The 576,716-nt window shown below is 37.5% G+C and overlaps 4 protein-coding genes and 1 pseudogene across 6 annotated transcripts; 3 read left to right on the top strand and 2 right to left on the bottom strand.

Annotated features, from left to right (window-relative positions):
* Positions 1-212,074: 212,074 nt before the first annotated feature.
* On the bottom strand, positions 212,075-214,018 carry LOC123835584 (small ribosomal subunit protein uS3-like; annotated as a pseudogene).
* Positions 214,019-236,263: 22,245 nt separating this feature from the next.
* On the top strand, positions 236,264-411,374 carry ITGA1 (integrin subunit alpha 1). The gene is made up of 30 exons (XM_064596706.1): positions 236,264-236,398; positions 293,674-293,794; positions 306,374-306,486; positions 309,116-309,204; positions 309,311-309,422; positions 310,042-310,169; positions 324,370-324,518; positions 328,100-328,250; positions 340,821-340,986; positions 346,514-346,587; positions 347,263-347,407; positions 352,550-352,692; positions 356,123-356,266; positions 357,661-357,918; positions 360,131-360,261; positions 363,843-364,009; positions 365,623-365,759; positions 367,788-367,898; positions 369,707-369,916; positions 371,889-371,969; positions 384,602-384,678; positions 386,267-386,356; positions 387,712-387,814; positions 393,386-393,499; positions 395,743-395,847; positions 396,005-396,109; positions 397,643-397,735; positions 399,832-399,948; positions 405,141-405,240; positions 411,175-411,374. The coding sequence occupies exons 1-29, from the start codon at positions 236,338-236,340 to the stop codon at positions 405,183-405,185; spliced, it is 3,540 nt and encodes a 1,179-aa protein (XP_064452776.1). The 5' UTR covers positions 236,264-236,337; the 3' UTR covers positions 405,186-405,240; positions 411,175-411,374.
* Positions 247,620-261,298, top strand: PELO (pelota mRNA surveillance and ribosome rescue factor). The gene is made up of 2 exons (XM_045903558.3): positions 247,620-248,645; positions 248,938-261,298. The coding sequence occupies exons 1-2, from the start codon at positions 247,920-247,922 to the stop codon at positions 249,367-249,369; spliced, it is 1,158 nt and encodes a 385-aa protein (XP_045759514.1). The 5' UTR covers positions 247,620-247,919; the 3' UTR covers positions 249,370-261,298.
* Positions 411,375-432,778: 21,404 nt separating the features above from the next.
* On the top strand, positions 432,779-535,447 carry ITGA2 (integrin subunit alpha 2). The gene is made up of 30 exons (XM_045903519.3): positions 432,779-432,973; positions 459,805-459,925; positions 475,093-475,202; positions 476,160-476,251; positions 479,280-479,394; positions 479,567-479,694; positions 482,528-482,676; positions 487,565-487,715; positions 487,998-488,163; positions 490,362-490,438; positions 492,391-492,529; positions 493,948-494,093; positions 496,025-496,168; positions 506,189-506,392; positions 507,305-507,441; positions 509,946-510,085; positions 513,096-513,247; positions 515,990-516,100; positions 516,675-516,757; positions 517,188-517,329; positions 518,484-518,576; positions 519,175-519,251; positions 519,339-519,422; positions 522,836-522,938; positions 524,652-524,762; positions 525,705-525,809; positions 527,863-527,976; positions 530,970-531,059; positions 533,501-533,617; positions 534,155-535,447. The coding sequence occupies exons 1-30, from the start codon at positions 432,916-432,918 to the stop codon at positions 534,233-534,235; spliced, it is 3,540 nt and encodes a 1,179-aa protein (XP_045759475.1). The 5' UTR covers positions 432,779-432,915; the 3' UTR covers positions 534,236-535,447.
* A 700-nt stretch (positions 535,448-536,147) lies between these two features.
* On the bottom strand, positions 536,148-551,400 carry MOCS2 (molybdenum cofactor synthesis 2). Of its 3 annotated transcripts, XM_064596705.1 has the most exons (8): positions 551,320-551,400; positions 550,208-550,329; positions 548,489-548,633; positions 545,541-545,668; positions 544,586-544,736; positions 543,573-543,696; positions 540,294-540,399; positions 536,148-538,627 (listed from the first exon to the last, which is right to left on the bottom strand). In XM_064596705.1, exons 3-7 carry the CDS (start codon positions 548,584-548,586, stop codon positions 540,331-540,333), a joined length of 570 nt encoding a protein of 189 aa, XP_064452775.1. In that variant the 5' UTR covers positions 548,587-548,633; positions 550,208-550,329; positions 551,320-551,400; the 3' UTR covers positions 536,148-538,627; positions 540,294-540,330. The 3 variants fall into 3 exon arrangements, with proteins under 3 accessions (XP_064452775.1, XP_064452774.1, XP_045759491.1); XM_064596704.1 differs by lacking the exon at positions 536,148-538,627 and having other exon boundaries at positions 540,276-540,399; XM_045903535.3 differs by lacking the exons at positions 536,148-538,627; positions 551,320-551,400 and adding an exon at positions 550,912-551,253 and having other exon boundaries at positions 540,276-540,399.
* Between the last annotated feature and the right edge of the window lie 25,316 nt (positions 551,401-576,716).

Below are 576,716 nucleotides of genomic sequence, written 5' to 3'. Positions count from 1 at the left end.
TTCAGGCTTCATTGAATATATTCTCATGGCCAGTTATATGCACAGGCAGATATGTAGAGGAAGTTTCAAGTCTCTTCAAAGAAAGGAAGTGCAACTGTTATAAAACATGACTGTGATTTTGTTGACCCTTCTCTCATAGAGAAGTGGGGTCTTTATCTCCTCTCCATGAATCTGAGTGAGCTAATGACCAACCACATCATCCAGGAGAATGTGGAGAAGTAATGCTATGTGACTTCTGCTGCAGTCATAAAATTGCATTCATCTTCAGTGATGTTGCTGGCACACTCACTCTTGCAGTCCTGAGACAACTTATAAGAAGCCTGACTATGTTAAAGTGTCCATGCTGTGAGGAAGCCCAAGCCATATGGAGAGGCCACATTGTAGGTATTCAGTCCCAGGTATGGCCAACTTGAATCATACAAATACATATGCCAGACAAGGCAGTTAAGAAATCTCCAGGTTATTCTAGGTTCCAGTCATTTGAATCTTTCTAGTTGAGGCCCCAGAAATTGTGGAAATGAGACAAGCCATCCTTATTATGCCTTTCTTCAATTCCTGACCTACACAATAGTGAGCATAAAAAAAAAAAAAAAAAGGTTGCTGTTTTATACCACTAAGTCTGAGGAAGTTAGCTATGCAGAAAAAACAAAAACAAAAACAAAACAACAAAAAACTGACTGGAAGAGAGATTAGAGTCAGAAAGGAAGAGAGAATGCCAGCAAGAGGAAAGGAGAAAAGAAAGAAGCAAAAAAACAAAAAACAAACAAAAAAGAAGATGAAAGAAAGAAGGGAGTGAAGAGAGGAGGGAGGAATGGAGGGAGAGAAAGGGAAGGAGGGAGGGGTGGAGGAACTGAAGGAGTAACCAGTCTTGAAGTATTGTTAAGCCAGGCCTTCTCCATATTTAGCACAGATGGTAGTCATGGAGAATTTCTATTATATGATTTAGTCTTGCCTGCCCCAGAGAGACTGTTCAACTTAAATGCAGATTAGCTGATTAATCAAATAGGGATTCTAAAAAAGTGGGGGGGAAAGGAGGAGAAAGAATTCCCTTTATTGGGGAGAGATCTTTAGATTGAATAATATGTATTAACTATAGAGTGATTAAAAGAAAGTAGCAAAATTAAAGGTAAGAGAGAAGACAAGTGAAAATGCAGGCATAAATTATTTCTTCTACAAAAGCAGAGTCATGATTAGAACTTAAACTTTTAAGTAGGTTCATACCACCAGAGCCAATGAAACTCCAAGCAGGACATATTTCGGCAGCACTCCAACTGATCTTAAGGGTTAACGTTCCTCAAGCTTATGCACTCCTTGCTTGCTAATGTAAGTCCTTTGGTTTATAGCAGAACTAACTTACTTTCCTTGAGATTTGGAGACCACTGGCCTTGAGGATGAAGGACCAAGCTTTCCCAGAAGATAAGGCTTCATTACATTCAAAAACAGCTGCCATGGATGCCAGCAAGTCTGTTCAGGGTCTTGTTGACACAGGACCAACTGCCTGGGCACCTGTTTCTCATGCATGGAGCACCCCCTCCCTTTTCCTGTGCCTTTACCATTAAAACCCTCTGGCTTCTGGCTTCTCTGGGACAGGGAAGATGGTCCACCATCTTCCCAGGTTGCCACCTTCCTAAATAAAGCAACATTTCCTTTCCCACATCACTTGTCTCTCAAGAATTGATTTTCAGCAGAGAGCAGCTGAACATGAGTTTGGAACTGGTTCTCTGTCTGATAATAATATGATAGAGGATGTTTCTTGTTGACCAGAACCCCATCAAGGTAACATGATAATCACTGTAGTAGATTATCATCTACTGTGTAACTCATTACTTTAGAGATTAATTGGGTGTAATTATTCACAAACTACACTGTTTTAATTATTTCAAGAAATCTACAATAGATTTTTTATTTTAAAAAGATTCCTTGAAAACTGTGACAAAATAAGAAATATGTTTAGTCTTCTTCCCTGTTTCTAGCTAAGAGCTCTTAAAACTCTTGGATTTCCTGAGTAATAGCAGTGTCTTTTGTTTTTCATAAGGAACCCCTTTTGAATATCCCTGAGTTCATGCTAATGAGTTTACTTGGGCTGACTTAGAGGGATCCTAGATAGCCTCAGGAGAGAGCTGGTCCTAGAAAGATGAAGTGATTAGAGCATTGGAACTTTTTGGCCCCACTTCTGGGAAGCCAGAGGTGGGACTGGAAAATGTGCTCTATAAAAATTCTTGAATAGGGGCGCCTGGGTGGCTCAGTTGGTTAAGCGACTGCCTTTGGCTCAGGTCATGATCCTGGAGTCCCTGGATCGAGTCCCTCATCGGGCTCCCTGCTTGGCAGGGAGTCTGCTTCTCCCTCTGACCCTCCCCCCTCTCATGTGCTCTCTCTCTCTCTCTCATTCTCTCTCTCTCAAATAAATAAATAAAATCTTTAAGAAATAATAAAATAAAAAATAAAAAATAAATTCTTGAATAATGAGATTAGCTGAGCTTTGGGGTTAGTGAACACATTAAAGTGCTTAGAGGCTGGGGTGCCCAAAGAGGGCTTGGAAGCTTTGTACCTCTCTCATCCCCCATACCCTGTCCTATGTATCTTTTTTTATCCAGCTGTTCCTGAGTTATATCCTTCATAATAAATCACTAACTGTAAATAAAGTGTTTCTCTGAGTTCTGTGAGCCATTCCAGCAAAATTTGGAACCTGAGGAGGGGCTCTTGGGAACCCCCAGTTTATAGCTGATTGGCTAGAAGTATCAGTGACAACCTGGGACTTACGACTGGCATCTGAAGTAAAGGCAGTCTTGTGGGACTATGCCCTTAATCTGTGAGGTCTGCACTAACTCTACTAAGGACTTAATGTCAGAATTGAATTGACTTGTAGGACACTAAATTGGTATCAGAAGAGAATTTGTTGTTGGTGTCAGAGAACATGCCAGAAAAAAAAAAAAAAAAAAAAAAAACAAGAACAAATTACTGGCCAGCCTTTTGGTTCTATGAGTCTATTTTTCATCTCATCATTTATGAAGACCCAAATTCCTCCAGGGACCTACCAAAAACTTACCCAAAGCACAAGGTTCTATGCTTAATTTCAACCTGAAGAAAAATTTCCCAAATGTTTAAGTTTCTATACCTTGCCCACCCCCATTAAGGTTTTCCCATCTCTTCCACAAAAATAAACAAATGCATTTGTAACCAGTAATTTATTCAGCTTTAGCTCTCTCATAGTCTAGAAAATTACCAGATTTCTCAAGAGAACTCTATTGGAGCTGAAAAGAAGAAAGACGTTAAAGAGAGAGAGATTAGGGGCACCTGGGTGGCTCAGTAGGTTAAGCATCTGCCTTTGGCTCTGGCCATGATCCCAGAGTCCTGGGATCAAGCCTCTGAGTCGAGCTCCCTGCTCAGTGGTGAGTCTACTTCTCCCTCTCCCTCTCCCTCTGCTCCTCCCACTGCTTGGGCTCTCTCTCTCTCTGAAATAAATAAAGCTTTTAAAAAAAAGAGAGAGAGAGTTTACCAGTGAACTGAGACACAGATGTAGCAAGAGGCAATTTTGACCACATGGAGGATAAGTGGTTCCAGGTCTTAAAACAGTTGATTCTCTTTGTATATTAGGTAGTTTGGGGTAGTTAAAGTCTATTAACCTCTTTTGAGGACCTCTTCCTCTCTATGAGATTAACTCTCATTCTTCCTTTTCTGTCTGTTCTAGTCTGTGCTTATGTGCTTCCTTTTCTGCTTATTTCTCTGTCTCCTAATCCAGCTTCTTCTGTTTCAGGCCTAATCTGCACTCCCACTCTTTCCTATATCTCTATGTCCCTCCATTAAGTTTTCCCCATTCTGTTGTAGGGATTGATAGTATATATCTCTCATCCTTAATCACAAAATCGGTGACGGGAATTTTTACTATTACTTTTAAATAATGTTTAAAAAGAAGCATATATGTGAATTTTCACTCCTCCTGCCAAAATATTTTCATACCTCTGACATACCTTTTTCATCATCAAGCTATTCAGCTCTTTTAGGCCATAATCGTGTATCTTTTCTTATGGAAAATTCCAAACATTTCAAAGAAAGGAGAATTGAATGAACTCCCTTATGTCCATCACCCAGCTCTAGTGATTAACATTTAGCTAGACATCTTAGAATTTTTGAGCTTAAGAGAACCTTAATTTTAGTAAGTCGCTATTACAGAGACTTTTGATGACCCATCATTTAAAACCCAAAAAATATAATTCTCTAAATTGAGGGTTTTCAACCATGTTTAACCCATGTTCTCTTTGGAAAATCAAACAAACACATAAACAACTTATATCTTCCTTAATACCCAACTGGAATGGTATTTAATGTTTTAAAATAAATTCAATTTCAATTATAATAAAATTATTATACCAAATGTGCTATTCCAAACTATATATAACTCCCCTTCCCAAATGTCCCTCACTTTATTCTTTATTCTTCCCTGACAGGTACTCACCTTCAATCTTACTTGAAGTTCAAAATTACTATTCTAAACATTTATTTCAAATAGCTTTTAAAAAATAATATTTTAACAAAATAGTAAAACTACTTAAATTCTGACTTTCTAAGAACTCCCAAAACCTTATTTAAGAGGGATAAAAGCAGGCACTTTGTAGCTATTTGTAGCTAACTCAAATAGACAAGTATGTTAATGCTACCATTGTCCAGTGTCCATTGAGGGTGATCTGAATATGTTCCAAAGAGTGTAGAGATCATATGACAAACCAACACTGATATTTCTAGGTTTTTTAACTGTGGATCTACATTTTAAAATTAAGTGCATATTACAGACATAAGTCATTATTCTTTCCTCAGTAGATCATTTTTCTGCCCTGACTTTATTTTAGCATGAAATAAAAGATGAACTTGTAGTAGCAGCCATAGATAAAAATAAAATCCTGTAAGATATTTCTTGACCAAAATAAATAGGGGTCAAGGGCAATTTATTCTGTAAGACTCTTCTATAATTATTGGCAGCTTAATTACTTCTTGGTTCTCTTCAAAATTGCTGGTGTTAGAATGACCTTTCTAGGGCAAGTGAAAGGAGCTGTGACCTTCCTTTCGATTAAACGTGCCTTCTCATTGGAGACTTACCATTAAAAGAGAGTTTGCAAAGTTGGGGCTTACCACATTCCAACAAATATGCCACTCAAAGGATTTGTTGAAAGTCCCTAAACTTTTAAATATGAATAGTGACATACAAGCAAAGAACCTTTTGCTTCAGGTTTCTTCCTATCAAATAACATCTACTTTAGAAGTTGCCTACTATAGAGAACAAAACATTTGACAAATGTCTAGGATAGAAAGTGGTGCCTTCCTGTGGAGGATGACTTGGGGGTCGGGATCACAACAATTAACTTTAAATTTTCCCATAATGGTTTTTAATGGTATCTTGAGATTCAGTATAATATCAAGGGTTTTACAAAGTAGCCCTTTATAAAATGTTATTTGGGTAATGTAAAATAATTTGTTCATTGTTTAAGCCTTAAATTTTTGTCTTTATTCAGTAAAGTGTCTACTGCCCTGTAGTTTTCAATTATCCTAATACCCGACAATCTCCTAGGTATGATTTAGAATGAAGGTCAAATTCTGGCTACTATTAGGATCTAGTACTTGGCTACCTTTAGCACAGGAGCAATAGAAAATACAAATGGGAAATCCCTGCTAGGAATGGTAGTGCATGCTTGTCTTAGCCTTACTATTCCAGCACCCAAACTCTCTTTTTAATTGTGGAGAATGTTATCCCCCTGGTTATGGGGAAAAAAGGGGGGGTGGGAAACAAGAAACTATCTTCCCTCACTCATAGAAAGCCAGGGCACCATAAGTGACTTAATTTTGCTAACTGAATGGTCATTTTCAGAATTCTGAAAATAAAGGGAGGTGAAGAAATTGTTAGAATTATTCATAACACTGATCCTGAGAAGCAGTTTTCCAGCAATGTCAATTATTTCTATCCAATTCTTTCTAATCCATATGAAAACAGCTCAAGTTCATCTCATTTAGAAAGAATCAGTGCATTCCAGTGGGCTAGATTTCATGAATTCTCCATCTAGATTATATAACTTAATCATATACATCCAGTCTATTCCTTTCCTTCAACATAGTTATACGTGTTACTAAATGGTTATTCTAAGCCAGCAGTCTCAAAGTGTGGTCTTGTGACCCCTTGAGGATACTTGAGACCTATTCATGAGGTCTGTGGTATCAAAATTATTTTCATAATAATACTAAAATATTTTTCCTTTTTTTGCTCTAATTCTCTCACAAATGTACAATCTATTTTTCCAGTAAACTGAAGAATGTATAACTCTCCAGTAGTCTTCTAAGACAGACATTAAAAAGATTTGCAGATAACTTTAAAAAAAATCAACTTCCCTCTCTTTTTTGAAAATATATTTTCTATGAAAAGTCGGTTATGTTACAATGTAATGAGTTTATATTGTCACTTAATAATCAATAAAAAATAATTCATTAGAGTTTTAATTTCTGATCAGAATAACCAAAGAATCAAAAGCTCCTTGAAACCACAGTATTTGCAAACCATAATTCTAATCAGCTTGAAATATGAAGAATAATTGATTATTATACAGATAAATTCATCACAGTTAAATTAAAACAAACAAAGCAATAGTAACTAAATAATCTTGGTCTCCTCAGTAAGCAAATGTGGACAGATAAATATATGGCTTCTAAGGTCCTTTTCTTTCTAATTTATTACTGAGAGAATAACATAATTGGCTTAAAAGATATATTTTTCTAAGCAGCAATCTATATCTACTATTTGGAAAGGTGCCTATTTTATTCACATTTAATTTCAGATACCATTCTATCTACCTATTTGAAATATTACTTGATCTTTCCAGCAAGTCATTTAACAGAAATAGGCAAATATATAAAAACACACAGAGAAAATCATACTTACTTAAAATCTCTTTTACCAAACATTTCTATTAATTTGTTTAATTGGCTGTTACTATAGAAAGAGGAAAAAAAGGACACCTGTAAACATATTAGAGGAATCAGAGATAAAAGTAATTCTAGTAAAAAATGTGAATACCAATGTATTCTCAGTCTGAAGTACATTGTAAAATTCCTTCATGACATACACTAAATAAGCAACAATAACCATATAATAAGACTTTGTATTGAAACAATTATTGAATAAGTCTAAAGTTATAGTAACTAAAATTTGGCATTTTTAAAATTGGGGGGTTTTTAAAGATTTTATTTATTCATTTATTTTTGATTTTTTAATTTTTTTATTATGTTCAGTTAGCCAACATATAGTACATCATTAGCTTTTGATGTAGTGTTCAATGATTCATTAGTTGTGTATAACACCCAGTGCTCATCACAACACGTGCTTTTATTTGACAGAGAGAGAGAAAGCACAAGCAGGCCAAGTGACAAGCAGAGGGAGAGGGAGAAGCAGACTCCTCTCTGAGCAGGGAGCCAGACGCGGAGCTCGATCCCAGGGCCCTGGGATGATGACCTAAACAGAAGGCAGCGGCTTAACAACTGAGGCACCCAGGTGCCCCTAAAATTTGTTACGTAGAAGAATCATTTTGCCAAATATATATGTGCTAAGTAGTTGTAATTTAAAACATAAATTATTGCAAGTTGATTTGTTCTCTTTTTTAATTATAGTAACTTACATTCTGAACACTATATTTAAAATAAAATTAACTAGTATAAAATCATGGTAATTTGTAAAAGTCCTTGAAGATGAAAAAATAAAATAATCTCTCACCCTAGTCCTAGCCATGTCCAATTCCCTGAGAAATAGCTGGGTGTACATACCTTAAAAACTTTATCTGGATTTATACCATAATCAAATGCACACATTAGAACAGCAGGGGTCAAGAAGTGAGTTTTTTGTTTGTTTGCTTTACAAAAAAGTTGATCACACTTGATAAATTACAGTTCATCTCTTTTTTTTATAATTTTTTTATTGTTAGTCACCATACATTACATCATTAGTTTTTGATGTAGTGTTCCATGATTCACTGTTTGCATATAACACCCAGTGCTCCATGCAATACGTGCCCTCCTTAATGCCCATCACCAGGCTAACCCATCCCCCCACCCCATCCCCAAAACCCTCAGTTTGATTCCTCTTTCTTTAAAGGACATCACGAACATCCTTTCAGGTTAACAGGTAAAGCTTTCATTCTTTGTTTTAACAGCACTGAATTTCTGTGCTGCACCATGATACAATCTTTTATCTCCCTATGAATGGCTGATTAGATTGTTACAGTATTTTTATCACTACAGACAAAGCCGCAATAAATTCTATTGCTACATTTTATCAGTTGTTTTTATTTCCTTACAATAAATTCTCAAAACTGAGTTCGAGTCTTAGAAGATTTTTGTATTTAATATTTTTTATTATGTTAATCACCATACATTACATCATTAGTTTTTGATGTAGTATTCCATGATTCATTGTTTGCGTATAACACCCAGTGCTCCATTCAGTACGTGCCCTCTTTAATACCCATCACCAGGCTAACCCATCCCCCCACTCCCCTCTCCTCTAGAACCTCCAGTTTGTTTCTCAGAGTATTTAATATTTTAAATATTGATAGCTATTGGTAGTTCCATTTCCACTGAGATCACAGTCATTTATATTGCCACCAATGTACAAGACCACGAGTTTACTTGTATTCTTGCCTGCAGATGGTGTTATCACTATTTTACATTTTTGCCCATCTTTTGGATAAATGCCATTTTCTTATTGATTTAATTTGCATTAGCAGTGAGTTTGGGCATCTTTTCTTGTTTATTGTTCATTCAAAATTTTTGTGTGTGTGAATTATCTTTTCCTTTGGATTATCTATTACTTTTCTTATCAAACTATAGGAATGAATTTAAATGATAATTATTAACCTTTATCTGCCATTTACTGGAGATATCTTTTATATTCTACTATTTTATGTTTATGATTCTCTTTCAATCTAACTCATTTACAATTCTTAGGTTACAATTATATCTGTGTTTTTGTTTTTCCCTTTGTTCTTTATGTGTTTCCTGTCCTGCTTAAGAATATCTTTTTGCGGGCGCCTGGGTGGCTCAGTTGGTTAAGCGACTGCCTTCGGCTCAGGTCATGATCCTGGAGTCCCGGGATCGAGTCCCGCATCGGGCTCCCTGCTCGGCAGGGAGTCTGCTTCTCCCTCTGACCCTCCCCCTCTCATGCTCTCTCTCTCTTTCATTCTCTCTCTCAAATAAATAAATAAAATCTTTAAAAAAAAAAAAAGAATATCTTTTTGCATTAACTAATTTTTTCTAATGTCTTTTTTACTTTATTTCAGTAAATATTTTAACTTTATTTTACATTTATGGAAATACATTTAAGGATGTAGAAAAGGTACATAGATAAATAAAATAACAAAATAATATTAAGACTTAATACTCCATATGAAGAGATGTAGAGAAATGCTCTGGTCCTGCACATGAGATGATATTACATAAATATTAATTCTTCTGAAGTTAATAATAAACATAATTCAACTGTAGTCAGAATCCCAGAAGAGTTTGTATTTTTATATTGGGGAGGGGGTTGTTTTGGAAACTGGTTAGAGTGATTTAAAAATTCATACCAAATTTAAATATCTCAAAGAACCACACAATTTTCATAAAAGTGAAAAAGTAAATTGCCATCATATGATTCTGTAAGGATTGTCTTCTGAGCTATGCAGCAGGGAGTTTTGTTTACTTTTTTTTCACAATGATATATCACCAATGATTAGACCTTTGGTAAGCACTAAAAAGTGTTCATGTTTGGAATAAGAATGAATGAATGAATGAAGCAGCAGAGATGAGTCATCAAAAATCTTTTCCCTCTCCTCTTCCCACCATGTGGTTCCTCTCCTTCCTTTTCTCTATCACTTGTTCTTTTCTCTTTTCTCAGAATAAGGACTCTATTTTGCAGAAATTGGAGAATGTTATACTTATATTACAGGGTAGAAAAAGCATTTCAAATGGGGGCTTATATATTAAATTTGTTTCTAACTTTTCTCTAAATAAGATGTAATTGATAATCAATTCACAAATTTTGTTCCTATGTTTGACTATTTCTTTGAGATAAGTTCCTAGAATGAGGAATGAGAATGAATGAGTCAACAATGAAACTACTAAAGCTTGGATAGCCAATGTTTTCCAGAATGGCTATTATCAATTTACATTGTCATCTGCAGTTTTTCCTCAAAAATTTTTCACTGAAGCCTCACCAATATTAAGATTAAAAGTTAATTTTAAAAAACTTTCCAGGGGTGCATGGGTGGCTCAGTCAGTTAAGCATCTGCCTTCAGCTCAGGTTATGATCCCAGGGTCCTAGGATCAAGCCCCGAGTTGGGCTCCTTGCTCAGCAGGGAGCCTGTTTGTCCCTCTCCGTCTGCACCTCCTGCTCATGCTCTCTCTCACTCTCTCTCTCTCAAATAAATAAATAAAATCTTAAAAAAAAAAAAAACTTTCCGTAAGAAATTGCAAACGTTCGCTATCTCCTGGGATAGAATTAATGGGCTGAGAATAGGTGAGAGGGGCACATTTTTTTTTTTTAGAGAAAGAGAGAGCACATGAGATGGGGGAGGGAGAGCCAGAGGGAGAGGGAGAGAATCTTAAGCAGGCTCCATGCCCAGCCCTCACAACCCTGAGATCATGACCGGAGCAGAAATCAAGAGTCATAAGCTTAACTGACTAAGCCACCCAGGCACCCAGGGACAGGCACATTCTTACCTTTGAATTTTAAATGATATGAATGTATTAACTTTGAAATATTAAATTTAAATTAAATTTTAAATGATATGGTAAATTAGGAAGAGGAATATGTTATCTGATGGCTCTTTTAAATGTATATTTTAATTATTATGTGGATTTTTAACTTGTGTGTATCTCATCTTCCTGGATTGTTTTTCTCCTAGGCTAGTTTGGAATACTATTGTTTTATTACTGAGTTCTTCATTAACTAAAGCTATTCAGTCTTATCTTATTGTTAATATTTGCCATTTAGCCTCTGGATTTAGTTTAAATTTTTATCATAAAATTTTTTTTATATGGTTAAATCGGTTTTTCCTTTATTTGTATTAATTTTATGTTTAGAACATAGTTTTCTTTACCAACATTAGGTAATAACCTCTATTTTCTTCCCATTTTGTTTCTGGCCACTCTGCATGTACTTGTATAATCCACTTAGAATTCACTTGCTATGACATGGGAATCTGCAAGCCTATTGTTGTGATTTTTTATTCAGTCAGTTATTTCAGCATCACTTATTAAATAACTAATTATTTCCACTCTGATTAACTACATACTACATGGTCACATATACTAGTTCAAGGTTGTTCTGTTCTTCTGATTTATCTGTTAATTCAAATACAAGTTATAAACTATTTTAAATATATTAGGTTTCATGGTTTATTCTTTATTATGATAAAAATCCCCTTGTTTGTCAGATATACCTGCCACAGTTTTATTAATTTAGCCATTCACATAAATTTACAATTATGTCATTAATCATCACCCCAGCCTTCTCCCAGACGATTCTCCCTTCTCCCAAACTGGCTTTTTGATCAAAACCTCTAAATCTGAAGCCATCCAAAGTTAAAACATTTACTTCCATTTCCTTGATAAATTACTTTAGAAGTAACTGACATTGTAAATATAGTCAACTTCCAAATACACACCTAGTATATATTTCTGGTGTATATTGTTGAAGTTCAAGATTTAGTGTGTTTTAAAAAACTAAATATTTAAAACAGTTAAACTGCAATACAAATAATAGTAAGGATAATAATTTATTGCCTAAATCACCATAGTTTACTATATTTTGAATATGTTATTTTAATCAATCTTTATAAAATCCTCAGGAGTTTTTGCCCTATTTTACATGAAGAAATGAGCTCTAAGAAGTTAAGTGATTTCTGGGTAGAACTAATAATTTATAAATTGCAAAACCCAGTAATTCAGACTTCAAACTTTATTTTCCTAGAATATAGTGGGCTAAAGAGATATACAATTATTAAGTCTGTCTTCTTACTTCAAACAAGACTCTTCAATAAACATTAACTTTCTGTTTTATCCATAGAGTTTTCATTTAATAGGACAGGAAGGAAGTATATACATGAGATCTGGGTGGAACTACATTCAAGTTTAATGGAAGTAAACATAAAAACTTGAAAACCACATTAGCTTTCGCAGAAATGTTTGGCTTGACGGGTTAGGAATCATAGAAACAACCTTTTTTATTACAAGCTGCTATTAAATTTAACATATTGATTTCAGCTGTTCCCAAACAAATAATTTGATAAAATACTCACTTAATTGCTCTTATTATTAATTTACTTTTAAAGTCCTTCTGACATGTGGCATCGAAAAGCACAACAGATCTCTCCAATTATAAAAAAAAGTTCATTGGTGCATAGCAAGTGTAAACCACTAGGGTCCCTGGCAACAGTAAAATGGCAAATTAAACCAAAACCACATGCAAGTCAAAGTGAATCACTGGTCAATGAGCATTTAGGAAGGGATGCCAAGCAAATAAACAGCCAGTCCATTAGTTAGTTATTGCCAGCACTAAATGAATAAAACTCTTGAGAAAAAATCATGGCAAGGTGGTGACAATCTGTGTTAGGTTTGTTGAGTCCTGTGGAAATGGCTGAAATGTTCACACGGCTGCTGTGAAACAGAGGAATGTAGGTACAGTGGCCAGGCTTAAAGATGCCTCTTATTTGAGACCCGCTGATGAGCTCCAGTCACTTAACGGCATCCTGAAAAACAGCTGGTACCTAACCTTCAAATATTGATTTAGTGTTTACAAATCTGGTTCAGTTTCTAGGCAAACAGCTTATATAAACATAGGGTGCCATCTGGTTTTATAGCTCAAGTGTTTCAACTACACTTTTCCCCATGTGTGGGGATTATGATTAATTTGAGCAATTTATACTACCCCTTCACTTCTTGTAAGATAGTTTAGGATTGGCTTATATTAGATACAAATTTTGGGTTCTGGGAACATGGGATTTTTCAGTTAATGGTTATTGTCAAGAAATCACTGCCACTTATTTATGTGGCTCTACTATGAAGGTGATGAGTCTAAACCCTCTTGAGCATAAACTTGCAGGGCAAGAAGGAAGTGGATTTTACAGGCAGTGTGTACTTTTGTTATGCCACATTTACCACACATTATCAAAGTCAAACATGGGGAAAGGAGAGGTTTTGAGGAGACAAACAAGTTTTGGACCTTCTGCAAACAGCCATAGTGGCTCTAAGGATGGTAGCCAAGCAGAGTCTAAAAGTAGATTTTAGGTGGACCTCAAAGTGTGTGGAATTCAGGCAGTAAAAAACACTGTCATTAAACCTTGCATTCCTTCCTCACTAATCTGACTTGCCCACAACACTGTCCTCCCAAGGGGGCTTGGTAACCAAAATTCAACTAGCTGTGCTTTTGCTCAGTTGAGTCACGCTAACTCCTCTATTGTTAAAATGCTGAGAGATATAATGACTAAGTAAGATGAAGCAGGTTTATTCTTTTTTTCTCAGATGACCATCTACTCAAAAATACATTCATACTTGGTATAAGTACAAGAGTACAACTTACTTGTGCTATTGAACTTTAGGTGAACTTCTTACATAATCATCATGATTTTCATTTTTCTCTTTATTTTTCCTACTTTAATTTTTTGTACTCTATTGATAATCCACTAAAAATGCTTTTTTGGAACAGTGTAAATTTTAAATAAATAATAAATGTATGAATAACATTCCAATGCTTCTCAAAATCACCTTACTTTTCCTCCTGGTGATGCTGTATATAACTGTACTCTTGATATTTGATGGTATGTATCTACCAGTTTGTAGAAACAGTAAGTAAGTGGAAGGGAAATTCTTCTAAATCAAGTTAATTTGTTTACTGTATCTTTGACTTTATTTATAATGTGAGACCAATTGGCCAACTGGATCAGAAAAAAATATTTTAAGAAAAATCACAGTTCTCTTTGAAGAGAGTAAATATGAATATTTTATTAGATAGTCATATATCATTAGAATTATCAAATAAGCAGTAAGGTGTTCATCATTTCTATGATAAATTTTAATTCCATTACTGTTAATATTTCTTTTTTTTAAGTTTTTACTTAAATTCCCATTAGTTAACATACAGTGCAATATTAGTTTCAGGTGTACAATAAGTGATTCAACACTTCCATAAGTCACCCAGTGCTCATCACAAGTGCACTCCTTCATCCCCATCACCTATTTAACACTTCCCCCCATCCACCTCCCACTGGTAACCATCAGTTTGTTCTCTATAGTTAAGAGTCCATTTCTTGGTTTGCCTCTTTCTCTTTCTTTTTTCCCTTTGTTCGTTTGTTTAGTTTCTTAAATTCCACACATGAGTGAAATGACTGAATTATTTCGCTTAGCATAATACACTCTAGCTCCATCCATGTCATTGCAAATGGAAACAAAAACAAAAATAAATTATTGGGACTTCATCAAAATAAAAAGCTTCTGCACAACAAAGGAAACAATCAACAAAACTAAAATGCAACCTACAGAATGGGAGAAGATATTTGCAAATAACATATCTGGTAAAGGGTTAGTATCCCAAGTATATAAAGAACTTATAAAAACTCAACAACCTTATTTCACTCAGCATAATAAGTCAATCAGAGAAAGACATGTATCATATGACCTCACTGATATGAGGAATTCTTAATCTCAGGAAACAAACTGAGGGTTGCTGGAGTGGGGTGGGAGGGATGGGGTGACTGGGTGATAGACATTGGGGAGGGTATGTGCTATGGTGAGCGCTGTGAATTGTGCAAGACTGTTGAATCACAGACCTGTACCTCTGAAACAAATAATACATTATATGTTAAAAAAAAAAAAAAAAGAAGAAGATAGCAGGAAGGGAAAAATGAAGGGGGGGAAATCGGAGGGGGAGATGAACCATAAGAGACTATGGACTCTGAGAAACAAACTGAGGGTTCCAGAGGGGAGGGGGGTGGAGAGATGGGTTAGCCTGGTGATGGGTATTAAAGAGGGCACGTTCTGCATGGAGCACTGGGTGTTATGCACAATGAATCGTGGGTCACTACATCAAAAACTAAGGATGTGATGTATGGTGATTAACATAACATAATTAAAAAAAAGGAAAGAAAAAAGAAAAAGAAAAAAAAATAAAATCTTTAAAAAAACCTCAACAACCAAAAAAGGAATAACCCAATTTAAAAATGGGCAGAAGACATGAATCAACATTTTTCCAAAGAAGATACACAGATGGCCAACAGACACATGAAAAGATGCTCAACAGCACTCATCCTCAGAGAAATGCAAATTGAAACTATCACCTCACACTGTTTTCCAGAGTGGCTACACCAGTATGCATTCCCACCAATAGTGCAAGAGGGTTCCCCTTTCTCCACATCCTTGCCAACACCTGTTGTTTCTTGTGTTGTTGACTTTAGCCAATCTGACAGGTGTGAGGTGATAGTTTCAATTTGCATTTCTCTGAGGATGCCATTCCAGTCTTATTCTCAATATGGAATTATCTCTATAGACAACTTCTGCTCCAGAGCGTTTATCAAAAATCCATATAGACATTAGTAAAAGAGAAACAGTAAGTGTCTCATGAAAGTCCAAAATTTCCAAGGCTTCTCTTTTAAACCACCTGCCCCACTTGACTTCAGAGCTGACTCGCCTCTACTGCAATGCTTCGCAGGCGTGGCTGGTTGCCTTACTCTCTAGGTAGGGGAGCATTAAGCTCCCGGGCAAGTAATGCAGCAGTAATCTCTATTTACTCTTTGATTTCTCAAGCCCTCTCTTCTCAGTCTAAGCTTTTTGGCTTAGCAAACCAAAAGTAATTTTTCAGGCCTGGCCAAATCTTCTTTCTTTGTGTCTATGCTGTGAAAAGTAAACATCTTTAATTTACGGCCAAAGAAATAAGAGTCACTATATTTTTTTCACCTTGGGATCTGTTGTTTGATGAGGTCTGCTTATGGAGAAGAAATATAAATTTACCTGGAGAGTTCTTAAGGGAAATTCAGGCACAGTGCAGACTTAATTTTTCTTTTTGTCATGAATGTTCAACAGTTATTTGTTTCCATCTTGCAATTCCAGGAAAATACCGTGCAAAAAGCAAAAATGGAGTGCTTATGTATTTTTTACTTCAGGCTTCGTATCTAAACTATACCTAAGGAAATCGCTCTTTTGGCTTTCCATGTTAGATAATTCTCTGATTCTTTTCATATGGTAAAAGACAGTGGAGTAAAGGGAATCAGAACAAGTTCAGCATTTGTGCTTTGGAATTCCCCAAGAAATGTGTGTTTGGAATTCCCTGTTGGGAACCTTAGGATACTCCCACGTAGGAGTGTTCTCGAGTTGGACAACACAAGATTGTTTTCTTCTCTCCGGTGACATTTTAAAATCTCCTTCAAGAGTTTAAGTTTACATTTTATTGTCATCTGCCTGGCAGCAGGCGGTGCAGGTGGCAAATGGTGTCAAAGGGAAAATTTGACATCTGAGTTAATTAGTAGATGGCAGTTTGGAGTGTTGTCAAGCTGCCAGTGGGATGGTAGGTGCTTGGGTAAAGTACGCAAAGACGTTCTCTGAGGATCAAAATATTTGTATTTCTCACATTACTTTGATTTTCTTTGTAAGAGCATCTATACCTTAGGGAAGTGTATTAAAATTAATCAGTAAATGTTATTTCTAATCATAGATAACTGGCATTTTCAAAACATCCACACAATTTTTCACTGTCTCATCAACTTTTTCATGTATGAGCACTTGTTAGAATAGAATTTACATACTGCTTCAAAGATTTTCATATAATCCAATAGGTCTTTTAAGATAGAAAAGGCCCTTCTTTTCCTGCTGATTTGCATTGGGTTATAATTTTGGACCTGGAAATACAATTTTCTATTGTGTCTAGATTTTTTTTTCTCTCTTTGATGTCTCCTCCCCCCACCCCAGACTTTTCAATACAATTTTCCCATTAGGTACTATTGCTAAAAGAAAAAAAAATAGTTCTTATGTATCTTCCTTTAAATTTTCTCAGCTGGTTATAGATGGATGGGTAGATAGACAGACACATAGATAAGAGGTAGATAGAATATAGATCGATATACTTTATAAATAGAATAAAGTTTCCCAATGTTTCTTGCTCTTTGTGAATAAATGAAAACAGTATGAAAGAAATTGACCATTTTGACAATTTAAAAAGTGATTTCATACTATAATTGATTTTTATATATATCTACTCTATCAATAAAGAGGTTATTCAGAATAAACTGAAAGACAGAGCATGCTCTTCATTACTCCTATCAGAAATATAAAACCTGCATTAGAACGGCCACAGATCCTCAAACTATTTAAATAGTCTCTATACTCTTTCAGTAATATTTTCTGTGTAGACCATGGGTTTAAATTCTTCAAGCTACTAATTTGGCAACATTATAAGACAAATCCATCCTATACTCATTCATTTCAGATATTTCACACAATAGCATATAACACATAATTAACTTTGGCCAGCTATTACATATTTAGTAGGCCAAATATTTTTAATGTCAATTTGTTCAAGATAGAGATAATTAAAATTAAATAATATTAGTACTTGTTATATTTTTTATTCCATATACCAAGGTAGTAGCTAACATTATAAAATTTAAATAAAACACATTCAGGGAAAAAAGTTTTTGTATCCTAAAATTAAATTATGTATTTATGTTTTAGAATTCAGTCAGCTCCCTACTAAATAATTTTATAACACATGTTTGAGGCTTTTAGTTATATTGAGACTGAGATACACAGCTTGCACACATAAATGGCAATATAAAATAACCAATATTTATTGAGTTTCTATTCTAGGGTGGTACCATACTGAACCTTGGCCCTGAGAAATGAAAGTCACAGTCATCTCAAGTAGTATTTATTTAAGGGGAATCAGAAAAGAAAACAGACTACTAAAATACACTGCAATAAATATTATGATAAAGATGTGCTCCAGAAGCTATGGTAACTCTAATTTAGATTGAGAGGAAAGTAAACTTCCCAAAAGATGTGATACCAGAACTGAATTTTAGACAGTAATAATAACAATGCTACCAAAATATATTAAATGCTTATTAAACAAAGCAATTTATATGCATTTTCTCTTGCTATCTTCTCAAGCTATCATCATGTAAAGAAAAATGTAATGAGATACATGTACTATTCTCATTTCATAAACAAAATGTAATAAACGGGTCTGAGCCATACAACTAGTCAGCTGCAGTGCTGGGACAGGATCTCAGGTCTGGCTGATTGTCCTTTCAGATGCCTCTCTGATAGTAACTCTACAAAGGAATCAGTATGACTAAAGCACAGAGTGGAAAAGCAGGGAGTATTTGGGGAACTTCAAGTCATTTAGAATAAGTGGACTCTTGGATATATGAGGGAATAGGGCAGGGAAATGAGGATAGAGGGCGAGAACAGCTTAAAGAGAGTCCTACCAGCCATGGTCAGGAAACTGAATTTTATCCCACAAACTATAAAGAACTAGGGAAGATATTAATCCATGGAGTATTAAGATCACAGGTGTTCTTTTGACCCATAAATTTGTCAACAAGAAATAGGGAATCAGGGAATAGAGAGTTCAGAATCTAAGTTGATCTTCAGATGTTTGGATTGGGAGGGCGCTGGAAGTGGTGGTGTCATTCAGAGAAAGGAAGTACAACAGAGGAGAAATTTGGAGGGGAAGTGAAGAGTCTGATTTGGAAAGAGGGAGTTTATTACTTATTTAAGTAGAAATGGATGTGGAGCACATTGGCTTATGTTGATATAATGTGAAGTGCTGAAAGTGTATTAAGAATAAGTGTTTTAGGTGAAATAGGTGAAGGAGATTAAGAGTACACTTATGATGAGCAGAGTGATGTACAGAATTGTTGAGTATGTATTAATTATACTGGAATTAAAGTAAAAAAATTAAATAACACCAGATAAAACCTGAAAAAAGAATAAATGTGAGTTTTGGGGTTTTTTTTATATATTTTTAAAGAATTTATTTATTTATTTGTCAGAGAGAGAGAGAGCACAAGTAGGGGAGTGGCAGGCAGAGGGAGAAGCAGGCTCCCTGCTGAGCAAGGAGCTCCACGTGGGACTCAATCCCAGGACTCTGGGATCATGACCTGAGCTGAAGGCAGATGCTTAACTGACTGAGCCACCCAGGTGTCCCAAAAGAATAAATGTTTTTAAAAAGGAAATATTGGAACTATTTCAATACAAAAATGGCAAATTTTGGAAAATAAATCTTCTCAAATTGAGCAGAAAACATATTGGAGGTTTAAGATTACCTCTGTTTGGGAGACAATCCTTATAGAAGAATCAAGGGGGTAGCTTGACAAGTAAACCCTCTACTTGGAATTCCTTTATCAACCTAAAAATTTTGTCACATCGATTACTGTCTTTCTATGCTATTCAAATGTATACACTCAGGGTATATTCTATAGATTTACAGAAATAAGTAAAGCAAGAAATCGGTTGATATAAAGTTTTCTTTAGTACATTTTATTTACTTTATTTTTTGTACTTTATATACATAGTGTTGACATTATATTGGGCATTTTGCTAAATTACTGCCTATGAATTATATTTCCATTTATATTTAAATGCTTTATTGTCTTTAAATCCAGAAATTGGAACTGGCTTATAGACCTTAAGCTATGTGGCTTGTGTATTAAGATCCAACTCAATAGATGTTTAATGAGTGTATACAGTGGGCTGTCTTTAAGGAGCTGACAGTATTTTAGAACCCTTTTTGTTAAACTTCAGTGTGCATATAATTTGCTTGGAGAGCTTGTTAAAACATAGTTTCCCTACTCAGTAGGTCTGAGGTGGGACATGAGATTTCATTTCACTATCATAAGCCTAGGTGTTGTCAGAGCTGTGGCTCTGTTGTTCTGTGAACAGCAAAGTTTTAGAGAAAATCAACATGTCTCTAATTGAACACACTAACATTTGAAGTATGTATTAGCAGAATGAACAAAACACTATGAAAGCCCCGAATTACAGATTATATTTCTTAGGTCTAGACTCATGCTTTGAAATGGGAGATTGCACTTATGCTGAAACCAGCAAATGGCTGTTGACAGACGGCTCAGTTATCTTCAGAACGTGTTTCAGATCTTTAGCAAGAGAAACACCCTGGTCTCTTTAAACATCAGAATTTGAAAAAGTCTGAAAAGTAGCAGTTTCATAATTTGTGTCAAGAGGAACTAACAATTATAAAATGTAAACTCAAATAAGTAAATTATTTTGGTGCTGAATCTCTAAAATCAATGGAGCTAAATTTAGGAATAAAAGACAGCACAAGAAAGGATGATAGAGAGTCCTAGAAATTTATTTATTAAATGTACCTTATTTCCAAATTGAAAATAAAAGGATTTTCGGATAAATCTAAGAATTGCCATGTGGCAAAGGTTTCCTTTTTTTTTTTTTTTTTTTTTTTTTTTCCAGTAACGAACATGGGAAGAAGCAAAAAGAGAGGGATACGCTGTGTTTTAAAGGCCAGGCTGCAGTGCAGAAAGAGTGTAGAGACGTGGCAAGGGAGCCTCTGGGGTCTCCGGCCTGTTAGTTAGCTGGGGTGGGTTGCAAGAAAACGAATTAAAGGTAATTAACCCAGCAGTAGCTTTCACGTAAAGGATAATTCAAGCAAATTGGAAATAGCTGGAAGTGGAGCCAGCTTTGATAAACTATGTGTAGGCCTCTAGCGCCCCAGTGGAAAGTAGGCATGGGGTGAACTGAAGCCGTGGCTGGCACGGGGCATGGCGGTGAAGCAGAAGCTATTCGATCACACTCCAAAATACTATCTTTGCAAACAGGCTTCTACTCTAATTCTCCATTTTTGTTCATTTAAAAATATGTAGTAATCATTTTCTAATCAGTCTTAGCAAAATCATACATATATGGTATATACACACATGTATACACAACACACAAACACATGCACACACAGGGTTTATTCTATTTTTGTTTCTTCTAAATCACTTTTTTTTTTTTAACTGTAACATGGAGGGTCAGAAGCACAGATGCTGAGTCTGTTTAAAATGGCCTAGAAAGCAAAGCACATGCTTTAATCTGATGTCTAGGATGCATTTTAAAAAATTGGATTGAAAAGGATTAGATTAGATTAGACCTCCTGGATTTAAAAATGTTAAAGCTCCATTTATGCTTTAACATAATCTCTTTCTACTCTCTGGAGCCATCAAACAGAACGCTGTCTTGGGTAGCTTTTTTATTATTATTAAATTTTAGACCATTTTTTTTTTAACATCCCACTCTCGTATTTGTAATAAAAAGAAATCCTCAGAGACTAAGCTAAAAGTTCTTTTGACCTGCTGCTAAAGGGAAGGCTGGGTATGTACATCTTCTGATTTTAACAATGACTTTTATGTATCTGTGCAACACACAGACATACAGACACACATACGAATAACTAGTTTTTAAATCCAAATAACTGTGAATGCTTTTAAGTACTATGCATTTTTATGAAGTTATAGTTGCTAGTACAAAAATTCATCATATAGCTTAAACAAAAAACCTTTATAAGATTTTGTATACTGTATCCCTATTCGACATAGTCATTAATTCCAATCTCTGTAAATAAAAAAAAGACAACCCTACACCATTTTCAAAACTACAAATAGACTTGTTTTAGTTTTGATGTTCACAAATAATAAAACAGAAAATGTAATTATATCTGAAATTATATAAAATCTTCTGAGGTAGAAAGTGGGAAAATCTTTGTATGAGCAATATATAACTCCATTAGCAGGATTTTTTTATTTCTTAATATTTAATTAGTGTTTCTCATTCACAAAAGAGCTGAGATTGACTTGTAAAAACTTTAAGTTTTGTTGCCACTGCACTTGGATCACATATCTCAAAATTACTGTGGATACAAATTACCAATTATATTCATGTAGCATCAAAGATGTAAGATTTATAGCTTATCCCAGGTAAAAGGTTTTCATTTATCTCAGACATAAACAACACTACTATCTAACCAAAAAGCCCTGAGGATATAACAAATTTTTTAAACTAATTATTTAAGCAAATTATTTTTAATGAAATTTTTAAAGCTGGAATATGAGCAATCTTAGCAAAAGAAATATTAGTTTCCTTATTGTCCTCCATGGGAAGTTTGATAACTATTTGGCGTAAGGTACCACAGCACTGCCTTATCCAGACAGAAAGCAGTCACCCTCATATAGCAGAATCATCAACTAAGGATGAAAATGAGATATCACAGGAGATTCTAAAATCCATGAGGTTTCACCTCATGAGGTCTGCTTTTGGGATTTTGATAAAAACGTTAATTATTATTTGAAGGAAAAGAGGAATCAGATTCAGTATTTCCTTCTCAACTTAAAAAGAATCCAGTGGTGTTTTAATCAGTTAAACTTTAATTTTTAGTAAATATGAAACAAAATCTAGCATTTATCCTTCCTTTTCCATAACATTCATGCCCATGGGTAATGAAATAGTTAATGAGAAAAATTTTCTTTTTACAGAAATATTCCAGCTAATAATGAAGAAGGAATTACAGAATTAGAATATCTTCATTTTGCAGCTGCTAATGAAAAAAAGAGAGATGATGCATTTAATGATTCCCAATGGCTGCTAGCATCCCAAAATGAGAACTTCCAAAAATTGTGGTCCTTCTGATAAAATCCACAACACCACGAATGAAGTTCTTTTGCCTTTTTAAAAACTCCAGTCTGAATCTGATCAAGCAAATATCTACCAATTTACAGGAAAGATAGGGGGCAATAGCGCATATCAAACAATGTAACTGGATGGGGTCAGCACAGTTCTGGCTCTAGGAAACTTGATGACAAACAATCCAGTCTCTTCAACAAATAAACTGCAAGGAAGAGACAAAAAGAAAGAGAGAGAGAGAATGAGAAAGGATGAGGAAAGGAGGATGAGGATGGGACAAAAGGAGAGAGAGAGAGAGCGCGCAAGAAAGGGAACACCTACAGAAGACACTTAAGAGTTGCATCAACCACTTAGAACATATGGACCTTACCTTCAACAAATACACTAAAAAAAGCTAGGTATTACGTTCTCAGCGAGATGTGACAATTGTCGAAGAAAGTTGAAAAAAATATTTTGAGAACAATTTCACAAAGCTACAAGCTATTTTTCAGTCCTTATGACTCTAGGAAAACAAAAATGGTAATGTGTCTAGTGAGGACTTTAATTCAGTTAAGTTAAACAGTCTTTCCCAAGCTTTAAAAGAAAAACACAAAGCTCTTAGCAATTAGTATGTGAAAATCACTTTCAGAACCAAACTAACAATTCAGTAAACTTGGGCCAACAAAAAACATTATGCTAGGTATCAGTAATGTTTCATCTAGCAGTTAAGCATGGCCATAAGTAGGTTCTTTTCTGAGAAAACAGGTTAGCTTTCCATATAAGAAACTTCATTATTTTACATTTATATGATGAAGATCTAGTATTAAAAAGTATAACCAGGTTCTAACTCTTGAAAAGAAAAAAAAAAAGAAATTAGAAAGAAAATGAAAACACTAAAAATAAATCTAAATTGAGAAAATATGAAAGCTTTAATAGAGAAATATATTGTAAAAGGAAAACAAAATATTAATAAGATACAATTTGAACAAGATGAAAAAAAATTTCAACAAAAATAAGGGAGAGAAATCCCAGAGCAGTGGGAAATAAAATACTCCCACAATACATTATGCTAAAAGGTACTTACTTCATTTGCAACTTATATTTATATTTTTTAAGGTGGAAAAAGACCAGCAAGCAACACATTATGTTAAAAGGTACTTATTTCTTTATTTCTATTTAAAGAGGTAATAGTCTTATTTCAATTACATATAGATTGAGTGTGAATCTATACTATTAAATTGTACATTTTTTTTTTTAGCTCAGCGATATACACTTACAAAAAACAACTAAGGTAAAAGGAACTGTAATTATTTTGTGTATTTTGGGTTTTTTTTTAAATGTTGAGTTCTAAGGCATTATTTAATATCAAATTCTTAAAACCTGTGCTTCCATCAGTTCAAGAAGGTCTTTGAATATCTAATTAGATCTCTATCATAGAGACTTAGTGCTTTCTCCATTTGACCACAGTGAAATAAACTAATATTCTAAGCTCTTAAACATCCTAGGGATAGTACATATTGTTATATAACTGATTTATGTAAGGCTAAAATTTCCTCTTCATCAGTATTAGAATGGCTGGGTAGTTGTTAGCAAGAGATTATACGTACCTATCAGCAAGTTAGAATGGAATTTGCCAATAGCAGAGTCACTCTAAAGAGTGTCCTAATTGAAAGATCATAGCAACAATGTGTTCTTAGGTACCCCAAACTTCTTAAAAAATCATTTTCACACTGTAAACATCACTATTTATTGATATATATTCCACCTAATATTGTGGGCTCGAAATACTAACAATATTTTCTTGACTTGAACTCTTTATTTCTAGAAACTAAACTAAACCAATACAATTGAATACTTCTTTCAGTATGTTTTAAGAGATAACTATTTCTTTGCAAAATTTCTAGTTTTCTCTTTGTTCATACATTAGCACAATTTTAACTCTGTTCTTTCTGCTTCATTTCTTTTAAATACTAGATGTAGGTATTTTACAAAAGGACATCCCACAACTACCACTTCATCTCTTAATTTTCTTCTTTTCCACATTAAGGAAACTTTCATGTATTTGTTCAAATTTTTTATTTTCTATCAATAAACATCAGTATTTTAACATGTTTATATTTATTATCCTTCCTTTATGCAGATTACTTAATTATATTTTATAATGGGCAAACTTTTACTATATTTCTCAAACTTTTCTTTTTTTTAATTTTATTTTATTATGTTATGTTAATCACCATACATCACATCATTAGTTTTTGATGTAGTGTTCCATGATTCATTGTTTGCGTATAACACCCAGTGCTCCATTCAGTACGTGCCCTCTTTAATACCCATCACCAGGCTAACCCATCCCCTCACCCCCTCCCCTCTAGAACCCTCAGTTTGTTTCTCAGAGTCCATAGTCTCTCATGGTTCATCTCCCCCTCTGAATGTCCCCCCCGCCGCTTCATTTTTCCCTTCCTACTATCTTTTTTTTTTTTTTTAACATATAATGTATTGTTTCAGAGGTACAGGTCTGTGATTCAACAGTCTTACACAATTCACAGCACTCACTATAGCACATACCCTCCCCAATGTCTATTACCCAGCCACCCCATCCCTCCCACCTCCACCACTCCAGCTTTATTTCTTTTCTTGCTAAAAGATTATAAAGCAGTTACAAGTATTTCTAGACAGAGGAGTCCACAGGGATTTTCAACTTGTATTTGAAGTTTCTTGTAGACAGCATATAGATGGGTCATATTTTGTTTTGTTTTGTTTTTAATTCACTCTGCCAATTTCTGACATTTAATTGGTATATTTAGAACATTTACAATTAATGTAATTATTGATTTGTTAAGGCTTAAGTCTGCCATTTTATTTTTTGTTTTCTGTTTTTTCCTCTGTTTTTTTTTTTTTATTCCTCTGTTTTGTTTTTACTGCCGTTCTGTGGGCTATTTGAACATTCTTTAATATTTCATTTTGATTTAACTATAGTGTCTTTGAGTGTATTCCTTCATACACTTTTGTAGTGGTTGTTCTGGGTATTATATTATATATACATAACTTAACACAGTCTACTGTTATCAACATTTAATGGTTTCAAATGAATTAACTCCCTTTGATTTCACTTGTCCTTTCTTATTTATAATGTAATTGTCTTAAATAGTTCCTCCTCATTAAGAACCGTATCAGACAATGTTATAATTTTTGCTTCAACCATCAAACATAATCTAGAAAACTCAAGAGAAGAAGGAAAGTCTATTGTATTTACTCTTTTTGTTCTTTCCATTGTTCATTCTTCCTTCCTTATTTTTCAAGATTCCTTCTTTAGCCATTGTTTTTGGGGAGGTCTCCTGGCAACAAATTTTGTTAGTTCTCCTTCATCTAAGAATGTATAGATTTCCCTTTCATTTGAAGGATACTTTCACTAGATACAGATTTCTGGTTTGACAGTTCTTTTATTTCAGTACTTAAAAATGTTGTGCCACTTCCTTCCTAATTTTCTGGTTTCTGATAAATCCATTACCATTCGAACTACTTCTCCTCTATTTATAAAGCGTAATTTCTCTCTTGCTATTTTTAACTTTTTCTTTGTATTTAGTTTTCAGAAGTTTGACAATGATGTGTCTTGAAATGGGTTTATTTGGTTTGAGGTTCAACAAGCTTCTTAAATCTGTAGGTTTATGTTATTTGCACTTTGGGGAAGTTTTCAGCCATTATTATTTTTTTTATTTAGTACTTCCCACTTCTTTGGGCACTTTTTTGAGTACTTTTTAGGACTCCAATGACATGAATGTTAGATCTTTGCTTAGATCCCCACAGGTCTTTGAGACTCTGCTCAATTTTTTTTTTCTATCTCTTTTCTCTCTGTTATTCATAATAAGTTCTGCTGTTCTGTTTTCAAGTTCATTGATTCTTTTTCTGCCTCCTTCAGAGCTGCTGTGCCCATCCATAATTTTTTTTTTTTGGTTATTGCATTTTTTTCAGTTCTAAAATTCTCATCTGTTTCTTCTTTATATCTTCTATTCCTTGGCTGAGACTTTTAAATTTTCATTTCTTTCAAACATTTCTGTAACTGCTCACTGAAGCATTCTTAGAATTGCTGCTTTAAAATCCTTGTCAGATAACTGTAATATCTGCATCATTTCAATTTTGGCATCTGTTGTCTTTTTTCATTCAAATTGAAATTTTCCTGGTTGTTGCTACAAGTAATTTTCTGTTGAGATCTGGACATCTTGCTATATGAAATTCTGGATCTCATTTGAATCTTACCTATTATCAGGACTTCTCTGACAATGTTCCTGTCAAAGAAGTTGTATTCCACCTTATTAATACCTAATGAGATGAAAGTCTAGATTTCTTACTAGTCTTCCATTAATACTACCCTGTCTGGGAGGGGCAGGAGTATCTCATTACTATTCTCTGAATGGCCTCTACAGTTACCAAAATGGCTGGTCTCTTTACTCCTGGATTGTAATGAAAGACCTCAGACACCACCCCAGCAGAAAGTGTGAGTGATGGCTCATTACCACTGGTTGAGGGAGAAGTTCAAGTTACTCACCTGGACTTCACCGACACCATGGGGTTTAAGGCCTCATTATCACCTGGCTAAGAGGGTGAAAGTCTAGCTCTCCATTTGGACTTCTCTGACAATACCTCATGGAAGGTTTGAGCTAAGGTGGGAGTCTAGGTTCCCCACGAGGCCTTTGCTGGTGGAGGTGGGAGTGAAACTGCAATGTTTTCTACGATGCGTAGCTAAAGTAGAGCAGTTACTATCTAAAAGTTTTCTGTCTTGCTATGCTGTCCTTTTCGTGGCTCTTTTGCTAGGAGAGTAGGCTTTCCTTAATTTTTTTTTTTTCCTCACTCTTGTTAGCATTTCTGGATTGCCGACTTTTATGGCACCCAATCTGAAACCTGAACATTTGGGGAAGTAAGGGAAAAAGAAATCCACATAACTCACTGCTGTGTCATTGCTCAGGTTTCAAAATCCTTAGCCAGTCTACATACTTCTTTCCACCTCTCAGAATCTTCTTATTTCTGTTTTATGTAATGTCCAGGGTTTTAGCTGTTCTTTGTAGGAGGATTAGGTAAAAGAACATTTACTCCATCTTCCTGGAAACAGAAGTGCCTGTTAATATTTGTATAGACAGTACTTTAATACCATATCAAGGTGATGACCAAAAAAGCAACTTCCTAGAACAGTAAGTTTGTTTTGATCATTTTTTATACCATTGATAAGTAACCAGATGTTATGAAAGACAGCAGTACAGAATAATAAAATGCAAAGTTTTGAGATAGGTATCTGTGTGTTTGAATCCTTGATCTGCATTTTAAAAGTTGTATGGCATGCCTAAAATTATTTAACACTTTTAGAACTAATTTTCCACACCTACAAAATAGAAATAATAATAGCTGCCTAATATGGTGGTTGTAAAATTCATAAATGAGATTCTATTCTCATTCATAAATGAGAGCTATTATAATCTTAGCATATGTGTTTCTCTTTTAAGGCATCCTTATATAAAATGATAAACCACTCCTTCCCAAAATGCTAACTGGTACTTTGCTGCCTTGGTATAATGAAGAGGAATGAAGTTTCTTTAAAAAGTATTTCTTTTCCCTGGGTGCATCATAGGATCAGGTTATAAAAGGCATCTGAATTGTTTAACAAGCAGGGGTTGCAACAGATGAGCATACTGTAAGCTCTGAAAACACATTTGAAAGTATCTTATATTTTGGCCCATGACTCACTCCTTGACATTAATTCCTCTCTATAAGGGATTAATGTACTCAAGAATCAATATGCTTTCAGACAGATCCTACATCAGTGAGTTTCTTTGCTGGTCAGTATTTTCATTATTAACAACTTATGTCAGCAATATTCCCTATTCGTCTAGCAGTATTTGAATTTATTCTCTCATTTTAGTCCTGATTGTTGAACATGACTCTAAAGGTCTTTTATAACTTGATTTACCAAGAAAGCAGATTAGAAATCTATATGAAGACTCAGAGCCTAAAAAGAGGAGCAATTAGAAAGAGTATACTGTTCAGTTCTACTTTCCAAATATAGGAGGTATTTCTGTATTTTTTAAGGTTTACATTTAAAAATACTATATCCCCAAATACCCCAAGTTATTCTACCCACATTTTTTTGGTATTTTTTCATCATGATGGACTTCTGTTATTATTTTCCCATTTGGATCTCATGTTTCAATAAGTTTGGCCTTATTATAATTATAATCAATATTTAACTATTTTTGCACTAATCCTATTTTGTACTTTGTGACATTGTTTCCATATAATGCTTAAGAATGGTTCTAGCCTGGATCTGGGCTTCTAAATGCTGTTACCCACTTGGTTCTAGCCTGCATCTGGGCTTCTAAATGCTGTTACTAAAAGGAATCAGGATTTCTTGAAGAAGTGGCTGACTCTAGGGCTAGGGTAAGGGAAGTATGAGATGAGTGTCAAATATATATTTGTTCCAGACAGTAAAGTAGGGCTGAACAAATTAGGGTGTCAGATAAAAATGACACTGGAGTCAGCTTGAAAGTTTTCCCACAGGTCAAATCTGGAACAGTTATAGCCTGAAAATGAATAGTGATAATAATGGATTATAATCCATTAAATGGAAAAAGAATCCATAAGTCTCTACTGAGAGCATATACATATGTATACATACATAATACACATGCATAAACATAAATGGGGAAAATGAGGAAGCTCTTTCTTACAGTAGCCTGCTACCTCATACATATAGAATAAATGATAGGTATTATGGGCTGACTTGTATCCTTCCAAAATTCATATGTTAAATCCATAAACCCAAGTACCCCAGAGTGTGACTGTTCTTTGAGATAGGACCTTTAAATAAAATAAGATAAATGAGATAATTAAAATAGTGTTGTTAGGGTGAGCCCTAATCCAACATGACTGGTGTCCTTATAGAAAGAGATTAGGACACAGATAACACAAACAGACGATCACGTGAGGACATGGCAAGAAGGTGCCATCTGCAAGCCAAGGAGAGAGATCTCAGAAAAAAACCAAACCTGCCTCAGAATTGTGAAAAAATAAATTTATTGTTTAAGCCACCAAATCTGAGGAATTTTGTTATGGCAGCCCTAGGAAACAAAAACAATTGATTTTTTATTATTATTATGTTATGTTACTCACCATATATTACATCATTAGTTTTTGATGTAGTGTTCCATGATTCATTGTTTGTGTATAAACACCCAGTGCTCCATTCAATACAAGCCCTCCTTAATACCCATCACCAGGCTAACCCATCCCCCCACCCCTCTCCCCTCTAAAACCCTCAGTTTGTTTCTCAGAGTCCATAGTCTCTCATGGTTCACCTCCTCCTCCGATTTCCCCCGCTTCATTTTTCCCTTCCTACTATCCTCTTTTTTTTTTTAATCCTACAGTCATCATAGTAATAATCTGAGCAAAAATTATCAATGGATACATTGGATTAAAGTTTGATGCTGGATAATATTTACATGGTATTATTTTATGTCCTGCATATTACTTATTAGTTCTAAAGGGAAAAAAAGAGTAACTTTACAGTGAAGAAACCTGGCAGACACCTCAAGCAAATGCTCAATGTTGGTATCAGTAATAATGAGACAAACTGACTTCAGGTACCTCCTGATGTGATTCACTGAGAAAGATACAGTTATTAGGTATTCAGTGCTCTTAACAAAAGCATATAACTTGAATTAAATCATGAGGAAACAATCAGATAAACCCAAATTAAGGAATATTATGAAAGCAACTAGCCTATATTCTCGAAAATGACAACGTCATAGAAGAAACACAAAGTCTGAAATATTTTTGCAGATTAAAGGATTAGTCTAGAGACTATAAATATTTTTTTATGGACAATAGGCACAACTGGAATTTGAACTATACATTAGATGACAGTATTATGTCAGTGCTAAAGTTCCTGAACTGATAATTTTTTTAAAGATTTATTTATTTATTTGAGAGAGAACTAGAGAAAGAGGTAGGGAGGGGCAAAGGGAGAGGAGAGAGAGAATCTCAAGCAGACTCCCCACTGAGTACGGAGCCCCACACAGGCTTGATCTCATGACTCTGAGATCATGACCTGAGCTGAAATCAAGAGTCAGATGCTTAACCAACTGAGCCACCCAGGTATCCTAAGATTTTATTTTTAAGTAATTTCTATACCCAACATAGGGCTCAAACTCATGACCCCAAGATCAGGAACGACATGCTCTACCAACTGAGACAGCCAGGTGCCCCCTAAACTGATAATTATATAGTGATCATATGAAAATGTCCTGCCTAGGAGATACCTGTTGAAATATTTAGGGGTAAAGGAGTATAATGTCTATAAATTGCATTCAATTGGTTAAACAATAAATATTTTGTATATATTATAATTTTATATATATTTATTATATATCACACACATACATATGTATGTATATATATGTATGCATACATATACATATAACATATATATAATAAATACTACTGATATATATGTGTGTGTATGTGCATCTATTTAAATATGACAAAATTTTAATAACTGGAGAATCTAGGTGAAAGATATTTGTAAATTTCTTGCATTATGGTTACAACTTTTCTGTGCATTTTATTTTTCCAAATTATAAAGTTAAAATTCACGTTCCAGAGAAAGACATCTTGAGTCTAAGTGTTGGTTTTGTCACTTGTTGTATAATATTGGGCAATTTATTTAAATTATTTAAACCTCAGGTTTCTAATCTATAAAATAAAATGAGACAGTACTATTCCTACAGTATTGTAAGGATTAAAGGAGACATTACCAATAAAACTCTCATCACCTGGAATTGAATAACCTCTCAAAAAGATTAGTTGTTATTAATGTCATCTTGGTGTTAATCCATGATAAAACAGTAATCCATCAACATCAATCATATAAAATATAAATTGAAGTTTCTTAAATTTTTATAGTAATTATTATATATACATGCATCAAAGTGCTGTTTGCTGTTACCAGTTGATCAGCTTGAGCTATTACTGAGGACAGGCAGATAGTATACTTAGGCATACCAAGTCAAGCTCTGTAACTCCTTAACATGATAATCCAGTCAATATCTGGGGTTCCCCAATCAACAACTAGAGTTTTCTATTATCCACAAATAACTGTACATATTCAGCATTTCAAAGTATTTCTTCAAGTAGTTGACATAATATCAAACTAGAGAAAGAAGAAAAGAAAGTTGGTGTTCGGATGTTAGCTTATCACAGATTATTCTGTGATTTGCCATGCATTTTCTTAAAACCTTAATTATAACCCTCAGAGACTGCAGAACTAGTGTTCTGCAAACAAGCATGATACTATGGACTGTATTAATGAAACCAGAATAGTAATTCACCAAATGATACAAATAGGAAGAATCCTTGAACTTTATATTAGTAAAGAAACTGAATGTATTTACTTTTTCCTTTGATGATGAAGAAAATATTTCAGCAGGAAGCAATATGCACATTTGTATGCTGAGGTATATAAAAGGTTCATTCTTAGAGAATGGGACTCTCAGTAGAACGGTCTTGGGTGGGGATGCACAGACTGGCATCTCTGGTTTAGTTTCTTAACTGGAAAAATGTATAATTTACATGGAAAGATAGATCATATTAATAACCACAAACAATAGCAGCATTTTGAGCTATTTTAAGGAAAGCAACTATGAAATTAACCTATACTAATATATAAATGACTGTTTCTAAATCATCTCTAAGAATAACATGTACGTTTCTCTCACTGGAAGTTAAATTTCTGGCATCAGAGACACATGTCATAGCCATATTATTATCCTTTGCAGCACTTAGTAGGATGCCTTCCTCATACCAGGAACTTAATACAGTTTGGATGAGCAAAAAACACAATTGGTATTTTGGAATATATAAAGAAGTGAGGTGAGAAGTTTACAAAAATAAAATTTGTTTAGTGACAGAGGTTGACTGGGAAGACAAGTTCTGCCTAGGAGACTAACCAAGTTCAGCTCCTATAATTTTAACTTAATTTCATCATTTCATTCTTTTCTCCATTCATGAATGTTAACTTATATAATCTCAACAAAAAGTACTTTTACTTTGTCCATGTACTTCTGACTTAGGAAGGGCTCTTTTCACTCTCCAGTGATATTCCAAGTGTAGTTCACAAGAGAAGCCCTACACTACAAATCCAAATGGGAAAATTTGGGGGTTTTTTTGTTTTTTTTTTTTAAAGATTTTATTTATTTATTTGACAGAGAGAGACACAGTGAGAGAGGGAACACAAGCAGGGGGAGTAGAAGAGGGAGAAGCAGGTTTCCTGCAGAGCAGGGAGCCTGATGCGGGGCTCGATCCCAGGACCCTGGGATCATGACCTGAGCCGAAGGCAGACGCTTAACGACTGAGCCACCCAGGTGCCCCCAAATGGGAAAATTGTACTGATATAGTATTGAACATGTCATTAGTAACAGAAATATATTCCTGCTACTATCGCTGGCAATATGTGAATAATGTATTTATAAATGTAGCTTTAACATACTAAAATGAGTATTCTCTCTATATATAAAAAATATGTCATACTCATTCCAAGAATGTTCTCAAATTTAATGGTGTTTGAAACACATATATTTTAGGTGTTAGAATCCTTTTTCCAGTTTAGACAAGTCACTTTGTATTTTTAAAATTTCCTTAAGTATCTTGATAAGAACCATACTAATTTATGACTCTCATTTCTGCATTTGAAGTCTACTTCATTATTTTATACATAGTAACTTTCAAATAAATGTAGATTATCTTATTTTTTGTGTGCAATTGATCTAGTTGTAATGGTTTTTAGTTTTCCATTTACACAATGTTTTAAAAGCTAAGCAGCTATTCTGTATTAATTCACATTTTCTTTGCATATATACATGCAAATGAGGAAATGATGTATGTGTGTACATGTATATATATATGAAATGACAGATCAATTAATATTTATGAACATATTTGTAATGATTCAACACAACAGTCAATCCCAGAAAAAAATGATGCTATTTTTACTCACCATAAAAGGGACTTTTTTTTGCTCTCATATTAGAAACTGCATCACTAATTCCCATGGACGTTGTTTTATTAATTGTCTTGAAATATGTTAGTTTCAAATATCTGGCCATAAGCTTAAGTTTCTGCTATTGAGCGGCATACAACACAGTTAGAGTCATAAAATAAGAAGGCCTGATTTTTCACTGGGTTGATCAAAGTAGAAGAAAGCTTTGAATCACTGAAGTTCTATTTTTTGGGTTGCCAGAGTATCTTCCTTAGGAACCTTTGACAAAATGTTTGCAGGGTTCTTTACTTATATTTCACATTTTCATTCCCCTGACAATGATGTCTCAAAATGTGGTGAAGTATTATTTTCATTTTTATCCTCTGTTTAGATGCATTCTCCTATGGCAACTGGTGATTACCATTCAGGAAGTATTTCTATGCCACACAGTAAATCATGAACTACTAACCTGTTTTCTGTCTCATTTGTCTTCTTCCAACATCCATTATTATTCCATTTATTATAGTTGAAAATCAACATACCTAATTGTTTCTCCTCTTGCCTCTGGCATTTAATAAGCAATAGTGACACAGAGTGTTGCATTTGTAAAATGCAGCTTACTGCATCACAAACATGTCAAAAATAATATGTTCTTGAATTGATGGTGTGCCAGATATATGCCAAGCCTCTCCTGAATTCCCTTGGCCTTGAGAAGCCCTGGTCTTGGTCTATATTGTTTCATGTCCTCCTAATACTATCAGCTGTTACAGGTTCCCTGTGGGCAAGGGGCACACTTTGTCAAAGTCTCCATCTCAGCCAACATTGTGGGAGCTGCAGCAATTCTAGTGCTCGGCAAATTCCGCCTTAGCTGACTTCCACTGAAGCTGTAGGATAGCGGGTTGGGTTGGGCTGGGTTGGTGCAGGTGGAATGAGGGAGGGAAGGTAATATAACTCCTATATGCAGGAGAGTTAATTTTGACCAATGAGAATCAAGATACAGGGAGAAGGACTGTTCAAAGTTTCAGGTATCCCATAAGAACTTTCTAAAAACATATGTGTGATCCAGCAACAGGTCTTTCTACTGTAGTCCCCCCTTATCCACAGTTTGGCTTTCTTGGGGTTTCATTTATCTGGAGTCAACCATGGTCAGGATCAGAACCATCCTTTTGACAAGTCATCTGAAGGTCAATAGCAGCCTAAGGTATGTCAAAATACCTGTGTCATTCCCCTCACTTCACCTCACCGTGAAGGCATTTTATCATCTCACATCATCACAAGAACGGTGATGACAGGGGTGCCTGGGTGGCTCAGTTGGTTAAGCGACTGCCTTCGGCTCAGGTCATGATCCTGGAGTCCGGGGATTGAGTCCCGCATTGGGCTCCCTGCTCAGCAGGGAGTCTGCTTCTCCCTCTGACCCTCTCCCCTCTCATGTGCTCTCTCTCTCTCTCTCTCTCTCAGTCTCACTCTCTCAAATAAATAAATAAAATCTTTAAAAAAAAAAGAATGGTGATGACAGTACAATAAGATATTCTGAGAGAGACCACATTCACATAACTTTTATTACAGTATACTCTTCTATTTCATTATTAATTATTGTTGCTAATCTCTTACTGTGCCTAATTAATAAATTAAACTTTATCACAGGTATGTATGTGTAAGAAAAAATATAGCATATATACATGGTTTGGGTCTATCCAGTTTCAGGCACCCACTGGGAGTCTTGGAACATATCCCCCATAGAATTGGAGTACAATACAAGTACTAGACTTGTACAGTCCTGGCCAGCTCAGTAAGTAGTATCTTGTATTTGTTTTCTCTTCTTTCTTGCCTCACTTCCATTCATTTTCCACAAAGCATTGGCACATTAGCCTTCTCTCCCACTTTTATAGAAAATTCAAGCTAGTATGTATGTGGAATGTTTTAAAACAAGGAGCCCAAGTATATAAAGTAAGATTTCTAAAATCTCTGTATGTTTGTAAGATTATTGAGCACTCATACCACTTTCTGAAGATAATTTCCACTATCACACTTTATTAGGTATATGACCCGAGGGAGTGATTTTTATCTTTCATACAACTAATAAATGATAGTACAGGGATTTAAAGTAGCAGGACTTGACACTCAATTAGATAGAGATGTAGGGTCCAGAGGAGTAAAAAGTTAAAGATAGCACTAAAATTTTTAGTTGAAGAGACAACAAATTACAGTTATACCAAAATCTTTGGTCAAAAAACGATTTCTAGAACTGGGATAAAGATAATAACTTAGGAGACTCTTTATAACCTGAAAGCCCCATTAATCTTCATCATATTTTATAATTTTTCCTGTTCTTGGGCAATTAAAAAGATAAAAATATTGAGTTATGATTGTAAACTCCTCTCAATTAACCCAAATCTCTGTGTCCCTTTCTTGAAATTCAATGCTACCAATGGAAATCTTTGCTATCAATGGACATTATCTGTAATTTACTTATAAATCACACCATAAGAATTAAAAAAAAAACTACCAACTTGTTTATTAATATAACCAGAAGAACAGAGAAAGACTAGCATCACCATGGAAGTGACCAATTGGCACCATGTCCTCTGCAGGCTCTTCAAAGTGAACACCTGGTGTGAGCAAAACTCTTTGATCAATATCTATCCTCAAAAGTGAGGAATCCAGTCTGCTCAGACTTCTAAAAAAATTAGTATCTGTAAGAATGCATGATAAGAAAGATAAATGTGCCTCAAAGTTGGACAACATTGTTTTGAGTAGTAATTAAGAGAAAGTAAAATAAATCTTTCTGACTGGTCTCCAGATCTCTTAGTGTCCTAAAATTGCTGCCTTACTGTTTAGAGATTCATCTGCAATTTTGTCAAGTACCCATCACAGATGATCAGTTTTATTTTGGACACAGCGAATTTGAGTTACCTATTATAATCTTTTTGTAAGCTAACATTTTTAACATACCACATAGATACTATTACCACCGGGAGACCAATGCTTACTGAGAATAATTGGCTCCAAATTATATAGACAGTAGTGTTGATATAAGAATTTAAACTAAATTTAAACTCTCTCTCCTCTATACCACATTGAATCCTTACTTTTTTGTAAAGCATCTAAACACATTAGCTGTTTAAATAATGAGTATAAGGGTCATCTAATTATGATGTGCAAGCCACTGAGTGTACTCTTTTAGTAATCTACAAAAATGGAATTATAACATAAGCAATCTTTCTAATTGCAGACTTGATATGAATGCATTGCTTAGTTATTGTTCAAATGCACAGTCCATGTGGCTTTATCCTGTATTTGTAAAAAAAATACTATGCATTTATTCTAATGCTACTATATAGCTGTGAAAACTACCTTGATTCAAATTCAGCCACCATTAAAAATGTTTGGTATGGAACTGTTTCCCTAGCAACAGTTACCCTGTACATAGACAGTTCCTACCCATTCATTCAGCTCTTTTCCAATCTGACAATTGGCATAGATGTTCATGTATGCCAGTAAGGTTGAAAATTCAAATTCAACACAGAATGACAAGTTTGAAGTGAAAATATAATCAGAATTAAATCAGGTGTTTATACCAACACACTGACTAGGGCAACTGAATAGACTGTAAGACAAAGTTGGAAAAGCATACAAATATCACTTTAGGAAGTTGAAAATGACAAGCAAGATTTATAAATGCTAGCCTCCAGATCACTGTGGGTCCACCATTGTAGAAAATAGAGAATACCAGCTAAATTAGGGGGACTTTCAAACTTTTCTGATTTTTCTGATGACAAACTAATTCTAAAGAAAATGCAAATAAGAGCAGGTCAAGAGATAGAGGGATTTGGTTCATATACACTTTAAAAATAGAAAACATCCTCTTTAATTTTCCTTTTTAGCATATTTCTTAAACACAACTAAAATGAAAATTTGACTCCAAATCACTTTGACATTCACAATTTATCAATCCTCCTAAGGCATTAGGTTCCTAAAATGAAGCACAAAACATCTCCAAAAAAAGTAAAATAATAGTCATCAACAACTGAATTCTTGTAAAATCATAGAATAAAAGAGGCAAAGTCAGGCTATAAGTAATTGTAAACAATCATAATTGAGATAACTTACTACCTTCAGACCAGCCTAAAAGGTATCATGCTAAGTGAAATAAGTCAAACAGAGAAAGACAAATACCACATGATTTCACTTATATGTGGAATCTAACAAACAAACAAAAACCAGAAACAGATTCATAAATACATGGAACAAACTAGTGGTTGCCAGATGGGAGAGGGGGGCAGTGAGCAAAATAGGTAAAGGGAGTTAAGAGGTAAAAAATTCCAGTTATAAAATAAAGAAGTCATGAGGATAAAAACTGCAGCATGACAAATATAGTTAATAATATTGTAATAATATTGTAATAATTGTAATAATATTAATAATATTGTAACAATAATATTGTAGTGTCAGGTGGTAACTATACTAATCATGGTGAGCATTTCATAATGTATATAATTGTTGAATCACTATGTTGTACACCTGAAACTAATACAATGCTGTATTTAAATTATACTTTAATTTAAAAAATAAACAAGTAAGTAAAAGAGGCAAAATCAGGTCTAGTTTACCATCTTCAGGAGGTAAACTTAGTGTGTCAATTATGTTAGTGCAATTCAAAAGGGTACTAATGTGACCACCACCTCAGACCCATATATCTTCATCTGTTATTTATTCACCCATTCATTTATTCATTCAACATGTATTTATTGAGCTCCTTCTATGTGCCACTCTGTACTAGATACTGGATCAAATGTGGTAAATAGATCTGGGAAGAGAGACGGCTTGGTGAAAGTAAAGACGGGTAGTCAGATGAGGCAGCTCACTGAAGCAGAGAAAAACTGCACAGGAGTCAGACATCTGAGCTTCTCTTCCCATTATCATTGAAAGCCTATGGGGCATCGGACAAACACTAAATCTTTGTAGGACTCTCCTATTTACTTAGAAGTGATGATTAAGAGGTGCAAAAGGATATAAATTTTACATTATCATGCAAAGTTGTGTGCACTGTAAAATAGTCCATACATGTTAAGTGTAACCATTCCACTGCAAAACAACACTCCCTGGGATACAGCCTCAACCAACCTAATCTTTTTCTTCCATTGCATGTTCCAACCTGTTCTTTCCAGCTAGTTCTTCTCTGCCTCTTGTTTGAAATCTAGAATTGGTCCCAATCTTTGCAGTACTCTCTCAGATAATAAATTTTTTAATAACATTTATTCAAAAATCTTCTCATTTCATTAATTTAAAAATGTCTAGTTTTCTATACAGGAAATTATTAGCATGTCATTCAAATTCTGTCATGGAAAGAGTGCATGATTAGATTCTTGTCTATTCCATACTGTCTTGTGTCTGTTCTCTTCTTTTTTTTTTTTTTTTTTTTTACCTCCACCAGACCACTATGTTGTGCCTACTGAGTTGTAATTGAGGAAGAGGGAGAGACAAGAACAAGAAAGGTCTTAATTAAGACAGCGCTGTTGGGTTCTGGCACTGGTGCTCCAAGATCATTCACTACTGGATCTTCCAGGTAATAGGGTCTTCAGGAACCTACTGATGTATGCAGATTTCTTCTCTAGCAGGCAACTTAGATTCTCTTCTCTGCCTCTGGTTTTCAAGGTCTAGCCCACAAAGAAGCTCCCTGTTTGAGTACTGTAACCCCTCTAGTGTTCTCTTGTTTCGCAGGACCCAATACTGGTCCACAGAAAATCTCAGGCTTCCTGAGATTCCTATGTGCTACAACAAACTCTAGAAATGTGAGGCATTCCTAACATAGCTTTCTCTCATCAACCCACAGTTAGGCTAGCCTGCATCACTTCTGGCTAGGTAGGATATTTACATTCATTGTGTCTGTCTTTTAGACTGTGTCAAATTTTACTAAAAATAATGGTAAGTAATGACCTGGACCACAAGCTGACTAAAGTCACAGTTACTGTAACAGGTCAAGAATAATGATTTCAGTTGGCCACTTATGTCAAGGACCACAGATAGATGTGAAAATATTTTTCCTAAAATACAATCTGTCATTTTCAAAGTAGATGAGTGCCAGGTGTAATATTTTTAAATAAAGTACTACACTTTTACATTTTTAAGACAGCATTGTATAAGAAATACAATGACCTCTCATTGCTTGCCTGACTCCCTGTTGCAGCAAGAATCGAAAGAGATGGGCTTTTTTTCAAACTAGTGCATGCTCACTGTCAGAAAGAAAGAAAGAAAGAAAGAAAGAAAGAAAGAAAGAAAGAAAGAAAAATAAAAAGCCTTATTTCCACTAGCAATTTTGCTTGGCTTAACTAGTACATAAAAGCTGGAACAATAATGACATTGAGATACAGTATTATACCACTAAAACTAAAGACAGCCTTTTCTAATTGTAGGATAGATTCTATGTTGTCAACTCTTGTTTAATAAGATGAAGGCATCAAGGCAGATTTTTCCTTTATCTCAAATGTTAATCTTAGTTCAGCTAAACCAGAAAAACTAAAATGGATTTGATTCATGTAATAAAATCCACTGCCTTTATAGAACTTTCACAAGGTTTTTTAATATTAGTTTTTTTCAAAAATAAAAGTAGTTTGCTCTGTCTGGTACATACACCATAAACATAGTGCCATTTCTGACAAGAAAACCAGAATTTGGAAATTCATCATTGTATTTCAGGGTGCCATTTACAGAACAAAAGTAAGTATGTGAATAAAGCAAAAAGTTCTAAATCCTCTATACAAACCAAAGTAGATATATGGAATCTCATTACACAAATACCACCCTAGAAAATGACAGTGTTTCATGCTATCTCAAATTATCATAAGATGTTCTCAAAAATTATGTTGTCTTCTTCATAAAAGAAAGGTATTTCATTTAACAAAAAGATGACAGTGAATGTATCCTAGATGCATTTCTTTTAAAGTTAACCTTTTACATAAGCCTATGTGTATTAGTCTTACCATATGAGATATTAATTAGCAGAAACTAGCCATGAAAACCATAGTTGTCTTCTTTTTCCCCATTAGCATTTACACTTCACACTGAAATATTATTTGTTATATGAGACTTGATCAAGTGTAGTCCAATCCCATGTTAAGTGACTAAACATAGAAGATCTTCCAAATTTCCCTTGAAAGAGTACATTCTAACTGAACAATCTGCTTGTCAATAATAACTTGCATCCCAAATTACTCTGGAGTTGAATTATAGCTTAAACTGTATCTTACGAAGAAGGCATTATTCTTAAACAAATGTTTATTGATCTGATTGTGTACTCTTAAAATTAATATAAATCTGGAGATCACTTTACCTCCAAAATCTGGCTGAAGTAGGAACATGCTTTTCACTTTTTTCCTCCAATCTTTATAAAATCATAATCATAAGACTTCTTATTGTAACAAGAAATTATAAAAACAAGAACCCTGATAGGTAATAAATGTTCCAATTCTGTCTGTGCAATTAATGAAATCGACATGACAAGGAGTGTGACCTCCTGTGTGATAATCAACTTCCCAGAAGATCAGGACCTAGGCAAGCTCAGTCAGGTTCATAATATCTCATCAGTTTATTTACTTGTGTTCACATCCATTATAACTGGAGAAAGGAGGAAGAAAAAGTCACAAACACATGCAGTAAAAGATTATCCAAATAATTTTAAGTAAGTTATCCAAACAATCTTAGTATAGTGGTTTCAATAAGAAAAACTCAATTTTTTTTTTCCAAATGAATGTTATTCTTTTGTGATTCCTTAGAATCCTTGCTGGTCCTAGATCACAATTGTAATTTATATAGGGTTCTGAGGAATCACAAAAGGAATAACTGCCCTCAAGATGCTCACAGTCTTAATGGAAGATACAGATGCATAAGAAAGCAACTCCCAACTCCACTGGAAAGTGATGAATTCTATCAGAGTAACAGAATGTGCTGTGACGCATATGGAGAAGCTAGCCTTTCAAAGGCAACTGTTTTGCTATCAAGATGAAATTATACAACTGATTTTATAAAAATTACAGGTTATGTAATAAGAAGGTAACTTATAAAATATTTATTCTGAGCAAGTATCAAATTAACTAAACAACCTGGAACTCAAATAAAGCTTTTCATTATGAAAACAACCATTATTGGAAGGCTGTTTTCAAATGTTCGTTTTGTGGCTTTTTTTAAGGTTTTTATTTTAATTCCAGTTACTTAATCATTTTGTGAATTTTTAATGTAAATTCAAAACCAGAACGGAAAGTTCATACTAGAAAATCAACAGTTTGAATTTGCATTAACTCACAAATAAATCAAAAAAGAAAAAAAGGTGCTCGCTTTGGCAGCACATATACTAAAAAAAGAAAAAGGAAAATGTAAGACAGAATCAATATCATTTTGCCTGGCTCAAGCTCCAGAGAACGACTTGGAGGAATCCAAGAATCCCATAGTCCTCTCACAGCTGCTGCTCAAAGAGAAAGCACAAAACAGTATGCATAAAATACTCAGGAATAGAAATATAATGTGGTAACACTGGGCTGTGACCCCCTTCTAGGGGATTTAAAACCAAAGACATATCTGCTGGCATGAATTAAATAGAAGAAGGAATAAAAACATTTAACCTAACAAAATCATGACTAAGTATCACCATAAGATAGAAAAAAACACTTAAATCTCTATTCATGATAAAAATGAGTCAGCCTAATGATCTGGAGGGAAGAATAGATATATTCTATATATTTGACACTATATATATATATATATATATATATATATATATATACTTAACTCTAACACAAACTAGTATATGTTAAAACCTCTTACAAACTATAAGGTACGCAACACTAAGTTTATGATCATCAACTTTAGGCAAAATGATTTTGCTGGAGTGACTTAATCTTCTTAAATAATTGTCTTCTTTATTCAAGAACCAAGAAAGATGCAGAATAGTAGGCTTGAGTCTTATGGAAAAGAGAAAAAAAAGAGGATTTTGAGCAATGGACAAGCATCAGTTTGGTGAACCTTCCTCATGGATGGAAACAACTAACTTAATCTAGTAACATAACTTAAATCAAGAGACCACTGGTCCTATGAGAAAGTCTTCTTACTGTGGCCAATGACTGACTTGTTCAATCTGAGTCAGTGAGGCAGAGCTGAAGGGCACTGATCCTACCTACTGGGATAGGATGCCTCCTCTTCAATCACAATACAAAAATTTGACTGAAAGCCAATGAAGCCTTTGCCATATCTGTATCCCTATTATCCACAATAATAACCCAGAATTAAGAAGGGAGTGCATGCATTATATTTTCTGTGCCACTAGAATTTCCACATGAGATGATTTCCCTTAGCAAACGATTCCCATCTGTCACCAGTTTCATATAGAGCTCCCCTTTATGCTTATTAGACTTTTCTTTATTAAAAAAATTTAAACATATTACTCCCTGATAAATAATTCCTCCCTAAATTTGCATATGTTAGTGCAAATTTAGCAAGCATATCACTCACACTGTCATACTGAATTTAAACTGCCACTTTGTAAAAGAAGGAATGAAATTACACCTAAGTAAATTCATCTGTAGCTATCCCCAAAGTGAGAAGACCCCCTGGAAAAAAATAGTTTCATTCCGAAAAACCACATAATTCCAAGCATATCAGAGAAGACTGATTTTGTACTTAAAACTAAGAGGAAAAAAAAAAACTTGGTAGCATAAAACTCATTACCTTGATGGGATATAGCTTTTGTTCAAAGAAAAGGATTCACATAATTTTCCTGTTTGAAACTCTTACCAATACATATGTTGTGGAAATATAAACACTGACTTGCAAACAAGCTTTTAAGAGACTGAGTTGATGTTGAGTGGTAGTTTTCTATATCTCTTTTAGTCTTTCCAAATAATATGGTGGTTTTTTTTTCCTAGCCCCCCTCCACCCTTATTTCTGATTTGCTCTTAGATACTGAAAAAATTACTGTTTATAGATGCTTCATGGAGCCTTGAAGGAGAATTTAATACAATTGTTTTCATCCACCATGAAACTCAGGATCCAGAAACCTAAGAATAGTGTTACCTATATATATTCATATTACACAGACACTCAGCACACCGCAGCATCATACTGCATTTGGGTGTAAGGGAAAAAATGTAACCAAATGCTAAATTAAGATTTTTTTTTTTACCTAGATAGGTCAGGATGACAGCCTTTCAATGTGTCCTCCTAAAAGATGGGGAGAGGATACAGGCATTTGGTTCTGTTGAAGCAACGCAGTAACAAATCAGTCAAATTGAGAATAAAATTATATAAAAAGTCATGATTTAAGGGACTTAAAAAAAAAAAAAAAAACAAACATAGGCGCCTGGGTGGCTCGGTTAAGCGACTGCCTTTGGCTCAGGTCATGATCCTGGAGTCCCTGGATCGAGTCCTGCATCGGGCTTCCTGCTGGGCAGGGAGCCTGCTTCTCCCTCTGACCCTCCCCTCTCTCCTGTGCTCTCTCTCATTCTCTCTCTCAAATAAATAAATAAAATCTTTAAAAAAACAAACAAACAAACAAACATAAATCACACAGCTTTGTAAACACCTAACAGGACACACTGAATTAGAAAATTCTTTATTGCTGAATGATTGTAATTATTCAGCCTGTTTACTATCCACGAGTGAAACTGACCCTGGAGACAATCAGAACACTTTAAAAGAGTTTCAGTTCCTATGATGGAGCACTTATCAGTATTAGTTCATAAAAGTAAAAGGAATTGTCTCTATTCTGAGATAATCCACCTGCTTCTTTTTGCTTTATTTGAGGCTGCAAATATTCATTTAATAATAGAAACTGGTATGCAGTCTCGAGTTTTAGTAAGCTAAGGATTTTCCAAAACTCCAATTTTGTTCAGATCTCAGTAGGTAAAATTCTGATCAAGATATATTGTAAAGAGCAAAACAAACACACTTCCATTCCTTAAAAACAAAGAAAAAAATCCAAAAAACAAAACAAAACAAAACTATATGCTTGGGAGTTTTAAATAGCACAATGAAATTATTCTTCATCCTTTCTAACCCCTATGTTCGTTTAAATCCAATTATCCATCCACTTCATTTTAGATGGAGAAACTGGGCATTTAGGAGAAACACTTGTTTTAAGACAAGCTATTTTTTTTTCTGTGTCAAAAACAGACTGAAACCTTTTCATGCTTGATGAACATTCTGGGCTCCTGGAAGAAAAGAAGTGGCTGTGTAGAACATGGGGCTGAAGTATGCTTCTCTCACATACACCTGTTCCAGTTTTCGATGCACTGGCCCACAAATCACCTCTTCATCTTTGTCAACCCCAAAGCCTCCATTCTTCTCCAGTGACCTGAGGTTGATGCAACAAAAGGAGGCAATTTCACAGCAATGTCAGAGGCCCTTTGCTACCGAAAATAACACCCTGCTAAAATTTGATAGCTAGAAAATGAAAAGGTAATGTTTGTATTGGTTTTTATGTAGGACATCTTAAAAATAAGACAACTGAAGCATTGTTAATTCAAATTCCGATCTGCTAATCCAAGGAATGGGGCTATAAGTAGCAAGTGCCATGGATAAGGCAGAAGAGAAATATAATTATGGAGCTTAAGGCTCCAGCAAGCTGCAGCAGAATCTCAACTCAGAACACTAGCACTGCCTCACTAGCTGCCATTAATCCCTTCAGTACTCCTGCTTTCTGCTTCCTGGACAGGAGCCAATTCACATCTCTTCTCAGTGACTTAAGCCTTTCCTTTGCTAAGGCATACATATCTCTTACTGTCTTTACAAAAGATACCAAGTTGCCTTCTATTGCATTTACACACACGCCACTGCTGCCAAATGGTATTTAAAAATAAAATTTAAGTTCCAAGTATGGAAACATGTATATGAAAAAAGGAGCTTGGAAAAAAACATTTTGATAATTACTTTGTTGATACAATTTGAAAAAGTATGGGAAGGGTTTCCTGATTAGAAATAGCTAAATACTACCCATGGCCTCATAGTTTTCCAGATTTAAATGTTTTCTGATTTGTACAGTGCCCTCAATGTCTTTTCCACATAGTTCTATTTTATGCTATTGTATTAATATGGCTTTTTGCCTCCCATTTTTATAGATACTGTGGGTATATAGAAAATTCCAGATAATATCTAATTATGTTATATCTATTAAGCACACAAAAGATTTGGTAATCTTTAGGAAGGTACAGAGGAATTACAACTATAACACAAATACACAATCTTTTTTTTTCTTTTTAAGATTTTATTTATTTGACAGAGACACAGCGAAAGAGGGAACATAAGCAGGGGGAGCGGGAGAGGGAGAAGCAGGCCTCCCGCGGAGCAGGGAGCCCAACGCGGGGCTCGATCCCAGGCCCCTGGGATCATGACCCGAGCTGAAGGCAGACGCCCAACGACTGAGCCACCCAGGCACCCCCAAATACACAATCTTAACTATGTGCCAGGAATTGTGCTAAATCCTTTCCATGCATCATTGCATTTAATCTACCCAAAGACCCCATGAAAGAGCTAGAATGACCATTGCAATTTTATAAGTGAAAAACAGGTTTAGGGAGGTTCAATAATATAACAAATATCTCATACCTGTAAGGAGAGAGTCGTATTTGAAACTCCTCTTGTCTAGGAACTTTGAACAGTTTACAATCCAAAACACGAAACTCTGTACCTCTTTTCCATTTCCTCCCTCCCTATTTTGCCAAAATATGTCTCCAAAAAAATTTTTTTTTGCACCAGCTTCTGTCAAACATTGGAAAAGATCACATAACACAGTAACAAATATCAAAGGATAATGACGGGTCACCTGGCAATGTTTCCTTGTTATGGGAACAGCAAAGTCCATGTCAGCTGGTTGCCAAAGCAGCCTGTCTAGACACTTTAAAAATCAACTACAAAATCAGATAAAAATTTGTATTTGTTTGGGAGTAGGAGGGTAGGGTTCATAAAGAGCAACCTAAGAGTACAGCCCATAGATCCCTCCAATTCCCTCACTAATGTGGATGGTCTCTATCAACCAGAATGTGAACTGCTTGAAGGCAAGGAGTTCTTTGTATATGGATGGGCTCTGTAGCCCCACTGGTGCCCAGTATTTATTGAATTGAATTAAGTTAATTAATTTAATTTATCAGGGCAGATAGGGTTAGATTATTTTTAAATTCTAAATAATGTTGTCAGGTTTCAGGCATGCATAAGATAGCATTTCCCCCTTTTTACTTAATAAGATATTTCACCTGGGAAAAAGTTCAGTCATCATCCAGCTCAACTTATGTTACTTTTCCTAAATGTTAAATCTCAAAATGCTCTTTTTTCAGCTAGATGACTACTTTCTTTTGTCACTTTTTAGGACATCTGAAACTTACATGGATTGGAAGCCCATCAGTTAGGTATTCCTTTACAAAAGGCAGTGGAATCAGTAAATTTAAATTAAGGAAATGGAAGTAGAGTGACCACCTGGCATAGTCTGTTCAGGACTTCCCTGGTTTTAGAACTGAAAGCCCACGTCCTAAGAAACTTCTCAAGTCCTGAGCAACCTAGGCTGGTTGGCCACCCTAAAAAGTCAAGAACAATTTCTATAAAATAAAATTTCAATTGGAGGAACCAATCAGATAGTATAAATTTTATGAGCCCTCGGTTATTACTTAAGTTTTTATCTTTGTGTTTCTTTGTATGAGAACTGGATAAATTTCATAATCTTAAGGCCTCTACAGTCTGTAGACAAAATAAATTCATGCCAAAATCAAATATGTATATGCTCAGTTGAAGAGGACTTGGTGAGTTCAGGTTTAAAAGTAAGCTGGCTTCATGCACCAGTGTATTCTGGGCCACAGAAGAAACATATCTGATTAAATAAGAAAACATAATTGAATCTAAGCATAGGAAAACTCAAGAGTGCCTAATGCAGTGGTTTTCAGACTGGGGATCTGTGAAAAACTAATCATGTGAACTCATGGACCCCATCCCCTGGGATTCTGATTCCATTGTTCTGGGATACAGTCCAGGAATGGATATTTTTGCACAGTTATCCAGATAAATTTAATGTCTACTGCGTTATCATCTCTTGAATTATTGTATTCTTGTGGAAATAAATTTAACAAAGGAGAGCAAAACCAGAGTTGAAATAGACCTTTGGATTAATAATTTATCATTTTGTGTTACTATAAAAAATGGAGAACTGCCTGTGTATACTTAGGTCTTCTTTCTGTCTGGTTAGGAGTTGAGAATTTTTAACTCTCTGTTGATAGAAAATTTACATGTTAGCATATTACTCAGATGGCAAACCAACTACTGGAGACAATGCTTCCGTTCCATGTGTTTTGCAAAGCATATACTATAACTTATCTATGTATATGCATACATGTGCAGGAAACCGTGCATTACAATTGATTTTTTAATCAGATAAAGAAAGGAAACAAATTATCATCAGTAAAAGTCTTTCTCTATAATGAAACCCAAGGACATTTATAAAGAGAAATGGTCATCTGGAATCAGTAATAGGATATAAAGACAATGACCTCTTAAATGCTATTTTAAAATTTCTTCAGGTCAATAATAGCTAAATGTTCTAATATACTGATTTCTCAGTGACCCATGTCAGTTGACTAGATAATGTGCGTCTTATACTAGTGGAAAAAAAAATCAATATTTTAGAGACCAAATTGCATGAATAGGTACTTCTGATGAAGAATTTTAAAAATCAGATTGAGAAATAACTTCTTTACATTCTGAAAGATTTCTACTCTAAAACACATCAGATCCAGAAACCCTAGTATGAGAATATACATTGTTAATAAAATATTGCTTGAATTGATTTGTCCAATTCATACAATAGTTCAGTGTAAATGGTGAAAGGAAAATGAAAATTCAAGCTAATTTTGAAACAAGAAATTGAAAGCAAATTGGGATTCTACAATAATGAATAGATCAGGGATAGGAATTTTAAGTCTTATTCCATGTTCTTTTAGACAATTCACTTTGCTGCCTGTGACCTAGTTTTACATCTGAAATGCTGACTTAAAAAAAAAAAAAAAAAAACCACAAAACTTGCTATTAGTATTATCTACAATGGTTTAGGTCAATCAGCTAATAAAAACCAGGTCACTCATTTGATTATCATATTGACCAACCAACTTAAAATCAAAGTCAGAAGTCACAGGCTAAAGTTATACTTTGAGGAGACATTTCTCAAATTTGTACTATTTATCATAATGACGACAGCTCACAAAACATACATTTTTCTATGGCCCATCCACAGCAATATCTTCATACGATAATTATATAATAATATGGGGTCTAAAATGACAAGTACTTTTCAAATACAATATATTTTCAGAAAGAAGACCCAATACTTGTGTTCTTATAATTTAAAAAAAGAATATTTCAATAGAAGATATTCCAAAATGATAACCATTTGTTTCCATCTTTGCAGCTGAAATAAATATTTGGTTTAATGTTATTAAAATGCCCAAGTGCCTTGCAAATATTTCTGAGAGTTTCCTTTCATCAGATAGAAATTGTCCAGCTGTTTCAGCAGAGGTTTTGTGCTGCAAACATGACTGTTTTAACCCTGATTGGAAGTAGGAAAAGTATTTTTTTCTCAGATATTAATATATCATGCTGTTTCTCAACCAACTTAAAGTCTGCAGAGAATATTATTCCTTTTTCTACCCAGGTTCTAATGATGTGATCAAATGTTGCAGGAAAACACAAAACTCCATGTCCCCAGTCTTGACAGGCACATGCCTCTTATTTAGCTGCATTTTTTTCTCTAGAAATAACCTCTTTCAGTTGTCACATGAAAACCGTAGACAAACTAAGTAGCAAGAGCATCCAGCTTCACTTGGTAAGAACTTTAGAAAACCATGGAACTCATACTCGAAAAAGTTTGTCAGGGGAAGAAAAGGAAATGGTTGTCACCTTTACTATATTTAGGTATTACATGTATATGATATAAAGTAATAATTTATGTTGCTCTTAGCAGAAATGGGAAAGCTCAGGTGGGCCTGCTAGGTCTTGGGTAAAATGAAAATGAATTCTGCTCATGAAAAAATGTACTGGATGCAAAAAACAAACACACAGCAGTCATATATATTGTTTTGCCTATTATATTATAATTAGGCAACCATCTCTTTAAGTTTTTATTAAAATACCTGGAGGGAAATATATATGGGAAAGAATAGCAAGAGCTCAACTTTTCTAAGAGATCCATTATGTCTAATAAAATGTTCCTCATGACTATTAGTAGTAAAGTAAAATGAAAAGATAATTATTGTTCCACTGTTTAATCATAATCCACAAGATAACACTTGTTATCTTAGGGTACCTAGAAATTCCTAAATACTGCCAAGGGGCTAGCCAACTATACCACACTGGAAACACTTGTTTTGTATGCTAAAAAGAAAAGAGAAAGGTAGCATTTACTGCAGTTAGTCCACAGTGCAGCTCAACCAGAAAACTTCACAGAGTGTTAGAAAAGAAGGTTTCTGTCTTTTTTGCAGCAGTTAATTCTACTTCACCCATGTTCAAACTGCAGATTCTTTCGTGAATGGCTTTTAGCTTACAATTTCTTAGGGTAGGCAGCAAGATCCTTAATTTTTTCAGAATTTTAACTGTACCAAGTTAACCTAACAGCCAGAAGTTCTTCTTGCATTTTTATGGAAATGAAACATTGGGACAAAAAAGATTAATTCTGTTCTCATCAACAGCATTAGTAAAAAGGCACAGAGGCACAAAGCTCTTCTAGCCTTCTGAAACTCAACCTCTTCAATGTATTTCAATCATAATTCTTTTTTTTTAATTTTTAAATTTTATTTATTCATTCATTTATTTATTGAGAGAGAGAGGAGTGGCAGAGGGAGAGGGAGAGAGAGAATCCCAAACAGGTTCCAAGTCCAACACAGAGACCAACATGGAGCCTGATCTCAGCCCCATTCAATTATAATTCTTTTATTCTTTCCTAAACTTTAACCCAAATGAAAAGGGAGGTTGTTAATCACTATCTCATCATTTATATAAGTAAAAAATAACTCGTATGTGGTCCTACTCACTGTTACCTGAGAAAATACATATATATACATACACATTATATACAAGATACTTCATGTATGATACATTTTAAAAAATAAATGCAATTTATTTTTTAAGATAATTGTTTAGAGCTTTTATCTTTGAAAGTACACACTTATTGCCATCTCTTTTAATCTACTGTATAATCTTGAATAACTAAGATAGGTATTTATAAGATTAAAGAAATAAACAAAAAACAGAGGCATAGGGAGATTATAATTTGCCAAATGTCTCAAAATCAGTTAGTGACAAAGGCAAGTGATCTAGAATCCAGGTGTTCTGGCCCATGGTTCTTTCCATTAAGCAAGAGATTAACAAGGTTCAGAGAAAATCGCATTTTTCAGCACTTATTCCAAAATATCAAAGATGCTGACCTAGTAAAAATTTTAAAATATAATGTTGTTTACTAAAAATAATGTTTAAAACCATTTTGAAGAGAAAATTCAGACTCCAGATAAATCCAAGTGTTAAAATTTTATTTAAACTGAACTTTTTATACATAATAATGCTTTTTAAATTTTTAAAATCAAATACTGTATCTCCTTCACCAGATTATAAATTCATGGTCATGAAGAATCATTTTATTTAGGATCCCCTCCCCCCAACAAATACACAAACTGACAAGCATGCTTCCTTGCACATAGTAGCAAACTCAATAAACATCTGTTGAATGACTGCATGCATTTCTCAAATAAATGACCAAATAATTCCAATAAACATCTGGAATAACAGTTGCTAATTATATACTATTTCTGGGCTTATTCAGAATTTGTTTCACTTTCATCATTATTTTATTTACAAGCTCAGATTGCTGGGTAAACTCCTTATCTCACAGCTAAAACGTGTAACCTATATACTCATATGAGCTCTGATTACAAGCATCATCTACTAAACCAACCAAGATGTGTCAGGGACCATACTGGGTAATGGCTTCTCTCTATGGGAATATCCCATGTTTCCTCCTTCCTTTCCCTCTTACTCTCCTCAGAAAAGTCAGATTCGGACTGTGATACAATGGACTCTATATTGGTTCAAATTTTGTTAGAGGATATGAGAATCTCCTCTGATTCACCCAACCTCTCCACCAACAGTCAACATCAACCTAATCTCAGATAAACAACAGGGCAACTCAGACCAAACTAAAGAGTACACAATGATTAAAATAGCAACAAGGTATCATTGCATTATCAACATTACCAAAAAGTTGCATTGTCACTAAATCCCTTCAGGATCACCACTGATATATCTGCTAAATCCATATACTTTGTTCTACCCATCTCCACTATCTGCACTCACTTACATAATCTCTCACCTAGATGACTCAAATAGTCTCATAACTGACCTCCATAGATCACCATGATGTTTCCAATACATTCATCACAGTACAGTCACAACAGCCTTTTGAAAATGCAAATCAGATCTTCTGACATTGTTAAGGCTTCCCTTTACAGTTTAGATCAAAACAAAAGTTCCTAACATGGCTTTAAAAGGCTTGCCTTACCTGACCTCCCTCTATAGTGTCATCTCCCACGGTTTCAATTATCTAATGTTGTATAACAAGGCACCCAAAACCTTAGTGGTTGAAACAACATGATCATTTATTTGTTCATAATTTTGCAATATGATCAGAGCTTGAAAAGGACAGCTCATCTCTGCTGCATGAGCCATCAGCTGAGGCCATTCAACTGGGGCTGGAGGATGTACTACCAAGATGGCTCACTCCCATGTCTGGAAAGCTGATTTTGTCTGTATGCTGGGAGCTCAGCTAGGACTTATCCTCCATATAGCACCCCCTCCTTGTTGCTCATTGGGTTTCCTCACAGCATGGCAGCTAGGCTTCATGAGGCAGAAAATCAAAGCTGTTTGTCTTTCTAAATTCTACTATCAGAACTGGTAGAGTATCATTCCTGCCATACTTTATTCACCAAAATTGTTATGGGCAGAGCTCAGATTCAAGAGAGGCAATATTTAGGACTCATCTATTAGTGGCTATAGTGAGAAAGAATGTGCAACAATATTTAATCCCTCAAGCCCATTCTGTTCCTTCTTTCTTTCTTTGTTCTTTTAGCACCTATCAGCATCATGATAGAATATTATATGTATAAACAATATAAGACAAATAGATCTAAATTCATATGTGTTCTCCATAAAAGTTATTCAGTTTTATATTGATACTGTGGCCATATCCTTGATGACAGGGTTTGTAAGATGTTGTTAGGTTAAATTATCAATCTTAACATCACTAATGAAGATTGATCTAAAAATATAGGCCTGAGGCATAACTTAGGTTTGCTCCTCCTGTTCTTTTTCTAACCTTCTCACACCCCTGACCTCACTTGTTCATCAGCCAAAAAATGTGGAAAGATGATAGACAAATAGAGAGAGAGTGGGAGAGAGAAAAAGACACAGAGAGATAGAGACAGAAAGAGGATATGGAGTCCTCAATTAAATGTTACTAATTCTGCAAAATCTCTTTAGCTCTACAACAACTTTAACTCAAATATATTAAATCAAATGTATTCATTTTGTAAAAATTTCTTCTTCAGAGAAAACCACTATATTTATAGGCATAATAAAATCATAATAAATAATTTCAAAAAATAGAGCCAACAAAAATGACCAGTGAAAATTGTGAATATTTAGAAATTAATTGATAATACTTTGATTAAGAAATAATTAAGAAATAACCAACTACTTGCTTTGAAAGTAGACATTAATCAGATAAATTAGGTAGAGATTAATTAAATACAACACTATGTATATTAAAAAGAGATTCAATTTGTCTTCTTTTTACTTAAGAAGGATCCATTTCAATGGGTGCCTGGTGGCTCAGTTGGTTAAGCATCTGACTCTTGGTTTTGGCTCAGGGAATGATCTCACGGGTTGTGGGACTGAATCCTGAATCTGGCTCCCCACTCAGTGGGGAGTCTGCTTGAAAGATTCTCTCCCTCTGCCCCTTCTGTCACTTCCATGGTCTCTCTAATAAATAAATAAGTCTTAAAAAAAAAAAGAAGAAGGATCCATTTCAAGAAACAATATGTATGAAAATGTATCACGCATCATCATTGGGGTTAGTGAAAATGTACATGGACTGGTCAAGCCTATATATATTCCTGCAGCAAATTTTGTACATTGTAAGTTGGTTCTCAATAAAATGGTACCATTTATGAGTGCCCAGTAAAGAATAAAAAGTAAATGCAACATCAAACTTTATTTATTATACATAGTTTTCTTATCCTAGAAAGATAACCTTCCACATCATATTTCATGTGCATAACTTACGTGTTACATAAAGGTGAACTAGAATCTAGTTGTGATATGTAAAAAACATGCAATAGGGATTTGGAAAACTTACAATAAGAGTCAAACAATCACTAATTGGTTTCAGTTCATTTTTAAAGTCAAGTTTTATGTATCCTATAAAAACACTGACAAGGCTCAAAGAAAGAAAAGTGAAGTTGCCTGTATAGGAATGTTTTTCTGGGCACTGGAAAGTTATCTGATCTTAAATAATTTGGTCAACACAATAGTTACAATATGATCTCACTGGTATGAGGAATTCTTAACCTCAGGAAACAAACTGAGGGTTGCTGGAGTGGTGGGGGGTGGGAGGGATGGGGTGGCTGGGCGATGGACATTGGGGAGGGTATGTGCTATGAATTGTGTAAGACTGATGAATCACAGACCTGTACCTCTGAAACAAATAATATATTATATGCTTAAAAAAAAAAAAAGAAGATAGTAGGAAGGAAAAAATAAAGGGGGGGATATTGGAGGGGGAGACGAACCATGAGAGACTATGGACTCCGAGAAACAAACTGAGGGTTCTAGAGGGGAGGGGGGTGGGGGGATGGGTTAGCCCGGTGATGGGTATTAAGGAGGGCATGTATTGAATGGGGCACTGGGTGTTATACGAAAACAGTGAATCGCGGATCACTATATCAAAAACTAATGATGTATTGTATGGTGACTAACATAACATAGTAAAATTAAATTAAATTTAAAAAAAAACTAATGATGTAATGTATGGTGACTAATATAACATAATAAAATAAAATTAAAAAAAAAGAAATGCTCATAAAGCATTTGAGAACTGCTATCTGCCATAAAAAAATAATAGTACAATATCCAAATTTCATTAGAAAACCATTACTTACACTTTTCTATAAAGTTTATACTTCATATTAATCTACTTAATATGGTCAGGGAGACTGAAGAGCTTGAGATTAATAATCCTACAGGTGATGATGAGAAAGAGAGCTTAAGGGATATGAAAATGTTTCACAAAGATGTGGAAGACTTACAAGGAAATCTTTGTCTTTGTCACCATATTTCTAAAACAAATCTACAAGATAAAACCAATGAAAAATAATTTTTTTAGATGCTTTGATTAAATAACAAGAAGTATCAGGAAAGAAGAAAACCAAATATTTGGTAATAAAGTAATGATGAAATTATTAAGATAGAATTTACTAGATTTACTAAATGGAATATTTTGGACTTCATTAAAATTAAGATATGAAAAAATAAGCTTGAAATAAAGTTCCGTGAAAAATATACTGATAAATTCATTCTGACTACAACTATTATACAAATGTATATATGTTACACATATTTACACAGACATATACACAAAAATTTGATTATATATATGATGACACTATGATAAGTAAGCTTTTTTCCTCCCATATTTTAAATTGTTTCAAAGCCAAATTATATTTTTATTGAAAAGAAGAAATTGTGAATATCCAAATGACCATTTTTTAGAGAAAAAATAAACACTAAGAAGGAACAACTTGGAGCAAAACAGAGCATGAAACTGTAAAGATAGTCAGCACTTATTCTTGTTCCATTTGAAGAAAAAGTAAGCATGCCTTAAAAGGAAAATGAAGCAAGGGGCTATGCAAATTATTTGTCAAAGAATTGGCCCAGGATACAGACTTAAAAACTAAAAACTGATTTTAGCCATGATTGTCTGCATCAGTTGGTTTTCTTCAATATTTCCAAATCCACTATTGTTCAAAATATCACATGACATTTTCCATTCAACTAGCATGAAACCCTGTCATATTTCTTCTTCTATCATCCCCTCCCCATCCCTGCCTGGATCTGAGTCTCAATTTCATGCCAAGGTGCTGACTTAGCAGAAATGCCAAGCATAGTGGCATGGTGACTTCTACCCCTAACCACGAGACACTTTTCATTTATATTCATCAAGGAAGTATTCCAGAGGCATCAAACCACGTACCCAGATTTCAGTTTGTTATTTGATTATCCCACTTAATCCTATTAGATACTGATCTTTTAAATAGCACAAAAACTGCTGACAAAACGCCTTTGCAAACATCAAAAACCCCCTATATGAGAAGTATTCGATTTCACAATAACTGACCTCTTTTCTTCCCCATTTAGAAACCTGGGGATTCTCTAGGAGCACTTTCTCCATATATGACTAAATGGTTTAGTTTCTTCAGAGACCTGGATTTAAAGTCTATTCCCACCTTATGGAGACTCTCTCATTTCTGTTTCTCATGAAACCTGCATTTTAGAGGGGATGCATACTGTATATGGTGGTATACACTATATAAATAAGATACATAGAAAATGAAATATCTATTAATGTCTAAGAATTTAAAATATTTTGAGAAAAAAGGGACTCCAACACACATACGGAAAGGCAATATAAACAAAAACAGACGAAAGCCAATAGGTTTAAAAAAAAATCATGTAATTATATATAGGGAAAATAATAGAGTGATTATGAGATAACTGGTAAAATGTTCATCTTAGGTGACTGATATTAATAGAGTACCAGACCAAAGTCCAAAAAGCCACATCATGAACAAATCATATTATTTACTCATGCCTCTTTCCTCATCAGCTACATGGATCTAATGAGAGATCTCATTAGATCTTTCAACTCACAGGGAATTTACAGAAATTATTATATTAATATTACAATGTAAGTGCACTTGTGGAAAGCACAGCTCTATAAATGCTGAGAATTTTCTTTTTTTAACCTTCATTATATTCTTTACCAAAATGATCAGGAAACAGAATAAAACAATAATTTAAAAAGTATACTTCTATATAAAAGGTTTCCATAAACTTAAAAGGTTCTTTTTGTTTTTGAAAGACAAATAATACAAAGATGAAAAGTTCCTAGAATCAAAATAGTGTATCAATTGGTATAAAATATTCAAAATATTGAGGAATTTTTCCATGTAAATTAGTAAATATTAAAAAGCAACTTCCTGGGCACCTGGGTGGCTCAGTAGGTTAAGTCTCTGCCTTCTGCTCAGGTCATGGTCCCAGGGTACTGGGATCAAGCCCCATGTCAGGCTCCCTGATCAGTGGGGAATCTGCTTCTCCCTCTCCCTGCTTGTGTTCCCTCTCTCTCTCCCTCTCAGTCTCTCTAATAAATAAATAAAATCTTTTAAAAAAAGAGAAAAAAAAGCAGCCCTCCTAAAAAGACAAATACAATTTTTAGTTCTGGCCAGTGGTTTTGGCACTATTTCATGGGGGAAGAAAAGAAAGGACAGCTGGGGCTAAATTGAAGTCATTCTGTAAGTTGAATAACAATTTCCTCAGTTGCCTTTACTATCCATCTCTATGTTCTTGATGTTTGTCTTAATTGGTACTTAAACTATTGCATATTTAATCACCTACTATATACTAAGCTTTGAGCTGGGTATTTGATAATGGGGAGAGTGAAATATAGTCCCTGACGTTGAGGGTTCACTGTTCACTGGAAAATGCTAGCATGTAAATTCTATAGAATAAAGAGGCAATGTCCACTGTTGATGGAAGTGCAAACTGACGCATACATTTGGGAACAACTTGTTTTTTTCTTCTAAAGTGAACAGGCACCTATTCTATCACCCAATAATTCCAACCCTAAGTATATGCCCAAAAGTAATTCTTGCACATGTTCACTCATGCAATGCTCAAGAATGCTCACAGCAACATAATATTTAAAAATTGAGAACCCAAGCATTAATCTTTAAGAAAATAAAGAAATTAAAAATAAATAAATGTAAAATTGTCTCACAATGGAATGCAATTGTGAAAATAAATTACCTTCAGCCCATGGGCAATACCATGGAAGAATATTAGGAATACTGCGTTGAGTGAGCAAAACAAACTGCATACAGCATGATACCATTTTAATAAAGTTCAAAAACAAGATATGTATGCATTACATTTTTAAAAATACATACATATCAGGTTACATTACTGTAAAACACAAAAGAAATATAAACCCTAAATTCAGCATAGTGGTTTTATTTAATAGGAGGCAAGAAGGAGCACTGGGGAAGTGCATCCAGGTAACTTCAATGGAACTGTCATAATCTAGTTCATAAGTTGTTTGGTAGTCTCACAGTTCAATTTATTATTATGCTTCTTATTTTCTTATATGTTAAGAATATTTTTGTTTGCATCAAATCTCTTAAAATAAAAATTAAATAATTTAAAAAAAACTTTTTATATCATGAAATTGCACTAATTCTGTCTGAAGAAGTTCAGGAAGGAAGCCATGACATTTCAACAGAGCTAGAAAGCTTAATCATTTTCCAAGAGGAAAAGGGCATGAGCAAGGGCCCAGGGATGTGAAAGAGCAATGGGATAAGTGAGAAAAATGTATTGAAGCTGGAGCATAGGACACATGGGAGAAGATGCAGATTATGCTGACAAAGGAACTCATCACTTCTGTGGAAAGCCATATGTTCCAGAAAAGGAAGAAGTTTATCATGTAAGCAATGGAATGATCCTGATGTCTTACTTTAAAGCAGGTAAGTTACAAGATCATTTTTTTTCAGAAGGATAACCATCGTGGCAGAATTGTGGAAAACAATCAGTAGAGGAAAGACAAGTGATAGCCTTTCAAGGGGTGATGCAGTAGTCCAGGTGGCACAAGATGAAGATTTCAACAAAGCTTTCAGTAGAGAAGAAAAGAGATGGGCATAAGGTATTTAAGGGTCAATTATAGCTCAATAAATCTGGAATTTTAAGAAAAGACATTTACAGGGTAGATTTGGCATTTAAACAGATGTAGGGGGTTAGGAATAATTAAAAGCCACAGACACCGTAAATTTTGATATTCCCTCATAAGTTCATGGATGATGAGGCTTTTAAGCAGCTAACATGATGGAAGAAATGGTTTGGCAGGGGAGATTATTTAAGTTTGGGACTTGCTGGGGTTGAAAATGTTTGGGAAATCCACTTGCATATGTTGGTAGGCACTTGAAAATACTGTAGGAAGTTAGTATAGAAATTCAAATTTATGTACCCTAACTAGTAGCTGTGACCAACAATTAAAATAACGTCCTTTATAGAAAGAGCAGCAAGAAAAACTTGAAGAGTACCAAGGATGGATGAAACTTGGGAAACAAGAAATAGAAAGAGAGATTTAAAGGAATAGAAGTAGTAGTAGTAGTAGGCCTCCTCTCTCTAGAGCTGTTCACCTTGCCTAGTTCACTCACTCCATTTCAGGTGCCTTCTACTTTTCTTCTTACTGCTTTCAACTATGTTCTTAGGAAAGGATCACCCTTAGGAAAGGATAGTCCTTTATTTTCCTACTATAAATTTGTTGCATAGATTTAAGCTACTATGTTAATTTTCCCATACTCTGCATTTTAAAACTCACTAAGTATTGTGGATTTGAATGCCTCATCATCAGTAAAGAAGGTTTCTTTTTTTTTAAGATTTCATTTACTAACATAACATAAGAAAATAAAATTTTAAAAAAGATTTCATTTATTTGAGAGGGGGAGATTGAAAGAGAGAGAATAAAGGCTGGAGTGAACATTCAACTCTCTTATTTTGCACTGAACTAATTCCTCCTGACTTAAAAGTCTTGGAGATCAATGCTTTTCTGTCATAACAAGAAGTAGCTCTACTATTGAACCTCAGTTTTCTTCTGTGTGGATTAAGTGGTAAAATTTACATAACATACTTAGCATAGTGCCTGTCATAAAATACATGTTCAATAAATGTTGTCTCTAGCGATCTATGCTTCAGGCTGCAAAAACTTCTGCTAATTCACAGTAACCCGATCCCCCATTCTCTCCCAGTGATGTGACACAAGATTGTCAAGAAATGCTCTGCAGGATGACTTATGAAAGTAGATTTCTGTGCTGGAGAAAGAGATGATAGTTATAAAGGAATAATAATAAGAACAAGACAAGAACAAAACCAACAATAATCAGAGTATTAATAAAGAGTGTTTACGTGTGCCAGATACTTTGCCATCACATTCCACACAATACTTAGTGCATAAGGTATTTAGTTTGTACATTGCCTTTTTCACTTCCAAATATTAGTTTTGGCTGAAGACATAGTTATTAATGAAAGTTGGTTCTAAAAATTTGTGAAAGTACCAAATAAAAAATCAAATCAACAATAGGAGGAATTAATATGTGAGAAATGTGTCACTTCATTAACATTACCATGGAAAACTGCACAGATTATAATCGTTAGGAAGAGAGTAAACTTCAGCACAGTACTCTCCCTTTTACGTCTTCATTTCCTTCTGTTCCTCCTGAAAGTGGTAGTCATTGACTCTAAAATTCATGTTGCTTCTCAGAAAGTCAAGAATAATTGACATTTTCAGATATTTTGCTGCTCTCCTCCTGTTTCTCATTAGTTGCAATCCCAAGATTTTTAAACTATCTAAATGCATGCTTGATATTTTTAAGATTAACCATTCTATAGTAAAATGAAAGGACCATTTTTTCAAATGGCTAAAGAATAGAAATTTGAGTCTAAGAAACTGTGTATAAAGAAGGAATAAGAAGGGAAAAAAACAGCAGTCAGCTGCTTCCTCATTTGGTGTCAGTTCAAGACTGAATTTTTTTTTAAGGAGAAATGAAGATGAATAGGCAGAAGCATACTTCAAATGATAATTATTAGACCAATTATTGAACACACCTAAACAAAGTTTGCCTAAAATCATATCTAATTTCTCAGTCAAAAGGTTTTCATTTTTTAGTCCCAAAATTTTGTTAAAAATTATATTCATATATTCATTCACTTTTTAAAAAAATCCATATTTTATGGGGTGCCTAAGTGGCTCAGTCAGTTAAGCACCCAGCTCTTGGTTTTAGCTCAGGTCATGACCTCAGTGTCCTGAGATGGGCCTGCATCAGCTACACGCTGGGCGTGGATCCTGCTTAAGATTCTCTCTCTCTCCCTCTACCCTTCCCCCTGCAAATCCATATTTTATAATAGAATGTTGATGCTTTATGTACAACTGATGAATTTTTTCATCAATTATGTATTATAAGGATGGGAACATAGAATAAATGAGGGAGAAAACAATTTTATTCTGTTTTTAATTTAATTTGACAAGAGGGAGACAAAGAAAGCCATGGCATTAAAGAGATCTCTTTTTGACATCTTAAATTTCCTGCTTTAGGTAAGGTCATGTTTTTTATTTTCTTCTAAATATTTTTCACAATAAATTTGCTTTTATTTGTTGAGTATTTATTTTCATTTCATATTTTGCATAGAAGGAATCAATATCTGATTTTAAAATAAGAATGGGTTACTCAGAAATAACCACTGAGCAGAAGATATCAGCACACAGCAGAGAACTGACATAAAATAGACTTCTGCTGCCCTCTTTTGGAATAAGTAAGTGAACAAAACCACTTCTGAGTCTATGTATTTTACTATTGTCTGTGTCCTACCACAGCCACATTGCTTAGGAAACAAAGGGCTAGGACTCAGTTATCAAATACCCTGTTATTTAAAAATTGGAGATTTCATTTTATGGATACAAAAAATGTTACTTAGCAAAGGATTATTTAATAGCATACTGTATAAAAGTATAACTGCTTTAAATACATTAAATCCAATTCAATGATAACCCCACAACCTAAAATAGTAATCTTATAATCAATATTTTGGATTTCAAGTAGGCTTATAGTTACAATTTTCAGTATAAAATTTAAAAAGTAATGGATTTAATTATGCAAAACATTAGGAAAGCCTTTATTTAGTCTACCATAATTAAGAAAAACCTCTGGGTATATTTTAGTTTTTAATATATTTATACCCATTTTGGCAATAATATTGAAACTTCACAGTGATATTACTATCATTCAAAGGTAGTTCTCAAATGTTTGGTAAGCCTGTAGAGATTTTCAGAATTAGATAAATTCAGACAAAGCTCAGATCTGATCCTACAATTCATCACCCTTCCCTTCTTCCACCAGAAAAACTACCACAGAAATGTATGAGCCCTGATATTAAATCTGATACCAAGCAGAAAAAAACAAAATCAACAAAATATGCATATGCTTTTGCTGAGATGGACCAAAACAAACAAACAAACAAACAAAACAACAAACCACCCATCAAGTACAGTGTGTATTAAAGTCACAAGAATGTTGAAATCTGATAACGTTCCTCAGCAGTATGAGCTCCTTTGGAAAGATGCATCTTGAAAATATGACAAAATAAATGACTGCATATAATAATTCTAGGCAGGAACAACCTAATATTTCAGGATACTAGAATACACCATCAACAAACAGAACTTAAAACAACAGCAAACAAAACAAATAAGTGGACTTGGGACAAGATAAATAGGTGGCCAAAATCCTCATGATAAACGACCATTTTTTTCCTTGAGAAAAATTTGTTTTTGAACATATCAAAATGAAGTTTTAGAGGATTTATTCATAAAATTAAATTCTTCCACTATGGCATACAAATACCTGACAGCAGCTTCATGTGTGGACAAAAGCCTTGCTCTCATCATTCCATGCAATGAGAAAATTTAAAACTCTTGGCTACAATATAACACATCAAGAGCTAAGATCAAGAGTTGCAGACATGAGTATAATTTAGTATATAGTTTGATGTAAATAAATGATAATCTATAAAATATCTATGTAATATATGGAATCTTATAATCAGTAGTCTTCTTTCCTTTTTAGATACTTTTGTTATCCTACTATTATTCTATGATATTTAGATGCCTAAATCAAAACACTTATTAACTGAATTAATACTAATAATTATAAATATGGGTCACCAAACTTCCATCTTATTTTAAAACTACATAAATTTGAATTCTGTTATCATTCAAAAGTGACAAGATATTTTAACACAGATGGCAAATAAAAATTATCAACTGATTAACAAAGATTATATTATTAGAAGTAAAATCTCTGGATAAATTTTGGACTAGAAGATGATCATGGCAATGAGGTATAAAGAAGCTAAATTATGTTGTCTTGTTGCAGGAGTCCAAACACCCAGGTGCAACTAGCCATATTGGATATTGTAGAGTAAGCCTAGATCTATAGATAAGTAATTTGTTTGATTTGGGGTAAGAAAATTAAATAGACTTTGTCTAGACGGAATGACCTCACTGCATACATTTGTTCCCACAGAAGCCAGAATCTAATGAAAATTCTAAATTACTTTATTAAATAAATGTCTTTAGCTATGCATATATGTTGCTTTCTATTGAGGTCCTAGCAATTCTACTGTGGCAGTAGTAAATTTCATACTGCATTAAAACTGTAGAAAATTCCTGTGACATGAACATAACAAATTATACAGAATTCACTACACTCTTATTTATTACATTTTTGTAGTGTGGGTTTCTATTTAAATTTACTACTATCAAAAAAAACTACTACTATCAGCGAATAACCATGCAGTCTTAATAGGATCCTACAGACTAAATTTGGTGATTTTAGGATATAGTATATAATTATTAAACAAATAAGAACTGGCAGAAATGAGAACATAAAGAAAATCCCAATTTGCTTGCATTGTCTATTTCTAATATGGGTGTGTCTGTGTAAGTGTGTGCATGCATGTTGCTTTGTTTTAAATTTAATTTAGGTTTTTATTATTGTTCTTTTGATTGTGGTTTACTAGATTGGGGAAATTAAATATTTAATTGAAGGAAGATATAGGGAAAGGTATGGATGGAACTTTAGAATTAGGGGTGAAAATGCTCTGATTGGCTGAAGGTGTCAATAACATAACTTTCAAGAGAAGTTAGCTATTCCAGAGGAGGTAGGCTGGCAGCAAAACTAAACTTTTTATTTGAACCACTCATACTATCTTTTTATATAACTAATATTTACTGATTCATATCACTATGAAAGGATCACATCCTTTAAAATCAATTTCAAGTGCTGACAATTATTTGGGCTACTTTAAAATACAAATACAGTAATGAACAAATGGCCATGGTGAATAACTTAAAGGAGATACAATAATTAGTATGGCTATTGGAGTTCTGAAAAAGATACATGGTGAAGTAAATGTCTTGCAATTTTACAAGTTATATGGATTAGGTATGTTTATGAAGTGGTTGCAGGTTCTTAGAGCAATAGTAAAGCAGTTTCCCCTGTTCCATAGTTTGTAAAATAAGAACAAAACCTGAAAAATAGCTGGCAAGATATAAGTATGCAGGTCCCTTTATTTTAAAACAAAAAATTCTGCTGATTTTGCCACTTCCAGCAGAGCTGAAAAGTCTGTGAGTGATCAGCATTTCAGTATTCCTCAATACTACAACTACTTAGTCATTGTGGGTTTTTTTCCTCAGTTATTGCCCGCTGGCTACAATCAATTTCGATTGCCACTGGCAAGTCAAACTTACAATGCATCCATCTTTCAAAGCTTGGCATAAAAACCCAATTCTAACTTGGTACAGAGTGACTCAATCAGTTCCAATTCTTTGTCTGCTACTTGTGTTGAGAAGTGCAGAGACAAGCACAGGGGACCAGAAGCCAGGCTGGTGATGATGTGGGAAAAGATTGTCTCTTTAGTGCCAGAGGAAATAGATTCTCACCCAAAGGGAAATAATGCAAACGGCTGAAATGGGATAAGTATTATATACCATGATTTCCACACCAATACTTAACATGAGGCTGCCAAAATTTAGCTCCTTTCTTTTGAGAACTTGGGTTCCCCATCTTGGGGCATCAGATGGATTACAGGACTTCACAATTAAAAGGTAGGGTTTTGGGGGCGCCTGGGTGGCTCAGTCGTTGGGCGTCTGCCTTTGGCTCAGGTCGTGATCTCGGGGTCCTGGGATCGAAACCCCGCGTCGGGCTCCCTGCTCGACATGTCTAAAAGAGAGGTTATAATGCACGAAGGGCAGCAGCTATAGAAAAAAAGGGACTAAAGGCAAAAAGGAGCTCATGGAGCTTCACAATGTGAAGAAGTTACAACAACAGTCCTCCAGTCCTAGCATGGGCTAGTGGAGTTTTTGGGTCAGGAAAAGGGCAAAAAACACCAGCCCTATTTAGGTCACTCTTTATGCTGTGTGATGCCCAGAAGGGTGTACTGGCAGCCTTATTACACCAAACACATTTTGCCCAGGCAATGACTAACCACCAGCATCTGGCAAGCACTCAATCACTACGCAAAAAGCATTATCCCTTTCTTCCTTGCTAAGAAAAATCCAGTTCAGATTGTGTGATGATGTAATCAGCCCCATGGATAAATCATGTTTAGTAATTCTATTCTCTTTTCCCTGAAGATTTGTGCAGGGTTATATGTAAAACCAAAGTATAATCAGTTAAACTAAATAGAAAGTTGGCTGGATATACAGGATAATAGATGTAATTAAGAATATGTTCTTTTTTCCATTTTTACCTTCACTCTTTTGTTTTCTACCTAGGATGCTGCTATAGGAAATTATGATGCTTAGAGCTCTGGCTACCACTGTGACCAAGAGTGGACCACTGTGATGCTGATCCACTCAGTCGGAAAGAGTAGAAAGACAGAAATAACCTGGATCATTGTAATATCACTGAGCTGTTGTGACCATCTTGTACGCCAGACCTCTAGTTACTTACAATAATCAAATGTCATTATTGTCTAGCTATTATTGTTAGAGCATTCCATTACCTAAAACAAAATTTAATCCTTACAGTTACATAACAGTGGTGCTGGAAGCTCAGGTAAGGTAGCATAAGTAATTGTTTTGAATGGGAATATTCTGGTTTGGGCAAACAACAAGGTTGTTGCAAGCCAAGTCCTCAGCAAAAAATTGGCAGAACTGGGTGCATTATTCTTAATGAGTCTAGAACACTGCCTTCTAACACCAGAATGCAAGTTCAAGTCTGTAAAAGGAAACTAAGTGTTAGGGCAACCCGTGGACATGGACTCTGTCATAAGCAAAGGAGTAGCGATGGGACATAAGGAGGCCCAGGTATAAGATGAAATCTGCCACTCTAATAAGGAATCCACCATTATCTACTGACAGATTCATATGGAGAAAAAGTCAGCAAGTAATTGCCCAGACCAAGTTTTAGTGAACTAAATTTTCTCAGGTCAAAGGGTTTACCAAGATGAAGAAGCCTCCATGGACTTCTCATGTTTCAGCCTTGGAAATAATAATAGGAATAAAAAGAAAAACAACAATAGTCACTGCTATTTGTTGAATAACTAGTATTTGCCAAACATTAGATTAATTATTATCTTAATTAACCCTAATAACAGCCACTACCCAGGAAAACACTAGGCATATAATAGGTCTTCAATATCCTTATGTTCATTGTAAAAATGAACATATGAACAAATGATATAACTCTTATTAATTCCATTTAACAGATGTGAAATTAAGACTCAGAAAAGATAAGCAAATAATGCAAGACTATATTTCCATATATCCACTTACTATCCAGTAAGTGGAAAGACTAAAATTTAAGATCACGTCTTCCTAATCCCCAAACCCATGCCCTTAAGAATCTGGTCCATAGCATTGCTTCCAAGGTGTTCAGTGGATGACCAATTTTTTATATTTAAATGTAGTCAGTGCACTTATCTTGTTGTGGGGTTTCCTGGGTTTGTATTAGATGTCTAATCTCTGAGGTTCTGAGCACTCATTTATCTGGATTATGGATGACTGAATATTGGACATTATTTTCTTGATATATTCTTCTTTCTTCCACTTAGATGGAGCAGGGTTCTTAAATGGCATGATCTCCAAGAGAGGTATTAAGTGGGAAGTGCCCTCTGCCATAATGATGGACATTGGTTACATGGATATTGTAGTCAACTGATCATGGATTTGTCCATTAAAGTCTAGAAATTAGAGCCTCAAATTGGAAGCAAGAGTCCACCAGCCCCAATTCCTTAGAAATAGAAAATATCTCCCTGTTCCATACCTCTAATTATGGCCATTAGGAGTAAGATTATAGAGTTCTGTGGGCCCTGATTTGTCCCCTAATATCTTGCTAGCTTGGTTGAGTTCCTACAACCAGAGTTAACATCAGCTCTGGCCTGAAAGCCAGTTTCAGAGGGGTCAATACTATTATGTGCAAGTCACCTGGGCTTCTATCTGCTCTAAGATACTTATTGGGAGTATCTATTTATGATTAGCTCTTTTATAACCAACTGGGTGACACCTCTCACTGGGAAACAATTGACATGTGAAACACACAAATAATTAATACTACCCTAGTTCTTTAATATGAAATGCATTTAATGTAGTTGTTGATAATTTTGTACTGGAAAATCATATAATCTTTGATATGTGCAATACATAAATTTTCTTCCCTATGGAATATCTTTGGAAAAATTTTATTGTTGTCTGAGAAAAAATCATATTCATCATAAAAATAATAATCTTTATTGGTTATTAATGGTTAATTATCAGTAATTAATTTTAATTAAAAACAAAATACTATTAATGGTGACCAATAACCCACTATTAGCTACTGGTATGAAAAATTCCAATAACTAATAATTCTTACCTACTTAATATGAAATACATTTAACATAACTGCTGATAAATGTTTCCTGGAACAATCATGTGGTCTTTAATTTCTTTATGGCATAAATTGTTTCCTTATCACACAGTATGTCTTCATAAAATTATTATTTTATTCTGAGGGAAAATTCTGCTAATCATCAAATAGTAACCAGTGAGTCACTTTTCATTGAGTGTAAGGTGTGTGTCTCTTGAGCTTACTTATTAGATTAGTGCTAGATTTTGGTCTATTTATCTACCTAACGACTGAATGAAGACTCCTTTGATTCAGAATTGCTGAGAATGCAGAATTTGAAACAATTTCCAACTTTGTAAAGTTATGCAGTGGCTTGACCCATTTATTCATCACAGGTGGAAGAATTACTCTCTTTCAACTGACCTGAATTTATGTAATGATACTGATTGAGCAATCAGCAATGCTTTTATTTTAAACAAATATTTATTGAAAACCTTCTATGTACCAGACACTGTACCAGATCCTAGACTTGTAAGGACAAATCATGGACCCTGGTATGGAGACAAGATGTGATGTTTAGTAGCAGACATTTTTTAAAGTATTTTTTTTAAACTAAGTACAAAGTTCATATAGAAAAATGCAAAACTTATATAGATTGATGAATTTTTACAAAATGAACAAACTAATATCAACAGCACCTGGAACACAAAATGGATCATTATCAAGACATGTTTCTTTTCACTCATTGTACCTTCAAGGGTAAACACTATTCTGACTTTTCATACCTTAGATTGGTTTTACCTCACTTTAAACTTTATAAAAGTGAAATCATATAGTATATGTGTTTGATTTTTTTTAACATTTTGCTTTTAAGACTCATCACATCCTTGCATGTAGTTGTAATTCAGTTCTTCTTACTGCTGTATGGTATTTCATTAAACGAATACACCACAGTTGATTTATATATTTTACTGTAGACAGAAATTTGGGTTGTTTCAAGTTTAGGGTCATTATGAATTGTAAGGCTATGAAAATTCTTGTTTGTGTCTTTTGATGAACATCTTACATATTTTGAGGGAATATATATACCTAAAATTAGATTTACTAGATCATAAATTCCACACAGGCTTAGTTTTAGTAAATATTACCAAACATTTCTCGAATGTGATTGTATCAATTTACAATCCTACCAATAATTTATAAGATTTCAACTAACTTCAGATCCTCAACAATATTATCATTGTTCATTTCCATTTTAGGCTTTCTGGTACATAACAGCATCTTAATCAAGTTTTAGTTTGCATTTTCTGGTGATTAATGATGTCGAGCACTTTTTTTTTTAAAGATTTTTTTTTTATTTATTTGAGAGAGAGAGAATGAAAGACAGAGAGCATGAGAGGGAAGAGGATCAGAGGGAGAAGCAGACCCCCCTGCTGAGCAGGGAGCCCGATGTGGGACTCAATCCCGGGACTCCAGGATCATGACCTGAGCTGAAGGCAGTCGCTTAACCAACTGAGCCACCCAGGTGCCCCTGTCGAGCACTTTTTAACATGTTCATGGATCATTTTCTTTCATAAGTACCTGTTCAAGCTCTTTGCCTATGTATCCCTCCTCCCTGACCTTATTTCTATTGACTTTTAGGAGTTCTTTATATTTTGTTGATATGACACTTGCATCAAATATATTCTTCACACATATCATACCCTCAATTTGGTAGCTTGCTTTTTCACTCTCTTAATTGTGTCTTGTGACAATAAATTACTAAGAACTTCTTAATTTTATAAATATTCCAATTTTTCAAAACTTCCCTTATAGTTAGCACTCTTAAGTCTTATTGAATACATTTTTATCTATTCCCAAGGTCAGGAAGGTATTTTATTTTTCTTCTAAAAGTTTTATCTTTAAAAAATTTTATATTTAGATCTGGAGTGGATTTTGAATACAGTTTAAGGTCAAGATTTATTTATTTAGTATTGTATTCAGTGGCCAAACACCGCTTCTTGAAAATACCATTTTTTCCCCTCTGGTCACAGAGTCACCTTTGGCATAAACTAGGTGCCTAATTTGTGGGTATGTTTCTACACTCCTTATTTGTTCCATTTGTCTATTCATCTAACCTTACATCAATACCTCACAGTCTTAATTACTATAACCTTACAATAGTTTTCTTTATTGAATTATAATTGACATACAATATTATACTAGTTTCAGGTATACAACATAGTGATTTGATATTTTATACATTATAAAATGATCAACATGATCAGCTAGTTACCATCTGTCACCATAACATTTATTACAATATTACTGACTATATTCCCTATGCTGAACATTACATCCCCATGACTTACTTATTTTGTAACTGGAAGTCTGTACCTCCTAATCTCCTTTACCTATTTCACCTGTCCCCAAACCTCCCTTCTCTCTGGAAACTACCAGTTTCTTCTCTGTAACTATGAATCTGTATCTATTTTGTTTTGTTTGTTCATTTTTTTTTTTTAGATTCCACATAAGTGAAATCTTCTTTTTTTAAAGATTTTATTTATTTATTTGACACACAGAGAGAGAGATAGTGAGAGCAGGAACACAAGCAGGGGGAGTGGGAGAGGGAGAAGCAGGCTTCCCGCTGAGCAGGGAGCCTGATGTGGGACTCGATGCTAGGACCCTGGGATCATGACCTGAGCCGAAGGCAGACGCTTAAGGACTGAGCCACCCAGGAGCCCCACATATGTGAAACCTTATGGTAGTTGTCCTTCTCTGACTTATTTCACTTAGCATAATACCCTCTAGGTCCATCCATGTTGTCACAAATAGCAAGATTTGATTCTTTTTTATGGCTGAGTAATATTCCATTGTGTATGTAAACTACATCTTCTTTATCCATTCCTCTATCAATGCATACTTAAGTTGCCTCATAACTTGGCTATTGTAAATGATGCTGCAGTGAACACAGGGGTGCATATATCTTTCCAAATTAGTGTTTTCCTTTTCTTCAGATAAATACCCAGAAGTAGAAATGCTGGATCATATAGTAGTTCTATTTACAATAGTTCTTGGTCTGGTGGTGTAAGGTATAGAATTCAAACTCTGTTATTCTTCTTCAAGGTTTCCACAGTTCTTCTTGGCATATTATATAGCAGAGATTTTCTTTCAATACTTTGACAGCGGGGCAGAGGGATTAATTAACTGCCTTATGTTACAGGAAGGTGACACAAAGGTGAGATCTGAGATGGGACTTGAAGGTTGAGTAGCAGTTTGGTAGATGGTGGATTTTTTTTAAAGTATAAATGCATGATTGTAAATTTAAAGAAAGTCACATTGCAGAGAGAAATTTCGTTCATTTTCAAATAATGCTCCCTAACAGAGTTTGCCCTGTGGACTTCCTCTAATATTAACCAAACTGAAAACCAGAATCCAAATGATCATTGAAAATATGCCAAATGATATATCCTGCAATATGAGAAGGAAATTTCCTCTGACTTCGCCATTCTTTCTTAGAATGTCATTAGACACTTATGGCTACTAATTTCCTAAAATAGACATAGTCTAGAAAAATGTGGGTGAAGTAGCAGTTACTTAGTGAGTAGGAGAACGTATTTTATTCAGTCCTGCACTCTCTTTGGTTTGCTTAGAAATGGAGGAGGTGATCACTGAGTGTGAAAGATGAAGAACCTACATAGTTACACGTTGTTCCTACTTACACACAAAAAAGTTTAGCAAATGCAGGTGAGATTACAAAGACATCAAATCTGAGATTTCAGATTATTTGTAGATGGGATGACAAATCAGGAGAGGCAAGATAAAGCCAAAAACAAAAAAAATAACAAAAACAAAACCTATATAGAAAAACTCATTAGATTCTGATTTGGGCTCTGATTTGGGCTTCTTCAGATCATTTGTCCAAGCCCTGATTTACATCAAAGCCCTTATCCAAGACGGTCTCTAGGAGTTGGAGGGAAGGTGATCAGTATATCATCTACCATTCAATAGACATTTCAATTATCTACAGTTCAGGGATTGGAGGACCACTCAAATGCACACCAAGTCCTGCACAATTTAAAAAGCATGAGAAGGTCTATTAAGAGCTTTAGAGAGGAAAGTTCAGACGTATCTATAAATTTGAAAGCTGAAGTGTTTTGTAATACCTACAATACTCAGAATGTATTCAACTTTTGTAAATAAAAGTTTTAAAACTCTCACTAACCTGATTATAAATTATATGATTTATTTAAAGCCATTCCACTTTAAATATACTATAAAATAAGGAATTGAAGAAAGTGATTTAATATACTATATAGTTAAAAACCGGAGCAAGGTTGTTATAAACTTTTTATGAACAGTAAGAAAATGAAAACTTTTCCATGTTATTTATTTAGAAAAAGTCTCTTTCACTGGATAAATCACAGTTTAGATAACAGGTGTGTTCATGTACAAAAATAACATTTAGAGTTGACATTAACATTTTTGAGCATAGGACTAGAACTGTACTTAATTATGGCAAATTTAATTATCTTTAGAATTTGAATTCCATTTTTATGATAAAAATATTAATTAAAAAGCATAAAATAGATTCTAAGCCTAGAAAAGATGCACATAAACAAGAAAAAGATTCTCAGAGTAAATTCCCACATCATGAAAATTCTGTATTTTAATGTTCTGATATAACTTTGCTGAAATGTTCTTTAAAAAGCTGAGTAGTTGGTGTGAGGCAGTAACGATATCACATCTGTCCAATTAGAAATTTAACTTTCCACATTGTAGATATATTTTAGAGGTAAAAGCATGTACATACACACACACACACACACACACACACTCCACTTTGCTAGAATTATTAAAAAGCTTTCTAAACATTCATATGCTGAATAAGCTTTCAAAAGCTATACAGAATTTCTAAAGATCAAAGAAATTATATGGGTCTTCTGTCTTTAAGGCAAAAGTTTAAGGACTAGGATTCTGGATACTTCTTTGTCATGGATTAATTTTATAAATAATACACTAGCATGATATTAGGCGTTGAGTATTTAGAAATGAATACAGCACAGTTTCTACCTTCAAAAACTCTCAAGTGAGTAAGATAAGTAGAGATAAATTACTAGGCCAAATGGCAAGTGCTTTAACAGAACATAAACCAACCAAATTGTGCTTCAACAGACACAGAACCACTAATTCAGCTTGGAGGGAACACTTCACAGAGGAAATGTCATTTAAGCTGTAATCTCAAGGGTAAATACCATTTGCAAAATAAAGAAAAGAGGTGATAATTTCTGGTTCATGATGGAGGCTGATGGTATGAGTTTGCTCCACTTCCCTCCCAGTATCTTATCAAATGGCAGTAAAATGATTTTTAAAAATCAGCAGGCCAGAAATTTTTACATATTTCTGAATGGTGGAGAGTTATTCCTCTTATACTTAAAAGTAACATAGAATAAAGGAAACAGTGTTAGGGGCCATTCTTGGCAGAAGACTTCTTCATAAGTAAGTTCTACCCTGGACTGATCTACAAAATATCCACACCTTAAATTGGCAAGTATGGTACAAAAAATTCATTGTTGGGCATCAATGATGGTAGTTAATTAGAAAAGTGTTTAGACAAGGGCTAGGTTAGTTACCCATTCTCTTCTGCTAACAGAGAAATTGACTGCAGTATTTATTCCTATTGGGAAATTGGGAGCAGTGATCTCATGGTTGGTACCTGGCTGATGAGAGAGACAGAGTGGAGCCTAAAATAACTTGAGACTTCTGCAATGGACCCGGAGAAATAAAAGGAAAGATATACCCAATTAGGAGTGGAAATCCGTAAGGTACTTTAACCCCAGAGACAAGGTGTCCTTACCGTGAACTAGCCTGCCTCTGCTTTATTATCAACAGTAACCATGCACTTCATAGATTCTACCACCTCTTTGGGAGAATGGTATTTTAGGTAAACAGATCTCTCAATTAATACTTTGCTAATTAATGAACACTTCCTACATTATTTTCTTTTAAATTGGAAATAAGAAAGAAAAAATGAATGGAAAGAATATTTTAAAAAAAAGGACAATAAATTTACAAATCACATCTGAGGAAAAGTCAGTAAATGAAAGAAATGAAAAACAAAATCACTCACTCCAGAGGAAATAGATTTAATGCAAGAAGGAGATAATAACTTAAAAAATATTTTTAACTGATATCCTCAAAGAGATGTGAAAGGATAATGTATACAAAAAGAATAATAGGCTGGAAAGGAAGCCACTAGAAAAAAGAAAGACTTCCTAAACATTAAAAAAAAAAAAAAAATGGTATTTTTTAAAGGGGCATTGTAGCTTGGGCACATTGGAAAATACTTCAGAAAGTAAATCCAATTCATGTTTAAATGACACTAAAAAGATAGTGATGGGCTTTTTTTAGACATAAACTCTCAAGAGATAATAAAAGAAGACAATTTTAGAAGTTGGAAAAGTCTATAAATGAGTTGTGACAGATTTAAAAGATCTGATACCTAAGCAAGAAATATGCAGAACCCAAAGGCAACCCTTTTGTCCTGCAGAGGCCCCAGAAACTCAAGAATTGGCAGCAAAGTCGGGTTGAAGGTGAGGCTAAAAAATGGGCATTAGTTGTAAATCTAAAGAGCAGGAACTAATGATGTACTTTATGTTGGCTAAGTTGAATTTAAATAATAAAAAAAAGAGCAGGTAAAATCTCAAACTTTCAACCCTATGCAGCTGTGCGATCTTCCCTGCCTCTCTCTTTAAAACCCGAAGTTTTAAAGTTTATCTCCTAGGGTGGAAAAAGCAGAGGAATGCTTACTGAATGAATTCTTAGTTCACTCAAATAAGACAGTTCCAGGAAATGAGGCATTCCAGGTTGCTACCAGACAGGTCAAATAGTGACAGTTGTCTCGGTATGTAGTTTTGATGGGCTTCCCAAATCCATTCTGTCCTTTCCAGTGGCTGTTAGGCTAAAAGGAAGGGTTCCCAATCAAACAAACAGAATGGAATACCTATTTTAATTGGAATGCAGAAGGCTCCAAAAGGCTTCAAGATTCCAAACTAGCTGCATTGAAAGATTCAGTGTAAAAGGCTAATGCAAAATTAAAGACACAAGAACTACCTACAACAAAAGACTTTAAGGATGACATGACTCTTACTAGTCCCCTCTATGCTCCTTGAGTACTCACAGTCTACTACTCCTCTATCTGAATTGCCTTTCCACTCTGAAGAGGCCACAAGACTATAAACAAAAGTCCACCAAGTTAGTGGCCTTAAACAGCAATGTCTCAAGGCCAGAAGCCTAAAACAACACCTACCCCACCACCCCCACCTCACCCGTTGCATCCTCCTAGGGGTCCATTATCAGAACACTGGCCCAGAAATTGAGGCCTCCTTTGCAATCAACAAGCACACTGGAAAAAAATGACTGTCCTTCAAGGTTTTGTACAAAATCCTCTGCACCAACTGCAACGGCCCCATATACCCTCAAAGGAGGGCCCCTCCCAGGTTGAGGAGACTCCTGGGAATTCTCTGGTTAACTGCTCGGAGGTATTCCCTTCACCAGCCTAGGGAAAACTAAAATTAAAATTAATTAAAAACGTTGCCAGGGGCGCCTGGGTGGCTCAGTCGTTAAGCGTCTGCCTTCGGCTCAGGTCATGACCCAGGGTCCTGGGATCGAGCCCTGCATCGGGCTCCCTGCTTGGCGGGAAGCCTGCTTCTCCCTCTCCCTCTCCCCCTGCTTGTGTCCCCTCTCTCGCTGTGTCTCTCTCTGTCAAATAAATAAATAAATAAATCTTAAAAAAAAAAAAAAAAAACGTTGCCAAATGCTGGTAGATACCAGGACTACACTCTCTACTTCAAACACCGCTCACTGAGGAGCTTTCAAACGGGTTTCCGGGAAAAGTGGCAGAAGCCAGCGAAGGCTGAGAATTCTTACCTAAGTCAGCTCTCTCGGATTTCTGTAGTGCCTGGTTGAGAAAGGAAGGTCAAGTGTCACGTTGTTCCTTTTTGGTTATCTATCCTTTTCTCTCTCTCAGACATACATTGCCTTCTTGTTTGTCTCAATTTGTTTCCAAGAACTTGGCTCGGCTTTCTGTCGGCCTCGGGCACTCAGGTTGTCGTTCTTGCTAACGCAGGCACCAACCGTCTGCTGGGGCACAAAAATGTGGCCGGACAGAAATGTGGGTTGCACCCCATTTGCAGCTAGATGTGGCCGGACAGAAATGTGGGTTGCACTTCATTTGCCGATGAGTCTGTTAAAGTAACTTTCTCAGCCCAACGTGGAGCCGCTCCTAGCCGGTAGGTCACCGCAGCAAACCGAAAGTTAGATAACTTCGTGTCCCTATAAATGCCCCCCTTGACCAGAACTGCTGTGTATTTAGTCAGCCAATCCCCAAAAGCCAAGCCGACGCTGGGCCTTCTCACCCCAAAAAGGTCACGAGGTCGTTCTGAGAGTTCCAGCCAATCAGATATTTTCCATTTTTCTCGTCATCGTGGGTTTTTTGTTGGTTTGTTTGTCTTGACCCTATGAAAGCTGTCTGCCTTCTGCCCCATTTTGCGGTTCTCCACAGGAGACTGTCCACTTCATGAAGTGTCAAACGAAGTCTGTTTGTACCACCTAAATTGTGTTTTTAAAATCATTTGTTGGGCGCCTGGGTGGCTCAGTTGGTTACGGGGCTGCCTTTGGCTCAGGTCATGATCCCAGCGTCCTGGCATCGAGTCCCATTTGGGCTCCTTGCTGAGCGGGGAGCCTTGCTCCTCCCTCTGCTTGCCACTGTCCCTGCTTGTGCTCTCTCTCACTCTCTCTCGCAAATAAAAAATAAAAAAATAAAAAAAAACTTAAAAAAAATAAATAAAATCATTTGTTAACAGTTTTTGGTGACTAATGGATTCTAAAGCTGACTGCTCGGCCTGCGAGGCACCTGCTGAACCCTTTGTGTTCAGGCTCCTCTCGTCCTTACCCCGGGCTGTGGGTAAGTCATTGTCGGATTTGGGCTTCACTCTTGCGTGCAGCTCTCCGATTCAAGCAAACTTTTATATTAATGTTATATTATATTATATTATATTATATTATATTATATTATATTATATTATATTAATGTTATATTAATGTTATATTATAATTATATATACGCCTATACATAGTTCCCAGGAAGGTTCTGGGGTTTCAGAAAGGTTCCAGAGTTCATTAAAATTCCCAAAAATCTTCTGCATCCCAGAAAGATTCTGGGATTTATTAAAATTCCCAGAAAGGTTCTGGGGTCCTGGAAATGTACTAGTGTGGTCATATGGGAAGTCAACAATGGGTGGCAGCCAGTAGGAGACTCACAAGGTATAAATTTCTTGTTGTCCCTTCCTTTCCAAAGCTAGACTCTTGTGAATTTGGCTTTGGGATGCCCATTGGTTATCAATAATTTCTCTGTCAGAGATAGCTGTTGCCTTCTTGTTTTGTGTCTGAGACTTTGGTTTTCTGCCTGCCTGGGGCATGCAGTTTGTCAGTTCTTGCCTGTACAGGCAGCTTAACCATGAGGTTGGCGATACAAAATTATTGCCAGACAGAAATGCGGGTTGCTCCCCATTTGTGACTAGGGTCCTATGCACTGTTGCCAGCTCTCTGGGAAATTGTCTGTCTGCCTTTCTTTTGACTGTCTTTGAGAGTGGCTCTGGATCTTGGGAGGATAGTATCTTTTGCACCTCTTCTTTAATCTGTGGTGTCATTCAGTACTATCCAGTTCTCCTCCCTTTACAGAAAGTTAAACAAGGTCACAAGACTAGGTCTGGGCAATAGGCTGTGGGTGGAAGTGACATGAATTCCAAGGTAAAACATAGAAAAGCAAGGCAAGACCACCCTGACTCTTCTGATGCATCAACTAAGAAGGCCACAGATTCAGGGTGGTCCACTACACTTGTATGTATAGGGAGAGGTGGGTGGGGGGAGACGGAGAAAGGAAAGAGCCCACCTCATGAGTAACTAGTTGCTTTGGACAGTTACCTGGTTTGATAGCAGACTTTGCATGAATAAGAACTCACTGGCCATGTTAAGCAACTTATATTTGGAGGCTTGTCTAAGACAGCAACAGGATCTAGCCTCTTCTGATATAATAACTAATTGTGCAACATGATCTGCATGACTAATTTTTAAATAAATAAATTTCCCTCAGTACTGGGTGCAGGCCAACAAGGCCATTTCCAGTTATGTGAAGTTTATTTGGCCAAGCTACACCAATGTTAAAATACTAGTGAATTGAATCTACACAAATTCTAAAACATAACAATTCAAAAATAGGATTTTAGAATGTCTCATATATACATTATAAATCTCTACAGTGTGTCAATCAGAACATTTAATGCTATTTTTTTGCCAACATTTAACAAAGGAGAAAATGATCAGGATTTTTAATTTTCTGCAACATTTCTTATAAAGGATGAAATATTTCCTTCATAAGGAAGAGAATGCGGAATAAGGGTGACATTTGTCATATTGAATAGCATTACAAGTTTTTTTATCTGGGCAAATTCCAAGTTTGGACTAGGAGCCTGTCTATTTGGTGCCAATGGCAGAGTGAAAGCTTAACAGAAACCTGTAACTTAACAGAAACCTGTAAGGTTTCTAAATGCCTACCACTTCATCACACTGTGTAGTATATGCTCAGTTTCTGTTCAGTAATGCTCAAGGGGTTAGCATAATAGGAAGGTGAGAGTCAAAGCCTGGGGTGGGGTGGGGGGTGATCCCTGGGCATCAGCTATTTTACTATCAATTCTAGTTTCCTTAAGGGGTTTAAAACTGACACTCTGTTCAAAGATTTAAGCATTTATGACAACCTTGGGCAGGAGAAAGTCGATTTTCTGCTATAATATTAAAATAGCACTGGTGTTGTAGTGAGCTGTGCTCACATGAATTTCTGGGCCTAGTGGGGCATCATTCCCAGTGTGGCAACTTTACAGTGACTGTTTCTAGCCTTACCAGACTTATGGTATATGGTTTTCAATATTTAGAAATAGTCTTTTCCCCACCCCTTACAGTGATGGCTTTTTTTGTTTGTTTATTTCTTTTTGTTTTAAATGAAAGCAAATAGAACAGTTGCTTTTCTGAAATGTCTTAACACTGCTTAAGGAATTGGTGAATGATGAAGGCCTGAATATGAAGCTAATAAACATGTCCTAAGATACTTTGAAAGTTTATATATTCTAAAATGTTATTTTTTATTCTAAAAGAGTTAATTCTGATTTTTCATTTAAATATAAGAATGTCTTTATAAATAGATTGAATAAAATATACCTACCTAATTATTTGCATTTGCTTTCATGGAGTTTTATTATTTCAGATACAAATTATTATATACTTAGAGCTAAGATTCTGCTTTGAGTTAATAATTATAAGCAATAGGCATTAATGAAGTCATATTTTCTGATTAAATCTATACTTCCCTGGTAAGTGTCAAAGCTAAAAAGGAAGACAGATATTTATAGAATTAATTGTAGCTCATATTAAAACAAAGGTGAAATATAATGCCAATTGGAAAAAATTTAACTTTGTCCAATAATTGGTGTAACCTGCAATGATAAAGCATTGTGAAATTATAAACCCTTGTCTGATAGTCTGTTAAACCTATATGGTTTATAGTTACAGAAATGTTTACAAAACAAAACAAATAAACAAAAGACATATAAGAAATAATGTCTTATAGAAAGCTATATCTTTAAGTTATAAGATGAACTAGGTGTGGGAATCTAATATACAGCATGGTGATTATAGTTAATAATACTATATTACTGTATAATATACTTAAAATTTGATGTACTCTCTAAGAAAGTAGATCTTAAGTATTCTCAACAACAGAAAGAAAGAGAGAGAGAAAATCTATGAGGTAATAGAAGTGTGGTTAACTTGATTGTAGTAATCATTTCACAATGTATACATATATTAAATCTTCAGATTGTACACCTATAAATAATCATGTTGTATAACCTAAATATACATGCTTTTTACTTGTCAATCATACCTCAATAAAGCTGGAAAAACTAAACTGAAATAAAAGAATATATATATATACATATATATATCATGAACATTTATGAAGTTTATCTGTTTTGAAAAGTAAGTTCTTACTGATATAAAAAAATAAGTCATGTTATTTGTGCTGCTTTTTTTGCTACTAAAATGAAAAAAAAATTAAAACATACCAGCCCTTCTTTTAACTTTAGCCAACATTGCCTTCGCTCTAATATACTTTTCCAAGACCATATTTTAAAAAATAATTATACTGAATATTAGCATTTCCTAGGTAACATTGGCAATTTTATGGAATAGGGTGATGGTTTTGTGTGTAAAAGTTTTTATTTCATAAACGTAACTAAAATGCTCATCTATTTAAATCAGGCTATTTGACAGGACAGTCTGTAAAAGCTTTGTAAGGGTGGTTACTAGAAGTAAATATATTTATAATGCATACAATGACTATATTAAATCAGGAAAGTTGAAAGCAAGACAGAAAGGAAGCAAGATGTGGCTTACAAAGAGTGCAAAAATTATTATAGCTACTTTTTCAAGCATTTAACTAGTTCCCAGACACTAGGCAAAACCCTTTATGAAAATCATCTCATTTAATCCTTATCCTGTAAATAAGGTATTAGTAATCATTTTATAGCTGATATTTATAAAGCATGATGCATTTTTTAAATAACATCTGTTACTTATTTCTCATAATCATACTATAAAACAGGTGCAATCACTTCATGAGGAATCTGAGAGCCATTTAGCCAGTTCATTTACCCACAATTGCTACTCTCCAAACAGAGGACTTTGCACCAACATTTCACATTGTTATTTCCATCAAATGAAAAATAATTTGAGAGCTGAAATCCTGGTGACCAAATAGGTCCCTGTGATTATTCATCATATTGAATTTAGTGGTAATTCAGCTTCTGGTTCACAAGACTTAAATGGTATTTTTTTCTTGAGTCTAATGACTATGTGATAATATAAAAAAAAAATCATTTGTCAATAGGTGGGAAAGTACATATTTGCATCTAATAATCTCTAGGGATATACACTAATTCAGGGAAAAGCAGGTGGGGATCGAGGGCCTGAGCTCCAGGGTCAGAATCCCAGGCCTGACACTTCCTTCATGTGACCTTAGGAGTAACTTACTTGGCTGAACCTCAGTTTTTTTTTAAAAAAAAAGATTTTATTTATTTATTTGAGAGAGAGAATGAGAGAGAGAGAGCACATGAGAGGGGGGAGGGTCACAGGGAGAAGCAGACTCCCCGCTGAGCAGGGAGCCCGATGCGGGACTCAATCCCGGAACTCCGGGATCATGACCTGAGCCGAAGGCAGTCGCTCAACCAACTGAGCTACCCAGGCGCCCGAACCTCGGTTTTAATAGTACCTATTGCATAGGGTTCCTACAAGGATTAAAAATATTAATCCATTCAGAGAATTTAGAACAGTGCACTTCCAAGCAGTTTCTCAATAATTCTTAAGGAGCACTGTGCAAGTAGGTGGATATATCAATACATGTCAATCCATGTGCTCAGCTTCTGCTCTCAAGGACGTTAGTAGGAAAGATTGACTTATAAAACAATTTCTTAAGACAGTGTGGTTAAAATTTTTAGTGCTTCAAAGACACCATGAAGAAAATGAAAAGATAATCCGCAGATTGGAAGAAAATATTTCAAATAATATATCTGATGAACAGTTTGTATTTAGAATATGTAAAGGACTCTTGCAACTCTATAATAAGATGACAAACAACTCAAAAAATGAGCAAAGGTATATAAATAGATACTTTACCAAAGAATGCCTAATAAGAACATGAAAATAATGTTCAACAACATTATCCATTAAGGAAACGCATATTTAAACCACAGTGACATACCACTTCACTCCTAATAGAAGGGTTATAATTAAAAGACAGACTAACAACTATTGTCAAAGATGCAAAAACTGAAATTGTCACACATTGCTTGTGGAAATGTAAAATCATGCAGGCATTTTGCTAAACAACTTGACAGTTTCTTACAAAGTTAAACATAAACTTACCATACAACCCAACAATTCAACTCCTAGATATCCACCCAAGAGAAATGAAAACTCGTATCAACCCAAAGATTGTATGTAAATGTTCATAGCAGTATTATGCACAATAGCCTCGAAGTGGAAATAAATGTCCATCTTCTGGTGATTTGATTAAAAAAATGTGGTATAATTATGTAATGGGATACTATACAGCAATAAAAAAAGAATGGACTACTTATAAACACTACAACATGGGTGAACACCAAAAAATGTTAAGTGAAATAAGAGAAATGCAAAAAGCTTTATTTTGTATATGAAATGCAAGGGGGGGTGTCAAATCTATAGAGACAGAAAGAGATCAATCTAGACCTGAAGGTGTGTCCAGAAATTGACAGAAAATGAGACAAAGGAATTTGGGGAGGGGGGTAAAAACGTTCTAAACTGGATTGCAGTGATAGGTGCACAGCTCTATAATCTATTAAAAATCATTGAATTGTACACTTTAAATGGGTGAATTTTATAGAAGGTAAAGTATACCACACACACACACAAAGCTGAAGAAATGTGGTAAGTGAAAAGTTATATGCAGGATATTACGAGTAGGATATTAGAAAAGTGTTGAGGCATATCATCTCACCCTATCAAGGCTTTTTGCACAAGATGGTACCAGCACTGATCGTACAAGTGACCAAGAATCAGCAGCTGGATTAGAAGAAGGAAATCTAGGCAAGTAGGCAGCCTGAGAAAAGGCATGAGTGTTAGAAATGGATGTGCTAAGATACATGGAGATTGAGGCCCGAGATCAGAGACCAGAAGGATCGCCAAAACATGGTGTGCAATGCTCCCTGTTAGGAGTTTGCACCTTGGGTTGTTAGGTGAACTGAGGGATAATGAAGTTATTTTTCTTTTCTTTGTATTCAGTTTTGAAAGTGGATATATTAATAATGAGACCAAAGAAACTCAACTCTGCCTTCAAATGACCTCATGTTGGAAAGTTTAGTGCTCTACTAAGGATTCAAACACATGCTGTTTGCAGCCAAGATACTTGTGATATCCTAATCACAAATTAGTGAAGAGCTAAGGCTTTATTCTTAGCTTTTATGACTTTATTTTTTGTATTGCAAGAACTGCCAAATCAAAACGGCCTTACTAGAAAGTGAGAAATGATTACCAACATGTTGACATTATAGGAATTTTTTATAGGTATTTGGAAACTCTTGGTGAATACACTAATGGTTTTTCAAATAACACTTTCTTGCTGCATTTATTACCTGGGTAATAATTCAAAATTATTTAGAGATATGCCAAAAATAACTACCTAAGTAGAGAGAGGCCTTGAGCACATTTTCCCTGGCCCTACCATATCTCGGTCACTATTATTTCACCAAAGACCTCATGAGAACTGGCAGACCACCAAGAATCTTGAAGAATATTTGTTTTTACCATTGTTGCTGTGTGTCTAGTTCCCCAAAATATATCTGTCAAATAAATATGGTTCACTGAGTGCAGTGGATTTTTGCTAGAAACATATTTAAATTAAAATGTACAGGAAATTTTCTGCCTTCTTTTTAATAAGATGTAAGTGCTTTTGAAAGGCATAAGACAAGTGAAACATTTACTTCAGTAATTCAATAAACAAATCTTGAGCATCTTCAGTGTGTCACCTCTCAAGGCTCCCATTAGGTCCTAGTATGATAAATAAAAAAGATTCGTAAGACTTGGCCCATCAGTCTATTTCCCTACTGGAGTTTAGATGCAGTGAAGGGGGTCAGGAAATGGAAGGACTGACACTAAATTATGACAAAATGTGGTAAGACACCCGGTCCTATAGACCTGAATTTTAGAAGTGTGTCATGGAGTGTCAAATGCGGGAAAGACTAATTTTACTTAGAGTAGGTCCAAGAAGGCATTAAGGGATAGATGCTATTTGAGTTAGGCCTTAAGTAATTAAGTCCCTGGGAATAGGGAATAAAGGCAGAACACATGTGTCTGCAGTCACTTGTATGTTTGGCAGAAAAATCATTCTCAAGAAGCAACAGTAGTATATTTTCCCTAAAATTGCTTTCAAAGACCCTACATGTTGTACCAAATTCTGTCACTCCCATCCTTCCCCTTGATACTCACTTTTATGTGCATACCCTCAGCTTCTTAACTGTATATACTGGACTCTGTCTGAAGACTTTCTCTGAGCTCAGGAACACATTAGGCCTAAAGCAGAATGAACAGGAATGCCAACTCAGCCCCGCCAAGAGCCCTCAACCCTGAGCTGAATTCTACTTGGGGAATTGAAGCTCAGTTATCCACAGAACCTATTCATTAATGGATTCTATATATTGACCTTCCTTCCTTTTCCTGTCCCACTTCCCTATCCCCCTACCAGTACTTCCTTTGATCATCACCTGTTTGAGTTACCAATCATCGTGTAACAAATTACCTCAAAACATTGTGACTTTAAAATAACAGCCACTTTGTTTTGCCAGGTCAAAAATTCAAGCAGGACCCAATTGGGTGATCCTTCTGTTTTGACTCTGCTCAGCTGGTGGATTGGCTGGTCTGTGGTATCTGAGATCATTCCACTTGCATGCTTGATGAATTGGCAGGGATGACTGAAAGGCTGGACTTAGCTGGGACTGTCAACCAAAATGCCAACTTCTGATCTCTCCAACATGATGGTCTCAGGGTATTCAGGCTTCTTACCTAACATTGTAGGACTCCCAGAGGGAGTGCTCTGAGATTCAGCTATTGGAAGCTGTGGATCTCTTACTTAATATCTGGGTTACACAGATACATCTGCAATATTGAGTTGACAAAGAAAACAACCTGATTCAAGGGGGCAGGGGTAACAAAAATTTAAGACCAACTTCTAGGGCAACACAGCATAAAACATGGGTGTTTGAATTATGCACTGTAGAAGTACCACATCTTAGTGTTCACAATTCACATAATAGTCATATACTATCCTATTTGAAAGCACATGGACAAGCAAGCATGGAGATGGAAATTACACACTTCTCAGAGGAGTCCTGCTCAGGTGGGGAGATTCCACGCCTTTATAATCCCACACCAACCCTCTTGAGAAGAGAATGCACACCTGTTTCCTAGTGTACCCATTAGCATGCCAGCACCTTGCCCCAACCATGGGCCAGGAATGTCCTAAGGTCATTTCTCTCACTAGCCAACGAGTGGCTTTGAGAAACTCAATTCTCATTTCTACCTCAACTATGCAGCTGACCTTCTCATCTCATTTTGGGGGAGCCATTTGTCTCTGCTTGTGATTACTATGATGTGAGTGATCTGGGGTGTGGGGAAGTGGATGAAAGTACAGGCAGATGTGTTCAAAACTTGTCTAGGCAGGGCTCATGATTCAGTTTCTTCTAATATATTTCTCCTAATCCATCTACTACCTATCTCAGTGGAGTGTGAAAAGATTAAATGGAGTAAGACAAATAGAAGTGATGTGAAAACTAGAATGCACCTTAAATGTCTAAATTCCTTGAGAGCAAATATCAGTACTATGCCTGGATCATAATAAATATGCAATAACTATTTGTTGAAATGAATAAATGCATTGTCGTTAGTTCTGCAAAAAAAAATAATAGTAGCTTGTAAAATTATACAGAAAAGATGCTTTGATCTCATAGAATAAAAACCAGCAAGTAATTAGAACTAGCAAGTAATTAACTTCAGCAGGGAGTATTATCAATTGTCCCAAACTCACAAGTTAGAAGAAATTACAACTATACAACTCTGAAAAATACAAAGAATCCTTGCATAGTGCATTTCTAAAAAGGGAAATTTTGGTTGCATTGGAAATAGGAAATAGTGAAGAGAGAAAATTTTTCTGTGAACCAGATGGATTATTTTTTAGCTCTTAGGAAATACTGTAGCCAGCCACCATAAAAGCCTCCGGCTGAGATGTTTAAAGGTGAGCAGTTCCAGCCTTCAACCAAGGAGTCTGGGGGAGGGGTGAGTCACTGTGCAAAAAGAACAGGGAGTCATGTGGTCCAACTGTAAAATAGAAAAATTGCATGTAATTATTTTACAAGCAGAGTGCGATGATGTGAAAGGAAGAACTAATGATGATGCACTCAGCTTGTTAGAGGCTTTTCCTTCTGGGGAGCTCAAGGTTACAAGAAGTGCTGCTCACTGGAATTTTTTTTCCTCCCTTCCCCTGGATACATAATGTTACAATAAACCCTGCACACAGGGGGTTAATGCTGCAAGGATGTTTTTAAATAATTTCTGTGACCAAAGCCAGAGATACAAGCCTAGCAATAATTCTCCCTGACTTCAAGCATCCTGTATTGATTGATTAATTATTCCACCAATGAACTAACAGGTATTGACCTTATCTGGTTGAGTAGCATTTAGCCAAAAGTCAGTAATCTACATCGATCACTTAATGGAACATCAAAGCTCAGCATTCTGACAGGTTTGTGTCATTCAGCAAAAATCTGTCTATGTTTTGCTGATACCTTGACCTTTTGTATCAGTCTTTACAGAAAACAAAAAGCAATGACAAAATTAAATCTTGGAAATAATGTTTTATTATGTAAAAGGAATTTCTTCTTGGACTATTGCAAATAGCTTCTGCTAAGATCTCATTGAGGGGTTTCTTTGCAAATTGAAAAGCTGTTTTCTGCATGCTTGCAATGCGTGGTATTCTGCTGAAGCGTGAAATTATCAAAACAATGAACTCTGAGATAATTAACACCATAGCAGAGCTTCACAGAGGTAACACTGAACAAATTAGATTCTCTAGGGAAAGGTCCATGTGAAGAAAACTTGGGCCAGTGAATCAGAATGGGCAGGATGGGGTGCTGCTACCCTTGCCCATTCTGAGTATCAGAATCCTGATTCAAATACTCAGACAAATGCACTGACCCAATCAAATACCTCTATATCTACCTCAAAGATGAGAAGTTTGTTATTAAAAAAAAAAAAAAGAAGGATCAGTTGATATATCTAAACCCACTTTCACAATGAGAATTATATACTTTGATATATCTATGTACGGTGAATATGACAAAGCACGGTAGATTCTTATTACAGTTCCATTTCTTCCTCTCTAAGGAATTGGTGATGAAATCCTTAACAAGCATGGCTCAGGCAGTGGTCTCCAGAATAGCCCCTCTTGAATCTTCTTCTGAGATTCCAATACTAATGTCCCACCAGGCCTGGCTATGTAAGGATGCCTGCTTTTCGCTTCAGAACTCTTATTTTTAATTATTGCTCACTCACTTGACTCAAGTATAGTTAACTGAATACTAAGGCTGGCCTTCTAGGAAGATTCTGCTACCCTCTAATAGGTTAAGATGGTAGTTCTTCCCATGCAGTGCTGTATCACAGTGCAATGTACTCTCTCTGCATCTCTGCTCCTAAAGGCTGCCTTGGGTCTGGAGCATTCAGCTTCTAATACCTGCTATGATCCTTGCTAAGTTGTGGGCCTATTGGGTTTAAAGCTCTTTTAGTGTGAAGCACTATTCCTGCTTGGAGTCTCAGTTAAAATGCTTCTCACAATTGCCAAGCACCATTTTAATTCATCATCAGTGCCCAATATGCCTTATCTGTCTGCATTTGAAGACAAGTCATGCACAGTGGCTCCCCTACAGTTTGATAAGCTTGGTTTGTGTCCTTGACTTGTTAATTAATTAAAACTAAAATTTACCTGGGACACCTGGGTGGCTCAGTCATTAAGCGTCTGCCTTTGGCTCAGGTCATGATCTCAGGGTCCTGGGATCGAGCCCCGCATCAGGCTTCCTGCTCCGCGGGAAGCCTGCTTCTCCCTCTCCCACTCCCCCTGCTTGTGTTCCCTCTCTTGCTGTGTCTCTCTCTGTCAAATAAATAAATAAAATCTTTTTTAAAAAAACTAAAATTTCCCTTTACTCATAATGTTTTTCAATGAATGTTGACTATTTTCCACAACTAAGCTAATAATAAGTATCTATAATAAAATGGTAAACGGATTTCAGCCTGGGTTCTTATCTTTCTATTCTATTTATTATTTCCGTGGCACACGGTAAGTCATGTGCCATCAGTTTCATTATCAACAAAATACGGGTGTTAGAACAAATTTAAGGTCCATTCTATCACAGACTATTATGCTTTTTTGAATATTAATCAAAAACTTATTTCCAAATATGTTGATAGGAAAGTTCACCAAAAAAGAAATATAATATACTACGAGTAGCTTTTCCTCTAAGCTAAAATGAGATTAGAAAAGCCATGAATAGGAAAGACACCGCACTGACCTTAAATGACCACATGGAGAGATTTGATTGATTACTAGATAAAGTTCAATGCCTTTTGAACTGAAAGTTAGTTTCATTAAGAATATGACCTAATAGGCACACCTCATGTGGTGTCACAATCATAAAGAAAAGAAAAAAAGGCCTAAGACATCTAGGTTCTCTGAGGAAGGAAAAAGAACTCAGACTTTCACCGGGGCCTCATGTGCTTTTGTGGTTCATTAACAATGACAACGTTCAGAGAATTATTGAAAATCTTAAATGGATAGTTTTAACATTATACTTATGTTCCCTTTAAATATGAAATGATTAAATCAAGGTGGCTAGAAAAAACGTACATCTTTTGTTATGATTTTGTAGAGTGTATGATGTATTTTGTCTAAAAATTGTTCTTACTTTTGGCCAAGGTACATATTAATACTGACTGTTGACTGACATTTTAGTCACTTGTTTGGATTTCATGTTTGATTTTGTATAAACTGGAGAATTTTGTCTCCTTATATATTTTGCTCCACAATATAAACCAGTCAATTGAATTTACATTAATGCTTATTTATCTTCATAATATGCATAGAGTCCCTATATGCTAAGTGGAAGATACATTATCCTCCCAGAGAAATAAAGATACAATTTATTTTTTCAAAAGCACTAACCCTTGAATTTCATATTTTGAAAAAACATGTATCTTCTTAACAAAACAAATTAGCAGAATAAACAGCCATACAATTGGGCAGGTCTTGTTTCAGGCAGCTTGGGAAACAGGTATATAAAACATTAGTCAGGGCGCCTGGGTGGCTCAGTTGGTTAAGCAACTGCCTTCAGCTCAGGTCATGATCCTGGAGTCCCGGGATCGAGTCCCGCATCGGGCTCCCTGCTCAGCAGGGAGTCTGCTTCTCCCTCTGACCCTCCCCCCTCTCATGCTCTCTCTCTCTCATTCTCTCTCTCAAATAAATAAATAAAATCTTTAAAAAAAATAAAAAATAAAAAAATAAAACATTAGCATAACTAAATTAGGTAAACTCATACTAATTGTTAAATTTTTAGAAGTTCAGCCATTGAAGAGAATGAGGAACAAGGAATCTAAATATATGAAGTTCAGTGAATAATATACACATTTTTGACTAACACGAGAGACATTACTGCAGTTCAGGGTTTCCCAAATATTTTGGTCTCAGGACACTTTTATACTCTTTAATAATTATTGATTACTCCAAAGAGCTTTGGTTTATGTGGGTTCTAATCAATTGATATTTACCACATTAAAAATTAAAACAGACATTTTAAAATTTTATGCATTAATTTAATTTTAAATGATGATAAACATTTTACATGTAAAGCAAGTAATAGTTCTAAGAAAAATAACTACACTTTTCAAAAAAGTAATGAAAAAAATGACATTGTTTTACTTTTTTTCAAATTTAACATGTGTCTTAACTGAAGGTAGCTGGAGTCTCACATCTGCATTTACATTTAATCTGTTGAGTATGTCATTTTAGTTGAAATAAATGAAGAAAATCAGACATCACAATGATATGTAGTTGGAAAATGGAAAAGTATTTTAATAGATTTTTCACATAATTGTGGATGTTTTTCCTTAGTGCTACAGCAAAACTCAGTAAGTGGTAGTTTCCTAAAGATTCTTTGTTATGTGAACTCTGTAACCATATCAGTGAACTTTTTTGTTTCCTGTTCCATTAAAATTCTTTATTATCTGTATGGAATTTTTTATTATGTATGGCATTTTGTATGGAATTTTTACCCATAAGTGATTTTTAATAGACTTTATCTTTTAGAGCAGTTTTAGGTTCACAGCAGAATTAAGCAGAAAGTACTGAGTTCCCATTTAAGTTGACCTTTGAACAACATGGGTTTGAGCTGCCTGGGTCCACTTATATGTGGGTTTTTTCAATAAATATAGTACAGTACTATAAATGTATTTTCTCTTCCTTATGATTTTCTTGATGACATTATCTTTTCTCTAGCTTACTTTGTTATAAGAATACACTATATAATGCATATAATATACAAAATATGTCAGTTGAGTGTTTATGTTATCAGTAAGGCATTCAGTTAATAGTAGGAGTAGTTATGTTTTGTAGGAGTCAAAAGTTATACACAGATTTTCAAGTGCTCAGGGCTTCAGCACCTCTCATCCATACATTGTTCAAATCAGCTGTACCTCCCACCCTAAACAAGCATAGTGTCTCCAACTATCAACATCCTGCATCAAAGTGGTATGTGTTACAATCCATGTACCCACATTGTCACATCGTTATCACGCAAAGTCCATCATTTACATTAAGGTTTATTCTTGGTGTTGTACATTCTACGTTTTGACAAATGTACAGTGACATGTACCGTTATAGTATCATGCAAAGTAGTTTTATTGTCTTAAAAATCCCCTGTGCTATGCTTATTCATCCCTCCCTCCCTCCCCCATAACCTCTGACAACCACTGATCTTTTTACTGTCCTCATAGTGTTGCCTTTTCCAGAATGCTATAAACTTGAAATCATATGGTTTGTAGCCTTTTCAGATTGATTTCTTTCACTTAGTAATACGCATTTAAGTTCCTTCATGTCTTTACATGTCCTGATAGCTCATTCCTTTTTAGCACTAGATAGTATTCCATTGCTTAAGATGGACCACAGTTAGGCGCCTGGGTGGCTCAGTTGGTTAAGTGACTGCCTTCGGCTCAGGTCATGATCCTGGAGTCCCCGGATCGAGTCCCGCATCGGGCTTCCGGCTCGGCAGGGAGTCTGCTTCTCCCTCTGACCCTCCTCTCTCTCATGCTCTCTGTCTCTCATTCTCTCTGTCTCAAATAAATAAATAAAATCTTTAAAAAAAAAAAAAGATGGACCACAGTTTATTTATCCATTCACCTACTGAAGGACATCTTAGTTGCCTCCAAGTTTTGGCAGTTAGGAATAAAGGTGCTGTAATCATCCAAATGCAGCCTTTTGTGTGAACATAAATTTTCAACTTTTTTGGGTAAATACCAAGAAGAGCAATTGCTAGTTCAAAGGGTAACTAAACAGGGGTACCTCTGTGGCAGGGCCCATTAAGTGACCTATTCTTGGTTTCGGCTCAGGTGGGGATCTCAGGGTCCTGAGATCAAGCCCTGCATGGGGCTCCACACTCAGCATGGTGTCTGTTTAAGACTCTCTCTCTCCTTCTGCCCCTCCCCTGTGCACGCTCTCTCTCTAAAATAAATAAATAAGTCCTTTAAAAAGAAAAAGAAAAACCACAAAAAAGAAAGCATAACTAAACATTGTTCAGTTTTGTAAGGAACTGCCAAACTGTCTTCCAAAGCTGCACCATTTTACATCCCCACAGTTATGAATGAGGGTTCCTGTTGCTCCCCATCCTTGCGAGCATTTGGTGGTATCAGTGCTTTGGATTTTCATCAACACAATACGTGTGTGGAAGTATCTCATTATTTTGTGATTCTCTAATGACATATGATACAAGCAGCTTCTCATATACTTACTTACCATCTTTATATCTTTTTGATGAGGTGCATACATGATTTTTTACATCATGAATTAGTCATTTAGAAGCTATTGGTTCCCTGAGTCATACAGATCTTCCAAATGTTGACACATTTCATAATACTGTATCAAAAATTTATATTCATTAATATCACTACTAATCTCATCAGAGGAATTTTCACATATTGTCAAGTTCATTGTGGCAAATACAAGGCCCTCAAAATTCTAGTTTCCTTTTGAATGCTCATATTTTGTCATTGGTAACATACACCGTCAGTTGTTTTCCTGTAACAGAATCATTTAATTCACTTACCGGAAATTGTGTGTCGGATACCTAAATCCAAATAACCATAGTCTTTTATTCATTCTTTAGAATAAAAATGGTGCTTTGGGGAGGGAGAAAAGCATGTAGTTAAAGCATCTTCGCCAATAACTGTGCAAGTGCTTTTCCTTGAGACAACCACCGTATTTCTACATGCAGCACAACTGTTTTACACATGCTTCCCACTTTGGCATGTGGAATATTAAAAGACACATAGCCAATGGTCAAATTTCAATAAAATTAATTTTTATGCTTCATTATTTACAAGTTGAAGCTTTTTTTCTTTAACTGTGAATGTATGGCAGTGAAAACTATACTGACAATAATAGAGTTTTATGTAAATGCTTTGATTTTGTACTAAAGGGCCATTTTACCCACTGTCAATTTTGTGTCATGCCGTAGTGGAAGGCAAATAATGTCTTGGTATTATTATATAGATAGTTTTGAACTTTGGACCGTCCCCCACCCCAAGAATCTTAAGGACCCCCAGGGTTTCATGAACAAGCCTTTAAAAACTGCTGCTGTGTGTGGGTTTTCTAATTTGAACTTGCGGCTACAGGAGTCTTGAGGAATTACTGAAACTTGTTCATCCTCATTCTAGACATATGTACATATACAAAGACTTTGCATATGGTTTTAGGGGTTCATGGACAAGCAAGAAGCCACCCACGGACAACTAGATATAATTAATGAAACCTACTTACTAGCTATGAGTTTTATCAGTTGCCCATGTAGAATTTTCTATCACAAAACTCTGAGAACCTTTAAAATATAAGTGCCTGCCTGGGGCGCCTGGGTGGCTCAGTCACTAAGCGTCTGCCTTCGGCTCCGGTCATGATCCCAGGGTCCTGGGATCGAGCCCCCACATCGGGCTCCCTGCTCTGCGGGAAGCCTGCTTCTCCCTCTCCCACTTCCCCTGCTTGTGTTCCCTCTCTCGCTGTGTCTCTCTCTGTCAAATAAATAAATAAAATCTTTAAAAAAAATAAAAATAAAATGTAAGTGCCTGTTTTCAAACGTAAGTTTCTAGTGTTCAGAAATCATGTGTGCTACAATGTCATAAATAATTAAAAGGAAAATCATTTAAATGATAATAATGACGTTTCTACAACCAAATTTACAAGTGCAATTTAGAAAAATCCCTAGTTCTGTCCCTTTAATGTCTTCACTATTAGGAAAACTAAAATAAATTATTTATAAAGATTGTTTAAATTTTGATGTGCACAACCTTAAATGAACTGACTGGATGCTTATTTTCTGATAATTTCCGGTTTTTTTGTTTTCTGTTTTTTGTTTTTTCCCACCATACTCACAGATAAGAAGATTAAATAAAGGTTTTCTAATTTGAACTTGTTGCTTCCAATGAACCCAGAAGAGTATCCCAGTTTATTATACCCAACCCCAAGTCAGTTTCAAAGGTATCACAGAAGAATAGCCACATTGATGCTGTACCCCTGGACCCAGTGATGTAGTAGACCATTATTGGTATCTGCAATTTTTAAAAACTGTCAGTTTGGCACTATTTTTCTCATACAAATAGACAAACACACATATTCACACCTTAATAGATGCATTTTCTGGGGAAAGGGAAGGTAGCCTTTTAGTACCTCATTGCACATAAACTGGGCTTTATGTACAGAAAGTTACTTTACATGGATAATAAACCTCATGTAAAACAGTTATTTCTGGCAGCTAATTTACCTTTTAGTTTATAGAGGTGCCTTCTTCATAATGGTACCTTCTGATTCTACTTTCCCTGAGTTCAGCAATCAGTGTCAATTACTGCTGGTTTCCATAGAAACGAGACAACTAGCGGTTTTAAAATCTTCATTCATGGACTAGTTTTACAAATAATGTAGAGTTTGGAATGACTGCTTACTAAAGACATATTGCTTGAGACAGATACCAATAAATTTAACCCTTCAAATGATGTTCAAAGTTTTTTGTGTAGTTTTCAGTAATAGTAGATCCACATATTTAAATATAGTGATCTATAGATCAAACACTAAGAAGAGATTAAGTGAACCTCCCCTGAAGGGATGTTGAATGAATTGCATAATATAGAGGCAGCTGTTGAGCAGTCATGAAAACTGACTTGTTAGTGCACATTGACTCCAGTTTGTCAGGAGTTTATTTTTATCAATGTTAAAGAAAATCCAGATTTTCCTTTAAAAAATTGGTATTTAGAAAGACTTTCTATACGCCTTCAAAAATTAGAGAAAGCAATGCAATAATGTTAAATTAATATTATTAATTACATAGCTTTAAAACGCATTCTTGTTATTAAGTAGTGATACCAATTGTTGATCTTTGACAAGTAATTGCTTAGTATGCTGTCTTAGAACTTTATGTATTTGTGATATAAATTGAATGTGTGGAACTTTTTTAGTAGTTATTTTTTATGCATGTTATGGTTGTACATGGATAATGCATTCACAATCTATTTATAGTACTTATTAATTAATTTAGTAATTAAAATATAATCACTAAGAGCAATATAAATCAGAGATCCATCAATTAGTGTGTATCATTAAAGCTAGGATCATTTTTCATCTCTATAATTTCCTTCAAACTATTTGCCAGTTTCTAATTTTGTTTTGTTGCATTTCTTCACATTGTTGAGATTACAGCAAAATGTGAGGTTTTCATATCATCTTTTCCATTAATGTGATATAGCAGTAGAGCACTAATTCATCTCAAACTGTTCAAGGAACTATCTGGTCTTAAGGTACATTATCTTAATGTATCTTATTTGGTACATTATCTGGTCTTAAGGTACACTACGAAAACAACGAATCATGGATCACTACATCAAAAACTAATGATGTATGGTGACTAACAGAACATAATAAAATTAAATTAAATTTTAAAAAAAAGGTACACTAGTAAGGAGAAAGAATACCTGTTTCCTGATTCTTTGAACTCCATATACATCTTGACTTAACAGTGAAGTTTCATATTCCTCCTCTTAAGCACATGTTACCTCTCTCCTTTCAGAACCGAATGTCCTGGGGGTCCACCTCACACTTTGTTGCAGGATATAGTTTACAGTCAAAAAGGGTGCTTTCTCTGTGACACTAAAGTTAATCCAAATCTCATTTACCCTTAGAGCAGATTATACCTCTATTTGTAGGTTTGGTCTTGAGTGTTTGCGTGGCCGTTATATGCCTTGGTGGGGTTACTTGTCCCACATTTGTTAATGTCAGGAGTTTGCCATAGCTGGAGCTCACTTATCTAGCATTTCAAAGGCAAGTTAAAAAAAAACCCAGCAGGGCCCAGCTGAAATATTTTCTTTCAAAACAGCCAAGCTGCAGGCATAAAACACAATAGTAAAATATACAATAGAACCAAGTAAAAGGCCTTGATAACAGATGTTTGTCATAACATCAGCTACTGTTTTTCTCAATTGACATCATATAGATCTCAGTTAATGAAAAGAGACATGGAGCATATTGCATCAAATAGATGCTGGACAGGAAACAGAAAATGGATCATGAATCTGGGCCCCCTAGCTAAAGCAGTCAAACCTCTGAATAGCAAAAGGACTAATGTGTTTTAGCTGTCCTCCCTTCCAGCCATAAACCCAAGAGCAACATTGAAAGCGCTTTCTTTTCTAGGCTGCTCACCAACCCCCTACCCACCTCACCTCACCATGAAAGCCAGTCAGCAAGGATCAAAAACATTTCCTTTTAGATGAATCATGGCAATCCAATAAAGATGCAACACGCAGATTATGCTCACATCAATGATGGAACCATAGCCAGGATCAGCAGGCCTCAAGGAACAAAAATTGCTCACAGTCAGGGGGTGTCTGTCCAATAATGAGCTGTGAAACTAAACACAGAGCACATGCTATGCTCTAGGCAAAATCCTTCAAGCTGCTACTGTTCTGGCTTCTTTCAGCAACTTTGGTGTGTTGTAGCATTGTCCTCTTTCTTACCCTTCCCAGATGGGCCATGACGGCTTGGCTTGGCTTAGTTTAGCCTTCTGAAGGGAGGCTTCAATGACACAGTTATATCTGAGAAGCACAAGCAGACAACTGTAATGTTACTATCTAGAAATAAATGTTCACATAAATAGGGAAGAGGACTGACTTAAGAGTGAATTACTATGCATGGTTATTTAGAATCCTGAAAAATGAATACAAAAAAGATACTTAAATGTTCAGTTATTGATATTGCCAATAATTACCTGTCAGTTATTTTTTAATTGCTGCTCATTGCAAATATTTGAGGGGAAAGGAGACATTTTTCTAATTGAAAGGGACAAACTTATTTTTTTTTTGCTAGATATCTATCACACTCTTTCATTCTTTTAAAATAGTTTAATAACATCAACCAATCTGCAGAGCTAATTTCCTTATACATCTCTTCCCTGACACTTGCTATTGTTCTTTCCATGTAACACTGAAAGCTTGTTTTAATATTGGCATGGCAAGGAGACAATGATGACACTAGTTCAGTATGCTAAGGTAAGAACAAAAGGAGAAAAAGATGATCAAGGATCAATCCACAAAATCACAAATCATGTTTCAGAAGACCCAAGTTTTCATTCCAGAGTTACACCAATTAAACTTCAGACAAGCCATTTATCCTTCCAGAGCTTTAGTTTCTTCATCAGCCACATCTTTTCAGCTTTATTTTTTTTTTTTATTTTTAGATCTAAAAGTGTGCTTTCAATGAAGAGAATAGCAATCCTGAATCTTTCACATTTAATCAAAAGAAAGTTTATGGTCTTCAGACCCTTTTAAGAGCATTTCATGTGTAATACAAAGATTTGACAAAAGTTGGTCTAGGGACTATTTTTATTCTTTCATATTAAAGAAATTTTTACAAATATGAGCTACCTTATTTAATCCATTACCTGCTAATAGCTTCCTTTATGATTAGCTCAAAGGTCTAAAATAATAATGAGTGATCAGCTGCTTGTGAGGAAACTATCTGCTTCTGAGGACACTTATACTTTTTCTAAATTCAACAGCCCATTGTATTTCATGTTCATATTCCCAGGGTTTACTGGTTTCTGTGAACAGTAAGGGCATATGGCCCAGTTATCCTCTCCGAGAGGATAGAACCAGTTTATTCTAAATAGGAAGAACTTATCAGATCTAGACAGATCTCTAAAACACCTGTAAGATAATTTGGATTCACAGCAGTGATAAAATAGCAAACAAATTTCCCTCTCCTAAAAATGATAAATTATTGTATTTCATTGAGCAGACCTTTCCTTATCTGATTTGTTTTAAAAATGATAAATATGTCTCCATAAATCTGAAGGCAACCCAGGAGTCACCATCTACCTAATTGAATCAGAGCTTATAGGATTCAAAGAGATAAGAACACATTAAACAAATGAGGGTATTTTGCATTGCAAAAGTGGATATAAATTCACTTTTGAAGAATACAAGGTGAAACAAATACTCAAAACAGATGAAGTATCAAAATTGAAGTGTAATTAGTTGAAACTGTCTCCATTTATGAATAAAACCCTGCTCAAAATCTCAGTTTTACTTTTGAAAATATTCTGACCAGTTTTATTATGATTTCCTTGTACATTTACCTATTGATCACTCAGTTCCTTGAAGTTTATAATGAAATCTTTTGTCAGTAAACTTTCCTTTTTGTTCAAGACCTCAGTGTTTCCATTTCCAACTATTAAATGTTACATGGCTTTGATTTTCATCTTTTCAGGAAAAGAAAATCCTCTTTGAGCTACACATTTATTTTTCAATACTTGCTGTCAGCATTTAGCCTGCTTCCTGTCTCATTTTGCTCTCTTCTTGGGCTCTGCCCACTTCCCCCTTCTGGCTGCCCTCTAACTGACACCTGCTTCATTTCCTCTGAACTCTTTGTCATTATTTTTTACTTTCTACTTTCTCTTCAGTTCTTCTCAAAGTAAGACTCTAGCTCCTGTGACCACTTCTGGACAAATGTCTGGCTTTGGAATTCTGCTTCTGGCTCACTGGTCCTGCCACATGGCTGGAGGAAATCTGAAAACTCATGGTGACTTAGAAGAGCTCAGTCTCTCTAGGTAAGCAAAGAATGAGTTTCCAATTGATTTTTATGAACGATGACACTAATACCATTTGGAATCAGGGATCTTTGACACAGTCTCTTAAGATAGAAAACAAAATGTATCTTTGGCATCAGAGTGGCAGGTAATTGTTTCATTTCATATCTGAAGACTTTTCAAACAAAATGAAAACTTTTCTTCTGAGATAGCTTAACTGAATACCACATGAAATCAGTGAATCCTTTTCAGTTTAAAAATATGTTCATATATCTCTTTAACATAAATAAGGGAAAGAAAAGAAAAAAAATAATGAGGTGAAGGAACGAAGTCTGAACAACCTAAGACATATGTGATATATTGGAAAGGGGAGTTATCTCAGGATAGCGAGAAAAAACTTTTGAAAATATAGATGAGATCATAATACTCCCCAGATCAAAGTTCTCTAAGGGCTTCCTATCATATTTAGAATAAAATCCAAACTTCTTGTTATCATCTAATCAGTCCTACATTATCTGGTCCTTGCTAGTATCTTCAACCTTCTACTTCTCCACTCTCTCCACCCCATAATCCAAAACCTTGCTCCCCAGTGATTCCACATGAGATTCACATGTGTCTTTCAGTTTCTTAAGCAAGCTTATTCCCACCTCAGTATGGTAGCACTTCTTGTTCCTTCTCTGGAATGCTCTACCTCTAAATCTACTCAAGACATTCTTGCTTCTACTAGTATATAACCTCTTCAGAGACACCCTCCCCAGCTCTTCTATTTAAAAAAAAAAAAAAATGACCACTTTTCCTTACTATTATCCCCTTTTATGCTTCATTTTCTCCTATAACACTATAGAAAATAGTGCCCAGCACAAAATGTATTATCAAAATTATTTGTTAAATAAATGGATAGGACTAATATGTTTGTTTTAAGAGTAAAATGAAATAATGTACACAGAATACTTAGTACAGTGCCTGGAACAAAATAAATGCTCAAAAATTATCTTCCCCTACGATTATAACTTATATCTATCTTTTCCCACTAGATTACTAAGTTTCTCACAGCAATGACATGCCCTTTTTTTTTTTTTTTTTTTTTTGCTTACCACTCTATTATTAGAATCTAGGACAGTTCCCAGCTCATAAGAAATACCCACTAAATCTTTTTTGGTTGAATGGATGGAAAAAAGAATATATATGCTTAACATAATTACTAATAAAACCAACAATGAAGATATATCTGAATAATACTCCCAGCTCAAAAACCTAATGTATGAATTTAAACAAGCATTTAAATTCCTCTCATTCCGTTACATTTATTGAGAACCTACTATACACAAAACTTGATGCTAAATGCAGTAGAAAAAGCAAAGATAAACAGCAATAGATGCAGCCTCCACAAAGCTTGGGATAAGGCTACGAACGCCTTACCTAGTGTGGAAATGAGGAAATGCAGTTAGACAAAAATATCACAATTTTACACTTGGAAACCTTGGAGAATTGCAGTATATTAATAATTAAATGAAGAAACAAAAATGAAACAAGTAGATATTGAGCTATAATGTCAATGAGAGAAATGATTTAAAGTCCATAGATCATATTTAATTTTATGGGTTAATTAGGACACATCTACGTTTTAACAATTTTTGGATGCAGTTACTATCACATAGCAAGAAAAGTAGCCATGCCATTTTCACTAAACCATTGTCTCCAAGGGTGTATGTAATACCTTCACTAAAATCTTCTAAATAATCAAGTTTAATAACAAATTTCCAGATCATAAAAAATACAAAGATAAAGTATTTTCACTAAAAATTCTAAAGATAGAATCTACAATGTAAAAGACAAAAATATATGAAAAATAATGATTTTAAGGTACCAAGAATAAAATCTTCATGCAGAAATCATAACCTACTTAAAGCCAGAGAGAGGAATTTTAAAGCATTTTTTGTATGTTTTATTTTTAAAAGCTTGCTACATCAGTTTATAGCACAATAATGAATCCTAGTTTTCAAAATGTATGTGCTGAATTCATGATTTCGAAGCAAGCTACATCTGCAAAATTATTCCAGAAGCATGCACCAAATTTTCCCTTCAACTACAATAAAAACAAATAATTTTGTCTTATCAATCTTTTCTAAATGTGCAAAAGCTTGAGGAAGCCTTTTTACATTAATTATCTACTCTTAAAAACAGGAATTACCTTCTCATGAAATCAGGATAAATTAACTTTTTTATTATTATTATGTTATGTTAATCACCATACATTACATCATTAGTTTTTGATGTAGTGTTCCATGACTCATTATTTGCGTATAACACCCAGTGCTATATGCAGAACGTGCCCTCTTTAATACCCATCACCAGGCTAATCCATTCCTCAACCCCCTCTCCTCTAGAACCCTCAGTTTGTTTCTCAGAGTCCATCGTCTCTCATGGTTCGTCTCCCCCTCCGATTTCCCCCCCTTCATTCTTTAACTTTTTAAACAACTTTTATTAAAATGAGCTTCCCAGTTAATTACTACAATAGTTTCTTTTCAACTAGTTCTCTTTGAATTATCATACTAAATTATGTTCATTCAACAAATATGACAATTTATAAATGTATTCACAGGACCTAAATTGGAAACTTCTGTAATCAGGTTGGAATTGATATTTTTCTGTAGATAAGGAACTAACTTGCAGCATCACACTCTCTACAGTTCAAGTTTAGTGGTGATTTAAAGACATTAATAAAAAGTAGCGCTTTTATTTTGAAAAAACAGAATTGCATATTTCTACATAGTTTATTTACCTTATAGATATCTCTTACATCTGATATTAAACTTCTATAATCAGTTCTGCCAAAAAAATGCACTAGAAAAACTAAAAAGAGGGAAAAAATTGTTGTAGGTAGTATGATCAGTCCTAGCTTTTATACTAACTTTGAAGTACAGAAGTCTGATTCCTTTATCATGTTGATCACAAGGTAGTGAAAGAAGAAGAGTGCAGGTCATCAGTGCTGTTCGGATGGGCAAGGGATGTCATGCACTGCTAGTTTCATACTCATGGGGTAGACCACTAGTTAAAAATACTTGAATTCGAATAAACTATTTCTCTTTTCATGATCTGAACTTTGCCAAGAATTCACCGTACTAAAACAAAGAGGAAAATACTTTGATGGGAATAACTCATTTTTTAAAAGAAGAAATGACAACTCCTGCAGACTCAGGAACTAATGCATTAATAAAAATTAAAGATTTATAAATACACCAGCAAATGAAAATAATTGGGATGTCCTAAACGAGAGAGTGACCTCCTTCCTAAACAGGTATGGCTGATATTTGCAAAAGCAGGATAGTGCCTCAGTAGACAAAAGAACATGGTGGATTTCCTCATTAATCTGTAATTCCTCATTGACAGTGGTTCTTCTGGCCTCATAAATAACATAGAACAGAAAGAACTTGAGTTCTTTACATTTTAGCATATATTTTATGCTCATTTGGAAATATATATTGTCAGAATACTAAAATGCTTCATGTCAAGTTATATTTTTAATGGAATTACTGCATTTTTAGTTATGATCTGATTATCTCTCACAGAACTTTAATTGAATGTTGCAAGAAAAATTAAAGAAAATGAACTGACAAAGTTATAATTCAAATCCCAGAATTCTATCTGTAGAAAGTATTTCAATAATGAGTGTAACTAGTATGTTAAATAAATATGCTGTGGAACTGCCATCAAAATGCCTCTAATTTTTTCTCTAATCATTTCTTTAAACTTTCCTCTGTCCCTGTAAGAAAACTTGTCAAGATCTGTAAATTTTCTATTCACTCTTAGGTAATAGACAATCCTATAATTGATTTAGGTTGCAAATAAAGTCAGAAATTAGATTTTTCCTCTCTCTGCAAAAATAAAAAAATCTAACCTCAACTTGAACCTTCTCTTCTCCTGAAGGTTGAAACTTGAAGTGTGAAGGGGATTCCTGGTTGCCTTCTTCTCTCATCTCCCTGCTTGCTATCTTACCCTTGCTTCCCACTACTTCTGTACTCCTTCGAGGATGAAAAGTGGAAAATTTTGGAGAGATAAGTATAGCACAGGTCACACTGGGCTTAATAAATTCTTTCTTTCCAGTTTGGAAGATATTTAGAGTTGAGCAAATGTAATGGCGAGCTTTCAAGTCTTCTTGGAGGTTCCCTGTTAAAACTCTCTTCCATTCCCTTTGACTAAGATCCTTAATCCTGGGCATCCAGGAAATCCAGCCTCCTTATGCTGAGACTTCCATGCCTCTTGCAGACTTTATGGAAGAGAGTCCAAGTTGATTTCTTTCTGGTTGTCTATATAGTATGGCCCATATCTGCGTGGGGAACATCCATGCATTCTTTTATCCAACAAACTCTTAGACTTAATTCTCAATACTACACCAAGTGACTGTCCTGGTTCTTTCCAACAAAGCAGCTAAGTCAACCCTTCCCTTGCTTTTGAATTTCCCCAGGAAGACATCATCCTCTGTGTTTCCCAGTTTTCAGGGGGCCCCTCAAAGCCCTTCTCTCTAAGGTCAGAGTTAGTATAACTACACCCTACCCACTTCCAAAGATGGGTCAGGAGTCTCACAATACCAGAACTGCTCTCACTATATATATATATATATATATATATATATATATATATACACATATATACATATACATATATACTTACTAGTATCCCTTTTCACAAAATCCTCTGTCTGGCCTCCCTTTGAAAAACTTTTGATCTTGCTAAGAGTCTAAGAGTTATGGAACAGAATCTCTCTTCATTCCCTTTGTAAACTCTGCATATGTGGGTGGTGGGTAGAAGGGGTTCTTGTCTCACAACACTTTGGTATCTTGATGTCTGTTACATAGTAACCTAAAATGAAACTGAAGTTACTCCATATTGTGAGTTATGGTAGTAGCTTAGTTACGCCATACATGGGTAAATGGAAGAAAATAAACACGAAAATAATAAACTCTTATATGTTTGTTAAACAACTGGAGCTGAATGCAGTTGCCCAGTTTAGACAGGGCATGGATTTTTAGTTTGCCACAGTCGCCACCACTCCCTCTTCTCTCCCGGAGGCTGTGGCTGAAAATCATTTCTATACTTGTGCTATTTTTCCCACACTAAACCTGTTTCAGGCTCTTAAGCACAAACCTGTCCTCTAAAAATTTGAAATTTGCAACCTGTGGTATAAAATATCCCCAGATGAAGATACATCTGTATCTGTTGTCAGGCATTTTTCTGTGGAAGGATTGTTTAGAACCTAGACTTCTAGTGTGAGCAGGGACTTTGGTTATGAGCCTCTGCTCACTGCTTTAGCTACTAGATTGTGCAATTTCAGTCAGCAAATACCAGGCCCATGTATGAATTACTTCCTATGTGCCAGGAATTATGTGACTCTAGAATATCTGTGTCAACAAAATTCTATCCATGAAGACTTTGATAGTGCTCTAGAAATGACAATTTGGGGCTGGGTAACAATAAGAATTTAGCCTTTCCTTCCTCATACAGTTTGCTTATCAACCTGAGCCTCTTCCATCTTTTGTTGAAGATTGCCACAAGAGTAGAAAGGTCTCTAAAATGCTTCAGAAAATACACCTTGCAGTATATACTTACCTTTATCTTAATTTGAGATTGGATCACTTATATATTGTAAAAGACAAAATCCATGTCCTTTGGGCAGACACTATACAAAAGCCCTTTTAAGCCTTTGCAGACTTTGAAAGATCAGGCTGGACTGATCGGTTTGCAATGCAAAACCTCAAGCTTACCAGGGATAAAATTTCATAGATGAAAACCAAATCAAATCAATTTTTACCTGTTCCTTGCTAATCTTGCTAATAGCAAGTTTTTCAAACTCTTTCAACTCCCTCAGTTACTTTTGAGATTTTGCATACCAAAGCAGAAGAAAAGTAAAAACAATTCCATAATCAATAATAATCAAATAATTCAAAATGAAGGCCATTTCCTCCCCAACATGAGAAAAGAGGTTGGGGGAGATGGAAGGAGAGCAGTGAAAATGCAACGTGTTGGGATAACTGGATGCAATATAATTAGTTTTTCAAGAACTTACCAAGTTATCATCAAAGGAACAATGTTTCCCCTCCTTTTGTGTGAACATTGGATAATACTTAAAATGGTGTACACATTATATAAGTTACAAAGTTTTCCAGATGGTAGCAATAGTTAGAACCAAAAGACTTAGCACAAAGTTTATGATGAAGTAAGACAGTTGTCTAAATGTACTATTTTAATGATTTGTATAGCTTGTTCTTCAACTGGTGAAGAAAATATTAGTCTCATAACTTGATAGCATAGGTCAAAAAACTGAGAGTTTTAAAACCACTGAAAGGGTTTCTGACTTCACCAATATTTCTTTAAACTTTGCTGGGAAAGCTACCTGATTCATCACAATCTAGAGAGTTTCCATTACAATCAGCCTTTATCTTGAGACTTCAGACTCCTGGAATGTACCAGACTTTCTCTCCTATTAATTTGAAATAAACTTTGCTGATAAGAAAGATAATAAAGAAAATCTGTATTTGCTGTTGTAATCAAAAATTCATCTTGGCCTATAAATTCCTTACTCAAATATCAACTGTTCACAGTATCCTTCCACTGGTCAAGCTATCACTGTGTTAATTTTAATTACTCTGTGTGTCTACAAATACAAAATATATGTTCAGCCCCCATCTTAAAAAAAAAAAAAAACAGTAAATAAATATTAATCTCTAGTTAATGGTGTATGTGCAGAAGTACTTAAGGGTGAAGTCTGAAACTTACTTTTAAGAACATCAAAAAATAAGGTGAATTGTTGGATGGCTGGAGGGATAATGGATATATGTGTGATAAAGCAAATACAGCAGTAACTGCAGAATCTAGTTAGTGGGTGTATAGATGTACAATGTATTATTCTTTAAACATTCTGTATATTTAAAATTATCATAATAAAAAAGATTATATTGACATGATATTAAAATACTTAACAACTGGAGCAGTATGGGGATTGACCAATCTGAACAAATGCTGGCATTTTAAACTGGCAGGGACAGGCCAGTTATCTGCATCAAATCATTATTTGCTCTGAAAAACAAGAACAGTGAAGGATACAATGGATAGAAGATGCTGGGCCCTGACCTCTGAGAGCTAGCATTTTTATGGAATCTGAAGGCTTATACAGTAGCATGGTCAAAAATAAAATTAGCACAACATGAATATATTAGTCAGGGTTCTCCAGAGAGACAGAACCAATAGGATTTATATATAGATATATTTATATGAAGAGATTTATTATAGAAATTAGCTCATGAGATAATGGAGCCCAAGAAGTCCCATAATCTGTCGTCTGCAAGCTAAAGAACTAGGAAAGCCAGCGGTGTAATTCAGTCCAACTCCAAAGGCCTAAGAATCAAGGGGCTAATGGTGTTAAGTCTGACTTGAATCCAAAGGTGAGAACCAGGGGCACTGATGTCCAAAAACAGGAAGGGTTGGATGCCCCACCTCAGAGAGTAAATTCTCCCTTCCTCCGCCTTTTTTTTTTTTTTAAAGATTTTATTTAATCACTTGACAGAGAGAGAGAGACGTGAGAGAGGGAACACAAACAGGGGGAGTGGGAGAGGGAGAAGCAGGCTTCCCCCTGAGCAGGGAGCCCAACATTGGGCTCGATCCCAGGACTCTGGGATCATGACCTGAGCCGAAGGCAGATGCTTAACGACTGAGCCACCCAGGTACCCCTCCACCTTTTTGTTCTACTCAGGTTCTCAACAATTGGATAATGCCCACCTGCATTGTTGAAGGTGATCTTCTTTCCTCAGTCTATTGATTCAAATGCTAATCTCTTCCAGAGACATCTTCATGGACATACCCAGAAACAATATTTTACCAGATATTGGGCATCCTTTAAATCAATCAAGTTAACACATAAAATTAACCCATCATAATGAGAAAATAAAATTATTTTGTTTTTAATTAATTTGTCTTTCCTCCTGAGCCCTGAGTTATTGGTAGCAGAATAGAAACAACTTCTGTCAGGTTTTTAACGTTATTGTGATCTGATTATTTAAATGGTTCCTTTAGAATGGTAAAGACTTTTCTTCAAAAAAACAATGTTTTGTCTCAGATTTCTCAGTCTTCTCTCCATCTCTCTGGCTCCTCTACAAAATTACATCTGAATGTATATGCCAAAGAGAAGGAAGTGTGTGTTTCCTACCACCTCACAGCAGAGAGAATAAGGAAGGTAGTCTGCTCTGAGCACTGCCCTCTGGCGCTCTGTCCCTCTAGCCTCCAAAGCAATGCTGCCTGCTTTATTTGCATTTACATCTGAATTCCACAACTATGACAGCTCATAATCTCTGCCTTGTTTGTTTAGGGCTCCAAAAAGTTTCCTGTGACAATGAGCCAATGTTGGCTTTCAGCTGCCCCTCAAACCCTGCAGTAGAGCTTGAAATCCTTGGTTTCACCTATGCACATAGGAACCAACCACTGCCCAGCAAAATTCAACTTCAGGGCCTCCTCTTTCCTAAGCAAATGACACTGCTAAGTTGCCTTTACCAAGAGATAATGCACTGCCAACCCAGTTGGTAGAATACCCTGTGCAGAGGCCTCCTTCCAGGGGTCCTCCCTTTTCCAGCACATGTCCCCTTCTAAAGTCTTCAGCCTCTGAGGACTTGGGAGGGTGAGGAAGATGGGTATAGGAGCTGTATGCTTTATTACTTCCTTCAATTTTGTTTTCTTCCAGCAATCGAATTACACAAATTTCCTATCACTACTGTAACAGATTATCCCAAACCTAGTGGCTTAAACCAATACCCATTAATTATTTCACAGTTACATAGATCAAAAGTCTGGGCACAGTGTGGCTCAGTGGGGGGTTCTGCTTAGAGTCTTACAAGTGCTAGATCAAGGTTTCTTTCTGGAGACTCTAGAGAAAAATTTACTTCTAAGCTCTTTCAGGTCATTGAACAAATTCAGCTCCTTGTCGTTGTTAAGACTGAGGTCCTCATTTCCTTGCTGGCTGTCAGCAGGGACAGGTCTTTGCTTCTACAGGCTGCCTATGTTCCTACTCATGTGTTCCATGTGACCTCCCTTCAGCAACAACAGTGTGAGTTTCTCTCTTGCTTCACATCTCTTCCCCTTCTGCTGCATTTTTCCACCTTCCTCTTTTTCTAGTCAGGGACAGTTCTCTGCCTTTAAAGGTTCATGTGATGAAATTGAACCCACTTGGATAATCCAGGATAATCTCCTTATTTTCAGGTCTGCACATATTCACTTTTCCAAAGATTAGTGTTTGTATGTCTTTGTCAGGGGAGAGTATTCCGCCTACTACAGAGGGTTATTAGTGAGTCTCCTCTTCCTGTATGAACCTATCCTAGGTAAAACACTTTGATCTAATTAAATAAGCCTACAATTGATATATTACATGAAAGCCAAACAAATTGGTATAACAGGTTTGACCTATTGTACAGAGAAGAAAGTTGAGGCTCACAGAATTTGATTGCCCTGCTTTCACACTCTGAATATTTACAGTGTACAGTCCGTGATGAGTCACATAAACAATATACAGGGTTCCCCCGCACCGACATTCTCCCTCCTTCAACAGGTGGAGTCTTTTTTTTTTTTTTTAGTTCTGATGACATTCCAGAGAAAGTCCCTAGGAACCAGTGATATCTATTTTTAACACCAAGATCAATTTAATTAAACAACATGGGTTTATGGCAGGCACTGACTTTTCAGGCTCCCCCTTCACCTGTGGCCTTAAGATATTTAGGGACCCAGAAGATTTCTGTCTATGATAGGCATAAAGATCAAAAAGTAAAGAGAAGTAAAAAGAGTCTTTATAATGAAGGCAGGAACGTTTGTCACAAATCCAACTAACTGCTTCCTGAGTTTCCTCTTTCTTTTAGAGAGAGGTGTACTATCAAGCAAGAGGCTGAATTCTGGAGCATTCATCTCCTAACCTATTTTACAATATTAGAGGAGTCAGGCAATATGTAGAAAAATGTGACCAATTTAGACAGTATAGCAAAACATGCCATTTAGTCTCATTTATCATAATAGGGATTTAAAAGATACTCATGAGCCACTTAGAACCTGTGAGTTAGTTGAGCAGAAAAAGTGGTTTTGCATAAAATCTACTCTTAAATCATTTAGTGCCTTGAGGCATCATTAAAAGCATTTTTTAACTGCAAGAGTCATAATAATTAACTTCTCAGAAAAACAATTTCACCACTTCTTAAACAGCTTGCAAGGGTCAAGAGGACCACCTTTATTCTAAGTCCCAATCCCTTTGAAACACCTCAGTGCAATTTTCTCCTGTCTATGTGACAGGAAAATGGAATCTGCTTGGCCACCTCCCACTTCCTTTGTAACAGTCTCCAGCTATAGTGTATTAACAGACTCTAGTACTCTGTCCAGCAGAAGAGAAGACCCTGCAACCAATTCTGAGAAAAGAACACTGAAGACAGAGCAAGAACAGAAGACAGAGCAAGAACAAAAGACAGAGCAGTGGGCTGGTCCACACACTTGGACATACTAGAACCAGATCTGGCCTCCAGATCACAAGCACTGTGCCCTTTCTTGGAAGTATACAATGGAAAGGGATTCACATCTCCCACATACTGCCCAGTTGACATCAGACTGAGATCTCTTAGTGGGTCATGAAACAGTGTTCTGTGAGCATAGGAGACTGACACCCAGAGTGAACAGACTATTCTGAACACCAAGCACAGTCTGCCAGACCGCTCCTAAAAGGCAGAGACCAGAGACCCTACTAATGGAACTTCTCAAACCAATAAAGACAGTGCCAACATCCTACTTCAGGATCCATGTGCTCATACTATGAACCAGGGGTACAGAAGATACTGATGGTACTTGAGAATTTTCACTGGAGTACATCATCACAGCTACCAAAACATCATTTTTGCTGACTGCTATTGCTTGTCACAATATATTAAAGGGGTGCCTGGGTGGCTCAGTTGGTTAAGTGACTGCGTTCAGCTCAGGTCATGATCCTGGAGTCCTGGGATCGAGTCCCGCATCAGGCTCCCTGCTCAGAAGGGAGTCTGCTTCTCCCTCTGACCCTCCCCCCTTCATGCTCTCTCTCTCTCATTCTCTCTCTCTCTCAAATAAATAAATAAAATCTTAAAAAAAAAAAAACAATATATTGGGCGCCTGGGTGGCTCAGTTGGTTAAGCGACTGCCTTCAGTTCAGGTCATGATCCCGGAGTCCTGGGATCAAGTCCCACATCGGGCTCCCGGCTCAGTGGGGAGCCTGCTTCTCTCTCTGACCCTATCCCCTCTCATGCTGTTTCTCTCTCTCTGTAAAATAAATAAATAAATAAAATCTTTTTAAAAAAAATTTTTTTTAAATAAAAAAAAAACCAATATATTAAAATTATCTACTTTGGGGTGGCTGGGTGGCTCAGTTGTTAAGCATCTGCCTTCGGCTCAGGTCATGATCCTGGGGTTCTGGGATCGAGCCCTGCATCCAGCTCCCTGCTCCACAGGAAGCCTACTTCTCCCTCTCCCACTCCCCCTGCTTGTGTTCTCTCTCTCACTGTCTCTCTCTCTGTCAAATAAATAAAATCTTTTAAAAAAAATAAAATTATCTACTTCAATATAACTGTAATAAGTTAACCTTTATATGTGTTATCTCAGTTGGTCCATATAGTAGCCTGAAGAAGGAGACGCCATGATTGTCCTATGTTATAGATGAAGAAACTGAGCGGAGGTGAGATTAGGTCATTCCCCCTAGATCACAAAGCAGCTGCTAACCCAGTCTGACTCCAGAGCCCCGCCCTTGAATCCTATGCCAATACTCCATGCAATGGCCTGCCTTACCTGCTCAACAACAAGCTCCCTGAGGGCATAGGCTGCTTATTATGCATCCCTGTATTTCCTGATGACTAAAATACATCAGCTGCTTAGAAAATGATAAATAAATGCCACATTTAGTCCACATCTTGTCCAATACACTCTACTGATACTTCTGGCTAAAACATACTTTATTTAGGGTCATGGACAAAGACTCATTCACAGGAAAACAGATTAAGGATAGGTAGGTGGAATCTGTTCAAGTGGCGTGTAACACTCCTTGAATTGGCTATAGTACTGGTTACTTGTCCTTATTAAGTTATTGGAGACCATACTGACAAACTCATTTGTCAAGTTTCTTTGACTCAATATTATTCTATTATATATATCATAAAAGTTATTAAACTATAATTTATTCACTTTTATACTAAAACAGATAAGACCTACATAATCATGGTCTAACAAGTATTACTGTTTTCTTTATTACCCAACCAGGAGATGAATTTTGAAAAAAAAAAATCAAATTTAGAAGTATATACAGGAAATGATCAGATCCCCCATACAGTCTCTCAACTGGGTTTTCCTCCCAGAGGTAATTACTGTAAACAATTGAATATGTATCTTACTTTGCATTTGTATACAACTTTTCTCCCAAATTAATGATACTGGGTAAACTGTTCTTGATCTGGTACACTAAAACTAGATTAAGCCCTGTAACAAAATAAGAAAAATGACAGAGGCCAGCAAAAGATGCCAGTAGAGTAAGTGGGTGGGTCTTTGGGTCTTATGCTCCCACCTACCATCTTCATCATTTATTTCCTATCCTCTGAGATTCCCCATTTCCCATAAATTTTGGGGATCTCCAGGGTTTGTGTAAGCTTCTATTAGGAAATTAAGAGCAGATTCACAGATATGCTCAATCTCTGGTGCATCCTCCATAGTGCTCAGTTGTTGCTTGGGTAGTAAAAGTGAGAATAATTTTAAGTGAGTAAATCCACAAATTCAGAATTCAGACCAATCCTTATGGACTGCCTTACCTCGGGAATCACATGATACTTGTTTTTTAAACCAAGTAAATCTTGGACATCTTTTTCTACTTTTTTTTAAGTTTTTAATTTTAATTCCAGTTAGTTAACATACAGTGTTACATTAGTTTTGGGTGTACAATATAGTGATTCAACACTTCCATACATGGTCTTGGACACCTTTCCATTCTTCTTAACAATAGACTAGTATTTTCTGATAAGACTGTTCCATACTACAGTTAGCTATCTCCCTTTTGATGAAGGAGATTTAGACTCATCCTGTTCTTTTTTTTTTTTTAATTTTATTATGTTATGTTAGTCACCATACAATACATTATTAGTTTTTGATGTGGTGATCCATGATCCATTGTTTTCGTATAACACCCAGTGCTCCATGCAGTACATGCCCTCCTTAATACCCATCACCGGACTAACCCATCCCCCCAATTCCTTCCCCTCTAAAACCCTGTTTTTTTATCAGAGTCCATAGTCTCTCATGGTTCATCTCTCCCTCCGATTTCCCCCCCCTTCATTTTTCCCTTCCTTCTCCTAATGTCCTCCAAGCTATTCCTTATGTTCCACAAGTAAGTAAAACCATAGGATAATTGACTTTCTCTGCTTGACTTATTTCACTTAGCATAATCTCCTCCAGTCCCATCCATGTTGATGTAGAAGTTAGGCATTCATCCTTTCTGATGGCTTAGTAATATTCCATTGTATATATGGACCGCATCTTCTTTATCCATTCATCTGTTCTTTTGCTATTAGAAACACTACTGCAATACATTTTCTATACAGGTAGCTGGACTTAATACAGAAAAAAGGTGTAAAGTGTGTATAAAAATATCCCCAAAATGTAACTGTGATGGATTGCACAGTTGCCTTCCCCCAAAAAATCATATGTTGAAACCAGATGAGATGGTGTTAGGAGATGAGGCCTTTGGGAGCTAAATAAGTTAAAATGAGGTCATGAAGGTAGAGCCCCCCATGATGGTATTGGTGTCCTTATAAGAAAGAAATAAACTAGAGCTCTCTCTCTCCCCAATATATGAGGATACAAGAAAGCATTCTTCTGCAAACCAGGAAAAGAGCTTTTGCCAGGAACCAAATGGACGGGCACCTTGATCTTGGCCTTTCCAGAACTGTGAGGAAAAATTTCTGTTGTTTAAGTCACTCAGTGTATGGTATTTTAGTTTTAGCAGTCTGAACTAAGAAATGAATCCCTCCTTAAAAAGATAATCTCTGATACTATTTTGAAATATTTACTTATTTTGAATAATTTTCCCAAGTGTATAAAATATTATATATGTTTGGCTAATGCCATATATTTCATTATGTTTCCTGCTTTGTATTACACTTAATCTTATATCATAATATTATCTCAATCCATTATTTTTTAAAAAATGATTTTAAAGGTTGTCTACTGCATCACATGTATATACCAAAATTTGTTTACATATTCCTCTATTTTGGCCATTTACATGGTTTCAAATTTTCAGTTATAAATGATCAAATGAATATTATAGAAAATACATTAATGAAGTAGGTAATGTTATAATGAAGATTTTACAGTTAGAGACCTTGAGCCACAGGAAGGCTAAGAAGCTTGCTAAACAGAAGTTTACAGAATAAAGAAAAAAAGGAAAGAACAGTAATTGTTGTTTCACACATTATTTACCCTCTCTGCTTCAATTATCTTACTACCTTACCTTAACACCTTAACACTATAAGTTATTAGGATCAAATAAAAAAAATGTTGAAATTACTTTGAAAAAATATTATCATGCAAATAAAAGGGGTACTTATAATATCCAGATATTAAGTCCAAAATGCAGTGAAACTCTACTCTGGGAAAAGAGTCAATTATAATGTAACTGCTACTTAACCAATTTCTATTTTGTGGGAGTTTGCCACACAAAAACTTGTATTGGATAGTCAGAAAATTGTTCTTACTCTAATTTTATACTCCTTGGTAATTCTTTTTTTTTTTTGCATTTGAGTTGATGGAAAAATTGTGTTCTACAGCTCTTATTGTTTACTTTTAAAAGTAAAATTCATGTTTATATCAGTGTCAATGAGCTCTATAATTTTTAAATCTATTTGAATCATTTATGAAAGATAAGTCTAAGGCTGTGTTCATATTGAACTTAGATATGAGAACACGAACCACCAAAAACATGTTTCTTGTAAATAAAAAAGAAATTAATATACAGTGAAATTTCTTGCCCCATACTAATAGTAATACTAGGTAATACCTGTGGCTGCCATCCATGGACACTATTGTTTGGTAAATTAAACAGAATAAAAAGAAAAAGGAAGGAGAAAAACATAGGTATAAGAAAATGAACACTCAGTGAGGAGGATTAAGGAGGTAAATACATGAAAAATATTGAAAAAAAAAATTGCCACAAGTAACATTTAATGTAACAAGGATTATATGTTACCTATGTTTTTCAGTAAAGATTTTAAGAAATACGTCATTTTGGGTTCAAAATTATAAAGCGTCATAATAAACTATCATATCTCTATAAGAAGTAAGCCATGATCCATAGTAGATCTTACAGACATTTTATAATCAATATCTCAACCCCACCTACCATAGCCATGATAGATCTTTCCTCGATTCTAAGGGTCTTTAGTAGGAAAAGGAGTCAGCTTAAAAGTGGTTAACTCCTACCCATTCCCCAAAATGGTGGTGTAGTCAGTTCTCCCTCTGAGACCAAACATTCTAACTCCCTATTCCAATTTCCACCCCATCTCAACCATCATTTTCCAAATCAGAAAATGATAAGAAATCAAAGCATTTCTGATGCCTTCAGAAATCTTTACCTATAAGATTTTTTTTTTTTAGTTCCAAGGTATAGAAATTCCCAAACTAGCTTAGAACTGTAATAGGTAATAATTGGCTCATGTAACTGAAAATCCAAAGGTAGTTCTCAATCCACAAGAGGCTTGATCCAGCAGTTACAAGAAGATCATGAAAACTCAGTTCTTCTCTTTTTCTTTGCTCTGCTCTCCATGGTATTCACTTCATCCTCAGACTCTCCAAAGAGTCGTTGCAGTAGTTTGGGGCTCTGCTCTGGTGATAACAGGTGACATACCAATTCCAAACCATGCATCCTCGCACCATATCAACCGTGGGAAGAGGGAAAACATCTGTGTTCCAGAACATCAGTAAATATTTCCTTTTATCTCATGGACTCTGATTGGGTTGTGGCCAGCCTTTGAACTGGCCAGAAGAATGGGATTTGTCGACTGAGTTCCGTCACTTAGACCCAAATCTGTAACTTGGAGCAGAGTGGGCACTACTCTGGAAGTGGCTGTTCCTAGGAGACATTCAGTATCCCAAGCCAAAATTGGGCTATTATTACATAAGAGGGGGGTTGGAAACCAGGCAATAATAGTAGCAACGATACCACGAATGCCTGTTATATCTATTGTGCATGATGTTTTAGAAGAGGGAAGATGGGCAGGAGATGAAAGGTAATAGCAGGATGGCACATAAGATCCAGAAATTGTAAGGTCTGTAAAACAGAACAGGATCCAGAAAGAGTTCATTCATACTACCTCAAACATCAACAAATATAACCTCAGGAGAAGTATCTTAACTTTTATTTTCTGGGTTGCATATACCTATGAGAAATGTGTAATGCCATTTTCCTCATCATTACTGAAGTTAATTGTGGAAGAACACTTATTAAAAGTTACAAAAATTGGAAGAAAGATACTATCTTCAGAAAACATTTCAAACATTAATATAGCAACAAATCTCGTAAAAAGCAGATAGTAATACATAATGTAGACATTCTTAGTCTTTGAAGCATGAAGGGAAAAAACATTCAGACCCACTCTAAATGGAATATGAATTTATTGTAGGAGGCAGGCTTAACACTACTTTGAGTGAGCTGTTAGAGTCTATTATGTCAGCTCTCACACCCCCCATAGCGCAGCTTTGTCACTGCACAGCCATTCAAAATATGAAAAATAACAGACCTCAGAATGTTTAGAGATCTATGGTTTGTTGGCAGTGCGTTAGAAGAAAACATATTTAATAAGATCAGAAAATCCAACAAAAGTCAGTAATTCTCTGAATCAGGAAACTGCAGTGCTTTCCCTGCAGGTAGTGAGAGAGAGGTTGGCATCTCACCAATCAACCCTTAGGCTTAGGTGGCCTCAGGAATTGACTTACAACAGTTTCTATCTATTACACTGCTCAGCTTTTTTCCTATCTTACAAACTGGCAATCTAACCCAAGGGCCTAAACCGTTCATGATACAAGTGTATAGGACTCAGCCCGCTGCCTCAGGGCATGTTGACACAAGAGATTATGGGCTAAAAAATATGTGACATTGACTGAAAAAGATATTTCAACTTATTCAATTATCTAATAGACAATTACTAAATATATTTTTGTGCCACAAATTGTGATACGAATGTAAGCCATAGGTAATAAAGTTTAGTGAAGGAGGTGACAAACCCACTCTACAATGCAGTTAAGGTTTGCAATTGAGAATTGAGATGTGGGCTCAGTCTACTGGATCACAGAAAAAGAAGCCAGTTGAGAATGGCCAGGTCTAGGATCAAAGAGAGAAAGGGGTGCAAAGAATGAGGGAGACTGGAAAATACATCATGATGAGCACGAACTCAAGTTGAATACTTAAAGCATGTGTATTCAAGACTCTTTGTAACTAGTTAATGTAAATAGGTATTTCCTAAAAGTGCATTTTCAAATCTTTATTCAAATAATCAAAAACTGTGAGGGATCTTATCTGGGGCAATCATTTGTCCTAGTTGGCCTGAAACAGTACTGATATACACCTGCTATTATATAGCATATTATTAATGGCACCCCTTTCCATCCTCAAAATGGTAACTTGTATAGTAACTTATTCTGACAAAATATCAGTGGGATCTTTTGTTACTCAATGATTTCAGTTAATTTGACTAGAAGTCTCTCCCTTCCCTCACAGTCCTGGACTTTGGAAGTCCAAATTGCTCCCTGAGATTTTGACAAATTCCAGGGTCTTACATTAACCCAAATTTCTGGGCTCCCATCATCCGGCATTCTCTCTCTGGGCTATCCTCATGGCCCTGGGCAAAAAGCTCATCCCTTCAAATTCCAGAAGAAATATACTTCCACAATTAACATTGATATTCTTTCTTAGGCACTACAAGTGGACAACAGAGTAGAGATGTGCAACACTCATTGCCCAGAAAACTAATTTGATCTGTGAAGTGTTTCCCTGTCTTCTAATGGAAATGTTTCAGGAGTTTCCTTCTTACCTCTTCCCCCAGGTAATGTCCAATCTCACATTTTTTCCAAATCATCTCCTTCCCATTTCCCCCTTCCCTGTTTTTTACCTTTTCCCTTCTTCCAAAGAGTCAATTTAACCATTTTTCCCTTTATCTTATATACCTTCAACATGATGTCTTGAAATCTGCTAATACCTATTCTTCCCTACCACAAGAGGACAAAGGCATTTCTCTCTAATTATAGTTCTAGTGCTGGTGGAAATAGAGGCAGAAGAATGGGGGAAATGAAAAGAAAATTAGAGATAATATGTCTTGGCAATGACTGGGACAAGAGATAGCACAGAGACCCAGAGAAACATGCAGGTCCTATTCTTTTAGGTTCTTTTAAAAATAAATATCATAAATATCCACCTAAAATTCTTCTGCTCTTGATTTTTCTTTCCAAATATGTTTCCCTATTGGAAAATTTTCTATTTTCTTCCCATTGCTAATTATTAAATTGTTTTTTTTTACATAAAATATCATTGTATAAGCTTGAGTAGCAGGATACAGTCTTTCTTAAGATCTGATTATTTTATGTGTATTTACTTACATGAATCTATTATTTTGAAAAAAAAAAATCCATGACAACTTCTCAAAAAACAAACAAGATAAAATATGCAGAAGGGAACTACAGAGGAAGGAAAAAGGTTTGATTAGTATGTTTTTTTAAAAAAAAATGCATTTAATGAACACATCTATATGTACTAGTTGGGCTGCAAATTTGATTCAGTGCTTCCTAGAAATAAAAACAAAGCAAAAAATGAAATAAAACAGTGAAAAAATTTCATGATATCCATAGGAATTAAGACAACAACACAACAACAAACCATCAGAAACAGATGACTTTCTTGTCACTAAGTCATAAAAAGAACTCTCATGAATTTTCATTAGAAGGATACTCTAAGATGTAATGAACCACTTCCTCTGCAATGTCCCTTTGAGAACTTTATGTAAGTTTCCTTTATTCCCTGCAAGTTAATGGCATATGCCCAATGTCATTGATTGAAAACATTTTTAGAAGAGGCTAACACTGCATGGTAAAAATATGTAACATTCTGATGGCTTGATACAAATTTTTTTAAACCATCTACAGCATTTGATGGTTTGCATAGCTTTCAGTCAATTCTCCTTGATTATAATTTCTCAAAACCAAGATTTTGATACGGATTGAACAGCAAAGAGTTCGAAATTATATTCCTTAGATAGAACTTAGAGTGTAGATATTGTGTCCTGCTGATTAAAGGCAAATCTATGTTCTTTGACACTCTGCTGAGCAGGTTCCTATGGCAATTAAATAGCCTAATCAAGACTTGTTACTGAATAGATGGCTTCCCTATCTACAAATACAGGTGGGTCAAGAAAGCCCTATTGACAGAGCAAAGAATTCCTCAAAACACAGTTCTGGGTCTGCTCCAGCAATCTGAAAATATACAATCAAGACCCAAGAATTCCGTGCCATAGAGCATGGAATAATATAGCACCAATAGAAGTCTTTTTTAATCTTTTTAAAATTAATTTATTTTTTTATTATGTTATGTTATGATAGTTATATCATTTGTTTTTGATGTAATGTTCCATGATTCATTGTTTGCATATAACACCCAGTGGCTCCATGCAGTACGTGCCCTCCTTAATGCCCATCACCAGGCTAACCCATCTCCCCACCCCCCTCCCACTAAAACCCTCAGTTTGTTTTTCGGAGTCCATAGTCTCTCATGGTTTGTCTCCCCTTCCGATTGCAGTCTTACTTGAGCAATGTATCTCCCCACTATATTCTAGTTCTAGTTTGCAAAGTGTTCTGTATGGTATTTGATCTGCTGAATAGAATTTGGTGGTCGCAAGCTATTAAATATTAGGTGACATTTGCTGAAAACAGTAATTTGGGTTTTGAAACAGATTATCTTGAACCATTCTCTCTAACAATGTAACAACAACTAGTTAACAGAACCTTCTTGAAGCTATGCATTACTCAGTACAGAAGATTTAGTTTCTATTTTCTCATAATGCCACGAGAGAAAAAAAGATATTTTTTGATAGGCTGAACAATACCTTAAAGAAGTGGGAGATCCATTCTTGAAATGCAGGGAGGTATCAGTTCTATTCCACTGGAGTCATGCACAGTAGGAGAGGAACAGAGCCACAACCTAGAGGCAAGGATCTGGGTTTTAGTTGGAGTTCTGGTTGCCGTTCTATTGTTTACATGGTGTGACTTCAGTCCATCTCTTAACCTCTTTGAATCTTTGTTCTTCTTCTATAAAATGAAGAGGAGAGAAGACCCAGATAAGTGGTTCTCAAGTATTTTAAGGTATAGAATTTCTTCAAATAAAAACTTATCAATCCATTATGAAATATAGGTGTTTGCATCAGTATACCTATATCAGAATTTTGTAGCAGTTTTTCTTCTCCAAAATTAATCTGTCTTCACCAATTTAGAATAATTAATATGCATAGTATACCTTCATCAAAAGAGAGCAGTGAGGAACTGTAGAGAAAATGTACAATATTCTCACTCATATGCACAATACACCAACAAAATATATTTTTTTCATTCATTAGTTGTATATACAGTCTGTGGAATTTTATGGATACAAGGAAAGCTACCAAAATGGAGTTTCTAGGTTCTCAATAGGGCAAAATGTCAATCCAGAGTTCCTTCATTTATATATCTTTATTTTAATGAGAATCATTTTCTTCAGTGTTGTCTATGAATGGAACACTACATCAAAAACTAATGATGTAATGTATGGTGATTAACATAACATAATAAAAGAAAAGAAAAAACTTAATTGTAAAACACCTGCATTATTTTAGTGCCACACAGATCAATTTGTACATAAAACCTTTCACAGGAAACAAAAGTTGAGCTTACTTTTCATTAACATTGATATATGCTAGCCAGTAATGCTATGTATTCACGTGACTCCCACATATTTCGTTGGCAAATGTTTCCCTCTGAACCAAAGTGGATCCTTCAAATGCAATGGAATCTGCCATAGGCAAAGAGTCTATTTAAATAATTCAGCAATTCTAATTCTTTTTAGTAATAGCTGACATTCCCATGTTAATCCTATTTGAATCAAGTATTTCTGTTATGCACAGCAATAAGAAAGCACACTTTCCCCATTCAATGCACATTTATAGATTTCAAAAGGCTTTGAAGTAGATTTCCCCTTTCACAACTCTTTAAGATTATATTTTCTAGCTAGTTAGCCTTCATTTCATAAAAAATAAAATTCTTATTTAAAAAATGAACCCAAGTTTTAGACTGCAATATTCTATTCAATTTATGCCCAGTATTTCACTATCCGAAGTGCAAATTTTAAATTTTTATTTCTCACTTTTATTCTCATAAATATGAAGCCGGAAGGCAAATCTATTACCTAGAGAAGCGTCTTGTCCACATAGAAAAGAATCAAAACAGATTCAGAAATTTTCAGAAAAAAAAAAAAAAAACATACTGTTAGGTGATAAATTTACCAAGATATGTGACCTTTACCAGCATTAAAATTGGTTTATGTTAAACAGATATGTGGCAAAACTGCTCATTTTAGGTGAAAAAAAATCATTTATTCTGCAAGGAAGTAGCAAAAGCAAAACAATTCCTTCGGCAGGAATTAAGAAAGGAAAAAGAAAAAAACTTAACTATTAAGGTAAATACTCCCATCTTGTGGCTGCTGTTGAAATAACATGTTTTAAATGAGCATTGGTTACTGTAGGGCATTTCATTTAAGAAATCAAAATCATCACTGCTATTTATTGATCCTTCCTAAGTACCAGGCACGTATTAGGTCTCTATGTAAACTATTTTATTTTATTTTATTTTTAATTTTATTATGTTATGTTAGTCACCATACATCATTAGTTTTTGATGTGGTGATCCACGATCCATTGTTTTCGTATAACACCCAGTGCTCCATGCAGTACATGCCCTCCTTAATACCCATCACCAGGCTAACCAATCCCCCCTCCCCTCTCCCCTCTAAAGCCCTGTTTGTTTCTCAGAGTCCATAGTCTCTCATGGTTCATCCCTCCTTCCAATATCCGCCCCCCTTCATTTTTCCCTTCCTTCTCCTAATGTCCTCCATGCTATTTCTTATGTTCCACAAATAAGTGAAACCATATGATAATTGACTTTCTCTGCTTGACTTATTTCACTTAGCATAATCTCCTCCAGTCCCATCCATGTTGATGTAAAAGTTGGGTATTCATCCTTTCTGATGGCTGAGTAATATTCCATTGTATATATAGACCCCATCTTCTTTATCCATTCATCTGTTGAAGGGCATCTTGGCTCTTTCCACAGTTTGGCTATTGGCGGACATTGCTGCTATGAACATTGGGGTGCATATGGCTCTTCTTTTCACTACATCTGTGTCTTTGGGCGTAAATACCCAGGAGTGCAATTGCTGGGTCATAGGGTAGCTCTATTTTTAAATTTTTGAGGAACCTCCACACTGTTTTCCAAAGTGGCTGTACCAACTTGCATTCCCACCAACAGTGTAAGAGGGTTCCTCTTTCTCCACAACCTCTCCAACATTTGTTGTTTCTTTCCCTGTCCATTTTTGCCATTCTAACTGGTGTAAGGTGGTATCTCAATGTGGTTTTGATTTGAATTTCCCTGATGGCTAATGATGATGAACATTTTTTCATGTGTCTGTTAGCCATTTGTATGTCTTCTTCAGAGAAGTGTCTGTTCATGTCTTCTGCCCATTTTTTGACTTGATTATTTGTTTTTTGGGTGTTGAGTTTGAGAAGTTCTTTATAGATCTTGGATACCAGCCCTTTATCTGTAGTGTCATTTGCAAATATCTTCTCCCATTCTGTGGATTGCCTCTTTGTTTTGTTGACTGTTTCCTTTGTTGTGCAGAAGCTTCCTCTTTGACATTGGCCACAGCAACTTCTTTCAGATACATCTCCAAAAGATAGTGAAACAAAAACAAAAATGAACTTTTGGGACTCTATGTAAACTATCTTAATTAATATTCACAACAACATAAAATTGAATGTTCCGTTTACATTTTGCAATAAATCATGTAACTTTGTAATATGAAAGTTATTTAGTGCTCCTACAATTCTACTTTTTTATTTCACTGATAAGAACAATTCATAGCCATTGATTAGTCATTTATCCTAACAGAGCTTAGACCTCTGGGTTCGAAGTGATGTACGAAAATACCCCATTCCCTCTTGCATTATGTTATTCTCAGTCAAATGTGAATGGAAAACACAGACAGACCTCAAACTTAAAACCATAGTCATCATAATCTTCAAGTTCTTTTTTTATCAAAATAAAGAATATGAATCTCTTTTTTTCTCATAGTTAGATATAGAGTTAAAATTGATCTCTTATGGGGGAAAAGGATGTTACTTTTAATGACCTAATCCTGGATCAGGTCAAAATACTTCTTGTGATTGGTCAAAGGCCACTGAAGAACTTCCAGAAGAAAGAACAAGTACAGTTGGTCAGTCTTCAGACAAATGCCAGAAGTGAGAACATTATGTGAAATTCTATGACTAAAAATGTAGCTTATTAACAAACTAATTTTATAAATGGGATTATCAAACCTCCATGACATGGAGCCCACTTTACTGTATCATCTAATTCTAGCAAAACCAATGAGAGACAGGGAGAGACAGAGACAGAGAGAGACAGAGAGACAAAGAAAAATGGAGAGAGACAGAGATACTCATTATGTCCACGTCTTTGAAAAAGAAAGTAACATTTTCTTGAACTGTTCCTTAGTGAATATTTGTTAGATTTAATCTACAGGCTATCCATTTTGGAGAACCTACTTTTTGGTTGGTTACTGGTTTGGAGACCTCTGCCTTAGACAGTGGCAGTGAGCAAGCTTAAATAAGGATTTTCATTTTTAAGAGCTTTCTTAAGCTTGGAAAAGATAAGATTGGTCAGATAAAGCCATGTATTACAATCACTATTGTTTGGTTATTTTCAGCCTGTTAACAATGTGCAGATTTTATTTTGTGTAAGCAGTGGGGAACAGTTGCTCTCCCCCACCTTGTGCCCCATCCCCACAGTCTTCTGATACAAATTTTCAGATCTATGGAAACGGAAGAGAACTTTATTCTGTAAGCTGACACAGGCAGGAAGGATGGAGCTCTCTGATCTATTTTTATATTAGTGGAAATACATATCTTTTCTTATTTTAACTAATTTGAATAAGGTAAAATAAACATTTAAGTTGATTAGGAAACTGATAGGACCTCATGTTCTTACTAAAAAAAAGAGCAAGAATTACATTAATGTCACATACTAAGTCTTATGTGGTAAGATTTGGTTTTTAAGTTAATTTAGTGTTAAAAATTATACTTTAAATGTTTTTAATTATAAAAAAATTTATCTAAATACAGCTTAATCTTTTTATATTAAAAACACTTTCAGAGTGGTGGGGTGGGAATAAAAAACACTTTAAACATCAGGGCAGAGTTTCTCAGCAAAATATGGTCTTGTTCTTTAAATGTAATACAATATTATATCCCATACCAAAATAAATAATCCATCTTCATATTTTTAAAATAAGTCTAATGTTTAAAGTGATCTTTTATTCTTCCATATTTTAAATGTGTAACAAAATCAATAACTATTCAGACTGTATACACTATATACATGTTACATATATAGACTATAATATAGTCTTCTGTGTTACAGCCCCCCAAAATTACCATTTATGACTTCTGAAACAAGTTATATCTAGAGACTAGCATTGCAAGTTGAAAGCTTGCCTTAGGAATTGTGTGTATTCTGCCACTCTTAGCCAATAAGCAGAAGATCATGTGTTCTGTATAAATTAGCTGCTCACTGGAGGGAGGAGCGTCTCAGTAACAAAGTACACTAGGTATAATAGCCTTCACAGCCTGAAGGAGCCCCTGAGGTCATATCTTCAACATCTGTATGCATGATTTAGCACTTGAGCTACTGTTAAAATTGAGATACAAGCTGGGATATGTACAATGACCAAATTAGCGCACCACTGCTTCTTGCTACTATCAAATTCCACAAGGCTTTCTTTCTCCTGAATTATGTCATTAACTCCTTCCACCTAAGAATAGCAATCGAATAAAATGGAAACATAAGCAGATGGTATCAAATCAGCAAGTACCGTCTAAATAAAGTTCTCTAAAATAATAGGATACTTATAGAATAGTTTGAAATAGTATGTGGAGAGTGGTCAAGATTAGCTTTATAGAGGATGTATCCATTAGTAAAACCTGTGGATTCTTGCTCACCCTCAGAAGAGAAAGAGAATGCCCCTTAATTCCCAATTTTTCCTACACTTTGGAAGAAGAATGAGAGGAAGAAAAGATGTAATAACTCTCTTAAGGCATCCCTCAGGGACCTTCCTCTAAAGAAGAACACTACTCTTTCCAGTTTAATATAAACTCTACACACCCAGCCCCTATAATCCTGACAGTGCTTGGTGCAGGCTGCAAGCAAAGGAGGAGAGATATCACAGCACATATAGGACAAGAATAGCCACGATGGAATATGCGGCTGCACATACAGTCTGATTTGCAGAACACCAAAGTGTCCTCAGAAGTATGATGCTTTCTCTTTGAAGGCACTGAATTGTCAGCATTCTAGATTCATTCCTTTAATTGAAAAGCCAGTACTTCTTGACTTCCAGGAGTCCTTATTAAAAAGCAGATATCCTCGTGCAGGGTAAAACCCCTCCACAGTTAACACTTAAGTAAGAATTAGTTGACCCTTTGCTGAAAAAAAGTTGAAGGAGAAGATAAATAGTTGATGGTTACTTAGCAGGAAAGAGATAGCAAGTGAGAAAGCTTGAGTTTCATAAAAACACAATTGGTCTAGAATTTAATTTTTCCTAGGGTTGATAGACACCCTGCTCTAACCCAAAATATCTGCTTTTGATGGCTTATTCGGGAGTAAATAGCTAGGATTTGTCCCTCTCAAAATAAACACGAAAGCTGGGAAATATCTCACATCCTTCCTAATTCACAGGCACAGGATCTGTTTTGCATTTGGAAAAACCTATATTCTGATCTCTATCACTGAGATTTCTACTAACCTGGTTCTCAGGAATAGCACGTAACACAGATGTTTTATTACAAAAGGGAAGTACATCAAAAAACAAGGGAGAAGTTACTGACAGATATGGACCTCTTGATTCCTACTATACAACTCTTTGCCTCCATTTTATTAAGAAATATTTCTTAAATATTTATATTTTCATTCATTGGTAAACCTTTGTTCTCTACGATTAATATGTCACAAGACGTAGTCTAGTTGTCTGCATTCTGGTCAACTTATCTGTCTTCTATAAATGTGGGAAGAGATCATTTGAAGTAATAGAAAAATACCAATCTGGTAAAGTTGCACTTGAAAGAAGCTAAGACATCACTATAGATTCTCTGTCTCCAAGGCTCAGCTTCTAGGTTTGCCTTAGCTCCCAGTGACAACATAGCTTCACTGTCCTTAAAGTTGTACCCTCTAGGAAAAACCTGACATTCAGCCAATTTCAAGGAGATAATCTACCAGTCCTAATCAGGGCCCATAATCCTCTCTTTGAGCCTCAAAGTGAGAACAACCATTGGTGAAGTCAATACTTTTAATATGAGGAAGAAAAGTGCTTTCGTTGATTGGAGTATAAACTTCTTTAGCTATTAGCACCTTTGCTATCTTACTGTTGGAAGTCACGTTTCTCTCTTCTCATAAAACTACAAAATTGATTTTAACATATCAACTTCCTTCATCTGATGCAAGTAAGAAATATATATATATTTATATATATACACTCATATATATATATACACACTCGTAAAGTCTTTCTTTTCCACTTCAGATTAAAATAGTTCTACTCTGTTTTCAACAGACTGAACCAGTTTTTTACTGTCCCTTTTGGTTGCAATAAATCCTGGACTATATTCTTTAAGTTAAGAATGAAGGCCATAGATATACATAGTGCACAATAAGGCCATAGATGTACATTGTATACAGTGTGTTAAATTTCTGAAACATTTTTAATAAGAGGCTGTTCAGATTACAGAAAAAATGCTATACACTTCAAAGTCCAGTGTTTTGTAGATTCTTTCTGAAAGATAAACCAGAAAATAAGAAACAGATATTGAACATTAGAGTGAATTGATAAATATTTCTTCAATTAGTATAAAAAGTATTTATCAAATTCTTTTCACCCTAGCTGTGTGATGCTAAACTTGCTACATTTGAAGTTGTGGGTTCCTCCTTACAAAAGCAACCCTCCAGGCTTTGGTGCTCATTTTTATTTACATTTGGCAAATGGTGTCTTCCTGCTTTTAGGAAAAGAAGGCTTAAGGAGGCTTATGACCACCTACATCAAATAGTTGCTACAGACATCTTCCTTCTTAAATACAAGTTAGATATGTATGTAATAATTAGAAAGTTGAACTAAAATGGTCAGAACAAAATACAGGAGACCAGTCCAATCGACTTACCTATTTGAAAGCTCTCTTGAAGTGTTCATGAAATCAAAACTATGGCTGAATTACCACTTCCTTCCCATTAAAAGCCATGTTGGCTATAAAAACTTGGCTTATCTCCAAAAGAGGTTGTTTAGTGGACCAGTCCCAGAAAAACATAGTGAGCAAGCACTGAACTTCATTCTCAAAGATTCCTGAAAGCCAGAGAGCAATCAAATGAGACTTCTTAAAGCTTAAAATGATTTTAATGGTTAAAAATGTATATAGATTCATAATAAACATTTAAATTACAATTATATATACATATAAGCATTATATGGAAGTAATTCCTTATAAAGTTTGGTAACAACACTATGCTTAAAATATGTTAAAACATTTAATCCTTTGATCTTCTGCTCTTTAGTTCAATTCACTCTTTAAATATCTCATAGCTAATAGGTGGTTTCTAAGAGAAAATCCAAGACCTAACACTTATCTACCTAGGTCTATTGGGTCTCCATGGATAAGTGTTCTATAAAAAGGAAAACAAATGAAATAAGACACTGTTATGGACCAATAAGCCATCTAGGTCTAAGGAAGAAGGCTGCCACCAGACTTTTACCTTTCTTTTAAATGATAAGATTGCAATCATTCAAATCCTGCACCAAGATCCTTTTTAAAACTAAACCAGAAAATTATGCCTGTGGGAATTTCAGACATTTCCATCAATCCTGACAGAAAAAACAGGTCTAAGAAAATCTGAATAAATGAAAAAAAACTCAATCAAGCATGAGTCTAAGAAGCTCTGCACATAGTGGCAGAATTCCAGAAAGGTCAGTACCAACATCTAAAATCTCTATTCTCAATCAAAGAATTCATCCTATACCAATTTAATGAATTCCAAAACCTACAGTTATTTGGACTCAGCCTTAAGATGAAAAACTATCATGCAAAAAAAAGGTGTTTTTTTCATTAATCTCACAGCAGAACATCAAACACAGCAATCTAAAATGGACTAATTCCAATCCATCTGGAGTGATCAGACCATGGGAAGGGTTTCAATAATACAGTGAAGACCAGAAATGAAAGCTGTATCAAAAAATGTAGTCATATCGTAAGAGGAAGGAAGCCTCCTTCCTCCATACCCCTCCCTTCCACCCACTATCTTACCCCATGACCTCAAATAATCCCCAAATCTGGGAAACATTAGTAGAGCTTCTCCAGCTGACCCCCCAACCCCCACTGTCTCCAGTAAGTAAAGATAGTGTCTGAGGTAGCAAATGTCAAGGTTTAGTGAGAAGAGTAATATTCATTTTTAATCACAGAGATATTCCATACGAAATAAAGAGACCATTGATGGAGTCCTGTATAAATGTCTTAAAAGCATAGAACAATATCCTGGGTGAGGAAGTGATAAATAATAAGGCATTCTGACCACACCTGCTACTCGTTAAGAGACAGAAGCCTCTTGGACACCATTAATACTTTCAGCATCTGCCAGAGGAAATAGAGGGCTTTGTAAAGGACAAGATGTTTTTTAAAGGTGGCAGTAGGACCGAGCGGATGTGTATCTAGTCACTGATTATACTACAGTGAAATTTAGTGAATAAAGGTTTAATAATTAAAACGCAGGCATAAACAACATACATCAATCACAATTTATCTAAGAAACTGAAGAGATTGAATTCAACACAGAGAGACTTTGTTCCAGTACCTACTCTTCAATTAACACTGTAATTAAAAGTTATTTCTTAACCATTGGGACAGCCTTCAGAGTTTCTATAAAATGAGACTTCTTATAGTTTTCAGAATTTTGGATTAAGGGGAAAAATGAACACTATAAACAGTCATTCCTTCCTTCACAAGATGGGAAGTAAGCTTCCTGAAGGATTTATAGTAGTGACATAGAATGGCCTTTGGCACTTTTGCAAGGCTCCGTGTCTCAGGGGACAAGAGCAGCAGCATGGGGACAAGTCCCTGAACTTCCTCAGACCAGTAAGTTGCCCCAGGAATGGTCTCACAGTGCTTATAAATGGGGGGTAAGGGAATCAGCAAAACTGTGAACCTCTGGAAACGCTAAAAATTGTATTTTTTCTATTCTTACCTCTCTCCTCCTATCAGAAATGACTGCTAGACCCAAAATAAAGCATTGCACTGGAAAACATGCACAAAACTGGGGTTCTTCCATCATCGTAAGCCAGCACCTACAGAGTCCAACTCTAACCCTGATTTGAGTATGAAAAGGAAAAGAAAATCTAGTATACCTGCAGTGAATTAATTTCTTCATTAGAAAATCATTTGGTTTGAGTCTTCAGAGTCCAAGTTTCTGGGAGAAAATTAGTAGGAGCTTTAATTCTTTAGGACTACTAAGGGATAATTTAAACCATTACTGCTCAGATGCTGTCTTGCTCTGGATCCATCCCTAGTGACTTTGTAGTATGACGGACTTCTTTCCAGAATCTGGCTGGACACTGAGGGAAGGTGACTTGATAACTACTGAAATTTTTTGATTAAGATCAAGTGTTCTTTCAGGGTACTTAGCCCTCTCTCAGTGATCTAATTTTTGTTTTTCCTATCTCAAAAGCTAAGCTTGAAGTATAACTCCGAATATAGCTTTGCTATTTCAATTAGCAACCACAAGATAGCAGAATAACTTAATTTGAGCTCCATCTGGTTAGGTAATAGATTCCTAACTGATTAAAGCAAATCAGGAAACATGTGAGGAAAATGATTATGATGTGGTACAGGACAATATAAAATTAAAATAAACTTAACTGTGTTTAAAATAATTTTAAGAATTGAATGCATAAATATATTATTTCTAATAGTCAATCAAAAAGGAATATTATATAGAACTATATAAATTGCACGAAGTGAATACTTATTAATATAATGGTCATTAATATTAGACCCCACTTTCAAGTCACTAGAGATGAAAATGATACATGTATATATGTAAATCTGTGTGTTTCTAAATGATTCCCAGCCCTTATTATTTTGAATGTGTCTCTAAAATTTATAGTTTAATTATAGAATGAACAACAACAAAAAAAAAAAGAAAGGAAGAGAATATTGTGTTAGGGTTTTTTTATTAACTACTTCAGCAATAAAATATTTTCTGAGAATATTTAAATAGAATAAAATGTCTCATCTTAGTAGTCATGGATGATTCTTCACAGAGCTGCACTATAAACATGTCTCAAGAATCCTAGCCAGTCCCTGGAGATGCACAGAGCTTCCTTCACATCTCTCCAAGAGCAGAGCCTGAGAAAACAGATGGGTCTATCTCTATGGCCCTGAGGCCAGCAGTCCCAGCCTCTGGGAATAGTCAGGGGAAGAGTTTCAGGACCAAGGGCCCTTCTCAAAAATCTCAAAAAATCTCCTGCTGCTTCCTTTTACCCAGAATTCGAAGTGAGGCTATAATTCATGCATCATTGGATATGTTACCTCTCAATAAATTACAAATTAAATTTAAAAGTAGTTCAGAACTGAGTTAAATTATATAAATTTTTGATTTTTAAGTCATTGTTCTAGATATTGGGGGTTACAAATACAAATAAACAATGTTCTACACTTAGGATCTAATGGAAATCTCAAGATATATATGTAAATAAAAATATAGCAAGATAGGAAGCAATATTGCTGTGAGAAATCAAGGAAAGACAATATATATTTTTTTTTCTAAAAACAGGATAGAAAGATTTTGTGGGGAAGAGAAAATGGATGTGGGGAATTAAGAGAGTCATGAGGCCAAAATCCAGACTAAAGTTCACCAGTTTTCATTAGAATGAATCAGGTTCCTCAAAGTTTTGTAAGCATGAAAATGAATGTTCAGAGCAAGGCTTCAAAATGATTAATTTGATAGCAATAAGTAGGAGAAATTGAATCAATGAAAGTTGGATACAGAGAGGCCATTTAGAGAATAACAGTAATATTCCAGACAAACTGTTCTGAGGGACTTGATATTTGAATCCCAGAAATGGAGTTGCAGTGGAAAAACAAAGAAGTGGGAATAAACTTGGGATGTTTGCAAGACAGGATCAATGAAACTTAGAAAATTATTTCATTCAGGGCCAAATAAAAGAGATACTCACCCAGGAACAATTAGAAGTTTTAAATCTGAAAAAAATTGAAAGCACAGTGGTACCATTAATAGAAACAGGGAATACATGAAGAAGAACTTTGAAAAGGAGAATTACTTCTGTTTCTGTCACATACTTGGAGACAGTGGTACACCAAGAAAGGATGTTCGGTAGGCAACTGGAAAGCTGTCTAAAAAGTCAGAGAAAGATTGTGACTGAAAGTACAATTTGTTCTTTCACCTAAGGAAGATATTTAAAGACACAAGAATGGGGGCGCCTGGGTGGCTCAGTCGTTAAGCGTCTGCCTTTGGCTCAGGTCATGATCCCGGGGTCCTGGGATCGAGCCCCCACATCGGGCTCCCTGCTCCGCGGGAAGCCTGCTTCTCCTTTTCCCACTCCCCCTGCTTGTGTTCCCTCTCTCACTGTCTCTCTCTCTGTCAAATAAATAAATAAATAAATCTTTATAAAGACACAAGAATGAGTACTAATGTGAAGGGATAAAATGTAGGGAAAAAAGAGGTTGAGAAAGAAAGTTGGGGACAACTTACATATAGGAAACTGGAGGAAGAAAAGAACCCAGAAGATGAGAAAACAAAACAATCATGGCATCATGATCATTGAAATGGAGGAAAAGCAAGGTATAAATAAAAGAAGCTATTGACAAGCTCTAATGATATTGTGTTATTGAAGTTGTGCTATCCAATAAGATAGCCATTAGCTACTTATGCCTATTTACATTTAAATTAAATTAAATTTAAAATGTAGTTTCTCGGTTGCATTGGTCACATTTCAAGTGTTTAACACCCTACGTGGCAAGGGGCTTCCATTAAAAAAAAAATAATGCAAATATAGAACAAACCCATCATGGCAGAAAGTTCTTTTAGACAATGTTGGTTGAAGAATATGAAGACTGAAAGAGGGGTGCCTGGACGGCTCAGTCGGTTAAGCATCTGCCTTCAGCTCAGGTCATGATCCCAGGGTCCCGGGATAGAGTCCCATATTGGGTTCCCTGCTCAGAGAGCCTGCTTCTCCCTCTGCCTGCTGCTCCCCCTGCTTGTGCTGCTCTCTCTCTCTCTCACTCTCACTCTTGCTCTATCTCAAATAAATAAATAAAATCTTAAAAAAGAAAAAAAGACTGAAAGAAAAGTCTACATGAAAGTGGTCTTTGAAGGCATTTAAGGGCATTGGCTTTATAGTTAGATCAGGGTTAATTGCACCCTATTCCATTTACTATCTGTGTGGCCTTACATAAATCACTTAATCTCTTTATACCCAGTTCCCAGCACTTACCCCGAGAGTTATTTTCTAAGGGACTACATGGTACTATACATGTATTTTACCACAATTCCTGGACCACAGTTAGTCCTCAGTAAAGTAGAAATAGCAACAGCAACAATAGAGATCAGAAGGGACAGAAGAAGCCAGACTGCTGAGGATTATAAAAAATATAGGTGGTCTCATATATGGCTGCAGCAGGCCTAGACCAGACCTTAATAAGACAGAAAGGTAGGAAGGCAGATTATGCAAGTAACAGTTTGGGAGGCATTATTTAAAAATAAGTGCCCTAGAGGATGCATGAGCATAAGGGATGACATAGAGAATACATGAAGAGGGAACAGATAGGCAGAAAGCTGGAAGGTTGTGTAAGCACTGAATTATATTTTCTAATTGTTGAAGGAGTTGTTGTATTGTCTATCAGAGATAATCTCACAAGGTAGTGTGGAGATTGACTAAAGGAACTTTTATTGGGGAAAGGCAAGAAGAAATCAAAATAGAAGCTGAAGGTGTGTCCCATTGTCCCTGTTTTGGGAGCAAGGGTTGGTTTTATTTCTAAACTCTGAGTTCATTGATAGTTGCTGCCTGAGGTCCTATTTTGAAAAGATTCTGAAGCTGTATCTGAACTCAGTGCATGAATAAAGAGCACTTCTGCATGGACACAGAAATGTCACCTGAAAGTCAACTCTACATGTGAACCTGGTACAGTTGGTTTCAGGGAACTAAATGGTCACAGCCAAGAAAAAACTGCCCTTGGCTTTTCTACCCCTGAAGGTCTCCTGCTTCTGGAACACATGGACTAGAAGGACTTAGATTCTACCCCTGGAGAACTGTGCTCTAGTGTTCCTCATCCATGTAACTGACAGGCCATGCCCTATTCCTTCCTTCACTAAATACAGGGTAAGTTCCCCAAGTGCTCACTCCCCACACTTTCAGATGAGACCTTCCTGATGATCTCAATGCAAAATTAATCCCCATTTGTTCTCTAAGTCCCCCGAGGCACCTCTGGCCCCACCCTGGTGAATGTTGACATTCTTTCCACATACCATTCACAGCCACTTGAACTTTGAAAGGCAGAGAGCAGGAACAGGCCCCATACACTATGCATTTCTGTATGAACTTTGAGTATCTACCAATCATCGGCCAATGCATTTGACATTGGTGATAAAATGATGAACAAAATGTCATTCCTAACTTTAAGGCAGTTAAGGTCTTGCACATAGTAGGCACACAATGATTTCTTTAGTTTCTAAGTGAATTGAGAAAAATAATGAGGGTTTTGACTATATAAAAGGGATGTTAATTTCATTGTCGTTATGCACTCTATTACATATATTATACCTAAAAACTTCCTAGAACAACAGTGATTACGCTCATTATTAAATATGTCCAAATATCTTAGTTGTGAGATGTATTTTGATTAGATAAAATGTATGAATTTTGCAGATTCCCTTAATACTTTTTTAATCATAGTCCAGTAGCCTCCATACCTGGAAAAAAAAAAAAAGGAGAATTTTGCTCAAGCCCTACTTCTCAATTAAAATTCCGGTATAGTTGTTCATGTTCTATACCCTTCTTTCCCTCCCCAACAAAAATATTCAATTTTGGAAGAGAAGCAAATTCCTGGATTAGGTCAAGTTTTGCCAAAAATATAGTGGCCAGACGTTACCACATGTTTAGCTGTTCAGCTTTAATATTTTTCTTCCTTAAATTGAATCATTTATGACAGGTTTATGGAGAACTCAGAGAAAAATGGGAAAATCTGTTTGAATGATCCTGTTCAGTAGAAAAAAGAACTGGAATGAGACCTTTTCACCTTTTACCTGAAGTATGACTAATCCTTAAGGTTTTATTCTCCATGATCAAATGACTGAAAAATTAAAGAGTTTGGGAAGTGAAACAAGGAGTGTTTAAGCTAAAACAGAGACCTCTCAGAAGTTCATTGAGCCAGTCCAAAAAAATAGGGCAATGTGAAGTTGAAAGAAGCCTTGCTCTTTAAATCTCAGTGTGTACAGGAGCTGGGAGGCTATTGGAGTCCAATAGAGCCTTTCATTTCTTGCTGAAGCAAAATGTTTCTATGTAGATACAAGAGCTCTATAAATCAACCAAGCCTTCCAAATCAGTGCCTCAACCCTCTCTGTTTATATACACTAAGCATATGCTTCCTGTGACCACTTCAAAAGAAATATAACTTTCTTAAATATTATTTAACTGCAGTTGCATGGCTGTGAAAGAGAGAAAGTATAACTAACTTTGAATCTTTTACTACATGGGTGGAGAAAGAAGGAAGGAGTGATTGAAATGTTACTCTGACCAGTCTAGGAAATGGGTAATAACTTGTGATTAAATGCAGATGTTAACCTGAAAAATTCAGTCAATCACAGATATTAAACATGCCTGGAAGCTATAAAAAAAGCCGAGAGTAAGCCAATGAATAACCTTTCATTGAAGTACTGTAGTGACACATAATTCACACTGAAAAAAATGGTCTAAATTTAGATTACTTCAACTTTTCCATCTTGTATAAATGTTTATGTAGAAATGAACAGACCATTACATGCACTAGTAACCAGGGAACACTGGCAAATTGAATAAATCAAAATCAGAATAGAAAGAGCCATGAATGACAGGTGTATAAGTAGCACTTGGAAAGGAACAAGCTGAAAAATATTCCATTTGACTAAGCATAAACCACACTAGAAACATTATAGATAGGTTTTAAAATCCAGAATGCCTGTTATATCTAAAGGCAATACAATAGTATAGAAAGCAGATTATAATTTGCCGTAAGTGGCATTTCATAGCTAATGAACTAGGCATTTCATAGCTAATACTCCTCAGCCTAGCCCTGGACTTGGCACATAACTGACACTCAATAAATGTTAGTTATGATTTATTGTTAGTAGTATTCCTCAAAATAAAAAATCTACATGTTATAATAATAAGAGAACTTCAAATAGAATTCAAATAAGTAAGCATAATTGTAACTATTATATATATATACACATATATATGTATATACATTTTACCAGCAGTCACAACTTTATGCCATGTCCAGTAGCAATCTAACATTGTTGAAAAGCACCTATATTTCAGTTGGAGCTCCAGTGAGTCTCTCATTCGTCATTTTCAACTGCTGATTTATCACTTTTAGCAGCTGGTTCTTCAAAGCCCAGTTGTAAATGCAGTCAGGAGTTAGGTGATAGGATAGAATAACCACAGGTTACAAAGTGGCTTTTTTGAAAACACATCTAAACTATTTCCTACCATATTTGCTTTCTTTCCAAAGCAGCTTACAAGATGCACTCTAGCAAAATGTGGGAATGTCCCATATCCATATGACAACACCAAAAAAATGTGTCCTGAGAGTCACAATGATGATCAAATCCCATTAGGAAGATTGGGAGAGAATTGCATAGTTTTAAATAGTAAACAAGCAAAATGAAAGATTTTGGTGTTAAACCACTGAGACTGAAAACTGAATTCCTGGTGCCACTGATCCAATTGTTTATATGTTTTTCTCCACCAGATTAAAGGATTGACACAGTGTTGTTGGTCTATAGGAAGAGTCTTGTTGAAAGACACAGTAGAGTGTTAGGGTTAAGGTCAGGGTTAGGATGGAATTGGTGAAAAAACAAACAAGCAAACAACTGACTGACCATGTAATCCAATATAGAAAACAAAGAAAGTAGGCCTATGGGAGGTTTGCAAATGGAATAAAATGGAGTGAAAGGGGTAAGAGTCTTGAGGTCCAAGAGCAGTGGTTGTGCAAGGTAGAGCTTGTCAGCTCAGATTTTTTTACCATGCGCCATGTTAAGTATGAACCACTAGTCTACAGAGTCTTTCTGTGGTAGAAAGAGAGAGAGAATATGGAAGTTGAGAAGTCACATCAAGTCTCATACTTACAATCCTTAATAGTAATCAAAGAGGAAAATTCCAATGAATGAAGCACATAAAGAGTCCATCAAATGCCATTTCTTGACCATATTAGTTTCCATAAAATCCCAAATTTTGATGGGCCAACGTTTGCAGGGATAGTAATGTTATCACTGTTTTTACAGATCAGTTTTCCTTATCACAGGGAAAATGCTCTACAAAACAGAGGCTGAAAAACACCTAGAAAACAAATCCCACAGGAAATGCCCTGTGTTGAACTGGGAAAATAAGAATACCAAAGAGCAGAGAGAGCCACATCACAACTGGAGCCATACTACAAATTTTGAAGTTTTAGTTTCTCACTCAGTGATATATATCCATAAACACGGAAATATAAGTAAATGTGTTCAATTAGAGAGAGACTGTTTTCATAGTTGTCTTCCTTTTTATTTCCCCTGGAAACTTCAAAATAAAAATAAAATTAAACCTATCTCCTGTAATCCAATTTAAGTTCAAAATATGGTTGGATATATCCAGGGATGAAATAATGAGCCTATTTGAGGCTAAAAACAGTCTGTAATCTCTTAAGAATTTAGTGAAATTCCATCTCTTGTCAATTGTGGTTTACCCAAGCATCTTTGCCTGAAGATCTCTATTTGATGAGGTGAGTCATTTTGTTTATCACAAATAGGCCTTTTCAAATGAAACACTTTTCTTGGTTGGTTAATATTCTGTCTCCATCACAAGATAGATATCCATGTTCCTTCAATTTCTGAAACTTTGTGGGTTTTGATACTTATTTTTAATCTTGAGAGTTCTTTACCTGAAAAAAAAATGATTCTGTTTGAAGGAATGCGCTTGGAAGCATCATAGCATAAATTAAGACAATACCAATGAAGCAGCCTGTGAATATATACAAACTAGACTACAAATTCAACAGATCTTTTTACACCACAAATGCTTTTCATTCAGGAAAATAAACATAACTAAAGCCAGGAAAAAAATCATTGCTTATAATTCTAGGGTGCCTGGTTCATAAAGGTGGTCAGTAAAGATTTATTGACCAACAGAGTGAATAGGTGAATGACTGAAAAATAACTTAGGATTTATAAGTGGATTCAGCTGAAGGATCAAAATGCATATAACATTTAATTTGCTGTACTCAAAAACAGGAGGTGGGTGCAGTGAAGGTACTAGATGATGATTTGTAGTCTTTTCCAAGATTACTAACTCAGTAGAAGATACAAAGTAAAACTCAAAACACTCAATTATCTTTATACTTTTATGTCTTTTTAAAAACTTTTCATTTTGAAATAATTTTAGACTCACAAGCAGTTGTAAGATAATACACAGAGATTCTGTGGACCCTTTACATAGTGTCCTCCAGTGCTTACATCTTGCATAACTATAGTACAAAATTACAACCAAGAAAGTTACACTAATACAACCCATCAGCCTTAAAAATATATGCACCAACAAAACTATGCACTGATTTGTATGTGTATTTAGTTCTATGCAGTTTTATTGCATATGTAGATTTATGTGATCTGTTTAGATGTCTTTTATTATTTTTAATTCAGTTTTAATTTATTTCAAGGAAATTTCTGTCAGAGAATAGATGAAGTGGGCCTTAAGTGGAAGGGAAATGACTGAAATCAGGGAATCTACTGCAGGATCTAGATATATGAGTAAACATAAAAGAAAAAACTAGGCTAGACTGTCTACAACAGTATAAGTTGAGGAAAATGCAAACAGGAGGAAATTTCTGTGCCTGGAATTACATACATAAATAAGAAGCTAGTAAGGGTCACATGAAGGAATCAAATAAATGGCCGAATACAAAAGAGAACACAAAAATTTAATATGAAAAAGGTGAGAGAGATAGGAATACATCCAGATGTTAATCAAAATGGGAAGATATACAGGGAAAGATTTTAGGACAATAGAAGAAACATACTTATTTCTATTTTCCAAGGTTATCATCTTCCTTACCCTAATAGTCCCTGCTAATTTCACACCACATTCATTATTAAAGACCTGCTCAGCAAAACCAGTGAGCATATTAAAATAACTCAGCATAGCATTTCATAACTATGCAAGGTATGAGTTCTTTTTTGAAGTTATTCTTTGTGTGCACTGGTGCACACACACACACACACAAATTTGGAATTGACATCTATTCTTACAGGTAGAAAAATAAATAGATCATGCTAATGTCCTAAAATTATTGATGTCTTTTTTTAGGTTTTTATTTTAATTCCAGTTAGTTAACATGTTAACCAGTGTTATTAGTTTCAGGTGTCCAATACAGTAATTCAACACTCCCATAGATCATTCTGTGCTCATCATGGCAAGTGCACTCCTCAATCCCCATCACCTGTTTAACCCAACAACCCACCCCCTCCCCTCTGGTAACCGTCAGTTTGTTTTCTATAATTAATTAATAATTAATTAAGAATCTATTCCTCTCTCTCTCTCTATTTTCCCTTTGTTTTGTTTCTTTAACTCCACATATGAGTGAAATCATATAGTATTTGTCTTTGACTTACTTCACTTAGTATTATAATCTCTAGCTCCATTCCACATCATTGCAAATGGCAAGATTTCATTCTTTTTTTGACTGAATAATATTCCAGTGTGTGTGTGTGTGTGTGTATGTGTGTGTGTGTATCACATCTTCTTTATCCATTCATTAATTGGTGGGCATTTGCTGCTTGGCTATTGTAAATAATGCTGCTATAAACATAGGGTTGCATGTATCCCTTTGAATTAGTGTTTTTGTAGTTTTTGAGTAAATAACCTATAGTGCAATTGCTGGATCATAAGGTAGTTCTATTTTTAACTTTTTGAGGAGCCCTCATACTGTTTTCCACAGTGGCTGCACCAGTTTGCATTCCCAACAGTGCATGAATTTTCCTTTTTTCCACATCCTCACCAACGCTTGTTGTTTCTTGTGTTGTTGATTTTAGCCATTCTGACAGATATCTTATTGTAGTTTTGATTTACTTTTTCTTGCTGATAAGTGATGATGAGCACCTTTTCATGTGTCTGTTGGCCTCCTATAGGTCTTCTTTGGAGAAATGTTTGTTCATGTCTTCTACCCATTTTTAATTAGATTATTTGGTTTTTGGATGTTGAGTTTTATAAATTCTTTATGTATTTTGGATACTAACCCTTTATCAGATATGTTATTTGCAAATATCTTCTCCCATTCCTTAGTTTGCCTTTTATTTTTGTTGGCTGTTTCCTTTGCTCTGAAGAAGCTTTTTATTTTGAGGTAGTCCCAAAAGTTTATTTTTGCTTTTGTTTCCCTGGCCTCAGGAGACATATCTAGAAAGATGTTACTATGGCCAACATCAAGAAGTTACAGTCTGTGTTCTCTTCTAGGATTTTTGTGGTTTCAGGTCTCACATTTAGGCCTTTAATCCATTTTGAATTTGTTTTTGTCTATGGTGTAATAAAGTGGTCCAGTTTCATTCTTCTGCATGTTGCTGTCTAGTTTTCCCAACACCATTTGCTGAAGTGACTATCTTTTTCCCATTGGATATTCTTTCCTGCTTTGTCAAAGATTAATTGACCATGTAATTGTGGCTTTATTTCTAGATTTTTCTATTCTGTCCCATAGATCTATGCATCCATTTTTGTGCCAGTACCGTACTGTTTTGATTACTAAGTCTTATTAATGTCTCTTTAGTTTCACATGCTCAGTAACCCATAAAAAGGCTACAAGAATAGGAAAAGGGGCATGTTCACAGAAAAACTCTCCAAAATATACCTGTTCCCATACTTATACTGAATGTAAATAGTAGTGATACCTTCTAAATCTTAGCAAAAGTAAACATTTGCTCATTTGTTCTATATTTTTTAAACTCCACGTATGAGTCCACATTTAAAAATATCAGTGAGTGAATTGAACACAAGAAGAGACACAAAGAAAATATAAATGAATACATTGAAAAACTAATTTGAGGAAATCACCAGGAATTTAGTACAAAGTGACAAAGATAAATGTAAGTACACGAAAGATAGAATGGGAAGGTCCAGTGGCCCACTAGGAAGAGTTACAGAAGGAAGAAATAGAATTAAAGACTTTCATTCAAAAATTGTGTTATCTCAGGATTCCTGGTTGGTTCAGTCAGTAAGCGACTGCCTTTGGCTCAGGTCATGATCCCAAGGCCCTGGGATCAAGCCCCATGTCAGGCTCTCTGCTCTGCAGGTATTCTGTTTCTCCCTCTCCTTCTTGCCCCTCTGGCCACTTCTGCTTTCTCTCTCTCTGTCTCAAATAAATAAGTATAAAAATCTTCAAAACAATGTAGAATCTCAAAGTAGCCCCTCAAGTCACCAGCTGGATAAGAAAATAAAATCTATACCCAGACCCATCTAAATGCACTTGCAGACTATCAAATAAAAATCTTTAAACTTAACCAAAAAGAGAGAGATTCATTATCCAAGAGAGCAAAATAATTAGACAACATATTTTTCATCAGTGGATGTCAGCTAAGGACATCCTTTTTAGAGAAGCAGTTATTTTACCTTCAAATTGTATTTTCCATTGCCTCTGGCATTCACTATTGGTAGCTTTTAAGAATTTCCCAGTCTAAGAAATTTATTTATCCAATCAGTGACTCAGATTACTCATTTACAAAATGAAAGTAAAAAACAATAACACTTACTTTATAAAATAAAATCCAGATACTTTCAAACATACATAGATAAAGAGCTTATGTTTGGTAGGCCTTTGTTAAAAGAAATACTAAAACAGGTGATTTAACAAGAAAGAAATTGAAACCAGAAGGAAAGAATGCAGGGAATTAAAACTATTTTTGTTTGTTGGTAAATATGCAAGTATTGGCTATATAATATGTTAATAATGAAATGTGAGGCAATGTTAAAACATGTTGGAATTAAAATACCAGATAAGAATAATATGCGATAATTCAGAGTAAATAGTTTTGAGATCCTTGTATTTTATAGAAATTATATCAAAGTGGGAAGGGGTAAGGATTCAGTTAAATATACAAGGTAAAATTTAAGATAAGCCATTATTTTAAAAGTTAAATGAAATTGATAGCCTATAAGCCAGTAGACAACAGGAAAAGAGAGAAATTCTGTCAATCAAAAAGAAAACAAAAAAAAGGAGTAAACTAAGGGGGAAAAAAAAGAGGGGAAGAGGGGGCGCCTGGGTGGCTCAGTTGGTTAAGCGACTGCCTTCAGCTCAGGTCATGATCCCAGGGTCCTGGGATCGAGTCCCGCATCGGGCTCCCTGCTCTGCGGGGAGCCTGCTTCTCCCTTTCCCACTCCCCCTGCTTGTGTTTCTTCTCTCGCTGTGTCTCTCTCTGTCAAATAAATAAATAAAATCTTTAAAAAAAAAAAAGAGGGGAAGAAGTGTTAAAGAATTATACAATTCAATAAATTATATTGAAAATATCCAAATATAAAAAAAGTGTGGTACATATATCAATGTACGATTACTCAGCCATCAGAAAGAATGAATACCACAATTTGCGTCAACATGGATGAAACTGGAGGGGATTATGCTAAGTGAAATAAGTCAAGCAGAGAAAGACAATTATCATATGGTTTCACACATATGTGGAACATAAGGAATAGTGTGGAGGACCACAGGGGAAGGGAGGAAAAACTGAATGGGAAGAAATCAGAGAGGAAGACAAACCATGAGAGACTCTGGACTCCAGGAAGTAAACAGAGGGTTACAGAAGGGAGGAGGGTGGGGGATGGGGTAAACCGGTGATGGGTATTAAGGAGGGCACGTGCTATGATGAGCACTGGGTGTTATACGCAACTAATGAATCATTGAACACTACATCAAAAACTAAAGATGTACTATATGCTGGTTAACTGAACAAAATTTTAAAAATTAAAAAAAAAAAAACCTTCCAGATGGATTGGAAGTGGAATGTGAGAAAAAGAAAAAAAAAAGAAAAAGAAAAAAGAAAATATCCAAATAAAGAAATATCCAAATAAATATCCAAAAAGGCAATAATTACAGACTATGAATTAATTACATCTACTCTAAAAATAGAATATCAAATTTGATTACAAATAAAATCCAGTTATATGCTGCTAATGAGTGAGTTTACATGACCCAGTTTGCTTAGAAAAGACTAATAAACCACAAAAACATGTGAAAGACTAATCCAGAAATGGGACACACACACGTATACACACACACACACATTCTTATGTGTGTTTGTATGGATTAAGTTTCTTTATCCTTTAAAAGGAGAAGGTTCAGGGGTACCTGGGTGGCTCAGTCGTTAAGCATGTGCCTTCGGCTCAGGTCATGATCCCAGGGTCCTGGGATTGAGCTCCGCATCAGGCTCCCTGCTAGCCGGGAAGCCTGCTTCTCCCTCTCCCACTCCCCCTGCTTGTGTTCCTGCTCTCTCTGTCTCTCTCTGTGTCAAATAAATAAAATCTTTAAAAAAATAAAATAAAATAAAAGGAGAAGATTCAATAAATTGTGGTATATTAATAGGATGGAATAATACACAGAAAACTGAGTAAATGGTTTAGATCTGTAAATATCATGAGTAGATCTTCATAACATAATGAAAAGAACAAATTGCACAATGTTATCTATGACATGGTATTAAGTAAATATAAAAAACATAAAACCATTGTTTATCAATCCATATATATGCAATAAAAATATAACCGCATATATTGACTACACACCTAATTCATAATACTTTCCCTGGAGAAAGAAGGAGAGAGAGAGAAGAAAAGAGATTTCAGAGTAGGAAAAAGAGAGCTTCCACTTATCTGTAGTGTTCTGTTTCTTTTGTTTTAAAAAATCTGGGACAAATAGGACAATCCTCTTTTTTTGTTGTTGTTTTCTTTTACATTATGGGTGGTAGCTCAGTTTGTAAGGTATTAAGTTTCCTGTCTAGAATTCAAATACTTCTTCATCAGCTCTTCTGGTAAGGAAATATTATCAGAAATCTGGGAACCAGATATATTCTGAGATAATATGTTGATATTGGGTATCTCCAATATTCCCTAAACTAACTTTGCAGGTTCTCATCAATCTCCTACAACAGTGGTTCTCATTTCTATTAGACCCAACATTTCACCATCTTTTAAAAAAATAATTGAGTAATAAGCTATCCTAAAATAAAATTGGTAAAAAACATAGCCAGTTTTTTTTAAATCAATGTAAAGCCCAAACTATAAACTGAAGAATAAATAAAAATAATTTAAAATAAAACAATATGTATTTAAATATGTAAATGCTCAGGCACTATTATATGTGAAGAGGTAAGGAAGTATTCAGTTAAGTAAACCAATTAAGCTATAAAATAGATAGACATATATGCACACCAATATAACTATAGATGTTATATAATACCATCTAATAACATACCTAGTGTGATTTTTTAAAATGATTAACATATCTTGGTAAAGGCCTGAACAAGGTATTAGACAATCTTCTCTCAATGTATACAGCATTGACATTCTTTGGAAATTGGGTGTATACCATAAACTTTGAGTTCTGAACTTCCAGCAACTCTCAAATGTTAATATGCAATAGAAGTCTTGATAACACACAGATTTCTTTTTCCCACCCCTGAAAGTTTTATCAGTAGTCTAGAGTGGGGCCCAAAAATATGCATTTAAAACAAGTTATCAGATGATACTGGTGCTGTTGGTCTGGAGGCCAAATTTCAAGAACCATGATTTAGAAAATTTTAAATGTGCTTTTTCACATACATGGATGCCTTATAGGACATTTGAAAGACATGTGTAGCCATTTTCTGTTTGGCATAACCACGCCATTACTGCAGGAGGTCTAGCATCCCTGGCACCCATTCACTAAATGCCAGGGTAGTTAGCTTTCTCACATGAGAGCTCAGGGTTCCAAGCACAAGTGTTTAAAGAGAGAGCACATGGAAGCTATCGTTCTCTTTTTGAGACTCAGTAATTCCACATCAGTGCCCTAATCAGTATATTTCAAACCTATCTCAAACCAATGTAGCCTCTCTGTGATTCTGATTTAGGGAATTGAGACACAGGGCAATAACCTAAAGTATGAATATTCTGTGTCCTTTTGTGGCAAAGCTTCTTTTTTTTTTTTTTTTTTACATCTAGAAGAATTCAGCTGAATCACACTTGTGGTCCACAAAAACAAACATAGGAAAAAACAATTGGTGATTTTAAAACAGATGTGTAGAGAACTGTCTGTCTGTTCTTTGAACAAAGAAAAACCTTTGGTTTTCTGCTGTATACCTTTAATCATGTTCTAAGCAATCCCAAGTATGAGTTTGTCACTCATGAACACAAAACTATGATGGCAGATCTTAGATTTTGGGGGGTCTTGTGAACTAACCAATAGATTAATAACTGCTTGAAAAATGGAATGTTAAAACATCTCTACTTTTTTTGGTAAAACAGCAGATTAATTTTTAAGCCAAACCCAAATGAGGCATTTTCCAGAATGTCACAAACTGTAATTATAATTTTATAATGGAATTTTATCTGTGCCAATTGGAGCTTGGAAGGAAATGGTGTAGAGTTACTTGTCTCTTTGTGCAGATCATGTTACAATGCTTCTCAAAGACTAATCCAATATTCAGTATGTGTTGTACAGTAACATCTATAGTGAGAAAGGGGGAAGAAAAGCTGAGCTGGTCAAATGTAATGTCCTCTTTCATGAGGTCAGCCAATAGGAATTATAACAGTTAATATACTAGACAGTGGGAATGCAGTAAAGGGTTTTTTCTCTTCTTTCCCAGGAGAAAAAATAAATATAAAGGCAGTCGTTTTGAAATCTAGAAATGTCACAGCTGGAAACCCAAAATAAACCATCCTTAGTCCTCAGATTCTGTCAGTTGATCCATGATCTCCTTGAGACTACAGCTAAAGTAGGACATTAACTTCACAGGGGGTGGCATTCTGATTTGCACCAGGGAATCCCAATTAGAGGTAACTTGCTGTTTGGATTAAGATTATTGTACACCTTTAAAGTTTAGTATCACTTCGAACTATTTAATATAAATGATTCCTATCCATATACATCCTCTTTCAACAACCTGAGTTTTATCATCTTCTTTATCTTATCAAATAAATCTTTGTGAAGTATAACCTGGGTGCTTTCCTGAATTATAGATTTCACTCCTTTACACACCCAGCATGTATGTGTCAGTTCACTTTTTTTCCCCTACTTAAGAAGGTTCCACTCCAACTCTCATCCTCTTGCCTGATGAAGTGGGAATGAGATGTATGTAGGCTTCTTCAAAATCATTGCACAATCAACCAACTTGATTGATTACTCTTCTTCACAAGCTGTGTCAACTGCCTTTGTTGCCTTATTCCTATTTGGAAGCAAAAGGACAACAAAGAAAACGAGGGACCAAAAGATGCATATGTCCAGGCTTTCATATTACTACCAGCCTCATAATAACTGATTATGCATTTTATTCATACAAATGTTGGCCATATATTGTGTCCAGTGATCTTCTACTCTACTGTAATTATCTTGCTAATTAGAATAAATTCTGACCCTTGTTGAGGCCTTCTTGGCTAGGTTCTTCTTCCAACTGCCATGCTGTGTGATGAAGCCCAGGGGCCATTCTCCCTCCCCCATTCAGACAAAAATCTTTGAAGCTCTCTCTCCATTTCCTTTAGCAGCAGTTTCCCACACTGGCCCGCTGAAGTCACATCTTGGCTCCATACTAACAGTTTTCAATTCTTCAGATTCTTTTGTCTTTTTTTTTTTTTTTTTCCTCATATCCTCAGACTTCCACTTTAAAAGTGACCTTTGCTCTCAGGATCTTTCCATATACTTCCTTCCTGTTAGTTTTCTCTTCCCTGTGCTGAATCTCACTTTATCCTCTCACCATGCTTTCAAATACATAAAATGGACACTAAAACTCTCTTTATTCCAGCTTTTTACTTCAGCTTTTACTTTTAAGATTAAGGCTATAAACCCAATGAATATTTCATGTAGAGCACTTCTCATCCTTTATTTGCTGAGGTAGATGTAATAACCAGCAAAAAAGCTGTAATAAAATAAACTCAATAAAGATAACTAGACAGAACATATTAAGAGATCCAAATTTATGACTGCTTGGTGAGTCAGAATGTTCTAGAAGATTTGCAAGTTCCCTTTTTATCTCACTTTCCTTAATCTCTTTTCTCAGTGCTGGTTAGTATCAGTCTTTGCAACCAACCTATGCTGGCTTCCTTTTATAAAATAAATGAGCATTTCTTTTTTTTTTTTAGGCATTTTATTTTTATTTATTTTTTTTAATGTTTTATTTATTTATTCATGAAAGTCAGAGAGAGAGAGAGAGGCAGAGGCAGAGGGAGAAGCAGGCTCCCTGTCTAGCAGGGAGCCCGATGTGGGACTCGATCCCAGGACCCTGGGATCATGACCTGAGCTGAAGGCAGACGCTTAACCATCTGAGCCACCCAGGCGCCCAAATGAGCATTTCTTATTCTCTATTCTAAAGACTTTCCTTTCACTTTTATTGATTGTAGAATAGACTGAAAGTGGTGATTCACTGTGTCTCTTTTAGAGGTTTCTAAATATCACAACCTTGGCCCCATTTTATGCACCAGATCTGCTTCTTTTCATTTCTTATTTTGCCTACCATTCTAGCCTAAGAATAGCTGGAAAATCCCTATAACACATGGCCTCCTTTCAATGCATAGACCAGAGTTCTGTTTGGCAAGTTTGACTTAATCCTGTTGCCTTCTTCTTTTCATCAACCCAACTATTCACTAAGGAGATGCCAAATGTGGATTTGTGAGGTGTCATGGGTGACAGATAGCAATGAGCTCGTATTCACTCTTTTGAAAAAAGCCACATCAGCCTACCTAATGCTATCTGGCTCATCCGTCTTCTCATTTCTAATTTAACCATCTTTTTCTATTTTCTCAATGTTTTAATGTAGTTTCCAACCTTTCTCTGTTTGTATCTGTGCCTCTTATCTATTGATGTTTCTGCTAAATTAGCTTTTCATCATAGGCTGTGAGTTAGCATCTTGTAGATGATTATTTTTAAGGAATTTTTCCATGCTATGACTTAAAAATTCAAAATCTTCTGAATTTCACTCCATGCTTTTTGTTCTTTTTCTCTTTCATTGGAGGACTGAAACATGTACATCTTTATCTAGCTATCTGCCTATCTCCCTATAATACACAGACACAAATATATATGAGGGGGCAGGGACTGAGGGAACCTAAAAGCAGACTATCTTCAAGATAATGCCTGTTGTCATTGGTAGCTGTGAGCCTTTCCAATAGGTAGTAGTTCTGTCAATGTTCTTTAAACTCTTAAATGTATTTCTTCACTAGTAGGCGATTTTAATTACTTAGAAAAGTCTGGATAATATTGGTAAAGTAAATTTCTAAGATCCAGAGATTAGGGGTGCCTAGGTAGCTCAGTCATTAAGCATCTGCCTTCAGCTCAGGTCATGATCCCAGGGTCCTGGGATCGAGCCCCACATCGGGCTCTCTGTGCTCAGCGGGAAGCCTGCTTCTACCTTTCCCATTCCCCCTGCTCATGTTCCCTCTCTTGCTGTGTTTCTCTCTGTCAAATAAATAAATAAAATCTTTAAAAAAAAAAAAGATCCAGAGATTAATTTCCCAAGTTTACCAGCCTTCCTCAGAGGTTTTATAAAAGGCACTACTCCTAAGACACAGCTATCGTTAAATATATTCCTTCTATCTATGTGGCACCGAAATTGTGGGCAATAGAGAAGAACAATAAAACAGGGTATCCCAAGGTGTTCCAGGAAAAAAATCCAGGTAGGAAATCATAGCATTTACATAGCTGAATGTAGGAAAAATGCCATTTTTTTATTTCCCAAATACTATGTTATCTAGCACAGAGCTGGATACACAAGAGAATATGCAAAAATAAGCAATAACTTGTTAAATGTCAACAATGATATTTCAAGCAAAATGGGTATTTATGACAAGGTCAGTGTCTAATCAGTTAAGTTGTGATCTTAATATAGAATCATAGAATTACTTACAAGTTAAAAAGAAGTACATTTGAGGTCATTACTCAGTCACTGAAAACTTTAATCAACAAAACAGGAGACCCCTTGCTTTTAAAGAAATCTTAGAAGATAAAAACAAAGTTTCCAGGCTGAAGAATGGGTGAGAGGGTGAGAGACTCACTCTCTAAGTCACCCCATCCTACCCATCCCTGTGGAGACTTGTTTGAAAATTTCTGATCTAGTTCAATATGTTTATTTTTAAGCGAGGACACTAAGCCTAAACAGGACACTAAGCCTAAACAGGCTAAATATCTTACCCAAGGATGCAGAACTCACTAGTAATACAGCATATATAAGAACTATAGTCTCCCAACTTCTGACCTAAAGGGCTCTACAGCATGTCATGATGTCTCCTCCTTAAAAGAGGTCCATTTTAAAAGTCATACTTTGACTACAAAAGTGGTAGTAGTGGAATATCTTGAGATGATGCTCAAAATTGTGAAGTGTACATTCCAAGAAAAGTAGACAGGGCTCATCATTGTATCTGCATGTGTCCTGTGAGTTCTGTACTCTTGCACTTACATCTTTGTATCATTAACAAATAGGCTGTACAGCAGCTTTTAGCTGAGAACTTTGTGGTTTCATATATATGGAAACCTACGACTATAGGTATGATGGCAAGGATAGGATTATATAAACACTTGTTATGGAACCATTCAGCTGTATTAAAATTTAGGCAAGCTTCAATAAGTTTGAGTGATATTTTCAGATATATTCTATAATGACTGCTACCATATAGCTATAAGTCAGACAGTGATGGGAATCAGCAACAAATAAACAAATTTCTATGAACTGGATCTTTCTTGGGAGTGAAATATCACAAAGCTTCAGGAATACATCAGTGAGACAAAATACATTTTAAAAGGCTATGAAAACTCGTGTATCATTCATAATGATTAAAAGAGTAATCTAATTAATCTGAACCCCATTGAATTCGGAACTCATGATACTTCTAATCAATATACATTTTCTTAGCTCAGGCTGCTAAGAAATCAATACCATTGACTGGGTGGTTTAAACAACAAAAATGTATTTTCTCACAGTTCTGGAGGCTGGAAGTCAAAGATCAGTATGCCAGCATGATAAGGCTTATTTAGGTGAAATCTCTCTTCTTGGCTTTGCAGACACTGCCTCTTGTTGTATCCTCACATGGCAGAGAGAAAGAGAGAGAGAGCAAGAGGGAGCACTCTTAGAAACAACTAAGTGTTTCTTCTTATAGGGATAGTAATCCTATTGGATAAGGGCCCCATCTTTATAAAAGCCCTATAACAAAATATGGTCACATTGGACATTAGGACTTCAACATAACAACTTGGGAGAAACACAATTCAGACCATAGTATGCATGATTCTCATTTAATATAAAACTTAGAATGAATGCCATAACATGGGCCTTTGATATTTATAGCATATATTATAAAATATTTTATTTATAACATAATTATACTGACATCCATATTACATCTATATTTAAAATTGTGCAATACAGGAGGAAAGTCATTTTTCAAACATCATGTGGGAATAAATTTTTAATACATATGAATTTTCCAGATCTTCCAGAGTATGTTCACAAATCTCCCTCTTATAAACAGCATATTTTTAAAATAATTCAAAAATATTTTCTTTCCAATGCAAGGACATCATTTGGAAGATCAAGTTTTATACTCTATTAGTGAAGAATATAAAGTGTGCAAAACTGTTTGCTGTGCTATTAAGGGACCCCAGATTTAACAGCTTCATACTAAAAGGAAAACAAACCCAGAAAAACACAATTCCAGATATTCCAGATAACAGATCTTCTATTGTACTGCTCTACTCTGTTCTTTATTGGATAATCTAGTATATCAGATTGCAAAGTTTCTTCTTAACATTCAATTCTGAACCAGTCGAATGTGGCCTAAGCACTTGAAGTTTCATCCCTGGGAAGAGTGTGAACTTTGTAACTTTTAAGTTTGTCCCTACATGTCCCTTAATAATTTATGTGTGTTTGTGTGGGCGTGTGCATGTGTGTTTATCTCAAGGATCAAAGTTACTAAAAGTCCAGTGATGTGTAGATTCACTATTTTAAAGTAATAAAGCTGCATTTAGTTTAAATATTCTACAATTCAGGCTTTTCACCAAATGTACTGTATTTATAAGTATACATTTGGATTAACTTAGCATTAAAGAAGTGAATAGGAAACATTATATGACTGTGATGATTACTACTGGAATATAATCATGTAAATATTCCTCCATTCCATTGGGATTAGCCTAAGTACTATTTTTAATGTATGTACTTCTTTTTCTCATAGACTCTACATATTTAAATAATTTAAACTAAATAAAAACAAATGTTTTTTGTACAGTCACAAAAATTTGACTAAGCTTTCTCATTACAACAATGCCATTTTATACATTTTCAATCTTTATTCCATTTCTACTAAGCTGACTCATGATTTTACTAACAATTTTTAAAGTTATTTTGATAGATTTTTATTACTATTGGTGAAACTAAGCCCTAAATTGTATTTTGCATATACAATATTTATTTCTTAAGTAACATTCAAGTATATATTAAAATATATTATGCCTATGCACCTTGGGAGTTGGAGACCATTTGTTCTTTTTCAAAATTCAATATGTACAATTTCAAGAGGACGCAAATTAAAATAAAAACTATTGGTCATTAATATTAATGAAAAGATAAGTTCTAGATAAGTAAGGATTTTTTTTTAAAGAGATTTGGCTAATAGTCTATATTGAGATTTGACTACAACTTCAGATTTCTATTAAGAATTATACTAGTGCTTCACTAAAATGTTACTCTTCTTGAACAGACTTTAGCCTTATTTTTCACTCTGCAAACCCAAACCTGGTAGGTAAGGTACCTACATTCCAGGAAGATGACAAAGTACACTGTTACATAATTTTCATGGACCGTGATTTAATAATAAAATAGTTCTTTTAGATTCTTTCATCATCACAATCATTGGCAGAAGCAATGTGGTATAGGAATTTCTAAACTTAGAGTCAGATGTTTTATTTCAAAGAAACTTGGGAGTAAATAGTCACAATCATTGGCAGAAGCAATGTGGAATAGAAAGTTTTAAACTTAGAGTCAGATGTTTTATTTCAAAGAAATTTGGGAGTATCAAGTAACTAAACTATTCATATCCTTTGACTTTGTATTTTTCTCTTAGGACCCTATTTTTAAATATTAAAATACTAAGTAATATTAAAACTAAACTCTTTGCACAAAGATAGCCATTGGCATATTATTTACATTATAAGCATCTGCAAAAATTGAAGTGATATGGCAAAATATTATGTTGTCCTAAAATGTGATGTAAGGCCTAAAATTAAGGTCCAGTATTATGTACTCTCTTGACATTTGGTGAAACCAGGAGGATCTCAGATGGCCTAACAACAAGTTCCCCTTCCCACTCTGCTCCCACCGATAAGGTGTCAGAGCCAAACAACCCTCTTCATCAAGGGAACAAGGCCAGTGCCTGCTTAGCCCCAAGTAGTGGGTTTCAGTTCCCTGCCCTCCCAAAGAATTATTCAAACAAGCCAGCCACATCCTTCCTTCTGCAAAAATAAGAAGGCACCTGCCCTCTATTTAATACTACAAAGCCTGGGGCGCCTGGGTGGCTCGGTTGTTAAGCATCTGCCTTCGGCTCAGGTCATGATCCCAGGGTCCTGGGATTGAGCCCCGTGCTGGGCTCCCTGCTCCGCGGGAAGCCTGCTTCTCCCTCTCCCACTCCCCCTGCTTGGGTTCCCTCTCTCACTGTGTCTCTCTCTGTCAAATAAATAAATAAAATCTTAAAAAAAAAATACTACAAAGCCTGTCTCTCATAGCTCCTGGTTGTTCATTCCTGTTCTTGATTGAAACCCTCAGATGGCCTTGTGTGATGCAGTATCCCCTTCCATCAGGCTGTGAGTCTAAGTGACTAAGAAACCTCATCAATCTCATCTCTCCAGTGTTGAGGACCATGTGTTCAACCATCCCTATAACCCTAGGGTGGGACTCTCTCCTTTACCAGGGATGAATAAGAAGGGATCAAAACAAAAAAATTACATACACAAAGAATTTGTAGTTACATGGGGAAAAGAACATGTAATAATAATACATGGGAATGCAACACCAAAAATGTATACAAAATATAAACCTAACTTCATTATAAAAAAAAATTTTTAAAGGACCAGAAGGAAACAACTAACATATTAATAGTAGTTTCCTTTCCATAGTGAAATTCTGTATTTTTTTCTTCTTTTCTACTAGTTTTATTTATCATTATCTAGCATTTAATATATAAAACATTTTAAATTAAGAAGTCCTATTTTTCCTTAGCTATAAAAACTTGAACAAATGGTTAAACTTTCTTTATTCCCCATTTTGTTCCACAATGAGGAGTATAATAGCACCTTCTAGAGTCATTGCTAGACTCAACTCAGAATATTTTGAGACTACCTTATAAATTCTAATTTATAATAAATATAGGGGCTCAGTCGGTTGAGTGACTGCCTGCAGCTCGGGTCGTGATCCCCGAGTCCTGGGATTAAGTCCCAAGTCGGGCTCCCTGCCAAGCAGGGAGCCTGCTTCTCCCTCTCCTTCTGCCTCTGCCACTCTGCCTGCTTGTGCTCTCTGGCGCTCTCTCTCTGTCTAATTAATTAATTAATTAATTAATTAATTAAATATCTTTAAAAATACGATCTCACTGATATGAGGAATTCTTAATCTTAGGAAACAAACTGAGGGTTGCTGGAGTGGTGGGGGGTGAGAGGGATGGGGTGACTGGGTGATAGATATTGGGGAGGGTATGTGCTATGGTGAGCACTGTGAATTGTGTAAGACTGATGAATCACAGACCTGTACCTCTGAAACAAATAATACTTTATATGTTAAAAAAAAAAAAAAAAGATCGTAGGAAGGGAAAAAATAAAGGGAGGGAAATTGGAGGGGGAGACGAACCATGAGAGACTATGGACTCTGAGAAACAAACTGAGGGTTCTAGAGGGGAGGGGGGTGGGGGAATGGGTTAGCCTGGTGATGGGTATTAAAGAGGGCACGTATTGAATGGAGCACTGGGTGTTATACGCAAACAATGAATCATGGAACATTACATCAAAAACTAATGATGTGATGTATGGTGATTAACGTAACATAATAAAATTTTTTTAAAAAGTATGATCCAAAAATAAATAAATAAATAAATAAAATTCAATGGTCATATTATTAAGTACAAAAAATAGTAGATATAGATTTCTATCTAGATTATGTTAGATAACAGAAGGCATTTTTGTTGATAATTATCATAGTAATAAACTAAGTTCTTTCCTTTAACACAGCTAGAGTTGCTAACTACACAGAGACAATTTCCTGTCTTTAGGCTCTGATAGCTCTACAAAAAATCCCATAGTTAGGTAAGCTGAATTCAGCATTCCTCTCTCTCCCAACTCTTCAGTTTTATGAGGTCCTCCAGATCTCTCTCAGACAAACCACAAAGAGCCTCTCTCAATGATGTGGTTATTTTTTTCTCCCTTCCTTTTCCTATCCCTTGACAAAATGTGAATTTTTTTCAAGTCTCAGTACATACTCCTTTCTGTTTTTCAGGATAACAATTGGAAAACTGTCTAAACCATCTTCATAGTGGGTTAAAATCTGTCAGTGGTTTGTCTATCTCTAGCAAGATATGTGTATTTCAACAACACCTTCTTATAACTTTAACCCAAAGAAGAGGGTCAAATGGGAGTAATTTATTTTACTCATTTATTTGTCATTCTATATGTTCCTGATTACCTAATGTGAGGGATATATGGCGCCAAAGTGATCAATACGGCAAATAATTAAAGGTAGCAGGAAACTCCTATCTTGTTCCTGGCCAATGTATTAACAAAGCTTCTCAAGGAGAAAATCCGGATGAAAGTCTGAAAGAGTGTGTCCAGGGCTGGCCCACAACAGGCCTGGCTGTGAAGTAAGGAGCTAAAGTGGTCAGACTTTTGCGCAAACAATGAATCATGGAACACAACATCAAAAACTAATGATGTAATGTATGGTGATTAACATAACATAATAAAATAAAATTTTAAAAAATAAAAATTTAAAAATAAATAAATAAAGTGGTCAGACTTTTAAAGTTAATAGGTTATGTTTGCCAAGTAAATTTAGGAAAACATACTAGGGACGAGAGTTAAAAACAAAAACAAAAACATTCTATGTGAATTTAGTCATATACAAAAATGTACCCTTATAAATAAATGTAATTTATATTCTCATTTTCATTCTTGTTATGCCTTCATCTTGATGGCTGTTTGAAAGCCACATTTTTCAGGGAAGTTGCAATTGCTTCAGAACCCAAGCATACGCTGTGATTACACACTACAAGGTCGACAGCTGAAGCACTGAAAGCCCTTTCGAATGTTATCAGCAATACTATTTCTCCCTTTTGTGACCAGAATTCTGGTGCTTGTATTCTGCCATAATTATTACTTGACATTTGGAACGGGCTGGGGTTTATTTTTTTTAACTACTGATCATCAAAAGACTGCATCAATGATAATTTTGAACATCTTAGGAGGCCTGTTTCCATCTAAACTGTTTGATCTTATGTAATTATAGGTTAATACTCTATTTCGAAAGGCCTTGGCAACTATCATTCAAGGCATTCACAGATGTACGTGATGCATCATACAGGATAGCTTAGTTCTGGAAAAGCAAAGTTAATGATAAATAGTAGACCAGAATATAGTTTGAGCAATAAGGTACAGAGTGAAATTAAGTGAGTCAGGTGAAACAAACAAACAAACAAACAACTTCTGGAAACTATTCTGAAGTAAGCTACCACTAAACTGTTTTCTTCACTTAAAAAAAACTTAAAAAATAAAAAGACATCTCAGAACTGAGGGCCATACTTGCTATCCGATATAAATTCTTTTCTGATTTGCTCTCTTGAGTGGGTGTTTGCTTTCATCCAGAGCTTAGAAATTAGCTCCTTTCTGTCATTATAGCTGTGGGCTGGGAACAGAGTCTCTCTTTGCCACATGAACACCACCTACTATCCCATACATAGGCAAAGAATCCAGTGATATTTTTAAGAATATCTTGGCTGATTTTCTTTTGTAAAATATTAGGGGGAAATATCAAAATCCACAGAAGCAATTTTGGAAGGCATGCAAATATTTAACTCTGACGTAAAAACAGCTCCCAGGAATAAGGCCAATCTCAAGAGGACCTATGTAATCTGATTAATAGGGTACCAGGCAGTTCTCCTGCCTCTTCATTTTCTGGTTCAAAACACCAAACTCACCACTTTGCTCTCCACGAAAAGGCTTTCTACAGTTGTGTCCCAAATATTAGTGACATAAAGTTTTATCAACAGATGCTTTGGGCAGAATTATAAGAGGTAATGAGTTGAGTGGGACTTTCAACTTAAAAGAGAAGTTTAGGAGGAAGGAGAGAGGCCGGATAAGGAAAAGGATTGGGGTCCTATGGGTAAAAGAAATTTACTTTATCATTTACTTTGCAAAAATATCGATGTCTTTTGTACAAGTTCAGAAATACACATTAAACCACACACACACAAACACACACAAACACAGGCAAACATTTTTGACATTAATTAAAGAGATACTTCTCCACTAAGATCATCTCTATTGAATCACATCAGCCTCTAATTATGGACTCATATTAGAATCCAGCTCTAGGCACAACACTTACTAAGGCACAAACACCTGTTACTCTTTCTGAGTCTCAGAAACTGGGACTATTGTTAAAATTTTATCAGAGCCAGAAATCAGTCAACTTAGATTCATGCATTAAACAAACCAACCAATAAAATTGAACATTTTTTCCTTTTTTTCCCCTTCATTTTCTTAGACCTGCAATAGCATTGGGATTTGTTTTTGCTTCATTAGGTGTATAAGGTGCATCTAGCTGAGTATTTCTTGAGGAAACTATGATAACATCCTTTTGCTACAACATCACTTCTTAACTATTCTTATAAAAATTATCAGTAGTGCCATATATTTTTGAGGTGGACAAACCCTAGAGAAACCTTAAATCTCTGCACACATGAACTTATTAGTTTCTATTAAATTATTTAAATTCCCATTTATTCAGATGACAGGGCAACTAACTAAATCTAGAGGAGAAGCCGTCAATGGAACCACATGTAAAATTTGAGTATTAATGGCAAAGTCCAAACTTTACACAAATCTCAAATAATAACTCTAGCTCATGCTCATTATGGAAATTCTACATTTTTCTCACACCTCTACTTTGAGTTATCTTTAAGACTGAACATAGAAGTACTCAAATACCAAAGGCATGACGCTTTCATGTTATTTATGACCTGACCAGGGCAGGAAGTATCAGAAACCTCATGAGGATTCCCTCTCTGGTGTTATTTTCAGCATCATGTTTCATGTTTTTAGAGGTCAACATAGTTTGGAGGTCTTTCTCAAAAGCAAATGAACCTGAATCTTTTTCAAAAGCAAGTCCTAACGGTCTCCATAGTTGTATTCTCTAAATTTTGTAGGAGCTAGAAGGAATGTATCCCAGAAAGCTATTCCCTGACCTGTAAACTAAAGTCAATAAAAAGCAAGAGGTTCCCATATATTTGAAAGGTTTAATCTAAATCTTACTCAAAATAATCACACAATTATCTTATCTGTGAATAAGCCCAAGGATCCAAGTCGGATACAGAGCATACAATTCAGTATCCTAATCCCTATTTCTATCCGGCTAATTGCAGGTTTCTTTGATTTCATTAAAAATAGCAAATCATAAACTTTCTAGTAAACGGAGTCTATGGAAGAGTAGTACCAAGTTTTACCATCCAAAATCATAAAGGAACAACAGTAACTTAGCAAAAGGATAATAAAATACAGTAATTCTAACCAAGACCACCTCTAGCATATGTCTCCCCCTCTGGAGGGATGTAATGGAAAAGGCATCTCTACCAGGAAAGACACACTGGGGAAAGGATGCCCTGCCTATAGGAAAAGGTATTTACATCTAGGGCACATGATATGGTGGATGTAATACAGGCTGCAGAATTCCACCCCCACCTCCCTCTCTGACACTGCCTTCATACCCAACTGTATAACCATAAAGCATAAACCAAAAGTCCCTGTGACTTTTATTGTTACAAGGCATCCTGAACAACAGAGTACCAAGAGAGTTCCCCAAATCACCCATTTAAGAATGTTTGTGAAGCTTTACTGGTACAGATCATGTGTTCATTACTGATGCCACTATTAAGTAGGAGACAGTGGACAAATACTAGAAAGACACAGTTGTTTTATGATGGAAAGGATATATATAGATTTTTTTTTTATCTTAAAAAAAAACCTACCACCCTAAACCAAAAACCACCTTTTGATACAGATAGGAATTGCTCAACAAACCCTCCTACACAAACAAATATCTCTCTGTGGTTCTCAGATAGATTTTTCCCCACCCCTACCCCAGCCACCAGGGGACATTTGGCAAAGTCTGGAGAAAATTTTGGTTGTCACAACTGGGTGGGTGGGAGATGTTCCTGGTGTCTAGTTGGTAGAAGCTAGGGATGCTGCTAAACATCCTACAATACCCCCCACCCCTCCCCATACACACACACACATACACAACAAAGAATTATCCAGTCACAAATGTCATTAGTGCCAAGGTTGAGAAAAACTACTCTAACTAAAGTCGTATAAAAAATCAGAAACAGAAGCAGAAAGCTCATAGCAAAATAACCAGTCTGTAACACCTGGGCAATCCTCTTAGAACGGACTCAAGGTGGCTTGATTAAATTTAAAATAACTATTTTTACTCCTGATCTTAAAGCACTGATATAAGTATGGTCAATTCACTCATTAAATCTCTCTTTAATGACTGGTTTCTATGTATTAGGCAATGTGATAAATACCAAGGATAAAATAGACATGGTTCCTGCACTCATAGAGCCTATACTATATAGCAGGGGACATTATTTATAAACTCAGTGACTAGAGTTATAGTTACACTTTAGTTTTCATTCTTTACTGTGTGTCTTTGTTTCGGACTCACCATATCCTAGATAGTGGACTGAATGCTGCTAAGGAAAATGTAGAAGGTACATTCTCTATGGAGCTTATTAATAACTTATATGACATGATAAGTGTTACAACATGCTTTAGTGACACAAGAAATTAATCTTAGTCTCGGAGAATTGAGGGAGGTTTCCCAGAAGATGTGATATCTAACTAAGAACTGAAGAATGCATACAAATTGGACAGGCAAGAAAAGTGGAGAATCAGGCAAGGTGGGAGTGTCTTGGGTAACACAGTGTGCTTGAAGCACTAAGAGGTGAGCCTGGCAGGTAAGGAGGGTCATGTCATAACAAAATTTATATCACATGTTTATATTTGAACTTTATTCCAAGGACATTTAGAGCTATTGACAGGTGTTGAAGAAAGAGAGATGATTTGGTGTGCACTCTGGCAAAGTCACTCTGAAAAAGAATAAAAGGGAAAAAAAAAAGAAACAATGGACACTGTAGATAAAGATAAAGTGTGTAATCCTAAATACAAGCAGTTGCATTAAATCAGTTGAACAAAGATTGTGACCTAGAGTAAAGTGATGAGAGAGGAGGGTGGAGATCACTAGATTTGGGGGGTGTTTATGTAGTAAAATGGATAAGAATTGATGATTGCCTTAGATATAGTGAGTGAGGGCAGAATTCAAGGATAATGTCTTTTGTGTGTGTGTGTGTGTGTGTGTGTGTAAGGAAGCGAGTAAATGGTTGCACAAGATCATGAGTATAATGGTGGGCATATTTTGAAGTCACTGTAAGACAGCTGTTTGACAGGAGGTTGATTGAATATATGTGTCCTGTCCCCGTGCTCTTCTCTCCCATCAGTTCAAGTCCAAATCTATCCCTCTCCATTAGTATTTAACTATTTGGCATAGATGAGAAGTGGAAAAAGAGAGCGAGCTAATTTACACAACTACAAATGCATTCTATTCAATCTTTGCCTCATGCCTAGCCCAGAAGTAGGATCAAGCTACATAGAACCAGGAGAAATGAGAAGGAGCTATGAAACTGGCTCAAGAAAAACATCTGTTGTAACAGGAGCTCTTTTATTATTCAGGGAGAAAAAATTATGCAAATAGGTGTTTATTGTTTACATTTATATATGATATTTAATTATACATAGCACGCCATATGGCATTCCAGTGGCTGGTTGCAGAATACCATTTCAGCTCATATAATTTAGAAAGTTCCCAGGATTATGTTCCAGGACATTTTGCCCAAGGTAGAGGTAAATTCTGAGACTTATAGTTCACTACTTCAGAACTTCCTCTAGACAGATTAATATTGATCCACTAATGCCTTTTTTAAAGAAAAGTGAATGGGGTGCCTGGGTGGCTCAGTCAGTTAAACGTCGGACTCTTGATTTCGACTCAGGTTGTGATCTCAGGGGTCGTGAGATGGAGCCCTGTGGGCTCTGCGCTTAGCATGAAGTCTGCTTAAGATTCTCTCTCCCTCTCCCTCCTCAACCCCCCCCCCACACACACACACACGCATCTGCTGTTTCTCTGGAAGGAAGGAAGGAAGGAAGGAAGGAAGGAAGGAAGGAAGGAAGGAAAGAAAAGGAAAGAAAAAAAGGTGACTAACCAATTACAAATGCCCTAAAAATAACAACAGCTCATAGTTAGGCACAAGGATAGCATGACACATTTTTAATATCCTTCCTCCAAAACAAGAGGTACAATGGCATGCCATCCTCTTAATATCCAGTAATAGTGCTCTATCAAATAAAGGAAGTGAGATTTATTTAGCATGATTTAGTTTCTGCTGAAACTATGGGCTTTATGATAATTAACGTTTTGCTTTTGGAGTGTGTCCAAAGCCTTAGTTTATCGGTCTGTCTAGGATTTTGTCTTGGACTGTCTTGTTATTTTCTCACATCTAGCAAAGTGTTTTTTTCCCAGTGGCAGATTATCTGCTAGTAACTCAGCATCATTTTCTCCCTTGTATATTTTCAACTCTTTTTTTTTTGAAGTTTAAATTCAATTAATTAACATACTGTGTATTATTAGTTTCAGAGGTAGTGTTTAGTGATTCATCAGTTGCATATAATACCCAGTGCTCATTACATCAAGTGCTCTCCTTAATGTCCATCACCCAATTAACCCATCCCCTCACCCCCTTCTCTCCAGCAACCCTCAGTTTGTTTCCTATTGTAAGAGTCTCTTTTGGTTGGTCTCCCTCTCTGATTTTGTCTTATTTTATTTTTTCCCTCCCTTCCCCTATAAGCCTTTGTTTTGTTTCTTAAATTCCACATATGAGTGAAATCATATGAGAATTGTCTTTCTCTAGTTGACTTATTTTGCTTAGCATAATACCTTAATCAGAAGACCCAGAAACCTAGGAACTATATTTCCCACAATCCCTGCCAAGAGTTTCCACCTTAGACAAGAGGCACTCATGTGGAATTTAGGAGGGAAAAAAAAGGAAGCAGAAGCCATATTTTTGGTCCTCAGGAGGCTGGCGTATAAAACCCAGGGACTTCAACAGACATGAGATTATAGCAGTCTCTACTTATTTCCCTAAAAACCACCCTTTTTGGTGATAGAGACAGCTGTGATCATTGTCAGCAAGTGCCTGCAATTTCTTCAATTTCCTGACATCCTAAAAGCATCAAACCTGAAGTAACCTCTCCTGCCCTTATAAGCACTTGATTTCTATTTTGAATTCTTTAATGCTTGAAGTTCGCAGAGTGATTTCTGTGTTCCTAATAAATTGCCTATTTAAAACAATGGGAGAGACAGTATGGCATGGTGATTAACAGCCTGGGCTGGCTTGCTTGCTTTGCTTGCTTTCTCTCTCTCTCTCTCTCTCTTTCTTTCAGAGTTCTTCCATCAGAAACTTTGTTTTGTAGTGAGTCAAAAGACATTTAGGACTGGTCAAGAGTAGGTGAGAGTGGCTATTTATATAAGGAGGAAATGTCACAAACTAATTTTATTAGCAGTCATGGTGAAGATATTCAGTCTTTCACAGGCAAACAGAAACATGACATTTAAGAAAAGTCACTTTTTCTTACAACATGGACATTTTTGACGCAGATATAGGTGAATTACTGCCAGATTCTACTTAAAATGCCAAGAACACCCAGAGAATTGTTAGCTGGGTATTTCAGTGTCACTCCTATGCAAGTAACATTCTTCTCTGGAGTGTTAGACTTAAGTCTTCATTCAGTGCTTGGAAAAACAAAAATTACAGGAAGTTTCAGAGGAATCGGGACAGACAACATGATGATTCACTGTCATTTAATTTTACTTTCCATTCTCAAATTCCCATTCTAAAAAGCAAAACATAAGTGAGACTTTGTGTCCCCCCCGCAACATTTATCATCTTTGCACATTAAGAAAAGAAAAACTGCAAAATGTGAAGGCAAATGGCTTACAAAGAGAACTGAACAAAATAACTTTTTTTAATGTTTTTTATTGTTATGTTAATCCCCATACATTACATCATTAGTTTTAGATGTAGTGTTCCATGATTCATTGTTTGTGCATAACACCCAGTGCTCCATGCAGAACGTGCCCTCCTCAATACCCATCACCAGGCTAACCCATCCTCCCACCCCCCTCCCCTCTAGAACCCTCAGTTTGTTTTTCAGAGTCCATCATCTCTCATGGTTCGTCTACCCCTCCAATTTCTCCCCCTTCATTCTTCCCCTCCTGCTACCTTCTTCTTTTTTTTTTTCTTAACATATATTGCATTATTTGTTTCAGAGGTACAGATCTGAGATTCAACAGTCTTGCACAATTCACAGCACTTACCAGAGCACATACCCTCCCCAATGTCTATCACCCAGTCACCCCATCCCTCCCACCCCACCCCCCACTCCAGCAACCCTCAGTTTGTTTCCTGAGATTAAGAATTCCTCATATCAGTGAGGTCATATGATACATGTCTTTCTCTGTTTGACTTATTTCGCTCAGCATAATACCCTCCAGTTCCATCCACGTCATTGCAAATGACAAGATCTCATTCCTTTTGATGGCTGCATAATATTCCATTGTGTGTGTATACCACCTCTTGTTTATCCATTCATCTGTTGATGGACATCTTGGCTCTTTCCATAGTTTGGCGATTGTGGACATTGCTGCTATAAACATCGGGGTGCACGTACCCTTTCGGATCCCTACTTTTGTATCTTTCGGGTAAATACCCAGTAGTGCAATTGCTGGATCATACAGTAGCTCTATTTTCAACTTTTTGAGGAACCTCCATACTGTTTTGCAGAGTGGCTGCACCAGCTTGCATTCCCACCAACAGTGTAGGAGGGTTCCCCTTTCTCCGCATCCCCGCCAACATCTGTCATTTCCTGACTTGTTAATTTTAGCCATTCTGACTGATGTGAGGTGGTATCTCATTGAGGTTTTGATTTGGATTTCCCTGATGCCGAGCGATATTGAATACTTTTTCATGTGTCTGTTGGCCATTTGGATGTCTTCTTTGGAAAAATGTGTTCATGTCTTCTGCCCATTTCTTGATTGGATTCTTTGTTCTTTGGGTGTTGAGTTTGATGAGTTCTTTATAGATTTTGGATACTAGCCCCTTATCTGGTATGTCATTTGCAAATATCTTCTCCCATTCTGTCGGTTGTCTTTTGGTTTTGTTGACTGTTTCCTTTGCTTTGCAAAAGCTTTTTATCTTGATGAAGTCCCAATAGTTCCTTTTTGCCCTTGCTTCCCTTGCCTTTGGCGATGTTTCTAGGAAGAAGTTGCTGTGGCTGAGGTCGAAGAGGTTGCTGCCTGTGTTCTCCTTTAGGATTTTGGATGGACTCCTGTCTCACATTTAGGTCTTTCACCCATCTTGAGTCTATTTTTGTGTGTGGTGTAAGGAAATGGTCCAGTTTCATTCTTCTGCATGTGGATGTCCAATTTTCCCAACACCATTTGTTGAAGAGACTGTCTTTTTTCCATTGGACATTCTTTCCTGCTTTGTCAAAGATGAGTTGACCATAGAGTTGAGGGTCCATTTCTGGGCTCTCTATTCTGTTCCATTGATCTATGTGTCTGTTTTTGTGCCAGTACCATACTGTCGTGATGATGACAGCTTTGTAATAGAGCTTGAAGTCCAGAATTGTGATGCCACTGGCTTTGCTTTTCTTTTTCAATATTCCTCTGGTTATTTGGGGTCTTTTCTGGTTCCATACAAATTTTAGGATTATTTGTTCCATTTCTTTGAAAAAAGTGGATGGTATTTTGATGGGGATTGCACTGAATGTGTAGCTTGCTCTAGGTAGCCTAGACATCTTCCCAATATTTGTTCTTCCAATCCATGAGCATGGAACGTTTTTCCATTTCTTTGTGTCTTCCTCAATTTCTTTCATGAGTATTTTATAGTTTTCTGAGTACAGATCCTTGGCCTCTTTGGTTAGATTTATTCCTAGGTATCTTATGGTTTTGGGTGCAATTGTAAATGGGATTGACTCCTTAATTTCTCTTTCTTCTGTCTTGTTGTTGGTGTATAGGAATGCCACTGATTTCTGTGCATTGATTTTATATCCTGCCACTTTACTGAATTCCTTTATGAGTTCTAGCAGTTTTGGGGTGGAGTCTTTGGGGGTTTCCACATAAAGTATCATATCATCTGCAAAGAGTGAGAGTTTGACTTCTTCTTTGCCGATTTGGATGCCTTTTATTTCGTTTTGTTGTCTAATTGCTGTGGCTAGGACTTCCAATACTATGTTGAATAGCAGTAGTGATAGTGGACATCCCTGCCGCATTCCTGACCTTAGGGGGAAAGCTCTCAGTTTTTCCCCATTGAGAATGATATTCGCTGTAGGTGTTTCATAGATGGCTTTTATGATATTGAGGTATGTACCCTCTATGCCTATACTCTGAAGAGTTTTGATCAAGAAAGGATGCTGTGCTTTGTCAAATGCTTTTTCTGCATCTATTGAGAGGATCATATGATTCTTGTTCTTTCTTTTGTTAATGTATTGTATCATGTTGATTGATTTGCAGATGTTGAACCAACCTTGCAGCCCAGAGATAAATCCCACTTGGTCGTGGTGAATAATCCTTTTAATGTACTGTTGGATCCTATTGGCTAGTATTGTGGTGAGAATTTTTGCATCCATGTTCATCAGGGATATTGGTCTGTAATACTCCTTTTTGATGGGGTCTTTGTCTGGTTTGGGGATCAAGGTAATGCTGGCCTCATAAAATGAGTTTGGAAGTTTTCCGTCCATTTCTATTTTTTGGAACAGTTTCAGAAGAATAGGTATTAATTCTTCTCTAAATGTTTGGTAGAATTCCCCTGGGAAGCCATCTGGCCTTGGGCTTTTGTTTTTTGGGAGATTTTTGATGACTGCTTCAATTTCCTTAGTGGTTATAGGTCTGTTCAGGTTTTCTATTTCTTCCTGGTTCAGTTTTGGTAGTTGATACATCTCTAGGAATGCATCCATTTCTTCCAGATTATCTAATTTGCTGGCATAGAGTTGCTCATAATATGTTCTTAAAATTGTTTGATTTCTTTAGTGTTGGTTGTGATCTCTCCTCTTTCATTCATGACTTTGTTGATTTGGGGCATTTCTCTTTTCTTTTTGATAAGTCTGGCCAGGGGTTTATCAATCTTGTTAATTCTGTCAAAGAACCAGCTCCTAGTTTCATTGATCTGTTCTACTGTTCTTTTGGTTTCTATTTCATTGATTTCTGCTCTGATCTTTATTATTTTCTTCTCCTGCTGGGTTTAGGCTTTAGTTGCTGTTCTTTCTCCAGCTCCCCTAGGTGTAGGGTTAGGTTGTGTACTTGAGACCTTTCTTGTTTCTTGAGAAAGGATTGTATTGCTATATACTTTCCTCTTAGGACTGCCTTTGCTGCATCCCAAAGATTTTGAATAGTTGTGTTTTCATTTTCATTGGTTTCCATGAATTTTTTTAATTCTTCTTTAATTTCCTGGTTGACCCATTCATTCTTCAGTAGGATGCTCTTTAGCCTCCATGTATTTGAGTTCTTTCTGACTTTCCTCTTGTGATTGAGTTCTAGTTTCAAAGCATTGTGGTCTGAAAATAGGCAGGGAATGATCCCAATCTTTTGGTACCGGTTGAGACCTGATTTATGACCTAGGATGTGATCTATTCTGGAGAATGTTCCATGGGCACTAGAGAAGAATGTGTATTCTGTTGCTTTGTTATGGAATGTTCTGAATATGTCTGTGAAGTCCATTTGGTCCAGTGTGTCATTTAAAGTCTTTATTTCCTTTGTGATCTTTTGCTTAGACGATCTGTCCATTTCAGTGAGGGGGGTGTTAAAGTCCCCCACTATTATTGTATTATTGTCAATGTGTTTCTTTGATTTTGTTATTAATTGGCTTATATAATTGGCTGCGCCCATGTTAGGGGCATAGATATTTACAATTGTTAGATCTTCTTGTTGGATAGATCCTTTAAGTATGATATAGTGTCCTTCCTCATCTCTTATTACAGTCTTTGGTTTAAAATCTAATTTGTCTGATATAAGGATTGCCACCCCAGCTTTCTTTTGGTGTCCATTAGCATGGTAAATGGTTTTCCACCCCCTCACTTTAAATCTGGCAGTGTCTTTGGGTCTAAAATGAGTCTCTTGCAGACAGCATATCGATGGGTCTTGTTTTTTAATCCAATCTGATAGCCTCTGTCTTTTGATTGGGGCATTTAGTCCATTTACATTCAGGGTAACTATTGAAAGATAGGAATTTAGTACCATTGTATTGCCTGTAAGGTGACTGTTACTGTATATTGTCTGTGTTCCTTTCTGGTCTATGTTGCTTTTAGGCTCTCTCTTTGCTTAGAGGACCCCTTTCAAGATTTCTTGTAGGGCTGGTTTCGTGTTTGCAAATTCCTTTAGTTTTTGTTTGTCCTGGAAGCTTTTTATCTCTCCTTCAATTTTCAGTGACAGCCGAGCTGGATATAGTATTCTTGGCTGCATATTTTTCTCATTTAGTGCTCGGAATATATCCTGCCAGTCCTTTCTGGCCTGCCAGGTCTCTGGGGATAGGTCTGTTGCCAGTCTAATGTTTCTACCCTTGTAGGTTACATATCTCTCCTCCCGAGCTGCTTTCAGGATTTTCTCTTTGTCTCTGAGACTCGTAAGTTTTACTATTAGATGTCGGGGTGTTGACCTATTTTTATTGATTTTGAGAGGGGTTCTCTGTGCTTCCTGGATTTTGATGCCTGTTTCTTTGCTATAATTTGCTCCAGTATACCTTCTGCCCCTCTCTCTCTTTCTTCTTCTTCTGGCATCCCAATTATTCTAATGTTGTTTCATCTTATGGTGTTGCTTATCTCTCGAATTCTGCCCTCGTGATCCAGTAGTTGTTTATCTCTCTTTTTCTCAGCTTCTTTATTTTCCATCATTTGGTCTTCTATATCACTGATTCTCTCTTCTGCCTCATTTATTCTAGCAGTTAGTGCCCCCATATTTGATTGCACCTCATTACTAGCCTTTTTGATTTTGACTTGGTTAGATTTTAGTCTTTTACTTCTCCAGAAAGGGTTTCTCTAATAACTTCCATGCTTTTTTCAAGCCCAGCTAGTATCTTTAAAGTGATGATTCTGAACTCTAGGTCTGACATCGTACTAATGTCCGTATTGAGTAGGTCCCTGGCAGTCGGTACTACCTCTTGTTCTTTTTGTTGAGGTGATTTTTTCCATCTTGTCATTTTGTGCAGAGGAGAATAGATTAATGAGAGAACAAAATGCTAGCAGGGTAACAACATCCCCAGAAAATATACTCTAAACAAATCAGAAAAGACCTGAAGCAGTGGGAAAAGAAAGGGAAAGAGAGAAAAAAGAAAAAGAAAAAGAGAAAGATAAAAACAAACAAAAACAGAACAAAACAAAACAAAACAAAAACAGAATGTGATCAAATATGATCAGGCTGGTATATGGATCAGTGCCACACACTAGATTTTGGGTGTACTTTGGTCTGTTAGAAGAAAGTGCCTCCCAAAATTTTAAAGAAAGAAAAACTTATATATGTACAAAAATAAGTGTTGATATGATGAAGGGATGGAATATGACTGTAAAGATGGAAATTATAAACAATTTTATAAAAGGAATTGATAAGAAGTTGTTTGAAAAAAGAAAGAAGAGGATTTTTAAAAAAAAAAAAGAAAAAAAAGGGAGAGAATGTGATCAGGCAGGGGAGTAGAAAAAAACCATACAGTAGAGATTTAGGGTATATTTTGATCTGTTAGAAGAAACTATCTCAAAATTTTGAAGAGAGAACAACTTATATATATATGCCAAAAATATGGGTAACTACTATGAAGGGATAGAATATGACTCTAAAAATGAAAAATAAAAATGTTTTTTAAAAAAGGGATTGATAAAATGTTGGTTGAAAAAGGGAAAAAGAGAAATTTAAAAAAAAAAAGAAAAAAGACAGTTAAAAAAAAATTAACTTTGAAAGACAAAAGAATCATGGTAAAAAAGCCATGAATTCTATGTGCAGTATTCCCCTAGCGCTGGAGTTCTGCCATTCTCATTGATTGGTAAACTTGGTCTTGGCCGGCTGTTCTCGCTGATCTTCTGGGGGAGGGGCCTGTTGCCGTGGTTCCCAAATGTCTTTGCCAGAGGTGGAATTGCCCCACCCTTGCCCGGTCCGGGCTAAGTAATCTGCTTGGGTTTGCTCTCCAGAGCTTTTGTTTCCTACAAGCTTTCCATACAGCTTTGGAGGATGAGAGTGAAAGGGCAGCCTCCCAATCTCCACCCCAGAGGAGCTGAGAACTCAGGCCCCACTCCTCAGTGAGCCCCCAGAGAAAAGCAGTCAATCATTCCCATCTCCCCGGTCTCCGGCCACACTCTGTGCTCACCCGGCCTGTGACCGCGCGTTTCTATCTCTGGCACCCGACCCCGTGTGGAGTCTCCAAACCCAGCAGATCCCTGCGGTGCGCTCCTGCACCTCTCCTCCCGGGGGAGGAAGGGGAGTCTCCCCGGATCTGCCGCTCGTTGGATCCCTGCTGGAGGAGCAGTGGCCCGACTGTGCTGCGGATCACGGTTTATGACAACCCCGAGCTGAGAGCCCACGCCTCGGCTCCCGTCTCTGCAGCCGGCTTCCCCCATCCAATACCTGGGAGCTCTGCCACACTCAGGCACCCCCCGGTCTTTCTGTGACCCTGAGGGTCCTGAGACCACACTGTCCCACGAGGGTTCCACCCCCCACTTAGCCACCAGAGCGACGTCCCTCAGCGGAGCCAACTTCTACAAGTTCTGATTTTGTGCTCCGCAGCTCTATCACTTGCCAGAAGAGGCCTACGGAGGCCTCTCCCCCGCCATCTAGCCTCCCGAATATCCCCTCGGATTCACTTCTCCGCACGTCCTACCTTCCAGAAAGTGGTTGCTTTTCTGTTCAGAGAGTTGTTGCTATTCTTTTCTTCGATCTCCTGTTGAGTTTGTAGGTGTTCAGAATGGTTTGATCCCTATCCAACTGAATTCCTGAGAGGAGACGAAATCCAAGTCTCCTACTCCTCCGCCATCTTGCTCCACCCCCCAAAATAACTTATTTAAAAAGACCATGGTACATTTGGTGGTTTGGGTTCGCTAGTGTTCATTTCCTCCCTAAACATCATTTTCTGCTAATCTTCTTGCATATTCTATAAAGGAATTTTCTTTTCAAAAAAGAAAACGAGTATTAAGAATCAAAACACCAAGAAGTAAACTTTTTTTAATTGAAGTATAATTGACATACAATATCCTGTTAGTTTCAGGTGTATATCATAATGATTTGATATTTTTACACATTATAAAATAATCCCCACAATAAGTCTAGTTACCATCTCTCACCATACAAAGTTATTACAATATTATTGCCTATATTTCCTGTGCTATACAGTATATCACCATGACTTAGTCTTCTTATAACTGGAAGTTTGTGCCTCTTAATCCCCTTTACCTCTTTCACTCACCCACCCCACACACCCCTCTCCACTCTGGTAACAGTTTACTTCCTGTATCTATGAGCTTTTTGCTGAAGCAGCAAACTGTATTTCTTCCTATTTGGTTATTTATTTTTATTCTTCTCTCAAATTAAATGAAAGCTAACATAGCATATTAGATTTGCCTGCCTTTTTTTCCTTTTCCTTTTTCTTTTTTTTTTTTTTTTTAAGTAGGCTCCATGCCCAGTGTGGGGCTTGAACTCACAACCCTGAGATCAAGAGTCACACGCTCTACTGGCTGAGCCAGCCAGGCTCCCCTGCCTGATTATTTTTAAATAAAAATTGTAGTTGTTGAATTTTATACTTCTTTGGACTAAGGCGTGATATATGTTTTGTGTCCATTGTTCCTAAAATAGCCACGTAGAAGAATCACACTTACTTAACTTGTAACAGATATTTATTACCTACCTACAAGATTCAAGAAATGGTTATGGTTACAGCTTCTGGGTTGGATACAAATAAGAATAAGCCATAATTCTAGAGCTCCAGAAGCTCAGAATTTGTCAATCTAGGCATGTCCCATGTTTCCTGTGACTTTCCTTCAGCAGTCTGGAGCAAAAGATTATACCTAAGGATGAGAAATAAATCTTTGGCCTAAAGTTGCATATATGTAAAGAAAGAGAACAAAAAAGCATTGGACCCTTCAAAACATTAGAAGTTTCCCACAAAATTTGTTCTGTTTGATGCAGCAGCAAGAATGACTTAATAGATGTAGTTAGCAAAACACTGGACATCCCGTCAGATCTTTCTTATTGGCGGAGTTCACTACAAACCTCACAAGAATGCATACTATTTATTCAAGAGATGTCTGGTATTTTCCTGGGAGTCACTGACTGGTCTGAAATGTTCATTTCCTCCTGCTACATGAGCCAGAAGCAGATGCCCTATTCTTCCCATATAGTTCACCTGGGAGGATGCAGCAGCCAAGGACTTTGGCCTTCAAGACTGATGAACAATTCCAGGACTGAACACTGCCCTTCTCGTTTTTATTTTCACATTTTACTTAATCCATTACCTTCAGACCCATTAAAGTACATACTATGGGTTAAAATAGCAACTTGTACTGCTCTCAGGGGTTTCTCTAAGGTTTCTCAAGCATTTCCATGCAAAGCATGGAAAGCAAAAAATTCTAATTTACCTGGATCAAAGGAAGGCCTGCCACCTTTCAAATATTGCCTTTCAATGGGACTTTTCCTGCATCCCAACTTAAAGCTGCTCCCCCAGCATCTTCCAACTCCCTTTTTGCTCTAGTTTATTTTCCTTTATAATATTTATTGCTTTCTAACAGGTTATATGTCCTTTTTGTTATTGACTGTTTCTCTCCACTAGAATGTAAGTGGAACATGGATGTCTGTGCCTGTTTTATTTCTTTCTGTATCCTCAGCACCTAGACCAGTGCCTGCCTGTAAGAGTGCTCAATGAATATTTGTTCAAGGACTCTTATAAATAATCTTATACTGAAAACCACTGTGGATGTATAACGTATGGTTCATAAACCTGAAAAAGAGTAAATAACACTGTGGACCTCTTTCAAGAACACATTTGTTGGAGGCAGTGGTATGGTATAATTGTTAACCACATGGCCTATGAACTCAGACTGTTGAGTTCAAGTTCTAGTTGTGTGACTACTTGCTATGTTACCTTATCTAAACTTCTGTTTTCATTCTGTGAAATGTTGATGAGGATGGTATGAGAGCTTCCCCTGTCGGGTTGTTGTAAAGATTAAATGAAATACAGTTGACTCCTGAACAACATGGGTGTTTAGGGTGCAAACCCCCATGCAGTCAAAAATCCACATAGAATTTTGACTCCCCCGAAATTTAATTACTAATAGCCTACTATTGACTAGAAGCCTTATGGATAACATACTCAGTCAATTAACACCTATTTTGTTTGATATATGTATTATATACTGTATTCTTACAGTAAAGGAAGTTAGAGAAAAGATCACGTTATTAAGAAAATCATAAGAAAAAGAAAATACATTTACTGTACCATACTGTACTTACTGAAAAAAATCCGCTTATAGGCAGGCCAGGCCTGGCCCCAGGATGGTGATGTTCTGTAGCCAGTTGGCCTTGGCTTCCCAGACGCAGCCGCTGGACAGGCCCACAGGTGGGAACAATGGATTGGAGGCACAATGCAGCTGGAGGTGTACCACCAAACAATGGTGATTGGCAGCTGCAGCTCCACATGAGTGCAGCCTAGGGGCCAGGGCATGGTCACAGGGAGGGGTCTGACCCAGTGCAGCCCCAAGGCCCACAGATGCCTGAGGCTGGGGCATGCTGTCGGCGTGCAGGGGGCCACAGAGCCCCTTGCACAGCACCATCCTTGCCCTTGCCACTTCAGCCCAGTCTCCTGCACACCAGTCCTGGGTACTGGACCCAAGGGCACAAGCCTAACCTGCAGCTCTGACCTATTCCAGGGCCCCCAGGTGAACCACCCCAAGTACTCAGATGGCAGCAGCATGACCTCTGTGCCAATCACCTTCAGTTAAGTCCAGTGGAGACTGGGGTGAGCAGTTGTAAATGAATGCTTTGTGGCTTTTGCTGTCAACTCTTAAAACATACAAAAAATTGTGTATAATTGGACCCACACAGTTCAAACAGATGTTGTTCAAGGGTTAACTGTACACATTGCGTGTATGACGGCGTATTGCTACCATTTCTACTTATTTCTACTTAATGCAGTCTCAGTATGTGGCCAGGATGTATTTACAATAGCTTCTTTCATTCTGTAGGCAAGTATTTTACTAGGTAATCTGCGAATAGTCACAGTGAGTGACAGCCTCCTATTCCTCACGTTTACCTCAACTGCCATACTAACCTGTACATTCTGGGATCAATGATCAAACAGGAGGCCTCTTTCATGGTGTCCTTTATAGATTCAGAAAAGACTATACTTTCTTTCTAGTAATGGCCTATCCCAAACCACCCCATCCCCCAAAGAAAAACAAAACAAAATCTAGAGTTATAGAATTTCACAGACAAAAGAAATTCCTTTTAGGAATGAAACCTTTTAGGTTTCATTGAGAGCTTCTCTCTCATCAACTACTGCTCTTCCCACTCCCACCCCCAAACTGGATCCCTTCCAAAATCTCTCTGGAAAGATGGTCATGCAACTTCTGTTTCATCTCTTGCAGCTGCCCTCCAGCTCTTTACAAAAGAGTGCATCTTATATATGCCCAGATTGTGTTGTTAGAAGGCTCTTGCTCACACTGAATTAAATCTAGCCACTGTCTTAGTTCTGACCTCCAGAATTACCCAGAGTAAGATAGCTCCACTTAACATTCATGCTCATATTTGAGGACAACCTAGATTTCTCTTCCCTGATGAAACATCCCTGGTCTTTGTGGCCATTCCTCTTATGGCCAAGTTTCCAGGTCCCTCTTCCTCTTGTCCACTTCCTTTAATTTTTTTCATTCCAATTATGATCCCCATGACATCCCCCCCAAACTGTAAATATGGCATGACCTGTACTGTGCCCTGGAATTCTACCATCCAGGATATGAAAAATCAACATCTCTAAGGGGTATATGGGCTTATACAGACAGTTTTAGAAACTACATCACACTCTTGTCTCAGAGCAAGGTTGTCGTCAAGTAAAATCCACAAGTCTGTTTTGTGTGAGCTGCTATTAAGTCAGGTTTCTGGCTTCTTCATAAACAGGTCAGTACTCTGTTTCCTTCTGGTGGTCCAGAGATGTGCTGGACTCACATTTGATTTTCTTCTGACAAACTGCGTGCTAAGCTCCAACCGCAAGATTGTTTATTAGAAGCCCAAGCCATAGGTTTGGTGTCAGGAAGAGACAAACCTGAGATAAATCTGAAGGAACTAAAAGGAAAGGTCTAAGTTAGCACAAAGAACTTATTAAGAATTGTTCATGATCCTACAGTAATTTTACAAATTCTTTCATTTAGAAATATAAAGTTCAAAACCTGTTATGTCTGGTCGTTCTTACCCTCAAGCGCGTGAATGTACTTCAGGAAGCCAATGACCTTTTTCAAAGGCATACAAAATTTAGTGCAAATATGTGTTATTGATGTTTTCTGGGGAGAGTATCCATAGATTTCATCACACTCATAAAAAGGGGCCCAAAACCAAAAAGAGATTAAGAACCACTATCAACCCCCTTTATTTTAGAAAGGGCATATTTGAGCCTGGAGGTGTTAAGAAAATTGTCCAAGGTCACATAACTAACAGGTAGTAGAGTCTGAACTACAGTCAAGGTCCTTCGAATCCCTTCTCAAGCTCCTTTCATTGTCACATGCAATTGCAGGAAAGCATTACTAAATAGAAGAAAAAAATATGTATGTGTATTTGTATATATATGTATGTATGTATGTAAATGAATATGTGTATTTAATACATAGTGTTTTACATGTCTTAAAACATACTGCTCTATTATATTACTTTATATTTATATTCAAATATCATTGAAAAGATCTTAAGCATTGCTAATTGACCACAGACACAGCTAAAAACATGGCAACTGACACAGGGTAGGAAATAATGTCTTCTCATAGATGTCATGTAATAGCCTTCTTTGTGCTTTGCAACTGATGGCTTGGACATTGCAAACTTCAAAGTAAAATCTGTACTTCAGAAGATCAAAGGAATTCATACCAAAAGAGTATAAAAATAATCAGCTCTGTTTCACTTATATATATGGCAGACAGGGCTGGGAACTATGAAAATAGATGTCACATTGTTCTAAGTCAAGGGCGGGTGCCTTTTCTACTGGGGAGGAATGAATAACAATCTGCTTGTATTTGCAATTTGCTAATTTAACAAGTGCTATTCAACAAGAGGGTAAATTTTATATTTTTTAGTTTTATTTTCATGCTGATTTCAGTTTTTAAATAATGTATCAAGTTCCATTGTAAACCTCATGTTTCTGTTACCCATTTTGAAAAGCGTAAGCACCAGTAATAGTCTCTCATGGTAACTTAAGACATGTTGGACTTCAAAATACTAAGTTATAATATCACCCAATTTACAAAGGTTTCAATGAAAATTAATATCAACAAAAATATGGAAAACCTGATTGAAGCCCAGAAATATAATAATTCTAACAATGGTAGCCTTTGTCTTTCAGGGTATACCTGAAACAATGTATAGATAGAAATAATAATATCGTTGGCATTTATCTTATCTTAGTCTATTATTATTTCAGTGAGGTCAGAATTATCCAAGTCCTCAAAATGGGTTTCATTTTCAAAGGGATATTTACCACAAATAGTTATTTTTTTAGTCCTTTTGATGCTGACTTGCACATATGTTCTAAGTTTCAGAAATATGAATGATCTTAGATCATATGGAGAATCACAGATTATCAGCAATGGAAAGAATGTTAGAGATTGATCATCCAAACCAAGGGCTTCCATTTTTACAGATGTGGCAGTTGAAATGCCAAGCAATTGCAGTTACAGTAGAAGTGACTTAAAGTCACAATAGGAGTGCCTCTCTCACTTAACTATCACTTCCAGTAATTTGTTTGGAGAATTTGTGCTTCTTGTCCCTTTAACCTAGTCTCTATAGAAAAAGCTTCATCAGAATTTAAACTACAGCTGCCCCTGGTCACTCGTACTCCAGGTTTCAGGACACAGCAGGCAAGGAAGTAAGTCATCATCCTGCAGGGGTATTTTATCCTAATCAGCAAGAGCTGCTGTTACACAATGAGGGCAGGAAAGAATGTGTTTGTCACCCAGCCATCCTGGTCATCTCTTAATATTCTTTAGTGCAATTGTGATGATAAATGGACAAGTGTATCAGCAATAGCCTGCAAAAAGCATGGTGACCTGGGGTTCAGAGCTTTCAGGGAGGAGAGTCTGGGTCACCCTACCAGTTAATCCACCGAGACCAGCAGAGAGGCAAGCCAAGGATAAGAGGAATCTAGAATGAATAGTAGAAAGGGAAGAGATAGCAGTTGGATCCACTGCAATGGCAGAGACATCAATCAGAATCTCAAAGGAGGTATTCTCAAAATTCGTATGAACCAGGTGTATCTGAATAGTTCAAGGGATGGACTATGATGAAATACCTAGATCATTCTTCAGGACTGAAGCACCTGTTTCTCCAATTTCTGCCACTACGAGCCAGGTCTTCTCCAGAGATTGCCCTTAAGGGAGGACACCCAACTTGCTCAATGTAAGCCCTCCTTCTCAAAAGCAGCACACATTCAACAAGTGGTTTGCAGAGCAGTATAAAGACCCGGTCGCCCCTTCTCAAGTCAGAACTGCTCTGCAGAATCATCCCAGGTTGCTTACCCCAGTGGACTGGCTGCGGCCTTTGTTGAAACTTCACTGCAGTCCAGTTTCTTCCTCTTCCCTGCACTACGTCATTTATTTCTGCTGATTCTGACTCTACTCCTCACTAAATCTCCTTTCTGAGGAAACCAACTTTCAAAAGTCACCAACCTGGTTAGTACTAGAAAAGCACTAAATACAGGTTTTCTGATTCCCAGGCAAGTCAATATAAAGTCCCTTTCCCTTTATAATGTCTCCAAATTGAATTTGAAATCTGGAGTTTTGTGCTCATGCATACAAAATTATACATTGTATAATTTTATCGGAAGTCTAAGCAACCTGAATATCTCAGACATATGTATGCTTAATACACAGTTGACCACTCCTAATGGAAAAAAAAAAGAGTGCAGTAGAGGATCCTATGCACTGAAGATGAGATGCTATTGGGAGAGAAGCAAGAAGTTAAGGAATCTGCATGGAGCCAAATGACCATAACTAGATTTAAATAATCTCCACTTGAATGATGGAAATTTGATTGAAGTTGACAAAGTCAAAGGATCTAGTTTTGAGTAAATTTATCTGAAAACTTTCAGGTAGAGTGCTTAATTTCCTAATGAATGTGTTTATGCCTATGTTCAGTTAAAATACATATATGCATGCACACACAAGCACACACTACACAGCTAAATGTCTCAAGTATTTGTTTCATTTATTCTAAACAACAAAAATGTGTCTTAATCTAACACAGGAATCAAGGTATCTGGGATGTTAGAGGTTCATCTTTTTTAAGCATTTCCTGTCATAAATTTCCTCTACCTAGTATTTTAAAGCATTTATTTTCTCTACTTAGTCAAGCAGGGTTCTTCAAGAGTTTTAATAGTATGGTGACCGCTTCCAATAAATGATTGATCTTGTCTTATTTCTTTTAATGATATATAAGAAAAAAGTGGGATTTTTTTAATAAACAATAATAATTTCAACCCCTCTGGTTAAAAACGTTCCACTTCTTCATCCTATATTTTTTACACTTAATGGTAAGACCCTGGTCACACTGGACAATTAATAAGTGAGAACTTATTTAGAAATGATTGATGTTTCCTTTTTTCCCACATTTTCTCTTGCAAATAGATCCATCAAGTTTAGGCAGATGAACTGGATGAAATTTAGAGATGAATGTAAAGAAAAATTAAGCTATTAGTTCTTTTTAAGATGGGAAATTAAAACAGAATTTAAATATTTTCTCCTTCATTCACAGAACAAGTCAGGATTATGAGGGTCCCAAACACAGTAGCACACAGATGGAGACAAGATACAGAAGACTGAAAAAGCCAAACATTTTAATCCTGTACATCAGTCCATACAGACACATGCTGCTTCTCCTGCATGGGTAAGTCTCTTGCCCCTGACCAAAATCACTATAAATTGAGGAGTTAAACTAGGAGAGAGGCTGGTAACATGCAGGAGTGAGAGGAAAAGGGATAGAATGAAGTCTATGTTACAATATAAATATGCAGCCTGAAATACTTTTAAGTTTTAATGTAAGTCAATGGAGCTCATCATCAACTGCATAATATGAATACCTGAATAAGAATATTACAGAAAGATAAATAGAACTTTTCAACTTAGTGCTTCTTCAGGATAGAAATGTGAGCAAAATATCTGTCTTATATGCATGTATGTTTGGGACAGAGGGGTAGTTTATCAGCAGGAAATGGAATGGGAAGGCTGAAGAAAAGAGTACAAGTATAAACAACAAAGCCACTTAAAGAATTGACTGAGTGCAATGGTTAATTTTATTTGTCAATTTGGTCCACACTGTACCAGATATTTGGTTAAACATTATTCTAGGTGTGTCTGTGAGGGTATTTACAGATGAGATTAACACTTGAATTGGTGGACTGAGTAGAGCAAATTTCCCTTACCAAAGTGGGTGGGCATCATGCAATCTGTTGGGAGACCTGAATAGAGCAAAAGGAGTAAGGGAGCATTTACTCTCTGTCTCACTGTTTTTGAGCTGAGAATTTGGCCTTCTGCCCTTGGACTCAGACTCAGACCAGAAATTACGCCATTGGCTTTTTTGCTTCTCAGGGCTTTGAACTGAGACTGGAACTATACCATTAGCTCTCCTGTGTCTCATCTGGACTTTTCAGCCTCCATAATTACATGAACCACAAATTCCTTACAATAAATCTATGTATCTCTCTATATATCCATATACACATACATAAATATGTAGAGATAGAACTGCTCATGAATGTATATATACATATCTAATTGTTATATATGTGTATGTAAATTATACAGATAATTTACATATATATAAAATGTATTAAATGTCTAATTATATTTACCCTATTGGCTCTGTCTCTATGGAGAAACTGACTAATACACTGAAGGAACAGGAAGGAGAAAAGAGGTGATCCAGGATAGAGGGTCTGAAATACAAGAGGTAGGGAACCTGTTAGAATAAAGGCCAAGTACCCAAGAGTCAGATCACAGGCACTTCAGCAAACTGGTGAGCAGGTGCAGCTGAGCTTATAAGAACATAACCCTACCAAAACCCAAATCCATGTGGTCCAGGCCAAGAGAGGTGTTGTCTTCAAATAAGTATGAGTGAAATGGGAGTTCCATTTACTTACATCTTGCATCTCTCAAAAGCACTTAAAGAATTCTAGAGCATTGTATACTCACAGCTATTTCTATTAAAGTCTGGTCCTCAAATTTGTTTAGTCCTCAGAAACTCTCAGCTACTTTACATTCTTCCTTCCCAGGCAAATTCTTACTACCCAATTACCAATCACTTCTGACCAGAATCTTCCTCCATAAAATATTCATCCACACCAGGAGTTATTTTTCTTGAGAGAAGCTACTGACTTTTTATGTGTGTGTCCTTTCTCTCCTCAAATCTATTTATGTAAGGGGGATAGAGAGTGTTGTTAATCTTCTAATCATTAGTAATGTGATCTACTACTAGTTTTGACCAAGTTGTAGTAGGGACTCAGAAGATAAGACCTTATTCCTTTTGAGAAATCCTCATTAACCAAGGTCAGTTAAGCTCTAATGGCCTAAGGCATCCATTGTATATGATGTATTAAGTTATCTCCTATGCATCAGGAATGGTACCAACAACTTCCATCCTTGGAAGAATTACAAAAATCATCACTCAAATCATTGTCTGTACAGCTTAATTCTCTTATTCAACTGGTTGAGAAAGACTACTTTATAGAGCAGATTAAGGTTAAAAGCAATAACTTCTCTATAAGATCCATATCATCAGGAGTTATGACTATCAAGTTCTCCCAATCCTGAGTACCGGACACAGTGCACAGCATTCTGTAAAAACTTGTTGCACAGATGAATGAATGATTCAGAAATGGTGGTCCTATCCAGATAAACCTAAGCCCTAAGAGTCAGGGTCTTAAAGTAAATGAACAGCAGAGAGCACCTGACAAAAATTCATTTGTACTTTAACCTCTGCCTAGCAATTTATTAGTGACACCTTGCTTGTATTAAACCATGACTACATTGTACTCCATTATTCCCTCTCAGAGAGGTTTAGTTGTGTACCTGAATAGTATGAGCTGAAAGAGGTTTGCTTTCGATACATATATGTCCTATTTTTATCCTGGAACCTATAACACTGTGGTGGAAACAAGGTCAATGCTTAGCATTGTAACATTTCTAGACCACTCACTGCTTGCTGTTTAACCCCAGCTATCAACAGCTTCCAGCAAAACTTCCTGTTTTTTAATTTGTCAGATGCAGTCTGATAAGAGCAAGGTGAGAAAGCAGGGTGGGCCATGCTCTGCCTCTCACTTCTCATAAATAGTGATCCATCTGCATACAGCATGCAGTGGTATATAAAACAAACCACAGTGAAACTGTCAAGGAGTTGTGGCAATCTTTTAACCTGTATTTTGCACAGTTCTCTCAGCATATTTTGGAGTCAAGACAATATTCTTTCCTTCTTTCTCTACTCCTGTGTTCCAACTAGCCTGTAGATCTTGGACCTTTAAGATAACATGGGCCTGCAAAGGTAGCACACCTGGGTTCTTGATTAGATTCAACAACATCTGTAATTGTAGAAATAGAACATTAAATAAAAGGAAGGTCATAAACAATGGGATCCTGGAAGGCAGCCAGGCCCTCGGTCTTGAAAAAAGTACTTACCACAGCATAATGCTGGACATAGGTGGAGGACAAAAGGCCCAAGTTACCCAGCCATCCTGAAAGTTCAAGTAGGGGGATGTATTCAGACTTTCCGGAAAGTTCTGCATCTGTGTGGAAAAAAACCACTTATTCTTTTCAAAAAGCGCAATAGACTACAGCTTAACAAATGAGTTCCAGCTGTTTAAAATTAGACTACTAAAATAATTCCAGGGGCGCCTGGGTGGCTCAGATGGTTAAGCATCTGCCTTTGGCTCAGATCATGGTCCCAGGACCCTGGGATCAAGCCCAATGTGGCTCCCTGACGGGGAGCCTGTTTCTCCCTCTCCCTCTACTGCTCCCCCTGCTTGTGCTCTCTTGCTCTCTCTGTCAAATAAATAAATAAAATATTTTTAAAAAATAAAAATAAATAAAAAATAAAATAATTCCACATAAAATATTCCCTAGGAATATATCATTTTCACTAAGTTGGGACCTGAATGATTCATTCATTTAAGGTACCAGTCTCCAAATTGAAGCCTAAGATAATTAATAAGTGTTAATAAGTATACTGTTTGTAACAATCCTATCTCCATTACTTAAATTGCCCCTAACACTTAAAGTTGTATATTTTTTAAAAAACAAAATGCTTGAACCACTACCCAGAAGACACTAATCACACTAAAACTATTTAACTTATGGGAAAGCAACAGAGTATAAACTGGAAGAATTCTGCACAAGGATGCAGGAAACCTGTGTGATGATCTCTGTTTTACCAGTTGTCAGTCACATGAACTTGGGCAACTCTTTACCTCAGTTGTCCAACTATGATATGGAGATGATGTATAGATGATAAAACATCATGGTTGCTAAAAGACAAGCAAACAAAAATATCATGTTGCTTGAAGTCCATTCTAGCTAAGTAATTCCATGACTTTTCTGCTATATATTGTATTTTTAATATATGTCTAAAAATTTTATTTTTAATATATTCCTAAAAATCAAACATAGGCACATGTAACTTGGTCCCTTAAATTGGTGGGGGTTTTCTCCATCATGTGCCTTATACTTCTTCCTAGGCCTTCTTAATCCTGCTTAATGTGATAAAGTAACAAGGTCTTTCCTGGTTTTTCTTTTCCTGGTCTTAGGGTCTGTTCTTATGGAGATATTGGTCCCTTTTAATTACTAAACCCACCACTCTTGTTTCTTTCTTTCATGTATCAGTTCATATTATGATAATTCATGTGAATTTAGAGGAGTATTCAAACAAAGGAATATTTTGTAAGTTCTAATTATTTGTCAGATAGTTTACAAAATGATGCACATATATGTTAAATACTAGTAGTTAGACATTCATTACATAAAAACACCATAAAATATGTACAATGCACATAGCCCCTCCTGAGCAGTGACTAAAAGCAATTTCTTCTTTAAAAAAAAAATGTCATTGTCAAATAACTTAGGACCCTACAACCTAGAGACCCTAAACTCTAGAACAACTCCATACATAGGTCCTCTGTGGTTCTTTTTTGTTTTGTTTTGGTTTGGTTTGGTTTGGGTTTTTTTGTCCCTGTTTATCCTAGAAAGCAAACAAACAAATTAAAAAAAACCATCCACCATGTAAGACCATGCTTCTTAAATAGTAATAAACAGAAATGCACCATAGGTACATGTTAAGAAATAAAGGGTGATCCAAGCCAAATAATAAGCCTGATGCATTTTCCTGGAACATCTGTTTGAAGATTGAAATAAAAGTTTGTATGATTTTCTAAAATAACAGAACACAGAATCATTCTCAAATTTCCTATATGCTGCTTGAGAATATACTCCCAAAGCCAGCTCCCCTACAGACTGAAGATATTCATTCTTACTCCTCTCCCATTTAGGAACACTTCAGTGGAAACATTTGAGGTGAATAGACCTAAGGAAATCTAAAAGTATCTCTTCTTTGAAAACAAAATGACCAATGTAGTAGAAAATACACATACCATTTTCTTCAACAATATAGATAACTTGCATTCTAAGTTGGTGTCTAAGTATATATTCTGAAATCCTTGGAGGTCTTTTCACCATCAAGCATGTCACTTCCTGCAGGTTGAGATAGTTTCCAGAGGGAAGAGAATAAGAAAAATATCACAAGGAATTTGGCCCTCTTCCTCACTATCTGTCTTCTCATACAAGGACTAGCTTTCTCTAAAAAATATTTTGTTCACAAATGGCATAGAAGGTCTGGTTTCCCTTTCACTTTTCTCTTCCATATCAATAAAGCTTAGGTCACAGACTTTACATGTCCTGTTCTTTGTTTGGAAAACAATTCTGGAACACTAGGTGTAGAAAGCAAAGAGGATTCCAGAGACCAGAGCCAGCTTCACTTTGGGTCAGAGACTGAGGAAAAGACTGGGAAAAAGAGCTGGCCTCCAGGGCCTTCCTGATCTGACTGCTCTTCCAAGCCACTCCTTTATCCCTGTAGGAAGGAGCAGGCTTAGCCCTGTTGCCACCAGAAAAGATCAACCACAAGCCCTTTGGGCCAGGACAGCCACATACCCTACCTTGCCAAGACAAAGGATGGATTTCAAAGGGACAGATACGGCAAGTCACCAACAAATGAATCTACATGTTGTTTTTTACAGGGAAAATAGCTTAATTTTTTTTAATTAAAAAACTAACACATGCTTATTATACAAAATTCAGACATCTAAAAGCAAAAAGAAGAAAGGATAAGAAAATCATGTGAAATAAGTATATAATTTTTTGAGAATCTGTGTGCCTAGCATTGTATAATATACCGTTAGTACTAACAAAGACACATAGGTTGCTCTCAGGGAATTTATAACCTTGTAGAAACATGGCATTTGAGGCAGTCTCAAATAGGATGGCAAAAGAGATCACTGGATTTAAGTATTTTAGCACCCAGGGTGTTTGTTGGGTCCATAGAGGGTTGGCTGAATGCCAGTGAAGAGGGGACACTCCAGGCAGTTTCTCTTATTTGTCTCCAGGAGGCCAAAGATTTGTAGAAGACCATGCTGAGAAGAGAGGGCACACTAGGCCCTCCCAATCTACCTTTTTTTTTTTTTTTTTTTAAATGACAATGAGGAAGCACTGACTCTGAATTCAAATAATAGCTCTGCCACACATAGCAATGCAACTCTAGTCAACCCTCTTAAAATGTTTTAGCTGATTATTTAAAACAAGCATAATAATCTCCACCTCAACATTGTGACAACACGTTAAGCCATTTAATCCTCATAACAGTTCTATGAAGTAGCTACTTGATTGACACCATTCTGTGTAGGAGGAAACTGAGGACACAGAAAATCTGTGTAACTGGCCCAAGATCACATACACAGTAAGTGGTAGAGCCAGGATTTGAACTCAGGCAGCCAAGCTCCAGAGTACATGCTCTAGACTCTGTAGTAGTTAGTCACTTCTGCATTTTTCATCTCCCCTGAGTTAAGTGAAAGCCCAATAGTTGCCATTTAAATAATAGTCTGGTGAAGAGAGAGGGAATGATTTTTTAGAGCCTGGGGAACTGACACCAAAGCCCACACTTTGTAAAATCTTAAACAGAATAATAATAATAGCTGATGGGTTTATCAGCTGAAAAGCATTATAGCAAGTAATGAGAGACAGAGAGGGTATGTGGGTGTATAAATGATCTCATTTAATCCTCACCAATAACCTGTCAGTTATGACTTGTTCTCATCATTCTACAGAAGTGGCAGCTGGGGCTCTGAGGGTTTAAGCAACTTTTGAAATCACAAAGCTAGTATATTGTAATGCTGAAATTAGGATTGAGATCTGTCTGACCAGACACTCAACTCTTGAAATGAATTTGTCGAGTCAAAATGGTATGTAGGTACTATGAAAAAGAGAATGAATACAGAAAATAAATGAAAAATCATAGATCTTCTCCCCTACAGTGTGAGTAGTGTGACTGAGTGACACCACCATGCCTGGGTGCTGATCCTAAGTCAGCCACTAATGCATGAACTTCATAGCATATCACTCAGTGCCTGCGCCTGGCTTCTCCCATCAATCAAATGAGCAGGGTGTTCTTAATCTCTTAATATGATCATAAACCGCTTTCATGCATTCAGTGAGCTCTCCCTCCAGAAAAAAAAATGTATGTATGAACGTAAGGCAGAAAGCTCTGCATTCAGTTCAGTAGTGACATCATATTATGTTTAAGTATCAGACTTTCCCACTGAAATGTAATATCCATGAGGGCAAGGGACTAGTCTTTTTCATGTCTATATCCCCAGTTACTATAACAGTACTTGGCACATCATAGGCTCTCCCAAACTATCAACTGAATATATAAATAGATGAGGGTTCCTGGTCTCCTTGAAGTCAACCCATATTAACCACAGACTAAGAACCTTGGATTGAATTATTTACCACACGATGAAACCCAGGCAAGTAGATAAATGTGTAGTATTTCCTGCTTCTTGTAAACTGACTGTGAATGCAAACAGAGCCCATATCTGTTTTAGGTACAATAATTTTATTCCTTAATTTTTAGTTTCTCCTTAAATTACATTATTTGACATTTATCAGCACTGATACAGTTCCAAATGCTTCCTTAATGAGGTAGCAACTAAACAGGTTAAGACTGGACTTATTATAAATAAGTCAGACTTCTCAAATAATTGTTAAAACAAGAAAACAGTGTGTTCAACCAGAAACAAAGCTTTTAAAAATGTTTGCCAAGTGAGCGAAATAAGTCAATCAGAGAAAGTCATGTATCATATGATCTCACTGATATGAGGAATTCTTAATCTCAGGAAACAAACTGAGGGTTGCTGGAGTGGTGGGGGGTGGGAGGGATGGGGTGGCTGAGTGATAGACACTGGGGAGGGTATGTGCTATGGTGAGCGCTGTGAATTGTGTAAGACTGATGAATCACAGACCTGTACCTCTGAAACAAATAATACATTATATGTTAAAAAAAAAAAAAAGAAGAAGAAGATAGTAGAAATGGAAAAATGAAGGGGGGAGATCGGAGGAGGAGATGAACCATGAGAGAGACTATGGACTCTGAGAAACAAACTGAGGGTTCTAGAGGGGAGGGGCATGGGGGGATGGGTTAGCCTGGTGATGGGTATTAAAGAGGGCATGTACTGCATGGAGCATTGGGTGTTATACGCAGACAATGAATCATGGAACACTACATCAAAAACTAATGATGTAATAATGTATGGTGACTAACATAACATAATAAAATAAAAAATGCTTGCCAAGTATAATCTTTGGGTTGGTTAAAGTGGAAAATAGCTATTTCATTGTGCGACTTCTGTATTTGATCATAAAACATCCCGGCTAGCATTTATTCAGCATTAACAGGTATCCTTTAACATCTAGTGTCCACTATTCAAGCATTGTGCTTATGAATTTTTAAAAGCCTCTAGAAATACCTTACTGTTGAAGACTCTTAGTATTAAAATTTTTTTTAAAAATCACTGAAACAAATAGAATACACTTTTGTGAGTTAACTTGATGCAGCTTAACTACTGTGGCAATATTTCTGAAATATGCTATGCATATGTTGCTTAATTCAGTCTTAACTATTACATACAATGGCAATGGTAATTTATTTAGATTTGTGAGGAAAATGAAATGACCGTATATGGAGGTTCTGTTGTGTGCTAAGACCACTCCTGCCTCTTCTTAACCATAAAGATTTAATGAGTGATATTTCAATGAGACTTCTACCCGTCTTCAGCTAAGCTGCCTCTTTTTCTTCTCTAAAAGAATGTTTCCATTAAGATGGGTTGGGGCACCTGAGTGGCTCAATTAGTTAAGCATCTGCCTTGGGCTCAGGTAATGATCCCAGAGGATCAAGCCCTGCATTGGGCTCTCCGCTCAGCAGGGAGGCTGCTTCTCCCTCTACCCCTCAGCCCACTCATGCTCTCTCTCTTTCTCTCTCTCTTTAAAAAAAAAAAAAATGATGGGTTGAGGTCAGGTCAGGTAGAATTAAGATTAAAAAAAATGAACCAGAAAAACTTCCTGTGGAAAGGGTGAAAACTCAGAGAAGTCCAGTACATGGCAATGTGTGTCAAATACAAAGGGAACAGAAATATTGTGATATAATTATTATGACGTTCAGTATGTATTTCCCTAAACCATTCCTGCTGTCAGCTGTACTTGTCAGGAAGTCCAAAGTGGGGGAAAAAAAATAAGTAAAAGGTTTTTTTGTCTTACTTTACTAGTTGCATTTTTTAAATATTTGGCTTGCTCGTTGTTAGTTGGAGGTGTCAAAAAAATGATAGAACTGGATGAAAGAAATGAATATCTGAATCCTAAAGCAACTCAAATTCCTGAATGGGGTGTGTGTGTGTGTGGTGTGTGTGTGTGTGTGTGTGTGTGTGTGGAAGAGAGGAGATATAAAGCAAAAGCAAAAAAGTAGGCAAAAAATTAAAACTAAATACATTGATTCCTCAATTGAACTAGTAATAATGAAATTAACACTTTAGAAAAGGTGTTTAATAAAAAGGAAAAGAAAACCAAAGAGATTGACTCATTTAAACAAGAATTACCAAACTTTGCAGTCCTTTAATTCTCTAGAGATGCTCGCCTTTCATTCAGTCATGGGGAAGCAAACCTGAATCTATTTTCTAGAAAATGGATTTTGTCAACAGTCCACATAACTCTTCAAGGTAGCTCTTATTGAAAATAATATTATCACCATATAGACTCAAGCATCCATACTCAGGGAACTTTTAGAGAGAATAAGATGATCAGGGGGGAAGAAAAGATGAAAATCAAATCTACTTGTGAACTATACTCGTAGGAAAAACAGTAAGGAGAAACTTGAAACTATTGACTATGATAAAAATTTGAGAATTCTTTGTTAATTTTAATTATTCTATGTTTACTCCCTTTTTTCATTGATGAAATAGTTGTCTATAGTAAAGGTAAATCCATGTTCAGAATTTATTGCTGTATTTCCCCAAGGAAATGTCTTTCGTAGTAAAAAGTAGAGTTCAGATTATCAAATTATTTACTTCTTCTATGGGGTTTGTGTTACTCGGTGTTTAGAAAAGAAGTGGTGCAGGATTCCTTTCTAACTTCTACTGCGTCTCTCTGATCTCCTTTGAAAATTCTGGAGAAACATAACAAAATTAATTATTTTCTTTTTGAGCATAGCAACTTTGAAAAAATAAAAAAGAGAAGAAGGAAGAGAAGAGCAGGAGATAGATTTCTTTTCTCCTCTTGGATAAAACCACAAAAACCATGGAGTTCTGCTTTTCTGAGGGTTTGTGTGAGAAGGGAAAGAATGTGCAAAAATCCAACAATTGCAGAATCAAAAGCCAGAGCCAGAACCCATCTGAGTGATGTCCCTCCTCATTATCTTATCTCCAGTGTGAAAGGAAGCAGAAATGAAGGCCAGAGTCCTTTCCTAATCAGTAGCCAGAAAACCAGATATAAAGGAAAAAAGACACAATTACCCTGAAGGAAGATTTTTTAAAAGATACTACATTGAGAGAAAGGTTACTGATCAGTACTCTTACTTACAGTTTACATTAAAAAAGAAAAGTAGTAAAAGTAGCAAAGAAAGCAAGAAGGAAGAGAAAGGGGTACTAAAACATAAGCAGCAACCACATGGGCAAAATATATTCATTCAGTTGAACTAATAAAATGTGAAATTACAAAAAGGTACTAAATAAAAGGGAAAAGAAAAGACAGAAATAAAAAAATAAAAACAGAAAGAACCATTAAGTCTTTGCTTCAGAGCCAGATGGGGAAAAAACTATAAAAAGGAAAACTGTAAAGTCTCAAAACAATGAAACAGCAACATAATCTTCAACTTGAAACTGCAAAACTCCATCAAAGAGAGCATCTCAGATCATACTAGAATGACATCTTCATTGGTTGGCTGCAGTTGTTCCAGGCTCAGCTTTCCTTAAGGACTTAGAGGAAAATTTTGCTTCTTTCCCCCCAGATCCATGATAATCAAGGAAAGCAAAGTATTTGTCAAGAGTGAGCAAAAGAGCCACTAACAGAAGCTTTCCAATTTAGAGTGCATTAGAGTCACCTGGGGAGCTGGTTGGGAATTTTGATTCCCATGATCCTCCACTAGGGACACTATTTCATTATCTGAGAATGAGGCCCAGGGATCCACATTTTTAATTAGCATGTAGGGTGACTCCAAAACACGTGGCCCTAAATCTCACCTTGAGAAGCACTGCATTAAAAATTGCTATAGAAATTCCTCTGTTCATATGCCGTCTGTGTAGTTTGTCATGGTGAATGTGAAACATCTTGGTTGCCTCTCCCCACGAAAAAAGGGACAAGCACAAGTCTTGTTGCTTGTGCTTAGAAAAAGGAGAAAATTCGAGGTGTTTCCAGCAACTGGTGCAACTACCAGCAAGCCTTCTCCTTGTTAAAGCCAGAAATTTTGCTAAATTCATCAGACTATTGCCTTCAAAGATCCAAAGAAATGCTGTACTTTGAAAACCATTTTCAGATTATTTCTTAAGATTCTAGAAAAAAAAAAAATCTATGTAAGAATACATTTTTAGTAAGTACATGTTTTAGAGAGGAAATATATGCTACTTGTTCAAATTACCAAATTGGATTTTAAATACATTTATTGACTTAATTTGAATGGAAATTTTTAGAAATAGGATTTTTAAAGTTATCTTCAAATAATTAAGATCACACACACACACAAAAATTGAAAATCCTATATCTCATTTCTGATAGCTCTCATCTTTCTAAATTTTCTTACTGCTCTACAACCTCAGAGTTGGCTAGTAAAACTCCCCTGAAATACAATGGGCTGCTTACATGCAGTTATATTTGTGAGAATCTAAGTACATTATTGACTATAAATCAATGCCCCCCCCCGCCCCGCAGAAAACCATCTTGCTTTACTGCTTAGAATAGATTGTCCCTTTCAAAATGGGCCTCATGATTTACTTTGTTCCTCCAGCAGAGTTACAATGTATTAATTTGCCTCAAGCAAATCTACATTTTTAGGGATCGGAAGTGATCCCTAAACTCTTCCATATATGTTTAATTGTGAATCTTACTTTTTTTTTTTTTTTATTTTACTGTCGAGTACTCAGAGATAGATATTCTCTATAAAATAAAATATAAAGTATTACTAGACTGGGGCACCTGGGTGGCTCAGTTGGTTAAGAGTCTGCCTTCAGCTCAGGTCATGGTCCCAGGGTCCTGGTATCCAGTCCCACATTGGGCTCCCTGCTCAGTAGAGAGTCTGCTTCTCCCCCTCCCTCTGGCCCTCCTCCCTACTTGTGTTCTCTCTCTCTCTCAAATAAAAAAAAATTAAAAAAAACTTTTATAAAAAAAAGTATTACTAGGCTAATAAAGTCTATTTTTTTATGTCCACAATGGCCTACCCAAGATTTCAGTCTTGGTATAATATAAGATTTGTAACTTTTTTTTTTTTGTATTTTTTTAATTATTATGTTATGTTAATCACCATACATTACATCATTAGTTTTTGATGTAGTGTTCCATGATTCATTGTTTGCGTATAACACCCAGTGCTCCATGCAGAACGTGCCCTCCTTAATACCCATCACCAGGCTAACCCATCCCCCCACCCCGCTCCCCTCTAGAACCCTCAGTTTGTTTTTCAGAGTCCATAGTGTCTCATGGTTCGTCTCCCCCTCCGATTTCCCCCCCTTCATCCTTGCCCTCCTGCTATCTTCTTCTTCTTTTTTTTTTTTAACGTATAATGTATTATCTGTTTCAGAGGTACAGGTCTGTGATTCAACAGTCTTTTTTTTTTTTTTTATTCTTATGTTAATCCCCATACATTACATCATTAGTTTTAGATGAAGCGTTCCATGATTCATTGTTTGTGCATAACACCCAGTGCTCCATGCAGAATGTGCCCTCCTCAATACCCACCACCAGGCTAACCCATCCTCCCACCCCCCTCCCCTCTAGAACCCTCAGTTTGTTTTTCAGAATCTATCGTCTCTCATGGTTCATCTACGCCTCCGATTTCCCCCCGCTTCATTCTTCCCCTCCCGCTACCTTCTTCTTCTTTTTTTTTCTTAACATGTATTGCATTATTTGTTTCAGAGGTACAGATCTGAGATTCAACAGTCTTGCACAATTCACAGTGCTTACCAGAGCACACACCCTCCCCAGTGTCCATCACCCAGTTACCCCATCCCTCCCACCCCACCCCCCACTTCAACAACACTGTTTGTTTCCTGCGATTAAGAATTCCTCATATCAGGGGCGCCTGGGTGGCTCAGTTGGTTAAGCGACTGCCTTCGGCTCAGGTCATGATCCTGGAGTCCCAGGATCGAGTCCTGCATCGGGCTCCCTGCTCAGCGGGGAGTCTGCTTCTCCCTCTGACCCTCCTCCCTCTCATGCTCTCTGTCTCTCATTCTCTCTGTCTCAAATAAATAAATAAATAAATAAATAAATCTTTAAAAAAAAAAAAAAGAATTCCTCATATCAGTGAGATCATATGATACATGTCTTTCTCTGTTTGACTTATTTCACTCAACATGATACCCTCCAGTTCCATCCACGTCATTGTAACTTTTTTTTATGTTGTTGTTGGAGCCTAAATCACATTAATCACTTTTGTGGGAAACTGAAGCTTATATTTATAATTCTTTATGCTATGTAAAATCACTCTTCTCTCTCTCTCTCTCTTTTTCCAATTCAGAGTAACTATAGCAACCGTTTGGCCTGGATATTCTGAGATAGTCCTAATATTAAATATTTCTGTTGTCAGAATCTATATCATAATGCCAACCCACCAAAGACCAATTTTTCTTTGGAAAATATAATTACAAAGTCAAAATGTGCTTTAAAAATGACTGATTTAATTTGAGCATCTCAAAGGGACCTTCTGCCCCACCTACCCCCTCTCCTACTCTTGGGATCTATTAGGATGGTGACCTGTTGAGGATGGCATTGGTGTTAGCCCTAAAGGCCTTGGGATGTTCTTACTCTGTAAATTATACCATCTGTTTCCTGCTTCAGCAAGAAAAGAGATTTCCTGCTGAATAAACTATCCCTTTGTTTCAAAGCTTTCTTATCTCTTGGGTATGTGTCTGCTGTTGTTCTCCCGGTAATTTTTCTAACTGTGACCTAATGTTGACCTCTGGTTTTCACCTATTCTCTTGTTCCTCTTCTCAGCTACAATCTCCTGGTTTTGATCATCAGTTGTGTCTAACCTCATTATTCTGTCTCTGCTAATCCAAGCTTTCAGTCTTAAATACCTATAGCATCCTTACCTATAACACAGCCCCACCACCTGCTTTCAAATTCTCCTCTACCCTGACCCCCATCTAGACTTTTTCATGCCTCTCTTTTCAGCTTACAATATCCATTCCTCTCCTTACAGGTCCAACTCTAAACTTGGGTTTTTTTCTCCCCTGTCACATTCCCAATATTCCCCTGATAAATTGACGCCCTGACCATTGAAACTACTAGTAACAGAAGCAGAGATCCACTAAGATATGAGTCTTTTAAGAGAAATATATGTAAATCTGGCAGGAATGTTGACTGTGAACTTTGAGAAAAATTAGAGTTTAGCTTCAAAAACGGGGCTACACACATGAATAAATTGAGGGTTTTTTTCTTTACATAAACCAGTTTAACTGTTTGATTTATTCTTTAGGAAAAAGAAATATCAAGTTAGTAAAAAGACAGTAAAGTTAATTATTTAATTGACTTGTGGGGGTTTTTTTTTAATCAATTTCTTGCAGGAATTTGATTAAAATAGTCATAAACATGGGTGGAGTTAGGAGTAAGCATTTATTAACATCCCTGTGGTGATCGGATATTTTGAAATTTTTGGACAACATAAAGAACTAAAAATAAATATTCTTTTTTTTTTTTTTAAAGATTTTATTTATTTATTTGAGAGAGAGAATGAGAGAGAGAGAGCACAAGAGGGAGGAGCGGGAGAGGGAGAATCAGACTCCCTGCAGAGCAGGGAGCCCGATGCGGGACTCAATCCCGGGACTCCAGGATCATGACCTGAGCTGAAGGCAGTCGCTTAACCAACTGAGCCACCCAGGCGCCCCTAAAAATAAATATTCTTGAATTTTATGGATCTTTTTATATGCTCTGCGGATACCACCTCCCACACACACAACACTGTACAACTGTGTTCTTAGCTGTGCGTAGATGTTTAATGGTCTTAGCCCTTAGTAAAATTATAATATGGTTAAAACATATCCCTGGCACTTTAGAAATATGGAATTGAAACTACTTGGAAGCCATTTCATCTAAAATATTAATTTTATAGATGAGGAAACTAAGTATCGACAATATGAAACAATATCTCAAATCTCACACTGACCATTCCTTCCTCAATCCCTGTGACATTTTCTTGTTGATGACAAGAAGCAGCTGTCTTTGGGATTTTCCCCAAGGTAAAGGCTACATCTGCATGTGATTTGTATATGTTCCTCTAAGCTGACATGCTGGCCTATTTTAAAGTACAGATTTGGTTTTCATAATGGCAAATGCCAAAGGTTTACATTTTCCTCCTGAATGTAGCAGCATTTGCCATTTATTGGCATTAAATGTACGAGGCATTGTGCTAGGTACTTGATGCATATCATCTCATTTCATCCTTACAACAATCTTGTATATTGGGTATTGTTTTATAAGAAAATGAAGCTGAGAATGCCCCTGATAATACACTGAGTAGATAATAAAATCAAGATTTAAACCCAGGTCCATCTGATTACCAAGCTTTTTCTGTGCTTCTTCCATCACTGGATTCTATTACCAGGGTACAGGAATGATAGAGAGGAAGCAGAAAGCCAAAGAAAGTCAGAGTCATTACACAGAGTGCTCAAGGAGGAAACACCGTAGGAGCCAACCTGGCACTGCTGCATGGTGGGTTTTCACTGTTAGGAGATTGATAGGTAATGCTATACCAGCCCTAGTAAACAAGTCCTTGATGGGAAAGAATGGAAAGACACTACAGTAATCTCTCATGATATAATCACCAGATTCAATTTTACCAGAGAAGAGTTCAGTGGCCTACTTACTTCATCAGTGTGATGGGTTGGACAGAATATCCTGCCACAAAATTCCTCTGGTGATCCTGAAAAAGAATAAATATCAATTTGGGATATTGCCTTATTGAAATTATATATCCTAATTTAGGTATTAAGTCCAGCATGGATTTTTGTAACAAATTTCAAACCCCACAAGATTAGGAAATGCTATCCATAAGTTGTTGGGGACAGCTAGAAATAAATGACCTTTTGGACTTGAGCAACTTCTTTGATATGACCTGACTGCCAGGAGTCTTGAGAAATGGATTCTACCTTAATAAATACCAGTTGTCAATTTTACACGGAATCTGGAAAGTAATTAAAAATAGCCAGGATCAGATCCAAGGAGTTATTTTAGTTTTGGTAGGAGTTATGAATTTCAGTTTGCCAATATTCAAAAATATACCTTAGAATATGACCAAGTGAAAGGAATAATATATGCCCCTCTGCCTTAACACTGAATTCAAGAATCCAAATCTCTGTGAGAACATCATGCCAACTGACATGCTAAGTTCTGTCACTCTCTCACTTAGAACCCTTCAATAGTTGCCCATGGCATTTAGAATAAAACTCAAACCCTTAAATGCAAATTTTATGCCTCTTTCTTATTGCCTCCTCTTCTTTATTTTTAGTCACTCCACTCATTCTACTGTCTAGTCATTGTCAATTTCTTTCCAAATTCTGGCTCTTCTCCAAGCCTTGGCTCATGCTATTCCCTCTTGCTGGAACAGTCCCTGCTTCAATGTTCCCCTTCCCCCATATTCTCTCTATTACCCACACAGCCACCACTGGCTGGCTACATCCCACTTCTCAGTTCTCACTCTGACATCACTTTCTTTAGAGCTCCTCACTGACTCCCCAAATCTGGTTTAAGTGCTGCCCATAAAGCCCCCATTTTCCTCTGTACTTAAAATATTTGATTATAATTTCTTGTTATATGCTTTATTTTCCCAACTGGACTGTAAATTCTATGATGGCAAAGACACATTGCCAATTATCAGATACTTGTTGAGTGTCCATTCTATGTTAGACATTTGGGATACTGTGGCAAACTATATGTGTAAGTTTGTATGTCTGCCTTGCCCAACATTGCATGCCAGTGTAAGAACATGCTTTTTCTCTCAGAAAAGATGTATTTACAACAGAAATTGCTTGTGGAAATGTCATGGGTCTTTTCATTCCCTGCATATATATGAGGCAGGGCAACTTCTAAATGATGAAATCTTGCTCTTTTAGAAGGTAGAATCAGAGTGGTCCAGAAAGCAACTATTAGAGACTGCCTCCTGCCTGGGCTACATCAGCCAATAGTGGAATACTTTGGGGAATCTTTGGAATACTCTCAAACCCTGTGTTAAAAATAAGAAAGATATTGTCCTTGGCCTCCTAAAGCCAACATGTATCAAAATACTCAGAGCATGAATTCTAGTGGTCTTGATGGCATTTCTTTTTCCATGAATAATGAAATTATTAACCAACACTATTTTATCACTAGATTATTTTCCTGTATGTTAGCTAATATACTTAACAGAACACTGGTATGGGATATACATGCCAAGCAATCAATTACATTACAAATGAAGCAGTCTAGGAATATCAAGTACAGAAGTCTGCCATTTCTACCAATAAGCTTAAATTTTGCTGAAGATTCCTAATTTAGGCTCCATCTAGTCTTATAGCACCTGGACTAAAATAGGCATCTCATTTAATTATTCAAATTATTGATATGTAATTCAGGCCATTAGTGAGAATGAAGTGAGATAATAAATTAATTCCTCAACATTCTGAACTTTGAAAAGCCCTTTCTCTCCCTGATATAATTTCTGCTGCTTTATCAATTCAGAAAATATTTCATTTGTCATAGATGTATTGAGGTGAAGAAAGTTATTACCACATAGATAATTGACTCTCTAATTTTTCATTGAAGTAAGTGCAATTCATATATGTAAGAATATTTACCCATTGAACATATTATACCATTTGACATTTTCCCCTTAATAAAAAGGCCACTGGTAAAATGGAAGAGATTAGGAGAGAAGGAGAGTTACAGAGAAGGTGAAGAAAGAAAATAGTGCACTATTATATCAGATGCTTGAGATGAGAATGAATGAGCCTACCTTGGGGGTAACTTGGGGAAAGATGCCTGTTAGTCTTGAGTCCACAAGAGAGAAATATGTAATTTATTAAGAGAGGAATTTTGGACTTCTAAATATGGATTGTTAAGTTTCTGTTCTTTCCCAAGTCTTTTAAAAATTATAATGTAGAAGTATTGATGCTGTCAGGTAGATAGGTATAATCCTGGTTACTGACTGAATAGAGCAGAGGACATGACAAACTAAGTATCTGCAAGACGGTAGGCTCAAAGTGAGTCAGGTCACTCTTCAGAACCCTTGAGGGTTCAGGGGTAGGGCCAGTGGGCATCAGGGAATGCAAGGCCCTTGGAAAGACACCAGGCTGAAAACAAGGGGATTATTCAAAGTTTACACACTAAACAGAGGGATCTTTCAAATAAGCAATTATTAATTATAGGAAAAGCCAAAAGTTGTCTGAGAAAGGAGCTTAGAATAGCAATGGTTATTATTTACATAATCACAGCAATGTTAACATGCCTGTTTACTAAAGTGTGTGGTAAAACTATATTAGGAGGCCGAACAGTAGGTCAATAAACCATACATAAAACTGATACGTCAGTTAGATATAGAAGAAATAGTGGGAGGGCACCTGGGTGGCTCAGTTGGTTAAGCGACTGCCTTCGGCTCAGGTCATGATCCTGGAGTCCCGGGACCAAGTCCCGCATCAGGCTCCCTGCTTGGCGGGGAGTCTGCTTCTCTCTCTGACCCTCCCCCCTCTCATGCGCGCTCTCTCTATCTCATTCTCTCTCTCAAATAAATAAATAAAATCTTAAAAAAAAGAAGAAGAAATAGTGGGAGAATAAAGTATTCCAGAAGTAAATCTTATTCTATGAAGTACTCAGGTATCCCAGAAATGTCTCAGCACTTGATTTTCTTTAAATTTAATTAATTTGAACTTGGAATACTTACTTGTATGGGCTGATGTGAAAGTTAATATTAGTTTTTATTGGAGGTTTCTTCTCATACCATTCCCTACTGCCTATCACAATCAAATGTGAACTTAGAAATCCTATATGCAATCCTATTTGTAGTTGAAAGTTGTTGCTTCTGGAGCATGGGGTAGAGTGAGTAGGGTAAGAGAAAGGATTACAGTTTTTCAACAAGAAACTTTTAACTTTATATGATTTCTTAAACTATGTGCACTTATTACTTGGGTTGCCAGGATATTAGAGATATTCACCTGGAGGAAACCTTAATTCCACATTTTTGTATACCCGGGATGCCAGGATCCCCTTGGTATGCATATAGGAGGTATGTAATTATGTAATCATGTCTGGGTCAGGGCATCATTAAAGTAGCCATGGTAACTTTACAGCAAAAGAAGATAGTACAAAAATTCAGGACACAAAGTATTATACTTTAATTCTTGCCAACCTCCACACAATGCCAAAGGGTTCTTTACAAGTACTGTTCCTATCTTGTTGGCTGTTCTATATCCAGTGCCTAGCGTGGTGCCTGGTTAACATGGGTTCCTTATGAGTAGTTGAAAATATACAGGAAAATGTACAGAGACTGCAGAAATGGTAGTTAATAAGCTATAGCTGAATTAATTGGAGGGAATGGGGAGGAGAAAGGAAGGAAGTTATAAGAAAGACTCAGCTTGCAAAAGGCAAAATATAACTTGCATCCATGCCAAATTTTCTCCCTTTTAAGGAATCCAAACCAGGGTAAAGTCAAGGTCAAACCACTAATAAAGGGAAATGAAAATAAAGTTAGTTCAAGGTGATATTTCCGTGAATTTAATTTGTTTGGCAAATACTTTGTGTATGGCGGGGGTGGAGCTTATGAACTGTGAGGGCAATTCCATGTTCCATATATGTCATTCTCGTTGCTCTTTTAAAAGACGGAAAAGTAGTAAAGTTTTCATCATCCAAATTGGATATTTGAAAAAATGTATAAAAATCTCTGTCACATAAGACACAGCCAATCAAGTTCAAAATATAATTCTGAAAAAGAGCAGTGGTCTTTTAAGTAAGAATACAGATTTCACATTTAAGAACATATATTAGTTTGCTGGGGCTGCCATCACAAACCTCCACAAAATGGGGGGTTTAAACAACAGAAATTTATTGCTCCACACCCCAGAAGATGGTGTGGGGCCTTAGGTACCAAAACTAGTAGAGCAAGTATCTTTTATCTTGAAAGCATTAAAACCTAGGAAAAATGTGAAATTTTGAATCAAGTGAATTGAGAAAAGAAAAGAGTCCAATAGCGGAGGATTCAGCTCACACAGTCAAATATCACAAAAATCAAAGAGGAGGGCCAAAAACTGATACATGGGACAAAATTAAAAAGCTATAGCACTGAAGATCCGGTGAGAAGAGAACAGAACACGATAGGATGAGCAAGCAAGTCAGAGATGCTAGGAAGAAATACCTTAGTGTTAGGCCATTACCTGCTGTTGTCCTTTATGTGCTGTGGCGTGAGGTATGGACAGATAACATTGATTTACAAGGCTAAGGCTAAGGGGCATAACAATAATAATTTTTCTATTCAACTATGAGATTTATTCATATCAGTGTAATATTTGAAGAGTTTACTATAAAACTGTATCTGAAGTTAACTTATGCCTTGAGTGATAAAAAGAAGGAAGAAAGAATCACAATTTATATGTTCTGGGTCCCAGAAAAACTTTGTATGGTTCCAGGTAGGAGGAAAGCCAGACCTAAAGGCATCATGACCCTTATTCATCAGCATCTCTCAAATTGCACCACACACTAAAGTACATGTAATCCTGTCCCCACATGAACACAGATTTATGATGCACTGATGAAAAGTTATATCCAAATGAAGGTTGCACTTCAAAGCCATCCTCTGAAGGAGCTGTTTTATTTCACAGTAGTTCAGTATAGTTGAGAAGATCCTACTTTGTTACTTATATCAAAAGTAGTATTCTAGGGGTAAATCTTATTCTATGAAGTACTCAGGTATCCCAGAAATGTCTCGGCACTTGATTTTCTATAAATTTAATTAATTTGAACTTGGAATACCTACTTGTATGGGCTGATGTGAAAATTAATATTAGTTTTTATTGAGGGTTTACTCTCATACCATTCCTACTGCCTTCCACAATCATATGTGAACTTAGAAATCCTACATGCAATCCTATTTGTAGGCTTTCTCAGTTCTTTGGTACACACTGATAACCATAATACTATCTTTGTTGAAACACTCAAGGTCTCTTAATACTCAAGTCAACTCATTGAATGGGAGAAAATAATTGTAAATCATATATATGATATGGGACTAGTATCCAAATATATAAAGAACCTTACAACTCAACGGCAAAAAGATAACTCAATTTTAAAATGGGCCAAAGGCTTAAGTAGACATTTCTCCAAAAAAGATATACAAAGGACCAATAAGCACATGATAATGTGTTCACCATTATTAGTCATTAAGAAATCATAAATCAAAACCATAATGAGGGGCACCTGAGTGGCTCAGTCATTAAGCGTCTGCCTTTGGCTCAGGTCATGGTCCCAGGGTCCTGGGATCGAGCCCCACATAGGGCTCCCTGCTCAGCGGGAAGCCTGCTTCTCCCTCTCCACTCCCCCTGCTTGTGTTCCCTCTCTCGCAGTGTCTCTCTCTGTCAAATAAATAAAATCTTTTAAAAAAAAAAAACATAATGAGATACTACTTTATGCCCAGTAGGATGGCTATAATCAAAACAGATAGGGGCACCTGGGTGGCTCAGTCATTAAGCGCCTGCCTTCGGCTCAGGTCATGATCCCAGGGTCCTGGGATCGAGCCCCAAATCAGGCTCTCTGCTCCGCGGGAAGCCTGCTTCTCCCTCTCCCACTCCCCCTGCTTGTGTTCCCTCTCTCGCTGTCTCTCTCTCTCTCTCTCTGTCAAATAAATAAATAAAATCTTAAAAAAAAAAACAGGTAATAGTAAAAATCAATCTTTTGGGGAGTTTATCAAGACTTTTAGGTGTCCAGATAAAAACAGATTCAGAAGATAATAAATAAAGAAACAAAGGATCTCTGGATCATCATTAGTCTTACAAAGAACCCTTAGAACATTCCAAGACCAGGACTTTGTAACTAGACATAAAAGTGTGAACCATGCATTCTGTTAGCCTGTTTGTGGCTGCTATAGTTCCCAGCTTTGGGTTGTGCAGCCAGTGAAGCAGCTGCCTAGAGAAGCACTTGACAGATGATCACTAGGAAAGGATCATGAGGCAAAATCCAAAGTACAACTTCTATCTTTAACCTCATTTTAGAAAAGGAAAAGGGTGAAGTTGGAATATATGGAAATAATCTTGCCTCTGTATGGATTGCACTCAATGTACTTAATTTCAATGTAAAGAAACAAACTATTATCTATGTAGAGTCCATTCTCTGATCATTTTTATGTTATAATATTTTAAAATGTACAAGATCAGGAAATTATAGAAGACATTTAACATTGCCTTATCATTCTCTTATTTATTCCAAAATGTTTGCTATAGTTGTTTGGCTATTTTTGCTCTCCTCATTACAATATTTATTTCATCAAATACATGTTCATCACTTTCCATTCTCTGAAAGGCACTAGTGTAGTTTGTGCTCTTATGCTCTGACCTTTGAAATAATTCATAATTGAACTAGTGAATGCTGTTCCCTCATTTTCCAACCTCAAAGCTAGCAAGTAAGCGCTAGAATAGTCCATGACCTATAAGAAAGAATGCTAAAAAGCTTATAATTATTAGAGAATGGTACTGTTTTCTGCAAAGCAGCTAGACACTGAGCATCTTGTTTTAGAGAAAATAAAAAATGATCCTTTATAAACTTTCCTATAATCCATGACTAAAGTTACACTTTAACTCAATCAGAAAATAGTTCATCATTTTTCATATTTAATACATTCCTACTATTTGCTAAATAATCTGTACAATACAGAAATTCAGAAATTAGTAAGCACCTCACAGCTTAGTGGTGAAAAGAGATATATAAACAAATACATTTGAATTCATTTTAATCACTGTAACAATGAAACCACGCACACAATATGGGGAAGGGAGTGTTTAATTCTGTAGAGAAGTCAAGGAAATCTCTACAAAGTCAAATTTCTTAATGACAAGCTCATATGGTATCACAAGTCTACCTTTCATAGCAAGTATAGCACAGATGCAAATTTCCATTTATTCAGTGATCATTTGATTAATGCCTATCTCGTCCATTAATATGTAAGTTCTGTTTGGGCACAGAGCATATTCGTTCTTACCCACTATTAAATTCTCAACATCCAGGTGACTATGTACAAAAGGCTATCAATTAGTATCTCTTAAATGTTGAGTATACACAGAAAAAGTATTCCTAAAGGAATACATTAGGATACCTGACTTGGCCATCAGAAGCAGATTAGGAGTTTTACAGGAGAACTAGGCAGAAAGAAGACATTGGAGGCAAAGGTACAGCAGTATGTGCAAAGAGATGAAAGCATGCGTGCTTGGTGCTGAGGTGTAAAATATGAGATGGGGTTTGGAAGAACATGTCAGAGAGGGTAAAAGAAGAAAGAGTGTACATAACATGACAAATATCATGCTAAGCAATTGCAGCTTTTATCTCAGAGATAAGAGATAGGGAGTCTCTAAAGCATTTTAGGTAAATAAGAAACACGACTGGACTATCCTTCAAATGTTAGAAAGACCAGTTTTGTACAGTTTCATGTTCATTAGGATTTTTAGGATGCAAAGAACAAAAGTTTAGTAGGATTACATAGGAGAGTGTATTACAAGAATAAGCATGAAAGTAAAAGAACTTTCTGTCACCAATTAAACATAATATAGAGAAATGCTGGATGTCTCCCATGACTTTGGTAAGAGCAATTCCACTGATGTTGTGGAAACAGACACCTGATTATGAGTAGAGGACTTAAGTGGTGAGGAAGAAGTGGAGAAACTGAAAATGGACTACTTTTCTAAGTAGCTCGAAAAAAGAAGGAGGCTTCCAAGCCAACATGATCCTGAGAATTTATGCTTCAAAAAACACCTTCTTCCTAACATGTAGCAAAGAGGGGTAAAATATTACACACACACACACAGAGACACATATACTTACACATACATATATACACATACCACAACTGTACTCAAATTTGAGATAGACATTTATGTGGGTGAAAAACAGAACAGAAACAAGAAATGGTGAATGGAGGCCGAGCTCACAGTTTTCTGGGTTTTATAATTGTGGCAAATAATTCAGCACTGCTGGACCAAAGGTCGTTAAAAATAGTCCTCTGCGGGGCGCCTGGGTGGCTCAGTTGGTTAAGCGACTGCCTTCAGCTCAGGTCATGATCCTGGAGTCCCGGGATCGAGTTCTGCATCGGGCTCCCTGCTCGGCAGGGAGTCTGCTTCTCCCTCTGACCCTCCCCCCTCTCATGCTCTCTCTCTCTCTCTCTCTCTCTCTCATTCTCTCTCTCAAATAAATAAATAAAATCTTTAAAAAAAAAAATAGTCCTCTGATTGTAAGGGAGGACTTAAGTTTTACTTACTGCTTAGAGGCATGGATTTGGTGAACCGCCCCAAGTGCAAAAAGAAATAGGGGGAATGTAAGATCTAGTTACTTGCTGAATAGAGCTAAAGGTATATAGAAATTGTGCGTTTCAGGGGGCATGGAGAGGAACAGTTTCATTCTCTAAAACTGAGTCAAGCTGCCTTCAGTCTAGATTCCTCCTACCCCTAACCAGCCCATAGAGGCATTAACTTTAAACTGTGATTGTAAAATCTAGCCCTAAAATGGAGATTCAAAGTGTGCAGAGGCAACTGCAAAGCTCATAGACCAAGAGAGATGAGCAATGTGTGTGTGCAGGTGGGAGGTGGGTGTGTAGGTATGTGAATGAGGTGTGTGTGTATATGTGTGTGTGTGTGTGTGTGTAAGCCAGACAGAGAGACGGAGACAGGGAGAGGGAGAAATAAACCAGCATACAAAAATTCCAAAAGATATGAAAAAAATCTAATGCCAACATGATCAACAAAATCAATAATCAGCTTAGTGGAACTTTTCTAAATAATATTTATTTTGTAAAAAGTCTGACAAAAACTATTAAAAATGGTGAGATCTGAGATAACTAAAATAATTTTCATTTAAATAACATAGAAAAAATTGTATTGTACAGCCCACTGTGGAAAACAGATGGAGGTTCCTCAAAAAATTAAAAATAGAATTATCATATGATCCAATAATTCCACTACTAGGTATTTACCTAAATAAAATGAAAACACTAATTTGAAAAGATAAGTATACCCTTATGTTTATTGCAGCAGTATTTACAATAGCCAAGATATGGAAGCAACCCAAGTGTCCATTAATAGGTAAATGGATAAAGAAGTGGTATATATACACAATGGAATATTACTCAACCATAAAAAGAATGAAATCTTGCTATTTGTTCTTCTTTTTTTTTAAAGATTTTATTTATTTGACAGAGAGAGACATAGTAAGAGAGGGAACACAAGCAGGGGGAGTGGGAGAGGGAGAAGCAGGCCTCCCGCGGAGCAGGGAGCCCGATGCAGGGCTCGATCCCAGGACCCGGGGATCATGACCTGAGCCGAAGGCAGACACTTAACGACTGAGCCACCCAGGTGCCCCGAAATCTTGCTATTTGTAACAAATGGATGGACCTAGATGTTATAATGCTAAGTGAAATGAGTCAGTCAGAGAAAGATAAATACCATATGACTTAACTCATATGTGGAATTTAAGAAACAAAGCAAAGAAAAAAAAAAGAGAGAAATAAACAAAAAACAGACTCTTAAATATAAAGAACAAACAGTTGCCAGAGGGGAGGTTATGGAGAGATGGGTGAGATAAAGGGGATTAAGAGTACACTTATTGTGGGATGCCTGGTTGGCTCAGTTGGTTAAGCATCTGACTCTTGATTTCAACTCAGGTCATGATCTCAGGGTTGTGAGATCAAGCCCTGCATTGGGCTCTGTGCTAAGCATGGAGTCTTCTTAAGATTCTCTCCCTCCCTCTTCCTCTGCCCCCCCCACCTCTCTTTGTCTCTCTCTCTCTTTCTCTCTCTCTCTCTTCCCTCCCTCCCTCTCTAAAAAAAACCCAAAAACCAAAAAAACATTAACACAACAAAATCAGAGATGATAGATAGATAGACAGACAGACATGCCAATTATAAATCTTGGAAATAAAAAATATAGTAATGAATTTTAAAATGCAATTATGGGATAATTTCTAGACAAAACAACCTAATAAATGAAATAAGACATAGATCTGAAGAATTCTAGCATGAAGAGACAAAGATAAATAGGAAAACAGTTAAGAAGCTAGACTGAGAGGCATTTACAAAATAAGAATTCTTGAAGAAAGAAGAGAATAGTGGAGATGCAATATTTAAAGAAATAATTATTGAGAAGTTCCAGAACTGCAGAAGGACTAGGTTCTCAGGTTTAAGAGATTCTAAGAAGCAAGGGGACTAAATAAAAATAAATCTATACTTGAACACATTGAAATAAGCCAGCAAGAGTTTATCTTAATAGCTAGTAGAGTAAAAAGAGTAATTACTTACGGGTAAGGAAAGTAAATCTAGCAGTATTTATCAACATAAAAAAGACCAGAAGAAATTAGGTAACATTTTCAAGTAGGCAAGGGAAAATAAATGCTAATCCATAATTTTAAACCCAGCCTAAAAGTCATGCAAGACTGAGAGCAAAATACAGATATTTTCACATACTCTACCCACATACACACACATACCCACTAAACTTACATAACCCAGTCACACATAGTCACACTCATATATACCCTCACATGCACTTATAAACATACTTACATAACACAGTTTTTATTCAAGATGTGTTTTAGCTAACAATGAGTGAATCTAGAAGGCAAAAAATAGGAAAAACTGATCATATATGTAAGTCAAATTAGTTAGCTATTGACCATCAAAACAATTTAAAAACTTTTTTTAAAAGCACAAAATTAAAATTCCAAATAACAATAATGAGGTGATAGAGGTGGAGGGATATTTAATGAATAATTAAGGACCCCTTATGATAGAGAGGATAGAAATACTGCAAAGTAACAAACTTTTTTAGATTGTTTTATAATTAAATATGCATAAATATCCTCAAATTATAAGTGTAAAGTAATTTGATATAAATTCAGTCATGAACCAAGAAGAGATTTGGCTGAGATGGACCATTATCACTGATCAAGTTTTTTCTAGGTGGTTATGAGCTTTCTCAAGGACAAAGTAGTGGTTGGAGCATCGTTAATGAAATACTGGACTACCGCTAGAGTGACAATTGTTTTTATCAGAAGATAACAAGCTTCAGGGGAGTGAATTTCTGTCTTCACCAGTGAATATATCCTTGGAAGTTGGCCCTTGAGTGCTGTAATTGACACTGGATTCTTTGCAAGAGCTGTCACTGTAGATGCTAGTGTGGAATCTTTTATACAGGTTTCTTCAGGAAATTGGAATTCTCCTCTAGGCCCAAAGTTCACAGCTCTTGAGTCCTCTTTCAAAGCCATCTATCAGGGCACAGGTCAGCCCTTAGAATCCTAGGTCAGGACTGGACCATCTGCCACTGCACTAAGGTTCCCTCCCATTATCCTGAAATTTCTTCAGTGAAGTCAGACCAAAATGGGTCTATCTACAGCTCTCTCACCCCCGGACTCTCATATCAACTGACCTAATATTTCTCTTATTGAAACCTATCTTCAGTGATGCCAGGGTGACATTCTATCCCTGCCTATGCTGTGCTGCAGAGGGAAGAAAAGCACAAGCTAATCTTTATCCAGACTCAGGGAGACCCTCCCTGATGGCACTGCTGGCTTCATCTCATCCCAGACAATGGAGGGAAACTTTGAGCATTTTGAAGGAAGCATTCTAAAGCATGGGTTCTCTGAGGCCCAGGGCTCCCTCTTTCCCAAGTCTAAAGGCAGTACTCTGCAATGGAGACAGTGCTACAAGAATAATATTTAGGAATGAATTCAATCCAAGTTCCCAATTCTGGTTGGGCTGAATGCCCCCAAGGCTCAGATTTCAGGTTGGCAGGGACTGTGGTCAATATGTTCCTCCTTGACTCCCAGTGATATGAAATGGCATACAAGGCTGAGGGTTGGTTATAAAAAGAAAAAGAAGAAACTTCTCCATCAAATTCATTGTTCCTATTTTGCATTATCACAGGATGTTGATTATTTCAGTATTCATGTCCAAGACTCAACTGAGTATAAAATAATTATTACCACATTAATAGCTACTTTTTACTTTGCCATCAAAAAATTTACAGGAAGATTTAATTAAGTAAGAAGACTTGACAAGGCAATATATTTCTAAGAAGCTGTAGCATGCCACAAATGGCAACAGGAGGTCAAATGTCAATGATTTTATCCTCAAATGAACTATAATAACTTCCCTAAAGTGCATTCCTTGGAATTTGCAATTGTTATGAAATGGAATTTATCATTAGGGAAAGAAACTAGCACTGTGTGTTGGACTAGGATAAAAATCAAAAAACTCCAACTTATTTTTAAGTGCAAATAAATAAATACAAAGAAGGTAATAGAAGAGAGCTAACATCCTAAACTCTGTTTAGACCTTACTACAGATCAGACAGTGTTTTATACAATTTTACTTTGAGCATTTAAGTTAGCACTCACAATGGTACAATGAAGGATGATCATTAAACAGGTAGGAGATTTCAGTTTTAAAGGCCCAGCAGCAATATTCCCCAGGGAATGGATTTATCAAAAGGGGATGCAGAGATAAACAACAACAAATACTTTCAACGGTGCTATGGCCAGACATACTGGAGGACATATCCAAGATACTGCTATGTATCTACAACCAGGCCTTACGATGACTAAAACTCTTCCAGCTACCCTATTAGCTTTTCCACCCCCACGTGATGACTCATATACCTCGTCTCTCTCTCCTTTGCTATTATCCAAATAACACTTTCTATAGGTTTTAAATTCAAACTCAAAGAAAAAGGAGAGAACAATATAATCTATTAAAAAGAGATCTGGCATTGGAGTCAGAAAATTCTGTGATCCTGCTTCTAAGCATTATTTCCAGTAAACTGAGGTTCAGTTTACTCAACTAAAAATGGGTATATTAATCTTTATCATGAAGAGTTGTTATACACATTAGGTATAACCTTGTTAAACTTTTGCCATAGTACTGGGTGTGAGTCAAGATCACAATGTAGAGTACCACTTATTTTACTGTTTTTTGGATCTGGTATTCTTGGCCCAATATCATCTAGTACAAGGGGTGAGTGCTATATGCCTGGATATCTCACAGATTATTAGCCAACTTTTGGCCTGATGTTGGCCTATCAACTGTGGCCAGAGTATTAGGGTAATGAGGTGCACTGTGCTAGCCATGACTATCTAACTGGGCTACTTAACAAAGTTCTGGAAGGTTTCAGATGTTATCCTAAAGTGGGTTGGCACTGGCTTGCAGTTTCATCAGTTCAGTACAGCATCTCCAAAAACACAACTGGCAGCAGGTTTGCCCAGTTCCACTTACTCCTTTGTAAAGGGTCTCAACAGTGTGTATGGTTTTCAGTTTGCATTATAATTCACAATTAAATGTTTTTAATGTAAATCATCCAAACCTGCCCTTTATCTTTTGAAAATAATTCATTAATAGACTAAGTCCCATGAATGAAAGAACATCTCTTGCCAAGTTTGACACCCACTCTGAATCAATAAATCTGAGCTTTGAAGGCAAACTAAAACATTTGAGATTTTGTGATCATTTATCCATGACCAAATCTAACTTCCTATTTTGGAGGGAAAAATTAATACTAATCCTCATTTGAAAATCCCCAAAGATTTTTCAGACACAAGTCCTCTCCAAACCAGAAGCTGGAAAAACAAACATAAACAAACGAAAACATGTGGGATTCCATTTCCTTTAAAATGTACATTAACTTTTTAAGTTCAAGCAAAGGTCATTTGAAAAATTCTAAGAATTGCCCAGGCCAAAAACTTGTACTTCATGTACAGATACCTCAAAGGTTTGTGGTAAGAGGTTCTTGATTTCCAGGGTAAACATATGCATACAATATTGTAACTGTACTCATTGCCTCTAAAAGATGTATCAAGGAACAAAAGTAATCTGAAAACCCTTAGAGTCCTAGGGTATAGTCATTAGTATAAACAATCCCCAAATATTTCCAAGTAGGTTAGCAAGGACAATTCACCTATGGTGTAACTCATCTGGACAGTATGGTGACGTCCTACCCATTTCCTCTCCTCTGTAATCAGTAGTAAGATAAGAAGCATTCTCTAAAACTGTACTCACCAATAGAACTGTCTACAATAATGTAAATATCCCCATTCTGCAGTGTCCAATACAATAGTAACTAGCCACACAAAGAGTAATTTAAATATGGCTGGGACTGAGGAACTGGATTTTTAATTTTATTTAATTTTAATTAACTTTAATTTAAATTTACAGAGCTACATGTAGATGAACAGTGGCTACCACAGTGAACAGTGCAGGCATACAGAACAGGAATATACTACTCCTTGAATAAATATCTATAATAATAATAGCAATTAGTAACAATAATAATAAATACCTAACATTGTTAAGCACTTAGCACCTGTTCATTTCTCACAGAGCCAATTCCCACCATCACCCATGCCCTGGGTGTTGGTAGACTTGCTCTTGATAAGATGCTGTCCTAATAACTAAAAGCAATGACTCAGTGACAAATAGAATGACAAGCATTGGACCCAGGAGCATAAAGCATACCAGTTGGTAGAAGTACTGATGGATGAGCTCAGTGGACCATATGGAAAATCCTATGCAAGGACAGTACAAAGCAGAGAGAATATTATGGACCAAATGAGGGTAGTGGGCTTATAAGATACAGTAGCCCCCTTGCAAGACAACAGGTTATAGATGATCTTGATGTGGGTCCCAGTCCTGGCTTTAATGATCTTGTCATCCTCTGAAAGGAGGGAAGAAAATTAACAGTTGACAAACTTTAAGGAATGTACTGTATTTTAATCACAAGCTGTTGGGTTTTAGATAGGAATATTTGCAAGTAAGGAAGAACTTATCTTTGATGACTTTGGAGTCATACTAGACTCCTCTCTTTGTCTCACAGTATACATCTGATGCTATTGGCCCTATCTTTAAAACATACCCAGAATCTCACCATCTCTCATCACCTCCGTATTGGTCAGAGCCACCATTCTCTCAGCCAGATTATTGCAGTTGCCTGGTTACCACTCATTTCCCTTTCACTCTTGCCCTGTTTTACTCTTATCTCAGAAAAGCATATATTTAAAAAATAAGTCAGATGATGCCACTGTACTCAAAATCCTCTACTGGCTTTCCATCTCTGAATAAAAGCCAAATTTTCTAAATGGCCTGTAAGTCCTTACATTACTTGATCTCATCTTTTACTGCTCTGTCTCGGTCAGTCCACTCCAAACAGACTGGATTTCTGAACATGACAGGGATGCTCCTTGCTCAGGGCCCTGTACACTAACTTTCTTACCATGGATTCCCGCACATACCTTCTTCCCATCTTTGCTCAAAAGTCATCTGCACAGTGAAGCCTTTTCTGATTACCTTAACTTAAATTTGCTCCGCCCACTACAGCTCCTACTATGCACTTTTTTCTCTATTTATGCTTTCTTTTTCTCCATAAAACTTATCACTAATATACTATTTTTAGCATTTATTTATTTCATATTTCTTTCCACTAATGTAGCTTCCTTAAGACAGGAATTTTCTTCAGTTTTGTTCATTGCTATATCCCCAGCATGTAGAAAATGTCCTAGTAGGTAGTAGCCACTGAAATAAATTAATAAAATGAATTAATGGAGCTTTCTGGATGGAGATTTGATTAAAGACAAATTTGACAAACCCCTAAAAGTTTATTGTTGGAACACAGTTTGCATGCATTTAAACTATTTCACTTGTCCTCAAATGTCTGTTTTCTCAGTTTCAATTAGCAGAAAGTAGCCCACAGCTATATTTCATTTTAAAAAAAATTTCTCTCCAACTAAGATCTTACTTGGGCACATTTGAAAAATGTAAATGCATGGAATGTTACAGCTGGAAGGGGCCTTAGGGAACCTACTCTAGTGTCCTAAAGTATGTTCCCACAATGGCTAGAACAAGATTTCCCACCATAAAATTGAATAATGCAGTATTTTTTCCCAATTTGCAGAAACAGAAAGTTGATAAGAGATAATATTCTCAATTAATTTTTTTCTTATGATTTCTCTTAAGATATTGGCACCACAGTCACTTATCAACTAACAAGTACCAGCAGATGTCAAAAGTCAATAAGCAAGAAGCAAATAGATAAAAATATAAAAACCCAGAAATCGTCATTGCAACAGCTTGATTTATCATGCCACATGCAAATGGTTGTGATTATATTTTGCTTCTATCTAATGATATTTTCCGCTAGTACAATCTCTCCTAGTTTGATAAATTAAAAATCAACCAGAATTTTAATTGCAAATTCTCTAATGTCAAGCAAGTTTGAGAACTTGTGATCCAGTCTAGCACTTTAATTCCACAGATTCAATAATTCACGCACAAGAGAAATGACTTGCCCAAAGGCACATAGTTAGTGACAAAAATAGATATTGGATAAATCTTTTCTGCTTATCTCTTTCTTCTTTATTCCGACTCTCAAGGATTCAAACCACTTTTTTTTTAAAGTTCTCAAAATTTACTTTATTATGGGGGGAATATCTACCCAAAAATCTGTTTGTTGAGTAAGGCGGAGGTCCCCTGGCACCCAGCTCCCTTTCTATCTCCAAACAAGCCCATTTTTCTAATCACTATCTTTTTAAAAAAGAGAGAAAGTTACTAAACTACTTGAAAATAAAAAGAAAAGGAAATTTTTACCTCGTCTTCTTCCAGACATGGTAATAAGCTGGAGACTGTGGATGTTTTCCAGCTCCCAAATAGGTGTTCCTTGAAAAATTCCACTGAAGAATTGGAAAGGGGAGAGGGGGAAGCCAACATATAAAAATTAAATGATTTCTGATCTTTAAATATTCTGAATTTCTGACTTCTTTTAAAACACTGGAAGGTATTGCTACACTAAGCCCATATTCTTGAATAACAATAATGAAATCTACATAGCATGAATCCCTTTATACAAACTAGTTTCCTGTTCACCCCAAATCTCTCCACCCTTTCACCAACACATGTCAGCTTTCATTTATCATCTAATTCGATCTGCATTTTTTTTAAAGATTTTATTTATTTATTTGACAGAGAGAGACACAGCGAGAGAGGGAACACAAGCAGGGGAAGTGGGAGAGGGAGAAGCAGGCTCCCCACAGGAGCAGGGAGCCCGATGCGGGACTCGATCCCAGGACCCTGGGATCATGACCTGAGCCGAAGGCAGTCGCCCAACCAACTGAGCCACCCAGGCGCCCTCGATCTGCATTTTTATTTTATCATAGCTAAATATTTCTGTCCCCATGCCACCATCAAAAATGAGAACAATAATGAGATGTAATGAATTCAAGGAAAAAAATTAGAAGAATCACATTTATTTTGAGGAAATGAAGAATATTCCTATATGTTTTAAAATGCACACGATGTGTATCTGTGGGAAAACAACTTAAGATGGATTTCTTTCATACTCCAGTCCATGGCCTTCTTTGAGTTTGTGATTTCTGTTTTATAGTCATGACTACTAACTCACTTCATAGATAGTAACTGAAACCCACTAGCTTCCTGTTTGTTTTTTCTTCTGAAGAATATTTATTACTAAGACTGCTAACCCATAGTAGACATATGTGTCATGCCTAATGTCTCAGAAATTTCCTTGGTCACCACTAGCCCACCTCATAAACACACACAAACATCCATAAACTGCATGTTCAATAAAATACCTCTAAGCTGTCCTTTGCAGAGAAGTAGTCATTCTTGCGGACATTCCTGGGTACTTAGCCCAAGAGCACTGCAATGTGGATTAGCTTCTGAGCCATGAAGTAGTCTGGCTTTTCACTAAAACAACCAGACGTGCTCTCTTTCAGATGTTTGGTTTTTAAAAGATTTTTAATTTTATATTTGTAAAATTCAATTTCTAAATTTTTTTGTTTGGCCAGATAATAATGAGAATAGAAGAGACAGCCAGAGAGAAACGGAGAGGTAAGATGAGACCATGTGGGCCCTTAAGAAAAGGTATTAGTATTCCCTAAATCTGCCTCTCTGGTTAGGTGATTGTTTTCTTTCTGAATATAAGTATTAGCCCAAATTAGATTATGTTGTTATAATCAAAAGAGCCTCATTTACTTTTTTTACATCTTAGGGAACTGTCTTATGCCAAGCAACTCCTCCTACTCAGTGGCCCCTTGTTCCAGTTTTCTGTAGCAGGTCCTATGACCAGAAATCCACAGGAGTGGGCTTCATGAGTCCTTTAATGATAGCAGTGTTAAAATATAACCCAATAAATGAGCAAAACAAGCCAAAGTAACCCAGAAATGATTTAATAAATTTCTTAAATACAAAAGGTTTTTTCTTAATTGACCCAGTGCTACTGGTCAATTTTAACCAAGTAGTGAGAACACAGTGTTGGCATTTAAAGAATGGTTAAAGAACTTTTTGGGGGGACTCATCCCAATTCTAAATCTAGGTTAATATCATCCATGGTGATTTTCAGATGTATTTTGATAGTTTATGCTGTGTTTGCCCAGTTTGGTCACGAGCTAAATATTTTACTAGTTTTATTTTATTTTTTTAATTTTACTAGTTTTATGTACACATCTCCAGAATTCTAGGATTTGTGTGTCAACTTGTTGAGAGAAAATCACTTACAGTTTCATCAGTTACTTTGGATATTGAGGCATGTAAGTACACCAGATTTGTGATTATCTAGAAAGACCTTGAGGTTTATCTTCCAAGGATTTCTGCCAAAACTTAAAGTGTGTTTCATATTATTGTAAATACTTAAGAACTTTCTCTGGAATTGGACCTTCATTTACACCAACATATCTGTAACTCTGGGCAATCTATGACTCTAGGAAACTTAGGGCAGGTTAAAAAAAAAAGAAATTAATCTCCATTTACTCAACTCACAAGTCTGATTTGAGTTTGAGTATTTTACTTCCTTAAAGAAAGATTTGTCTTTATCTTGTTTGGTGTTTCCTTATGATTAAGTTCAATTTATGTTGTTATCTTCTAATATCAGTTAAGAAACTACTGGTAATACCATGATCCCTGAAGGGTCTGACAAGTTGTTTCTTACAAATCTCCTTAACTCCAAAAATTCCATGATATCAATATAGTTTAAATTCTCTTCAACACATTTTCACCTCCTGTCCAGCTGACTGCACAAAAAATAAGCAAATTGCCTATATTTTGCTTGTAATTCCTGCATACACTCTAAAGGTATGGTCAAGAGTATAAAAACTATAACATTGGTTATTTCCTTTGTCATGTTATGACATGAACCCGACTTGGAAAACTCACAGCAATACTTGCCTGATGAATGTGGACACTAGGCATACTAATGTGCTTTTGAAACATGAATAAACCTATGAAAGCTTCTTTGGTCTCTTTCATCACATCTTTTCATCATCTCTTTTCATCCCCATCATCTCTTTGATCAAGCCTGTCAGCTTTTTACTAGCAAATATTTATTTCATTATCCTCTTCTTAAAATATTGCTAAAATTTTCATTCTGCACAGGGAGTCAGTTGATCTGCCTTAGAATATTTCTTTGCAGCATCTAGCTCCTCTTACTTCCCACAAGCTTTTGTGGACCAGTTTCTTGCATCCTGAAATTCTTATTTGCCACAGTATAATGTCACTACCTAACCTCACCCAAAATAGAAGCAACAGACAAAAGTGATACCTCATATGCTGGCAATTTCCTATAACCTATACAAAGCCAGATGATAAAATCCTAAGCAACCTAAAATAAACAAATAATTAATACAATTTTGCCCACAAACCCAACTTGATTCATGACTAAAGTGACAGCAGAAACACTATTTTAAAACTAGCTCAACTGGTATGTTGCTATGTGTGATCTAGGAATTCTGATTTCTCTGTATTTTCTCTGGCTCATGACATGGCTCTCTCCACAACTGTGTAATAATGTAGAAATTTATCTTCTATGTTGGATCCTTACTTAATCTTTACTATTTTTCCTGTCTCTAGCTTAAATCATAATGTTTAGTTTTCATTTTGTGAGTTTCTTTACTATTTTATCTTTTGGTCTTTACTATTCCTTGGGTTCTCCTAACCACTGGGCCCAGCTCAAGGGGCATAGTTTATAATTCCTATAATCCACAGGCATTTCTTGAGGCTCTGTGGAGAAGACTTGGGAATGGACTTTAAGATTCTAAAGAGCAAAGATGAGGTAAATGTCAATTGACTTTTCTGTTTTTAAGGTACCCCAAATCTGCAGGGTTCCTGGGCTGATAAAAAGTGATCTGATTTATCACCTCTAAGGCTAATTTTGTCAGCCATGGAACAGATATCTGACCAGTTTCCTGGTAGGGCTTTATAGGCATTGATCCACAAATGAAGTATAATCCTTGTTCATTAATGATGAACTTGCTATGCCTTAGTAAATGAGACTATTCTCATATATGGGACTCCAGAAAATGCAAGAAATTTGGTTGTATAATCAGTTTGTTCAGTTATACCCTAAGAAAAGGAAGACCATTTTTATTGTACCTATACAAATAACTACATTGTTATTAATATGGCTGAGAGAGAGAGAGAAAAAAAAAAGAGAAAAGAGTAAAATAACTTATTGCTGAATTCTGAAGGACAGGGAGAACAAGAAAGCATTTAAAGAATGTTCTACTAATTTAATGATTAAAGAATATTAAGAATAAAGCGAAAGCATGTTCAACCTAGGTTGTATCTTTCTTCATCACTTACAGATGATTTTCTCAGGTTTCAGTGTTTATATGTCACCTTAGAGGTTTAAGCTTCTGAGAAGTTTTCACCTTCTAGACTGGGTTGAGCCTCCATCATGTGTACTTTTATTGCACTGCTTACCCCTGATTAGGTCCATTAGAACATTATTTTTAATAACAAAAATTGAAAATAACTTAAGTGACTAATGGAAGAGGATGTGTATTTCATTTCAGGCAATAAAATGTAGTAATTTTTAAAGATTTTATTTATTTATTTTAGAGAGCAAGAGAGAGCAGGGGGAGGAGCAGAGGGAGAGGGAGAGAATCAAGCAGACTCTGCGCTGAGCGAGGAACCTGACACTGGACTCGATCTCACGACCCTGAGATCATGACCTGAGCCAAAATCAAAAGTTGGACACTTATCCCACTGAACCACCCAGGCGCCCCTAAAATATAGTAATTAAAAATGATGATTTCAGTATATTCAATGGTGTGAAAATATGTTCATAAAAAATAGATTACATAGAGAAATTACATAAGGAAAAATAGATTATAAGAATATGGTATGCATAGCATGGTCACAGTTTTATAAATATCCATGTGTATACATAGGCATCAAAATCTGTTTTAAAGGCTCTAAACATTACTAACAGGTTATCACTTAATGACAAGACTATTGTTTTTATTTTTATTTACTGTCTAATTTGTATAATTGTCTAATTTTTATGAGATTTATTTATTGTCTAATTTGCACAGATTTATTTTTTCAAAAAGGGGCACAATAAAGGTTATTAAAGTAAATATTTCCTGAAAACAGATTGGTAATTTCAACAACAAAACATGATGACATTCAATAAAAACACACCAAGATGCTCTGCTACCTATCACTCTCTCAGTGTAGCACAGTCTTAAAATCTTTTTTTCTGTTCAAGATAATGCAGTATCTTTTGCTTCCCCCTTTCTTCTAGGAAAGGCTAGATTAAAGGTAATCCTCATAAACAGACATTTTAAATTGAACCCACACATTCTCAAAATATTAATGAATTCCACACTCCCATTTCTAAAGACCAGACATATTTTTTGTGTGAACACTTCACATTAGTGTTTTGAATTCTCTCTGGTGGGATGCTGAACTCCGAGCACAACCCAACTTTACCTGGTTAATTTTTCTGCAACTTCAGTTTATGTACCACAAACAAGAAATTGGAAACAAGTTGGTTCATAGATTTTCTTAATTGAGTCTTAGGCATTCCATGTAATAATCAGATTTGTTCACACAATTTTATCTTGTCCAATTATAAAGAGCCATTTAGATACAAATCTGAGATAAAAAAAATGCATCCTTACAAGGCTTGGGACTCCACATTTAGACTAATACAAAAGATAGAGAAGCCACAGTTTGAAAAAGAAACTGGTATTTTCATATAAGTACTAATACTTCCCCCCCCCAAAAAAATAATCTATTTTGAAGGGAGTCAGGATATATATAACTAGATTGTTACTATTCTTGTGGTTTAAAGATTGTTTAACTCTTAGGTACACATAATTAATTTGATCTTTTAAAGTTACATGTTTTTCCTTTCTTTCTCAAAGATTTTATTAAAGGTCTTTACAGATTAAAATCCAGTCTCCGGATCCAGCTGCCAAAGAGACCCTGTTACGCAGGCGGCTCTGGCTTCCCACCTTTCTGTTCGAGATGGGGGTGGTGGGCAGTATCTCATCTTCGGGTTCCACAATGCTCCCATGATCCGGCAGGGGGCCTCTTAGGGCCAGTCTTACCACTTGGGTCCCAGGGAAGCATGACCTTCACTTTGATGCCCAGCACACCCTGTCTGAGCAGAACATGGCGCACAGCAGTGTCCGCGTGGTAGTTAACAGGGTCCCCACTGTGAATCATCAGGCCCTCCACAGACTTCACGGATTTAGCCCCCTGTCCCCGGAGTTTCCCAGATACCACGCCCTGGCAGCCTTCCGCCCCACTCTCCGTGATGACCCGCAGCCCGCCGGAGCGGGCCCTCCGCACAGCAAGGCCTGCTAGGAGTTTGTAACGCAGAGATTCTGCCCGGGCAATAGCACACACACCTCTTGTGGCCGCCTTTTCGGCACGGAGCTACACTGCCCTCGGGGAAACCAAACCTCTTCTGAACCACAGCAGTCAATTCTCGGACCCGCCGGCCCTTCTCGCCAAGAACATTCTGCGTCTGGTGGCCAAGATGATGATCTCTGTCCCGGTTGGTGTAACTCCGACCTCAGCCCCGGAGTAGCCATCTTCAGCCAGCTCCCGAGTGAAGAACTCATTCAGTTCAGCTCTGAAGACGCCATCAGCAACAAACTTCCTCTTCTTGGAAATTTGCACCGCCATTCTGCCGCCACGCGCCCCGGAAAGAAAAAACAGGCTAAAGTTACTTTTTTATAATGTAAAATGTAGTCTTAGATTCTAAGTGATGCTACTAATCATGGATGCAAATGACTTGAATCTCTAAGCAGTCCCCTCTTCTCCCTACACAGATAGCCCATGGTACTCAGGGCATCCTTTTGCTGATCCTTTATATCTCTAGGCCCAATAGGTAGAGAGATGGAAAATAAAAGGAAATTGCTGTTTAATTTTCTTGTTGTTCCCATGTTCTCCTTCTTTCTACAACCTCCATGTTTTCATGCCGTGGCTCATTCTTTATATCCACCTCTGCAAATAACTCACCTTTAATGCAACTTACTTCTGGGTGTATTTTTTCCAATATCATTTTTGTTCCTTATCTGCACACATTCACCAGAGGTGTGTATATTGACCAAAGGTGTGTATATTCATGCAGGAATGGAAAAGGAAAAATGTGTGGCTCAAAAAGATTTTATTTGATTTAAGTTTACTTTTTGACTTTGCTTTTCATATAAAGTTAGATGATACCTATGTGAACTTCGCAAGGCTGCCTTCATTCAAAAAACACATTAAATGCATTTTCTCAGACAGGTCTTTTCTGACTATCCAAATGAAAAGTAGTCACTCTATTATAATTATCTGTGTAATATTTATTACTATATGACATGTTTTCTTATTTATCCATTTATTGTTTCTTGTTTATCTCCTTCCAACAAATGATAAGCTTCATGGTGGCAGAGACTGTATTTATCTTATTTACTACCTAAAAATGAGTTGGGATATAGTAGGTGCTCAATAAATTCTGAAGGTTAAATGAATGAATGAATGGATGGATATGTGTACAAACCTTCCTACCTGAGAATAGCAGTCACTTAGCTAATAGAATAGTGTTCAATGAATATAGCACATAAAGTTAAATAATCCTAAATCTGTACCCAAACCTGCCCTACAAATGCGGACTCAGTCAAAACAGGAGAAAAGATATGATTAAATATTTTTGATAACTTATGGTCCAAAAAACAAAAGTTCATCATAACACATAATACAGTAGATATATTCACCAACAGCATGTAAAATCTTGGTTCCAAATACAAAATTCTATAAAATAACAACCAAATGTGACTTGAGTAAGCTATTAGGTTAAAATGCATTGTTGCACTCCCGCTAAGTCATCAACAAACCTGAAGAAGGTCCACAGCTCATAGCAGAACTTATGTTAAGAGGCAATGATTAAATAAAACAGAATCATGGGTCTTAATTCTGATTCATAGAAAGTGATTAACTATGCACCTAGACTATGAATACAGAATTTTTTAAAAATAAAGCCATCCTTGACATGCATGAAATATTAGTCTCCATGCCTAAATAGTTTAATAACAAAAACTTGATTGTATTTATTATTTGATAGCAATACAGCATATCTATTAAAAGCTATTGGATTTCCTATAAATGTAGCTCTGCAGAGTGATCCAAGTAATAAGCAACACAGTCAGTAACTGCCAGTTATTTAGTGTCACACTGCATTTCAACAAAAGCCATTATATCCTGTGTGACAGGAAAATGGGTGGAGGACCTTATAAATCAAACTTCCAGAAATCCTTGTTTACAAAGCTGACTTTTTGTATTACTGTGTGGCTGTCCAAAAGTTTTCCAGCAAGTCATGGCTTTTTTCTAGAAAATTTATCTTTATAAAACACATTGATAAGTCTTTCCATTTTTATAAACAAAACATCTAAAACATACACACACACACACACACACAGCATGAGAGACTCTTATCCAATTAAATGTTCTGGAATACAGAAAAAAATATATTAAGTGACAAATATTTTATAGTGGTTTATAATGCCTTGCATGTAGTAGGTGCTTTGTAAGTATTTGTTAAACCACTGAATCAAGAAATTAAAGCAAATCTTCTCATATACTCTCTGCTAATTTCTGAAGACTTCTTGTAAGTTTCTGAATAATAAATATCTTTTTTTAACAGATGTGACAGGTCCTACTGATAAACAGATTATTGAGATGTATAATCAGGTTAAATTGTAGTTGCAAACTAAATTTAAATAAAGAAAGCCTCTCTCTGTCACCAGATTTCTGCCCCGACCCTCTGACCTGCTATGTTCTTCTATTGGTAATTTAGCTTTTTATCAGCATCCTCAAAATAAAACAAAAGCACATATTTTTATTCTCTTTGTCCACCCCCAGATTTTTCACAATTGAAACAGTAGCCCCAGATTCCTATTCCTGCATGTGAATATTTCATGACCGCGCGTGTTCAGCTGCTTAGAAAACGTACTCATTTTTTTCTCCAGTATTTTGTGCTATGAGAGAGCAGGTTGTGGGGCCGTTAGGTAGCACCGATCGCTCTCACTTCCCTTGATTTGTCTGCTAACCAACCAGATTTCCCCCTAACATGTCCCCTCCCTTACTCTCTATGTCCCCAACCCTTTCCCTACTCCAGCACTTAAAAGAAGGCCTCTCAGTTTGTGTTGAGAAATGAGCCGAAAATAAAAATCTGAATTTAAAAACAAGAGGGATTCAGCTGAGATTCTGTGATCCTTCCCTATGTGAATCTTGATAGACCAGATCACTTTTGAGCAGCAGAATCTCAAGGGTGGCTTATTCAATAGCAGAACAATCTAATATCCTTATTCCCTTTATTTGTAAGTTTCAAATTTTCTTTTAAAGCATTCTCCTCTTGTATTTTCCTCTTCAACTTTATCACTGTATTTTTGACATAAGGGAAAGACTACAGAAGGACATTTTTGCAGTAATAGCAATCATAGTATTGGTCATAATTGTTTTCATATTTTGAAACTATTTAATTCTTCTAGAGTCTCTTTGGATTAATGGTGTCATTCAGTGGAATGTATCAGTTAATTCCATATGTTGGCCACAATTTTCTCCCTGACTTCCTAGAGAAGTGACTTTAAACAACCTTTAAAACATGGGGAAATAAGATTCATTAATAATTTTTAATTATCTTCATATTAATTCATGCTTACGTGATATCAAACAGATGCATTTTTAAGGGTGATTCCAGTGCCTTTTTGCAAGAAGTTTTCTTTCCTAAAATTAGAACCAGAGCTGCACACAAACGTAACACAGGAAAGTTTATTTCAAATATATTATTTTCACAAGATTGAGGAGTGTATATGGTCTGAACCTCCAGTGTTAAACAAGACTGAATATTGAGTTTGGTTTCAAAACATTTTTATTTTATAGAAACAATATTTCAGAGTTTTGGACAAGGGTCCTTCTAGTCTCTATATTTTTATCTAACTGGAATATGCCTTCTGGTGCTTTGAGCACAACCAAAGTCCCTGGGAACTTCTGAGGAAATGCTATCAGTCTCGAGGTACGGGCCAATATGATAATCAAAGTCCTAATCTACTTGAAATTACCTGAGAGGGCTATAGCTCATCAGCGAAAATCAAACTCTGTATAAGAGCCCCCTGCTTCAAGGTTATGGCCCTGACTTTGATTCATCCGCATAAATTAACTCTGAGGCATGGAAAGCCTAAAATTAGAGGGACCTATTAGAAAATTCATTACCCCAAAGCACCACCACCAATAATTGGGAGCCTAGGGCTTGAGAGCAGGCGTAAAGGGAGGCCTTGCCTCCTATAGTCAGGTGGCCCCACAGATAATTCATTGCACCAGCCTTTGTGGAAGAAATGCTTACTTAAGTAAGAGCACAAAGTTGTGAGAGGTCAGTTCACCTAGCAAGTTAGGCAGCCAGACTAATAAAATGAAACACTGGAGATGGTGGTTGGTTATTCTCCATTTGCTACCCATCCCCAGATCCATTCTTTGCCCTTTTCCACTTTTCTGTGTGTCCCAGGGGAGACTGACCCCTATGGATGGCACTACCTATGTCCCCTTGCCCTCCAGAGGATTAGGCCAATAGGAGCCTCAGGCAGGATGTTGGAGAAAGCACAAGAAAGGAGAAGGTAGATGTCTCCTGCTGCCCTTCCTGGCTATCTCTCATCCTAGGCTCTCTCCTCACCCCCACTCCACACTACTGGCCGCCTCCTACAAAGACAGCTTCTATTGGACACCCACTCCCTTCCAAGACTCTTGAAAATGTCATCTCCTGGTAATGCCATCTCCTTCCTTTGTACCTGGAGGCCTAAGAGTGGGAATAGTCCATGGTTCCACATTCCTTGCTGGTTCCCCCAGCCATAACTGCATCTCTGTAAACAGCCCCTCTAATGAATTGTATTTGAACTCCAGCTGGCTCTAACTTCTATTATCTGCTGACAGAGTGGGAGATAAATACATGCATACATATACATACATACATACATATATTTATATATGTGACCAGAGAGGCCTCATTCCTAGTGAGAGACCCTTGATTTCTACAGAAAATAACCAGCCTACAGAAACTTCCCTTGAAGGAAGTAAGAAATCGAAGTAAGGGAGAGGAAAGGAGAAAGAGGCAATTTCTTCTTTGCCTTAGTACAATTTTTTTTTTTTTAGTTCTTGATGTCTGATATATGTTTAAATAATAGATTCTACTTCAAATAAGGTAAAGTTAGATACTTTTTCTCATCAAAGAAATTCTAATTCTCAAATCACTTATATTTTTAAGGTCTAAACTAAGATTCATTAATATAGCAAATTAAGAACCAAGGCAAACTATAATAAATTCTTTTCCAAATCAAAAGTTAGTAACCTGCCCAAAATATGACTATTTAAAAGCTTTCTAACTATTTAGGTAAAAATATGTTCTGATGCTTCAACCATCTGTGTTACCTAAAAGAATAATATGTCTTATACACAGGTATCAACTTGTGACAACATCATAGAATTAACAAAAGCATTTAAGAAATGTTAGCATGTTTAAAAATCACTGAGTTCTTTCTTGAAACTCTTCTTTATCGCTCTTGGTTTCAAGATTTATCATTTCAAGGCTTATTTTCTAACTGAATATGTTCCAAAGTTTGCTTTATTTTATAAAAAGATTTTGAGATAATCAGTTCCCACATTATCATTAAGAGCCGAAAAACATCATCATTGCTGCTGTTGTCATTTCTTGAGGTTTTTAAATGCCACTTTTCATTCCAAAAGCTTATAACATGATGTGCACAATGAACAGGAAACAGATGTGTCCCAGAGATTTATTTGAATATTTTGTGTGTATTTACTACAAACAGACAAGAATTAAAATACCAGCTTAACATAAATTCTCTAAAAATTCTTTTAAAAGTGTTCCCAGATTGGGGATACACAGAATTAAAAAAAAAACAAAAAAACCCTCCAGGGTTAGATATCACTTTTGGCAATTCCATTCATTGTATGGCTCTGAATTTCTGAAAAATAAAGTAAAATAGAGATACCTACCCAGCCTTCCTAATGGGGAAATTATGAAAATCAAATATAATAAACAAATGGAACAATTCTCAACAATTATAAAATGTCATATAAATGACACTTGAGATCTTTTTTGTGAATGTTTATGACAGGTCATAACTCCTTAAATTTATTTATTTATTTATTTATTTATTGAGATTTATTTATTTGAGAGACACCTGAGTGGCTCAGTTGGTTAAGCGTCTGCCTTCAGCTCAGGTCATGATCCCAGAGTCCTGGGATCGAGTTCCACGTCGGGCTCCCTGCTCAGCGGAGAACCTGCTTCTCCCTCTGCCGGCCGCTCTCCCTGCTTGGGCTCTCTCTCTCTTCCTCTCTCCCTGACAAGTAAATAAAAATCTTCAAAAAAATATTTATTTATTTGAGAGAGAGAGAGACAGTGTGGGGGAGAGGGGCAGAGGGAGAGAGAGAGAGAGAGTGAGAGAGAATCTCAGGCAGACTCCCTGTTGAACATGGAGCCTGTGATCATGACCCTGTGATCATGACCTGAGACTAAAACTTTGCAAACAATGGCGAAAGATGATATTTCTTAGATGCCTATGAATCTATAATGTAAAGTCAATAAAAGAAGCAAAAAGATAAAATAATGCAAAGAATCACATATAATGAAGTAGGTGAACATTCTTAACCTTAGTTTGTGTTTCTGCATAGACCAGTGTCATATTGTGAATGATTTGCTAGAATGTGTGTGTGTTTACATGTGTGTGCTTACATGTACATTCATAATTATACATGTGTTTTAAACATTAGGATACAACTAGACTTGCTTCATTTACTGAATTGATTAGTTTTTGAATGAAGAACAGTCAAGACTTCCTTTTTTTTTTTAACCATTATAAGAAAATCCCTTAAAACTCTTATAGAATACAGAGTCAGTTCAAGTCTATTTCATTTTGTCAACTTTGAATTCCATCTAATGTTTTATAAATAAGAGTTGGAATAAATCTTAAAATAAGCAACAGGAGTTAATTAGAGATCACTAGAAGTTGCTTACTTGTTGGGATTTTATTGCTAGTATTTCTTCCTGTTTTCAATTTTAGAACATCTAACTTTATTAAGATAGTTAACGAGTACAGATTCCATGACAGGGCTGAGAGCAAATGGAGAGAGCATTTCTCTGTAATGCTCAACTTGCCCATGGTCTTGTGTTCATATCTAGAGATCTTTCTCACTGAATATACTCTGTACTGTTTGTTTTCTTGTCTACTTCATACAAGTGCCTTAAAATTTTGTGATCAACAGATAATCTGGGTCAATTTTATATTGCTTAATACATTGTTCTAATTAGTAGATATTATTGAATCAGCACCTCAACCAAATAAAGCAACTACTAACATTTAAACAAACAGTATTTATTTTGAAGAAGACTGGTAGTTTGTTTTTTCTGTTTGTAATCGTTGTCAACATAGTAATTCATGTAGCTCTCTAGAACTTTTATATGCAACAAGTTGAGAATTAAGAAAGAACATATTATTTTTCATGTCTTGCATCTACATGCATTGCAGCCAAATTGCTGCAGAATATTTTAGACTACAGTTTACAATCAAGATATTCTGCTCTAAAATCTCTACACATTACTGGAAAGCATAACAAGCAGTGATTGTGAATCACTGATTATTCTTCATACTCCAATATAGATACATAGCCTAATTGGTTTTACCAAAAGTTGAAGAAAAAACTACTCTTCATTAATTCTACTACTGTGCATGTAGACTAGGCTTCTTGATCTCAACCCATCTGTTGTTTATTCGCACAGTATTATTTTTTTAATAATACCTTTATTATGAAAACATACAATTCACCCTTTTAAAGTATACAATTCATGTGGTTTCTAATATATTCACAGAGTTGTGCACCCATCACCACTATCTGATTTTAGAACATTTTCATCATCCTAAAAAAGAAAAAAAATCCCCTTACATATTCGCAGTCATTTTTGATTCTTCTATCCCTCCAGGCCCTGGCAACTACTAATCTACTTTTCCTTTTTTATATATTTGCCTATTTTAGACATCTCAATATAAATGGAATCACAAAATATGTGGCCTTTTGTGTCTAAATTCTTTCAGTTAGAATGTTCTCAAGATTTACTCATGTTGAATCATGCGTTAGTAGTTTATTCCTTTTTATGGCTAATTAATATCCCCATATATGGATATAGCACATTTTATTTATCCATTTATCAATTGGTGGACATTTGAGTTGTTTGTATTGTTTGATTATAATGAATAGTGCTACTATGAACATTTGTGTACAAGTTTTTGTGTGGTTATATGTTTTCAGTTCTCTTGAGTACACCACATACACACACATACACACACACATACACACACACACACACACCCCCAAGAAGTGGGCATTGCTGAGTCACATGGTAACTCTATGTTTAACTTTTTTGAAGAAATACCTATTTTCTAAACTGGCTTCACCATTTTACAATCTATGAGAGTATTAATTTTTCCATATCCTTGCTAAAACTTGTGACTGTCGTAATCATCCTAATGTGAAGTAATCTTTTTTTCAATTATGTAACATGTCACTTTATTGACATTGATTAATTCCAACAGATTTTATTTTATTTAAATTCAATTAGCCAAGGTATAGTATATCATTAGTTTTTGATATAATGTTCAGTGACTCATCAGTTCAGTATAACACCAAGCGCTCATCACATCACGTGCCTTCCTTAATGCCCATCACCCAGTTATCCCATCCCCTCACCCACCTCCCTTTCCACAACCCTCAGTTTGTTTCCTGGAGTCAAGAGTCTCATATGGTTTGTCTCCCCCTCTGATTTCTTCCCATTCAGTTTCCCTCCCACCCCTATTGTCCTCTGCACTATTCCTTATGTTCCACATATGAGTGAAACCATATGATAATTGTGTTTCTCTGGTTGACTTATTTCACTTAGCATAATACCCTCCAGTTCCATCCATGTTGGTGTAAATGGTAGATATTCACCCTTTCTGATGGCTGAGTAATATTCCATTGTATATATGAACCACATCTTTCTCCATTCATCCGTTGAAGGACATCTCAGCTCCTTCCACAGTTTGACTATCGTGGACGTTGCTGCTATGAACATTGGGGTGCATGTGCTCCTTTTTTTCACTACATCTGTATCTTCGGGGTAAATACCCAGTAGCGCAATTGCTGAGTCATAGGGTAGTTCTATTTTAATGTCCTGAGGAACCTCCATACAGTTTTCCAGAGTGGATACACCAGCTTTCATTCCCACCCACAATGTAAGAGGGTTCTCCTTTCTCCACATCCTTAAAATGTCCAACATTGGCAGTATATCTTTAATGTTTACATATCTACTCTATGGTGTCCAGCTGGAGTATCTGAAAGTTCTTTGGGCATCATGATAGTGGTTTCATTTTCATCTTCTTCAAATTTCAAAAGAATCACCAAAGATTATTCTTCTAGATTATTTGTACTCTTTGGTCAGAAATAAATGTCCAATCTTCCACCTTTATTTTGCTAGTACATATAATTATATTTATTGATAATAAATAATAATAGATTTCCTTAAAGTAAGCATTGCATAAAAATTCAGGGAATAGAAGGTTCACACTATGCCTCATGGCTTTAATATATTTCATTTCCTCTACTACAAAAATTAGAGTAAATCACACCACTTCAGGAAACATATGAGAGGAAAAAACTAATACAGAGTAAAAAACATGTTTGCATATGTAACTCAGAACTATGAAAATATTCTATTCCTTTTTTAATTTAATTTTATTGTGTTATGTTAATCACCCTACATTACATGATTAGTTTCTGATGTAGTGTTCCATGATTCATTGTTTGCATATAACACCCAGTGCTCCATTCAATATGTGCCCTCTTTAATACCCATCACCAGGCTAACCCATCCCCCCACCGCCCTCCCCTCTAGAACCCTCAGTTTGTTTCTCAGAGTCCATAGTCTCTCATGGTTCGTCTCCCCCTCCAAATGCCCCCCCGCCCGGCTTCATTTTTCCCTTCCTACTATCTTCTTTTTATTTTTTTAAACATATAATGTATTATTTGTTTCAGAGGTGCAGGTCTGTGATTCAACAGTCTTACACAATTCACAGCACTCACCATAGCACATACCCTCCCCAAAGTCTATCACCCAGCCACCCCAACCCCCCACCCCCCACCACTCCAGCAACCCTCAGTTTGTTTCCTAATATTAATTCCTCATATCAGTGAGATCATATGATACTTGTCTTTCTCTCATTGACTTAGTTCGCTTAGCATAATAACCTCTAGTTCCAACCACATCATTACAAATGGCAAGATCTGGGGGGTTTTTTTGATGGCTGCATAATATTCCATTGTATATATATATACCAAATCTTCTTTATCCATTCATCTGTTGATGGACATCTTGGCTCTTTCCATAGTTTGGCTATTGTGGACATTGCTGCTATAAACATTGGGGCGCACGTGCCCCTTTGGATCACTACATTTGTATCTTTGGAGTAAATACCCAGTAGTGCAATTGCTGGGTCATACCGTAGCTCTATTTTCAACTTTTTGAGGAACCTCCATACTGTTTTCCAGAGTGGCTGCACCAGCTTGCATTCCCACCAACAGTGTAGGAGGGTTGCCTTTTTCCTCATCCTCACCAACATCTGTCATTTCCTGACTTGTTAATTTTAGCCGTTCTGACTGGTGTGAGGTGGTATCTCATTGAGGTTTTGATTTGGATTTCCCTGATGCCGAGCAATGTTGAGCACTTTTTCATGTGTCTGTTGGCCATTTGGATGTCTTCTTTGCAGAAATGTCTGTTCATGTCTTCTGCCCATTTCTTAATTGGATTATTTGTTCCTTGGGTGTTGAGTTTGATAAGTTCTTTATAGATTTTGGATACTAGCCCTTTATCTGATATGTCATTTGCAAATACCTTCTCCCATTCTGTCAGTTGTCTTTGGTTTTGTTGACTGTTTCCTTTGCTGTGCAAAAGCTTTTTATCTTGATGAAGTCCCAATAGTTCATTTTTGCCCTTGCTTCCCTTGCCTTTGGCAATGTTTCTAGGAAGAAGCTGCAGCTGAAGTTGAAGAGGTTGCTGCCTGTGTTCTCCTCTAGATTTTGATGGACTCCTGTCTCACATTTAGGTCTTTCACCCATCTTGAGTCTATTTTTGTGTGTGGTGTAAGGAAATGGTCCAGTTTCATTCTTCTGCATGTGGCTATCCAATTTTCCCAACATCATTTGTTGAAGAGGACTGTCCTTTTTCCATTGGACATTCTTTCCTGCTTTGTCAAAGATTAGTTGACCATAGAGTTGAGGGTCCATTTCTGGGGTCTCTATTCCATTCCATTGATCTATGTGTCTGTTTTTGTGCCAGTACCATACTGTCTTGATGATACGGCTTTGAAATTAGAGCTTGAAGTCCGGAATTGTGATGCCACCAGCTTTGCTTTTCTTTTTCAACATTCCTCTGGCTATTTGGGGTCTTTTCTGATTCCATGCAAATTTTAGGATTATTTGTTCCATTCCTTTGAAAAAAGTTGATGGTATTTTGATAGGGATTGCATTAAATGTGTAGATTGTTCTAGGTAGCATTGACATCTTCCCAATATTTGTTCTTCCAATCCATGAGCCTGGAACGTTTTTCCATTTCTTTGTGTCTTCCTCAATTTCTTTCATGAGTATTTTATAGTTTTCTGAGTACAGATTCTTTGCCTCTTTGGTTAGATTTATTCCTAGATATCTTATGGTTTGGGGTACAATTGTAAATGGGATCAACTCCTTAATTTCTCTTTCTTCTGTCTTGTTGTTGGTGTATAGAAATGCCACTAATTTCTGTGCATTGATATTATATCCTGCCACTTTACTGAATTCCTGTATGAGTTCTAGCAGTTTTGGGGTAGAGTCTTTTGGGTTTTCCACATAAAGTATCATATCATCTGCAAAGAGTGAGAGTTTGACTTGTCTTTGCAGATTTGGATGCCTTTTATTTCTTTTTGCTGTCTGACTGCTGTGGCTAGGACTTCTAGTACTATGTTGAATAGCAGTGGTGATAGTGGACATCCTTGCCTTGTTCCTGACCTTAGGGGGACAGCTGTCTGTTTTTTCCCATTGAGAATGATGTTCACTGTGGGTTTTTCATAGATGGCTTTTAAGGTATTGAGGTACGTACCCTCTATGCCTATACTCTGAAGAGTTTTGATCAAGAAAGGATGCTATACTTTGTCAAATGCTTTTTCTGCATCTATTGAGAGGATCATATGATTCTTGTTCTTCCTTTTATTAATGTATTGTATCACACTGATTGATTTGCAGGTGTTGAACCAACCTTGCAGCCCAGGGATAAATCCCACTTGGTCGTGGTGAATAATCCTTTTAATGTACTGTTGGATCCTATTGGCTAGTATTTTGGTGAGAATTTTTGCATCCATATTCATCAGGGATATTGGTCTGTAATTCTCCTTTTGGATGGGGTCTTTGTCTGGTTTTGGGATCAAGGTAATGCTGGCCTCATAAAATGAGTTTGGAAGTTTTCCTTCAATTTCTTTTTTTTGGAACAATTTTAGAAGAATAGGTATTAATTCTTCTTTAAATGTTTGGTACAATTCCCCTGGGAAGCCATCTGGCCCTGGGCTCTTGTTTTTTAGGAAACTTTTGATGACTGCTTCAATTTCCTTAGTGGTTATAGGTCTGTTCAGATTTTCTATTTCTTCCTGGTTCAGTTTTGGTAGTTGATACATCTCTAGGAATGCATCCATTTCTTCCAGATTATCTAATTTGCTGGCATATAGTTGCTCGTAATATGTTCTTATAATTGTATTTCTCTGGTGTTGGTTGTGATCTCTCCTCTTTCATTCATGATTTTATTTATTTGGGTCCTTTCTCTTTTCTTTTTGAGAAGTCTGGCCAAGGGTTCATTAATAATCTTATTATTAATGAATTAATAATCCTTTCAGAGAACCAGCTCCTAGTTTCATTGATCTGTTCTACTGTTCTTTTGGTTTCTATTTCATTGATTTCTGCTCTGACCTTTATTATTTCTCTTCTCCTGCTGGGTTTAGGCTTTAGTTGCTGTTCTTTCTCCAGCTCCCCTAGGTGTAGGGTTAGGTTGTGTATTTGAGACCTTTCTTGTTTCTTGAGAAAGGCTTGTATTGCTATGTGCTTTCCTCTTAGGATGGCCTTTGCTGCATCCCAAAGGTTTTGAACAGTTGTGTTTTCATTTTCATTTGTTTCCATGAACTTTTTTTTAATTCTTCTTTAATTTCCTGGTTGACCCATTCATTCTTCAGTAGGATGCTCTTTAGCCTCCATGTATTTGAGTTCTTTCCGACTTTCCTCTTGTGATTGAGTTCTAGTTTCAAAGCATTGTGGTCAGAAAATATGCAGGGAATGATCTCAATCTTTTGGTACCAGCTGAGACCTGATTTATGACCTAGGATGTGATCTATTCTGGAGAATGTTCCATGAGCACTAAAGAAGAATGTGTATTCTGTTGCTTTGGGATAGAATGTTCTGAATATATCTGTGAAGTCCATTTGGTCCAGTGTGTCATTTAAAGTCTTTATTTCTTTGCTGATCTTTTGCTTAGATGATCTGTCCATTTCCGTGAGGGGGGTGTTAAAGTCCCCTACTATTATTGTATTGTTGTCCATGTGTTTCTTTGATTTTGTTATTAATTGGCTTCTATAATTGGCTGTTCCCATGCTAGGGGCATAGATATTTCAAATGTTAGATCTTCTTGTTAGATCCTTTAAGTATGATACAGTGTCCTTCCTCATCTCTTATTATAGTCTTTGGTTTAAAATCTAATTTGGCTGATATAGGATTGCCACCCCAGCTTTCTTTTGGTGTCCATTAGCATGGTAAATGGTTTTCCACCCCCTCACTTTCAATCTGGAGGTGTCTTTGGGTCTAAAATGAGTCTCTTGCAAGCAGCATATCAATGGGTCTTGTTTTTTTATCCAATCTGATACCCTGTGTCTTTTGATTGGGGCATTTAGCCCATTTACATTCAGGGTAACTATTGAAAGATATGAATTTAGTGCCATTGTTTTGCCTGTAAGGTGACTGCTACTGTATATTGTCTCTGTTCCTTTCTGGTCTATGTTACTTTTAGGCTCTCTCTTTGCTTCGAGGACCCCTTTCAATATTTCTTGTAGGGCTGGTTTTGTGTTTGTAAATTCCTTTAGTTTTGTTTGTCCTGGAAGCATTTTATCTCTCCTTCTATTTTCAATGACAGCCTAGCTGGATAGAGTATTCTTGGCTGCATATTTTTCTCATTTAGTGCTCTGAATATATCATGCCAGTCCTTTCTGGCCTGCCAGGTCTCTGGGGATAGGTCTGTTGCCCATCTAATGTTTCTACTATTGTAGGTTACAGACCTCTTGTCCCCAGATGCTTTCAGGATTTTCTCTTTGTCTCTGAGACGCGTAAGTTTTACTATTAGATGCCAGGGTGTTGACCTATTTTTATTGATTTTGAGGGGGGTTCTCTCTGCCTCTTGGATTTTGATGCCTGTTTCCTTCCCCAAATTAGGTTAGTTCTCTGCTATAATTTGCTCCAGTATACCTTCTGCCCCTCTCTCTCTCTTTCTTCTTCTTCTGGGATCCCAATTATTCTAATATTGTTTCATCTTATGGTATCATTTATCTCTCAAATTCTGCCCTCGTGTTCCAGTAGTTGTTTCTCTCTCTTTTTCTCAGCTTCTTTATTTTCCATCATTTGGTCTTCTATATCACTAACTCTCTCTTCTGCCTCATTTATCCTAGCAGTTAGAGCCTCCATTTTTGATTGCACCTCATTAATAGCCTTTTTGATTTTGACTTGGTTAGATTTTAGTTCTCTTATTTCTCCAGAAAGGGTTTCTCTTGTCATTTTGTCCAGAGGAGAATAGATGAATGAGAGAACAAAATGCTAACAAGGTAACAATGACCCCAGAAAAATATACACTAAACAAATCAGAAAAGACCTGAAACCAGGGGAAAAGAAAGGGAAAGAAAGAAAAAAGAAAAACAAAGAAAAGATAAAAAAAAAAGAATATGATCAAATATGATCAGGCTGGTGAATTGATCAGTGCCACACACTAAATTTGGGGCATATTTTGGTCTGTTAGAAGAAACTGCCTCCTAAAATTTTAAAGAAAGAAAAACTTATATATGTACAAAAATAAGGGTAAATACGATGAAGGGATGAAATATGACTGTAAGGATGAAAATTATAAAAGATTTTATAAAAGGAATTGATAAGATAAGAAGTTGGTTGAAAAAAGAAAGAAGAGAAATTAAAAAAAAAAGGGGAGAGAATGTGATTAGGCAGGAGACTAGAACAAAGCCATACACTAGAGGTTTAGGGTATATTTTTGTCTGTTAGAAGCAACTGTATCCAAAATTTTAAAGAGAGAACAACTTATATATATACCAAAAATAAGGTTAACTACTATGAAGGCATAGAATATGACTCTAAAAATGAAAAATAAAAAAGATTTTTTAAAAAGGGATTGATAAGATGCTGGTTGAAAAAGGGAAAAAGAAAAATTCAAAAAAAATAGAAAAAGAAAAAAAGAAAATTACTAAAGAATCATGGGGAAAAAGCCATGAATTCAATATGCAGTATTCCCCTAGTGCTGGAGTTCTGCCGTTCTCATTGATCAGTAAACTTGGTCTTGGCTGGCTGTTCTTGCTGATCTTCTGGGGGAGGGGCCTGTTGCTGTGGTTCCCAAATGTCTTTGCCAGAGGCGGAATTGCCCCGCCCTTGCCTGGTCCGGGCTAAGTAACCTGCTCGGGTTTGCTCTCGGGAGCTTTTGTTCCCTGCAAGCTTTCCGTACAGATTTGGAGGACAAGAGTGAAAATGGCAGCTTCCCAATCTCCGCCCCAGAGGAGCTGAGAACTCGGGGCCCTGCTCCTCAGTGAGCCCCCAGAGAAAAGCAGTCAATCACTCCTGTGTCCCAGGTCTCGGGCCACACTCCGTGCTCACCCGGCCTGTGATCGAGCATTTCTATCTCTGGCACCTGGCCCCATGTGGAGTCTCCAAACCCAGCAGATTCCTGCAGTGAGCTCCTGTGCCACTCCTCCCTGGGGAGGAAGGGGAGTCTCCCCAGATCTGCCACTTGTTGGGTCCCTGCTGGAGGAAGAGTGGCCCAACTGTGCCACGGATCACAGTTTTTGGCAACCCCAAGCTGAGAGCCCACTCCTTGGCTCTGTCTCTTCAGCCGGCTTCCCTGCTCTGATACCTGGGAGCTCTGCCGCACTCAGGCACCCCCGGTCTTTCTGTGACCCCGAGGGTCCTGAGACCACACTGTCCCAGCGAGGGTTCCACCCCCCACTTAACCAGTGGAGCGACATCCCTTAGTGGAGCAGACTTCTAAAAGTTCTGATTTTGTGCTCTACGGCTCTATCACTTGCCAGAAGTGGCCAAGGGAGGCCCCCTCCCCCGCCGTCTATCCACCCAAATATCGCCCCGGATTCACTTCTCTGCACATCCTACCTTCCAGAAAGTGGTCGTTTTCTGTTCAGAGAGTTGCTGCTATTCTTTTCTTTGATCTCCTGTCGAGTTCATAGGTGTTCAGAATGGTTTGATCTGATCCCTATCCAGCTGAACTCCTGGGACCAGAAGAAATTTAGGTCTCCTACTCCTCTGCCATCTTGCTCCTCCTCTGAAAATATTCTATTCTTATAAGAAGTCCAAATTCCTTGGCATCCTTTTAAGATCCTTTCAAATCTGGTCAGAAGTTCACTTGCCTTTCCTAACTTTTATTCCATTGTATTCATCCATTTCATGCTGTCTTTTCCTAGAATGCCCATTGTCCTTTTCCTCCACCCATGAAACCCTCTCCCCATTTACTGCAAGACCACATTTCACTGCCATCATCTCTATGAAACCCTGTCTTTTTCTTCCTGTTGACTTTATGCTCTGTTCTAGGGCTCATCAGACACAATTAGGAAGGCCATTCTGTGCATATCTCTAGGTATCTTGTGAATGTTCTTGAGAATAGTGCCAAGCATTTCAACATCTCTGAATCCTGGGGGCCAGAAGACTTCCTCCTGCACAGAGGTAACACCATAAATGTTTGAATGTTTGAGTGAATGAATTACATAGGGGCAGATGCTGCAGGCAATAAAAATGAATAATTGACTGTCTTGGTATAGATTATGGTCTAGTAGAGCAGATGAAAAATAGCCACATAATTTGTAAAACAAGCAATTTAAGTATTATTATTTCAGAGCCAAATCCCTTTCTCTTGATGTATTTATTTTTTATTAACTACAAGAGTATTTCCCCCACATATATAGTGACCCACTCCTATTACAAGAAATATCAGTCTTCTTGGTTTAATACTAACAATTTATTTGTTTCAGTCCTGAAATTTTAGAGCCCACCTACCTGCTTTAACTCTTTATAAACTGGTGAAAGGAAAATAAATTAATTAAATCAACCTGCTCAAATAGTCCCAGAATTACCTAATAGCTTAAAAAATAATTAACTCACATTGCAAATTAAGGAATCCAGCATTGCAGCAAAAATGTTACTGCTCATCAGTGATGGTTATTGTGATTCAAGTGTGCCATGACTTAAATATTCTTGCCAGGGCACCACCCTGGTACTCCCTCCCCCAGTACAGCCCTAGTGTGTCACTCAGGTTGAAGTCTGCTAATAAGTTTTAGGAGTTTTTTACAGTGTTTAGAACTGTCCTTCACCAGGATTCTAAATTCAAATTTTTTTCCTAAGTACCAGTTGCCCAAATTTCTTTGGACCAAGTTTCTGGCATGGACTTGTTCAGGAAATAGGGTGGGAGGAACACCTATTTTATATTTTAAGTGAAACAACATTCACACAAGAACATTATGCAATAACAAAAAAAAAAAAGTTTAGTTGGTGGTGAAGTTTAAGCTCTACATCATTGTGACTTTGTTTTGATCATAGAAGAAGCAATCATGGGTTCTCAAGTTGAAGTAACAACACTAATATGGTAATTCCAGTAGACTGCTTAATTTAACAGGCTTAAAATGAAACATGTCAATGTTATAATTGAGAACAAAACTGCTTGTTTTTTTGTCCCTAGTTCCAAGTGAAAAAAATTAATGGACAGCAGATTTTCAGTAGAAAAACAAGTGTTCTACCCATTTTTGCCTCTGCAGAACATGGCCCTGGAGTCCAGTACACAGCAGGAACTTAAAAATTATTCAACTCTGGGGCGCCTGGGTGGCTCAGTCGTTAAGCGTCTGCCTTTGGCTCAGGTCATGATCCCAGGGTCATGGGATCGAGCCCCGCATCGGGCTCCCTGCTCAGCGGGAAGCCTGCTTCTCCCTCTCCCACTCCTCCTGCTTGTGTTTCCCCTCTCGCTGCCTCTCTATCTGTCAGATAAATAAATAAAATCTTTAAAAAAAAAAATTATTCAACTCTGGCGTTTGGGTGGCTCAGTTGGTTAAGCCTCCGACTCTTGATTTTGGCTCAGGTCATGATCTCAGGGTCATGAGGTGGAGGCCCATGTTGGGCTCCATGCTCAGCAGGGAGTCTGCTTGAGGTTCTCCCTCTTCCTCTGCCCCTCCCCCCACCCACACTCTCTCACTCTCTCTCAAATGAATAAAATCTTTAAAATAAATAAATAAATAAATAAATAAATAAATAAATAAATAAAAATCATTCAACTAAACTAAGTTGGCCATATGAGTTAGCTCTGTGACTTAGCATCACTGTCTTGGAGAGCAACTCGCTGAATATATACATAGTAAAATTTAAAAATCTGAATCTTTATGAAATCTTAATAGAAGCAGCTCTAGACAATACTACCTACCCTTAACACCTCAGAGTTGAGGAGGGGGGAAGAAAGCACAATTTGATGCTATACTAAAATGTATTCTAAACCTCATATTTAACTTTTTTTAAACGTCATTTTACATTTTTCTTATAAAAATCTGTTACTTTAACATAAAAAAAATTAAAAAGTATTTATTTACTATTGAATAAAACTGATACCACCCTTCTACCCAGGTTGGAGTGCCTCATTTATCCTGTGGCTTTGAGAACCCATGATTTAACTACCAAAGAACCCTGGCCTTCACCAGCAGCAGAACTTTAGGCCCTCTCCTATTCCCAACCCCTTAGTGAAATGTTCTTTTCTTGTTAAAAAAAAAAAAAATCCCCTTGACATCTAGCTAATTTGAAAAGTAAGTCCTTGTTAATGTCATAATGGGTTCTGATGTCTTAATGTATACCCATTTTATTGGGATATTTTCAAGATAATTCCCTAATACAAAGTAAGGATTCCAGGTGAGGATTCCAGAAATAATAACAAGAGTTGATAGAGATGATTTTGGCCAAACACTAACATTCTCTTTTGATGCCCATCAAATGGCATCACTTCCTATGGCCTACCACACACAGACCCTGCCCTATATTCCCACTGTCTAATTCTAATTCTGCTAAAACTGGGAAGAAGAATAATTCACTTCTATTTACTTTAATCCAGGCATTTTGCTAAATGCTTCATTGGTTTGTCTCATTTAATCCTCACAATAATCTTCAGAGAGAGGCAGTATTTTTATCCCCATTTTATGTTTGAGAAAACTGAGACTCACAGAAGCTATATAACTTTTCCTAGATCACACAGCTACCACATGGTGGTTCCTGGGCATGAATCCAAGAAATTTAACTCAAGAACCTACTTACTCCAGTAATTATACTCACAATATATTAGATTACCTCTATGGAGAATACTTGAGTATGAAATGTATGTTTTTATTTTTGAGATATTAACCAGTAATCCCAAATACTTTTGCCTCATTTTATAGACTCCATATTCTAAATTCTTAATCAGTTCAGTCTCTAACCTCTCAAGGTACTTCTGATTTTCACCCATATTTCCAAACTGTCAGAGAAGTCTAATCAGATTAGATCTCATTTAAAATAGAAGAGTACATCATACAAAGTCTAGAGCTTAACATTTGCTGTCAAGTGACCCCATGTAATTAATGACTAGTTTGTGACCCTAGTTTTTACCTTCCTAAGCCTCAGTTTACTCAATAACATGTCTTCCTGTCAGAATAAAATTGGTTAAGAGAATATCTTGGCTGACATTGGTTTATGTTTAGATTTACTGAAGTTCAGAAAATGAGCACTGATTCTAAATTTAATTCTGCAGCAATAGCTATTTTCTTAGTCTCTATATTTGCATTGAAGTAAAATGAGGAAGATTGCCATAAGATTCATAACACATATAGAAGTTAACTTTAACTACTACTGCTAGTGCTGGTTATCACCATTAGTGTGCAAGTCCTAGAGAAGATTTTCAAAAATTTAAATTCAAAGTATTTATTAACCCCCCAAAAGAAAGCTAAAGTTCCCAATAATTATAACCTTGGTCATATAATAAGTATGTTTTAACCATACTTTATTTCAATAAGATATAATTTTATAATTTCTCTCTTCATTTCTTTCTAATTCAGTAATACTGTAATTTTCTAGAACCCCCTATATGCATATGTACATATATATATACATATGTATATGTATTGAATTGAATAGATTTGATTTCCTCCACCACCTGTAAACACAAATCCACTCATCCACTCCTCTTTCTTTGAAGTTCTCTCAAAACTGCTTTAAACAAAAGCTGCTTTAAACAAAAAACAGCAAGTGAAGCTAACATGTGAATGTGGCTCTTGACTCAGGGAGGTTGTACAACTCATTCAACAAGGGAAGCACTGCAACTTCTTAAGCGCCTCTTCTGGCCTGTACATATACATATATGTGTACACATATCTATACACATGTTTACATTTATACACACACTATTATATGTTTATGAAAACACTGAAGAGATATTTTGAAGAAAGTATTTATCATGATTTTTAAATGTCTAAGCATTAATCAATTTATCAGTATTTGATTATTGTTCAAAGCCCCATGGGCCGTACTGAGAGACGTAAGACATAACTGAGACTATAGACAGGGAGATGAAATGTACAGATTACTTATCAAGGCTTTCCCAGGAAAGGAACAGCAGGAGGCAGGGTGATAATACAGGTTAATTAAGATGGGTTGGAAAGCGAAACTGGGATATGAGACCACTGAATGCAGGCATAGGAGCATAGGTAATGTCTGATGGGTTTGAACTGTGATCCAACATGAGATTTTTCTAGAAATTTATTTGTGCAATTTTGAAAATAGGACTAAGAAATGAAAATATGAAAGCTGGAAACAGGGGAAAAAGTGTTTTAAATATATTTATTAGGTAGTTAATCATTTCACACATAAATTAGAAGAGGAATTCCTTAGCTCTGATGGGTCATGTTACTGAGATTTGATGGCCTTGAAACTCTCAGGGCTGCCCACCCTATTTTTGATCTTCATTACATTTCTTTACCTTTTATCTTTTCCAAACTTTGGCTCCTGCAATCTTCTATTTGGTGGCAATCTATTCAGTCATCCCTGTGGGCTTCTCCCTTCCCTTCTCTTGGGTTATCTATACTATGTCACCTGTATTGTGTTCTAGGCAGAGTCCTCCTTTGGGTGGCAGTCTTGTCCTGCCTAGCCCTAGTCCTGCTAGATAGAGATAATTAGTTGTTACTTTTGAATTGAACTGAATTGAATAGATTTGATTTCCTCCACCACCTGTAAACACAAATCCACTCATCCACTCCTCTTTCTTTGAAGTTCTCTCAAAACCATTAAGACACAGCTGCTTTAAACAAAAAACAGCAAGTGAAGCTAACATGTGAATGTGGTTCTTGACTCAGGGAGGTTGTACAACTCATTCAACAAGGAAGGGAAGCACTGCAAATTCTTAAGCGCCTTTTCTGGCCTGGGTCTCCCCGGGTGGGGTAACAATCTCCAACATTTTGACCTATCAACTTAACTTCCCAATCTTCAGTTCCCTAGAGAGTGGGAGTGGGAGAGGAAGGAGTAACATGAACATGATTTAATGCACTCTTACTTATAAAAGTCTATAACAAGAAGAAATAAAACAGTAGCCTGAGTTCTTTATTAGATTCAATTCCCAGTGTACAAACATCTTAATTCAACTCAAACAAAATAGTCCACACACATAACCATTTCTAAGGAGACTGTTTTCCTCCCTTCATTAACCTCCCTCTTCCCTCTTGCATTTATCATTCTTCCTTTCTTTATTTTCTTTTCTCCCCCTCTTGTTTTTCTTCTTTTCTCCCACTTACAGTCTCCCCCCAAAAAAGTTTAAGGGCAACCACTGTTCAACCACAAATCACCATAAATGAAGCAAACTCTCCATAAGCGAAAGCAAAACCCTCTGTGGGGGCGTGTCTGAGTGGACGCCCCCTCTTCTCTCTCTCTCTCTCTCTCTCAATGCCAGACAACAGCACAGCGAAGTTCAAGTGTCCTCAGGAGAGGGAGGTGGTGCTCACTTTCAGGGACAGTCTAATTCCTTCTGCGCAATTTGACCCCAGGAAAGCAGCCTCCCCTTAAGGGCCAAGGAGCCAGGGCATTTTGAAAATGCCCTCCCTGCCCCAACCCAGGGAGAGGTAAGGGGTGTGAAGGCGGGGCCACTGGGCTGGCGACACTCTCCCGAAGGTCCAGCCCTCGCCCGCCTTCCTACCACCTTAGGGAGCTGGCACAGAGAGCGGGATCACCCTCTCAATGAAAGGCAGATGTCCCTTTAAGGTTTGCTTTGCAGCCCGTGGACTTTAGCCTAAACACGAACCCGCGAAGCTGGCTTTATTTGTCCATGTCTCGGACAGAGCCTGGGAGGCTGCCAGTGGGATTTCAGAGACCGAGCGCGCGAAGGGGCGGGCGAGGGGGCAGTAAGTCTGGGATATGAAAAGCGTGGAGAGGACCTAGAGGCATTCGTCGAAAACACAGGAAATTCACTCTTCGGCTTCTCGGCGCCGCGACTGACCGGGGCCGGAGACTGAGACCTGCGTCGTCAGAGTGGCCCAGAGCGCGCGGCTCCCGTGCCCAGTCCTGCCGCGTCTTTCCCTCCCGCCCAGCGCGTCCCCCGGGCTCTGCGGGCTCCCCGGCCATGGCCCCCCGACGCCAGGCCAGCCCAGGGGTCGCTGTCGCCTGCTGCTGGCTCCTCACCGGTGAGCGACCTTGTTTTTTCTGAGCATCTGCGTGCGGGGCTCCGGGCTACGTGTGGGTAGGGAGGTACAGAGAGCTCTGGCCCAGAGAGGTGGAGGGAGCGCTGGTTCACTTTGGGACGCTCTCCAGGTAGTCTAGGCAGGTCCGAGTACAGAAAGGAGTGTCTGCGTTTTGTTTTTGATACTAGTTTTGATGTGTTTCAAAACCTTCCCCCGCAATGCTAGGAGGGAGACAGTGCTGAAAACTTTACAAGGTAGAAATGACTTTACAATTAAAGCTGTTTTGACAGTTTACATTGTATTTTAGGACTTTGCGGAATGTCGTTCCCCCGCCTTTATTTATTTATTTGCTTTTTTTTTTTTTTTTTGGAGGAAGGAAACTAGAGGGCACCGGATATATATGCAAAGTTCCTACCTTCAGGTTACTCAAGAGTGAGCATTATTGCATTTTCTTGCTGTCAAGTATTCAAGATCCTTTCTACTACAGAAGGAGGAAAGAAAGAAAAGCAAGGCAAAATTGTTTCTTGTCCTGAAATGATGTTTCTATATAAGGAGGAGGAACACTTTGAAATTGAGAAAGGGATAGTCTCAGAGCAGACTATTTTTTTAAATGCAAAATATAGTATTGTTACTTCTGTATAAAAGGTATTTTTAAGGAAGGACTTTAAAAAAACACTGGAAATGCAAAGTTATATCCAGTTTAGAAAAAGGTTGAATCATAGCATTTTCTAAGATTTTCCAAATGACTAACCCATGGTCAGATTTTACCATATACTGAGGGAGGATAGTTGCAATGGTGAAAGAAAAAGGCAGATTGGTGAAGCTTTGTGTGAAAGAAAGTGACCTGATTAATGATTAGGTTAATGGCTGGGTTTAGCCTATCATCAGTATTCAATGTTCAGTGTCTTTACTGCTGGCATGCTTATTGGTATTAGTTAATTTAACATTTTTCCATTAAAAACAGGGGTGATCAGGCCCATTACTCTGATTTAGATGCCCAAGCATTATTAAGTCTTATGAAAATCACTGAGAAATGGATTATTCGCAAGCAAAACATGTTTTCATGGTGAGGTGGTATTAAGAGAGTTAATTATGAGCTATTGACTTTTCATCCAAATATTTTCCACTACTCAGGATGTGTCCAGTAATCCAAACAGTAGTAACTTCTGAACAGCTTTACAGCCAGTGAATGGTTTAACTTACTAGCTACTGTCACTGCCCTTTGCACTTATTTGACCTATGATGCCTCTTCAGCTCAAACTTTTTGGAGGTTGTTTGCATTTTGTTGTCGTCGTACAAAATCTGAAGTTTTCTAACTACTCAAGTTGTACCTTTTTCATTTTACCAAATAAGCAGTCACTAGTGCAGAAACGATCAAATGCAGTTTGCACATCTCCTCTAAAAAGACAAGAATGAAACTTAAAAAAAATAGAGGTTAATAAGTTACAATTTCACATATGTATATAGGAAATATATGTATATATATACAATTTTATATATTATATAATTGAAGATTTTTTAGGTTTAACTATTTACTCATGCCTAAAACAGTCACAGTTGCATACTATGGGTTTTCTGCAATTGTTGGGATAATATGCCTTGCTAAATGCAGAAAAGGACTTAAAGAATAATGCATAGATATTTCTAAATTATAATATTTAATTTCCTTTTGTGTGTATGTGTATTACTCAATCATACTAAAATTTAAAATTTATTGCATCAGAATCAATATGTTCCTCATATATGCTATATTTATAACCATTTCACAACACAAGGATCTGAAATTTGACTTCTTCCTCTCCTTTGCTGGTTTTCCAGTCATCATATTGTCAGCTTTCCTGGAAACTTCTCAACTCATAGAATTCACAACCAACCTGTGGTCTCATCACCATACTTGCCCATGCACACTACTGTAGAGAGCTCTTTTTGTTGCAAATCTGTACCCAACCTCTAATCTATCTTCTTAATAAGTAATTTTCATTATATCTTAGTCTTTTTAGTAAAACAAACAAACAAAAACACTTTCGTGGTTCTTTATTGTCTTCAGATGAAATCCAGAATTCTCTACTGACCACTCGGGGTTTGCCCTAATCTAGCACCTCTCTCTCTTACTATACCTGTATCGGTTTCCTATTTCTGTTGTATCAAACTACTATAGATTTATTGGCTTAAAAGAAAACAAATATGTTACAGTTCTGTAAGTTAGAAGTATCACTGGGCTAAAATCAAGGTGTGGGCAGAGCTGTGTGTCTTCCGAAGGCTGTATCAGGGAGAATCCAGATTGTTCCTTGCCTTTTCCAGCTTCTAGAGGCCACCTGCATTCCTTAGCTTGTGGCTCCACCCTCCATCTTCAAAGCCAGCAGAATAGCATTTTCACATCTTTCCTCTGAATCTGCTTCATCGTCCATTTCCTTCTCTGACTCTGACCCTATTGCCTCTTTCTAATAAGGATCCTTCTAATTACAGTGGACCCACTTGGATAATCCAGGATAATCTCCTCATCTTGAGATCCTTAATTTAATCACATGTGCTGAGTCCCTTTTGCCATATAAGGTAACATATTCACAGGTTCTAGGGATTAGGACATGAACATCTTTGGGACACCATTATCCTGCCTACCAAAACCCTGAAATGTAAACTTCCCATGAAAGCCAGTCACATTTCCTTACTTTCTACACAATCCTCATACTCATTTTGCTACTGTGGCTATGATGTTGTTGTTTTATATATCTAGAAAAGAACTCCACCCTTCTTCCCACCACCCCCTGCCATCTAAACAAACTCTCTCCAGCCTTCAAAGCTGCCATCTAAAGGAACCCTCTCTAGCCTTCAAAGCTGGGTTTATATCACGACAACAAACCACCATCCCAATAAACTTCCCATTGGATTAAGAATTGTCTTGTATTAGCTTTTAACAGTATTTTAAAATGATTTGTCAACAAAGATTATTATTTTATGTAAGTCAAAGTCCCAGCAAAAAACTAGTGACACTAACTATATTTAGTTAAATATATTTAGTTAATTAACTAAAGAAAGTTTAATAAAGAACTGTTTACAGAGGCATTTAAAGAACTGACAAAAGATGGCGGAGCACCTTAGGACAAACAATAGTGAGAAGAAAGCCTCTGAAACAACAGTGGGAAGAGAAGCCATTACCACTCTTAGGCCTGAGGAGGTAGCACTGTCAGGTTGACTGTGAACTCTAGCTATGAGAGAAGGGCTGTTGAACAGAAGCTGGGGCATAGGAAGAGGAGTGCAGCTAGAGCCAGAGCTGAAGCCCAGCCAGGAGGGAGCAGGAGAAATAAATACCCCCTTCTTTTCCTCCCACCCTCTAATGTCTTGCCCAACCCTCTCATTGGCCAAGTCCAAATGACAGAATTAAACCTCCTGGGGAATAGGGTCAGGACATACAATAACAGAGAACAACTAACACAATGCTGAAAGGCACATATTTATTGGGAACATATTATGTGTGAGGCCTTGTGCCAAAAACTTTACATGTATTATTTCACTTTAATCTCAAAAAAAGGAAAATTTTAGAATATTATTCATATATTAGAGATGAAGAAACCAAAATGCTAAGAGATTAATTTGTCCAAAGTCCCATGACTAGTAAATGGCAAAGCCTGTGCTCAGCTTACTCTCTGATCTCAAATCTCATGCTGTGAAATAATATGCCATATAGACTACCAAATTCAAGTCCATTTCCTTCTTGCTCAACCCTCTGAAAGTTAAAGCCCAGCATAACTGTCTAAAAGACTTTGAAAAGGACCTAATTAATGATGTGTATCTGATATTTTCTTGACTTTTAGGTATATCATGAAATTAGATGATGTCCCACCCTATATTAATTATAACTCAAATAAGACTATCCCTGGATATTCAGAATATAGAGAATGACCCCTATTTGAGTTATATGTCTCTCCTCACTAGAAACATTTTAGTTAGCCTAAGAGCAAGGAGTCTGCCTTTGTGACTTTTTTCAGTTAAGATTTTCTATTCAAAATGAAGTCCAGTGAGGTGATGGCTGAATATGGAAATCAAATACTTACCCATAACAAAGAAATGACCTCCAGTGGCACACAATGGACTGTCAGGAATTACTGAAGATGGTGAAACTCTTTAGTCATTATGATGTCTGTAAAGGTAGCAGTAAATTCATAGGATGTTTGTTTAATAAATAGGCATTGAGAGTAGCAATGAAATATATATGTTTAACTAGTTTGCCTATTTTTCGTCCCTGCTGTTGTGATGCTGTTTTGATGCATAAACTCTTGGGCCACAGCTTATAACTGTTGATTTTACTTCCTTAGATGGATGCTCTTCTGCCTATGTTTTTTCACCTCCAACCCAAGAAACTTCCCATTAGGTTTAGAACTTGCTGGATTTTCATATGCCCCTTAAAATATTTTGTAGAGTAGCTAGCTCGTGTTTAAAACATATTCAGAAAATTAGGGATCAAAATGCTATTCTTTACCTACACAATCCTCCTGTTGTATGAAACACAAAATAGTGTATTTGAATTCATGTTAAAAATTGAGATGAAAGATATTTGGAATTGTTGCCACAATGCTAAAATCAAAATACATTGCCTATCTGGAGTGGTCTGTGACTGGAGAATTGTATTCACTCTCAAAGCAAGTACAGAAGAGTATCAAGAGATGTAAATGAGCTGAATATATTCCTGTCAAGATTACTTAGTTACTTTTAGCTCTTCTGTTGTGCCAGCTCCTCTGAGGTCTCCAGGCCTTTGCATAAGCAGTTGCTCACACTGCTTGCTTACCCTCAAGTCCCCACATGAATGTCATTTCCAAGAAACCCACTGGGGTAAATTGGTCCTCCTTCCCCAGAAACATGTAAGCCTCTAGCGTCTTTGCTTCTATACTATACCACATGATATGGTTAATTAAATATCTGTCTGTCTTCCCAGCTTGCTATATGCTCTGTGAGGGTAGAGTTTATTATCCTTAGCATCTAAGAATAATAGGCACTTGAAAAGTTGTTATTGAATGAATCTCAAAAGATAGACAAAAGACAAACTCATAAATACTTAAGAGATCAGATTGTCTCTTCTAACTGTATCCTCACCTGGAATATATATATATATGTGTGTGTATATACACATATATATACACACACCCCCATATTTATATCTGATTGAATGAAAGACACCATCAATTGAATAATGCATCATTATTTTATTCACTACGAAGAAAAAAAGTGCTGCCAATCCAATTATAATTATTAGACTGTTAGAGATGTTGAAAGATGGGAAAATGTGCATCTGAAAATTACAAACATAACATACAGTAAATCTACATAGTAATTTTCTATCACATTTCTTTGTATTTTTAAAAACTGCATCATAAAATTTCAAACATACTCCTGGATATAAATGACATTCTTTCTGGATACAATGATATGAACCTTGTCCCTCTTCTTAGTTTTTTTCTATATGATACAGGGGATAATTGTTCCTCTGTCATCGGCAGCCTCACCAAATCCCAAGAATGAGCTTCATCTGAATATTCTGCTTCAGGAGAAATGTGACAATAAAGTAATCAAAAATGTTCCACTTGCACAGGATCAATGACTAGTTTTGGCAAACCCTAAATTTCTGTCATAAATGGACTAGTCCTAGGGCTATATGCATATGAAGGGACCTAATTTTTATCTAAAGTCTTCTATAATTTAAAAGGAAGATTAAAAAGTCAACTAAGTCTTAAAAGGAGGTTAGAATATATGCACTGGTTGGTATTAAGAATTCACTTTATGTGCAAAAACATTAATATTGTTTTATCCAAACAGTAGATCTCTGTAAAAAAACAAAAACTTTCCCTTTTCCCCTTTTGCCTGAATTAGCTGAATACTTCTCCCAGCTGTCCACTTAGCTTTGCTTGTGGAGGGCACACGGGCATCTTTGAACAACCTGAGGTTAGCACATTCTCTTTACATAACTGATTGCATTTATTATTAGATATTCATAATCAGAGCTCTGGCTTATTCTGCAAAGACCATTTTCTAAACAGGCATAATGAAATTGTCATTATACATTATTTGCAACATTTTAAGATCCTTTCCTCAGTAAGATGTGTTTAAGATAATCATTTTCTTATCTCAGCACGGGTATCTCAAAAATTGAAATAGGTTTTTAGAAACTTACCTTAAGAGTAATCTTCTCTTTAAAATTTTAGTAACATTATAAAACAGAATGTTTTCCTAATTTTAAGATGCCAGTGGTAGACAAGTTAAAAATTCTGCATTAAAGGAGAACTAACAATTATGCATCCTTTCATATAATGACTACGTTCATATGACAATTGCTGTGCTGGGTTTCAGGAACACAAACAAATAAAAGGTAGGCTCACAGTCTGAAAAAGGCAATAGACAAGCAAAGAAGCAATGATGGGAGGAGCCTCTAAGGTACTCTAAGCAAAGGAAGGAAAAGATAAGTATGTGTTGCAGAAAAGTTAAGTCTTGCAAAAAATATACTAGAAACAGGAGCATTTATACAGCCTTACCGTGCTAAGCCCAGGGTATTCAAACAAGATTTCCATTCTTCAGGAGCTCAGAATCCCTGATGCTGTCATACAAACCATTTCTAACATACCATTATAATAGGAAGGAGAATTGTAATCCAATTCACCAATGAGGTACATGAACTCATGCACTAGGGCTGACCTAAGGTTTCCCTGGAGAAGAGATACTAGTATAAATTAATAGTACCCAACAGATTATCCAGCAGTCAACTTTACTGAACCAGTTATTTTTCTAAGGCTGAATAATTATGATCATGTTTAAGTGAGCCCTTGCCCCTTGCTTTGTCTGATCCAGATTTCTAGCTTCAGGTCACTCATTCTTAGAGATATACTACAGTATCTCACGTGTTTGTAGAACTCTACAAAGTATCATAATCTCAATAGAACCTTATAAGGGTTATCAAATGAGAGAGGCAGGACAAATAATCTGATTTACAATTTAGAATGAAAAGTTCAGGTTTGTAGATGTTAGGGGACTTAATCTAAAGTTGCTATAATCTAGCTAGAAAGATCATGACTCATGGCTGCTGACTCTTGCTGTGCAAGTATTAAACTTGGTATTGATCTTTTTCTACTGCAATGGACCTTAGGAAGAATAAAATTCAAAAGGTACTATGCAAAATTGAAAATAAATATGATAGGGTGAGATTATGAGTAGTGTTTTTCTTTTTTTAAAGATTTTTGCAGCATAATCTTTATAATTAAGACAATTTTAATTATTGAATTCAATGCCCTCAATTCTTAAGTATAGAAATGGAGTTTCTAAGAGACTAAGGTCTGCCAACAGAGTAAAAACAATTGACAGGGTAAAAATTACAATCCATAATGCAATATATGTTAAGAAAAAAAAAAAGAAGAAGAAGAAGAAGGTAGCGGGAGGGGAAGAATGAAGCGGGGGAAATCGGAGGAGTAGACGAACCATGAGAGACGATGGACTCTGAAAAACAAACCGAGGGTTCTAGAGGGGAGGGGGGTGGGAGGATGGGTTAGCCTGGTGGTGGGTATTGAGGAGGGCACATTCTGCATGGAGCACTGGGTGTTGTGCACAAACAATGAATCATGGAACACTTCATCTAAAACTAATGATGTAATGTATGGGGATTAACATAAGAATAAAAAAAAAATTACAATCCAGGACATTTGACTTCTAGCCCAGTTCTCTTTTTGAGACTGGAATTATATCAAGAACAACAAATTGAAAACTTTTAATTCTAGAGAGATTAATATAAATAAAATAGAAAAAATAGATATAAAGTTACTGATATAAAGGTTTCTACTTTCAAAAAGCCAGTAAGTAAATATAAAATTATAATTTAAAGTAACAAAGCTAAATCATGTTTTTTTCTCATGATTTTGTGTATTTTGGTAAAGAATGAAAATGTCATATACTGCTATCTATTACATAACTGCTATAACTACAGCAGTTTTACAGTAAGAGGAATTACTTTTTACATAGCATTATTAAGTGAACTATAGCTGGTAACAATATCATGCCTTAAGAACTGTCTGTGATAATACTCATATAGCTGCCACACTTTACATCTGATCTACTCAGCTTATCGTCAATATATAAATGCAAGGGACTTTTCAAGGGTCAGTGGGGGAATAAAAGGATGAATCCACTCAGAGTTCGATAAGAAAGAAAAGTATTCCAATTAATATAATGAATGGTTTCAAATGTGAGATAACATTTAAGCAGGTGCTTAAAAAGAAGTGGGATTTATGGAGACAGGAGTGAGAGGCAGCGATATTTTAAAGAAAGAGAACGGCATGAGTTAAGGGCAGCAAGTAGACAGTTCCCAGGATGTATGGGGAACAAAGATTATTCCTGTAGAATATAAGGTGCTGGAGGGCGGCAAGTAGAAAATAAAGCTGTAAGGCCAAATCATGAAGGCCTTGAATGCTAGGGAATTGGATTTTAATTAGTAGGGAATGAGAACTCTAAATAACTCAAAATAGAAATGCAATTAGTCTGGAAATACTAAGTTACCACACAAAATCTGGGAGAAACATCAGATCACTCAACAGTAAGCTCCAGTTTCTAAAAAATAGTTCCATTTCAGATCAAATAGTAATTCTATGAAAAATTTTGTGGTATGTTCAATCACCAAAGCACATCTATGTTTAAAAAGACAGCCAATGGGGGACCTGGGTGGCTCAGTTGGTTAAGCATCTGCCTTCAGCTCAGGTCATGATCCCAGCCCACATGGGGCTCTCTGCTCAGCAGAGAGTTTGCTTCTCCCTCGCTCTCTGCCGCCCTCTGCCTCCCACTGCCTGCCACTCTGCCTGCTTGTGCTCTCTCTCTGTCAAATAAATAACATCTTAAACAATAAAATAAAATAAAATAAAATAAAATAAAATAAAATAAAATAAAATAAAAAATAAAAAGACAGCCCAAAGTAGTTAGGCCCATAATTTAAATAAACTTTTTAAAAGAACCACAGAATTAACAGTCAGTGTGGATTTCCCACAGGTTTTAAGTGTAGAAATATATGCATATTTTTCTAAAGTATAATATTAGATTTTTCTCAAGGATTATAATGGTGTGACCTAGGCCGGGCAGAAGGAAAACTATGTTGAATGGATGAATATAAAGATTTTTAAAAGTAATAAAAGCAAGGAAGGGACTGGTGCCTTTCAGATGCTCTCAGTTAGTTCCTAAGCTGTGGGTCTTGAATTCGTAAAGGTGACAATAAAGGGGAAGTGGCAGTGGATGACAGCACATAATTTGTGGTTGTAGAGATGATTTCGAGCATCTATAATATAGCCTGCACCACTGAACAGAGGAGAGGGTGTCAAGTTAAGCAGGTCTGAATTTAAAAGCTGGTTTTGTGATCTTGAATACATTTATTTTTCTGTAATTCATTTTTTTAATCTACAAAATGAGGATAACAAATATTTACAGAAGAGGATTAGAAGAGTATAGGAAAGTACCTGATGAATATTCAATAAATGATAGCTCTTAAAGAAAAATTTAACACTTACTAAGATCCTACTGTATGCCTGCCACTGTGATTCTGTGGTTTTTAATCTTTGTCAGACTTTGGAGAGAAGTAAATTCTACTTAGAAAGGTGATCAAGGAGCAACTCAAAGTATTTCTCTCTCCCAGTTAGGAAATGTCCTTTGGAGAGGCAAGCCATCTTCACACTTTAGTGCAATCAGTTCCTTACTCAAAGTTGCTGGGTTTTCTTGGAAGTGGAAGAAGGCAGTCTGAGTTAGAAACTTTATGAGGGCACTCAGTATGACAGGAAGGTGTGGAAGAAGAGGAAAAGGAGGGAGAGAAACCACAAAACAAACAATGCCTCTAATTTGAACTAGAGCTTTAGAAGGGATTTTTGTGTCCCCTGAGAATCTCTGAGGAAGATAATTGAGGCATCAGTATCAAGACTTGTGCCAAAATCAGATTCCTCCCTTTCATCCTGGTCTCACCAGTTCCCGGTGGTAATATTCCCTTTCAGTGCCATATACAAGATAAGAAAGAGAATGAGAAGATATGTAGGTAGGACTACTCTGTTCACCTCCTCTATTCTCTTTTTTCTTTCTTTTTTTTTTTTAAGATTTTATTTATTTGAAAGAGAGCAAGAGATCGAGCTCATGAGTATGAGCGGAGGGGGAGGGGAAAAGGGAGAGGCAGACGCACGCAGAGCGTGGAGCTTGTGGGGGCTCAATCCCCGGACGCTAGAGATTATTATTTGAGCTGAAGTCAAATGCTTAACCCCCGAGCCACCCAGGCACCCCTCTCCATCTCATCTTAACTCTCAGGGAAACTCTGGTGAGCTTTTTATATTCACTGATCTTGTTAAGAGGCAATCCTCACTTCTCAACCCACCACAACCATAAAAATGCTAAGTGACTTAAGGATTTTTTTTTAAATCAATTTTGTAGCCATTCAGTCGGGTTGGTCCTAGTAAATCAGATTTTCTCTACTTCCAATATCCTCAGCTTAATTTAGGCAGTGAAGATCCGGCCCTAAATTTTGGCGACCCAACCCCCCAACCTTAACATTTCACAGGCTGCAGAGCGGCATAAAGCGGAGACTGCCAATTTCGGATTCTGGGATTTCCAGGACATCAGGGAAAACAACTGAGAGGTCCACCCAGGGGTGAATTCCACAGATAGTTTCTTCTCTCTGGGGTCAGTGCTTTAACATCTGGGTAGTCAGATCGTGCAGACACGGTAACTAAGCGCAGAAAACAGCTGGGCACGTTGCTCTGAGCCCAGACCGACCGTGACCAGTAGTTCTTTGAAACCGTTTCTGGAAATACCAACTCCAACAGGCGCGCAGCGTTTGAGTGCTGATAAGGCAAGCTGAATTTAGAATTTTGGGGCCAAGTCTCACTTTTGCGAATTCCTTTTACTTTTGGTTAAGTTTTTTAACATTGGATTTACCCCGGGTAGAGAAGGTATACGGTGGCAACGTCACGCAGCTGGAAAAATAACTGCACTCACATACTCCCCAGATTCTGCACAAACAGGTTTGGAAGAGAAAACTTAGGAAGTCCAAGTTCAGCATTAAAATAAATGACTCGCCACCAAAGATTAACGAGCACTTCCCTCTCGGTTTACCCTTCGGACGCACCTCGCGCTTAGCGCGCCTGCGCCCGCCAAACTACAACCCCGCCTCCTCTTTGGGGACGTAAAACGTGAGCCGAGAGGCGGGACGCGGGCTGAGCATGCGCCCTCATTGCATCAGCCGCTGGGTCTGTGCTGGCGGCTGGTACGTCGGAGAAGATTGTGTTTGCTGCAGGGCACCTCGCGGGGTCTGGCGCGGTGTGCCGGGAGACTAAGAAAAGAAGGGCTAGAGTAAGTGTTCCCCTGGGCCGCTTGAGTCGGAGCTAGAGTATTTCCTTCCTGCCAGGCAAGTGCCCGTAGGAACCGGACCCCGCCCCCTTCCCGGCCTAGACTCTCTTTCCCCTCCCTGTCCCTTTCCCACTGGGGATCTTTTCGTTTCCTCTTGTTCTGCCTGCGAACCCCCGCCGAGGTCATGAAGCTCGTGAGAAAGGACATTGAGAAAGACAATGCGGGCCAGGTGACTCTAGTCCCCGAAGAACCTGAGGATATGTGGCACACCTACAATCTAGTGCAGGTGGGCGACAGCTTGCGTGCCTCCACCATCCGCAAGGTACAGACCGAGTCCTCCACGGGCAGCGTAGGAAGCAACCGGGTCCGCACTACTCTCACTCTCTGCGTGGAGGCCATTGATTTTGACTCTCAAGCCTGCCAGCTGCGGGTTAAGGGGACCAACATCCAAGAGAATGAGTATGTCAAGATGGGGGCTTACCACACCATTGAGCTGGAGCCCAACCGCCAGTTCACTTTGGCCAAGAAACAGTGGGACAGTGTGGTCCTGGAGCGCATCGAGCAGGCCTGTGACCCAGCCTGGAGTGCAGATGTGGCGGCTGTGGTGATGCAGGAAGGCCTCGCCCATATCTGCTTAGTCACTCCCAGCATGACCCTCACTCGGGCCAAGGTGGAGGTGAACATCCCTAGAAAACGGAAAGGCAACTGTTCCCAACATGATCGGGCTTTGGAGCGGTTCTATGAACAGGTGGTCCAGGCTATCCAGCGCCACATAAACTTTGATGTTGTGAAGTGCGTCCTGGTGGCCAGCCCAGGATTTGTGAGGGAGCAGTTCTGCGACTACATGTTTCAACAAGCAGTGAAGACCGACAACAAAGTGCTCCTGGAAAACCGGTCCAAGTTCCTTCAGGTAAAATCTTCTCCAAGGATAATTAAGATTGGGCAGAGGGATTTGTATAAACTACTCTTAAATTTTGGAACCGGGAAAAGTACGAGGGGAGAAAGTGTTCACTGGACTGTGATTGTAAGTGAGATAATGAAATGAAAAGAGAGTTGTTAAATAGACTGTTTACATAGTAAACTTCGCTTAAGTCCTCAAACATATAAAGCCATATTTGTGCTTTTGGCTTTAGGTCACTGCAGGCTGATTAATGGGTACTCTAAGAGATTCTTTTGTCTAACTTTCATAATTATGATTCTAGGTACATGCCTCCTCTGGACACAAGTACTCCCTGAAAGAGGCCCTTTGTGACCCTTCTGTAGCTAGCCGCCTTTCAGACACTAAAGCTGCGGGGGAAGTAAAAGCCTTGGATGACTTCTATAAAATGTTACAACATGAACCTGACCGAGCGTTCTATGGACTCAAGCAGGTGGAGAAGGCCAATGAGGCTATGGCAATTGACACACTGCTTATCAGCGATGAGCTTTTCAGGCACCAGGATGTCGCTACACGAAGCCGGTATGTGAAGCTGGTGGACAGTGTGAAAGAGAATGCTGGCACGGTTAGGATATTCTCTAGTCTTCATGTATCAGGGGAACAGCTCAGTCAGTTGACTGGAGTAGCTGCCATTCTCCGCTTCCCCGTCCCTGAACTCTCTGACCAAGAGGATGATTCCAGTTCTGAAGAAGATTAATGATTGGACCTTATAACTGATAAAAGCTGTGTCTCCATTGTTACATTTTCTTAGCATCCTGACAGAAAGCTGCAAGGCACCTTGTGATTCTTACAGGGATTTCTCATGTATTTGGCCACACTAGGTATTTTGTGATTGGCAGGACATGTGTTCAAACTAAGCAATAAATTAAAAGGAAATAATCGCCATGTACTACCATTTTTATTAATTAGAATAATTTATGTAGAAATTATGAGTTATTTGCAATACTTAAAAATACTTTGTATATATAAGAATGCCTATATATTCTTTGGGATAGATCATAAAATCCCAGTGTCATACTTTGAAATAAGTTTTCCTTAGGAAAAGCTATTTAATATTTCATTATCCTCAGTTTACATTGTTTATTTTAATTATGCATAGTGTTCTTATACGGGATTTAATGATCCCTTTCCTCCATTTCCTCTACACTTTTTTTTTTTAATTTGCTATTTTAAGTGATGGCCAAATAATTTGTAGACTTTTCTAGAAGACAAATTTAAAATGTTATTTTTCTTAAGAGACTTGTTAAATCAGTCATGTTACAAGTAAACTCGTGGTGGGTTTTTGTTTCGCCTTGTTTTACAGTTAATCATACTTGCTTTGGAGGAACACTTCATCAGTTATTTTTAGATCATAGAGTTTTGATCTGCTAGGGATTCTCAAGATAAGTTATTTGAGGTATCTTTATTTTTTTTAAATGCAATTAAGGTGTGTGATTTGCTGTTACGTGGCTAATTAGTGCTAAAGCTGAAAAGTAGTCCCTGCTCTGGGCTCCATTTCTTTGCACTGCCACACTAATTATGTATTTATTTGGCTTATCCTAGATATATGTAGTGCTATCTTATATTTCTATGTGGCATTAGTCTGTGCTTGCACATTCTTAACCAACTGAGCCACCCAGGCGCCCTGTGCTTGCACATTCTTATTGGACTCTCTCTCTACATCCTATTTTAGGGGGTGAAAGGCCTGTTCAGAAAGTTTGATTAAGTCACATCATTAGTAGTATGTGGTAGTTGACTTGTACTCCAGTACTCTACTGTAATGAGGGAGTTTCTGCTCTGCTAATACCTGAGATTTTAAAATATTTTCATTAAGTATTTTGGATGTGCATTTTAAGAGTTCGGGAGGGATCCTTGGAATGGACTTGCATCCTGACCTTTTACAAACCTCAATTTAGCAAAATAATTAGGAAAGGCATTATGAAGAAAGAGTGGTAATTAAGTTTGTAACACATTGGTACCTACTTCAAATACAGATACTAAGAAAACTTTTGCTGTCCTTTCTGTGTCTAGGCTTTTCTCCTGGGACAAGTGCCAGGTCTGGGGATTATTTTTTTTATAAACTTCTAACTAAGCTGAGTTTATTTTAATCTATAATTAGGAATAGACACTTCCTGGGCGCCTGGGTGGCTCAGTTGTTAAGCATCTGCCTTCGGCTCGAGTCATGGTCCCAGGGTCCTGGGATCGAGCCCTGCATCGGGCTCCCTGCTCGGCGGGAAGCCTGCTTCTCCCTCTCCCACTACCCAGCTTGTGTTCCTTCCCTCTCTTGCTGTGTCTCTTTCTGTCAAATAAATAAATAAAATCTTAAAAAAAAAAAAAAGGCATAGACACTTGCATATACTTTAAAATCACATTTCTACATATCTACCTCCTAAAAATAATTTAGATTGTCATTTTATTGTAAGTCCATAGATATTTAAAATACTATGAAAAGCATGTTATTAAATCATTTGGTAGGTGGATAGAAATGAAACTGCTAAGATTCTTAACGTTAGAACCTGATTGATAATGACTCATATTATCAGTAAGAATTTGGAGACTTGGGGCATATAGTACTCTCATAATCTATGCAGTACTGGTTAATCCTAGCTCTGTTACCTACTGTATTAGAAACAAGGAGAAATGAAACCTACCCATAAATCTGACCAATACATTTTAGGTCAAAGGTTCTCAAATTTAGCTGCTTATTAGCCTGAACTTGGGAGCTTTTAAACTCGTTACCATGACTGGATCCCAGACTCAATAACCTTTCACCCCTAGAAATGGTTTTTTTTAGCTCTCCAGGTGATTCCATTAGGTATCAAGACTTAGAACCAATGATTCAGGCCTTGCTGTTCAGAAGTGTGGTCCATGGATAACCAGCAGACTATGGACCAAGACCCTGAGAGCTTGTTAGAAACCAGAATCCTGGACCTTCTGAGTTTCAGTCTGTATTTTAACAACATCTCCAGTTGATTACTATGCATAATAAAAACTGATAAACATAGGCAATAGTTTATTCTCCCTGTACCAGTAAAAATCTCTGGCTGGGGTTGCCAGCCATAGAGAAGAACATTTGAGTCTCAAGGTTGATTTCAAGAGCGTTAATTGGCCAGTATTCAGCTTAACTATCTATAAAACTTCTCGAAATAAAAGCGTATTTTTTTTTTTTGTCTATAAAGTACTTAAAATATCTTCAAGAATTCCTATTTTTAAAAAGTTACATTTTGGGGTGCCTGGGTGGCTCAGCTCAGGTTTTGAGATGGAGCCCTGCACTGGGCATGGAGCCTGCTTAAGATTTTAAAGTTTAAAGTTTAAAAGTTTTAAAAGATTTAAAGTTACATTCTGTACCATTGTCAAGAGTATTAATCTTCATATATGTATAGGGTGAAATACCAAAATAGTGATAGCATATAAAATTTAAAAATTAAATTTTTTTACTATTCTCTAAAAATCAAAATGAACCATAAGTCTTTGGAAATCGTATTCAGTAGTCTAATTCATTACTATGAATGTCTAATTTAACTTCTATTCATTAATAAGGAACAGTTTGGTTACAAATGGAAACACCTCTCAAGGCAATGTTGTACTGTAAATGTCCATTTACCATGAGGTACTTGTAAACAAAGATTTGCTACCCTCCCCCGCCCCTGCAGTATAATAAATGAGAAGCTGACAGATTGTTTCATTTTACTCTAGGTATGAAATATATCAAGTTTATTTTGCTAATAGGTCCCCCATTTATATGTTAAGTATTTTGCTAGCTTTATGTCTGGATTGTTGATTCTGGATTTCATTTCATTTCACTCTTCTATACAAGGTGGATCTTTTTCCACCCAGATGCCACTATAGTAGCTTTGTAAAACTAATTTTCCTTTATCTCTACCTATTTTCTGTCATTAACTTTATTTTCCTTTTTTAATCCCTGTGACCAGTTCTCTTAACCTCAAAATATCTTTAACAGAAGTGATTCATATTTTTTGCAATTCATGTATTGTGGAACTGAAATTTCCTTCATTGCTAAAAATAAAAGTACACAGATGAATGGTGTATATGTGAGTTCCCCAAAGTAAAAGCTGTTACTGGGGAAAGGAGTATTGTGCTTTTAAATCAGATAGTTTTCCAAGCAAATAAGATTGGATATTTGTGTTCAGTATCAGAATATGTTGAATTGCATGTTGAATAGGTGTTTCTAAGGTGATTCTGAGTGTTTGAGGAGAAAGAAACCCTTTGCCTGTGTCCAGATCCTAGAAATGGGGCATCTGTATTTATATTATACCCATTATTAAAGGTGGTACATTTAGTTTTATCCATTTGGTTTTTAGTGCCTACTTTGATCCAAGCACTGAGCTGGGTTTAGGAAAGACAAACATGTAAACAAATCACTGTTAAAAAAGCAACTTGTAGAAAGTGTAAGAGAGCACAGTGTTGGAAGGGGTCACTTTTAGGAGGAACTTGATAGAGCTGGAGCCAGTAAATTTACCTAAAATGGTGAGAAGAACCCCAGAGAGGTTATTGGGAAAAGGAGAGGGGCAGGGTAAGTATGCTAATCACATTAGACCCTCCATGCCACAATAAAGAGTGGTTTGACAGTAATGAGAAACTACTGAAAAGTTTAAGCAGGAGAATGGCATGTTTGCATTTCACAAATATAACTGTTCAGCAGTATCAAGGATGAATTGGAGGAGGCAAGAAGACTGGTTAAGAGAATGCATATTAGAAAAACCCTGGGGAAAAGCAATGTTGGCTTGAACAAGGGTAATAACAATAATCCTTGCAACAAGAATAAAAAGAAGTCAATAGGCAATATGAAGAGATAGGATCAAAAGGACATAGGCTGCAGATTGTTGTTCAGTTAAAGAGTAGACCATAGGGGTAAGTCTCAGATTTTTTTTTTTAATGTGGGAGAGATGATGGCACAATTCAAAAAGCAAAACAAAATAAATCCAGGAAATATAGGAAGAGAAGCTGGCTTGCAAGGAAAAACAGTAAGTTCAGTTTTGAATCTTTAAGGGCATCTGGGTGGCTCAGTCAGTTAAGCATCCGACTCTTGATTTTGGCTCAGTCATGATCTCAGGTTGTGAGATTGAACTCCAAGTCCAGCTCCATACTAGGCATGGAGCCTGCTTAAGATTCTTTCTCCCCCCTCTGCTCTTCCCTGCCCCCCTCCCAACACTCTCTCTCAAAAAAACTGAGGATGCCTGTAGGACATCTGAAATGCTCTTCCACCAGATTTCTATATGCTCACTTACACTCTTAAGGTTTTTGCTAAAAGTTCACCTCAGTAAGTTCTAAGCCAGTAAGATAACTTCTCCAAGATTTCTTTCCAAGCCCTTCTTTGTCTTAGTTTTCTCTATAATGCTTATTTCATTTAGTTGTTTTGCTTATCATCTGTCTAGAATGTAAACTCCATGAGGGCAGACTATTGTATGTTAGGTTCATTGCTATATCCTTAATGCTAAGAACACTGGCACACAGTAGATGCTCAAAATATTGGGGGGTGGGGGGGGTAATGAATGAATGAGTGAATTCATTCAGTCCCTTAGTTAAGAAGGTCCCTTAGTTAATTGAGCACACAGGCCTGAAGTTCAAGAAAAAGCAGTTGGCTGAGGTTAATGATAAAAGAATTGTCAGCATATAAGTAAACCTGAAATCAGAGAGAGAAAGAAAGGAAAAAAAAAAAAAAATGGCCTAGCAAGAATTAGTAAAGCTAGGGAAAAAGGCCAGGCACAGAAGCATAGGGAAATAGATAATCTCTTTAAATGTTCCTTGACTCCATTACCAAAGTCCTTTAAAGTAGAGATATTTCTATGTTTCAATAATTAATATGGTCAGATAATTATTTTTTCCCCTACAGAGCTCTTTAATGTTCTAGAGATATACAAGTAGAAGAGCCAAAGTGCCAAAGTGTTGATTACATAAAAGTTGAGTTTTAAAAGTTCCTAAGATAAAAAATTTCTAAATTTGAGGGCAAAAGCCAAATTACTTTTGTATATGGGTTTTAAGTGAGTCTTAATATGCATATATATTTGCAAATTTAGTATATGAAAGTTCCAATTAAAAAAAGGATATAGTAGGGGTGATAATTGAACTTATTAAGAGACTTTTTCAGGATTTCCATAACACAGGAATTATTAGCAAGTTCTGTCTCATTCAGGCCAGGTTTATAGCAGTATTACTGCAATTGGACCCTTAACCCTTGGGCTCCCTGTCCGTGGCATCTTTGATTTCCCTCAGCACACTTCTACTCCCTGCAGAACCACAAGTGTCACAACTGTGGCATGGATTTTGCAATGTTTTATTTATATTTATTTTAAAAATTGATTTTGGTCAGCCCATAATTTTGTTTATACACATTTTTCGGTAAATGAGTTTCCAAGTAGCAATTTTAGTGAGGACTTAAAAAGAAGCACAACTTCAGATAAAGTTTTCAAAACCTCTAAATAGTTGTCTTCATACTGATGTGTCAGCATCTTTAAGGTTTATGCAGAGGTTCAGTTTATGTATTCTAGGAGATGTAGTATTTTAGACAAGCGCTAGTCAAGATTTTCTTAATGCATTATGTGCACTGCTGATCAACTGGCAGTTTAGTAGAAGTTTAGCGCAGAAATGTTACTGAAAAGTCCTAATGATTTCTAAGGGAGTTTGAGATGGGAATATAATACTTGTGTGTATTAATGATGCCTTATTTAGAAAAGATTCAAAAGTCAACAATGCAGTTGGTTAAGATATTGGGCAGTAAGGTCCATAATAATGGTCTTGGAGTTTAGCAAGAACAATCGGAGTAGTTACTTAATGTAGTCATCAAGTAACAGGTAAATTTCACTAAAAATGAAAAATAAATTGGCCAAATTCAATAAGGAGCTAGTTAGATTAGGAAAACTATAAAAAGCATTGACAAAAGATACTTGTTAAGCTGAAGTAGAGATGATAAAATCTCATTTGTCCTTTTTCTTTATATAGCAAGAATTCTTCCTTTCTAGGGAGTGTTTGATTTAGTATCACCATCTGTATTCTCATCCCTATTTTAGAGTGTTCTTTATAGATTTCTGAGTGTAGTAATTTGTAAGATAACCCATTTACATTGCAGTATTTAATTTCTATATTTTAAGAAACATGTCAGTATATTCTATTGTGATAACTCTGGGAAAGAAACTGGGATATTGTGAATTTGTTCATTTAAATTGAGGTGAAACTAATGCATTTACTCAAGGAAAATCCACTCTTGTGTGTAATACTTTAGCTGCAAACAAAATTGAGGCTATCATTTTTGCTCTTGACAGTGAATATTTTAATTCTGTAATAGCAGCATCAATATGGGAAAGGTCTTACTTCCAGGTGCCAGTCACTAAAGTTTGTGACATTTATGATAAATTGTGGGGACTTGGAGTACTGCCTTCTTTTAAGTTCCTTTCTCAGCCCTTAACATTCCCCACCTTAAAATCCCATTATTTAGAATACTAGTATAATGGAAATGTGCCTGTTTTCCATATTGAAAGAGAGTTAAAGGACTTAGAGCTTATTTCAGTGTAGGGTGCCACATTTGGTTCAGAACTATCTGGCAAGCTGTAAGCACAAGAGAAAAATGTCTTTACAGACAGCAGTGCCTCGCCATTCACAGGGTTGGCTCCACTGTCCCAAATCCGGGAATGGACAACATATCACAGTATAGGTAACTACATACTTATTGAGGGCCAGGTCTGTGGTAAAGTACTTTAGACTGAATTTTTTAATTCTTTGAAGAGTCCTGCGAGGAAGATTTTGTCATTACTATCTTCAGATAAGAAAACAAATTAGAAGAGGTTAAATCATTTGCCCCAAATCACATAGCTAGTGGGTGTGAGGATGTGCCTACTCAAGCTATAATCTAAAAAATGTAGGAATGCCAGTTCATTCCTTAGTTTTCTGTTTGGAGTAGATCACATGTGCCTAGAAATAGAAGAATTATTCAATAACACTAAATTTTATATAATCAGCCAAAGTTTAAGCAATCATTTTATAAGTTTTTTATTTACCTACCACTATTATTTTTCATCTCTCTTTGAGTCTCAGGAGCTCAAACCTATGGCATTCTATCTAGCATATGAGAATTAGAAAGTGTATGGAAACTGTTGCAAGACTATGTATTAGACCAATCCCCTCAAGCCTTTAGTTAGCCTCTATTATTATTTCACACCCAGTTTTAGCAAGCTTGTTTTAAAAAAAAAAAATTTAAACCTACTATGTTAATTCATGCATTATTTCACCAAACACATATTTACTAAAGTGTCTGAAGTAGCAGGAACTATGCTGCCCTTGGGTATGCAAAAATGAATTAAGAGTTTTTTCCCTACCTTTCATCAGCAAATTAAATATTGGGAGAGATGATCACAAGTGGCCAAGCTGACAGAGGTTCAAAAGAAGAAAGTCTAGGGCTGAGACTATTTCACTGGGGTCTGAGGACATTACTGTATTATAGTAACTGATGTTCATATTGAGGAAAAGATTGAATTACATTCAGTGTATTCTGTTAAAAAATCAAGGAAATATAATGTCTTTCAAAAGTATTTTCTTCCAAAATTATTAAAAGTTAGTGGTACTTAAAGAAATCTTTAGCTATCTGTCATACCTAGAATGACAGTTCCAGATAGCCAGAGTTTTACTAAACCATAAGATCTCAATAATAAAACAGAAATAATTGTTGAAAGATAAATTCTCATTAAGGAAAAAACTCCAATAGATTTTAGTTGTAAATTTATCAGACAGAGATGGGAGGTCCTGTGAGTTCAAGTCTATGTTCCAGAAGTTTTATGTCTGGAATTTTTCATCAAGTCCTAGTGTAAACATTGACAAGAACTTTTTGTTTGACACTGTTATGAAAAATTGCTCTGTGAATATAAAGCATATTTTAATCTTTTATTTCACCTCATTGATCCTGGAACCATAATTTGTAGTTTTTTCTTCCTCTGCAAGTGTACTGTTGACAATGATAGGAGTCACTTTTTTCTAGGGGGAGGGGTTTGAGGTGGAGGAGAGGGAGATTGAAAATACATTGCCGTGCATGCCTGTGAATCGTTTAGAATCATGAAAGGTTCATGCTGTAAGGAACCGTATATGTCATCTGGCCTGCTCACTTCATGATATAGATGTAAACTTGAGGCCCAGAGAGAGTTGGTAACTTGTTCAAAGTCACATGAATAGCAGTTTTTCATAGGGTTCACATTCCTGTTTGATCCATCCTGTTCGAATTTCTTACCCGTTTTCTTGTCACCAATGCATATTGGGAGATGGTTAGGTTTGAGAAACAAGGAAATTAGGATCTTAGAATGCTTTAAACCCTCATTTACCAAATAATTTATCTTGTGGCAAAGCAGTTTCTCTTTCGGCAGCATCACTGAGACCCAAACTTAGCTTTGAATTTCAGTTGTTCATTCCTTGGAGGAGTATTTATCTTCTGCTAGAGAAAGATCCTGCCTCCTACCTTTCTTTTTCTGAGAAGCATTTCATTCTTCTGACAACCATTTACTAAGTGCCTACTATGTGCCAGGCACTTTGCCAGCCCCCAGCAATATAAGGTGAGTAGAAAAGATTGCAGTCCCTTCCTTACAGGGAAAGCCAGTCTAGGATGGGAAACAGACAGTAAACAAGCTATCATGGCACTGCAATTGGTACAGGAATAAGAAATGTTGTAGAAGACACATCACCAAAGGCAAGGGAAGCAAGGGCAAAAATGAACTATTGGGACTTCATCAAGATAAAAAGTTTTTGCACAGCAAAGGAAACAGTCAACAAAACCAAAAGACAACTGACAGAATCAGAGAAGATTTTTGCAAATGACATATCAGATAAAGGGCTAGTATCCAAAATCTACAAAGAACTTATCAAATTCAACACCCAAGGAACAAATAATCCAATTAAGAAATGGGCAGAAGACATGAACAGACATTGCTGCAAAGAAGACGTCCAAATGGCCAACAGACACATGAAAAAGTGCTCAACATCACTTGGCATCAGGGAAATAACAAATCAAAACCACAATGAGGTACCACCTCACACTAGTCAGAATGGCTAAAATTAACAAGTCAGGAAATGACAGATGTTGGCGAGGATGTGGAGAAAGGGGAACCCTCCTACACTGTTGGTGGGAGTGCAAGCTGGTGCGGCCACTCTGGAAAACAGTATGGAGGTTCCTCAAAAAGTTGAAAATAGAGCTACCCTATGACCCAGCAGTTGCACTACTGGGTATTTACCCCAAAAATATAAATGTAGTAATCTGAAGGGACACCAGCAAACCAGTGTTTATAGCAGCAATGTCCACAATAGCCAAACTATAGAAAGAGACCAGATGTCCATCAACGGACAAATGGATAAAGAAGATGTGGTGTATATATATATATATATATATATATATATATATATGTACACACACACACACACACACACACACACTGGAATATTATGCAGCCATCAAAAATTAAATCTTACCATTTGCAATGACATGGATAGAACTAGAAGGTGTTATGCTCAGCAAAATAAGTCATTCAGAGAAAGGCAATTATCATATGATCTCACTGATATGTGGAATTTGAGAAACAAGGCAGAGGATTATAGGGGAAGAGAGGAAAAAATGAAACAAGAAGAAACCAGGGAGGGAGACAAACCATAAGAGACTCTTAATCTCAGGAAACAAACTGAGGATTGCTGGAGTGGAGCGGGGTGGGAGAGATGGGGTAACTGGGTGATGGACACTGGGGAGGGTATGTGTTTTGGTGAGCACTGTATATTCGGTAAGACTGATGAATCACAGACCTGTACCCATGAAACAAATAATACATTCTATGTTAATAAAATAATAATTAAAAAAAAGAAATGTAGTAGAATGTAGGAGCTCAGATGGTGCTCTTAATTCAGACTGGCTTCACTGAAGAGGTGCTATCAGAGCTAAACTGATCAATTCCAGAAGCCCACATTGATCTTCCATTGTTTTCCAGAGAGATAAGGCAAAGAGAACTGAGGACATTTACCTTTTAAAGCCCCTCAAGTTTATTTGGTACCTTTTTCTTCTATGTAGGGTCACTGTAATCCCTAAGCTCTCTAGATGTTAAATATTTACAGTAAAGAGTCAACAAACCTAAGAAGAAGAAACATCATGGAGAAAGGAGATTACATCACCTCCTACCCTCAAAACTGAGTGGAAAAGTACAAGTGGAATGAGAAGTACGGATCAGGGACCATGACTGAAATGACCGGAGATTCTGGAACCTTTATATTTTCCACGTTTTTGTTTTCTCCTGTTCCTCTGTCATGACTAACAGCAAAACAGTTAATCCAGAAAGGACAGCAAAGAAGGAGATGGTGAGAGGGAGAGCATGGGACATTATGTCCTACTCCATAGCCATTCTTGGAAGAGAGGAAGTCCAAAAGAGAGGGGCTGATGGCAGCTACCTCAGGGCAAGGAAAGCAGACCGCTGGCCAGCTGTCAAGAAAGAAGTGACAGGGTACTTGCTTAGGTCTGGGGAGGGGGCCACGGGGGGAAGGCCCAGAGGCTGGACAGTAGAAGGACCTGCTAGAGTCTTTCCTCTTTCTTTATTCAGCATTTTATCCTCAGTGTAAAATTTAGGGAAACACCCTTAATAAAAAGGAATGACTTCTCTCTTAAGTAGTATGTTTCACTAACTGGCCAACATGGATGGGGTATGGTGGAAGGAAAGGAAATTTTCTGCAGAAGAGAGAAAAGAACAATATAAAAGGAGGAATGACTCTGGGAACAGCTCTCTGACCCTTTGTGTCTCTTGGTGTTCTTAACTGAGTGAAAAGACATGGAATACATGTGGAATGGTGGGGAAGTAGGAAGAGCTGAAGTAAAATTATCTGCCTCATTAAATGTAGTCATATATTTTTTTAAAAAATTAATCTGTTATCACTAAAACTCAGATACTAAATTTCTCACTCTGGGCCTAACTCCTTGCCTAGAACTTAAGAGAGCTTAATAAGTGTTAGAATTTTTCTTATCTTTCTGGAAATCATCTTCACCTTATCTGACTCCTCTACTTGCCCTAAGTCACAGTAAAATATAGTGGGAAATGGGGTGAATAGACAGGAAATACAGAGAAAGACAAGACCTTTTGATAATGGTTTGTTATGGATTTACTCTTAGATTTGCGTTTGATGCATGTGTTCACATATATTCTTCTGGATGAATTAGAAACTAATTGTCAGAATCAAGAGTATAGTACTTGAGACTGTGGAAAGGATGTTACATACCAAAAATTACAATGTAATTTGAATGCTATTTGCCACAGTTACCAAAGATCATATATAAGCATTTGCAAAAACATTGCATTTGTGAACAACCAAAATGAATCACAGCAGAAGAAATCATTTGGCCATTTTCAGAGGACTCTGTGGCTGTGGCAGGGCAAACATGAAAACTGGCCTGTGAGTCAGGAGATCAGGATGTACCCAGGCCCTACCATTAGGTTGTGTGACTTGAGGAAATCACTTCATTCTTTTGAGCCTCTGTTTTTTCATCAATAGAATGAGGAAAAGACGGGTGGCCCTTGATTTCATAGTTGCTCTTGCAGATCTCTGATTCTACTGGGTACAGTAGCAATAACTGCTTGTTATTTTTAAAATTTGTATCTTTCCAGCAAAATAAATCTTCAGTGATTCTCAGGTTTAAAAAGAATCTATTTTTCACCATATTCCAAAAGCTGCCAAATTTTGGGTTTGGCTGACTGCTAAAGAGAGCAGCCTCCTAGGAGCAAATTCCAGAGCTGAGGGTCATTTATTTGGAATGCTTTGCCAAATACTCCCATATTTTCAAAGTTGTTGGGGCCTTTAAACTTGAACATTCGGGGAGAAACAGTTGTTTAAGACACTTTTTCAATAGGTGCACAAAAATTTTGAAGTTTACAGATATTTTTTAATCATTTGCGACATCCCAATGGCATGCCAAGTTGCATAGTCCTGCCACCTTCCTCCTTGTTATTTTCCTTCCCTATCAACTGATTGCTGTCCCAAAGAACTGGACATGAGAAAAACACAGGTCTTTATTTATTCTGGAATGTTCTTTCAGTTTGACCAGTGGTTCTCAAACCAGGCTGCACATTAAAATCAACGAGGGAGTTTTAATATCACACTGCTGACTGGGTTCCACCCCAAGACAATTAAGTCAGAATACTTGGAAGAAGAGCCCAGGCATGTGTACATTTAAAAAAGTTCCCCAGGTGTTTCTTATCTGCAGCCCCGTTAAACCATGGCAGGTCATCACTAAGTAAGCTGGTTGGCTTTAATATGTTCTGCGGCCACAATGCCAGTCAGCTGCCTAGCTAAGAAAAAGAGATGGAGCATAGAAAAAAAATGTGGAATTGTAGATTAATTATCTCCACTAGTGAAAAGACAACTTCAAAAATTGATGAGGGGAATTTATTTCTTTAGCTTTAGTGCCTAAGTATGGGATTTGTCTGTATCTTTGTGTATTGACTTGCTATAATAAATTCACAATTTGGACTAATGTTGACCAATTTGTGAATATTTATTGATGCCTTTTACATGTGCATATGTTACTAGGTACAGTGGGGAAGGATACAAAAAAGTAGAGAAACTCATTCCCACTTCTTGAAGGATGGAGCATATAAATCTTGGGCTGCAAGAATTATGTAAGACAGAACCAAGACAGCACAATCATATATTGTACAGAGAGTAAAAGCTAAAATTGTTGATAAGAAGATAATATCAAATTGGCTAGACTCTCTTGGGTAGATGGTATTTAAGTATGAGCTGCCTTTTTTTTTTTTAATTTTAAGATTTATTTATTTATCTGAGAGAGAGAGAGAGAGTGAGCAGTGGAAGGGGTAGAGGGAGGGGGAGACAAGCAGAGTCCCTGCTGAGTGGGGAGCCCAACACAGGTCTCGATCCTAGGACCCTGAGATCATGACCTGAGATGAAATCGAATCAGTTGTTTAACTGAGCCAGAGTATAGGCCACCTTCTAAATGTCTTCTTTCACTCAGATGGCAGGAAGCAGTGATAAAAACATTGACCCTGAACTAGAAAATCTTAACTCTACCACAGATGAGCTCCATGACCTTGGGCAAGTCATGTTATCTTTATGATCCTCAAATTTAGATTTATGAGCTTCAACCTGCAAAATGGGAAAAATGATTAAACTTGCCCTATAGAGTTGCAAGGCATAAATGATATGATTTAAACAAAATACCTGAAAATTATTAAGAGATGTATTTAACTTAGTTTAATTCCTCCTTCCTTTTGTATCTTTTTTTACCCTATGTACCACCTAGGCACCAGATCAACTGTGGAGGTATGATGCAAAAGAAATACTTCATGTCCTTTCCTATCATAAATTTCTACCATCTGCCAAAGAGATGTTAAAAACAGAAAAAGTGGACCCACTCCCTCCAGAGTTACCTTCAGTGAGAGATGGGTTAGCCAGACCATGCTTGGCATTTATAACATTTTCATTTCTTCATATTCAGATACATATTCATGTCCTACCTCATTGCATAAATAATGGAGGTGAAAAACTCACTCTTGTAACTGTTATAAGCCAATAAAGAAAAGGAACACAGAAGAGCACATTACACTTTTGAAGTTCATGCCAGGAATAGTAACTTCTCAAGGTGACCACTGTGCACACAGAGAGAACACTAACCACCCAACTAAGTAGTCCTGGCTCAATCTGCAGGAACCATAGAAACTCACACAGACCCATGATGCTGAGGCTGGTTCTATATCAGGCATGACCCATCATTAAACTCCCAATCAAGTTAAATTTATGTTAATTCTTAGGTTAAACAATGTGTTATCTTTTCCTCCTTAATTTTCACCTTAATTCCTATGGTATCTATTAATTATTTGAATATCATTCCTCAGCTGCTCAGCTTTCTTTATCCGGGGATTCCAGCCATGCAGAAGTTATAAACAAATCACAGTTCTCTTACTATTTCTAAGTCAGTTGCAAACAACAGAAAGTAGCTTTGATAATGTAAGTAATAATGGAATATTTTGGATGATGAGGAGGTTCAGGGAGAAAGGAAACCACTGTCAAACCTGTGCTACAGAAATTATCTGTGTATGACAATGCAGCTGATAAAATTGCCACCCCAGACAGTTACTGGACTTAAAACTCAACCAGAGCTTCTGAGAACAATCTCTAGTGGACAGGAATAACAGATGGGTTGTCCAGAGGTCCCATGTCCACAATCTGTGGACCAGAAGGCAGGATAAAGGGCTATTGTTTATTTCCATCCCCATCTCCTATGTACTCTGGAATTCTACCCCATTCCCCAACTAGGAAGACTGTGTGGAGAGCCAAAACAACAACAAAATAGCCACTAACCATTGCAGAACAGTGGAAATAAGAGAACAAACATTTACTAAATCCTTTACCAAGGCAGCCACTATACTGGTGGTAGGGATCCAGGCCCTGCAGCCAGACTGGCATTGTTCAAATCCTAGCTCAACCACTTGCTGGTGCTGAGCCCATGCTGGAACCCATGTCAGTCTGACTTCAGGGCCTGAGGCCCCATCACTATGTCACTCAGTTTAGTCAGACAGTTTTTAACTCTTAAGTTCCTCATCAGAGCAAAGATGCCAATTTTTTTGAAAATCTTAGCATCCTTTTCAGGCTTCATATCTGCTTGGAAAAAAATCACCTAATCATATAAATTAGTTGTATAATTGACACATTTTCTTTCCCTTTACCTATCTTTTTTTCTTAAAAAAAAAAAATTACCTTAAATCTGGACTCAGTTTTCTCCTGAGCTCCTGAATGGATATCTGATTCACCAACGAACACTTAAAAACCAGCCTTATTGATAGATTTAAAATGGTGAATCATTTAAATACTCAAAATCAATGTCTCTACATTTTCAGCCTGGGAAATTCTCAACAAGAGATTCAGTATTAATCCTGAGGCATGATAGAAGTGCCAGAGATTCAGAGGATGCTTGGCTTCTATATTCTCAGGTCTTCTTGAGGTTGCCTCAGGCCACTTACACCTCTTTGTTTTTCCCTGGCTAATATCAGTTCTGGAAGGAAATGAAAGTCAGGAAAGAGAAAGGTGATGTTTTACCTCCCCGCTCCCTACACACACCTGTCCTTAGCCTAAACATTATTTTTCAACTCAGCTATCAAAATTCAAGCATGGAAGAAGAGGAGTTATCAAATACATCCAGATTTCATGTTGGGTACCAAATGCTAAGGAGATTAGGCCACAAAAATTTAAAAGAACATGGTCCATCAGGTTTTTTACTCACCTACAGTTAAATCTAAATTTGGAGGTGAGCCAAAATTAAAAATATAAAACATGCAGCAAGTGCTTATCTTCCACTTTCTAAGGTTTCCAGATTTCAGGGATAGGCAGAACAGTGAATGGTACATACTTAACCTAAAAAGTTATTCATTCTTTGTCCGAAATTCAAACTTATCTGGGTGTCCAACTCTATACTCTCTTTAGCACTGCTGACCATGATTGGCTTGGGTAGGAGAGTTCTTTGTTTGGGTGGGTGTTGGGAGAAGCACTGGTGAGTGTATTCCTATCCAGGACTGGTTTTGGCTCTAATTTTAGAGCCTTTGTTGGAAGAATGGAGAAGGACTGATCTCTTCTGTGTTTGGAAAACACTGATCGAAGGCTTTCAACAATAGCTTTGAATGTAAATAAATGTCTACTTAGCAGTCATCTTTTCCAGATGATTCTTATATTCTAAAATAACAAGATCATCACTTTTCTCAATTCAGTCACCTGAGACCGTTACTCCAAGGAGATACCTCAATGCAAGGCATCTTTACAGTAGTAATGTTAATGATGCAATCTGATAATGTGCGGTTCTCCTACAAAATAAAACTACTAATTACAAATAGGCTTATACTCTTGACAAATTAAGGAGGATTAACTTAAAATTTATCACTAAACAGATACTAACTCACAAAAACTTTGTAAAAGCAGGAACAACATATAATAGGGAGACAGTATTAGGCAGTGGTTAAGGATAAAAGCTCCAAAGTTTAATATCTCTAATACTGACTACTTCAGTGACTGACTTCAGTTTCCACACCTGCAAACTAAGTGCCAACCTAATAGGGTTTTTTGGAAATTAAGTGAGATTATTGACACTTTTTATAATGCTTGGTCCAGAGCAAATGTTTAAGATATTTTACCTGTTTTATATGGTATATCTAAAATTTATCTCCTTGGGATTCAATAAATATCCATGAACACTGAGCACAATTTCAGTTCCAAAAAGAAATCAATCTGCCAGAGAAACAAGAATAGATATGCTTGTTTTCAAGCAGAGACAATTTCTTTATAGGAAAAATGAAAATTAGTGACGTCTTACAGACAGTTAAACATATCAGCCACTCTTAGGTGGGAGCTTAAACCATGAAGTTAGTGTTTGTTTCTATTAATCTAAAAGAATTTTTCTTGAACCATGGCATAAAGTTTTCATGTTGCCTCCCACCCCACATAAACAGATTAGAAACTGTCATTTAGGGGCAGCTGGGTGGCTCAGTCGTTAAGTGTCTGCCTTTGGCTCAGGTCATGATCCTAGGGTCCTGGGATGGAGCCCCGAGTTGGGCTCCCTGCCCAGCGGGAAGCGTGCTTCTCCCTCTACTGGTCCCTCTGCTTGTGTTCCCCCTCTTGCTATGTCTCTCTCTGTCAAATAAATAAATAAAATCTTAAAAAAAAAAAAAAAAAACTGTCGTTCATAGGGAGAGATAGAGAATGGGGGCAGGAGAGGGGGAGCTATTGAATGAACTGTTCCATGAATTAGGTAAGCAATTAAGAGCTGAAGAGAGTTCATCATCATCAGCCACCCTGCCATTCTTCTCTTAGGGACCAGGGTCCTGGTTATGGAGCAAGAAAGGACCATGTGGCCATGCTCAGAGTGGAGGAGCAGGTCTCAGAACCTATTGCCTTGTGTATATATCACCAACTAGTCTTAAAGGTGTAACACTCCTGGAGAGATAGCAAAGCTCTTTTCTAATACTCCATATTTCTGAAAAATGTTTACTTGCTCACAGGTCTTCTCACATTTATTCTGAATCACAGGAAAAAATAATAGTAGTAAATATCTGTATTATCACTGGCTACAGCAGATGGGGGTTTTCTTCAAAGTAATGTTTTCTTTTTTTTTATTTTATTTTATTCTATTATGTTATGTTAATCACCATACATTACATCATTAGTTTTTGATGTAGTGTTCCATGATTTCATGCTTTTGCACAGCAAAGTAATGTTTTCAAGTAATGTCACCTAACAGCTAGATTCCTTTCTCTAGACGGAATTGGCACCCTAAAAGCAAAAAGAAATTAGAAGTACTTGAGGTGAGGGGCGCCTGGGTGGCTCAGTGGGTTAAATGTCCAACTCTTGATTTTGGCTCAGGTCGTGATCTCAGGGTCATGCCCCTGCGTGGGGCTCCGTGCTCAATGCAGTCTGCTTGAGTTTCTCTTCCTCCCTCTCCCTCTGCCCCTACACCCAGCTCACGAGCTCTTTCTCTCTCTAAATAAATAAAATCTTTAAAAAAAAATAAGTGCTTGGGTGATAAACTTGTGTCGGTTTGGAATCAGTTTAGAACAGTTTATAATCTCTCTCAAAGCTAACACATTCTAAAGCTTTAAATACTACCCACTAACAAATCATGTCTGTGGAATTTTTTCCATTAAACATTTCGTCTGATTCAAACCTAATAAGATACTAATCTTTGCAAAACTTGTTTTCCCTTATTTGGCTTTCTTACTTTTTGTAAAAGTCAATCAGAGTTTAATACACCAGAATTGCTGAATGGGGGTGGGGAGGTTAAAATTGCTGTGGGCTTGGTTTCAGGAGAACTAGGTCCAAACCTGGATTCCGCAACTAAGTGATTTTGTGCTCTTGGGCATCACTAAGCTATTGTGAGCCTCACCTATAAAGTGAGGATAATACCACCTGGAAATGTGGGGACAATTAAATTATGGAAACTTTATGTGAGCACTCAGCTCACATAGAAGAACACATATAGTGTTCGATAAATGTTAAATCTGTGGCCTATTATAAAGGGATTGAGTCACAAGCTTTGTTAGAGCTTCTTCTTTAATTAAATACAAAATGAGTGTTAAAGTTTTTATGTCCTGACCAAATAGAGGTTATCTTCCTCTCAAAGAAACTAAACTTTTCTTAAGTTTCTGGTTTGAGAAAGCAGATATCATTCTAGGTTAATAATAGAAATCTGCAGAAATATGCAATTGTGCTTTAATGCACCAAAGATTAATAGTAATGCAAAGACAGAAAAACATTTATTTCATCTGCCAGAATTTTATCCTGTTTCTTGCCTTTGATTTGTATAACTATAGGAGATTAAATTGTACAAACATGAATATCTAAAATATTTGTAAATATGTATTTTTGCATATGCAAATTATAATATATGTATTATAAAATGTTTCAGCTTTATTTGTAGCAGAGGTCAGCGGCCTTTTTTCTGTAAGGGATCAAGATAGTAAATTTTTTCAGCTTTGCAGGAAACACGGTCTCTTTAGTGATTACTTAACTCTGCCATTGTAGTACAAAAGCAGCCGTAAATAATAGTAAACTAAAGGGCATGACTGTATTCCAATAAAACTTTATTTACAAATATGACATGTGGCATTTGGCTCATAGGACAGTTTGCTGACCCCTAGCCTGGAGCATGATATAGAGTATATTTTCTAATTAGGCATAATTAAGATAACTTGATGGGAAAAATTTATGAATATATATCCATAAGTTATTAATCAGCAATTGTATAAAAATAACCTTAGTATATGCACTTATTCCTTTAGCATCATAACTTGCTAAGTTTAAAAAAAATAGTGTGGTTTTCCAAGTATATTCAATTGAGATGCTAGTAGGTAAATCACATTGTAATCATCGTGCATTTCACTAGTACTTTTTGAAGTTCTAACCTGGAGCCATGTGTATATGCATAATAGGCTTTATTGTTTTTCTATGTTAGGCAAGTTTCAATATTGGACTCAAATCCATTATTACGTGAATGTCTAGGACAGGATTTCCTTCTGCTGCACAAGAATATTTTGTGAATTTCCTGGGAAGTGTATTCAAGGGTGGCTTACCTGACTGCATCTGAGCCATTGTGTTCTAAGGAATTTCCTGCAGGGATTAAACCTGTTTGGTTTAGACCTTGGTGTTTTATAACTGTTTCCCACAATCACCTTAAACAATGTCTTTTAAGAATGTTTTTGTGTGATTCCTTCCTCCAGGAAGAAATTGAAAGTAATGAAATGCCTAGAGCATTAGGGAATTTTGAGAATTAGAGAAGGCCACTGCATCTCTTTTTGCCATAATAATATAAGAACCCAACTCAATCCTCAGTGCCTTAACAAAGCATCCAGCATTTACATGTACATTAGAAGGGCATCTAATCTCTCACCATTTAGAGATTCTAATTTTATAAATTCTAATTCTATTGTATTTTGAGAATATCTGGAAATCAGAAGCTTCATGCAAGAGTAATAACAGGGTAAACACAATTAATCGTCAAAAGACCCCAAATATCATTGGCTTACCACTGACTTTATTTCTTCCATATATCTCAGTCCAGTGTGGTTTGGATGGTCCTACTCCATCTTGTACTCTGCCATCAGGAACACATACCTCTAAGATCACAGCAGAAGGGAAGAGAGAGGTGTAGGTAGGAAACAGCACTGCCTTGGCTGGAGGGGACACATTATCACTTCTGCTCAGCATTCGTTGACCAGAAATGGCCCACATGGCTCCCACTTAAGTGCAAGGAAGGCTGGCAAATATGGAGGAGCACATGGATGTCTGGTGATAATTGGTGAGCCCTGCCAGAGAAAAACATTCAAAGCATTGGGTTTTAAGCTGAGTCCAAAAATCAATCAGATAAGAACTAATAAGAAACCTATAGTATCGGGCGCCTGGGTGGCTCAGTTGGTTAAGCGACTGCCTTCTGCCTTCGGCTCAGGTCATGATCCTGGAGTCCCGGGATCGAGTCCCGCGTCGGGCTCCCTGCTCGGCAGGGAGTCTGCTTCTCCCTCTGACCCTCTCCCCTCATGTGCTTGCTCTCTCTCATTCTCTCTCTCTCTCAAATAAATAAATAAAATCTAAAAAAAAAAAAAGAAACCTATAGTATTATCTCAGTTTTCATTCGCTTGGTTGTGACAAGAACATATGTTGATAGAATACTCGCTGCATTCTTCTTGTTTCCCTTGTTTAAGGTGGCTGTGTTTAAAATTGTCTGCCCTTTAACTTAATGGACAGATGAAACTCTTATCTAACTATATAATCCTTAATATCTATATCATGAAATACACCCTTTGTATTGATAGCCTACTTACTAAGTGTGTGTGTGTCTTGTTTCTCCAATTACAGTCACGACAGGAAAATAATTATATCTCAATGTGTACTGAATAAGTGTTGGATGATAAACTCTATATACACTGGTATACACTGGTGAATTTGAAGACTCGTGTTCAGTAAACTTCGGTAGCATTCAGTAGCATGAAGACTACAAGTGACTGCCTTTACTTTGCATTTCTAGACTGCTTAGGGATTTTAGTTTGGATCAGTGTTCTTCAAAGTACGTCCAATGGACTAAACTGGAAAGTCTGTTGTGGGGTCCAGGAGCCTATATTCAAAAACCTCTGTGTTTAGGTTGCTCTTCCCCTACTCCCATTCTGAGTGAAAATGGCCTTATTGAAACTCTTAAAAGAAGAATAAAGTTATTCTGTTCAGGTATGTACGTGTTGCTATAATCAAATTAGCTCATACGTAGTTGGCAAATAGGGCAATGGTGTCACTATAACACATGTCACTATAATGCAGTTTCCCCACCAAGTACCAGCACCTGAATGTTTTTTTTTTTTATTATTATGTTATGTTAGTCACCATACATTACATCATTAGTTTTTGATGCAGTGTTCCATGATTCATTGTTTGCGTATAACACCCAGTGCTCCATTCAATACGTGTCCTCCTTAATACCCATCACTGGGCTAACCCATCCCCCTACCCCCCTCCCCTCTAGAACCCTCAGTTTGTTTTTCAGAGTCCATCGTCTCTCATGGTTCGTCTCCCCCTCCGATTTCCCCCCTTCATTTTTCCCTTCCTACTATCTTCTTCTTTTTTTTTTTTTAACATATAATGTATTATTTGTTTCAGAGGTACAGGTCTGTGATTCATCAGTCTTACACAATTCACAGCGCTCACCGTAGCACATACCCTTCCCAATGTCCATCACCCAGTCACCCCATCCCTCCCACCCCTCACCACTCCAGCAACCCTCAGCTTGTTTCCTGAGATTAAGAATCCCTCGTATCAGTGAGATCATATGATAATTGTCTTTCTCTAATTGACTTATTTCACTTAGCGTAATACCCTCTAGTTCCATCCACGTCATTGCAAATGGCAAGATTTCAGGTTTTTTGATGGCTGCATAATATTCCATTGTATGTATAAACCACATCTTCTTTATCCATTCATCTGTTGATGGACATCTTGGCTCTTTCCATAGTTTGGCTATTGTGAAAATGCATTGCACCAGCACCTGAATGTTAATGCCACCAAGTACCAGCACCTGAAGGCCAAGTACACTAAGAGTTGGACACAGCAAGTATGGACTAATACAGTCTGTGTACAATGTCCATTCTCCTCCATTCTTTTTCTTGGCTTACTTTTGCCATATGTGTGATTTCTTGGAAGGGCTTATTAATGGTCGGCCCCACACTCAGTTCATTTTCCCCTTGTCCCCATAACTCTGCAACCTCAACATTTTCTTACTCCCCTCCACTGAAGCCCTTGTATTTAGCATAGCATTTATTTGTGAGGAATTTAACATGCCTTTAAAATCATGCTAGTATTTTTATTTGGGTTGTTAGTGGTTTTGTTTGTATTTTGGCTAAAAAGTTGTGTAGGTTTTCAGTAGGCTGCTCCAACTCTATTTTTACCACAATTTGTATTATTTTGACATGAGACTGTAGAAAACATGAGGTTGCTTTTAGGAATGGTTATATCACATCGTAATAGACGTGCCTGTATTCTTACAACTTCGACTGCATACATTTTGTGGAATAGAAAAATGTCAATAACAAAATTTGCTCTGGATCTATTTGAGAAGTTTCCATATGGAGGCAGTTTTCCAGTTTTTTATCCTTTATATTTCAAAGTGCTTTAGAGTTCCCAAATGGTGTTCACATACAGAATCTTATTTCAATCCCAGAACAATACCACAAGGATCATTATTGGCATTTCTACTTGACAAACTTGGAAATTGAGGCTCAGAGAAAGAGAAATGTTTTGCCTAAGGTAGACTGGCCACAAAATTCTGGCTCTAATTAGTTATTCTATTCAAATAAACATATTTTGAGCACCTATTTTATGCAAGGCACTGGAGATACAGAGATAAATAAGATGAAATCTAACCCTCCTCCAACGGCTTTCTCCCTTCTTCCTCCCATTGATGTAGGGACTCTTTTCAGCTTGGGCTGGGTGGGGCCAGGTAATTTACTCCATCCCAGAAAGGCAACAGCCTTGCTAGTTTCCTAGAATAGCTGGCACTCAGGACCCTGGCTGCTCTAGACAGGCTGAGGGATACTCAAGACAGGCTCCTGACCAATAGGCCTCAGCCTGTTGCCAACTGGAAGTCTGTCGCTTGATTGTGCTCCCTCTCCAGACCCTCCCCTATTCTAGCCTCTAACCATGACATTGTTTTACCCAGTGGAAACACAGCTGCAGACTGAAGAAGGCCTGCTTCCTCTAATCTTTCTGCCTTGTGTGAGCTGTAATTATATCCCAGGGTTGCATAGTGAAGATGGCTTATCATTGCTTCATGTGCTCCATATTGTGGGATATAGAGCTGTGAACTCAATGAAGAGCAAGAAATTGTCATCTCTGGGTTCCCTCAGTAAACTAGCCATGGTGTCTTATGCAAGATATTTCAACTGCTTGGGCCTCAGTGTTCCCTCATCATTTAAGGACACTGGCTGATTAGGTGATCTAAATAAGGCTTTTTTCCAGCTCTGGCCTTCTGAGATTCCTCAAGGGCATACTTGGGTTTATTGAATGCGTACTCAAAGGAGAGCTCCAAGGATCCAGGTCCAAAGAGCTTTATTACGGTAAGGGAGGTCTCTCAGTGGTGCTTTCCTGAGATCCTTCTGAACCTTAGATACACCTTAGAGCTAAATACAGACCAAATGATCAAAATGAAAGCACCTGATTTGGATGGAGTGTTTAAGCATTTTATTTTATTATTTTTTATTAAGGTATAATTGGCATACAACGTTATATTAGTTTCAGATGTACAACATAATATTTTGATATTTTTAAGCATTTTAAATAATCACAAATTTTAAAAAACATTAAAAAAACCTATTATAGAAAGTACAGAGTTATTTAAAATACACAGACATTGGGCCCCTCTGAGTCTCAGTAAGTTAAACATCTGCTTTAAGCTCATATCATGATTCCAGCGTCCTGGGATCAACACAGGTCAGGCTCCCTGCTCAGCAGGAAGTCTGCTTCTTCCTCTCCGTCTGCCTCTCCCCCCAGCTTCTGCTCTCTCCCTCACTCTCTCTCTCAAATAAATAAATAAAATCTTTAAAAAAAGAAGGCAGTACCTTTAAAAAAATAGAAAAATAAAATACAGAGATATTAATAAAGAAGATACATATTTTTGAGACCAGTTCAAATTATTTTTGATCAATAAAATATTAGAGAAGATAATCATTTTCAAAATTAATGAAAGGCCTATATGTAATATTCAAAATACTATCAATTTCATTACTGGATTAAAAATATCTAATCACAAACTTTTAAATATATGCCTTAATAGTGAGTGACACTGAAAGCTATTTTATTCTCTCTGACACCCCAGTCTTTTCCTGCTGTAGGAAAACAGAGCTCACGTATCTCTAGAGATCTCTTCTACTTGTAGTTTTGATCCCATGATCCTGCTTAGGCAGAACCCACAACCGGTTAAATGTTTATTTATTTGGTCAATGTTTAGCCTGTGGTTGGGCATTTATATCCCAATGGGGACTGAGAAAGCAATACAGAGTTGTGAAATAAGGCAAAGGAAGAAAAATAATTGGAAACCAGGAGAAAACATGAGAAAAGGAAGGGGAAATTGACGAATAGTGCTTTTACCATTTCTTTTTCATGTCTCTTGAATGCTTAGAAAATAGAATACATTATCATCTGCCTGTAGTGGCTTTACAAAAAAATTAAACATATCAGCACTTACCGATTTATTTCACAAGTATACAAAATATCATTAACATGTTCTATACTTCCCAGATAGGTGGTATGTCAGATGTTTGCAGAGTTATAGCTTGAAGAAAATGGACCCAACCTTAAGTGCTGTATTTGTTTTATATTTTCATACTCAATGGTCTGTGACCTAATTTCTTTCAGCCCTGACCATGCCTTGTTCTATGGGTTAAAAAAATACATGCACACACAACTATAAATCACATATCAAAATACATTTGAATATGTACCTGAAGCATCAAAATTTTAATATCTATCCTAATTTGTGTTTCCTTTTGTCTGCCATTAAAGATAAAATAGCTGGGAAGGTTGTTCTCTCTTAATGGGCTGATTAGTAACCAAGTAAAACCAAGTAAAAATGTACTTTTACCTAATGAAATGGCAGGAAGCCCAATTTGCAGAATGTCCAATTATATAATCCTGTATTAGCCACCAAAGAAAGGTATTTATATCTTATTGTTTTAAATAGGAAAAATAAGGATGGACGATTCTTTAAAAAGCAAACTGAGTAAAAGGTACGCAGGAACTCTACGTATTGTTACAATGGCATGTGAATCTACAAGTACTTCAAAATACAAAGTTTAATTTAAAAAGCATATTGTTTCATTCTTCTGTATATAGCTGTCCAATTTTCCCAGCACCATTTATTGAAGAGACTGTCTTTTTTCCATTGCATATTTTTTCCTGCTTTGTGGAAGATTATTTGACCATAGAGTTAAGGGTCCATATCTGGGTTCTCTATTCTGTTCCATTGGTCTGTATGTCTGTTTTTGTGCCAGTACCATTCTGTCTTGGTAATCACTCCTTTGTAATATAGCTTGAAATCGGGCAACGTGATGCCCCCAGCTTTGTTTTTCTTTTTCAACATTTCCTTGGTGATTCGGGGTCTTTTCTGATTTCATACAAATTTTAGGATTGTTTGTTCCAGCGCTTTGAAAAATGTCATTGGAATTTTGATCGGGATGGCATTGAAGGTATAGATTGCTCTGGAGAGCATAGACATTTAAACAATGTTTTTTCTTCCAATCCATGTGCATGGAATATTTTTCCATCTTTTTGTGTCTTCTTCAATTTCCTTCATGAGTGTTCTGTAGTTCCTAGAGTATAGATCCTTTACCTCTGGTTAGGTTTATTCCAAGGTATCTTACGGTTTTTGGTGCTATTCTAAATGGAATCATTTCTCTAATTTCTCTTTCTACAGTTGCATTGTTAGTGTATAAGAAAGCAACTGATTTCTGTGCATTGATTTTGTATCCTGCCACATTACTGAATTGCTGTATGAGTTCTAGTAATTTGGGGATGGAGTCTTTTGGATTTTCCACTTAAAGTATCATGTCATCTGCGAAGAGAGAGAGTTTGACTTCTTCTTTGCCAATTTGAATACTTTTATTTCTTTTTGTTGTCTGTTTGCTGTTGCTAGGACTTCTAGTACTATGTTGAATAATAATGGTGAGAGTGGGTATCTTTGATGTGTTCCTGATCTTAAGGGAAAGGCTCTCAGCTTTTCCTCATTGAGGATGATATTCACTGTGGGTTTTTCATAGATGGATTTTATGAACTTGAGGAATGTTCCCTCTATCCCCATACTCTGAAGAGTTTTAATCAGGAAAGGATGTTGTATTTTGTCAAATGCTTTTTCTGCATCAATTGAGACGACCATATGATTCTTCTCTCTCCTCTTATTAATGTGTTCTATCACATTGTTGATTTGTGAATGTTGAACCACCCTTGCATCCCAGGGATAAATCCCACTTAGTCGTGGTGGATGATCCTTTTAATGTATTGTTGGATCCTATTAGCTAGGATTTTGTTGAGGATTTTGGAATCCATATTCATCAGGCATATCAGTCTGAAATTCTCCTTTTTGATGGGGTCTTTGCCATTCCCTAACACCATACACAAAGATAAATTCAAAATGGATGAAAGACCTCAATGTGAGACAGGAATCCATCAAAATCCTAGAGGAGAACATAGGCAGTAACCTCTTTGACATTGGCCACAGCAACCTCTTTCAAGATTCATCTCCAAAGGCTAGTGAAACAAGAGCAAAAATGAACTTTTGGGACTTCATCAAGATAAAAAACTTCTGCACGGCAAAGGAAACAATCAACAAAACAAAGAGGCAACCCACAGAATGGGAGAAGATATTTGCAAATGACACTACAGACAAAGTGCTGATTTCTAAGATCTATAAAGAACTTCTCAAACTCAACACCCAAAAAACAAATAATCAAGTCAAAAAATGGGCAGAAGACATAAACAGACACTTCTCCAAAGACGACATACAAATGGCTAACAGACACATGAAAAATGTTCATCATCATTAGCCATCAGGGAAATTCAAATCAAAACCACATTGAGATACCACCTTACACCAGTTAGAATGGCAAAAATTGACAAGGCAAGAAACAACAAATGTTGGAGAGGTTGTGGAGAAAGGGGAACCCTCTTACACTGTTGGTGGGAATGCAAGTTGGTACAGCCACTTTGGAAAACAGTGTGGAGGTTCCTCAGAAAATTAAAAATAGAGCTACCCTATGACCCAGCAATTGCACTACTGGGTATTTACCCCAAAGACACAGATGTAGTGAAAAGAAGAGCCATATGCACCCCAATGTTCATAGCAGCAATGTCCGCCAATAGCCAAACTGTGGAAAGAGCCAAGATGCCCTTTAACAGATGAATGGATAAAGAAGATGTGGTCCATAAAGACAATAGAATATTACTCAGCCATCAGAAAGGATGAATACCCACCTTTTACATCAACATGGATGGGACTGGAGGAGATTATGCTAAGTGAAATAAGTCAAGCAGAGAAAGTCAATTATCATATGGTTTCACTTATTTGTGGAACATAAGGAATAGCATGGAGGACATTAGGAGAAGGAAGGGAAAAATGAAGTGGGGGAAATCGGAAGGAGAGATGAACCCTGAGAGACTATGGACTCTAAGAAACAAATTGAGGGTTTTAGAGGGGAGGGGGGGGGGATTGGTTAGCCTGGTGATGGGTATTAAGGAGGGCATGTACTGCATGGAGCACTGGGTATTATACGAAAACAATGAATCGTGGAACACTGCATCAAAAACTAATGTTGTAATGTAAGGGGATTAACATAAGAATAAAAAAAAAAAAAAAAAAAAAAACGATACGTTCACACTAGTACATAAGTTAGCTATTTATTAAACTGACATGGTCAACAATTCTCAAAAAAAAAAAAAAAAACTAATGATGTAATGTATGGTGACTAACCTAACATAATAAAATTAAATTAAATTAAAAAATAAAAACCATATTGTTGTATGTTTAGGGTGAGTAATTGAGATGCTTTGTATTTTGTTTCTTGTGGTAAAGTATATATAAAATAAAATTTACCACTTAACCATTTTATTTTTTTTAAGAATTTATTTGAGAGACAACACGAGTGGGCATAGAGGGGCAGAGGGAGAGGGAGAGCAAACTCCCCCTTGAGTGCAGAACCTGATCCAGGCTCCATCCCAGGACCCTGAGATAATGACCTGAGCCAAAGTTAGACGCTTAACTGACTGAGCCACCAAGGTGCCCCTGCTATTTAAGCATTTTAAAGTTATAATTCAGTGGCACTAAGTGCATTTGCAATGTTGTGCAACTGTTACCACTATCTATCCAGTTCCAGAGCTTTCTCACCACTCCAAATAGAAATCCCAAATCCATGAAGCAATCACTCCCATTTCTCCTTCCTCTGAGGCCCTGAAAACCACAAATCTGGTTGATTCATGTTGTAGTGTGTATCAGTACTTCATTCCTTTTTATAGCTGAATAATATTCTATTAGATGGATATATCACATTTTGCTTATCCATTCATCAGTTGATAGACATTTGGGTTGTTTCCACTTTTTGGCTATATGAATAATACTGCTATGAACAATCGTGTACAAGTTTTTATGTGAACCTATCTTTGGTGTATTAAACTTGGAGGTGGAATTGTTGGGTCACATGGTAACTTAATGTTTAATTTTTCAAGGAATCACCAAACTATCTTCCACAGGAGCTACATGATGTTATATTTCCATCAGCAATATATGAGGGTTCTAATTACTACAAATAATTACTACTAATTACTTTTGCCCATTTTTTTAATTGGGTTGTTTGCCTCTTTGTTGTTGAGTTGCTTCGTAGTTTTAAAGGAAATGGACCCCAAAGGGCTTCAGTTGTGCCGAAAATGTTCCTTTTCCAGATTTGGGTGGCAGTTACATGAGTGTGTTACTTTGTGCCCTTATGTACATTTGTAAAAAATGAGGATATGTGCCCTTTTCTGAAGGTATTTGTTTCCTAGGGCTGCTGTAACAAATTACCACAAGCACAGTGGCTTAAAGAAACAGAAATTTGGGCTAGTATCAAAAGGACAAGAGATAATAAATGCTGGTGAGAGATGGAGAAAAGGGAACCCTTGTGCACTATTGGTGGGAATGTAAATTGGTATAGTCAGTATGGAAAACAGTATGGAGGTTCCTTAAGAAATTAAAAACAGAACTACCATATGATCCAGTAATTCTACATCTGGGACTATAGCCTGAGAAAATGAAAACACTATGTCAGAGATATCTGCGCCTCCATGCTCATAGCAGCATTATCTATAATAGCCAAGACATGGAAACAAATTAAGTGTCCGTTGACAGAAGAATGGATAAAGATGTGATACACACACACACACACACACACACAGGAGTATTATTTAGCTATAAAAAAAGAAGAAAATTCTGCCATTTTTGACAACATGTATGAACCCTGAAGGCATTCGGATATAAGTGAAATAAGTCAGACTGAGGAAGACAAATGTTGTAGGCTCTCACTTACATATGGAGTATTAAAAAACAAAACTAAACAAAACCTAACTCATAGAAAAAGAGATCAGATTTGTGGTTACTAGAGGTAGGGAGTAGGGAGAGAGAGGATTGGATGAATATGGTCAAAAAGTACAAACTTCCACTTTTAAGATGAATAGTACAGGGGATGTAATGTACAACATGATGTCTACAGCTAACACTTCTGTATGGTATATATGAAAGTTGTTAAGAGAGTAAATCAAAAACTAATGATGTATTTTATGGTGACTAACATAACATAATAAAATAAAATTTAAAAAAAAGAGAGAGTAAATCAAATCCTATGAGTTCTCATCACAACAAAAACATTTTTGTCTCTTTCTGCGTGTGTGTGTGTATATATACATATATATATATAATGAATGTTAACTAAACTTGTACTTATTTCATGACATATATAAGTCAAATCATTATGCTATGCAGCTTAAACTTATATAGTGCTGTATGTCAGTCATATGTCAATAAAACTGGAAAGGAAAAAAAGTAAAAACAAAAACCCAGAAATTTATTCTCTCACAGGTCTGGAGGCTGGCAGTCCAAAATCAAGCTATGTTCCCTCTGAAGGATTTAGGGAAGAATCTTTCCTTGCCTTCTCTAGTTTCTGGTAGTTCCTAGAATTTCTTGGCATTTCATGGCTTGCAAACACATTTCTTTAGTCTCTACCTGTCTTCACATGTCTTCTCCTCTGTGTTTTTAGTTCTAGGTATCCCAAATCTCCCTCTCCCTTTTTATGAGGATAGCAATCAGTGAATTTTGGGCCCACTCTAAATGCAAGATGATCTCATCCCAAGACCCTTAACTTAATTACATCTGCAAAGATCCTCCTTCCAAATAAGGTCACATTCACAGACACCAGAGGTTGGGACTTTGGACATATTTTTGAGGGGACACAATTTATCACCCTATACTGAATATATGTTATGCTTTAATATTTTTTTTAAAAAAGTCTTTAAGAAAAGAAATGGTAAATTTTTTTTTAAATGTGGTAATCAGTTTTTGTGACAAAAGATCTATAGGTTAGGGAGAGAAAGAAAATTGTATAAACTTGCCACCCTATAAGGGAGAAATTCTTAATCAGTTTTTGAAAAATGTCTTCAATAATTATGATTGTGAAAAGAACTTTTCAAGTAAGGCTTTCAAAGGACATTTATGTGGGGTTTCTTTTTCTTTTTTTGAGAGGAAACTAATGAGAACAGTACCATATTCACATACATAGAAAATACCTTTTAAGATACTAAAGGATTTGGGGGTTTTTGGTATTGCCAAAAGCAGGACTCCATTAAAATGTCCAGAAAGCATATTTGTGTGTGTGTGTTCACACTGTTACACATGATACACTCTTGTTTTTTGTTGTTGTTGTTGTTTGTTTTTGTTTTTGTCAATTATGAATAATTAAATCATTGTTATTGTTAAGACTTGGGCCTTTGACCACTGTGATCCTCAACTTTGGTATGGTTTGCAATTGGCTGAGGATTCAGGTCATAAAGGCATACTATCCTAACACTTAAGCCACAGCACCTTTGTATTTTAGTGTGACATGTAGCTTATGAACAATTTTGTTAGGGTCTCATTTCATGCATCAGTTAAATAAATATGTAAATGAAGTAATCCTTTCTTCTTAAGAATGACATTTGACCTAATATATTAAAAGTTATTTGAGTTCCCAAATATAAAAAAAGCTAATAAGTGTTAGTAGTTCTGTGAAAAGTTGTTTTACTATGAGAACATATAAATTTAAGAATTTGGACAATAGCCTTATTCAGAAAACTAAAAGCTTCTTAGAAGCCAATTTTCTGGACCCTAATGCAATTCTGCAATGTTCCTTTTTTTTCTTTTTTTCTCAGTGCAATCTCTTAAGAAATAGATGACAAAGCTTTGATTCATCACCTTCTCAAATTGTCCCCATTATATGTCTTCAAAGATAAATTTTGGAAGCTCTTAGGTGCCCAATTGTTTTGAGTAAGTCCTAAGTATTCACCAGGGAGTATATCTTTAAAAAAACAAAAACGAATTTTTTTTTCTGTCCTTTCTTTGACAGGCATTAAAAAAAATAACAGTCATTTTTAAGTTGATTGGAGTTCATCCAGAAAATCATTACTTGCTGGTAAAAAGTTAAAAATTAAGGAAATCCAATTTTTGAAATTTTTCAAAAAGTTCTTTTTATACTTTTAAAGTAATAGGCCAAGTATTTTATAAAGTGTCCACACAAATTATATTAGTGATCTTTCATCATAGTACGGAATAGTAGTTGCACTCAAGACATGAAGGAAAAATATGCTTCAAAAAAAAAAAGAAAAGAAAAATATGCTTCAGGGTTTGGCTGGGAAATAACTGACATACAACAGAATCACTCACCCTCGTTTTTCACTGTAATTTTTTGCTGTAGGCGCCAGGCAGGGTGTCAGCCTGTGGAGGGGCAAGCTGGTGCCTCATTCAGCTCTGCCCTCCTAATAAGATCAGCCTGCCACAAAGCAGCAATTATTCTGTAGTGACATCACCACCATCCTGCCCTCTTGCCTGTATTTAAATGAATTATTCTTATGTTGCATAATGGAAGATTTCAACTTTAAATCTGACCGGGCAATGAAAGTCAGTGTGAGTTCTGTGTCATGTTTTCATCTGGCTTTATTTTTAACTCATGGTGATGCCTCGAGTACAGACCTAAAGTACTGAAAGCATTTTCTAATGTGAAATGTAGAGTCTTCCCAGGGAAATTTTGCATATTTAATCACCTGCCTAGTCAACTAAAAAGGTGTCACACTTTTTCATAGTACATAAAGGACTAACCAAATTAAGTCCCAAGATATCTATTTCCTATTCTCTTTTAGATAGCACAGACCTGGGGTGCCTGGGTGGCACAGTCAGTTAAGCGTCCGACTCTTGATTTTGGTTCAGGTCATGATCTCAGGGTCATGAGATTGAGCCCTGCATTGGGCTCTGCATTCAGCACAGAGTCTGCTTGTCCCTCTCCCTCTGCTCCTCCATCCGCCACCCTCACATAAATAAATAAATAAAATCTTAGATAGCACAAACCTTTTCAATGACTAAATAGGAAAGAAAGAAAAAACAAAACTGGGGGGCGCCTGGGTGGCTCAGTCGTTAAGCGTCTGCCTTCGGCTCAGGTCATGATCCCAGGGTCCTGGGATCGAGCCCCGCATCAGGCTCCCTGCTCGGCGGGAGGCCTGCTTCTTCCTCTTCCACTCCCTCTGCTTGTGTTCCCACTCTCACTGTGTCTCTCTGTCAAATAAATAAATAAATCTTTAAAAAAAAAAAAGAAAAAAGAAAAAACAAAGCTAGGATTAAGATTTATAAAATTGGCATCCAAATTACAGGAGTCACATTACAGCAATCACTTATGGCCCCTGGGATTTATTTTTCTTTTTTAACCTCATATGGTTAATTATTTGATTATGCCTTATGTCTCACAAATAACTAAAGCTCTTTGAGGGCATGGCTAATGTTTATTTTGCCTTTTAATCACTCATGGCTCTTCCACACTACCTTGCACATGATAGGTGTTTATTAGTGTGTGCTGAATGAATATAACACATGCAGAATGTTGTTACATACAGACATTTATTTACATACTTGTAATCTATATACAGAGCAGGCTAGTCTGTTTTTCTCTCTTACTCTGTCTTTTTAAAGTTTTTAATGGCCTTTGGGGGAAGTAAGAAGGAAGCATTGAGTCAGGTCATGGTAGCCATCTGTTTTTCTTAGCTACCCTGCCTCGTTCTTCTTTCCCATTCTTCCCCCAGCCACAGTGGAGCAATGAAACTGAAGGGGGACCACTAACTGGACTAGACAATATCTCACTTCCCTTCTGTATCTTAGAATTCTCTCTTTCCCTCATCTGGCTTTTACTCTCACACCATTAAAATTCCTTCTTGGCAAGAATGAAGCCTGTGTCTATTCCTGAGTGTCTTGTTCCATGATCTTCACCACCAGACAAGAGTCTACAAAAGTTGCCAACCTGATATAAGAGAGTTGAGTACTTGGATTGGCTGCCTTAGAGTTAATCAACTGTGGCCAGGAGGGTGAGATACCAGATGGTTCATTTTAAATCTGATGCTCATTCTTGGGCCAGTCAGCTATAGTCTGGATCCCCCAGTGTCACTTAAAAACATGGTAGCACCCTCTGAAACCCTTGGTTGGAATAAGGTGGTTGCCATAAGACGGTAGTTGCTGACTTCTGGTGAAATGGAACAGCCAACTTAAGTAATAGGTAAGGTGTAAAACTATAATGTTTTATGATTTATCTCTATAGAAGTCATATATTAGGAAGTCATAATTAATTCTTTGCAGTTTCCCCTAAACTCAACAGTTTGATCAAGGGTCAAACAGATTTTTCTTGCAGGATATAAAACATATAACCACTTAATACCTACCCTATGTTAGAATAGAGAACGAACACTATCACTAGAAACCTGAAAGCATATTTAAATACTGACAACAAATATTCTAGGTATTGAGAAGACCCTTTTTATCCTAACAGAAATATCTAAATCCATATATATTTTTTCATCCCTGACTCCCCCCGATCCCATTGCTCAAAGAGTTTAATTTTGTTTGGTTGTTTTTAGTTGTTTTTCTCAAACTTTTTGTTTTGGTAAGCCATCAAAAACTTTAAAATTGGAGTGTTAACCTTGGTGTAGTATCACTAGATGGAAAATATGTCCTTTCAAAATCTTTGAAAAGACAGTAAAATGGCCTTTCATGAGGATAAGCTACTATATAGAACCCTCAGGATCCTGACTATCCCCTCATAAAAAAAGTATATCCAGTCTAATCCACTTAATTATCTTTCCATTTTTATAAGATACAAATTTTCTTTAACTCTAAGGTCTTAAAAATTCTCATGTAACATTCTGTAATATATCATGGGCTCCCTTCTGGGAGGAAATGTGGTACTAGATTCCATTGATGTCAATGGAATGTAGTCTTTGTGGTTGCTATTGATTTGGTTGTGCTAATTTCTGCCCCTTTAAAGATCCAAATAATAATTTAAGATTAGAGAGTTGCAAGAATACATGGAATGATTAGAAACAATGAAGTCAGCAAGCTTTCTAAAGTTGCAATACTTAAGGAAAATTGTCAAATACGCATGCTCATTCATCTGCCATAATCCTGCTCTATCCTGTTTAACCTTACTGGTAAGTGTACAACTTCTTGGCATTTTTCCTTCCATCTTTATATGTTTATATTCTCAGAAGCAATGTTCAGTACACCTCTGGCATGCTGGACAGTTCTAAACTGAGTGATGACCTGTTTCTTTTACATCTTCCCTGAGTGCCTAGTGTTTGTGAAATAAAGATGGCCAGTGGAAAATCAGTAAGTGTTACTTGACTTACTTCCATATTTTTTAAACTTCTCCCAGAGTAAGGAATTATGAGTTCCTGGAGCATCACATTTGTCTCTTTCTTAATATAACTCTCAGTTCCATGATTTGGATCGTCTTCAGTTCTCTGAAGAGGCAGACACAGCCATATAAATAGCACAGTCCAAGAAACTAGACTGTGGACAAGGACTGGAAAAGAAATAGTGAAAATTCTAGCAGTCAGTTCCTTTTCAGACCAGTGTATTTGTTAAGCAAATTGGAAACTTTGGCTAATCATAGTATTAATCTCATTCCTAAAATCTTAATTTTTTTGGCCACCAGCAATATCCACCAGAGTGTGAGTATAAGATGCAGCTGCCATAGCAAACCATCCTTGGTCAGATCTCCACATGCCCTTGTTCACCTTGCCTGCCTCTGAAATATCATATCTCCCCCTTATCCTAATCATGCCTCCTTATATCTTCTTCTACAGACCCCCCACCCCTTACTCTCAATGTCATTGATAGTGAAGGGATTGTAGAAAATAAGAAATGGGTAAAGATAATTAAGATGATACATTCAAATTATTTTATTTTGTGTCTCCTTGCAGCTCCTAGAAACAAGAATAGCATTGTGTTTGTTCTAATTCTGTGTTGAGATACGAAATTTTAAAAATTAATAAAATTAAAAAGAATTAGAGAAGATATATCATGTCAACACATCTTTAAACATAATAATAATTATACAAAAAATATTTAGAAGTTCTTTTTTCTCTTGAAATTCTTTAAACTAATAAGAAAATTAAAGACTTAGAGGAGAGGGGGGTGGGGGGATGGGTTACCCCGAAAAAAAACCCAAAAAGTCATTGTAATTATAAAGCAGGCTTCATTTCATATTCCAGTAAATAGAGAAACCAATAACCTCTTTTAAATATATGAAAGAAATATTTCTGAAAATAACACAAAGTATTATTTTTTCAGAGGAGAATCTTATATGGTTGATTTGGTATAATGGCATTAAACTTTTCTCGAAATGAAAAAAAAAAAAGAAAGAAAATTAAAGGAATAACAATAAACATAAATGTGCCCAGTGCCCAGATTTGCAAAATCTAAACATTGTCCCATAATTATTTATTTTTCATGAGAAATAAAACACTATTAGGATTTTTTAGAAAGCCCAATAATGAGCAAATCTCTTCGACAATGAAGCTAAAACTGATTGGGAAATGACCAAGAATCAGAATGGAGCATGGCTGATGAATGAAATTTCCACTATTAACCCTTAGACGAAGCTGACTTACCCTCCACCCCCAACTCAGAGTCTGATACAGGGGAAATAGAACAAAGCATTATTTTGTTTTTGTTTTTGTTTTTTCTGTAGGCAGGCTCACTTTTTTTTTTTTTTAAGATTTTATTTATTTGCGAGAGAGAGAATGAGAGACAGAGAGCATGAGAGGGGGGAGGGTCAGAGGGAGAAGCAGACTCCCTGCTGAGCAGGGAGCCCAATGTGGGACTCGATCCTGGGACTCCAGGATCATGACCTGAGCCGAAGGCAGTCGCTTAACCAATTGAGCCACCCAGGCGCCCTAGGCAGGCTCACTTCTAAGAGAAAACAAGTAAGAAAAGACTGAGCTACCCGTACAGCTTCTCTTTCCAAACTCACCAATCATTTAAGTGTGAAAGGAGACAGACATAGATACAGACAAGGAGGGTTACACCTCACAGAGCTCCCTTCCATGAAGAAAGGGAAGTAAGCATTTTCCTCTAAAAACATATAAAGTTAAAACCACATTTTTATTTCCTTTTGGATCCTATTCTCTTCCTTCTCTTGCCCCCAGTCCACAGATAACCTCTACTCGAATTTCAAGATCCTTGTATATAACAAGTACTTGGTCACCAGGATTGTGATTCTAAGTACTAGTATGCTTCCATTTAAGGAAAATATTGGCTGCCAGGTCTTGGGGATTTTGATTATAACATCTGTATTTACTTCAATTACCAGATACTCTAGGAGACGAATGGAAAGAATGTAAAAGATGATGCTGCTAGATAGGAAGAGAGTTTGAATCCAAGGATTTATTGCTCAACTAATGTTCTAAGTGCTGAAAGATCATCATAGTCTTAGCAACAACAATTATAGCTAAGAAAACAAAATTGGAGCTATCTCAAAACAGAAAAGAAAGCATCATTAAGTTATCTATTTCCTCTGAAAAGAAAACAAGCATTCTACTGACCCTTGCCTTCTGAAATATTTCAACATTCCAGGCTACTGAGATTTTTCTTCATCTTTTATAAACAAACCCATGTCCTTTAAAATACTTTCTGATTTATTTTCCTTTTTTTTTCAGATGAACCACAAGTTATATTCATTTGACTTCCATTATTTTCTCTTGATAAACTGAACAAGTTTTAAATCGAACAGAGGTACCAAAAAACTATTGAATGAAGAGGTTTGGTAATGAATGATAAAATGAAAACTAGCTATAAAAATTAGCTAGGAAGGGAGGGAAATATTGTAAAGAATCATTTTAGTCTAAGTGCTAGTATATTATTAGGGACATCTAGAAAAATTAGCCCATTACATGGTATATGAGAATCAATAAGGCATCTCTTAATCTATGCAATTTGAAATTGCCAATTAAAACTACTGGGTAACTCTAGGATGAGCAACTATTTTCTTATAGACTTTGTTTTTGATTTGGGATATACTGGGGATTACACAGTATTTTATTTTGTTACTTAGCTTCATGAAGCTTTTAATTTATTAATGTTAATGATTGACCACTTGTGTGTTAAACCAGAAAGTATTTAGATAACCTTATTCCATCAAAAGAGGAATGTTATAAATCTGTATACTTTGCCTCCTGCTTCTGAGCATTATGGAAAATAAAAAAATATGAAAGTTTAAGGCAAGTTAAAGCTAATACCCCTTTGTGGTCCATGGCAAAATAAAATATAGGTAGATCATTTTATATGTTGATTGTATTCCTAAAACCTTGCATAAAAATCAAGACATTTTAAAAAGTCCAGGCATACTCAATCCTTGAAAAAATATTATAGTTGATTCAAAATGCCAGTAATTACTTTCCAGTCTAAATAATCACAACTTAATTTAACTGATTTTTTCACATGTTGGAATTTTTCCATTCATTTCTATTTTGTGTTACACATAAGTGTGTTTTCACTTAAACAATTTTAGTTCCTAACTACAAATTGTACAATTAAGAGAGAATGGCTTTTGGATCTTTTTTTTTTTTTAAGATTTATTCATTTATTTTAGGTGCGGGAGGAGCAGAGGGAGAGGGAGAAAAAGTTTTAAGCAGACTCCACATGAAGCCCCATGCAGGGCTCCATCTTAAGACCCTGAGATCATGATCTGAGCCAAAACCAAGAGTCAGCTGCTTAACTGACCACACCACCCAGGTGCCCCACTTTTGGCTCTTTTTATACCATTTGTACATTAGATAACTGGATAATCTTTTGCATGTTTTTGAGATGCTTTTGTTTCAATCTCAGAGTCACATCTTACCCAGGTACCATATGCATTGTGTCCGTAAATGCCTGAGAAGAAAAACCTGATTAAAAAATTCTACCTTTGGGACGCCTGGGTGGCTCAGTCGTTAAGCGTCTGCCTTCGGCTCAGGTCATGATCCCAGGGTCCTGGCATCAAGCCCCACATCGGGCTCCCTGCTTCGCGAGAAGCCTGCTTCTTCTCCGACTCCCCCTACTTGTCCCTTTCTCACTGTGTCTTTCTCTGTCAAATAAATAAATAAAATCTTTAAAAAAAAAATTCTACCTTTATTTACAGATTTTTTCAATGAATTATGTTACTTTACATATAATTTCTTCTCCATGATATATATGAGCCAGTAACACATTGCCAATCCTGTTATTTTCGCTAATGTGCACAAGAGGTGGTTTCATGGATCAGGAAAGCAAAGAGGGAGCATACACAGTGATATGAATTATTTTAAATTTCCTAATTTCTACTGGAGTTATTAAACACACAAACAAAAAAGAAGTAGAATTCACTCTCTCCAGTGAAGCAATAGAAGTATCTGAAGTAGTAAACCTGTGTCACACACTCCAACATGTGTATGGACTTCAAAAGCCAGTACCCAAGGCATCCAGAAAAATTTTCCTATTGAATCTGTAGGAGAATCAATAATACAACCTGTTAGTGCCTGGAACCATTTATTTTACAGTTCATACTACCTCTTTGCTTTCCTGGGCCTCAAAAGTACCTGTTATGCATGCTAAGAAAAATAAACTTACTGACAATGTCTTACTGTCTCACTGAGAAGATACTATATGTAAATAAAATCTACTGAAAATTTTTCATTAACAAAAGTACAAATTTCATTCATACTTTTACACATCCAAAGACTTTGTATCTCACATTTCAGTGTAAATTCTTGAATAGGATGCAACCCTGCTCTGTTCTAAAGTGTAATACGCCTTTCCCCATGCAGCACTCCATGCTGTGTAGTCACAGAAATTAATGAGTTCAGCTCCCAGGATGCCAGGGCAGCTGGAGAACAGAGTTCTGTGCTCACATTGCTTGCACAAACACGCAAGTCATGTTTCCCACAATGGGGTCCAGGGACTCCTGAGGTTCTGCAGCTTTTTCATCCTGTAAAAAACAGAGCCAGAAGATGATGGTGATAGGGTGGAGGCGTTGGGAAACTGAGACTGTTTAAGAATTTCAAGAGAAGGGACAGTCTGAGAAGAGCTGGCAGAGTAGGCAATTATTTGTGGTGGAAGGATATGGGAAAAGAGCAGATGTCTGTAGATACTACAAAGGAAAATAAACACTGTGAAAGAACAAACTTATGTAGAAAAATTTAAAAGGGGGATTTTTAACAAAGGATGTTTGGGAAACACTCCATTGGAGTTTAATATTCTGGGCAGCATTTACAAAAGGGTACAAGTTCTTACAGCCAGAATGACTTTTATATGAGAACTCTTCATTTCTGTGTTTATTCCATCCTGTTTCATTTAACAAACTTGTATTAAACACCTACTATGTGCCAAGAATTAGGCCTCCTTGCCTCCTTTCCACCAGCCAGATACAGATACACACATAAACACACACTCACTTTGAAGTTCAAATACCATATGTATTAATTGGAGGCCCACAGGACGTTAGCACTAAAGTCAAAACAATTCACCCACTACAGCAAGCTGCAGTTAAAAAGCAACCTCCCAGGATGAAACTTGGAAAATGCTTGAACATCGAGGTGTTTATTTGGATTGGCTTTTCTGGACTTGCTGACAGAGGTAGATATCATGCTGACATATTACATCATTTCTGATGAAAGAACTCTGAATGGTGGGATTGATTGAGCCAGACTTTCCTCTTACATAATTGTATAGGGAAGTTTCAATTGCTTGGAGACGGTGAGTTGGGTACAGTATTTTTTCCAGAAAATATGTATTCCTGTATTTGAGACTATGATACCATTTCCAAATACTTGTGTTGATTCTACATCAAGGCTCAAGGCTCTAATGTTGTTTTTTTATTCTATTTTTATTTTCTGTTGTCTTCACCACTGGATTTCTTTGTCTCATCCTTCTCAAGATTGCAATGCTGTAAAAATAATCACTTCAGATATCAGATCAACTAGAATTATGTAGTACTATATTTTTGGATAGATCCAGTTACACTATCAAACTTTGTCTTGTTTAAAAAGATTTTTCTTTATTTTAGAGAGAGAGAAAGAGAGAGCACACACAAGCAGGGGGAGGGGCAGAGGGAGAGGAAGAGGGAGAGAAGCAGGCTCCCCGCTGAGCACAGCGGGGTTCAATCCCACGATCCAGAGATCATGACCTGAGCTGAAACCAAGAGTTGGATGCTCAACCGAGCCACCCAGGTACCTCTCAAATTTTATCTTTTAAGGTAATCATGTACACCAAAATTAAGATCCAACTCACTTAGCCATCAAGAGTAATTGAACTAATTAAAATTTCAGATTTATAGCACTGATATTATAAAGATGTTTCATTATACATTGCAAGTGAGGAAAAGGGCTTTCAATACCAACAATCTCATCTTCCTCTCAGTTTTTAGCCCTTAAATATATAACACATATAATCATATTTGAAAGAGAGCAAGCCTTTGCATTTCTTTTCTACCTGAACATGAATGTTTTGGCTGAAATATCTCATGATGCTTTATCTAGAGCTCTGCAGGCATGACTTCTCTCCTTACTCCAGTCATCCCCCTCATCCCCATTTTCTTAGCCATGGCCACTGTAGAAGGCCTCTTTCCCAATTTTGCTTCTCAGAAGATGTAATTACATGGACTAATAGTAACGTTGCCTTCTCCTAGCCCTTTTCAGTTTTAGCGATAAGATGTAGAAATCAAATTAATGTGAATTTTAGGAATCCTGGGGAAATGTGGGCAAATTTCTCTGCTATCCTGAGCCTCCTTCTCTTCATTTGCATAGCAGTGATAATAACACTAACTGTAAGGTTGTGGGGAAATTATATGAGAAGGAGCATGTGAAGAATAACACATAGTAATTATGTTATTATTAAGGGAAAAAAATTCCTCTTTTGCTGGTACATGTGAAATCAGAACTTAATTTTGACATCTGACTATTGTCTATGTCTTATTTCCCATCATTTTCACCCTATATGGCCCCTTAAGCCCCCTCAGCTTTGTTTTTGTTTTTTGACTTTGACGAAGAATAAGTATGATTTTTACTTTACCTCTGGTACATAAAGTTCCAAGACAACTTAGTATAACAAAATGAGCATCAAACTCAAAAATACAAGAAGCTGCTTTCACTGTTTGTGCACTTCTTTAAATCAAAAGAATAAGATGTAAACTATTTTTTTTGTCATCTCCTGTGCTTCAGTCTCTTTGGTGCCTTAGCAAACATGAAAGAGACTGATTTACAATCACTTTGGGCAAATTGCCTGTAGAATTCTGAAGACAGGAAATGAAAAAAAAAAAAGTGCAGCACACCCCCCTCCCCCCGGACATTCCACACAACATGTGGAATAAACAGGCCTAAAAAGGAAACCAAAAGCTCTCGGTCTTATATTGAGGAGTATCATGAATGGCCTTTGGGAGAACATATATTAAAGACAATAAAGTGCTGGAAAAATATTTCAAGAGCAGGTGAACTTGAATCTGACTAATGATAATCCTTTCCCCGTTTGGTCTAAAAGATGGTGAGTACTTTTAATTTAGGTAAATTATGTCACCTGCATCAACATTATGAAAGAGGGTTACCATATTACAGGCTTACACCTCTCAAAGCTTAACAGGAATTGAACTTCCCGGGGATCTTGTTGGGATGGAGATACTGGTTCAGGAAATCCGAGTGGAACCTGAGATTCTGGATCCCTCACAAGCTCCGGGTGATGCAGATGCTGCTGGTCTGCAGGCCAGTTGTTTTTCCATCATCTTCTTCAACAAAATCATGGGTGGTGGTGTTCTGGTCCTTATCTATAGAATGGTCATTTTCAACTTGGGCAGTTTTGGTCCCAGGAGAATTTGTCAGTGTCTGGAGACATTTTTGATCTCCATCACTCAGGGAGTGCTACTGGCATCATGTGGACAGGGACCACAGATGCTGCTACAACATAAAGTATAGAATTTCATAACAAATCATTTTCTGACTCAAAATGTCAATAACACTAAAGTTGAGAAATCCTGTTGTAGACGTACTACTTTGTGTCTCTGTCATATCAAAGATAATCTGTTGCAAGTTTTCAAAAAAATAAACCTGTGAGAGAAGGGTAGGAGCATGTACTATTTAGTTTGGAGTAGAGCAAACCGTGTTTAAAACTGTCTTCAAATATGTGAAAGGCAATTATACAGAAGATGGTAACCAGCTGTTCTCCATCACACTTGAAGTAGGAGCAGGAAATGTACATAAATGGACCTATGCTAGCCTTCCATTCTTTGTCTGCATCTTCCACACGAGCCAGGCAAATCTCTCTATGATTTTGCAACCGTATTTGTCCCCTTGTATGTCTTATTACTTGTAGAGACCCTCCCAAATCCTTGGGACATATTTTCTTCTCACTGCCAACTTGAATCTCTCCCTCCCTTTAAAAATCTAACTTGAAAGTTTCCATCTCCATTAAGTCTTTCTTAGCTAAAATGAAATAGTTGTCAGTTCAGCTCTAACTTCAACCGGTACACTTTTTCCTTCAGTGTGTTTATTCTACAAATATGTTATTGCCCATCTGTGTACAAGGAGTTAGGCTAGATTTTGAGAAGGGATAAGAAAGATAAGGAAGAGAGTCCCTGCTTTTAAGAATTTTCCAAACTAGGCGGGGAGAAATCACACAGAGATAATTACAATGTAAATAAAATAGTATTTAATAATTATTTCCATGAGAGATATTCAAAAAACGAAAGAGGAGGATTTAGTAACTAAAAAGATTATTTCCAGTTGGAAAGATCAAGGAAGACTTTATAAATAGGTATACATAAATATCTTTCTTTAAGAACAAAATTTTCTCTAAATTAGTACAATCCTGTGCAACAAAGAAACAATAATGTTAAAATTGAAGATTATGAATTAGAGCATAGAATGAATTCGAGTTTGGATTTAGGGTTTATAATGAGTAAGGAAAGAGAATTTTTCAAGATGTGTGTAGCTGTATCATGGTTTTAATAAAGAACAGTGAATTTAATTACCTCTGAATGTGCCTTATGATGCTTGTAATTTTATAAGGGAGTGCTCTTTGGGAAGAATTCTCAGTTGCATCTAGGAGAGGAATGTTTTGTAACTTCACAAGTATACTTTAAAAAGTAGTACCAAACATGGAATTTGGCACCATCCATTTGACAGAATTTGGCACCATCCAGAACCCTTTTAGGGGAGAGTCTCACTTTGTAAAGGGTTTTCGTTACCTGAACTTTAAGGAAATTGAAGAGAATTAACTCTCATTGAATACCTAGTGTGTGTCAAGCACTGAGTAAGCTCTTTAGATATGTCATGTGATTTAGATAGATCATGGACAGCAACCTGTGAGGTTATCACCACCAACACTATACAGAGGCTCTAGTGTATTAGGGTAAGCTTTCTGTCCACTGCTTGATTGAGAGGGAAGCAGAGCAAATCTCAGGCCTGCTTAGGAAGCCATTTCTGGGTGGAGGCAATCAGCTTGCATTCCCTTTGGAAGCAGCAAGGAGAAAGCTTCCTCCCCTGAGGATTTAAAGGGTGATTCTTGCATCCTTCATAGTGAAAACAGGAAAATGAAGGTGTTTACATTTCATTGGTGACCATGATTCACTGTAGGGCTCATTACTGGAAAGCTATCTGTAACCACATTAGGCATATACAAGCATGAGTTTTTGCCAGCTCTCTCATATTCTGAAGTCATTAGCTCTGGGAATGGTACAGCTACTAAATTTCTATAGGATTTTGTTTGAATATTAGTACTTGTATTCTTTAGTTGTTATTTTCAGTCAGTAATACAATTAATACTGTAGACCTTTCTTGCAGTTCTCATTTTTTGAGCATCATTGCTCTTTTGAACATGCCTTTCATAATTCAAAACATTATGGAATCTCAGTTAACTCTGTGTAACTGGACTTTGTTTTCTCTCTTAAAGTTGTTCTAGGCTTCTGCGTATCATTCAACGTTGATGTGAAAAATTCAATGACTTTCAGTGGCCCCATGGAGGACATGTTTGGATATACTGTTCAACAATATGAAAATGAAGAAGGAAAATGGTAAGCCGGTCAATTTTGTTGTGTTGTTGTTTAGTTTTTTTTACAAGGTAATGGAAAATATTGTTTGGTTACAGTTTGTTTTATGAATGATACTTCAACAGAATGAATCATGCATGATAGAAATTGCAGTCTAATCATTTGGTAATGGAAACTGACACAGTAAAAAAAAAGGAAAATTCCTTGGCAGTACTAAAGGAAGTGGTTAGTGATTTCTGTTGAAACCCGTGTTGACCTCAAGGAAGGTCCTTGTGCAAAATAGTCATTGTTCTGTAATTGTTATTCTGGCAAGCGTTCTTTAATTGTTCTCATTCTAGAGAACAATTCAGCTGGAAGGATTGAGAGGTAGATGAGAAGCGATCTTGAAAGGGTTAATATCACTTCCATAAGATATTATTGAGCTTATATTTTTGGTGATGTACTAACCTACTGAGTTTGGTTTACTGTTTACAATGAACCTTACTGAATTTCTTTTATACGCTTTTAAGCCCATTAGTAATGATTCAGTTCACTTCAGGTATGATTTTTAAAGTATATTTAACCTGTTGAAAATTACACAAAATTAATATTAAAGCTCTTTTACTTTATATTTAACATAATTTTTAGTGCCTCTAAAAAAAAAAAAGAACAAGAATTTGTTAAACTTTGCTTCAGTTTAATAAGTTAAACTATTCTAGTAACAAAAAGAATAATCAAAAAGAGATCTATGCCTCTTAGGAAACAGTAATCTATCACTCTACTATATTTCACAAATGAAAAAATATGGATTTTTTGACATTTCACTTTATCTTTTAGACTTCATTTGATCATAAGCCCCCCCAAATGATCAATAGTAAGAATCTGAGTTCTCACATTTTCTGCATACAAATATTATATCCTAGGTACAAACTAGAATTTGTGGAGGTGTTTCACTCTCTACTCTCCTTACAAATATCTTAGATGAGACATCTAATAATAGTTTTGTATTCTTTGTCCTTCCAACCTACACTCTCACTTACCACCACACCCCCACCCCATTTAAGGTTAGACAGGTAAAATCATCTCTCTAGACACCAGTTTTATTCTTTTAGGCATTATGCCTGCAATTCAGGGAGCTCTGCCTCTCAGAGAATAATGTGAGTGGGCCAAGTATAAGCTACAATAAACTGAAACTCAATTGGGCACCTGGGTAGCTCAGTCAGCTAAGCATCCAACTATTGATTTCATCTCAGGTCATGATCTCAGGGTTGTGGGATCAAGTCCCGTGTGGAGCCCTGAACTGGGCTCCACAATGGGCCTGGAGGCTGCTAGAGATTCTCTCTCCCTCTGCTTCTCCCCACCTATCTCCCTATGCTCCTCCCCATATGTCCATCGACTGATGAATGGATAAAGAAGATGTCGGGGTGTGTATATGTACACACACACATAATGAAATATTACTCAGCCATCAAAAGAATGAAAAAGAATGAAATCTTGCCATTTGCAACAACGTGAATAGAGCTAGAGTATATTATGCTAAGTGAAATAAGTCAGTCAGAGAAAGGCAAATACCATATGATTTCACTTATATGTGGAATTTAAGAAACAAAACAGATGAACATAAGTGAAAAAAAAAAAAGAGAGAGATAGAGAGGGGCAAACCATAAGAGCCTCTTAACTATAGCAAACAAACTGAGAGTTGCTGGAAAGGAAGTGGGCAGGGAATGGGCTAAATGAGTGATGGGCATTAAGGAGGGCACTTGTGATAAACCCTGGTTGTTATATGTAAGTGATGAATCACTAAATTCTACTCCTGAAACTAATGTTATGCTAGTGTTAACTAACTAAAATTTAAGTAAAAACTTGAAATATTAAAAAAAAACAATTGTGTTAATCAGTATAATATACACTATAAATGCAATAGGATTTAAGAGAAGGAGGAATTGATTCTTGACTCTTGAGCTGAGTCTTGAAAGATGATTTAATTTTAATTTTTTTTTTTAAGATTTTATTTATTTATTTGACAGAGAGAGACACAGCGAGAGAGGGAACACCAGCAGGGTGAGGGGGAGAGGGAGAAGCAGGTGTGAGGGGGAGAGGGAGAAGCAGGGTGAGGGGGAGAGGGAGAAGCCTGATGTGGGACTTGATCCCAGGACCCTGGGATCATGACCTGAGCCAAAGGCAGTCGCTTAACCAACTGAGCCACCCAGGCGCCCGATGATTTAATTTTTAATAAGAAAAGAAGCAATGCCACTCCAGTCTGGGAAGCGACATAAGCAAGGGCATAGATTTGACAAATGGGTGTGTTGGTAAGCAAACGGGACTGACACAGGGATGATAGAGGAGAAAGGGTAGTGGCAGACCTTAGAAGCCAGACAAAGGAACTTGGACCTAAGTAAAGGGCACTGAGAACCATTTTAGGTGGTTTTTATGAACCTTAGTTTAGGAAATTATGTAAAGATTGGATTGGAGAAAAAAGTGCCTAAAAGCTGGGGAATCTATAGGTAAGCAAAAATAGCAATCTGGTGCTTAAGAGATGAGGTCCAAGGCTAGATTAGGGAGAACTGGAATGAAAGAAAAGTGTATCCAAGATAAATTTAGATGAATCATTGGTCGAAGTTTGGAAATGTCAAATGGAGATGTAGGAGGAGTCAAACATATTCCAGAATTTCTACACTGGATCATTGGAAATAGGTAGCCATTTAGAGACAAATATACAGGAAAGAAAAATAAGTTTTATCAGGAAGTTGGTAAGTATGGTCTTAAACAGCTTGAGTATGTCTGGATAGTTGGAAACCTGAAATGGAATACAGATAAGAAGGAGAAGTTAATATATTAGAGGAGATATTTAGAGAACAAAGACTGGTTTTGGTTCCCACTTGCAATCCTGTGCATTGCCCAGCATTTAGCACCAGGCCTTAAACATAATATACATTCAATGATTATTTGTTGGCTGAAAAAATGAATTTAGTTTCACTCCCTGTTATCATTAATGAAAAAACAAGCACACACACACAAGTAATGTTAAAAATGGCTCTCCTGTGACTATTATCAAAAACACAAAAGGTAAGTGTTGGCAAGGATGTGGAAAAAGGAAACGTTTGTGCACTGTTCGTGGGAATGAAAATTGGTGCAATCACTATGGAAAATTTTCTGAGGTTCCTCAGAAAATTAAAAATAGAACCACCGTATGATCTAGCATCCCACATCTGGGTAAATATTCAAAATAATTGGAATCAGGATCTTGAAGAGGTATCTGCATTCCCATGTTCATTGCAACATTATTTGCAACAACCAAGATTTGAAAGCAATCTACTGTCCATTGATGGATGAATAGATTTTAAAAATGTGTCATATACATACAATTGAATATTATTCAGCCTGAAAAAAAGAAGGAAATCTTGCCTTTTGAGACATAGAGGAACCTGGAGTACATTTTGCTAAGTGAGATAAGCCAGACACAGGACAAATACTATATGATCTCACTTATATAAGGAGTCTAAAAGAGTCAAAGTCATAGAAGCAGCATGTAGAATGGTGGCTACTAGGAGCTGGGAGGAGGGAAAACAAGGAAGTATTAGTCAAAGGGCACAAAGTTGTAGTTATGCAAGATGAATGAGTACTACAGATTTACTGTACAGCATATTGCCTATAGTTAACAATACTGTATTGTATACTTAAAAATGTATTAAGAAGGTAGATCTTATTCAAGTAATTATGCCTATATAATAAAGCCCTAATAAAAACTCAGGACACTGAGGCTTGAGTGAGCTTCCTGTGCACTGATGGGCTGCAAGGGTGTTGTGTCCTGAGGACACAGAAACTTCACATTGGGGACCCTCCCAGACCTTGTACTATGGTCTCTTTTGGAGGACTCGTCTTAATTTGTATCCAATTATAATAAACTATAATCAGAAGTATTAAAAAAAAGAAGGTAGATCTTATGTTAAGTGTTCTTATCATGAAATAATAATAATAGTAACTAAAGAGCATTGGAGGAAACTTGTAGAAGCGATAGATATGTTTATGGCATAGACTGTGGTGATGATTTTACAGGTGTATACTTGTCTCCAAACTCATCAAGTTGTATACATTAGTATGTACAACTTTTAAAATATCAATCGTATTTCAATAAAGTATTTGTTTTTTTTGTTTTTTGTAAGTGACTTCTGTCACTACTTAGCGCCAGAGCTGAAAATAGAACTCATGTCTCTCCACTCCCAGTCTGGTGCTTTTTTCTTTATTAGAACTATATTAAAAAGTAAATGCTGGGCGCCTGGGTGGCTCAGTTGGTTAAGCAACTGCCTTCGGCTCAGGTCATGATCCTGGAGTCCCGGGATCAAGTCCCGCATCGGGCTCCCTGCTCAGCAGGGAGTCTGCTTCTCCCTCTGCCCTCTCCCCTCTCATGCTCTCTGTCTCTCTCTCTCTCAAATAAATAAATAAAATCTTTAAAAAAAAAAAAAAGTAAATGCTGATAACAACTATCTTCGCAGTTTCAGACTTTACATGTTAACATACATGTGAGAATTTGTGAGCATTTGAATGTATAAGGATGTCAGATAATTTAATTCCATTTTGTCATCCCATATTTACAATGGTTTTATATAAGAGGTATGAAAAATCAGAATAACAAAAGCAGTGTGGCCAACTGAATTTAAAAGTAAGCAAACTACAAAAATCTAAATGTCCAAACCTTTAAGGATGGCATAATAGCAGCATATTGTTCTAAAGAGATCCAGGCACTGGTACCGTAAAATAAATTTTAGAAACATGTTTGGATATTCTGTGTTTATAAAATCAGATAGGATGCAGACTTACTTTAAGAAATGGCCTATGGAATAATTGACATATTTGGGAGAACGTGGATTTTGTTACTCAGTTTTTCTCCAGAGGTGGGTACCTTTATAAATCATATTTACTACTCAGGTTTTGGAAGCTCATCAACCTCAGATTTTTAAAAAATCGCCCTGACCCATATTGCATCTTGGCTGAAGTTTGCCTAAAGAAGTGGGGCTGGGAGGGATGGGGTGGCTGGGTGATAGACAGTGGTGAGGGTATGTACTATGGTGAGCGCTTTGAATTGTGTAAGACTGTTGAATCATAGACCTGTACCTCTGAAACAAATAATACATTATATGTTAAAAAAAAAAGAAGATAGTAGGAAGGGAAAAATGAAGGGGGGGGAATCGGAGCGGGAGACAAACCATGAGAGACTATGGACTCTGAGAAACAAACTGAGGGTTCTAGAGGGCACGTACTGAATGGAGCACTGGGTGTTATACGCAAACAATGAATCATGGAACACTACATCAAAAACTAATGATGCAATGTATGGTGATTAACATAACATAATAAAATAAAATAAAAAGAAGTAGTACTTGTTGGTCCATTACAAGTGCAGTCTGCATTTGAAAAGCATTACTTTAATTCTTTGGAAAGAATTAAAAGCTAACAAAAAAGGGCAGCCTTATGCCCCCTTTACCTTTCAAAAGTTTACTGTGAAGTGTAATTTACTTCATATATTTGACTCAGAAACCACATGTTTTCTCAGTAGCAGAACACATTATACCTCTGATTAAGATCAGCCATTTTTCATTATGGCTAGCATGAGTTGAAACATCCAAGTAATTGCAATGTGGTTCAGAAAAATTCACAAAGAACACAATTAGTTTAATAATTTTGCTTTGAAGAGAAGAAACTTAAATGTGCTCAGCATTGCACAAACTTTCCAGATTTAGTAGTAATCACCAGTATGGCAAAGTTTCCAACAAATGGGAAAATATGAGATATTGTCTCAGGGCTTTCCACTCTGTGGCTCCTTTGCTTCATTACTTTTAATATGTGCATCAACCCTTTTAACTGCTGTTCAAGCAACGATTCTTGGGGTTCAGTGACTTCAGTGGGCCTGCCTCTCAAAGTAGGTTTCATGATGCAGATACCTCCCTAGTCAATCCTCCACCCAATATATATCAAAATATGTTGGCTTCCTGCCTTTTCCCTAGAGGACCCTGCTTTATGCCAAGTAAGGTTTACCAGTGAACTCATGTGATTGATGCTCTATTTCCAATGTATGTATGTTTTAAATAAGGCCTATTCAAGCTTGGGGTAAAAAGATTTTCAAAGATTCTATCACATTTTCTCTTACAATTTTAATATAGTATTTATTTTCCATTGTTTATAATATCTTTTGAAGTTTAAATTTCCTCCTTGCTAAACTTGTCATTTCTTTGGCTCACCTCATTTCCACCCCTATACCTTTCATTACTGAAAGTACTGCAGCTAATGGGACTACTCTGTAACTTCATTTTCCAAGATGACCAAACACTAGATTCATTAAAAAAAAAGGGGGGGGCTGGCTGGCGGGGGTACTTGGCACTCTGATGGTGACTTTGGCTTGGACATCAAAAAAGAGGTGAAAAGAGTGTTCACGAGATAATGTAAATATGAGACAAAAATCTCTAGAAAACTATCTTTTACAGAGGAAAAAACATAAATATGAAGTAGAGGAGTCACAGAACAGCTACTCTTCAAATAAGTAAAATAATGGTCACAATGACAAGAATGACTATTATGAATAGCAAACATTTCTCAGGTTACTAAATTTTATTATGACTGGAGCTTTTTCATAGAGGAGAACAGAATATAAGATGAACTTTTAGAATGAGTGAATAAGAATCAGAATTAGTTATTTTAGAATGAGTATAGAGAGAGTTAGAATTAGTCATTATAGAATGGGTGTAGAAAAAATTGTTTCTCTCATTTTGATGATCTTTGAGTTCATCAGGTGTTTCTCTAGAGATCAATAATGAGATCCAGAACATTCTTTAATCCTCTTAATCTGCACACACATCATTGCAATAGTGCCATAGAAAAAGCAAAAATCTAATAGAAATAAAATGTAATGAGTTAAAGCAAACTTGCATTAAAATTTGAAATAACAATATCCATAGTTCATGACACAATGTGTCTTGGGTCTTCACACAGTGATCCTATGGGTTTGAGCAGTTATCATTGTTACCATCCTCATTTTCTAGACAGGAAGCTGGGACTCAGAGAATGAACTGCCAAGGGTTTAATATAGTGAGTATGTATCAGGGCCAGGACATGGAACACCAGCCTTCTGACTTTCAGCCAATTCTGTCCTGTGACCACAAGGATTCTCTGGAACCTGGACCTGTGGAAATGCCTCCTGTGTCATGCCAAAGTCATATATGGCATTCTGCTTAAGCAAAAATGCCTCTAAAATGGAAAAGAAGACTTCACAATTAGGACCTCTTAGCTGGTCACATGAGTCATAAATTCCCAGGTCTGTCTTATTCAGATTCTTAGAGCATTTGATACAGCCATTAATTCATTCACTTAGTAAATACTTACTGAATGTCTAGTTTGTTTCTGGCACTGTTATAAGCCTTAAGGGTATATGAGTGAACAAAATAGATGAAAATTCCTGCTATTGTGAAGGTTGTATTCTACTGGGGAAGGAGGGAACAAAAAATAAATAATAAATGTAATAAACAGGTAGGTTATATCATGTCAGAATGTAGTAAGTATTTGAGAAAAAAGAGCAAGATAATGGGGATTGAGAATACTGGAGATTCCTGAAATTCCATAAAGACTATGCTGATACTTTTCTAGGATCTTGTTATTTTTATGCAGCTTGGAAAAAGTGAGACTTGCTTCAGATTAAGTAGTCCTGGCCTACTACACTACTACTTTCTGAGCTCTCATACCCCAGGGCTTACTTCTCCAGAATCCAGAATCGGCCATGGCTCCAGTTGCTATTTCGGGTCATTTCCAGTGATCACCATACTGTAGGGGCTTTCTATTGCCCTAGAAATCAAATATAAACTACAGAGCCTTTCCTTTAAAGTCGGAGACATGCCACTCTCAACCTCCCTGCTCCAGTATAAACAGAAGCTCTCCACTGTGTTCCCACCACATGGACCTCCTCATCACCCTCATTTTCAGCCCTCACTCTCCTGTTTTCAACTTTTGCCTGGGCTGCAAATCTCTCTTCTCTCCTGTTTTAAAATTCACAATAACTTTACTATTAACATGCCATTCAGCACTCACTTTTCATCAATTATCCTAGATTTTCCCCAGCTAATGGTACATGTTTCCTAAACTAATCAGTACTCTTCTACACACATAATTTGTCTATTTGGATCATGGAATCTTAGCATTGGAAGGGTCTTTGGAGGCCTATCTTACATCTACAGTAGAAACAACTTCCAAAACATCCCTGACCTCATTTTGGCCTGAGGGCTGCCTAACTGGTCTGCATAGGCCCTGTCAGTTTAAATCTAAATTAAATCTCTGCAAGCCCCCCACCCAATTACCTCTCTCCCTAAATCTCATGAAATGGCAATTGCTACTGTTTTCAAAGAAAGAAGGAAGGAAGTTAAGGAAAGAAAGAAGGAAAGAAGGGAGGGAGGGGCTCTAGATTAAAATTTTATCCTCCCTGCCTGTTTCAGTTATCTCTTGGTATATCATCTCAAAACTTTGTGAGCTCAAACAATATTTTTTATTATTTCTAAAGATTTTGAGGATTGCATAGGTGTTCCCCCTGCTACCTGGGAACTGCATGAATGCTCATCTGGTACCTCACTTGGGGCTGGAGGGTCTAAGATGATTTAACTCACATGCCTGGCAATTCATGCTGTTGGCTCAAACATATGTGACCTCTCATCCTCCATTAGGCTAGACTGGGCTTCTTCACAGCATGTGATCTCAGATTTCCAAAAGAGTGAAGTAGAATCTGTAATGCATTTTTTTTTAATTATTGAAATATAGTTGACATACAATGTTACATTAGCTTCAGGTGTACAATGTATTGATTTGACAATTCTATACACTACTCAAGCCTCAGGAGTCACAGTGCCGTTTCTGCTGCCTTCTATTTATCAAGTAAGTCCCAGTTTGACAGGAGGAAAAAACAGATTCTGCCTTAGTGAAGGACAGTGAAGGACAATGTCACATTAAAAGAATGCAAAAAATTTCCAAGCCATCTACTGCAGTTTCAAACCTCTGGATACTGGGGCAATCAAATCCCTGCCTAGGGAATCAGTGGCCTTTCCTCATGTCTAAGACAAATTTGTCCTTCTGGATCCACCCCTTCTACCAGCTCAGGGGCTCTCTCTTCTGTAATATTAGCCTTTCTCTTGTTACTAGCTCTTTCTCAACATCATTTATCAATATATGGATGCCTTCCATAATAAAATTAAGCTCACCTCTAACCCTTGATGGTTTGCCTGGGAAAAAAAAGCCCACACATATTGACATGGCCCATCTCCCTCATTTTTAGCCAAACATCTTGAAATGAGGTCTGCTCTTTACTCATGGCTCCCATTTTTTACATTCTTTCCTCTTTGTCTTTTGAGATACCACTGTTTTATGATTCTCTCTCTCCTTCTCTGGACACTCCTACCAGTTTTCTTCCTTTGCTTATTAAAATCTTAGGTGTTATTTTTCCCTTCAGCTCTCTTCTTACTTTGTACTCTCATAAGGCAGTAGTGTTTACTCTTAGGGCCTCAACCATGCTCAGAACATGCTCATACATGTTCCACGTGGTTTCTGAGATGCTCACCAGCAAGACTGAGCCCAGAGGCCTGCAGAAGTAAACCATTATCAATGCACTCTATTGGCCTTTCTTCCCTCTATCATTTTCCCACCTCCACATTTGTGTGTGCTTGGAATTGCCTCCCCAAAATCTACTGGCAAAGTCTTTGTCTAGGGTCTGCTTTTGGGGGAACCTAGAGTAAGATAACTTATATTCTATTTGTAGAAATTGTTCTCCCTTCCTCTCCACTTCCTAAATTCAGATTCTTCTTTCTTGTCTGGGTCTAGAAACTCTTACCTTCACTCTCTGAGTCTAATTTTCCCCTTTCCCAATTTATTCATGACACTGCAAGCAAATAAGCTCTGTAAAGCATTTGATCATGTCATATCCCTCTTTAAAAGCATTGGTGGTTCCCAACTCTCCCCTCCATATAATAAATCCAAATTCCTTAAACTGGACTATAGGAATGTTTGTGATCTGGACACTGTTTAGCTTGACAGGCTCAACTTCTACTCCAGCTACAATGAGCTACTTGAACTTACCAAAAGAGCTGTTTCTTCTTGCTTCTAAGACCTTGCTGAAGTTGCACCAAGTTCTGACCTATTCAGTATTATAATAGTCCATTTATAGTTCTGCTTCCCCCACTAAGTTTTAAGCAACCTAAAAAAATGTGTTTTATTAATTTAATATCCCCAGGGCCTAGTGTACATGCTGGGCTTGTAGACTGTTCTTAATAAACATTATTCAATCCATCTAGCCTCAACTTAAATATTTTCCATAATAGTAGGCTCACTACTTTCCTCTAAACTGTCTTAACTGTAAAACTAATCAATCACATTAAAAAAAAGCTTTGAAAATATTGGGGAAAGAACACTAACCATAACTTCCTTAATATAATTTGTTTTTTGATGAACTCCCTTTTAATCTATGTTTTACATAGATGTAGTAGTTCCATTTTACAGATGAAGAAACTAAAGCACAGAGCCTAAGTGACTTGTCTTAAATCATGCAACTAAGTAAGTGACAAAGCTATGATTTGAATGCATGAAGTCTGGCACCAAAGTTCATGCTATATTTAATGGAGAGGATTAAATTACTTAGTATATGGAAAGCACTTAGAACAGTATATGGCACAAGGTATAGATTTAGTAAGTGCCAGCTATTATTGTCATTGCTATTATGATGAGTACATTTAATATGACATTTGTCATCCACTTTGAATTGTCATAGGTTTTCACTAAATGAGGTAGATTTTTACTTGAATTAGATCATAAATGATTTTAATACCACCATACAATCTTATTAACTATTATTTTTTATGACTGCAATATTCTATAGAATGACCCTGCAATAATTAATTAGTTCTTGCTATTGACTATATTTTTTCATCTTGTATATTGTATATAACACTATGAGCATTATTTTTTATGCATTAAGCTTTTTCCCTTAATTTAGGCCATTTTTTTAGGATAGATTGTCAGAAGTAAGAATTATGCATTAAAAGGTTTAAACATTTTTATGGTTATTTATGCATATAAAAAATGGCTTTACAAAGGCATTATATCATAGGTATGTTTTAGGGAGTCTGTTCAACAATTCAATATTTGCATGTTATAAAACATTTTCATTAATACTAGCTTTATCCAAAGAATTTACACAAAATAAATCCCATTTCTTTTCAATATAAGAGACTTCCAAATATTTAGATTTTTTTTTTTAATATATGCCTTCAGTACCTACACTCCTATGGAACCTCTCAACTCTCCTTCAGATATTTTTTTTTTTTATGCTAAATATCCCCAACTTTCCCTCAAGCATCTCTGGTCTGACAAAATTACCAGGTGCTTAACCATCTGAGTCCTAACTACCAAATACATTCCATTGTGCCTATGTCCCTTTTAATTTGGAGATTACAGACATGGTCTGACAGTCCAGAGCACAGAGGGGTGATCACTTTCCTTGACCAGGGCATCTATTTCCAGCAATGCAGCCTAAGGTCACATTAGCACTTTTGATACTAAAATACACTGTTGGCTCATGTTTACTTGCTATCAACAAACCCCCCTGTCATTTTTACGTGAACTCCTATTAAGTCAGGTTGCCCACATCCTGTATTGATGTAGATAAAAGTATGCAGCTAAGTGGAGTTATTTACATAGGTTCATATTAAATTTTAACTAGTTTATTAAGTTTCTAGTTCCAGAATTTTGAGACACTTCTGATTGCCCAAATAGATATACTGATTTACTTGATGCATAACTTTATGCTTTCTGTATCTTCTCAAAAGTCATAAACAAAGATACAGGCTAAGACAACCCAAGTACATTCTTATGGCACATAATTAAAGTCCTTTGGTTGATAGTAATCAGCATCTTAGTATATAGCTTTTCAGCCAGCAATGAATCAGCAGCTGTGAATCCACCCAAGTGCCTTAACACTCAACCACATTCATCCACCCTATTCCTGAAGATATCACAGGAAAACTTGTTAAATGGCTTCCTAGGACTAAAATAAATCATGATTATATTTTTTCATTAATTATTATTAAAGCAATTCTATAATTCTGTCTAAAAAGACAGTAAGTGATTTTAACCTAGGTCTCATAACTATCCTTATTTTCTAAATGCTTACAAACTAGTATATACTAATACTAAATCTTATGATAATCAAATGTTTATATTTGCTAACTTCTCTATGAAATTATCAACTCCTCATAGGAAAAAGTCATTTATACTTCCATGTATGCTTTGTAAACTAACACAGCAGCAGGCTTAACCACTATTTATTACTTCAGCCCCCAAATAAAATATATAATAAAGAAATACATAATACAATAAATAAAATATACTGAAATCTCTCCTCTATATATTTTATAGTTTTTTAATACAAATCAACCTGCAATTTGAAGACACTCAGCTTATTTTGAATAACATTACATTACTAACAGAGGGTAACTATCTGATTATGTCTATGAGACTGTCATTGTCTTAGAACTAGTCATAAAATAACTAAAATAAAATGTTTCCTTTTATTCAAAAATGTTAATTGAGTTATTTAACTTCCAGGGTGCTTATTGGTTCTCCTCTAGTTGGTCAACCCAAGAACAGAACTGGAGATGTCTATAAGTGTCCAGTTGGGAGAGGCAAACCATTACCTTGCATAAAGTTGGATCTACCAGGTATGTAAAGTCAAAACATTAAAGCCTGATCCTAAATTATACCCAGTATTCTCATTAAAAATAAATTTTAACTCAAGAAAAGATTACAAGAATCTATAAATATTCTTCAGTTCTTATCACTCAGATTCACATAAAATGACATTTTGATTCTGTCTGCCCTTCATTTGCTTTAGAATTCATGATAGAATATCCATAGATTTAGAAATAAAAGACCTTTCCAAGTAACCCAAGTAACCCCACCCATTGCATTGCCTCCAAAAAATTTAACTGTTCCTTTTTTTTTTTAAGATTTTTAAGATTTTATTTATTTATTTGAGAGAGAGAATGAGAGACAGAGAGCACGAGAGGGAAGAGGGTCAGAGGGAGAAGCAGACCCCCCGCTGAGCAGGGAGCCTGATGCGGGACTCGATTCCGGGACTCCAGGATCATGACCTGAGCCGAAGGCAGTCGCTCAACCAACTGAGCCACCCAGGCGCCCCCTTAACTGTTCCTTTTTTAAAAGAAAATAGCACAGGACTTGTAATACATAAATTCTTTTAAAGAGAATAGTACAAGGTAAATTTATATAAAAATGGGTATGTTTGATAGAACATGACTAGGAACTTCTTACTAGAACTATCCAAGAATTAGAATCCTATCAGTGTTCTATACAGTATTAAATACCATTAAATTAGTATATATTTTGTAGGTTTAACTTCAAATATTTTATTTTTCAGTTCTCTTTTTTCAATTTTGTTTGTTTATTATGAACATTTTTCCTTTACATTTATGAGCATAGTTATAATAGCTGCTTTAAAAATCTTGTCTGATAATTAGAACATCTGGAATATCTCAACATCACTTTCTATTTATTACCTTTCTCTTGAGCTTGAGTCACATTTTCTGTTTTATCTTGTGTTTTGTAATTTTGGATTATATCCTGGATTATACTTTTGAGTTATAAGTTTGGGGATTCTAGATCTTTTATGTGTTTTTGAATAGTCTTAACTTTTTGTTTTAGCAGACAGTTTACTTGGCTGAACTCAATTTCCAAACTGCAGTGGGAAGCAGTTAAAATCTCTATTCAGTTCTTCTAATTGTAGCTGAGCTGTTTGAAGTTTGCCCTGCACATATACAGTTCAAGTCCTTCAGATATTTGGACAGAATATACATGTATATGTTGGAACTCTCTTTTTGTGGTTCTACTTTCCAAGATATACCCCCTCACTTTGCAGTTGCTGTCATTACCCCAATTTCTGTCCTCTGTTTCTTCAAAACAGTAAGACTTTGAGCTTTATTTGAGGTTTAGCCACTGACAAGAGCCTTCCCTTAGGGGAAAACAAACACATAAACAGGAAACTCACGCCGTGCTAATCTTTTCTTACAAGTACATACTTGCCTCCAGTTTCTGTCTGCTTTTGGTTGCTTTCCAGTGCCTTCAGATGGTTTTTTTCTTTTTTTTTTTCTCCTTTTCCTAGAGTTATAGTTGTTATTTGCAAAGGACTTGTTCTGATAGGAGCTATTCTTTCATTACTGGAAACTGTAATAGAGTTTTAACATTAGCATGGAGATTTTAACTACATCAACAACAGTGGACAAGTTCCTGCTATATAGTCCCTAATGTCCCAAGAATGTTCATCCAGTGTCAACCCTAGTATAAAAAACTCTAATCCAGATTATTTAAAACCCATGTAGATAATAGCCCAGTTCCAAGTACTTGCAAGGCAAACCAGACTAAACTCTGGGACAAAGACCACTATCAGATTAGGAAGACAGTGTGACCATTCAGGAATCTCTGCTTCCATTCCCTCACTTTAAACTGTATATGGTCTTAAGGTAGGAAAAACTTCTGGGCATTAACAGTGAGATAAATCTTTCTTGAACCTGAGTTTTGCCACTTTCAAATATTTCAGCACTCTGCTAAGCAGGGTTTAGAAGATTTTTATTTTCCTGTCCAATCTTTTTTTTTTTTCTTTTTTTCAATATGAGTAACTGGAACTTCTTGCCAATTTTGCTAGGTTGGCATGCTTCAAGACCCAACATTCCTATCTCGAATGTCAAATGGCATCCTTTCATTGTGTTTCTTTTCTCCAAATGTCCCGAACACTGCTCAGTCTTGCTCCAGTTTTGTTTGTTACCTTCATCATGTCCCCATGATGGTGAAATTAATGGTCATAAACTTATATTTGATATTTGAGGGGGTTTTTTTTTTCTGCTCTACTACTCATTTTCCCTCTTGTCAGAAATCATGTTTTATCATTGGTTATTTATAACATATAGATATAACATGCAAGGTAGGTGTGTAAGTTTACATTATGTCTATAATATTATTAGGTTAAATATTTTATTTGTTTTAATTAGCAAAAATGTGTGAAAGGCTATCCCACATTCTCTCATTGCCCCAATAGTTCTGCATTCTTTTATAGTTCAGCAAAACTATTTGAGACAGCTATCCAGACAAAGTTTCTGGGACATAAGCCAGGTTTTTGGCCTTAGCTTGTTCATTATATTCCTTAATAATACTTTGAAGACTAGTTGAATCAGACAAAGAAAGTGCTATGATATGAGCAAAGCAAATAGAATGTCTTAATGAGAAGACACTTAATTATACTTTGTTTTCCACCCTCATAAAATTTTGTTCTATTTTTAGTTAATACATCAATTCCCAATGTCACGGAAATAAAGGAGAACATGACTTTTGGATCAACTTTAGTCACCAACCCAAACGGAGGGTTTCTGGTAAGATAGCAAAGAGTTGGTTAATGAACCAGGAATGCTGTTATTCTAAGACTTTATAAAATCTGTTACATAATTTTTAATCTTATGGTTTTTAATTTTTTAAAAGGCATGTGGCCCCTTATATGCCTATAGATGTGGACATTTGCATTACACAACTGGAATCTGTTCTGATGTCAGCCCCACATTTCAAGTCGTGAACTCCATTGCTCCTGTACGAGGTACACATTTTATGCAATGTTCTTACATGTTTGAAAAGTGTAGGCAATGAATGAGACATACGTATACACAGGAGCATACCAAAAAGCTTGAAGTATTTTCTCAGCTGCCAGCATTACCAATTTAGGTAAATGTTTGCTTTGCCAATTTATAACCAAACCTCACTGCTATTTTTGGAGCTGATTATTAGTGTAAATAACCTTTAACAGAGTCTTGTTTAAAACATCATAGCTAAAGCTGTCACATTGTTTTTATTTAAAGAGTGAGTCTCTTTGAAGAAAGTAATCTCATTTGAAATACACAGAAAGAGAACAGTTATATAAAAAATTCATATTGAGAAAATTTCCAAAGATAACTCATACAATGTTGATTAAAATTAAGTAGAGATGAGTTTTAATTGATAAGAACCCCAACCAATTGCTATTGAATGCAGTAGTATTTATCACCTTTACTTTTCCTAAAACTATTTTTTCTGATTTTAAAATCCAGTGTATCCACTATGTAAACTATCAGCTTATCTTTTAAAATGAGCTTATTTCAGCTATAAAAACACTCCATACACCTTCATACTATCTAAAAAGACAAACTCCAAATTTGCACGGTTGACTCTTTTTATTACAGAATGCAGCACCCAACTGGACATAGTCATAGTGCTGGATGGCTCCAATAGTATTTACCCCTGGGAGAGTGTTACAGCTTTTTTAAATGACCTTCTTGAAAGAATGGATATTGGTCCTAAACAGACACAGGTATGTGACTACGCATTTTGACTTCTGTTGTTCTAAAGATAAAAATGTATAGATTTTTAATAATACAAAGTGCTCTGAAAATAAATTAATCAATAAAGCTAATATTCAGTATGAATTTTATATTCTATATGTCTGACCCTGTTATTTTCTAAACAGAAAATATTATGAAAACTGCCATTTCTAATGCTCTTAGAAAATATCCCCTATAAATCTCTGTAAAATCATGATTGTATTCTTACTTATAAGGCAAGTGTAGCCACCTTTGGTAATATCAAAGCAGGGTGTCAGAATTTGTGGAAACTAATCTAACATCCTAAAGAACACATCACATTACAATCTCCTTTCTCATATTATACAAGTAAATTCATAAGTGACCACAGGATCGCTTAAGGTCCATTTTTCTCATATTTAATAATTTCTTTTCTTAAGCAAAAAGCACAGGCTCCATGTTTTAGCTACAGTTAAGTTTAAATTTTTTTTTTTTAATTTCTCCCCATGAGTATCTGTTTCTAAACACATCCCCTTTATTGTCATTAAATGAAGTGAAACTTACCATGTGGCTCTCCCACTTCAGACACTGAGTTTGGGTTTAACTAATCTAATGTTTATTAAACTGAGGGTTCTAGAGGGGAGGGGGGTAGGAGGAATGGGTTAGCCCAGTGATGGGTATTAAGGAGGGCACGTTCTGCATGGAGCCCTGGGTGTTATACGCAAACAATGAATCATGGAACACTACATCAAAAACTAATGATGTAATGTATGGTGATTAACATAACATAATAAAATTTAAAAAAAACTTATATGGCTGTATGGCTTAAAATATGGAGATGACAGTGAACAAAAGGCAAATTAAATGTCAGGGTGAAGTCAGTGCCTTGAGAGCAGAAATTAGTACGGGAGTCAGAGTCAAAATGGTTGTTGCATGGTTTGGGGACTGCAGGAGAGCACAGGACACTTTAGGACTGCACAAGCAGACCAATGTCTTTCCTTTTCTTTCTGAGAGCTCGACTTTTGGAGAAATTTCTGAGGCACTGAAAAAGTGGTCTGACTGCATTAATATTTGGCACACCCACACATAGTGTGGGACCTAAATACACACAGATGTGTGTATGTGTGTGTGTGTGTGTGTGTATGATATGCTTGTATATATATATTTCTGTATATGTATACCTATAAATACAAATTTATATACACATATATATAAAATGAATTTTCCCAAAAGGATAGTAGTTGAAGATTGCAAAGTAGATGCAAACCTCAAAGTGAAATGTCATATGGCCATGTTCCAAGGCTGAAGAAGTGAGAGCTAGGTAAGGGGCAAGGCTGTGTATATCCTACTGTACAATAAAGAACATCTTGAAATCAGTGTAAAATATTTAAAGAAAATGAACTTATGCATCACAAAATGTAAATTTTCCTGGATGCAAGTTTCTCACTTGCAGTTAATCTTCCCAGGTGAATTACCAGAGGTTTGGAGGGGATATTATTATCTCTTCTTGCTACAGGGCATTAGGCAGCCTGCATCCTTTAAAAGACCACTCCAGAATGTGACTTGCTCCTCCATTTTTTTTTCCCTTCTGAGGACCTCTCTCTTCCTTCTTCCTCTCTTTTCCTATCCTTTCTCTCTTTGGTCAATAAAATTTCATGGAGCTACAAAATTAAAGCTGGGCAGAATTGTGGGGGTCATTTAGCCCCAAATCTCAATTTATGGAGGGGATGGAAGAGTCTAAGTAACTTGTTCAAGGTTACTTCCTTATTGATGACAGATCAGAAACCATAGCTTTTCCAACTGCAATCGGGCTCTCTGTCCTTGCGGAGACCTCTACTTCTGGAGAAGTTTCAGAGCTGGTCCTAAATATTAGGTCTCTAGTCCTTTTCATTTCATCATGACTGTCTCTGTCCTTCTGTGGCCAGCGTCGTGGCACTCTCTTCCCTGACCCCTGACACACCTGCCATGAAATGGCTGGACCGCAGCTCTGTCCTCTCTCACTGCCTTCCCCAGGATGTGCTTTCTTCACTTCCACCTGTTTTGCCTACCCCATTTGCTTCCTTATCCGGTCCTTTCTTTCCAAAGTCAAGAATAGTCTTGGAATATTTTTTTTAATTTCAAGTATTTTTTATTCATCTGGAAATTTTATTTTATTTTTAAATTCATTTATCTGTTTCACTGTAAAAAATGCATTTATCTGTAGCTATTTGCAGACAACAGTGCAGCAGTGACATGTTTGAAGTTGCTCCACAACTTCAAGAAGGAAATCTACAAGGCTCTCTTAGAAAAATAACCACCGCCTCAGTGGGAATCTGTGCCAGTGACTCTGTTTTGTAAAGAAATAGATAATAATCCATTGCTTATATGCTCAACCCACCCTGCTGCAATTTTGATGTTTCTATCCACTAGAACTGTAATTAATTTTATATTTCTATAGTGAAAGTCCTAATAAAGGAGCTATTCTGCCGGCCACCAGTGGAATTCTAGCCTGCCAGTGTGGGCTCTATGGACTCCTATGTCTTTCCTTGGGGGGAACAATCACTCTATTCAGAGGAATAGGGGCCAGGCCTTAAGGGTTCAGATGCTACCAGTGAATGGGAGGGAAATGAACATACTCTGGGGCAAAAGAGTCAGATCACATTTACTCAGTTCTAGGACCCCATTCCACAGAGGGGAAAATTTCAGAATGCAACCCTGTGCACTGAGTCAGTTGTGATATCTGCTGACTTCACCCAAGGAAACTTTCTTCCTAAGGAGAGAGGAGCTTCTTAAATGGCTAAATTTTTATGTCACATTTTGCTTGTATAATTCATTGTGGAGTTTAGCCATACTCCTTCATTCATTTACTCAAATGTTTTTCCTGAGGGTTTACAGTGTACTGGGCTCTGGGCTAGGGCTTGGATAATTGTGGAGAATAAGACAGACACAGCCACTGCCCTCATAGGGCTTCTGTATAATGCAGTGTTTCTCCAAAACTGGCTCATAGAATTTCTTTTTCCAAATCCGTGAGATCCTTGGGCTGTACCCCAGATTTTCAGAATTGGAGTCTCTCAGGGTGGGGCTCTAGAGCCTGCATTTTAAGTAAGCAAGCGACATGATCCTTAAACATGGTAAAGTTTGAGAAACACAGGACTAACGCATTATTATATATTATGTACGTGTGTCTGCTGCATCTCTAGATATAGACTTTATATCACCTTTTAATCCTTTTCAGTGGCAGCCAGTGCTTTGCTGTGATATAGTGGGCCCTTAATGAGACTCTGTTGAATAAATGTGTATATCATAATTAATGCTTTTAAAAATTTTTCTCTGATAGGTGGACATTTAATGAGACACTTTTTCTATAACTGGCATTTTAATATTCTTTTAAGTATATTACTTTATACTTTGGGCTTTAGCGTTTATACTTTAGTATTTTCTAATCTTTTTCTATTTTGGCTTAAGTTGTATTGATGACTAGTTTCATAAGCAATTCTCTAAATGAAATGGATTGAAAAGGACATGTTTACTAAGCCATCAATTTTGCTAAACTGTATTTAATAAGGTTTTAAGTGTAACACATTTAAGCTCCCTTTAAAATTTGACTTTCCGGGGCGCCTGGGTGGCTCAGTCCATTGAGCTGCTGCTTTCGGCTTGGGTCATGATCCTGGGGTCTTGGGATTGAGCCCCGCATCCGGCTCCCTGCTCGGCAGAGAGCCTGTTTCTCCCTCTCCATCTGCCTGTCACTCTGCCTACTTGTGCTCTCTCTCTGTCAAATAAATAAATAAAATCTTTAAAAAAAAAATTGACCTTCCTTCAGTGGATTCAGAAAAGAAATTTGTTCATAGAAATTTTGGAAAAATACTTGCTCTTCAAAGAAATGTGTACAGAAAAGTATGGTTATCTCTCATGTGGTCTTATAGTAATTCTCTCCAAAAACATAATTTATTTTAACAACCATTTTTTTCCCTGACTGATGGTAACATAATTTAAATAAGTTTGGATTGTTTTGTCTTTTGTTTTTGTTTTTGTTTGTTTTCAATTAAAGCACCCAATTCTGCCCGAAGATTGACAGAATTTGCTTCTGGAATTTTTCCTCCCAAGTACTTATCCTCCGCCGGGCACGGTGGCACGCACCTGTAGCCCCAGCTACTCGGGAGGATGAGGCAGGAGGATCACTTGAGCCCAGGAGTTCTGGGCTGTAGTGCGCTATACTGATGGGGTGTGCGCACCAAGTTGGGCTTCAATATGGCGACCTCCTCCCGGGAGCCGGGGACCACCAGCTTGCCTAAGGAGGGGTGAACCAGCCCAGCTCAGAAACGGAGCAGGTCAATTACTTATCCTCCCCGCCTTCATTCCTGAAAGGGGAAGATATAAAAATAAATTGTGAGAGAGACTACAGATAGAAAGCTAAGAGCTGGATGGTGAATTCTTAGACTCCTCACCCACCTCAAAGGTATAAAGGAATTAAGAATGGAGTTGAGGGGATTTGTGAAGAGCCTAGTGAGAAAGGCTTCAGTAGGATCATACAGTGAGCTTGGTGTGTCCACTAAAGTTGGGACACAACTTGACTAGTGCCTGACCTTTGCCTGAAATACCTAACGGGCGACATAGCAGCTGACCAGCTCCTGACAGGCAATCAGATGAGAGGTAGCCACCATGGAATTGGCCTGCAGGCCCAGCGTCTGTCAGTACAAAGAATGTGTGTGTTTATGAATCATCGTGGAACCGTGCTAGGTCCTGTCCACAGACTCTCCTGGAGGTGAGCAGAGGCTTCTTCTGCACAGAAAAGCAGAAGACATCCCTCATGTCTAGGACTGCAGTAGGGAAATATATTCACTCAGACAAGGATGTAAGTAAAGGGAAATCTAGAGAGAACCCACAAGAAGGCTGTTATCACTTGGTAGCACCTGATCTATCTCAGGATAGCACCGGTCAAGTAAGAATTCCTGTATCCTTTATACATCTCCCCTACCCCTGTCCCTGGAGAGGTCAGAAACTATAGTTAACGATCTAAGGGAAGTTGAGTAAAGAAACAAAGAAACAGCCAATTGTGCCCCTTTCTCAACTACATGTTTCTCACCCCCTGTAAGCCTTAGTAAGGGGAGGAGAGAAAATTTAACTATAAATCAACTTTGATATTTTGTCTTCTTGAGTTTGTTTTAATTTAGGTTGAACCATATGAAATTGTTGTTATTTGATCATTTTCTACCTACAAATACAGCAATTTCATGTGGCACAACTAAATTAAAATACAGTTGACCCTAGAACAATGTGAAGGTTAGGGGCACTGACTCCCTGCATAGTTAAAAGTCTGCATGTAACTTTTGACTCCCTGAGAACTTAACTGCTAATAGCCCACTGTTGACTGGAAGCCCTACCAATAACACAAGGAATGGATGAACACATATTGTATATGTTATACATATTATATACCGTATTCTTACAATAAAATAAGCTAGAGAAAAGAAAATGTGATTAAGAAAATCATAAGGCAGAGAAAACACATTTACAGTACTACACTGTATTTACCAAAAAAAAAAAAAGTCATGTATCAGTGGACCCACACAGTTCAAACCTGTGTTGCTTACTAGTCAAATTTTATAGGTCTTTTTTTTTTTAATAGCCATTTTAAAACAAAGAATAAGACATTTATCTTTCTATCCAGGGATAACGGAAGAACTTCACCCTAGATAAGTTTTAAAGGGATCATGAGCCAAAAAAATTTGCATTTGCATTCTGACTCTACCTCAGAGTTCTTGTTTATTATATTGGTTATAGTCATACACTTAGTACAACAGGTAAAGATGAAATATGATAGCCTATTCTCTACAGTCATAGATTTGTCATTTAGTAATTGCATGTATTGAAAGATAGTTGCAAAGATGTGCAAGTAATTATCAACACAACAAAGAAAAAAGCAAAGATAGGAAGGAAGGGAGGAAGGAAGGAAAACAAATAAAAAAGCTTGCATTAAGGAGTGCACTTGTGATGAGCACAGAATGATGTATGGAAATGTTGAATCACACCATATTGTACACCTGAAACTAATATAACATAACTTGCGTGTTAACTAAGTGGAATTAAAATTAAAAACTTAAAAAAATAAAGTTTCTATATGACAATTAGTATACATTAGTAGAATGCAGCATAATGACAAAAAGATCAACTCCAAATAGTTACTCAAAATTTCTTCCATGTTTCTGTGTGGTCTCATTAAGACTTTTGCAAACACAGTGAAGGAAATTTTGTAAACCAATTTTTTATCCAAGACAGAGTAAAGGCTATAAAATTGCCTTTTAAAAAACCGCCTATAAAAACAAACCTGAAACACTCTGAGCTTGCCGTAAAAGATATGATGGTATAAACATTATGGAGGTCTTATTGATCCTCAATACCTAAACATAACATTGCTTTTAATAATAAATGAGAATGATATAAATATGCCAAATACGAGTGCATTACCCTAAATAAAACCAGTAAATTGTGAGGCTCGATATAAAAGTGAAATATACTAATGGAACAATGTCTAGATTGTTGCTATCAAGAGTATAGCATAACATTAAACCAGGCAAAGTGAAAGAGAGAAATTAATTAAATTTTAGGAATATTATTTATCTTTCTTTTTACTGCGCATTTTATGGCCATTTCCCTAGAAGCCTTAAATATGAGGCCTGATTCATTGTTTTGAAGTCTGAAAAGAAGCCTGACTGCGCCTTGCAGCCATATCCTTGTCAATCAGGCTATACTTTCTGACAGTGGTGCTGTGAATGAGGTGAATCTTCTCTATCACTAACCACCCAGTCTCCATTTTCTCCTACCTCCATCCATAACTCACCTGAGTTATCTTTCCAGATCTTTTCAGATTATAGCATTTCCCTGGATAAAAAATCGCCTATCTTCACCTGCTAAATAATATCCAAGCTCTCCAGTGGATTATATGGCACCAGTCATTCCTGCTGCCCCCTGCCTCCCTGGGGTCTTTTTGCCTCCCTTCTTGCCCTGCAGCCACTCCCACCCCCCCGGCCATCCCTGAACACATCATCAGTGTCCACGGGTCCCTCCGCCCAGAGTGCCCTTCTCCACCCCAGGCCCTAGGTGCTAGGTAAACTTCATAGACTCAGTTCCAATGTCACTTGCTCTGTCACTTTCCATGATCTTTCTGCCCCTGCTTCCCATGAACAATTCTTTCTCCTCTCATGTTCCCGTACCTTGTGCTCACCCTTCACTTATTGCTCTCATCAATTGGTAGCACTACTTTTTGCTTCATGTGTCTGTCTCTCCTGGCAGACTGTGAATTCCACTTTGACAGCATCGTGCCTTAAACCTTTTATTTATGGACTACAATTTGGAGTTTTATGTGTTGCCAAGCACATAGGAGATAAATCATTTGGGTTGGAAAAATGTCATTGCTGGAATTTTTCTCCTTGTGTTAAAAACCATTGCTGTAATGACCTCTTTCTCTCACTTCACGTCATGAAGTCATCGAGCTAGAAGTACTTGTTTGTGGGGACTCCCCCAGACATCCCTTTACATTAGACTTCAGGCTTTTCTTTGCAGGTGTTCCCTCCCCAGCCGCATTCACCTCTCATCCTGATTTCTGCCACAGTCTTCTCTCTCCTCGGAACTTTACTTTTACTCTCCTATCTTTGCATTTTTGAACTTGGATGAGTTTCATTGCAACAGCATTCAAGAGGGCAGCTAAAGACACCCTTTTCCTAGAACTTATATCTATCATCTATCAATTTTATGCTTCTGAGAACTCATTTCATCTCCTTGGGAACCAGTCTCATTTATGTCCCTCTCCATAGTGACAAGAGGTTAAGCCTAGTTTCAGCTAAAATAGCCTCAGAATGGTCCATGATGATGGTTCACTCGGACTACAATCTGTATTATTACCACATCATACTCTGACTTGATTACATTAGAAGCATATTATAGGGCAGGGCTTTTGTACCATAGTTTGGTAAAAGGAAATATAAAATTGGCCAGACACAAAGCCTGACGTCTTTTCATGTTAAGCAATTGTGCATCTTACACTGAAAACTCCATTGTTTTACCCTATCATTATTCCCCTAAAGAAGCCATTGAGTTGATAATGTTAATTGTTGAATGAAAGCCCAGAAACTTAGTTTGTGCTAGAAATTAAAATTTATGTACTGCTGATAGAACATTGACTTAATAATACAAAGTAATAATACAACTCTAAATGAGAAAATAATTCCATTCCTTCATAGCTCTTTGACTTAATACACTTAATAGCTATTTTACACACTTCTCTTTCTTAAACTTCTTTGTCATTCTGTTGTGACTTGAAGTTTCATGAAAGAAAAATCAGAAGGCCTTCCTTACAGTGATTTCTTTTATATTTCTCACATTCATTTTCCTCCTCTTTCTTCTCTACCCCCCAAAAGAAATGAGGCCACTCAGATAATTAATTCATTGTAATTTGGCAGATATATATGAAGTATCTTATTGATCAAATATTATGCCAGCTGTCATGGGCAGTTTAAAAAATTAAAAAAAAAAAACCACAAAACTAAAACTTTGTCCCTGAATCCAAAAGACTTCCAACTTAGAAATGAGATAAAATCTCATTTTTGCGTAACTGCAGTACATGATATTGTATCATGAATATAACAGAGGTGAATGAGGCAGAACAATTAATTGATCTTTACAAGTAGGTAACTCCGTATTGTAAAGAAATGTTTTCCAAACTATGTTGCTTGACGTGAGGTATTGAATATGTTTCTCCCAAAAATATTCCCTTAAATAAGAATAAAATATACCAGGTCTTCCAATTCATGATTCACAATTCATGTTTTCATATCAGAGATTCTGAGAGCACTTTCATTTTTTTTTAATAATTATTTATTTATTATTTTAGAGAGGAGGGCAGGGGTGGAGGGAGAGAGAGAATCTTAAGCAGACTCCCAGTTAAGCATGGAGCCCAATGCGGGGCTCAGTCTCACAACCGTGAGATCAAGACCCCAACTGAAACCAAGAGTCAGTCAGCCAACTGACTGAGCCACCCAGGCCCCTCTCTGAGAGCACTTTCTTTTTTCTTTTTTTCTTTTTTTTATTTTTAAAGATTTTTATTTATTTACTTGAGAGAGAGAGAATGAGAGAGAGCACATGAGAGGGGTTAGGGTCAGAGAGAGAAGCAGACTCCCCGCTGAGCAGGGAGCCCGATGCGGGACTCGATCCAGGGACTCCAGGATCATGACCTGAGCCGAAGGCAGCCGCCCAACCAACTGAGCCACCCAGGTGCCCTCTGAGAGCACTTTCAAAAGAATTTGCTTATGAGTCAGAGTAGAGCAACTGGGGACAGAAGTAAGAGAAAGCCTTGGTCTTTTGCATTCGAAATTTGTGGATTTTTTTTTTTTTAGTTAATATAAATAGCAAAGGGAGAAAGAGAGGCAGACAAAAAAGATAAAAACAGAGAGACAGAGAGGGTGTAGAAGGGGGTCCTGCTGTAAAGATACATGTTAACTTTGTGTTACCCATTGTTTTCCAAGATTACTTGACCATGGAACTCTTTAAATATCATACCTAGTAACATACAAAAGGATGCTAGTACTCCCTAGGAAAGGGGTAAGGGAATATTAGTTCATGGCTTAGCTGAAGAAGGATTATAAATCTCATGTTTAAATGGAGGGTTTGAATCAGTGTTACAAACCTCTGGTTCATGTAACAGAATCCTCAGCCATTGTGTGCCTGATTTATTCTCTAGCCTGAATCTTAGTTCTCTTTGGCCTTAGATTATAATTACATACCTATATCTTTTGTTCTACTTAATCAGGAAGTTCAAACTGTATCTCCCTAGGAAGTAAAGGCTTCCTTTCCAGGTGTCTCTGAAAGCAACCATTCTACTTGGGATTCATCCACTCCTTATGAGTGTTGTTACTATCTTCCTGTACTCTTACTGAGGTCATAAGCTACTTTTTTCTCCATTTTCTCTTAAAGTTCACATCGAACCTATTGCTTCTTTTAGCTGCCATCCCTGCTTACTTATTTCCATTTAGCAAACATGCCTAGAATCTTTTCATCCCCATTACTCTTCAACAGTGTTCTACTTAATTTCTACCCTCTGGTTCTTGTATCATTCCAACAACTGAAGCAACTGACTGCTTCAAGTCAAATATGATGATTATTGGCTGTTTTACTTTTCTCAATTTCTAGAATGATTTCAATTCCTCATCATTTTTGACATATTTTCCAAGCTCCAGACAGCTTTGCTTTCTCCCATTACACATTGATGACCCATTGTCTGTTCTTTACCTGGGGTTCTCACTTAGGAGGCTGCATCTTCTTCCCTCCATGAGGCCTTTCAATGCAAGACAGTAAATGTGCTTGTGCTTCTCTCCTCCAGCCTCCTTCAGTGTGTGTTCATCACTTGGCTCACTTTTTATCTTGCTATTTAATCATGACCTTTATTTGATTCTGTTGCATATGCATATATACACAGGGTGCTAGTATGAATCTGTTTTACCTGCCTTAAATTATACACTAAGCTGGGACTGAAACTGTTTCTATTCACTGAGTCTCATCAATACTCAGCAAAGCATTAGTTATGTTTGTTTTGTGATTTGACCATTTTCCTGTGATCAAAATCAATAAATGGAACTCTTTTTATGGGGAAGGCACAGCAGGTCTTACTCTGCCTGGTTCCTAAGGAAATATGCAGCCCAGTATCAGCCAGGGACCTACACTGGGTCATTTCCCTGAGATTTCAGTTTCTACTGCCCAGTCTTCTCATTCCCACACTTCTTTTTGTCTCTCTTCTTCTGCTTATCATTATTTCCCTGCTATCTCAATTTTCTACTTGCTTATGTGAAATGTTACAGTCATCTAGTAAGAATGTATGCGGGTCAACCGTAAGCAAAGCAAAACAGTGGCGTGGGATAAGAGAGTACCAAAAGCTGTGACATAGTCCATGCTCTTTACCCCTCCTTGCCCCTCTGGAACATATAATGTAGTTGGGGAGATAAAGCACACATACAAAGCAGTTGAGAAGAATGCTGTACTCACACAAGCAAAACAGACAAGTTTGCCTCAGGGTTCAGAGAAGAGGAAGATCAGTATTATCTAGATTGGTGATTAGGTTGGGAAAGTTTTGCAGAGAAAGTGAAACTTGAATTGAATCTTCCAGAATGGGTAGTAAAAATTTAGTTTTATGGGGGGGGATGAGAAAGGGTAGGGACAGCACTCGGACTGGGGAATCCTAGAGTTGAGGGGGAATAAGAAGGTGCAGTCAGGCTGTTGAGTGACTGCGGGTCAGGGAAAGAAAACTGAATTTTACCGTACAGGTCTAGTATTTCAAGGAGCACCTTGAAGTTTTATCTGTTTTCCATCTTAAGTAGAATAAAAATTCTCTTTTAAAGTATATTTCAAAGTCATTGATGTAGTAGGCAATGGAGAGTTACTAGAGATTTTTGAAGAAGGAAGTTATGTCATAAAAGCAGAATTTCAAGACAGTTAATCTTCCATGAATATGTAGATGGAGCTGAGGAGAATGGAAATCTGAGGGAGAGCAAGAGCAGAGAGACCAACAATTGCCACAGTCCAGGTTGAAGGCAGTGAGGTCTGGTCTGGGCCAATGAAGAAATTCAGAAACAGGGATAATAGCTCACAGGAAAAGAGGTAGAATTTATGCCAATTAAACAAGGCTGCTTTGTGCCATAATATTTGACATTTGCAACATACTTTGCATATCTTATAAAACCTTCTGTGAACTATTGGATTATCTGGACACCAGGAATAGCAGAAAAATTTTAGCCCTTTGGTAAGTCAGAAATCAGTGCTTTATATCATCTCTCCCTCCCCTAGGTCTGGTTTCCCAGACACAAACCCTGAGAAAATGAGCCAAGTAACAGTGATTTACTAAGGAGTGCTTTTAAAAGAAAATAGTAAGAGATTTGGGGGAGCGAAACAGTAGCAACTGAGGACAACCAAGGGTGTGATTTCAGGTGAAATCAAGACCTCAGGCTGATCTGGAAGGGGAGCTCCAAGTTGAGTCAAGGGACTGATCTTTCCCTGCCTGGACTCAGACATCATCTATGGAGCAGGGCGAGGGGTGAGGAGGGAGAAAATTTCCAGGCACTTCGGGCTCTTTCAGCCTCTGGGGCAAAGCAGCTCTAGCAGTCCAAGGGCAGTCAGCCATTTGAAGAGACCCTCAGGTGGAGTTGTTAGAAGCAAAGTATGAAGAAAGGGTGAGGCAACTGGCAGTTATAAGTTCTCTAAAGAATAAACTTATGGAATTGAGATATATGTTAAGTCGGTAGAGAAAGGGAGAGAGGGAAAAGATATAAAGCACTGATTTCTGACTTAACAAGGGGCTAACATTTTTCTTCTATTCCTGGTGTCCAGATAATCCAATAGTTCATAGAAGGTTTTATAAGATATGTAAAGTATGTTGCAAATGTCAAATATTATGGCACAAAGCAGCCTTGTTTAATTGGCATAAATTATATCTCTTTTCATGTGACCTCCTCCCCATGTATCAGTGTGATACTCTCTTTTTCCTGAGCAGTTAATAGCTTATGACTAGAATTCGATTGAACTCAATAAATGGGAGCAAAGTGCACTCATTAGTACCAAGGAGTAGGACTGTTGGGCAGTGTTATGTGCAACCACATTAGAGATTCATGGCCATAACTTTAAAGTGAGACCAGTCTATAAATTGTGTGATTTCTGTCTAGAAACATTTAGTGTCACAGAAGCTCGCAAAGAAAAGAAGATATTTGGACTTAACCAGAGTTGGAAGTTAGCCAAGTGAGTTAATGGAGGGGAAAAAAGGTTAAAGGAGTTAAAGTTTGCAAGTAAATGATTGTGGTGATGGACCATGAAATCTATGCTAAGTTAAAAAAAAAAAAGTACGATCTCTGAATTAATTGGAAGTCTTGATGTGGTGAAGGAATTGATGAATTAGATATACTAGGTAAATGAACTGAAGTTAATGGTCAGACAGACGAACACTTGAAATTGAGATGGAGGTACTGCAGTTTTTCCTGTTGAGAAGGTCAAGGATAAGACCTTGAGAGTGGACAAGGCAACCTTGTCTCAAATCGCTTCCCCAACCCAAGAAATGAAGTGTCCAGATTTCTACATTAAAAAGACATTCCTTTGGGTATAGAATTCTCTGAATCTCGAATTTTGAGTAGAGAAAATTAAACAAAAAGTTATCTCCAGTCACAATTCTTGATATAGATTAGTCTATTGGTTCACATCAACATTTAAGGAAAGGTATAGAAAAAGGATAAGAAAAATGGGCGTCTCTAGGGGAGAGGGGAGGTATATGGAGCAAGGGAAATCAAATCTGGGGACACTTTACCCTCTATATCATTTTACTCTCTGGTGGCTTTGCAGTTAGCTGCCCAAATTATCCAGTCTGTGCAAAGGACAGAGTGAAAGGGGAAGTCAGAAAGAAAGGGAAGACAGATAACACGAAAAGGGATAGTGGGGAGAAGGGCTGGCATGAGAGAAATGAAGCTATGCCTGAACTAGATAAAGCCTGAAGTGCATATGTGCCCTCCCCAGATACATGCCCCGCTTATTACTCACCCAGCCTCATCTTGTTTCACTTACCCTCACAGCCTGGTCCAGGCTCACTGACTTCCTTTCGGTTCTCAGGACGTCCCTTGCTTTTTGCTCATCTCATCTTCTTTACATACAGATTCCCCTCGTGTGGACCCCATCCTCCCACTCAGCCTCCATTCAGGACAGGTCTCCACCCTCCTTGCACCTTCCAGTCTTAACTTGATTATCACTTCTAAGAGGCTTTCCCTGAGCCTCTTCTGAAGTAGGGCCTTAGGTTCTACTTGCTAAACAGCATTATAGCCCTCTCCACAGTTGAACATGCACTGGAATGATCATGTGTTGAATCTCTCTCTCTCTCTCTCTAGTTTAGAAACTCTGTGAAGGCAGAGAGCATGTCAGTGTGTAGCACCTTCTACCCACCAAGGCCTGCCAGAGTCATCCAGTAGAAACTATTGAAGATATAAACCAATGTTTGGGAAGTTTAATAGTAGCACTATCATTCTTGTTCTTTGGGCTGTGAATATCCACAAGTGGCAATGATTATTGCTGTCAAAATAGAAGGATTTGTGTACTGATGAATTTTTAAACTCATCTGAAAGACAAAAAAGTATATCTGATCTACATGTTTAAACTAAAGAAAATTGAAAACGGAACATTGCTAAATGGATAACTCACAGTGGCTTGGTGTTTCAGGTTGGAATTGTACAGTATGGAGAAAATGTAACCCATGAGTTCAACCTCAATAAGTATTCATCAACAGAAGAGGTACTTGTTGCAGCAAATAAAATAATCCAGAGAGGTGGCCGCCAGACTATGACAGCCCTTGGAATAGACACAGCCAGGTATGTGGATTAAAAAATAAACCAAAGTAAAAGACTGTGCAAAAATAACTGCTCACAATCAAGCCCTTTGGAGTGTCGACTGAACATTTACCTTGGCAATATTTAAAGCCATCTTTTTTTTAAAACTAGATCTCACTGATTAACTAATAGTTATAGGATCAAGTTTTTCTACAATATAGTCTCCCCACCCTTCATATCTTTCCTCTTATTCCAAAGGTTGAAATGATGGAAAAATCAGAAAATTACTGTAGTCTGCTGCATCATGTTCTTGGGTACTAAGACATAATATTAGTGAATATCTTTTCCCTTTGTTCTTTGTCTACAGCTTCTAGGAATCTCATTTAAAAAAAAGGATTAATATTCATTCACTTCTACTCAATATATATTTATATCCTAGTATGTCCATAATTTTACAGTACCTGATTTAGGGTTATTGAAGCTCTCACGTAAGAGTCTTTAAGAGGTCAAATTCAACATTGCTGTATTTGAAATCATTTTCAGTGAAAAGATTAAAAGAAGTTGCAAGAACTTCATCATTTGTGCACTCTTTCTTTCTTCCTTTCTCCAAATTCCCTCTAATTTACATCCCTTCCTTTCTCCTATACCTCCATGGAGAACACATAATCCACTCTGTTTGAACTTCATTCTATGAGAAGCTACAGAACTGTCCTTTGATTACAATGTGAAACAGTTTTTCTATATTTTTCCCAACTACGTTCAACTCTTATCTCTTGCTATTTTCTTCCTAAGTTGCCTTTAAAGCTAGTAAGGTTCTAAACAAAAACTAAACAATACCAAAATCACAGGAAATCTAATAAATAGTTTGACTAATATTAAGGATCCTTCTGTTAAGTGTCTTCAACTTCTGGACTCTCATCTCATTTTAAAGAGCTAATTAGCCATGCTCTCATTTCACCTGCCTGCTAAGATCAGTATTTTAAGGGGGTTAAAATAGTTAACATGGATATTCCAAAGAATGGGTTGGATATTCAAAAATTTAAAATTTCATGTGCAGCCTTAGACTCGTAAGTGTTAGAGAAGCATGTGGTTCTAGTTATATGGGGCTCAAGAGAAAATAACCACAAACAGATGGGGTAATTTTACATTTACCTGCCTATAGGATCACCAATTTGCATGCACAAAGAGTGCACATGTTGAGGTGTACTGAATGCACCCTCTTAAATAATTGACTAAATGTGACTGCACATTCAAAGTAAATCAAAGTGTTCTTTGAAAGCTCTGAGCCTGTAGGGAGCTGTGTTTTCCAAAGGCAACCACTTAAGAATGAATATTCATCTTTGAAAACTAACTGAAGAAATATTCTGGCTGCTTTGCTCCTGCATAAATACACTCTAAATTCCATGACCCTATATGGTTTTTGCCTACATGTTTCACAAAGGGTCTAGCTGTCAGACACATAGTTTATTGAGTTTTGTATATAAATAAAACTCAATAATGGTATTACTAAGTATCCTTCTTGTACATTAGTTTTTCACACTGAAGCATATTTTTAATTGTTCTCTATTCCTTTTAGGCAGGGCCAGTTGCAAAAAAATATTTTTCATTTTTTAGAATTCTTTACTTCTATTTTCATTGGATAGTAGTATTTGGGAGTAAAGGGCAATTTGCTGAAGATATTTGAAACAGAAAGAGTGTACTCAAGAGTTCTGCCAGTGGCTACTCTTACATTATATAAAACCAACCCCTGTTTAGATTTACCAGATTTTCTTTAAGAAATGTCTTTTAATCATCTCCATTGGTTGAGATTCATTCAGTAATGGCCTGGATCTTCAAGAGAATTGGGAAGTCTTGGTGATCCTCTAAGGAGTTAGGACTGCAAAAAGGATAGAATCCTATATGATAAGTTCATGTTCTGAACTTCATTTAAAGACTAGCCTTTGGGGCACCTCGGTGGCTCAGTCAGTTGGGCATCTGCCTTTGGCTCAGGTCATGATCCCAGGGTCCTGGGATCGAGTCCCACATTGGGCGCTCTGCTTGGACAGGGAGCCTGCTTCTCCCTCTCCCTCTGTTGCTCCTCCTGCTTGTTCTCTCTCTCTCTCTCAAATAAATAAATAAAATCTTTAAAATATATATATATAATAAAAAAATAAAGACTAGCCTTTAACATCTATTTTCACCTTTGTTTGTGCATATAAAGTCAGAAAATCTATCTGTGTAGTGTAGAGGGCAGAGATACACAGTTCCCTAGTGGCCAACTTTTTTAAATAGTTTCTTTATTTTGAAAATTGTAAGAAAAATTAAAAATGTAAAAAATAGTACAACAAAATCCTATGTACTCACCAAACAAATCAACAATTATTAACATCTTGTCATATTGACATTTAGCACTTTTAAAGGAAAATAAACAGAGATAAAATTCCTTTGCCCACATCACCGGGATCTTTTAGCCTGCTCACAAGATACCCACCATTGTGTATATTTATTGTGTACCTACAGTAAAACTAATGTGTATTGTGCAAACCCTTTGGGAGGTTAGTTTAAGAGAAATGTTTTTTTGGCATATCCCAAACTGCAGCTGTTTGTCCTCATGACCAAAGAAAAATATTGAAATAGACCATTCAGTATGATTATTGCTGCATTTTATACCAAGATCTAAAAAATATTATATGAAATCCTTTCATTGTTTCATTCCTAAGTAAAATGTACTTGACTCCAGAAAGGAAAGTGAGCAAGGGAAAGAAAATAATAGAGGGAAAATATGCCTCTGTGTGTGTGTGTCTGTGTGTGTGTGTGTGTGTGTGTAGAAGCAAAAAACAACAAAAATTGTTAATTTCCCCTCTCTTACATTGCTTTCCATAAATGCTTTTTGAATTAAATAAAAAATTCCTTTCTTTGCAGTTAGGTTATAGCATTTTCCCTTTCTCTCTGTGCCGCTTTCTTCCATCCTACCCCCACCAGCCTGTGTCCTAAAACCTAGTTCAGACCAAATCTTTCATAGCTACTCCATCCACTCTTGCCCCCCATAGCCCTGCTCTATCACTGACTCAGACCACAGCCATCAGCAGTCTTTTATTACTATGTCCAATTTTTCCCCCATATCCAAGAGCACTCTCAAGCATTCCAGCCATACAAAATTCTGTTTTCTCCCAGCTCCCCTCCTCAGCTCAGAGGATTTCCATACTGTTCTATAAATGTCAGAATAGATGTGGTGGAAGTGAGGACAAAGCAAAAGCTTCTGCCAAAAGCAGAAGAAAAGAGGAGTGTTTATAGAGAAAGGAGTGGCTGAGCAAGTATTTAAGATCTGACCTTCTCCAGATCTGATGTGTGCTCCAGTCACACCTTCCCTGAGAAGTTTCCAAAGAATGAAATAGTGCTGCCCTTTGTATATGGGATATGTGATGATTACTAAAATGGTGACTTCTTCATCATCTGGGAGAAATCTAAGACTATTACAAATAATGATCTTCATGCCTCCCAGCTTGAACAGTGGTTGTGAATGTTGATCGTGGAAGGACAGCACTGTTCTAACTAGAGTTGTCAGTGTTTTTCTTTTGTTTATCACTTTGCCTAACCTTGAGGTGGCATTTTATTTGCTTCTCTTTCTTCTGTGATCACTTCAGGAAGGAGGCTTTCACTGAAGCCCGGGGTGCCCGAAGGGGAGTTAAAAAAGTCATGGTAATTGTGACTGATGGGGAATCCCATGACAACCATCGACTGAATAAGGTCATCCAAGACTGTGAGGATGAAAACATTCAGCGGTTTTCCATAGCTGTAAGTACATGGCTAGAGATAGCTTTCAAACTCTGGTGTGAAGACAAGAGGTGTGTACATATGATTATTTTATGCAAGTTACACAAACAAGGTTGTAAAGGAGAAATGTCTCCATTTGAAGGTAAACTCTGTGAGGGCAGGATTGGGTCTTGCTCCCTTTGTGTCCTAGGGAAGGAAGGACAAGAGAAAGAAAAAGACAGAAATAAGAAAGAAAAAAGAAGAGCAGAAAAGGAGAAGAGGACCCCCCAGCAGGGGGAAGAATGCTGGAAGGATGGAGGGAGGAATGGAGGAAGGGCAGAAAAGAGGGAGGGAAGGAAGGAGAAAGGAGAAGGTGAGAAGAAAAAAGGAAGGGAGGAAAGAAAGGAGGAAATTGAGGATGTGCTAGTAATAAATACATTGCCTGGAGAATAGTCCAAGATGGTGGAAGAGTAGTTTCATCTGGTCCCAGGAATTCAGCTAGATAGCTATCAAATCATTCTGAACACCGACGAACTCAACCAAATATCTAAGAAAAGAATAGCTGCAACTCTACAAATAGAAAAATGACCACTTTCTGCAAGAATGACAAGATAGAAAAACTCACCTCAAAAAAGAGAACAAGAGGCAGTACTGACTGCCAGGGACCTAATCAGTATGGATATAAGTAAGATGTCAGAACTAGAGTTCAGAATAATGATTATAAAGATATCAGATATTAGCTGGGATTGAAAAAAGTATAGAAGCCACTAGAGAATCCCTTTCTGGAGAAATAAAAGAACTAAAATCTAATCAAGTCAAAATCAAAAAGGCTATAATGAAATGCAATAAAAAATGGAGGCTCTAACTGCTAGGATAAATGAGCAAAAGAGAGACTTAGTGATATAGGAGACAAAGTGATGGAGAATAAAGAAGCTGAGAAAAAGAAACAACTACTGGGTCACAAGGGGAGAATCTGAGAGATAAGTGATACCATAAAATGAAACAATATTAGAATAATTGGGATCCCAGAAGAAGAAAGAGAGTTGGGGGTTGGGGGGCAGAAGGTATATTGAAGCAAATTATAGCAGAGAACTTCCCTAATCTGGGGAAGGAAACAGGCATTCAAGTCCAGGAGGTACAGAGAACCCCCCTCAAAATGAATAAAAATAGGTCAACACCTCAACATATAATAATGAAACTTGCAAATCTCAGAGACAAGCAGCTCAGGGACAAGAGGTCCATAATCTACAAGGGTAGAAACATCAGACTGGTAGCAGACCTAACCACAAAGTCCTGGGGGCTAGAAAGGACTGGCATGATATATTCAAGTTGCTAAATGAGAAAAATATGCAGCCAAGAATACTGTATCCAGCTAAGCTGTCAATCAAAATAGGAGAGATAAAAAGCTTTCAAGAGAAACAGAAATTAAAGGATTTGTGATCACTAAACCAGCCCTGCAGGAAATATTAAAGGGGATCCTTTAAGCAAAGAGAGTAACACAGACCAGAAAGGAACAGAGACAGTCTACAGAAACAGGGACTTTACAGGTAATACAATGGCACTAAATTCATATCTTTCAATAGTTACTCTGAATGTAAATGAGCTAAATGCCCCAATCAAAAGACACAGGGTATCAGACTGAATAAAAAAAATAAGACCCATCAATATGCTGTCTGCAAGAGACTCATTTTATTTTTTATTTTTTTAAAGATTTTATTTATTCATTTGACAGAGAGAGATAGCGAAAGCAGGAACACAAGCAGGGGGAGTGGGAGGGGGAGAAGCAGGCCTCCCGCCGAGCAGGGCGCCTGATGTGGGGCTCAATCCCAGGACCCTGGGATCATGACCTGAGCTGAAGGCAGATGCTTAATGACTGAGCCACACAGGCAGCCCTGCAAGAGACTCATTTTAGACCCAAAGACACCTCCAGACTGAAAGTGAAGGAGTGGAAAACCATTTATCATGCTAATGGACATCAAAAGAAAGCTGGGGTGGCAATCCTTACAGCAGACAAATTAGATTTTAAACTAAAGACTGTAATAAAAGTTGAGGAAGGACACTATATCATAATTAAAGCATCTATCCAACAAGATCTAACAATTGTAAATATTTATGTCCCTAACATGCGAGCAGCCAATTATATAAACCAATTAATAACAAAATTAAAGAAACACATCGATAATAATACAATAATAGTAGGGGACTTTAACACCCCACTCACTGCAATGGACAGATCATCTAAGCAGATCAACAAGGAAACAAGGGCTTTGAATGACACACTAGACTGGATGGACTTCACAGATATATTCACAGCATTCCATCCTAGAGCAACAGAATAGACATTCTTTTTGAGTGCACATGGAACATTCTCCAGAATAGATCACATACTGGATCACAAATCAGTTCTCAACCAGTACCAAAAGATTGGGATAATTTCCTGCATACTCTCAGACCACAGTGCTTTGAAACTGGAACTCAATCACAAGAGGAAAGAACTCAAATACAAGGAGGCTAAGGAGCATGCTTCTAAAGAATGAATGGGTCAACCAGGAAATTAAAGAAGAATTTTAAAAACTCATGGAAACAAATGAAAATGAAAACACAACTGTTCAAAACTTTTGGAATGCAGCAAAGAGGGTCCTAAGAAGGAAGTATATAGCAATACAAGCCTTTCTCTAGAAACAAGAAAGGTCTCAAATACACAACCTAGCCTTACACCTAAAGGAGCTAGAGAAAGAAGAGCAAATAAAGCTTAAATCCAGCAGGAGAAGAGAATTAATAAAGATTAGACCAGAAATCAATGAAATAGTAACCAAAAGAACAGTAGAGCAGATCAGATCAACAAAACTAGGAGCTGGTTCTTTGAAAGAATTAGTAAGATTGATAAATCCCTGGCCAGACTTATCAAAAAGACAAGAGAAAGGACCCAAATAAATAAAATCATGAATGAAAGAGAAGATATCACAACCAACACTGAAAAAATATGAACAATTATAAGAACATATTATGAGCAACTATGTGCCAACAAATTAGGCAATCTGGAAGAAATAGATGCATTCCTAGAGACATATAAACTACCAAAACTGAAACAGGAAAAAGAGAAAACCTGAACAGACCCATAACCAGCAAGGAAATTGAAGTAGTAATCAAAAATCTCCCAACAAACAAGAGCCCAGGGCCAGATGGCTTCCCAGGGGAATTCTACAAAACATTTAAAGAATTAATACCTATTCTTCTGAAACAGTTCCAAAAAATAGAAATGGAAGGAAAGCTTCCAAACTCTTTCAATGAGCCCAGCATTACCTTTATTCCAAAACCAGACAAGAACCCCCACCAAAAAGGGGAATTACAGACCAATATCCCTGATGGACATTGATGCCAAAACCCTCACCTAGATACTAGCCAATAGGATCCAACAGTACATTAAAAGGATTATTCACCATGACCGAGTGGGATTTATTCCTGGGCTGCAAGGTTGGATCAACATCTGCAAATCAATCAACATGATATACTACATGAATAAAAGAAAAGACAAGAGCCATATGATCTTCTCAATAGATGCAGAAAGAGCATTTGACAAAGTACAGTATCCTTTCTTGATTAAAACTCTTCACAATGTAGGGATAGAGGGAACATGCCTCAATATCATAAAAGCCATATACAAAAAGCCCACAGCAAATATCATTCTCAATGGGGAAAAACTGAGAGCTTTTCCCCTAAGGTCAGGAACATGGCAGGGATGCCCACTCTCCAACATAGTACTAGAAGTCCTAGCCCAAGCAATCAGACAACAAAAAGAAATAAAAGGCATCTAAATCGGCAAAGAAGAAGTCAAACTCTCTTCACAGATGACATGATAGTCTATGTGGAAAACCCAAAAGATTCCACCCCCAAATTGCTAGAACTCATGCAGGAATTCAGCAAAGTGGCAGGATATAAAATCAATGCCCAGTAATCAGTTGCATTTCTATACACCAACAATGAGACAGAAGAAAGAGAAATTAAGGAGTCGATCCCATTTACAACTGCATCAAAAACCATAAGATACCTAGAAATAAACCTAACCAAAGAGGCAAAGGATCTGTACTGAGAAAACTATAAAATACTCATGAAAGAAATTGAGGAAGACACAAAGAAATGGAAAAACATTCCATGCTTGTGGGTTGGAAGAATAAATATTGTTAAAATATCTATGCTACCTAGAGCAATCTACACATTCAATGCAATCCCATCAAAATGCCATCAACTTTTTTCACAGAGATGGAACAAATAATCCTAAAACTTGTATGGAACGAGAAAAGACCTGAATAGCCAGAGGAATGTAGAAAAAGAAAACCAAAGCTGATGGCATCACAAAGCCGGACTTTCCATTTCCTCCATACTTCATAGTCCCTAACTGTGCAGCCAGCAGCTCTAAAATGTTTTCTGTAATTGTATTTAAGCTGGACAAGAAAGGAAAAAGGATCAGAGAAGAAATTTCATTTAGTTCCAAGGAAAAGCCTAGCCTGCTATTGATGATACAGAAGATATTACATATAAAGTACTTCAGCTCTTTGTGCGCAAATCTGTATCAATATAAAAGCAATCCATTATTAATAACATTTGTCTCTCAAAATGCAAAAAAAAAAAAAAAATAGAGACAGTGCTTTTTACCTCTTAATAGTGATTTGTCTTCTCTAAATCAACTTCTAATAGTTCCATGAACTGAGATGATTCAATTTCATGGTGCCACCCCATGAAGAGGGACATTTAGAAAAGGAGAAGTAAAAATTCCACCTTTCAAATGGAAATATGGAAAATAATTTAAATTATCATGCATATAGCACTCTGTAACCTACCATAGTCTTTTTTTTTTTTTTCTGTGTCCTAGATACCTTTCTTTGTCCTTTGTGGCACCCCAAAGAGAGCAGGACAACTTTCCTTTTCCCATTTTATGAATGAGGAAGCCAAGGGACACGGGGTTTCATGGCTGTAGGCCACATGACCAAGTCTCCAGATACCCCTTTACTGACCGTCTGTACCACTGCCCTGGGCTGTTTTTCCCTGGTTCCCAGTCTCTCTTGCTGCAGCAGATCTCTGGAAGGTGCTGCAGGACTGTCCTAACCTGTTTTCACTCACTTCCCCAGACTTCCAAAGAGCACCACAGTCCTCTCCAGCCCTTGTACCAGAGCAAAAAGACCCAGCACAGAGACACTAAGTGTGTCCTATAATGTCATAACCTTAAACAACAACAAACCCATGGACATTTTCCAAAAGTGAGAAGAAGGGGGAGAGGGTAGAGAAGAGTATATTTTGGAGCTAGAAAGACCTTTGTTCAATTTATGCCTTTGTGACAGTGGATAAGTCACTTAGTACTCCAAGCTTCAGCTTCTTTATCTGTAAAGATAAAGGGTAAATATTGTTTCTTTCTCTTTCTCTCAGATAAAGAATCAGTGAGATAATGACTGAAAACATCTAGCACCTATTTATTGGTAGGTGAGGCAACCAATAAATACTATTTTTCTTAAGGATATTTAACTAGAGGAGTTTACAACCATGAAATAATAAGATCATGATGCTTTAGAGCTAGAAGGAATCTTAGAGATAAACTGTGTTGCCCCCTTGCACAGAAACCTTCAGAGATTCCCCCATGGACTATCAAACTTTATTTCAGCCTCACTAACAACTGTGTACAGCCTTCATTTCACTCTCAATTCCATAGCATGTGCCCTCTGCCTAGGAGGAGGGTGTCTTCTTAATATAAATTGATTTTTTAAACAAGTCAGGAAGCAAAACTTTCAGAACTGTAAGAGTTTAGCCTAAATTGTTTTTCGACAAAACCTCTTTTATTTACTGTAAGTAAGAATCAGATATTACACATAATGGTTTTTCAGTATTTCATCAGTGAGATTTCCTCCTTTCCTTTCAAAAGTATGATCAGTGAAAGACATCCCACCCCGTTGTAGGAAGGGAAGAAGAGTGATTCATCCCTGATAAACTCCCAGAACACAAAATCGATTCACTGCCTCCCAGGGGCAAGGTGACTGTACTTATTTTATAACCAAGATGACTTGCTTATAAACAAGGCAACTTCTGATTGCAACAATATCCTTTTTTTCTTCCTTTTCAAATTTTTATTTAAATTCTAGTTAGTTAACATACAGTGCAATGTTGGTTTTAGGAGTAGAATTCAGTGATTCATCACTTACATATAATACCCAGTGCTCATCACAAAGTGCCCTCCTTAATCCCCATCACCCATCTAGCCCATCCCCCACCTACCTCCCTCCATAATCCCTCAATTTGTTCTGTATCTTTAAAAGTCCCTTATGGTTTGTTTCCCTCTCCCCCCCCCCATATGTTTATCTGTTTTGTTTCTTAAATTTCACATATAAGTGAAATCATGTAGTATTTGTCTTTCTCGACCTGACCTATTTCACTTAACAAAATACACTCTAGCTCCATCCACATTGTTGCAGATGGCAAGATTTCATTCTTTTTGATGACTGAGTAATATTCCTTTGTGTGTGTGTGTGCCTCATCTTCTTTATCCATTCTGATAAAGTCTTATATCCAAAATCTATAAAGAACTTATCAAACTCAGCACCCAAAACACAAATAATCCAGTTAAGAAATGGCAAAAGACATGAATAGACACTTTTCCAAAGAAGACATCCAGATGGCTAACAGAACATGAAAAGATGTTCAATATCACTCATCATCAGGGAAATACAAACCAAAACCATGATGAGATATCAGCACACCACAGAATGGCTAAAATTAACAACACAAGAAACAACAGCTGTTGGTGAGGTTGCAGAGAAAGGGGAACCCCCTTGCACTATTGGTGGGAATGCACACTGATACAGCCACTCTGGAGAACAGTATGGAGGTTCCTCAAGAAGTTAAAAATAGAACTACCCTATAATCCCACAATTGCACTACTAGGTATTTACCCAAAGGATACAAAAACACAGATTCGAAGGGATACATGCACACTGATGTTTATAGCAGTATTATCAACAATAGCCAAACTATGGAGAGAGCCCAATGTCCAACAATGTTCTTTTTATTTGGGATACAGATGTGAAAAATTAAAACACCTCATTATTTCTCTTTTCCCTTGTTGTTACTTCTATAAATTACCTTTTGCCAATTACTATCAATCCATTATTGCCTCTCATTATAATAGTTACTGTAACTATTTTGATCTCTTCTGTGGTTGAGAATAATTCCATAGATCCAGCCTCACTCAGTGATACTGGCCACAGTTAAGAGTCTATGGCTGGTCTTTTCAGTATGCAAAGCCAATATATGCCCAGTTTGTCCCAGACAACTGGATATCAGAAGTGCTATCATTTGTTCAGCTTCCCTGCAGAGAATATAGCCTGGCTTTCCAGGTACCACTGTAGCAGGCAATGATCTGAGTAAACCATCAGCAGCATTAACAACGTTAAAAAAACTTCACTGGAAAGCAGATATTGTACTAGCAATGAATGACTTCTTAATTTTAAGTGAAGCTTACATCACTTTTACAGCGTATCTGGCTACATATACAGTATTTCTTGTCCTTAAGTCATCATGTTTCCCTTGGTTGGATCCCTGGTTGGTAATTCATACTTTGCCTCCCAACTGGTCAAAAAGGGTTCTCATAATTCCATTAATTTTCCTAGAGAATCATAAAATTATGAGTTCCTTTCCTGTTTTAATCAATGAATTATTGTCAAATTGCTCTTCAAATTTTTATAAATAATGTATAGGAAAATTTCACTTCAGCAAGAATTGTTATTTTCCCAATTCATATTTCTGTTCCCCAGTGAAACTTGTATTTTTTAGTTTGCACTGAACTAGGAAATAAGACAGTTATTTTATTTCCTCTCCTTGTGCATTCACACAGAAAGGTTTTAGGCATTTCTGAAGCTCCATTCATGCTTCACATGGATCAAATATACCTGGGGGTCTGCTCCTATTGCCACCTGGGCTGTTCCTCCTACTCAATTTTTTTTTTTTACTCACCATTTGATCCTGAACACCGCAAAGATGTGTTTTGGGGAAGACAATACCCCAAACTAACTGACTATTGAAAATTTAAGCACTCTATGATAAAACTGCAAACATGGCCCATTAAACTCTCAGACTTGGTGAGGGTCCTAAACTGGTATGTATTCTACATGGTCTGTGCTCTGTCGCTTGAGGATACTAGACATTGCCAGCAGGAGCCTGTTTTACATTCATATTCTAATCTTAGATGATAATGGCTGGGATTATAATGACTGTGAAATGTGTATCATTTACAGCATTCAAATGAAAATAAGAGAAGTTAGAAAGTATCTTAGCACTTCATTCATTTGCACACAAAAGGCACTATAGTACATGTAAATGAATTGTACACTTTACATTTGACACATCTGCCTCAAGGGAACTTCAATTCTGGATGTCTACTTGAGGTAAATATTAACAGAATACCAAATGCCTGGGCTTTACATATTTGTATAAAGTGAAACAGAAGTAATTTATAAATGTTATTTTGTATTTCTTCTCACTCATAGAAAATAATGTTTCTACAAACACCAAATCCTTGGGTGAAGGATCAGAATACATTTCTGTTTTCATTTTTTATTCCTTAATACAAAATAGTTCAAACTGGATACAAGTCACAGTACTTCCTGGGAAATTTTTCCTTCTTATATTTTCTTCTAAATATATACTCTCATGTTCCATTTATGTTTTATTTTTATTATTTATGTATGTCACTTGGACATTTTCCCCATTGAACTTTATCCAATTGTCTCTGTCTGTCACATAGAGCACTAAATACCTGATAACGTTTACATCACAACTAAGAACCTCAACCGTGCATGGTCCAAACATCTTTACAATTTTTTTTAAAGATTTTATTTATTTATTTGAGAGAGAGAGAATGAGAGAGAGCACATGAGAGAGGGGAGGGTCAGAGGGAGAAGCAGACTCCCTGCCGAGCAGGAAGCCCGATGCGGGACTCGATCCAGGGACTCCAGGATCATGACCTGAGCCGAAGGCAGTCGCTTAACCAACTGAGCCACCCAGGCGCCCCATCTTTACAATTTTTATGTGTATTTTCAAATTCATCACTTTATAAGTGAAATGGAAGTTAACATGTCAATGCAATAGTGAATCTAGAATATGTTCAATAGGGACTAAGGGGGAAAGATGGTGACTTTCCATCCAAAGATATCATATAACTTATAGGATAAATTAGGTAAAATAGTGGAGACTCAGAGGGCCTCACATGATGTAGAATTTGTATGAATCTAAAAGAAATCCATACGTAGCAAAACTGCTGACCAAAAGGAACCTAACAGTGTGTGAGAAGAATACCAGGTATAGAGTGAGGTGTGGAGCAAGACCCCAGTGATCCCGAAACGGACACACAGGTGTGATGGAGGCTCTGGAGGCTGGAGACTCTCTCCCATCTTTTCCATGCTTTCTTTGGGGCATGTCCATCTAGATGTGGGGAAATACTCAACTATAAGAAGATCATCTTAATTGTTTTTAAGTACAAGAGAGAATTTGTTCAAGGCAATAAAAGCAAGTGGCCCTTGGATTTTCCCTCCCTTATCTGGACAATTCTCTACATTCATTTCCATTAATTCTCTTCCACCATCAAGTAGCTAAAGTGGGAAAAGCACCAGTGGTCTCTGCTCAAATATAAACCATTTCTGATGGTTGACATTTGCTTTTCAGCCAAGTAGACAGGATCTGAGTTTTTGTGTTCTCGTGCAATTCTGCAAACTCCTGGTATTGACCTTCTTACCGGTATCTGGACAAGTAGTAGAGAGTTAGTTTCAAAAATCAAAAAGCTACCCAAATAGTGTGCCGATTTCCTAAATTGCTCACTTTTTCAAAGTAGCACAAAGTTCTTCACAAACATTAGGGCATGTGCCTCATGAACACATTTTATAGGTAGACACAGAGCTAAACGAGAGACAAGGGCCTTGATGAAGACCTGTGTGTGCAGATAGGTGGTATTGCTAGGGACTCCTCCCAGATATTCTGTGGGAATGGGGTGGGTGTGAGTCAAGCAAGGGGAAGGAACAGGAATCAATCCCCCAGCACCTTGACACTAGGAAGGAAAATTCCAAAGCTGCCATCTGTGCTGCCTGCCTGACTAGCTGGCATACAACTCGTATGCTCACATTAACGTTTAGTGTACATTTTAATGATTCAGTTACTAATCTAAACCCTCATACATTTTATAATACAAATGAACAAGTATATGGTAGATCATAAATAGCAATACCTAAAACAGTAATTTCAGCTTTTTTCTAACTATAAGTAAAAATTGTACCCTTCTTAATAAAAATATCAGTTTTAAAATCTACCATTTTGAATCTGACATTTAAAAAATGCATGCAGATGCCTAGAACAGGCAGCTGAAGGAGAATGGGCCCGAGATGGGTGCTCAGAGAAGGAGAGGCAGGGGTGTGTGGCCAGAAGACCCAGTGAGGATGAGGACCAGGACTGCTGGGCACCTCCACCTGTGCCGGCCCACCCATGTGTCCAGGATCCACCCAGTCCATAATGCTGAACTGCATTTGGGGACTATGGCAGGTCTGTGTTGCAATGGGACTTTGAAGGCACCCTAGAGTCTCAGTTTAATGATGCTAGACAAATCTATATCTATGATTTAGAAATGGAAAGTGAAGCTAGAAATTTCTGGTATCTTCATGGTCACTGGAGGTCATGATTTTTCTTGTCCTCAAGGAGTAGGATATTCTAAAAATCAAGCAATAGCACAGAGCTCAAAATCTTACCTTTGTTTTTTGGATTCCAGGAGCATAGAATTGAATTAATCATGATCCTTGGTTTAGGAGACCTCATCATTTGTGCAAGTATGGCCCACTTTATAGGTTTCTATGTTTATTATTGTACCTGTATACATATTTTAAGTATCCAGTATAAGCATCTATGGGCCTGACCACATTCACCACCTGGAGTCCTCTACCTGATAACCATCAGCCCAAATCCTATACTCATCTCTTGCTCTCTTTTTCTAATCTCTTGGTAGCTATACGTATCTTAAAAAATTCTAAAAGTCTTCCTTTTATTTAACTTTATAAAAAGGGTGTCATGCTGGATATAGTATTTTGAAACTTTTAAAATTTAATATTGCTAAGATTCATCCATATTATTACAAGCCATCATAGTTCACATACAGTGAAATGCAAAATTTCAGTGTGAAAATTATGTACAAAGTGAACAAATTGATGAGTTTAGATAATTGCATACACCCATGTAACCAATACGTCAATCAAGATATAGAACATTTCCATCACCCCCAGAAAGTTCCCTATACTTTCATTTTTTTAATACTCACTTCTGTAGTAACTGCTGGTGTGACTTACACCACCACAGCTTAAGTTGCCTATTTTATTTTATGTAAATGAAATCATATAGTATATACTCTTTTGTGTCTAACTTTTCACTCAACATAATGATTGGCCATGATATATTGTGCATCAGTCATTCATTTTCTTATTATACATTGTATGCATCTACCACAATTTGTTCCATACTTTACATGGACATTTGGATTGTTTCCAGTTTGGGTGCATCTATCCAATGGAATCCTACTAGCAATAAAAAAAGACTGAACTTCTGATACATGGGGCAACATGAATGACTGTCAGAAGCATTATGCAAATGAAAGGAGTCAGACACAAAAGGCTACATGCTATATGAATTCATAAATATAACATTCTGGAAAAAGCAAAGCCTTAAGGACAGAAAATACATCAGTGGTTTTAAGGGTTAGGGGGAGGAAGGGATTGATTACAAAGGGGCAAGAGGGAACACTGATAGAAATGGTCTACATCTTGAAGTGGTAGTAACACAACTGTGTGGGTTGTCAAAACTTTAGAATTGTATACCTAGAAAGGGTGAGTTTTACTGTATATAAATTATATCTCAATAAACCTTACCTTAAAATATAAAATAGATGTTTGAGAAAACCTGCTAATACATCTAAATAATTATGGTGAACTATAACAGATAATTCCTGCCTCTCTCTCTACTCTATAAAAAAGGGTGGGTAGGGGGTGTCCCTGTCTTGAGCATTTGGTTTCAAACAGGAAGGTCCCGATTGTTTATTTTCTAGATTACCAAGTTAGATTACTATTTAGTTTAATATCTGTTTAAAAAATATATATGTGGGACTGGCTCTTGGTAAGATTATCAGGAAGAACTGCCTATTCAAGATCAAGTAACTCACTTGCTAATTATTTTTGCCAACAAATGGGGGTGGCATGGGCTGGAATAATAGCAGAGACATTCAGAAACTATAACTTACTTTTGAACTGTCAGACTTTAAAGATAGAGCTGTTCATAAACAGGGACACAGGAATGCAAGAGAAGAAACTCTCACAAACATACAAGATTGCCCTTTATATTTTCCTACACCAATTACAGTATATAACAGTTAATATTAGGGAATCTACATATACTGAAGATTGTTCTTCCAAGAATATGGAAGTACATAAAAATTGCATTGAATTAATATACTATATACCTCTCTTGTTTATTGACAAAATGCTTGGGATCCTTATTTAACACATAGAATTTAAAATATATTCTTGCCATTTTGTCATGTCTTAGATTCTTGGGAGCTATAACAGAGGAAATTTAAGCACTGAAAAATTTGTGGAAGAAATAAAATCAATTGCAAGTGAACCCACTGAAAAGCATTTCTTCAACGTCTCTGATGAATTGGCTCTAGTCACTATTGTTGAAGCTCTGGGAGAAAGAATATTTGCCTTGGAAGGTATGACTAGTTCTTGTAATCCTGTATGTTCTGTCTATAATGCAAAGTCAATGTAATGGGTTTTGGTATTTATTCCTACTACTACATGGGTCGTGCACTTTTACTGTGTACAATAGCCAGCATGGAACAGTGCCCTTTTATGTAAATCTTTCCCTGAGATGGCTATCTCACATAGCACCGTGTCTGTCGGCAGCTCTCTTTGTAAGGATGTGGGGGTTGAAGGAAGGCAATGGTCAGTGTACACTCACCAGAACAAAAACGTGCCTGCGTGTGTTAGTCCTTTTCTGTGACACAGGTTTAGAAAATGGAGACACTAGCTCAACTTTTCCTTTTTAATTTGTTTATGTTATTTTGGGCTTCTATGGAACTGTTCTTGTTTGCAATAACTTCGTTGTTCATTTATTTTCTCCTGTTTTGCTTCTTGCCCACTTTAAAGGTCTTTATGGAACTCTGTCTCAACTCCCATGACAGTAAAACATTGGTTCACTATATTTGTCTAAGTCATAATTCTTTTTTGTAGATTTTTTTTCTCTGATTTTGCAATGACGATTGGCTACTGAAGATAATGAGTCATGGCATTCCTTCCTCTGCCTTTGGTAGATGTCAAGTAACAAATTACTTTGAAACTAGCCTTTGCCTGACAAAAAAAAATAATAATAAGTCTTTGGAATTGTTATGCCAGGAAAACTGAAAAAAAGCCTCTTTCTTCATGTTCTCTGATAACTGGAGCTTAAGAAAGCATGCCTCTTTCCCTTTTTCCAGAGAGTTCTACTCTTATGCCTCATCCGAATCCAATGGACCCTGTCCTTGTGAGGACACACGGAAGGACTGTTGTTTTGCGTCTTAAACACAGAAATTTAAAAGCACATTCTCAGTCACCCTGATATGACCTGATAATGGGAAACAGAAAGATAAAATGAGAAAGACATAAATAAAGCAAAGTAGACCACTTTGAGCATCAAATGACCAGGAAAATGCAAAAAAAGTGACTAATGACAGAATATTAAAATGTATAGAAAGGAAAGAGTCACGAGGCATAGCATATTTATTATCATGGGTCACTAAAGGGGAATAAAATAGGCCACCCCAAAATATGTCACTTTGGCATGTAGATTATTTTGAGCTGAAGGCAATCAAGACCCAGGAGACTCAGGAAAAACTTTAACTTCTTCCTTAACTACCTAAAAGAATTTATACAGGGGGCCCAGCCGAGAAAAAGAGCTATAACCAAGGATAACTTTTTAATCTGAAAGACCTATCTGCATGGCAGGGCAAACTTGTAATTACCAAACATCTGTTCTTCTTATGTCCATTGAACTGCCCTCCTCCCTTTGCAGCCCCTGGCTCCTCTCCCAATCCTTAGGTCAGGATGGCATATAAGCTTCAATTGCCCCCACTTGACCTTCAGTCTCATATTTCGGGGGGTCCCATATGAAATTAAATTTGTTTTTCTCCTGATAATCTGTTTTAGGTCAAGTTAATTATTAAACCAGCCAAGGAACCTGGAAGGGAGGAAGGGAAAATTTTTCCACTCCTGCATGACCCAGTGCACATGCTAATATGTAGAAAAATCAAACAGAATTTCACAAAATGACTCTTATTATGTATAAAGCACTCTGATAGTTTCTCATTTTCGTTCTCTCTTCTCTTTCAATTAAAAAAATGCTGGTGGTGACTCACCCTGATGATTTCATGACCCTTAAGTGACAGATTTGGTTTAGATTTGATGAGCAGCTACAGCCCATGCAGACTTCATTTCTCTGCTTCCCTTTTGCCGTAGCCACCCTGTGCCTTTAGAAACAGAACACTTGAATTACTTATCCATCTAAAGTCGCAGCTGCTTCTAGAGAACTTGGCTATCCTGCATTCTGTACGCAAGGCACTTTTAAGTGGCTTTGGTCTCACAGTAGCTATCCCAGTGTCATTTACTAATAGGCCAGACCATAAGCTTCACTGGCCTCAAGGAAATATACAAAGTTTTCCAAGTCATTGTGTACTTTTAATTTTTAATAATGTGATAAGTCAATAATGTGATCTATGATATGATAAAACAATCTGTAAAGACCATTTAAATGAAAATGACTTAGTTACATTAGATAAGCACAATACAGTTTCAATTTTAAACCTCATCTTAAGTAAGCAAATAAATATAACCTTACAAAACTTGTAGAATGAAGCCTGTATCAGTGGTTGTGGGAAAAGGAGCCCAGTTTGCCTTAAATGACATTTTTCTGTTGCTTCTAAACTGTCTACACCATTAGTTAAAGATTACACGTTGGAATGCCCCGAAACTATAAGAAGTCTGTATATTTAAAAGCAAAATTATTTTTTAAATGTCCTCAGATTAAAATGTCTCCCGCATATTTATTGCTACACTTTGAGGCCTAACCAAACGCAGTGTTTTGACTAGCCTATTTAGGATTTTCTTCATAATGACAGCAGAAAGGCCTTCATTTCCTTGTTACTTGAGAAGTGTCCACTTCCTATCAACATTTATCTTTAGATGGTAAATAGCTGCGATTATGAAATTCCTGTTTGCCACGGACAGCGCCACCTAGTGATGAGAACACGCCACCAACTTGCCCAATCAAAGATCAGAAAACCGTCTGTCTCCCTTTCCCAGCAAATGTTGGGGAAAATGCTGAAATTCCTAACCAGACGCCGAGCAGTGGGGAGAGTGGTTATCTCAGTACTCATGAGGAGTCCTGGGAGAAGTTGACAGCAAGAAATTCAGAGATGTGCAAAGGGCTATTACCATGAGGACAGTTCAGCAGGTGGAATGTCACATAACTCCCTTCTCTCTGTTCTCCGCTGTAAGCAGAACAGCAGGAAGAGAAAGTACTGGAAATATGCAGGGTTTTGCTGCTGCGCTCTTACAGTTGGCCTTGAAAAGATAAATACAAAGACACCATAAAGCATTGTGGACTTAAAAACTTAAAGTGTACTTCAGTCATTTAAATTAGAGGATAATTCATACATGAAATTAAAATGATACATTTGAATTCTTGATTGATATCCCCATTTAAACTAGTCCTAAAAAAAGGCAATCACTGATGTATTTGTTAACAAATTTATGACAGCAAATAGCTAGTAAATAAGTGTGATTTCACAAGTTTAATTATTCTCATGCCTCAATGAGAGGGCAGACTGACTCTTAAAATTATGCACTATTTTTAACTTATTTGCAAAACCAGATAAATCAGTAACTCCCTACTTAAAGTAAATGAATCAACATTCCCGCAATCCCCTTAGGAGGTTGTGGCTTTGGGTTGGTGAATATTTTGAGAGTAGCACATTTTCCATGGAATGCTCTGGATTATCTCTGTATTTCAGTAAAGAGCCTAAAAATGGGTATAGAATCTTGCCCATAGAAATCCTCGTTAAAAAATTTTCAGATTCACGGAGCTCTTAGAAAGATAAAAAGACCTGATGCTTGCTACTGAACCTCATTACAGACCATTGACTTAAAAAAAGGGTACAGATTCTTTTTTTTATTTAATTTTATTATGTTATGTTAATCACCATACATTACATCATTAGTTTTTGATGTAGTGTTCCATGATTCATTGTTTGCGTCTAACACGTAGTGCTCCATTCAGTACATGCCCTCTTTAATACCCATCACGGGGCTATCACCACCAATCCCCCCACCCCCCTCCCCTCTAGAACCCTCAGTTTGTTTCTCAGAGTCCATAGTCTCTCATGGTTCGTCTCTCCCTCCGATTTCCCCCCTTCATTTTTCCCTTCCTACTATCTTCTTTTTTTTTTTTTTAACATATAATGTATTATTTGTTTCGGAGGTACAGGTCTATGATTCAACAGTCTTACACAATTCACAGCGCTCACCATAGCACATAACCTCCCCAATGTCTATCACCCAGCCACCCCTTCCCTCCCACCCCCCAACACTCCAGCAACCCTGTTTGTTTCCTGAGATTAAGAATTCCTCATATCAGTGAGATCATATGATACATGTCTTTCTCTGAGTGACTTACTTCGCTTAGCATAATACCCTCTGGTTCCATCCATGTCGTTGCAAATGGCAAGATTTGGGGTTTTTTTGATGGCTGCACAATATTCCATTGTATATATATATACCACATTTTCTTTATCCATTCCTCTGTTGATGGACATCTTGGCTCTTTCCATAGTTTGGCTATTGTGGACATTGCTGCTATAAACATTGGGGTGCACATACCCCTTTGGATCACTACATTTGTATCTTTGGGGTAAATACCCAGTAGTCCAATTGCTGGGTCGTAGGGTAGCTCTATTTTCAACTTTTTGAGGAACCTCCATACTGTTTTCCAGAGTGGCTGCACCAGCTTGCATTCCCACCAAGAGTGTAGGAGGTTTCCCTTTTCTCTGCATCCTCGCCAACATCTGTTGTTTCCTGACTTGTTAATTTTAGCCATTCTGACTGGTGTGAGGTGACATCTCATTGAGGTTTTGATTTGTATTTCCCTGATGCCGGGCGATGTTGAGCACTTTTTCATGTGTCTGTTGGCCATTTGGATGTCTTCTTTGGAAAAATGTCTGTTCATGTCTTCTGCCCATTTCTTGATTGGATTATTTGTTCTTTGGGTGTTGAATTTGATAAGTTCTTTATAAATTTTGGATACTAGCCCCTTATCTGATATGTCATTTGCAAATATCTTCTCCCATTCTGTTGGTTGTCTTTTGGTTTTGTTGACTGTTTCCTTTGCTGTGCAAAAGCTTTTTATCTTGATGAAGTCCCAATAGTTCATTTTTGCCCTTGCTTCCCTTGCCTTTGGCGATGTTTCTAGGAAGAAGTTGCTGCGGCTGAGGTTGAAGAGGTTGCTGCCTGTGTTTTCCTCTAGGATTTTGATGGACTCCTGTCTCACATTTAAGTCTTTCAAAAAATGGGTACAGATTCTTAAAAAAATATGTGATTGTATGGCATGTGACCTAGAGCCCGTCAAAAAGTTCCTCCCAATTTGTGAGTGATACCTACCACCAGAAATTAGAGCAAATACAAACCCAGAACCCCTCACCCTTTATCAAATAATGGAATTCTGAGAGGATCTATAACTGGAAATACAGGTGGGGCTGGTAGAGTCAAGAGACCTCTTTAGATATGTGAATAAAATTATTTCAGCCCCATAACATAGCAGGTAAGTTTAGCCTAATGTCTGAGCAGGATTCCCATGGTGTGAGGGGAAGACAGAGATTTTCAACCTCAGTACTTTCAACTTTAACCCCCTGGATCCAAAGTGCCATATCATCCACAGGCATCCACAGTGTAAGAACAGAAGTGTGAATGGAGATTTCTCAACTTCTGCAGCAAGGGTGGGGAAACCATCAGTCAAGAATTTAGACATGGCCCTTCTGCTAACCTTCTCTGTCCTCACCCAGCCCTACCTAGGAATTTTGGGTTGAGAAATGTGCGGCTGAACATACTCAAAAGATGTTGGAAATTCTGGTTGGTAAAGAGCCCAGACTGTAATTGGCCTCTGTCTTCTCCAAATCAACAGTGTGCTAACAGGCATTTATGTTTCTGTTATAGCTACAGCTGACCAGTCAGCAGCTTCATTTGAAATGGAAATGTCTCAGACTGGCTTCAGTGCTCATTATTCACAGGTATATTGACCACTTGGTAGAAAATGAAGTATCTTTTTTTTTTAAGGTTTCCACTCCTGAAAGCAATGCCCAGGCATCGGCATTATAAGTGCAACTAGCAGTTCATGGCTTGAGCAGTTATTCCAACCGTGATGATGTTCCTAATCCAAATAGGAAAATGACATTTCACAAACTTGCTAGGAAAATAATTTCTTCCACACAGTTCACTACACTGTACTAATAATTGTGAATCAAACATTTTGAGGTCTGCCTTATGTAATTATACATCTGGCTAAATGAAATACTTAACTTAAAAGGGTTTCTAATGATATGGAATGTATCTTTTTCTCAGTTTCAGTGTATTCAATCAAAGATCTTACTAGAATTCCATGTTCAAGACCTAGGATTCTTGAATTAACAGAATTAAACAGAAAGGCAAGATTGGGAAATGTATCATTTGTAGTTGAGGAAAGAAAATGCATCAGAGTCCATGCAAAGGAATATTAACATTGCAATGGGCAATTGCACTATCCAACTTAGGGCAAGTTACTTACTCTGCCAAGTTACTATCATGTTATTGTGAAAATTATATGAGTTAATATATGTAAAGCACTTTGACCGGAACCCATCACATTGTTAATGCTGTGTTCTTACTATTTTGTTAAATATCATTTGTTTTCTCTATTTGGATATAAGGACTGGGTCATGCTTGGAGCAGTAGGAGCCTATGATTGGAATGGAACAGTCGTCATGCAGAAGGCTAATCAAATCATAATCCCCCAAAACACGACCTTTAACGTTGAGTCTACCAAAAAGAATGAACCTCTTGCTTCTTACTTAGGTAAAGTTTGGATGTAATTGATAGAAAATTATTATGTTTTATTTTTGGTTTTGTTTTTATTTTTAGCATTATTTGCTTATATTTATATAGGCTTACTTATAACCATGTAAGACAAATCACTTCCAAGAGTTAGACCTTTTATAGGACCCATGAAATTCCAAAGCAGCCTTAGTTTCTGAGCAGTAGTCAGAATAAAAGAACATGGAGGTCATGCTCTCTCAGAAGTGCAGGAATGATTTAGGCTGTTATGTGCACTTTTTGAGGTCTCCCTGTGTTTGGTATTCTCATTAAATTCAAGAAGAGCTTTGCACCTGGTGGACAGGAAATTACAATAAAAAAGAGAAACCTTGATTCAGCTAATATCCTGAAGATCAGACTCCCATTTTCTCTAAAATATCCTATATCATTGGTTTCTTTCTATGGGTCCGAATTTTGGAAAAGAAAATGTAAGTTTGTCTTGATATATAGCTTCTTCTTTAATAACTCTATTAAATAAGACAAATAGTGAGATGTAATATCATCTTATTTTTCAAAGACGTTTCTGGAATGAGGAGGTATATGTCAGGAATCACCTTATTCTAGATCTGTACCAAGCTGCCTAGGAGATACCAGGGAACTATTCTAGCACTAAATGATCTCAGTCAATAATTAGGAGGGCCTAGGATGAAAAAAAATACTCAGGGTATGGTTTCCCAACTCTTTACTCACTCAACAAATATTTGACCGGTACCTATTTTGCCCGAGGCATTGTTCTTGGTGCTGGGGGTGCAGTGGTAAAGAAAACAAATATCTTTCACTGTTCAATTTTACTATGTTAGCATTCCTCTCTGGGATCTTTCTGTCCTGGAGGCAAGTCTTTTTCTCTCTCTATTCCAGTTTATTTCTATTTTACAAGGAAGGTAGGAGGAGGTCTTTACTGGTAGATCCATAAATCTCCTTATTCAAGGACACATCTTAAAACTGTAGAGGCAACAAGACTTAAGAAAAATGAAAGGCCTGAGGATTTAAGATAATTAAAAATATGGCAGTAAGCAGCAAATATAATGTGAGTCCTCAAACCCCTTAACACATGTTGAACTGCATTCATGAAAGTCTAGTTTATTTCTCATAAAAATCCTATTACATTCTGCCCTGGTCAGACATTACACATAACAAAAGAAAATGCCAATCTAGGCTGTGCTGATTAAAAGATTATCTAAAGGATACTGATCTGGAAACAATTCCTTTCTCTCCTTCCCCACCCTCGACAAAATTTGAAGAAATTGATGGTTAGGAAACAAAATGTACACAGCATATCTTTTAAGTATTTGGAGGATTGTGCTAGAACATAAAGAGGTTGGGCTCAAAATTCATATACATTAAAAGAGATCTTAGAGAGCATATGGTAAACATCCAACTTTCCAAATTAAGTTATTAAGGAATAGAAAAATGATGTCACAGCTACCTATGACAGATCTGAACTAGAATCTAGGTCTCTTGATTCTATTCCAGTGTTCATTTCAAAATTAAAGACATTTACAAAATTAAAGATATGGCATGAAATCCACAAAGATGTGTGTGACATCTTAAGAAGTTCACACATTTTGGGGCACCTGGGTGGCTCAGTTGTTTAAGCATCTGACTCTTGGTATTAGCTCAGGTCATGATCTCACATTCCTGGGATTGAGCCCTGAGTTGGGCTCCATGCTTAGTGCAGAGTCTGCTTCAGATTCTCTCTCTCTCCCTCCCTTTCTCTCCCTCCTTCCCTTGCATGCACATGTGCACTCTCTCTCTAAAATAAATAAAATCTTTTAAAAAAAATAGCTCACACATTTTAATAACACTAGTTTTTTATATTCTGAGTTATTATTATGTAATAAAATTCCTTAAAACCGAATAGTCTTAAGAATCCTAAATCTATTATTCCTAGAAAGTTTAGATTCAACGTTGCTTAAAGCAGGCTTAGAGAATTCAAGACTTAAGGATATCACTGTGAGCAAGAAAAAAACTAAGAGAACCTTCATTCGTAACCACAGTATTTATAACATATGATTTCCTTCTGCCCAGAAAAGGAAATTTGGGAGTATGTTGTCCACAATGTGCTTAGATGATTTTATATTTTAGAAATCATTTCATTAGCTTAATCACAAGTTAGCACATAAGATATTTTGCCAACATAAAGTTTAAGATATATAAGATTTCTTTTAAAATAGAAAAACACCCAGAAAGGGGACAGGGAAGAAAAATACCTTTATACCCACAAACATTATTCTAAATCTAAAATGGAACTTTCAAAATGTCTGCTTGTATGGGTTACAAATTAAGAAGAGTTTGAATGTGTTGGTCTGAAATCTGTGTGGATTGCAAGTTGTTAGACTGTGGAAAATCTCATGGAGGAAACAAAGTGAGAGGTAGATGCTCTATAAAAAAAAAAATCTCATAGTAATCAATAATAACCAGATAAAAGTAGGAACAGAAACCGTTGAACCTCTCTCAGGGTATAGTCACTCACTCATCTTTCCACAACCCAGGAATTGCCTTAGGCCAATATGCACTTAGCAAGTGGTTTTGATGGTGAGAAAACAGTGGAAATCTCATTCCCTGCCTCCTCTACCCACGGTCTGCCGCTTTCTAATCATGCCAGACAAATTCAAGAAAAAAAGTAAAGATGTGAGGCAAATGCATGAAACCAAAGCAGAACGTACCTGTTTCCCATTATCTCACCAGATCCTAGCACTTTTCCCAAGGATTGAATTATGAGAGCTGACAGGATCTATTTCTTGTAAATCCATGCAGCAGGCTATGGAATGAATTTTCCTTTCTCTTCGATTTTCTGCTTTTTTTCTCTTCAGAAAGCAACATTAAGCTTAGATGTTTATAATTATTTTCCTTTCAAGAAAATTAGACTTTACCTGGCTTTCTTTCTCTCTCCCTCCTTATTGTCTTTAAACACTTGAGCTTCAACCAGTAACGACTTAACCAGTAGAATACTGTCGTTGTGAAGACTTCAGTTAATAGATGTAGCTATCAAGAGCAAATTATCAAAATTAATTAACCAAATAACCACACAACTCCAAGCCTCAAACATAATTTTTTAACTTTTTTTTAAATGTTCTTTTATCAGTTGGCCTTCATAGCTCTGTAAGTTAAAAAAAAAAAAATCAAAGTGTACTAACACTCTTAGGCCAATCCCTTCTTAATATTTCTTAGTAGAGTGATATGAAATAAAACAGTCTTTGTTTTGCACATTCTTCTTTTTTATTTTATTTGTGTATAAACATGACCTTAAAGTTTTTATTTTTTAAGCAATATTGTGGTTAGTAACATAAGTACTTGTTTGGTAACATTACTTGTTCGAAAAAGAATAGTTTACAATTTATTATGCATAGTTTTTTTAGAAGCTCAAAGAAAGATGAAGAAATAAGAATGTGAGAAAAGTATTCATGAAGGAAAAATGCCTGAGGAATTGTGTTCCTTTAGCACATGTGAGATTAAACATGTTTTAGTACAAAAAAACCTCTGTTCCTTTACAGAAATGTTGTAAGAAAGTGAAACTATTACCTTATAGTAAAACACTTGGAAAATAAATTTTCCATATAATCTTTCTCTTAGTAAGAAATACTATTCTGTGGCATTTGGAAAAATAATCTGCCCTCTTCTCCTCTGCTGATGGGTAGATCTGGTTATTAGAATATTTCTTCCTTCTGTAGAGTTGAAATGTGCACATAGTAATTTTTATTCATTGATTTAGCTCTGTACTCTAACGACACAAAGAATAAATTTAATTCTTCACTCAAAAATTGAATTGTCTGCCTCAAAGACACACAAAAACTGAAAGCCCAATTAAAAAGAGGAATGTCAAAGCTCACTTTTTAAATTTAAATTCCAGTTAGTTAACACAGTGTAATATTAGTTTCAGGTGTACAATATTGTGATTCGGCACTTCCATGCAACACCTGGTGCTCATCACAAGTGCACTCCTTCATCCCCATCCCCTATTTCACCCATCCCCCCACCCATCTCCTTTTAATCAAACAAATGCAAATTAAAATCACAGCGAAGTATTATTGTTAGATTATGTTTAACATCTATTAGAACATTCACAAATTTAAATAATAGTAATGATACCCAATGTTTGTGAGAGTTTGATAAATCTAGTTTGTGCTTTGGCTGTTCATGGAATAAATTAGTAAAAATGTTCTGGAAACAATTTGCCAGACACTGAAAGAATTGAAAATTCGATCCAGTAATCTATTCCTTAAAATTTGTCACCAAAAACCCCAAAGAAGAAAAAAATTTAAAGGTTCAAGGATGTCTTTGCAGCCTTAAGTATAATATCAAAAAATTAAAAACCACCTAAAAATTCTACCATTCTAGTGGGAGTGATCCTGTGGTAGAAATGTAATCCCTTTATGCCTTAACTCAGAGAAATAAACATCAACTACTTAAAATTACTACTTAAAAATCTACAGCAGCGAGGGCACCTGGGTGGCTCAGTCGGTTAAGCATCTGACTCTTGATTTCAGCTCAGATCATGATCTCAGGGTCCTGAGATTGAGCCCTGCGTGGGGCTCCGTGATGGCCATGGCGCCTGCTTAAGATTCTCTCCCTCTACCTCTGCTCCTCCCCCCACCTCCTATGCACACACGCACCCTCTCTCTCTAAAAAACAAATAAATAAACATAAATAAAAATCTACAGCAGCGACACAGAAAAGGCTTACATTTACTATGATTCCAGCTGTATAAAATTATTAATTTTATAAAATAAATAATAATAAATAAAATAATAAAATAAAAGTAATAATTATTAAAATTCTTAGGTTCTATAAAATATGTCTAGATGAAGTACAATTGATTTATTACAAAGTCGTGAATTGGGATTATGAGGGATTTTCTGTCATCATTGTTATATCATTTGTGCCTTTAAACAATGAAAAACCGAGGTGGGGGTAGACAAAGCAATCACAGTAATCAGAGAGCATGCTAAAAGTTTCTACAGAGACAAACTTCCCTGCATTAAATAATATTTTCAAAAAAAGAGAAATCTATATAAACATATAAAAATGATTCTCCCAACCATTTAAAATGGATCTTAATTTATTCTGTGCAGACTTTAAGGGGTCAGATAGTATATTTGACATCTGGCGTTGCTCTTTTGTTAGGTTACACAGTGAATTCCGCCACTGTTTCTGGAGATGTGCTGTACATTGCTGGACAGCCACGGTACAATCATACGGGCCAAGTTGTCATCTACAGGATGGAAGATGGAGACATCAAGATTCTCCAGACACTCAGTGGAGAACAGGTAAGCTTAAAAATTATTGTTTTAATTTAATCCATGTATACTCTATGTAAATTTAAATTAACCATCAATTGTCCTAAACTCTAAAAAGAAAAAGTACTGGGGCACGTGGGTGGCTCAGTCAGTTGAGCGTCTGCCTTTGGCTCAGGTCATGATCCCAGGGTCCTGGGATCAAGCCCCACATCGAGCCCCACATTGGGCTCCCTGCTCAGCAAGGAACCTGCTTCTCCCTCTCCCTTTGCCCTCCCCCTACTTGTGCTCTCTATCTGTCAAATGAATAAATAAAATCTTTAAAAAATAATAATAAAAAAATAAAAATAAAAAGTACTGTCATAGTCAACATCAACCTTAAACAAGGCTCCATGTTAGCTTCCTTGTAGAGATGTAAAATGCCTGCATCTTTGGCCTCAGGAATATTTCAGTTGCATGGAAATGGAGGTAAGATGGATAGATGATGATGTAGATACACATGAACAAATATATACATATAAGAAAAAAATTCTAAAACATTAAGCCTGAAAATGCCAATGGCACAGACAGTAAATGCAGAAGATGGAAAGATTGTTTTAAGCTAGGATTGGTGCCAAAGATCTTACTACGGAATAAGATTTGTGCTAGTTTAGAAGGAAAGATAGACCATAGATAGGTAGAAAGAGCAGAAGAGCCAGTTAAAAAGATAACGCGGACCCCAACTGTGTGGCTTTTGAATGGCAAACTAAAGAATTTGGATTTTCTCCTGGAAGTATTGGGAAGTTATGTAAAATCAAAAAATTCTCATTAGATGATATTGAATATTAAAAGTAGTTTAAGAAATTATACATGCAATATGCAAACATAAATATAGGTAAATATTTTTTAACCAAAACATCTGTGTTATTGGTTAGTATTGCATTGCAATCATTTGGGCTTCACTAAATATCCCAAGTCACCAGACTGCCCCTCGACCTTCCTCTCATCACCAACTACTCCACAAGGCTAGGCAGCATCAGCCTTCCTCCCCTGCAGGTGTACTCACAGATGCCCAGCACAGCAGAACAGCTTAGGTCAGAGGAGACAGACACATCAGGCAAGGACAGAGCTGCCCTCTCTTTAACACCCCACAGGAGCCAATATCTTTTAGAATGACACCATAAACATAGCTTTCAGGGCTCTAGCTAAGGGCGTGCAGTTGTCAGAGTCATCTTGGGAAGCCCAAACTATGTTAGCTCCATCAGGTATTTATAGATCCCCACAGCCTAAATGCAATGTCCCAACCAGAGATTATTTTGACCAATCTCAATATTGCTTAGTAGTATAACTGAACTCCTTTCCCCCACAGATGTCCAGGGGAACAGAGTTAGAGTGAACCAAAATTAAGAGTCTCATGTATAAAGATTCTCATATATATAAAATAATAAAACCTGGTGAAAGGGTTTTATTAGCCCTTTGCCCACATTTGTAATCAGAAAATACTTCAACAATCTAAAAACAGGCTAAGGTGAAGAGAGCCTAAAATGATGTATCACCAATAAAAATGGAAAAGGAAGGAATGTAGTAGACATAAATAAGGAGGAACTGACAGGATTGTAAAACGAAGCATTTTCTATGACATCTTAGGTCTGATATCACTCTATTAATTGTCTATAAGACAGGAAGTGAAAATTTTGTGAAAAATTACTGATGAAAGTTACAAATGATTTAAATTATGAATGATTTAAGTTTCAAGCCTGGGAATCTGAGAGAAAGGTAGCACCATTATTAGAATGTCAGCAACTCAAGCAGTGTAGATTTTTTTTTAAATGGTATTTGGTTTTACATATTTCCTGTAACAGTGAGTACAAATTCAAATGGTTGTGGGTGTCAGGAAGGTAAAGTAAATAAATAAAGCTACTACACAGAAGACAGCAGGAAATGGTGGAAACCATGGACTGGACAGCTCATGAGCCTTCTAAACATTAAGCTCCTACTCAGCTCCAGATGGCTATTGTCATGGGGGAATGAAGACCCGAGGTTACTAGATCTTACAGCATTTTATTTATGTTTGTAATTAATTCAACTTAAAAAAAAACAAAAAACCTTTTCAACCCTTCATAACCTATGAGGAAAGGACATTTGAAAACCAATGTCTAGCAGTTGTCTGAGTGTCTAGCAATGTCTAGGAATGCAGAACTGGAGCCTTGAGCAGAAGATAGAATGAAATTTGCAATTTTCAGTAATAGAAATGTTTGGAAGGACTGGCCACCTAGGAGAAGAGAATGGTGGAAAAATGCAGGTCTTAGCTTAGGGGAGGCCAAAATCTATGGCATGGGAGGAGGAAAAGGAACCAGCAAAGATGAAAACAAAGGGTGGCCTGTGATATCGTGGCAGAATCAAGAGAGCAAAATTAAAATCATGGAAGCCAAGACAGGAAGTTTCAATAAGACAGCTATCAAGAGCATCAAATATTAAACACAGGTCAATATTTGGGAAGGTTATTGCATTTAGATAATGAAGTGTAAGTCTCCTGCATTTCCCTAAAATACATCCATATCTTTAAAAGAACAAACATTGCTGCAAGGGGATGGTCCCCCTGCAAACCTTTTATATTTTTCTATCTTCCGCAAGTGCTAGGACAAGACTTAGCCATTTTGTTGAGTAAACAATCTTCTTTTTTTAAGATTTTATTTATTTATTTATTTATTTATTTATTTATTTGAGAGAAAGAGAGAGCATGAGTGGGGAAGGGGAGAGGGAGAGAGAGAAGCAGGCTCCCCACTGTGCAGGGAGCCCAACGCGGGGTTCCATCCCAGGACCCTGAGATCATGACCTGAGCTGAAGGCAGACGCTTAACCCACCAAGCCACCCAGGAGCCCCAGTCTTCTTTTTTTTTTTTTAATTTAATTTCAATTAGCCAATTTATAGTACATCATTAGTTTCAGATGCAGTGTTCAATAATTTATCAGATGCATGAGCGAACAATCTTCTAAGTCTACAAGGTGAAATTCCCTGCACCGGTATTCCAAGACATTCAGTTCTTCCTATTGTATTTTATTTCATATTTTTATATTACTGTGTATAAACATATATTGAAGCTATCCCAGAATGCCTTTTATTGTTTAATCTCATTTTATTTCCTTAAAGAAAATCATGGTGGCATTACTTACATTTTCTGCTTTTTGGAGAAGAAAGAGACATTAGGATGAAATCTAAAGGAAGCCGTTTCTCTTACTCTCAGGCTGCAAAATCTATGACAGGGGCTCATCCTCAAGGGTGGGTCTGCCTATTTATTAGCCCCCGACAAGAGCCAGTAAAGAGCTCTCAGGTAGAATCCATTTCTATACTTTATTTCTATTTCCGTATCTATTTGAATCTCAAATACTCTTCTAGATGAGGATAAGTAAAAGAAATTCAGGCTTTTAGCTATCTTGAGAATTTTTGATATTCATCAGACTGTTTTGTTTTGTTTGTACCTTAGATTGGTTCCTACTTTGGCAGTGTTTTAACAACAATTGACATTGATAAAGATTCTAATACCGACATTCTTCTGGTTGGGGCTCCCATGTACATGGGAACAGAGAAAGAGGAACAAGGGAAAGTATATGTGTATGCTCTGAATCAGGTAATGCTACCTCTGAGTTTGGCAGAATTTCAGGAATCTCTCTTCCTTTCTTTCAATTTCAAATAAGTAATGCAGTTCCAATTTTGTACTCACTTTAGAAAAAGGAGCGAAGAATCTTTCAGGGCCTCTTTACCCCCACCAACTCCTCAGTTTCTAAATGAACATTTTAGAATTCTAATAAGGTAGTTCAAACCATTAGATGTTTTCTGCTCGGAAATGTGAACTATTCTTTTTTAGCAGAAAATATAGAATAAAGATAAATATAAATCTTATTAAACTGCTAAATAAACTCACAGGGCAGCCAGTCATGGCTCTGGCCTGGAGGTGTTGGAAACATAGCAGTTAAAACTGCAATTGCTGTTAAAACAGTTAAAGCTAGAGAAGCAGAGAGACTGTGGAGTAGTGAATTTTAAGGCAGTGACTGGTTTCAGCAAACTACGATGGTCTTTGGAATACCTCACTGGGCTGGACTGAGATTTTGTTTGCCACTCCTGACTTTAGACATCATTTGTTAGGTGAAATAATTCTCAATTTCTTCATTAGAAGAGTGTTTTGTTTTGTTTTGTTTTGCTGTTTACAGAAAAGTCCAGTATTCATCCATTTAGCTTTTTAAATTCTTAGAGTCTCTCCAATTAATTTTTTAATTCATAAATTGTATATCTTTCTTCCTATCATTTTGTTTGCTTCCTCCATCAATTTTTTTTTTTTTTTTTTTTTTTTTTTGGTCCTGGGCTGTTTTTTCCCTTTTTTCCTAGAACGTGTGTTCCTGTCCATCATTACTAGTACTTTCTTTACTGAGTTTTTCAGGGGTTTTTGTCTTGTTTTGTTTTGTTTTGCTTTAGATAGCTTTGGGGAAAGTTTGCTTTTTGAACAGAGTAATTTCCTCTTTGCCCTACAGAGGAGACTCTACAGAGACTTTTCAAAGCAGCAAATTTTGGATGAAGGAAGGATAAAGGCCTGAATTGAGGATTTAAAAATTCAGTTCTTTGGCTTTAAAAACACTCTGTGAGTTATATACTCACTATGTTGCATTAAAAAGAGAATCCATTAAAATCCTCAATATGCCTTCTTCCCTACACTTCTACAATCTGTTCTTTAAAATCTTTACGTGGCTCTCAGATAAGCACCCTTTTTTTTTAATGTTTTATTTATTCATGAGAGTGAGAGAGAGAGAGAGAGAGAGAGAGAGGCAGAGGGAGAAGCCGGCTTCCCGCCTAGCAGGGAACCCCATGCGGAACTCGATCCAGATAAGCACCCTTTTTAAGAAATTTTACAAACTTTACCGTTGATGTACAAATGGTTCTTCACAGCGCTGATTTAGCATGTACTTAAAAACTTCACTATGCTGTAGTGATGATAGAAATCCATAAGTATCCTGTTTATCGTTCTTCCAGACAATGTTTGAATATCAAATGAGCCTGGAGCCCATTAAACAGACTTGCTGCTCATCTCTGAAGCACAATTCATGCACAAAAGAAAACAAAAATGAGCCATGCGGGGCTCGTTTTGGAACAGCTATCGCTGCTGTGAGAGACCTCAATCTTGATGGATTTGATGACATTGTGATAGGAGCTCCCCTGGAAGATGATCATGGGGGAGCCGTGTATATTTATCATGGGAGTGGCAAGACTATAAGGAAAGAGTACGCACAAGTAAGAAGTTAAACGTACACATTCCACCCTTAAACGATAAGTGGGTTCAATGCTAGGCTTGCTTCTTGTCTTGCTTCATGAGTTACTTCATTTTTTTTTTTTCTTCTGACTCTATTGGGAAACTAGATTTACTTCTCTTTTCTTTACAGAAGCATTATTTTGTATTTTATCCGTTTATCTAGGTTTTTTTTTTTTTTTTTTTTTTTTTTTTTTCTGTTATTTGTCATGTCTCCATGATCTGAGCTCTCGGAATAGTAAAACACAAACCAAAAAAAAAAAAAAAGTGAACATTTTTTAACGATGCGATTTAACAGTTGCAGTGTGCCTGATCCTAAACAGAGGATACCACTTTCTGAGTAAGAGAACAATAATGATATAATTTAGCCAATAAAGATGAGATTATTGTTTTTATATTCAATATCTGTGTTGTTATAATGAAATTGCATTACATTTATATTTATGACTTAAATTGGTATATTTTTGTCAAATGAATTTGGGTTCCTGAAGGTTTACAATTTCCTCACAAGTAATCCCTCCTGGAAAAAAATATGAATAATTAAGCTTAACCTGCAGGGGATTTCTGTTGTTCTTGTTTTAAATTTATTGTCAGTTAATGGTTCTAATCCATAAATGTAATTTTTTCTACATAAGAAAAATATCAATTTGCAGAAGTATTTAATGCACTATAAAAGTAGGAGAGTTTAAAGGACTTCTTCTAATGTAATTGTCTGTTTTAAGTAACCATAAGTAGTTAGGCATTGAACTAATATAACATGAAAAGAAAATCAGAACATCAATTATTTCTTTTTATAGTTGTTCTTTTTGTACTATAGTCAAAAGAATTCTCAAAATCTATTCATGTGAAGTTGTGCTTAATTTTTCGTAAAGTGATAATGACATTAGTGAAACAATAAAGTAAAGGGCATATTTCAGTAACAACACTTCCATCCACTTAGTAAATTATTTGTTTTCAAATAATTCAAAATTCTTCATGGTATTACTTAACTGAAAACAGGCAGTATTAACCATGGGAGCATGATGGAATAAGGAGCTGCAGGAAGGCATTTCTTTCTTGTGTTCTACCACTTTATTCCTTCACTATTAATCCTGAAAACTTAGTGAAATGACATTTGCAGTAGGAAAAAAAGAGGATATTTAAATCATTAATAATAGGATAGATTGTCATAAGAAATCTGTTTTGTAAAATGGTGGTAACTCAAGATGCAGCTTTAAATAACAAGAAAAAAGAATAGTAGAGTTGGGTTTGCTTAATTATTGGCAAAATGCTTTCCCAGGGATAGGTGAGGATGTGCTCACTTGTTTCCATGGTAACCAGAGGTGCTGTTTGTGTATGTGATAATCCAGAATCAAACTGAATGAACTCCTCCAGAACCAATGAGGCAGATGTCTCTGGTTTGTTTGATGAAAAAATAAGGAAATACTTCCCAATGAACCACAAACATTTCAGCATGGAAAGTGTTTCCATTTGGTTTGCCTTATTTGCCTTCTTAATTTATGGTTTTTAAGAAGACCTCAAGTTTAGGGAGGGTCTGTCAGTCCTGTCTCCTTGCCATCAGGTTCTATTAAAATGTTATCAGCTTGAACCAAAGCTAAATCAGGAAGTATGAATATTAAACACATTATGTGTGGGTATGTGCACAAATCAGTCCTCGAGAACTCCACATTCATTTGTACCTATTGAGTTTATGGTGCCCTTGACTTTTAGCAAAGAAAATCATACACTGGAAAATGTATTTGATGGAATGTGTTATTTATATCCATCCCCCAAATTTCGTGAACCCCAAACTGACCCCTAGGACAAACTTCTACTTCCTCTCTTGCTTGTATGATGTGTTTTCAAGGTTCCAGTATCTTTAAATATCTCTGTGGTATGGGATTGAGTGGGAACTAGAAAGGAGAGCCAATTACTCACAATGTTTTCCTTGAGCATTAGACAAGATGACGTTATAAAATTTTTTTCCCTCTCTCTGGTGTCAGTAACCCTGGATTATTTTGTCTGTGCTATAAAAAGAATAACCTTTGGTAACATCTGAGTAATTCAACTTGTCTCCGCATGAGGGGCTTCTTAGGCAGGATTCCAAAAGATCTGCAAGTTTTATTTTTTGTTAACCAATCCAAGTTCTCGGATTTATTTAAAACTGCTTTTGAAGAGACACTCTGGCATAAAAACTCTCTGTTGGTACTTTCACAGCGTATTCCATCAGGTGGAGATGGCAAGACACTAAAATTTTTTGGCCAGTCTATCCATGGAGAAATGGATTTAAATGGTGATGGTCTGACTGATGTGACTATTGGGGGCCTTGGTGGTGCTGCCCTCTTCTGGTATGTATTTTAATAACATCCAATTCATCTGGTGATACTGCACAAATAGTTCCAGAGCTCAGAGTATGATTGGAGCTCCTGTCATACCAAATATCTGTTTTCTTTTGTACCCCATTATTTAGATAAAAGCTATTTAGTTAAAGAAGCTGGGGGAGTCAATAAATCTTAAAAATAGAGAAACCATATTAAAGGAACAAGTAGAACCAATTCTTAATTTGGGGTATTTATTATGTGCTTGCCACTAAGGTAGGTATTCTGTTTTAGGGGGCAGCATAGGGAAGAAGAGGGCCTCGTAGAGAATTATATAAACAAGAAAATATGCTTAATTTTGAGTTGTTCACAAACTTTTCGGGGTAATTGACTCTTCATTCATTACCTAATATGTATAATTAGACAATTGTGCATCATGGTCTGTGTTTATATTATATTTCTATTACATATATTTTATATTTATATATTATATTTATACCATACCATACCTAGATGGTAACTGCACATATTGTGGTGAGCATAGCATAATGAATACAATTATTGAATCACTGTTTTACACACCTGAAACTAATATAATATTATATGTCAACTATACTGCAACTTAAAAATTTGAAGAAAAAATTTAAAAATTAAAAATAGAGATAATGTCTAAGAACTTAAGGTCAAATAAAAATTGTACACTAAACTGTACACGGATAATAACCATTATGTTAAAAAATGTTTTAACTGTACAGTAGGGGGAAAAGAAATTGTAAGGTGGTGCCTAGGAAAGGAGAATGCTGGGTAGCAAGTAGCTGTGACTTTGGGAGGGCTCACCCAGAAGCAGGACTCCAAACCAGAAGTCACCAGTATCAGCAACAAAGGGTACATTTAGTCTCTGTTTAAATGGTTAATCCTGGATTAAATTATTTTGATAACCTTAACTCAAAAAATATTTAGTGTATTCACTCTCATTAAAAATACATACATTATAAGGGCAATTTTTACTCTCCAGTTTTGTTTCAAAGGTTTCTTACAAAGCTCTGAAGACTTACTTTTATGGCCTCTTTTACTCCCAGTCAGTGCTTTATCATTGATGGGCCAAAATGACAGAGTTGGACCCCTATCATTGCCCAGACAAACAGACTGGGACAGGAAGACCAAGATTTACAATGCTGAAGGAGGGATTTAGAGTGGATATAGGTGGCAGGCAATAAACAGAAGTCCATCCCAATCAGGGACTTCCAGGAGCAGATATTGAATGCCCCATCATGTGGAATAAATTGTGCTATAACCCTTTTAAAGACCTTGTTGGGGCAGATGGGTGTGCGGTGGGAAGTGGTCAAGGCAGCCTCATTCCTGAAGGATCCAAACTACTAAGCAGGGAACTAGACATACTTGTTCATTGCTGGTGAAAGAGTAAACTGGTTAAAACACATTAGAAGGTATTTGCCAATAACTGTTAAAAAGCCTTAAAATATTCGTATTTTTTAACAAGGAATTTGCTTCCTAAAAATTTTTAAAGATTTAATCTACATCTAAGATATATAATCTTTAGAGTGATCACAGCACTGGGCTAGTCACTATTTTTAAAAAAAAACAAATTAAGGGGCGCCTGGGTGGCTCAGTCGTTAAGCGTCTGCCTTCGGCTCAGGTCATGATTCCAGGTCCTGGGATCGAGCCCCGCATCGGGCTCCCTGCTCAGCGGGAAGCCTGCTTCTCCCTCTCCCACTCCCCCTGCTGTATTCCCCTCTCTCGCTGTGTCTCTTTTTGTCAAATAAACAAATAAAATCTTTAAAAAAAAAAAAAACAAATTAAGACAAATGTCCAATAAGAAAGGACTGAGTAAACAGATTACAATACATACATATGTTGGAATAGTATATTGTCATTAAAAATAATGTTCCCAGAAAAATACAAATATTAGAAATCTGTTCATTATATTATGATGTTTTAAAAGTATGTATGGATGTATATGCATGTGTGTATATGTCTCTCTCTACATATATACACACACACATATCTATATGTATAGATATATATTCTTCAAAGAAAAAGAAGCATATCCAATATTAATGGTGATTATTGCTGAGTGGTAGAATTACAAGTGATTTCTGTGTTCTTTGTTTCCTTTTTTATGTTTTCATGTTTTCTATGGGTAAGATGTTTTAAAAGAAAAATACAGTTTTTTAATGCAAAAGCAAATCAAAGACCTATGTATTCACAAGGTAACTAGCTATAGTACTTGTACTTGTCTGTACAAGTATTATAGTGCACACAAGTTGTCCATGGACCTTTGGACTCTTTCCAGATTGGGAACAAATTCAAAGATTCCCAAAATCTGGTTTTGGTTCTGAGGTTGCACCTGAGCACTTGATTCCATCTTCCTTCCATCACAGGCAAAACAGATTTTTGTCTTGTGAACTGTAAGGAATGAAAAATAATCTTCCTTCTAGCCTTCTGAGTTCTTGGCTGGTACCCTTGTAATAAAAGATTAACAAGAGAAAAACAAATAGAAATTTATTAACATGTATACCCCATGTATACATGGGAGATACCCAGAGAAAAATGAGTAATTCTTTGAGGTGGCTTAGAATTCAGACTGAAATACCATCTTAATAGAGAAAAGGAAGAAGGTATATAGGCCTCTATAAGGAGAGTAAATACTTTTTAAGGAAGTTAAATGGACCTAGGAAAGACCAGATGGGTGATATGATAGTTTGTGACAAAGCTCATCTCCTGTGGTGTCTCCTGTCCTATGATAGGAGCCAATCCTTCCTGGTCGATGAACTCCAGTGAAGTTCCTTTCGGAGTGTCTTTGGGTACAAGGAAAGTTCGCAGAAGCCTCTTCCTGCATTTGCTGTTTGTCAAGTGCCTACAGCTCAAAATAATCAATATACCAAAGTGATATGTTTTGGAATGACATGGCCTGAACTCCTGTAGTCACATTTTGAGGTAGTATATTCCGCTACCACTCAGAACCAAAGCCTAAGATAGTCCCAAAACAACCTGGGTGTCCTCAGAACATCACATACCATCTTTTCTGTATCAAAAATTCACCAAAGAGGGACGCCTGGGTGGCTCAGTAGGTTAAGCACCCGACTTTTGGTTTCGGCTCAGGTCATGGCCTTAGGATCCTGGGATCAAGCTCAGCGCAGAGTAGCCTTGAGGCTCTCCCTCTCTCCCTATCCCCTGCTCACACATGCTCTCTCTCTCTCCCTCAAGTAAATAAATAGGGGCGCCTGGGTGGCTCAGTAGGTTAAGCATCTGCCTTTGGCTCAGGTCATGATCTCAGGGTCCTGGGATCAAGCCCCGAGGCGGGCTCCCTGCTCAGTGGGGAATCTGCTTCTCCCTCTCCCTCTGCCTCTCCCCTCTGCTCATGCACAAGCTCTCTTGCTCTCTCTCTCTCTATCTCTTAGATAAATAAAATCTTTAAAAATAATAAAAAATAAAATAAATATTTTTTAAAAATCACCAAAGAAATGGAATCCTGAGAGCCCAACTATACACAAAAAAGTATCCCCATCAGTGCATTCATATTGCATTCCCATAATGATGGCATTCATTAAATGTGAAAATGTGTGAATAATCATCATTGTTTATGTTTGTAGGTCCCGAGATGTGGCTGTTGTTAAAGTGACCATGAATTTTGAACCCAATAAAGTGAATATCCAAAAGAAAAACTGCCATGTGGAAGGAAAGGAAACGGTATGCATAAATGCCACAGTGTGTTTTGATGTGAAATTAAAGTCCAAAGAAGAGACAATTTTTGTAGCTGGTAAGTGTCAAATGTATACCAAGTACTTTGGGGCAGGAGGACAATACATTGGGTCCTGCATGATGAAATCCAGTAAGATATTGTATTTTACCCCATGAGAGGGATCTGCTTATCACATTTGCCCCTGTGAATATGTTGAACCTTGAAAAAAAAAATCTACTGAAGAAAGACTATGTTATAGAACCCAGTAAAATCTGGAGCAGAAACTATATGCTTATGTGCAATGGTCTCCACAGTCCATAGTTTCCCTCTGGCTCTCCCATGTACCACAACCAGGTGCTAAAAACAACAATAATAATACCATTTCAGAAGTAGAGTTTGGAGATTGGGCCAAGGAGCCCAGGTTTCCTTCTTGTGGGTTTTCACAAACCCTCTCTTCCTTCTCCTGCCCTCTCTTTGGTAAGACTGGTATTACAAAGCACTTGAATACTTTGCCACCCCCACTTCCTGAGATCTCTTTGCTCCACTTAGAAGGTGACCCTGGTTTTTGAGAATCAGACATGTTCCATGTGTGTGTTCTCAGGCACAGTCTAGGTATGTCCTCCTCCCTACATGTACACTTCCTAAGGTGGCTTTTTAATGATATTGAAATATGTTGGAGTCAAAATTGTGGAGGCCATAGGCTGCAAAAGAGTAGTTTACTCTATAAACCAAATGTAAGTAGAATATGAAAAATCGTTAATCCTTAAAGTCTATTTTTCATAATTATACTCTGCAATAGCCCTCTGACTAGAAGATAAATTAGGTAAAACTGTAAAATATGATTTACGTTTTCATATACAACATTATTTGAGTCTCATTTAATTTTTATAGAGTAACTAAGCAATCAAATAAGTAGGATTGTTGCCTTTTTAGAAAGCATAAGTTTAACTTGTTTTTTATTTTGGTATGACTATTTTATTAAACTTATTTATTAAGCTTCTTTTATTATGTTCTTTGAACATTCTGAAGTGACTTTTTCATAAAATAGATAAGAATTCATTAGTGTATATATTTTTTATCTATTGAAATAAAATCAGGGGCGCCTGGGTGGCTCAGTCGTTAAGCATCTGCCTTTGGCTCAGGTCATGATCCCGGGGTCCTGGGATTGAGCCCCGCATGGGGCTCCTTGCTCGGCGGGGAGTCTGCTTCTCCCTCTCCCACTCCCCCTGCTGTGTTCCCTCTCTCGCTGTGTCTCTTTCTGTCAAATAGATGGATAAAATCTTTAAAAAAATAATAATAATAAAATCAATATTCTAAACAGGGCTTCAACATTGCTAAACTAAAAAAAAATAATTTAAGTGAAAACCCAATAAACACATGCTTGATCAGAAAATTAGTTTATATGTTGGTGTACATGTGTATGAGTGTGTGGGTGTGCATATGTACATATACGTTATAAAATAAGTGTGATTAAACATCAAAGGCATAGTAAACTCAGAGAGTGGTTCTGCAGAGTTCTTGAAAGTTATCTTCATGACTGGGACCACCATTGTACTACAGTAGTGTGGATAAGCTGAGTAATAGAAATTTTTTGTTGACTGATTGTTCAAGAGTTTTCTATAATGTTAATTTAATGAACTAGACCATATAAAAATTACCCCAAGAAAATATTTCTGTCATTTTGTTTCCAGATATGCAATACCGTCTCACACTAGATTCACTAAGACAGATATCACGAAGTTTTTTCTCTGGAACTCAAGAAAGAAGGATTCAAAGAAACATCACAGTTGAAGAATCAGAATGCACTAAGCTTTCCTTCTACATGTTGGCAAGTAAATCATATGTTATAACTGCTTTATTCCAAATCAAGAATAAAGCATAGATGTCTTATTTCAAGTCAATCTTATGGATTTCATTTCAAAGTGCACATGATGAAGTAAACTTCATTTTATTTGGTCACTTTTATCAGAAAATCACAGGTCTGATTTTCAGATTTCCAAGTGCATTTCATAAAACTATCTTTCCTCTTCCCTGTGTGTGTTATCAGTCATCCTTATATTATGGAATAGTAGAAGGCACAGTGCACTAGTTGATAAGAAACCTTCTGCCTTCATTCATTCATTCACTCTTTTTTATATATTCATTCATTTATTCTTTCAAACTGAAATCATCATTTAACTTTTGTGGGCCTCATCTGTCACATGTGGATAAGTGATTACATGCCCTGAGGAGAAATGTTGGGCCATAGGTTTTCTGGGGTCCCTTCTTGTCCACAGAACTATGTATTTCACTCTTTGACTTTAAATTAAAGGGAAAAAATCTGGCATTTTCTATTATCCATAGGCTTTGTGCTACCTAAGTTTCTTTCTGTTACAGTAATAAGGGAGCCTTGGAAAGCAAATTATTAATCTCCGTAGATGGCTAGGAAGCCAATTTGAACCATTTAAAATGCATTTTATTTAGTCACTATGTAAATGTGAAATGTTCCCAATAAGGGCAGGAGTTTCTTAACATTTTCTTATAACGTACATGATACTTAAAGAAAAAAAAAGAGGGAAGAATGGATGTAATGAGAAAACACTGATTTTAGTGACTGAGACAGACTTGGGACTTATACATGATCCTGGAATTTTAAAAGAAAACAGGCCAAATTCCCCCCACCTCTGATTTATTTCTGTATTCTTGATGTATTCATACTCTATATTTTTAAAATATTATAGTCAGGGTAAGAAAGTGACAGAAAACATGCCTGTTGGTGTACTGTATTTTTTTTCAGTGATTTTCAAGTCAATATTCCCCATAGAATATATATCAAAATTAACTTATCTGTCAACACTAAGATCAATCTATAATCAGAAAAAAAAAACTGGAGTTACCCCCTATTTACTGAATCAGAACTGAACATTTAGGAGTTAGAACTTGTATAAATTTGAAAGGGTGTGAAATCAGATGTGCCCCTGCCTTCAACCTGCTAGAAATCACTGTAGTGTATATTTGTCCAAATTGTAGAATCTAGCTATGTGTAGGCACTTGGTATTAAAAGGAACGGACTAGTTTCAAAATTTCTAAAATTCTTTTGGGTTTTAATAGACACATTAACATTTGTTCTGGAGTCAGCCAGGATGGAATTTGTCTCAAAGCTTCTCTACATTCCAAGTGATTTTGACCAAGTTGTTTAGTCTCTTAGAGACCCAGTTTTTCATTTGTAAAATAATGACTATAATAGTTACTCATCTTGGAGGACTGTTGAAATACTTCTCAATAAAGTGTGTAAAGCTCATAATTCCGGACATGCCATAAATGATGGGTGTTACTCATGATAGTATAAAACGATATTGATTGCATTCCTATTACTTACATATCGTTTTACATTATAAAATTCTTGCAACTTGAGACATATGTTATACTAATGAAATTCAACTCAATTTAAAGAAAGTTTGCTCATTTGAAGTTGGGAGACTTTCTTAGAAGTATTACATGGCAGTTTTTAGCTCAAATGGCAGTTTTTAGCTCAAGATCTCAAGAGAAAAGATATTCTTATACAAGCAGCCCAGAGTAGTATATCTTCACATGGCAAGTATGGCACATCCTATTACTCCAGCAGGGCCCCCGAGAAGCTGGCGGTGAATCAACTGGTCATATTCTGAAGCCTCTGCATTCAGCATTGTCCCTTATCAAGGTAGAAGGCAGTCTCTCTCCAATGAAGCAAAAGCCTGATGAGATCATGTCAGATCAGGTGCACAAGAATGTTCCAGCTAGCATGACCCACAGGGGCAGAAGAAGGAAGCCATAAGAAGGCCAGAACATTCAGCAAATATGATACCAATGATAAAATATGTTATGCTTCAACCTGTAGGACAAGCATGACTTTCGGGACTCTGTAAGGATAACTTTGGATTTTAATCTTACCGATCCAGAAAATGGGCCTGTTCTTGATGATTCCCTACCAAGTTCAGTACATGAATATGTAAGTCATATTTTTTTAAAATTCAGAATGCCTATATGTGAACATATTGGGGGGGAAAAAACTGAAACACATAGACACACATACACAACCCTACATCAATTTTTTAAAAAAAGAATGAGACTCTTCTAGACTTTTCTCAACTCTTCTATTTCCTATTGTTGGAGGGAACTTACAAACAGCATCTCTTTTAATCTCTGCTAAATTTAGGACCAGTTGAAAGAACGACATGGTTTACCCTCCTGGAACTCCCTTTATTACTAATGAACACTGGGTTGCATACATGGCTTAGGCATATTGGGTGTCCTCCTACTGAACAAGGTTTAGACCACAAATAACCAAGTACGTCATCAGAGTGCTCATTAATCTCAGGCCTCTTTCAAGGGGGCCCACCTCATAAAACTTGCAGAATGGAAATATAGAGCAAGAATATATGCTTCCCATGGGCACACCACTGCCCCAAGAGCAGAAGAGGTGGAAAGGGACTGAGCTGTGTTCACCCTGCTCCTGCTTCCAAATTCACAAAGTCCAATGTCTCACACCTGAGAAAGAGTGAGTGAGCAAGAAGAAAGATGGGGTGGCACCAATGGAGGAAACATTAGGGATGGGGAAATAGTTTTCCCCATACCCATATCTTTCACTTTCACTTTCCCTTTTTTCCTTTCTAATATATTTATTGGGTATCTTATCCATACCAGGCTTCAGAGTTTAGTATAACCTAAGAAACAAGTATTAGGTAGGAATTAAAGCATGTGCTCTGGAGAACTTAATTGTTTTATGGGAACTTCTGCCTACATAGAAAGTCAGGGTGCACACTCCTGAAGTTGTGACATTTAAATTGAGACCTGAAGCATAGGAAGATTTTCCATCCTATTCACAGGAGTGGAGGGAGCTATGTTTCATGCACAGAGATATGTGTAAAAGTTCTGAGGCGTAAAGGAACTACACTAAACTCTCTAATGTGGCTGAAGCTGAAGAGCAAGGGGAGAAGGTGATAGGGATGAGGAGGGAGGCATAGGCAGGAACCAGATCATTCTGGACTTTGTGCTACTGCACAGATATCTTGAAGAGCAAATGGAATGCTATTGATGGTTTTAGTTGGTTCAGTGATAGTACTGGATTTATATATTTTTAAGGATTACTCCAGCTGCAATGTAGAGAATGACTGGAGGAACAGTGACTGGAACAAGAATGGGTGCAGGAAACCACTTAGGAAGCTGTTGCATTAGTTCAGGGGGGAAATAAGGATGGCTAGACTAGAGGTGATGGTGGAAATGGAGAGTTTGGAGATACTTAGAATGAGAGGTAGAATGGACAGATCTTAGCGAAGGTTTATATAAGAGGGTGGGGCTTAATGGGAAGACGAGTCAAGGAAAGCTCCTAGTTATGTGGCTTGACCATTTTCTACCTCTGAGCTCTATTACATTCCTAAGTATTTGATTCTTTTCAATAGAAAATCTCGTAATTGGGGTTGCGTGTTAAAGTGTTCTCTCATAGATTTAGATCTTAGAGTACTTGACTTGATTTTTTTGAAACTCTTCTACTCTGGCAGACTAAAAGTGAAAAACATCTGTGAAAAACTGTGCATTCTTTAAAGGACTGGAAGAATTTATATCCAGGAGTTTATTATTTTTCCCTATAAATTATAGGAATAAATCTAAAATTCCTTATGATTTCTGCAGTGGAATCTGTTCTTTTTATGAGTTGCTTAACTTAGTTTGGCAATATGTCATTTCACTAAGCAGGTTAATAAGCAATTTTCAGTCATGCTTAACTAAATGTTGAAAAACACTTTCCTGTGACCATTTCAGATTCCCTTTGCCAAAGATTGTGGAAACAAGGAAAAATGTATCTCGGACCTCGCCCTGAAAGTATCCACCACAGAAAAGGGCCTGCTTATTGTCAGGTCCCACAACGATAAGTTCAATGTTAGTCTCACAGTCAAAAATAAGAAGGACAGTGCCTATAACACCAGAACCATAGTGCACTATTCTCCAAATCTAATTTTTTCAGGAATTGAGGTAAACTTTTAGTTTTATATTTGTTTATTCTTGTAATAATCATTTATTGAGCCTACTTTTTCTGCTACTGAACTAATTGTTTTTATTGGGTTTAGAAGAATAGAGAACATTTTGTACAAATTATTAGTACTCACTAATGGTGAAAGTACCAAACTTTTTTTAAAAAGTTTTGTTTTGATGAATGTCTTTAGAGATTTATGACTTTTCTTAGATTCAGTATGAGGAAAGTATCACTGATGTATCAAAATCATACCTTTCATAGAGGCATTACATAGCTGAAATTGAGACAAAGTCAAAGAAAAATATAAACATAACAAAGTCAAGAAAGTTAAACAGAGGTGCAGTAATGCATGTATGGAACAAAAAAAATGCTTACATAAAGAAAAATCAAGATACCGTTTCTCATTTTCTATGTAAAATCCTTACATTGGCAAGAGAGGTGTTAAATTACAATGTCTCATTGTCGTAACAGAATTTTTTTTTTCTTGGCAATAACATAGCTGCATAAGATGCTATGTCAGGAATAATTAGTACTTCCACATTTGAACTTTGCTTTTAATTCTGATCTCTGAATGAATCCTCCTTATTTACAATTCTATCTATACAGATAGGAATTAGTAATATGTATGATTCATTTTAAAAAAAATACCCTTATTAATTATAGTATTAAAACTCTATTGTCTAGTTTCTCTAAATTCAGACTTTCACTGATATTTCTATTTATTAGGATATCACTTAAAAACATGATGACTAACAGAGGCTTAAAAAAATGTCCTCCGGGCTCCTGGGTGGCTCAGTTGGTTGGGCGACTGCCTTCGGCTCGGGTCATGGTCCTGGAGTCCCGGGATCAAGTCCTGCATCGGGCTCTCCCTGCTCAGCGGGATGTCTGCTTCTCCCTCTGACCCTCCCCCCTCTCATGCTCTCTCTATCTCATTCTCTCTCTCAAATAAATAAATAAAATCTTTTTAAAAAAATGTCCTCCATTACTACCACATATTTTAGATTCAGTAAAGAATGTTAATTATAAATCCAAATGTGCAAAGTGATGCTGGAAAAATATTACCACTGAATTTTTCTCTGGAAAGGGGACTATATTAAAAATCATTGCCAGTATCCTCTTCAACTAACTTCATAGCCTTGGTAGAGAGGGAGAACTATAAAAATCAATAATGCATCTCCTCTACTTCTATTAATGGTAAAAACAGTAATAATAATGACAGTCTTTTCCTCAGTCACATTATGTTCCAGGCACTGTTCTAAGCATTCCACTTATTCAATTCTCATTAAGTAAATAGGTATTATTGTACTACAGAGATTCTAAGATAAACCCTTTCTGTCACATTTTAACTTTGCTGTAACTGCATTTTATAGTTGATATGTTTACTTAACTGGCAGCATTTTCCCCCTCTTATTGGTATGCAAAATAATGATGAGTCTCCTATTCAGTGGCATTTTCAATTTGATGAAATAGAGTATGACTAACCTCACTTGACAGAAAATCAGGCTCAGAGAAGTAAGGAATCTTGACTAGGAGAAAGCTAATAATGATGGAGTCAGAATTTAACTCCTGGTGGTCTCAGGTCAGAACTGGTGCTCTTAGCACTGAGTGAAGCTCTTCTCATGACAACCACTCACTGTGGGCTTCCATGTGGCAGTCTAGTATGTGTGGATTATTTCGTCCAGCCACCTACTCACCCTATGCAGCACATGCTGTTAGTACGTCCATTGTGCAGTGGGGACACCTAGACAAGATATGTGATGTGCTCTGTCCTTCAGTCTCCCATATATAATGTTTTCAGATTTTCCATGGATGGTGAGACAGGTGATCTCAGAATGCTGTGACTCTCCCAACTAAATTGAGAGACAAATCTTAGCAAGGCAGAGTCCAAGGCACAACTGGGAAAATTCTGGAAAACCAAGCTCAAGTATTTCACCTATGTGTCTGCTCTAATTGTTTACTTTTTCTTCCAAGGCTATACAAAAAGACAGTTGTGAATCCAATCATAATCTCACATGTAAAGTTGGATATCCTTTCCTGAGAAGAGGAGAAGAGGTAAGCAGATTATAAAACACACATGTGGCAATTGGATATGAAAAATATTATGCTCAAAGTTAAATATATAAGTACCTCTAATGGTATTTTAGGGTGATGTAGATGAAGAAGGTTGAGTTCAAAATTTTGAGATATTGGAATCAAAAGCCAATTATTGCATGAGTCAAACTCAAATGTTAAGACAAAATTAAAAATTTATACTTGATAATTTATCTGATAGTAGTAGGCTTTTCTGGCCTGTACACCAAAACAAGTTTTTCAAGCAGATTCGCTTAGAACTTTGTATAGAAACTCTTTTTTCATTTCTCTGTCTCTTTTTAATAATATCCTCATTGAGATATAATCTACATACCATAAAATTCACTTATTTAAACTGTACGATTCAATGGGTTTTTGTATATTCACCAAATAGTGAATTGTGCAGCCATCACCTCAATCAATCTTAGAACATTTTCACATCCCCTAAAGAAACTCTGTACACATTACCAGTTACTTCTCTTTTTTCTCCTCCAGTCCCTCCCCCAACCTCAGGCAATCTACTTTCTTTCTTTATGGATCTGTCTAATCTGGGCATTTCATATAAATGAAATCATACAATCTGTGGACTTTTATAACTGGTTTTTTTCACTTAGCATAATGTTTTCAAGGTTCATCCATGTATCAGTAGTTCCTTTTTATTTCCAAATAAATTCCATTTTGTGGATGTATCATATTTTATTTATTCATCTATCAGGCGATGAGCTTTTGTGTTGTTTCTACTTTTTGGTTACTATGAATAATACCATGAATATCTGTGTACAGGTTTTGGTGTGGGCATGTTTTCCATTCTCTTAGGGTGGAATTCCTGGGTTATATGATAACTATGTGTAACATGTTGGGAAACTGAAAAACTGTTTTCCAAAGTGACTGCACCATTTTTCATTCCTACCATAAGCAATGTACGTCTTTCTTCACATTGTTACTGCCTTTTTTTATTATAACCATCCTAGTGGGTGTGAAATAGTATCTTATTGTGATTTTGATTTGCATTTCCTTAATGGCTAATGATGTTGAGCATCTTTCCATGTGCTTACTGACCATGTGTATATCTTTGGAGAAATGTCTATTCAGATCCTTTACCTATTTTTTAATTGGGATGTCTTTTTTTATTATTGAGTTCTGAGAGGTCTTCATATATTCTGCTTTCAAGTCACTTATCAGATATATGATTTGCAAATATTTCCCCCATTCTGTTTTTCCACTTTCTTGATGGTGTCCTTTGAAACATAAAAGTGTTTACTTTGATGAAGTCTAATTAATCTATTTATTATTTTGTCATTCATGCTTTGCTAACCCAAGATCACAAAGATTCACTCCTATGTTTTCTTCCAAGAACTGTATAATTTTAGCTGTTACCTTTAGGTCTGTGATCCATTTTGATGAACTTTTGTGTATTGTGTAAGAAGGAGAGGGTCCAGTCTTTGTCTATGGATATCAAATTGCCCCACACCATCTGTTGAAAAGGTTATTCATTCCCCCATTGAATTGTCTTGGCACTTTTATTGAAAGTCAGTTGACCATAAACATATGGGTTTATTTCTTGATTCTTAATTGTACTCCATTGATCTATATGTCTGTCTTTATGTTGGTACACTGTTTTGATTACTGAACTTTTTCATAAGTTTTGCAATCTGAAAATGTAAGTCTTTCAGCTATGTTTTCTTTTTCAAAATTGTTTAGCTCTTCCAGGTCCTCTGTATTTTCACTTGTACCTTAGGATCAGCTTGTCATTTTCTACTAAAAAAGCCAGCTGGGAGTTTGATAGGGATTATATTGAATCTGCAGATCAATTTGGGGAGTATTACCATCTTAAAGATATTAAGTCTTTGATCTGTGACCATGGGATGTCTTTCTATTTATTTAGATCTTCTTTAATTATTTTCAAAAATGTTTTGTATTCTACAGAATGCAAGTTTTACACTTCCTTTGTTAAGTGTATTCCTAATTATTTTTTCTTTTTTAATGCTATTTTTTTTTAAAGTTGGGGAGGCAGATGGAGAGGGAGAGAGAAAATCTTAGGCAGGCTTCACACTCAGAGCAGAGCCCAATGTGGGGCTCGATCTCTGGCACTGAGATCATGACCTGAACTGAAATCAAGAGTCAGATGCTTAACCAACTGAGCCACCCAGGTGCCCCTTTTAATGCTAATTTAGATGAAATTCTTTTCTTAAATTTATCTTCAGATTGTTTATTGCTAATATATAGAAATACAAATGATTTTTGAATATTGATCTTTTATCCTGAAACCTTGCTGAAATTATTTATTAGTTCTAATAGTTCCTTAGAGGATTCCTTAGGATATTCCATATACAAGATCATGTCATCTGCACGTAGAGGCATCCTTCCCAAGCGAGTGCCTTTTATTTCTTTTTCTTGCCTAAATGCCCTAGCTAAAACCTACAGTAGTACTTGAATAGAAGTGAGGAGAGTGCTTTCATGTCTTTTTAAAAACAATATTTGTTTCCATGAAAAACAGAGAATAGTTATCTCACTTAATGATAAACAACATATTTGCATATGTTTTCACTGAAGGTTGCTTTTCAGTATCAATATTTGTTCCTCTATTCATATTGAGTTAATGAGGGAAATACTTAATCAGAGTGATGAGATAAGAAGATACTTTACTTACTTGACTTAGTCTTTAAAAGATAGAAATACTATCCCAAATATTTATTTCAATTTCTTCACATTATAATATTTTGTAATATAAGACTTCAAAATAGATCTTTGTCATCTTTATCACATATCCTAAAAAGTTGACAAACACTGAGTTGGACATCTGGAAATGGCAGAGTCACATACCTATAATGAAGTCTTTTAGCTTCTCTTTTTGCAAATGAGAATTCAGAAAGGCCTTTTCCCTTAACATATATGGCATGGCTACTAGTGATTGAAGAAACTACAAATGATAGTAATTATCATTGAATTCAGTAAACCATTTTATCTATGGAACTAACTAGATGTACCAATTTACTTTTGGAACCTCATTATCAAGCCCATTTCTTGACTATCTCAAATGAAATTTATTGTGAAATTGCATTTCTTCCCTAAAAATCTATAAAACATATATCATATTTGAAAAATACATCCATAATTCCTCTATTTTGATATGGTAATAGTGAATTTCAACTCATGTCTACACTTTCCTCTGAACACTTTAATTAACCATGGAATTATATCCATTTCTTAAAGAATAATGATATAGTCTGTGTTACATTTCAGCCATTTAAAGATACTAATTGCAATCTTAATTTTCAACCACTTTTTTCTTTCTTTAGCATTTCCTTGCTACTTAGGGTAAAAGCTTATATCAAAGCATCTCATGCCATCAATAGAGAGATGGGAAGATAATTTGCAAGGGATTTTTGCATGGGCTCTACACTTAGAATATACTCTGACTTCAAGATCTACATTTATAGTTTAAGAATTTCAGGATCAGGTCAGTATGGAATAAGTATCGTCTTCAACCCCACTTCTCTGCTAGTATCTTCCCGAGGTCTAAAGACGCATCAGAAATGCCAAGACTTATATGTCCAGGCCAGTCAGGGGACTAAGGAAAGGCAGGAAAAAATGAGCACACTGAGAGACTGGCAATTTGACCCTCTGTAAAGTATTGTAGCTCAAACCCACCCAATAAATCTCCTATTAGAATTATGATTACTATTTCAAAGCAAGAAGCACACTGCAGACCTGTAGATTCTTAAGAAAAAAGAAATTTTAATGTAACTCAAAATATATGTGGGAAAAGAAAATACAAAAGAAAACTTCACACATAATATGGTTCAACCATGAAATCTTGTGACACCTGAATTTTAATCATCCCTTCTGTGAATGGTCCTAAATTGATTAAAAGAGCTTTAAAGATCAAACTCTGTCCTGTCTGGCACTTAATCACAAAGGTAAAATTTTAGGAAGTTTCTATCAATTGTGCATTTTGAGCCATCTATTTAGCTGGCCAAATTCCAAAACACCCTAGTTAGCACAAACCAAGATTAGTTTTCAGGATAGGAAATACAGCTTTATAAAAATTATCATGAGGAGTCTTGCACTAGAACTTTGCTGAGGACCTATTTCTTCAAATAAGTAATCCAGTTTCTGGTCTGCCTGTCAGTGTTTATGAAGAGTCTTGAATTATATAGTTTATATGTTCAGGCATAGTTTTTAAAAATAAGTTACCTGTATCAGAGTGTTAGTGTAACAAAAACATTTTCCAGTTTTTCTTAGGCATTATTTTAACTATGCAATTTGTAAATAAAACTTACTGCATCATTATTATTATTATTATTATTATAGTTTACTTTATTATATATATATATATGAATAAATAAAGTATTTATTTTTTCATTTTGTTTTTATTCCTTAAAAGTCCAAAACTTTTTTATACTATCAAATTAATGGAACCAAGTAGGTTTTCCCTATTTTATAATGAACATGTATAGATGGTTACTGATGCTTGAAGTTTACATATTAAGGAGGCTTTTATTATGACCATTTCATAATTATATTGTTTATGATTGTGATCTGGTAGACTATGCTAATATAATACATAGAATGTACCTTCATGGTAATAGTTGATGTAGTATAAATTATTTTTATTAATATAATTTGAATAAAATATTTAAATTCAATATTAATATACAAAGCATATTACATATTTACATTTATTTTTTTAAGATTTATATTTTTTTATTTTTTATTATTATGTTATGTTAATCACCATACATTACATCATTAGTTTTGATGTAGTGTTCCATGATTCATTGTTTGCATATAACACCCAGTGCTCCATGCAGAACGTGCCTTCTTTAAAACCCATCACTGGCTAACCCATCCTCCCACCCCCCTCCCTCTAGAACCCTCAGTTTGTTTTTCAGAGTCCATCGTCTCTCATGGTTCGTCTCCCCCTCCGATTCCCCCCCTTCATTGTTCCCCTGCTGCTATCTTCTTCTACTTTTTTTTTAACATATAATGTATTATTTGTTTCAGAGGTACAAGTCTGTGATTCAACAGTCTTCACAATTCACAGCGCTCACCATAGCACATACCCTCCCCAATGTCTATCACCCAGCCACCCCATCCCTCCCACCCCCCACCACTCCAGCAACCCTCAGTTTGTTTCCTGAGATTAAGAATTCCTCATATCAGTGAGGTCATATGAATGTATTTCTCTGATTGACTTATTTCATGCAGCATAACACCCTCCAGTTCCATCCATATCGTTGCAAATGGCAAGATTATCGGGGGGGGTTTTTTGATGGCTGCATAATATTCCATTGTATATATATACACCACATCTTCTTTATCCACTCATCTATTGAAGGACATCTTGGCTCTTTCCATAGTTTGGCTATTGTAGACATTGCTGCTATAAACATTAGGGTGCACGTACCCCTTTGGATCACTTCATTTGTATCTTTGGGGTAAATACCCACTAGTGCAATTACTGGTCATACAGTAGCTCTATTGTCAACTTTTTGAGGAACCTCCATACTGTTTTCCAGAGTGGCTGCACCAGCTTGCATTCCCACCAAGAGTGTAGGAGGGTTCCCCTTTCTCCTCATCCCTGCCAATATCTATCATTTCCTGACTTGTTAATTTTAGCCATTCTGACTGGTGTGAGGTGACATCTCATTGAGGTTTTGATTTGGATTTCCCTGATGCCAAGCAATGTTGAGCACTTTTTGATGTGTCTGTTGGCCATTTGGATGTCTTCTTTGGAAAAATGTCTGTTCATGTCTTCTGCCCATTTCTTGATTGGATCATTTGTTCTTTGGGTGTTGAGTTTGGTAAGTTCACTATATATTTTGGATACTAGCCCTTTATCTGATATGTCATTTGCAAATATCTTCTCCCATTCTGTCGGTTGTCTTTTGGTTTTGTTGACTGTTTCCTTTGCTGTGCAAAAGCTTTTTGTCTTGATGAAGTCCCAATAGTTCATTTTTGCCCTTGCTTCCCTTGCCTTTGGCAATGTTTCTAGGAAGAAGTTGCTGCGGCTGAGGTCAAAGAGGTTGCTGCCTGTGTTCTCTCCTTTAGGATTTTGATGGACTCCTGTCTTGCATTTAGGTCTTTCACCCATTTTGAGTCTATTTTTGTGTGTGGTGTAAGGAAATGGTCCAGTTTCATTCTTCTGCATGTGGCTGTCCAATTTTCCCAACATCATTTGTTGAAGAGACTGTCTTTTTTCCATTGGACATTCTTTCCTGCTTTGTCAAAGATGAGTTGACCATAGAGTTGAAGGTCCATTTCTGGGCTCTCTATTCTGTTCCATTGATCTATGTGTCTGTTTTTGTGCCAGTACCATACTGTCTTGATGATGACAGCTTTGTAATAGAGCTTGAAGTCCAGAATTGTGATGCCACTGGCTTTGCTTTTCTTTTTCAACATTCCTCTGGCTATGCGGGGTCTTTTCTGGTTCCATACAAATTTTAGGATTATTTGTTCCATTTCTTTGAAAAAAGTTGATGGTATTTTGATGGGGATTGCACTGAATGTGTAGATTGCTCTAGGTAGCATAGACATCTTCACAATATTTGTTCTTCCAATCCATGAGCATGGAACGTTTTTCCATTTCTTTGTGTCTTCCTCAATTTCTTTCATGAGTATTTTATAGTTTTCTGAGTACAGATTCTTTGCCTTTTTGGTTAGATTTATTCCTAGGTATCTTATGGTTTTGGGTGCAATTGTAAATGGAATAGACTCCTTAATTTCTCTTTCTTCTGTCCTGTTGGTGTATAGGAATGCCACTCATTTCTGTGCATTGATTTTATATCCTGCCACTTTACTGAATTCCTGTATGAGTTCTAGCAGTTTTGGGGTGGAGTCTTTTGGGCTCCCCACATAAAGTATCATATCATCTGCAAAGAGTGAGAGTTTGACTTCTTCTTTGCCGATTTGGATGCCTTTTATTTCTCTTTGTAGTCTGATTGCTGTGGCTAGGACTTCTAATACTATGTTGAATAGCAGTGGTGATAGTGGACATCCCTGCCATGTTCCTGACCTTAGGGGGAAAGCTCTCAGTTTTTCCCCATTGAGAATGATATTTGCTGTGGGTTTTTCATAGATGGCTTTTATGATATTGAGGTATGTACCCTCTATCCCTATACTCTGAAGAGTTTTGATCAAGAAAGGATGCTGTGCTTTGTCAAATGCTTTTTCTGCATCTATTGAGAGGATCATATGGTTCTTGTTCTTTCTTTTATTAATGTATTGTATCACATTGATTGATTTGTGGATGTTGAACCAACCTTGCAGCCCAGGGATAAATCCCACTTGGTTGTGGTGAATAATCCTTTTAATGTACTGTTGGATCCTATTGGCTAATATTTTGGTGAGAATTTTTGCATCCATGTTCATCAAGGATATTGGTCTGTGATTCTCCTTTTTGGTGGGGTCTTTGTCTGGTTTGGGGATCAAGGTAATGCTGGCCTCATAAAATGAGTTTGGAAGTTTTCCTTCAATTTCTTTTTTTTTTAACAGTTTCAGAAGAATAGGTATTAAGTCTTCTTTAAATGTTTGGTACAATTCCCCTGGGAAGCCATCTGGCCCTGGGCTTTTTTTGGGAGGGGGGGAGATTTTTGATGACTGCTTCAATTTCCTTAGTGGTTATAGGTCTGTTCAGGTTTTCTATTTCTTCCTGATTCAGTTTTGCTAGTTGATACATCTCTAGGAATGCATCCATTTCTTCCAGATTATCTAATTTGCTGGCATAGAGTTGCTTATAATATGTTCTTATAATTGTTTGTGTTTCTTTGCTGTTGGCTGTGATCTCTCCTCTTTCATTCATGATTTTATTTATTTGGGTCCTTTCTCTTTTCTTTTTGACAAGTCTGGCCAGGGGTTTATCCATCTTGTTAATTCTTTCAAAGAACCAGCTCCTAGTTTTGTTGATCTGTTCTACTCTTCTTTGGTTTCTATTTCATTGATTTCTGCTCTGATCTTTATTATTTCTCTTCTCCTGCTGGGTTTAGGCTTTAGTTGCTGTTCTTTCTCCAGCTCCTTTAGGTGTAGGGTTAGGTTGTGTTGAGACCTTTCTTATTTCTTGAGAAAGGCTTGTATTGCTATATACTTTCCTCTTAGGACTGCCTTTGCTCTATCCCAAAGATTTTGAACAGTTGTGTTTTCATTTTCATTTGTTTCCATGCATTTTTTAAATTCTTCTTTAATTTCCTGATTGACCCATTCATTCTTTAGTAGGATGCTCTTTAGCCTCCACGTATTTGAGTTCTTTCTGACTTTCCTCTTGTGATTGAGTTCTAGTTTCAAAGCATTGTCATCTGAAAATAGGCAGGGCATGATCCCAGTCTTTTGGTACCAGTTGAGACCTGATTTGTGACCTAGGATGTGATCTATTCTGGAGAATGTTCCATGGGCACTAAAGAATGTGTATTCTGTTGCTTTGGGATGGAATGTTCTGAATATGTCTGTGAAGTCCATTTGGTTCAGTGTGTCATTTAAAGTGTTTATTTCCTTGTTGATCTTTTGCTTAGATGATCTGTCCATTTCAGTGAAGGGTGTGTTAAAGTCCCCCACTATTATTGTGTTGTTCTCGATGTGTTTCTTTGCTTTTGTTATTAATTGGCTTATATAATTGGCTGCTCCCATGTTAGGGGCATAGATATTTACAATTGTTAGATCTTCTTGTTGGATAGATCCTTTAAGTATGATATAGTGTCCTTCCTCATCTCTTATTACAGTCTTTGGTTTAAAATCTAATTTGTCTGATATAAGGATTGCCACCCCAGCTTTCTTTTGGTGTCCATTAGCATGGTAAATGGGTTTTCCACCCCTTCACTTTCACTCCGGGAGTGTCTTTGGGTCTAAAATGAGTCTCTTGCAGACAGCATATCGATGGGTCTTGTTTTTTTTATCCAATATGATAGCCTGTGTCTTTTGATTGGGGCATTTAGCCCATTTACATTCAGGGTAACTACTGAAAGATATGAATTTAATGCCATTGTATTGCTTGTAAGGTGACTGTTACTGTATATTGTCTGTGTTCCTTTCTGGTCTATGTTGCTTTTAGGCTCTCTCTTTGCTTAGAGGACCCCTTTCAAGATTTCTTGTAGGGCTGTTTGCAAATTCCTTTAGTTTTTGTTTGTCCTGGAAGCTTTTTACCTCTCCTCCTATTTTCAGTGACAGCCTAGCTGGATATAGTATTCTTGGCTGCATATTTTTCTCATTTAGTGCTCGGAATATATCCTGCCAGTCCTTTCTGGCCTGCCAGGTCTCTGTGGATATGTCTGTTGCCAATCTAATGTTTCTACCATTGTAGGTTACATATCTCTTGTCCTCAGCTGCTTTCAGGATTTTCTTTGTCTCTGAGACTTGTGAGTTTTACTATTAGATGTCAGGGTGTTGACCTATTTTTATTGATTTTGAGAGGGGTTCTCTGTGCTTCCTGGATTTTGATGCCTGTTTCCTTCCCCAAATTAGGGAAGTTGTCTGCTATAATTTGCTCCAATATACCTTCTGCCCCTCTCTCTCTTTCTTCTTCTTCTGGGACCCCAATTATTCTAATGTTGTTTCATCTTATGGTATTACTTATCTCTCGAAATCTACCCTCGTGATCCAGTAGTTGTTTATCTCTTTTTCTCAGCTTCTTTATTTTCTATCATTTGGTCTTCTATATCACTAATTCTCTCTTCTGCCTCATTTATCCTAGCAGTTAGAGCCTCCAGTTTTTTGGGGTTTTTTGTTTGTTTGTTTGTTTGTTTGTTTGTTTGTTTTTACGGCTTGTCAGGCAAGATTACTTTGTGATTCTTTTTTTTTTTAATTTTATTATGTTATGTTAGTCACCATACAATACATCATTAGTTTTTGATGTAGCGATCCATGATCCATTGTTTTCGTATAACACCTAGTGCTCCATGCAGTACGTGCCCTCCTTAATACCCATCACCGGGCTAACAAATCCCCCATCCCCCCTCCCCTCTAAAACCCTGTTTGTTTCTCAGGTCCATAGTCTCTCATGGTTCATCTCTCCCTCCAATTCCCCCTGCCCATTTTTCCCTTCCTTCTCCTAATGTCCTCCGTGTTATTCCTTATGTTCCACAAATAAGTGAAACCATATGATAATTGACTTTCTCTGCTTGACTTATTTCACTTCGCATAATCTCCAGTCCCATCCATGTTGATGTAAAAGTTGGGTATTCATTTTTTCTGATGGCTGAGTAATATTCCATTGTATATATGGGCCACATCTTCTTTATCCATTCATCTGTTGAAGGGCATCTCTAGAGCCTCCAATTTTTATTGCACCTCATTAATAGCCTTTTTGATTTTGACTTGGTTAGATTTTAGTTCTTTTATTTCTCCAGAAAGGGTTTCTCTAATAACTTTCATACTTTTTTCAATCCTAGCTAGCATCTTTAAAATCTAGTTCCAACATCTTACTAATGTCCATATTGATTAGGTCCCATCCAACATCTTACTAATGTCCATATTGATTAGGTCCCTGGCAGTTGGTCCTGCCTCTTGTTCTTTTTGTTGAGGTGATTTTTTCCATCTTGTCATTTTGTCTAGAGGAGAATAGATGAATGAGAGAACAAAATGCTAACAGGGTAACAATGTCCCCAGAAAATATACACTAAACAAATCAGAAAAGACCTGAAACCAGGAGAAAAGAAAGGGAAAGAAAGAAAAAGAAAAGGAAAAAAAAAAGATTTAAAAAAAAACAGAATATGATCAAATATGATCAGGCTGGTGCATAGATCAGTGCCACACATTAGATTTTGGGCATATTTTGGTCTGTTAGAAGAAAGTGCCTCCCAAAATTTTAAAGAAAGAAAAACTTATATATGTACAAAAATAAGGGTTAATACGATGAAGGGATGGAATATGACTGTAAAGATGAAAATTTTAAAAGAATTTATAAAAGGAATTGATAAGATAAGAAGTTGGTTGAAAATAGAAAGAAGAGGATTTTAAAAAAAAGGGGGAGAGAATGTGATCAGGCAGGAGACTAGAACAAAGCCATATACTAGAGATTTAGGGTATATTTTGATCTGTTAGAAGAAACTGTATCTCAAAATTTTAAAGAGAGAACAACTTATATATATATACCAAAAATAAGGGTAACTACTATGAAGGGATAGAATATGACTCTAAAAATGAAAAACAAAAAAATATTTTTTAAAAAAAGGGATTGATAAGTTGTTGGTTGAAAAAGGGAAAAAGAAAAATTAAAAAAAAAAGTTAAAAAAATTAACTTGGAAAGACTGATGAATCATGGTAAAAAAAAGCCATGGATTCTATGTGCAGTATTCCCCTAGTGCTGGAGTTCTGCCGTTCTCATTGATCAGTAAACTTAGTCTTGGCTGGCTGTTCTTGCTGATCTTGTGGGGGAGGGACCTGTTGCCATGGTTTCCAAATGTCTTTGCCGGAGGCGGAATTGCCCCGCCCTTGCCTGGTCCGGGCTAAGTAATCTGCTTGGGTTTGCTCTCGGGAGCTTTTGTTCCCTGCAAGCTTTCCGTACAGCTTTGGAGGACAAGAGTGAAAATGGCGGCCTCCCAATCTCCACCCCGGAGGAGCCAAGAACTCAGGGCCCCGCTCCTCAGTGAGCCCCCAGAGAAAAGCAGTCAGTCACTCCCATCTCCCCAGTCTCCGGCTGCACTCCGTGCCCACCCGGCCTGTGACCAAGCACTTCTCTCTGGCACACGACCCCGTCTGGAGTCTCCAAACCCAGCAGTTCCCTGTGGTGGGCTCCTGCGCCGCTCCTCCCAGGGGAGGAAGGGGAGTCTCCCTGATCTGCTGCTTTTTGTGTCCCTGCTGGAAGAGTAGTGGCCCGACTGTGCCGCAGATCACAGTTTATGGCAACCCTGAGCTGAGAGCCTGCTCCTTAGCTCCATCTCTGCAGCTGGATTCCCTGCTCTGATACCTGGGGGAGCTCTGCCACACTCAGGCACCCCCTGTCTTTCTGTGACCCCAGGGTCCTGAGACCACACCGTCCCAAGGAGGGTTCCACCCCCCACATAACCACTGGAGCGAGGTCCCTCAGCGGAGCTGACTTCTAAAAGTTCCAATTTTGTGCTCCGCAGCTCTATCACTTGCCAGAAGAGGCCTATGGAGGCCCCCTCCCCCACCATCTAGCCTCCCAAATATCGCCTGAGATTCACTTCTCTGCACGTCCTACCTTCCAGAAAGTGGTTGCTTTTCTGTTCAGAGAGTTGTTGCTATTTCTTTCTTTGATCTCCTGTTGAGTTCGTAGGTGTTCAGAATGGTTTGATCCCTATCCAGCTGAAGTCCTGGGACCAGATAAAATCCAGGTCTCCTACTCCTCTGCAGTCTTGCTCCCCCCCCAAGATTTATATTTTTCTGAAAAGTTAAAAACATATTTAATTTTTTTTTTTTTAGTTTTTAATGTAGTGTTCCATGATTCATTGTTTGCATAACATATTTACATTTAAAAGTACATCTATGTTATATCTTGTTCTATTTTTGAGATATGATTAGGTTTTATTGTCTAAGGTCATACTTCTTAAATAACTTTGCAATTTCAGTATAGGTAATATCATTAATGTAATTAAACATTTTGATCAAAGTAAACATTTTACTTCTTTATCTGTTACTAAACTAAAAATATTTTTATTTCATAGGTTACTTTCAAAATATTATTTCAGTTTAACACATCTTATCTCATGGAAAATGTGATCATTCATTTAAGTGCAACAAGGTTGGTTGATATGTATGCATAAGTGTATGTGTATGTAAATGTGTAAGTATATAATTTTATGTATTTAGAATATTTTGCTCTATAGACTCACTGGAACTTCTTAGAGTTTTTATGAGATCAGTAAAAGCAGAAGGCAGTGAACCCCTGTACTTCACAAAACTCTCCTTATTATTAACTAAAAATAAATTTTTATTTAATAGAATTAATGCACCTACCAAGATTAAACCATTGGTTCTATGAGCTGTAAAACATGTTGTAATCACACATCACTTATATCTGCCAAATTGCATTTAAATTTATTTAAAATTTTATGGGAATGCTAATTTAACTTTTACTGCCATCAAGGTCAACTGATGGACTTAAAGTTTTATGATGCCCTTTTGTAGTTTAATACATTTCATCCAAATCAGTTAGAGCTTCTGAAATATATCATAGAATACCCAGACTAAAAATAACAAAAGGCTAATAAGGAAATTGAAATAGTGTCTTAACTTTCTTCTAAGTGTAATCATCCACTGGACCATAAACTCCTTGAGATAAAGTTCTATCTCTGGTTGCTTTATTCCCCAGTAGCTAGTGTGGTGCCTCACATCTAATAATCACTGAATAAATGTAGAATGAATGAATAAATGAGAAAATAAATTAATGGGTAAATGAATTCTGTATGTTCAATTTAATCCAGCTCAACAAATATTTATTTGATATCTACTACAGACAAGATATTGAATTAGTCACTATAGGGAATATAAAAATTAATAAGGACATGAACTTCATGGAGTAAACATTATAGTTGGAGGCTAAGAAGACTAATATATAAATTATTATAATATAGGGTACAAACAAGGAAAATTCATTAAAGAAATATAAACTGTGTATCAGAGACTTAATAGAGGTTGAAATTATATCTACTTGGCAATGAGATGCCAAGAAAACTTTATCAAGGAGATTATAATTGAGAAGGACCTTAAAGGGTGAGTAGCAATTCATAGAAAGGTTGGTAAATAGAATTAGGTGGAGCATTTTAGGAAAAATATACAGCTTGAGCAAAAACTCAGTGGTGGACCACTAGGTCTACTGAGGGAATATCAGGTAATCCATTTTAACTCAAATATAGGGAATACATAAAGGAGTAATGAAGATAAACAGGGGGTGTGCATCCTACCATATTATGGTGAGTACTGAATGTCAGAATGAGACATGTTTTCTTAGCAAACCATAAAGAGCCAGAAAAGTTTTTGAGGGGTGAAGTGTATATACAGAGCTAGCTGTTTCTTAGGAAGACGCAAGGTTACTTTATCCATAATCCACATAGAAGTTTGAGAAACCTTGGACTATATCAGTGTGGTTTTCACCCTAGCTACAATTCAGAATCAACTTGGGAAATTTAATAATACCCATTTCTGACCTCCCTCCCCACCCTGATTGAAAAACAACCACAATAACAAAACAAACAAAAAACACAAAAACAAGAATTCTACTCTTTTATGCTTTTATTTGGTTGCCAAGATAAGCTTCCCTTTCAAATGCTCAGAAATGTTCTCTAGTCAATAGTTTCATGATTTGTCTGAACATGCTATGTATTTTCTAGTGACAGTGAAGAACCTCCTGAAACCCTTTCTGATAATGAAGTAAACATTTCTATCCCAGTAAAATATGAAGTTGGACTTCAGTTTTACAGGTAGGAGGAAAATGCATTTTATGTTGATGCCTTTCTACAAACCCAGTGGTTCTCAAAGTGTGGTCCCTGGCCAAGGACATCAGAAGCACCTGGGAACTTAGGCAAATTCTTGGCCTCACCCCAATATACTGAATCAGAAACTCTGGGGCCCAGAAATCGGTGTTAAACAGGCCCTCTGGGTAATTTTTATGCACTCTAAAGTCTGAGACCCAGCATGCTAAATAATCTTAGATGTGAGGTGCTAATGATGCTGGATTGCATTAGCAGTCCAGTCTAAACTCATTAGCAATCTGGTCTAAACTCTGAAGACCTAGACGAAGTACTTTACAAATGGCAGTGTTCTTAGAGGTCACCAGCATATTTCTTAGCTATCATTTCTCATTGTGAGGGATCTGATCAGCCTGCCCATTCTGGACACACAAGATTAAATCATTTCTTATTAACGAGGCTGTTTATTTCTTGCATTATTCATAAATTGTTCTTTCCCCTACTTTCAATCTATCCAAACACAAATCATATTGGCAACGTTTCCCACTATAAATTCCCTTGCTTAAGCAAGACTCCAAGCTTTTGCTAAAAAAATATGTGCAATGTATATAAAAAGTACAAGAACAGAGACAAGCTTAGTCTAAAAATCTTATCATTTTATTAATTTATTTTCTATGGAACTTTGCTTTTTCTGATAACAAGCTTGAGAGGATAATAGGATATACACATAGATTTTGTATATATTCCTTAGCCTCCAAATTCTGTTTGCTGTTTTCTATCTTGCTGTTATCCACTTCTCTTGGTACAATGACTTTTTTCCAAGAATTTTTCATTTTATTAAAATCAAATTTTGGCAAACACCTATATATTTTTATTATACTTCATTCCACCAAGTTCATCCAAAGAACATGGAGAAGTTGTACAGGAAAGATTGAATTTTTAAGTTTAGCAGTAAATATAGGCCTTTAATGTGAAAAGGTTAACAATTTTTTTAAATCTATTTAAAATTCAGCACTACTAAAAATACTAAATTTTAGCCTCATTATTTACAAAATGTAAATGATATTAGTGAATTAATGGAAACTTTTCACTCGGTAACAATGAAATTTTATTTTAAAAACTGTACATATTTTGGCATTTTAAGGCCAAATAAGCATCAGTAACTTATTGAACTAAATTATATCATCTTTCTCACCCTCCTCAAAGATTTAATTGTAGGTTTCAGGGTAAAAGAATTTGCCTCTGATTTGAAATTTCTACAAGTATTTTTTTGTGGGATTACCTGGTATAAAGAAAGAAAAAGAGTAAGGTCAAATAAAAGTTAAACTTTGTTGTGTTTTGTTTTTCTTCTTCCAATTAATTCTAAGCTCTGCAAGCGAATACCATATTTCATTTGCAGCCAATGAGACTGTCCCTGAAGTTATTAATTCTACTGAGGACATTGGAGATGAAATTAATATCTTCTATTTGGTAAGAAACTACCTCTAAATTATTATTGCCAAGGAGTAATTTATAAGTTTATAAATTAAATGAAAGTATTAACAGACACATAGAAACATGTTGATTCAACAGTTAATCTTTATATTCCAGAATATTTTTTTATAATTTCACTATTTTGAAGTAATTTTATTTAAAGAATTGTTGATAATTATACTTTGAAGCAATTTTAAAAACCTAAGTCTCTAATTTCCTCCTAACACATGCTTAGAATGAGTTCCTAGAAAAAACAAACTTATAAAACCAAAGAGACACTACCTATAAGCCTATAGACTTTATTTACATTATGTTTTCAGTATGAGGGAGCAAAGCACTTTTAAAAAAATAATTATGACTATTTCAGAAGTTGACTACTTCAAATGTCTTGGTAATATTTTACTTTACTCAACAAATAAATATGTATCTCATTCTGCTCATTGCAACCTTCCATAGGTATCATACTATAACTTATGTTCCTCCTACCACATCCTTAAGTGATGTTTTCTACTATAAATTTATTCTTTTCTTTGAATTCCTCATAATGAACTTTTCCTAACCATTATAGCAAACAATTATGAAGTTAAACCAGACTTTCATTTTAGGTAATGCCTACTTACAGACACAGACTCAAGTTAATATTACTCAAGTAAAAGAGGGTCCAATTCAAATGATGGATTTAAATATGTATTCAGAAGTATGAAATAATGCAACAGTATTTTAGGTGAAAATGGTCTCAATCTATTTGCGAATTGTCAGTAGTGGGAAGGGAAGTTCTCTTACAAAGTGAAATAAATGTATGCTCTCAAGATTCATTCCATTGTTTTCTTTCTGTGCTCTTTGCTAAAATTTCTATGACAAGCTATACCCTGGAAATTAGCATGAATGCGGATCACCTTATTATTGAGATTAATTTTTGAAATTTTGGCTGCCAAGTTCTTCTAGCCCCATTTGCTTTTCCCAGATTAAAGAATTCAACAAAAAGGAAGGAAAAAGAAAAGGAAGGAAGGAAGGAAGGAAGGAATTTTGAATATTATAGCTATTCATATGTTGTTACTAGGATCCAAACTTGAAATAGGTACTCTCAAACTATTATAAATAATGTTGATATAAATAACATTGTTAAGAAAATCCCTGACCGATGTCCACTATCACTACTGCTATTCAGCATTGTACTAGAAGTCCTAGCCACAACAATCAGACAACAAAAAGAAATAAAAGACATTCGAATCGGCAAAGAAGTCAAACTCTCACTCTTTGCAGATGATATGATACTTTATGTGGGGAGCCCAAAAGACTCCACCCCAAAACTGCTAGAACTCATACAGGAATTCAGTAAAGTGACAGGATATAAAATCAATGCACAGAATTCAGTTGCATTTCTATGCACCAACAACAAGATAGAAGAAAGAGAAATTAAGGAGTCTATTCCATTTACAATTGCACCCAAAACCATAAGATACCTAGGAATAAATCTAACCAAAAAGGCAAAGAATCTGTACTCAGAAAACTATAAAATACTCATGAAAGAAATTGAGGAAGACACAAAGAAATGGAAAAACGTTCCATGCTCATGGATTGGAAGAACAAATATTGTGAAGATGTCTATGCTACCTAGAGCAATCTACACATTCAGTGCAATCCCCATCAAAATACCATCAACTTTTTTCAAAGAAATGGAACAAATAATCCTAAAATTTGTATGGAACCAGAAAAGACCCCGCATAGCCAGAGGAATGTTGAAAAAGAAAAGCAAAGCCAGTGGCATCACAATTCTGGACTTCAAGCTCTATTACAAAGCTGTCATCATCAAGACAGTATGGTACTGGCACAAAAACAGACACATAGATCAATGGAACAGAATAGAGAGCCCAGAAATGGACCTTCAACTCTATGGTCAACTCATCTTTGACAAAGCAGGAAAGAATGTCCAATGGAAAAAAGACAGTCTCTTCAACAAATGATGTTGGGAAAATTGGACAGCCACATGCAGAAGAATGAAACTGGACCATTTCCTTACACCACACACAAAAATAGACTCAAAATGGGTGAAAGACCTAAATGCGAGACAGGAGTCCATCAAAATCCTAAAGGAGAGAACACAGGCAGCAACCTCTTTGACCTCAGCCGCAGCAACTTCTTCCTAGAAACATTGCTAAAGGCAAGGGAAGCAGGGGCAAAAATGAACTATTGGGACTTCATCAAGATAAAAAGCTTTTGCACAGCAAAGGAAACAGTCAACAAAACCAAAAGACAACCGTCAGAATGGGAGAAGATATTTGCAAATGACATATCAGATAAAGGGCTAGTATCCAAAATATATAGTGAACTTACCAAACTCAACACCCAAAGAACAAATGATCCAATCAAGAAATGGGCAGAAGACATGAACAGACATTTTTCCAAAGAAGACATCCAAATGGCCAACAGACACATGAAAACTTACTCGACATCACTCAGCTTCAGGGAAATCCATATCAAAACCTCAATGAGATACCAACTCACACCAGTCAGAATGGCTAAAATTAACAAGTCAGGAAACAACAGATGTTGGCAAGGAAGCAGAGAAAGGGGAACCCTCCTACACTGTTGGTGGGAATGCAAGCTGGTGCAGCCACTCCGGAAAACAGTACAGAGGTTCCTCAAAAAGTTGAAAATAGAGCTACTGTACGACCCAGCAATTGCACTACTGGGTATTTACCCCAAAGATACAAATGAAGTGATCTGAAGGGGTACGTGCACCCCAGTGTTTATAGCAGAAATGTCTACAATAGCCAAACTATGGAAAGAGCCAAGATGTCCTTCAACAGATGAATGGATAAAGAAGATGTGGTGTATATATATGCAATGGAATATTATGCAGCCATCAAAAAAACGAAATCTTGCCATTTGCAATGACATGGATGGAACCAGAGGGTATTATGCTAAGTGAAATAAGTCAATCAGAGAAAGACAAGTATCATATGATCTCACTGATACGAGGAATTCTTAATCTCAGGAAACAAAGTGAGGGTTGCTGGAGTGGGGGTGGGGAGGGATGGGGTGGCTGGGTGATAGACATTCGGGAGGGTGTGCACTATGGTGAACGCTGTGAATTGTCTAAGACTGAGGAATCACAGACCTGTACCTCTGAAGCAAATAATACAGTATATGTTAAAAAAAAAAAAAAAGAAGAAGAAGAAGAAGAGAGTAGGAAGGGAAAAATGAAGGGGGGGAATCAGAACGGGGGGATGAACCATGAGAGACTATGGACTCTGAGAAACAAACTGAGGGTTCTAGAGGGGAGGGGGTTGGGAGATGGGTTAGCCTGGTGATGGGTATTAAAAAGGGCACATATTGAATGGAGCACTGGGTGTTATACGCAAATAATGAATCATGGAACATTACATCAAAAGCTAATGATGTAATGCATGGTGATTAACATAACATAATAAAATTAAATTAAAAAAGAAAAAGAATACCCCTGACCATAATCCTTTGTACCTTATTATTTTGCTGAGATAAAATAAAAAATTGGAGTAATAGAATTGAAAAATAATATGAACATTTTCTTAGGTGAGACCCAGTAAATGAATTTATTGCTTAAAATGTACCATAGAAAATTATTGGTGATACAAAGATTTATTCTCAGAGATACTTTTTTATTTATTTATGTACTTACTTATTTATTTATTTATTTTTAAGTAATCTCTACACCCAGCATGGGACTCAAAATCATGACCCCAAGATCAAGAGTCACATGCTCTTCTGACTGAGCCAGCCAGGCACCCCTGGGAGATACTGTTATCAGTGTCATTTATAGTTTAAAAATTGAAACCTGGACACAATCTAAAAGTTTAACCACATATAATTGCTTAAATAAATTATCAGATAGTTATTCAATGGAAAGACAGCTAAAGAGGGCACATTTTAGATTTAAAAAAAAAAGTTAATTCTGCTATTTACTAGCTCTGTGATTTTGGAAGTTCTTCATTCTCATTCTAACCTTGTTTCCTTATAGGTAAAATAGGGATATTAAGAGAATCTACCTCATAAGGCTGTTAACAGCATTAAAGGCAATAATGCAAGTAAGAAAATTAGCACAGTGTCTAGAATATAAATAAATGTTGAACATAAATAAATATTGATACTGTGGTTATTATTAAGCAGCTAATGAAAGTCATATTCTCAAAGAATCTCTAAGTTTATGGGAAAACACCATGACAATACATTTTATAAGTGGGGTGCCAAATCTTGTATTTTATATGATACATATTTTATAATATATATGTATATAATATATACATATATGATAGACAGGTAAGTTGTACACTAAAGTGTTACCAATGTAGTAGAATTATAGAAAACTTACTTCCTGTTTATTTTCAATATTTTCCAATGTTTCTGTAAATAACATTGTTTTTAATCAGAAAAAATAAATGTTAATTACAGATTACATGATTTTTTATTCTTTAGCAGAAAACAGATGGAATTAGAGTGGGAGGCCATGGCAGGCAATTTTAAGACATATTACTATAAGAAGGGGCAAGAGTCAAGGAGCATGATTAAGAGGCCAGGCAGAGCTGGTCAGAAATTCCTAGAATTCCAAGATTAAGGGATGCATTTAGTTTTAGGCAAACACAGGGAATTGCTTACTGTGTAACTCCCAGTCCAGAAGGCTCAATTAGATAGATCAGTTGGATTTTCTGGCGTCTGTCAATTAAGAAGCTCCCTACTCACCTAAGAATTCAGCCTAGGGAGGGTGTGAAGAAGGTATAGGTCCTGGAAATTATGCTTGAGTGGGAAGAAGGAAGGGCCATAGCATCTGGCTGCTCCAATTCCATTGCATCTCTTCTACTTGTGAGGACTTTTGAATAGCAAATTCAGCTTTCTGCTGAATTTCATCCTGCCTGGCTTTCCTTCCCTATGAGCTACACTCACCATTGGCGGCATGATGTGATATTAAGCAGGAATTGTAGTTTAGTGGATAAAAGCAGATGGGCATTGAAAGGAGAATCAATGTGACTCTCATCCAACTGGATCAACAATCATTATTGACACAGTAGCCTTAGCTGGAGGTAAAATAGTGAAGGGAAGCGTATGGGTATCTGGTTTGTCTGTGCAGTGGTGGCAGATCCCATGTGGCTGGGCTGAGAAATGATTTGTGGGTTTAAGGAGTTATGGCAAGCTGGTTGAGGCAAACAAAATATGTTCACCTGTTCTGAGTGGATCAAGTAAATGTTCTCCCTCCTTCCCACCTCCAAAAAGACCAGTATGTCCAAAAAGATGATGAGCATAAAGAAATTTAATTCTGATTTTCCTTAATCCCAGTCCTACTTTGGGAGTAGGAGGATGAAGAAACAATATACATTATAGCTGATGCATACGGCCACTATTAAACATCCCTATTTTTTGCTTGTTTAATTATGCCAGTTCTCTATCCAGTGCCGTAAATTGCCTGCATTCATTTTCAGATTCAAAATATTACACAACTTAATTCATCAATTAAGAACAGATGTCCTACCTAATACAGAAAGGATGCTGTTGGAAGAGGAAGAGAGGTTACATTTTTATTTTTCTTTCTTGTAGATTAGAAAGAGTGGACATTTTCCAATGCCAGAACTTAAACTGTCAATTTCGTTTCCCAACTTGACATCAAATGGTTATCCTGTGCTATACCCAAGTGGATGGTCGTCTTCTAATGTAAGTAATGTGTACCTTGGAATTACATCATAATTAATTATCTTTTTCAGTTTGTATTTAAACCCTTTTGTTCTGCATGCCAGTTGTGATAAAGAGCTTTACCAAAGTGACATGGAGAAGCATTTAGAAAATTTTAAATAATAATAACAATTTCCACTGGCTACTTAGTAGATGTATTAGTTTCCTACAACTGCTGTGCTAATAAATTACCCAACTGGGTGGCTAGAAACAACAGAAATTTATTCTTTCACAGTCCTGGAGGCCAGAGTCTACAATCAAGGTGTCAACAATGTTCGTTCCCTGCGGAGGCTCACAGGGAGAATCTGTTCCATGCCTCTCTCTTAGCTTCTGGGGGCTGCTGTCAACCCTTGGCATGCCTTAGCTTGTGGCAGCAGAACTGCATGCAGTCTCTGCCTCTGTCTTCGCATGCCTGTCTTCCTTGAGTTTCTGGGTCTTTGCCTCTTCTGTCTCATATAGCACATTCATCAGTGAATTTAGAGCCCATCCTAAATAGAAGGACCTCATCTGGAGAGCCTTAATTACATCTGCAATGACACTGTTTCCTTTTTCCTTTTTTTTTTTTTTTTAAGATTTTGTTTATTTATCTGAGAGGGAGGGAGAGAGAGAGAGAGCACTAGCAGGGGGAGCGGCAGAGGGAGGAGCAGACTCCCCACTGAACAGGGAGCCCCACACTGGGCTGGATCCCAGGATCTGGAGATCATGACCTGAGCTGAAGGCAGACACTTAGCCAACTGAGCCACGCAGGCGCCCCAAAATCACCCTTTTTCCACATAAGGTCACATTCACAGGTTCCAGGTGCTAGGACTTGGGCATGTCTTTTTGGAATACTATCCAATCCACTGCAGTAGATTTTAGATAACTACTTGTTGACTTGTGCCTTAAAATGTTTGTTACAGCTTTAATTTGTTTGAGATGATCAAAGAGCTCTATAAAGAGACTTTTTAATTGCTCCTAAGTGCACACACAGCTGCACATAAAACAGTACAGTACTCTTTACTCACTTATCCCAAACAATAGCAATATCACTTTGTATCTATAGCTTTGAATGAGTCAATGTGGTAAATTGTTATGGTTCAGTCTCTAAGACATAGAAAATCACAATAAATATTGAAGTAATGCATGCATATTATCAGCATTTGACAATCTGTCTTCAGAGATTTTTTTTAAGTTAAAATACTCTCAAAAATCAAGAAGTAGAAACAGTGATAGTTGGATTATAATCTTTAAATGTTTCCCTAAAGGCAAGGAAAAATTAAACCTCTACCATTTCTCTCTAATCCAAAAAAGCAGGTTTGTGAAGATGTAGGAAGACTAAAATTGTACTTTTCTTATTACTTATGAACTTTATCCTTATTACCTTTTATCAAGGATGTAGAGAGTCTTGATGAACGAAAGGTTTATTAGAGTAAGTCTAGTAAAACAATCCAAGAACGAGCTGTCTTACAAACATGGCATCTTAACATTTATAGGGCTGCTTACTTACATCTTCTTTCCACATAGACCAATTATCTTACCCTTGGTGTTTAGAGACTCCTAAAATATTATTGGATGAATACACAAATACAGATGAAAGCCCCTCTCTTTTTTTTTGTTTCACAAACCATTGTATGAGCCAACATAATGAATAACAAATGCTAACCTTTTTTTTTAGTATAGTTTTAATTTCTTTTCTCTCTCTGTATTATGGGAATTAATAACTAATGTTTGATGAAAACAATAAATTAATGAGTTATGTTATGCAATAGTAAGTTCCACTAGCATCCTTCCTTTTTGTTTTGTTTTTTTAAAGATTTTATTTATTTATTTGACAGAGAGACACAGCGAGAGAGGGAACACAAGCAGGGGAAATGGGAGAGGGAGAAGCAGGCTTCCTGCAGAGCACGGAGCCGGATGCGGGGCTCAATCCCAGGACCCTGGAATCATGACCTGAGCCGAAGGCAGACGCTCAATGCCTGAGCCACCCAGGCGCCCCACATCCTTCCTTTTTGATAACAACCTCCCTGATATCTATTACAATTCAAAAGTAGCATTCTAACAGTAATTTTTATCTGGGAGTGGGTGTATATGGATGCTACAGAACAGCTTCTTCCATATTGCACACTCCTGAAGATGGATCTTTCATCTGTGACAATGGCTGTCAGATTCTTCACCTTATTGTACCGAGTCATTTTTCCCTCTGACACCTGGCATTGTCTGATAAAACAAATATTTTCACTTTTTAGAATGCAAACTGCAGACCCAGTAGCCTTCAGGACCCTCTTGGTGTCAACTCTGGGAAGAAAACGATTATATCCAAACCTGAAGATCTCAAACGAGGCACAATTCCGGTAAATTCAGATAACCAAGACAAGTGCTTGTTTTATCTCATGCTTTTTAAGTGAATAAATTCATTTTCAACCTAAAAATAGCTATCTTATAGAATAATATGGTATCTTTTTGTCAAATGGCAAAGATACTAATATATACCTCTGAACGTTTAAACAGGACTGCAGTACGTGTAAATTTGCTACCATTACGTGTACATTGATTCCTTCTGACATAAGCCAAGTGAATGTTTCACTTATCTTATGGAAACCAACTTTTATAAAAGTAAGTGATTGCATTGTTCTCTGTAATTATTGAATTATGTTGACAAATATTTGCTCATTACTTAGTATATGCAAAGCACAGTGCTTCTGTAGAAAGAACTGGAAGTGTAAAAAAATGTGGTCCAAGCCCCAGCTCTACTTAACCAACTATTTGGGTCTCATTTTCCTTGTTTATTAGTAACGAAGTTATCTCCAAGGTCTCCTTCCAGATGATACTTTTTTCTCAGGCTCTCTTATTCTTTTTTTTTTTTTTTTTTGTACCTCTAGAAATAAACACCTATACAGTATCAAAGTTTGCATTTATCTTAATGCTGTAGAACTCAGTTAAGGGACAAAGAATTATAGAGAGACAGTGCTTGACTCCTTGACACCATTAACAATAGAGCTAACATGTATTATGGACTCACTGTATTAGATCAGATTTTACATATATATATGTATATATATGACACACATTTATGTATACTATGTATATACACACATTTATATATATATATATGCACACATATATATGTATATATATAAAATAGGAGGACATTTTTTAGCTCCCAATAGTCAAATCTGTCTGACAACAAGCTACTTTAAAACTTAATCCAATGTAACAAACTGAGGGTTGCTGGAGTGGGGGTTGGAGTGGGAGGGATGGGGTGGCTGGGTGATAGACACTGGGGAAGGTATGTGCTGTGGTGAGCGCTGTGAATTGTGCAAGACTGTTGAATCACAGATCTGTACCTCTGAAACAAATAATACATTATATGTTAAGAAAAAAAAAAGAAGAAGATAGCAGGAGGGGAAGAATGAAAGGGGGGAAATCGGAGGGGGAGACGAACCATGAGAGACGATGGACTCTGAAAAACAAACCGAGGGTTCTAGAGGGGAGGGGGGTGGGAGGATGGGTTAGCCTGGTGATGGGTATTGAGGAGGGCACGTTCTGCATGGAGCACTGGGTGTTATGCACAAACAATGAATCATGGAACACTACATCAAAAACTAATGATGTAATGTATGGTGATTAACATAACAATAAAAAATTTAAAAAAAACTTAATCCATTGTATTTTGTATGGTTTCTTTCTCTCTTAGAAGTGTTTAGTTAATTATATGAAATTTCCAATTTTTAGGTTCGATCATATCAAGTTACAATTTTTATAAATCACAAACTGTTGGATATTGGCAATTTCATGTTTAATCCTGCACAAACTCCTATATAAACTTCATTGCCAGAGTGTAGCTATTTCATACCTAGCTATATGAAAGGGGGGCAGGGTTTGAGATTTGTTTTTGCTAAGGATAAATCTGGAGAAAATGATATAGAATTGTTTCATTCTATAACAAGGACCTAAGTGACAATTTGAGTGGGGAGAAGAGGGATGGGTCATCATTTGAAACTACCAGTTCCATTTGGATGTTAGCAAAACCAGTGTTTTTAAGTCTCTCAGGAAAATCTAGATTTTAAAAATTGCACTACTCAAATATGACTAGCCCTCACTTTGATTAGCATAATATATTGAAAATAAATCCTGTTTGCTTTTCAGGCACGTTTTTCCAGCTTAAATCTTACTGTAAGGGCAGACCTTCAGAGTGAAAATACATCACTGATTTTAAGTACTGGCAATCAAAAAAGAGAGGTAAGAGCAACTCTAAGTTTTGAAAACATTATACATTTCACTCCGAATTTTGTGACATAATGTTTTATAATTGCTTATAGAACCTAAAGCAGTGACTAGCTAGTCACTAAGTAACAGACACTTTTTGCTTCAAATTATACTTAATTAGCTTCAAGTGTGATTTCAATCTTCTTTGTAAGAAACTGGGAAAAACCATGATATTTACAATTAACATGCCATGTTTGACTTTACCGCTTGTAACTATCACAATAAATTGGTGTTTTTACTTTCACCTTGATAACAAATGATGCATTTGTGATTTTCCTCCTTAAAAACTTACATTATAAAATGCAGTTGACATCTGAAGAGCAGACTTGAAAAACACTTTACAGAAAGTGTACACTGTACAGAAATAAATGTAAATTTTGAAAGGTTTTCTTCATTTAGTCATTGGGAAATCTGAAGCAAAAATGAAATATAATTCCCTCATACAAATTCACACTTCAGTCCTTGGTAAAAATAAAATGGTTTGATGTTTTTCCTCCTGTTTTATTATAAAATAAGGCCAGAATACTTATTACAGATGTGGATATGTAAGCATTTCTCCTCTTATCATGGGAGAGTTTAAATGTCCCATGCGGATAGTATGAGTCATATAATTTTATTTGGAAGCTATGTAACATTCAGATGTTGTTTAAAAATTTCTTATTTCAAATTAATACTTATCTCAAATAATTCCAGTGTCAATGACCCCTGGTAGGTATTCACCTTTAAAGAACATATGCATATAATGTTTACTTACATTATAAAGAACACTGATAAATGCAAAGTTGTTCCACATGCAGAGAAGCCAAAATTTTACCAGTAAGCACCGCCCCCCCAAAACTGAGTATAAATTATATTGGAAAAGAGTGCTTTTGATTCCTGGATATGTTTTGTTGAAATTTTATAACTAGCTTTATTTCCCCTAAATGTTAGCTTAAAATTCCCCACGGAACTATTATTCAACATCTTATCCCAAAAGAAAATTATACCTACATCATTAAAATTACTAGAAGTGATCATTTTGTAATTGTGTGATCTTAGAGAAGTCACTGATCCCATCCAGAGTTCAGCTTCTGTATCTATCAGTTCAGGGAATTGTTTTAGATGTATTTGAAATCTGTCTTCTAAGAACTTATTCTGTACATATGTACATTCATGCCGGCTCTGTGTCCCCAAAGCATCAGCAGTGACTCACCCGTCGCCATCTGAGGAGTTTGTCCAGCAGCCAATATATATAAATATCTCCCCTGTTCTCTTTTTTACCTCCAGTCTTCCCTCTAGCTTTAGGAATTGAGATGTTCCCTCCGACAAGCAAACACAGAAACGTGAGCTATCATTAGTCATTGAGATCTACACTGAATTAGTTTTTTTCTCAGAGACCTTGGGATGAGACCCAGCGCAGACAAGTCTCGCTGCGGTTTGGGTGCCGCATTGAGTAGCTGCAACACTAAAGCTGTTTACCTCAAAGTTTTCCTTCAGTTAAGACCTAATATATAGACTGAAGAGAAGTCGACTGGCAGAGACAGTGCAGTCTAATAAAAATACATAGAGGTGAATGTATGTGCAAAAATTCATGTTATCTGTCTACTTGAGATTTGTGCATTTTATCATATGAAAATTATATGTAAATTTGTAGACAAAAAATAAAACACATGAAAATTAGAATTAGAAGACGACCTACTCAGGTTGATTATGTCAACAACCTATGGTAACGCTCCAGCCTAAACTTTTACCACCATGATAATGCACTAAAGTCAATCAATAAATCCTTAAAATATGTAATACTTTTGGTTCTCACTGAGTTAAAAGCATTCTGATTCATGGACAGTTTACTCTTTATGTGTACATTTCTAGAGCATAAGATTATAAATATTTTGGGTAATAATAAATTTGACATGCTTAGAGATTTTCAATAGATGGACATTTTTAAATGTAAATTCAAGGTTTTCTCTGTATGTAGTAATCAGATTAAGTACATTGTTTGGTAGAAAATTATAGCCTGCAAGAACTCAATGTACCAAGAGTTGTAGAGGTGTTTATCAATGTTAACAGTCTTGCTTAATATATTTCAGTTTGCTATTCAAATATCCAAAGATGGACTGCCAGGCAGAGTGCCATTATGGGTCATCCTATTGAGTGCTTTTGCTGGATTATTGCTATTAATGCTGCTCATATTAGCACTGTGGAAGGTAAGCACCAAAGTTCCTTTGACTTTCTATTTCAACTATCAACAGCAAATTGGTGAAATAAGTTATTATTTATCCATGCTGTGTAATATGGTATTATACAACCATTAAAAATATTGAGGTGATGACCAAGACAAAAGAAAAAAATGTATATCCCAAACACTGCGCACAACTCGATCCCAGTTTTGTAAAAGAAAAAAATAAATAAACAAATCCAAAAATCATGATGGATCTCTCTGGAGACTGGGATTGTAAAAGACCTTTATATGTCTATAACATTGAGAATTATAAATTAAGTATGCATTACTTTTATAAATAAAGAAGAATGAAAACTCTCTTTTATAAAAAAAGAACAAAATGAATTCTTATATCAGTTTAAGAATATATAAACAATAGAATGGTTAAGATGAGCCTTGTCCAAATACATATCTCTATGTATCTTAAAAACTAAGATTTCTTTAATATATGAAGAAATATGCCACATTTTATGCAATAGCTGTGTGCCTGAGAGAGGATAAATTTATTACTTAGTTGATGAAAGAGAAATCTTACTGTTTTACTGACTCCTATTTCAAATCCTCTTGTAAAACTATTTCTATTGGATAAATCCATATATTTACATAGATATTTTGCTTATACTGAGGTGTGTGAGATTTTTCAAACTCTTAGCTGTATCACTTTCAAATTAAGCAGAACTGAGATGACAGAATTTACACTAAATTTAATAGAGAACAAAATCCTATCAAAAAGTTGAATTTAATGTTTTTTTCCAATGAAACATCAAATTGGTATTAATTCTAACATAATACCACCCTATATTTTACCAAATTGCTTTATTAAATAGCTAAACTCTGTTAAAAATACAGGTTGTGGTTACATACTCGTTTTTTTCTAATACCTGGGCAGCAGAATTCTCTTTAATCAAATAGTTTAAATAATAAATTTCTGTCCCACCAAATTGCCAACAGTTCTACCCTTTGACTCGCTTACAATGCCTAACTTCCTCTTTTGGGGGGATTGCACTCAGAGAGGATGATAAACAAAGCCATGTTAAAGGTGTAGGTCAGTAACATTTAGTTCAGTAAATAGAAACCATAGCTTTTCTCTCGCGAAGTCTCTAAGAATTCCTGGCTTTCTCAAACCTACAGCTCCTTCTACACTGCAGGATCATCAGTGCTCTGTCTGTAATACCTGGCTTTGCCACACCGTGGTCCCCAAGACCTGTTTTAGTGGTGTCGAGGTTGTGCTTGAAACAAAGAATGTGGTTTCTTCACTTAGATGCACCTCTATTCCAGAGAGCATTTTACGGATTTCTTTCAGTGTGCTTTTCTATTCTGAGCACTGCACTTGCCCATGTAGTTTTAGGAGACAGCTGACAAGAAAAAAGGAAAGCCAGAGCTGACATTTGGATAGATTTTCTCTGGTGGCGTATCTCTGCTTAAAACAATTAAGTTTTATTCATCTAGTTTTTTTGGTCACCGGTCTGAAGAAGCATAAAGGTAAAAATAAACACATTCTTCCATCCAGTAAATGTTTTGTTAATACGTTCTGCTGACTTCTTGGATCCCTTTAGGCCCAGGAAGGAAGGTCATTTAGCAACCTTTGGACTGTTCTGACCAGTAGGTGCAGTTAGTTCAACCACTTCAGTGGGAGATCCAGTGATCAGATCCGCGACTCCACAGGGAGGGGGAAGAGAAGAGAATTAGGGAGGGAAGAGAATTAGGACATACCGAATGCTTTCTACATGCCAGGAACTGTTTTAAACTTTTCCACTTTAATGTTAACATCAGCCCTCTGAGAAAGACACGACTATGAACCTCATTTTATTAATGAGATGCTGGGACGTACAAGAGTTAAATATGTTCCCCAAGGCCACATGGTTTATCAGATTCAGAGTAAGGACCTAAATCTGGACCATTTTACTTCCTTGCCAACACTGTTAACCCCTTGCTTTGTGTTCCCTCTTGCTTTTATTCACTCTGTTGTGCTTACAACCTTTTCAACAAAGTATATTAACTACATGTTATATTTGAGGACATTAAAGCAAAGAGAAGCTAAGTAACTCTCCCAAGATTACCAGCTAGTAAAGGACTGGATGCAAGCAAAGATCTATCAGCAAAGCCCATCCTTTTCCAGTATCTCTCACTGCTAGAAACCTCTAGGCAGGGCTCTTTATTCTGGAGCTCCAGGAATTGGGTTTTGTTCAAGAGGGTCATGAACTCTCTGAAATGTATAAAAACATTTTGTTTTGGAATGAGAGTCCCTAGTTGGATTCAGACTTTCAGCAGCTCCATTATACTAAAAATATTAATTGCCCCTCCACCTGCTTAAAGCCATATGGAACTTCCCTGAAGCATGTATTTGGTCTGCAGAAGACTCAGAAGAGCTACCCAGGGACTTTTTTTATACTTACTAGACCTGGAGCAGAAACCTCAGGACTATCCCTTCTTCCTCCTTCTTCCAAATCTGACCACTCTGGGGCACCTGGGTGGCTCAGTCGGTTAAGCGTCTGCTTTCGGCTCAGGTCATGATCCCAGAGTCCTGGGATCAAGCCCTGCATCAGGGATCAAGCCCCACATCAGGCTCCCTACTGGACGGGGAGCCTGCTTCTCCCTCCTCCCCTGCTCGTGCTCTCTCTCTCTCTCTCACTATCTCTCTCTCAAATAAATAAATAAAACTTAAAAATTAAAATAACAACAACAACAACAAAATCTGACCACTCTGGAAATTCATTGGAACTCCCAGGGTCCATACAGGGAACAGGCCAAAGATCCTTCCTGGAGCTGTGACTCTATTTCAAAAAGCACTGTCTTTATATAATTTATCCTTGCAGTACACATGGTAGAAATTAAAGTTTTTCAAAATGTTAGTAGTAGCTTGTTATACTTAATATTGAAGAGAGAAGGCTTTTAGAGGGCACAGGTTTAAATAGATTGAGAAACACATTCTGGAATATAGTACCACACATTGAGGGAGAAGCCCAGTCAGGCCAATATAACCAATAGATTGAAATGAGACTCAGCCCACAGAGAAGCCCTAAGAAAGCAGAACGTTTTTCTCTCTTAACTTGATTTCATACTAATGGCTGAAGTTCCATCACTGACGTTTTATTTACTAATCCGAAAGCTTTATTCCTCATCCAATATACATATCCTTGGTGGATGTGGATGGGGAATAGCGCCACCATTTTTTAGTCTTTTATATATTAGTTAAATTTATTCATTCAACATTTATTCCATATTATAGTCAGTAAGCCCGTAATTTCTACCAGGTACTGTTGAATCTGACCCTTTGCCATAGGGTTTTGAACTAGGGATAAGCATAAATAAGATCTAGCACTTACTGATAAGTAAATATGGAAAGGCAAAGAAGGAAAGTTAAAGTTGTAAGTCTGGGCACTGAAAACAAACTTAACTCATTTTTAATTTTAGCTAGTATTGGCCCAGCCAGTGTGAAGCTATGTAGTGCATTCACCTAGTCTCCATTCTTATGACCCAACTTCCACTAACAACCCATGTTAATAGAATTAGTTGAGTGGAAAAGTTCAGATAACACAATTTAGTTTTAAAATAGAGCACTTAGGGGTGCCTGAGTGGCTCAGTCAGTTGAGCGTCCAACTCTTGATTTCAGCTTAGGTCATGATCTCAGGGTTGTGAGATGGAGCCATGCATGGGACTCCATGCTCAGCAGAGAATCTGCTTGGGATTCTCTCTCTCCCCCTCCCTCTGCCCCTCTCCCCTACCCCTACTACTCGCTCGCTCTCTCTCTCTCAAATAAATAAGTCTTAAAAATAAAAAATAAAATAGAACATTTAGCATGTGAAAGCAAAGGAAGGTTGAAAAGATGCAAAAAGACTTGAGAGGGAAAGGACAAGAGAGAGAGCAGGACAGGACAGGAGAGAGAAAAGTCTTACATTCACCACCTGTTCCTGTGAAAGCCTTGTTGGATTTATTTTCAACTCAGGACCTGCAGGCACAAGGTAAGGAGACTGATAGTTTGTGAATCCAGAACTTTTATTGTTGGCTCAAAGAAAAAATCCTGAGACATAGAGCTGCCACTCGAAGCAGGACAAATTTATTGTTTTTTCACATTTATTTCTCTGTTGTCACCTTTTCCTCATCTACCACCAACTAGATTCTGGCATCATGGAAGACATAAAGCCCTGTCATGGTGAAAGACATGAAGAAGCTACCTTCTGTAGCTTAAAACTGCATTTTGATCATTTATCCCATCTAAGCTCTCAATTATTCAATAATGATTTTTTTTAAATATACCATTCTCTTGCATAATTCACCATAGCTTCATTATTAAAATGATATGGAGGTACTATACTTTCAAAGAATTAACTCATTGTCTGCTTGAACTATTATAATCCACTCTCAAATAAAAAAAAAAATACACGGACTTAAAAAAACACTTCTCTAGGATGCTTAATTTCCTTTTATTTAAAATACCCACATTTTAGATGAGATTATTAAAAAGGTCCCTTCCAGCCCCTATACTTATTTTTATTATAATGTACAATAGGAAATAAATAAAGCACTTACAATTTTTATAATGACCCAAATTACAAAGTATAGTGAAAAGTAACCCACGTTCACCCCTTCGTGAAATTTCTTCTATGTTCAGTGAGTTCCTTTTCATATCCAAATGATACAGCACGTTTTCAAGAGGCACTTCCTGTCAAGCCTATAAAGGCAGATGTCCTAACACATTTAAAGTGAATCCAGGCAACTCAAATCTCCCCCACCCTCGGCCATGATGCATGTGCCAGTTTCCGCCCCCAGCTCTAACGACCTCAATTTATGACCATCAGTTATTTGATGGAATTTCTCTGCCACATCCCTGAGAAAAAAGATGATGGCAAAGTGCCATTTAATGCCAGCTAACTGTAGTTTATATGTCCTTCCAAATATTTTCCCTAGTACTAGTAAAAACCACATGTACTAGTTTTTACTAGGAGACATGATATATTTAATCAACAGAAAAGTTTTTAAAATGAAATAGCAATTTGATAAATGTCATTTCTTGACAGTCAATATTACTTAATAGGTCAATGAAAAAAAATCTCAATTATATTAATTATTTGAGTGCCCAGAATCACTAACGTAGTATTAAATTTTATCCAAGGAAATTAGTACTTATTATCTAAATTCAAATAATTAATGGTGTTATGTTTGGTATTTTCTCAACAGATTGGATTCTTCAAAAGACCACTAAAGAAGAAAATGGAGAAATGACATATTTTACAGGAGGAAGGAAAAAAATAACAATTATTCGATGATCTATCCTCAGGTTTGCCTCAAATATGTGACAAGAAATTTATTATTACAGTTAAAGATATAGTCACATAACTTTATGTAATCCATCAGGGATTAATCATTTGGAAAATGACAGATCAAGGAAGATCCAAAAACAATACCATAAAGATATATTTTGTAAAATGATGAAAAATATTTTTAAATAATTACTCATTTGTGTTATTTAAGTGAAATTACAAAGTGTTTTGAAGATGAAGAATAACTTGTACAAATATGTTTATATATTAAATCAGCATCCAGAGTATTTAAGGAATGCATAAAAAGATTTTTATGATCATTGATAAATTAAACTTTTTCCATTGGTTCCTGGTGGATATCCACATTCAGCATGATAGTCAACATTTGTAAATGACAAGAAAGGAATTAACTGAAAAAGATCACTTCTCCCTATTTAAATGAGAAAATTTCCTGGATAGAGTATATATAAAATATGGACTGAAAATAGAATTAAGTCACAGAGAATGCATTCAGCATCTTTGTGTTCGGTTCTGTACTTGCAAAGTTTTTTGGTTTTTGGTTTTTGTTTTCAAAGTGTTTAGAAACAATTGAGCTGATGGAAAACGAAGATAGACTTGTTTAAAGGCAACTCACTGGAAGGATTAATTTAAGCTTTCACAGAACATGCTTAATTTTGACATGAGCCCTAAAACTCAAAACTTTTATGCTGAAAACAACACTTCACAGCAGTTTTGTGGGGCATACCAGTGATTTGTCATGAAAAGCCGTGTTGTGTGCGGGATATGCTAAGATGGCTTCTGAATGGAACATGCAAATGCCACGGAAATGCCCAGCTGGGCAGCTTTGGAACGTTAGCGGTCCCAGGATGTAACCCAAAGTAGGAGCTTTCTCAGCTCCTTGGCACATGGTTCATTTAAACCCTCAAGCTGTGAGAGTATGTTTGTTTTTAATTTTTTAAAAGGTATTTAAATTTCCAAACACATTTCTTATTTTTATGAAAGTCAGTATTCCATTTCAGTATTGCGTTTTACCAAGAAGCCACTGCTTTTTTAGTGTGGCATATCCCTATTTAAATAGAACTCTGGAAATGTATTTTAAAGAATCTTAGGTTTGAACTTGCACCAACAGAAAGATATCACACCTCTGTATGAGCTTCTTTGCTCCTGAAGTGATCCTTATGGTGCATTGGACTCTACTGTAGCATAAGCTCGTAGGTTGCTCCGTTTCTTAGGAAAATAACAGTGGATGAATGTATTATAGCCGCATGTGTGAACTACTGCTGTAAAATTTGCTGATACTTCTGTAACAACTCCATCTCTCCACCGGGCTGACCATCACAAGACCAGCACCTGTCCAGCAACTTATCCAGGAAGTCCTGGACTCTACTATTCTCAAAAAGCATCAAATCAAGGGAGTAATTAAATGACATAGGTTTAATTTTTAAAACTAATTTCCAAGGAATTTCCAAGGCCGACTCAGAGTCGGCCTCCCTCGTAGCTCTCCACATCTATGTCTAAGATCCCGATGATCAAAGTCATGCACCTGGGAAGTGCTGAGGTCATCAATACTAGAAGAAAAGCTCAATCTTTCCAGAGATTTGATATCCTCCTGCTGGTCATTGTTCAGAAATATCCACTTCGGGAGTTTCCTTCACTCCCACTACCTATCTCCAGGTTCAGAAGTCATTCTTCCCACCTGTTCTTTTCTTTGCCCAACAGAACTCAGGTCTCTCTTATTCAGAGTCGCCACATTGCACAGCCTGCTCGGCAGCTCAGCTCCAATCTCAGCACATTCTTAGAAGTAAATCGAACAGGTAAACTTAAATTCACACTTGGCCTCTATGACTGCTAGGCAAAGCATTCACTGAAGCAGGAATGTGCACATTTCAACCAAATACGATATTAACCCAGAGGGGAAAGATGGAAACAATGGCATTTTGAAGGTGTTAGAAAAGAGAGGAAGAACCATTCAGACAGATCAAATAGCTACTTATAAGCCTGGCACAGTTCTTAACATAAGTTGTTCCCAGTTTTCAAATAGAATGTTTAATGAACCAATATCCCTTTTCCCTAATACTATTATTTGTTGAGCTTTATGTGTGTATATGTGTGAGCATCTGTATGTGTGTGTAAACACACATGTACACACACACGAATGGACAAACACAAATCAAATACAAAATACCTCAATAATACCAAATGACAGGGTTTGACAAAAACGACAAAAAAATAAACACAAAAGCTACACCAACAAGAAAAGTTTGATTCATCCGTTTTCATTAATTCATTCATTCATTTTCATTAATATTTAACTTTAGTGCACAGTTCTGCAACTATCTAAAAGATGTAAATGCGGAAGCTTTGATTAAAATAATAAGTCAACAGTACAAATGTTCTAAAACATAATCAATGATTAAGAAATATACTAAACTATCATTTTATTCTAAAGCACTTAATAAGAAAAGTGAGTGCTATTTAAGAATATGAGTTTATGCCAAAAACTTTTTTTAACTTTGGTATTTTACAAAATTGATTATTTCTTCCATTGTGAACTAAAATATGTATGAAGTCCCTTTCCAGACCAAACTTAGAATGGTATATTGGTAAATTATTCAACAGCTGGCTCTTCAGAAGGAAAAAAATCCCTGATTTGTATAACTTGCCAATTTCCATGATTTAAATAGGCTTGCCATGGCCATTTTCAAGCTACCAATATAACCCTAACCAGCTTGCAAAACTCCTGAAAATTGATCTGTCAACTCTCATGAACCAGTATAAGCTCACTTCAGCACACCATTGAAATAGATTAGATGACAATAAAAGACAATAGATAGATGATAGATAGATAGATAATAGATACAGGGATATAACATGTTAAATATATATACATACATAAATACACACCATATAATCATATTTCAGATTATGCTTTCAATGCTCATCTCAAGCCCAGCAGACAATGCTATCCCTCATTCTTCAATTTCAATTTCCAGAATTATAGCTTTCCTTTAATATTAATAAAATGATATAAACTTTCAGGCGAAGCAAGGAGTTGAAAGCAAGAAAATACAAAGGGTGACACAATGAAAATCAGACCTTCACAGCCACAAAGAAGCTGTCTGACTTTCTCGAGGAATCTAGAACCCTGAAACGATACCGTGAAAGTTCATCCTTTGCAAATATTTGTAATTTCTATGATCCAATTTGAAATTCAGTGGTCCAATTTATTCAGTTATTTTCTTTGAGCCTTAAAGTCATGGGCAATTTAATCTCTGAATATTTCCATGTCATCAGTATGCTCAAAATGAGGCTTATAGGGCACCTGGGTGGCTCAGTCGTTAAGCGTCTGCCTTCTGCTCAGGTCATGATCCCAGGGTCCTGGGATCGAGTCCCGCATTGGGCTCCCTGCTCAGTGGGAAGCCTGCTTCTCCCTCTCCCACTCCCCCTGCTTGTGTTCCTGCTCTTGCTGTCTCTCTCTCTGTCAAATAAATAAATAAAATCTTAAAAAAAAAATGAGGCTTATAGAGGGAGATATTTTTGTAAAATTTGATGCTTACTCAACCATAATAAATGTACGTACACTTGCAAATACCTATTAATACCTATAAATATATATATTCTCTTTTCCTTTTACAAAACCAATATCTAGACTCAATTGGAAAACAAATATCTGTACCAAAAGCAAAAGGTGGTTGCACGTGTTTGACTCAAGCTGGGTTGTAGGGGCCTTGAAAAGCTGTGCCCACATTCTCCCCAGGCATCCCCTGCAAGGGCCACAGCTTGTAGGGTGAATGGCCGCGCCTCCAGCTCCAGGCAGTGTGCTTTCATAGAGGATAATGCCTTTGTCAAACGTGGTAATATGCTCTGTGCGAATTAACTGTCTTGCTTGGCACAACACTCAGAAAACTAGGGAAGACCCAGGTTTAGAGCATGATTCATGTGCTTAGTGCAGTCACGTTACTGTTCAAATAAGGAGGCTTCTGGCAAATCCTTTTTTAGAAAATAATATCCTCTGCATCCTTCGTTTATTTTCAACACCTCTCAAATCCTCTGCATTAGTGATCACCCCTCCCCCCACCACCACCAAGGGAGATTTTCAAGAAGACTAGTGGAGGAAAATCTGTTTGTATGTGCTCTCTGTTTGCTGTGAATACCAGCTTCAGTGAACTGATCATTTATACAGGATTTCAGGCCTCAATTCTTCTGTGACACTCTAAAGGCATAACATGATATAGGCATAATGTAATAGGGACAAAATGCCCTGTATTTCAGAGAAGTAATATCTTTAACAGATTTACCAACCTTTGTGGGACGCTGTCAGCAACTATGCCAAGGGTAGGATGTAGCCACCAGCACCCTACAATGCTCCATCCTCACCCATGGACATAATAATCCAAAAAATTAAAAGAGGGCTCTAAAATCTTCAGACTGATACTATTTTTTAATGTAATTTAATTGTAAACAGCAGAAATTTTTTAATGCAAACACAGCTTCAAGATGAGTCCACTCGGCAACCCCTTAATATCAAACTGCTGTCCCTAAACCTCTCCTACACAGAACTCCTGAAATCACCCCTAGATGTTAACGCTGCAGTACATTACAAAAGGCTCAATTCTGCTGTTACCCAAATGGAAGCACTATTGTGCAACATCTTATCTAAAACAATAAAAATAGAGGTAACATCTAACATTGTAATCTGGTGAACAAGTCAGTATCTTTGATCATCATATTAAAATTTAACCTTGAATTTAAAAATTCCAAGTAACAGTCTTTAACCATCTACCTTGAGGAAACGTGAAGGAGCTCCTAAGCCCCATCGTTCCCTGTGACATCTGGCACCGGGAGGTCCAGGTCTTAAGCAATGGGGATGGATACTTCTGCCTCTAGAAAAGGCCTGAGCTTAACTCCTGAATTCACTGCACCCCAGATCAGCCTGGCCCCACTCCATATCAGATATACACATAAGCACTTCTTGCTGAAAAGTTACCATACTGAAAAATATGCAAGGGCGAGTTATCACTTCAAATGTACTCTGCTTTGAGGTCAGCTTTTTTTTTTTTTTTTTTTTTTTTTTTGCCTCTTTAAATATATCAGAACCTTTCCCCCATAACTAATGAGTGCTGAACTTTACCTAAGACTTCCTTGCATCTGCCTCCTGCCGCGGGCTGGAGAATTTCCGTGCCGTGAGGACCGGACAGCAGGAGCTAGAGCCCATCTGCAGGATCTTTCTGCCTTCTGCCTTTTGCCTTTCAGTTGGTCTCTTCTCTTCTCATGTGCACACTAGGGATGGTTTGTTTTGATTTGGAATTTCCTTGGCAAGGCCATTATAAACTTCGTGCCCCTTGCAGGACCTTGCATGGTTGCATGTTTTTTCTGGTGAGTTGAGACTTGGAAATCCTTTAAATATCTAACACACCACAGAAACCCTGGCCGTAAACTAGGGACCAGTGACACTCCCAACTATGATGATATTTGATTTTACCGTATTTCAAGTCACATCGTTAGGGGGGAAAAAAAAGACTACGTGGAATTTTAGAAACTCTTCTGCAAAAGACTGAGACTGGCAGTCTTCCTGTCATGCCCCCAAGGCTTCTTGCATCTTGAGAGACAGAAACAAAAATGGAGGGGGGTCGGGGAGAGGAAATAAAGCTATTTATCTTTTATATATACACCCTTCTTTCTCAAAATACCGCAAGCTTCCTTAGACCACATCGTACCCACATGCTATACTAACACATGTACTTTGCACAAGTAAATTGTTGATGAAATAAAAATATATTCTGCCTTCTTATTAGCTGGGACTAATTTCCTGGAGTTTAGTACACTTTGTCTCAAGTAAAAACGATCATTTGAAACAGCAACGCATCAGATCTTCTTCATACTGGAATCATTTCATACAGGACATCCTGATACTTGGCATTGAATTCTGACATCTCTTGGCCTTATTGCAGGATGCAACAGCTGTCTTCATGAGGAAACACTGGCCTGTGAAGAGAATGGTGTACTGTGTATTGCTACTGTGAGGGTGTAACATTGTTAACAGTGTGAAGAATTGTATCCATTTGATTAAAAAGAAAAATATTGTATATAATAACTACTGCCCTGAAACCTGTATCATATCCAATAAAGTTTTCAGCATGGTCTGACATAAGGTGTATTGCATTGTGTATTTTTTTATTTACCTCAGAATAAACTTATTAAAATGAATAACTTAAGGGTATGTGCATTTCTGTAAGACATTTATTGGACAAACTCATTAGAAGAAAATGTTTTCATCTCCTCAAGAACAAAGAAGCAAAACCTTTGTTGACTCTAGTAATTTATTAGATGCCTAACTTAAAACCATTTTTAAAAATCAGTTATCAGGTAACAGCCATTAAAGTGGCAGAGTTACAAATAGCTGAGAGAGTAAAAGAGTATTTTGAATATCCAATATATGGTGTATCCCGTACAGTGATTTGAGGTCAGAGGTTTGGTATTTTTGGTATAATTCTTTCTTATTTTGTGCATCAGCTGTGCATCTTACGTCAAGGTAAAGGAGCATCCTGTCTTATCTATGAATTTTTTTTAAATGATTCAAAGAAGATTGTGATTGCTGTGATTTTAAGTACATAAATTTTATCCAAGATTATTATTTCTTCCAAAGCTCCAGCTTTTTTTTTTTAAGCTCCTTAGTAGGTTTTCACTTTGATGGTCTAAAAGGAAAAAACAAAAGCAAATTAAGTGTGTCTGTGGTGTTTCCTGTACACAATATAGCAATGTGATTAGTCTTTTGCAAACTTGACACAAAAGCCACAGAATCCGTATTACTACATATCTTCTTCTAATGGGATGTTTTAATAATAAATTATCTGTTGTATAACAATAGATTGGACCACATGGTGAGAAACAAAAAAAAAAAAACTAAGAAATGAAAAAAAGTTATTTTCTTTATTTAATCTATAATTCAAAGAAATATAATTATTTAATATATAAGGACTGGAAGAAAATATAGGAAGGAATTTTAGCAGTAATTACACAGGTTCATCTTGTCACTGTTTTCATCCTCAACCCAGGCTGTAGGATGACTGAGGTACTTTCACAGAAGAAATGGGCTGACTTATGAAGTTATTTACAAAGTCTTGTACTAATTTGTGTCAGCACATGTCTCCAATGCCCTGTCTTTTCTCTCCACTGTGAGATAAGTAGTTTTTCTGCCATATCACCCTCCGCCCAGGATGAGAGTACACAGTGGAGGTACTAGGAAAAAATCTGGATATATCCGCTATAAAATAAATGGCATACATCAGAACTTATTATTTGTAAGGCCTAGGGCATAGGCACAACATTTGCTTTCCCATCCTTTGTGGTGTCTTTTTCACGTTTATAAAATTAATGTAATAATCCACAGGCTGATGTCAGGAAGAATTTTCACCGAAGAGAAGTGATCAATGAGGACTAGGGGTGACTTCTATTTTCTTCTTTAGAATAGTTATATTATTTGACTTGTTTTTAAATAAATGAGTATCCATTTTTAAATCAGGAAAAAATCAGGGTAAAAGGGAATATATACACATTGTAGGATATCTGAAAAACAGAAAATAATTTAAAAAGAGTCATAACACCAGAAATTGCTAACATCCTATTGTCCTTCTCCTGGGCATACATGCTTATTTTTTACATATTTCTACTTTGATATGCTTGATATCACAGAGAACATGGTACCCTGTACCTTCTAAAAATCTTACATTCTCTTTTTAATTTTTCTTTCGTATTAAAATGGTGATAGCCATCAAATTCTTTCCCTCACTCTGGAGCTGACAACAAGAAGAAAAACTATCCCTCTCACATTCTCTCTAAGTTAATAATTATTATACACACATATATATGCTATACTAGAATTCTCCATAGTCCAGATGTCAAATAATTACTTTTTTTACCTACTTCTTCAAACAGGGGTGGGATGGGCCAGACACCAAGGAGTGGATACGGAAAGATGGGAAAGGTAGTCTCACTAAGTATAATAGCAAGTGTGGCCCCACTGATTATGCAAAACCAACTGGGTTATTTTATTAACAATCCTTGAAAAAGAAAGAATTTTTGCCAGAAACAAGAGCTGTCATCATTACATTACAAGCATTACAAACAAATGAAGACAGTGAAGGGGAAACAGAGGAACAAACAAAACACGAGGCATATAGAAAACACAGCAACATAGCTAATGTTACTCCAACCATATCAATAATTATGTTAAAGGTAAATGGTCTAAACACTCAAATCAAAAAGCAGAGATTGTCAGTCTGATAAAAGAATAAGGTCCATTCATATGCCCTCTAGAAGAGACAGACTTTAGATTCAAAGGCACAAATCAGTTGAAAGGAAAATGATGGTGGGAAAAAAATATGTCATGCCAAGAGGTACCATAAGAAAGCCGGAGGTGGCTGTATGAATATCAGACAAAATGAACTATAAGATGTGTACAATTCCAGACCTGGGAAGAGTCTAATTTTGTGAGAAAGAAGGAGATCCCTGGAATTTCTCAGTACACAGAAATCCAGGTTTATACTTGAGCTGAATTTGATGTCTTGCAGATTTTCAAGGACTCGTTGGTGGCTGAAATGAAAATTTTTGTGTGGATTAGAGCAGAATCATGGAGTCATTCCACTCTGAGAGTTGAGTCTTAAATTAGTGTGTAGAGTCCCTGACCTGCACAAATTCCAGTTACAATGGTCCAATTCCTCCCTTCTGGCAGGAATAATAGAACAAGCACCATTGTGTGTAGGCACCCAGGCTGCCAGCCCCTTCACAGATGAATGCAGTTTGGTCATGTGCCGATGCCCCAGTTAGTACTTGACTGGCAAGAACTGGCTTGAATTAATAAAAGCAGCATTGAAACATCTGCAGGTTTGGTCTTTAGCTTCCACTTTGCTCAGCTATTTTTTTTATTTTTGTAGTATCTTTCAACCGAGCATGTGTGGCAGGAATTCATTTAGATACCACAATCCCAAATGACATTCCAAAAGCAAGAGTGGAAATGCCTCAACCTGGTGAATAAAGGATAGTATCCAGAATTGGTCATCAGACTATAATTAGTGGAGCTGGAACTTAGCCATGCTGGAGACTCTAACCGTCCTCGATGAAATGCCCAGGGCTCTTTAGTTTCACATGCTGAGTCTCTCATTTTCTATTTTCTTCCTTCCTTTACTCTCAGACTTTTATATTCTATTAGCACCCAAGTACCATCTGCTATTCCTTTTCATTCACTTTCCAAACCCTTCTTTCATTCCTACCCATTCTGCATACCTCATCATTATAAGGTGGGTAATTCGGCAAAGATTCCAATTAGTGTATTATTTGACAGCACAGCAGTTTTTCACCTTTTAAGATGGACCATATCTTCATGAATGAAGATTGTATGTTTAAATGCAAAGTCATTTGTATTCTGTAAGAGCTATAAGAATTGGCACATGTGAAGCAGGTAGTTTTGAATGGAACTGATGGGGCTGGGTGAAGTCTCCCATTTTTCTACAAGCAGAAGAAAAAAGGGAAGAAAATCAACATTTATTGCCTACATCTCACATGCCAGGCAATTTTCTAACATGTTATTTCATCTTATCACTAACACTGTGGTGATATTATTATTATTTTTGTTTTACAGGTGATGTAACTGAGACTCGCAGGAGTTAAGGGGCTACTTCAAGGTTATAAAGCTAGTAAGTGGTAATGTTGAAATAAAAACCAAGTTCTATCTGGTTCCAAAATCATTTCTCCCAACAGCAAGGATTTCAGAAGTCATGGGAAAAGAAATGAAAACACAGAGAGATGCAAAAGAACACACATCTATCTTTGTAATAACTGGCACATAGTAGGTACTCAGAAAATATTTGTTTATTATTGAATGAATGCAAGAATTGATAATCTGAGTAAAGTTTTATTTATCTGTATCTCTTTGGGAGGAAAACTATGAACATATAATATGGTCATTAGTCATAGACTCATAGATTTGAAGGCAATTTAAAAGTCATCCAGTATTGGAAATTTCTTTACAACATCCTGATAGTATGACCCAGACTATTTCAGGCTCTTCCAAGAGTGAGGTTTTCACCACTCCAGCTGGAAATCCTGCTCTGCTTTTGAGAAGCACTAATTGTTTGAAAGCATGCTCTTGTATCTCAAATTCTAATATTAACTCTGTATTAACCAAAGTGTTAGTCCATTTATCTAAATTTTATTTAACCTATTAATTGTATCTTAGAGTATTGCATCCCATAAACTTACTACTTCTTGTGCAAAGTAACACTTAGTTTAATTTTCCTGTCTCCATATTATTTTAATATCTAAAATTGCCTCTCAAGTTAATGTCTGTCAATTTATTTTCCTTCTACCAACTGTCAAGACTCTCAGACGAGTGTTTTAACTTATCCAAAAAAAAAATCAACAAAATTGGAGATTAAGATATTAAGATCATTACAATATGATAAACTATTTTAAAAATCAAGACAACATATGACAGTGCAAACATAAAATACAACACAGCTATGATGCATTTTGCATCTAACAATCTTTTTTCATAGTGACAAGATAGAATTATGAGAGTTTATAAAATGAAAGAATGCATTTTACAAAGAATATATTAGCTCATGTATGGCACTGCCATAGGTCAAGAAATTAGTACCACTTATTTAAGATCTTAGATATAATGGTCAGCTCTTAGAAATCCTGATTCTCTTGGCCTTTTTGCTGGCCTTTGTCACAAGCCAGTTTGTTGCCCCTTCCAGAATGATATCTGTGTCCCAAGCTTGAAGAAGTTAGGTAGAAAGCCAATCCTTCTTTTTAAAAAATCAGAATTGTAAAACATTTCTGAGAATTCCTTCCTCCCAGCAGACTTCCACTTATACCTTGCATAATGGTGTTACATGACCATTCCACATTGCAAGGGAAATAGAATATTTAACTTCCAGCGTCTATAACAGAAGTAGGAGATGAGTTGAGTGAGTGCTCACTTCAGCAGCACATATACTAGAGATGAGTTGGGTGGGATTTGGTATTAAGTGATTAAACTCATAATGTCCACTTAAATGGTATTTCAGATATAATCAACATGATTACTATCAAGTTTATTCTTATATGAATGGAACTTCAGATGAGGAAGGATCTCTGAAAGCCTTTTCAACTCCAAAACTCTATGGAAGTACAAAGGAAAAATTAAAAATATTTTTCAGAATGATTTAACACATGTTCCTCATATCATGAATCTACACAGCATCTTTGTAAGGCTCATCTAACATTTAAAATTCTAAAACCATAATATTATTTTAAAATATTTAAGACTTTATTCATTTATAAAAATATTAATTTAACAGACATTTATTAAGTATCTACTGTATGCAAGTAATTTTATACCTGAAAACTGAGGAGTAGTCACCATTCCCCTAAAGAGATATCAAAAGATGGTTTTTATCTGAGGGTAATTTTTTCTGACAATTCTTTGGAAAATGCTTTTGGCAGAGTTTTGAGTTAAATGTGTTGACTCTCAAGCTCCGGTCTCTCTTTCTCAAGGAAGTCCTACTGAATGGCACACTATGATTTCTCTCTTCTCTAAATTCCTATGGTCTGTCCCAGTCCATATGGCACTAAATGACATTTTAGTTTTATACATACACATTTACGCATCTATACCTATTCCAGTCTCTTCTGAAGATAAAACTGGGCTCACATTAACAGTTACAAATATCCTTGGATATATCCAACCCTTTGTTCTTTGACCTGCAGTCTACCTATTCCTGGTCATTAAAAATATACCCCCTCCAATTCTTTCACGAATTCCCAAAGGGCTGTCTTATGTTCATGAGCACAACTTCTTGGTTATCAAGTGGTGTCTGCCATTTTCTTCCTCTAGTTCTTGCCAGTGGCATCTTTTGCTGATGGCATCCTCAATACGAAGGTACTGTGCTGTCTTCCCTTCTAAAATGGGGATGAGAATACCTTCCTTCTGCCTATATTTCTCTGATACACTTGTGGTCCCAATCCTTAAAAAAAGAAAGAAAGAAAAGAAAGAAAGAAAGAAAGAAAGAAAGAAAGAAAGAAAGAAAGAAAGAAAGAAAGAAAGAAAGAAAGAAAGAAAGAAAGGAAGGAAGGAAGGAAGGAAGAAAGAAAGAAAGAAAGAAAGAAAGAAAGAAAGAAAGAAAGAAAGAAAGAAAGAAAGAAAGAAAGAAAGAAAGAAAGAAAGAAAAGACACGCTTTCTATCTTAACCAACCAACAGAAGCCAGGACAGACACTTTTCTGTAATCAAAGTTGTCCTCTTTCCAGATGCCAGACCTTGTTTTATCTAGCTCCTCCATTAGGGTAACTCCAATTATAAAGCTCCTCAAACTGAAAGCAGACTGACTCCCAGTGAATTCTCCCTTCGGTCCTCCAGACCTACACAGGCAAAGTCCAAGCAGGGGCCCTTGTTGCCTGAGCACGCCTTACCCTACAAGTCTCCTGTCAGCTTCCTGAGGGCAGGATGCTTTGTACTTCCGTTTTGCTCTGCATCTGCTTTCTGTGCACTACTTAGCCACAATAGGTACTCTGTAAACATGTGCTGGATTGAATGTGACCAGACCTATTTAGCATGAAGAGAGTAACTTCTCTTGCTGCACAGAATTCAGAAGTTAGCTGAGGCAAAAATGAAAATGAATACAAGACTTTCCCAGAGATGTTGATGGAATTGCATTTGATGGCATTGTCAGGAAGGCATCCTGAACTGATAGAAATAAGAGAGGAAGAGGGGACTGCTCAGACATCCTAGGGCTACCTACTTCTCCAATGAGGCATTTGCATTATGTTTAAGTATTACTCCCACTGACTATAAAAGGAAACAACCATTCTCTTTAATCAATTTTTAAGGTCAAGTCAGGCAAATGTGCTTACATTGAAAGTGCCTTTTAAAGATGTAATTAAATATGAAGAATTAGTCTCTCTTCTTTCCTTTCCTAGACATTGTGGCATAAACATTGGCATTTTGTTTCCTTAACTCACTTCCTAAGTTCACTTCCCTCCGAGCTCTTTCCCCAGACGGTGTTTCTGTAGCCCAGACTTTACCCCACCTATCTCTCTTTCTATAAACATATTCTCTTTTTACTTTGGATTTTAAAAGTTTTTAAATCATGATGATTCAGATATTTACATACGGTAGTTTATCCTTTTCAAATCAGCAGTTCTACAGGTTGTGAAAAATGCACAAAAGCATGTAACCACCACCACAATCAAGATATAAAATGTTTCTATTGCCCTAAAAGTTTCCACATGCTCATTTTAGTCACTTTTCTCTCCTCGTCCCAGCCTTCTCAATGGGTCTGATTCCTGTCCATTTAGTTTTGCTTTTTCCAGAAGGTCATATCAGAGGGTTCATAAAGTATCTGCCTTTTGTATCTGCCTTTTCTCATTCAACATAACGTGTTTGTGATTTATCCATGTTCCTTATATATCAGTGTTTTCCCTTTTTACTGCTGAAAAGTATTCCATTGTATGGATGTATTTTGTGATTATGATATATTTATTAGTTAGTTTTTATTGTCTTTGAAACTTACAGGGTGGTGGCAGGAGGGGATTGTGATTATATTATAATTGGCTATTTTTGTTTTGTATTTCCTATGAGACAATATGGCTTTGAAAGACCATCATGCCTAGTACTCAACATAGTTATATGCCTTGTATTGCCTGAGTTGAAATGTACTCAGATTTTATAAGCTGCATGAACAACCTGATAAATGTATTTGATGCTTTCCTTATAAAGCAGTTTTGAAATACTGTATCTCAAAGTGTAATCTGGCCACCTAATAAAGAGAATGAACTTTGGAATAGGGGAGACTTGGGTCCACATGCCCACTCTGGCACTGAGAGCTGCACTTGCTTGGACAAGTGTCCTGACCTTGGCTTTCTAAGAATGAGCTTCACTCACACAGTAGAGAAGATAATACCAGCCCATAAGTTGTGATGAAAAGCCAAAATAAGATAAATTTGGAATAATAATACATGTGGCATTCTTAGCACTTGTTATACAGTAAATAGTTATCTTACTCCCCTCTTCTCGGCTCCCTATCCTGAGTAGTCTCTTTGGTATATATGGATTTTTAATTTCTGTAATAATTTAGGGCAACAATTTAGGGTTTTTCCTTTAAATTTCAAATGACTTATTTAAACTATTTTAAATGGCTTGTTGTAATTCTCACTGTGGATGGCAATAACAAATGATTATTTTTTAGTCAAAAATATGCACATTTTCTTTTTCTTTTAAGATTTTATTTATTTATTTGACAGAGACACAGATAGCAAGAGCAGGAACACAAGCAGCGGGAGTGGGAGAGGGAGAAGCAGGCTTCCCCTCGAGGAGGGAGCCCGATGTGTGACTTGATACCAGGACCCTGGGATCATGACCTGAGCCGAAGGCAGACGCTTAACGACTGAGCCACCCAGGCGCCCTGCACATTTTCTTTTTGCCCCAGTTTATAGAACATACATTTATATTCTAACCATGTAAAAGAGCAACAGCTGGTGTTTGTTTTGGTTCAAATTAAGTTATATATTAATGTACAGAAACTGACTATGGAACTGGCTGATCTAATCTTTTCTGATCAGCCTTGATGTTTGTCACTTATCTTCTTCATCCACATATTCACTCTGCAACCTACAACCCAAAGATGATAAATACAGGAAGTTCTGCTGCTTTGCTGCAAATATGGAAAGCCAGTAAGAGGAGCATATAAAGTAACCCTAATTTGGGAGGTGGGATGGAAACAGACTATAATCAAAAATGAAAGGCAACTTATACACAGTAATGTATAATGTACCAAGCAGATGTGTACGTATCTTAGATTCTCAGCCTGAGGCATTCAGTGGTTAGCTTATAGTATTACAATAACATTTCTTTGACTCAAGTCCTACTTAGAGATGTGTAGGAACCTCAGGCCTAAATCTTTCCTTCTGATCTTCTGTGGGTTACTAGAATGTATATCTCGCACATACCAATTAGCAGCAAAAGTGTCCTCTTGGCTCCTCTAATTACCATGATGGTCCCAACTTTCAACCTGGACTGCATGGCATGGTGTCCCGGTCATTGTGGTCTTCTCCTGCTCTTAGTGTTGATCACTTGTACGTGCTTAGTGGTTTGAGGAAGGAAAAAACTTTTCCCTCTACTCTCCTAGGTGTTATGGCTAGGGCCCTATGAATTATATGGGCAAAGAACAGATTAACAAGAAAAACAAAACAAGTTTATTAACATGTCCATCAAGCATACATATGGGAAAATCAGTGATGGTAACTCAAAGGGGTGGTTAGAATGTGGGGATTATATAGCATCTTAACAAAGAACAACAATTTTGTAGACAGATTACAAGACAAAGGAAAAGTGGTTTAGGCTTTTGGGGCAGCAAATAATGGAAAGATAAATATATGGAGAAACTCATGAAAGTTAAGAGCTAGTGGATAAGGTTTGTTATGTAGATTTCTCTGGTGCCCTCTCCAGGCCGGTATGAGTCTAGAGTTATCCCTGGTGATGAAGAATTGTCCTGATCTTCCTGGTAGAAAGGAAAAGGCAGAGAGATTTTCTTGTGTCTGTTTATTCTCTATTGCCTTTACTCAAAATAATCCTTATGTCAAAGTGGCATATCTTGGGGGGTGTACTCTGAACCCTTTCAGTGGCTTCTAACTTATAATCATTTCCTCCTCTGGTTCACGGTCCAGTAATGTTTCTATTGAAATGAGAATATTTACCACTCCATTCATGTTATAACTTAGCCAAAAAGTCTCACTATCTTTTACTCTATCACTGGAATGTTAGTACCATTTTTACCGTTTTGCTTTGTAATCCTTTTAATATCTACCCCCCGCTCCAGGATTTAGAATGGACACCTTGTTTTACTCAAATTAATCTTGCCCCTTAAAAACCTCTTGTTTCTTGGATCAATGTTTTACACCTTACCCTCTCCTGGGGGTAGTTCTTTTCCTGGAAGTCTCATAGCTCAAATGGATATATGGGTCTGCCAGACTAACCCTCAGTCTCTGTCTTGAGTCCTCAAGTTAGCTTGCCTTCTCTGAGTGCCTCCCCTGGGCCCTCTAGTTGAGGACACACAGATATGCATGCATACATGAGTACACATACACACACCCCTACACAACTGCATGTATTTTTAAAAACCTTTTAATATTATTTAAAAGTGTGCTAAGATATAAATATGTAATGCCAAGACATCAAATTGAACAACTTAAACATGTACAATTTATTGTATATCAGTTATACCTCAATGCAGCTGTTAAAATACAAATATAATCACTTAAAATCTTATACTTAAAAATATATATATAAACATATGGAAGGAGTTTGTGCTAGGGCTGGAGCTGAGTTTTAGTCATATATGTCATGTGGAATTAGGTAGTTAGGGAAGGAGAAAGCAGAGAATGGAAAAGAACAGAAGCCAAATTGCAAGGAAATATGATGGAAAAAATTTCTGAGCCAGACTCAAAAACAGAGCCAAAGGTCAAGAGGAAATAGTGTTTCTGGATAAATGTGGTAACTTGTTTGAACACTTTGTGACCCAGCTATTCTGGACCCAGCTATGCATCCTGGGGGGATTGGGGAGGGAAGAATGGCCACAGGTAAATCTGACTGGATCTTGTAATGCACTGGGGCATAAGCAAGCCTTCTGGGGATTCCATCTAAGAGAATGTCAGTCTAAGGGGAGGTAGCAGCCGCCTCATTTTAAGGCAGAGTCCCAAGCAAACCTGGCAACATGAAGCCTGAAGTCATCATAAGTTGTTGAAATGGAAAAGGATCTATGCCCATTTAGTGGTGAGGGAGAGCACGGGCCTCAAACAGCAGGGGCCAACAGCAACTAGCACTGATCTCCCAGTGCAGGTGTGGAAGTCATAACCCACGGACATAAGAAATAGTTCATGAGTTGAGAGCCTTAGTTATAAAAGTGGGAACAGTGAAAGGAGGACACTTGGGGGCATTTGCCTGAATGGGATCTCATCTGCACTCAGAGACTTGCAAGGCTGATGAGTTTCCGTTTATAACTGTGTGGAAGCCACTACCTCTGTGTCTATGTCATGGGCCACAACTCCAAGAAGAAAATGAACTACATTACCACACTATACCATGTGAAAAATGTATGGTTTTATAGACTTGAAAAATGTTAGTGCTCCATGAATTTAAGCCTTGAAACATCTTCATTTACCTTTAGATCTAGAGGTTTTTGATAGAAGAAACTACTTTCCACATAACTGTACTTTTATAAAGGTTCATACGGAGAATCTAAAGAAAATGTGCCTAAATATTCTTTCATTACATTAAATGGCATAAACTGGACCAAACTTCCGTATTCTCTGCTTGTATATCTCATATGATTTCATCTATAGCAAGACTCTGGAGATAATATTAAGTAATGAGATTTCAAGCTCACAGAGGATAGCCAGGTAACATATTGGTTCCTACCACAGTGCTTAGACTATTATTTTGCACATGGTAGGTATGTGTTAAGTAAATGAATAAATGACAAAAGTGATGTTTTTGCAAGATTCTCAACTTAATCCAAGTGAAGGATCATGTTAGAAATTATAAAAATGTAAGAGGGAAAGAGAGGTAAGAAGTCTGGAGGAGAATTATGCAAAAAACTTAAAAACAAATACTAGAAGACCATAAGATGGACCAAAGTTTGTGAGCCAGGAATAAAAGTTTTGCTTTCTTATATAGCATAATAGAAGACGTAGAAGCAGAAAAGATTTAATGATTAAGACTAAGATGCCTGGCAAAACCTAAATTCCTAATCTTCTGAGGCTCTCCCATCTTCACTGATTTCATTCTTTTGATGTGTAAACAAAGCTCATTAACCTGACAGTCAAATAAATCCTAATGGCAAAATTGGCTCTGTTTGACTTTTTAATGTTAAACATTTGAAATGTGTTTCCATCTAGAAGGACAGACTCCAATCTAACTGGCACAATCAAAATTACTTCAACTAAAACAAGAGTTACCGTGATTCATAGGAGGCACTCAATGTTAAATTGCAAAATGGTTGAGAAAGGAGGGGTCTCGGCTTCAGAAAAAAATAAAAGCTACCTGCAGAATCAAAGATTGTGTATTCTTGGCAGAGGACTTAAGAAAAAAAATTGTCATTGTGAGTGGTCTTATAAATGTGTCAGACTGAAGAAGACCATGTACTGAGTTAAAATTAGGTCTCATAGAATCAAGGCTACAGACGTGCCATGGACACTAAAGGCACTTGAAGTTTGAAGATAGAGGGCCATGGAAGTGATGAAGAGTTAAAGAGGAAGTAAGTCCACAGTGAGGAGAATGGAGCAGGTACAGGCAGGGAGGCAAAGCCAACAACTCACACCATTGCCTAAAGTTGTATAAAATGATCTGTGCTCTTGCCTTTTCCAGTCTCCATTTTAGGTCCCTGAGGCCAGGCTGTAATTAATTCACATCTTTGGGTTCTTTGAAATTTCCTCATATCCTTTCAGTTCTTTGACTTAGGCTAGTTTAAGTAAGATTGCATTTTCCTCCTTGAAAAATACAGTCATTTCTTTCTATATCTCTAACTGAAACATCCAAGTTTTCCAGAGACAGCAGAGTAACAAATAACCATACAGCTGGCTTAATCCATCATATGACACATTTCTTTAAAAAAAAAAAAAAAGCAACAACAATAAAAAACAAAATAAAATCCTGAGGTTCATGTGAACAACGTTTTCCCCTCATTGAGCTTGTCCATGTTCTAAGAGATAAACTTCCTAACTTCTCCTTTTCTCTGGTTCATCTTAATAATTAGGTGTTAGTTGAATAAAAGTGTTTATTCATTAATGGAAGAAATATTTACTGACCACCAACTAGGTGTCAGGCCCTGTTTTGGGGACTGTGAGTAAAGTTAATGAGACATGGTCACTGTCCTCAAGGATATTCAATAGGAAAAATAAAAAGAAAATATTAAGAAGACACCAGGGAATTTCATGGAATGAGCAGTCAGATCTCTCAAATGACTAGAAACAGAAAACAGAAAGAGAAAAGGAACTAAAGCAATCTCTCTCACTCTTTCCTTCTCTCTCTCTCTCTAATTTATTCATGCCTCAGTGTCTTGGTCTCTCCCTTCTGTTTTCTATGAAAAGTTACTAATTGGCTTTTTCTATGCTCATTTAAAAAATGGCTGCCCCAAGTGAACCTGAATTCCTAGTCCATGTGGCCAGCAAAGACCCTCTAGAATCTCTGTACCCTGAATACAACTCCCTAGTGTCAGGTGTCTCTCTGTATCCCTAGGAGGCAAGGTGACTCCCAGAGGGAAATCATGGCAAACTCAGAGAGCAACCTGTGGGCAGAGCTGGCTGATTGTTCTGCATGTCTGCCACACACATGAAAACAAATAAGGACAGTTAATCCTAGTAGTGCTAGAACAGAAGTATGAATAAAATGCATAGATGAATTGATGGCTCCAGGGACCTGGGGAACATAGAACTATTTTAGTTTTGTTTACTTGTTTTGTTTTTAAGTTGGAAGTGTCTGGACATCATGCAACTCAACAGGTGCCGGGAGACCTGTGGGTGAGTCAAACGCAATGGATTCTGAACTTTACTCAGTCTTGTCATGGATTTACTGGGTAACATTTGAGGAGTCATTGGTTATTTCATTGCAAATTTTCCAGGAGTAACATAGAATTTCACATTCCGTACCCTTTTTAGGTCTAGGGAGAAGAATGTAGAACTCTTCAGAAATTCAATGTAGTAATTATTTTTAGGAACTATTTGCCAGGTACAGGACTAGACACTTGTGATGTAAACATGTAAGATTTCAGAGATCCAACATTTAAGTGAGAAGGCGGAGTATATACACGTTACTAAATTCAAGTCATATCATAATACATACAAAAGAAAGAGTTTTGGTAAGAGAGATAGCAGAGGCAGGTTGAGGTTCAACTGGGACCTTAAACACTAAGGTGCTTGAACTTCATCCTGTAGACTTCCAAAGATTTTCAGCAAATCAATCCTGCATTTTGGGAAGAGAACTTTGATGGTATAGAGTGGATCGGAGACAGGAGAGGAGAAAGCACAGAGAGATTGCATAGGAGACTGACATTGTGAGGAAAGACCAAAAGGGCTTGAACTAAAGAGAGTAGCAATACACACAGAAAGTTGAAGATGGAAATGTTAGGGATAAGGACAAATTTTTTTTAATTTTATTTTATTGTGTTACGTTAGTCACCATCAAGTACATCATTAGTTTTTGATGTAGTGTTCCATGATTCATTGCTTGCGTATAACACCCACTGCTCCATTCAATACGTGCCCTCTTTAATACCCATCACCGGGCTAATCAGTCCCCTCACCCCCCTCCCTTCTAAAACCCTCAGTTTGTTTCTCAGAGTCCATAGTCTCTCATGGTTCATCTCCCCCTCCGATTTCCCCCCTTCATTTTTCCCTTCCTACTATCTTCTTTCTTCTTCTTTTTTTAACATATAATGTATTATTTGTTTCAGAGGTACAGGTCTATGATTCATCAGTCTTACACAATTCATAGTGCTCACCATAGCACATACCCTCCCCAATGTCTATCACCCAGCCACCCCATCCCTCCCACCCCCCACCACTCCAGCAACCCTCACTTTGTTTCCTGAGATTAAGAATTCCTCATGTCAGTGAGATCATATGATACTTGTGTTTCTCTGATTGACTTATTTCGCTTAGCATAATACCCTCTGGTTCCATCCATGTCATTGCAAATGGGAAGATTTTGGGGTTTTTTATGGCTGCATAATATTCCATTGCATATATATACCACATCTTCTTTATCCATTCATCTGTTGATGGACATCTTGGCTCTTTCCATAGTTTGGCTATTGTGGACATTGCTGCTATAAACATTGGGGTGCACGTGCCCCTTCGGATCATTACATTTGTATCTTTGGGATAAATACCCAGTAGTGCAATTGCTGGATCATAGGATAACTCTATTTTCAACTTTTTGAGGAGCCTCCATACTGTTTTCCAGAGTGGCTGCACCAGCTTGCATTCCCACCAACAGTAGGAGGGTTCCCCTTTCTCCCCTTCCTTGCCAACATCTGTTGTTTCCTGACTTGTTAATTTTAGCCATTCTGACTGGTATGAGGTGGTATCTCATGAGGTTTTGATTTGGATTTCCCTGATGCCAAGCGATGTTAAGCACTTTTTCATGTGTCTGTTGGCCATTTGGATGTCTTCTTTGTAGAAATGTCTGTTCATGTCTTCTGCCCATTTCTTGATTAGATTAGTTATTCTTTGGGTGTTGAGTTTGTTAAGTTCTTTATAGATTTTGGATACTAGCCCTTTATCTGATATGTCATTTGCAAATATCTTCTCCCTTTCTGTCGGTTGTCTTTTGGTTTTGTTGACTGCTTCCTTTGCTGTGCAAAAGCTTTTTATCTTGATGAGGTCCCAATAGTTCATTTTTGCCCTTGCTTCCCTTGCCTTTGGCGATGTTTCTAGGAAGGAGTTGCTGCGGCTGAGGTCGAAGAGGTTGCTGCTTGTGTTCTCCTCTGGGATTTTGATGGATTCCTGTCTCACATTTAGGTCTTTCACCCATCTTGAGTCTATTTTTGTGTGTGGTGTAAGGAAATGGTCCAGTTTCATTCTTCTGCATGTGGATATCCAATTTTCCCAGCACCATTTGTTGAAGAGACTGTCTTTTTTCCATTGGACATTCTTTCCTGCTTTGTCGAAGATGAGTTGACCATAGAGTTGAGGGTCCATTTCTGGGCTCTCTATTCTGTTGGGATAAGGACAAAATTGATATGGTGTGGTGGTGGGGGGGACTGGTGGTAGCCCTGAGGATGGAAAGCAGAGGATCCTAGTTTAGGTGATTGTACATGGAGGAATGAGACAAACAAAGAGCTGGATTTAAAGATACAAAGAGGTCAGAGAGAACGCTGGGGAAAATTCATCTGAGCCTCCTACCCAAAAAACTCCAGCCTAGAGTTAGAAAGAGAAGAATGGAGAGGCCTCACTCCATCCCATAGTATTCTCAGAATGTGGCCCCTGGGTGTCTCAAGATCCTTTTGTGGTTGGTAGATCAAAAATATTTTCATACTAATATTGAGACATTATTTGCATTTTTCACTGTGTTTGCATTTGCTCTATGGTGCAAGAACAATGATCAGTAAGAGTAATCACTGCATTCGTCACCACTGGACACTCATAGAGAAAAAATGAGAGGGAGAGGGCAAGGGGAGCAGTGGAGAGAAAGGAAGGAGGAAGTATGGGAGAAGAGGACAGAGGAGGGGAGGGGAGGAGGGAGGGAGAGAAGAAACCAGGAAGGAGGAAAGAAGGAGGGAAGAAGGGAGGGAGGGAGGAGAAAGATAGTTTTACTTAAGAATGTCCTTGACAGGGCACCTGGGAGGCTCAGTCAGTTAAGCGTCCAACTCTTGAGTTTGGCTCAGGTCATGATCTCAGGGTCATGAGATCACGCCCCACATTGGGCTCCATGCTGAGCTTGGAGCCTGCTTGGGATTCTAGCTCTCCTTCTCCCTCTGCCCTGAAACATACTCCCCCCAATTTGTGCTCTCACGCATTCTCTCTCTGTCAAATCTCTTAAAAAGAGAGAGAGAGAGAATGTCCTTGACAAAGCAGGAAAAATTAACTACCTTTATTAAATCTCAACTCTTCAGTACATGTCTTTTAAATATTTTTCATGAGTAAACCTGGTAAAACACATAAAGCATTTGTGTTGCACACTGAAATAGGATGGTTGTCTCAAGGATCCGTAACCTGAACTAGCCACGTTTTTCATGGAACACCAGTTTTACTTGAAAGAACAGTTGAGAGACAAACTATGATTATTCAGTCTTGGGTATTGTATAGAAATTTCTCAAAAATGAATGAAGTGGGCCTTTCATTTCACATAGAACAACTGATAGTATGTGCTGCCAATGATAAAATTCAAGTTTTCAAGTTAAAATTGAAATTTTGGAAAATGTGTATATGCCAGCATGAGCTTGACAGGTTCCCAATATATGAAGACTTTTCTGATGAGATAGGTGATGATATGATTTTTTTGATATTGTGTACTGAAATGTATCAACAATTAGAAAATCTGCATAACTCAGTGAACCAATATTTTCCAAATGATCAATATATGATGCGACAAAACTTTGTGTGGGTGAAAGATCTACTCAAAGTGCTCAATAGACCAATGAATTTTAATGCACAACATGTTGGAGGAGGTTATCAGGAGGATGTGACAGCTGGTTGGCCTTCAATTTGGACCTGGGTAATTGGAAGCTCCTTATCTCCTCCCCTGTCCTTGAAATGTAGGTTCTGCCTACTGTTCCCACATTAGTAGCCACTTCAGGGACACAGCTTTGAGAAAGTAATATGTTACTGAGACTATCTGAACTGTATATATGACTGAACCCTGCCTGTTAAGGGCTCTACATAAACTTGAGATTCTGGCAGCAGTGTGGAAATTCACTCATCTTGTGGCCACTCCAGACAAACCTAGAATATAAATTCCCTTGCTTATTAAAACTGCAACCCCCCAATAGGAAGAGGTCTGCCTCTTTCTCCTCTCTCTCCTTGCCCTCCATGTGTGAAGGCCAGTTTCAGATTTCAACCCCAGGAACTCCCGAGGTTGCAAATCAACACTAGGATAAGAAAAGTTTATTGATGTGGTTTCAGATTCCCCATTGGAACTAGTCTTTAAGAAACTACCACTTTTTGAGTTTGGGGGCAGTATCAGGAATATCCACAATTGTGTCCTGTTTTTTCTAACTACCAGATTAATTCCAAATTAATATAATTTCACTGAAACTACCTATCCCAAGAGATTGGATGCAGGAGCAGATATGAGAAATCAAGTGTTTATTTTTTAAGCCAGACATTAAAAAGATTGGCAAAATTGTAAGACAATGCCATTCTTCTCAGGATTTTCTTTATTTGGGGAAATATAGCTATTTTTTGTACACTTTTTGTATTTACATTAACACATAAGAGCCTTATTGTTGAATTAATATATAAATATTAGAAAATGTATCTGTTTCGGGCGCCTGGGTGGCTCAGTCGTTAAGCGTCTGCCTTCGGCTCAGGTCATGATCCCAGGGTCCTGGGATCGAGTCCCACATCGGGCTCCCTGCTCAGCGGGAAGACTGCTTCTCCCTCTCCCACTCCCCCTGCTTGTGTTCCTGCTCTTGCTATCTCTCTCTCTGTCAAATAAATAAATAAAATCTTTAAAAAAAAAAAAGAAAATGTATCTGTTTCAATTTCTTACATGATAAACACGGGTAGAAATAATCCACATAAACAAAAGTTCTTTGGGATCCTCCATATTTTTTCCAGCTTTAATAAGGTATAATGGACAATTACAATTTGTATATATATATAAGGTGTACATCATTAGGTTTTGATATATATATATATACATTGTGATCTGATTATCACAATCAAGATAATTAACATATCCATCACTTCATACAGTTACCATTTTTTGTTTTTGTTGTGAGAGCACTTAAGACCTCTCTTAGCAAATGTCAAATATACAATATTATTAACCGTAGTCACCATGCTGTACACTAAACACCCAGGATTTATTCATCTTATAACTAAAAGTTTGTACCCTTTGACCAACATCTCCCAACATTTCCTCACCTCTAGCCTCTGGTAACCACCATTCTAGTCTCTGTACAATGAGTTGGCTTTTTTAGATTCCACATGTAAGTGAGATCATACAGTATTTGTCTTTCTCTGGCTTATTTCACTTAACATAATGTCCTCCAGGTTCATCCATGTCATTGCAAATGGTAAGATTTCCTTCTTTTTTATGACTGAATAATATTCCATCATCTTGTTCCTTGCACACAGAGCTGAGTGACCACAGTGCCCCAAGCATGGTTGCTGAGGAGGTTCCTCATCAAGGGCAGTATGGCTGGGGGCACCATCTACCTGGTGTATGACCAGGAGCTTCTGGGGCCTAGTAGCAAGAGCCAGACTGCCCTTCAGAAGTCTGAGGAGGTAGCCCCCCCCACCTCTCAGCCATGGACCAGTTCAGCCAGTACATGTATGAGCAGACCAGTCTGAAGATACCCCAGCTCCCAGTCCCTCCAAAGTTTAACTCTCACATCTGCAAGTCCTGGAATTCAGGCATCATTATGCTGATGTTGGCTCTCTCGGTGGCCCCATCCAAGGTCCAGGGGTACTCCAAGGAGGTCCGGGGATACCTGATGGAGCAAACCAAGTAGCCTGTCAGAGGAGGCCACCTGCCCCAGTTAGGAACAGAGGCAGAGGCACCATAGACCTGGAAAATCCAGCCTGGGACTGGGACCCCACTCCAAGAGCAGCTCCCAGCCTTGTTGGCCAAATAAAGGACTTTGGAAGTGTTAGAAAATATATACAATATTTCACCATCTTTTTATCCATTCATCTGAGAGATTCTCAATAATTTTAAGTGTAAAGGCCTCCTTGAGACCAAAGATTTAAAAAGCCCTGCCTTAATCTTATTTCCTCAGGATGTGGTGTCCAGCACAGTTATACCTAAGCAGAATAGTTCCCAGGAAGATTAAGGCATGAGTTCTCAAACTGTTTGGTCTCAAGAACCCTTTCTACTTTTAAAATTAATGTGGGGCAGGAGTCGATTCTTTGTTTCTTGAACTTTGAAATTTTTGCCTGCTCTGGAAAAATATAGCTCCTGATTTATTCTGTACCTCATGCCAGCATAATGTTAATTTGTCCAGTTCTGAGCACAAAAGCAAAGAAGGGTGCATTTTCCTCTCCAGCACCCAGAGACAAAACACAGATTCCTGTCTCACATGAAGGGAGCTATACTGCCTCCCAAACAAGGGTCGGTTCCAAACACTTACTCACATTTCAGTGAGTCAGAAGGAAACAGACAGATATTCATCTCCCTGAAACCTGGCTGACTTCCTGCAAGAAGGCTGTGAGGAGAGGCTAAGTTGGTGTCAGGGTTAGTGAATGGCCACCTAAGAGCTCTCAGGTGATATCTGGAGTCTTAGTAAGCAGGTGAGTACCATAGACAGGTCAAAAAAAAAAAAATTCCTTCAAGTGTGTGTCAGGATTAGTAAGTAGAATTAGTAAGGGACAGATTAAGAAAACAGGAAAGAACCAGGGGCTATCCATTTTGAATTCAAAGGTATTGAGTTTATAGTCATGGTGCAAAGCAGTAACATCTGGTGAATATCAATTTAGTGCTTTAAGACTCCAGCCTCAGCTATGGTAAAGGAGAGCATTTGATTTTTACCAATTAATTAAGTCCTTCCACCATGAACCATTTTCCTTGAGTGGCAGTATCCCAAATATTCCATAGTGCTCATACTAGCTGCTCCATAAATATTTGGAATGGTGATAATAATAATGATTAGTCTAATAGTTCCTTAAGTTTAATTTATTAAAACATTGGATTATTTCATAAAAGTGGTCACTGGAAGAATTCTGGTTTCAGCAACGTGCTGGGAATTTGTGGGTGAACTTTTGGAGGAAAAATCAGATTTAAAGAAAAGAGAATATCCTGGGGCACCGGGGTGGCTCAGTCGTTAAGCGTCTGCCTTCGGCTCAGGTCATGATCCCAGGGGCCTGGGATTGAGCCTCGCATCGGGCTCCCCGCTCGGCAGGAAGCCTGCTTCTCCCTCTCCCACTCCCCCTGCTTGTGTTCCCTCCCTCACTGTGTCTCTCTGTCAAATAAATAAATAAAAAATTTTTTTAAAAAAAGAAAAGAGAATATCCTATTTCTTAGGTTGGTAAGTAAAAATCTCAGATATGGTTACAGAATGTCCTTTTTTCCAGATCTGAAACTCAAATAATGGAATAAAATGGTCATGGTGTAATACAACAAGGAAGAGTCACAAGTTCATATATGGGTTCTCACTCGTCTCTGTGTCTTGAAGTAAATCGCTTAAACTTAGTAATCAGATCAGCTGCTTAGTATCTTGGAGGAGAGGAATGAATGAGGATTTATCACACACACACACACACACACACGGTGCTTTTGCAACAGGTCTTGCTTAAATATACCTCGGATAATCATAACTTGTGAGCAGATCTTCTTTCCTGTCGAGTTTGTTTCTAACCTGGTCATTCTGCACTTATTTTTGTCCGTTTCTCCACCCACTTGAGAAAAGCAGAGAGAGCCACGCACGGCGCCACCCGTAAAAGCGTGGCTTTGGGCTCGCGGCGCCCCCAACCCCCCCCCCCCCCCGCCCCTTCCACCTCTGCTTGGAGCCTGGAGCCACGAAGGGCTGCAGAAGGGCCAAGGTTCTCCGGGGGACCCGGGTTCCCTGCGGGCGGGCGGGCGGCAGGCCGGCCGAGAGGGGCGGGGTAGTGACAGGCCGGCTCCCGCCCGTCGGATGTGCCCGGCCAGTCCGGTGCAGGGCAGGAAAAAGGCCAGGCTCGCGGACCCCAGCCCCGCGGCCTCCGGGTTCCCCCAGGCCCGGGCCGGAACCGCGCGGGGGAGTTCAGGTGTGGTTTCCAGGGGTGTGGTTGAGCGCAGGTGCCCGCGGGGCGCAGGAACTGGGCTCGGTGGGGCGGGGCCGGGGCAGATCCGGTGTTTGCCGTGGCCGAGGGGCGGGCCGGGGCGGGCCTTGGCGTCCCAGGAGCTGCCAGGCAACTTTTCCCTGCCCTCACCCCGGCGGGCGAGAGAAGCTCTCGGGACGGCTTCTGGAGTCCCTCCGCAAACCGAGAGCAGCTACCGTCCCCCCGCAGGCTCAGGATGCGTCCAGGACGGACAGGGGGCGCGCCGTTGCGGCTGGTGTTAGTGCTCAGTCAAGGTAAGCGAGGAGTTCGCTCTCCAGCAGCTGCCGGAGGGACCTGCGCGGGTCCCTGGGGCAGGAGGGAGGAGTTTTGCGGGATGAGGGGGCAGGCAGCGCGCCTCTCTGCTCGGATTCCACGTGGCCCTAGGCTCCCAGCCATCCAGAGCCGGAGAGAGAGAGACTCCCCACATTCCCTCCCTCCCCCGCCTGGTGTCCCCATAAGGCGTGTCTCACCCTGTCTGTGAAGCACCCTTCAAAGTCAGCTCCTGCGCGCTTTGGTTTTAGACACACGTGCACGCACACACATGCACAGAGGGAGTGGAGACTAAGGGGACTGTCCTGAAGATGGAGAGTCCTGCAGCCCGGCGTAGACAGCAGGTGCCGCCCGGGACCCACACCAGAGGGTTCTTCGGGTCCCGGGAATCCGGTTCTGGGAAGCAGCATGCACCACCTCAGCGCCATACCGGTGGCTTTGCAGGAGCCTGGGAGCCCGAAATGCTTGTTTTTCAACCCGAGGGTGTGAATTATGCTTCCATTTCTTCAGGCTGCAGCACGGATGTTTCTAGCCTTAGAGGACGTAGAAAAACCTAGTGCCTCTTAAATACTCGGCAGAAGGGAATTCTTCCTTCCAAGGGAATTCTTCCTTCCCTTCTGCCTTCCTCTAATTGTTGTAACGTTTCTGTTCAACTTGATATAAACTTAGGCCAGGAAAAGTTCTTTTTACTTTCTTGATCATAGCTGCTGCCAACAAGAGAATTAACTAAAGCGGTGAGAGTGAGGCTCACCCATCGCCTTCTGCACTAAGTTGTGCGACCCTCATCCATCAAGTGTACCTTCTCCAGACCTTTTCCAGAGCCTAGTGTGTGCTTACTGTAAGAACTTTAGTTTACTGGGAGGAAGGGGGCCACATTTGTATTTTGTAGTTTGAACAGCTATCAAAACAAAAAAATGGTCTCTGATTTTCAAGTGTTTTTACAAAGAATATAAATATTTCCTAATGCATATAAATATTTCCTATTCCCCTTTGAGGCGTTTAGCCAGGTTATTCTTTATTATGGAAGAAACCTAATCCAGATAACCCTGTAGCATTTTCTCCCAGTCTGAGATAATAGAGAAATAGCACCACTATCCCCAACCCCAGCAGAAACTAGGCATCATTAGGTTTTCTGTCCAACCCTTTGTGTGGTGCTTCGTGGATATTCTGTGCTGGTACCCAAAGAGTGTGTTTTGAGGGACCATCAACCCTAATCTAGGGGTTTCAAATAAAGTTGGATTCACGCTGAAAATCAGTCCCTGGAACACCACGACCTTCCCAAGAACTAATAGACATTTAAATCCAAGGTTTACATCTCTCTTTAATTACCCATTATTAACAGAAGCAATGGAAACATAACATCATTTTCTTTTTTTTTTTTTTAAGATTTTTATTTATTTATTTGAGAGAGAGAGAGAATGAGAGACAGAGAGCACGAGAGGGAAGAGGGCAGAGGGAGAAGCAGGCTCCCTGCCGAGCAGGGAGCCCGATGTGGGACTCGATCGTGGGACTCGATCGTGGGACTCGATCATGGGACTCGATCGTGGGACTCGATCCCGGGACTCGATCCCGGGACTCCAGGATCACGACCTGAGCCGAAGGCAGTCGCTTAACCAACTGAGCCACCCAGGCGCCCCAACATCATTTTCTTATCTTTGAAGTGTTGAGGCTTGTTTTTTAAAGAGCAGTGAGAAATACTTTAGTGGAATGTGTTGCTGCAAGGCATGAAGTCAGGTATAGAGGTTTTTAACCTGGAGGTAGTTAATAAGGACAAATCAGTGCAAGCAAGCAGAGGTGATTTAAAATGACATCTGTAAAAATGATTTTTTAATATTTATTCCTTCCTTCTGTTCCAGTTATTTGCATACTCAAGAAACAAATTTTCTCTAAATTCAGGATGATCATAATCAAGCTTGGGCATTTATGATATCAATCCAGGTTCCCAGAGAAGCAACATCACTTTCTGATACCATGAATATCCCAAATTAACAAAGAATAATTAAATCTCGAGGTCAGTGATAGCTGAAGTTTTTTGGCATTACCCTACGTATGTAAAATTTTTGAGTATTCATCATTACTATACACATACATATATGTTTATAAATTATATACAAGTACAACTGTGTAATATAAATATTACAAATATAAATACCAAAAATGAGAATGTAAAAAGCATATGTGTATGTATGTGTGTTTATACATCTCACATCCTGTCCAGCATACATGCCAACCACTGTGGAAACTTAAAACCCTCAAATCTCATTTTAACATTTAGAGTCAAATTTACTTTCTGTAAACCTTCTCATGGGTGTTTAAGAGAAAGCAGTGCTCAAAGTTCAGTTTCCTCTTTATCACCTTGCATTGATCACTCCTTGGTTTAAGTGCTTATAGTCATTGAAACGGTAACTGGCAGATGAAGGATGGAAGAGAAAGGCCATAAGGGGCCTAGATCATTCATAATCTAAATGATAGGTCCATAGCGGAAAGGAAAATGGAATTTTAAAGTGCACAGTGACACTTATATTCTCCATTGTGCTGCCAGACCACAGATAATCCTCATCTTCTCTCCCTGCCCCAGAGTCCCCCCTCTTTACCGAATACTTTCAAATCCTCTCCCTCACTCTCTTTCACAAGCTCATCTGTTTAGCCCAGTCCTTGGTGTTTTGACTTCCATCTGGGATCATTGTCTTCATTCTCCCAGTACTCTCTGGGCCAGTTCCCCACTCAAGTCAGAATCCCCAGCCAGACTCCTCTTCTGGTTCCGGATCAGTATTTCCATCCGCTACCATCTCCACCCAGATGTCAAATAAGCATGAGCTCAGTGCGTCCTCAACTGAAGTCAAAACACCTGCCCTCTAGAATTCTCTCCTGTCTTGTCTGCTGTTGGTTACAGGGCAGCAGCATTCGCATGCAAACACGAAAACCAGAAATCTTCTCCCTTGTTTCAACTTGACAGCCTATCTCCAAGTTCTGTCCATCTTCCCCACCTTATGCAACTTCTGCCACCACCCAGTTCAGGCCCTTTCTTTCTTTGTGTTTGGACAACTGTAAACTGGTTTTCCTGTTTTTATCTCTTATCCCTCTGCTCCATTCTTCTCATGGTCACCAGCATTATCTTTCTAAACACTTATTTGTATCCAATCAACCCCTTGCTTCAAAAATTTGGTGGCTCTCCATCTCCTGTCAGAGTGAAGTCCAGATTTCTTGGCCTGGCCTAAAAAGTCCTTCGCCATCTGGCTGCAGTCTGTCCTGCCTATTCTGGCTTTTTCTCTGCTACACTCCTCATGCACACATATCAACGCAAGTACACATACTGCACATAGGCATGGGCATGATGCACATGCCCCAAAGCCGTGGAGATACACCTATACACCCTTCTGTGTTCTGACTGCACTTGATCAGACCATATTTAGTGTTATTTTCCAGACTATTCCCTTTGCCTTCACTGCCTTGATGCTTTTTCCCTTTTCCTCTTACCCCTTTGCAACTCACCATTGCCCCAAGACAACCCCAAGCAAAATTATAAAGTAGGGAAGTTTTTCTTTTATGACTAAAAGGGAAGTCTGAGGTCATCTCTCATTTCTGGGACTGACCCTAAACTGCCTCAGCACCTCCATGGCCATAAACCACCATCTTATAAAGTAACTCCCCACCCCATGGCTCTCCAGCTACACCTGCCCAACCATGACTATGCTTTGCTCCCTTAAGTCCTGGTTCATGAGCCTCTGTTTGATTTAAATTCAGGCACTGGGGCTCAGGATCAGTATTTAAAAGCAATTATTCAAACATTTCTGATGTACAGCCAGATTTGAAAGTAATTGCTTAAATATTAGGGCTGTATCTCATCTTTCCTAACAAATTAAAATTCCAGTATTGCCTGTTCCACCTTGTTATGAGATGACCTCCAAGACAGGTAGGTTTCAACATCAAGAATCAGTGAATGCGTCAGTTCAAATGAATTCCCTCTATAGTGGGTGATGACTATTCCTGTCTAAATGTGCTAATGGCCATGGGCCTATTAAAAGGAATAAGCCTGTGAATGTAAAGAGATGAGCTTCCAATGATGGAATTTTAGACATTTAGCAAAATAAAGGCACAAATTCAAGTCAGTATATCAAAAATAAAGTATTTCAGGAAGAATGGGGAAAATATCGGGGACCAAAGTTATCATCCTGATGTCGTGTGAATGTTCCCACTTAAGTTAAAAGCTTTGGTTTGGACTATCAGCCTTGCTTAGCTTGGGATGTTACTGAAAGATTCAGCACAGCATAAAAGAGAAGGAACCACAGAAGGCTGTCATTCTAATTGGCAAGTCAAAGATAGGAGGGGTTTTGTGGGTTTTTTTTTTTTTTTTTCATTTGTTATGGTGACTAATGATTTACCTGAACACACAGAAGAATATCTCTCTAAAAAGAAGACTCTTAATACTGTAAATCCTGAAACAAGAGATTCTGTATGTGAAAATGATTCCTATGATGGCCCTTCAGATGATCCATAGGTGCTTTGTTCATCTGGCTGTAGTGAATTCCATAAAACTAGCATTTGAACATATTTTTATGCAGTAACTGTTTCATGGAAGGCAATGTGCTAGGCTCAGCCATAGGAAACTTGAAACATGGTCCAGAGAGTTTACAGTCTATTTGGAAACAAGTCCAAACATGAGGGAGGGACACTGTCTCAGCCCCTGGAAGGTACCTAGCCAATTTCAGCCCCTGCCCTCCTCCTTTCTGACAGAAGTGCGGTGACTGCCTCCTAGTCGGAGCAGCTAAGAGAGCGGGGGCCTCAAGGGGCTTGCACTGGGCCATTCCTAGTTGTCCCATGCTTCTCTCCAGTGTCTGATTTAGACATGGGCATGTGATGGCAATGAGATATGGAGGGAGATATGTTGGAGACTTTTGGGAAAGAATTTTTCATTCCTAAGAGAGATACTGGATAAGAAACATACTGCCAGGGTCTAAAGGTGAAGCTTGGGATAGCTGTAGCCATCTTACAGCCATGATACTAGCTAGCTTGAGGATAAAGCCAGTACACTGGCCCAGGGGAAAGATAGAAAGCAGGCCCTTGATATGGTCTTTGAGTTTCTGAATTATTGAAATTTAGAGCCCTCTCTTTGTGCCTAAAAAAATGTCTGTATAATTTAAAACTTGGTTATGTTGTTTTCATCATATTGTGTTGTTGTCTATGCTTATAACAGAGATATCTAACATATATTTCTGTGATGTAATAGATATCATTTGGTTATATATAATTAATTGCTAAATCGGTAGTACAGAATTTAGTGTTGAGTTCAGAGTATAGAGAAATGTCACTGTGATGCATTTAAGTATCAAGCCTCCTGGCGAGTCTTCATGGGCACATGAAAGAATCTTTACAATTCAAATCTACTGTGAAGGACCTCAGAGGTCAGAGTCCAGTTCTCCCCCTTTAAAATGGCTGCCAGTGATAATAATATAGGACAGAGAGTAACATAGCCAGGAATGGGACCCAAGTCTCCTAGTTCCTGGATCAGATGTTTTAGATGCTTGACTAGGAAAGGAGAAGGTCATTATGTCCAGAACACACTGTTCAAGGTATTCACAGAGAGTAAAAGGGTGAGAGGGTGAGAGTTAGTAGGCACCTGACCCTAAATGGCCTTGTAAACTGTGGTAAGGAGCATGGATTTTTGAGGACAATGGGAAGGTTTTGAAGAGCCTTAGCAAGGGAGTGACATGATCAGATTGGCTCCTTGGGTAGATCACTCTGGAGGCAAGGAAGATGGTGGATTGAATGGAGGCCAGACTGAAGGCACCAAAAGCACTTAGGAAAAACTGGTTCTGGTCTTGGTTTTAGCTTAGTGCACAATTGGGGGATGATGGTGCAAAATTCAGTAGCAGTAGGGAAAGATCACAGGGGACAAATTTGAAAAGTAGTTAGGGAGAGTGGACAGGATTTGGTGAGGATTTACTATGGTGGCAGCAAGTGAGGGAGAAGACAAGCCTGAGCCCTAGGTTTTGGCTGTAGACAACTCAGTGAGCTGCTACTGAGACGGGGAAGGCAAGGAAAAAAGGCAACTTAGATGAAAAAGATCATCAGTTCACCTTGACGGGCTGTTTGAGACATCCAGGTGCACATGTCTAGTAGGTAGATAGTTATATATATACAGCAGTATTAGAAGCAGGAGAGAGAACAACAGGGGATAGAGATTTAGGAGTCAGAGGCAACTAGAGTCATTGAGGACATGGTGTTGATGAGTCAGGCAGAGACCAGAAGACAGCTTTGGCCACAAGAGGAGGGATTACCTGATGGAGTCAGGTGAGGAGGAGGAGGAGCCAGGGAGAGAGGAGCAGTGAGAGTAGTAAGCAGAAAGAAGACTGCAGGAAGTAGGGCGCCACACAAATATCTTGAGAGGGAAGAGTTGGTTGGTAGGATCAGCTTGTTCACAGAAGTCAAACATGTCGAACAGCCTTGACGAAGGCAGTCTCCATGGGGCAAAAAGCTGAAGCCAGAGGGGAGTGGGCTGAGGAGTCAGTTCACCGTGAGGAAATGCAGGCAGCATCCAGAAGTTAGGCACTAAAAGAGGAGAGGGAGTGGCAGAGGGACAGGACGGGAGAGACTTGCATAAACAGACCAACAAACATGGGAGAGACTTGCATAAAAATGATTATAATGAGATTTTTTTTTTTTTTTGCTTCTATTACTTAGGTTATTGCATGGTCTACTTGTGAATTTTGAGAACTGCATTGAGGCATCTGCATATGTGGCAGGAGTCCCTAGAGGGGGAGAGACTGGGGGAAAGGACGAGCGCTGACATCCAATGCAAAGGGGTCGTCAGAGAGAAAGGGGGGGCAGAATTGTAGGGCCGCAACAGCTTCAAAGCCACAGATGCCTGTATGAAGGAAGGCAGAGTGGGTTTTGGGGTCTGACATGGAGAAGACATGAACTGATGAGACAGGTGAAGTTGATGACTTTGAGGGATGCAGAGGGAGACAGCCCAGCCGTGGGAATTGGCACCCCCCACCCTCCAGGGTGGCTGCTTGGACCGATGAGGGAGCCCTTGTATATGTTTATGTTTCAGAGCAGACTTACCATGCTAAAATAGCTGTAATTAATAAGCTTTGCATGGTTTTTAGGGTGCATAATATATAACAGTGTTCAAATTCTGGTCGCAGAATTAATATCTGTGCTTTAGTCAGATTTCTGAAGAAACAAAGAAGTTCTTTTAGAGTTATAGATAGGTTTCTCCAGTTAAGCTTTTAGTTCTTTATTTCTATCCAGTATAATAAATATCCTCAAAGTCATCTTTTCAGAAATCATAGTCCCATAGAACACAGAGAATTAGAGTTGGCTTTGAAAGGTTCTGTTAGTAAAATATTAAAGCCTTTTATTCTGTGTAACTCAGCGGTGTTTTCAAAGTGTTTTAAAACATTTTCATTTAATCATACAAATTAGAAAAGAAATTAATGCCGACTCTTAATTTTGTTAAAGTTATCATTAGTTCAAAGTACTTATAGTCAAGTATTTTTTCCAGTCTGTACCTGCTGACTCTTGTACATATAAATTACATTAACTAACCAGTACAAACTTGAACTGTATATTTTGCTAATGTTTTCAGGGCCACAGAATATGGGGACTGTTAATAGTTTTCAAATATATTGTTCTTCCTTTGAAAGAGTTGTCTGCTTTGTTGTCCAAACAGTTCACTGCAACTGTGCAATTTTGTTGGTGAAAATTCCCGCATTATTATTCTATGTTCTGAAAGAGTAACTGCAGTTCTTCCTTTTAGGAGTTTAAAGTGACTAGAGACAGTTTTTATACCACAGAAGCCATACATACTCCTGATCATTGAAAAGCTTTCTGTATAAAAATGAGGTTAATGTTTAAACAGAGCCATGGAAATAAAGGAGTGATAGACACTGTATTGTCAGCATAAGAGATTATTTCATTGTGTTTTGAAAAGCATGAGCAAAGCTCTTGCGCCCATGGATGCCTTGAACATTGACAGTTGTCATTCCCTCTCATTCATTTGAAGGTGGCCTTTGTTTGTCTTTGTGCACGCCTGATCTCATTCCCATGGATACAGTGTAGAAATGCAGACTGGCTTCTGGTCAGCTCAGTCAGACAACTCTATTCCAAATTGTTGACCAGTTACCTTCAGGTCCTTACCAAATAGCTTCATGGACGCTTGTTAGAATATGGACACTGAATCTTTGGGCTTCTATAACCTTTCCAAAGCCATATTCCAAATGCTAGTGTATAAACAGATCTCTCAAAACAATTGACTTAGTTTTTCTATGTACTTATTAACATTGTTGTGGGGAAAAAAAAGAATAACTTAGCCTTGGAAATTGGGATACTTCTATGTGATCTTTATTTACTTTTCAGCATAAAAATGTAATAGCTTGAATAAAAAAGGCTTAATAAAAAATTGAAAGATGATTAAATAAGTAATTTATGTAAATGTCATAGTGTCTTAGTCCATTTGGATTTCTATAACAAAATACCACAGACTGGGTGGCTTTCATGATTCTAGAGGCTGGAAGTCCAAGATCGAGGCACCAGGTTGGTCATGTTTCTGGCAAGAGGCCTCCCCTTTTTCGAAGCTGGTGGAAGGGGCTGGAGTCTCTCTGGAGCCTCTTTTATAAGGCACCAATCCCATTCATGAGGGTGAAGCCTAAGCACATCTCAAAGGCCCCACTTCCTAACACCATCATCTTTGGGGGTTAGGATTTCAACATATGAAGTTAGGGTGGGGAAGGGGGACACAAACATTCAGACCATAGCACATAGTAATTAAGAAACCCCTTTATCATCACAGTATTTAATTTTTGCCCCGAAATTATCAGACATCATTTTATCATTACTTTTTTGTTATGGTCTAAGTGAGATACGGCCTTAACCCTTTTTAAGAGTGCAGTCCTCACGGTCTCTTACCTTTGTCCGTGTTCTCTTTTTGTGAAATACTCTCTATCCCTCAACCCATCTTCTGCACATCATTTATGTGTCAATAGCATTGAGGCTCATGCACCCCAAGAAACCTTCCCAACCCCAATTCAGTTTGGGTGTTCCCTGCATGTTCATAGCACTTGTCACTTACTATTTCAAAAATCCATTTACTCAGCTCTCACCCCCATCGATTGCAAATTCTGAGAAGACAGGGCCCATGTCCTTTTCACTTGGGCCCAGCTGAATTTTGTTGAGTGAGTGATGACAGTCTGAGACATGTATGGCAACTCCTGTCATACACGGAGGAAAGGCACACTTTCTGAATGAAGGCCAAGTGGAAAACTTCCTAGTTCTTTCCAATTAGAATATGTAAAAAAGCCTCTATGTGCAGATTTATCTGAATTGGTTAAAATATTTCTTGCATTGATCTTTTTCTTCCTTCACTTCTTTGGCAGAGTTTGTTTGCTTTTAAAATGTCTCTTCTTTGCCTTGAAATGTGCAACTAGGCTAGCTCTATTGACAAGTAACAAGATGAATCAAAGCATGAGCATGGTGTAAACATCCTTTTGTCCCCAAAGCGCTCATTTCCCTACTCTCTTCTCATAAAGCAGCACCCATAATTTAGCTTCAGCGGACTCTCTCTTCCACTGAATACCTTCTTTAAAATCACCTTCAATCCTATTTATCACAGTATTCCCAAGACCTGGCATATAGTAAGTGCTCAAAAAAAATGATTGGTAAAAAAATTTTTTTTTAAAGATTTTATTTATTTATTTGACAGAGAGAGACACAGCGAGAGAGGAAACATAAGCAGGGGGAATGGGAGAGGGAGAAGCAGGCTTCCCACAGAGCAGGGAGCCCGATGCCGGGCTCGATCCCAGGACCCTGGGATCATGGCCTGAGCCGAAGGCAGACGCTTAACAACTGAGCCACCCAGCCATCCCAATTGGTAAAAAAAAATTTTTTTAATAAACCTAAAACTAGGGACATCTGGGTGGCTCAGTCAGTTAAGTGTCTGCCTTTGGCTCAGCTCATGATCCCAGGGTCTTGGGATCGAGTCCCGTGTCAGGCTCCTTGCTCAGAGGGGAGCCTGCTTCTCCCTCTGCCTGCCACTCCCCCTGCTTGTGCTCTCTCTCTCTCTCTCTCACAAATAAATAAATAAAATTTTTAAAAAATATAAATAAACATAAAACTAGAACTCAGATAACTGTGAGGTACATAAGTCCATTGAAATACTAAACTTGATTAATAGTTTCAGAATATTAAAGCTGAATGTTTTAATATCCTTATAGGAAAATGACATACTAAAGTAGTCATCTTAACAGAAAAAGTATTTGTATTTCTCTCTTTTGACATTTATAAGTGTGAAAGTAACTTTTTATAGATACACTTACCATATGTATGGAAATGATTGGTAAAAAATACACTTTTTTTCACTTGATATCTTTTGTACAATTCTATATGGGCTTTGTATTTACGGCTTTGCATTAATGCATCCTGCCATATCATGGCTAGCTATTGTTTCATTGTTGGATATTTAGGTTGTTTCCTGTGGCCTTTTTCCCCTACTGTAAATAATGTGGCTATAAATATCATTGTGCAAGAAGCTTTTTCTTTCCTTTTTCCTTTTGGACAGTTTCCAGAGGGGGCATTACTGGGTCAAAGATTATTTGTATTTTTTAGCTCTTGTTGTGGAGTGAACAGTGTAGGCCTCAATAATGTGTGAATTTACAAATTTCACCAACGTTAGGTTTTAATTCACCTTTTGGAGTTTTTTTTTAACTTTTTTTAGTTTGGTGGATGTAAAATGATGCTTCAGTCTTTATATTCATTAGGGTGTACTTTTTAAGTTACAATGTAAAAATGCCTGTCTTTTGAAAAATATGTGTAGATTAGGATATTCTAGAATTTAGGCCTAGAAGAACATCAAGAGATCATCTAGGAAATGCCTCAGTTTAATAATAATCAGCTTTTGAAATGACTGAAGCCCAGGACTCCAGCCTGCAGTGTTCTGTCCAACATTCAAAATGCTCTTAGAATTTCTTCCAAAAATCTCTTTGACAACCCCCTCCCCCCTTTGGTGACCTATTTCCCATAGGCTGATTATAATCCATTGCACTTGGGGAGTGGCAGACCTCTAGTTAAGATTTCCGTGCTTCCATGGGTCAGACCGGTTTAGGGGGAGAGAGAGGACATTCTGTTTGCCAGAGCACTTGACTTCAAGCAACCAAATTTGGAGATTGTTCTGGTGAGCTTTTGCCATGTAAGCCCTCACCCTAAAACTTAGTGGCTCAAAATGACAACCATCATTTGTTATCTCTCACGGTTTCTTGAGTAGGACTTTGGGAATAGCTTGGCTGGGCAGTTCTGGCCTGAGGTTTCTCATGTGGTTACTGTCAGAGGGCGGGCAGCTCTCTCTTTGTGTGGCCCCATCAGGGGGCCTTGCCCTCATGGCACCCTCTGATAGCCTGACTTCCTGCAGGATGACTCAGGGATCCAAAGGCTTGTGTTCCCTCCCTTCCCCCAAACTGGCAGAAACTGCATGGCCTTTTCTAACGTAGACTCAGAAATCATGCAACTTCCTCTATTCATCAAAGCAATCATAAAGTCTCGTCTAGATTCTGAGGAAGGACACTATCCTCTTGATGGGAAGAGTGTCAAGTAATTCCCAGACAGATTTTAAACCACCGCAGTAACTTAATCAACTTAATGGTGCTTACGAGACAGTTCATTGTTTACATCAGAGTTGCTCAACATGGGCCTTATTGACATTGGGTCCAGAAATTATCTATTCCTGCTGGGCAGGTGGGGGTGGGTGGAGGGGCTGTCCTGTGCACTGTAGGATATTGAGCAGCATCATTGGCCTTCACCCACTAGATGCTGGTAGCCACCCCCCCCAAGTGTGACAACCAAAAATAGGTCCAGACATTACAAAGTGCCCCCGAGGGACAAAATTCTCCCAGCTGAGAACAACTACAATAAACAAACGTGTACAGATGTACCTCAGAGACAATGGGGCTTCAGTTCTAGACCCCCACAATAAAGCAAATATTGCAATAAAGTGAGTTAAATAATTTTTTTGTTTTCCAGTGTATACAAAAGTTATGTTTAGACTATACTGTCATCTCTTAAGTGTGTGATAACATTATGTCCCCAAAAAGTACATGCCTTAATTTTAAAATACTTTATTGCTAAAAAGTGCTCATCATCATCTGAGCTTTCAGCAAGTCAGAATCACTGATCACAGATCACCATAACAAATATAATAATAGTGGAAAAGTTTGAAATATTGCAAGAATTACCAAAATACGACACAGAGACATGAAGTGAGCAAATGCTGTTGGAAAAAAATGTGCCCAATAGACTTGCTAGACACAGGGTTGCCAACAGTCCTTCAATTGGTAAAAACCGCAACCTAAAGCTCAATAAAGTGAAGTGCAATACAACAAAGTGTGCCCGTATTAGGCACATTTAATGTTCGTGGCCTTGTGGAAAGAACTCCAGCACTGAAGAGTAAACTAAATGCCATTTTTCCTGGTGACTTTGCATATCACAGGCGAACTATTCCCTACATTTCTGGGTCAATGGGAGGATCAAAGGGGATTATGAACGGCAAAGTATTTTGCAAACTGGAAAAGCATATACAATGCTATTTTTTAAAAGTCCATATACTTGGTATTCATCTATTTTTATCATCATTCATTTATTGAAGAGATCTGTTTAAGGAACTTTATGTAGTCCGATCCCAGAGCAGCTGTGTCAGACCCTGGGGGAATTGGGGAGGATTCAAGGCAGCCCCTCAGGAGCTCTGCTTTTCCATTCTAACATCACCTGTACAGGTAAAAGGTAGCACCTAGATCCTTACTGAATTTACATTTAACACTGAAAACAGTCTTTTAAAGAAAAATTGCATTTTTCTTAATGAAAGAGGGAAAATGTTATGCTGCTGTAGAAAATGTTAAGCAGTTGTAAAGGTCATCTTATGCTTTTGGATTTTGCACCTTTTTTTTTTTTTTTTTTTTTTAAGCACTGTAGCTATAAGCCAGGCATCACAGAGCTTAAATCTGTATACGGTATATGGTCATTTCTAGAGAGCCTATAATTTCCAAGTTTACTTGCTTTGCGTTTTTTTAGGGGCAGGAGAGGGCTTTCTACGTTATTTCTGCATTTTTGTCCTTTTAGTATGAAGACAATGCTATTGAAAATGAGTTCCTGTCGTTGTGTATGTGTTCAAATGATCTAATGTGACCTGTGACCATTTGTCATCGTCATAAATATTCTAAGTAATGACTAGCTACACTTTAGAGTTTGAAGTCTGTTTCCAAAGTTTAAAGTCAGGATCTGAGTAACCCCACTTCCTGATTGTGCGACTTCCTGAAGGATCCACCAACTGATGGCTTTTGTGGTACACTTTGGGTATGCCTCAGCAAAATGCAGTAATGTGTCATCCTCCTATCTATTATACACCAGTTCTCAAAAACTTAAATGGAAATTCATTTAGAATATGCTTTTCATGGTAGAGGTGAAGGTGGGATCACAAATTGGTATGTCTTTGTAAACTTCACAAAAATCATGCTATCCTTGGTAACATATAATGATATTAATAGTGAAAAAAACAAACAAAATCAGCTGTCTTTACTAAGTGCTCATCATTTGCTAGGCACTGGGTTGAGAGTTTTAAATGCATTGTTTGATCACGATGAGGTAGATTTGTGTGTTATATCTATTTCACAGGTGAAAAAGTGGTGGCTTATATTTAGGATGAGGAACTTGCCCAAGATCACAGAGCTATTCAAACCCTAAGCTCTTAGGCACTATGAGATACTGTTGGTCTTGCCCAGTATGTGGATTTTTCAGTTTAAAAAAAAAATCCTTATACTTCTAGCACTGGCATACTTCTGCTACCCCATCACCCCCCAAATAGTCCCTCTTCTTTTCAGGGTTCACCTATAGCTAGATAAATAAAACACAGTTAAATGTTCTCTAAAATTCTAAATAGAAAATAAAATGTCTGTATATTTACTAATCTACCTTTTCATCCATCTATCTGTGTATCTTCTCAGTAGCCTGCATTCAAGCATCTTCCTTTGAACCAGTCCAGAACTCATATTTATTAACTAAGCTGGTCTTTATTGATCTCCCATTATATGTTATTGTTAGATATTGATCTCCCATTATATGTTATTGTTAGATAGAAGGTGAAACAATCAGCAGTTTGTCATTCCAGTTGATTATTATTGATCCATAACCATGGACTGGGCACTCTTCTGAATACTGGGGAATACAGCAGTAAACAACATAGGCAGATTCCCTACTGTTAGGGACAAAAACAGACTTACCATAAAACAAGAGAAGCTTAAGTTTCAGGGACCCTTACTCTGCAGGCCCCTTCCCAAGTGTTCACACAGCCTGACATGGGAAAGTTGAGGTCACTGTCTCTTTTGTGCCCTAACATACTTCAACAAAGATGTCAACAACAAAGTGGTTGAGAAATGTCACCAATTCGAAGATTTTCTGGATTAATCCCTGTAAAGAAAACTTGAGGGAACTTAAAATATTATAGCTCCTGTACGATATTGGAAAACAGTCCTATACATTCACATGACATTACAAATAGGAATTATAAAAATGAAAGGAACTTCCTTAACTATAAATAATAAACGTTTTTTAAGATTCAACTTACCATGTCTGAGCACCTGGGTGGTGCAGTTGGTTAAGCATCCTACTCTTGGTTTGGGCTCAGGTCATGATCTTGGGGTTATGGGATCAAGCCCTGAGTTAGGCTCTGTGCTCAGTGCAGAGTCTGCTTAAGGCTCTCTCTCCCTCTGCCCTTTCCCACCCACCCTTCTAAAAAATAAATAAATAAATAAATAAATAAATAAATAAATAAATAAATAAATAAATCTTTTTTTAAAAAGATTCAACTTACCATGCCAAAACATATTGAATACTTTTTAGAAAACATGATTTCATAAATTGTCAAGTGGAGAGGTGATTAAAAGATATAGAGGCCAAAAACTGTAGGAAAAGGGTATTACAGAAGTATGTTAGGCAATCAGTAAAATATATATTGTTTTTTCAGATTTTTCAGCTTTTAAAAATATGTAATTTGCTAGGATTGCTTTTCTCATCGTAATTAAGTATTTAATGCCTGAATTTTATTTCATAATTTTGTAATTTTCTTTCCTTAAAGAGTCACTCTGCCCCAAATTGTAGAAGTTTCAATTCCAGCAAAACTTAGATCTCCCTGTACAGATTCAAATGAGGGAGGCAGACAAATAAAAGAAATAGATGTATAACATGTGAGGTAGTGATGCATTATTCAAAACACAGCAGAATAAGGGGAATGAGAATGCCGGGCAGGGGGTGGGAAACGGGCAGGTATCATTTTAAATGGGCTTATGTATTAGTTATCTATGACAACATAACAAATTACCACATAGGCAATGACTTAAAATAATATACATTTATTATCTTATAATTTCTGTGGGTCAGGAATTTGGGCCTGGCTTCACTAGAGTCCTCTGAGTCAGGGTATCTCTTAAAGCTGTACTCAAGATGTGGCCCAGGGCTGGGGCCTTGTCTGAATGCTCCCCTGAGGAAGGATCCACTTCTGCTCACTTTGATTGTTGGCAGAATTGATTTTCTCCAGGGCTGTTGGACTGAGGGCCTCAGTTCCTCTCTGGCTCCCACTGGAGGCTGCCCTGAGTTCCTTGCCCTGGGCATCTCTTTGCTTCATCAAAGACAAAGAGAGAGAGCATCTGCTAGCAAGACAGAAGTTACAGTCTTATGTAATATAATCACAGAAGTGATCTATCCTAGACTTCAATTCTATGTTTTGAATCTCAATTCTATTGGTTTGAAGTCACAGGGGAGATGGTCACACAAAGGCATGTACAGCAGCAGATATGGATCACTGGGAGCCCCCTGCCCACCACAGGTAGAGAGGAAAGACAGCTCTGATAGATTGGTGTTTGATGCAAACAGAAGGGCAGCGAGAGAGAAGGTGACACTTTCTGGGAAAAGAATATTCCATGCCGAGGGACTGAATGCAAAAGGCCGGAGGTCAGAGTGTATTTAAGGAAGAGCCAGAGTCCAGCTGAGTGGGCTGAGGGGATAGGGCAGGAGGTGAGATCAGACAGGGGAGGGAATGATGTCACAGCTCTGCAGGAAGAACTCACACACGAGAACAGTGGAGTAACATTTTAAGATAGCACACCACAACAGGAGATGCAAATGGCAAGTATCAAGGGAGTTAGAAGTAGGGTGTATGCAGGCTTGAATGGTAGGGGAAGACCAGAACCAAAGTTCATAGAGAAGTGGCCTGTGAACAGAGATTTAATAGAGGAAATATTCACTTCAGTTATGCCTGTTGTTTCCATACATTGCCTCAGGATATGAGAGGCATATCTTGTTACTGAGCAGGTTATTCAGCAGGCATTGACTTGCTAAATGCACAAAAATGCTATTCTGTGAGAGAGAGAATGAGAGAGAGAGAGAGAGAGAAGGAGAACTTCTCCTTTTACACAGAAGGAATTTAGGAATAAACTGTGAAAACAGGAAGTGGATTGATGAGGGGGTATTCCCAGTCCTCTTGGCCACTAGGAAACAGTGAGTCTGCCAGATGACATCTTTATGAAAAAAAGAGAATCTGTTGAGTTATCAGGAGGCACTAAGTCATAATAAATAAATTTAAGGAGAATTTTGAAGATGTTCATTGCCTGCAAGATCAAAAAATGTGAAAGGACCTCAAAATCATCCAACTACATGCCACAGTAGTCCAAGACTTGATGCAGTTACTTTGTCAGGAAAAGAACTTGGATTTTTTTTTCCACACAAAATATGAACTTTAAAGTGGAATTAGTATATATCTGTCCTGTATTTATATATGCACATATATGGATTGACAGAATTATCTTTGAAACTCAGAATAATAAATTGAAAATTTCTGATATAAGCTGATTTCTCCCTGTCTTAGTCTACTCATTAACAGAGTATCACAGACTGGGTGGCTTTAACAACAGAAATTTATTTTCTCACAGTTCTGGAGACTGGTCATCCAAGACCAAAGGGCCATCAGGGTTGGTTTGTGGTGAGACCTCTCTTTCTGGCTTGTGGACTGCTGCCTTCTTGTTGTGTCCTCACATGGCCTTACCTCAGTGATCACATGGGGAGAGAACTCTCTGGTACTTTTCCTCTCCTTATATGGACACTAGTCCTATCAGATTAGGGTCCTACCCTTATGACCTCTTTTAACCTTAATTACCTCCTTAAAGACCCTAGCTTTAAATATAGTCACATTAGGACTTGGGGTTTCAACAGAGGAATTTGGGGGGATGCAATTCATCCATAACACCCCTGTAGCCTCAATAATATATTAATAGATTTACCTCTGGCCATGGAAGTGATGCACATATTTCTTTAATATGAACACAGAGTAATTGTTAAATAAATGATACATGCATACACTTTTTTTTTTTTTTAAGGTAGACATGGGTGCCTTGGTGGCTCAGTCAGTTAAGCATCTGCCTTTGGCTCAGGTCATGATCTCAGGGTCCTGAGATTGAGACTACCGCTCAGCAAGGAGTCTGCTTCTCTCTCTCCCTCTGCAGCTCCCCCTGCTTGTGCTCTCTTGCTTGCTCTCTCTCTATCAAATAAATAAATAAAATCTTTTTAAAAATTTTTTTAAAAATAAAGGTAGACACAAACCATGAGGCAGGGAATTATTACCCAGATGTAGATCAGAGTCTCTCCACTTCTTAAAATTGAGATAAGACTCCTTCAAATTCCTATTCCGCCCTTATAGGAAAATACAATGTTATTCCAAGAGTTCTCTGAACTCCCAGGAGGTATCCATTTTCATTGTCATTCAACCTCCAACTTCCTGACTGTGGAGTTTTTGTTCTCCACTCTGTCAGGTCTAGTATTTGATTGCGTCCTAGGTACAAGTTAATACATTAGCCTGTTACCATTTCATTGATGCTGACAGATGACATGATATTTCTGAGTCAGAGACAAACGACTTTCTTATCGCACAACAAGCAGCATGCACACGAGCATGTTTACATCAGGAACCCTTCTGCTTCTCCATGAAGTCTCATGGTAACTAGGTAAAGGGGTCCAAATGGATGCCTGCATCCACACTAGGCTGCATTACAAGACAAGAACCTGCTATTTTACAGCAAGAAGTCATCAAGCCTATTCTTTGTCCTGGAGGGAGCTCTTAGCTCATCCATCAAGGCTGCTCACTGTAAACACAACCCTGAGAAATGGCCGACGTAAACAGCAGTCAGGATCTTAACGTTCTTGGCATACTCATTGTATGAAGTTGAATGGTACCCCCCAAAAGATATGTCTACATCCTTGCCCCCAAAATCTGTGTATATTACCTTATTTGGATAGAGGGTCTTTGAAGATTGCCTTATGGAGACCATTGGTAGAAACAGGAATGTTGAAGCTGCTTCTGGTGAAGTTCTCAAGAAGGAAATGAGGAACATGCTATTGGAAACTGGAGGGAAGGTAACCCTTGTTATATCATGGCAGAAAATTTGGGCTAATTGTGTCCTCCAGTTGTGTGGAAAACAGAGCTTTCAAGCAATGAATGTAGATGTTTGGCTGAGGAGATTTCCCAGCAAAATGTTGAAGGTGCAGCCCTGCTTTTTCCTAACTGAATGTAGTAAGATGCAAGACAAAGGAGATAAATTGAGAAAGAAACTGTTCAACAAAACAGAACAATATTTAATGATATGAGAGACTTTCAGCCTACCCAGATTACAAAAATAAAAGCTAATATTAGGAGACTCATTGTTAAGAAAGTGTTGCTCTGAAGAAAAGGCCAAAGCTGTGGTTGGAAAATTTTGCAGAACAGATTAGGCATGTGATCCATGGATCCTCTCAACCATCTCGGCAGAGGCCGGGGATAGAGATGGAGTTATCCAAGGAAGGTCTGTGGAGAGCTCTCTTGTGTAATGGCCTAGATCCCCATGGTGTACACAGGAGACCTACAAGCTTTTAGGAATGTTGTTTCAGCAGGAATGCTGCCCCCTGGTACTGAAGCAGAGGCCAGTAGAGCTGTTGTGGACCTCAGGCCTTGAAACCTAATGGAATTTGACCTGCTAGGTTAAACTTTCTTGGTACCTGTGACCCATCATTCCTTCTAATTTCTCCCTTTTGAAATGGAAATGTCTGTCACATCCTTGTCCTACCACTCTATTTTAGAAGCAGACAACTCTGTTTTTCAAGGTTCATAGAACCACAGATGGAGAGAAATTTTGCTCCAGGACAGACCACACCTGGAGTCTCCCCTGTCCCTGATTTAGATGAGAGTGTTTCTCCTGGACTCTTAAGCCTAGTTTTCCTGGGAACTGTTGCTGTCCCCTAAGAGTGTTCCCCCTGTGTCTTGGTGACTTAGTAACACCTTCCTGCTGCCCCTGCAATGCCTGACTCACTGCTCTGTGCCCCTGCACCTGTCAGCCCTCTGCAGCTTCTGAGGAGGACCAGTTTATAGATCTACATCTATATCTATCTATATAATGATTAATTTAGATTTTATTTTTTTATTGAGATGTAATTGACATAACATTATATTACTTTTAGGTGTACAACATAATGATTCTATATAAGTATGTATTGTGAAATTATCTCCACAGTAAGTCTAGTTCATATCCATCACCACACATAATTACAAAGTTTTTTCTTACGATGGGAACTTTCAAGATTCACTTTCTTAACAACTGTCAAATATACAATACAGTGTTTTTAACTGTACTCACCATGCTGTACATTACATCTCCATGACTTAGTTATTTTATCACTGGAAGAGTTCTTACATTTTTGTTTACTGGTTAACAGAGATATTTCCCCCGTGAAATGCCAGCATACATCTGCAGGAATGGGCCAAAGTGCAATCTGAGTGCCCTAGTTAAAAACACCACACTCTTCCCAAATCTGCCTCTTGCTTTTGGCCTTGACTCTCTTCTCTTAACATGAATTTCTTCCCTTAAATTTCCTTGGACCTTTTTGCAAGTGAAGCCTTTCCACGCAAAGCCTGCCCCACCAGCCCGTCAACATATGTAGACATGTTTAAATTTTGCATTGACCACACAAATTAGACCCTCCTTCTGCCATCTTTTACTACAAATATGTATCATTAATCTCTTACAATGATATTTTGGAAGTCAATAAACTTCTGCTGCCAAATTGTTGTTGTTGAATATAGAATGACCTGTTTTGTTTTATATATTTATTTCTGCTCTGGTTTTCGAAATATTTTTTTTCCTATCTGAGCTTCACTACATTATGAGAACAAAACTGGGTTAACTAATCTGATCACCAAACATATATTTCTCTTTTGAATTATCTTATAACTTAAAATTGGGTTCCAGAATAAAGTGGGAGAACTAATTTCATATTTGCTGAAGCTAATTCTTAAATTTTAAGGCTCCCCACTTATTTCAGAGATGAGCAGGAATTCTCAGGGCAGGCGGTTCTCAAAAAAATTTTAAATGAATGGAAGATAAACGAATTTTGCATTAATCAAGGTGATTTATCTATCTGGCTTGCCTATGGATATGAAAATGGCAACAAGCCAGGTTATAATCAACAAGGATTGTGGACATAGAGGAAATGAGTTAGACTTCCAGGGGATACAGTGCTTATATGTGCAGTAAATTTTACTGAGATTCACTGGAGTACTTGGACTTCATTACTGTCAACAAATGCACAACAAAGTACCTTTGTTAAATATGTTGAGTTTGCGGCACTATTATTGTACTTCTACTATTCACTTAAGGACAAGGAGGGATGATTTACACTTTGGGTAATGATATGTCCCTGGCAGGGCAAAGCTCAAGTCACCTTGAAACTCACTGCATCTAACATAGAACTGGAAATGTATAAATTAATGAAACAATCTATGACTTTCTGTGCCAATTTTTTATCCCATACTCCTCTCTTTCACATCTCTTTTTTTTAATTAAAAACATTTTTATTTAAATTCAATTAATTAACATATAATGTATTATTGGTTTCAGAGGTACAGGCGTGTGATTCATCAGTCTTATATAATACCCCAATGCTCATTACATCACGTGCCCTCCTTAATTTCCATCACCCAGTTACCCCATCTCCCTAACCACCTCCCCTCCAGCAACCCTCAGTTTGGAGTCTCTTATGGTTTGTCTCCCTCTCTGGTTTCGTCTTATTTTATTTTTCCTCTCTTCCCTTATGATGTTCTGTTTTTTTTTTTCTTATATTCCACATATCTGAGATCATATATTTGTCTTTCTCTGATTGACTTATTTCACTTAGCATAATACCCTCTAGTTCCATCCACATCATTACAAATGGCAAGATTTCATTTTTGATGGCTGCATAATATTCCTGTGTGTGTGTGTGTGTGTGTGTGTGTGTGTGTGTGTGTGTGTACTGCATCTTCTTTATCCATTCATGTCAGTGGACATCTGGGCTCTTTCCATAGTTTGGCTATTGTGGACATTGCTGCTATAAACATTAGGGTGCAGGTGTCCCTTCGGATCACTACATTTGTATCTTTGGGGTAAATACCCAGTAGTGCAATTGCTGGGTCATAGGGTAACTGTTGGTGGGAATGCAAGCTGGTGCAGCCACTCTGGAAAACAGAATGGAGGTTCCTCAAAAAGTTGAAAATAGAGCTGCTCTTTCACATCTCTATATGGCTGAGCAGGATGTTCTTTGTGCCTGGAATGACCTTTGCCTGCCTCTTTATGTCATGAATTTCAGCTCATCCTCCAAGGTCCAGATTAATTGCCACCTCTTCCATGAAACCTTCAAACTTAGAATTACCCTTCTCTCAACTTTTGGTTTAGGGTTCTTTGTAGTTCTCTGAAATTTAATACTCATCCCATTATGATGTAATTATTTGTTTTTTACTCAAATTACCAGAAAGAAACTCAAAGACAACAGGGATCTTGTCTGTTTTGTTCATTGCTATATCCCCAGGGACTAGAAAATGCCTGGCACAAAGGAGCTAGATAAATATGTATTGAATGATCCATTTATCAGTGGGTTCAGACATATGGGCATGGTTGTGGGGAAAGGGAACACGATGAACCAAATATGGTTGTTATTTTCCATACCATCCAGTTAAGTTATAAGAACAGATATAGAAACATATTTCTCTACACAATTGGACTGTAAAGAAGGAATAGACATTGAATTAGACAGAATACATACATTCAATTTACATAAGCTAGGGGAGCCTGAGTGGCTCAGATGGTTAAGCATCTGCCTTTGGCTCAGGTCATGATCTCCAGGTCCTGGGATCGAGTCCTGCATCGGGCTCCCTGCTCAGTAGGAAGCCTGCTTCTCCCTCTCCCATTTCCCCTGCTTGTGGTCTCTCTGTCTCTCTCCCTCTCAAATGAATAAATAAAATCTTTAAATAAATAAATAAATAAATTTACATAAGCTAATTAGCTATCACAGGCTAAGTGTGAAATGATGACATAGATAGTGAGTTGTAGATATATATCTGAAGAGAAATAAGTATAGTGAACTGAGATTGTCCAGGTTTATCAAAAGAGGCATGGTCTTGAGGGGAGGATTGAATTAGCAGGAAAGAAGAGCTTTAGGATCAATGGAATAAGGACTGGCAATGGAAAATGATATATTTAGTGAGGAAATGAGCAGACCATTTATGAAGGAAGTTCTGGACAGTAAGGTTGAGAAAATGAGCCAGACCTAGACTCAGAGCTCAGCCACCAATTGTGTGACACTGAGCAAGAATGGTATCTAACCTCCTTATTTATACATTGGTAATAATAGCTACATTTTGCTTCTTCACAAGGTTTCATGGGGGATCAAATGAGTCAAAATGATTCTGAATAGGTATGCAGACATAAGCATTAAGAAATAGTATGATACAAGTTTATGGTTTAAATGAGGAAAAAATGTTGGAAGGCAATATATCCAAATTCACTGCACTTGCATTAAAATGATATGGCTATGAGTGATCTTTCTTCCTCTAAATTTCTCTATATTCCAAATTATCATTGAAGAGCATATATTAATTAAAAATTCATTTCATTCAACAAATGAACTATACTAGGTGTTGAGAAAATAAGAATGAATAAATGAAATAAAATTTGAGCTTACAAGGAGTTTAGGTCTTACTAGGCAGAGACAGACACAAAATAATGCAGATACATAAGATAATTTCAGGTAATTGGTGCTGTGATAATGGTATATTGATGGAGTAGAATGTTGCTGCTAGATAGAGGAGTCAGGGGAAGTCTCTACGAGTAGAGCAGAGACCTAAATAATGAATAGATGCCAAGACATAGATGCTGAGCTGGGAAGAAAATGTAAGCAGTGGGTCAAGCAGCTGCAAAGGCCATAAGCAGAATGAGCTGCTTGTGTTCAAAGAGCAGAAGGAAAGCCAGTGTGGCTGAGACATAGTGAGGAAGGAGGGTGGCGAAAGTGAAGTCACCAGATACACAAGGTCACATCATGAATGACCTTTGAAACCATGGTAAGAAATTGGATTTTATTCTCAGTGTACTGATAAGACATTGGGATATTTCTATGACAAAGGAGGCAAGAACATAAAATAGGAAAAAGACAGCCTCTTCAACAAAGAATGTTGGAAAAACTGAACAGCTACTTGCATAAGAAGGAAACTGGACCATTTTCTTACACCATACACAAAAATAAACTCAAAATGGTTGAAAGACCTAAATGTGAGACCTGAAAAAATAAAATTCCTAGAAGAAAACATAGGCAGCAATTTGTTTGACATCACTGTAGAAACATTTTTCCAGATATGTCTCCCCTGGGAAAGGAAATAAAAGCAAAATTAAACTATTGGGACTATACCAAAATAAAATGCTTCTGCACAGTGAAAGAAACCATCAAGAAAACAAAAAGACAATCCACTGAATACGAGAAGATATTTGCAAGTGATATACCCAATAAGGGTGTGTGTGTGTGTGTGTGTGTGTGTGTGTGAAGAACTTGTAAAATTCCACACCAAAAAAAAAAAAATCCAATTAAAAATGGGCAGAAGACATGAGCAGACATTTCTCCAAAGATGATATACAGATGGCCAACAAACACATGAAAAGATGCTCAACGTCACTCATCATCAGGGAAATGCAAATCAAAACTACAATGAGGTACTAGTTCACACCTGTCAGAATGACTAAAATCAAAAACACAAGAAACAACAAGGGTTGGCAAAGATGTGGAGTGAAAGGAATCCTCATGCACTGTTGTGGGAATGTAATTTTGTGCAGCCACTGTGGAAAACAGTATGGAGCTTCCTCAAAAAATTAAAAATAGAGTTACCATTGATCCAGTAACTCCACTACTGGTATTTACCCAAAGAATACAAAAACACAAATTAGAAAAGATACATGTATCCCAATGTTTATTATTTACAATAGCCAAGATATGGAAGCAACCCAAGTGTCCATCAATAGATGAATGGGTAAAGAAGATGTGGTATGTGTGTATGTATATTTATATATACATATATACATGTACATGTATATATACACACATTTTTATACACACACATATATATAAATACTACTATGGAATATTAGTTGGACATAAAAAAAGAATGAAATCTTGCCATTTGCAACAACATGGATGGACCTAGAGGATATAATGCTAAGTGAAATAAATCAGTCTAAGAAAGACAAATATGGTATGATTTTGTTCATATGTGGAATTTAAGTAACAAAACAAATGAACAAAGAAAAAAAGAGACAAACAGAAAAGCGGACTCTTAAACACAGAGAACAAACTGGTAGTTGCCAAAGGGGAGGTAGGCAAAGTGGACTAGGGGATGGGTGAAATAGATACAAAGGACTAAGAGCACACTTACGGAGATCAGCACTGAATAATGTATAGAACTGTTGAATTATATTGTATGCCTGAAACTATTATAATACTGTATGTTAATTATACTTAAGAAAAAAAATAATAAATAAAAGATACTGGGATATTTTTAGCAGAGAAATGAGTGATCTGATTTATATTTTTGAATAATATTTTATATATGTATATATATACATGTGTATATGTGTATATACACATACATATATGTATATATTTATATATTAATATATAAAGTATATATTTATATATAACACGTATAAATTGAAATTTAACTGCTAGATGATAAAATGAATTTCAATGTGATTTTGTGTCATTACATGATCTGCTGAGGCCTAATTAATGGTTCTAATTAATTAAAATGATGCCATTATATCATATATGGCCTTTCCAGCATTAGATATTAGAAAAGGAGGAGCATTTGACATCATCTCCCCAAGCTTTTACTAGTATGTTAGATAATTGGTAACATAATTAAATAGCATTTATTGAGTTCTGCATAATGGGGTGAAGTTAAACTGTTGTTTGAAAACACCAGTATTCTGAATGTCAATTCTCATTCCATGATTAATTTGCTACGTTATTTTCTTCTGCATTTTATTTCCTGAAAAATAAGAAGGAAGAATGGTACATGTGAAAAATAGATGTTAAGGAGAAAATTTGCAAATGTAGAGCTATGCAGATTTTATCACAGAGTATTTCAAAATTACTCTTTGTCTTTTTCTTCCTGGGTGACATTTCTAATAAATAATGAGCTGAGCTCTCTTGAATGAAGAGATCTGTGGTAGAATGACTTTGGCACATAGAGAAGCACGTTAACTACCTTAAGTCCCCAAAGCTTTATCACTGACTTCATAATTCCTTTGGTGCACTGCGCAGAATCAGCTCCCAGAAGTACCCAGGCCCCATGGAGGAGCAGGCCCTCTTCCTCCAGCCTTTCCATGCCTGAAACAATAGATTTATGAAATACTCTGTACTTTCATTCCTGCCCAGAAAGTGGGATATTATCTCACGGAAACACATATTAATAGAACTTGGATGTCAGTTTCAAAGAACCCACTTCTGCCTTCAGTGTCTGCAAAAATAAACACTGATGGCAGACAGCATGAAGTGTACCCCCATCTCCACAGATGGCATTTATATCCACATGGCTTGCTTTCTCCAGAATGAAGGTCTGACAGCCATCAACCTTACTCGTTCCCCTATTCCCTTTCCATCACAAATAAGGTTTTTCAAAAAGTCTATCAGGGCCTTATCCTATCAAAGTCTTTGTTGTTTTTGAAAATGATTATCGTTTCTTGAGCACTGAGAAAGAAGCATCAAAAACCAAAACCACTTTTGACAGTTCTCAGTGGAATAAAAGTGATAGGACACCATCCCCTACATTTTCATCCTCAAAAATGATCTCTTCTGAAAGAAAATCATATAATTTTCAAGGAGCTGTGATTTTTCTTCCTCCTTTGAAGAAGCCATGCATTTCCAACAGATATTTCATATAGAATCCATATCAAAATCTTCAGGGGAATTTAGGAGGAAAAGTAAATAGCCTTCAGCTTCTGCCCTTGGGCAGATTGGAGCCTTACTGTGTTAGGAAGGACAAACAGAATTGAAGTTACTTAAGAGTCTCTAGAAGTAATATGTGGTTTTAGAATTAAGCTATTGAATCAGACAGCCCTGTGTTCAAATCCTGCCCTTACCCTTATTCCTTTCCACCTGTGAGACATACTTATCTCCAGGAACCTTAGAAATCTCTGCAAAACAAATATAATATTAATAATCATCTCCTAAGGATGCTGTGAGGTTGAATGAGATGATGAATCATGCATATAAAGTATTTAGCATGGTACCAGAGCCACAAATAAGTACTTAAAAAGCAGTAGCTATTATTTCTTGGTAAACACTAGTAAGAAGAAGAATTATTATATAAAACAAGTTTTTAAGTGGCCTTTGAGAATTATATTACAAACTTATATTCACAAATTGTAAATATGGACTATGTTTTCATCTTTCTTAATAGGCGTTTTAAATTGTTGTATGGCATACAATGTTGGTCTCCTAGAAGCAAAGATATTTTCCGGTCCTTCAAGTGAACAGTTTGGCTATGCAGTGCAGCAGTTTATAAATCCAAAAGGCAACTGGTAAGAATATTCTTTTTATGATTTAAATAAAAATACTAAATAAATTTAATATTTAACTCTAATAGCTTGTTCAAATTGGTACATGAATGTATTATTAATAGATAGCCCTCAAATATCCTTAAATGAAGAATTTGTCCTTGAGAGTTGATAACTTTCAGATTGATAATTAATGAGATGGTGTAATGGTACTTTTTTTTTTAAAGATTTTTTATTTATTTGACAGAGAGAGACAGCGAGAGCAGGAACACAAGCAGGGGGAGTGGGAGAGGGAGAAGCAGGCCTCCCGCCGAGCAGGGAGCCCGATGTGGGACTCGATCCCAGGACCCCAGGATCATGACCTGAGCCGAAGGCAGACGCTTAACGACTGAGCCACCCAGGCGCCCTGTAATGGTACTTTTTAAAAACCTAGATAGAGGGGTGCCTGGATGGCTCAGTCGTTAAGCGTCTGCCTTGGGCTCGGGTCATGATCCCAGTGTCCTGGGATCAAGGCCCGCGTCGGAGCCTGCTTCTCCCTCTCCCACCCCCCCTGCTTGTGTTCCTGCTCTCGCTATCTCTCTCTCTCTCTGTCAAATAAATAAATAAAATCTTTAAAAAAAAAACCTAGATAGAAAACTTTTCCTAAATATTCCATAGTAAATTCATAGTAGCAGTTTTGACCATTTAATTAACAGATGAAAGGAGGGAAGGAGGAAGAAAGGGATAGATAGGTGGGTGGATGGATAGATAGGTAGATAAGTAGATGATAGATAGATAGATAGATAGATAGATAGATAGATAGATAGATAGATAGATACAGTTGTCTTCATCTCTTATTCTGTAAACTGGTATCCACCATTGAGCTTTGTAAATGGTCAGCTAGCTGATGCTGCCTCTTGGCCATTTCTAGATTTCTAGACTTTCTCCCTAAATTTTTTCCTTCAGCAAGGCTTTATCTACTGGCTTCATTCTAAGTCACCCTTCCCTCCACTGTGTGGCACAGGACCCTCACAAGCCTTTGTGCAAAATTATAAAGTTGCCTTTCTCTAGTGCATCTGCATCATTTGTTTCTGCATGAAAGTGCCCCCAGTTTTTTGATGCTGTTTAATGGTTACATTTAAACACACTACCTTCATGGATATGGAAATATAGACTCCCATTGCTGGCTTAAATTTCCCATAAAAATATTGAAAATCAATGCAGGGTTCATCTCCCCCTCCAATGCAGGGGTATTCAGATAATTCTGAAAGTTGTCTTTAAGTAGAACTGTAGCTCCTCTCTTGCCAGTGTTGATGTTCACTGGTCACAAGAGTCTTATCACTGGAACCTTAACTCCCTGTTCCAGCAGAAGGTTCCAGACTTACCCCTGGAGCTTCCAATCTGGATCCTTTAGAGTTCTTTCCAACGATTGAATAGGCTATTGTTGGCTTATCAAGTAAGAGCTATAATTAATAATCTTTTTTTCTGTGAGAACTTATGTATGATGCTCAAAAAATTAAATTCAAAGACACATTTAAAATCCAAATTATTCACATTTTGGAGCATCCCCATCTGTGTGATAAAGAAACGAAATGAAAGTATCACTCAAGAGGGTATTGTGTTTCAGAAGGCATCTTGAAGGAGGTGAATCATGAGGTGGGTCTTAAGGGGAGGAGATGAATAGTCAGGAGAAAAGCATTAACTAATATGAGGAGACTTGGAAAGTAAGATACACTGCAGTTTGTCAGTCATCTGGAAGGATAAGAATGATCTGGTTGAAAACCCAAAGTGTAGCAATTATTGACATCATTTGGGATATGAGAGGGCATCTCTAGCAATTATATTATTATGCTTTGATAACAATAAACTGTAGTCAAAAGGCTAGAAAGATGTTATGGTTGGTATAGTTTGACCTTGGAATCTAGAAGATGAAGTTGCTGATGACCCACAATTTTTTATGTCCAGCCCCGATTCTTTCCTGAACTGTAGACACCCATAAGAACCATCACTACATGAATGCCTACTAGACATACCAAGCTTAACACAGCAAACTTAAACAAATACCTGATTTTTTGCACCAGCTGATGAGACCAAAAATCCTCGACTCCTCTTTTCCTGTCATGCCCCCCCATATCTCATCCATTAGCCGGTCCTGTTGACGCCACCACCAAATTACATGTGATAACAGACCATTGGTTTCCCCCAACTTCCCTGCAGCCCCTGCTCAAAGCCAATGAGCCCTTGTGGGTCCTGCGGCAACCACTTCTCACCCCGCCCCCTGCTTCCCTTCTTACCCCTCGGGGCAGCCTTGTGGACTATTAAATACATGATTCAAACAATGTTACTGCCTAGACTAAAGCCCTCTGTGGCTTCCTACTGCAATTAGAATACATTAAAATTCCTTAAAGGATCTTCCATGATCTGGTCTCAGTCTGCCTGTCCCATCTCATAATTCATCCCCTCACCCTTGTGCTCCATGAATTGTGTCTTCTATCTGTCCCTTGAATTACTACGTCAGAGCTTCTGCACATGCCTTTCTCCTGGAAGGAGCAGCCTTCCCAGGACCTTCACTTGGCTGCTCAGTTCCCATTTTTCAGTCTCAGCTCAAGTGTGGCCTCCTCATAGAAAGCTTTCAGAGCGTGTCTTCCAAACAAGGACTGCAGCACACCTCCCAGCCACTCTCCTGCCTTCCATGCTGATTTATTTTCTGGGTAGTAGTTATTAGTATCTGAAATCACCTTTATTTGTTTATATGCTCGTTGTCTGTCTTCTGCCCTGTCTCTGAAGAGAGGCACATTGTTTGTTTCAATGGCATGTAGTCAGAACCCAGAATGTTATGAGTTGATTGACTGAACGAAAGTCCTATTTCCAAATGATTCACCTGAGGTACTCTACAAAGTGAACTGTAGTCGTTTGACTTAAGTGTGAGCCGAACAAGACCTTTGGAGGGACTCTGATGGTCTGCTTCGTAAGTGTGGCCTTACTGAGGATGATCTGCCATCAAGCTTGCAGTTGTTCTTTTTATTTATTTATTTTTTTAAATTTATTTTATTATGTTATGTTAATCACCATACATCATTAGTTTTTGATGTAGTGTTCCATGATTCATTGTTTGCGTATAACACCCAGTGCTCCATGCAGAACGTGCCCTCTTTAATACCCATCACCAGGCTAACCCATCCCCCCACTCCCCTCCCCTCTAGAATCCTCAGTTTGTTTCTCAGAGTCCATAGTCTCTCATGGTTCATCTCCCCCTCCGATTCCCCCCCTTCATTTTTCCCTTCCTACTATCTTCTTTTTTTTTTTTTTAACATATAATGTATTATTTGTTTCAGAGGTACAGGTCTGTGATTCAACAGTCTTACACAATTGTTCTTTTTAAGTGACAAGGTAAAGGTTGCTTTTTCTGGGACAAGGTCAATCTGGGAGAAAGAACCACCATCAGTAGGAGATGCTATTAGAGATGATAAGCCTACCAAGGATCAGAAGGTAACTCAACTACTGGCCACATTGCAGGTTGGAAGTTGAGCAAGACCAACAGGGACAAAATGTTGACAGGAATCTAGGAGGCAGAGTCGTAGGAAAGTGAGAGATAGCCATACATCCTTTCTCTCTCCATGATTCTCTCTGAGCATGCAAAACATTGTTAAAAGATGAGTGTATTAGCAACTTATGATGAAATTCTGGTGCTGATCAGGTTATGTCCAGACCAAGGACAGTAGACATTCCTAAGTCCTATTGTAGCCTTCTCATGACATTCCTGAAAGATGTATAAACACAAGACAATGACTACAGGGGAACAAGGCATCGCTCTATTGTTGGTTGGACTAGTGCTTTTAACCCCAGTGTAGAGCTTTCTGGTAAGGTGTAATGTTAGTCTTACTACCCTCAAGCCTGTCTATAACACCAGCTGGTAAGAGCATACCCCAGCATACAAGAAGAGGAGAAGGGAGAGTACCTGTCTTACCTGAGAGGCTAAATCCTGTGGCAGTGAAAAGCTGGAAGGAAAGAGAACCAAAGCTGGCCTGGCATGCCAGTCTGCCCTTTCACTGTGCTGGCCTTGTTACAGCAAAGAAGCAGAAGAGGCCACGTCATGGACAGCATCTGCTAATCCACTACAGGCTGGACCCTGTGTGAGGTGCAAAGTAGAAAACATCAACCTTACCTTTGAAGGAGTGTGGAGTAGAGTCAAAGCGGAAGACTGATATGCAGAGCTGGCAGAGATGTAATAAAGGCCAGCCCCATGTGGTTAATTGTATGGGTGACCTTTCAGTGTCGTAACTGTATTATCTTACTATTAAGAGCTCATTCTCTCCTCCCAAAGTGTGGGACACTCGAGGGACACCCTGGTCCTTCTCTCATTAGCCTGGCCCTGCCAAGGTGCCTTGCCACAGAGGACAGGGCTGTGGCAGGATCCAGCGGATGGCGTGTCCCCCTGTGAGGACAGGCGGCCCTCACAACTCTCAGGCTCAAGGAAAATAATATGAAACTTGGAATCCAGAATTGCCTATTTGTTTTGACGATTGGCACTGTGCCCTTCTCCACTCCTAATTTATGACAACTGCACAGACATTATGGAAGTAGCAGATGTGGGAAGGCCTGTTTAAACATTAACTTTCCTCCTGATACTAATCAAGTTAACTTTGGGCAAAGAAAGTGGGATTACTGTGAATTCCTTTATAACTGTGAGTCTTTTTCTCTTGGACTTATATAACACACACTCTCTCTCTCTCTCTCTTTCTCTCTCTCTCTCTCACACACACACACACCACACACACACACACACACACACACACACCCTTTTATTTCCTTTACTCTCTTACTGCTTGTTCTGAAGCTGCTGTTTGGATAGTTTTTCCTCTGTTCTCTTTGACTTTCTTTACAGTCTGTATTGTTGAGCCCCAACTCTATCTCTCAGCCCTTTCCTTCCTTCTGACATCTCGCTTATGGCTCTGAGTTTTCTTAAACCACACTCCTTATTTTTCAAGTACAACATCAGCTGTCACATATGTCCCATGTTTCTAAGAATTTATAGGCATAGTTTACATTGGGATGCACAAGATTTTAACAAAATGATCTTGATGCTTTTGCTCGTTTTATTTATTATACTTTTATTACACTGTGGACTTTTATTCTAGAAATAGTGATGATGTGGCTTTGAGAATTCTAGAGCTTTTTTAACAGTTTCAAACAAGCTGCATAATTTTGAATGCAAGATTACTCCCAAGCAGAGCAGCAGAGCACCCCTCTGTCTGTAAGTAAAGCTGTGGTCTGCTCCCCCTTCTGTGTCACTTTGAGGCCCCCATTGTACACACAGGATGTTCAAATGTAGATGATGCAATTCTTATCAGAAGCAATTATACAAAGGATTGAGATATGTTTAAAGTCATTTCCTGGAAGCTTGTGGTGATATGTACTGTCTCTGTTTGTCTAATCCAAAGGCCTGCTGCATGAACAGTCTGAGCTCATTATATGACTCAAAAACCTTAGAACAGTCACTTGTGTAACAAAAGCTGTCTGGCAACAAGGGGTATTTCCAGTGGGAGAGATGTAATTTCTTGTGTCAGCAAGGACTAGTGCATACTTGTTCCTTAAGTAAAGAAGAGAAATATAATGAACATGTGTTATGGCCAATAAAAAATTCCATTTATATATGAGCTTATATTATAGTTCAACTTTTTAACTAAGAAAAATATGAATAAAGCTCTATGTGTGTTATAAATATAACAGCTTGTCTATAGGAGATATGGAAGAGAATTTTAGATGAATAAGAAACATTCAATTCTATAACACATATCAAAGATTATGCCATATGTAGGTTGGAAATAACAGTACTTGGTATTTACTGATATTTGCAATATTTAAAAGTACTGAGTACTCTGTCTTTGCTGAACACATAATACTCACAATAGCTCTATTATTACTCCTTTTACAAATGAGGGGACTGGGACTTGGAAATGTTAAGTAGTTTGCCTAAGATTACAGAGCCAAGAAGTAATGTGCATATGGTAGATTAATGCAAAACAGAGATAAGATGTTCCAAGTGTACATATTTTTTTTAAGTATCCTAGGAGGAGAGCAGCAGAAGGTAATTGGCATTTATAAAAAATATTTAATTCTATTGTTATATAAACTTTATAAAGTAAGATCAACTTCATTCAGTACTTTGAATTAAAATTTCTGCATGGACAGAGATGGCAGTTAACATCTGCCTTTTCATTGTCTCATAGACAGGGATTTGTCATGTAAGTCGGGAGCCAGAGCACAAGGGTTTTACCCTGTTTCCACACCACTAGCTGGGTGACTTTGATAAAGTCACACAACCTCTCTGGAGCACAAAGAGAGGGCCATTCCTACCAAACTGGAATGTTTTGAGCACCTTGTGAGAGAATAAAAGTAAAGCACTTCACTGGTGAAATCCAAATAAAATCTGTAGTTTAGTTAAAAAAAAAAAAAAAAAAAAAATTAAAGCACTTCAAACACTAAACCACTCTAGGAATAAGTCTAACCAAAGAGTGCAGTTTTCTGTACTAGAAAAACGGTAAAACACTGAAAGAAACTGAAGATAACTCAAAGAAATGGAAAGATAGTCCATGCTCATGGATTGGAAGAATAAATATTGTTAAAATGTCTATACTACCCAAAGCAATCTACACATTTAGTGCAATCCCTATCAAAATACCAACAGCATTCTTCAAGCTGGAACATACAGTCCTAAAATTTGTATAGAACCCCAAAAGGCCCTGAATCGCCAAAGCAATCTTGTAAAAGAAAAGAAAAGCTGAAGGCATCACAATTCTAGACTTCTAGTTATATTACAATGCTGTAGTGATCAAAACAGTATGGTACTGGTACAAAAACAGACACATAGATTAATGGAACAGAATAGAAAACCAGCAATAAGCCCACAACTATAAGTCAGTTAATCTTCAGTAAAGCAGGAAAAAGTTTCTTCAACAAATGATGTTGGGAAAACTGGACAGCTACATGCAAAAGAAACTTTCTCACACCGTACACAAAAATAAATTCAAAATGGATTAAAGACCTAATGTGAGACAAGAAACCATCAAAATCCTAGAAGAGAACACTGGCAGTAACCTCTTTGACATCAGCCATAGCATTTTTTTCTTGATATGTCTCCTGAGGCAAGGGAAACAAAAGTAAAAATAAACTATTAGGACTACATCAAAATAAAAAGCCTCTGCATAGTGAAGGAAACAATCAAAAAAACTAAAAGGCAACCTACTGAATGGGAAAAGATATTTGCAAATGACATATCTGATAAAGGGTTAGTATGCAAAATATATAAAAACTTATGAGACTCGGGGCACCTGGTGGCTCAGTTGGTTAAGCATCTGACTCTTGATTTCAGCTCAGGTCTTGATCTCAGGGTCATGAGTTTGGGCCCCACACTGGACTCCATGCTGGGCATGGAGCCTCCAAAAAAAAAAAAAAGAACTTATGGCACTCAACATGCAAAAAACAATCCAATTTAAAAATGGGCAAAAGACATGAACAGACATTTCTCCAAAGAAGGCATCCATATGGCCAACAGACACATGAAAAGATGTTCATCATCACTTATCATCAGGGAAATGCAAATCAAAACTGTTTTGTGATATCACCTCACACCTGTCCACATAGCTAAAATGAACAACACAAGAAACAACAGATACTGGCAAGGATGCGGAGAAAGGGGAACCCTCTTGCACTGTTGGTGGGAATGCAAACTGGTGCAGCCACGCTGGAAAACAGTATAGAGTTTCCTCAAAAAGTTAAAAATAGAACTACCCTATGATCCAGTAATTACACTACTGGGTATTTATCCCAAAAATACAAAAACACTAATCAAAGGGATACATGCACCCCTGTGTTTATAGCAGCATAATCTACAATAGCCAAGATATGGAAGCAGCCCAAGTGTCCATCTATTGATGAATGGATAAAGAAGATGTGGAATATTATTCAGCCATAAAAAAGAATGAAATCTTACCATTTGCAAAGACATGGATGGATGTAGAGAGTATAACGCTAGGTGAAATAACTCAGAGAAAGACAAACACTATATGATTTTATGATTATGTGGAATGTAAGAAACCAAAAAAATAAGCAAAGGGAAAAAAGAGAAAGAGAAACAAATCAAGAAACAGACTCTTAATTATAGAGAACAAACTGATGGTTACCAGAGGGGACATGGGAGTGGGGGGATGGATGAAATAGGTGATGGGATTAAGGAGGGCACTTGTGATGAGCACAGGGTGACGTATGGAAGGGTTGAATCACTATATTGTACACCTGAAACTAATATTACACTGTATGTTAACTAACTGGAATTGAAATAAAAACTTAAAAAAACAGAAATAGACGATATCCACTGTTTTAAAAAAAGAAATAAATCATAGCCACTGTTAAAAAAAAAAAAACACTAAATCATTATGCATATGTGAAGTACTCTCCTTAGCACTGTGTAAAAATACATAGGAAGAAAATCAGGATTTTTAATAACAAGTTCCTCCCTACTTCTCTCCACTGCCTGTTTCTCAACCATTTCTCATCTGTCATCGATTAGCTTCCATGCATATTGGATTAGCTTCAGTCCATTTCTTCTTCTTGGCCAAGAATGCTATTCTGATCCCTTTTCCAAAATAATCATGTCTTTGTCTTTCATTATGGCCTTTAAATATTAGCCAATATCATCCTTTATGTCTTTTTCCAAAGATAAAATTCTCTTGCCATTAGGTTATCCTGGCAGTGCCATTTAACATGCTTACTTTGTTTATTCTCAGAGTTTGCTTTTATTTTAAACCCATGACATATATATTCCTTTTTGTTCTTTCATTACATTTTATTTTCACTAACTTGTAACTTAGTCCAATTTTTGATTCTGGAAAGGCATTAGAAGTCGGACTCTAATAATCTTACACTTTTAAGCTAAAAACTTAATACTTTTATAAATAATTATTATGTTATTGCCATATAATTAAACCATCACTCAACACTGTTAATATAGATGTGCAAAATATCATGTCTCCTATCAACAAAGACCTTCTCTAAGCAGCCAGTAGGGGCAGAATAGTGAACCGAGTATCTTTTAGAACCCCATGAACCACCCTGGTGTTGATCCACCTACATTTGTTACACCATAGTTGTCCATTTCGTTTCCACTAAGTTTAAATAATCTTTATAGCTAAATTTTTTCCATGGTTTCTGTTATTTATCATAAGTAAAAATCTATAGTAGAAAAGGCACTTTAAATATCCCCAGCTCAGACTTCTTTCTCCCTTCCCCCACTCTGGACACAAATTTGTGTGTATACCTACAAACACACACACACACACACACACACACACACACCCATCTTTTGTGACTTGCATAGGGGATAGATCTGCTACTCCCAAATGTCTGGAGACCTTCAGTGATCTGTGAAAATTCTCCATGCCTCACTAGTTTGTCTTATAATTTAAAGCTTTCCACTGTGTTGATGCCTGAATGTCTGTTCCTGGAACAAAGTTCATTTACAAAAGTGAATGGGGCTTACATATGCACACCTTCCTGGTGGCCAGTTGTCTGAAACTTTTCCATCAGGCTAGCTCCATCTGAAGAGGGATTTGGGGAATACAGAGTGGCATGGGTGGAAACTGTTAATTTGTTTATGGCTAATAGGATGGGAAAACAATGAATACCTGTCCTCTAGAAGAGTTCTAAGCAGAACTTACTATGATAGAAAGAATCAGGGGTTTGGAATGAAAGGACACAGGTGCAGATCTAGGCTTTGTTGCCAATTAGACGCTTAGACTTGTTTTTTTATAGGAAAACAGGAATAGTTGTAACACTTGACCTCTATTTATAAGGATCAAAGAAGACAGTGTACATTAAAAGTACTTTATAAACTATTAAACAGTTTATAAATGTTACTTTTCCAAATTTTATCATTGATAAAACAACCATCTGCCTAAGCACCTTGTTGAAATGTACTATCTCAAGGGCTTTGATTTAGAAAAATGTGGTGGTCTTAAAAATCATTCCTTCCCTTCGAAGAATGTAGAATTTATGTCATCACAAGGCTTTAAATTGAATATATCAACTTTTGATTTTAACTTTAGGAAAACTGCATGTTGGATGAGTCAACATAACAGAATCAGCTTTTATTTGATTCATCTGTTTACAGTACAAAAGCTCATTTCCAGGCTTTTTATGAAACAGAACAATAGGCTTAAGATGTTTTAGCAATAATGAGGTTGGTGGACTCGACATCAGGGAACTGAAAGACCTTGAGGGTTTAGCCATCCCCTATTTAAGGAAGCAATCTGGCAGCCAAAGGAGCCTGAGGTAGCGTAATGAAGCTTAGAAACTAAAATTTCCTTTCAACACACGCCAAAGGGTTTAACTATTAAATTTATAGCAACAGTATTTCCCAACCAGGAGCTAAAAATGAACTCTCTTTACCTGTCTTCCTCCTTCCTGGAGACTTGAAGTCTTCCCAGGTGATTTCTTTGCATCATAAACTCCTTTTACATTTCAAGCAGGAAGCAAGTAGCTATAGAGAACTCACCAGAACCCTTGTGTTGTCAGTGGCTTGGAACTAAACAATGTAAGGAACAATATTTATATTTATATACTATAGACTTTGAAATTTCTTACATTAATGTGTTATATACAATAGGCTTCTAATCCTAAGTAAAATATCCCCTTGGATGTCTGATAGATACCTCAAACTTAAAATACCTCACACTGAGCTCTTGAGCTCATCCTATCTCAAAATCTTGCTCTACTGAGAGTATCCCCCTTATCTGATCATGACCACTTGGTTCCTTTTAGTTTCTTTTTTTTTTTTTTAAGATTTTATTTATTTATTTGAGAGAGAGAGACATAGTGAGAGAGGGAACACAAGCAGGGGGTAGTGGGAGAGGGAGAAGCAGGATTCCCGCCAAGCAGGGAGCCCAACGTGGGACTCGATCCCAGGACCCTGGGACCATGACCTGAGCCGAAGGCAGACGCTTAACAACTGAGCCACCCAGGCCTCCTTGACTCTATGTGTGTGTGTGTGTTTGCATGAGTATGGGTGTGGGTGTGTGTATTTAAAAACTAACCTCTCAAGAAATCCTGATGGCCCTACCTTCAAAATATATCTAAAATAAGATCACTTCTCACAGCCCTGTAGGAACCCCTCATCACCTCTTGCCTGGATTTTGCATTTGCCTCTGAAGTGCTTCACCTGCTTCACCTTGGCCCAATGCAATAATTCTCAACAAAGCAGTCTTCCAAATCCTTCTAAAATATGTCAGCTCACATTACTACTGTGTTAAAAAAAAATCCTCCAATGGCTTTCTCATGTCACTCACGGGCAAAGCCATGTTCTTAGAATTTCATATCAATCTTATGGGATCTGGCCCCATTACCAATCTGACCACCTCCTCCCACATTCTTCCTCTTACAGTGTGGTCCAACCACAGGGCTTTTGCACTCGCTGTTCCCACAGCCTAGTATTCTTCCACCAGAGTCTTATGGTTTACTCCTTCGCCTCCTTCGAGTCTTTGCTTAAATTGCACCTTTTCAGTGAGGCCCTTCCTGACCATTCTAATAAAGATTATAACACCCTCCACGCCACATCCTTCTCCTTTTTCCCGTAAAGCACTGATCATCATCATGATATGTTTTATTTACTTATTAAATTTATTGTCTATCTTTTCCCCACTAGAATGTCAGCTTCATGAGACCAGAATTGTTTGACTGACTTATTCATTGACGTATCGCCAGTGCCTAGAATCAAGTCTGGCACGTAGTAGGTCTAGCCACCACGTACAGCCTCATAGGCTGCATACTTAACAAGGCCAGAGCACACTATTTATATGGAAATGGTATCCCCTGGAGTTGTGCAAAATTTCAGCCCCACAGGATTTCAATAAACGTTTGTTGAATCAAAGAAAACATGTTTTGCCCTACTATCTTAAGTACATTCTGTCAATAATCTCTAGAAAAATCGCTAGTATTAAAGGAACACTTGCAGAGTTTATAGACTCACAGACCAAAGGAAGATATTTATAACAGCCCCTGGATTGTAGGTTTAAACTACCTACACCACCATAAATACTGTTTACTAACTAAACAAAGTATTTTGAATTCCACTGGAGGTGGGCAAATTGTCTGTGTTTTGGAACTCTACATAATCACTATTTCCCCACAAGATAATTGAACAGTAAGTGTTATTTTAAGTCATCTTGGAAGAATTCCCAGTTTCACTGTAGGAAAGAGAGTTTATATCTTGGGATTTTGTTTTGTTTTGAGAATCAGCACACACGACTGTTCATGCAGCTCTTTTGTCTGTTGTGATTACGTTAAATCCATTCCTTCAAAGATGTTTTACCATACTACAGCAGGGTTTACTCACTCACCTATCCTATTCTCCACCTTTGTAACATTTTCTCCTGGCATGTTTCTTCCTGTTACAGCTGATTACATAAGATTTTATAGCTAGGGACGCCTGGGTGGCTCAGTCGGTTAAGCGTCTGCCTTCGGCTCAGGTCATGATCCCAGGGTCCTGGGATCGAGTCCCGCATCGGGCTCCCTGCTCCACGGGGAGCCTGCTTCTCCCTCTGCCTCTGTCTCTCTCTCTGTCTCTCATGAATAAATAAATAAAATCTTAAAAAAAAAAAAAAAGATTTTATAGCTAAATATACCAGCCTCCCTCACCTTCCTGTCTGATTAATATAAGAATGTCACAATTCCCTTGGAGTAGCCACTGGTGACGTCGTAGCCTTTCCTTATGAGGATGAATTGTCAGGAACCAGGATTTCACTGAGGCCTGTGGGTAGAAGCGTGGGTAGAAGCGAGGAGAGTCTACTGGAAATGTTGCCAATAAGGGAGTTAACAATGGTCTTTGAAACATTCTCTGTAGTCACTAGCATGACCTGGAGGCTACTAACTAATGTGGTTCACCATATTGAAAGAATGAGTCATATATGATGAGGACACCCTGGTTCTTTACCAGTCACCAAGGTGATCTGGTTTTCCACTGTTACCTGTTGTCTTGTGTTAGTTTAATATGGCATCATACTGCCAGAGATTTACATGTTTTCTTTGAGAGATTTACAAGTACTTTCACATCCTTTTTGTTAAGAGGCACACAGTTGTGCAGATGTTTCTTTTTCTCTCTTCTTCCCATTTGATTCGTGTAGGAGGCCACAGCTCTCACAGCAGTAGTGGAGATGTCATACCCCCTCCTGAATGTGAGATTATCAAATCCCGAATTCTTTGGTGAGGTTGGAGGAAGTGAGGTGGGGAGGTGTGTCCAGGGAGCACTTAGTCAAGAGGAGACAGCAAGTAGCCTTTTGAGCTTTCTCATTGAGAAGTAGGTAACTCCATGATGGTGCTTTACTGCTGAAGACTCTGGAGAACAAGATGGTTAAATTTTAGATGAGAAACACTTAATTTTTACTCTTCAGTGTGTTTTTTGCCCTTGGGCTGGTGAGGATGGATGGAAAATGTGCATAATGAAAGTCGCCCAAATTACCACATTTAGTATTATTTGAACATGATCTGCTCTTACCTACATTATGAACAGTACAGCCTGGGCCCACAGTGTGGATGTGCTCTTACAAGTTGACCTTGGCTGGTGTCCTTCCAGTCCATAGCCTCCTTATACACCACACAGCCACACCCTCATCACGGTAGACATGGCCTGACCATCAGTTTCCAGATCCACCACTCCTTGATTATTCTGGAACACAGCCCATTTGTCCAGATAGTTTTCCCAATCTGGGCCCTATTGCCAGGCCTTTGTGCAGCTAAGAGGAAGGAGAATAAGCTAAGGGTTAAGAGCTTGGGCATCAGAATCAGTTACACTTAGCTCTCACTTACTGTGTAAATCATTAACTGTCTTTCAAAATAATTGGTATTTTCTTCTTTCCATGATTATTCACACTCTTCCCTCTGCTGAGAATGATGACTGCCACCTTCATCTTTCAATATCCATTTTTGCATCCTCTGACCATTTTAACATTTGTTCCAGAGAGGAACTTATTTATATCTTTCTGTTCATTTGTGTTGTTATTGTTTTACTTGTCATGTATCTTAAATAGTTTTACTAGATTTAGTAGATTGCACCTTAGTCTTTTTGTATCCATTGTGGCACTTAGTGTGAGGCACATGTTGTTTAATCAACAATGATAAAATATTTTTGCAGAAGGCTCATGAAAGAATTTAAGTTTCATCTAATCTGCCAACCTTGACAGGGAAAAAAAACATTGAATCAAATATGCTTCCTTAGTAACTGAATGCTGCTGAGTAATTAACCTACTATAGATTCTGAAGATCAGACTGTTTACATGGACTCTTTCTGTCCATTCTTCTGTAACCAGAAATGTTAGGTGAGTGTCTCCACAGGGAAACATTTAGTCTCTGGTTGGACAAGCTGGGTAGGAAATGAAACTAACCAAAAGGAGGATGGGAGCACCAGTCTCCAAACTCTGCATCCTGTGTTCTGGCTACAAACACGTTACACATAAAGAAAGCTCCACAGTATATTTGCTCTGTGTTTTTGCTAAGGATCCTCTTATATAGACAATAAACAGTAAAACCACTTAGATAACTCATCTGTTCCCTAAGTAAATTAACATATGAAAATACTTAGGACAAGAAAAGCACTCAACAAATGTTAGTTTTTGTTTTGGTTTTAATATTGTTTCATTCTTTAAAGTTGTGCTGACCAATAAGGCAGCTGCTAGCCTCATGTGGCTACTGAGCCCTTGAAATGTTACTTCTCCATACTGATTTGTGCTCTGAGTATAAAACACACTGAATTTCAAAGACTTAGTATGGAAAAAAGAATGTCATATAGCTCATTAATAATTTTTATTTTTAATGATTGCATACTAGTTTGGTATATCAAGTTAGATAAAATATATTATTTAAGTGAATTTCAGCTTTGCTTTTTATTGTATTAATGTGACTACTAGAAAATTTTAAATTACATATGCAGATCACATTTGTGACCTGCATTATATTTCTATACTGTATGCAAATATTCATTAAGAATCTTGATCAGCTAAGAGAAAAGGAAAAAGAACAAATTATAACTGAACAAATATGAACTATTTTCTTATTAAGATTGAAATTAAATGTGGGGGATTTTTTCATTGTTTTGTGGTCAGTTTTAAACTTTAAGAAACTATACTAACATTTTATATCTAATGAAAAATAATTCCTATTTCTAGGTTACTAGTTGGTTCACCTTGGAGTGGCTTTCCTGAGAACCGAATGGGAGATGTGTATAAATGTCCTGTTGATCTGTCCAATGCTACATGTGAAAAGCTAAATTTGGAAAGTAAGTAGTAATTAGCAATATGACTTTTTACAAATAACAAGATCTCATTTGATGTAACTCTAATTTAAAAAAATAACAAAATCAATCATAGTCTGTCTTGAAGAAACATAGACAACTTTTTTGCCTTTATTATCTTTAGTCATATGGGGTCCAATTGTATCCAAATTTCCAACACAGCTTAAAGACCTGATTTAATAAGATACATGAGAAATGTGCTGCCTCTTGGACCATCTACCCCCAGACTGTGGACCAGTTTCCATCAATGTTCAGGATTATTTTGCTGATTATTTATAGATATCTAAGTCTAACCATACCTCTTTCCCTCCTCAAAACAAACCATTAGGTATAGACCTGTCAATACTAGTGTTGCTTTTAGAGATGCTGAGAAACACTCTGTTGCATTCTAATAAAAAAAAATTGTCACTATTTAGAATACTTCGTAATTGTTTGTATTTACTATTTTACATGGCTAGTCTCATGACTTCCTTTTAAAATTCAGTCATTAATGTTTTGGGCCAGCTTCTACTGTATGCATTTTTTTATAACACTTTAAGGATTTTTTTTTTTCTGATCCATAATAAAACATTAGATGGAGCTGTTGTGACCTTGAAAAGAGTAGGTTGGCAAATTGTAGACCGAATAGTGTCCTCAGGTTTGTATTGTTTGGCCAGCATTTTGTTTTTAAAAAATTTAAATTTAAATGCCTGTAAGTCATGCCCTTTACAGACACTACCCCCTAATATCTGACATTCTGTAACCTCACTCATTTAAGTGTACAAGCTACCAGATCACTGAAGGCCTCCTTTCTTTACATGTGATTATGTAATGTGAGTACCTGGATATATGACACCAAATTCAATGCTACACATAAGCATCAGTGTGGGGGTCTTTTTTTAAACCAGTTTAAATAAATGGTGAAGATTTATTCACTTTTTAAAATATTTTTCCCTTTGAAAGGTGCCACAAGCATTCCCAATGTTACTGAAATGAAAACCAACATGAGCCTTGGCTTGACTCTCACAAGGAACATGGGCACTGGAGGATTTCTCGTGAGTGTTTACCTTTCAAATTCCCATCTATTTCAAGAAAGTATGAAGTTAGTGTCTTCTCACCATCCCACCTATCAAATCAAATCTTGACACTTAAATATTAGAGTTTGCTTTTGGATAAATCATCCATTGTGGATATACAACATGAAATGCCCATCTGTTGATGTATAGACTTCTTAAGATATTCAGCAAAAGCATTGCCACAGAATGTCTTAGAGAAAAGCAACACAAGGAACACCGATTCTTTGCCCTTGGAAAGTACTCTTAGCATTTGTTGATAATAGCAGAATTCCAGGTCTCATTTCTCCTTCCCGTAGGAACATTCAAGATAGGTACTGCTAATTCAGAGAGTGGATTTCAAAGCTGAAGAGTATTTCTGTCTTTAATCCTTTGCTGTAACTGTTGGTAAATCTGATATCATCTAAGTCATGGCTTGGTCTCTTCTTATTTCATATTAGTGTTTACTCTCATTTAGTTTCTAGAATGCTGAGGAAAGAATCACAAATCAGTGAGAAAAAAATACCTTCTTTAACAAGCGGTCTGGGGACAATTAATTGGTTAATAACTTGTATATTCAAATATGCTTTCAAGTGAATTAAAGAGTTAATATTAAAAACTGGAAGAAAATGGAAATTTTCTGAAAGACGGAAAAATTTCTGAGCTTAGAACTAACAGGAGAAATAATATAGGAAATTGTTGAAAATATCTGACTATATTAAAAAATGAAAACCATCACATACCAAAAAAAATTTTAAGGCAAATAAAAACCCAATTTTATTAGACATTCCCACCAGCTCATAGATGATCCTAGTTATATCGCCCTGTTAAAATAGCCATAGAATGCTTAATTTAACTTTACATTAGTTATGTCTATACGATTGACATGCTAACTTAAAAGCCTATGTGTATAATAACTAAATTATTCTAAAAATATAATCAATTTTTAACAATGTCTTTCTACTTTTACTAATAGATACTAGTATTCAGACATTGGTATTCAGATATCAGGTATTGCTTATAATATGTGTAATTCAAAGCAAAATGAATATTGCAATGAATCTTCACAGTTTATGATATCCCAAAGTCTTTATAATAGCGTTGCTTTCCTCTTTTTTTTTTTTTTTTTTTTTTTTTTTTTGTTTGCTTGTTTGTTTTTAAGGTTGAATAAATTCAGGAAGAGGAACATATTGAGATATAGGGATTACAGGTTGTACTTCAAAATTTTTAATGTGTAACTTCAGGTAAAGTAATTTAAAACTGCTAGAGAATTTAAGAGATTAATTTAACAATCAATGTAGCAAGCAGAGAAGGCGCAAAGGGGGAGGGAGGGAGAGAGAGAGAGGAAAAAAAGAAAGAAAAAAAAAGCCAAAGCTTCCTTTACATACCTAAAAGGTCAAAATCTTAAGATACTCTTAAGAATTATGTGGAAAAGACTGACAATCATCACATTTTTTTTTTTAAACTTCTTAAGTTCTGGGCTTAAAGCAGGAATGTAGTTCTGGCATTAACAATTGGCATATTCTAATTTCAACTTCTAAATGCTGTTTTCCATTGCTTTTAAAACAAAAAAAAAAGATCTTGAATATTTCATGAGTTACTGTTTTTCAAGGTGATTTAAAAAAAAACGATTGGGGATGGGGATATAGGAATCAATAATTGGTATCTGTTATTTGGTAAACTAACCAAAGCCGTCAATTGTGATTGTCCCTTAACTAACTGGCAAAATGAACCAGTTTTATAGGAGGAAGAACTATGGCTTATTCATTGAGCACGAAATATGACCACAGCTGCTTTTCCTTCGAGCAACCAACAATTACTGGATCAAATAAATTCCCTTTTATTCTTCCAATTGCTTTTTGCAAGTTCACACTTTTTTGTTAAGCTTTAATAATTGATCCACAGCTTTACCTAATGTTAAACTTTGTAGGTGCTCTTTAAGATCTTGTCTAGACTTCTCTTTCCCATTTTTGTCCTTTTACATCTAGCAATTTTAATATTATTTAATGTGACGTTTTCTGTGTGATTTAATCACAACTGAAGCAGGAGTTCTTGGCATTCAAGGGCTGCTGAAAAAGAGAGATTTGAGGCTGGGTTGACGGGACTATGAAGAATTGTAGTATGTCTGGTGTGGGCAGGGAGACAAGTGGTAGTTTGGATGACCTAAGGTTTTATGTAGTAGAAAAAGGGGGATCAGAAGTCCTCAAATAAATACTTTAGAACAAAGTCAGAAACTGGCAGTTCATGAACATCATTGTGTTTGTTGAGCCCATAGAGTTTTTTGGGGGTTTTTTTAATTGAATTTTCACAAAGAATTTGTCCTCTCAGGCCCTCCTTGAAAATTGGAAAGATCTGGCAAGGCTGGCAATGGGCAAGAGCCATGGTGGCTGCCCCTGGGTTCTTCATTCATCATGGCGTCTATACCAGCCCAGAACACTCCTAGGTTCCTGCCTGGCCCTGGGGCTTGTGGGCCTATGGTTTCTGCTGAATAGAATAAGAGGTAGTAGACAGAGAGCATAGTAGTATAAGTGAGTGGTATAATCTTTGTTCAAGAATAATAATAGCAATGAAGCTGGCTTACAATTATGTAGCATTTTGCTATTTACCCTGCACTGTTCTAAATGTTTTATATCTATAGACCCACTTAATCTTTACAACAACCTTAAAAGATAATAGGTATGATTATCCTCGTTTACAGATTCAGCCCCTGAGGCCCAGGTAACTGAGAGACCGAAGAGGAAGGAAAGCACCCGCTTTCTCTAGCTTGGGGGGTGACCAGAGGGGCTTCTCCCTGCACCATCAAGACCTGCCTCCCAGCCCAGCGGCCACCTTCTTTCTCCCTTACTTCTGGTTGCTCTTTCTTTCTGAGACACTTTCTCTCAGAGGCTTTTTTTTGATCTGTTAGTTCATTACAAGAGTTGACAATTCCTAGTATCTGGTAAAATCATAGAAATGATCTCTGAGTTTTACCAATGGAGACGTAGAGGACTCATGTTTTCCATGTTTTGTCATTGCTCTCATTTCTCTGAAGACGTGTGGGCCCCTGTGGGCACAGCAGTGTGGAAGTCAATATTACACAACTGGGGTTTGTTCTGACGTCAGTCCCGATTTTCAGCTCTTGACCAGCTTTGCACCTGCAGTTCAGAGTAAGTGATGAATGTGCAGAGGGTCTGAGCAATGCCTTACATGAAGGGGGAAGGTGGGATTTATCAAGTGCCACCCAACTCCTCAAGTCCATTTTACTTTGTTCCATTTGCATATGTGTGTGAAGACTGAATTACCTATGGAAATCTGTTTCTTTCATCTTTTCCTGTGTAGCCTGCCCTTCCCTCATAGATGTTGTGGTTGTGTGTGATGAATCAAACAGTATTTATCCCTGGGATGCAGTAAAGAATTTTTTGGAAAAATTTGTCCAAGGCCTGGATATAGGCCCAAAAAAAACACAGGTATGGATTTGAATAATACATACACTAACCCACAGCTTTCTTTCTGAGAAAATATTGTTAGCTATGACGTCTTAATTTTTGCATTTGTCAGATCCCCATATTAAATGCATTTAATGGTAATCTTGACAGTTAATTGAAACTTGTACTACATTGAGTTGTTCTGTCTATGCCTTTGCCCAATGCTGGTTTTTGAGATTTGAGACTTCTGTTTCTGACACAAGCATCGGATGTGGGATAGAGCATTTTGTGTGTGTGTGAGAAAGAGAGAGAGAGTGGAAGTGGGGGGAGGGGCATAGGGAGAGAGAGAGAGAGAGAGAATCTCAAGCAGGCTCCACGCCCAGCACAGAGCCTGACTCGGGGCTCGATCTCACGACCCTGAGATCATGACCTGAGCTGAAATCAACAGTCGGATGCTTAACTGACTGAGCCACCCAGGCATCCCTGAGATATAGCATTTTAATCCTCTTTAGTTGCTTATTTTTCCCTCCTATAACTCATGAATTTATTAATACATTTTAAAATCCTGTATGTATTCTTTCTTGACAGCCACTTGGACTAATAATTTCTTTTTATTGTTTGCTGGTAAAACAATTGTCCTTGAATTCTGGAATTTTTTTATAAAGAAGTCCATAGACAGTATAATCCTATCTTTCATTATTTTTTAGTCTTTTATCATATTTTAGTCTATCCTTCCTTTTTTACACAGGACACTTCTTTTAAATAATTTTGTGTAGCTGCCTGTGTTTTAATGAGTCTTTAATTTGCTTTTCTGTCTTCTTGAGATAGGCATCCAAAACTCAGGAACAGAAGCTTCTCACTTTCCAAAAACCAAATAGCATTTATTGTTAAAATTTTGGGTCTTTTTTCTTTCTTTTTTATTGGATTTGCCATTTCATGGCTTATTCTGGTTGTAGAACCAACATCAACAGGAACCAGTTCACAGTTACCAGTGTATGTTTTTGGGTTGTTCCTGTCATCTGAGGCCTTAGTGTCCAACATCTAGTAACAATTGTTGGAACATTTCCCCCTAAATGTTTTGCAGTTAGCTATATTGAAATTTGATTTTCTGCTTTCCTGTACAGTATTACAAAATATTATTGTATGTTTTCCCCATTGACATTGCTTTTCAATACCTAAAGGACACTAATGTCCACTGAAACTTTGGAGGTTTCACTGTGTGAAACTTCTGTGAATAAGACTATGTGTAGGGGCACGTGGGTGGCTCAGTCAGTTAAGTGTCTGACTTGAGCTCAGGTCATGATCTCAGGGTCCTGGGATCAAGCCCCACATCAAGCCCCATGGCAGGCTCCATGCTCAGCAGAGAGTCTCCTTGTCCCTCTCCCTCTGCCCCTCCCCCAGCTCGTGCTCTCTCTCTCTCTCTCTCAAATAAATAAAATCTTTTTTAAAAAGACTAGGTATGGCACTGATTTCTGTATAGCACCATCTTAAGGCCCATCATAAGAGAAGTGTTCCTAAGTATCTGCTTATTTTATCTGTCTCTAAATGGATTACCCCCATTACAAGATTTACTCTATTTCATAGTCTCTCGCAAGGAATTTAAGGCCTTCCTCTTCTTGTCTTCCTACCCTAATACATCTTTTTCATCTCTAGAGGTGCTTTACAAAGTCTCTTTTTCTTCCAATCTAAATTTGACCTTTCTGTAAGTCCTAATATACTACATTTCTTTGAGTCTTCTATGCATCACTCCCCTTTCTCACACCGAAGTTCTGGGGCTGTCATGGGAGTTACTAACATCTTCCTCTCATTTTAGACTTTTAAATCCTTAGAGTTATTTTTGACCCATCCTCTCTCTCAAGTCTTACATCCTATCCTAAGGAGAAGGCTCCAGCAATATCATGTTTTTCACATCTTCCTAATGCCTACTTGATTGCTTCCTAGCAAAAGTAGCTGATTGAACTCAGAAATCCAGGCCTTGCACCTTCCACCTTCCTTACAGACTGACCTCTATTTTAGAGACCTTTTTACCACTAATCTCCTATTGCCACTTCTTGTTCTGAAAGCCCCCAACTCCTAGGCATAGAGGATGATTTCAGTGCTGAGAACCAGGATGTTAATAGAAGTGTTTGGCCTTCTTGATCTAAAGGATTAGGATATGTGCCCCAGAATCTTGTTCAGAAGTTGTTCTCTCTCTCAGGTCTTTCAAATAAGACTCTCCCTAATGGCATCTTCTCTGAAGGCCAGAAACTTCTTGCCCACATGCTCATATAGCAGGTTTCTTCCAAAAATGCTGAAGTCTGTGATTAGAGGAAATCCAGAACAATAAATTGACTGTGTTGATTAGCTCACTGTTTTGTTTTGGGTTTTTTGTATTCAAATCTAATTCTTTGTTTAATATGCAAATATTCTCAATTGATGAGCTGTTATCTTCCATCTATGACTGCTTATAATTGTTTACTAGCTCATATCCATTGTTAATTAGAAAATTTATATCATTTAATCTTCTTGTTAATGAACTTTATTCTAATATTTATCCATATTAAAATATTACAAGACAGTGCTTTAAAATCTATTACTAGATAATCTATAACTATTATAGTTGAAAATATGTAACTGTTACTCTTGAGAACCAAATTATACCAGATAGGACCTCATCTTGCTTATCAACAAGTACTGCTGCTTTTTCCTGACAGCCTCTAACAAAGAAGTCATTCTATTGGAAGAAAAATAACTATTCTTAAGAACAAAATTGGAAATGATTCCCTTATACTATCAGCCCACATCCAGATGCACTTTTGATTTTGATTATATTGGTTAATTAGAAATTATTTATAACTTAATGACAAGCCTTTAATGAACTTCTGCTTTCTTGAAGGTGGGGTTAATTCAGTATGCCAACAATCCAAGAGTTGTATTTAACCTGAACACTTTCAAAACCAAAGCTGAAATGATTGAAGCAACATCCCAGACATACCAGTATGGGGGAGACCTCACAAATACATTCAAAGCAATTCAATATGCAAAGTAAGTTATGATGCTAATAGCCCAATATTTTGATAAAATAGAAGTGCTTGTAAATAAGAAAGACCAAAAAAAAAAAGACAAAAATAATGTACCTGGTACTTAACACTTAAATTAGAAGTAATAAAGAAGAAAAGTTCAAACGTTCTGTCACTTGAACACTTTGAAAAGGCAATAGGAAATGAAATTTTAAAATCTTTGATTTCTAGGACTTTTAAAAGATATTCCATGATTTTTTTAAAGATTGTATATGCGGGACGCCTGGATGGCTCAGTCGTTAAGCGTCTGCCTTCGGCTCGGGTCATGATCCCAGGATCCTGGGATCAAGCCCCGCATTAGGCTCCCTGCTCCGCGGGAAGCCTGCTTCTTCCTCTCCCACTCCCCCTGCTTGTGTTCCCTCTCTCGCTGTCTCTCTCTCTGTCAAATAAATAAATAAAATCTTTAAAAAAAATAAAATAAAGATTGTATATGAAGTAGATGAAATGACATTAAAAGACCTTAGATTAAGTAGGAAATGGAGCGATCTGCAATTATTTGTTAATATTTATCAAGGCCACAAACGACTTGAGCTAATGGAGCACTTCATGCATATTAAGAAGGGTCATAGAATCTTAAATGTTAATGACCTAGGAGTCTGAATTAAATGGAATGGGTTCACTATGCTTATTACAACCCAGGGCAATGTGAATGTTACAACTATGCAACGCTCTTAATTTTTAGCTCAGTTTCTCTATTTTCTCAGCACTCCTGCGTTCATCTTCACTCTGTTTTAATCACGTACCTTTACAAAAATGCTAAAGATTCTCCTATTCTTAAAAAATAAATGAGAAAAATAACTTCACCTTCCCTTAAACCCACTTCCTGCCTTTGTCCTTGTGTTGTGCATTTCTTCCTTCCACTACCATACTCCTTGAAAAATTGTCTTTACTCCCTCCCTCCACTTCCTTGAAACATATGGCTTGCCACCAGGTAAACGTGGGCCTCTTTATCAGCCAGCAACCCAGTGGTCCTGCCTCAAACTTCATCCTCTTTAGCTTCCCTCACTATCTGCTGCTGATGAGCACACACTGCTCTTCCAGCCCCAGTTGCCATGACATCACCAACTTTTAGAATCCCTGCCAACTTTCTGCAACAATTTTGCCTCTTCATTGGCTCCTTTTCCTATTTTTTCTTCACTAAACAGAGACCTCTTTTTTTGTCTCACTTTCCTCTTAGGCATGGTCTCCACTCTCATGGCATCTCCATTAGCCCTGTGTAGGTCACCACATTGCTATGTGGTCAGCTCTGAACTCTCTCCCAGAATTCACACAGGCATCCAGCTGATGCTGGAGATGTTTAATTTGGAGTGTTGGCTCACTTATCAAATTCAGTACATCCTAAACCAGCCTTATTCTTTTCCCTACCCATGCTCACGACTTTTCCATTTTGATTCATGCTACTGCCTTTCCCCTCAGTCATTCAAAGTAAGCACTTGCAGGTTTTCTTTATTCTTTTTGTTCTTCCTTAGTAGCACACGTCTGGCCAGTCACCATGTATCCTGTCTTTCCTATTTCTGCATTTCCTATTGTATCTGCCCCTCCTTTTTTCTGGGTGTATATGTTAGTTGCTGTTTCTATCAACTGGTGACTTTCCCTATATGTCTCAAAAGTGGATTTCCTACAAGTGGATTGATTTGGTTAATCTCTATTGTCCCTATTGAGATGTTCTTTTGGGCCACACCATTTCACAGGCTGTGGCCAGTTAATAGGTCAGTTGCTAACTGGCAAAGTGCCCTTTATGGCCTGGTAACCTAGACTCAGAGGAACAGTAGGTTGACATGGAGAATGGCCTAGAAGGAGCTACAAACTGCAGAGGGCCTGTGTTTTCAGCAGGAAGTATGGATGTGGTATTTTTCCCTGGAAGGAGCTCAGGGACCTGGTAAGATCTCCTCACAAAAAGAATGGCCACTGTCTGTTAAGATGTGACTTTTTGGCTTTTATCATCTTTTCAGAACTTTGGTTTTCTCTCCTGTACCATCATCTTGCTCTTACCACTATTTCCCAAGCTAATTGAAGTCTTTCCATTGTTAGGAGAATCACCTAACTTCTTACTCACACCTTCCAGAAGTTAATTACCTTTTCTTCTCTTTTCTTTTCTTCATTTCTTTTTTCTTTCTTTCTTTCTTTCTTTCTTTCTTTCTTTCTTTCTTTCTTTCTTTCTTTCTTTCTTTCTTTCTTTCTCTTGGTCTGTTTCTTTACAACATCAAATAGAATTCTGACACTCTTTTAGTAAATATTGCCATTTTCCATTAATCTTATTTCATTGACTGTCTATGGTTATGATTTATTATTCCAAGACCTGAAGTTAATCAGAACAAATGAGGCACAGTTTCTACCCTCAGAAATCTTATAATCATACATGAATTCTACCATGTGTCATAAAGAGTATAATTCACTCAACAGGTATTTCATGTGAGTACTGTATTCAAATTTGTCTGGGTGACAAATATGAAATATTTTTCTACACTTCAACATTCTGTTGTGTAGGAAAGTTTTAGGGAATAAAATGATATTCTCAGTTTTAAACATGTTGAAATTAAAGTGTCCCTTGCACATTCAGGTGAAAATATTCAGCAGGCATTGAATGTATAAATATGAAATAGGAGAGATGAATGGAAATAGATGTAGACTTTAAGGTGTCATCATACAGGTGGTAGGTAGTCCAAAGGAGTGGGTGGCATTCCCCAGAAAGAATGTGCAACAGGAGTATCCAATAGACAGGAAAAAAGTTGTTAGACAACTGGATACCGATCTAGAAACAAAATAAAGCTGAATTCCTGACTCACTCCTTGAATCAAAATAAATTTCAGCTGCACCAAAATTTAAATCTAAGAAAATGTAATTATTAAGGGACTATGAGAAACTTGGGAAATTAAAGAAACAAGTCTAGAGATAAGAGGTCCTTTTAAAATACCATGTCAAATATAAAAGAATACACATAAAAAACTAATAAAATTGATGTCAAAATATGCAATTTATATACAGAGGTAATACCACTAAAATTTAAAAGATTAATGAACTGAGGAAAATATTTGTGATATATATGAAAAAGATGATTTTCTTAATTAACAAAGAGCTCTTACTAATTAGAAAATAATGAACAATACAAAGAAAAATGGTCAAAGATAAAAGAAAAATCAAGAGTTCATAGAGAAAAAATACAAATGGCTAATAAACATAAAATATTCATTATCTCGGGCGCCTGGGTGGCTCAGTTGGTTAAGCGACTGCCTTCAGCTCAGGTCATGATCCCAGGGTCTTGGGATCGAGTCCCGCATTGGGCTCCCTGCTCTGCAGGGAGCCTGCTTCTCCCTCTCCCACTCCCCCTGCTTGTGTTCCCTCTCTCGCTGTGTCTCTCTCTGTCAAATAAATAAATAAAATCTTTTAAAAAAAATATTCATTATCTCTTCATAATGAAAAAAACACATATTAAGACAATTATATATTCTCACTTATCAGAATGTCCCCAATTTAAAAGTTTAATAATCCTCATTGTTAAGGAAAGGAGATGGAGATACTTGCATTCTTTTACATTATGGAAATACAAATTGGTAGAAATTTTTAGAGTCCAATTTTGCAATATCTTTCAAAGTTTGAAATGTGTAAATCTTTTGTCCCAGTAATTTCACTACTAAGATTTTATCCTACTAATACATTTGGAAAAGTATGCCAAGATATATACACAAGGACATTTATTACAGCATTACTTGTAAAACTCAAAATGGCCTAAATGCACAATAATGGAGAATTGGTTAAACTACGGTTACCCCCAAATAATGAAATATTATGCAGCCATTAAAAAGGAGAGCTTTGGAGGCACCTAGGTGGCTCAGTCAGTTAGGCATCTGCCTTTGACTCAGGTCATGATCTCAAGGTCCTGGGATTGAGCCCAACATCAGACTCCCTGCTTAGCAGGAGTCTGCTTCTCCCTTTCCCTCTGCCCCTTCCCACCTCACTACTTGTGCACTCTCTCTTGCTCTTTCTCTCAAATAAATAAGTCAAAATCTTAAAAGAGAGAGCTTTGTATGTGCCTATGTGGAAAGATCTCCATCAAAATGAAAAATTACTGTGTTGGGGCACCTGGGTGGCTCAGTTGGTTAAGTGTCTGCCCCTAGCTCAGGTCATGATCCCAGGGTCTTGGGATGGAGTCCTGCATCAGGCTCCTTGCTCAGCAGGGACCCTGCTTCTCCCTCTCCCTCTGCTGCTCCCCCTGCTTGTGCTCTCTCTCTCTGTCAGATAAATGAATAAAGTCTTTTTAAAAAATGAAAAATAATTGGCTAGCCTATGTCCCCATTTGCATGAACATTTGAGGAGTAGATTACGCATATACATCTAAATAAAATGTTTTCTATAAGGAAACAAACAGATAAAGGTGGTTACCTTTGGAACAGTGGCTTGGTGTCAGATTTTTATTTTATACCTTTCCAAATGCTTTGACATTCTTTCACCAAGTATATTTATTACTTTTTAAAAAGCAATTTCATATTGAGAAAGTAAATGCAGATCCAGGGAGTAAAACTGGTGATAGGACTGAATATCTTTGCTCTGTTGATTAATATTAATGAATTGAATTTTGTTATCAGAAGATAATCTTAAGGATTCTTGATGTAAATACACACACACATGCCATAGAAACTATGGAAATTATTGTTAATGCCAAGTAAGATTTATATATATTTCCCTATAAGCTGCAAATAGAATGTAGGTAAATATGTCACCAGACCTATAGAGAGAAATTCTAAGTCACAGTAGGTCATGCTCAAAGAAGTTAGTTTCACATTTATATTTCTAACCAGAGGTCCACATATTAGCTTCATCTTTTGATCGTGAGTCTTTAATCTTATCTGCCACAGAGATTCTGCTTATGCAGCAGTGGCTGGAGGACGACCGGGTGCCACCAAAGTAATGGTGGTTGTAACTGACGGTGAATCGCATGATGGTTCAATGTTGAAAGCCGTGATTGATCAATGCAACAATGACAATATACTGAGGTTTGGCATAGCAGTAAGTAGATTTTCTTTTTAGTTGTCTTTCAGTGGATGGGTAAGTGCTCCTTTATAACATCACTTCGCAAGACTGCACTTTCTCATTTGGTGCTCACAGCTTTATAGAAAAGATTTGCACTCAGTCTCGCTTCTTGTTGATTTTCAGTCCTGTTGACGAAGGGGGTGTGGATTTACTTCTCCAGAGGTCCTATTGTGTTCAGAAATAAATACTAGAAAGTGCTAGTAGGGATATTGGAGTACAGCTATAATGACTTTTTTCCCCTCTTCCTCTATTTTTAAGGTTCTTGGGTACTTAAACAGAAACGCCCTTGATACTAAAAATTTAATAAAAGAAATTAAAGCAATTGCCAGTATTCCAACAGAAAGATATTTTTTCAACGTGTCTGATGAAGCCGCTCTACTAGAAAAGGCTGGGACACTAGGAGAACAAATTTTTAGCATTGAAGGTAAAAGAACATCTTTCAAAAACTTTTTTCAAGAATTCTTGATTTTATTACTGTATTCTTGCTCTGTTAATGTTAACTTATATACCTTATATGAAAAGAACTCCTATGGTGACGATTTTCTCTATGGCCCTAATGCTAGACAGGTGACCTGGGTTTTGTTTTACACCAATTTGGTGTGGACTTCAAGCAAAGCATTTCGATTCTGTTGACCTTTATTTCTCCATTTGTAAAAGAAAAGATTTTGATAAAATATTCTTAAAGACTAAAAAAAAAAGAAAAGAACTCCTATGAATCAGTAATTAAAATAGACAACATGAGTGAGTTGTTCATAAAAGATAAGGTACAAATGGCTGATAAACATAAGAAAATATTCCCAATTTCAGTAATTATTTTAAATTGTAAATTAAATCAATGTTACTTTGTGCCTAAAAGATAGTAATATATAATCTTGGAGATATTATGGGGAAGCAAAGAAGCTCATACACTATTGATAAGATTATAAATTGTATAGCTTTGGGGGGAAGACAATTTAGTAATATCTACTATAACTGTGAACAGTTTTACCTTTTTACCCTGCATAGTTTTTATAATCTAAAAGTTTTACCTTTTTATACTGTTACATAATTTCTGAAATTCTTGAATTCATTTACAACAAACATGTATACTTTTAAAATTAGAAAAACATAGTGAAGATTTTTAATAGTTCAGATTTCAAGGAAACTTGTTATTTCCCAGATCTACAATAATTTACTTAAATGGCCTTGGAAGGTCTAGTCAGTGTAGAAATACCACATATTCAAGAACTCACTGTATGGAACACACTTCCCAGTTGGTAAAAAGTCCCCAAATTCTGGTTCCTGGTTAACCCAAATAACCCAAATAACTCTCAGCAATAAAGAGCTTATTTTACTGAGCACCTATTATAGGTCAAGTTCTCTTTCAGAAACTTGGTCCAAGGGCACTGCTTAAATTAAGTATTCATTCCTTAGTCTTTTCTTCACCTCCTGATTATCCACTGGAGATTTCTACCCAAAAAATATTATTGCTTCTTTAAACATCCAATGGTACTTCTGAGTTGTTGAAATCATTGTCAAAATCTAATGTGCCTTGAGATAATATAAAATAATATAAAATTATTTGGCTACCTATGGTATGACTTATGCTTGTTTGTGGTTGCCTGAACATGAATAATCACAATGCAACCTAAATGCTAATTAGAAATGATTTTGTGCCTTATCTGCTATTTTGGATTTTGGGGAAGCACTGCTCTACTTTATTAAATATTATCTTGGGGCACCTGGCTGGCTTGGTCAGTGTAGCATGCAACTCTTGATCTTAGAGTTGTGAGTTCAAGCCCCATGTTGGGTGTAGAGATTACTTAAAAATAAAAACCTTTAAAAAAATTATCTCTACTCAGCCTGTATACATTATTACATCTTCTAAACAAGTGACTGTGTCGTATGGTATACATTATGTATATCACTCTCTATATCCAAGTGGTAGTCCAGGAATTTATTCCTTTTTGTGAAGATTAATGAAGTGTAATCATTTGACCACACTGTATGGAAAATTAATACTAATTAGGTCCTGTGGTTTGAGTGTCAGAGGCAAGCACATATGTAGAAAGAGGACAAACTTCCTAACTGGTAAAATTCCTACTCAGTCTTGAACCCTGGATCCTGAAGCCTAACCCAAATAAATATCTGTTTGGTCTTCATTACACATCAACTGCCTGGCTCTTCCAACTGCATCTAAGATGTGTGTACACTTACTAGTACCAATATTTAAAAGCTAAAAATTCAGTTAGTTTTTTAGCTAGTAATAATAATTATTAAAAAAGGCCATCACTTCAGGTTTTATTTTACCTCATCCCGTATGTTGAGTGTTTTTGATATCAGGAGCATCATAAGCATACCAGTAAGTGCATTAATGCATGATCAAGATTAACATCAATTTCAAACACTACCTTGGAAGTCTTGTGGGTTGTTGTTAGAACACTTCCTTAGTGATTTCTCCCTCCCAGAATTTGCCAGCTCTATATTTTTGAGCGAACATCAGAACACTGTGGGGGTATGTGTGTGTGTGTCCATATATGTGCATGTGCACATGTGTTCGTGTGTGTATGCGCATGCATGTGTGTTTGAAAATTTGATTTAAAAACTGACAGTGATATAATTCTTGAAATTACCATCTCCCAGGTACTGTTCAAGGAGGAGACAACTTCCAGATGGAAATGTCACAAGTGGGAATCAGCGCAGATTACTCTCCTCAGAACGTGTGTATATCAGATAACTTCCGGCCATGCTGTCATTTGGCTGAACACTTTGGGGCACAGTAGCTTTATATAGAGAGTGGAAAAAACAGCCATCTAGCGATCAACAGTTCTGATTCCCAGTCATAGTCATTCGGTTTCTTTGTGCTGCTGATTTGTCATCTAAAAGATGAAGGATAATAACGCCTTCCCTTCCCTGTTTCACGGGGATTTTTTATGGAAGAAATGGTAATATGCAATGTGTATGAGTACTCCAAGGGACAGGCACTATATTAACTCAAGGGATTATCGTTGCAGGAATTTCCTTTAAATCAATTAACTACTGGAAAAGTTTATTTAAAAACACAAACTCTTGGGGCACCTGGGTGGCTCAGTTGGTTAAGTGACTCCTGATTTTAGCTCAGGTCATGATCCCAGGGTCTTAGGATTGGGCCCACCCCATGCTCAGTGGCATGTCTGCTTGAGATTCTCTCTCTCTCTCTCTCTCTTCCCCTCCCCCAGCTCTTGCATACACACTCCCTCACTCAAATAAATAAATAAATCTTTAAAAAAACGAAACACAAAACACAAACTCCTGTCATCACTGCCACTCTTGAATTCTGAGGTGCCGAGTATCTCTTTTCAACAAGCAGAGACAGAAGATAGTTGAAAAAAGTGAGAAGTTAGGAAACATGTGAGATGGAAAGCTTTCTTAGCTCAGAAAATGTGTTCTTCCTTCTCATAAACATCCACTTCCCCAGGCTCTGGTTCCAATTCTGCTCAGGGTCCCAGTGGAGCAGTAGGGGGACACAGAGATGGGCAACACTGGAAAAGCTTAGGGAACAGTATGAACTCAGAGGACTTGATTGCCAGAAGGACGGACCAGGAATGGCTTGGTTTTTTGCTCTAGAAGTAAAGGTGCTGACTTCGTCTGGATCACCAATAGTTAGGAATGCTCGTAAAAGTTATGGGTTTTTCCCTCAGAAATACCGCACACAACTTCCTGAGGTTTTTGTACATGTCCTGAAGTCCCTTCCTGCACACTGATGTGGAGTCCCAAATTTATGACAGGCATTAACACAATTTCATGGTCTCTTGTCCTCAAAATGGGACACATTTTCCTTTTTGCTCTATTTTTAATGGCTTATATTTTTCAATCCAAAATCCATATCTTTGATGTTTTCTGAGATCTAAGATCAAAAACTTAAAAATAATAAATCCCATCCTGACAAACCCTGCCCTCTACGATGACTTTCAGCTTTGACGATCCTGGTTGGATTTTGAGTCAGTCCAGAGCATCCTGTCCTGGTTTGTGTACCAGCCTCTCCTGGTGCTGTGCTGACCCATGGCTGTTCTCCAAGTAGATAGAATGTCACCCTATGGTAACATAGGGTGTTATATGCAACTGGATGAATCATTGTAGCTCTGCTATCTTCCAATAGATGGACTAGGATATAGATGATGGAGGAACATTTGAGAAGGGGTCAAGAGGAAAGAGGAAGAACATTGGAAAATAGAATAGGTCAGAAGAGGGCCTCCCAAGAGGACGTGGCTGGATAGCAGCAGGGCCCCACCTCTCCTCCTCTGCCAACCGCACTTCCTACTTCTCAAGCATGCCTCACATCCCACCCTGAGCTTTACTCATGAATATGTGGGACAGGAGGCTCACAACTGTTCGGCATTTGTCCATGTACACCTTTGAATGGAAATTGGAAGATGGCTATGTGCTCCTCCTGTAGGGTAGTAGAGATTTATCTACAGAATGTATCAAGGTAACATGGCCTGGGGGAAGGCTGGTTTTCCAGCACAAAATATAGTAGAACAATGTGGATATATATCAGCATACATTCATATACATTTTACTTCATCATTTTCTCCTTAAATCTAGACCATTTATTTCAATGTTTTGCATACGCTGCATTCTTGTGCTTTAAAGGTAGTTTGTGCTCATGATCTTCATTTTTCAATTATTTCAGGATATTCTGATGCTGGGTGCAGTAGGAGCTTATGCCTGGAGCGGGACTGTTGTCCAGCAGACATCTCATGGACATTTGATCTTTCCTAACCAAGCCTTTGACCAAATTCTGCAAGATAAAAATCACAGTTCGTATTTAGGTAAGGCATAGCAGCATTTGACTCAGCAAATTTAAGTTCCCTTTTTTAAAACGAGCCCCTTGCCGAATCTCGGGATCTGTTCAGCAAAGCCCTTGAAGTGTCATCTAATTATTCTATTTATTGCACATGTTTATGTTGCCTCTTTGCAAATCGGGCCTTATCCTAAAACTTTAATGACACACTGTATTACACTTGCTGATCTCTTCTGGCTGTTCAAGCAGCTGTGATTGTGCTTCTCTAAAATGGAAACAGTTCCTAAAAGCCAATATAGTAAGTGGTAGTCTTATATTACTTTAGAGTTCTTAGTCTTTTTATTCCTATAATAAGCAGCCACGGATTTTGAGCACCTACTATGGGACAGTTCCTGAGCTGGCAAATCTATCTACATAAACATTTTAATCTTTCCAGGGATGCCTAGGTGCCTCAGTTGGTTGAGTGTCTGACTCTTGATCTCAGTTCAGGTCTTGATCTCAGGGTCATGAGTTCAAGCCCTGCATTGGGCCCCAAGCTGGGTGTGGAAACTACTTAAGAAAAAAAAAATCCTTCCAACAACCCTTTGAAGAAAGTATTATTATCCCCATTTTACTTTGAGAGCCCAAGAGGTTAATAACTTTCCCAAAGGTAAATAACTTAGTAAGTGGCAAATCCAGAATTCGAACCTGGGACGGTGTGATTCCAAAGCCTATGTTCGTTACACTGCGTGACATTACCTTTTAAATTCATGTAATTATCCATTCAAGAAATACTTGTTCAGTGCCAAGCTCATGAGCGGCTGATGGGACAACCCCGAATCTAGGGCCTGGTTTATAGGTAGGTGTCCTACCTCTGCAGGGCAGTGCTTCCGTCACAGGGCAGGAGCAGTTCATCTTAGGAAAAGGAAGATGAGCCCGCAGGGATGCGCCCAGGGACACTGGGAACTGTGCATCCCCCGGGAACGAGTGCTGACAACAGTGACTCCATCCTTGGCCTTCTGCGTTGAGCTCTTCTCCAGCACACAGATTCTACCACTTTAGCTAACGACCCTGTGACCTCACCACCATGTCTGTTGCTCCATAAAAGCTGGAGATGAAGCTCTAAGTAGGGGTGGAGAGTAGTTGCATAGTGTCTTGGATTGTCCGTCCGTCCGTCTGTGCCTGCCTGCCTGCCTGCCTGCTGGATTGCCCTTGTCAGTAAGTTACACCGAAAAAAAAAACAAAAAAAAACCCCGTAAACAATACGGAGCGGCTTGCTTTGTGTTTCAGCATTAAAATACCTTCTCAGTCTGGAGGATACACTACTGACCGTCCTCCACCTTCTAACACACTCCCCTGCCCCCCACTGTGCAACGAAAAGGGACCTCTGGTCATCTCTACTAACTTTTCGAGCCTATCTGGCTGAGCATTTCAATAGTACCTACTCTGCAACCTCTTCTCTCCTAGGTTACTCTGTGGCTGCAATTTCGACTGAAAAAGACCTCCATTTTGTTGCTGGTGCTCCTCGGGCAAATTATACCGGCCAGATCGTGCTCTACAGTGTTAATGAGAATGGCAATGTCACGGTTATTCAGGCTCACCGAGGTGACCAGGTAAATGCCATGGTGTAGCAGGTGAAATTGTAGGGACGACTGGGGCAGAGGAGGAGTGGGAGTTGATAGAAATGGAAACTAGCTTTTACTGAGTACCGACCTGTGGCTGGTTCTGTAATCTGTATTTACTTGAATATTCCTTAAATCAATAACTGGGTGATGGGCATAAAGGAGGGCACGTGATGTCATGGGCACTGGGTGTTACATGCAACTGGATGAATCACTGACCTCTACCTCTGAAACTAATAACACACTATATGTTAATTGAACTTAAATAAAATTAAAAATATATATATATTCCTTAAATCTTCACAACACTGAGATCTACCATCCTCTTCTAACAGGTTACTGAGAGCTTACCCTCCTAAGGTCAAATAGCTTTCATAGGGTTGAGTTGTCATTAAAACCCTGTCCTGTGCAGCCTCAAAGCCTATGCTGTTTGGTTATATCCAACTGCAAGGTTTTGACTCCCCCCGATTGATAACACCTGGGTCTTATTTGATCCTAATGACAGGCACCGACCGTGGCTCTGTTGGAAGCTCCTACTAAGAGCCAATGATCGGGGGCGCCTGGGTGGCTCAGTCATTGGGCGTCTGCCTTTGGCTCGGGTCATGATCCCAGAGTCCCAGGATCGAGTCCCACATCGGGCTCCCTGCTCAGTGGGAGGCCTGCTTCTCCCTCTCCCACTCCCCCTGCTTGTGTTCCTGCTCTCGCTATCTCTCTGTCAAATAAATAAAATATTAAAAAAAAAAAAAGAGCCAATGATCTAGAGGAAAAATGACAAGAGAACAGTACAGCATTGTCAAAACTGAGCTACTATGTCTGGGCCTGTCTAGGTGTCCTGTGGCTTTGAGGTTTCTAAAATTAAAGCAACTCTCTTTTCTACCGCTTTCTCCTCAGCATGACCGTTTGGTAGTCAGAACCGCTGATGACTCCCAGTCGTGGCCTGCTGGAGCGGAGGCCAGCTGACAGATTCCTATTTCCTTACTAAGCAGTTTTTTTTTTTTTAAAGATTTTATTTATTTATTTGACAGAGACACAGCGAGAGCAGGAACACAAGCAGGGGGAGTGGGAGAGGGAGAAGCAGGCTTCCCGCCGAGCAGGGAGCCCGATGTGGGGCTCGATCCCGGGACTGCAGGATCATGACCCGAGCCGAAGGCAGACGCTTAACGACTGAGCCACCCAGGCGCCCCTGAAATGGGCAACCCTGATCTCTGACAACCAACAGAAATTTTCCTTCCTTGAGTCAGAAACCAACCATTTAGATTTCCCTTCTCCGGGATTAAGTGTGATGCTCCTGTCTCTATGGATTTTCCAGGAGTAAGAGGACATGAGTCTTTGACTTCCCTGACCACAAACCAGCTATGGTCACATATTTTTCTCTCCTCTTTACTACTTTAAAGAAGGGTGCTTTTATTTTGAGAAAAACGATGACCGTGTTCTAGAACGAATGCTTTTTTTTTTTTTTTTAAAGATTTTATTTATTTATTTGACAGAGAGAGAGAGCAAGGGCAGAAACACAAGCAGGGGGGAGTGGGAGAGGGAGAAGCAGGCTCCCCGCTGAGCAGGGAGCCCGATGCGGTGCTCGATCCCAGGACCCCGGGATCATGACCTGAGCCGAAGGCAGACGCTTAACGACTGAGCCACTCAGGTGCCCCTAGAACGAATGCTTTCTTACCCGTTTCTGAATCCTGCAGAGGTAGTCACGTAGGCATGCACTGAACATTCAGATGGCCAACCTCTCTTCCTTCACTGGATCTCCACCTGGTCCTCGGTCCCACTCCATCTGAGAACTTCCCTCCCGTCCAATATCATGCCATGGACAGTTCCACTCGACTTTTGTTTGTTGAATGAGTAAATGAAAGTTCAGTGTAACATCAGGAGTATAGGAGTCCTAGGAATCCTAAGGTTAATAGGCTTTCTCATTCCAGATCGGCTCCTATTTTGGGAGTGTGCTGTGTTCCATCGATGTGAATAAAGACACCATTACAGATGTGCTCTTGGTGGGTGCACCAATGTACATGAACGACTTAAAGAAAGAGGAAGGAAGAGTCTACCTGTTTACCATCACAAGGGTAAGAAAAATTATTAAACTGACTTAGTTTAATTTACTTCGGTATTGGTAAATAAAAGTCAATCTGCATTTTTGCAGAATAAGAATTATTGAATGATTTTCATATGTAGTATGGTTTATATTTCATCATTTTGAGGATATAACCATTATTTATAATTTTTAAAATCACATTAAAAATCATAACCTTCAGAGAAAGAGTTTATTGCACTGCCGTTTTCTATGAAAGGTCTTTGAACATATAAGATATATATATAATATATACCCAAAGTATTGTCATTTTTGAAATGCATGCACATACAAACATCTGTGTATTTCCCAAGTACCTCCTTCAATTATTCTCTTCACTGTAAAGAGATCATAATAACAGAACAAACTATCTTATTAACATTTTACAGTGAAAAGGACAAATTGTACCAGGCACTTTGCACATTTTTGTTTAATCCTGGATGCTTTTTACATTAGTTTGTCAGGAAATTCTGTTGTTTAATATAACAGTTATATGCAGCTCTTGGAAATTTTAGTCCTTGCACCTGAAACTTAGCAGCCTCTAACTAGACTGAGCTCTTTAAATCCACATCCATAGTATAATGAACTCGGAGCTGAAAAGAAAACCAAAATTAAAGACACAAGTTGACCTAGAAAACTGGAGAAAGGGTGGGGAAAAAAAGGGTAGCTGATTAATATAGTAAATATTATGTTTTGCTGTTGTGATAGTTTGTCCTACCTTATTTATTTAAATGAATGCAAAAATTAGCTCTCAAACAGGAGCAATTAGAACAATTCTAAAGCAGGGGTGCTTGGGTGACTCAGTTTGTTGGGCATCCAACTCTTGATTTTGGCTCAAGTCATGATCTCAGGGTCATGAGATTGAGCCTTGAGTCGGGCTCCTCACTGAGCATGGAGCCTACTTAAGATTCTCTCTCTCCCTCTCCCACCCCCTACTCAGCGTGTTCTCTCTCTCTCTCTCTTCCCCCCCCCACTTAAAAAAATTCTAAAGCATATAAAGAATGTATAATTGAGTATTCAGTAAGGAAGGGGCATAAATACTTGTTTAAAAATTTAACAAATCCCTAGTTTCTTAAATGTTTGTTACTTCTCAAATATTCTGAATTATCATTAGTTGTTGAAGATGAGAAGATCTCCTAATAATTTGTCAATCTCAGTTACAAAGTGATTTCCGTAAAATTATTATAGAGAAGAATCAACACTGACCTAGTTTCATGGTTGAGAAGCATCACTTTCTTGTGAAGTCATGAAATATTTCCATTCCTGATTTCAAAATCTAGAAGAAAAAAAAAAAAACAAAAAGTCTTTGGGCAGAATTATTTTTTATAATGTGACATAAACAGTCTTTTTTTTTTTTTTTAGTATAGTTGACCCACAATGTTACATTAGTTTCAGGTATACAACAAGGTGATTTGACAAGTTTATACATCATGCTATGTTCATTCACAATTATAGCTACCATCTGTCCCTTTACATCATCAATTCATTCACAGTATTTCTTATGCTGTAATTTTTTTTTTTATTATTCCTGTGACTTACTCATGACACAACTGGAAGCCTGTATCTCCCTCTCCCCTTCACCTATTTCGCCTGACACTCTAGGGCCCCCCCCCCCACTGGCTCTGGCAACCACCAGTTTGTTCTCTGTATTTATAGGTCTGCTTCTGCTTTTTGTTTATTCATTTGCTTCATTTTTTTTTTTTAGAGACCACTTATGAGTGGAATCATGCAATATTTCTTTCTCTGACTGACCTATTTCACTTTGCATAATACCCTCTAGTTCTATGTTATCTCAAATGGCACGATTTCCTCCTTTTTTATAGTTGTGTAATATTTGTGTGTCTGTGTGTGTACAAATTTTCCTTATCCATTTGTCTATTGATGGACACTCAGGTTGTCCCCATATCTTGGCTATTGTAAATAATGCTGCAATAAACACAGGGTGCATATATCTTTTCAAATTAGTGTTTTTGCTTTCTTTGCGTAAATACCCAATAGTGAAATTATTGGATCATATGGTATTTCTATATTTAATTTTTTGAGGAAACTGCATTGTTTTCCACAGTGGCTATACCAATTTACATTCCTACCAACAGTGCACAAGGATTCCTTTTTCTCCACATCCTTGCCAACACTTGCTATTTCTTGTCATCTTGATTTTAACCATTCTAATTGTTGTCAGGTGATATCTCATTGTGGTTTTGATTTGTATTTCTCTGATGAGTGATGTTGAGCATCTTCCCATGTGTCGGCCATCTGTATGTTTTCTTTGGAAAAATGTCTATTCAGGTCCTCTGCCCATTTTTTTAATTGGATTGTTTGGTTTTTTGGTGTGGTATAAGTTCTTCATATATTTTGAATATTAACCCCTTATTGGATCTATCATTTGTAAGTATCTTCTCCCATTCAGTAGGTTGTCTTTTTGTTTTGTCAGTGGTTTCAAACCTTTGCTGGGCAGAAGCCTTTTAGTTTTATTTTTTTAAGATTTTATTTGAGAGAGAGCACAAGTAGGGGAAAGGGGCAGAGGGAGAAGCAGGCTCCCCACTTAGCAGGGAGCCCAAAGCAAGGCTTGATCCTAGAACCCCAGGATCATGACCTGAGCCAAAGGCAGATACTTAACCACTGAGCCACCCAGGTGCCCTGTGCAGAAGCCTTTTACTTTGGTGTAGTCTCAATAGTTTATTTTTGCTTTTGTTTTCCTTGCCTCAGGAGACCTAGCTAGAAAAATGTTGCTATTGCTGATGTCAGAGAAATTACTGCCTGTGTCCTCTTACAGGATTTTTATGGTTTCAGGTCTCACATATATGTCTTTAGTCCGTTTTGAGTTTATTTTTGTGTTTCGTGTTAGAAAGTGGTCTAGTTTCATTCTATAGCATGTAGCTGTCCAGTAATCCCAGCACTATTAATTTAAAAGACTGTCTTCTCCCCATTGTATATTCTTGCATCCTTTATCATAGATCAACTGACCATATAATCATGGGTTTATTTCTGGAGTCTCTATTCCTTTGATCTATGTGTCTGTTTTTGTGCCAGTACCACAGTGTTTTGATTACTACAGCTTTGTAGTATATCTTAAAACCTGGAGCTGTGATATATCCAGCTTCATTCTTAAGATTGCTTTGGCTATTAAGGGTCTTCTATAGTTTTGTGCAAGTTTTAGTATTTGTTCTGGTTTTGTGAAAAACACTTGGTATTTTGACAGAGATTGCATTGAATCTGTAAATTGCTTTGGGCAATATGGACATTTTAACAATATTCTAGTCCAACTTCAATTGTGTCATCTTCAATTTCTTTCATCGGTGTTTTATACTGTTCGGAGTACAGGTCTTTCACCTATTTGGTTAAGTTTATTCCTAGATATTTTATTTTTGGCACAGTTGTAAATGGTGTTGGGTTTTTTTGTTGTTCTTGTTGTTCTGTTTTTTACATTTCTCTTGCAACGTCATTGTTAGAGTACAGAAATGCTACTGGTTTCTGGGTATTAATTTTGTATCCTGCCACCTTACTAAATTTGTTTATTACTCCCAGTAAGTTTTTGGTGTAGTCTTTAGGATTTTTCTATATATAGTATATATATCGTATCATGTTGTCTGTAAATCATGACAGTTTAATTTCTTCTTTACCAACATGGATGCCTCTATTTCTTCTTTGTGTCTGATTGCTGTGGCTAGGACTTGCAGTATTATGTTGAATAAAAATGATTAGTGAACATCCTTATCCTATTCCTGAGCTCAGAGGGAAAGCTCTGTTTTTCACCATTGAGTATGATGTCAGCTGTGGGTTTTTCACATATGGCCTTTATCATGTTGAGGTATATTCCATCTACCCCCACTTTGTTGAGAGTTTTTATCATAAATTGAGGTTGAATCTTGTCACATGCTTTTTCTGCATCTATTAAGATGATCATGATTTTTACCCTTCATTTTGTTGGTGTGGTGTAGAACATTGATTGATTTGCAAATATTGAAGCATTCTTCGGTCCCTGGAATAAATCCTACCTGATTATGAGGAATGATTGTTTTAACATATTATTGTATGCAATTTGCTAATATTTTTTGTGGAGGATTTTTGTATCTATGTTCATCAGGGATATGGGCCTATAGTTTTGTTTTTGTTTTCTTAGTTTTAATTGGCACTGGCTGTGTTTTATTTTTTATTTTATATTTTATTTATTTTTTATTATTATGTTATGTTAATCACCACACATTACATCCTTAGTTTTTGATGTAGTGTTCCATGATTCATTGTTTGCATATAACACCCAGTGCTCCATGCAGAACGTGCCCTCTTTAATACCCATCACCGGCTAACCCATCCTCCCAACTCCCTCCCCTCTAGAACCCTCAGTTTGTTTTTCAGAGTCCATCGTCTCTCATGGTTCGTCCATCCCTCCGATTTCCCCCCCTTCATATATATATATATACCAAAAATAAGGGTAACTACTATGAAGGGAGAGAATATGACTCTAAAAATGAAAAATAAAAAATATTTTTTTAAAAAAGGGATTGATAAGATGTTGGTTGAAAAAGGGAGAAAGAAAAATTTTAAAAAAAGACAGTTAAAAAAAATTAACTTTGAAAGACTAAAGAATCATGGTAAAAAGCCATGAATTCTATGTGCTGTATTCCCCTAGCACTGGAGTTCTGCCGTTCTCATTGATCGGTAAACTTGGTCTTGGCTGGCTGTTGTCGCTGATCTTCTGGGGAGGGGCCTGTTGCCGTGGTTCCCAAATGTCTTTGCTGGAGGCGGAATTGCCCTGCCCTTGCCGGGTCGGGCTAAGTAATCTGCTTGGGTTTACTCTCCGGAGCTTTTGTTCCCTGCAAGCTTTCCATACAGCTTTGGAAGACGAGAGTGAAAATGGCAGCCTCCCAATCTCTGCCCTGGAGGAGCCGAGAACTCGGGGCCCCGCTCCTCAGTGAGCCCCCAGAGAAAAGCCGTCGGTCACTCCCGCCTCCCCGGTCTCCGCCGCACTCCGTGCTCGCCAGGCCTGTGACCGCGCGTTTCTATCTCTGGCACCCGACCCCGGGTGGAGTCTCCAAACCCAGCCGATCCCTGCGGAGCGCTCCCATGCTGCTCCTCCCTGGGGAGGAAGGAGAGTCTCCCCGGATCTGCTGCTTGTTGGGTCCCTGCTGGAGGAGCAGGGGCCCGACTGTGCTGCGGATCACGGTTAATGGCCACCCCGAGCTGGAGAGCCCACTCCTCCGTTCCGTCTTTGCAGCCGGCTTCCCTGCTCCGATACCTGGGGGAGCTCTGCCACACTCAGGCACCCCCGGTCTTTCTGTGACCCCGAGGGTCCTGAGACCACACTGTCCCGGAGGGTTCCACCTCCCGCTTAGCCACCAGAGTGACGTCCCTCAGCGGAGCAGACTTCTAAAAGTTCCGATTTTGTGCTCCGCGGCTCTATCACTTGCCAGAAGCGGCCGACGGAGGCCCCTCTCCCGCCGTCTATCCTCCCGAATATCGCCTCGGATTCCCTTCTCCCCACGTCCTACCTTCCAGAACGTGGTCGCTTTTCTGTTCAGAGAGTTGTTGCTCTTCTTTTCTTCGATCTCCTGTTGAGTTTGTAGGTGTTCAGAATGGTTTGATCCCTATCCAGCTGAATTCCTGAGGGGAGACGAAATCCAGGTCTCCTACTCCTCCGCCATCTTGCTCCGCCTCCCCGGGCCTATAGTTTTATTTTTGTGGTGTCTTTGCCTGCTTTTGGTATCAGGGTAATACTGGCCTCATAGAATGTATTTGGAAGCTTCCCTTTCTCTTCTGTTGTTTGAAATAGTTTGAGGAGAATAGGTATTACTCTTTAAGTGTCTGGTAGAATTCCCCTGTGAATCCATCTGGTCCTGGACTTTTTCTTTTCTTTTCTTTTTTTTTTTTGGATATTTTTTTGATTGCCATTCAATTTTGTCACTTGTAATTGGTCTCTTCAGATGTTCTATTTCTCCCTGGTTCAGTTTTGGAAGACTGTATGTTTCTAGGAATTTAACCATTTCATCTAAGTTGTCCCATTTGTTGGTATATAATTTTTTATAGTATTCACTTACAATCCTTTGTATTTCTGTGGTATCAGCTCTTCTCATTTCTGATTTTTTTTTTTTTAATTTGGGTCATTTTTTTTCCTTGATGAATGTGGCCAAGGGTTTGTCAATTTTGTTTACCTTTTCAAAGAACCAACTCCGTTTCACTGATTTTTTTTTCTTTTTTTTTTTTTGTTGTTGTTGTTTCTAGGTGTTTTATTTCTGCTCTGATCTTTAGTGTTTCCTTTGGTTTTGTTTGTTCTTCTTTCTCTAGTTCCTTTAGGTGTGAGTTTTGATTGTTTGAGCTTTTTTCTTATTTCTTGAGGTAGGCCTGTATCACTGTATACTGTATACTTCTCTCTTAGAACCACTTCTGCTGCATCCCAAAGATTTTGGACCATTGTGTTTTCATTTTCATTCATCTTCATGTATTTTATTTCTTCTTTGATTGCTTCATTTTAACCTATTGGTTGTTCTGTATCATGGTGTGTAATCTCCATATGTTTGTGTTTTTTCCTTTTTTCTTGTGACTTATTTTTAGTTTCATACTGTTGTGATCAGAAAAGATGCATGGTATGATTTCAATCTTCTTAAATTTATTGAGGCTTGTTTTATGGCCTGGTATGTAATCTATTCTGGAGAGTGTTCCATGTGTGCTTGAAAAGAGTGAGTACTCTGTTTTGGGATAGAATGTTCCATATATATCTGTTATGTCCATCTGGTCCAAAGATGGTCAAAGACATTGTTTCCTTATTGATTTTTCTGTCTGGATGGTCCAGACAGAAGTGGGGTGTTAAAGTCCCCTACTAACCATGAATTTCTCTCTTTATGTCCATTTATGTTTGCTTTATGTATTTCGGTGCTCCAGTGTTGAGTGTATAGATATTTATAATGGTTATATCCTCTTGTTGGATTGATCCTTTTGTCATTATGTAATAATTGTTGTTACAGTCTTTGTTTTAAAGTCTATTTTGTCTGATGTAAGTATTGCTACTTACACCCAGCTTTTTTTCACTTCCATTTGTTTGGTGAATCTTTCTCCATCCCTTCACTTTCCGTCTGTATATGTCTTTAGGTCTGAGGTGTGAGTTTCTTGTAGGCAGCATATAGATGGGTCTTGTTTTTTTATCTACTGTCACCCTATGTCTTTTGGTTGGAGCATTTAGGCCATTTACATGTAAAGTGATTATTGATACTTTTTGTCATTTTAAAAATTTGTTTTCTGGTTGTTTTATTCCTTTTTCTTCTTCTTTGTGACTGGTGAGTTTCTATAGTGTTATATTTAGCTTTCTTCCTCTTTCTTTTTTGTGTGTCTATCATAGGTTTTGTGCTTGTGGTTACTATGAAGTTCACATAGAACATTCCAAGTAAAGAGCAGTCTATATTAATTTGATGGTCATTTAAGTTCAAAGGCATTCCAAAGGTGGGGGGGGGGCTTTTTCTTTTTCCCCTTTTCTTCCCTTTTTACTCCCTTCTCTACATTTTATGTGTATGTTGTCATATTTTACATTTTTTATTCATAATTTTCTTATCTCTAATTATGGCCATTTCTTTTCCACTTAAAGAAGTCCCTTTATTTTTTCTTGTAAGGCTGCTTTAGTGGTGATGAACTCCTTTTTCTTTCATTTGTCCAGGAAACTCTTCATCTCTCCTTCAAATCTGGATGATAATCTTGTCTGGTAGAGTATTCTTGGCTGTATGTTTTGTTTTGTTTTGTTTTCCTTTCAGCACTTTGCAAGCCAGAAGAAAGTGGCAGGATATACTCAAAGTTTCTGCAGAAAAATCAGCTGATTGCCTTATAGATTTTCCTTTCTAAGTAACTTTTTGTTCCTTTCTTGCTGCTTTTAAAATTCTCTCTTTATCTTTAACCTTTGACATTTTAATTATGTGCCATTGTGTGGACCTCCTTGGGTTCATCTTGTTTGGAACTCTCTGTACTTTTTGGACTTGGATGTCTATTTCCTTCCCTAGATTAGGGAAGTTTTCAATTATTTCTTCAAATAAGTTTTCTACACCTTCCTCTCTTTTTCTGGGACCCCTAGAATGCAAATGTTTGTTCATTTTGTCATCCATGAGATCTCTTAATCTATCTTTTCTTTTTTTTTTTTTTTTTTTTAATTCTTTTCTCTTTTTGCTGTTCAGCTTGTGTTGTTCTCCATTACCCTGCCATCCAGGTTGCTGGTATGTTCTTCTGCATCCTCTAATCTACTGTTAATTCCCTGTTATTTCAGTTATTGTATTCTTCAACTCTGATTGTTTCTTTTTAATATTTTCTATATCTTTATTGAAAGTCTCACTAAGATATTCCACTTTTTTCTCCAGCCCTGTTATCTTCACAATTATTAAATTCTTTATCAGGCATGTTGCTTATCTCTGTTTCATTTAGTTGTTTTTCTGAGGGTTTTTTTTCCCCCTTTCTTTTGGAGCAAATTCCTCTGTCTCCACATTTTGCTTGACTTTCTGTGTTTGTTTCTGTGGATTAGGCAGAACAGCTACTGCTCCTAAACTTGAAGGTTGGTGTCCCTTTGCAGACTGTGTGTGCTTGGTGACTTTTCTGGTGGCTGGAGCTGTGGCTGTATATGCTAGTTATTTAAACTGTGGCTTTTTGCAGAAAAAAGAAAATAATAAAATTTGAAAGAAAAAGAAAGGAGGAAATAAAAGTTTTTAATTTAAAAATAAAAACTTGTTTTAATTAAAAAATTAAAACAAACAAACAAGAAAAACAAAAAGAACTAAAATTACACAGCTTATTTTCTGTGCCCTGGCACCACAGAGGCTGGTATGGGCTGATGGACCCTGGGCTTGCTGATGTTGCAAGCCCCCTCTGATGACTGAACCCTACCATTTATGGGGTTGGAACCTGTATGTTATGGCATCTAAATCCACGGTGATTGTGTTTGGACCCTTGCTCCAGTCTGGGCCTTAAAAGTGGAGGGGGAGAGAGTGTTCCCACTGCTCCTTGGCCCTTTTAAACTGTGGCTTTTTTTCTGTGTCCCAGCACCACACCACTGAGACTGGTGTGGGCTTGAGGACCGTGGGCTTGTTGAGGTCAGTGAGGTTGAGAGCTCACAGAGACAACCAGACCTGCTCATTTACTGATCAGACCCTGTTCTGACCGAAGTTTTAAGGTGGAATGGTAATAATGTAAACCATCATTTTCCAGTCCCTCTGACTTGGAGAGCTTAGCCTGCAGCTCCTCCACAATGTGGCAGAGTTCTAGTGTTGTCTCTTTCAGATGCTAATTGCTCTTTTAAATTATGGCTTATTTTCTGTGCCCAAGGACAGAGGAATTTATGCCTGCCCTCACCATACTCTGCATCCCCACAGCATCAGTTTTCCTTTGTTACTGTGTCTCTGCCTCTCTTTGTGTTCTTTTGCCATTTTCTCTATCTTTGGTTGTTCAGTAGCTGATCAGTCAGCCCTCGGTTGTTTTTTGTCTTTTTGTTTTGTTTTTCAGGAGGAATTGTTCTATTAATAGGTGTAATTTGATGGGTTCCAGGGAAAAGGGGTGAGTTCAGGGTTACCATCTTGAACTGGAACCTAATGGTATCATTTTCTACTTCCTGTCCCATTATAATTATGCCACTGTTCAGTAATTTTTAACAAAAGGTCTAAAATAAGATACTGTGTTTTTTGTTGTGTCTCCATCTTAATTTTATGCAAGATACTAGATTTTCATCAGCAAATTTTAAAAGTTTCGGAAACAGGTAAAGATTCTAATATTAAGGGGGGAAAAGAGGCAAAGATATGGGCAGTGTTATGTAGGTTGTGCAGCCACAGTAGGGAATTTGCTCCTTTCACTTTGGTTTATGAGCACACATCCTATGAGCTTACTTGCTAGAATTCTCATTTATAATTCTCATCATAGAGAATTTTGAAATCTAGGTTTGAAATCCTGTCTGCTTTTAACAGTTTACAAATTGGTTTGGGCATCATTTGCTGTGAATTTTAATGATAAAAGTTGGAAGGTTTGCTTTAATCATCCCTCTCTTCCCCTTTGCAAGGGCGTTTTGAATTGGCACCAATTTCTTGAAGGCCCTGAGGGTGTTGAAAATGCTCGGTTTGGTTCAGCGATTGCAGCTCTTTCAGATATCAACATGGATGGCTTTAACGATGTAATAGTTGGTTCACCTTTGGAAAATCAGAACTCTGGAGCTGTGTATATCTACAACGGTCACGAGAGCACCATTCGCATTAGATATTCTCAGGTAATCCGTGGAGTTCCATAGTGATGCATTCACTTGTGAGTATCATCATGTTAGAGTGACAGAGTACCATGCAGACAATCTGATCCATCCCACTTATTTTAGAACTGTATTTGTTCATTAAGCAAACATTTAGTGAGCCTCCTACTCTGTGTCAAGCACTGTCCTGGGTCTGGAGATACTGTAAAGAACAGGACAGGTGGGGTGCCTGGGTGGGTGACAGCGGTTAAGCGGTTGCCTTTGGCTCAGGTCATAATCCCAGGGTTCTGGGATCGAGCCCTGTGTCAGGCTCCTTCCTCAGCAGGGAGCCTGCTTCTCCCTCTCTCTCTCCCTCTGCCTGCCTCTCTGCCTACTTGTGTTCTCTCTCGACCTTTGTCAAATAAATAAATAAAATCTTAAAAGAACAGGACAGATAAAATTCTGCTCTTTGTGGATCTTACATTTTTTGTGGAGGAGACAGAGGGGAAAATAAGGTAAGTGAGATAAAGTGTTCCAGATCATAATAAATGATAAGGCATTTAAAAAAAATTTTAAATGTTAAGGGATGGGAGTTATTAGGTAGTTTAAAGGGTGACCAAGGGGGCCTCATTGATCAGGCAACTTTCCAGGGAAGTCCTAAAAGACGTGGTCTAGGAGAGCAATCATACCTGAGCTCGCTTCAAATCCTGCTCAGCCCAGTGGTCTGCTGCTTTGTGATTTTATGTTTAAAGATTCATGCTGTTTCTTTAATGTGGCTGCAAGCATGATAAACAGATGAGAAAAGCTGTGATTGAAAAATCAGTGGGATTGTGTGGAGAATAAAACAACTTGAAGTGGCTATATAGAAAATCTAACAGTACAGTATAGAAGCTCCTTTTTTTCCCCCCCATTTCAGTTGTTACACATTACACTTTCATGTCAAACTTGCTCTTTCAGAAAATCTTGGGATCCGATGGAGCCTTTAGGAGCCAGCTCCAGTACTTTGGGAGATCTTTGGATGGTTATGGTGACTTAAATGGGGATTCTATCACCGATGTGTCTGTTGGTGCCTTTGGGCAAGTCGTTCAGCTCTGGTGAGTCAGCTGAGAGCCAGACACAGACTAGCTAACTAAAAAAATGACCTGTTAAGTAGAGCAGATAGCTGTGCTGAAACTGTGGAAATACCACATGCATTCTAGAAGACTCCAGGACAATTATGTGTCATAGTTTATGTGTCAAAGGAAGAAATGTGTTTTTCCTTGTGGGAGAAGAAAAATATTTATTTAACATTGCTGTCAAGTTCCTCTTCTCTATATGGTGAGCAGATAAAGGACATAGAAAAGACAGAGGCTTTGAAATGGTATCTAAGATATTTCTGAATATTATCTTCCAAATAACCTTACCTCATCTCACAGAAAGGAAGCCTTATGAGAATGCTCTAAAAATACTGAACACTCAGACCACACAAGTGAAGTATAACTTCTCATGTGGTTATGAAGTAACTTTTGAAATTATTAGTCATAAACAAGAAGCCATTATTTAGGTTTAGCTGACCTCTCACTGACCTCAGTAGGAGTTGAAGAGCAGGGAGGAGCAATAGGGGATTCAAGAGCTGTGTGATTCAAGGACAAATATAAATATATTGGATTGGCCAGGGATTGGAATCAGAAAGAAATTGAGCATTCAATCAAGAGTCCCCCCCAAATATATTTCATTTGTCTCTGTTGAAAACTGTGTTTTAAATGTCCAAATACTTCAAGAACCGAACAACATTACATAAACTACAATATTTCACATGTGCTTTTAAAAAATGAAGTGCATTGTTTTGAGTGCATCATTTTAATGAAAACTTCACCTGGGAGGAAAACAATGCACAGATCATACTTAAGACTGACACATTAAAAAAATATATTTACTGAATAAAGTCAGTTAAGAGTAACACGGCATTAGAAAAATACAAGGTGTGATAACATAGTCACAGGACTTATGATTTCTTATAAATTTTTTAAAAAATACCTTCCAGGGAACATCACCCTCCAGCCATCTTGGTAGGCTTCATCCTTCATAGCCTATGTAATTATTATACTATGACACTTCCTTTTTTAAAAAAGATTTTAAGTAATTTCTATACCCATCAAGGGTTTCGAACCCACAACCCCAAGGTCAAGAGTCACATGCTCCACTGACTGAGCCAGCCAGGCGCCCCGATACTCCCTGTTAATGTTGCCAGTGATGGCCAAACTTTTTTATTTAAAGGTGGATTTGATTCTTCAAAAAGTCAAGACACATGGAGTCAGGTCAATTTATTGAGGTGATCAGTCAAGCTAGATTCTTGCCATTTTGTGGTCCCATTCCTATAAGGTGCTGAGACTAGATTTTCTGGGTAACTTCCTGAGAATTAAAAAAAAAAAAAAGTTTACAAAATCATTTCAATCAATGCCACCATCTCCACTGGGATAAAAGATTCTCTTAAAGAGATTGACTTACAGAAAACATTCACTTAGACATTTTAGATCTTGTAGGTTTGAGGACGTGGTGTACTTGGTTGTTAGGTATTTTATGGCTGCTTATTAGGGGGCCTATAGGTACATGATTAACTGATGAAACAATTTTTCAGTTGACTCAAGTCCTTCAGATGGTACCTGAGATGAAAGAGAAAATGTCTTCTGCATCTTCTTGCGGTACTTCTCAGAACAGTGAAATTACTAATTACTACTACTGGCTGCTCTGTAAATAACGGAGCGTGTGCACACAGGGTCATTATGCTGAAGTACAAAAGGAACTAGGAACTAGGCAGAGGAACTAGGAGATCATGAGCTCTAACTCCTCACATGCTAGCTATTACTCAGTAAATTGATGTTACTAAATGTTTTTTGTTTGTTTCAGACTTTTTCATTAATAAAAGGGAGACAATATTCTATTTCACAGGAGTGTTATAGGGGCAAATGAGGCCATGTGTATGTGAGAGATTTTTAGATATCTCAAGGGCTGTGCCAGAGTCTGAAGTCTTTAGCGCCCTGCCTGAGAGACTCCCCAGCCATTTTCTGATATCAGGCTAGTTCTGATATCATGGTCCTATGCCACACATCAAAGAATTGCTGCCAGCCATTAAGGGAGGCAACAGGGAGATGGCCACGGCCATGCTCCTCAGCCACGGCCATGCTCCTCAGCCACGGCCACGCTCCTCGGCCACAGCCACGCTCGCTCCTCGGTCATCAGCCATGCCACTCCCACCTTGCCACCTGCTCTCTTCCCTTCCTTTGTGGAAGAGCAAACATCACTGTTTGTGGTTGGCAATAGGCAACAAGGGACCGTGACTTTGACTTTATTTGCAAAGAGGTTGCAGACTCACATCCTGCACTTATGCATGCATCAAACAAGCAAAAAATATTAAATGTGGATTGGGCTGGCAGTGCAGTCACAACCACAGAAGACCTTATTCCTACCTGCCATTTTAGAGCTTTCAAGTATGAAATACTGCCCAAGTGCTTAGATCATGCAGAGAATAATTTGATAATGCTGGCCCTGGGTCCTCTAGGTAAAGGTTATAACATGTGCACTTGGCAGTAACCTATCTGTTTCCATTTATGTCTTTCAGGTCACAGAGTATTGCTGATGTATCTGTGGAAGCTTTGTTCACACCAGAAAAAATTACTTTGTTCAACAAGAATGCTGACATAAAACTCCAACTCTGTTTCAGTGCCAAGTTTAGACCTACTAAGCGAAACGATCGAGTGGGTGGGTTGACCTGAAATAATCTGTGTGGAGATAGGTTTGCTTGTGGAGTTTTAGTCCTGAATATAACCTATACTTTGGGCTTATAGACCAGAAGGAATAAGGGTCTTGCAGGTATTTAAGTTGCCACACATTCGAGGTGCCTGAGAATGGTTAATTAGGTATGGAAGATGTGGTTAGAGCTTCCTGTATTTTTTCTAGAAAGTAAATTTCTGCAGCAGAAGGTTACCATCTCTGGACCTAGTCCCAGGCTCTCCCATCTCTATCTAAGTGTCTTTTACCCATGGGTTCCTTACCTCAAACCTTGGGCACGCACAGAGGACACTGATGTTACACCCATATTTTATGCCATATGTCCGCTATGACATGATCTAGATACAGTGTGTATAGCACAAGTACCAAATATTCCTATTCTTGAGGAATTAATAGGCATGAGATAAGAAGAGAAAATATAAACAATATGCAGTTTGTGCCCAGTGTTTTAAATGTTCTAAATAATCTGGAGAAGTGGGTAAAAATCTGAAATGTGTCCTGCCAGCAAGAAAGAGTGAGGAAAATTGGACAAATGTCACCAGGAATTGTCATCTCTCTCTTGGGCCAGCGAGCCCTCTTTCAGGGTGTGACCGAGTCCTTCCACACCACTGCCCCTCACTCTCATCTCTCCTGCTCCAGCACCCGCAGAGCATGGCAATGGACTTAGCACTTGATTAAACACTGCCTTCTTTCTCTCGCTGCTTTTTCATGGGTTCTCATCCCCCTTCCATCAGATTTGGGCTCTAACCTTCAGACACCTGCAGTTCCTACAAGTGTTTCATTAAGTGGTTAACAAACCAACTTAACCTGCCTCTCTATTTTCAGTCTTTGTCATGATTCATACCAAGAAATACATAGGTTAAAAACATAAAGCAGAAGTTAGATTCGCATTTTTGCACGCTTTCCATATTTTCCTACTTCTTATAGCTCTCTGGCATTTTTCCATTCAGGCATTCAAATGCTGACCCAACTCTGAGTAGCACATCTCACAGATCTGCCTTGTACCAGGTCCGTTTGAGTAGCCAGGAGAGTTGAGTCAAAAACCATTCCTGTATAAACACTAAGTGGCTAGATGCAAGGTACAGCATGGTGACTATAGCTAACAACACTGGGTTGTCTATCTGAAGGTTGCTAAGAGAGATTTTCAAAGTTCTCACCACACACACACACACACACACAGAATTGCAACTGTGTGAGGTGATGATCTGTTAACCTTATTGTAATCATTTCCCAATATTTACATATATAAGATAACTACACTGTATAGCTGAAATTGATACAATATTATATCTCCATCACATCTCAACAAAGCTTGGGGTGGGGGGGAACATTAAGTGGCTAGTCTGCCTAAAACATTAATTCAGGAAATGTATTAGTTGGCAGAAACGGCTGGCTGGTTCACTCTCCTGGCCTGAAAGCATGGATTTGTCTCCTAAATCTTCCTCTTTTTGAGGGGGCTTTGTTGCTGTAACTGGAAAGCAGCTTTCCGCCTTCAGAGAAGGTCCTTACTTGGGCTTTCTTCCCACTGGGGACCTTTTCCTTGATGTCTCCAGGTCCACACAGACAAGCCAGTCATGATCATTTGTCACTTAATTGTCTGGCAATAATAGTATGTGAGACCAGAATCCCATCTTCACAACTTTGAGAAGTAAATTTCTAAAGCATATGGTCTTTATTATTTATTGTATCAGGTACTTGCTCCAGTTTAAAGTTAATAACCTAAAAAATTGATTTATTGCCTATGAGGCTATCCTTTTCACAGGCTACTTGAGAAAAATGATCTAGTATTACCATGTGTACTAACTCTATCCTGGCTATATTCGCCTCCCTGGCATTTTTCCTTTATATCATTTTCACCACTTTTTAGTTCATTTGATTCACTTATATTTTATCTATCTTTGTTAACTTCATTAAGTCATTGGAGCAAGAAAAATTATCCAACATCTCTAATAGATATTTTAAAGGTAACCTGTAGAATTAATGTATGTTGGAAGTCCACTCAACCTTTAAAATATTGAAAATAGTAAAATAAGTTGGAGTAACCCCAGATAAGGCAGCTGATGCTTTGAATATCATCAGGTCTTCTTTCTCAGTTTTGGACAGCAGACTCTAGTTGAAGGCTCTGATACTTTGTATATTGGCTACTAACATCAGTTTTTATTGCATTTTTTTTCATTTTCATTTCCCTGGGTTGGTAGTATTATCTCTGTTTTATAGATGAGGAAATGGAGGTTCAAAGAGGTTACACAAATGGCCTAAAGTCATAGAGCTCATAAATCGTGGATTAGAATTCAAACCAAGTCTGTCGGACTCCAAACTTATTACTGTGGAGTTGCATGCCTTCCCCCCGCCCCAAATAAAGCATCTAGGGTGTTCCCTCAGAGATGATCTCAAATAACAGTTAATCCTCACAACCGCATGGAAGCCGAAAGAACATGAGCCCTGATTTTAAAATTACCCTAGCTTTATTTCTGACGGTGACCTAGCTGTGTGAATGGAGCTGGTTTATTTTACCTCTTTTATTCTGTTTAGTATCTGAAATATGAGATCATATCCACTTTCCAGGTTGATAGTAAAACTTGTATAAGGGAACATCTGAGAATGTGTTCAATTGTAGGCACTCAGTAACTCCTCCTTTATCATATTACCATGTTAGGGGTGATAAAACCGATGCTTGAGGAAGTGAATAATTTGACCAAATTCCCTCTGTAGATTTCCTGGTGGCAAGTCCACTTTGTTCCCCACTCTTCAAGCCATGCTTCTTTGAATCCCCTCTCTCTGTAACCACAGTTCCCTATATCGTACCAGAGTCTGAATTACAAATGCCGTGGCCATCCACTGCTCACAATCCATTCATGGAAAGACTGTTTTTATATTTTCTTGAAGTCCTTGACTTCACCCAGTAAGACACAATAAGGCAGGGATGGTTTTTCTATAAATGTTTATTTGCAATAAAATTTCTTTGTGATTTTTATCATAGCCATTATCTACAACATCACAATTGATGCAGACCTGTATTCATCCAGAGTAACCTCCAGGGGTTTATTTAAAGAAAATAATGAAAGGTGCCTGCAGAAGAATATGCTCATAAGCCAAGCACAGAGTTGCGCTGAGCACACCATCCACATACAGGTGAGGCCTCAGTCCTCTCTTTCATCTTTTCCTCTGAATGACTCATGAATGGTCAAAGTCTAAAAAGGAAGCTTGGGAGTTAGAAAATGCTTGCCCTTTTAATTAATGCTTTTCTTGTCTAATTTTATAAGTAGGAAATCCTATATTCTTTATGCTAGCATATGGTCGCCTTCTACTAATATGTTACTAGCATGAAATTTTATTTGGGCTTACAACTGAAAGGCTAAAAATAGGATTCTTAAAGAAATCAAACACAGTGCTTTCTTAAACATTTAACAGGAAAAGCTTTTGTAGACAGTAAGTTTTATTCTAGCATTTTCCTATCAGGGAAAATTTTTAAGCTGCTGAAAAGGACAATTCCATTTGTGATTTCCATTATTGGATTTAAATTAATATAGGTGAAGGATGAGGTAAAAATTATTTGCTCCAGTCTTATGCCATAGTTACTATAGTTGACATGAATTTTGAAAATCTTGCAAGTAAGAAAAATGCTTCTCAGGGGAAAATTTCCAACAGAAAATTGATTTTATAAATTATATGACTATTTCCCCCCAGAACCATGTAAGTTGTTTGAAAGTGTGATTTCCTCAGGAAACCATTTTTAAAAGAGCTGCTTAAGAACTTTCCTAGAACATGGTTCTCAGAGTTCAAGATGCATAAGAATTGCCAAGAGAACTTTTATAAAATGCATATTCTGGGTTCCCACCACCAGAAGTTTGGGTTTAAAGGCCCAAGGTATAAGCAGATTTAAGGAGTATTCCCAGATATTTTTGATATAGATGAATGATACAGAGATCACATATCAAAAACTACTAAATATGTAGTTGGAAAAACAGAGTTAATAGAAGAATTAAAATCAATTGCATTGTTTAATTTCTTGCTCATGTTAAAGGAGTCTTGTTTAGGAAGGCCTGGACCTTTTTTGTTGTGAAGATGCTAATTATACACATCCTTTAAAGGGCTAAAAGCCAGCTCTCATTGTCTGCTATTTTTGTGCTAAGTCATAGATCAAATGAAACCTGGGGGGGAATGAAGTCAGCCAAACTGTTGTTCGCATATATATCCTGTTCATGCTGATGTGTACTTGTGAAGTTTTTAAGAAAATGTGTGTGATTTGGGTCAGAGAAGAGATCTTGTTTCAGTTAACACACCGTATTGGATATCAATCCCAAGCGCATCCTGTGTGCCAGCCTTGCAGCCAGTTGAGGAACCCCCCTTTGCCTGGTTCTATAGAGCAGAGTTAGGCTCTTGACCAAGGAAGGGAGTTCTCTTGTCATTTCCTGAGAGCCAGCCCTGAGCACCTTCCCATCTAGGTCATAATAGGCCCTCCCGGAGATTTGGTCAGGATACCTCAGGACTCCTAAGTCTTGGCCGTAGGAACTGGGAAGATTGTAGCCAACAACCTGAGAGCCGTGTACTGATAGGACTTTTAAGTATTAAAACTGGGCATATCCTCTAAATATTTATAAATTGTTTATGAATAACAAGATTACTGGTGAGCTTAACTAAGAATTGGTGCTTCAGGGCGCCTGGGTGGCTCAGTTGGTTAAGCGACTGCCTTCGGCTCAGGTCATGATCCTGGAGTCCCGGGATCGAGTCCCGCATCGGGCTCCCTGCTCAGTGGGGAGTCTGCTTCTCCCTCTGACCCTCCTCCCTCTCATGCTCTCTGTCTCTCATTCTCTCTCTCTCAAATAAATAAATAAATAAATCTTTAAAAAAAAAATTAGGTAGATTGCTGCCAAATGCGATAGAATGAGGTACAGAGCCTATAAGATGATGCCAAAAAAAAGCAAGTTTAATAGCACATGCCATAAAAACCCACTAGTGTAAATGTACATATATTTACAAATGTAGAAAACATTCTGACAATTATGTAAATAGCTAACAATAACTATCTCCTGAGGAGTCACATTGCAGGACATTTACAAGGAGCACTGCTTTTTTTTTCATACCTATCCATTCAAAATTAATATGTGTGTTATATGTGATTGCATGGGGGACAGTTCCAGAGCCTCGCCTACCAAATGTTAAAAGTGCTTACCCCTGGGCGCCTGGGTGGCTCAGTTGGTTAAGCAACTGCCTTTGGCTCAGGTCATGATCCTGGAGTCCCGGGATCGAGTCCCGCATCGGGCTCCCTGCTCGGCGGGGAGTCTGCTTTGCCCTCTGACCCTCCCCCCTCTCATGTGTTCTCTCTCATTCTCTCTCTCTCAAAATAAATAAATAAAATCTTTTAAAAAAAATTCATATTTAGGAATGCTTATGTTCTTTCTAAAATCTCTTTGGTCAAGGGCACCTGGGTGGCTCAGATGGTTAAGCGTCTGCCTTCGGCTCAGGTCATGATCCCAGGGTCCTGGGATCGAGTCCCACATCGGGCTCCCTGCTCGGCGGGAAGCCTGCTTCTCCCTCTGACCTTCCCCCCCTCATGTACTCTCTCTCATTCTCACTCTCTCAAATAAATAAAATCTTTAAAAAAACAAAAAAAACAATGTATCATCAAAAAAAAAAAAAAAAAGAATTGCTGCTTCCGATTTTTACTTGAACTCAAGTCTCTAAGTTTCTTGGCAGTGGCTAAGGGCAGGATTAAGACAGAAAAGAAGCAAGAGTCTGGAAAATTCAAAACAAGGATATTCCCCATAATGGAGAGGGCACTGTGTTCTTACTTATGAACACATTAGTGGTCATTTTCTTGCTTGCAGCTGCCATGCCCTAGTAAACCGCCTCGCTCTGTCCGTGTGTGTTTAGAAGCCCTCTGACGTTGTCAACTCTTTGGATCTGCGTGTGAACATCAGTCTGGAAAACCCTGGCACCAGCCCCGCCCTTGAAGTCTACTCTGAGAAGGCCAAGGTCTTCAGTGTGAGTGCGGTTTGCCCTTCCTGGAATTCAGACTGGCTAAGAAAGCTTCATAGTCGCTGCGGTCGTGTTTGAAAGCTACCTAGGACATAACTTTTCAACTGTTCGTCTTCTACGTGAAAATACCTACATGTGCAAAATTCACCAGCATGCAAGTTCCATGAAGGACAGGGATTTTTATCTTCTTCACTGCTCTATTCCCAGCCCCCTGAGCGGTGCCTGGCCCACCATAGGTGTTCAATAGATATTTTTTGAAGAAATAAATAACCACAAAGTCAAACACCTTGTGCTCACCACCCACTTAAAAAATGTTACCAAAACCTATGTTCTCTGCATCGCTCCCTACCCCCATTGCATCCACGTTCATCTTGCTCCCCCAGGCAAATCATCACCTTGCATTTTGCCTTTATTGATGCCTTTCTTCCTATGTTGCTAACCATGTATATATTCCTAAAATGTTGTTTAGCTTTGCATGGTTTTGAGCTTTACATAAATGGGATAATTCTACATGTATTCTTCCACAGTCTGGTTTTTAACTCAAGAGCAAATGTGTGGGATTGTTTTTCCTTTTTTGTAGATCCCTTTCTACAAGGACTGTGGGGATGATGGAGTTTGTATCTCGGATCTAGTTCTAGATGTCCAACAACTGTCAGCCACTCAGTAAGTCTGCTCTTGAGCTCAGTGTAAAATGTAGAAATAAGACACGTTAGATCACTTTATTCAAGTGAATGTTTATGGAGATTTTTTTCTACAAAAGAAACATCCGTAACTAATAAAGACCCTTAAAATCTGAATTTCAGTTTCTACCATCCATAAAGGAGTAAAACAGTAAGAAATCTCAAACCATTTGTATTTGGGCTGGTTCCTCTCCCTGCAATGTAATTAAAATCAGTGAAGAAGAAGATCTAATAGCATTAACTTATTTGTTGTCTGCATCATTTTACTATGAAGATGGTTTATTAAACAACTTTCTCAGTCCTCCAAATCTAAAGAGTTTTATCTTCTTATTTTTAAAATGAGTGAAGTATTTGAACACCGGCCTTTTTAACCTTACTTTGTTTTCTCTTTTTTACCTTTTTCCTTTTAACAGAGATCAACTCTTTATTGTCAGCAACCAAAACAGAAGGTTAACATTTTCAATAACACTGAGAAACAAAAGAGAAAGTGCATACAACACTAGAATTGTTGTTGATTTTTCAGAAAACTTGTTTTTTGCTTCCTGGTCCATGCCGGTAGGTGACGACACTCCAGGCTCACCGCTCTTGTGTTTCCTGCCTGACATTAGTGACCACCTTGCTCACACCCACACCCCCGTGTCATGTATGCTATCTGAAGAAGCACCTTACACCTAAGTGCGATCAATACTAACTTTGGGGCTCCCAACTAGTTAAACCACATGAGAGCGTAGCCTGGCTCTGTATCTAGACCAATTCTGCTTCACAGCTTGGTCAGTTTTTCCTCTGCCCTGAGACTTGGCCAGACACAACCATAACTCTTGTCAAGCCATCTGTGGGATGAGGCTGCCATGGTGCTGCACAGAGGCTCCGAGCTGCACTTGCTCTGAGAAGTTAGAGTCCCCTAGCGCCCGGGCCAAGCTCTGTAACCACAAGTCTTGCTACTGCCAGGATGCTGCATTCCAGCGAGGTCAGTTAATCATGTTGACTTGATCACTATACCAGGAACACACTTGGCCATGAATGCCCCTCTGGCCCCTCTGTTGCCACCAAGCAATGAAAGTAGAGGAGAGAAAAGCTGAGATTTCCCAAATTCACTACTTGATAAAAGGATTAAAAATGGCTTCATCCAAGTTAAAGTCGAACTTAACAGATTTTGTGTTCTAAATCTATTCTGACTTCGGTGTTCAATTTCCTATGCCAAATGGGAACTTCTTATTTTAAAGAGGAAAAAAAAAAAAAAAACAAGGAGAACTAAAAAAGATTCTTTAAATTATTTAAAATACAAACACCAACATATGATTTGCTTTCTTCTCTTGAAAGTACAAATTTCAAATATATTGAGAGAAAGGTATGTATTAAAGACATCATTTCTAAATATTGGATTAAAGTTATTTTGTGCTTTTGAAATATAAGAACTATGATTTATAGTTCTGGGGGAAAATTCCAGTATTTGACCTCACTTTTGGCTTATTGGGTGTCCTGCTTAGCAATAAAAATAGAATAATAGCTACCCGGACAATATAAGCTTTTTGAGTCTTGGGGGACAATAAATTCATTGTGAACCAGCTTTACTGCTAAAATGCCCATGTGGTTTATATATCCTTCAGCATGTATGTGCACACGCATGCATGCCCACACATGTATGCGCACACACACACACACACACATGCACTCTACATATTGATCATTGTTTCCTTGGTCTCTTTCAGGTTGATGGGACAGAAGTAACATGCCAGATCGTGTCATCTCAGAAGACTGTTACCTGTGATGTTGGCTACCCTGCTTTGAAGAGGGAGCAACAGGTACAACTTGCATTTCATCCTCAAATCCACACTAGCCCCTCTCGGTACTAGTGTTCATTCGCCACCATCCCGTCTTCATTGTTAGGTAACATCATTTGACAGGTGTCACAAACTGCATATTTACAGGTAGTTTTAAAATATCTGAGTGGTTTAAGTTATTAATAAAAGTGGGATTTTCCCCCATACAATTCATTTCAAAAGCACATACAAGAGGGAGAGTTCTTTTTTTTTTTTTTTTTTTTTACTGAATATATTGACCAACACTGGTCCGAGTGCTGTACAGTCACGGCTATCCTATGTTAACCCCTGGTAAGCAAATTTCACTTCGGCACAGAACTCTCACGTTCTGACAAGTAGCCATGCCTGTGATGTGAAGATCTGTACACGCGACTTGAAAGGTGTAGGCCCTCTAATTCTAAAGGTGAGGCGTGCTAAGTACAGCAAGGTGGATGAACAGATATTCTACAAGTTCGAAAGCTTAAGGCATATACAATTCAGAATCAAATTGGGGTGAGTTTGCTTTTCTGGGGAACTTTTTCTTTAATTGGTCCCTGTGTATGAACCATCCCAGATTAATGAACTTTAATTTTGTGTATAGGTGACTTTCACTATTAACTTTGACTTCAATCTTCAAAACCTTCAGAATCAGGCATCTGTCCATTTCCAAGCCTTAAGGTAAAACATAATGAAGCCATGAATTGATAATAGATGGGCTTTAATAATATTTCTCTCTAAGTAGTTTCCTAATGTCTGTTTCAATAGCGAAAGCCATGAAGAAAACAAGGCAGATAATTTGGTCAACTTCAAAATTCCTCTGCGGTATGATGCCGATATTCACATAACGAGGTAGGTGAAACACTGAGTAGCCTCTGGCCACTGATATCACTCGGTTTGTAACACGTTTGGTTCGTGACTAAAGAAGTCCTCTATATGTTCATTCTTAACTGGAAAATTTGAATTAAATATTTCCCCCTTGCCAACTAAAAGAGAAGTCCAGGGACAAGTGCGTCCTTAGGAGAACCTTGAGTGACTATGTCGTTTATGGACTGAGAGCAACACCAGAAGAGCCAGAGGAGCAGCCCCTCTGCCACATGCTACAGGGAAAGACCTCTGCGGGCCTTCAGATGAGGTGCCCGCTTTCCCTGAGGGCCACAGCAGAACGCTTTGGGCCCTGAGGAGTTGCCATCACTTCCTTCTCCACGCCTGCTTCCTGCCATCCCCATGGGCTCGCAAGCAATGCCCCATCCCTAAACACTGAAGCCCCAAGCACAATGCTTTGCACATAGCAGGTCCACCACAAATAGAAAATCTCATCACAGAAAATCAGCTTCTGGGTGGAAAATTCCTGACATCACTGATTAGGGGTTTCTTCCAACCGAGAGGAAACGAGGCATTTCCCAAAGGAAGTCATCTACGAAGAAATACTGTATTTATTCCCTTTTCTTGCCTGACCAGAGCAAGCGTAGCTGAAAGCAGTGGCAAAATGATCCTGGTTGGTAGCAGCTATCTTGAATTGTTCAGAGGGGCAGGTGTCCTGAGAAGTGGCTAACACGTGGAACACCGTAGGCACGAATAGGGTGATGCATCACCTTCACTCCCCCTAAGAAGGGAAGCAGGTTCATGGGCGCAGACATACGAGCACAGCTATGCAGGTACGCAGGCTGAAGGTGATGCCCCCCTCCCAGCCTGGGAACCAGAGTTCTCCACCTGGTGAGGCACGGAGGCAGCTTCCTAGCACACATCGGTCATGCCTGGAAAATGCGCTGCAGTGTATTGCCAAGAAGCCAGGCCTCAAACAGTGTTTAGGGACAGCGGATTTCTCCAACTTGCCACATCGCCGCACCCCTTAAAAGCATGGAACACAGATCATGCAGTAGGTCACTGAGCAAAAACAAAAAGGAAAATGTGTCATTACGTCGAGAGCATGAGACACATGAGCAAAGATTAAAGAATGCTTCTGCAAACAGCAAAAGCAGAATAAAATACAGCCCAAGTCATCCATCCCTGAAAAATTAATCAGTAACTGCAGATTCCAAAAGGACCCGCAGTGCTCAAAGAACTGAAGAGCAATGCATCCAGAGAGATTGTTATTACCACAGTACCTGATTTTTTTTTTCTTCCTACCTACATTGATTCTTACCCTAAATGCTTTTTCTTAACACAGCCTTTATAGGATTCTAGTCTCACACCACGGCCAGTTTTCCAGATAGTTTAACATGAAATAAATATAAGATTGAAGTGGGACTTCACTTTCAGTAACATCTTAGCTCTGTATTTTTGTGATGGTAAACTGGATTTTAAGACCATCTGATGTTCTTTAAAATATACCAAAAAGTTTTTTTACAAATTAATATGGAGAATTATGATATGTAAACATTAAAATGGTTCCTAATCCCACCACCCAAATAATTCCTCTTCATGTTTTTTTTAAAGAAACCAAAAATCCAAACACTACAGAAAGACGATGAAAAGTGAAGTCATCCCTCCCACCTCCTCTGGAAATTCCATAGATGACTCAGCTATTTTTCAGAATACCTTCCAGATGCAAGATTTGTCTGTCTACCGGGATATATACATCATGCGCGCACACACACACCCGAATGGAATGATAAAATCCTCCTCTAACCTTGCTTTTTATGTAATCTTAGAGAAGTTTTTATATCAGGACATACAGATCTAACTTATCCTATTCCTGGCTGGATCATAATTTATGTAACCAGTTCACAATTAATAAGATTTATTTTGCAGATTTATTTTGTTTAACCATCACAAGTACTGTAAAAAAAATTTTTTTAAACTTTTTGAAAAATTCCTACCCAATCATTAAGCAGTGTAGCAACTACTTTGATAAATCTGCAATTATACTGTGCAAATATTATGGGTGGAAATCATGATAGAATTATTTTAAAAACAGGAGCCCCCTGAGCATAGCTAACTGCTTATAAATACATTGATCATCCACACTTACATAACTTAAGGAAAACTTAAGTAACAAATGGAAAAATGTCAGATCACTGTAAAATGCAAAAGCAGAATATACTAACTTAGCAACTCTTCTTAGGGGCTCAAACAAAGGTCTTCTGGAAGGTAAAGGGAATAATTCATGCAAATACAGCCAGGCTTTCTGTTTCAAAGTCTAGTAAGTATTCCCATTTTCCATGTAAGGCTGACAAATCATTGTTCCTCTCATCTACATAACCTTGACAAATGCCACATCTATTTGAGTCTCCTTGGACATATTTTCCTTTAGAGAATTTGGAAAAGTTTTAGGCATTAAAAAAAAAGACAGGAGTTCCGTAAAGAAGCCCAAAAACTATCTCAGAAAATGTCCAGTTCAAATTTCTTTTTGAAATAGAATCATCATCCTAGAATTATGATACACTGCCCAGGGGGAAGAAATACTGCTTTTTGGACCCCTATGCCTGCTACCGAAGCCCCCACAGTCCCAATGAGGTTAGCTTGGTTGAAATCCAGCCTTAGCCCCGGAAATGAGTGAAGAGGAGTGGGAAGGGTATCCAGTTATGTTCCAGTCTGAGCGGTCCCGTCGGGGTTCCTCTGACCTGGTGCTCCCTTCACTTGCAAACCTTAGTTGACAACCCCAAGCAAAGAGATCAAATCATCTGATACCTCTAAGTTTAGTCTAATGAAACCTCTAGGTCAGCCTTCATAAACGCGGTCTCTACACTAGTCATGGAAACAGACTGACCAACCTCAATTCAGACCAAAAGCATTAGAGTTGGTTTGGAACTAGAGAAGGATAGGGAGAAGGAATAACAAGGAAAATGTATGCCCTATTTTACAGGCATCCAGTACAAAATACTGCAGGAGCTAAAACTCCATACCCTATCATTGCATTTCAGCCACCCAAGTGGAAAATCCTCTGGCTTATCAATCCATTCATCCGATCAACAAGGACTAAGTGTGCACTGCATTAGCACACCAGTCAGTGTAATAGCAATCTTGAGCTCTACTAGTTCTAAAGTAACACACTTGTACTTATTTTAGAAACCTTACAACTGGTAAACATAGAACACAAAGAATCTTGCGTAAAGATCACGAAGGGATATATTTTTAAAGGAATTTGTTTTAGTCTTGGAAACATTAGCCTGTAAGTAGCTTTTGTTTTCATTAGGTTTTTAGACCTAAATATAAACGTTTACTTGTAATATAAGCTAGAAGATATTTAAATAAAGGAAGTATTAAGCTTCGAGAACAACAGCAAAACTAAAATATTTGGCTTTACAAACATCATCCAACAGATCCACCAACATAAATTTTTATGAAGTCACCTCAGATGGGAATGTTCCTTCTGTCATGCACAGTTCTGAAGATATTGGTCCAAAATTCATCTTCTCCATTAAGGTTGGTAAGCCTGTCATAAGAATACTAAATCAGGAGGAGGGGGAGGGGGGAAAAATTGAGACCAGGAAGAGAAGAAGTAAAATGTTGAAATATACCAGTGGTTCTCAAACTTGAGCATGCAATAGAATCCCCTGGGGGGAACGTTAAGGCACATGTCCTGGGCTCCATCCTCTGAGTTTCTGATTCAGTAATCTATGGTGAGCCTAAAACTGTGCATTTCTGGGGTGCCTGGGTGGCTCAGTCGTTGAGCGTCTGCCTTCGGCTCAGGTCATGATCCCAGGGTCCTGGGATCGAGCCCCACACCGGGCTCCCTGCTCAACAGGAGGCATGCTTCTCCCTCTCCCACTCCCCCCTGCTTGTGTTCCCTCTCTCGCTGTCTCTGTCAAATAAATAAAATCTTTAAAAAATAAAAAAAATTAAAATGTGCATTTCTAACAAGTTTCCAGGTGTTGCTGATACTGCTGGTCCCGGTGCTATACTTTGAGAACCCCTAGGACTTCCAAAAAGTAAACAGCTGAGCTTTGTGCATAGCTATGTATTCTGGGTAAAAAACTGATGTATTTTGAAGGCAAATGTTTAACATTAATCAACGAAGTGTTAATATAATGGTATTACTGTGGGCAAAAGTCTCTGGAATATAATTAAAATGCCAGTTTATCCTTGGAGACCACTTCTTGAGAAGCTAACCATTTATACACAAATACCTTCAGTCAGTTTACATTAGCATTCATAAGCAATTATAATCTAAAGATTGTTACCAATTATAAGAGAAATTTGTGAAAAATTGCTATTTTATAACAAATCATAGAAAATTTGAAAAGTAAAAAGAATTTAATTCCCAGGTTAGTTATAAGATTGGTAGGATTATTATTCCTATTGTTATTTTCTTTTTAAGATTTTATTTTTGAGTAATTTCTATACCCAATGTGGGACTCAAACTCACAACCCCAAGATCCGGAGTTGTATGCTATAATGACTGAGCCAGCCAGGTGCGCCCCATGGTTGTTATTTAAAATGTTTAATAGGGATGCCTGGGTGGCTCGTTGTTAAGTGTCTGCCTTCAGCTCAGATCATGATCCCAGGGTCCTGGGATTGAGTCCTGCATCTGGCTCCTTGCTCATCGGAGAGCCGACTTCTCCCTCTGCCTGCCGCTCCCCTTGCTCGTTCTTGCGATTGCTCATGCTTGTGATTGCGCGTGCATGCGCTCTCTCTCTCTCTATATATATGACAAATAAATCTTTAAAAAACTATTTAACAACCAGTAGGACATGAGCACTGGCCTATTAGAACAGATTCCCCACCAATGAGAACAAATGCTGTACCTGCACATACCCCCTAAGTTGCTATTTTTATTTTACAAATGAGGAAAACAAGCGTACAGAGGTCAAGTATCTTGCCCAAGCCACACTGCTTGTCAGGGGCAAAGTGGGACTTCAGCCCTGGTAGCCCAACTCAACAGTAAGTGTTTTTAACCAACTTCTAAGTCACCAATTACTTACCAGTTCACATTATAGATGTTGAGATTCTCCACGAACAGGTGAGACACAGAGACCCACCTGAGTTTGACTCTAAAGTAACAAGACTTACTCTCAAATGGACTCAATCTTACCACTTAATAGTTGCCCTCCATCAACACAGAGGTTATTGATCATTTTCTTTGCAACATGTGCATGATGTAGCAATAACCAGAATGTTTTCTTCCATATCATGCAGGTAACAACAGGGAGTGTTCCAGTAAGCATGGCATCTGTAATCATCCACATACCTCAGTACACCAAAGAAAAGAACCCACTGATGTACCTGACTGAGGTGCACACAGATCAGGTAAGGGCAACTGAATTGCCTATAAAAGTGTGCACTTTCATTATGGAAATACCCCCATGAGGTTAGGGTGATCATGTCTTGATATCGTACAGATGGAAATCTGAGAAGATAAATGCTATGCATCCTAAGTGCCAATTAACTAGCAGTCAGTTTCATATTAGAAGCAGGTTATTGTTATATGGAAACAGTTACAGATGGCAGAATTATTGCTAAAGCTTGGCTTTGGCCAAGTGAAGATCTTTGTCAGCGTCCTGTTCATGGAGATGTTAGCTGACTGCCACTGTGGGAGACTAATTGGTCTACAGAGCTGCAATTGGTAGCTGGTCTTTAAGATGCCCACCTGGACTTTGACCTGGTAGTGACCAACCCTGGCTCCTCGTTTTTATCAGCTGGGTTTCCTGCCCAGGCTCAGGCCCACCCCCAGTCAATTAAATCAGAATCTTCAGGGCAATGGCTCTAGCACCAAAGATTCCTTAGGAGCCCCCACCCCCAGGTAGTTCTAACGTGCAGCCCGGGTGGAGAAGCACTGTCGAGCCAAACCCCTTGACATGGGCTCAGCCTTTGTCTGGCACGTAGAGCTGGCTCTCCGGTAGTTACTCCTGTGGTGTGCACAGGTGACGTCAGGAAATCAAAGTCTTAAAATGGTCCACAGAGAGCCCTGAATTCCGTCAGTTACAGTCTATTATTGCAAATGGTCTTGTTACGTATCAGGCTGTAAGAACCAGTGCCCCCCCCCCGCCCCCCCCCAGTCGCATCAGGAGGATCTGAATACTTCCAGGTTTATGTGAATGGCTACAGGAGGGGTGGCAGGGTCGGGGAGGTGAAAGAAGCCTAAAAGTCCTCCCCTGCCCCGACATGTGACCTCAGGACTTCCTAACATGTTAAAAGGAACATCAGAAATAATTTTGCTTCCTGAGACTGATTGGATGTCCTTCCTTACAGGCTGGTGACATCAGCTGTAATGCCGAAATAAATCCACTGAAAATAGGACACATGTCTCCTTCTGTGTCTTTCAAGAATGAAAATTTCCGGCACATAAAAGAATTGGTGAGGACAGGTTAATGGGGTGACTATTTCTTTGGGTGATTCACTGTTTGTTTTACCTGGAAATCAAAGCACTTCTTTTCTATCACCTCATGTTACAGAATTTTCTCATTTTGGCTTTGATGGCCCATATGAATCAAGATTTAGAAAACATACTCTCAAATCTAGGTTATTAGGATTATTACTTATGCCAGTAATATAAAATCCATGTATCAGATTTCACGAAATCAAAAGGATTCCATGTGAAACTACTGTTTTGCATCAGGCACTTTGTAAGCATTGCAATGATTTGTGAGAGATCTGCGCATGCGCTTTGAAGGTGAAGCTCCTTACATCCCCCTTCCACATCATCACTGAGGTCTTATTTAGCTGCTAAAATGCCTCTCTGGCCATCCTTCTCAGTTTTCCAATATTTTATTATCTCCTGCTCCAGAGTGATGAGCCTTTCCTTGAGAAAGAGGCTAGTCTAGCATCTGGTATGGTGCTTGGCACATATTAAGAACTCAAATAGTAAACATTTAGCAAACAGTAACCCTAAACAGACCGTAGTTCTCCTCTAAGAACAACACTGAAATTCTGGTTTTCATTTATTGAAATTGTTTTATTTTGTGATGGGTAAGGGTGGGGGTACAGGAAAATAGAATGAAATAGTTTCTTTTTTATAGTGTAATTACAGTGTAAGTATGGCTTAAATCTAAACAGTAGTATGTAAAAATGCCCAGGAGAAACTCAGGGTATGCCAAAATATACCTCTGAGCATTGTCCTTATTTTTGTGAAAATTTTGATTTTGTAAAAATGGCAACTGCTCACTATGAACAACATAAAACACAAACAAGAAACTAAAGTCCTCTAGAAGTCAAATTGCCACTCAGTATTTAATGAACATCCACCTCTATACCTTTAAGTATTAATCCACATCTAGATAAATGTATCCTGTTACATAAATGGACCATGCTACCTTTATTTTTTTTAATTTTTTATTATGTTAATCACCATTACATCATTAGTTTTTGATGTAGTGTTCCATGATTCATTGTTTGTGCATAACACCCAGTGTTCCATGCAGAACGTGCCCTCTTTAATACCCATCACCAGGCTAACCCATCCTCCCACCCCCCTCCCCTCTAGAACCCTCAGTTTGTTTTTCAGAGTCCATCGTCTCTCATGGTTCGTCTCCCCCTCCGATTCCCCCCCTTCATTCTTCCCCTCCTGCTATCTTTTTTTTATACCTTTCTTTTAATAGGTTAATATATCATTGACTTTTTTTTAATAGACTTCATTTTTTAGAGCAGTTTTAGGTTCACAGCAAAACTGAGTGGAAGGTACAGAAATTTCCCAACTGCCTTTTGCGCCCCCACATGTGGACAGCCTCCCCCCACTCTCAAAATCCCCTTCCACATCAGACTGGTACAGCTGACGAACCTACACTGACACATCATAATCACCCCAAGTCCATAGTTTACATTAGCATTTACTCTTAGATGTCGGACATTCTATGGATTTTCACAAATGTGTAATGACCTGTATCCACAATTAGAGTATCATACAGAATCATTCCACTGCCTTAAAACTCCTCTGTTCATCCTTCTCTCTTCCCTAACCCTTGGCAACCATATTCTTTTACTGTCAACTTTTTTTTTCATCTAAGGAATGCATCTTTATCAATTATGTTTAATGACTAAATTGCACTGCATTTTGTGCATGTATGTCCAATAATCTACCTAACTAGTACATTATGGATAAACAAATTATTTCGTTTGGTGGTTGTTTTTAGTCTCAGAAATAGTAATGCAACAAACAGGTTTGACGTACTCTTCTCCGCACATTTCTGATTATCATCCATACAGATGGGAAATTGCTGGGCCAAAGGGCATGCATTTTCTACCTTTTGAGCCTAGTGCCACAACCTCCTGAAAGAAGGGTTAGAAGGTTCAGGAGACTGCCTGTTTTCCTAGATCCTTCCCAGCACTGGGTTTTATCTATCTTTGTAAAATTTTAGCATTTACTTTTTTAAGCCCATGCTCTTTCCTTTCACCATTGACTCCAATCTGAAAGAACTGCAGAGCTGCTTCATGTGGTAACGTTACCTGCTGGATGAAAGACCTTCAGGTCAAAGGAGAGTACTTCCTTAATGTATCAACCAGAATTTGGAACGGGACTTTTGCAGCCGTAAGTATAAGCTTTATTTGTTGGGCTTATCAATAGCAAGGATGCATAGGTTTCATTGTCAATAAATTCATACCCTTCAACAAAAGTAGCATTCTGACTAATATCAGCAATGCCCAGATGACTCACAGCAATTTTACCCTGGAAGGCAATTGGCTTCTGATCCCTTTCCAAAGTTTGCCCAACCTGGTTATGCCTCAGAATCACCTGGGGTGCTTGTAAATCATCAGCTTCATAGATTCCATGCCACCCTACTACATCAGAACTCTCTGGGATGTCAAGATCCTCTGTGCTGTCCTGGCAACAATGGGCCACCTGGTTTGTCTTCGTCCTCATGCCCTTGATTTTTCTGCCTTCCTAGTCACTTTAACATGCCCAAATCAAAGTGCACGTCTCTGTCTCCTTCCTTGAGCTCCCAGCTAATTGACTGATCTCAGCCTACCATGTAGATGAATCCTGCCATGGAGCCACTCTGCTCTCGTTTTACCCTTTCTCTGGTGAAAGCCCAGTATACATACACTATTTTTTTTTTTTAAAGTCCTTCCCAGCTCATGAAAAGTTTGGAGAATATGTCAAAACAGTGTCAGTGATTTTTCCATTTGGCAGGTGTGACTCTGCCGTAGTCATATCTGCTTTTAGCTGAGATTTCGGTAGCCAGAATCTCAGTCTGGCATGAAAAATAGGATAGACAGGGCTCCTTAAAGCTGACTACGTAAGTAGCTAGCTATTCATTTTATCGACACTGGCTCTGATTGAGGCAGCAAAATAAAAATTAGTCTGAAACCTCCAGGGGTCCTTGTGGCTCTTGTGTTTTTTTTTTTTTTTTTAAACGAATAATGAATCCTCAAGGTGCTTACCAACCACACTCCATTCCCTATTTTCTAACCATTTCATGATCTCTCCAACAACCCCATTTTCCCTGCTATGGAGTTTTAAGATTAGAGGACTAAGTTCCCTCCGAACTTGTCCCTGGAACCAAAATATGAGCAATATTCTTGGATAAAGACATAATAGAGGAACAGTGAGAGGGAGGGGAACAGAGAAGTGGGAGAGTGTAGGAGTGAGGAACTGGGTTTTCCTCTTACTTGCTTTTATTTTGTTGTTGGTTACATTTGCTTTCAAGCCTTTCAGACCCCTCTAAATCCTAGAAGATGGGAAGCATGCGGTGAGTTAGACCACCGTCCCAGCTGATGCAGTTTGGTGCCAGATTTCACCAACTGGTTCTTGTCTCCTTGGATTTGAGGAACAAATGTTTTCCTTAGCAACCTTTGCCAACTGGGAAGGAAAACTGTTGCAAATCAAAATGCAATCATGCTGGCTCTGTAAAAAGCCATTTGGGTTTTCTTGAGTTTCTTTAAAACTACATTATTTTAACTGTAAGACTTTTAAAAGTACCTTCCCAAACGTTGTCAGGAGCAGCAGTCTCATTTCTGGGAGCAAATTTCTGAAGTATATTTATGCTTTTTCAGTGGTTATGGATGAGCTGAAAAACCCCTATGAGAGTTAGTGTCTGTCGAGTCCCACACATCTTCCTCCTCCACTGAAAAGGTCAAATGTTTATTCCCACCTTGTTTTCAGCTATTTCAACAGTCAAATGGATGCTCTCGGGCCACCTAGGAGATCCAGTCTGAAATACAAATCTCATTTCCTATACTAGAGTCCATTAGCATAGTGCCTTTCACCCTTTTCCTGATGCACTGCAAGTAAACATTTCCCTAATTTCGTCACAAAGTGACTGCTCAGGCCTCTGCATCAGTGGCATGGTCGGCTGTGGTTTGGAAGGCAGAGCCCTGTGAGCGCTAGCAGGTGTGTTATTCACTCTCCCAGGTACGCGTGGTGCAACGACCCCAGTTAACAGGATGTCGTGTGCACGGCTGTGCCAAGGGGCAGGCTTGGGAGGGCAGATGGATCAGTGTTGAGAAGAAATTTTTTTTAGTCTACAGGGACTATGGAACAGCATCATTTAATTGCTATTTTTCTTTTTAAAAGAGACCATTACCAATACTGTGAATGTTTCCCCAATAATGTGTGCTTAAGACATGAGGGATCAGGCCTAACTTCTGATGCAATCTTCCATCTTGAGAAAATTAAAACTAATCAGACTGAGCCGGGGGAAAGGAAATAAATTGCTCACTTTTTGGATATGCATTCTTTTTCTGGCTCCCAGATATAATTTAGCAAATCACCTCATGATGTATGTTGAAACATGTGCCTTGGTAACCAGAAAAACTGAATCCTAGTAGCCAGAGCATAGGAAGGCAGTTCTAAATCTGGGCACCGTATGCTATTTCAAAGTAAGCATCAGTCCCAACATTTGCGTTACAGAAAAAACAAAATACATGTCACTAATGTATCCACTGAAAAATCATTTTTCTCTAAGTAGGTCCAGGAATACATGTAAAGTTATTTCATATTACATGGTTACTAGTAACAGCATAAAATGTGTCCTTCCTATATGCCTGCCCCAAATCCAGTATTTTATATAAATACTTAGAAATTAGAAACCTGAAATTATTACTCATTATGTAGCTCGACAAAAGGTTCAGGGTGTCTGCTGCTGACATGCATGGTCAAGTTTAAGTGTACTTTTACTGTTTTTATTCGATTTTCCATTCCATTATTTGACTTATTCAGGTAAATATATGAAACCTCAAGCTTGCAATTTTCCCTCATGATGAAAACTTTACATAAAGTTTTTAAAAATCTGAACCATGATCCTTCCCAATTAAAAACTGCTGATGCCTGAACTTCGCCCCCACTCCCAAGATTTGGTTTAATTTGCTATTATGGCCCAGGTATCCACACATTTTCAGTTCCCCAGCTGCTTCCCATGTGCGGTCCTACATGTATCACCAATTTAGGAACACAAAGATTCTTGGGGCTTCATAGGAGCCCTTTGCTCTTGTCATTTTCCACAAGGAAACAAATAATAAACATGCCAAAGTTGTGTGTGTGAACTTCTGCTAGGATAAAACCTATTTATTCTTATGTTCCAGTCAACTTTCCAGACCGTACAGCTGACCGCATCTGCAGAAATCAACACCTATGACCCTCAGATATATGTGATCGAAGAAAACACAGTCACGGTGAGCACATCCTGTCACCCCAGCGGGCGCTAGTCTCTGATAGGCCTTCCTTTCTGAAAACTTAAGAATAGTGGTTCTTCTCACCTACACATCTGTACAAGTTTCTTAGTGAAACTCTAAAAACCTGAGGTTTATTACGTTAGGCTTATTGGCAAAGTTGTTTGCTACTTTACTCTAAAAAGTTCAGTGGTATACGTGCCCTCCACACTCCCCCACGGCCCCCAACCCATGTTGGCGAAGCTGGATCAGAAGGGACAGTCCACTTCGAGGCACAACAAAAGGGGCTCCTGCTGTCTGTGGCTCCCTAATCCAGGCCTCAAGCCACTCTTCCTTTCTCCTTGCTTTCACAGCACAGTCTACATCTCAGGCTATGACATTCAAGTCAGGCTTATTTGAATCATATATTTTATTTTATTGTTTAAAGAGAAGTGCTTAAGTAGGCTTAAGGCATTTATTAGAGGGTTTTGGGTTGGGTTTTTTTTAGTATTCCTTATAGCTAGATACCGGCACTGTGTGAAGTGTCCATTCATTAGTTCTTATACTCTAGAAAACTATGAATGTTCCCCTTGATTTGGAAGAAAAAAAAAAAAAAAACTCTTGCAAAGAAATGTACTTTCAGAGAAAACAAAGGCTCACTGTTCCAAGGGCTGGCACAGGACAACTTTCCTTTGCAGTGAACCTCTGGTTCGAATAGGCCATATTTAGATATAGTGGGACTTCCAAGCTCAGCTAATCTGCTGGCTGAGCATTTTCCTCCCAATGCTTTTGTTAACAATTGGAAGCCCCAGCTTAAGACTCTGTCCCAAGACCAGCCTGGCAGCTGGCCTCAGTCCACTGTTGTAGCCATTAAAAAGCCAATGGCCCTGTGAACTCTGGACCTCTGTCAATCCTTGAGAGTAGGGCTCACAGCACTGGTGGCCCACTCTGGTCCCAGGAGAAAGGATTCCAAGAAAGGATGCTGTTCGGCCCTGGGCTTACGACCCTCAGCAAAGGCCCACACCCTCTCTTCAGAGGCTGGGATGTGGAAAATCAGAAATGGAGCCAAAGGAAATGTGGACTTCAAATTCAAAGTATTACGAACTTAGCAGTACTATAGGTATTTTAGCAGTTCATTTTTAAAAAATGTAGTGTTCAGACTCTCTGAACATCTGCCGAGGTCTTTTTTTCAGAAAGCAATATTTCAATTGTCAATACGTTTATCTAACAATTTTAATGAATGCTTTAGATTTTTTCTTGATTTTCTCTTGTCAATACTGATAAATAACAAAGGCCAACTATTCCTTGTCCATGAAAATACATTTTTAATCCAAATAATCTGGATAATTTTTTGAATAATATTTGGAATCCAGATAATAAACTGGCATATCCCTTTAGGTAGATGAGCGATTCTTAAATTTATTTGAATCCCAGTCCATTTAAAAATCTGATACAAAAATTTTTATACTCATGGATCCCTTTGGATCCATGGACCCGACTGGGAAATTCTGGAATGGAAAGTAAAGGTTTGACTGCCATTAAGTTAGTTACTTTATTCCTAAATTGTAAAACCTTATTTTAGCTCTTGAAAATATAAATGAAAAGAAATATAATTACCAAAAGGCAAGACAAAGTTCAGCCCAACTCATAAATTCTGTGACGGCTCATCTGCCACTGTAATGTAGTGTTAAATCAATCAATAAATTGGGTTTTGTCGACTTGTTTTCCCCAAAATGCAGCTCTTAATATTCTTAATACACTTTGTGGAGGAAATGGTAGTGATTCTTTCTGCAATTAAAAAAATATACATAAAAAATATATATACACACATATATGTATGTATGATACTGTTTTATCATTACAACTCTTAGGGCAACCATTCTATTACAAAGTCACAAAGATTCCCAGGAAGTAGACATAAAGAATCACAAATAGCCTCAAGGACAGTTTATCACGGAAAAGGTCAACCTGAGCCGTTACTTCCACTTTTTAACAATCCACATCAAATAACTTGAGTGAGTTAAGTGAAAGCAATTACCTAGGATCCTAGTACAAAGCTGCTGTTACTTAATCACAAGGGATCTGGGGTTGTTAATTTGTTTGGTTTTCGACTCCCCTCTCCAAGTCTGGACTCCAAATGCTGTCACTTGACGATGGAACTGTGCCAGAAACCGAAGTTCCTATTTCATAAATAAAGCATCTGAGGTTGTCCGAGGTGACGTATCTACTAAATACAGACACAATTAAGAACAGAGGAAACTAGAAAACTTGTATTCCTTGCCTGTACTTTGCAGGAGCATTTTCTTTAGAAATTATACTGCACAACATTTAGCTAGGAATGAGATCATGAGTGAGTCACGTCACCTTTCTGGACCACCATTTATAAAATTAGAGAATTTGACGAGACCATCTCACTTTCTCTGGGTGCTACAATTAACTCAATTGTTGCATGTGTACATTTACAGATTCCCATCACGATAATGAAACCCCATGAGAAAGCTGAAGTTCCAACTGGAGTTATAGTAGGAAGTGTAATTGCTGGAATCCTTTTGTTATTAGCTCTGGTTGCAGTTTTATGGAAGGTAAGAAAATTTTTCATATTTAAAAACATGGGGCTCCTAAAGGGGCGCCTGGGTGGCTCAGATGGTTAAAAACATGGGGCTCCTAAAGACATCTGTCTTGAATTTCCTTATCAAACAGTAGCCTTAAGTTTTATATAGTACCTCCTCCATCGTAAGAGAAAAGGAAATGCAAATTTATTTGCAAATTCTCACTTATGTCCTTGAAAACAATCAGTAAGGATTTTAGATCCTTGGTCTTGGTCCCTATATTTTTTTTTTTCAGCCTGCCTTCCATCCAGACCCCTGAATGTTTTGTTCAGCTGCAAATAAGCAGACCATGGAAAATTTAAATTTAACTTGATGCAATTGAGAATTGAGTTCAACTCCCTGGGTACTATTTCCTCACTGAAAAGCTGACACCAGGTCACAGTGTGCATACCACCCCCTCCAGAGCCCCGAGAGTCCCAGAGGTGCTCTAGTGGGCGGCCAGGGCGGGGGCAAAGACGCCATGACAAAATAGCCCATGGGTGGTCAACTGTTTACACCCGCATCTTACAGCTCGGCTTCTTCAAAAGAAAATATGAAAAAATGTCCAAAAATGCAGATGAGATTGACGAGACCACGGAACTCAGCAGCTGAGCGCCCCCCCCAGTCTCCGGGCAGCATGCAGCCTGGGTCTGCAATTTGCATGAATGGATTTTTTTTTTTTTAAATTTGTGTTTTATGTGTAATAGGTAAACTAGCCTGATATTTTACAAAAACTGCAGGTCAGTTTGGAAAGAAGAAATTGGGGCGGGGGGGGTGGCTAGGAGTATAAAGGGTAAAAGACTTATTTTATATGGGAGGAAAAGTGGTATCTTTCCATTGGCTGGTCCAGAGTTTACATTATAATGTGCGTTGTGTCAGAAAAATGAAATGCTTACAAACATGAGAAGTCTTAAAGAAAAATACAACCTTTCTCAGATTGGAGGGGGAACCCCAATCATTGAAAATGATTGTTTTTAAACAGTAACAACAAAAGTGGAAGGACTTCACATAGACACAGAATTAGCTTGGCTATTGATGTTGATGGGGAGAAAACAACACAGGTTTTCAACTTATGCTGCTCATCCAAAGCTGCCACAGAAGTTAAAGTGATAATTTTCTTAATAAAGTAGGGTAAAATTTGCTGTTGTCAGCCTGCAGCTGCCTTCTCAGTCCCTTGTTTGCTAGGATGTACTTATCAAAACACGCCTGGATACCTGGTAGGAGCCCAGAGTATGCTTTCTGGAGAAAAAAACTTCCATTTAAGGGTGGAGAGGGGGTAGTAATTTAGAGGCCAAAGCACAAAACTTTGTTTAAAATCCATAATATCACAACGTTTATGGTAAAATCCTATCTGCTAGAGGCCCAGCCTATGCTACAGGAAGTAGGAAGTTGCCTTTCTCCTTCAGGATGCCCAACTTGCTAACTTGACTGGCTGGCAGGGACCTAGTTTGAATTTTCAGAAGATGAGTAATTTCTTTGGCATCCTTCCTCCTTCCGGACCAAGCCACTCTCCCACCTCCTGGTGCCCCCATCTTCTAGAAGCTCCCTGAGGCACTTCCCATCCAGTCATCCAGAGTTAACCACCTTCCCTTGGCCCTTGGCCCAGTCCCCCATTCCTTGGGGGCAGCTGCTCCCCTCATACCTCCAGGGATGAGGACGAAAAATCATCTCACATACTTATGTGAATAATCTCCTTAACTCCAGGGAGCTATTTTCATTTATTGGTAAACAAGTAAGAAAAATAAGCCAGAGTGAATTTCTAATTGTTGGAATTTCAGGCAGTTAAAAAAAAAAAAAAAAAAAAACACGGGAATTTGCAAGAAACTACAAGGAGATATTGGAAACCACCAAATTAGCAGTTATACCCTCTGGGTTTGTGTTGCTGGAGGACTTAAGCTTCCAGACGAATGACTCCCACCTGGGCAAGTTTGATCCCTAGGTAGCCTGTTGGTCCCAACTCCTGAGACATTTATTTGGTCAGACAGGGATGAAACCCATTAGTCTGTTTTCTAACGAGCATCCCAGTCACTGATGTAAATGAACTGTCTTGGCGATACACCACCCATTTCTCCTTCTGCACTTTGTTTCTGAGCCCACACATTCTCCAGAAGGGACTGGGAGAAAGGCAAAGGGACTATACACTGCAGTGTCTGCATTAGAAAATGGGAAGACTGGGTTGGAGTTCAGCAGCAATGCTTTTAGCTTTAAAAGGCTATGATCTGGATTTCTTGTAATAACAATCCTCCAAAAACCTGACTTTGAAAACAGGCATATGCCCGTGTGCATCTGGTCCCGACTGCCCTCCTGGCCCAACTCCTGTGAGCTATCTCAAGCTATCTACACTGTTTAGTGATTTATTTTGTATTTGACAAAGCAAAACTGGGGGGGGGGGGGGAATTAGCCATAAAATGTCAGGGGTTTATAGCAAAACCATGGTATTCTCTAGATGTGCTAGAGCCCAATTCTTAGTACAGCGGTGTGGACTCTGAGTCCAAAACTTCTGAGAGTAGAGGAAAAACATCACTAAGTTGATAGAGTATTTAATAAACCATCTAACTACTGTACACATATACATACTAGTTCTTCAGGGTGCTACACAAGGAATTCTAGCAGGTCATTCCTTTCTTACAGAAGCACTAAAACCCACGGTGAATTTGGGAGCCTTGGCCAAGCCGTGGCTTAGGTAATCTACCTTGGCAGCATTGTCTCCATGAAGTAGCTGGGTTACTACAAACTAAAAACTTAGCCACTTGTCTCTGTACCATTTATTACCCTAGGGCAGGGTTTCTCAGCCTGGGCACTACTGACGTGAGGGGCCAGGTAATGCATTCTTGCAGGGGACTGTCCTGTGCCTTGTAGGATGTTTAGCATCCCTGGCATGGAGCATCCTCTGCCCCAAGATGTGACAATCAAAAAATATCTCCAGACATTGTATCACGCCTCCTGGGAGGCAAAATCACCCAATTGAGAACCCCAATACACTAAGAGCAAGTGGCCTAATATAAATACACAACTTCCATCATCAGATCAAAATTTGAGGCAGGGCTCTAGTATTTCTCAAGCACTTTTAAGCAAAGGCAAGGATTTTTCCAAGAAATTAAAACAAAACCCACTGCTTGAAATAAACAGTTATGTATTCCTATTCAGCCACACTTTTGTTTTAAAAGTAAGTATAATATGGGGCTTAAGAGATACCATCTTAAAGTTTCCATTTCATAAATGGTATATAGACAAGATCTGTAGAATGTGATTAAAAACAGTTGCTTTGTGCATGGCTGCCACATAAGCCATTTAGAAAATAGTAAAATAGTTTGTGAGGAAGCTGCCTTAAGACTTGAAATGGTGCATCATTCATTTTAGCAGCAAAAGAACTCCCCAACTAGAAAGAAATTTTTTCTAGCTGGCAGTGTTCTTTTTATAAAATAGAAGTTATCTATTAACTGTGAAATGAAAACTAAAACCAATTTATCATAATCACACAAGTGATTATACTAAAAGCTATTGTAAAGGTATAATTTTATAATGTATTTATCTATTCTGATATGCAGCTATAAGTTAATATATTAAAAATCTCAAGACATTAAACAGAAAGCAGGATCCCTCAAACTGAGCTCCCTGGCCCATCTTTGGTATTTCAGTTTGCACACAGAAAATACCTGTACCCATGACTTTTCGGGATTATGCCCCTCATGTACATTAAGCATACCCATTATAAACAATTTGAAAGGCTAAACATCTAAAGGTAAAAGATAAACATGAGGGTAAAATTTGAAATAAAAATGTTAACCACGTCTTTGAACCTTAATGAAAATGTAGCCATATGTAAATACAAAAAGATGGTTTCATCTGTACTGGATTTTGGCAAAGTCAAAAATGTATATATTGCACAACTATGTTAGAATTGTATATTTTTTAAAGAGAAACTGTCTTGGATATTTTCCTTCATGTAAAGTATAAATCTTTAAGATGTAATTAACTGGTTTTTGCCTTTTTTCTCTCCACAAAAAATATAAAAATGTATGCATGTTCATCTAATTGTACAATTCATTTCTGAGAAACAAATCGAATTGGAAAAGTAATCAACATTCATATGAGAAAAACTCAAATATGAGAATCAAGCAAAAGTGTTATTTAACTGTAAACACTCTTTATACCACATTATTATAATTAAAATAGCTTTGAAAATAAAGTTCTATTACTTTGGACTTTTAATTTTATGGCTCGTATATTTATTTCACTGTATTTATCTTACACACTCTGATGGAGTCTTGAACGTGTTCTGAAGCAAAGTAAGAATTGGAAGGATGTAACTAATCTCTTAAATTACTAGCAGTGACCACAGGATGTTCTGTAAGAACCTTAAACTACCTTCATGGTTTAAGGACTAGGTGTAAAACCTTGCCTCGCAATGTGTGTCCACAGATAGGCAGCATTGCATCACCTGGAGCCTATTACAAAATGCGTCTCAGTGCCATCCAGAACTACTGAACGCCAGTGGGAAGTTTAGCAAGATCCCCAGATGACTCATATTACATTACATAGTAAAGTCTGAGAAGCACTGCTCTAAAGCACAACTTCTCACGTGAAATAAAATGTGTGCTTGGAAGAGAGAGGAAAAAACGTTGGCCAACTGTTGCAACTTGCCTAAGCAGTCATCTGAAGTTGTTTGTTTGGTTTTTTTTTTTTAAGGTTTAGTAGTAAGCAGGAGGGTTTAAACATTTTAAGGATTAAATATGCTGAAGTTATTATGTGTTAGGAAAGATACAGAGCAAGCTTACCGACTGGCCTTCACTGTAGAGACGGCACATTAATGCAAAGGTTGGGTGGCACATGCTTCCATCTACATCGATGCACAAGCGTGTCCCATTCCCAGATCAGGTGACCTCTCAAACGCTTTCCTCAACCTTGCCCATCTCAGTTCTGGTGAACCAAGCTGTCAGGGCGGCTTACCACGGGACTACCACCAGTGAGTGTGTCTGGTATGTACCGTACACTAAAATACAACTATGAAGAAAAAGAACATGAGGTTTGTCACAGAACAGATCTATATTTTAAGGCTACCACTTTGTCCCAAATTGGAAAATTTTATATTTACTCATTTTTTAAAATTCCTCCTACTTATTCTACATCACTTTTTAAAAACTATAAACAGCATTTTTAAAAATTCCATCCTCATCCTATCATAACCCCTCAATATTTTAAATTCAGGTACCAATTAGGCCCTGGAAATAATCTTCCTCAAAGCCAGACACTACTGTTCATCTAAGAACCACTCCAACCCTAACTTAAAGAAAAAGGCTAACTAAACTGAAAGTTTGGTTCTTTGCAAAAGAAAAGGAACAGACTAAACAGCGGACTCAAGCTGCTCTTACTGTAGCCCTGGCTCTGCTGCCCTCTGCCGGGTCAGCTACTAACTACATCACAGATCACTCCCGCCTCAAGAGACCTCTCACAACTTCTGCGCTCTGCAGACGGCAGAGTACAGGAGCAGAGCGGAAACCCACCCACTCATGCATTCAGCCAGATACCTTCACACAACAGCTACACATGTGCCAGGTGTGTTTAATCTGGGGCACAATACTTAACACCAACAGCATTTTCCAGTCCATGGTAGTGGTGGGGACATTTGACAGAGATCCCCTGACCTCAGGAAGTCTAGAGTCCAGTGATGGAGAAAACTAACAGATACAGTCCATCAGGTAGCATTAAGGGCCACAACAAGGCAGAAAGCAGAGTAAGGGACCAGGACTCCAGTTTGAAATAGGATAGCCAGAGAAGGCTCTCTGAGGAGATAACATGTAACTGGGGATTGAAATAAAGTGAAGAAGCAGACTGTGGGAATACCTGGAGGAAGAGCATTCTAGATAAAGGAACAAGTAAGGGCCCTACGACAAACTAAGCTTGTTGCAGACCAGCCACAGCAAAGCAGGGGTGCCTGGAGCAAGCGAGGAGCAGGGGGGAGCCCAATCACAGACTGTGGGCCACGGAGAGGACAGTGGGGGTTCTAGGATGGGACTGGCTCTCAGAAGGTTCCAAGGAGGATGCAGTGACTCAGCGGGAGGCAGAACAGCAGCAGGGGACTGTCAGGCCAGAGCAGCAGTCCAAGAGACATGCACTACTGGCTTGGATGAGAGATGTGGCAGTGGAAAATGGAAAGACATCCAGGAATCCGTTTGCAAATTCTCCAATAGGTTCGCTCAGGGATTGGAGATCAAGACTCAAAGTACTGGCTTCTTGACCACTACTTCTCACAACAAACTGAAATATATTGTGACTCTAATATCATATTCAAAGGACAAAACCACCCATAAAATCATAAAGTACTTCATTCATTGACCATCTACTATTACCTTCAAAGAAAATAAAATCCTTTTCATTTTGCTTCTCATTGAAAAACACTTAAAACATTATGTAATCTGAAATTCCTACTTCATGGAAGAGTATGTCTACCACCAACATCTCCCCTCACATTTCAATTACTCTCCCGCTTTTTCCCTAAAGCCTCTCCTCTATCTCCGGTTCCTGCATAAGCCCTCATCCTGAACACCCACTTGCTTTTTGTCTCCCTTTTGTCACATTGTACTGGTGTAACATAAGAGACTGTACTTCATTAAACCATCCTAACTTCTGGGAAAGAAAAATCAAAATATGGTTAAAGACAGAGGTTTACCAAATTTAATTTTAGTATTCTTTAAAAAATGTGTGACTTAATCACTGGTTGTCCAAAAGCATTCTTTGTTTCTTTTCCAAGATGATGATGATTCTTCATACATTTCCTGAAAAACAGAACCATAACAGGTATTCAAAACAGAGTGGCTTAAAAATTCAACTACCTCTGAATAATTCAGGCAAATGAATATCACATCTGTTTAAATCTGCTACTCTTCTAACAATCCAACAAACATTTGTATGAGGCACTAAGAGTAGAAAAATGAATAAACATGTTGCCTACACTTAAGGACTCCCAATCCAGTGGGAGAAACAATAGACAAGAAGATCTAACAAGACAAGGTACAACCACAGAATGGAATAAACAATTCCATTCGGGACCATGTCGGGAGACAGCCTGAGCAAGTTCATGCCGGGAAAATGGAAGATCATTAGTTGTAAACATTTTTTTTCTTTCCAAACACATCTACTACTTCAACATTTCTAAATATGTTTTTCCGTAGGCAGAAGGGGTATTTCCACTAGGTGTGAAATTAAGTGACCACCCACAGAAGGTCCTAAGTAGGTTTGGGCTGCACCCTACCAACAACTGTGAGTGTGTGCCCCACCTATCCGCCTACACCTTGCCTAGATCACTAATGATCTCAAAGCACAGGTGGGACTAGAACCCCACAAGAATTTAGATACTTCTTGGAAGGGAGGGGAACAAGAATGTATCACTTTTTCTTCTCACTCTCCTGTCATATCTATTCCTGAGGGACAGAAATCCAAATTCGACTTTCCTCTGAACACCTGTATACCCTTCTCACCCTCCACACACAGAAAAGTAAATAGAAAGCTCAGCTAGTCCTCCAAGTATAAAAATGAGATGATGCCCTAACTCCTGCCCACTTTCTTATTCTGGAGGTCTACCCTCTCATCTACTTTCTGTCAGCTGGCTGTCCCTTCTTCCTCCCTGGTAAAGAAAACTACCTCTGCCACCCGAGCTCACAACTCAATGTACAATGCTCTTCCTACTGCACTCTATTCAGGAAACGGCCTCATGTAGCCCATCAAAATTGTGGGAGCTTTGTTCATAGCAAAGCCACCATCTATCTGAGCTTCACTAAGCACCAGGACAGTTTTCTCTCACATATCCTATCTTCAAATCCCAAAGTATCCCCTTATAAGAATGGGTTTCAGTTTTTATTCAGAAAATAGGGTCACTGAATTTCACAGGCCCTGGGTCAGAGTCCCACATTTGCTTGTCTCCACCACTGACTGAGGTGGTAGCCTCCTAGGAAAGACTCACCCTCTGGTCCTCTGCTCTGGCCTTCTGATCTGAGCGGCTAATTCATTCCTCAGCTTTGCCACCAGCCAAAATGTTGTAGGCAATTCTACGCTCTTAAGTGCAATCAGAAGTTTGAGAATTCAGAATAATCCCACTGTTGTTACTACACCAGGGAAGAAATTAGGGAGTTGGGTCTTTTCATCCCTTCAGAATGTCCTCTTTAACCAGAGATTTGCTCTTCTTGATTGGTTTGATGTGTTGACAGAAAATGAGCTAGAATTTCCTATTTACATTTTAAAAATCCACTCACTATGCAATTTCTCCGGAGGCAATACCCCACCCTTTTCTTTTCCTAAAAAGAAGTTCTTTGCTCTTTTGCCTTCAGAAATCTGGGTTTTTTTTGGTTTTTTTAAAGATTTTATTTATTTATTTGAGAGAGAGAGTGAGAGAGACAGAGAGCACAAGAGGGAGGAGCGGAAGAGGGAGAAGCAGACTTCCCGCCAAGCAGGGAGCCCGATGCGGGACTCGATCCCGGGACTCCAGGATCATGACCTGAGCCGAAGGCAGTCGCTTAACCAACTGAGCCACCCAGGCGCCCCCAGAAATCTCTGTTTTAGCTATTGCCTAAATAGCCATGAATTATTCCCACTCTCCAAAAGAAATTCAAAGGAATTCTAATCCAAAGAAAATGAATTCATATATGAACCAATGGGACCAGTCCCGACTAGGAATTCTAGTTGTTACTATCTATTGAGACCTAATCTGTGCCATGCATTCTTTGGGGCATGTACTTTTCATGTTTAACAAACCCTGGAAAGGAAACATTACATAAACACCCTATTCCACAAATAAACATGATTCTATAGAGTTAGGGAAGACCCATGAATACAAGATCTGTATATAATCTTATTCCTTGTCTTTTAAAAATTTGTGAGAAACGGCATCAGAGAAATCCAAATCAAAACCTCAAAGAGATACCACCTTATGCCACTCAGAATGGCTAAAATTAACAAGTCAGGAAATGACAGATGTTGGTGAGGATGCAGAGAAAGGGGAACCTTCTTCCTACACTGTTGGTGGGAATGCAAGCTGGTGCAGCCACTCTAAAAAACAGTATGGAGGTTCCTCAAAAAGTTGAAAATAGAGACACCCTATGACCCAGCAATTGCACTACTGAGTATTTACCCCAAAGATACAAATGTAGTGATCCAAAGGGGTACGTGCACCCTAATGTTTATAGCAGCAATGTCTACAATAGCCAAACTATGGAAAGAGCCAAGATGTCCATCAACAGAGGAATGGATAAAGAAGATGTGGTGTGTGTATATATATAATGGAATATTATGCAGCCATCAAAAAAAAAAAAACACACACAAAAAACAAAAACTATAATCTTGCCATTTGCAATGACGTGGATGGAACTAGAGGGTATTATGCTAAGCGAAATAAGTCAATCAGAGAAAGACATGTATCATATGACCTCACTGATATGAGGAATTCTTAATCTCAGGAAACAAACTGAGGGTTGCTGGAGTGGTGGGGGGTGGGAGGGATGGGGTGGCTGGGTGATGGACATTGGGGAGGGTATGTGCTATGGTGAGTGCTGTGAATTGTGTAAGACTGATGAATCACAGACCTGTACCTCTGAAACAAATAATACATTATATGTTAAAAAAAAAAAAGAAGAAGAAGATAGTAGGAAGGGAAAAATGAAGGGGGGAAATCGGAGGGGGAGACGAACCATGAGAGACAATGGACTCTGAAAAACAAACTGAGGGTTCTAGAGGGGAGGGGGGTGGGAGGATGGGTTAGCCTGGTGATGGGTATTAAAGAGGGCACGTTCTGCATGGAGCACTGGGTGTTATATGCAAACAATGAATCGTGGAACACTACATCAAAAACTAATGATGTAATGTATGGTACTAACATAATAAAATAAAATTTAAAAAATAAAAATAAAAATTTGTGAGAAAAATCATGTCCAAATGGCAAAAATAGACATTTCCTTACCTTTTTCCATATGGGCACCTTGGCTTTTAAAGTATCAATGGCATAGCTCACAGCTTGGAGGGATGCGGCCCTATGGGCTGAGGACACAGCGATGATAATGCTTGCTTCTGACACTGGAACTAAGCTTTAACAAAAATGAAGAAAAAATAATGCCATTTCTTCTGAATCTAGTTAAAGAATCTACTAAACAGATGAAAAAAAAAAAAATTCCAGTAAAACATTCTTACAACTAAACATCCAGTTCTGTTTTACATAAACTTCCAGGTTAGTTAAAAAACAGTAATTGATCCAAATTGCATTCAGCAGAGGGGATGCTGAGGTGGTGGCTAATTTGTTAGCATCGATCCATTAAACCTGTCTGATGGGCACTGAGAAAAAGGCCTTTCAGTGATTCTATCTGATTCAAACAAGGCACAGTGCCAGATAATGCCTAGAGACACAAACTTACTGCATGGTGAGTACAATGTAGAATTTAAAATATTAAACAGAAATAAATAATCATAGAATTGGTAAAATTAATAAAATTAAAATTATTAATAATAAAATAGCAACTAATGGAAAATAACAGAATGGAGTCTCTATTCCCGGATTCTTTTTAAAGCATGGAACTCCACTCTTAGTGGTACGAAAAGACAAATTAATTTAATGACCTTCAAAGGCATTTACATAAAAAAAAAAAATCTATTAACAGACTTGTCATACAAACTGAGTCCAGACTATGAAACAATTCTTTAAAAGGCCTTAAGGACTTTAGCACACATTAGCACAGACCATCTGTGCTGGGGGGGGGGGGGCCTTGGAGTTTTGGCACATTTGGACTTTGTTACAGCATCAGCCACTCTCCAAATGTTACAATGTAACACCCAGAGTGTCTCCACTCTGTCTGCCAGCATCACTCACAAACCTTCCTCTCATGGTAATACAGGATTCCTATGGAAGATTCCAGAATCAGAATCAGTACAAAGATGGAAAACAACTGCAATTAACGTTTAAATTGCTAAAGGAAATCATACCCAAGTCTATGAAACACTGCTATGTGTTTGACTGGCCATTTCTGCCGAATGTCACTACAGATCTTTCTGATTTCATTTTCTGCCATTGGGAGATATGCTTCATATTCTAAGCTAATGACTTTTTTCCCTTCAAAGTTATTTCTTGTAGTCCCTAAAAAAAAAGAAAGAAAGAAAAAGAAAAATATTAAAATAAGGTTTTTCCTTACAATAGAAACAACACATTAATAGAAAAGAGGATTATTTTTTAAAAGACAAGCAGCATACCGATTTGTCTAAAAAATGCTTTCAAATTTTCTAAGAACAAAAACCTGGTTAGAAAAATTAAAAATAGAGGTGCCTGGGTAGCTGAGTCAGTTAAGCGTCTGCCTTCAGTTAAGTGTCTGCCTTCAGCTCAATCATGATCCCAGGGTCCTGGTATCGAGTCCCACACAGGGCTCTCTGCTCAGTTGGGGAGCCTGCTTCTCCCTCCCCCTCTGCCTGCCCCCTCTGCCTGCCGCTCCCCCTGCTTGTGCTCTCTCTCTCTCTGTCAAATAAATAAAATCTTTAAAAAAAAAAGAAAAAATAATTATCACAAAGATATAGAAATAAAATGACACTGATTAGGCAAGCATACCAAAAATACTCATAGGACAAACCAATATGGGAAACATTATGCTCCCAGGATTATCATTAAGTTAGTATCACTATCATTTTTCCCCCTCAATATTTGGAAAATACAGAATTCTCCCTGCTCGTAATGACTTTTATCCTACTCTTTTAATGCCTTTAATATAAGTTAATCTGAAGATTACTAAAACAAAATAAGAACCAAAAAAATTTCTACCCACCACCATGGGTAATCTTGGCTTACTGTTCTCAGTATCTTAAAATCCTCTATTAACACTGAGCATGGGAAACACTTGCTAATTTCTCTTGTCTTATGCAGTCAACAGATGCTGTGAACATGACAACTCACCTACAAACAGGGATACTGCACCACAGAGTGGAGAAATCACCAACTGTGAGGCTTCATCTATGGACAGCTTCTCAGTGGTGAATTTTATTATCTCTTTAGCTGACTCTTCAACTTCCTTCAGCTCTTCCCTAGAAGATATTAATAAACCTTAACATTGGTACTAGAGGCAAAACACCCAACTTACAGACTATTTTTCAATTTATATTTTTTGTACATTAGATGTGAAAGAATAATAAAAATAAGCAGGTGTAAAATTTTAGCAAAATCCAGCATGTTTATAAATATTCCTAATGAATCAAGGACAATATAAAAAGGAATTTACCATTAACAGGATCAACTTAAAATGTAATCCATCTCATGTGCCACTTTATTCCAAATTCTGGAATTGCGGCTCTTCTCTCCCATCATGGGGTGGGTCAGACATCGACACTCCATCCACACGCATGTCACCTCTAACCACTCTATTTCCATGCACCACACCCAAACTGCCTTTTTCTTTATCCAAAAAGAAGACAAGGAGAACAAAAGCAATGCTGACTCCACAGGAACTGGACTCATTTTATAACCGGACATAATCCAGTTAAGTAACTGAAGAAATAAGGAAATGAACTGCGTGCCTATCACCAGATGTCATACAAAGCCCTTTGCCATGCATTTCTCATTTCATTCATCAAGCATCTATTACATACTCACTAAGAGACCAACCCCATGCACTAGACAAGGACCAGGGAACAAACAACCTGGCCCTGCCCTCAGGGCACCTACACAGGAATGGAGAAACAAAGCAAGAGAGAAAAATTATATACAGGGGTAACATAAACAGGGTTCTGAGACAGAACATGGGTGCTGGGGAAGAAGGGCTGTGTAAGAGCATCAGGGAAAGCCTTTCTCAAGAGAGAGTATTTAGAAGTGAGACCTGAAAGATAAGCAAGCAGTCCTGTAAAGAAACGGGAAAATGCCCCCAGGCAGAGAAAGAATGCCAAATGCAAAGCCTCTAGGACAAGAAAGACCAAGGTGTGTTCCAGAATCTAAGGGGACGCTGGAACCCAGGGTTCAAAGGAGGGAACAGATGGGCTGAGAATGGGCACGCAGGTCGGGCTTTGCAGGATGAGGAGTCTGGATATAATCATAAATCCTGAGGGATTTTATTCACATTGAGAAAGAAGGCTCAGAGGAGTTGAGGACTCCATTCAAGGTGACTCCAGTCAGGGACTCCCACTAAATCCAATGTTCTTTTCCCTATACTTCCAGCTACTGAAAAGAAAAGCACAAACATTCACATTCCACTGGATTCTAAGATGTTTCAACCTTCTGTACATGCCACCTGAGCTTCTTACAAGAACTTATAGGTAACCCAAACATGGTCTATGCTCTATGAACTTGGAACCATACCAAATTCCTACAACTTGATTCTATAGGGACATGGATTCTAAAAACCCCATGATACAAATCCTGTCAAACACCTTCAAACAATACATAATGCTGTTTGAGTAATCTTCCTAAGCTTTCCAAAGAACACCTTTAATCTCTTTCTCTCTCTCTCTCTCTCTCACACACACACACACCCCTTTAATGGCAGCATACTATTTTCTGAATAAATTCCAAACTCAAGAAAATGGCATTTTTCTAAAATCATGGTGGTGATATGGTTACCAGTTTCCCAGTAAAACTGAGAAAAATATGACAAGAAATTCTATTATTTCCAAATAGTGGGACTAAGAAAGATCCAGTCTTTACCGTAACTTGCTTTGCAATATATATTCTTCACTTTTGGGGGCACTGCCCTCCAGCAGAGTAGAGGAAAAAAATAGGTGAAAAAAATAAACTGGCATCCTTGGTATGTTCCTTTCTTTACTGAAACCAAGGTTTTGCCATTGAGTATGGTATTTACTCTTGATTTTGGAGAAAAGCCCTATCACATTAAGAAAGGGGTTTTTTTCATTCCTAACTTACCAAAAACTTTTAATTAGGGATAATCATTAATTTCTACATTATTTGCTCTTCAACTGTCAATAAATTAAGCCTCATTCTGTCTCTCCAGACTACACTAAGAGATATTCTTATGCATCATCCTACTTAGATAAAGACTATGCTGTTTGGGAAGATGCATTGGGTCCTAGAGCTACCTGCAACACAACTATAATAATAAAGCTGTTTCTTTACACCTGGAAAATGGTAAGCTTTCTTGTTAGGCACAGTGATCTTTTTACTTCCTGACTATGCAATCTTTCTACATTTCTCTGTACCCAGGAGAGCTATTATCCTGTATTAATAAACGTATTTGTGAGGGCGCCTGGGTGGCTCAGTCGTTAAGCGTCTGCCTTCGGCTCAGGTCATGATCCCAGGGTCCTGGGATCGAGTCCCACATCGGGCTCCCTGCTCGGCAGGAAGCCTGCCTCTCACTCTCCCACTCCCCCTGCTTGTGTTCCTGCTCTCACTATCTCTCTCTCCGTCAAATAAATAAATAAAATCTTAAAAAAAAAAAAATTAAATAAATAAATAAATAAATGTATTTGTGAAAAAGTACAGAGAATCCAATAATCTGAATTCAAATGTTGGCTCTGCCATTTATTAGCTATGTGATCATAGACAAGTCTTTTAACTTCTCTGAATTTCAGTTTTCCTTCCCGCAAAATAGGAATATTAATACTCCAGCATCCAACACTGTACCTGACACATAATTTCAATAAACCATTTCAAGTGGAGAGAATGAACATGTCAAACTGACATAAAATTAAACTGCTTACAAGAGAACAGACGTTGAGATGATACACAGATATGTATAAGTCTGTCTACTTATATATGTATAAGTCTATCAACTATTATAGCAGCAACTCTTTACTGGCACAGACTTACGAAAAGTATATACTTAAAGCAAATCATATACAAGTTATCATCTATGTGATCCTTTTCCACAAAATTGGTTAAAAAAAACATATCTCACACACCCAAGTGGCTCATGAGCACTACCCTCCACTAATGGGGGGGATAATGGCAATTTCGTCTCCCGACCGAAGCTGGAGGACTTGATCTCCAAGCTCGACATATTCTTGACGGACAGCAAATATCACCTGATTTCTGACATCAGCCAATCTGAAGGGAAAAAAGTATAATTAGAAGTATCAATGTTGTGTTAGACCTCAAATCTCTTCAGCTGCAACTAAAAATATCACATTAAATATTACTTCATGAAGCACCACCTGCAGTTACTAATTAAACCAATTCATATTCTGCAGCGAAAGTACATATCCCCTGAAGAACATACTTATTCACCACAAAGAAAACAGTAAACTGCTAACAACTCTTTAATGAGTGTTGTGTCTCAGGGATTTAAACAACCACCCAACCCCAGCAAAAAAAAAAAACTAGATCACACAACATTCAGACCAGGTCAAGAAAAAAAAAAGAGAGATTTCCTAATCAGTACATGCCCTCCCCAGGAGATCTCAGTACACAAGTATACTAAGTGTATCTCAGAATTTTCCCACAAAACCAGTGTCTCCCAACAGGTAAAAGGTTAAAGATAAAGCAGGACCAAGGCCACATCCCATTTCATCAATTATCAGGGCACTTTAAGAGCAACTCAAAGGGGCACCTGGGTGGCTCAGTCAGTTAAGCGCCCAACTCTTGATTTCCACTCAAGTCATGATCTCGGGGTCGTGAAATCGAGCTTCGAGTTGGGCTCCACGTTGGGTGCAAAGCCTGCCTAAGATTCTCTTTCCCTCCCCCTCTGCCCCTTCCCCATGTTCTTGGGGAAAAAAAAAAGAAAAGAAAAAAAGAAACTTAAAAGATGAAATCAAGAAACAGTTTTCCCATTAAACCTACATTGTGGAATATCTTTTACAATGCACTAGGACTTCCCAGTTTAAAAATCTATACAGGGGCGCCTGGGTGGCTCAGTCAGTTAAGCGTCTGCCTTCGGCTCAGGTCATGATCCCGGGGTCCTGGGACTGAGCCCCATGTCAGGCTCCCTGCTCAGTGGGGAGCCTGCTTCTCCCTCTCCTCCCCACCTGTGCTCTCTCTCGCTATCTCTGTCTCTCTCTCAAATAAATAAAATCTTAAAAAAAAAAAAATCTATACAGACTTAAGTGACACAATTAAAATTCCTGGAACTCCTTCAAATAAGCCATAATTATACTTCATTGCGAAAAAGGACCTGAGGTAGGAACAAAAGCAGTAAATTACAGATTTTTAAGAACCAGAAAAAAATGAAATACTATGAAAACTCGATTCAGCAGTAGCTACAGTTTGTGAGCTTTCACTTTTCTTTTAATCTTAGAAATTTCTATTTTGAGTTCTCTAAAGAAGGGGCAGGACATAAAACTAAAGCATAAGTTTTCAACCTAATTTGTAACAATCCCATGTAATGTTATAAAAATGCAGAACCCACATTTTCAGTATTTTATAAATTATAAAAGCAAATATATTCATGTCCCTTTGGCAGTATTCCAGCTCTCTGTGGTTATTAGTAAATTATCTTTAGCTTTCTTTAAGAAATTGTGCATTTTTAGATACCAGAATTTATTAGCAGTTCCAGAAAAACACGTCTACTGACCCTTTTTGACATTAAGCATGGAAATAAAAATTAGCTTTTTTTCTCTAATCATTTACACATTTTTCAATGTTAAAAAGTGCTAATCATATGCATTCTACAAATTTTTAACTACCCAGGATGTCGTGCTTCTATCTCATTCCACAGCTGCAATGCTTTTATTTCCTGTGGCACAGAAATGGTCTCCGAGCGAATTCCTGCTATCTCAGCACTTTTTGCAAAATACAACACTTCAACCTGAAAAGGAGAGGAAATGCCTTTAACAGTAACAGTAATAGACCTTTTCTGTCTCGGTGAGCTTTTCTTTCCAATTACTTTAATCAAAGACAAATTTTATAAATTAGAAATAATTAAATCACCCAAAAAAATGTTAGTATAATTACAAGTTCAAATTTTGAAAACTCTTTGTTTTAAGCACAATTCAGATTAATTTCCAAATGCTTTTCGGTTTTATGAATGTAAGCCTGCCACAACAAAACCCTAACGGTATCTTCTTAAAAACCATTAAGTTGTCCTTTATTTGACATTAAAATTATAGCATCTTTTATAAACACTTAAGCAGTGAACTGATGTCTGAGTCAAGAGATAAATTCCATATAACCAAAAAAAATGAGACACGTCTTTCACGCTTGTCATATGACCCTTGATTTCAGTCCACATTACATCGAACCCAGCTGCCAAGGATTAAGTTATGCAACATACAAACCCTGACTCTGTAAAGGCAGGTGGGTTTGATATACAGGTTAAACTGGTATTTCCTAGGACAAACCTATGCCGTCAGCCTGGTATCTAAGAAATCCGACCAATTAAATAACCCACCTGTCCCAGTGTGCAAATTAGAGGTTTGGAAATAATCAAGGGTTTGCAAATGCATATATGAAGCACCTTTTTCCACAAGAACTCTTAGTTAAATGCATGAACTTGAAAACTGTCTTTGCCAAAACGTATAATTATAGAAGCATGGGGGCGAAGTCGAGGGTGCCTTTAGAAACCTGTGACGCCGTCACCTCGGAGACCAAGAGTTCGCGGAGAGAACTTGACCTTCCTTCGGGCAGCCGAAGTAAAGCCTCCGCAGCCCGGAGGGGCAACACTGGTGGTAGTGGGCGCGGCACCGGACGAAAGACTCGACTAAGGTGGCTGCGACGAGGATCCGGCTGAGCAGGGCCGGGTCCGTGGAGGGAGGAAGGAAAGGGGGCAGATGCACCTGTGAGGGCGCCCCACCCTTACCTGACATCGCAACACCATCCCGCCCGGATCCCCAGTCTGGTATTCCGACCGCGGAAACGGAGCAAGGTTGACGAGAGCGCAGGCGCAATCTGACGGCCCTTTCCGCCCACACAGAGCCTGCGCAAAACTAGCTCCGCCCCGCTGCTCTCCCAGCACGGTTCCAGCTGCAGACGGCTCCGCAAAAAGCTGGTGGGTAGCGGTGGCGAGCTTCAGCTGTAGGTATCACGAAATGCGGGACGGGCTGGCCGTTCATGCCCGTCTTCTTAGATGAGAGGCCGAGGTGCGGGAGAGCAGACACCGGTCTCTACTGGACACTTGTCACCTGCGTCATGGAAGTTCGGCTTTCCCGCTCGTTCACCTGTAGGCTTGTCTTTGACATTTCTTATCCACCCCGACATCCGGTATATGATTAATGTCCCTTAAAGGCAAAGCATTCAATTTATCAGAGTATTCGAACTGTGTCAGATTTACACTTTCCCGGTTTACTAGCTGCTCAGTAATTTGTCCAATTGCTATCTATCCATCCAACATTTCCAACTTTTTATCAGCAAGAACTCTGTTTTAAATTGCTTACATAGTTTTGTGGATAACGCTAGGCGCCCCTCCCCTTGGAATTCACAGTGCTGGATGTGAGACAGTCATAAACCATTAATGGTAGTCAGTGTACCAAAGGCAATATTAGAGGTACATGTTACATTTCATGGGGGCGGTAAGGGGAAAGTGCCTGGTCACCTGAGGAGTATAGTCTAGGAAGTCTTCACAGAGGCATGCCTGAGCTAAATCTGCTAGAATGAGTAGCAGCAATGTCAGAGTGAGGGTAGGGATGAGGGAATTTCATTAAGGTGTGCCAAGCCAGAGGGGTATAAAGCAGCATTATGAGGTCACAGAAGGGCAAATAGTTGGCAAGGTGGACATGCCCCCTGCAAGAAGTACTGGAAATGAGGCTAGATACCAGGTAGTTGTAGCCCGTGGGAGGAAAAATTGACAAGAACTGACTAACACCAACATATATTCCTATAAAATTACTAAACATCAAGGATAAAGAATTATATTCACAAACATAGGAAAACAGGGGAATGATGACAACAGCCTTAGACTTCTCCATAAGCCCTAATGCCAGAAGATGGTGCAACATCTAAAAGAGGCTAAGAACAAAAGCATGACCCAAAATGTTACGTACAGCCAAATGGGTGTTGTAAAAGGCCATAGCCTAATACTCCTAAATCTGCAAAACCTCAAAAAATAAAATATCCAAGAGTCCTTCTTTTAAAATCTCCTCAGGCAAAAATCCAGTCAATCAAGAGAGTAATCGAACTAAAAACTTGGTAATAAAGAAGTTAATGGTAAAAACAAAGCAACTAAAGATGAGATTTTAATCCATTTAAATTTTTATAAAACAAAGACATCAGGGCGCCTGGGTGGCTCAGTTAGTTAAGCCTCTGCCTTTGACTCAGGTCAAGATCCCAGGGTCCTGGGGTTGAGTCCTGCGTTAGGCTCCCTGCTTGGTAGGGAGTCTGCCTCTCTCTCTCCTCTCTGCTCATGCTCTCTCTCACTCTCTCTCAAATAAATAAATAAAATCTTAAAAAAAAAAAAAAGACATCAATTGTGGGATTAGGGTTATGGAATAAAATGTAAATAACATTGAAATAATTTTAAAAAAGTTATAGAAACTGCCCCAAATTGGAACATGTCATTACAAAATACAATTTAAGCCTCTTAATATTTTTCATAATCTTGTTTCTTAATTTTAGAAGGATCCTTTAGGGGTAGCTATGTCTTGTGAATAAATAATAATCTGATGATTTTTAATTCCCTACTTTGTTGTTAAATTCAAGTAAAAAGAAAAATCTAAAAAAGAAAAATAGCACAAAGTATAATTGCATTTAAAAATTATATCTATGTAACTTTAATGCCCGGAGAAAAGGGAAGGAATAACATTCACCAAATGATAATAATTACGGTATCTGGGTAGTGGAATTATGGATGATTTAAAAAATACTTTTGCTTTCTTCTTTGAAAGTTTCTGTGTTGCTTGATTTTAGAAGTAATTTGTTTATTCTATAAATATTGAGTGTTCATTGTTATTTAAGTACCAGGGACACATCTGTGAACTATAAAAGTAAGGTCCTTGCCTCATAGAGCTTACATTCTAGTTAGGAAGACACTATATGTAAAAAAAAATAAATAAATAAACAAATAAAAAAATAAGGACAGTTTGTGATGAACGCTTAGAAGGAAATGAGTAGGGAAGGAGCAGGGTGCAGGTTTGTTAGGATGGTGGCGGGGGTGATGAACATCGCTGGACGTGAGATGACATCTGAAGGATGAGAGGAGCCAGCCTTGTGCAATGCTGGGGGAAGAGGCAACCTGGCTTTGGGTAGGAAAGACTCTGCATGTTTGAAGGATAAAAGAGAGGCCAGTGTGGCTGAAATGTTAAAAAAAAAAAAAAAAAAAAAAAAACGAGCAAACGAGCAAGGCTGGTGAGATGATTTTGAAGAGAATAAAGGAAACCTGGACATAGAGATTCTGGGAGGTCCTGAAAGCCAGTGTTGCTTTTTACTTTCAGTGGAAAGGCACATAGAAAGACGCACACACACACACACACACACTTAAAGATATGATTCTGCATCTGCTCTGAGCCATTTTGAGGAGCCTGAGCACAAATAAGTCTAAAAAGAAGGCCAATGAAGACTTATCCATGATTTTTTTAATAATGTGAGATAATAAGTTCCTTATTTTTCCTAAATATTTTCTGCCATAATTTTCAACTATTAAATAGTAGGTATCTGGTCATGTATTTTACCCCATTATCAGGAACTCTTCATGAAATGCTACTTACTTCAGTGACTTTAGGCAAGTTGAAGACTATACTCATATACTATGTTAAAAAATGGAAGGAATAGGGGTCCCTGGGTGGTTCAGTGGGTTGAGCGTCTGCCTTCAGGTCTGGTCCTGATCTCGGGGTCCTGGGATTGAGCCCTGTATGGAGCTCCCTGCTCAGCGGGGAGTCTGCTTCTCCCTCTGCCCCTCCCCCTGCTCATGTTCTCTCTCACTCTCTCTCAAATGGGTGAAATCTTCAAAATAAAATAAAATGCTATGATTCTGAATGGTTTTAAAAAAAACAGAAAAATAGATTTTCAAGTCTTAGTCCATATGCAGGCCCTTATTATTAAGTGTAGCTGGACTTGTGAAAAGTGAAAATATCTCTGAGGAAGAAGAAATTTCAACTGTGTGGTGTGATATCTGTAGACACTTGACTAATATCTTTAATATATTTTTGGTAGTATTTGAACTCCTCATTAAAAAAGTGTATGATGCATTAGTTATTTTTTAAAAGACTAGTTCAACATAAACTCATCCAGAATTACTTGTTTTAACAGGTTACCCAGCTAATGAACAGCCTACCAGAGTGCCTTGTACTTTGTAGGTATACAAAATATTGTTGATGCAGTTTTGCAACTGAATGAAATTATTTACAAAATAACACATTCTTCTTGTATAATTTTATTCATGGGTCGTTTTCAATGAAAACATAAAAACAAGTATACACTATATACGTTAGTTTATTCAAAGAAATAAAGTCAAAAGAAACATGCCCCCTTGTGGTTACCTATTCCCACTTGCAAACCCTTCACCTTCTAAGTGGAAAGTAAATACAAAAGAGCTTTTTGCAAATGGTCAGCTTTTCACTGACAGCATTCTAAAGCCAATATACAATCTTCCAGTTTTAGATGGCAGAGGAAAACCAGATCTCAAAATTTCATTTCTGCATAATCTAAGATATGCACAACAAATAGGTTAAAGAAAAAAAACCAGAAAAATACACCACACAGTGGTTGTTAGCTAATGAAAAATACAAAGGCTCTTTTAAGGAGCATGGTGTGGGCTCTAGAAAGCTCCTACTACTGACTTTCTTAATACTCTTTAAGAGGGAGAACTGAGGAAAACAAAAACCTGAAAAATCTTACCAAAGGAGAGTTGGTGACACAGAAATCTTTATAAAAATAGGAAGCCCATCCCTTCAGACATAAAAAATTGATTTGAGGCAGTTGCAGGAGCAGGGAGAGGCTGAGCCTTAGGGACAGCCCAGGAAAAGTCCTCCTTGTCTTAAAGGTGCTCAAGAAGTGAGTCAACCCCACCTATCACATACCTGTCAGCAATTTTAAAGTAGAAACAACTGATGCCTGAACACAAGGTAAGACCTCTTGTATTACTGCCTCTCCTTAGAAGTGGCAAAAGTTCCAGATGCCCAAATCCAAGTAGAAATTGAGGAGGAATCTGAAGCCCAAGTTTATCCCTGGATGTAAAGGGATATCCCAGACATTATGAAGTTAACCCAGATGAAGACCTTTAATAAAAGTGCAAGAGAGAACAGAGCCTAGTTTGGCCAATAGAGGCTGCACACAGGCCTAGCTGAGAAAAATTTCTTCCAATCCTTTACTCGGCCCACCCCATGCCCTCAGGCTATAGATGCTTCCTCCTCTGTGCCTCAGGGGTCAGCAAACCTTTTCTATAAAGCACCAGATAGTAAATATTTAGATATCCCAAGCCATGTGATCTCTGTCACAGCTACCCAGCTCTGCTATTGCACCAGGAAAGCAGCCACTGACACTACGTAATGAAGAAATGTGGTTTGGTTTCAATAAAATTATTTACAAAAATAGGAGATGGGCCAATTTGTAGTACACGCCATATTTGCTGACCTTTGCAGTGTCACTCATAAAATGAGGGGAAAGGATGGAGGTGGAGGAAAGGGGAATTTAGCTACATTGTAATCGCATAAATACGTTTAGACAAATCTTTACATGTTAAGTATCAGTAAATTAAGAAACAGGAAAAAAAAGTATAAAAAACAAGGGACAATATACGTCAGCAAAAAATGATTAAAACTAATAGGGAAAAAAATGTAGTATGCAAATGGCAGATGAAAAAATATCTTATAGTAGAAAGCAAACCCCTTGTACCTTCCCCCAGAGTGCTTTATAAGAGAATTTATAAGGACACAAATTTGTATAAGACTTCAAGGTAAGTTAAAAATACAAAATAAAAAATAAAGCTTATATGGAAATATAACTATGAACTAACATATGACTAACATATGACCAGTACAGAACAAAGAATAAATATATAAGAAGATAAATACAACAGCAGCAGAGACTCAATTATTAGTTTAGAGTAGAATTGTCCAGTAGAATTTCCTGCAGTGATTGGAATGATCTATAGCTGTGCTAACCAAGAGTAGCCACAGTGACTACTGAACACTTGAAATGTAGTTAGTGCACTCAAGGAACTAAATTTTACAATAAAAAGTTTTTAATTAATTTAGATTTAAATAGCCACATATGGCCAGTAACTATTTATGGACGTATAGGTCTAGAGGAAACTCTGGAGAATATTACAACGAACACAGAGAAAAAAAGAGGTTAAGCAATTACAGCGAACATAATAAATATAAAATAGGTATAGAGACCACAGAACATAAAGACAAGCTGTGTCAATGAGTGAGAAGTCTAAACAAATGGAATATGACATGAATTTTAAATCATAATAGAATATAATTTTCCCAAATGCAGGAGGAATTTATGCCGCAGATTCAAAGGGCACAGTGTATTTTAATAAAATTCTGAAACATCACAATGGACAATAAGATATTTCCTGGTCTTTACTGAATTTTCAGAATAAAATTTCTTCAGGTATTCAAGAGGAATTTTTTTTAAGTTACTTAGAAGTGGAAGAAAATTGAGCTACCTTTTGATTTCTTTACAATAACATTTAGCATCAGAAGACATGAACCACTGCTGAAGGAAAGAAACCAAGCCTAAAATGTTTCACATTCAGACATACTGTCATTCAACCACAAAGACAACAGGTAAAAATGAAAGAATTTGAGAAATATATTACACATTGTACCATATTACAAAATCTTCCTCAAAATCTGACAAAGAAGAAATAAAATGAAAGCCATTGTGAAAACGTTGCTGGCAAACTTTAAACCCATGTAACTATTTAATCAAACTTGAATAATCATGGAAACTATGGTCAGAAAATATAAATACATTTTAAGAGGTAAATACTACCCTATAATAAAATACCTTAGGCCTGGTTCCCCAGAAGCACAAGCTGAAATGAGGATTTAAATACACATTTATTGAGGAAATGATCCTAGGAAATGATCCTAGAAAACTGTTGGTTAGGAAGTGGGGGAAAATAAGGATGGGGAAGCAAGCAAGCAAGTGTGAAAGAACCAATTTCAGGCAAAACTTCAGCATAACAGAGATGAGAGTGTCTTATTAAACCTGGCAGTTTGAACATGTATATTTACCTCTTCTCCCTCTGAAAAAGTATGGTAAAAGGAGAGGGAAAAAAAGGCATAAACCCACAAGGATGAGGAGAATAGGAAAGACAACAAAAGAAAAGTGTTGGAAGCTAGATAGTAGATGGGACATTTCCAGTTCTGGTCATGATTGAGTAGCTGGATTGAGGCTTACCTTCTCACAAAAAAATTAAAATCTGGAAAGATATATTAAACAACTGTTTGCACACACTGGTTTGCAAGAGCTAAGGTCACTGAAGGAAGGAAAGCACATGTGGTAAGCCTCACCTTAATTCCAGCTTTCTCCTTAACGGTATTTTCCAAACCTTGGCACAGGGAAATAGACGCCAAGAAGAGAGAAGGCAGATCGGAAAGAAAAGAATGAAGACAAGATATACTGTGCAAACACTAACCAAAAGAAAGCTGGTGTGACTGTACTCACAAAGAACAAAATAAATTTTAAAGTAAGAAGTGTAAGAGATAAAGAAGGATATCACATCATAATTAAAAGGTCAATTCAAGGGGCCCCTGGGTGGCTCAGTTGGTTAAGTGTCTGACTCTTGATTTCAGCTCAGGTCATGATCTCAGGGTCGTGAGATTAAGCCCCGATTTAGGGTCCACTCTGGGCAAGGAGTCTGCTTAAGATTTTCTCTCTCCCTCTCCCTCTGCCCCCCCCCAAAAAACAAGGTCAATTCAAGAGGAAGGTATAACATTCCTAAATTAGTATACACTGTATAATATCGCTTTAAAATACATAAAGCTAATATTGACAGAACTAAAGGCAAAGGTAGATAAATCCACAATCACAGTTGGGGATTTTAACACATGTCTATCAATACATGTCTATCAACTGGTAGACAAACAAGCAGACAACAGTAGGAATAGAGAATATTTGGATACAACAATTAATCAATTTGATTTCATTGACATAAAGAACACTATGTCCAACAACTGCATAATTCTAGGTTGAGTTGTTTTTCTTTTGGTACTTTGAAACTGTTTCTCCATGGCATTCTAGTTTTTATTTTCTCTTCTGTTACCTTACCTTTGTTTCTCTACACCTAGTGTGGTTTCCGCCCCACCCCGTCGTTTTTTTAAAGTTTTCTCAATATCCTATTTGTTTAATATATTTTGTCCATTTTTCAGCTGTTTCAATTGGATGGGTAAATATTTTCCATATTACTCATCTTAAAGAAGAGGCTTTTTCCATAGCATTTTGGAATAGAAGCCAGAAAGATATATTCCAATTTGTTTCTGGGGGCGTAAGTGTCTGACTGCCTGGAGTTCTGTGCATACGGAGAGGGTGGTGACTGAGAATTTAGGGGTCACCTTTTCTAAATATAGATTTTAATTTAAAAATCTTGTTTTTGCTGTGTGTTCTCATTTCCACACACCATGGGGCTTTTTCTCCAGTTCCAGGTTTCTGAAGCCTAATCTAAACTTTCTCAGTTGTATCCTTCTCCTTAGACATTCTAAACTATGTTACAGCTCCCTCTATTCTCATTAGTTACAAGTCCTCCAACTGCACTTTTTCTTCCAGGTATTCACTGATGCCTCATTCATTCTCTCTCTCTGTCTCTGTCTTTCTTTCTCATTGAGGATATATCCTGTTGAAATTTCATCAATTTTATGCAGTCAGCCTACCATACTGACCACAAAACCTGGTCTTTATATTTTTAATGCTGGTCAATTCTCTTAGTACTCTATATATTTATTTTTGGTAAGGGAATCAATCAAACTAGTGGAATTTTAAGCAAAGCAAAGCAATCAAATATTTATTAACATTATTCAAGTCCAGACTTCATGCTTCACTTAGCTTCAGGATTCAAATTTATCATTTGTTGTCTACATTAGGTTCAGATCACAGAAATTAAATTAAAAGGCTTTTACCATTTGTGCACATTTGAATTGTGTGTATTTAAAGTCATCCAAATAAAAAACAATAATAAAGTTTCATTTTGTATAGTATTTGAAATACATTATTTTATTTTTTTTTTAAGATTTTATTTATTTATTTGACAGAGAGAGAGACAGCGAGAGAGGGAACACAAGCAGGGGGAGTGGGAAAGGGAGAAGCAGGCTTCCCACTGAGCAGGGACCCCAGTGCGGGGCTCAATCCCAGGACCCTGGGATCATGACCCAAAGGCAGATGCTTAACGACTGAGCCACCTAGGCACCCCTCTTATTTTATTTTTTAAAGATTTACTTATTTAGGGCGCCTGGGTGGCTCAGTTGGTTAAGCGACTGCCTTCGGCTCAGGTCATGATCCTGGAGTCCCTGGATGGAGTCCCGCATCAGGCTCCCTGCTTGGCGGGGAGCCTGCTTCTCCCTCTGACCCTCCCCCCTCTCATGTGCTCTCTCTCTCTCATTCTCTCTGTCTCAAATAAATAAATAAAATCTTTAAAAAAAAAAAAAGATTTACTTATTTATTTGTGAGAGAGAGAGATAGAGAGATAGCATGAGCAGGGGGAGGGGCAGAGAGAGAGGGAGAGAAGCAGACTCCCCGCTGAGCATGGATCTGGATGCAGGGCTTGATCTCTCCACCCTGAGATCATGACCTGAGACAAAACCAGGAGTCAGACACTCAACCTACTAAGTCACCCAGGTGCCCCAGAAATAAATTATTTTAAATTGAAGTTAATTAATTAAAATCAATTAATCCAATTATCAAAATCAATTAATTAAAAATCAATCAAGAATTGCTACTTTCAGAATTGCCTGAGTGCATGTTATTTTTGCTTTTGCCACACGGTGGCACCTTTTTAGCTAATAATTACAAATATCATCCTCTAATAGAATTTTTCTCCAGTTCTGCATCCTTTGAATGTTACTAAGTGTCCAGAAATTATCCTCTACTGAATAAACTGTAATCACCAACTTATAGACCTGACCAATCTTATAGTTTGGATTTTGAACTAAAGAATTGTCAGGACTCATCCATCAAGGTTCTCCGTAGATCTCTCACTGTGGGGACCTAAAGCTGTAGTTTCCTGAAAGGTTTTGCTGTCAGGTTTCAGAGATGCCCTGATGAAAAGCCAAGTGAGGTACAAATTACAGTGTTCTGCTTGTACAGATGTATGGTTCTGAATCAGCTAAGAGTGCTTACACTGTGTGAATCCAAATGCTGAGAGATTAAAATGTGCCCCAGTCAATAATCAGAGATAAAATATTTGGGAAGATGGAGAGATAGTCCACTGATTCACAAGATAAGCCTATTAGAGATCTTCAGTGAACATAATTTAATTATATACAAGAAACATTTATTTAGTGTTTTTCCTCCATGCCTATTAAGGCCTTAAACATCAAGGACCCTTTCTGGCCATGACTTCACCTTTTATATTATTTCTTCCCCTTAATTAGAAGAGCTAGCATTTTCAAAAGACTTTTATGTGCTAAATACCCTGCTCTGTGCTTTGCATTTTTTATGTCATGTAATTCTTAACACGAGCCTTCAAGGTAAGTGTACTCATTATTTTACAGATGAAGGAAGCTCAGACATGTACCTAGTATCATTCATCTAGTAAGTAACAGAGCTAGGGTTTGTATCTGGGTCCTTGTGCCCAAAGCCCACACATCAACCTTCACCCATTTGAATATGTACACCTACACTTTCTATGTTGCCTGTTTTCCTATATGGATCAGCATCCCACCTATAATTACGCCTGACAATTGCCTGCTAGAGATAATTTATATATTCCCTGATTATGTATAACTGTTTAAAAATAATGGTGAAAGGGCTTCATATCTCTATTATGATCCACTGCATTGATTAATGTATACTCTGATTGGCCCTTTGAAGGTCCTGAGGGTTTACCTGATAGAACAATTCTACAGGAATGTACAGACCAATGCTATGAGGAATAGGTTCAAGTCTACATAGCCATCTTGGGACTGAAGAGGAACCACTGAAGTGGTTAGTTTATTCGGTGGGGTTGGCCCTCAGATTAAAAAGAAGAAGAGCTTTAGAATCTCAGAGTTGAAAGAGACTGTGAAGTTCACTGAGTCCAAATAACCAAGCTTGAATGCATTCTGCCATATGCCTACTCAGCAGCTGGCCAGCTACTCCTTGAATACCAGAGAATTCTATAGCTCAGGAATCACTTTCAGTCTTGGGCCAGTCTAACTGTTCTTCGTATGACACATACAGCAAGGATGACCAGCCACTGAGGAGATGGTGGTGGCCATGACCATGAAGTTGGTAGAGGCTTTCCCACTTGATCAGAACTTGTTCAGGAGCTGGGTCAGCTATTCCAGCTAATCCTGGAGGAACACCATCAACAGAAGCTTTGGCAGGGCAGATGCTTGAGAAAAAAATTCTGATGGAGGCACAACAGGGTTAAAGCCTGTGAAAAGTATATTTATTTGTATTTTAATATACTTATTTGGTTCAACTTTTTGAGGTAAAATGTAAATGTACATAAATGAGCCCTGATTAAAATTCTTAGAACAATTGAATCAGATGACAGATCAAGATCTACCCAAGAAAAAACAGTCTTATAGTGTAAATCTGGGAAGACCATAATTATGCTACATGCTAAAATCTTCTCCTGGACTTCACATGTAAGCAAAACTACATGTTAATTTGAAGTCATCAAAAGTGCCTGGAAAAAACACATCGAGGACAGGTATAACACCACATTCTATAGATTTTCCCTTTCCAACACCTAACATAATCACTTCCACAAGAGGGCACCAATTGATATCTTATTCTCAATAAATGGAAGGCCAGTTTGAAATAATGGGTTGTTACAGTTTATACACCAAATTTTCAACATAATTCACACAGTATACTTGAGAAGATCACCTTCATTGTTATTGTCTCTCAAGAAAATAACATTTTAGGTTTCAGGAAGGTGCATTTCTAGTCCATAGAAAAAAGAAACCTTTCATGTTAAAGTCGAGTACTGTTTAATTTTTCCAAAAATAAATACTAAAATGCATTTTAGAAAAATGAATTCAGGCTCTCAATATTTTTACAGTTTATTTCAAATGTGAAATTTGGCAAGTTTGCTTTGCTTTAAGTGAAAAAACAAAAATGCCTCAATTTTCCCCTTTTTATGGAGATAAATCTAAGAGTAGAAGGCCTCAGCAGTGTCGTGGGAGTGTTGCTAAATTCATAGGTAGATTAAGTTTGGCAGATGCTCCAATGTATCCTGTGTTGCTCTTTGGAAATTAGCAGTAAATCTCTGATAGTTTAATCCTAGCATGAGTTTCCTAGTATGTACACACACACACACACACACTCTCTCTCTCTCTCTCTCAATACTTAAAAGACATTTTACTTACTTAGGTCTCCTCTAACCTTCATCTTTCACACTGAGTCCTCCACTTGCTGTGTGCAAAGAATAATAGGAGAATTGGCAGAAAAATCTGTTTACCCCCTGGGATAAGAGTGCCAAATTGGTCTTTTCTAGGAACTGTAGAAGACTTTCATAATTCAGCATGTTTTTCCATAGTGTTGGTTTCTATGCACAAAGGAAGTGTTTAGCAATAAAAATTGTATTTATTGAACACCTAATTGTCCCAGGCATTATACAATAATAATTGTACCATGCACATTTTATTTTATCCTCTTAACAATGCAATAACTTAGGTATTACCAATACTCACATTTTATAGCTGAGAAAACTGAGTTGCAGAGAAGTTAAGTACTTCCCCAAGGTTTCTTGCCCTAGGAGGGCCAGGATTTGGATGCTGGTCTATCTTATTCCCAGGCCCCAAAGTTTTAACTATTCTTCACGACTCTCTGAAACCCAGCAATAACTCCGTGATATTAGCAGGCTTACACCTTGGAATCAGGTCCTAGAATGTATCTAGTACCCTCAGGTTATGTTTGGACAAGGGCGGATCTGGGAAATCCATGGTCTCCTTTGATGGATATCACAGGAAGTGGGAGAGATAAGGGAAAGTTATTTCCAAATTTTAACTGGCTCTCAAAGTGTCATCTCTGCCATCTCAGTCATCTCTGAACACTGTGATTAGGTCAAGGATAGGCACATGACCCAAGGCACATTTCTGGATTTTTATTTGAGCAACTGGGAAAGCAGACTATCCTCTGCTAATGTTGATGGCATAAGCCTTGAGTGGGCCTCCACAAAAACCCTAATACTCTTCTGCCTACCATTAATTATCCAGAAAAAACAGAGTGGAGATAGGACTCTGGGGATACCACTGGGGCCAGGAATCAATAGGGCCTAAAGCCAGGTCTTTCTACTTGACATTTTTAGTTATGTGAGACAATATACTTCAGTTATTGTCTCACAATAGTAGTAAAGTATAACTACTTTAGTTATGTGAGACATTTTTAGTTTTGTGAGACAAAATGGCAGAACCATTTTGTGTCAAGTGCTTGGTCACTCTTAACTGAAGGTACCCTCGCTGATTCAGCCAGCTCAAATACAACAGTGTAGAAGGATATTGAGCAGGCTTTCCCTAACTTGGCAGCAAGTCTCAGAACAGAGAACAACACATGTGAAATCATGAAGTCCCTGCATTCTGAAGAGAGCAGCCAGACACCTCCCTCAGGACTTACAAAGAGTCTGCAGAACTGACCCACCCACATGTGACTGCCTCCCTCCTCCAGTCTGATGGGAACAGGATAGGGTGAGAGTCAATGGATTCCTTTCACTCAGAGAAACTATAGGATTTAGATGAGAGATGGTTCACTCCTCCTTCACCAGGGAGAAGAGAAGGGTGTTCCCGTGACCAAGACAAGTCACTGGGAGGCTCCGAGAAAACAGCTCAGAGCATGGGGCCAAATGAATGGATGCCCTGGTGACATGTCTGCTTAGGCAGTGAACTAGCTAATTTGTCCTTGTGCCTATCTGGCTGGGAAGAAAGCATCTAAAGAGAAAAAGCAGAAGGGAGAGAGGAGTCAGTTTCCTCTACTATTGTTGGTGGCAAAGATATGCGAGTTGGCTGTGGGTCAAATGGATACTACAGAAAGTAGTAGGTGTAGGCATCTGGCCATGCCCATAGTGGCGTTCTCCTGGCAAAGGGACTTCAGCAACAAAAAGCTGTAGGGTGATGGTACAAGCAAATGGGAGGTAGAAGAGGTGCAGTTCAAGCTGGCTCTCCTGGTCAGGGAACTGCAGAGTGGATGGGTCCTACAGGGCCCTCTGAAGGACTCATACAGGGACCACACAAGAAAGATCACAAAGGAAGGAAGGGATTTAAATCAAATTTGAGATTGGTGCTTTAAAATAACTGAGTTTTAATGGCTCAAAGTGACTGGAAATTTATGGGATCTATCCCAGATGGTATTAAGTGACAAGAAATGGAAAATGAATGAGGCATGGCTGAAGGCAGTGAATGGAAGAAATAAAACCTTTATATATTTATACCCCCACTGAGTTGAGACTGCTCAGTAACTCTAGTGGGATATTGGAGAATTCCTCCTTCACCATACAGACACCTGAAAATGGATTAAGGGGCAATAAAAACTTTGGCATTAGGTCAGAAGTAGCAATAGCAAATCCAGCACCAGTATCTCTGTCTACAGTTGCATTGCACTCTTGGTCTTTCTATAAATCCTATTTCAGGAGACTTTGCTAGAATGGGGCAGGGAAGGGCTGGGCCAAGGGGAAGGTCAAGGTGTATGTCCAATGGTTATACAGGTTGCATTAAACTGGACAACTAGCCAGTTATCAATTTAGAGTCTTATTTTGAGAAGATATAAGAAACTAGTCACTTCCTTATGTGAAATTATATCTCTTATTCTTTCTATACGAGGGGAGGTGTTGTTAATTTTATTTCAAGGTACAATTTTATTTTTCATTTTCTTTTTTTTTTTTTTTTTTTGGAGGATAGAGGGATAGAGCGAGAGGGAGAGAGAGAGAATCTTAAGCAGGCTCCATGCCTAGCATGGAGCCCAAAGTGGGACTCGATCTCACAACCCTAAGATCATGACCTGAGCCAAAATCAAGAGCTTAAAAGACTAAGCCACCCAGGTGCCCCTTAAGGTATAATTTTAAATGATTATGCTCATCCTTAAAAATTCTTCAAGGGCACTGGAGACCTCTAGAATAATTTTGGAAAGCCTAGTGGGGTATGGGAGAATGAGAGGCTTTGCACTCAAATATCTAGAGGGACCAGCAGGCAGGGAATGTAACCAGTGAAACGGGCTGGGTGGGGTGGGGGAGAACTGCAGAGTATATGACTCGTCAAATGACACAGCTGCTACTCAACCCCAGTTTACCGTTGCTATGTGAGTGTGCATACCTAGTTTACCCAAGTCTTCCAATTTTCAAGAAAAATGAAAAATTCAAGTTTTTATATAAATCTCATAATTTCTAAGTGTTGGCAATTATTCAAAATTTTTAAACAGCACTGTATAGGCCAAATGAAACACATCTGTGAGCTGATATGGCTGGTGGGTTGCCAGCAACCTCTGGCATAGGTAATGGGAGAAGGTGGTCAGAACTGAAAAATGGAATGAAGGCTCAGGGCCTGTCAATCACTACTACTCCTAAAATGAGCTCTGGACCAAAGGCATCTCCCAGACATGAAACAGGAACTTTGTAGGAAGTCTGAGGGATAAAGGAAGCAGGACAAATTCTGCTAATGCTAAAGAATGAGGCATTGGTGCCCCTAGGATGATGTTACTTGCCACAGGACACACATCAGCTCAGAAAGATTCATTTCAGGTACCACTGAGAACAGGTAAAGAGACTGAAATCCAACTAAAGCCATAATCTGCTTTAGGAACATATAGCCGAATGTGCTATGGGTAAGAGGATTTTAAAAAAATGGACCAAAGGATGGAAGAGGTATCAAAACTGGAGGTATCAGAGATACCTGGGAAGAGGAGAAAGATACAAATGCAAGGTTCCTTCAAAAACATTTAAGGCCCAGAGGAAAAAACTTTGAGCCAAAAAGCTGAATGTCTTCCTTCCCTAGGATAGTATCACAGGGCTGACTTGAATGTAGATAAATTAGAGAGATGTTGGTCCATGTACAGCAGTGAGACCAAAGCAGGTTATGAATGGTTCTGAGGAAATGCTACAACCAGAAGCTGGCTATGAGGTGAGCCTCTTGGTTAAACATCTAATGCAGACATGGCTGAATATAGAAATTTCTAAGACAAGAACTCATCTAGCATTTGAATTATTGTAGTAGTCTCCTAACTGGTCTCCTTGCTTCTGAACTTGACCCCTACAGTCCATTCTCAACAAAGTGATCCTTTTAAGACTTAAACCTGATCGGGTGCCTGGGTGGCTCAGTTGGTTGAGCGACTGCCTTCGGCTCAGGTCATGATCCTGGAGTCCCGGGATTGAGTCCCACATCAGGCTCCCTGCTCAGCAGGGAGTCTGCTTCTCCCTCTGACCCTCCCCCCTCTCATGTGCTCTCTCTCTCATTCTCTCTCTCTCAAATAAATAAATAAAATCTTTAAAAAAAAAAAAAAGACTTAAACCTGATCATATCACTCCTCTCTTAAAAATTCTTCCATGGCTTCCTATCTCACTTGGAGTAGATGCCAAAACCCTTAAAATGGAAGACAAGGCCTTGATTTGGCCTCAGCTATGTCATATCTAATGTCATTTCCTCCAACCCCACACATCTTGCCCATTCTGCTCCAGCCATGCTGGCCTCCAGCCATTCCCTGAACACATCAACATATTCAGGATCTTTGCACTTCCTGTTTGCTCTGCCAGAAGGGTTCTTCTCCCAGATATCTGCATACTATACCCCTCATTTACTGCTTGTTGCACATTGTCAGAGCATCCTTTACGGACCACACAATGCAAATAGCAGTCCTCCCACCCAGCTTTCTCTTTTTCCATAACTCTGCTTGTTTTTCTCATATTACTTATCACTACGTGGTATATTGTTTTTTGTTTATTTGCTTATAATCATCTCTTCCCATTAGAATGCAAACTCCATTAGGATTTTGTCCCCTGATGTATTCCCAGAGTCCAGAACAGTGCCCACTATATAGGAGGTGCTTGATAAATATTTGGTGAATAAAGAAGTGAATGAATGAATGAAAAGTAAAAAAACACTTCTAATAACCTCTGAAAAAATTGACAGTCACAGACTAAGGAGCTACTTAGACCATTTTGAAAGAAATTTGGAACCTCTGGGCTGTTTCCAAAATTAAAAATATACATATGATTACCCTTGTCTATTCCTCCTCTGTGATGAGTAATGTTAGTGACATGAAGTTGAAAGAATGGGTGGTTGCTTTCTGGAAAGAAGGGAGGCTGACTCCTTGAAAACTGTTGAAAGATCCGAAAAGAGTAGATAGAGTTCCATGTTTGCATGAAGAAATTGGCTCTGAAATTGGCCAGTAAAGGACCCATATGTGGGTTTACAACTGAGAGGACACTATGTCTAAAAACTGTTACTGAGCTCGTGCCAGAATCTGTAATCAGGACCTACGACTTTTCGGGATTTCTTAACTTAAAAAAAAAAAGTCCATGATTTAGATATATTTCTTCAGAATGCTGGCTGTCAACAAGATCTAGTAGTGACAGCAGTCCTTAGGGACTGCTAATGGGCTTTCCTTATTTGCTAAGCATTTTTGTTTCGTCTTTAACACATATTTATGAAACACGATGGGGAGAGAGAGGCAAATATTTGAAAGTTTTTTTCCCCAAAGCTTTTCTCTTTCTCGCTCTCTTTCTTTCTTCAAGGCCATGGATATGTCTGTCTGTACGTATGTGTAAGTATATTTATTTCCACTCACATATTGTTTATCCTCAGCCACCCTTTGCTGCTATAAATGGGTGGGAAGGGGCTAGACGCAAGATGAGTAACTTAATTCATTACCTAATATTAGACATTTAACATCACATTAATCAGCCTCGACTGGAAAGACCAAGGAACAAAATGACTCCCATGTTACTGTAATAAATGTCTATATTTGAGATGGGCAAGGCCTTAGCATTTTTAAGACTTATATTTGCTTAGTGTTTTGAATTTTAACTTTATTTAGTTTCAAAACTTTTTCAAGTTCCAGTGTAGAAAACAGAACTTTGTTTTTAGAATAATTTTAATTCAAGTTTAATAAACTCAAGATGGAGAAATGACTCAAAAACAGTGAAATGTGTTTTTCTAAGCAAGCATATTAGGTTATAATACAAAAACATGTGAATAAAACCACAAAGAATACAATTTTTAATTAGAATATTTTATGGGCCCAGTTTCCCTTGTAGAATATATAGAATTATGTGCCAAATTCTCATTAAATGTAACAAAAACGATGCAGAAAAGAAGAACCACTAACAGTCAAAATATGACTAGAAACCAGAGGGTTGCTTCATTTCTTGCAATTGACCAAAACCTCACTTAGGTTGTCCCATAATTGATGGAACTTTTTGTGGCCTCTACAGTGAGAGAATACTCTGCTCTTTAGCTTTATCTAGGGAGTCCTCTCTATATCACCACTTCTGAATTCTGTTGCTCCACACTACTTTATATTTTAGAGACTCAGAATCCATTTCCTTTATTCATTCATCGACTCATTTAGAAAAAAAAAATTGAACACCAAAGTTCAATGCCCCCCACCTGAGGGGAAATAATGACATATGGGTCAAATTTTAGTCAAAGATTACAATTTCGAAGATGAGATATACGTATGTCATTATATTCTGGGGTTTGGCATGATCTTTGTTATACATAACTTCCATAGGAATTAAAAGAAAGGAGTTATCTCCAGAAAGATCGGGAAGGTTTTCATGGAGAAGATGACACATAAGCTGGACATCTAAGACTAGACTATATAGCAAGACTAGAGACAAAGAAGGGAGGAGGGTATTGGTGGAAGAATACAAAAAAAAAAAAAAAAAGAATTCCAAGTGGAAGAAATAACATGAGCTAAGTCACTGAAGCAGGAAAAGCCAGGAAGTGTTCTGGAAATGGATACTAGTAAAGATTTTTTGAAACACAATGATCAAGTAGAAAAGGTGGTTGTATATGGAAGGACAGCTTTAAATCAGATAGTGTAGGTGTTTGAATGCCAAGCTGTATTAGTTAGGAATGATGAAACAGAAAACCTGACTAAAACATATGGACATTTATTGTTTTCTTAGCAAGAAATCTAGAAACAGGCAGTCTCAGGGTTGTGTTAGCAGTTCAACAGAGTTCTCATGGACCAGAATCTTTCTACTTGGGCTCTGCCATCTGTAGGGATTTTTTATCTTTATATCTACCTCCTCATGGTCACAAGATGGATGCAGAAGTTCCAGACATTATATTTACATTGAAGACACAAAACAGAGAGACAGAATAGTAACCACCACATATGTACTTTTAATCAGAAAAGTAAAGTCTTTCTCAGGATCCCTGCTAGTCTTATATCTCTATCTAAAAATGAGTCAACAGCCATTTGCAGTTGAAAGAGAGGCAGAGAAAGAGGTTTCTGCTTTTCAGCCTTTATAGTGGGAATGGCAAAGAAGAAAAGTGTTGGAGATGGCTGGTGCCTTAGTTAGCCATCTGCCCAAGCTAGGGAGGACTGTATGGGTCTTATAGGCAATAGATAGTTGTTAAAGATTTTAAGGATAGAAACAACACAGAGTGAAACTTTAATATGACTGATCTGGAGGTGGTGAAAAGAATGAATTTGAGAGCAGAGACTCGAGGCAACAAGAAAGATTAAGAACATGTCTCGTTCTAAACATGTATTCACTTCCAAGTGGGGCAGAGTTTGATGACAGGAATGTGAGTTGGTGTCAGTTTTTTCTCCTGTCTTCAAATGGGTTTAAAAATCACACTTTGGGGGCACCTGGGTGGCTCAGTCGTTAAGCGTCTGCCTTCGGCTCAGGTCATGATCCCAGGCTCCTGGGATCGAGCCCCGCATTGGGCTCCCTGCTCCGCGGGAGGCCTACTTCTCCCTCTTCCACTCCCCCTGCTTGTGTTCCCTCTCTCCCTATCTCTCTGTCAAATAAATAAAATCTTTAAAAAAAAAAAAATCACACTTTGTTCACCGCACTGTGCTATAGGTGGGCAGCACTGAACTAAAGTTATGGATGCTAACCTTAGATACCCCCCATTATCTCTGCTTCATCTTTTCCAACAGTGGATTTAAATGGCCACTATGACAAAAATAATTTATGGCCAAAGGCTTATTTTTGTACTGTGTCAAAGCATTTTATCTTAATAGAAATGTTATTATTTTTTTAGAGATACATGAAATAGATGGAAGTGATTCTAAGGCCAAATTTGAATGGCAAAAAAAAATATTCATTCTTTGTATTATTCACAATTATAATGTGCTTATAATTCAAAGATAATATTTTGAATATATAAAGTACAAAAAGTTCGACATGCTGCTTATACTTAATGATATAGGACATTTACCACTCATTCTATGAAAAACATGGACAATTATGAAAGAGTTTATCAAAATTTACATATTACCTTCTTAATCTGGTTGGCAAGCAAATTTTGAGGCAATAAAAGTTATCATTTCCCTACCAGCAGTATGTCAGGTATTAGAATGACCTATGGAAGCAAGGTATCTGCCCCAGCCCATCACTTATTCTTTAGTTATGCTGGATAATTTGTACAAACTGCTTCAAATTGCTTTTAGGTTGAAGTGGAGATAATTAAGTAAATAAATAAGACCAAGATATGCTAGAAGAATGGCTACAGGACCAGAAGCCTGGCTTTCATCATAAATGATGATCGAATCTGATGCCTAAAATGTAATGTGTTGTAACCCCAACATTAAGGAGACCACTGCTCCTACTTCCTGAGTGTCAGTATAGCAGAGTGGTGAGGGGAAAGGCTCTGGAATCATAATGTCTGCATGTGACGTCTGGAGTCATCACACACTGGTTGTGTGACTCGGGAGGAGTTAGTTTCCTTTCTGTGACTCAGTCTCCTCATCCATAAAGAAAAGGACTACTGTGAAGATTCAGTAATAATCCACATGAAGTACACAGAACAGTAACTGGCGCATGCCGCTGTTGCTGCTGTGGCTATTACTACAACTACTCCACTCCACTCCACTACTACTACTGCTGCTGCTACACTATTATACTACTACTACACCACCACCACCACCACCACCACTACTACACCACCACCACCAGCATCACCACCACTACCACCACCACCACCACCACCACCACCACTACTATCACCACCACCACCACCACTCTACACTACGACCACCACTACCACCACCAGCACCACCACTACTACACCACCACCACCAGCATCACCACCACTACCACCACCACCACCACCACCACCACCACTACTATCACCACCACCACCACCACTCTACACTACGACCACCACTACCACCACCAGCATCACCACTACTAACACCACCACCACCACCACCACTACCACTACTACTCACCACCACCACCACCACCACTACTACACCACCACCACCAGCATCACCACCACTACCACCACCACCACCACCACCACCACCACTACTATCACCACCACCACCACCACTCTACACTACGACCACCACTACCACCACCAGCACCACCACTACTACACCACCACCACCACCACCACCACTACTACACCACCACCACCAGCATCACCACCACTACCACCACCACCACCACCACCACCACCACTACTATCACCACCACCACCACCACTCTACACTACGACCACCACTACCACCACCAGCACCACCACTACTACACCACCACCACCACCACCACCACTACTACACCACCACCACCAGCATCACCACCACTACCACCACCACCACCACCACCACCACTACTATCACCACCACCACCACCACTCTACACTACGACCACCACTACCACCACCAGCACCACCACTACTACACCACCACCACCACCACCACCACTACTACACCACCACCACCACCACCACCACTACTACACCACCACCACCAGCATCACCACCACTACCACCACCACCACCACCACCACCACCACTACTATCACCACCACCACCACCACTCTACACTACGACCACCACTACCACCACCAGCACCACCACTACTACACCACCACCACCACCACCACCACTACTACACCACCACCACCAGCATCACCACCACTACCACCACCACCACCACCACCACCACTACTATCACCACCACCACCACCACTCTACACTACGACCACCACTACCACCACCAGCACCACCACTACTACACCACCACCACCACCACCACCACTACTACACCACCACCACCACCACCACCACTACTACACCACCACCACCAGCATCACCACCACTACCACCACCACCACCACCACCACCACCACTACTATCACCACCACCACCACCACTCTACACTACGACCACCACTACCACCACCAGCACCACCACTACTACACCACCACCACCACCACCACCACTACTACACCACCACCACCAGCATCACCACCACTACCACCACCACCACCACCACCACCACCACTACTATCACCACCACCACCACCACTCTACACTACGACCACCACTACCACCACCAGCACCACCACTACTACACCACCACCACCACCACCACCACTACTACACCACCACCACCAGCATCACCACCACTACCACCACCACCACCACCACCACCACCACTACTATCACCACCACCACCACCACTCTACACTACGACCACCACTACCACCACCAGCACCACCACTACTACACCACCACCACCACCACCACCACTACTACACCACCACCACCACCACCACCACTACTACACCACCACCACCAGCATCACCACCACTACCACCACCACCACCACCACCACCACTACTATCACCACCACCACCACCACTCTACACTACGACCACCACTACCACCACCAGCACCACCACTACTACACCACCACCACCACCACCACCACTACTACACCACCACCACCACCACCACCACTACTACACCACCACCACCAGCATCACCACCACTACCACCACCACCACCACCACCACCACCACTACTATCACCACCACCACCACCACTCTACACTACGACCACCACTACCACCACCAGCACCACCACTACTACACCACCACCACCACCACCACCACTACTACACCACCACCACCAGCATCACCACCACTACCACCACCACCACCACCACCACCACCACTACTATCACCACCACCACCACCACTCTACACTACGACCACCACTACCACCACCAGCACCACCACTACTACACCACCACCACCACCACCACCACTACTACACCACCACCACCAGCATCACCACCACTACCACCACCACCACCACCACCACCACCACTACTATCACCACCACCACCACCACTCTACACTACGACCACCACTACCACCACCAGCACCACCACTACTACACCACCACCACCACCACCACCACTACTACACCACCACCACCACCACCACCACTACTACACCACCACCACCAGCATCACCACCACTACCACCACCACCACCACCACCACCACCACTACTATCACCACCACCACCACCACTCTACACTACGACCACCACTACCACCACCAGCACCACCACTACTACACCACCACCACCACCACCACCACTACTACACCACCACCACCAGCATCACCACCACTACCACCACCACCACCACCACCACCACCACTACTATCACCACCACCACCACCACTCTACACTACGACCACCACTACCACCACCAGCACCACCACTACTACACCACCACCACCACCACCACCACTACTACACCACCACCACCAGCATCACCACCACTACCACCACCACCACCACCACCACCACCACTACTATCACCACCACCACCACCACTCTACACTACGACCACCACTACCACCACCAGCACCACCACTACTACACCACCACCACCACCACCACCACTACTACACCACCACCACCACCACCACCACTACTACACCACCACCACCAGCATCACCACCACTACCACCACCACCACCACCACCACCACCACTACTATCACCACCACCACCACCACTCTACACTACGACCACCACTACCACCACCAGCACCACCACTACTACACCACCACCACCACCACCACCACTACTACACCACCACCACCAGCATCACCACCACTACCACCACCACCACCACCACCACCACCACTACTATCACCACCACCACCACCACTCTACACTACGACCACCACTACCACCACCAGCACCACCACTACTACACCACCACCACCACCACCACCACTACTACACCACCACCACCAGCATCACCACCACTACCACCACCACCACCACCACCACCACCACTACTATCACCACCACCACCACCACTCTACACTACGACCACCACTACCACCACCAGCACCACCACTACTACACCACCACCACCAGCATCACCACCACTACCACCACCACCACCACCACCACCACCACTACTATCACCACCACCACCACCACTCTACACTACGACCACCACTACCACCACCAGCATCACCACTACTAACACCACCACCACCACCACCACTACCACTACTACTCACTACCACCACCACCACCACCACTACCACCACCAGCACCACCACTACTACACCACCACCACCACCACTACTACCACTACTACACTACCACCAGCACCACCACCACTACTACACCACCACCACCACCAGTACCACCACTACTACACCACCACCACCAGCATCACCACCACTACCACCACCACCACCACCACCACCACCACTACTATCACCACCACCACCACCACTCTACACAACCACCACCACTACCACCACCACCACCACCACCACTACTACACCACCACCACCAGCATCACCACCACTACCACCACCACCACCACCACCACCACCACTACTATCACCACCACCACCACCACTCTACACTACGACCACCACTACCACCACCAGCACCACCACTACTACACCACCACCACCACCACCACCACTACTACACCACCACCACCACCACCACCACTACTACACCACCACCACCAGCATCACCACCACTACCACCACCACCACCACCACCACCACCACTACTATCACCACCACCACCACCACTCTACACTACGACCACCACTACCACCACCAGCACCACCACTACTACACCACCACCACCACCACCACCACTACTACACCACCACCACCAGCATCACCACCACTACCACCACCACCACCACCACCACCACCACTACTATCACCACCACCACCACCACTCTACACTACGACCACCACTACCACCACCAGCACCACCACTACTACACCACCACCACCACCACCACCACTACTACACCACCACCACCAGCATCACCACCACTACCACCACCACCACCACCACCACCACCACTACTATCACCACCACCACCACCACTCTACACTACGACCACCACTACCACCACCAGCACCACCACTACTACACCACCACCACCAGCATCACCACCACTACCACCACCACCACCACCACCACCACCACTACTATCACCACCACCACCACCACTCTACACTACGACCACCACTACCACCACCAGCATCACCACTACTAACACCACCACCACCACCACCACTACCACTACTACTCACTACCACCACCACCACCACTACCACCACCAGCACCACCACTACTACACCACCACCACCACCACTACTACCACTACTACACTACCACCAGCACCACCACCACTACTACACCACCACCACCACCAGTACCACCACTACTACACCACCACCACCAGCATCACCACCACTACCACCACCACCACCACCACCACCACCACTACTATCACCACCACCACCACCACTCTACACAACCACCACCACTACCACCACCACCACCACCACCACTACTACACCACCACCACCAGCATCACCACCACTACCACCACCACCACCACCACCACTACCACTACTATCACCACCACCACCACCACTCTACACTACGACCACCACTACCACCACCAGCACCACCACTACTACTACACCACCACCAGCATCACCACTACTATCACCACCACCACCACCACCACTACCACTACTACTCACTACCACCACCACCACCACCACTACCACCACCAGCACCACCACTACTACACCACCACCACCACCACCACCACTACTACACCACCACCACCACCACCACCACTACTACACCACCACCACCAGCATCACCACCACTACCACCACCACCACC

The sequence above is a fragment of the Mirounga angustirostris genome, unplaced genomic scaffold, assembly GCF_029215605.1.
Source record: "Mirounga angustirostris isolate CCGP_5_RB_7025 unplaced genomic scaffold, mMirAng1.0.hap1 SCAF_7, whole genome shotgun sequence".
Lineage (NCBI taxonomy): Eukaryota > Metazoa > Chordata > Mammalia > Carnivora > Phocidae > Mirounga > Mirounga angustirostris.
The sequence above is the reverse complement of the archived record's forward strand: the minus strand, read 5'-3'. Positions and strand labels throughout refer to the sequence as shown.

What these genes read in the sequence shown, in the direction of transcription:
- ITGA1 (XM_064596706.1), top strand. Translation starts at nt 236,338, where the DNA reads ATGGCCCCCCGACGCCAGGCCAGCCCAGGGGTCGCTGTCGCCTGCTGC. An exon ending in TAAGGAAAGAGTACGCACAA is followed by an intron (nt 357,919 to 360,130) that starts GTAAGAAGTTAA and finishes GTACTTTCACAG; the next exon opens with CGTATTCCATCAGGTGGAGA. An exon ending in AAATTAATATCTTCTATTTG is followed by an intron (nt 387,815 to 393,385) that starts GTAAGAAACTAC and finishes TCTTTCTTGTAG; the next exon opens with ATTAGAAAGAGTGGACATTT.
- PELO (XM_045903558.3), top strand. Translation starts at nt 247,920, where the DNA reads ATGAAGCTCGTGAGAAAGGACATTGAGAAAGACAATGCGGGCCAGGTG. An exon ending in ACCGGTCCAAGTTCCTTCAG is followed by an intron (nt 248,646 to 248,937) that starts GTAAAATCTTCT and finishes TTATGATTCTAG; the next exon opens with GTACATGCCTCCTCTGGACA.
- ITGA2 (XM_045903519.3), top strand. Translation starts at nt 432,916, where the DNA reads ATGCGTCCAGGACGGACAGGGGGCGCGCCGTTGCGGCTGGTGTTAGTG. An exon ending in ACCTGTTTACCATCACAAGG is followed by an intron (nt 496,169 to 506,188) that starts GTAAGAAAAATT and finishes CCCCTTTGCAAG; the next exon opens with GGCGTTTTGAATTGGCACCA. An exon ending in AATTCATCTTCTCCATTAAG is followed by an intron (nt 522,939 to 524,651) that starts GTTGGTAAGCCT and finishes CATATCATGCAG; the next exon opens with GTAACAACAGGGAGTGTTCC.
- MOCS2 (XM_064596705.1), bottom strand. Translation starts at nt 548,586, where the DNA reads ATGTCGAGCTTGGAGATCAAGTCCTCCAGCTTCGGTCGGGAGACGAAA. An exon ending in AGTGCTCATGAGCCACTTGG is followed by an intron (nt 545,669 to 548,488) that starts GTGTGTGAGATA and finishes AATATCTTCTAG; the next exon opens with GGAAGAGCTGAAGGAAGTTG. An exon ending in TGCAGTATCCCTGTTTGTAG is followed by an intron (nt 544,737 to 545,540) that starts GTGAGTTGTCAT and finishes CTTTTTTTTTAG; the next exon opens with GGACTACAAGAAATAACTTT.